Consider the following 547,015-nt stretch of genomic DNA (forward strand, 5'->3'; position numbering starts at 1 on the left):
CCGTTCGAAAAATCCATTTAATAAATGGACCCCAGATTGGGGACGTAACAGGGATTAAACTGATGAGAAGAGAGAACTATAGAAAATACCACTCATATCGGGTGGGACAGTAAATTGCACGGCACAGACGCAGTGACCGTGGATTCAAACAAAGGGGAGGGAGCCAGCGTTTTTTTAACCATCTCCCCATTCGAAAAATCTATTCAATTCACCTTTCCGGGACCCTTGGTGTTGTACGTGGCTGGGTGGAGGAAGAAACCTTCAATGACATCAACGGGACATGGCTAGCTTGGTATCCAACCTTGTGCAAATGGGAAGTTTGCGGTTGGGCAAATGGACTGTTTGCGGTGCATTAAATTAAAAGGAGAGTTTGGTCTGTCAATGTCTGTGAAGCGGGCGTAACCCTTACACTACCTGATCGATACAACATCATACCTGATCGTATACACACACTGGATGTTTTAAACCACGTTGTTCAAAAAAAAAAATTGGATTGTTAGGTGATTTATGCACTTTAGGGATTAAAATCCAACTCTGCGTCAACTATGTAATTTTCCATGGGAGTTTTACCATGGATCCCCCTCCGGCATACCACAGTCCAGGTGTTAGTCCCCTTGAAACAACTTTTCCATCACTAGAAAGAGTCCCTGTGGGTTTTAAAATTCGCCTGCCTATAGTAGTCAATGGCGGTTTGCCCGGTTCACACGTTCGTGAGCATTTGTAGAAATTCGCGTTCGCCGTTCGTCTCTAAGTCTCATGTGTCCATTAAGTCGATTGGTAAGCTACAGGACATTTAGTAGATATCTGGAGATCTTGCAAACCATCCACGAGAGATTATACTTTCCACTCTCCACTTACAATTCTTTCCAATGCCTAGCTCATATTTTTGTGTCGGCACCTGCTCTCTCCCTCTTTTCTTCAGCACAAATAGGCTCAATCACTATCTCAGATCATGCCCCATGTTCTGTGATAGGGCATCTATCCCAGCTCCCTCAAGAAGAATGGATTTGGTGACTTATTGAATCTCTTCTTCATTCAGCTGCTCACCAGACTTCTGTCAGACAACACCTTCAATAATTCTTTGACTGTAACTCCGCCCCACAGTTTACGCCTTCCTTACTATAGGAAACACATAAAGCCTATATCCGAGGAGTCTTTGTTGCTTTAGCGACAAAGGTTAAGAGGGGGAGACAGAAGAAGATAGACTAGCTATTAGGTCAAATAGCCATGGGTAATACTATGGTTAATAAACCAGGTTAGGCAAAATGCTCTTCTGGCTCTAAGACAGCAGCTTAAGCAAATACTAGATCTCCGTCAGGCCAAACAGCATCTATACTTTAAACACAAACTATATGCTCATGGTGATAAAGGGGGTATAATTATGTCCTCCTTGATCAAAAATAAAAGATATAGGACTTATATCCATAAAATTAGAGTGTCCCAAGGAACATTACACACCCAGACATCTGATATTGCAAAGGCTTTCCACTCCTATTACTCTAGGTTATGCAACTTGCAAACCACCCCTGACCCCTCTCTGAAAGACCACATAAAGTCCTTTATGAACTCTCTGCACCTTACAACTATCTCTCCATCTGAAGCTTCCAACCTCGTAAACCCGGTAGCGGTAGATGAACTATGATCCATATTATGCAGATTTCCCCCTGGAAAAAGCCCAGGCCCAGATGGCCCCCCCTTTCTCTACTGTTGAAAGTTTGAGGATGTGTTACTGCCCCACCTAGTCACCCTTTGTAATCATCTACTTCATGGAGGTACTCTTTTTCAACAATCCCAGAAGGTACATATCACATTAATCAACAAAAATGGAAGGATCCCCAAATGTGTGGGCGTTATCGCCACATCTCCTTGCTGAACCTCGACTTAAAAGTGTGGGCCAAATTGTTAGCTGTCCATATTAGTTCCCTACTCCCCCCTTTTAATTGGAAAAGAACAGGCAGATTTTGTGAAGGGTAGGGAGGGCAGAGACAATTCATGTAAAGTACTTCATACCATACATATAGCGCATAGACATAAACTACCTCTTGCGCTATTGGGAATTGTTGCTAAAAAAGCATTTGATCAGGTCAACTGGTCTTTCATGAAAGCTACTTTATGTAAGTTTAATTTCTCCTCTGGGTTGGTCTCTGCCATCTTTACACTGTCACCCTGTCTTCCCCTTTTCGCATTACCAATGGGATGAAGCAGGGCTGCCCCCTCTCCCCCTCTCTTTTCATTCTCATAGTAGAAACCCTTGTCCAAAGTGTATGCCAGAACCCTTTCATCGTAAGTTTCAAAGCTGGTCCTCTGCAGATTAAATGTGTCGTCTTCGCAGATAATTTGTTGTTTTTCCTTTCTAACCCAGTCTCTGATCTCCCACTACTCACCAAAATACTAGATGACTTTGGCCTCCTTTCAAATGTCAAAGTAAATGTAACAAAATCAGAAGTTCTTAATTCTACAATCCTGGCCCAAAAAGTTTCCACTGCCAAAAAATACTTCTCATATCGATGGGTCTCCTCATCCCTAAAGGACCTAGGCATCCAACTTACTGAGCCATCTTACAGACTTATATGGACTTAATTTTCTACCCCTCTTAACTGAGCCTAAAAAGCTTCTACAAGACTATGATTTCCCTTTTATCTCGTGGATGGTTCGCAGGGACCAACTCAAGACATACAGTGGATATAAAAAGTCTACACACCCCTGTTAAAATGTCAGGTTTCTGTGCTGTAAAAAAATGAGACAAAGATAAATAATTTCAGAACTTTTTCCACCTTTAATGTGACCTATAAACTGTACCACTTAATTGAAAAACAAACTGAAATATTTTATGTGGAGGGAAGAAGAAAAAAAACTAAAATAATGTGGTTGCATAAGTGTGCACATAACTGTGGATGTAGCTGTGTTCAGAATTAAGCAATCACATTTAAAATCATTTTAAATAGGAGTCAGCATACACCTGCCATCATTTAAAGTGCCTCTGATTAACCCCAAATAAAGTTCAGCTGCTCTAGTTGGTCTTTCCTGAAATTTTCTTAGTCGCATCCCACAGCAAAATCCATGGTCCACAGAGAGCTTCCAAAGCATCAGAGGGATCTCATTGTTAAAAGGTATCAGTCAGGAGACGGGTACAAAAGAATTTCCAAGGCATTAGATAGACCATGTAACACAGTGAAGACAGTCATCATAAAGTGGAGAAAATATGGCACAACAGTGACATTACCAAGAACTGGATGTCCCTCCAAAATTGTTCAAAAGACAAGAAGAAAACTGGTCTGGGAGGCTACCAAGAGGCCTACAGCAACATTAAAGGAGCTGCAGGAATATCGGACAAGTACTGGATGTGTGGTACATGTGACAACAATCTCCCGTATTCTTCATATGTCTGGGCTATGGGGTAGAGTGGCAAGACGAAAGCCTTTTCTTACGAAGAAAAACATTCAAACCAGGCTAGATTTTGCAAAAACACATCTGAAGTGTCCCAAAAGCATGTGGGAAAAGGTGTTATGGTCTGATGAAACCAAGGTTGAACTTTTTGGCCATAATTCCAAAAGATATGTTTGGCGCAAAAACAACACTGCACATCACCAAAAGAACACCATACCCACAGTGAAGCATGGTGGTGGCAGCATCATGCTTTGGGGCTGTTTTTCTTCAGCTGGAACTGGGGCCTTAGTTAAGCTAGAGGGAATTATGAACTGTTCCAAATGCCAGTCAATATTGGCATAAAACCTTCAGGCTTCTGCTAGAAAGCTGAACATGAAGAGGAACTTCATCTTTCAGCATGACAACGATCTAAAGCATACATCCAAATCAACAAAGGAATGGCTTCACCAGTAGAAGATTAAAGTTTTGGAATGGCCCAGCCAGAGCCTAGACCTGAATTCGATTGAAAATCTGTGGAGTGATCTGAAGAAGGCTGTGCACAGGAGAGGCCCTCGAAATCTATCAGATTTGGAGTGTTTTTGCAAAGAAGAGTGGGCAAATCTTGCCAAGTCAAAATGTGCCATGCTGATAGACTCATAACTAAAAAGACTGAGTGCTGTAATAAAAAATCAAAAGGTGCTTCAACAAAGTATTAGTGCAACCACTTATGCACAATACACACAAAAACAATTGGATTGATAGACGTTCCTATAATACTTAGATAATCACAGCCTGATGAACGTTTAAAATAAAAAAACAAAGCTTTATTTAAAGTCTGTTTAAAAAGAGGGTGGGGAAACCCATATGTCACAATCTGTGACCATCAGGCAACTAATCTTAGAAATGTATACAGAGAGGGGAGCAAATATCTCTGCACATTAGGAAGATTAGGGAAAGACCCGACTTGCTAGCTGGAATAGCTATGTATCTGCAGGTCGGGGTAAATGGATACTAAAGTCAGTGTGAATGGATGCACTATGTGTGTATCATCGGTGATCCTGTAGGATGTATATACACAGATAAGGTTGTGCCACCTGGTATATGTAACCAGGAATGTTCAATACATTAGATCGCACTGCCTCTGTCATATAACAGTCTCAAAGGACTTGCAGCCACTAACTGTAGTGCAGATGACAGTTCAGTCTTTAATGTGTATTGCTGATGGTAAATACCTAGGTCACAGCCTTCTATCCGTAGCCAGTGTTGGCTAAATACAACCACTCAGAGCCAATTGATTAAGCTCCATTCAGACACATAAAAGCCAGTATATTTTGGCTCATCCATCCATCACATGCATACTCCAAGGCTGACTAAAGGGTTAAATGCATCTAGTGCAGTCCTGCCTAAAGAGCTGTATCCTGATACAATGTATTAGCTCTACAATATGCTTTGAAACAAGCGTTCCATCACTCCATGAGTACAGACCGTACCCAATTGCTGGTTCCAAAACCAAGAAACACTGTGGACTCTACGCCCAGAATTGTCGCAACTTTTGATAAGGCCCACAAAAATGTTCGTGACATTTTACAAAATCACTGGTCTATTCTGCAATCTGACCCAGATATTGGGAAGCTTATTCCAGAGTTTCCCTCAATCACGTACCGACGTAGTTCAAATCTACGTGACCACTTGGTGCAGAGTTTATATACACAACCCAAACCTGAGACCTGGTTAAAAAATACCCTCAAAGGTACCTTCCCCTGTGGCTCGTGTATCATCTGCAGGAATATCCTGAGAGGAGAATTCTTTACCAGCCACATAACAAATAAAAGGTACAAGATACGGGCGTTTATCAGGTGTACTTCTGCGGGTGTTGTATATTTAATCAGTTGCCAATGTGGGTCACAATACGTCGGCAAAACAAGACGTGAGTTAAGACGCAGATTCGGCGAACATATGTCGGACATCCGTAACAAACGGGACACATCAGTGGCACGTCATGTTTGTGAAATGCATGACGGTGACCCTGATGTGTTAAAAGTACAAGGGATTGAATTAGTAAAGATGTCAATCCGTGGAGGGGATATTGATATACCCCTATTACGAAAAGAAGCGATGTGGACATACAAGTTGCAGACAGTTCAACCATTAGGGCTCAACGAGTCCATATCTTTCGCCAGTTTCATCTAATACAGTAGCCCCATTATACATGGGATGGTCTACATTAGAGCTGGACGTCTGATATTGGAGCACGTCTGATTTTGGAGTCGCATATACCTATATGCTGCCCTTTATATTTAAACCTTGGAGTTGATCTGCACACATGTATATGCTGCCCTTTGAAATTTAATAATAACAAAAGGAAGAGAGGAAAAAAATCTTTAATAAATATAACATAACATGATGTAAGTTGCATCTTGTTTTTTCCATTTTTTGTATAATAGGGTCTGTATATGTACATATCGATGTGCATCTATACAATCTGGATGTATAGTATATGTGCATGTCCAACCTGAGCTGCGTGCAACAGTGATGCTTCTTTTGAATCTATCAGTGTTGTAATTCACCCCTCCCTTTGATGTCACACGACATGGGTGTGAGCGGTACCTGTCTTTTTTCTGGTTATGAATCATGAGGGCACCCCTTGTGTGGATTTGCTCAGGTCTGGAATGACAGTATATGGGCCGCGAATTTCACTCCCCCTGTCACTGCGTATAACGCAATTCATGTCAGGAAGTGTTGGAATCAATTTCGGCATCGGCCGGTCAGAGGGCGGAGCTAGAGAGCCCGCCCCTACTTCTGATTGGATACGGTACCGGGACACGCCTCCTGGTGGGCGGGGCCTCGTCTATATGAACTCGGCGTTCTATCGGCCGCGTGCAGCCATTACAGCGCCATTAGCCATAGCACACCACAGTGCGGCTCTACTGTTTTGACACTAGCAAACAATAAGCTCCTGAAGATGCGTGATAATAACAGGTCACGTGGAAACGCGTAGAGCTAATACATTGTATCAGGATACAGCTCTTTAGGCAGGACTGCACTAGATGCATTTAACCCTTTAGTCAGCCTTGGAGTATGCATGTGATGGATGGATGAGCCAAAATATACTGGCTTTTATGTGTGTGAATGGAGCTTAATCAATTGGCTCTGAGTGGTTGTATTTAGCCAACACTGGCTACGGATAGAAGGCTGTGACCTAGGTATTTACCATCAGCAATACACATTAAAGACTGAACTGTCATCTGCACTACAGTTAGTGGCTGCAAGTCCTTTGAGACTGTTATATGACAGAGGCAGTGCGATCTAATGTATTGAACATTCCTGGTTACATATACCAGGTGGCACAACCTTATCTGTGTATATACATCCTACAGGATCACCGATGATACACACATAGTGCATCCATTCACACTGACTTTAGTGTCCATTTATCCCGACCTGCAGATACATAGCTATTCCAGCTAGCAAGTCGGGTCTTTCCCTAATCTTCTTAATGTGCAGAGATATTTGCTCCCCTCTCTGTATACATTTCTAAGATTAGTTGCCTGATGGTCACAGATTGTGACATATGGGTTTCCCCACCCTCTTTTTAAACAGACTTTAAATAAAGCTTTGTTTTTTTTATTTTAAACGTTCATCAGGCTGTGATTATCCAACCACTTATGCAACCATATTATTTTATTTTTATATTTTTTCTTCACTCTAACTAAAAGATTTTAGTTTGTTTTTCAATTGAGTTGTACAGTTTATAGGTCACATTAAAGGTGGAAAAAGTTCTGAAATGATTTATCTTTGTCTAATTTTTTTACATCAGAGAAACCTGACATTTTAACAGGGGTGTATAGACTTTTTATATCCACTGTATATTATGCCTACAATACTGTATACTTCCTATTTATTTACTTACCTGCCTCTTTTTTTTTTTAGCTCCATCGGATTCCTATTCACTAAATTCCTGTGGAAAGGACATAAACCCATATTGCCAAATTTCCTGCTAATGACCAGGCACTGCTTAAACCTAGCAAATGACTGGATCTTGACGTCTTGGCACAGCAGTCTTTAGGCTCTTCATTACCCAAAGCCCTATGGCTATCTGCTGCAGGTAGCTTTAGACTCCCAGATTATGACCCACTACTTAGAGGCACTTGCAGTGTGGCTCTCTCTAAAAGACACTCTAGCCCCCTTTCCATCACCGCCCCTCCCCTCTAGTCTACTACTGGTAGCTCCTACTAAGATCAACTCCCCCTACTCTGATTTTTGGGAAAAAGCTCAATTCTGTCTCTATTTCTGACCTTTTTACTGAAATCAACCCAATTAAGCCCACTGCATTTAGCACATTTTCTGAAGTTAGCCTAGAGTCTTTTACAGGCTTTTTTCTTTAAGAGGCAACTTACTCTCTTTGAGGTTGCTCTGTTAACTGTCTTACCATTGCCTAGAAAGGTGAGATTGATTTATTCTTTGCTCCTAACACCCAGATCTCCATCTATACCTGCTTTTATCTCTTCATGGAAGAGAGAGAGAACTGAACATATCCCTTACCAATGAAGAAGTCCAGGCAATTCTCTGTTCTTCTCATGGTTTCTCTTCCTGTGTGAGACTGCAGGACAACCACTATAAGCTTCTTACATGCGGTATCTCTTCACTTATAATCTCTTCCACGTTAACAGATGCTGGAGATGTAGGACTCATGTCGGCTCTCTCTCACATATCTAGTGGGAGTGCCCCTTCATTACATCATACTGGAAACAGGTTGAACAGACCATTCAGAAGATTTGTTCTCCCTCTTTCACCCTCAAGATTGATTATGTTGTATTAGCCAGACCAACCTCTGTCTACAATCCATCTAAAAAGAATCTCATTACTCATGTATTAGCAGCAGCCAATGTCCTAATTCCTTTACACTGGCTCAGCCAATCCCCTCCCTCACTCCAAGAATGGGAAGCGAAGGTGAACCAACTTTGTCAGTTTAAACACCAAAAGAGAAAAACGGGGCTAGCACACAATGGTAATGGATATAAACTTTATTATGGTCTCAATACGAAACAAAATACAGTAAAATACACATAAAGAACAATGTAATGGTGGATAGAGGACACACAAGATGACATGGAACACCACTAATGGCTCATCCTGTTAAGGTAAATCAAATCGTAAAAATATCATAAATTATACATATGGCCCGAACAGGATGTCAAGTACATATAGCCAACTAGAGCTATCAAAACAGGGTGGAGATCTAATACAGTACACAAAAAGCTATAAAGTGCATAGTGCAGATATAACAAAGTACATATATCAATTATACTAAACTGCCCACTAGGGAGCCATGAAGTAGATACCTGAGTGGTGCACCAGAATGCCCCAACGTATGTTTCACGCAAGCTTCTTCAGGGGGAGAGTGTTTGAAGATCTAATTAGCCTGGCCAATAGGACAAGAGACAGTTATCTTAAAATCTGGTCCCCATGGCGACAATTCTAGTCTCATCGCGCACATAATACACCACTACCTGGCTCTATATAAAGACAATCAAAAAGGCTTGTGCCCTTTCTGGCTGTCATCTCAAGGTACCCCTCCCCCTCCCTTTTTTGTTTTCTTTTTCTGTCTGCTATATTTTAGCTGGATTATGTTATGTTATGTAATATCATTTATCTGTACATCTCCCCTGGGTCTATTGATTGTACACCTTGCCTAGTTCATACAGAGATTATGTTTATTATTCCTTGTCTATTATAACCATTGAAATAAAGAATAAAAAAAAGGGGGAAAAAAGAAAATTGTGATCCAGTAGCATCCCAATGTCCCTCAAGCCTAAATTATGTCTATAAAGATGGGTGAGAACTCTAATTATTGTGACTCATTCATAATGGATTGAGTATGGTTGAAAATGATGGATTTGTTATTTGTCATTTAGAATAAGAGTTACAATTTTAATAGAAAAGACAGAAAATCTGCAACACTGTTCAGAAGTAAAAACTGTAAGACTATTTGGCAACCAAGGGCTGATCGGGTAAGTAACAAAAGTATCTGTTAATGTTATGTGATAATCTGATAATTATCTGCTTATGTGCTAACATACTAAATATTACATTATTACCTTTCTTTCTAACACTTGCCCTGAGAGGGCTAATTATCATCTTACCTGGTTGGCTTTGGTCTATTGAAGGTAATTGTAATTCATTAAATAAGAGACTCAAAGAAGAGAAATCATCTATTGAAAGCATAAAAATGAACTGGTTATTAACAATTAAAGGAACAGTGGGGGAAAGTGCCTCGTTTCCTGACAGACCTTTTGTGTTTTTGTGATAAAATGCATTCACTGAAACTAACGTGTTTTTTTCAGAAGTCCACACAGCACTATGAACTTTAGTTACAATGCCAGATGGAACATGCAATACATGTTCATTGCTCAAAAAAATTAAGGAAATACCTAAATTGCAATTTAGATCTAAACGAATGAAAGATTCAAAATAAAAATCTTTTGTGATATAAATTATGTAATATATTGAGATCCCTGACAGGATCCCTGACAAAGAATAGTGACTATCTGAAACATGTTGGAGCTATTTTGACACTCTTGGGCACCCGTAACTCAGTTAGTGATGTCACTAAGCACTCCGGTTGAGCGCGAGTTAGCGAGTTTGACACAGAGTAGTGCCACCAGCCAGGGCATGCTCGTTTCTGAGACTGTATAGGATTCCCTACCCCACCCTGGACACAAGTACCAGAATATAAAAGGTAGATCGGCACGCACAGAGAAATGACAGCAAGGTTCAGTGGGGTACACATATACATACTTGGATCTAGGCTGTGTATTGCACGTATACCTCTGCTTATGGTATTGTAGGAGGTTTAGGGAAATTGTTGCACGGGACCAGATTATTTATTATTGGTTTATCTTTACTTGCAGCAGTGGCGGTACTACTGCGGTACCGCAGCGTCAGTTATAAGTTTACAGAGGATAAAAGCGCCAGTGTAATATAGTCTGTAAGTATAAAGTTGAGAATAGTTTATTTTAAGTATAAAAGAAGTTTAAGTATAAAAGAAGCTATGTATTGCAAAGCTGAATTGGCACCTTTGTCAGATTATTACACATGATAATTACAGGTTTGGGGCAGTTGCGTGCAGAAGATGCAGCTGCACCCATTAGTTTATTGTTAATCTGGGAGAATAAAAGGGGTTGTCCCATAATAAAGTTTTATTCCATATCACAAGAATGGGGGCCCAGTGTTCCCCCTTTTAAGTGGCTGTAATGCATATGCGCAGCCGTTCCCTTCAACACTGTCTGACTGCCAGAGATAGCCAAGCTTTTGTACAGTAGATAGGGGATAAGTGATTGTCATAGGGAAACCCCTTTAAAGAGAATCTATCACCACATAGCTCGCTATGAAACCATCTTAGATGCCAGATGTGCACTGCTCAATATATTCTGATAGTGTTAGTCCTATTTCCAACTGTGGAGAAATTAGGCTTTTTAATTAGTGCCTGGGTGCAACGAGGGTGGTGCTCTTGCACCTCATTGTACTCGAGGCCGAGGCTCCGCTCCTTTTCCTTCCTGACCACACCCCTACCACTTTGACTGACAGGGCCATGCAATGAATGTGTACTTACGCTTAACCCTGAAGGCTTGCGATTGCTCATTCACTTAACTGTTCAGCACAAGCAAAACAGAGAAGCAATCAGCTGGCAAGCTTCAGTACTGTATTGCCCTGCACTGGACAGTGAAGCAAACAAGCAATTGTGAGATTTTGGGAGACTTCAGGGCTAGGTGTTAGTATGTCTTCACTGCCTGGCCCAAGTGGTGTGGGATCTAGCAGGGAAGGAAAAGGAGCAGAGCCTTTTTTGCAGTGAGGTGCAACAGCACCACCCTCGTTGCACTCAGGGTCTAATTAGCACAAAATAAAAAGCCTACATTGAGGCCACCGATGGAAATAGGACAAGCACTATTAGATTGACTAGCGTGCATCTGGCATGTAAGATCGTTTCATAGGAAGCTATGTGGTGATTACCTTTACGTTTCTCCTATTGGAGACTGCCAAGATAGCAAAGGGAGCCGTAATGGCCAGGCAATGCTGCATGGAAAAATAGGGAATCTAAATAAGTTCTTATATATGAGGACAAAAGTGTGCTCACTATTGCATGTCAACTGTATGAGTCAATAAGACTGGCCCTTTAAACATGCTGTCACGATACTAGTGGAATGCTGCTGGAATCCAATGGCAGGGACTAGGCCCAAACACAGGAGGCACCGGAGTCTAGAACAGGAGGTAGCAGAAATGGAGATGAAGGTAGTGATCCAGACACACCGTGGCAGTATGCAGTGGAGATGGAGGTAGGAAATCAGATGAGAGGTCAGGGGGAAACCCAGCGAGCGGTCAGCAGGTGTCCAGGAGTACCAGGGTAAACCGCAAGGAGGAGGAACCAACCAGAGAGAAAGTTCCAGGTGAGAGGACTGCACAAGCAGGAGCTAAAACACAATATAGGTCACATTAAAGGTGGAAAAAGTTCTGAAATGATTTATCTTTGTCTCACTTTTATACAGCACAGAAACCTGACATTTTAACAGGGGTGTGTAGACTTTTTATATCCACTGTACCTATATACAGTCATGTGAAAAAATTAGGACACCCTTTGAAAGCATGTGGTTTTTTGTAACATTTTTAATAAAAGGTTATTTCATCTCCGTTTCAACAATACAGAGAGATTAAAGTAATCCGACTAAACAAAGAAAACTGAAGAAAAGTCTTTTCAAGATCTTCCGTAAATGTCATTCTACAAAAATGCCTATTCTAACTGAGGAAAAAGATAGGACACCCTTGCCCCTAATAGCGAGTGTTACCTCCTTTGGCTGAAATAACTGCAGTGAGACGGTTCTTGTAGCCATCTACCAGTCTTCGACATCGGTCTGAGGAAATTTTACCCCACTCCTCAATGCAGAACTTTTTCAGCTGTGAGATGTTTGAGGGGTTTCTTGCACGTACAGCCCTTTTCAAGTCACCCCACAGCATCTCAATGGGATTCAAATATGGACTTTGACTTGGCCATTCCAGGACTCTCCATTTCTTCTTTTTCAGCCAATCTTTGGTTGATTTACTAGTATGTTTTGGGTCATTGTCATGTTGCATGGTCCAGTTCCGCTTCAGCTTTAATTTTCTAACTGATGGTCTCACATGTTCTTCAAGCACCTTCTGATACACAGTAGAATTCATCGTGGATTCTATGATGGTGAGCTGACCAGGTCCTGCTGCAGCAAAGCAGCCCCAAACCATGACACTTCCACCTCCATGCTTCACAGTTGGTATGAGGTTCTTTTCTTGGAATGCTGTGTTTGGTTTACGCCAAACATGTCCTCTGCTGTTGTGTCCAAATAATTCAATTTTGGACTCATCTGTCCAAAGAACATTATTCCAGAAGTCCTGGTCTTTGTCAACTTTATCTCTGGCAAATGTCAGTCTGGCCTCGATGTTTCTCTTGGAAAGCAAAGGTTTCCTCCTTGCACACCTCCCATGCAAGTTAAACTTGTACAGTCTCTTTCTGATTGTAGAGGCATGTACTTCTACATCAACAGTAGCCAGAGCCTGCTGTAGTTCTCGAGATGACACTTTAGGGTTTTTGGAGACCTCTTTTAGCATCTTGCGGTCTGCTCTTGGGGTGAACTTGCTGGGGCGACCAGTCCTGGGCATGTTGGCAGTTGTTTTGAAAGCCCTCCACTTGTAGACTATCTTCCGGACAGTGGAATGGCTGATTTCAAAATCTTTTGAGATCTTTTTAAATCCCTTCCCAGACTCATAGGCTGCTACAATCTTTTTTCTGAAGTCCTCTGACAGCTCTTTTGCTCTCACCATGGTGCTCACTCTCACTTCAACAGTCAGGAGCACACCAAACTAAATGTCTGAGGTTTAAATAGGGCAAGCCTCATTCAACATGCAGAGTAACGATCTACTAATTATGTGCACCTGGTGTGATATACCTGTGTGAGATCTGAGCCAATTTAAGAGGGAATACATGTGAGGGTGTCCTATCTTTTTCCTCAGTTAGAATAGGCATTTTTGTAGAATGACATTTACAGAAGATCTTGAAAATACTTTTCTTCAGTTTTCTTTGTTTAGTTGGATTACTTTAATCTCTCTGTATTGTTGAAACGGAGATGAAATAACCTTTTATTAAAAATGTTACAAAAAACCACATGCTTTCAAAGGGTGTCCTAATTTTTTCACATGACTGTATATCACTTAGGTATACATGTATATATACACATATATACCTCCACACATAACCTGGGGCACATAGCCCATACCATTTAGCCATTCAGTGCCAATACATATATATGTACATTATATACAGTATATAAAATCCAAATAAATGTAACGCAGCACTCCTTAGATAAAAAGTGAAAATATACAAAATGTATTCAACACATGTTAATACAGGCAACGTTTAAGCTCTCTCACAGAGCAATTATCAAGCCAAGTTAGGCTACTTTCACACTAGCATTCGGGCGTATCTTCTGAACGGATCCGCTCATATTAATGCAGACGGTGGCTCCGTTCAGAACGGATCCGTCTGCATTATAACTTAAAAATTTTCTAAGTGTGAAAGTAGCCTGAGCGGATCCGTTCAGACTTTACATTGAAAGTCAATGGGGGACGGATCCGCTTGAAGATTGAGCCATATGGTGTCATCTTCAAGCGGATCCGTCCCCATTGACTTACATTGTAAGTCGGAACGGATCCGCTCGCATCCGCACGGCCAGGCGGACACCCGAACGCTGCTTGCAGCGTTCAGGTGTCCGCTCACTGAGCGGAGCGGAGGCTGAGCGCTGGCAGACGGATGCATTCTCAGTGGATCCGCCTCCACTGAGAATGCATTAGGGCCAGACGGCTGCGTTCAGGGCCGCTTGTGAGCCCCTTCAAACGGAGCTCACGAGCGGACACCTGAACGCAGGTGTGAAAGTAGCCTGAAACAGATAATGACATTTCAGGAAGTAATCAGTGCTAATTTCCTGTTTAATTCCATACTGGTGCATATAAAAAAAATACCTTGATGGGTGTAGTTTCTAAAATGGCGCCAATTATGGGTGGTTTCTATTATGTAAGCCTCACAAAGTGACTTCAGACCTGAACTGGTCCTTAAAACGTCTGTTTTGGAAATTTTTAAAAAAATTTCAAGATTTGCTTTTAAACTTCTAAGTCTTTTAACGTCCCCCCAAAAAAAGAAAATGTAATTTACAAAATGATCCAAACATGAAGTAGACATATGGGAAATGTAAAGTAATAACTATTTTAGGAGGTATCACTGTCTGACTTAAAATCTGAGAAATTTAAATTTTGCTAAATTGCGAGTTTTTCACATTTTTGGTAAATTTGGTATTTTTTTATAAAAAAATGAAATATTTTGACTCAAATTTACCACTGTCATGAAGTACAATATGTGACAAGAAAACAATCTCAGAAAGGCTTGGATAAGTAAAAGCGTTTTAAAGTTATCACCATATAAAGTGACATGTCAGATTTGCAAAACATGGCCTTGTCCTTAAGGTGAAAAATGGCAGGGTCCTCAAGGGGTTAAATGTTATATTGTGAACATATGGAAAAGTCTAAATACAACAAAGCCATTGTATGTGTGCTTATCCATCTTCCCAGACTCACACATCTAACATCTAAGTCAACAACCCCTTTGCTAGATACATTCATACATCTTTCAAACCAACTCAGCCATTGATGTGGCATTGAATCTGCTAACAAGAGAAGAGGCTGGATCTATAGAATGAGCACACATTTCTTCAAATACATCACCTATGTGAGAAGAGCAAATTTTGATCTGAACCCATCTTAAAAGACATAATACATGAAATTGTGCGTTTTACGGAAAGTATTGCCAGCTTCCACCATGGAAAAATAGGTCCTACTTGCTCATTTGTTGCACAATAGACTACATCTCAATAGGTGGCTCTTCTAATTGTTCATCCCCCATGTGGGTTATTGTGCAGAAGGGATGAATTCAGATGTTTTATTCAGCCTTGGCTTAGCAGCTCACGGTGTATGCAGCTGGAGAATTCGTTTTCATCCTTAATGAGCATTAGCACCTAAAATGAAAGATCCTTCTCATGCCGCTGTGTTCTGTGACACCAGAATAAAACCGCACGTTAAGAAGAGTCATTTAAAACAGATATTAGGTACAACAAAAAGCCTGATCTGAAGCTCCAAATAACAAAGACTCTCATGCGTCTGCTTTCATGTATAATTTACTTAGGAGTAATGGACATTGCAGCAAGCACGGTTCACAAAGACAGTCCCCCTATTCATCTTACACTTTCTTGGTACTTTTATTAGAGCAGTTGTTATGTAGTAAAGTAAAAAAGAATACATGTATAAAAACAGATAACATTGACTGAGCTAAATAAATCTTTCACTTTACTGCAGTTTAATTTCAAAGTGCTCATAGTGATAAATCTTTACCATGAAATTCTGCAGTTTCCATTCTACTTCAAGAACATAAGAATTTTAAAGAGGTTTATCTGTTTTATATAAATAAAGCTTATGCATTCAGTTATAAAAAGATATGCTACATTCTGGTATAATCTGTGTTTCAGTATCTCTGCTTGGTCTTGGTGAATGAAAACATGCCAGCCTTCTGTAAAGATGGGACATCTACCGTATTTTTCTTCCCCAAAATGGGGGAGAAATGCCCCTGCGTCTTATGGGGCGAATGCGTGCAGTTTAGAGCGAGCGGGGACTCGGGGAGGGACTGGGGGGAGGAGCTGGGGGCTGGCAATAGCGGCGGGGCGGTGCAGTCAGTGTAATATAGCACCGCCCCGCCGCTCCAGTAAAATCAGATGTCATATTGAATTAATACTTATTAAACATGCCCCCTTAGTCCTATTACTACCTTACTTCCTAATCGCGGCAGTAGAATTCAGGCAGGCAGGCCGGGCGGGCGGGCGGCAGCGTAACTCTTGTCACGTGCCTGCGCCGCCTACTTTATGAATGAAGCAGGCGGCGCAGGCAAGTGACGTCAGTGAGAGACGCGCCGCCCGTCCTGCCTGCATTCTACACAAGCGATTAGGATTTAAGGTAGTAATAGGACTGAAGGGGCATGTTTAATTAGTATTAATTGAATATGACATTATATTTTAGTATACTGGCGGCGGCGGCGGGGGGGGCGGGGGGGGTGTCGATCTGTGGATGGCACAGTTATGGGCTGGGGGGGTCTGTGGATGGCACTGTTATGGGCTGGGGGTCTGTGGATGGCACATATATAACAGTGCCACCCACAGACCCCCCCCCCCCTGTAACAGTGCCATCCACAGATCCCCCCTGTAACAGTGCCATCCACCAGATGCCCCCATCAACAGTGTCTGTCATCCACAGATGCCCACCATAACAGTGTCCGTCATCCACAGATGCCCCCAATAAACAGTGGCCGTCATCCACAGATGCCCCCCATACAGTGTCCGTCATCCACAGATGCCCCCCATAACAGTGTCCGTCATCCATCAGATGCCCCCCCATAACAGTGGTCCGTCATCCACAGATGCCCCCCATAAACAGTGTCCGTCATCCACAGATGCCCCCCATAACAGTGTCCGTCATCCACAGATCCCCCCATAGCAGTGTCCGTCATCCACAGATCCCCCCCATCACAGTGTCAGTCATCCACAGATCCCCAGTAATAGTGTCATCCAGAGGACCAACCATTAGTTCCCCACACACCCACCAAACACACAGCACACCTTTTGGTTACAAAATATTTTTTTTCTTATTTTCCTCCCCAAAACCTAGGTGCGTCTTATGGGCCGGTGCGTCTTATAGGGCGAAAAATACGGTAGTTCTCTGTTTTACAAGATTGAGATGTTCCTCTCCCCATTGGTTCCCATAATCTAAATTCCTATTTACATGCTAAACTCTAACACAGGGAGACCATCAAACTCCATGACGATGTTGCTGTTGGTAGAATTTGAACCCAAGACCCCAGCGCTGCAAGGCTACCATGTTAACCAGTGGACCATGCTGATGCAGAACCAAGACATACAGTACGTGACAAGCTGCTTTCATGGATACATATATTTTTGATGTATCCGTTGATAGTGGGGCTGATCGGCATATCAGAGAGCAGATGCGCCAGGGCAATCAGGCTCAGTGCCGGCATCATGTGCTTCCTTTCAGAGGGCTATTTAAACAGGTTATTGCTGGCCACAGTTGTCTATTATCGGCCTTCTTTGCCTCACTAGCATGTATTGTACTATTGCAGAGGTGGCCAACCTTACATACACAAAGATCCCAAAAAACAACAACTTATGACTACCAGGAGCCACAAGCTATACATTTACACACGAGTCACCGTATTTTCCGCCCTACAAGATGCACCTAGGTTTTAACAAAGAAAAATAAGATAAAAAAAATATTTTTCATCCGATCTGAGTTCTGCTAAAAATATTTTTTTATTATTTTTCATTGGCAGAGAAAAAAGAAAAAAAAATTTTTTTCATCAGACCTCAGATCAGACTCCTAAATCAGATCCCCAATCCTCATCAGACCTCCAAAACAGACCCCCAATGCTCGGATTAGACAACACAAATCAGACTCCCAGTGTCAGACCCTCAGTGCTCAGATCTCCCCCCCATGCTCACATCCCCCCCCCCCATGCTCCGATCTCCCCCCTTCTCAGATCTAACCCCAATGCTCAGACCTGACCAATCCATGCTCAAACAAGACCCCCCCATGCTCAGATCTTCCTACTCCTGCTCAGATCAGCCCCCCATGCTCAGATCAGTACCCCCCATGCTCAGATCAGACCCCCATTGCCCAGATCAGGACCCCATCCCATGCTCAGATCAGAATCTCCCATGCTCAGTTCTATAATTTAAAAAAAATCTCTTTCCTGTCCTGATCAGGCACTGAGCTCCTGCTCAGGCACCTGCTACCCTGCAGGTCTGACACGCTCTCCACTGTGAACTGATGAGCACAACGTCAGGTCATAGTGCGTGTCTCCACGTACTACGTTCGCACACTGTGTGCCTCAGAACATAGTGAAGAGTGAGCTGGAGCTACAAAGTAGTAACAGTGCCCGGTCAGGAAAAGACATCTGAGCATGGGGTTGAGAGTGAGCCGCCTGACTGCTTCCTGGCTTCACAGCTAGAGCCTCACTTGAAGAAGCAAAGAGCCACAGGTTGGCCAGCCCTGTACTATTGTTTGGATCCCTGGTATTCTGACTTTTGGATTGTCCTTGACCTTACTCCTGACTGCCGATTATTCCTCTGGGATTATCTACTGGCACTGACCCCGTTTGGTATTTTACTCTGTTTGTGTTTGTTTCTTGTGTTGGTTCTGATGTATCTCGTGGTTTGATTTTGACTTAGCTTCGGATTCTAATCTGGTCCTGGTTTTACCTGTGTGGTTCTGACCTCTTTCATTCTGACTTCTTTTACCCCACTAGGTTTAGGACCCTGCACTTAGTCAAGTTAGAGACAGTCGCTAAGTTGGGAGCCACAATTTATGACAGATCGTCCAAGTAGGTAGGGACAGTTGTGTGGGTGGAGTACAGGGCAGTACCCTATGTGACATCCTCTTTACTCCAGTGACTGAATAGATGTCAAAGGCTGGCTATGTGACATCCTCTTTACTCCTGTGACTGACAGACGGCTGTCGAGCTTAAGCACTGTCAGTCACAGCGAAGGGGCAGGGAAGGGGCCACTGCCCCCTTGACTTCAAGCCTGACTGGAAAATAGCACGGACGGAGGATAAAAGATCGTTTTTCATACTTCTGCCTCATCAGAATGCAGTAAGAAAATCATCATTCAAAATTTACTTGAAGGTACCGCTGGCGGTTTGGGAGGGGTTTTGCCGCTGACAGGTTCCCTTTAAAGCCAGTCAGTCCCCCACAGCGAGAAATGGTCTTACCTAAATAAAAATAATTATTCAGTTTTGTAAATGATATCTAAACTTTCTGGAACTTGTGAGACAATTTATTGGGCATTATTTGGTTTATATTTCATTTGTAGCATGGAAGCGTCTTGCTCATATTTTGTAACTGTAACCAAGGAGTTTATATTGGAAAGCTACAGAAGTAAATGCAAGGGAAGGTAAAAGAGATCTCCAATGTACTAAAGTGTCATTTTATATAGTCATTTGTAGTGAACTGAAATTAACTGTGGGTTTATGTTGCCACAGCAAAATAAATTACATTTAACCCCTCACATTTGACTACAGCATCTGAGCAGTCCGGATGCGGGAGCCGCGCGCTCCCACACCTGTAACATCTTTCTCTGGCTGAGATGGGGGAAATCTGTTATGTTACAGTAATAGCCCGTAGCCTCAAGCAGGCTTCGGTATCTATTACTAGAATATATCAATATAGGCAGGTGTCAGCACTGTATTGGTATATTGCATATGAAGTGTTCTATGATGGCTACTTAGCCATCACAGAACACAATGAGCAATCTAGTGATTGCCAATTATAAATACAAAAATCACTGTAAAAAATTGCACCAAAATGATACGCAACTGACAATACTAGCTAATTCCTCAAGCCGATGTTAAAAGCTGAGAACTTTGCCAATATCTTCCACTCAGGAACATATAGGAGCCCCTCATGCACCACGTCACGGTGTCTCAGCACGCATGGGGTCCTACCACTGAACTACCTGTTGTGTGTTAACAGGGTCTGAATCAGTGTTAGAAACCAGTTCACAGCCAGACTCTCACATGCCTCCATAGTGGTATCACCAATGCACTGTGAGGTAAAATAAAGCTGTGAGCCGCACTCACAACAGACCATGTGACACAGAGAACCAACAAATGAAGTGGCACCACTTAGGCCAGTGAGTTGATTGCCAATTATAGCCACCCAGTCAAGAAAAGTTAAAATATATATATATATATATAAAATTTAAAATCACCCTCCTTTCCCGCAAATCAAAATACATAGCCCCGTACTATTAAAATATACCAATATTTATCCCATGTGGAAATGGCGTAATGGAAAAAATAAAAAATGGCCAATTTGCAATTTTTTTTCACTTCACCTCCCCCAACAAAATGTAATAAAAAGTGATCAAAAAGTCACACACACTTGATAATAGTATTGCGTAAAAGTACAGATTGCCCCACAAAAAAATGAGCCATCACAAAGCTCCGTACACACACATAAGGCTACTTTCACCCTAGCGTTTTGGCTTTCCATTTCTGAGATCCATCTTGGGCTCTCAAAAGCGGCCCAAAACGGATCAGCTTTTTCCTAATGAATTCTGAATGGTAAAGGATCCGCTCAGAATGCATCTGCTTGCCTCCGTTCAGTCACCATTCTGCTCTGGAGGTGGACACCAAATCGCTGCATGCAGTGTTTTTCTGTCCGCAATGTGGTGCGAAGCAAGACGGATCCGTCCAGGCACACAACGTAAGTCAATGGGGACGGATCCGTTTTCTCTGACACAATCTGGCACAATAGAAAACTGATCTGTCCTCCATTGACTTTCAATGGTGTTCAAGACGGATCTGACATGGCTATATAAGACATAATACAACCGGATCTGTTCATGAAGGATGCATGTGGTTGTATTACTGTAACAGAAGTGTTTTTGCAGACCCATGACGGATCTGCAAAAAACGCTAATGATAAAGTAGTCTAAGTACTAAAAAGTTATAGGGGTCAGCAGGCGCGTTGCTAAGGTCTCAAAAGATCCAGGGCCCAAGCCCCAATAAAAATAATAGCATTCTTAAAACAGAATGCTAAATAAAATGTCTACTGAGGGGTTAAAAACTAAAAAAAAAAAACCTCACCTCATCCACTTGATCGTGCAGCCGGTATCTTCCACATGGTGAGCACGGTGACGTCACCGCAGGTCCAATTGCATGTCCTGAAGAAAAGAAGATACCGGCTGCGCGATCAAGTGGATGAGGTGAGTTGTTTTTTTTAACCCCTCAGTAGATATTTTATTTACCAATCTGTATTAAGAATGCTATTATTTTCCATGATCACCATGTTATAACGGGAAATAATAAAATAACCCGAACACCAAACCCGAACCTGAACTTTAGTGAAAAAGTCAGTGTTCCGGTCCGGGTACCCGAACTTGCAAAGTTGCAGTTCGGGTTCGCTCAACTCTACTCATAACATTTATGGCTCTGGGAAGGCAGGTAGTGAAAAACAAAAACACAAAAACTGAAAATTGCAAGGTCCTCAAAGGGATAAACTCTGTACAATTTATTTGTTCCCACTACAGATGTTTTAAGACAATGAGGAGACTTTACATGATATGATTACCTGATAAAATAGTGTTTCGCTTGCTCATCAAGTAATAGGCATCACTTTTAGGCCTCATGCACACGACAGTTTTTTTTCACGGTCCGCAAAACGGGGTTCCGTTGGTCCGTGATCCGTGACCGTTTTTTCGTCCGTGGGTCTTCCTTGATTTTTGGAGGATCCACGGACATGAAAAAAAAGTAGTTTTGGTGTCCGCCTGGCCGTGCGGAGCCAAACGGATCCGTCCTGAATTACAATGCAAGTCAATGGGGACGGATCCGTTTGACGTTGACACAATATGGTGCCATTTCAAACGGATCCGTCCCCATTGACTTTCAATGTAAAGTCTGGAGTTCTTTTATACCATCGGATTGGAGTTTTCTCGAATCCGATGGTATATTTTAACTTGAAGCATCCCCATCACCATGGGAACGCCTCTATGTTAGAATATACTGTCGGATATGAGCTACATCGTGAAACTCAAATCCGACAGTATATTCTAACACAGAGGCGTTCCCATGGTGATGGGGACGCTTCAGGTTAGAATATACAAAAAAACTGTGTACATGACTGCCCCCTGTTTTTAACTCATTGGTGGCCAGTGGGCCCCCCCCTCCCTCCCCTGTAGTTAACTCGTTGGTGGCCAGTGTGCGCCCCCACCCCCCCTCCCTCTTTTGTAATAATAGCATTGGTGGCAGTGTGCGCCCCCGCCCCCCCTCCCTCCCTCCATTGTAATAGCATTGGTGGCAGTGTGCACCCCCCCCCCCCGCCCCCCCCCCTCCCTCTATTGTAATAGCATTGGTGGCAGTGTGTGCCCCCCCCTCCCTCCCTCTATTGTAATAATAGCATTGGTGGCAGTGTGCGCCCCCCCCTCCCTCCCTCTATTGTAATAATAGCATTGGTGGCAGTGTGCGCCCCCCCTCCCTCCCTCTATTGTAATAATAGCATTGGTGGCAGTGTGCGCCCCCCCCCCCCCCCCCCGATCATTGGTGGCAGCGGAGTAGAAGCATCATACTTACCTGGCTGCTGGCTGCTGCGATCTCTGTGTCCGGCCGGGAGCTCCTCCTACTGGTAAGTGACAGGTCTGTGCGGCGCATTGCTGTCACTTACCAGTAGGAGGAGCTCCCGGCCGGACGCAGACATCGCAGCAGCCAGCAGGTAAGTATGAATCTTCTACTATTGCTAAGGCTAAGTAACCATGGCAACCAGGACTTCAGTAGCGTCCTCGTTGCCATGGTTACCGATCGGAGCCCCAGCGATTAAACTGGGACTCCGATCGGAACTCCGCTGCCACCAATGTATTAAAAGAATAGAGGGAGGAAGAGGGGGTGGGCGCACACTGCCACCAATGTATTAAAACAATAGAGGGAGGAGGGGGGGGGGGGCGGGGGGGCGCACACTGCCACCAATGTATTAAAACAAAAAAAGGGAGGGGGGGAGGGGGGCGCACACTGCTACCAATGTTGATGCAATAGAGGGAGGGAGGGGGGGCCGCACACTGTGCCACCAATGCTATTATTACAATAGAGGGAGGGAGGGGGGGCGCACTGGCCACCAATGAAATTTAAACTGGGGAGGGAGGGGGGTCTGCCCCCTGCTGCCTGTCAGCCCGGAAGTGAAAACTCAGCTTTGAAAAAGCTTTTATGCAGACGGATCTTCGGATCCGTCTGTATGAAAGTAACCTACGGCCACGGATCACGGACACGGATGCCAATCTTGTGTGCATCCGTGTTCTTTCACAGACCCATTGACTTGAATGGGTCCGTGAACCGTTGTCCGTCAAAAAAATAGGACAGGTCATATTTTTTTGACGGATAGGATACACGGATCACGGTCTCGGCTGCCAAACTGAGCATTTTCCGATTTTTCCACTGACCCATTGAAAGTCAATGGGTCCGCAAAAAAAACGGAAAACGGCACAACGGCCACGGATGCACACAACGGTCATGTGCATGAGGCCTTACACCAACAGATAATCGCTAATGAGCATTCCTACGAATGCTTGTTAGCGATCATCTGACTGAAAATAGGCCAATGTAAAGGGCCTTTTATTAAGCTAAATGCATCAGAATTCTGGCTCAATTTACACAAAAAAACTGGCGTACTTGCATTATGTCAGATATGTTTTGCCTCTCACTAGACAGTATATAGGAAAGGTGTGTGCCATAAAATGTAAGTGTAAGTCTACAGTACAGTTGTGGCCAAAAGTGTTGAGAATTACATAAATATTGGAAATTGGAAAAGTTGCTGCTTAAGTTTTTATAATAGCAATTTGCATATACTCCAGAATGTTATGAAGATGATCAGATGACTTGCATAGTCCTTCTTTGCCATGAAAATTAACTTAATCACAAAAAAAAACCTTTCCACTGCATTTCATTGCTGTCATTAAAGGACCTGCTGAGATTATTTCAGTAATCGTCTTGTTAACTCAGGTGAGAATGTTGACGAGCACAAGGCTGGAGATCATTTTGTCAGGCTGATTGGGTTAAAATGGCAGACTTGACCTGTTAAAAGGAGGGTGATGCTTGAAATCATTGTTCCCTTACGTCCTACCAGCAGCACAGATGGGGGTTAACTGCCCCCTGTGGATTGGTAGGACCGGCGGAATTTTTAATGAGCCCAAGAACCAATAAACGATCTTCAGCTCCCTGAAAGGGAGGAGATCACCCCCCAGCCCACCGTGTTTTTTTCTGTCCTTTGGACAGGTGGACTGGTGGATCGCTCCCCTTCTGGGAGCTGAAGAGAGTTTAGGGGCTCTTTTTTCCATCTTATAGGAAATTGCCCTTTTTTTATTTGCCTTTATCGCCTTTATTTTAGGCGTCATTGCGGATACAGGTTACCGTCGGGAGAGGGGGGTTCTCCCCCTCTCTTTTTCCGCTTGATGCAGCATCTACGGTGTCTCCTCCTCTCCTTGCCGACAGGTGTGCGGCACCATGGGCGCCGCCATCTTCCGGAAGTGACGCGCACTTGGTGCGCTACGTCACTTCCGGTTTGTTCGTCCGATGCGGTGAGCTTTAGTTTAAGGCTCACCGCTCGTTTCTTTCTCTCCTTATCAGAACCCTGAAGGTTCAGGATACCTGGGGAGTCCCATAGGGTCAATTTGAGCCTGGTATAGGCCCTATTACTTCTCTGGGCTGGTTTTGAGTTCTTTTTAAGCTCCCAGGGCCTGTCATTCAGTGCTCTGGTTGCGTCGCTTTCACAAGCTAGCTCCAGAGTTCCCTGTGCTTGATATATATTCTAGTATATCGCTTGGCTTGGTTTTTTTTTCACAGCTCTAATTTCTTCAGTGCTGGTGGGCGCCCATATGGTCTCGTTTTCACCTCCACTTGATGTTTGTAGGTGTTATGACCTGTTTGTTCTTTTTCTTACAGTTATGGCTTCCCCTAAGAATCCTGATCAGCGGAAGTCTGCGGCCAAAAGGAAACATTTGGCCTGTTATGAGTGTAATACTCCTCTGGAGGACAATTACCCTTACTCAAGGTGCGAGAGTTGCCGTCATCCACGGAACCCACGATGCAGGAGATGTTTCAATGGACAAAGACCTACGTGGATGATTCCATTAAGGGAGTAGTGCGCCTGCTGAATGAGAGGCTACCAGGATCCTCTCAGACTCCCATGGAAGTGGCTGCACCGGTCGAGAGACCTACTCCCTGTTCGGTGGGGTCTTCTTCCGAGGAAGAAGAATTAACTTCTTGCTTTTTTCCCCTAGAGAAAACGCAGAAGTTGCTGAAGTCCATCAGGTCGGGGGACCAGGATGTTGACATGGGGGAGTCCTCCGATCCCGCCGGACGGACACAGCGTGTCTTTAGAGCGGATGAGACCCTCCTCTCTGTGATGCGTACAGAGTGGAGAAAGCCTGAGAAAGGCCCAGTCCTTACCAGGAAGTTTAAGCTCATGTATCCGATGGCTAAACCCTTGGTGGAATCGTGGGGTTCCGTTCCCAAGGTGGACATGGCAATAGCCAAGTTGTCCAGGCGCACTCTGGTCCCTGCAGACGATGGGTCTAGCCTGCAGGACCCTCTAGACTGGAGGGCAGAGTGCACCCTTAGAAGGGGTTACACGGCGGCTGCTGCCTCCGCATCAACATCAATTGCGGCCACTGAGGTAGCCTCCTTTTTACGCTCCAAGCTCAACCAGATCCAGATGGACGTGGACCAGAGCGTTTCTAGAGACGACATCTTGGTAGCCTTTAAATCAGCCAATCTGGCCATGGATTTCTTGGTCGATTCCACCCAAATGCAGCTGAAGCTGGCCGCCAAGACTATGGCTCTGGTTTCAGCTGCCCGCAGACCGCTTTGGCTGAAGCCATGGATCGCGGACAACGCGTCCAAGTTCAATCTTTGCGGGCTCCCCTTCGAGCCAGATAGGCTGTTCGGGTCCGAATTGGACAGAATCATGGAGGGACTCTCCGACAAGAAAGGGAAGAGTCTCCCCCAGCAGCCCTTTCGGGGTCGCCCCAGGCAGGATAAGAAGGACGGAGGCCGTTCAGGGCAGCAGGCTAGGCGCAGAGATTGGGGGGGCCGTCTCGTAGATTCTCGAGACGCTCCTGCAAACCCACCAGGGAGGCAAAACCCTCCTGACTATGGGCCTCTCCGAGGCTCTTGGATAAGCCCTGCTGCCCCTGCAGTATCTACTCTAGATTTTCCTGTACCCCTTCCCCAAATTCCCGTGGGGGGCCGTCTCTCCCACTTCAAAGACTTTTGGGCCCAGCAAATTGCAGATCCCTGGGTTCAGGATATAATTTCTGCCGGTTACCGGGTAGATCTCATCTCCCCCCCTCCGGAGAGATTCATCACCACGCGAAACTTCGGGCCTGCCAAACAAAGGATCCTAGAATCCTATATTCAGGACTATATCTCCAAGGGAGCCCTGGAGGAGGTGCCGGCAGGGGAGAGAGGCCTAGGGATTTATTCTCCAGTGTTCCTGGTTCCCAAGAAGACGGGAGATCTCCGGATGATCATCGACTTGAGATTCCTCAATCGATTTAAAAGGAAAACCAGGTTTCGCATGGAAACCATAAGGTCAGTCAGCCATATCCTCAACACTGGGGACGTCATGGCCACTCTGGACCTCAAGTATGCGTATCTTCACATCCCGATCCATTCCACTTCCCAGAAGTTTCTTAGGATCGCAGGTCCAGATTTTAGGGGTTTGCAGGCACTTTCAGTTCGCCGCGCTTCCCTTCGAAATCTCTTCTGCCCCCCTTATCTTCACCAAGGTGGTGGTGTCGGTGGTGGCAGCTTTGAGACTTCAAGGACTGACTATTATTGCCTATCTGGACGATTGGCTTTTCATAGCCTCTTCAGTTCCGATCCTTACCCACCATCTTCAGATCGCAATCTCCTTTCTCTTCCGCCTAGGCTGGATCATCAACTGGCAGAAGTCGAATGTGAGCCCATCGACTTCAATCCATTATTTAGGATTCGTGGTCGACTCTGTGGAGATGTCCCTCCAGTTGACTCCAGAAAGGAGAGCGCGGGTTCAGGACCTGGCAAGGGTCCTTTATGTCCCTCGTCGAGTCTCTATCCGGACTCTCATGAAGATGCTGGGGCTCATGTCAGCGGCTGCAGACGCAGTCCCTTGGGCACTATGGCACCTCCGTCCTCTTCAGTCGGAGGTCCTACGCTTATGGAACGGCAGCCCTGCGGGGCTAGATTCTCTGTGCTCCCTGTCCGGTCAAACCCGGAATTCCCTCAGATGGTGGTTCCATCTGCCAGCAGGGAAGTCTATGACCCAACCAGCTTGGGTCATATTGACTACAGACGCGTCCCTTGTAGGCTGGGGCGCTCACCTGGACGACTCCCCAGTACAGGGATCTTGGTCTCCTCTGGAGCGGCATCTTTCTTCCAATCTTCGCAAGATGCGAGCTAGCCCTCCTTCACTTCGCCCCTCAGATTCGGGGCAAGGCAGTGAAAGTCCAGTCAGACAATATGACTGCGGTTCTCTATATAAACAAGCAGGGAGGCACAAGATCATTGCCCCTTCTATCAGAGATCGGGGTAATTCTTCGGTGGGCAGAGATGAACCTTTCCCATCTATCTGCCACTCATATTCGAGGCTCCCTCAATATGATAGCGGACCGCTTAAGTTGAGGATTACCGACCATGGAGTGGTCTCTGCATCCGGAGATCTTCAGGCAGTTAGTTCACAGGTGGGGTATGCCAGAGGTGGATCTCATGGCAACCAGGTTCAACGCCAAGGTGCTGAGGTTCTGTTCCCTCTACAGGGAAGACAACCCCCTGGCGATAGATGCTCTGTCGATACCGTGGAGGTTCAGGCTGGCTTACATCTTCCCTCCGTTTCCATGATACCGAGGGTATTGATGAAAATCCATCAGGATCAGGCCTCGGTAATAGCCATCATACCGTTCTGGCCCAGGAGATCCTGGTTTACCCAGCTCATTCAGATGAGTCGGGGACAATACTGGAGACTCCCCCCGGAGCAGACCCTGGTGTCGTGGGACACTCATCTCTGCCCAGATCTGCACAGGTTCAACCTGACAGCCTGGAGGTTGATCAGTCCCTTCCCAACATAGAAGGGCTTTCCGAGTCGGTCCTGAGAACTTTGTCGCATTCCCGAGCAGAGTCTACGAAGAAGGCCTACTCCAGGATCATGAGAATCTTCATGTCATGGTGTGATTCCAAACAGGTGGCGACTGCAGATCCGCCCCTTCCTGCGATATTACAATTTCTTCAAGATGGATTAGATAAAGGTCTTTCTCCAGCTACCTTGAAGGTACAGATTTGTGCCATCTCGGCCTGTCTCAATAGGCCGCATTCTCGGGACCCACTCATTAAACGCTTCCTGAAGGGAGCTGAAAGACTAAAGCCTACTATACTGAAACCCATTCCCCAGTGGGATCTTTCAGTAGTGCTCAGGGGGCTAGCATCTCCCCCCCTTCGAGCCTTTGGAGGAGGTCGAATTCCGATTTCTAACTTTAAAGATGGTTTTTCTTCTGGCTGTAGCTTCAGCCAAAAGGATTTCTGAATTGCAGGCGTTCTCTGCGATTCACCCCTATATTATCTTCCTACAGGACAGAGTACTCCTGAAGTTCTTACCCTACTTCAGGCCTAAGGTGCCTACCTTCCAAAATATCAACCAGGTAATCTCCTTACCAGTTTTGTTTTCAGCCTCCTCCTCTGATACTCCAGCAAGAGACCCGCTGGATATTTCAAGGTGCCTCCAGGTCTATGTGGATAGATCCAGAGAATTCAGGATAGATGAGAATCTCCTTATCCTGTTTGCCGGTAAGTCTAAAGGCCATAAAGCGTCTAAAGCCACCATTAGTCGCTGGATCAAGGAGGCCATTAGGGAGGCCTTCGTCTCCCAATCCCTAGATCCTCCGGAGTTTGTGAGAGCCCATTCTACTAGGGCTGTCTCCACCTCTGTTGCGGAAAGAAGACTTCTTCCCTTAGAGTTGATCTGTAAGGCGGCCTCCTGGAGCTCGGAGTCAACCTTCATCTCCCATTATAGGATAGATGCTAGGATGGCAGAGTTTTCGGCCTTTGGGCAGACAGTTCTTAGTTCTGCCAGGCATGAGGACCCTCCCTAGGGGATTCTTCTTGCTATCTCCCCATCTGTGCTGCTGGTAGGACGTAAGGGAATCGTTCATTTCTAACGATAATTTGTTTTCCCTTAGTCCTAACAGCAGCACATAAATATCCCACCCTAAATACATTATGCTTGTTAAAAACACGGTGGGCTGGGGGGTGATCTCCTCCCTTTCAGGGAGCTGAAGATCGTTTATTGGTTCTTGGGCTCATTAAAAATTGCGCCGGTCCTACCAGTCCACAGGGGGCAGTTAACCCCCATCTGTGCTGCTGTTAGGACAAATTAGAAATTAACGATTCTTCCATTGTTAACCATGGTGACCTGCAAAGAAACGCGTGCAGCCATCATTGTGTTGCATAAAAATGGCTTTACAGGCAAGGATATTGTGGCTACTAAGATTGCAGCTTGTATATTAATCACCAATATTATGCGAATATCAATAATTAATATTCCTAAATAGGAGGAGCCGTCTAGTGATGACTCCGCCTATTTATGCCTTTATATAACAATAACACAATACCTTCGCTATGCTTTACACTAATCTCTACGCTAGCTGCATGCGCCTTACTGAACTAACTATCGCCAATAACTACACGTTACACAGATAGTTACAAGTAACACAGTATTTATTATTTACAATACACTACGCACGCAATACACTAACAATGCAGCACTAAATATACAGTACTCAACTACACTACACGTTCCCAAATTCCACCCACAAACTAACTATACAATACACACATACAAGTAATATTAACAATAACCCACCCGTCTGCACTGTCCCTACGGGGTACACCGAGGGTTAACGGTGGTCTTACAGGGGTGTAAGCCGACCACAAACACAAAGGATTAACAATGGGGATAATATCAGAACTGTACAGCAATGCAGGGGATAAATACCCTGCAAGTGTACAGTGAGGGGGGGGGGGGGTGTGGCAGGGTTTAAGGAGGGGTTACAACCAGGGGTTAATCAGGGTAGGGAAAGGGTAAACCAGGGGGGGGGGGGGATAATCGTAATCTAATTATACGCTATATATATTTATAGATCAATGGTTATAAATATATATACATATAGACGTACACACCACAATAGAAATCTAGCTACACTAGACAATTCCCAATTCCACCCCACACTCTAGCTGTACATACATTCCTTAGCAGCCCACCCCAAAACACACACTCAGCTGCTACTGGAGTAAGCAGGCAGCAGTGAAGGGATAGGCAGGGAAGGGGTGAATATGGTTGGCACTGCAAGGGCAGAAGTACAATGCCATGCCAGCGTATACTCAGCCATCTCCAGGGGCATATGGGCCTCTCTTCCTTCAGGCAGCAGTCCCCATGTGTTTCTGATTGTAGTCCAGGTTTCCAAGAGACCCCTGTTCCTGGTTTCAGGCTCCTATATCAGCCTCAGAAACCGCCCACCTCCCCTCAGGGATGTGACATCATAGTGTGACTGTGACGTATGCATGCCAGTTGGCCCCCTGAGGCTAGCAGCACCACACGCCCAGCCATGTCACAAACACAAGGTGGGGCCGCATAGTAAATAGGCTGATAAACTCAACAAAGTGCCTCAAATCAATTGATCCCTTAGCCTTTGTATTTATATATACAGGGAGTGCAGAATTATTAGGCAAGTTGTATTTTTGAGGATTAATTTTATTATTGAAAAACAACCATGTTCTCAATGGACCCAAAAAACTCATTAATATCAAAGCTGAATATTTTTGGAAGTAGTTTTTAGTTTGTTTTTAGTTTTAGCTATTTTAGGGGGATATCTGTGTGTGCAGGTGACTATTACTGTGCATAATTATTAGGCAACTTAACAAAAAACAAATATATACCCATTTCAATTATTTATTTTTACCAGTGAAACCAATATAACATCTCAACATTCACAAATATACATTTCTGACATTCAAAAAAAAAAAAAAAAAAAATCAGTGACCAATATAGCCACCTTTCTTTGCAAGGACACTCAAAAGCCTGCCATCCATGGATTCTGTCAGTGTTTTGATCTGTTCACCATCAACATTGCGTGCAGCAGCAACCACAGCCTCCCAGACACTGTTCAGAGAGGTGTACTGGTTTCCCTCCTTGTAAATCTCACATTTGATGATGGACCACAGGTTCTCAATGGGGTTCAGATCAGGTGAACAAGGAGGCCATGTCATTAGATTTTCTTCTTTTATACCCTTTTTTGCCAGCCACGCTGTGGAGTACTTGGACACGTGTGATGGAGCATTGTCCTCCATGAAAATCATGTTTTTCTTGAAGGATGCAGACTTCTTCCTGTACCACTGCTTGAAGAAGGTGTCTTCCAGAAACTGGCAGTAGGACTGGGAGTTGAGCTTGACTCCATCCTCAACCCGAAAAGGCCCCACAAGCTCATCTTTGATGATACCAGCCCAAACCAGTACTCCACCTCCACCTTGCTGGCGTCTGAGTCTGACTGGAGCTCTCTGCCCTTTACCAATCCAGCCACGAGCCCATCTGGCCCATCAAGACCCACTCTCATTTCATCAGTCCATAAAACCTTAGAAAAATCAGTCTTGAGATATTTCTTGGCCCAGTCTTGACGTTTCAGCTTGTGTGTCTTGTTCAGTGGTGGTCGTCTTTCAGCCTTTCTTACCTTGGCCATGTCTCTGAGTATTGCACACCTTGTGCTTTTGGGCACTCCAGTGATGTTGCAGCTCTGAAATATGGCCAAACTGGTGGCAAGTGGCATCTTGGCAGCTGCACGCTTGACTTTTCTCAGTTCATGGGCAGTTATTTTGCGCCTTGGTTTTTCCACACGCTTCTTGCGACCCTGTTGACTATTTTGAATGAAACGCTTGATTGTTCGATGATCACGCTTCAGAAGCTTTGCAATTTTAAGAGTGCTGCATCCCTCTGCAAGATATCTCACTATTTTTGACTTTTCTGAGCCTGTCAAGTCCTTCTTTTGACCCATTTTGCCAAAGGAAAGGAAGTTGCCTAATAATTATGCACACCTGATATAGGGTGTTGATGTCATTAGACCACACCCCTTCTCATTACAGAGATGCACATCACCTAATATGCTTAATTGGTAGTAGGCTTTCGAGCCTATACAGCTTGGAGTAAGACAACATGCATAAAGAGGATGATGTGGTCAAAATACTCATTTGCCTAATAATTCTGCACTCCCTGTATATATGTTATAAGGGGCCACAACCATATATATATTATAAGGGGCCACAACCATATACAGACGTGGACAAAATTGTTGGTACCCTTTGGTCAATGAAAGAAAAAGTCACAATGGTCACAGAAATAACTTTAATCTGACAAAAGTAATAATAAATTAAAATTCTATAAATGTTAACCAATGAAAGTCAGACATTGTTTTTCAACCATGCTTCAACAGAATTATGTAAAAAATAAACTCATGAAACAGGCATGGACAAAAATGATGGTACCCCTAACTTAATATTTTGTTGCGCAACCTTTTGAGGCAATCACTGCAATCAAACGCTTCCTGTAACTGTCAATGAGACATCTGCACCTCTCAGCAGGTATTTTGGCCCACTCCTCATGAGCAAACTGCTCCAGTTGTGTCCGGTTTGAAGGGTGCCTTTTCCAGACTGCATGTTTCAGCTCCTTCCAAAGATGCTCAATAGGATTGAGGTCAGGGCTCATAGAAGGCCACTTTAGAATAGTCCAATTTTTTCCTCTTAGCCATTCTTGGGTGTTTTTAGCGGTGTGTTTTGGGTCATTGTCCTGTTGCAAGACCCATGACCTGCGACTGAGACCAAGCTTTCTGACACTGGCTAGTACATTTCTCTCTAGAATTCCTTGATAGTCTTGAGATTTCATTGTACCCTGCACAGATTCAAGACACCCTGTGCCAGACGCAGCAAAGCAGCCCCAGAACATAACAGAGCCTCCTCCATGTTTCACAGTAGGGACAGTGTTCTTTTCTTGATATGCTTCATTTTTTCGTCTGTGAACATACAGCTGATGTGCCTTGGCAAAAACTTCGATTTTTGTCTCATCTGTCCACAGGACATTCTCCCAGAAGCTTTGTGGCTTGTCAACATGTAGTTTGGCATATTCCAGTCTTGCTTTTTTATGATTCGTTTTCAACAATGGTGTCCTCCTTGGTCGTCTCCCATGTAGTCCACTTTGGCTCAAACAACGACGGATGGTGCGATCTGACACTGATGTTCCTTGAGCATGAAGTCCACCTTGAATCTCTTTAGAAGTCTTTCTAGGCTCTTTTGTTACCATTCGGATTATCCGTCTCTTAGATTTGTCATCAATTTTCCTCCTGCGGCCACGTCCAGGGAGGTTGGCTACAGTCCCATGGATCTTAAACTTATGAATAATATGTGCAACTGTACTCACAGGAACATCTAGTTGCTTGGAGATGGTCTTATAGCCTTTACCTTTAACATGCTTGTCTATAATTTTCTTTCTGATCTCTTGAGACAGCTCTTTCCTTTGCTTCCTCTGGTCCATGTCGAGTGTGGTACACACCATATCACCAAACAACACAGTGATTACCTGGAGCCATATATATAGGCCCAATGGCTGATTACAAGGTTGTAGACACCTGTGATGCTAATTAGTGGACACACCTTGAATTAACATGTCCCTTTGGTCACATTATGTTCTGTGTTTTCTAGGGGTACCATCATTTTTGTCCATGCCTGTTTCATGAGTTTATTTTTTTACATAATTCTGTTGAAGCATGGTTGAAAAACAATGTCTGACTTTCATTGGTTAACATTTATAGAATTTTAATTTATTATTACTTTTGTCAGATTAAAGTTATTTCTGTGACCATTGTGACTTTTTCTTTCATTGACCAAAGGGTACCAACAATTTTGTCCACGTCTGTATATATTATAAGGGGCACGGTCTAAAGGAGGCACATATTTCCCACAGGGGCCACCATGAGCCCCTGGGGATCACCATGGGCAGACGTGCGCAGATGCTGGGCACATCTGCGCACATCGTCCCATGATGCTGTGGTTAATGTATGCACATATATACCATACATGCCCGCACGTTTTTGCAGGCATGCATGGATATATATGCATACGTCTCAACCCTTCCTCAACACAGCTCAATCAACAATTTTTAGGATCATCAAGAACTTCAAGGAAAGAGGTTAAATTCTTGTTAAGAAGGCTTCAGGGCGTCCAAGAAAGTCCAGCAAGCGCCAGGATCGTCTCCTAAAGAGGATTCAGCTGCGGGATCAGAGTGCCACCAGTGCAGAGCTTGCTCAGGAATGGCAGCAGGCAGGTGTGAGCACATCTGCACGCACAGTGAGGAGAAGACTTTTGGTAGATGGCCTGATGTCAAGAAGGGCAGCAAAGAAGCCACTTCTCTCCCAAAAAAACATCAGGGACAGATCGATCTTCTGCAGAAAATATGGTGAATGGACTGCTGAGGACTGGGGCAAAGTCATATTCTCAGATGAAGCCTCTTTCCGATTGTTTGGGGCATCAGGAAAAAGGCTTGTCCGGAGAAGAAAAGGTGAGCGCTACCATCAGTCCTGTGTCATGCCAACAGTAAAGCATCCTGAGACCATTCATGTGTGGGGTTGCTTCTCATCCAAGGGAGTGGGCTCACTCACAATTTTGCCCAAAAACACAGCCATGAATAAAGAATGGTACCAAAACACCCTCCTTGCGAACACTCGCTAAGTCGCTACAAGCATCACCTTAATTGTGACATGTGGCAGGACTTTTCCTTGTCCCTGCCGTTGTGTCTCATTCTGTAAGCAATATCGTAATCAACACACTTGACCATATACCATCATGAAACCTCTATCCCGGTCCCTACAATACCATACTGCCGCAGTAATGTACAGCCGCCGTTTGGTCACTTCTATATTCAGGATACGAATGTTTTGACATTCGTCTGAGATCGTCTCACAGAGGGGGTGGAGTGATGGGGCCGGCCGGCTGATGCGGCGGCGCCGCGCCTCCTGTCTCCCCATTGGCCGCCCCAGAGGCTTGACTAAGAAGAGGGGAGGAGTTCTCTCCTTATATAGCGCCCGTCCTAGTGGCCGCGCATGGCCACTCAGTGCTGACAGCTGCAGCCTCTGTTACGGAGGTTAGCAGCTCATTTTGCTGTTTGTCTCGAACCCACATTTTTATGCTCCTGACGAGCCACACATGGCGAAACGCGTCGAGCGATGAGTGGGGGCAAACTTATGCTTTTTGCATGTGACTTGTATTGCGCTCACACTGCAGTTGAGGTCTGTGTCCCTTGATTCGTGCTCGTAGGGCCGGCACTCAGACATCTGGTTCACACACGAACAGATGGTTCTCATGCAGGTCGGTCCCTATGGGTAGATGTTTATTAATGGATTAGCTTGTTAAATTTAGTCCAGGGCACACCAAGCTGGTTCCTTTGAGCAGAGCACCTTGTCCGTACCACGGTGCACACTTCTGGCTGTATCAGTTCATCACGGCCGGCCTGGTGGTGCAGCTTTTAGTAACGCACCAGTAGTGGACTTTCTAGTGACCCTATCCACAACTGAGCGGTACCGCCCATTGCGGTTTCAATTGCCATCCTGATCCGTCTCAGACACTGTGGTTAGGTGGTCATCTAGAATGTTATATATAGGTTGTAGTTTTCCCCTTCCCCTCCCCCCATGTTTGAAATAATAAAGTATTAGTTTTATCTAATTTTCATAGCGTTCCGTACTACAGTGATATATTTTTTGATGGTGGAACGTATACCTAACACCAGAAACTCATCAGTGAATTGCAAAACACTCTCCAACAGCAACTTCTTTCAACAATCCAACAACAGTTTGGTGAAGAACAATGCATTTTCCAGCACGATGGAGCACCGTGCCATAAGGCAAAAGTGATAACTAAGTGGCTCGGGGACCAAAACGTTGACATCTTGGGTCCATGGCCTGGAAACTCCCCAGATATTAATCCCGTTGAGAACTTGTGGTCAATCCTCAAGAGGCGGGTGGACAAACAAAAACCCACTAATTCTGACAAACTCCAAGAAGTGATTATGAAAGAATGGGTTGCTATCAGTCATGAATTGGCCCAGAAGTTGATTGAGAGCATGCCCAGTCGAATTGCAGAGGTCCTGAAAAAGAAGGGCCAACACTGCAAATACTGATTCTTTGCATAAATGTCATTGTCGATAAAAGCCTTTGAAACGTACGAAGTGTGTGTAATTATATTTCACTACATCACAGAAACAACTGAAACAAAGATCTAAAAGCAGTTTAGCAGCAAACTTCGTGAAAACTAATATTTGTGTCATTCTCAAAACTTTTGGCCACAACTGTACTTTCACACTAGCGTTTTGGCTTTCCGTTTGTGAGATCCGTTCAGGGCTCTCACAAGCGGTCCAAAACGGATCAGTTTTGCCCTAATGCATTCTGAATGGAACAGGATCCGCTTAGAATGCTTCAGTTCAGTCTCCATTCCGCTTTGGAGACGGACACCAAAACGCTGCTTGCAACGTTTTGGTGTCCATCTGATAAAACTGAGCCAAAACGAATCCGGATCCATCCTGGCACACAATATAAGTCAATGGGGACGGATCAGTTTTCACTGACACAATCTGGCACAATAGAAAACTGATCCGTCCTCAATTGAATTTCAATGGTGTTCAAGAAGGATCCGTCTTGGCTATGTTAAAGATAATACAAACGGATCCATTCTGAACGGATGAAGATGGTCGTAGTATCTGAACGGATCCGTCCATGACGGATCCGCACAAAATGTGAGTGTGAGAGTAGCCTAAGTTGGTGTAAGTAAACCAACTGAAAGGTGGTATAAGGAAGAGAAGAGCAGGATGCAACACATTTATCATCCAGCTGAGTCACTGTAATGAATATAATGGTTACATAATATCTACACTAGGACGAAAGTCTAAAGTAAAGTAAGTATAAAAAAGCTTGCTAGAGCAGTGACCCAACAAGAAAGAGCTTTCTATATGCAAACATCTGTCAGCATGTCCTATTCAAGTGACCGACTACAGACATTTAATCTAAAATATGAGCCTTTCAGTCATAGAGAACTTTCTAGACCTTGAGTATTGCTGACACAGTTTAGAACAAGAAATTCTTTAGCAATAGCAATGTGTACTTCATTGTTAGCCTCTGGTGGAGACAACACGTTATGGCATGTGGAAGGGCATCATCCATTAGGCAAGGTGACGCCCTTCCCTTTTTGTGGGATATAGCTTTATTATAAGTCCATGCTTAAACTGAACTTTCCTATATTTAATATAAGGAAGGAGGATGAGCAGCATCCTTCCGTTCAATATACATCCCATTACGTAGAAACAACGCTACAGACATAGCACACAATACTTTGCACAAAACTTTCTAGATAATATAGATGGTAGCTTTGAGCTGAAGTCATATGCATTTACTGGCCACATTATTATGACCTGTGGGAAATTTTACATGATTGGTTATTACAGAGATGCTTCTAACATCAGATCACTGAGAGGAATAACAAAGTTAAAGAGGACCTTTCATCGATCCAAACATTGTGAACTAAGTACCATAACATATACAGCGGCACCCAGGGATCTCACTGCACTTACTATTATCCCTGGGCGCCGCTCCGTTCTCCCGCTATGTCCTCTGGTATCTTCGCTCAGTAGGTTATAGTAGGCAGAGACTTAGGACTCTTGGTTATAGTAGGCTGAGTCTGCCCTTGTTCTGCTGGGCATCTCCTTCTCCTAGGCTGTAGCGCTGGCCAATCGCAGCACAGAGCTCAGAGCCTGGGAGGAGGAGACGCCCAGCAGAACAAGGGCAGTCTCCTCCTACTATAACCAAGTCCCCGAACATACCGGAGGACATAACGGGAGAACGGAGCGGCATCCAGGGATAATAGTAAGTGCAGTGAGATTCCTGGGCGCCGATGTATATGTCATGATACTTAGTTCACAATGTTTGGACCGATGAAAGGTCCTCTTTAATGTAACTGCATTAAGAGATAGCGAGGGAGTTCAATGTCTTGTATAGATCAGGGTGGTACTGTTTCTCATTGAAAAGACACAGTGGAACATGGAGAGCTAGTTTTCAGGCAATGCTCCATGGGAAATGGTATTTAAATTATAGACTACAAGCCAAACCAGACACATGGAATTGTGCATCACATACTCAATCATCTGAAAGAGGACGTAGGTGTTCATAATAAACTGGTCACTAACTGTTTAACCTATTCCCAACTGCCGTACGACTATATAAGTCGGTGGTGGGGACTTTAAATAGAGCAGCGGGTGCCATAGTCATCAGGTGCCTGCAGTTTTATACAGCAGACACCAGTGGCCAATGTATGCGATCAACAATGTCGATCGCATACAGTTAACCCTCAGATGTGACCATGGAATCTGGGCAGTCAAAAAACAGGAGTGGGCACTCCCATCCACACACCGGCTCCCACAAGTGAGGATCAGTGGAGCCGGATGCAGTGTTTGGCAGGCTCTGTCCTCCAGAGTGACAGGAGTCTGCTGCACATTAGTTCATATGGACAGCCTGCCTTACTGTAATTGTCATAGACTCCAATGCTAATGATGCTATGGTAACTATTAAAAAGTATATTAAAAAGTTGAAAACAATATTTTAGAAAGTGTAAAAATTCAAATCACCCACCTTTCACCAAAACAAAAATAAAAATACATAAACCATTAAAAAATAAACATCATGGGCATCGCAGCATGTGAAAGCGCCGTTACTATAAAAAAATATAAATATTTATACCATACTCTGCAAATGACAAAACATAAAAAAAAGTCAAAATGGCAGGTACGCAGATTTCTGGTCACTTTGTCTCCCACAAATTTTTATATAAAAAGTGTTTAAAAAGTCATACACTCCAAAATGGTATCAATGAAAATGACAGATCTCCCAGCAAAAATTGAGCCTTCATACAACTCCCTAGACATAAAAATAAAAAAAGTTATGGGTGTAAAAATATGATGTAATCTAAAGTGTGGTTTGGTATTGAGGTACAAGCCGGTACCAAAGCCCGCTTCGGATTGCTTTTTTAAATGCTTTTAAAGACGCAGATGTGATTACCAAATTAATTCATGGAAGTCTCGCTTGACTTCGGGTGGAACGAATTTTGTCTACAGGGTGGCAATACATTTTAATGCTGTACGGAGACAGCATTAAAACTGAAGTGTTTGAACGAATCGACTTTGAATCGACTTTTGGATGAACACTAGTAATCATACCGACCCGAAACACAGCAAAAACAAAACCTATAAAACTGTCAGAATTATGTTTTTTTTAAATTACACCCCCAATTGAATTTTTTTTTCCTGCTTCTCACTACATTGTATGCCACCGTAAATAATGCCACTAGAAAATACAACTTTTATTGCAAAATTTAAAAAAAGCCCTTATACGGTTAAAAAAAATAAAAAAAAATTATGGTTTTGAGAAGATTGGGAGTAAAAAACAAAAATGAAAAAATAGAAAATCGCCTGGTCATTAAGGGGTTAATCGTTTGATGCATACATGTTTATCAGGAAATCAAGAAATCATCAACATAGTAACATAGTTTATAAGGCTGATAAAAGACATCTAGTTTAGCATGTTATCCTGCAAGTTGATCAAGAAATTAAAAAAGGAAAATAAGCAATAAAAGGGATCCTTCACTTGAATGACCCCCATTGACTACAATGGGGGCCATCATTTTAATAGGCAAAATAGTACAGCTATCTTTTGCAAAACATCGTAAAAAGAATACTGTAATTATAGTATTTTGAGGTATTAATGGTTGGACCCCATGTATTGCAATTAGATTTGTCTATGCCTATGGTGGTTGGTATTTCTGTATATTTTTTCACAGGTATACAAAGTTTTATTTTTTGGAATGGAGGAACACTTTAAAAATGCTAACTGAGGTACAAAAAGCAAAAACTTGTGTATCTTTTTCAACTAGTGCCCTATAAGTTGTTGTTTTTTAACTTCATGTAGAATATTTAATTTGTCCCCCTTTATCTGTAACATTTAGTGAATGGTTACCTTTGAACATTGGTTCATTTTAGGTTCAAAATTCTGTGCTGATATCATTATATTGATAAATTATATACAGTGGATAGATAGATGGATAGATAGATCTTGCTTTCCTTCTTACCGTCATGGAGTTAAAAAAACTTGTCCCATCTATGGGTATAACATAAATGTCCAATATGTGTGGGTCCCACCTCTGAGACCTGCTCCTATTGCAAGAACAGGCCCTGCTGTGAATAAAGAACATGACATGCATGCACAGCTCTTTCCATTCACTGCTATGGGACTTCCAAAAATACCTAAGAGTGATGACTAATTTTAGAAGTCCCATTGCAGTGAATGAAGAGGACGCCACACATGGTGTCATAGTGTGGCAATGTGAATCTGTAAGTTCAGAATCAATACTTAAAAATACTCTTACAACACAACAGTTACTTAATATTTTATTTTTGTCATTGCAAAGGTCTCCATAGCCTTTAAATTTACAGGATTAATGAGTCTAATAATACATATATAATAAAGGATGTAGGGTTAAAAAGGTTTTACCATCTGTGGTATATCACTAGGATATGCTACAAATGTCAGATTTTTTTAATGTTTCACTTTTGCATTATGGAACGTATCTCCTAAGATCACAGTTGGGGATCTTGAATTAAAGGGGCTGTCTTGCAAAAAATATTCTACAGTTTTCAAACCAGCACCTGGATAAGAATACTTTTCTATTTGCATGTAACTAAAAATGTAGCATAACCACTGAGTTATTCAATAAAATATATCTGCATAGCGCCACATGCAGTTTTTTTTCTTATTTCTTTGACCTGCTCACTGAGATGGCCGCACATGCTCAGTTTCATCCTTCAACTGCCTCCTGAGCTGTGATAGGGGAAGCTGAGACACGCCCCCTTAGCTGCAGCAGAAAAGACACTCCCCCTTGAGCTGTCAGCTTGATATAGATCTAGCAGAGCAATAAATGGGGAGATCTCTGGATCCATGTGAGGTACAGGGCTGGTTCTAGCTTTGTTAGAAAGAGGTTATCATGTACTATATGATTTTTTTACATTAGTCATGGAATAACCCCTTTAAGATAAGATTTAGAGATAGCCAGAAATGTGCTTCCTATATAATTTCTTGTTGTTCAATTACATAAATGGTAAAAAGTATAACTCTAAAGGGGTCGGACGTTTACAGAATAATAATGGCGGAGTTAAGAGTGATGAGGAGAAAGCAAAGCTATAAAATATTTTTTCTCCACTGTATTTACTGAGGTAAATAAACTATCAGATGAAATGCAGAATAAAAAAGAAAATTTCCCTTTAAAATGGGCATGTCTGGCCCACGAAGAAGTGCAGCAGTGTTTAAAAAATGATTAAAATAGACAAATTGCCGGGACCAAATGGCATAATAGGCAGACCCTTATTTTTGATATTTAAGGACTCTATATTAACAGGGAGTGTTCCACAGTATTCAAAAAGGGGGTCAAAAAGTTTATTAACATCTGTGGTAGGTAAACTGTTTTCTAAGAGATGCTATCTTGAAGTTCCTCAGTGAAAATAAGTGAATAATGCTGTATCAGCATGGCTTCATGAGGGATCGGTCATGTCAAACTAATTTAATCAGTTTCTATGAGGAGGTAAGTTCTAGACTTGACTGGGATGAGTCAAGGGATGTTATATATCTTGACTTCTCCAAAGCATTTGATACTATGCCACATAAAATGTTAGTATATAAAGTGAGAATGCTTGGACTGGGAGAAAATGTCTGTATGTGGGTAAGTAAGGCCTCTTTCAAACAAGCGTGTCCGGATTAGTTCCGGATGCGTCCCGGTGTATTGCGGCAAACCCGCGCGAGTAGGTAGTCAGTTTTGACTACGATTACGTTCTGTTGTTCAGTTTTTATCGCACGAGTGCAATGTGTTTTGCACGCTCGTGATAAAAAACTGAATGTGGTACCTAAACCCGAACTTCTTCACAGAAGTTCAGGTTTAGGTTCAAGGTTGTGTAGATTGTATTATTTCCCCTTATAACATGGGAAAATAATAGCATTCTGAATACAGAATGCATAGTACAATAGGGCTGGAGGGGTTAAAAAAATAAAAAAATATTTTAACTCACCTTAATCCACTTGTTCGCGCAGCCGGCATCTCTTCTATCTTCATCTGTGAGGAAAAGGACCTTTGATGACGTCACTACGCTTATGACATGGTCATTCACATGGCGATGGATCATATGATGAGCGTAGTGACGTCATCAAAGGTTCTTTTCCTCACAGATGAAGACAGAAGGGATGCGGGCTGCGCGAACAAGTGGATTAAGGCAAGTTAAATTATTAGTATTATTTTTTAACCCCTCCAACCCTATTTTACTATGCATTCTGTATTCAGAATGCTATTATTTTCCCTTATAACCATGTTATAAGGGAAAATAAAAATGATCGGGTCCCCGTCCCAATCGGCACCTAGCAACCGTGCTTGAAAATCCCACCGCATCCGCACTTGCTTGCGGATGCTTAAGATTTTCACGCAACCCCATTCATTTCTATGGGGCCTGTGTTACGTGAAAAACACACAAAGAGGAGCATGCTGCGATTTTCACGTAACGCACAAGTGATGCGTGAAAATCACCGCTCATGTGCACAGCCCCATAGAATTGAATGGGTCCGGATTCAGTGCGGGTGCATGGCACCCGCATGGAAATCTCGCCCGTGTGAAAGGGGCCAAACTGGCTCAGTGATAGAAAACAGAGGGTGGTTATTAATTGTACACACTCAGATTGGGTCATCGTCACCAGTGGTCTTGAGAAAGCTTGCAAATTAAGATATCAATTTTTGCATATGAAACTAAACTGTGTAAAGTAATTAACACTGAAGAGGACAGTATACTACTAGAGATGGATCTAGATAGATTGGAGGCTTGGGCAGATAACTGGCAGATGAGGTTTAACACTGACAAATGTAAGGTCATGCACATGGGAAGGAATAATGCAATACACCCGTACATACTAAATGATAAAGCACTTGGTAACACTGGCATGGAAAAAGACTTGGGAATTTAAGTGGAGAGCAAACTAAACTGTAGAAACCAGTGGGTAATGGGTTCAAAAGGGGCATAGATGATGTGATGAGAACATAGTCCTGCCACTTTACAAATCATTAGTCAGACCACACATGGAGTACTGTGTACAGTTCTGGGCTCCTATGAACAAGGCAGACATTGCAGAGCTCGAGAGGGTTCAGACGAGGGCAACTAAAGTTTTACCTGGAATGGGGCAACTACAGTACCCTGAAAGATTATCAAAATTAGGGTTATTCACTTTAGAAAAAAGACGACTTTTTGCCTTGCTCTGAATCAACTTGCAGGATAACAGGCTGAACTGAATGGACAGATGCCTTTTTTCAGCCTTAAAAACTATGGGGGAGATTTATCAAACTGGTGTAAAGTAGAACTGGCTTAGTTGCCCATAGCAACCAATCAGATTCCACCTTTGGAATCCAAAGGTGGAATCCAGCTCCTTTGGAAAATGAAAGGTGGAATCTAAATGGTTGCTATGGGCAACTAAGCCAGTTCTACTTTACACCAGTTTGATAAATTTCACCTATGTTACTATGCTACCATAATAAAATGTATAAAGATAGAATCTGGTTATGCATGGTCTGCAAACTGTAGCTATTTTCTAAATTGGGTACCTACTTCAGAATAATAACAGACCGATTTAAAGGTGTTTTCCCATCTCAATAGTTGTTGCATATCACTAAGGAATGCGACATGTCAGATAGCTGTAGGTCCCACCTCTGGGATCTGCTCCTATCTCCAAAACAAGGCACCCAAACTGTTCTCCATTTACTGCTATAGGACTTCCAAAAAACAACAAAAAATAGCAGTGAATGGAGAGGACACCACACATTCATGGTGTGCTCTCCTTCACTTTGGGGGGCGGCCTGTTCTGTAGATTGGAGCAGGTCCCAGAGGTGGGACCCACACCCATCTGATATTTGTTGCATATCCTAGTGATATGCCACAAATATTGAAATCAGAAAATAGGAATTAGATCTCCAGAGATTCCCTCATGACAGGACCATAGGGGGCTGTTCCCTTTCGACCTTCTTGGGACAGGAAACACAGAGATAAAAAGGTCCCTCCCACCTCCACTCTCCAGTATTTGTTCCAGATTACTACACCAGGATGGATCCAACCGATTTATTAAAACTTAAAACCATAAGAAAATCTTATATGCAATATTTACATAGTAGCTAGTAAGGGAGGGAATGTATCCGTGCTGTCATGAGGGAATCTCTGGAAATCGAATTATCGGTAAGTCTAATTCCTATTTTCCAGCTTATCCCTCATGACAGCACCACAGGAAAAGTACCAAATTATAATTTTAGGGGGGGGGGGGGGGGGGGAACCAAGTCTAAGGATAAAATATCCCTGTAACATCAGATATAACCGCTGCACTGAGTAAAATATTACTGTAGACCCCTACTGCTATTCCCAAAAGCTCAATTGTTATAATATGGTAAACAATTATCTCCAGTATGTCTATAAGATATATGTAAAAAGCCGAGCCAAGCTGACAACACTGGCACACGGCAGGCATAGATATCAATGTTGAGGTAACCAAAACTGTATCATTAACTTCATTTTGGTCCAGGACAAGCTCGGGACACCGTGCCAGGGGTAGGTTAGTATGACCTCAAGGAAGAAGGGAGAAATAACCTTTTTGACAAAACCAGGCCAACAGAGAATCTACCTGCCTGCATAGCTTCAAGGTTAGAGGCAGTCTTATTGGTTTCACAAGATCTTTACATTGCGCTAGCCAGGAGACACAGGAACTGAGGGGTGGCAAGAAGTCACAGCGTACAGAGCCACAGCTTATATGTGTGAGCATGGCTGCAAGTGTGAATGTGGACAGAGGAATGCACAGTCTGTATTGGTGTTTTGTAGCTCCCTGGGTTGGCATGCAATAAGGGGAAGGAAGGCACCGGGTTCCTTTGGGGCACACTCTGGTGTTGAGGTGCACTTGATGTTATGGTTATTAGGTGCAGGGAATGAAGGGTCCCTAATATTCATGACACCAGCACCCTTAGGTGCAAATAGATAGAATAACATAGAGAAGAGTTTAGTTGGGCATAAGTTGACATTTACTGAAAATCACTTGTCTTGGGGTAAATATACCAATTTATTGTCGTAGAAGAGATAGCTGCAATCCATACAAAAAGAATTCACAGCCAAGTTGGTGCTGCCTCCCACTATAATAGATTTGGGTAGGATCTTTACTAAATTTCAGTGCTCTGATCACACTAATGTTCCTTTAACTTCAGGCTGACCCATACTATCTCCAGGTGTAGAGTATTCTATACCCTATAATTCACATGGCCGGTATACATATTTGTCTTGCACTCCTTGAGTTACTTACAATTTCCATTTATATTGCCCACGTTGAGGAATATGGCTTCAAATACAGCTCTGCGCTAAACTGTAGACCGTGGACAGGCACTGTAGGCTACTCCCATTCACTGAAGGCTAGTAGAGTCCATAAATTGAAATACCACTCATCTCCACTAGGCTTTCCCTAATCTTTATCACACTGGGTCACTTACCTGAGGTTCTTCACCTTAAAGTTTGCACATGAGCTTTAACTTAACTTCCTCCTAACTTTCAAGCATCAGAAGCCATTAGGCAGCACATCAGGCACAGAGGCCATGATGTGGCACGCCAGGCACAGAGGCCATGAGGAGGCACTCCAGGCACAGAGGCCACATGCCATACACAATGGCCAAGAGGCAGCACGCCAGACACAGAGACGGCACGCCGGACACAGGAGCCATGAGGAGGCATGCCACAGGTGCCATGAGGTGGCACTCCAGACACAGGGGCCATGAGGCAGCACGCCAGACACAAGGGCCATGAAGAGGCATGCCAGGCACATAGGCCATGAGGCGGCACGACAGGCACAGAGACCATGAGGTGACACGCCAGGCACAGAAACCATGAAGCGGGACGCCAGGCACAGAAGTCATAAGGCAGCACGCCAGGCACAGAGGCCATGAGATGGCATGTCCATGAAGTACAGGGGCCATGTCAGGAGCCAACTCAGTATACATTTTCCTAGATAAAGGAAATCAAGTCAGAAATAACTATGACAGGTTGCTAGACCTGAAAGATTTAAGTCTGCAACCTTGTCAATTGAATGTAGCCTGAAAATGTTAAATCCACAGCCAGTTCTTATTAAAGAAGCAGGTGATACTACTATCGCCTGAGTACCCATTTAGATCTACACACAGATTCTCAATTAATGTAATTAGAACTGTTGAGTCAATCTTGCTGGTTAAACACATGGATGGTTTACTTACCTGACAAATAGTCTCAAATAGTCTGCATTGTTTACTTACCAATTTTGGATTAAGTGCGGCCAAAGCAAGCACCAATATTTGTCATGCAGCTTCTGCCAACAATTGCATATGGAGCGTTGGTAAGGAGAGGAGAAATGGCCCCATTCCAGCTGCTGACTGTTTCAGGCGCACTGAGGCGCGATCCTCTTGAACTTCACCCAAGGAACAGCGGATCTAAGCTCCATCTATAGTGAGGAAACCACCAGCTGCATTACCCACTTCATCAGGGTTAGGAGCAAGCCAGGGGACCTCCACATAGGAGGTACTGGCACGGCCACTTATAGGGTAGAAAGGATGAAGATGAACCCCCTGATTGATCTCAGTACCCAGCTATAGGCTCCGACACCGCCAGATGGGTTCTGGGCTGCTAAGGGACCCGTGCCCAGAAAGGTGTTAGCAAGGCTATTAGAGAAGGAGAGGCCGGACACCCGCCGATCCTAGTCCCAGCCTTAGACCCTGAAAGGTCTTTCAGAATCTCTTCAACCCTAGAGCAGGGAACCTCTCTGTGTCTATCTAACACTGGTGGATGGAGGGACCTTTTAACCTCTCTGTTTCCTGTCCCAAGAACGTCAAAGGAGAACAGCCTTCTGTGGTGCTGCCATGAGGGATGAGATGGAAAACACCTATAAAGTAGAACTGCAAAAATGTTTATTCTCTGACCTGCTAGAAAGTGATGTCATGTGACCAACTCTGATTTCCAACTGACACAGGACAGGAAGTCAGTTACATCTCTATTCATTCCTATGAGACTGAGGGTCCATTCAGACGTCTGTACATCGCTGCACATCGCCGCACATCGCCAGCACTTAATAGAGGATTCCTATTCTTGTCCGCAGCTGCAGACAACAATAGGACATGCTCTATTTTTTTCCGGAGCTGCAGACCGGAAGTTCGGGGCCGTGGACCGGAAATACGCATCTTTTTCGGCCCCATTGAAAATGAAAGGGTCTGCACCCGTTCCGAATAATTCCAGAAAGGATCCGGACCCATTCTGAATGGACCCTGAGAGTGAGTTTCCCATAGGAATAAATAGAGAAACTGACTTCTAGTCCATACATAAAATGCTGTGTCAGTTGGAGAGTCTGATTGCTGGTCACATGAGTCACATTAGTTATAACTCACAAATACAGGCACTGGTAAGAAAATGACATTCACTACAGATTACATTATGCACCTTTCTAGCAGGTCTGCTCTTATTCTAAAGTTCCCAATTTAGAAAATGGCTTTGTTTCTGGCTATCCCTAAACAATGCCCACTTATAACACTCTGTCAGGTCATCCAGCTTCATTTACATCTTAATACAAGATCCCCAACTGTGATATTAGGAAATACATTCCATCTTTCAAATGTGAAGCATTCTGGTAGCCTAATGAAAGTTAAATATTTTGAACTTTTTACTATTAGACATTTCAATAGTCATGTAAGCATAGAACTTTTCCATTAACAGTTCAATATGCAGCTTTGATTATGTTCCAGAAGTGGCTTAAATGAAAGAAACTGGAAGGATATTAAAATGCAAATCATGAGGAAAAATAGTTTTACCTTCTCAGTATTAAATTAAAAGAAAACTCTTTATTTTAATGCATATTTAATGCTATAATACCAACTCATGCACATTTCACATAACAGCATGCAGCATCATCTGCTGCCTGGCTATGAAGTGCCCAAACGTTACCACAGTTAAAAAACACAAAAATACATCGATCTTTTATGTTTTGTTTTGATATCTGTATCACCACTGATACAATTTCTGGATGTTAACGACTGATTAATGTGATTATTTAAATGGTCATTAACTTTTCACACAACTTTGCGTAAATCAATAGTACTAGTAAGCATAAGAAACTTTGCAATATATCGTATGAGAGGGGAATGTTGAGTTCTTCTGTTATCAGCTTGTTTAATGCTTTTCTCTTTTAAAGAATAATATTACACATGTCTATAGAGTCATTACAAGACTATGCAGAGGGGAGGGAGGAGTGAGAAGGAACTGGGAAACAGGAGAGACCTAAACAGCAAAATAAACTGCATATACAGCTTTTGTCTCAGCCCAAGTGCTTTATTCAAAACTGTGCGAGTCAGTACTTCTCTGTAATACCTGCCATAATCCTGAAAATGCTGAGTGACAGAGAGAAGCAGATTTTACTCTACTTTCTGTGTGCAGTGATTAGGAGCTAATCCACACCCACAATGTCTGGGAAAACGGCAAATTAGAGATACAGCATGCACGGGGGGAAAACTGCTAAAAATGCCTGATAAAAGTCATATAATAGTCACAAAGGGGCTCATTTTAGACGCAAGTCTTAATAAAGCTCTAAACTGGTGGTGGATCCGCAGGCCTCTCTATAGCTTCAGCGCATCCAGCTCCAGTTCTAAATGTAAGACAGCTTCGAGCTTTTTTACATTTAGATCTTTTTATATGCCTAAAACAGGCGTAGAAAATGATGAATGAGACGGGCCTGCTGGCCCGTCCCCTTTCCCATCCATAGGTTTAGACCTGGCATGAGCAGGGCAAAGTCGCAGATAGCGGCGCAACTAACCGTCCTTGGTGGTGATATCTGTCAATGAAATGGTGCTCCCGAAAACCATACAGTACGTCACTATTCTCACGGAGCTTCAAGTGGGAATACTTCATACTGAGAACATCTCGTTTTATGTGCTACCTGTGTCCACCTGTCCTCTCCTTGGCTGGCAATACCTTTTCTTCATCTGCACTGTCCTATGCTAGACTGGAACTCAAGGCAGATTTTACTTTGGGGCTCTGCCTGTCACTCTTACTAACATCCTACAGTCTGCCCAAGCTCCACCCATTCCATAGAATCTTCTGGGGTTTGAACCTGCCTATGCTAACTACATTGATGTCTTTGATGAGGAGGAAGAGACCCTGCAACGACATCGTCCCTATGATTGTCCTATCGACCGTGTCTACCCACTGTCCCTGGATGAAATCCAGGCCACATTTGATTACACAAAATCACGACATTACAACATTTACTTGTGCACAAATTAATAGTGCACAAACCAAAGAAAAACAAGTATGAAAGAAAGATATAAAAGGAAAATACAAGAGAGGGGGCGGTCAAATACAAGCAATAGAGGAGTATCAGGTGGAAGGGATACAGGTATCGGGTCTCTTACCCTGGATGACCCTACCACAATTGAGCTAGACCCTAATGAAATAAAGGGTGTAACGTTCACCCCCAAATGGGCGACTCCTCTCGACCACCCCTCCATGAAAAAACATTCCCCTGGCTAGGCATGTGGAGGCGAGTCATGGGGTTGATTACACAGGATTGAGGTTCATGGGTATTGAGGTGGTTCCCCCAGCTAAGAGAGGAGGAATAGGGATAGGAGAGTTTTACAAAGAGAGACATGGTGGATATTTGAATTAAAAACGGTCCAATCGCAAGGTCTGAATGAACAGCTACATTTTGGCTGCTATATTTGAAACTGGACTTGCGGCTGAATTGGGTAGTCTCCTATTAGGTCTCCTATTAGTAGCTGGATTCTTGTTAATCGAAAAGAAAGAGATATCTCTGACCATGTATTGATTATCGAAGATCGAATAAAATTAGCAGTGATTGTACTGCTACGTAGCGCACTTGTCTACAATGTTTGCAGATAGGGGGGGTGTGTTCTAAGCCCGACAAGCCTCCCAAGCTAGCTCCACCGACTCACTGTGTTAAATAACAAGGCGGTACTATGCAGAGAAAGGCACGCCTCTGTGAGAAAGCTACGGCGATTACGTCACCGATACAGTCACATGCTCGGTCATGTGGCAGTCTACATGATCCGATCACATGACCGGGATGGGCGGGTATGTCAGTGGTGCGGGCCTTTTTAAAAAGGGCCAGTTTGAACACTGACCCAATCACTGCCGCACACAGGACTTATGGAAGGGAGCCCCACACCATGGACATCAGCACCTGGAACTGGCGAGCTAAGTACTAAAGACTACAGCGATTGATCACCACTTAGCCTTCATTATTTATTTATGGATCATTGAGTTCCTTCACTAAGGTTCTCTGCTTGCATTTAACGACTACATTTTTGTGCATGCGTTTAATGATTTTTTGTACTGTAATTAGTCCCCTGATGATCTGGCTAGGTGCCATTGAAACGCGTCAGTACGCCTTGTATGCATTAGGGGAAAGCCCCTTTTTTCTGATTCCCTGACGAAGACGGGCAGTCTATATCGCCATACAGGGATAAGGAGGGACACTTAGGCAGTGAGGGGTGGTCGAGAGTCGCCCATTTGAGGGTGAACGTTACACCCTTTATTTTATAGGGTCTAGCTCAATTGTGGTATGGCCATCCAGGATAAGTGTCATGAATAATGGGGAGATGAGGGACACCAGAAAGACAACAGAAGGGAGAGGACAAAGAACTAGGCCTCAAGGCTAGGGAGAAGGGAACGGTCACCTCCTAGGAAACCCCTAGATCTGGCCCTGACTCCTGTCAGTATGTATAGACCCTGAAGGTGGGAAAATACATACGCCGGAACCTAAACCCTAGGAGCCCTGAGATGCCCTAAAGGTAGTGAAAGGGAATGAGCCTACTGGTTCCTTTCCAAGTGAACGAACCAGCATCTCCCTGAGGCTTAGTAACAACACGCACAAGGGAACAACCAAATACAAGAGCCGTACAACTTATCTTATAGAAAATGGATGGGCAGGAACACAAGCAAGGTCCACACACCAGCTCCTCCTAATCCAAGCAGAGAATATCAACCGCATGGTATGAAGTGTGAAACCAAACTAAATAGGGAAGCAGTAAAGACCGCCAGCTGCACCTGAAAAGAGGTGTGGTCATTACCAAACAACAACACTGAGAATCAAGAGACTGTCAGTTAACCTCATGTGCAGTCAGTCTGTCTGATCACCTAACCTCTGTCACAGAAGGTGCAATGACAGTAAGTCAGAGACCTGGTACCTGTATCCCTTCCACCTGATACTCCTCTATTGCTTGTCTCTGACCACCCCCTCGCATGTACTTTCCTTTTATATATTACTTTCATACTTATTTTTCTTTGGTTTGTGCACTATTAATTTGGGCACTAGTAAATGTTATAATGTCGTTTTGTGTTTGAATAAGAGCCTATTTTTAACATTATATTTATTAACAGTAAAGTATTATTAAGGCTACCCAATTCATTAATAATATAGTTTTTGATTGCCTCAGGTATGTTTTCTTATTGGATTTTGACCATATACAATTTGGTTGTGTGAACACATTTGATTACATAAATGAAAATCTTGACCAGGGATTCATCCGTATATGGTCTTCCCCTATAGGAGCTGGATTCTTGTTCATCGAAAAGAGAGAGATATTTCTGACCATGTATTGATTATCGAGGATCGAATAAAATGATCATAAATAACAAATACTCTCTGCCCGCTGATTCCCGAGCTCTTTGATAGTAAAACTTCTGGCTCAGCGGAGCCTAAGTGGGATCTTTAAGTGACCTAAAATCTAACCCAGATAAGAAAGGGTGATGAGTGGAAGACTGTTTTTCATAATTGATATGGCCACTGTGAATACCTAATCCTCCCCTTTGGCCTATGTAACACTCCTGTGGTTTTTCAGGAATCTGTGAATGATGTCTTGTGTGATCTCCTGTGTAGTGGTCTACTTGGACAACATCTTGTTCTTTTTGTCTGATCTTATCGAACACTAGAAACATGTACACACCATCCTCCAATGCCTGAGATGGCATAGATGCAATGCTACATTTGAAAAGTGCGTCTTTGAACAAACATCTATTCCCTTCCTGGGCTATACTATATAAGACCAAGGCATAGAAATGGATTCTGAGAAGTCGTCTGTCATTCTGGATTGGCCTATTCCGTTTGTTATGAATGCTATCCAGCAATTACTGGGTTTCGCCAACTACTTCAGGCAGTTTATTACTTATTTTTCCACCTTAACCGCACCTATTTCTACCCTTATTTGCAAAGAGGTAAATGCCAAGACATGGACTCCAGAAGATGAAGAGACTTCAAGCCTCTTAAGCAGGCTTTTACTTCAGCATCAATACTTCATGGCCTAGATGCCCAAGCAGTTCTTTGTGGAGGTGGAAGCATCCTCCATGGGAGCAGGAGCTGTATTTACACAAAACGGTCATCTGTGGCTTCTCAAAGGCCTTCTCTGCATCACAATGAAACTACTTTATCAGTGAGAGGGAGCTGCTTGCAATTAAGATGACACCTGAGAAGTGACATCACCTTCTGGAGGGGGCCAGTCATCCACTTGTAATCTACACTGACCACAAAAATCTAAATTACATACAGCAAGCGGCTTAATCTGTATCATCATGTTGACTGGGTAGAGGAGCCTCATCATATAATCAACCCAATCTGCATAATTTCTGTTGCTCTGGTGCAGTTTAAGAACAACCTTCCAAGGAAAACACATGTTCCTCAGGCCCGATGATGTTGTATTCTCACCTGGGCACAAGTCTAAAGTGACTGGTCACCTAGGGATTCGTACGACCATTGGATGGACTTCATAACCAGCCTTCCTCTTTTCTCTGGTTGCACAGTAATTTGGATGGTTGTGGACAGTTTCTCAAAATTGGCTTATTTCATTCCCTTGCCTGGACTTCCTTTTGCCATCCAACTGGCCCGTTTGTACTCCCCTATCCAAAATAGTATGTTGAGGAAGACATATGATGTATATTGATAAACAGAGATCACTGTAGGTCGGTGGAAGTTAACCTGGATTTCTCCTCTGCTTATCACCCTCAATCCAACGGGCAGGTGGAGAAAATCAACCAAATTCTGGAGCACTATCTGTGTTACTTTGTCTCCTCTAAGCAAGATTACTGGGTGTCCCTGCTCCTTTGGGCTGAGTTCTGCCACAACAAACATTTCAATTGAGTCTTCTGACGTATCACTATTCTTTATTGTTTATTGCGAGCACCCTCGTCTTCCTACACCCAATGATCAGTCTACTGGCGTGCCAGTTGCAGATGGCACTGCCAGGAATTTTTTGCTGATCTGGCAGGAGACTAAGGCTTCCCTCACCCAGGCTTTTGCACCCATGAAAAAATCTGTGGAAGAGATGAAGAGTTCCTTTACAATTTTCTCCTAGGGATAGAGACTGGCTATCTTCAAGGAATATATGCCTGAAGGTTCCATCATCTAAATTCACTCTGCGATTTCTGGTACCCATCAAAGACATTAGCCAGACTAGCCCAGTTTGTTAGAAGCTCCATTTGCCTCACTCTCTCGCTATTTCTTGGGGTACTTTAAGGCATACTTCTTTTTGGAAGGGTGCATGAGCAAATAGATTTTGTCTAGCTTGCTAGTCCCTGTGAAGGTGTGCCTTTCTGTTAGCCTGCCTGTGGACATTGGGCTTTCCCTGACTATGATTTTTCCTGACCCACACCAATAGCTCTGATCCCCATGCATCAGCCGCTAACCAATCGGAGACTGCTCCCAGAGGAAGCAGCCTGGTGTGTTCCCTGCAGTGAAGTCCAGATCCCTGTATAGGGGTTAAACGGTGAAAACCAGGGAGCCACCAGGATAGCGGGCCTAAGTTAACTCCATTGGTTGGCTCAGTGGTTCCACACTGGAGTAACATTAATGCCCCCATTGCTCCTAGAGGCTCATTTGCTTATATTAAAACATTTTTCTCAGCAATGGCAGCACATATGAACATGGTAGCAACACAGATGCCTTCAGCTGCCAAGTGCACATGTAACAGGTCAGCCGGTTCTATAGGTACAAATCTGCTGACATATATTCTTTTAAATTCTCCATAATAAGGACCCTTGCTGCACCATTTCTTCCTCAGCATGTTCAATCAATGTGTTATGTGGTTTGTAACAAATTTCAATTAATAATTTGTTGTTAAAGGGATTCTGTCACCTCTCATAACACAAATTCAGATTTTAAACCAGTCATGCTCCACAGATTACCTTGAATCGGCTTTGCTGTTCTATACTGTAATCCGTCCAGTAGTTTTGCTGAAAAACAACTTTTATAATTATGCTAATTAATCTTCCACTTTGTGTGCCCAGTAACGCCCCCCTGCAGTGCCCAAAACACCTTCCTCCTGAATCCCTAACCGCCCACAGCATCTCATCCCTCTCCTCCCCCTCCCTGACGGCCGAACGAAGTCTTGCCCAGACGCAGTACCCACTGAGGGCTGCGCCAGTGCGATTTGCTGGAGACTGAGGGCAGGAGCTTCATCGTCGTCACTGGGCATGCGCCGATTCAAGGTAATCTGTGGAGCATGACTGGTTTAAAATCTGAATTTGTGTTATGAGAGGTGACAGAATCCCTTTAACGACTGCTCCATGTATATTAATCCATCAGTACTCTGCACTGTCAATACTGTCATTTAGTATTGGTCTAAGTGTACATGCAACAGGTCAGCCAGTTTCATAGGTACAAATCTGCTGACAGATGCCTTTTAACTTTGTATAACAATAAGAGTGTGTGGTACAGATCCCAACATATACCTTCTATGGATTTGTACACCACATGCTCAGCTTTTAGTTTTTTTTTCATTGTCCGATTCCGAACTTTTTATACTTTTATTTTTTAGGCAATGCAGCTGTATGAGGGTTTGGCTTTTGTGGAACAAGTTGTATTTAAAATGGCACTAATCGAGGTACCTACATTAGCACCTTATTCGTTAATGCATCTTATTCAGTAAAGGGGCTGGTCACTTTCTGCCTACTGTTGACCTTGTATGTGCTTGTAGGATGATTATATGACACTTATATATAACCTTTGTTGAAATTCTTCACCATTTTCTATATTTCATAAGGTATGACCCCTTGTTTGCCAAGTCTATTGTGCTGTCCCCAGTGAGGTGCTGTCCATAAAATGGCTACTGATGGAGGGTCATGTACCCAGGCAAATCACCTCCATGTGATTCCTTCTCTGTTCAAATACACTGTACTTGCCATCTGAACGTCCACTGTTGGGAGTTTGGTACAGGAGGAGTGTGTGTAATTCAGGTGATCTTAAATGGAGGTGGTCAGATGACCAGTCCATCAGCAGCCATCTTATGGATAGGCAGGGACGTAACTACCATAGCAGCAGACCATGCGACTGCTATGGGGCCCAGGGCAAGAGGGGGCCCAGTCTTAGTTGGGATCATCTCCTCTTCTACTGGAGGTGAAAACTTGGTCAGGACTCTACTCTCTAAATAAACATCTTTTAGCAAGGGAAGCAGTGTAAAATGGCCCAAGGGTCATTAAAAAGGGTTTAGGCAGAAACCCTACTGTCCTGTGTGGGGGGCTGGTTTGATCCTTGCTATGGACCCGTAAATTCTCTATGTTCGCCACTGTGGATAGGATGTCTATGTGGACAGCACAGAATGTTTTCCTAACAAGAGGACATGGCTTATGAAATAGCACAGAATATCAACAAAGGCTATATTACCAAGTGACACATCTTACATACACATTGGTCACAAGTAGCCAGAAGGTGGCCAACCCCCTTGACTTTTATTAACTCTTTCTTGGAGGATGCATTAAAAAAAATTACCATTGTTTTTACATATACATTTTTACAATTAAGTCAAAAATAAAGTATATATTTTCTATGTTTTAATACTTTTACACAATATAAATGATTTAAAAAAATCATTGGTTTTCAATTTTTCAAATTCTGAAAGCCATAACTTTATTTTTCTGTCAACAGAGCTGTGTGAATTTTTATTGGTATCACTATGAGGTGTATACAACTTTTTGATCACTTTTTACTGTATATTTTGGAGGTTAGCCCTCCATAACTCTGCTCTGGTATTATTCTTCATTTTAATCACAGTGTTTATTGTGTAAATTAAGTAATGCTAGTTTTATAGTACAGGCGAGGCATTAGTAGAAACAGATTTAGATGTGCTGTAAATTATTCTTCATTCACAATATGTATAATTGCATCTAACTTTACTGTCACACCCAGCCTCTCTAACTTTTGATCATGCCCTAAAAGTCTATGGCCTGGTGGATCTGCTGCGAATTGGACATTCTCAATTACTGTATGAATGTGGGCAGAGCAGTTGTTCAGTGGTTAGCACTGATGCCTTGCAGAAATGGGTCCTAGGTTCAAATCTGACCAAGGACAACATGTTCTCCCCGTGTTTGCATAAGTTTCCTCTGTGTTCTCTAGTTTCCTCCCATGTTCCAAAGACATACTGCTAGCAAATTTAGATTCTGAGCTCCACTGGGTACAACTAGAGATGATAATGTCTCTAAAGCACTATGGAATATTTTGAGAACTTTATTAGTACATTAATAAATAAAATGTTAAATAGGAGTTTACAGGACTAGGTGTGGACAAAGTGGCAGACCACGTGAAGTTACAGAGTGAGGTTGCTGAATGCCGAGGTCCATAGTGCATAAGTCAAGAGTTGGAAACATCCTCTGGCATTAATATGAGCACACAAACTGTGTATTGGGAGCATCATAACATGGGTTTACATTGTCAAGCAGCTGCATGTAAGCCTTAATTCACCAAGCACAATGTCAGATGGAGTGGTGAAAAGCATGCCACCACTGGACTCTAGAGCAATGGAAATGTGTTGTGTGGAGTGATGAAACACACTTCTTTATATGGCAGTCTGATGGATGAGTCTGGGTTTGGCAAATGCCAGGAGAATAAAACCTGGCTGACTTCTTTGTATTATTTTTAAAGTTTGGTGGAGGAGAGATAATGCTATGGTGATGTTTTTCAGGGGTTGGCATAGTCCCCTTATCTCCAGAGAAGAGAAATGTTAACGATTCAGTAGACCAAGAGATTTTGGACAACTGGATACTTTGTGGCCACTGTTGGGGGAAGGGTTGGCTTTTCTGTGCTATACTATATCACACAGAGCCTTGACTTCTAACCTACTAATCATCATTGGGATGAACTAGGAAGAGACTGCAAGCCAGGCCTTTTGTCCAACAGCAGTGTCTGACCTCCAAATGCTTCTGGATGAATGGGCAAAAATTCACACTGGCACTCCAAAATCTCCTCTTCTAATTTGCAGTCCACTGCCTGTTGTCAGGCAAGATTCGTCAGTAGTAACAGACAGAAAGAAGATGGCTCAGTGGAAATGGAGGATTGTCAGAGCTTGCTAAGATCCTGATAAAATAAATTCTAAATAGCTTTTGAAGATTATAGGAACCTCCGGTATGTATATACTTGTGATTTCCCCATTCTTATCTGTTCTGTAAGCTCCGGAGCTGAAAACAAGCATAGTAGGAAAGGATGTCACACAGGTAGATTACATAGAAGGGAAATGCCTCCTGCTTCTGGGTGAAATGCATCTACCTGTGCAACTGAAAGAGAAAATAATATGGCTGAAAGAGACATTAAAAGGAAGCCCAAAAATACCTATTCCTTCACAGTTTGATTGTTCAAACGGCAAACCTTTTTTTTTTTTGGAAACTCAGGTACGCTTTAAGATTTAAGGCTGTCAGCGTGAACAGCTATCAGTGACTGACTGATATCTCTGCCTACACACTAACATAAAGAATGCTTTCAATCACTGATTACACCTCCCCGTGTACAACTGAAATCAGAAAAAGTATAAATATTAAAGGGGTTATCCCATCATAATGATCACTGTTAAATCTGTTAATGATTTGACAGTGATCATTTTTGTAAATATACTTTATTAACATATTCCCACCGATTAGGATAAAATTCATCCCCACTTACCTTATTGTTGTGACTCGGTCTCCCCTGGTTACGACCACCGCTCTTCTCCAAAATCCCGATGGTCGCGCTTGCCCAGAAGACTCCTTCTTTTCTCCCGGCCGGGCCGCTCGCTGTTCTGAACGTGCACGCTGGCTCTGTACTATACTGGGCAGGAATAAGTCACCATTGCGCATGCACGGAAGCGTGCGCGTTCAGTCCAGCGTGCGGCACGGCCGGGAGAAGACTTCAATCAAGATGAAGCCCGCCCCCAGCCAGAATCCAGGAAGTGAACGCGCGGTGGCAGCAGGTAAGTTTAAAAACGCAAAGTGGGATAACCCCTTTAATGTATAAATTACAAGTTTTACTGAAACCTCTTCCACAAAACTATATATCAGTCTGCTCTGCTCTCCCTGCTCTATAACATGTCTGCAGATTGCATTGCATTCTGTGATGATTAAAGATAAAATAATAAATTACACAAATTTTAAGGGGTTGTCTCACCTCACTAGTCAAGGGCTGCAGCCGTTCCCTACCCTGAACTTTCTGTAACATATGGGGCGGTGCCTCAAAGTTTGATTGATGGCACAGGCAAGTGGCATATTCCTATGGCTGCTAGTGAAGCATTTTCATTAGTAGCTTCCAAATTGCAGACTGTTAGCTCTATACTGTATTTGTATACAGAGAGAACAGTGTCTTGGAGCGGGCACACTGGACAGCTGTGATCACTCTGCCTCACTATGCAGAAAAGTTCCAGTGCTGGAGTGCAAGCCTTGAAAATTTACATGTCATCAGTCACAGGATTAAAGCTGGCAGTGACGATGTCTATTAAAGGTCCAGGGCTATTGAGCAAGCCCTGGACCTGTAATATATTCTAAGGGCTGAGTGAAGTAGCTGTGTAGAACATCTCCAAGGCTACTGCACATGTCCTGGTGCTGTTCTACACACACGACAAGCGCTGATGCAAGGTGGATAGGAAGAGAGATGCTGTGCATTTGTGCCTATGCGTGTTCCTGGCCCACCAAAGACGCTGGATGGATGCGGTGTGCAAGTGCAGCCACTGCTGCTGGATTGCAGCAATGGCTGTAACCCCTGAAAACGAGCGTTGTATCACAGGATTGAATAATGCATTGCAGAAATGAAAGGAGGCAATTTGGATTACAAACTACTGTAGTAAGTGGCTTATACTGAGGTTTTCATTATAATAAGAGCCATTTCATGAGGCAAGAAAACTCCTTTTCAGTTTTTCATCATTTTGTGTTCTTATTCATGTGGTGTACATGTTTGCTAACTACACTGAATACTTTACCCAGCATTCTGGAAAAGTTGTTCCTTTTGAGAAGTACCCTAAAGCAGCAATATTTGGTGGTAGATGATTAATGTAAAAACTTCTCATTTACAAAGACTGTGATAAACCACTTGTGCTTTTCTTACTTCATAAATACAGCTTAAAGTTTTATCTTGGAAAACCAGAACATGACACATGCCCTTTTCTTTTTTTTTTTTTATTCCAAAATTCGAAGCAAGATTTAAAACAGGCGAAACCAGACAATAACATTGTATCCTATACAACTGAAATGATACTTAAAGAATCATTGTTTTGTTCAAAATAAGGAATTTAGGAAAATACATTAAATTAAATCCTTAAGCAATGACCAATTAAATAAAATAAAAAGATCTTTAAGAAAAAGGACAAAAGCAACTTTTATTTTTTCCTACATGTACAAATTGGTAGGAAAACACAAAAAGGTGTGTTCCTTGATCGGACAGTTTTTGCTCTTGCAAAAATAAAGTTTTTCAAAGTCTCTTATGCAATGCTTTGGGTTCTTTCCACTTTCATGTAAGACAGAGTAGACACGTTTAGTCTTTGATGCACATTTTGGGAAGTAGTAATCTGTACTTGTAAGATAGCTACAATGTCAGTGTGCAAAAAGTTGCTTTTTTGTGTGGAAAAGTCCTTATTGCGAATATGTAAGATGAGCAGGTTGTTAGGATTTCCTCTGTCCGAAATGAAGTCTTTCTGCTTTTCCTTCAGTTAACAGCTCGTGGAATTTTAGGAGGCGGGGGAGGCATGAGTTCAGCATCCGTGTCCAGTGCATTTCTTTTAATTTGCCCCTGATTTGCTCCTGTGCATCGATCAATTAATTCAAATAGTATTTCCTTAGTTACTGGATGCTGGATGCTGTTACATACAGCTACCGAGAGAAAAAGTGCGTATTAAGAGATATATCATGCGTACAAGGTAATGAACAATGCACGGGTTGTGAGCGTCATGGCCATAGGGGATGCAGGTGTTGCAGTCACACAAATGTCTTGATGTGGATCTGGTAGTGTAACAAATTCCACCTTTAACAGACTTACCTTTAAAGGGGTTGTCTCACTTCATCAACTGGCTTTTAGTAAGCAGAGAAAGTTAATACAAGCCACTTACCAATGTATTTGTTATTCTCCATATTGCTTCCTTTTCTGTCTGGATTCATTTTTCCATCAGATTATACACGGCTTGTTTCCATGGTTACAGCCACCCTGCAATCCAGCAGTCGTGTTTGCACATTATAGGAAAAAGCGATGGCATCCCTGGTGGCTGGGACTGTGGGAGCGGACATAGACTAGTATTTTTTCCTATAGTGTGCAAGCATGGCCACTGCTGCTGGATTGCATGATGGTCGTAACCATGGAAACTAGCATTGTATAATGTGATGGAAAAATGAATCCAGCCAGCAATGGAGGCATTATGGACAATCACAATACATTAGTAAGTGCCTTGCAGTAATTTCCTCTATATAATAAATGCTATTTGATGAAGTGAGACAACCCCTTTAAGGACAATTTTACACAAGCATATTTTGTGTGTGAAACTTGCTCTTTGTGACAGCAGTATTTTTTGTACTGAACAATGCTCCCATGACAAGAGCTCACAGCATTATAATGATTTATGATGCTCTGTGTTCCTGCCCGACAGCAACTGTACTGAATTGTACTGGAGGCATTATGTGGGTACAACTCGGCACAGCCAAGATTGGGCTGAAACACACATTCATGTGAAAATATGGCCTAAGGCTTAGGCATTTCTTGCAGCAAATTTTTGCTCTACTCATTATCTAAACTAAATGTAAATGGACACCAGTTTGCATCATCTATCACCAGATGGATTGCTCGTGATCAAATGTTTTAAAGGGGTTGTCTCACTTTAGCAAATAGGATTTATTATGTAGAAGTAGTTAATACAAGACACTAATGTATTGCGACTGTCCTCATTGCTTCCTTTGCTGGCTGGATCAATTTTTCCATCATACTGTACACTGCTCGTTTCTATAGTTTAAGAAGGAACAAGGGGCGGTCATTGACGGAAAATACGTGTCACCGAGGTTCCTGGCCTCGGTGAGGTAAGAACCGGGTTTTCCCCTGAAGTGTCAGTTTTGCAGTTGCAGTCTGACACTTCAGCCGTTAGTATGGCTGTAAAGCCAATCCGGGCCGGTTCTTATTGGGAGCAGCCAAAGAGCAGGGTGGGTGCCTGTTCCCCACGGTTCCAGGCCAGGTTTTGGCTGGGATATAAAAACCCAGCCAGCACGTTCAGCTGGGGGGTGGATTATCCTCCATGACAGAGAAGCTGTGGAGTCTGTGTCTTGAGAGCCGCATGCTGGGGAAACAGGCCTCTAAAGCCTGCTGTGGACTGCGGTGTGGAAAACTGCTGACCAGGTGATGGCTTTTTGCACTGTGGACTTTGTGTGGTGTGAACAGGCACCGAAACTGGACACTGTTACTTTTTGCTTGTTTTTTCTTATGTGTGAATAAACACTGAACTTTGCTTTACAACCTTGTTTTTCCCTCTGTACTGCATCTGCTTACCCTGCCTACCAGAGCGAATCCCCACCATGGTTACAACCATCCTGCAATCCTGCAGTGGTGGTCGTGCTTGCACACTACAGGAAAAAACACTAGCTTATGTGCACTTCCATGGTCCCGGCCACCAGAGAGGATGGCGCTTCTTCCTATAGTGTACAAGCACGACCATCACTGATGAATTGCATGGTTGTCGTAACCATGGAAAGGAGCAGTGTATAATGTGATGGATATATGAATCCAGCCAGCAAAAGAAGCAATAATAATAATCATCACTATACATTAGTAAATGGCTTGTTATAACTTTCTCTACATGATAAATGCCATTTGCTGAAGTAAGAAGACCCCTTTAATTCTTTAGAATGTGTGAGTATCAGGCTCTGTTCACGTTCGAGTTAGAAGTGTTGTTTCAGTTTATTTTCATTACTGTGGTGTGGTGACAGTGGTGTTTCACATTTCTGTAATATCTTTTAGTGAAAGATATTTACTTGTACTAGAAAACAGGTTATGAAGAGTCTCCTGGGTTTTGCTAAGGAGAGTCTGTCTTCAGCATTATAATGAACACTTAAGATGCCTGTGTGTGACATACATATACAAGCTTGCCTTTTCTCACTACCCCAAGCCTCTGCCTCACTATATAAGTCCTAAGCACAGGGAAGAGAGCGGAGATCAGGACTGCGGTGACAGTAAGTGTGGAGTAACATAGCATGCTTCCTATTAGTATAGAATGCTGCAGTCTTGCTCCTCTCACTATTTTATCAGTACTGTATGTGCTGGGACAACAGGGAGAGGAGCGTGTTACTGCACACTCCCCATCATCGCAGCACAGCTCCATCCACTCCTATTAAAGTACACAATGAACAGAGCTGTGCAGTTCTGGTGCCAGAACTACTACAGAACAGTTGATCAGCAGGTGAACAATGTGTTGACCATGTGCCAATCAGATATGGTATATTATCCAGCCAATATTAAAGTACTGAAAAACATCTTTAAAGAAGCACTCCCACAAAAATGTTATTCTCTCTTAGAAAGGAACTAGTAAACTGTAGTGAAGGTAATCTTCCTACTGGTGATTGTATTTGTAAGTTATTCACTCCCTTCTAATCCTCAGCTGTGTATTGTGACCAGCAGTCTGATCTCTGACACAGGACAGGAAGTCAGTTACTTCTCCATTCATTCCTATGAGACTGACATTGAGGCTCCCATAGGAATACATAGAGAAACTGGCTTCCTATCCACACATAAGATGCTGTGTTATTTGGAAATTCAGAGTGCTGGTCACATGACACAGCTGAGGATCAGAAGGGAGGAGATAACTCACAAATACAGTTACTGGTAAGAAAATTACCTTCATTACAGTTTACACCTTTTCCCTTACTTACAGGTTAGGGCTCTTTCACACCTGCGTTATTGTCTTCCGGCATAGAGTTCCATCGTCGGGGCTCTATGCCGGAAGAATACTGATCAGGATTATCCTAATGCATTCTGAATGGAGAGAAATCCGTTCAGGATGCATCAGGATGTCTTCAGTTCCGTAACGGAACGTTTTTTGGGCGGAGAAAATACCACAGCATGCTGCGCTTTTTGCTCCGGCCAAAAAAACTGAAGACTTGCCGCAAGGCCGGATCTGGAATGAATGCCCATTGAAAGAACGGAACCACGGTGCAGAACGGAACCATGGAACAAAACCCTATGGAAGCACTACGAAGTGCTGCCGTGGGGTTTCGTACCGTACTTCCGTTCCGCAAAAAGAGAGAACATGTCCTATTTTTTTTTTTTGCGGAACGGCTGGATCGCGGACCCATTCAAGTGAATGGGCCCGTGATCAGCTGCGGCTGCCCCACGGACTGTGCTCGTGTATTGCGGCCCACAATACGGTAATGGGCCGCACACGCCAGTGTGAAAGAGGCCTAAGGCTGGATTTCTATGTTTTTGGTGCAGTTTTTGAAACCAAAGCCATCAATGGATAATAGAGAACACAGAGAATGCAAAAACTGATCCTTCTTCCCTTTTTTAATCCAATCCTGACATTGTCTTCAAATGCAGCAACAAAAACCTGACTGAGGAAACTCCTCTTAAAGACACAAGTGAAAAAAAATCTTCTGAATAACCTGAACTAATATGTTATCAGAAGTAGAAACTATTCTAACTACTACACTACACTGGACTAAATATAAAATAACAGAAATAGATGAGTAGTTGTTCACAGCAACCAATCCAATTATTTTTTAACCTGTCATAGATAAATGACTGAAATCTGGCTAGAAGCTACAAGCAAGTGCAGTGCTTCGTCGTCGTTTTTTTATTTATTTTAATAATAAATGAGACTCAAAATATCAACCTAATACCTATACAAAAAATAAGCCTTCAAAACTACTGACAGCACTACATAGGAGTCAGGGAGAGCGATGCAGACACAGTGACGGTCAAGCAAGTCGCACGGTCAAGGCCCTGTGACTAGAAGCGTCCAGGAGGAAGTCCCCTCATATTGGAAGCCCTGGGCTCTTTGCACCAAATGCTTTTCATCCCTTCCCGCTCTAAGTGACAGCTCTAGCAGTCTACCAACTGGACAGTAGAGTTGTCAGAGGGGAGGGATAGGTAGCACTAAACATGAAAAGGACGGACTCCTGGGCAATTAGGGAAGCAGCATCGGAGGATGAAAACATTGACCTTTCAGTCATGCAACCTGCATGACCATCACTCCTGGTATGTCTGCACCGAAACCCTTATCAACAGTTTTACAGACCCAGAACTGCTGACAGACTCCCTTAAGTGGAACCTATCACATCGAACACATGTTTGAGTTGAGCTACAGGCACGGTGTTACAGAGCAGGAGGAGCGGAGCAGGTTAATGTATGTTTTGTGGGAAAAGGACATTTACATTTCTGCTCACTCTGGGCTACATAGTCATCGAGGGCAGGCTGTCAATCACTGACAGGACCACCTCCTTGACCTCAATGCCGGCAATAAGCATATGTTATGCTAAATCTTTTCCCAAAAAAAACTATATAAATTTGATTAGCTTCTCTGGCTCTATAACATGCTGCCTGCAGATTACATACACACGGGACATATTTTGGTGCGGAAAATCTGCAAAGAATCCGCATGGATTTGGCTGTAGATTTACATTGCAAAGGATGAAATGCAGAGCAGAAATTTACAGCATTATTTCACATGCTGCGGATTTTAAAATCCACCCTGCAGGTCAAGTTGTGTGTGGCTTTTGTTTTTGAATTTGTTACAGCATGTGGATATGAGTTTTTAAAATCTCACCCACTTTGAGGACCCTGTGTATTTTCCACACACAATTCCACTGTGGAAAATCTGCAGAATATCCATCAAGCATTAGCAAATTAAAAGTGGAAGTGCCTTACAGGGTATAGTTATTATTATTCCTGGGACATTGTACTTACCCAAAGCTGTGTCATAGGCGTTTGGAAAGCTTTTATCAACTCTTTGCCGCATGAAGACCCAGCAATTGTTCTCAAACTTGCACTCTATGATTTTATTGTCATATTGTTTTAAGTCTTTAGTTACCTGTTCAGAAACGATGAGAAACAGGAAAATCACCATTACAATTCCATCTGCTCTACAGCCTCTTAAGTTGTCAAAGACTTGAAGATGCACGGGCACAGACGCCTCAAGCTCCGAACGCATCAGACAAGCAGGGCATATAAAAGCTCAGAAGTGAATAGGTCTATCTCTGCACGCTTGATGGCCATTACTTTAAATAGCTGTGACTTGGGATTTGGAGCAAGGCTACAGATTAGATTTTACATATTCTGCTTACACTTAACCGGTTTACAACAATTTTTGCTTTGCTAAACACGATAAAGGCAGAACTCTGCTTCTCTGTATTATTGCCTAAAATAGAAAGGCGATTATGCAGTTGGTGAATTTGACCTTAGCAATTAATCATTATTACTAGTCATCTATATATACTTCTGGAGAAACGGCTAGAGTCAGCCTATGCACTGACCCATATGAATCTTCCTGTTACAAATTAACTGATTATAGCTTTTAACGCATGGATGTTGCAACATGTCCAAACTATTTATTCTACAGGAAATGTGATTGGGCTATCATATGTTAGGAGTAGTAGTCGTGACCCTGTTCAACAGCATTTGAACATCTGTTCTAAAACTGATCGATTCAAGTACATCAGACACTATAAAGGGTATGATTAGTAGGTTCACATCAAGTTTGGGCATTACATTTAGTGGGACCATTTAACATGTTCTTCTGGACATACTGTATATACCAAACATTTGCAACTGTGTGCCTATAGATGCTCTGTATACTGTTACAGTTGACTATATCTGTAATGGACTCACATAAAAAAATGCACATCGTCGCATTTGCAATGAGAAAGTATAGTAGACTACTTTTTACTACAGCTGAAACAAGGTTATCAAGGATACATCAACATGATGGCCAACTGTATGGCAACAAAACATGAAGTATGTGTGGCTTAGGAAAGTCTATGGGCCCATTAGCCATACAGGTCAGAAGAACTGATCTGAAGTCTGACATGGGGTGTCTGATCAGAGGTCTGACATGGGGAGGTCTGATCTAATAGAGGGGTCTTATCTGAGGTGTGACATAGGGGTCTGATCTAATATAGGGGTCTGATCTGAGGTGTGACATGGGGGTCTGATCTAATATAGGGGTCTGATCTGAGGTGTGACATGGGGGTCTGATCTAATATTGCATGCCCTCTGAAACAGAGGGCATTCAATATTTGGCTGTCATCCACAACTGCATTTAATATGTATACTGTACACGGTACACAGCTGTCTTTAAAAAGTTTGTGCTTTTTATTCAAACTTTTTTTTAAATTACTTTTCTACACAGTCAACTTCCTTTGTGATATATTTTCCCACCACTGTACCACATTTTTTTATGCAATCAGCAAAAATGTTTTTGGTTGAGTGTGTAGTCACTGATGCTTTCACATCATCACATGAAAATCTTCTTCCCCTTAAAGCTTATTTGACCGGTCCAAAAAGGTGAAAATCAGATGGTAATTGCTAAATCTGGACTATAAACTGAGTGTTTCATGACCTCCCACTTTAATTGTTTGATGGTTTCGATTGAGTTGGCAGCAGTGTGGTGGTAGGTGTTGTTGGCATACCTTCTGTTCTCAAAAAGTGCATGATAAAACACTGTTCCTCTTTCGTTTCGCAGCCATCTTCACTACAGCATGGCAACACTTATAATAAACTGCAGAGTCAGCTGGCATGCCTGACAGACTAATGACATGGCGCTCTCAGACACGACCAATTACTCCTACTCGCTCGCCGTTTTCAAAAAAGGTGCAGAAACTTTGTGAAGACCCCTCATATTTTCTGTGAGCACAGGGCATACCATGTATAAAAATATAACTTAATCATTAATACTCATAGAAACCTTCATGCAACTTTGTGAGAAAAAAGCTATTCTGCTTGCAGTTTGAATAATGTGTTATCTTTTTTGTTTGTTATGATTGTGCTAGTACTATGGAGGGCAATTATCACTGCAGGTGTATTTGATTATACTTTTTAGATTGGACTCGGCATAGTCCCGTTTTGACAAATTTCTGAAAATGTTGCACCGTTATAATATATGTGGTGCAAAAGAAGTTGGCTTATAGTGTGCTACAATTCATAGCTTTACAAAAAAATCACAGATAATAAAACACTTAAACCACACCCATTTTTGTACTTCAAATCTCAAAGTGGCACTGGAAGGTGCAGAAATCGAAATGTCGCAAAAAAATTTTTTTGCCAATATTTGATACCAAAATACTGGTGTGCCAGGTTTCATAATTCCAAAGAACTATTGCCTGTCAATGTAAGTTGATTATATAATGCTTCTGGCATGGTCTAACAGAAATCTCCAGTCCTAGAAGATGCAGCAGGAACACTGCTCTCTATAGCAGTGACAGTGCCCACAAGATCATGAAGGAACTCACATGTGATGGCTATATAAGGCTTAAAACCAGTGACAGGTGAAATTAAGAAAACATAATTTAATTACAATGGGAAATGTAAAGGGAAAGGATATATTACACAGCAAGTAAACAGTCAGTCAATTTGTTGGAAGCGGGAAGTGTTGACTTTGACATGAGCCAAATTGAGACTCATAGATGATTGGGTCAGAGAATCACCAAAACTGTGGGGTTTACATATCTATCAAGTGTCCGGAAGTGCAACTCTTGAACAGAAGACAGGGTCATGGATTCCACAGATCCATGGAGGCCCAAACACCAAGCAATTTAAGGGCGGTGTAAATCACTTTTAAGATCTGAAAGTCAGACTCAAAGGTAGATGTTTCTTATATACACAAATGTATGGAAAGGTAACAACCTCCTGTATTCTTCATATGTCTTGGCTGTGGGGTAGAGGGGCAGGACGGAAGCATCCAAGCCCATCTATGTTTTGCCAAAACCTACATGAAGTCTGCCAAAAGCATGTGGGAAAACGTGTTATGAAGTGATGAGACCAAGGTTGAACTTTTTGGCCATAATTCCAAAAGGTATGCTCAGCGCAAAGCCAACACTGTGCATCAACAAAAGAGCACCATATCAACAGTAAAGCATGGTGGGGACAGCATTATGCTTTGGGGATATGTTTCTTCAGCATGAACTAGAGCTTATATTTGGCACAAAACATTCAGATCTCTGCTAAAAGCCTGAGGATGAAGAGGAATTTCACCTTTCAACATGACAACAACCCAAAGCAACCTCCACATCACCAAAACAAAGATCAAAGTTTTGGAATGGCTCAGCCAGACACTTGACCTAAATCCAATTGAAAATCTGTGGGTTGACCTGAAGAGGGCTGTACATAGGAAATATCCTCGCAATCTGAGAGATTTGGAGCGCTTTTGCAAAGAAGAGTAGGTAAAGATTGGCAAGTTAAAATGTGCCATGCTGATAAGACTCCTACCCAAAACGACTGAATGCTGTCATAAATTCAAAGGGTACTTCAACAAAGTATTCATTTTAGGGTGTGCATATTTATTTTTCCACCCTAAAAGATTTTTTTTTTAATTCCAATTGAAATTGTGCAGATTATAGGTGGGAAAAGTTCTGAAATTATTTTTGGGCATTTTAATAGGGGTGTGTAGAATTTTTATATTGACTATCCACTGTGTGTGTGTGTGTGTGTGTATATATATATATATATTCATATAGCCTTCAGGTAAAGCAATCTCTGGAGTTGGTTTGCATTCACCAGATAAAAACATGCATTTCATAGTAACATGGTTTATGAAAAATCTTTCCTTTAGAAAAAGAAAAAAAAAAACAGCATTCCTATAATCGGAAAGTAGACATTCAAAATTACAGCAATTTATCCACTTAATGATGTAGAATGCAAACATCATTTTTCTTGACGCCTTTGTATTGTGCTGCCTAAGCTCCTCTTTGCCAGGGTTGAGAATTAAGGGATCTAAGTGTGGGGTCAGTGAGGCATCTTTAATTCTCAATTAACTGTAAAATCTGCAAAATCAGCCTCCCGTTCTAGCATTCAAGCAGGTGTTTGGGTCTGAGCCTACAAGAAAAAAAAAGGCATTTTCCTCTTCAGCTGGTAGGCACTGGACATGTACATTTTCTCACATGCCAAAGCTAAACCTGCTCAGGATTAACCAATCCTATGATCGTGCTACAAGCTTTGGAAGGAACATTCAGAGTAAATGGAGATGATTATATTTGGGATCTGCACAAGGAGAATACATATTTCTATTCTTGTCCAGAAATGACAATTTTGCACTTGCTGATGCATTCGGTGGGTAATGGTTGGGAGTCTGAATTGCCTGTAAGTATATTATTAGGGCCACTTGTAAAGACTGTAATTCTCATTTCAATTAAGTATTTGGCCAGTTATTTTTATGCAGTGTATGTGACCAGTAAACCCTCATAATAATTCATTAATTTGCACATATGCCAATTTTTATAAACCCTACAAGAATATTATTTTTTTACAATGTTAATAACGAGGAAGAAACATAATAGAAACAGTAAGCTGGCATAAAAAAGACTGATTGGGGCAGAGGGCATTTTTAGCTTCAGAAGACCTCATTTCAATATTAACAGCACTTTTATGGTGCTGCTCCAATTCTGACAAACTGCGCTCATTAAATTACAGATTCAATTAAGTATCAAATGGGTACTGGGTAAAGTCAGTCAGGAATATCGATAGAAATGAACTCGTGCACTTAATTCTTAGATCACTTGCTATCATTTCCATCTACACTTTTTACCTTTGACTTGTGACCCTTTTATGACAGAAGATGCCTGTGATGAAACGGGATTTTGGCTTTGAAAGCATTTATGTTATCTAAGAAATACTGCTTATAATGATTGTAATTTGCAATTGTATGTCATTCTAGTCTTGGCATTCACTGCTGTTAAGGCTCTTTATGTATCCCGATGTTGCCTTGATAGGAATTTAAATTGCATGGATGCCATCTGTCTGGATTATAATCTCGGATGCAAGATATCAGCAGATCCACTTTACCAAACTACATGCTACTCCCTAAACCTGGAAAGCATCTCTCCTGAACAAGGTCTCTTCTGGAGCACAGAGTGAGCTGCTAGATCACATAGAATTTGGGAATTCTCCCAGTACTGAAATGTTTTTGTTTTTTTTCACATTCGGTGCTTTTGCCAAGTCCTATCAATTAAAAGAGAAAATTGTCGACTGATGAAAATGAAAACATTAATGTGTTAGGTTATAGGAGTGTGTGATGAAGCGCTGATAGCCTAATCTTCATTATGGAAACGCTGCCCTTGAGCTTCCGTATAGTCTTATCTATAAACAATGCAAAATGGCAAGGCCCCAAATCGATAACCAGGTGATGGGTGGGTTCACACAAAGCTATTTTTTTAAATGAAAAATGCCATGTTTTTAGGTTTTTGGGTGCAGCCAGATATTGTTCCTCTTTTCAGAGTTTTTTTTTCTTGTGTTTTTCCTTCTACCCAGAACTAAGAAGTAAAATGCTAGCAATAAAAAACATTACAAAAGAACTGAATAGGAAAAAAAAACACAAGAAAGCAAAAATTGCACAATAAACGGCACCATTTTTTTTCTCATGTAACAAATGATAGAGAAAAGTGAAACATACTTTTGCACTTATCTCTCATGGGCAAAGGGAAAATTCTCCTGACACAATCTGTATCGCTCGTGTGAAAAAGCCCTTAGGTTTCTTTCACACATAATTTTTTTGTTTGCTTGCAGAATTTTTGTTTGGCTTTTAAGAAAGTTATGATGTCATGAGTTTTTCATAAGCACATTTGGTGACATTTTATTGCTTAGATATATTTGTGACGTGTATTTTTGGCATTGTTCAAGTCTTGTGGAGCAACTTATGGGAAAAAAATGCCAAGAACATGCAAATATAGAATTTATGAAAACTGGGGCAGATTTATAAAAAAAAAAAAAAATCTCTAAAAACAAAACAAAACAAAAAAACTGTCTTTGTTGCTAATAGCAGCCGATCACAGCACAGCTTTCATTTTTAAGGGCAGTATTACAAAATCAGTTTTTACTTTACACAGTTTTACAAATGTGCATACCTACCATGAAGGCAGACAATAGAAACAGTTTCGGGGCCAGGGGACGCCAAGCACTCTGGCGCTGAACAACTTCTGCTTCTGAAATAAATTCACAACATTTTCTGGCAACTAGGGAATGCTCAGTGCGTAGATTTTTACAGCTTCCATTACTTTCAATGGTAACCGTATAAATTTTGATGCAATGCACTCCACCTAGTATTGACGGCAGGCAGCCACTTTTATCATGTATGACATGAAAGGAATCAGAGGATTTAGAGCTGTATGGGGAAGATTTATCAATGTATTTATGCCAGCTGTCTGGAAGAGCTATTAATTAAAGGGGTATTCCCATAATATTTTTTCATGGTATATATCCACAGGATATGCTCATGGAGATAAAAACACAAAAACAAAAACCAAAAACAAACATACCATGACATTTTTGGCTGCTACCAGCAAATTATATTCCAATGTAGGATAGGCTGTCTGTCCTGACAGACTAACTAGTAGTTCAGTAGTCTCAATAATTATAATGTCGTGAACTGAGTGTTCCTTGTGAGATCTAATAATACGTAACCTTTATTAATCTCTTTAAAATAAGTAGGGATAATTAGGTCAGGCCAGAGGTTCCAGAGGCTGGGGGTCGCTCATTTCAGGACGAGTACTCCGATTACAGCCATTTAGCCCATCTCCCCACTCAAGACTTGAGTTAGGGTCAGAGACAAGTAGGCTTAGCTGTATAGTAAATACTGAGCATCATCTGCAGATCTCGCCTAAGAAGCAACCCCCCACCGCAAACTGCAAAGCCCTCAGTAGGACAAAAGACCATAGAAATACCCTTATCCTATCAAAGAGTTATATGCACCAAAGTGCGTTTGTAAGAATTTTAGTAACACCGTCTCACTTATTTTAAAGAGGTTAATGAAGGTTACGTATTATTAGATCTCACAAGACACACTCAGTTCACGACATTATAATCAGCAAATTATATTGTGGCAAACTTTTTGAAACCTCCTGCACCAAAAACCAAAAAGTAAGTACGATTGTGAAGTACTTGATACTAAAAAACAATATTATCTACTCCATGGGAATCTTTTGGCACTTGCCCTGTCCCTGTTGGTAAGTGAAAAAGAAACAGTAAGAATGGGGGAGCGAAAGGGTAAAGAACAAATCATCAGTATTATCCTTTATCAAGCATGTGCAAGGGATATAAACCAAAATGAGGGTCATTTACTAAAGATCAGAGTTTTACATTCTGGTCTTAATAAAAATAAAAACTGCTGCTGGAAGATGCAACCAATTTACTAACAGGTGCACGCTGCTTATTACATCTATGGAATCTTCTGCTGTCCGTGTGCCAGAACTGAAATCTATTTCTGGTGTGATGTACAACCGTTTTTTGGTCGGGTTGTGCAGATCCCGACAGTGGCACATCGCATTTCACCCACACTGCATCCGTTTTTTTTGTAACAGCAGCAAGAGTGTCAGAAATAGCAAAAAAAAGTTGCAAAATCTGTAGAAAAACAGCACTTGCGACATTTCCATGCTAGGAAACAGGTGTAGCGGTATGGTAAATGACCCCCAGTGTGTTCAATATGATTCTTATATTTCTTTACGGACATCACTTGAGGTAAAATTACATGTGCTGTAAAAAATATTAACTATAATTAAATATAAACCTATCATAATAGTCAACCAAAAGAAAAGCGTAACAAAAAAAAATTGTTAACCTTAATTGAACAAAAAATAGAAAAAAGCTGAAAATAAGTACAAATTCTTTACGTAAGTTTCTTAATAACTATGTTTACCACATCCTGCAGTAATAAAATATATGGTGTTAAACATTTCTGCTAGCATGGTGGGATTATTACAGGTTCAGCAGCAGACCTGTCATACCACTGTAATTGTGTTCGGTAAATCACACAAGAGATTTGAATTCTAGTAGGAGGGAAGTATGCTTTTACCTACTTTACAATCCTACTTTAACAACCAAGGAGTTGAAAGTCAACCAGCAAGGTATTATTCTTTGACAGAACTGAAAATGATCCGCAACAAAAATCCCTACATACTGTAAGAAAATATCATAAGTAAAACCAGCCTATAAGCCTCCTAAAACGGGGGGAAAAAACTCAGATATGCTTACAAACACAAAGCTTTATGGAAATCACACTGTCCAATCCAATTATGTAGAATAAAGAGGCAAGAGTACCCTCACACGTTGCAGAATTTTCCGCAACAAAATTAACAGGTGGGGATTTGACAAAGTTGCTGTTGCTGGAGGTTTTGTTGCAGATTTTACTATAACAGGAGATGAATGGAGACATTCAGATCCTTTCTGGACAAGGGTCGTGGATCCAGGGATTTATTCTGATTGCCTGATTGGAGTTGGGGAAGGAATTTTTCCTCTAAAATGAGGAAAATTGGCTTCTACCTCAGTTTTTTTTTTATATCTTCCTCTGGATCAACGAGCAGGATAACACGCTGAACTGGATGGACAGATGTCTTTATTTTTGGCCAAGCTATGGGGGTCATTTATCAATCTGAAATACGTCTAAAAGTCTAAAATTGTAGGTGTGGCGTTGGCTAGGAAGGGAAGGTAGGCCCGTCTCATTTACTACGCCTGGTTTAGGCATGGAAAAAAAGTCTAAATGTAAGACCGCCCGGAAGCTGTCTGGCACTTAGATCTGGCAGAGAATCCGCCCAAGTTATGAAGAAGCCGGCGCCGCTTCATAACTTCGTAAAACAAAACATGCAATGTAACAGCTCTCTGAAAACCAAATAAAGGACAAAAATGCATAATAATTGCTAGGGCTATACTTATAAATTAGAGATGCTTGGCAAATACATTTTGTACAAAATTATTTGAGCCCGTGCGGCAGACGGGCTCAAATAATTTTGTACAAAATGTATTTGCCAAGCATCTCTAATTTATAAGTATAGCCCTAGCAATTATTATGCATTTTTGTCCTTTATTTGGTTTTCAGAGAGCTGTTACATTGCATGTTTTGTTTTTCAGTGTTGTTTTCAGCCATAGAAACGTGCCCCTGCGCATTGGGATGTGCTGACTGACCCCCTTTTTTCTCTTCATAACTTCGGCGGAACCACTGCCAGCTTCGCCAGGTTAGGCGCCTATGTTAGAGGAAATCTAAAACTTTATTTGCGGGTTCCGCTGCAGAATGAATATTTTGCAGCAGAACAGAACACAGTTATTGACACTTTTCATCCCCCCAGGCAAACATAGGGGATGTCTTTATGTTACAAAACATTCTGCAAAGTGTGAGGGAACCCTAACCATACTACATAGAAAGATGCTACGAGATGACATACTGCTAAAAGCAATAAAGCTAAACCAATACAGGAAATAGTATTTATTATTTCTGGCAAATATAAAAATAGAAATCTTGAGATAAATTTTTTTTGAAATTTGTCAGTTTGATTTTCTCACAACAAAAAAAAATGAGTTAAAAAGTGTATACCACCTCCTGTCAAAGCAATTGAATCTGCTGATAATATTAATTAATTGCAAACACAAATATGAGAGAAAGCACCAACGCACAGCAAAAAAGATGGAGGAGGTCTGTGTTAGTTGGCTCACTTCCTAGAATGTACTCCAGAATAGTCAGCAACTGTGTAGGTAGTTAATTATACTGCGTGCGAATGCATCCCTCCACTCCTAAAAATAATACGTGCTTTCTCTTGGAATGTGAAATGGTCATACCCACTATGTCTGTAAGGTTACACGAATCCTTGGCCAAAGATGATGTGCCCTTTACGAACAGACATCCAGATCAACAGTCTGGCCCTGACGAAGGCATAGCGTTCAAGCATTTTACACAAGGACAGGAGGAGATGACGTGTAGGTCAGGTAATTTTGTCAAGCAGCGTGCTGGGGGAATGTCATCCATTGCTCACATGCACGTAACATAACATTACTCAGACATTTACTAATGCAATTACTCCATTTCTAGATAAATAAAGGAACTGAGCAATAAGCAGCATCTATTATTGTGACAGCTGTTTGTTACATACAGAACTTCCTGGCATGTGGCTGGAACAGTTGATATATGTATCATAATTAAGCATAATGATGTTAAAAGAATAATTAACTACAGCCATATGATTAACTATTCCCATAGGTCTACAACCAAGCTCCATCGACATCATAAACTAGGAGGAAGAGGAAAGCAGCACAGAAGCTCGGCAAAGGGCTAATGAAGGCTAATCCGTTGATTTAGAATGCAAATTAGTGCTTCATCCTCATATTCCTGCATATGAAATAAAGTGCACAGTATATCATTTACTGAAGGCTATTAAAAGGACGCAGTCCAGCAAATCCAGACAGTCTACGGCAATGTCAGACTACTGCCTTTACATTTCTAAATGACAACAATGAATGGGTAGCAACCAGACAGACAATCAACATTTACAAGACTGCTATACATTTCCATAAGCGTTAAAGGGGCTGTGCGAAGTATAGAGCTGGCAACCAGATCGGGGATATATAACTGACTGGCTGTTGTCCGATTGCTGGGACCTATACCCATCCTGAGAAAGGGGGATCCGTGTTCCCATCCTGATGGAGCGGCATGTCGAGCATACTTCCTGTCGCTCTATTCATCCTTTATGGAACTGTTGGATATAGTCGAGCGCTGCAGATAGAGAAGAACTTTTATACTTTGTTAATGTTCTGCTGTTCTATCAAATCGGTCTTTTTTGACATGATGAGTTGTTCCTGCTGTGAACAGCTCCTGAGGTGACTATTCCAAAGCTCTTACGGTGAAGAAGCCTCGTCGCCTGTGGAGAGTGAACTCTCTCTTCCCTAGACAGAGGACGACTTTAACATGGATTCTCAGCCACAATACGATCCCTACTTCATATACTAAATGGAAAAATCCAAGGCAGCACAAACCGTAGCTAGAGTCAGGAGTGCCCGCAGTTTGGACGCGACCCACCGTCAAAGCATACAAAAAAAAGAAGACTCCATATACTATATAGATAAACACAATGAGGTCTATCGAACAAAACTGCTCCAAACAGCCACATGATGACGTTTCGTCCAGAATCTTATCCGGTAGTAGTGTGAAAAAGGAAAATAACACTCCTTTTATAGGCACTTTCGCATGGTCAGTATATGGTTAATATTTAACCCGTATTTGTAAGTGGGCAGCATAGTGGCTCAGTGGTTAGCAGGAGTCTGTTCTACCTGCGTTTCTGTGGTACTCTGTTATCATGCAGCACAACAAGGTGTCCATTTTATTCATTTTCTTAAAGGGGCTATCCCAAAAATCAAAAGAGTAATGCACATCATTATTTTAACTGTATCAATGCAACAAAAAGAAAAAAACTCACTCTCTAGTGAAAATGTTCACCCTTTTAATGGCTATCACTCATTTGCATCTCTTTCTTTAGCCTTCTGTGGGTGGGCAGCAGCTCTTCACATGTGACCATCAAGCACTTGCATCTCCCAGAAGTGCACTGGAGTCCCTCACACACTGCCCCAGTGGTACCCCAGTAATGCCTCCTCCGCCCAATTCCCTTCATCACTGTCTAGGGAGATATAGCTATATACTTCTATGAAGGGACAAATAAATGAGAAATGTCTGGTCTGCTTTACCTGCTTCCCTATGAGATCATTACTGCACCTCTGAATTCAGAAGAAAGTAGACCAGAATTTGACCTGCAGCAGAAACAACAGGGGGCGCTACCAGAGAAGAAAATGTACATGAAAACCTAACAATAATTTTTATTGAATGTGTATTGTAATAATATTGTCCTATTTATTTCATAGTAATAGTTTTCATGGGATAATCCCTTTAAAGAATGTAATTCTAAGCCACAAAACAACATGTTTCCACTTCATAAACAAGTATGCTAGTCTGGAAGTGTAAAGGAAGCTTAAGTGAAAATGTTTTTAGTCAATTACTCTAAAAGGTCACTTTAAGCAGAGTCTGACATTATAAGTGGATTCAGCACAGACTAAATTATAAACGTTGAGTCTTGCTGCCAGGTAATAAATTGTGTTCCATATTCTATTCACTGAATTACAGTCTACCGGCAGGAAGCATGAACTCAGTGAAACAGTTTTCCAAGCTACTTCTGCAATCAAAACTCGGAGGTTAAACATATAACTTAGCTACATGTGAACATATATGGGGGAGGACGGTGTGAATCAAGGTGATGAAATGCGAGATCAAAATTGGGTTGGACCAGTGGTCACTTCCTGTCTGCCACTTGTCAATGCAGCCCCTGCTGCAGTACAACAAAGTCCAGCATGTCAGTACCATGACAATTAAAGATCAGTCACACAGAAGTACTTAAAGGGGTTGTGTCACTTCAGCAAGTAACATCATGTAGAGAAAGTTAATACAAGGCACTTACTAATGTATTGTTATTATCTAAATTGCTTCCATTACTGGCTGGATTCATTTTTCCATGACATTATACACTGCTCGTTTCTATGGTTTCGACCACTTTGCAATCCATCAGCGGTGATCGTGCTTGCAAACTATAGGGTAAAGTACCTGGAGGCCAGGATAGTGGGCGCTTACATAGGCTGGTACCTTTTTCTATAGTGTGCAAGCACGGCCACCGTTAAAGGGAACCCCGTCATCAACTTTATGCTAACCTCACTGAGGGCAGCAAAAAATGGTGATAGAAATGCTGATGTCAGCGGTGTGTCACTCATGAGCTAAAAGTAAGTGGTTGCTGAGAACTATCATCATAATCATTGCAGCCCAGGCCTTGAAAAGAGTCAAATCTACTTGAGAAGAGTCCTGGTTATTCCTAATCTCCTGCATTCTCACCCATCTGCTGATGGTTGGCAGATCTCTCCTAGACAGAAAGGGAGAAAACTAGGTAGAAGACTGTCAGTCATCAGCAGGTGGGCGAGGAGAGCAGGAGATCATGACTAACCAGGACTCTTCTCAGGTGGCCGGGACTCTTTTCCAGGCCCAGTCTGCAATGATTGTGATGTTGGTTCTCGGCAACCACTTACTTTTAACTTATAAATGACAGACCGCTGAAATCAACCCCCCTGTCTGTACTTTATTCTGCCGTTAGTATGGGCAGCAGAAAGTTGATGACAGCTTCCCTTTAATGGATTGCAGGGTGGTTGTATGACCATGGAAATGAGCAGTGTATGGAAAAATGAATCTAGCCAGCAAAGGAACGATATATGGATAATAACAATACATTAGTAAGTGGCTCGTATTAACTTTCTGTACAGAATAAATGCTATTTGCTAAAGTGAAACAACCCCTTTAAAGCTCAACCTACAGTATAACTCACATTTTTCCATAAATTAATCATATATGAGGAGATAATAAGCTTTCATTTGAAATTAAATACACTACTCCCCAATTATAGATGGCTGATGTCTTTAAGGGCTCGTTCACTCACAAAATTGGTGTGGATGATCAGAGAACCATTGCCACAGGGTCCCCGGGGAAAACAAGTATAATGTCCTCTTATTTTTGCTGCTCAGCTGTTTTCTGTAGGTAAAATCTGCACCAAAATCTGCATGATTTGGCCTCTGTATATTTCCCTGTGGATTCTTGTGGAACTTCTGCTGAAATTTTCCACTGCAGTGTATAGACATACCCTAATTGTTTGCCATTTTTAGGCTTACTGCGGGATCATATTACACAGGGTGGATCAGCAGACCTGTGTATGAGACAGAGAAGGGGATGGGGAATCTTTAAGGAATGACTACAATTACCTACATTAATTTTCCATTTCAAGATATTTCCCACTATTATAAGTAACACTCTATAGCTATTGTAGGCCATCACGTTCTGTCAGGCAAGCATCTGACTTCCATGACCCCACTGGTGCTAAGAATGAAGGGGCCATAGCACTAGCTAAAGATAACCTGTCACAAAAAAAATACAGTGCATATGCAGGCAGATTGATATATACCGTAGTTTTGTTGGAGATTATTCATTACAACTTGTAATTTTTACATTTAAATCTCTGCTCTTTCTGACTTAAGTTGTACATGGGGAAGTGTTATCAGTGATTGATAGCATTCTCTGTGTAAGTGTGTATACATACAGTTAGGTCCATATATATTTGGACAGAGACAACACTTTTCTAATTTTTGTTCTGTACATTACCACAATGGATTTTGAACAAAACAATTCAGATGCAGCTGAAGTTCAGACTTTCAGCTTTAATTCAGTGGGTTGAACAAAATGATTGCATAAAAATGTGAGGAACTAAAGCATTTTTTAAACTCAATCCCTTCATTTCAGGGGGCTTTAAAAGTAATTGGACAAATTAAATAATTGTAAATAAAATGTTAATTTCTAATACTTGAATGAAAACCCTTTGTTGGCAATGACTGCCTGAAGTCTTGAACTCATAGACATCACCAGATTCTGTGTTTCCTCCTTTTTAATGTTCTGCCAGGCTTTTACTGCAGCGGTTTTCAGTTCCTGCTTGTTTGTGGGCTTTTCTGCCTGAAGTTTAGTCTTTAACAAGTTAATTCCATGCTCTATTGGGTTCAGATCAGGTGACTGATTTGGCCATTCAAGAATATTCCACTGCTTTGCTTTAATAAACTCCTGGGTTGCTTTGACTTTATGTTTTGGGTCATTGTCCATCTGTATTATGAAACACTGACCAATCAGTTTGGCTGCATTTGGCTGGATTTCAGCACACAGTATGTCTCTGAAAACCCCAGAATTCATCCGGCTGCTGCTGTCCTGTGTCACATCATCAATAAAACTAGGGACCCAGTGCCACTGGCAGCCATGCATGCCCGTGCCATCACACTGTCTACGCTGTGTTTTACAGATGATGTAGTAAGCTTTGGATCATGAACTGTACCATGCCTTCACCATACTTTTTTCTTTCCATCATTCTGGTAGAGGTTGATCATGGTTTCATCTGTCCAAAAATATTCCTCCAGAAGTGTGATGGTTTTTTAAGATGTTTTCTTAGCAAAGCCCAATCTAGCCTTCTTATTCTTGAGGCTTATGAGTGGCTTGCACCGCGCAGTGAACCCTCTGTATTTACTTTCATGCAGTCTTCTTTGTGGTAGATTTGGATTTTAAAACGCCTATATCCTGGAGAGTATTGTTCACTTGGTTGGCTGTTGTGAAGTGGTTTCTCTTCCCTATGGTAATTATCCGGCGATCATCCACCACTGTTGTCTTCCGTGGGCGTCCAGGTCTTTTTGCATTGTTGAGGTCACCAGTGCTTGCTTTCTTTCTCAGGATGTACCAAACTGTAGATTTTGCCACTCCTAATAGTGTAGCAATTTCTCAGATGAAGGATGGCTTGTTTCACCTGCATTGAGAGCTACTTTGACCGCATGTTTACTTCTCAGCAAAATCTTCAAAATGCAACCACCACACAGCAAATCAACTCCAGGCCTTTTATGTGCTTAATTGAGAATGAAATAATGAAGGAATTGCCCACATCTGCCCATGAAACAGCCTTTTAGTCAATTGTCCAATTACTTTTGGTCCCTTTATAAACAGGGTGCCACAGAGGTGTTATCAGTGATAGCATTCTCTGTGTAAGTGTGTATATATAGATAGCTGTCAGTCACTGATTATTATACATGGGGAAGTGTTATCAATGATTGACAACATTTGCTATGAAAGTGTGTACAGAGATAGCTGAGTTCAGTCATAGATAGATGTAAACAGGGGAATTATCAGTGGTTGATAGCATTCTCTGTGTAAGTGTGTACACGCAGATAGCTGTCAGTCACTGATAGCTGTAAATGGGGGAGATGATATCAGAGATTGATAGCATTCTGTGTAAGTGTGTAAGCAGAGATAGCGGTCAGTCACTAATAGCTGTACATGGGGGAGGTGTTATCAGTGATGGCATTCTCTGTGTAAGTGTGTATACATAGCTGTCAGTCACTGATTGCTGTAAATAGGGGAGATGTTATCAGTGATTGATAGCATTCTCTGGGTAAGTGTGTATACATCGATGGCTGTCAGTCAATGATAGCTGTACATCAGTGATTTATAGAATTCTTTTTGTAAGTGTGTATACATAGATAGCTGCCACTAATAGTGGTAAACAGGGGAGATGTTACCTATTTAAGTGTGTATACAGAGATAGCTGTCAGTTGTACAAAGGGGAGATATAATTTGTGTATGTGTGTATACATAGACAGCACTCAATCACGGATAGCTGTATATGGGAGTGGTCTTAAGTATGGAAAGAGCACAGATATAAATGTATAAACTACAAGTTTTACTGAATGCTTTCCACAATTATATATATCAGTCTGCTCACCTCCTTTCGATCTATAAAATTCTGCCTGCAGATTGCATTACATTTTGTGGTGCTAGATCCTCTTTAAGAATGGCACATCTGTTTATCCACTGTGTGAGAAGATATGTAGCCAATGGGGCTTCTGCCTCACACTCAGGTGAGCCCCACATTCAGGTGATCAGTCGGAGTCCCACAGAAAGGAAACTCACTGGTAATGCAGTAACATGTCATCTTGTTACAAAGGAAATAATCATTTAAGAGCTACATGTTAATATATAATGTCCCTGTTAGAAGTGAGCATCTAGCTATGTTTTCCTCACTGTCACATCACACTAAAACTCAAGGTGGTGTTCATATTAAATGGGTTGGGTGTATGCCCCCCACCTCTAACCATTGTGCATAGTCTAAAAATTATTAACACAAGAAGGCAATAATATCCAGGAACAAGTGGATGGAACATGTCTCCATTTTCATTCAGTAACACAATTTTACAAGTAACTTTTAAAATAAAGTTTTAGAAATATATTAAAAAGAAGACATAATGTAACCGATTGCAATAAGTGAAGCAAAGTATTAACACAGTATCTCACATCACGATTTGACGCACATGTCTGTTTCCTTTTGACACGAGTTTCATTGATTTATTTCAGGATAACCTTATATAACCGTGCTTATGTAATCCTACCAACAAAAAGATGTTTGGCTGCACTTTACATTTATTTGGTCGATATCATTTGCTAACCAAGGAGGAGAACTGAACTGATTCCCTGTCGTGTTAAGCCTGCAGCCTTTCACACCAATGCTGCCCACTGCGAAAAGCATGGGTGTCTGTTGTGTTTGTGGAGTATTTTTTTCATTGTCCAAAATACTGTGACCCTAGATTGACCCAACAATAGTTGTAGATTTTAACTTTGAAATGTTGCTACAGGAAGGCTGTCAGAACTTTAGACCATGCTACACGGTTGACAGCACTAGGTCGGGCTGTGGAGAGCAGTACAGGAGAAATATACCTTTTGTTGAGCTTTTCTCATTAGGAGTAGTGTGAATATGATGTTCACAGACTGTGCTCTGTGATCCAGGGCCGGATCTTCACTGTGTAGTGATCTCTGGTTTGAGCTGCTTCACAGCCCCTCCCCTTTTGCTCTGAGTCACAAATGCAGCATCCAATCAGGTGACTAGCACATCTGTCACTCATGGCAGAGGGGAGGGCTATGAAGCAGCGCAATACAGAGAGCACTTCACAGTTATGCTCTGTCTTGGGAACATTCAGGAGCAGAATCTAGCTGAACAAAACTTCGTATTCATACTACTACTGATGACAAAAGCCCCACAAAAAGTATGTATTGCCCTCCTTAGCCCCTATCTAGGCCTGTCAACACAGTCAACAATGCCCTCAACAGTTTAGCATGGTCAAAACTGCCGACACCGTTTACTTATTTCTTCTGAACATTAACATTTAAAGGGAACCTGTCACCGGGATTTTGTGTATAGAGCTGAGGACATGGGTTGCTAGATGGCCACTAGCACATCCGCAATACCCAGTCCCCATAGCTCTGTGTGCTTTTATGGTGTAAAAAAAACGACTTGATACATATGCAAATTACCCTGAGATGAGTCCTGTCCCTGACTCATCTCAGGGACAGGACTCATCTCAGGTTAATTTGCATATGTATCAAATCGTGTTTTTTTTACACAATAAAAGAACCCAGAGCTATGGGGACTGGGTATTACGGATGTGCTAGCGGCCATCTAGCAACCCATGTCCTCAGCTCTATACACAAAATCCAGGTGACAGGTTCCCTTTAATTTTTATACAAATGCATTCACTGCTACCAATATGCTAAAATCAGCACCATTTTTTTAAAGAAGTACAATAAAAGAAAATGACATGGTAAATATATTTTCCCCACAATAAACATGTGCTGTGTATGTTGTGCCCCTTCTTCTGTTACCTAATTCAGCTTTACTCGAGACACACCAGGTTGGCCTATTAAAACGGTTTTGCAGTATCACGATACTGATAACCTATGCTCGGGACAGCTCATCAATATCAGATTGGCGGGGTTCTGACTCTTGGCACCCCCACTGATCAGCTGAATGGGACGAGCAGTTATACTTACACTGCACCACTACTACAAGCCAGACAGCGTGCAGTACACGGAAGATGATGCAGTGTTTGCATGAGTGGCATGGGGAGGGCGCGGTTTCAGTTTTCGCGTCACACAGCAGAAAGGCTAGGTGCACCTGTGAATATATGTACCAAATAGTACTATATATTGTACAAACTGAAGATCACAGTGAATTTTCTAATGCAAACTCTGGCACAAACAAAACATTGATACCAAAGAATGTGCCTTGGGGAATTCACCATAATATGCAGGAGTTGCTGTCAAAAGGACCCATCAAGTGCTAGATTATCATAAAAAATGACTGTCATGGGACTTTTTTTCTTGAAGGCTAATGTAACTCCACCTAGTCTGTTAGGATAGGTTCACATCACGTTTTTGCCATCTGTGTAGATGGGGAAAATAAAAAAATAAAAAAAGATACAACAGCGTAGTACACTATGCTTTTCTATCCGGTAAAAAAACGTATACATTAATGTATACTTTTATTTTTATTTTTTTACAATACAACTCTATGCTGAATGGATACTTACTGTATGGCATCCGTTAACGTATACGTTTTTTGTATACGTTAAACAGATGGCAAAAACGTGATGCGAACCCAGCCTTAGGCTACAGTCACACGTCAGTATTTTTCTATATCCCGAATTTCGGTCCGTTTTTTGCGGATACGTTGTTCCTGAAAATGTTTCCGTATGTCATCTGTTTTTTGCTGATCCGCAAAAAACGGAAACATGTATAAATTTCAATAAGCAAATAAAGTTGTTTGGATTTCTTTGAAAAAAAATTGAAAAAAAAAAAGTTTGTTTGCAGGATTTAATTTCCAGGAACGGAATCCGCATAAAACGGATGACATACGTAATGACATACGAATATCTTCCGTTTTTTGCGGATCCATTGACTTTGTATTGTACCAGGATCCGATTTTTGCGGAAAAGAATAGGACATATTTTATATTTTTTCGGACATGCGGAACGGAACAACGGAAACGGACAGCACACATTGTGCTGTCCGATTTTTTTCAGGACCCATTAAAAATGAATAGGTCCAGATCTGTTCCGCAAAAAACGGAACAGATCAGGAAAGAAAAAACGGACGTGTGAATGGACCCTTAGACTCCTAGTCAGGAAGTACAGAAATCTACAGTACCTCATTTCCTGGTAGTCTCTCATTATGGATTAGAAAACCAGTTTAACACCTCCCACATGTCTGGTAGAGATTAACCACTTCAGCCCCGCTAGGTGAAACCCCCTTCATGACCAGAGCACTTTTTACACTTCTGCACTACACTACTTTCACCGTTTATTGCTCGGTCATGCAACTTACCACCCAAATGAATTTTACCTCCTTTTCTTCTCACTAATAGAGCTTTCATTTGGTGGTATTTTATTGCTGCTGGCATTTTTACTTTTTTTGTTATTAATCAAAATGTAACGATTTTTTTGCAAAAAAAATGACATTTTTCACTTTCAGCTGTAAAATTTTGCAAAAAAAACGACATCCATATATAAATTTTTCGCCAAATTTATTGTTCTACATGTCTTTGATAAAAAAAAAATGTTTGGGCAAAAAAAAAATGGTTTGGGTAAAAGTTATAGCATTTACAAACTATGGTACAAAAATGTGAATTTCCGCTTTTTGAAACAGCTCTGACTTTCTGAGCACCTGTCATGTTTCCTGAGGTTCTACAATGCCCAAACAGTAGAAAAACCCCACAAATGACCCCATTTCGGAAAGTAGACACCCTAAGGTATTCGCTGATGGGCATAGTGAGTTCATAGAACTTTTTATTTTTTGTCACAAGTTAGCGGAAAATGATGATGATTTTTATTTTTTATTTTTTCTTACAAAGTCTCATATTCCACTAACTTGCGACAAAAAATAAAAAATTCTAGGAACTCACCATGCCCCTCACAGAATACCTTGGGGTGTCTTCTTTCCAAAATGGGGTCACTTGTGGGGTAGTTATACTGCCCTGGCAATTTAGGGGCCCAAATGTGTGAGAAGAACTTTGCAATCAAAATGTGTAAAAAATGACCGGTGAAATCCAAAAGGTGCACTTTGGAATATGCGCCCCTTTGCCCACCTTGGCAGCAAAAAAGTGTGACACATCTGGTATCGCCGTACTCAGGAGAAGTTGGGGAATGTGTTTTGGGGTGTCATTTTACATATACACATGCTGGGTGAGAAAAATATCTTGGTCAAATGCCAACTTTGTATAAAAAAATGGGAAAAGTTGTCTTTTGCCAAGATATTTCTCTCATCCAGCATGGGTATATGTAAAATGACACCCCAAAACACATTCCCCAACTTCTCCTGAGTACGGCGATACCAGATGTGTGACACTTTTTTGCAGCCAAGGTGGGCAAAGGGGCACATATTCCAAAGTGCACCTTTCAGATTTTGCAGGCCATTTTTTACACATTTTGATTGCAAAGTACTTCTCGCACATATGGGCCCCTAAATTGCCAGGGCAGTATAACTACGCCACAAGTGACCCCATTTTGGAAAGAAGACACCCCAAGGTATTCCGTGAGGGGCATGGCGAGTTCCTAAAATTTTTTATTTTTTGTCACAAGTTAGCGGAAAATGATGATTTTTTTTTTTTTCTCTTTTTTCCTTACAAAGTCTCATATTCCACTAACTTGCGACAAAAAATAAAAAATTCTAGGAACTCGCCATGCCCCTCACGGAATACCTTGGGGTGTCTTCTTTCCAAAATGGGGTCACTTGTGGCGTAGTTATACTGCCCTGGCAATTTAGGGGCCCATATGTGTGAGAAGAACTTTGCAATCAAAATCTGTAAAAAATGACCGGTGAAATCCGAAAGGTGCACTTTGGAATATGTGCCCCTTTGCCCACCTTGGCATCAAAAAAGTGTCACACATCTGGTATCGCCGTACTCAGGAGAAGTTGGGGAATGTGATTTGGGGTGTCATTTTACATATACCCATGCTGGGTGAGAGAAATATCTTGGCAAAAGACAACTTTTCCCATTTTTTTATACAAAGTTGGCATTTGACCAAGATATTTTTCTCACCCAGCATGGGTATATGTAAAATGACACCCCAAAACACATTGCCCAACTTCTCCTGAGTACGGCGATACCAGATGTGTCACACTTTTTTGCTGCCAAGGTGGGCAAAGGGGCACATATTCCAAAGTGCACCTTTCGGATTTTGCAGGGCATTTTTTACACATTTTGATTGCAAAGTTCTTCTCACACATTTGGGCCCCTAAATTGCCAGGGCAGTATAACTACCCCACAAGTGACCCCATTTTGGAAAGAAGACACCCCAAGGTATTCCGTGAGGGGCATGGCGAGTTCCTAGAATTTTTTATTTTTTGTCGCAAGTTAGTGGAATATGAGACTTTGTAAGGAAAAAAGAAAAAAAAAGAAAAATCATCATTTTCCGCTAAATTGTGACAAAAAATAAAAAATTCTAGGAACTCGCCGTGCCCCCCACGGAATACCTTGGGGTGTCTTCTTTCCAAAATGGGGTCACTTGTGGCGTAGTTATACTGCCCTGGCAATTTAGGGGCCCAAATGTGTAAGAAGTACCTTGCAATCAAAATGTGTAAAAAATGGCCTGCAAAATCCGAAAGGTGCCCCTTTGCCCACCTTGGCTGCAAAAAAGTGTCACACATCTGGTATCGCCGTACTCAGGAGAAGTTGGGCAATGTGTTTTGGGGGGTCATTTTACATATACCCATGCTGGGTGAGAGAAATATCTTGGCAAAAGACAACTTTTCCCATTTTTTTTATACAAAGTTGGCATTTGACCAAGATATTTTTCTCACCCAGCATGGGTATATGTAAAATGACACCCCAAAACACATTCCCCAACTTCTCCTGAGTACGGCGATACCAGATGTGTGACACTTTTTTGCAGCCTAGATGCGCAAAGGGGCCCAAATTCCTTTTAGGAGGGCATTTTTAGACATTTGGATCCCAGACTTCTTCTCACACTTTCGGGCCCCTAAAAAGCCAGGGCAGTATAAATACCCCACATGTGACCCCACTTTGGAAAGAAGACACCCCAAGGTATTCAATGAGGGGCATGGCGAGTTCCTAGAATTTTTTTTTTTTTGCATAAGTTAGCGGATATTGATTTTTTTTTTGTTTTTTTCTCACAAAGTCTCACTTTCCGCTAACTTAGGACAAAAATTTCAATCTTTCATGGACTCGCCATGCCCCTCACGGAATACCTTGGGGTGTCTTCTTTCCGAAATGGGGTCACATGTGGGGTATTTATACTGCCCTGGCTTTTTAGGGGCCCTAAAGCGTGAGAAGAAGTCTGGAATATAAATGTCTAAAAATGTTTACGCATTTGGATTCCGTGAGGGGTATGGTGCGTCCATGCGAGATTTTATTTTTTGACACAAGTTAGTGGAATATGAGACTTTGTAAGAAAAAACAAAAACAAACAAAAAATTTCCGCTAACTTGTGCCAAAAAAAATGTCTGAATGGAGCCTTACCAGGGGGGGGGTGATCAATGACAGGGGGGTGATCAATGACAGGGGGGTGATCACCCATATAGACTCCCTGATCACCCCCCTGTCATTGATCACCCCCCCTGTAAGGCTCCATTCAGACATCCGCATGATTTTTTACGGATCCATGGATCGGATCCACAGAACGCATGCGGACGTCTGAATGGAGCCTTACAGGGGGGTTATCAATGACAGGGGGTGATCAGGGTAATCAGGGTGATCACCCCCTGTCACTGATCACCCCCCCTGTAAGGCTCCATTCAGACATCCGCATGATTTTTTACGGATCCATGGATACATGGATCGGATCCACAGAACGCATGCGGACGTCTGAATGGAGCCTTACAGGGGGGTTATCAATGACAGGGGGTGATCAGGGTAATCACCCCCCTGTCACTGATCACCCCCCCTGTAAGGCTCCATTCAGACGTCCGCATGATTTTTACGGATCCATGGATACATGGATCGGATCCGTAAAAATCATGCGGACGTCTGAATGGAGCCTTACAGGGGGGTGATCAATGACAGGGGGGTGATCAATGACAGGGGGTGATCAGGGAGTGTATATGGGTGATCACCCGCCTGTCATTGATCACCCCCCTGTAAGGCTCCATTCAGACGTCCGTATGCTTTTTGCGGATCCGATCCATGTATCCGTGGATCCGTAAAAATCATACGGACGTCTGAACGGAGCCTGACAGGGGGGTGATCAATGACAGGGCGGTGATCAATGACAGGGGGGTGATCAGGGAGTTTATATGGGGTGATCATGGGTGATCAGGGGTTAATAAGTGACGGGGGGGGGGGGGGGTGTAGTGTAGTGTAGTGTAGTGTGGTGTTTGGTGGGACTGTACTGACCTACCTGAGTCCTCTGGTGGTCGATCCTAACAAAAGGGACCACCAGAGGACCAGGTAGGAGGTATATTAGACGCTGTTATGAAAACAGCGTCTAATATACCTGTTAGGGGTTAAAAAATTCGGATCTCCAGCCTGCCAGCGAACGATCGCCGCTGGCAGGCTGGAGATCCACTCGCTTACCTTCCGTTCCTGTGAGCGCGCGCGCCTGTGCGCGCGCGTTCACAGGAAATCTCGCGTCTCGCGAGAAGACGCGTATATGCGTCCAGGAGGAATAAAGCAACCACCTCCCGGACGCATATACGCGTACAGCGGTCGGGAGGTGGTTAAAGAGCTTTATTTTTACATTTTAAGCCCTATTCTTAATCTTTAATCCTTAATACTTCCTAACTAATTATGCAAACTGTCAATTTTACAGCACTGCCTACATGTTTCCATGGATTCCCATGCCTCTATTTTATTAACAATATAAAAGAAAATACATAGCTTTGGGATGTTTGTCTATTCATATAACAGCTCAATAAAATGCAGCTGCCATTCTGAAAAAGCTATAAACTCTCATGGTCGCAAGATATTGTTGTAAGGGTATAAATGTGGATTAATAAATAAAAGTGATTCCCTAAAGAGATACAGCAGCTGTTGTAAAGAGGAAACATAAGGTTTAGTTAGAAGGCAGATGACCTGGTGTAATCAAGTGCAGAATCTAGTACAAAGTGACTTCAAGGTTATAATAATGGGTAGACTCCGTGCCAGCAGCCCAGGTACAGTGGATATAGAGAGTCTACACACCCCTGTTAAATGTCAGGTTTCTGTGATGTAAAAAAAATGAGACAAAGATAAATCATTTCAGAACTTTTTCCACCTTTAATGTGACCTATAAACTGTACCACTCGATTGAAAAACTAACTGAAATCTTCTAGGTAGAGGGAAGAAAAAAAATATAAAAATAAAATAATATGGTTGCATAAGTGTGCACACCCTTAAACAAATACTTTGTTGAAGCACCTTTTGATTTTATTACAGCTCTCAGTCTTTTTGGGTATGAATCTATCAGCATGGCACATTTTGACTTGGCAAGATTTGCCAACTCTTCTTTGCAAAAACACTCCAAATCTGTCAGATTGCGAGGGCATCTCCTGTGCACAGCCCTCCCTCTTCAGATTACCCCACAGATTTTCAATCGGATTCAGGTCTGGGCTCTGGCTGGGCCATTCCAAAACTTTAATCTTCTTCTGGTGAAGCCATTCCTTTGTTGATTTGTATGTATGCTTTGGGTCGTTGTCATACTGAAAGATGAAGTTCCTCTTCATGTTCAGCTTTCTAGCAGAAGCCTGAAGGTTTTGTGCCAATATTGACTGGCATTTGGAACTGTTCATAATTCCCTCTAGCTTAACTAAGGCCCCAGTTCCAGCTGAAGAAAAACAGCCCCAAAGCATGATGCTGCCACCCCCATGCTTCACTGTGGGTATGGTGTTCTTTTGGTGATGTGCAGTGTTGTTTTTGCGCCAAACATATCTTTTGGAATTATGGCCAAAAAGTTAAACCTTGGTTTCATCAGACCATAACACCTTTTCCCACATGGTTTTGGGAGACCTGTGTTTTTGCAAAATGTAGCCTGGCTTGGATGTTTTTTTTCGTAAGAAAAGGCTTTCGTCTTGCCACTCTACCCCATAGCCCAGACATATGAAGAATATGGGAGATTGTTGTCACATTTACCACACAGCCAGTACTTGCCAGATATTCCTGCAGCTCCTTTAATGTTGCTGTAGGCCTCTTGGTAGCCTACCAGACCAGTTTTCTTTTCGTCTTTTCATCAATTTTGGAGGGACGTCCAGTTCTTGGTAATGTCACTGTTGTGCCATATTTTCTCCACTTGATGATGACCGTCTTTACTGTGTTCCATGGTATATCTAATGCCTTGGAAATTCTTTTGTACCCTTTTCCTGACTGATACCTTTCAACAATGAGATCCCTCTGATGCTTTGGAAGCTCTCTGTGGACCATGGCTTTTGCTGTGGGATGTGACTAAGAAAATTTCAGGAAAGACCAACTAGAGCAGCTGAACTTTATTTAGGGTTAATCAGAGGCACTTGAAATGATGGCAGGTGTATGCTGACTCCTATTTACCATGATTTTGAATGTGATTGCCTAATTCTGAACACAGATACATCCAGAGTTATTTTAGTTTTTTATATATATATTTTTTCTTCCCTCCACCTAAAAGATTTCAGTTTGTTTTTCAATTGGGTTGTACGGTTTATAGGTCACATTAAAAGGTGGAAAAATTCTGAAATTATTTTTTTTCCAGCACAGAAACCTGATATTTTAACAGGGGTGTGTAGACTTTTTGTATGTGGGAAATAGGATCTGACATCCACAGTTATTAGAAAGCAACTTTCTGAATACTATAGAAGTATATAAGAACTTGTATCATGATCATTAAAGAAAACTATATCACTCTATATTCATTGCAGGTTTTCTATATGGTATAAGGGTGGCTGGAGTGCTGGATGTAATGTACCAACACAATATTATATTGATATATAGTTTTGTGGAAAATTTCAGTATAACTTGTCGTTCTGGGCTATGGAGTCCAGTGGGCGGTCCTACTGAGCAACTGGCATCCTTCCCTTTACGTGTGTACGTACAGAGATAGCTGTCAGTCACTTAGTTGGGCTGCCCACTGGACTCCTAAGCACAGAACGAGCAAAGAGTTCAATTAATAAATCACAAGTTGCATTGAATATTTTTAACCCAAACTGTATATCAATCTGCTCAGTTACTCCTCTTGTGAGGCACACTGCCTGCAGACTGGACTGCATTTTCAACATTTCTGGTTCCCTTTAGACATAAACGACTACAAATTCCATGTGTATGTATATACAGGGTGTAAGGTTTCTACTAGGGCTGCACGATATGGGAATTTTGTGCGATTGCGATTAGGGCCCTAAAAATTGCGATAACGATATGCAATGCGATATTTTAAAGGAATTGTGCTAGAGGTCTATTTGCTTGGATTTTCCCATATGAGACGCTGACGCGGCTGGGTATGACAGTTATGGGGGATCTGTGGATGACGCTGTGTTGTGGGGGATCTGTGGAGGGCGCTGTGTTGTGGGGGATCTGTGGAGGGCGCTGTTATATGGGGGATCTGTGGAGGGCGCTGTTATATGGGGGATCTGTAGAGGGCGCTGTTATATGGGGGATCAGTGGAGGACGCTGTTATATGGGGGATCAGTGGAGGACGCTGTTATATGGGGGATCAGTGGAGGACGCTGTTATATGGGGGATCAGTGGAGGACGCTGTTATATGGGGGATCAGTGGAGGACGCTGTTATATGGGGGATCAGTGGAGGACGCTGTTATATGGGGGATCAGTGGAGGACGCTGTTATATGGGGGATCAGTGGAGGACGCTGTTATATGGGGGATCAGTGGAGGACGCTGTTATATGGGGGATCAGTGGAGGACGCTGTTATATGGGGGATCAGTGGAGGACGCTGTTATATGGGGGATCAGTGGAGGACGCTGTTATATGGGGGATCAGTGGAGGACGCTGTTATATGGGGGATCAGTGGAGGACGCTGTTATATGGGGGATCAGTGGAGGACGCTGTTATATGGGAGATCAGTGGAGGACGCTGTTATATGGGGGATCAGTGGAGGACGCTGTTATATGGGGGATCAGTGGAGGACGCTGTTATATGGGGGATCAGTGGAGGACGCTGTTATATGGGGGATCAGTGGAGGACGCTGTTATATGGGGGATCAGTGGAGGACGCTGTTATATGGGGATCAGTGGAGGACGCTGTTATATGGGGGATCAGTGGAGGACGCTGTTATATGGGGGATCAGTGGAGGACGCTGTTATATGGGGGATCAGTGGAGGACGCTGTTATATGGGGGATCAGTGGAGGACGCTGTTATATGGGGGATCAGTGGAGGACGCTGTTATATGGGGGATCAGTGGAGGACGCTGTTATATGGGGGATCAGTGGAGGACGCTGTTATATGGGGGATCAGTGGAGGACGCTGTTATATGGGGGATCAGTGGAGGACGCTGTTATATGGGGGATCAGTGGAGGACGCTGTTATATGGGGGATCAGTGGAGGACGCTGTTATATGGGGGATCAGTGGAGGACGCTGTTATATGGGGGATCAGTGGAGGACGCTGTTATATGGGGGATCAGTGAGGACGCTGTTATATGGGGGATCAGTGGAGGACGCTGTTATATGGGGGATCAGTGGAGGACGCTGTTATATGGGGGACCAGTGGAGGACGCTGTTATATGGGGGACCAGTGGAGGACGCTGTTATATGGGGGACCAGTGGAGGGCGCTGTTATATGGGGGATCAGTGGAGGGCGCTGTTATATGGGGGATCAGTGGAGGGCACTGTTATATGGGGGATCAGTGGAGGGCGCTGTTATATGGGGGATCAGTGGAGGGCGCTGTTATATGGGGGATCAGTGGAGGGCGCTGTTATATGGGGGATCTGTGGAGGGCGCTGTTATATGGGGGATCTGTGGAGGGCGCTGTTATATGGGGGATCTGTGGAGGACACTTATGGGGGACCTGTGAATGGCACTGTTATAGGGGATGTGTGGAGGACACATAGGGCCATGAGGGGGGCCAGCTTAAGACATATAGCATCTTATGCTGGTCCCCCTCATGTGTCCTAAACTGGGCACATAACGGCCTTTTGCGTGTAAAGTGTTTTACTAGTGTGTGTGTGGGTGAAACAATCTCTCTCCTAACAGGTCCGGCCTCTGTACTTACTATGAATGCAATGCACTGCAGCGAGCGGCAGCGAGCTGGCCGGCCGGCGCGTGACTGACGTCACTTAGTAACGCTCCTGCTTCCTGAAGTGGGAGGAGCGTTACTAAGTGACGTCAATCACGCGCCGGCCAGCCACCTCGCTGCCGCTCACTGCAGAGCATTGCATTCATAGTGAGTACAGAGGCCAGACCTGTTAGGAGAGAGGATTGTTTCACCCACACACACACACACTAGTAAAACACTTTACACGAGCTGGCCGGCCGGCGCGTGACTGACGTCACTTAGTAACGCTCCTGCTTCCTGAAGTGGGAGGAGCGTTACTAAGTGACGTCAGTCACGCGCCGGCCACCTCGCTGCCGCTCGCTGCAGTGCATTGCATTCATAGTGAGTACAGAGGCCGGACCTGTTAGGAGAGAGATTGTTTCACCCACACACACACTAGTAAAACACTTTACACGCAAAAGGCAGTTATGTGCGCGGGGCCCCTTTTATATATAATCGTGGCATTTTCCGGTCGGCCAAATCGCCATATCGCATTTGCCGATTATCGCGATTCGATTATTTTTCCGATTTATCGTGCAGCCCTAGTTTCTACTAACAGCTGATGACATGTTTCCTGCTATATAAGACTTTACTATAAGACTTCATTCACACGACTATATAAATTGGTCCGCATCCGTTCCGCAATTTTTGGAATGGATGCAGACCCATTTATTTGAATGGAGCTGCAAAAGATGCAGTCAACACATCAGTAGTTCAGTTCCGTGGCCCCGCAAAAAGATATGGAGCATGTCCTATTCTTGTCCTCAATCACACAGGACTAGGCATTTTCTACATAGCACATGCCCTGTGCGTTCTGCAAAATGCGTAACGCACACAGCAGGGTCATGTAAATGTAGCCTTAGGCCTCATGCACATGGCCATGCCGTTATTTGCGGTCCGCAAACCGCGGATCCGCAAAACCGGAAGCCGGTAATATAACTGCCTATTCTTGTCCGCAAAGCGCGGACAAGAATAGGACATGTTATTTTTTTTTAACGGGGCCGCGGAACGGAGCCACGGATAATGACAGCACACGGAGTGCGGTCCTCATCTTTTGCGGCCCCATTGAAGTGAATGGGTCCGGGTCCGCATCCGAGCCAATGCGGACCCAAACAACGGTCATGTGCATGAGGCCTAAAAGTAAGGTTATCAGGAGCAATCCTCTGGTCTACTCCTCCACCATCCTTCAATACACCGCACCCTGACGTTACAGTACTAATTCTTTTTGGGACAATCATCACAGTTTGAAAATATTCTACTTTAAGGCTATAATTATGGAAAACTAGTATCTGCTTTGAAACCTTTCCATATGTCAACACTAAATTGGACAGTAGTTTACTAAGGCTCTGTGTACATATTCATAATGGCTTCTGATAACAAAGGAAACCTTGACACAGAAACAGATCTGTTACACGACAGACACCTATGGTGCCTGACGGACCCACGACTTTAGTGGAGTCTGATTGCAATGTGAACTAAGCCATATACAGATAAACCAAGTTTCTCAAATCATAAAAGCAGAAAGACCTGTTGGAAACAGGTAAGTTACTTTCTATAAAGCTGGAAGCAATTGATCCTGGCATAGATAGCAGTAAAGTATGTGATGGGTAGAGGACGAGGTCAGTACAGAACATATAGCACAGGCAGAAAACAGTACAGTACATGTAGTACAGGTACATACAGTTGCAAGAAAAAGTATGTGAAAAAATTGGTCATAAAATGTGATGTGATGTGATCTTCATCTAAGTCACAACAATAGACAATCACAGTCTGCTTAAACTAACAACACACAAAGAATTAAATGTTACCATGTTTTTATTGAACACACCATGTAAACATTCACAGTGCAGGTGGAAAAAGTATGTGAACCCTTAGACTAATGACCTCTCCAAGAGCTAATTGGAGTGAGGTGTCAGCCAACTGGAGTCCAATCAATGAGATGAGATTGGAGGTGTTGGTTACAGCTGCCCTGCCCTATAAAAAACACACCAGTTCTGGGTTTGCTTTTCACAAGAAGCATTGCCTGATGTGAATGATGCCTCGCACAAAAGAGCGCGCAGAAGACCTACGATTAAGAATTGTTGACTTGCATAAAGCTGGAAAAGGTTATAAAAGTATCTCCAAAAGCCTTGCTGTTCATCAGTCCACGGTAAGACAAATTGTCTATAAATGGAGAAAGTTCAGCACTGCTGCTACTTTCCCTAGGAGTGGCCATCCTGTAAAGATGACTGCAAGAGCGCAGTGCAGACTGCTCAATGAGGTGAAGAAGAATCCTAGAGTGTCAGCTAAAGACTTACAAAAGTCTCTGTCATATGCTAACATCCCTGTTAGCGAATCTACGATACGTAAAACACTAAACAAGAATGGATTTCATGGGAGGATACCACAGAGGAAGCCACTGCTGTCCAAAAAAACATTGCTGCACGTTTACAGTTTGCACAAGAGCACCTGGATGTTCCACAGCAGTATTGGCAAAATATTCTGTGGACAGATGAAACCACAGTTGAGTTGTTTGGAAGAAACACACAACACTATGTGTGGAGAAAAAGAGGCACAGCACGCCAACATCAAAACCTCATCCCAACTGTGAAGTATGGTGGTGGGGGCATCATGGTTTGGGGCTGCTTTGCTGCGTCAGGGCCTGGACGGATTGCTATCATCGAAGGAAAAAATGAATTTCCAAGTTTATCAAGACATTTTGCAGGAGAACTTAAGGCCATCTGTCCACCAGCTGAAGCTCAATAGAAGATGGGTGTTGCAACAGGACAACGACCCAAAGCATAGAGGTAAATCAACAACAGAATGGCTTAAACAGAAGAAAATACGCCTTCTGGAGTGGCCCAGTCAGAGTCCTGACCTTAACCCGATTGAGATGCTGTGGCATGACCTCAAGAAAGCGATTCACATCAGACATCCCAAGAATATTGCTGAACTGAAAACAGTTCTGTAAAGAGGAATGGTCAAGAATTACTCCTGACCGTTGTGCACGTCTGATCTGCAACTACAGGAAACGTTTGGTTGAAGTTATTGCTGCCAAAGGAGGTTCAACCAGTTATTAAATCCAAGGGTTCACATACTTTTTCCACCTGCACTGTGAATGTTTACATGGTGTGTTCAATAAAAACATGGCAACATTTAATTCTTTGTGTGTTATTAGTTTAAGCAGACTGTGATTGTCTATTGTTGTGACTTAGATCAAGATCAGATCACATTTTCTGACTAATTTGTGCAGAAATCCATATCATTCCAAAGGGTTCACATACTTTTTCTTGCAACTGTATGGCACAGGCAGAAAACAGCATAGTGCATTTAGTACCAGTAAGTATTAGTACAAGGGCTGCAGTAAACGATTATTTAAGTAATCGAGTATTCTATTGATTATTTTTTACGATTAATTGAGTAATCTAATAAGAAAAACCTTCTTAAAATAAAGTATGCCATCCACCATGTCCCCCACTCTCCCAGTGCCATCAGATCAGCAGCAGCCCCTCCATGCCTTGTCCCCCAGTGCCCCCATGATGGCACTGCCATCAGCCCCTCCATGCCATCCAGATTGCCATGATGTCCCCCTGTGCCATCAGATCAGCAGCAGCCCCTCCATGCCATGTCCCCCAGTGCCCCCATGATGGCACTGCCATCAGCCCCTCCACCCAGATTACCATGATGTCCCCCTTCCCCAGTGCCTCCATGCCACCCACCATGTTCCCCACCCCCCAGATCAGCCCCTCCATGTGCCAAATCACAGGTGCCCCCATTTTAACCCCTCTCCCAATAACTTTATACATGCCAAATCACAGGTGGTCCCATTAACCCCTCTCCCCCGCCAATAACATTATACATGCCAAATCACAGCTGCCCCCCCGCCAATAACTTTATATATGTCAAATCACAAGTGCCACCCCCCTCCCCCCCTGCTTCTGCTAACTTTATACTTACCTTTCAGTGCAGAGTGCGCCAACACATGGAGTCCCCAGGAGATGCGTCTTCATCCCAGCATGCAATGGGGACCTGACTTCACACAGAGCGTCAGCCAGCGTGCTGACGATGGGTGAACGCAAGGTCCTGCAGCGCGGTGCCGACAGGAGGCCACGGAGCCGTTAGTGAGAAGCTTCATTTCACTCACGCTCCGTGGTCACGTGATTTAAACGAATCCTCGATGCAGAAAAACTGCAACGAAGACTTTTTTGCCTCGATTACATCAATTAAATCGATGAATTGTTTCAGCCCTAATTAGTACTGTACATGTAGCACAAGCAGGAACTGTGTGGTACATACAATCAGTGCAGTACATATGATACAGGCAGAAAACAGTAAATGCACGTAGAACAGTTAGGTAGAAGTACAGCACATGTAGCAAAGGCAGAAAGCAGTAAGATAAATGTTAGCGCACTGATCATCACCCAATCAGTGACTGCACTTTGGTAATACCGCACTCACTATGTAGTTCAATTGCCCACAATGCACTGATTCATGTGTGTTTTACCACTGTAATGGCAGGTAACCAAGGCCCGATTGTTGGGCAGATTATTGGGGACAAACGTTCCGACAAACACTTGTTACTGACAATTTTCAGGAATGAAGCTCCTCCTCGGGCTGCCTAAACCCGATTGGCACAGAACATTACTAGAGTTACTCAGAAATGTAATTAAGTGAATATTTTATGCTTACGTTAACTTTTCAACTGTACTCCCAGCAGAATTTCATCTCTTTTGCTCAATTACGAGCACAATTTCAAATGATATTCTCTGTTAGGCACTAAAATATAGGCTATTTTTAATACCTGGCAGGATATCAAGGTTGATTGGCAAGATCTTACCAATTGTGCCTGGCATATGACATCAGTCAGCTTGAACACAGTGTGAAATTTCTGAACAAATGTGAAAAGCAAACACTTTAAAAGGCAATCGTTTTGATAAGGCTGTATTTAACGTACGCCATGTGCAGCACAGGATTCAACTTTTCTGTGAAGTATTTTTATTAATATTGCATAGAAGCTGGATCTTCAATTACTATATTGCAGATATACCGAACTAGAGAGGTGGTCATTCAAAAGCAGCATACCTTCATCTGGGAGAAAGGACGGTCGTAGCTTCCAACATAGAGCAATCCGACATTCTGAGTGAGGAGCCTATAGGAGAGAAAAAAGAAAAGGGGGCATTCAGAACAATTTCTTGCATCTTTAAATAATACTTGGACCATAAAAAAAATCTAATTACATATACTGAGAAATATAGTTTACCTCTAAGTAAGTTTGGAAGACCTTTAATATTTATTGTATAATCTAAACAACAGATATAGTATGGACCGGTAAAGAAAATAATCAAGAAACTGTCTGTTTTCCATTCAGCATCAACAATTTATATAACAGCCATCCAAAATTTATAGCAATAGAAGAATCCCTTAGTTGTTTACCCAGAGGAAAGTACAAAAATACCTACAAAAGAGAGAGCAAAGACAAATAGAGAAGGTAGAGCCGAGTTATGAGGATACTAATCTCAGCTAGAAGGTACTTCACTGAGATGGTTATAGATTGGACAGGTAGATTGGAACAGTAATTACTGTTGATACATCAACATCTAAATCAGAACATTGTTCTTGTGCCTGAAACTTAGTGTAACGTATTACGGTGCGTTGCCACACAACCTACAAACAACTCAATTAAATGTGATTTCGTCTGCCTCATCAGTGGACAAACAAATTTCAAGACTTCTCTACAAAGGTACTGCCATAAGGTTTCTAAAAAGTTTTAAAAGTCTGGCTGAGCAACTTTCTGAAAACATTCTGTAAGCCAAAAACATAAACCCCCTTTAATCTGATTTAGAAAATGAAACCATGGTTTAAAAATCAACTAGTGGTAGCCAAATACTATATTGTGATCTACCAGTAGACCTCAGAGCAGGAACCAGGAGATCTTGAGGCAAGGTCACCAGGCACAGAAATGAGAAAGACAAATGCAAATAAAAACCTACAGTTCGAGAAGACTGTTGTCACCAGCTTATTCTATTGAAAGGTTCACTAATGAATCAAAGAACTAAAGAAGAACTCCTACAAAAAATCATCTTCTCTGACCTGTTATGGTGTAACCTGTTGTGAAGGTAATCTTCTTACTAGTGACTAGTTTTGAGTTATAACTAGGGATGAGCAAACCCGAACTTTGCAGGTTCGGGTTCGGCGCTCGGGCAGCGGAGCAATCCAGTTATGGATTCTGTTACGATGCAATTCTCTGACAGAATGCAAAATGGAAGTCTTTAAGAGGCAATCTGTTTTGATCCATCATAACAGAAGTCTATGGACAAGCATAACAGATCCGTCTGGTTTCCGTTATGCAGGACTTTGTTTTTCGTCCTACATAACGGCAACATTTTCCTTTATTATTCACTACAGTAAAACTTATTTACTTTGCAAAACTACAAAAAGCAACAAGACCTAAATGGAGATGTCTGTATGCATAACCTACAGATACCATTCTCATACCTGGGTTATAATAGGCTTGTCATAAAAACCAGTCATATACTTTAGAATTTAATATGTGTGCTGTGATTCTACAACCAGATCTATTCAGGTAAAAGCTCACAAGTGGTGCTCAGTAGAAATGCCCAATGCACACTAATGGGGGGTAAAACGCGAACCACGGTGCAAATTGAAAATTTAAATCAGGGAAACAAATGGCCCATCTCTAATTGGCAGGGAATATTTGGCATCTTATCTTTTCTGTCACTGGCCCATTTACTTTCTATATCACAAGTAAGGGGATACCAACACATAAAGGCTTTACATACAGTATTAAAGGCCTAAAGTACTGGGACAATATTCTAACGGTACAGTTACCAGTTTACATACCAAGGAATAAGGTATATTCAAATACTCTGCAGGTTAAGATATAATGTCATATAATATAAGGACTGTCGTTAAACTGAGACAAGTTTAAGAAGATCTGGACTTAGTGCTAATCTTCTCATACTGTCTTTTCTTTACAAACTCTCTGCAGACCACAAGAGTAAGATGGCCTGAAGACAGCTTCGATTCTCTCACAGTGCTTTGTATCAAACAAAAATATCAATATCCCCAATAGAAAATAACATAAAAGGGTAGAATTTTCTGTTTTAACCATATAAATCCAGTTTTATCTCACTTTTTGCTAACACAAGAGAATAGGTATTCATGAGCCAGAAACCCATTCCAATTGCAAGGGAATTTCTGAAATAACCAGAACAACTCATAGGGACATGCATCTATGAAATTTTGCAGATTAAATATTCAGCATGTGTAAATAGCCGGTTCAGTCTGAGATTTGTCCCTTGCCATTTAAAATTCTACCTGTAGCTTCTTGGCAGCAACTGAATTTTTAATTTACATGACTTTAAAGGTAACATGTGCAGAATATTTCCCTTACTATACCATAAGTGCTTCTCCTGTTTTGTCTTACTACCCATAAATGGAAAGAAGTTGAATATATAAAAGTTGCAATAGTCATGTAATGATAAATACTACCCACATACAGATGCAGCCGAGCTAAGTAAAAAATAGCACAAAAAGGTTATCTAACCCTTTCAATGTATCTCAATGCTTTGAGATGGCACGAGATAACATTGACGAGTTATCAGAGTCAATTTTAGCTCTGCTACATTTGTACCTCAGGTTTAATAGCGTCTTTATCATACACTATTATGTAGTTATAGGTACACTACAAATCGTACATTTAAATAATGTGCCATAAACACATTAGACTTTATTGCAATCAGTAGGCACCAGATTATGCTAAGTAAATCAAACTCCATATTGCAGCTGTGCCACATTGATTACATTAATAGGTAATGTGACCGAGTAAAATATACAGGAAATCAGTGCCAAGACATTTCCCCATAACTCAGGAAGCCAAAGGAATAGAAATGTTTAACCTCATTAAATCGCTTACGTTTAGATAATTTCACAACAGAGCTAAACAATTCTAAACAATATTGAACATTTATTTCACTATATTATGGATAAATAACACATGAACCATCTACAATTTATTATTCTCATTGCGCCCCAGCCTCTAGGGTTCTATACATGTGACAAATAGGGTCAGTATATCATTTGGTGAGTGCTCATGGTTGGCCGTGGTTTCAGCTGATGACCATGTCTGGTTGCTAGATAGCCAGACATCTCCGGTGACTGTCTCTGATCTTCAGCTGATGACCATGTCTGGTTACTAGATACCCAGACATCTCCGGTGACTGTCTCTGATCTTCAGCTGATGACCATGTCTGGTTACTAGATAGCCAGACATCTCCGGTGACTGTCTCTGATCTTCAGCTGATGACCATGTCTGGTTACTAGATAGCCAGCTGCAATCTGCTGGATCATGCTGCAGCTCTTCTTCTCTGCTCAGACAGTGGACTCAGGATACCAAAGCAATCAGAGTTCGAAGGGGACATCAAAGCCCAGTGGCCCAATTATATGAATCTTTGGTTTCTGCACCTTGTTTGCTGATCAAGGTAAATCCTTTTCTTGGATATTGCACCTGTGTACTGTATAAGGACTATGTTCTGGACTCCGGAGTCTGACCTCCACTACGTTCCTGGAGATTGCTCCTGTCTTGACCTTTGAATTTGTCTTTTGGTTGCTGTGGTTCAACCGCTGGTATCAACTCCTATCTTTTTCCTGAATTATGGTTCTGTCTCATCCAGTCATTCTGTTGTTGACCCTGACTACGCTCATGATGACTTCACTACAAGGTCAATGAAAAACGGACCAAACACAGATGCAACACGGATATCATCTGTGCAGTGTGCGTGATTTTCATGGACCCATAGACTTTAATTGGCACGTTTAGTCCGCCACACAGACTGAAGTATGCATATCTCTGTGATTTTGTCAGTAGAAAAATACCGATTTGTGAACACACACATTAAAATCAATGAGTACGTCAGTGAAAAACGAAAATATGAACGAGGCCTCAGAGTTCAAAATACAGAAGTGATGTTTTGCAGATTCTAAGAGCTCTACTTACATAGCGAATTCATAAAACTGTTCACCTTAGAACTGTATCTTATGTTTCACATTCACAAGAGGAACCTCTTTTGATAACTGAAAGTGTCATGGAGACAGCAGCAACAAGCAATTACAACATAGAAATAAGCGACAATGATTAAAGGGAGCACAACACGGTACTGCAAACATTATGTTACCATAGTGCTCAATGTGAGAGTTATGTCTAGCTTTGGGAGCCGAATGCGGGCTGCTGAGAACACATGATACATCTATCCTGAATTTCTGTGTGTGTTCAAAGCCCTTCCACCATGCTTTTATTCATTAACCCCTTAAAGACCAGGCCTATTTTCATTTTTATATTTTTGATTTTTCCTCCTCATGTTCCAAAAGCCATAACTTTTAATTTTTCCATTCATATAGCTATATGAGATTTTTGGCGGGATGAGATTATTTTTTTTAATGCCACCATTTAAGTTACCATGTGTTATATTAGAAAACAATTCTGTGTGTGGCAAAATTGAAAAAATTCCAGAATTCCACCAAGGTTTTTAGGGTTTTGACATCACAGCATATAAACTAATAATAACCTGACGTTCTTATTCTGAATTTTTAGTTTTACTACTTAAAAATTGTCATTGAATCGCTATATTCTGACAGCCATAACTTTTTATATTTCGGTCTACAAGAGCTGTGCAAGGGCTTGTTTTTTGAGTAACAAACTGCAGTTTTTATTGATACCATTTTTGTAGTACTGTATTTTTTGCTTTATAAGACGCCCCCCCCCCAAAAAAAAAAAAGAGGGGGGGGGGGGGTTAGGGGGGAGAGAAATGGCAGTGCATCTTATAAAGCGAATGGTGCAATTTTTACATTGCTGACACTTATACATCGCCGGCCGCTATGCTGCACAGCGCCGCCTGCAATGTATAAGTTACAGTAGGGGTTGGAGGCCTGCTGGGCCAAGTGCAGTCACTGTACTCCATTACAACGGGCCCTGTTCACAACAGTATTCATATGTAAAGTCTACTAATGTAATCGTCAACCAGTGGCTCTGGTTTGTTTAACTAGCGTAATAGTCTGTAGTAGTAATCACTATCAAAGCAGAGGGCAGGCCAGCAGTGTAACATCACTGTCATGCTCCTCCCACTTAATAATAAAGCTGGCAGAGCAGGAGTGTGAATGAGTGAGTAACGTTACGCTGTTGGCCTGCCCGTTGCTTTTAGTCTTCCTTCCAAAAGGAAAAGATAACAGAGTGTCTCGTAACAGCAAACAGATTTTATTTTATTAGAGCAGAGTAGAGAGAATAACCTTAGGAGGCTGAGAAGGCTTGGATGGGGTCTTGGGAACACCATTTCTCATTATGGAGAGTGCATATGCCAGACAACGCTGCTCAGGGTTTCTAGGAATATATGCAAGTTTGCACATCTTACAACTGCTGGCATCAGAGAAGCATAGCTTTCTTTTCCTCTAGGAAGGAAAGCTAAATTGCATATACGTGGGTTTCTGGGAAATATATTCAAATTAGCTTTCCTTCCAAAACAAAAAGAAAGCTAAGCCTCTCTAATGCCAGCAGATGTAAGATGTGCTCATTTGCATATATTTTTCCCAGAAACCCTGAGCAGTGTTGCCTGGCCTGCAATGCTCTCAAGTGTAATCATGCACTCTCCTTAAGGAGATATTGTTCCTTGACAATGTCTACAATGTAAGATTGTGTACACAATTGCTTTCAGACCATATGTGATAATAATAATCTATATCTATCTAATCTACACATTCAGCAGTGCTTTAAATCAGAGGGTTTATGTACAATACATAGCAAAAAACAAGTTAACAATTACCCCTTTTAAATTTTTCTGTTCACATAGCCATATAAGAGAAACCAGTTGTACTTTCTATTGGTACCATTAAATATTGCATAGGATGAAGTGGGAAGCTGAAATTTTTAGGGTGGAGTTCGAAGAAAAAAAAAAAACGCAATTCCGCCACAGTTTTAGGGGTTTCGTTTTTACAGCATTCACTATGCGGTAAAACTGACTTGTGCTCTTCATTCTCCAGGTCAGTACAATTACGGAAATTAAACCTTTCTTTTGTTTTTCTTGGATTTTTATTAAAACTTTACATAAAATTAAAACTTAACTTTTTTTTTAAACAATTTTTTAGGTCCCCAAGTGGACACAAACATACAATCATCAGATTGCAACACCTACTCCGATCTTTGCACTGGGGAGACATTCCTGCCAGGAAGCACACGCTTCCAGGTTTTAGTCATGTCAGATGCCGTGGTCACATTTGACCACGGCATCTGACAGGTTAAATGTCTGCGATCGGCATTACCGCCAACTGCGGATATTCGCCATCAAACAGCAATCACTCAGTTGCTATGGCACTCGCTCCAGAGTGGGCACCATCTTTAAAGACCCGACATCTGTCGTAGATGTACAGTGAACGTCGGGAAGGGTTTAAAACCAGAGTAATGAGGTGCCCCACTCACAATCTATTAGGTGAGAAGTGCCAGACACAAGTAAAAAGAGTTTGTTTCGTACAGTGGTCCAGCCATCTTATCAAAATAAGCCATGTAGTCAAATGCCAGCTCCAAAATAGGTATGTAATCACATCTCACTAAAAGTGGGGGGACATGCAAAGAATACAAAATTTCTTTTCAGACACTGTAGCATTAATGGACTCTCGACAGATTTCACGTTTGGTGCAGTTCCATATAGGGTTATAGTTTAAATGTAAAGGTTTAGATGTAGTTTGTAACAAAATACTAGGAATGAACAGATGTCACATTGTAAGTTTCCCACCCCAATTAGTTAACATCTGCTCCATTACGGTTTCTAGCTTTGCATATTAAGTGATATCTTCCAGCAAGTCTACTGAACCTGAACAGAACTGTTGTGAAATCTCATCTGACTAAACTGAACTTTTCACTATGATGCCGACAATAATCACGACACTATTCAGAAGCTTTGCTTTTCTGAGGGGAACCTCGAAGAGTGCCCATCGGCCTGCAGGTTACATGAACTATGGTAACTACTTCTTATACTACATTTCTTTGCTCCATTGCAGTTCTAACAGCCACAAAAATAGTCAGGAAGGGAAATAGAGACACTGATCTCAATGATTTCAGTTCAATTCCAATTAGAATGGCTGATCACTAGAGAGGGACACCACTCAAAGTCTGCTGCTATCCGCTGTAAATTCTCTCTACCACAATCTACCAAAAGTACATATTTCTATAATACTTTACAAAGTTGGCCACTATACGTGAATGCACACATTCTCCCATGAGAATGCCACCTTTTACACTGTTAGGTAATTCACTATGAAACTGTAACAAGTAAAGATGCAGGAGAAGCTTGAACTGCCTGAAGTAGAATATAGAGCTGAACAATAGAATTTCACTTCATCACAAATGTCAGAAATATTCACCCTATGATTTAGTGGTCCATTGTGCTGAGTGAACTGGAATGAATACAGTATGCGCCGCTGTCTGACAATTCGCCAGACATTGCTGGACCAGAAGAAGACATGCTCCCCATCAGCGAACACAAACTTTAAACATCAGGAAAATAGGCTCAGTACCAATCAATCACGCATTATGAAAGGAGAAAAGTGGGAAAAAAAGACAAAACTCATTCTTATATAAATAACTTTGTGGAATAAAAGGAGGCAGCTAAGCGTCTTGTGTTCTTTGGGTGATGTCCTGGAACTGGAGGGGGTGATGCCAAACACAGCATTCTCTAGCAGTGTATTACTTCATTTGAATGTGATCTGATTTTGTATAAAATATAAAACAAGTCGCTGATTGCATTGCATTCTAACTATTATGTGAACTAGCTCCGCACTTCATATACTCCACTGGGACAATATACGAGTAGGAATTGTGTTGAGTGAGCAGAGTCTGACAAAGAAAGCTAGTGTCAAAGAACATGGGGTATCGAGAGTGGCAGGAAGGGAAGAAAATGACTCTGATTACATAGCTGGCATGGATAAGTCTACATTTTAGTACTTTACTTTTATGTACATTTTTGCAATATGGATATTAAATGTAGTTAATAGATATTGATTTTTTTTATAAACTAATGCTGCCATTTATATTAGGTGTCAAATACCCAGCATCTTCATTATATAAATGACTAGCAGGGAAGGACCCCGGCTTCGCACGGGTATATTTGATCTATTTCATTTAATGTTAAAAGATAGACAGTATCCCCCATAACAGTGACGTCTACAGCACCACACCCCAAGTGCCCCGCCACTTTAAAATGGGACCTCCACAGCAGCCCATCCCCTTAACTTTGACCTTCACAGCAACCTGCCTGTTTAACTGTAAGTTTCACAGCACTCCACTTCCTTGACATCCACCTCCTCAGGGGCCTGCCCCCTTAACAGTGGCCTCCACAGTACCCCACTGCCTTAACAGTGGCCTCCACAGTACCCCACTGCCTTAACAGTGACCTCACAGTACCTTGATGCCTTAACAGTGACCTCCACAGCAGTTGCCCCTTTAATAGTGGCCCCTGCCCCTTAACAGTGACCTCCACAGTGTCCACCTCTTTAACAGTTACCTCCTTAGGGGCCCGCCCCCTTAACAGTGATCTCCACAGTACCCCACTGCCTTAACAGTGACCTCCACAGTGCCCTGCCACTTTAATTCTAGGGCTACACGATGACGTGTCGCTCAACATTTTGTCTCAACAATTTTTATAATGATAGGCTATGGTGACGCAATGCGACATGTGACATGCTGCGACTGCAACAAGACAGTTGCAAAAACCAAATTACGTACCGGTAATTCCCTTTTCATGAATCCTCCATGACGGCATACCATGAGAGATGACCCGCCTCCAACCAGGTAGGGACAGGAAGTATAAATTTGACCCTCCTCCGGCTCCTCCTCAGTGTCTTTCTGGATCGACAGCCTAGAGAGTGTTCTTTCGAATCTTTTTCCATTTATACCCTTTTTTATTTTATTTTTATTTGCACACCATCACACAGACCATCACCTATGTGTAGGCCTATCATATTCTTATGAACGTATATACTTTATATATATATTTTTTATATTTATTTTATTATTTTATATATAGATATATATATATATATATTTATTTATTTTTTCGGGTGGGAAACCCCTATGCCGTCATGGAGGATTCATGAAAAGGGAATTACCGGTACGTAATTTGGTTTTTCCCTTTCATCCTCCATGACGGCATACCATGAGATATAACATATTAACAACTTAGGGGGGGGATTATAGCCTGAAGGACTTTCCTCCCAAAGGCTAGATCTTGACCTGCCTTAACATGGATTCTGTAATGTTTGATAAAAGTATTTGGGCTAGACCAAGTGGCCGCCCTACAGATTTGCTCTAGTGAAGCGTTAGCCCTCTCTGCCCAAGAGGCAGAAACTGATCTCGTAGAATGGGCTGTAAAGGCTTCAGGAGGTGATTTCCCTAGCACTTTATCTGAATCTGAGATCGCTGTTTTAATCAATCTGGAATAGTATTTTTTGTCGCTCTCTGCCCTTTATTTGTGCCAAGAAACTGAACAAACAAGGAGTCAGTCTTTCTGAAAGCCTTCGTGGCCTCTAAATATATAAGCACTGCTCTCCGCACATCCAATTTATGAAACCTCTCCTCCCCTTCTGTTTTCGGGTTTTCACAAAACGAGGGAACCAATATTTCTTCTTGCCTGTGGAAATTAGACACAACTTTGGGAAGGAAGGAGTTATCCAATTTAAACGTAATTCTATCTGAAGAAATAACACAGAAAGGTTCATTAATTTTCAGGGCCTGGATTTCACTAACCCTGCGGGCTAATGTAATTGCTACTAAGAACAGGGTTTTCAGTGTTATATATTTTACAGAGACCGATGATGAGGGTTCAAAGGGGCTTTCTATTAAGCCCGATAAACTACATTAAGATCCCAGGGGGGAGTCATAGCTTTCAATGACGGTCTCAGTCTATCTGCCCCTTTAAGGAATCTGACAACCCAAGAATGATTGGTAATTTTTTTCATCAAAAACTGCACTAAGGGCCGATATGTGAACCCTCAGAGTATTGGGACGAAGACCTTTCTCCAGCCCAGATTGTAAGAAACCTAGAACTGAAAAGGACTGAAAATTTTTCAGGGGATACTTTCTCTTTTATACACCAGGTATTAAAGGCTCTCCAAACTTTATTATAGATCTTTGAGGTTGTCTCCTTTCTACTAGCCGACATAGTATTGATGACAGGATCTGTCAGGCCTTTAGCTTTTAAGATAAACCTTTCAGGTTCCAAGCTGCCAAATGCAGCTTTTCCACCTCGGGATGGAGAAGTGGACCCTGCGACAACAAATCCTGATCCCAAGGAAGGATCCATGGACTTTGGATGGACATGATCTTCAAAAGAGGAAACCATGATTTTTTGGGCCATAAGGGGGCTATCAAAATAACATGAGCCCTGTCTTGCCTTATCTTCTTTATCACTCGAGACATTAGTTGCAGGGGGGAAGGCATAAGCTAGATGGAAATTCAATTTTATTGAAAAAGCATCTATGCCTTCGCTTTTGTCTCTTGGATTGAGGGAAAGGAAACGACCTACTTTTGCGTTTGTGGCTGATGCCAAGAGGTCTATTTGGGGAACCCCCCACTTTTGGGTTATTTGGAGAAAAACTTCTTCCTTCAAACTCCATTCTGTTCGACATATTTTGACCCTGCTTAGGAAGTCTGCTTTTACATTTAAGCTTCCTTTTAAATGGACTGCTGAAAGGGATCTTATATTTCCTTCTGCCCAGGAAAAAAAATTTTTTTTCTGTTATTTGGCTCAGACATTGGCTTCTTGTTCCACCTTGATGGTTTAAATACGTTACCACTGTTGTGTTGTCTGATCTTATTTGGACATCTTTTCCTTCTATGTATTGACTCGCCACTTTTATAGTCTCCCAAACTGCCATCAATTCCTTTTGGTTTGAGGACCAAGTCTTCTGGTGGTCTGCCAGGCCCCTTGGAAATAGTGATGAGAGTAATGCACTCCCCACCCCCAAGGACTTGCATCTGTAGTGATGAACACCTGTTCCTCCGAATTCCATGGAATTCCCTGGCATAGGTGACTTACTTGTTTCCACCACAGAAGACTCTGGTTTAACGTAAAGGGAATCAGAACTGTTTGTTCCAATGAACTTTGGTTTCTGTCCCAGCAGGCTAATATCCACTGTTGCTGAGTTCGAGAGTGGAACTGAGCCCACTTTACTGCAGGGATGCAAGAGGTCAAGGTCCCTTGTAGTCTCATAGCTTCTCGTATCGAACAAGATGGATGACTCTGAAACCTTGAGACCTTTTCTACCACTCCAGAGACTTTTTGCTCTGTAAGAGACGTCCTCTGACGAGTGGTGTCCAGGGAGAGACCCAAGAAAATTATTTCCTGGGACGGGACTGGCTTTGATTTTTCCCAATTTATTAGCCATCCTGCTAGATACAGCGTCTGGCAGGTCACTAAGAGATTGTTCCCCAGTGACTGTTTTGACTCGCCTACTATCAGTAGGTCGTCTAGATACGGAATAATCAGGATGTTCCTCCTTCTCAAGTGGGCCACCAGCTCTAGCATCACATTTGTGAAGACCCTGGGGGCCGAGGTTATCCCAAAAGGGTAATACCTGGAACTGAAAGTGGAGCAGATCTTTCCCCAAATAAACCGCTATCTGCAGGAACTTTTTGGGACTGTTTGCCTACCGGAATATGGTAGTATGCGTCTCTTAAGTCTAGGGAGGCTAAGAAGTCTCCCTTTTCCAGCAGATTCACGGTTGATCTTATTGTTTCCATTTTGAATTTGTTGTACTGTATGAACTTGTTTAAGTTTTTTAGGTTTATTAACCGAAATTTCCCGTCTGGTTTTTTTTTTTTTACTAGAAAAACGGTTGAATAATATCCCTGACCTTTTTGAGAATAGGGAACCGGAATTATGGCTTTTTGAGCCAGTAGCTTCCGAATCCCTTCTTCCAGATTTGTTTGGAGAACAGCTGTTTTTTTTTTTTTGTTTTTTTTTTGAATGGGAGTTAACCTGAAAATATTTGAGGGAGGAGGAAGACGGAAAACTATTTTGTAGCCTTCTGATATTGTATTTAAGACCCAAGGGTTTGTTGACTTTGCTTGAAAGGGGGTCCCTTTTTTTAACCCTCCGAAAGGGAAATTTCCTTTTCCCGGAATCTCTGGGAAAGGTCTACTTTGAATCGGAAGCCTTTTCTAGGATGGACTCTAAATCTTCTCCAAACAACAAATTACCATGAAAAGGTAAGGTACATAACTTTATTTTTGAACTGACCTCACCTGACCAAGACTTTAACCAGAGGGACCTTCTTGCCACGACCGCTAACCCAGATGCCTTTGCAGCTATCCTGACAGATTCCGCAGTGGAATCTGATAGGAAATCCACAGCTTTAATTAAGAGCGGAAAGGAATCTTTTAGATCACCATATGTATTTCCGCTTTTCAGTCAGGATTCTAACTGTGTGAGACATTTCTTCTGGATACTGAAGTTGCAGCTAGGTTTGGTTTGAACAGGGCCGCACAAGCTTCCCATGTCTTTTTGAGGGTCTGATCCGTCTTTTTATCCATGGGTCAAATGGTAAGGCGTTTGGACCCTTCACTAATTTAGATAGGGAAACGTCTATCTTAGGACAGGTAGTTAAAAGAGCTTCATCTTCACTAGAAAAGGGGAGCCGTCGCCTTACTGTCTTAGGAATGAATAGTTTCCTATCCGGGGATCTCTATACCCTTTTAATTAGATCGTGCATGTTTTTATGTACCGGAAAGCCTCGGTTAGACCTCTGCTCAAATCCACTGAACATCTCGTCATGGACTGGTCTACAGATTTTTCTGAATCCGAACCAGAATCTTCAGCCTGATTCTGAATCCCCCTCGCTGGTCCCTGCGCCTGTTTGGAGCAGGAAGGGATTAATGAGGTATCTGACATAGCAGCCCTGATTTCTTCCCTAATTGTGTTTTTAAGTTCTTCTTTTAGGGACGGAACTAAATCCTTAGAAATGTTGTCAGTGCATTTTTTACATACTTTCCTAGTAGAGGAATCAGAAAGTTTAACAGAACAGAGACTGCACTTTTTTGCCCTCTGACTAGATTTTTCTTTCTGAGCACTCTCTTTCTCTGACACACATACAGAAAGAAAGAAAATACATAAGGGTTAACTTAACAGAATATACTGCCTTTACCCTTGTCCTGGCCCATTACTCACTGGTACGGATCCCTGAGTGGTCTCCATATTTCACCTGGATCCAGCATGATTTTAGGGTAAGAAGCCAGCTCACTGTTCCCCCTTAAATAGCTTTACCTTAAGACCTCAGATCAGAGGACGACCTCCGTCATAATCCTGCGCGATTTTGAATCTTCCGCCGCCGCCGGCATGCGATCCACCGCCCGGAAGTGCTCTCAGGCCCCATACCGGAAGTAAGCCTGTGGAACGCTTCGTGGAACGCATGGAGCGCGTCCACTTCCGGTGACGACACTGTGAGCGCCGGCCATGCCGGATCGCAGTGTGGAGTTTAGCAACCGACCGGAGGGACTCCCTGAGTGTCCGGCCCCACGTGGACCTGTCTGCCTGCGCTAGCAGCAGGTAAGAGACAGGTCTTTCAGAGCCCGTTTTCCCCAACTAGGGTCCGGACTCTGCTGCCTCCTCACATGGTAATCCTCTTCTTTCTTCATGGTCGGCGACCATAAGGGAAAAACCTATCTCCTACCTGGAGGGACAGGAAGACACTGAGGAGGAGCCGGAGGAGGGTCAAATTTATACTTCCTGTCCCTACCTGGTTGGAGGCGGGTCATCTCTCATGGTATGCCGTCATGGAGGATGAAAGGGAAAAAATCTATCCAGTGTCACAGCATGTCACAGTGCAACACCATAGACCAGGGGTCCTCAAACTACGGCCCGCGGGCCACATGCGGCCCGCCGGGTGTTTTGGCCGTTTCAGCAGTTCTGTAGGTAGTGCATCTCCATAGTGATCTGCATCGCCGTCCTCAGGACAGCGATGCAGATTGCTGTGCTGTGGCAGGGGAGGCAGATGCGTCTCCCTTCCCTGTTCCTCTGATAAGCTGCCGGCACAAGGCCGCCTATCAGAGGCCAGTGCAGGCGGCGCAATGACGTCATCGCGCCGCCAGAGCAGTACAGAGCGGGACACAGGCCAGAAGAGGCCTGCATTGCAGGAGGTAAATATGAGTTTTTTTTTTATTTTATTAAATCGGACAATTTTTCTGACACACTTATTACTGGCACATGGGGGGCAGCAAAGAGGAGACTGGCACATGATGGGGGGGGGGGAGAATTGGCACATGTTTCTGTCACATGGGGGGGGTGGCAGCAGAGAGGAGACTGGCACATGATGGGGGGGGGGAGAATTGGAACTTATTACTGGCACATGGGGGGTGCCAGCAGAGAGGAGACTGGCACATGATGGGGGATAGAATTGGCACTTATTACTGGCACATGGGGGAGGCAGCAGAGAGGAGACTGGCACATGATGGGTGGGGGGGGGAGAATAGGCACTTATTACTGGCACATGGGGGGGTGGCAGCATAGAGGAGACTGGCACATGAGTAGTGGGGAGAGGAGAGTGGCACTTATTACTGGTACATAAGTGGGGGGGGGGGGGAGGCACTTTTCACTAGCACATGATTGGGGCACCTCTTACTGGCACATTATTGGGGGGGCACTATGGGGACATTTACTGAGGCCACAAAGAAGGGGTATTTTATATGGGGGGGGGGGGGGGCTCTGTGTGGCACTAATATTATCAGTGGTATTATCTGTTTCTGCAGTATAGTATTGGGGAGCTCTGGATCCGCCACTGGTTCTATTCGTTTTGCCGCGCAGGCGCACCTCATTCCAGACCTGTGAACCTCATGTGCAGCTGCGTCACAGGAAGTCCGGAGAAGAAGAAAGGAGAATATTTACTTACCATTTCCTCATCTTGAGTTGATTTTCTGTTTTGGAATGGCTATATAAGCAGGACCACTGTAGTTGCTGTCATTAGCAGCTTCCTTGAACAGCTTAACCACAGCTATGGTCTGGTTGAGACCATATCTCCCACCATTATCTGACCTGTTGAAATGCAGACTGGCACCCTGATATTTCATTATCCAAGTCTCTTTGAGGAAGAAATGAGAGCATGCCAACCCAGCCAACTGCCATTTTTCTTTCCATGGGCCAACCATGATACTAAAATAGCATATTCCTGCTTATATAGCCATTCCAAACAAAGTCAACAAAAGGGTAAAAAATAAAAAACATTACTGATTAAAGGGGGTTTCCTTGATAGAAAAACTTAAATTTGATAAATGTTTCCTTTTCAGTGTTCAGATTTCAATATCAATCTGGCCCATTATATAGGGAAATATAATAGAACCCAATCAGGGACTGAGCTGGTCTGCATAGAAGAGCCTGCAAGAGGTAAGTGTCCACATCAGGGGCAGAGACCTGCAAGTGGGGTTCATACACTGTGTGTGCGTGTGTATATATCTATATTTATACACACACATATTAGTATTTTACTAATAGCAATTTGGAATCCCTAGGAAACAATTATGTCAAGAAAAAGAAAAATTGACTCAGAGTGTAGGATATTCAGAGAACAGTGGACTTATGATTACTTTTTCATGCGGTACAAGGAAAGAGCTGTGTGTCTGATATGCCAGAATATAGTTGCTGTGTTCAAAGAATACAATTTGCGTCGCCACCATCAAACTCAACATAAAGATAAATATAATTGTTTGGTCGGAGAAGTGAGAAAAGAAAATATTAAAACTGAAAAATACATTAACAACTCAGCAAAATACTTTTGTGAAGCAAAAGCAGCTAAATATGTCATCACTGCGAGCAAGTTTTCAAGTTGCCAAGCTAATAGCACGAACTGGCAGACCATTTGTGGAGGGACAATGCCTTCTTTCTTTTGCCAAAGAGATGTGTCCAGAGAAGGCCGATTTATTTAGTACACCGAGTCTTTCAGGACCTACAATTACACAAAGGATTGAAGAAATGGGAGACAATTTGCATCAGCATTTGCAAAACTACACAAAAAACTTAGCTATTTTTCCTTGGCACTCAACGAAAGCAACGATGTTCGTGAGATTCTGCCCAACTTCTCATTTTTATTTGTGGGACGAATGTCTATTTCGAAGTCACAGAAGAGCCTGCTGCACTGCAAAGCATCAAAGGTACAACCACAGGAGCGGATATATATTTAAAGCTTTGCCAAACTGTGAATGGTTCGGATTGGGCTAAGCTAGCCAGTGCGACAACTGATGGTGCTCCTAGCATGGTGGGGTCTAAGAAAAGAGCAAACACCCTTAATGACCAGACCACTTTTTACAATTCTGCACTACACTAATTTCACAGTTTATTGCTCGGTCATGCAACTTACCACCCAAATGAATTTTACCTCCTTTTCTTCTCACTAATAGAGCTTTCATTTGGTGGTATTTCATTGCTGCTGACATTTTAACTTTTTTTTGTTATTAATCGAAATTTGTGCAAAAAAAAGAAATTTTTCACTTTCAGTTGTAAATTTTTTTTTTTTTAAAAACGACATCTATATATAAATTTTTCGCAAAATGTATTGTTCTACATGTCTTTGATAAAAAAAATGTTTGGGTAAAAAAAAAAAAAAATGGTTTGGGCAAAAGTTATAGCGTTTACAAACTATGGTCCAAAAATTTGAATTTCCGCTTTTTGAAGCAGCTCTGACTTTCTGAGCACCTGTCATGTTTCCTGAGTTCTACAATGCTCAGACAGTAAAAAAACACCACAAATGACCCCATTTTGGAAAGTAGACACCCTAAGGTATTCGCTGATGGGCATAGGGAGTTCATAGAACTTTTTATTTTTTGTCACAAGTTAGCGGAAAATGATGATTTTTTTTTCCTTACAAAGTCTCATATTCCACTAACTTGTGACAAAAAATAAAAACTTCCATGAACTCACTATGCCCATCACAAAATACCTTGGGGTGTCTTCTTTCCAAAATGGGGTCACTTGTGGGGTAGTTATACTGCCCTGGCATTTTAGGGACCCTAATGTGTGAGAAGTAGTTTGAAATCAAAATGTGTAAAAAATGCCCTGTGAAATCAATGTGTTTTGGGGTGTCATTTTACATATACCCATGCTGGGTGAGTTCAATATCTCGGTCAAATGCCAACTTTGTATAAAAAAAATGGGAAAAGTTGTCTTTTGCCGAGATATTTCTCTCACCCAGCATGGGTATATGTAAAATGACACCCCAAAACACATTGCCCAACTTCTGAGTACGGCGATACCACATGTGTGACACTTTTATGCAGACTAGGTGGGCAAAGGGGCCCATATTCTAAAGAGCACCTTTAGGATTTCACAGGGCATTTTTTACACATTTTGATTTCAAACTACTTCTCATGCATTAGGGCCCCTAAAATGCCAGGGCAGTATAACTAACCCACAAGTGACCCCATTTTGGAAAGAAGACACCCCAAGGTATTTTGTGATGGGCATAGTGAGTTCAAAGTTTTAATTTTTTGTCACGGTGATACCACATGTGTGACACTTTTTTGCAGCCTAGATGCGCAAAGGGGCCCAAATTCCTTTTAGGAGAGCATTTGGGGCATGGCGAGTTCATAGAATTTTTTTTTTTTTTGGCAGAAGTTAGATGAAATTGATTTTTTTTTTTTTTTTTTCTCACAAAGTCTCCCTTTCCGCTAACTTGGGACAAAAATTTCAATCTTTCATGGACGCAATATGCCCCTCAGCGAATACCTTGGGGTGTCTTCTTTCCAAAATGGGGTCATTTGTGCCCTGGCATTTGAGGGTCTACGCAATCATTACATGTATGGCCAGCATTAGGAGTTTATGCTACTCTCCTTATATTGAGCATACGGGTAATGAGATTTTTTTTCCGTTCAGCCTCTGGGCTGAAAGAAAAAATGAACGGCACAGATTTCTTCATTCGCATCGATCAATGTGGATGAAAAAATCTCTGCCCCAAAAAAAGAAAAAAAGAAGAGGGGAAAGGTGTCCGCCAGGACATAGGAGCTCCGCCCAACATCCAAACCCACTTAGCTCGTATGCCCTGGCAAACACGATTTCTCCATTCACATCAATCGATGTGGATGAATAAATCATTGCCGGGATTTTATTTTTTTTTTATATACAAAGTGTTTGCCAAAGCATATGAACACCGCCGGCCCCTCAGCTCAAAAAAGAAAAAATAGGCCGCAACGCAATAAATTTATTAACTGTATAATAACATTTGAACTGAACATATAAACTTTATTTAACTTTTTGAACAGAAGGTTAACTTTTTTGCTTAGCGGTGATTTATTTTTTTTTCTTACCTTTATAGGACAAACCTCTCCTTCCCCATGGGACAATGTGCAAAGCGCAAATCGCCCAAAGATGTGGCGAAGTACATTATGCACTTTGTCCCAGGTGAAAGGAGAGGTTTGCAGCAGCTGTGAGTGAAGGGGCCCTAATAGCCCTGTGTGCCTGTCCTGTGTAACGCAATCCCTATGCTAAATGTACCTGTGTGTCCGGAAACACTCCCCAAAGCATAGGGCAGGGTGGTCAGGGCAGTCAGGACAAAAATAGCGGGTGTCACGCCTTATTCCACTCCTGCTACAGACATAACATCTTTTTCGGGGTGACTGTCGTTGCTGGTACCTCAACCCAACATTGGGGAAATGTCGCTCGTGTAGACGGCTCACTACACTGGTGGTTGGGGCCACGGAACATCCTGGATACAGGAGGTTCTCGATGATCTGTTCCTGAAATTTGAGGAAGGATCCTGTTCTCCCAGCCTTACTCTAGAGAACAAAACTATTGTACATAGCCAATTGAATCAAATATACAGACACCTTCTTATACCAGCGTCTGGTGCGTCGGGAAACTAAATAAGGGGCCAACATCTGGTCACTGAAGTCCACCCCTCCCATGAGCGAATTATAGTCGTGGACACAGAGAGGCTTTTCAATGACACTGGTTACTCGTTCTATTTGTATTGTCATGTCTGCGTGAATGGAGGAGAGCATGTAAACGTCACGCTCTCCATTTCACCACGAGCAGTTCTTCGTTACACAAGGCAGCCCTCTCCCCCCCTTGCAAGACGGGTGGTAACAAGCCATTGGGGGAATCCCCGGCGACTAGGTCGCGCGGTGCCACAGCAGCCAATCTGTTCTAGGAACAAATGCCTGAAGAGGGGCACACTTCTGTAGAAATTGTCCAGATAAAGATGGTACCCCTTGCCAAATAAGGGTGACACCAAGTCCCAGACTGTCTTCCCACTGCTCCCCAGGGAGTCAGGGCAACCGACCGGCTACAGGGTCTGATCTTTACCCTCATAGATCCGAAATTTGTGGGTATAGCCTGTGGCCCTTTCACAGAGCTTATACAATTTGACCCCATACCGGGCGCGCTTGCTTGGGATGTATTGTTTGAAGCCAAGGCGCCCGGTAAAATGTATAAGGGACTCGTCTACGCAAATGTTTTGCTCAGAGGTTTACAAATCTGCAAATTTGGTGTTGAAGTGGTCTATGAGGGGCTGAATTTTGTTGAGCCGGTCAAAAGCTGGGTGGCCTCTGGGACGAGAGGTGCTGTTGTCGCTAAAGTGCAGGAAACGCAGGATGGCCTCAAATCGTGCCCTGGACATGGCAGCAGAGAACATGGGCATGTGATGAATTGGGTTCGTGGACCAATATGACCGCAATTCATGCTTTTTGGTTAGACCCATGTTAAGGAGAAGGCCCAGAAAAAAAAATAATTCGGAAACTTGGACAGGTTTCCACCGGAAAGGCTGGGCATAATAGCTTCCCGGGTTGGCGGCTATACATTGAGTGGCATACCGATTTGTTTCTGCCACGACTAAGTCCAAGAGCTCCGAAGTCAAGAACAGCTAAAAAAATCCCAGTGCCGAACCGATCTGAGCTGTCTCAACCCGAACTCCAGACTGGGCAGTGAAAGGGGGAACTAATGGTGCGGCTGAAGTTGGGGACTGCCAATCAGGGTTTGCCAGCACCTCAGGGACTTTACGGGCCTGTCTGTGCGGTGGCTGCGACGGGGTAACTAGTGCACGTGCCATCGTACCAGCTTCAACTGCCCTTCTGGTGCTCGCCACTTCACCATGTTGTACGGCAGTGCTGGTAACTAGGTCCAGGGTGGGCTGCGCTGCTGGTGTATGCCTCACCACGTAATCCGACAGCGCCAGCCCCACTCTGCTGCCCTTGAAGCGGATCCTGCACAACCTGTGGTGTAGCAACACGGGGCCGGGTACGCCTGGTGGTATCAGGGACCTCAACCTCCTCGTCCGAACTTTGGGTCAGACTGCCACTGCTTTCTACAGGTTCATATTCTGACCCGCTGGATTCGTCAGATGAGGGTTCCCATTCCTCATCCGACTGGGTGAGAAGCCTGTAGGCCTCTTCAGAAGAATACCCCTTGTTTGCCATTTGGTCAACTAAATTTAGAGGGTATTCCCTGAGACTACCCAAGAAAAAAAGCAAGCCTGTCTTACAAATGGGAGGCTAGCGAAGTACCGGAAGGAAGCCGCTGCGATTGATAAAAAAATATCAAAACTGATTTTTTTTATTGCCGCAGCGCTTGTGAAGTGATTGTGCAGCGATAAAAAAATAAATAATTTTTTGTCACAGCGGCGGGGCGGGCGTGGGTGAAGGCACGTGTGGGCGACCGATCAGGCCTGATTGGGCAAACACTGCGTTTTGGGTGGAGGGCGAACTAAGGGGACACTAATACTATTATAGATCTGACTGTGATCAGTTTTGATCACTTGCGATACACTAATCAGCGACTGCTGTGCGGTGGGCTGGGCGCTAAACCATCGCTAACTACCTAACCAAGGGGCCTAAACTATCCTAAAACCTAACAGTCAATACCAGTGGGGGAAAAAAGTTACAGTTTACACTGATCACTTTTTTCCCTTTCACTAGGTGATTGACAGGGGCGATCAAGGGGTTAATTGGGGTGATGGGGGTGATCTGGGGCTATGTGTGGTGTTTGGTGTGTACTCACTGTGAACTGTGCTCCTCTGCTGGAACCAACCGACGAAAAGGACCAGCAGAGGAGCAGAGAAGCCATTTAACACCTTATATTTATAAATATAAAGTGTTAACTGGATTATGATTCGTTTTTTTTTTTAATTATCAGCCTGCCAGCAACGATCATTGGCTGGCAGGCTGATGATGAAATACTCCTCTAACTTTTGCCGGCCCGTTGTGAGCGTAATCTCGCGTCTCGCGAGATGACGCATAGATGCGTGACTTTGCCTGAGACAGCCGCCTCCGGAATGCGATCCTGCGTTAGGCGGTCCAGAGGCGGTTAAACAAGAGATGGACAAACATAACCATCCTCATCCAATAACAATACACTGCCTCATCCACCAACAAGCACTGTGTTGTAAATCACTGAAGTAGGAGTCTGTTATGAAAATTGTGGTATCTTGTATTAACTTCATTAGAGTTCATGCACTAAACCACAAACAATTTCAGGAATTTCTGTCTGAGCTAAATGTTACCCATGAAGATGTTCTCTACCACACAGAAGTACGTTGGTTGAGTTGAGTGAGAGTTTTGAAACGTTTCTATGACTTACTTCCACAGATTACAGCTTTTCTACTTTCAAAAAACAAAGAAGTACCAGAGCTTAATGATGCAGAATGGAAATGGCACCTTGCCTTTCTGACAGATATAATAGAGCTACTCAACAGTTTCAATCTGCAACTTCAGGAAGCTCATCTGTGATATGCAATCACATGTGAAAGCATTTGAAGTAAAATTAGGCCTCCTCGTCAAACAAGTGAAGGATGAAAACTTCTGCCATCTCCCCACAACTCAAAACCTGTTAGCGGAAAAACCACTGGCTGCACTCCCAAACAAAACCTGTGTGGATTCACTGGAAACGTTGCAAAAGGATTTCAAATTTAGATTTAAAGAGCTTCATCTCCATTAACAGGACATACAGCTTTTCTGTAACCCATTTTCTATTGACATTGAAAATGTCCATACAATTTACCAAATGGAACTGGCTGAACTGCAGAATTGTGACTCTCTGAAAGGCGCATTCAAGTCAAGCAGCCTTCCTAATGCATCTCTCCCCTCTGAGACATATCCTAATCTCAGGAACCATGCACTCAAAATGGTAACCATCTCTGGCAGCACTTATGTCTGTGAACAGACTTTTTCCAGAATGAAACATCTGAAATCTCCAACCAGATCTACTGATGCACACTTGCATCACTTGTTACGACTAGCAGTGACAAATATGGAACCGGACATTGACCATCTCATTAGCCAAAAGCAGGCCCACAGTTCCCATTGAAGTACTGGCAAGTCTGTTGATTTAACTTTACAAGTTCTTCATTTTATTTATATCGTATTTGATACCTTTTCGTTTTTGTGCATAGGAATTTGTTCATAGTTAAAGGGGCTTTCCCATCTTGGACAATGGGGGCATATCGCTAGGATATGCCCCCATTGTCCTATAGGTGCGGGTCCCACGGCTCCGTTCTCTATATAGGTACGGGTCCCAGCGGTGGGACGCGCACCTAACGATATGCCCCCATTGTCCAAGATGGAAATACCCCTTTAAACTATAGTCCGGCCCTCCAACAGTCTGAGGGACAGTGAACTGGCTCCCTGTTTAAAAAGTTTGAGGACCCCTGCCATAGACTATCATTATAAAAAATGGCGGGCAACATTGGTGCGACATGTAGCAGAGTAGTTGTGCCCTATGTGTCATGGGACTTATTGTCGTTGTGTAGCCCTAGCCTAAAGCTCACCTACAGCAGTGAAGAAAAATGGCTGGGTTGTTATGGAAACCTGGAGTAAAACTGTGTGTATGTGGAAACTAAGGCCTGCGAGCGTCTATTGGCTGATAAAGGACATGTGACCATGTGTATTGCAGTTGGAATTTGAAGAGAAAGAAGCTTGCAGGCTTGTATTGGCTAATGCAGGTAATTTTTGGGGAATATCTCAGGAACGGTATGTCCTAGAGAACTGTGACCTCAAAAGATTTATTTCCGGGTAGCAAGGGATGTGTATACCAAGTTTCGTTGAAATTGATGGTTGCGTTTTTGAGTGATCACGGAACATACATTCTATCGTGGCAGATTGTGTCACAGAAAACGGATCCGTCCCCCATTGACTTTCAATGGAGTTCATGACGGATGCAGACGGTTGTATTATCATGACGTAAGTGTTTTTGCTGATCCATGATGGATCCAACAAAAACGTTGGTGTGAAAGTAGCCTTAGGCTACTTTCACACTAGCGTTTTTACTGGATCCGGCAGGGTTCAGCAAAAACGCATCTGTTACTGATAATACAACCATCTGCACCCGTTATGAACGGATCCGGTTGTATTATCTTTAACATTGTCAAGACGCATCAGTCATAAACTCCATTGAAAATCAAAGGCGAACGGATCCTTTTTCTATCGTGGCAGATTGTGTCACAGAAAACGGATCCGTCCCCATTGACTTGCATTGGGGGTATTGACCGATCCGTTTTGCTCTGCATTCCAGGACAGAAAGCAAACTACAACATGTTGCGGTTTACTCTCCGGTAGGAGAATGCAACTAAACGGAAGAGAATGCATTTTGGAGCATTCCGTTCTGTTTAGTTTTGTCCTCATTGACAATGAATGGGGACAAAGCTGAAGCGTTTTTTTCCAGTATTGAGCCCCTATGACGGATCTCAAGACCGGAAAACTAAAATGCTAGTGTGAAAGTAGCCCTGGTAAAATTTTCAGGAAAACTCCTGACATGACATCGATTTCCTCCTCATATCTAGCACAGGCTGCCATGGGAAAGGAGGGGGCGGCTAGCAAACTGCTAAAATTATGTTATGCTCTCCTAATGTATAAGTAATATGGAAACAGATTATCTATTTCCGAAGGATCTAATAGCTGATGTTTGTGATTAGGGATGATAGAGTGGGTATTACCCCTTGAATACATTACTCTAAACAGCTTTATCAATACTTGTGTACCAGGTAATGTTAAATACTCAGTGTCAGCAAACTTGAACTCTCCATTTTCATTGGATTTTATTGTGTCAATTTACAGGGGTTGTGCTACCAATAACGCGTATTCACTGTCCACAGGATAGGAGAAAATATTGCTGGGACTCTCATTGATAATGAGAATGGAGATTTGCAAGTGCTGCTGAACGGCAGCAGTAGGACAAGATAAAAAAATAAATAAAATAAAACATTTGGGGGGGAAATTTATTAAGACCGGTATATTGTACAATGATCTCGATTCCCCCTGTGCTGCTGGAGGATGAGGCGCATGCCTCTCATATATTTGGAGCATCTCTGGCTGTGCAACACACCCTCCTAGTTGCCGTAGATTTATTTTTTCGTCTCACTCAAAAAGTGGTGTAAAGACAGATAAAATGGCATGCAGGACAGCCCACTACCTGTCCACATTTTTCGCTACTACTGAAAAGTGGCGTCAAGAGGAAAATGTGGCACATTATGCTGCACAAAAGGCACATGACAAAATGTGCAACCTATATATTTCACAAAAGTGGGGTAAATAGGTTAATGTAAGGACCTAAGTTCTTATAATTAGCTAACCACAACCTCAGATGAAGAACATCACAACACAGATCCCACTGTGTCATTATATATTAAACAAAAATGAAGCCTAAATGGAAAAGCAATATGCAAAAAACTAAGTACAGCCCATGAATACAGGGAGTGCAGAATTATTAGGCAAGTTGTATTTTTGAGGATTAATTTTATTATTGAACAACAACCATGTTCTCAATGAACCCAAAAAACTCATTAATATCAAAGCTGAATATTTTTGGAAGAAGTTTTTAGTTTGTTTTTAGTTTTAGCTATTTTAGGGGGATATCTGTGTGTGCAGGTGACTATTACTGTGCATAATTATTAGGCAACTTAACAAAAAACAAATATATACCCATTTCAATTATTTATTTTTACCAGTGAAACCAATATAACATCTCAACATTCACAAATATACATTTCTGACATTCAAAAACAAAACAAAAACAAATCAGTGACCAATATAGCCACCTTTCTTTGCAAGGACACTCAAAAGCCTGCCATCCATGGATTCTGTCAGTGTTTTGATCTGTTCACCATCAACATTGCGTGCAGCAGCAACCACAGCCTCCCAGACACTGTTCAGAGAGGTGGACTGTTTTCCCTCCTTGTAAATCTCACATTTGATGATGGACCACAGGTTCTCAATGGGGTTCAGATCAGGTGAACAAGGAGGCCATGTCATTAGATTTTCTTCTTTTATACCCTTTCTTGCCAGCCACGCAGTGGAGTACTTGGACGCGTGTGATGGAGCATTGTCCTGCATGAAAATCATGTTTTTCTTGAAGGATGCAGACTTCTTCCTGTACCACTGCTTGAAGAAGTTGTCTTCCAGAAACTGGCAGTAGGACTGGGAGTTGAGCTTGACTCCATCCTCAACCCGAAAAGGCCCCACAAGCTCATCTTTGATGATACCAGCCCAAACCAGTACTCCACCTCCACCTTGCTGGCGTCTGAGTCAGACTGGAGCTCTCTGCCCTTTACCAATCCAGCCACGGGCCCATCCATCTGGCCCATCAAGACTCACTCTCATTTCATCAGTCCATAAAACCTTAGAGAAATCAGTCTTGAGATATTTCTTGGCCCAGTCTTGACGTTTCAGCTTGTGTGTCTTGTTCAGTGGTGGTCGTCTTTCAGCCTTTCTTACCTTGGCCATGTCTCTGAGTATTGCACACCTTGTGCTTTTGGGCACTCCAGTGATGTTGCCGCTCTGAAATATGGCCAAACTGGTGGCAGGTGGCATCTTGGCAGCTGCACGCTTGACTTTTCTCAGTTCATGGGCAGTTATTTTGCGCCTTGGTTTTTCCACACGCTTCTTGCGACCCTGTTGACCATTTTGAATGAAACGCTTGATTGTTCGATGATCACGCTTCAGAAGCTTTGCAATTTTAAGAGTGCTGCATCCCTCTGCAAGATATCTCACTATTTGTGACTTTTCTGAGCCTGTCAAGTCCTTCTTTTGACCCATTTTGCCAAAGGAAAGGAAGTTGCCTAATAATTCTGCACACCTGATATAGGGTGTTGATGTCACTAGACCACACCCCTTCTCATTACAGAGATGCACATCACCTAATATGCTTAATTGGTAGTAGGCTTTCGAGCCTATACAGCTTGGAGTAAGACAACATGCATAAAGAGGATGATGTGGTCAAAATACTCATTTGCCTAATAATTCTGCACTCTCTGTAAATAGCTTGTAGAACCCCGTTTCAAAGCAATAACTTGAAGTAATCGTTTTCTGTATGACTATCAGTCTCTCACGTTGTTCTTGAGGAATCTTGGTGCACTCTATACGACATTGCGTCATTTCAGCACAGCTCTCTTAAGGTTCTGCTCAATTAGGTAGAGAGCTGGACTTTGACTTGGCCAACGCAACACCTTGATTCTTTTCCATTTCAGCCATTCTGTCGTAGATTTGCTGGTGTGCTTGTGATCATTGTCCTGTTGCTTGATCTCATCTCAGCCAAGCTATAGCTGTTGGATAGATGGCCTCACATTTGACTCTAGAATACTGTGGTATACAGAGAAGTTTATGGTCGACTCAATGACTGCAAGATGCCCAGGTCCCGCGGCTGCAAAACAAGCCCATATCACTCACTGCTCCACCATTGTGCTTGACAGGTGGTATGAGGTGTTTCTACCGATTTTCTCAGTTTTGTTTTTTGCCAAATGTGGCACTGTGCCAAACTTTTCCACTTTGTTCTCATCTATCCAAAGAACATTGTTCCAGAAGTCTTGTGGTTTGCTCAAATGCAACCTTTCAAACATAAGACCAGAAAACTGCCCAAACTTCTTTTATAGAGGTGGTCATACTTGCTGATGGGCATTTGATTAACAGCATCTGGTTGCTACTTACCCTATTAATTCCTATGGATGCAGTGAGGGTGTACTTAATCTTTCAAACATGGCTTCTGCATTTTGGTCCAGTTTTTGCCGGGAAAGCGATTGCTCCTCCCCCTTCTGAGGAGAAGCTGGAGGAGATCGGTGCATGTAAATGCACTGGTCTCCTCCGCTAGCGATCAGCAGATTGTCGGGAAAGAACGCTTCCTTCCCGACAATCTGTTTGAACATCATCCCATGTAAAGGGACCTCGAGTCCCAAGTACCAGGTGGCCCGGCTCTCACTGTTTCAGTAACTCCAATTGTATTGAATGGGAGCTGTGGAAACAGCTTAGCACTGCAAGCTATGCTGTTTCCTTAACTCGAACCCAGCATAGCTAGCTGTGCTACGCTGTTTCCGTAGTTCCCATGCACCGCAATGCAGCCACCTGGTCGTCAGGACTTACTCTCAACCAATCTTAGTAATGGCAAGAGGAGACAACCCCATAAAATAAATAATGAAATGGTGTAATTTGTCTTGTGTTGTTCTTCATCTGAAGCTGTATTTACCTAATTTTAAGACCATCTAAGGAACACATTTCTTCTAATCTCTTGCCGACCAGCGCTGGCCGGGTCTGAGCGCTGCGGGCACCATAGCCACGGGTGGCCGCCTGCTTCTTATAGCAGACACCCACAGCTTATGTCTGCAACCGGCAGTAATGCTAATCGCGGACATTTAAACCCTCAGATGCCGTGGTCAATCCTGACCACGGCATCTGAGCGCGCTGAAAACCGAAAGCGCGCGCTTCCGGTTATGCGCCGGCTTCCGTGAGCGGCGATCAGAGGAGCCGGAGCATGTGTGCAGCAGCCCCTGTCTTTGTGAATGACAGGCGGCTGCTGCACAGTATTTCCTATGGAGTCCTTGCCTGTAATAGGGCTCCATAGGAAAGTAGTAAAATCATCATAGATTCCAATGCAAGTGCAATGGAGCCTATGATAATAGCAATCTAATGATTGCATGTTATAGTTCCCTATGGGAGCTATAAAAAAGTGTAAATAAAAGAAGTTTAAAAAAATAAATAAAAATAAAATTCAAATCACCCCCCTTTTCCCAAAATAAAAATAAAAGAACTAAAAAAAATAAAAAAATACAGATCATGGGTCGTGACGTGCGAAAAAACGCCCATAGTATAAAAATAGTATAAAAATATATTCCCCATACAGCAAATGGCCGATTCGCTGCTTTTGGTTGCTTCTACAAAAAAAAAAAAAAAAAAAAAAAAAAAAAAAGGGAGCAAAAACTCATACACACCCCAAAATTGTATCAATGAAAAGCTCAGACCACCCCACAAAAAATGAGCCCCAAAACAGCTCCATACACTTAATTACAAAAACGTTATAGGGGTCAGATATTGCAACAAAAAAATGAAACAGATTTTTCCCCCAGTTTTTTATTTTTTTAATCACTATCAAAACGCAAGAAAAACTATACATATAAGGTATCGCCGGATTCGTACTGATCTGTAGAATAAAAGTAACCAGTTTTATCATACATCAAATGCCGTAAATAAAAACACAGTACAGGGAGTGATGAGTATAGCCAGCCCTAGAAGAACTACACTCGCCACTCCCCGAGCTTCCTGGATACTAATAAGTGCTTTTATCATTTAAGTGCTAATTAGTATTCACTTTATAAGACGTGCTGCCACTTTATCACCACTTTTGGGGAGGGGGGAGAAAAAAGCTAAAAATACGGTATATAGTTTTGTGGGAAAAGATTCAATAAAACTTGTAAACATACAAACTGTGCTCTTTCTGATTTCAATTGTACACAGGGGAGATGTTATCAGTGATTGATAGCATTCTGTGTGTGTGTATACATAGATAGCTGCCAGTCACTTAATATCAGAAAAACTGCAGTTTAAATGTATAATTTACAAGTTTTACAGAATCTTTTCCCACAAAACTACCGTATTTAACGGACAATAAGACACAATTTTTCCCCCAAAAGTGAGGGAAAATTGGCAGTTAATCTTATAGTCTGAATGCTAATGTCCGCTTCAATTACAGAAGTGGTCATCAGCATGCGGAAGGTGCAGGGAGCGGTGAGGGAAGTTTTGCTAGCGCTGGCTGAACTCACGCCGTGGTCTCCTTCCGAGCCCTGCTCTGCACGGTGTCCTGACGGCGTACAGCGCCTGGACGTAGTGCACATAGATGCATACTATGACCTAATGCTGTGCAATGTCAAGTCACAGTGCAGCACGATCTGGAAGAAAACCAGGGAGCTGTGAGTAGGGGAAAGTGCCGTCTGGAGCAAGCGAGGTTTGATGGGGTCTGATCTGTGGCTGATGGGGGTTGGAGGTCTGATCTGAGGCTGATGGAGGTTGGAGGTCTGATCTGAGGCGGTTGGAGGTCTGATCTGAGGAAAAATTTGAGTGTGATGAAATTTTTTCCAAATCCTCTGGTGTGTCTTATAGTGTAAAAAAATACGGTATATAACGATCTGTTCCGCTCCTCCTGCTCTACAAAGTGCTGCCTACAGATTGCATTGCATTTGGTGGAGACACGTCCTTAAATTGGGTAATTACTTAAAGGGATTGCTTACTTTGAACAAATCTTTTTTAATTAGACAGTTATCCCAAACATAACCTATAAAAGGAAAGGAAACCCCTGGCAATCAGCAGAAATCTGTGTTGGAACATGGTAGCAAACGTTTAATTTCCCAGCTGCCCTACCACAATGCAATAATGTGTAAATCATGGACGTGCTTGGTTCTCCAGAGTGAGATACACTCTTTGTAGCTGTAGTTCTGGCAAGTAGATTAAGGCTACTTTTACATCTGCGGCATGGAGTTTCGGCCGCCTGATATGGCAATAATGCAGAGAATCGGTTGGACACAAACCGTAGCATGTAGTGGTTTGTGTCTGGCAGATTCTCTGCATTTTTGTCGGAATGCGGCCCGATCTCTACCAGACCCCATTATTCTTAATGGGGCCGGAGGGCATTCCGTTTGCATCCGGCAGTGTTGGATCTGAATAATTCCAGAAGGCTATTCTTTGCTAGAAGAGCCTGTTGGAATCGCTGCCTAACATGTCAAAGTAGCCTAAAATATTAAACTCCAGAACAGGGAGACCCCTATATTAACGAAGAAAAAATAAATAAATTGGGTACTGCAAAATATATTTTCTAAACTAGACAACTTCCTATTTCCAAACATATTGTTAGTGTTATTGCTTCCTTTATCTACAAATAATACAAAAAGTTGCAAGGGGTATTTATATTTACCATCGTTTTAGAACTCAAAAGTGAAGACATAATGCTATAACTGATGGAGTCTCTATATGAAGTCCAGGCCGCTGAAAAACAGCTAGTAGTCTTGGCATTTACAATTTTATGTCATTTTGAGGGGTCAATGCCAATAATATCAATATATTGTATTTACATATAATTTTTAGTTCACAAACTCAGCAAGTCATTAGCAATTAGCTTTCTAGCCAAACTTAAGTGAAAACCTTCATTCTAAAAGCTCAAAGTAGAGTATTCACAGTAACATAGCATGTGAAACATGCCCCCGGCTATCGCTTCTTGTTTGGAAATCAATACGCTAGTCCAAAGACTAAGAGAACATGGTAGCTAGCACAGAATATTGTATCATTATCGGGGACTTAATTGCAAACAGCATGAATAAAAGGCTTTAGACCTAACAAAAATATTTAGCAGAAAGAACATCTCATTCATACTATGCAAAATTCAGAATCTTAATGATTCACAATACAGAGAGAGGATATGTAGGTGGGGAGGACACGTAACACTGAAGAAAGAGCCCATCTGTAGCTGGATGCATGATGTAATAAAACTTGGCTTTCAAAACACGTTTTCATCCAGCACGGAAAAACAAATGAAACCATACATGTGCTGGAATACTACATGCAAGTTTTAATTTTTAATAATACAGCAATATAACCTTTATGGTAGCATCTACCCAGTGACTCTACAGTAGCAGCAATCCCTGGAGTCTGGAGTTTACATCCAACCAGATGCAACATATGCTTGGAGTTGTCTGTTCCTCCCAAAAACATATGGATAGCTGAAATAACTTGCCGTGAAATTATGTGCATAACATTTTTACTGTACAGTACTAGGAAATTTGACATAAAAATGTGTAATTTTGTAGAGAGAAGCAATGCACAAACTTTTATGCTTTGTTCACTCAAGTTTGAAAAGAGTCTCAAAATGATTTCCCTCAACCCTTTCGAAAATGTTGCTGCTAGGGCGATCAACTGCTCATGGCATAAACTGTTTCTGGTGGTGGGGTCCATGGGCAGCCAGATATTTTCTACATGCAAATATAGTTGTGGAATTATTACAAGAAAGGCTCCAGTCTGCCAGACCAGGAGACACCCAAACATCCCTTTATCGTTTCTTATCAATGGGCAGTAGGAATAGGCTGCTGCCAGACACCCCTGCTGGAGGATCATCTGTTATGGGAACAAAGGATAGGGCATGTTGAACTCAAACATACCTACCGTAAATCCTTCTTTCCCCTGACACTGCTGTCAGTCAGGACATCATTATACAATTTATTTGGTTGGCCGGTACTGCCATAATGATTAAGTTCAGACGATGTTTATTTAAAGGAGTTATCCTGGATAAGATAATGATGAATTATCCTCAGGATAGGTCATCAATTTCACATGAAGGAAGGTCTGAGTCCCAAAATCTCTGCCGATCTTTCCAAGGACAGCGCCGTACATCGTATAGTGGCAGTGTTTGGTATTGCAGCGCAGCCCCATTGACTTAATTGGAGTTTTGCTGCAACTAGGCCTAGGAAGAGGCTGCAGCTCTCAAGGTCTCTTCAAACGGCTGATTGGTGGGGGTCCCGGGTGTCGCACCCCCACAGATATGATACTGATGACCTATCCTGAGAATAAGTCATAAATATCTTTTCCTAGATAACTCCTTTAATGTGAATAAACACCTTAACATATAAAATGTGTACATTCAATGGAGAGGTACAGGAAGGTATTCTTTAAAATAAGCTGCAGTAACAGAAAAAAAAAAATGTTCATGTGGCTGTTCACTAATGTGATTATTCGGAGGCGATGTAAAGCTGGCATTTTCAGGATATCACTGGAATCACTCAGGAAAACATCAGCATATGGATTGTTATCACACTCATTAATATGCACATACAGTTACATCTGCCAAGAAAAAGGATTACTGCAGAAAATGAACCTCACATATCCCATCCAGCTGTAACACACAAATATAATGCTAAATATAATGCAGAAAGTATGGCAAATAAAATTACAATCCTGTTTAAAGGGAGTCTGTCACCTCCATATGGCCATATACAGTGCTTACATGGCTCTATAGCACACCTATACAGGATTGTAACGGTACCTTTGTCTTTGTCTTTAGACTTGCACCAGCAGGAAAAACAGAGTTTAATTCATATGCAAATGAGCACTCGCAAGTGCCCAGGGGCGGCGTTCAGTGTGTAGGTGCCCAGGCTGCTCTGCCTTCTTTTCACTTTACTCCTCCCCAGTCTCTGCCTCTGCCCGCCTTCCAAGTCTCTTGCCTCATCGATAGGTCAGGACTTGGAGGGCGGGCAAAGGAAGATGCTGGGCAGGAGTAAAGTGAAAAGAAGGCAGAGCAGCCTGGGCACCTACACACTGAACGCCACCCCATGGCACTTGCGAGTGCTCATTTGCATATGAATTAAACTTCATTTTTCCTGCTGGTGCAAGTCTAAAGACAAAGACAAAGGTACCATTACAATCCTGTATAGGTGTGCTACAGAGCCATGTAAGCACTGTATATGGCCATATGGAGGTGACCGACTCCCTTTAAAGTATTTGGAAGCAGATACTATTACATATTGTCCCCACGCAGTAAGGACACTGCTTTAATTATATTGATTAGGGTTGCACAAGCTTTTCTGCTCCAGCGGCCACAATGTCAGATTCACCCCCCTTCCAAGGTTCGCAAGAAAATTCTTCATCCCACATCCTTCATCTCCTCATTTCTCCGGATCCAATTTTGTCTCATATCACCGTTACAACTCAAGAAATACTATACAGGGCTGGATTGGCAATGTACCTTACCGTGAATTTTCCCGGTAGGCCGACTGCCAGGCTATGAGCTGAGCGCTGCGATTGGCCAGCGCTACAGCATGGGAGAAGGAGGCGCCGGCAGGTTCCCCTGGGTGGAGCCTAGCTATGAAGATACTGGAGGCTATAACGGGAGAACGGAGCGGCGCCCAGGTATAACAGTAAGTGCAGGGGGGTCCCTGGGCGCCGCTCTACATGTCTGTATAGTTAGTTTAGATGTTTTATTCTGGTGAAAGGTCCTCTTTAAGTGCTTACCATCTAAATAAAACAGAACAGTGCAAGTCTAAAAACAGGCAATGCTTACTATTCGTGTTCTTCAGCGTAAGTTGCTTTTAGCTAGGCTCCCTCAGGCTCGGTCTCCATGTTCAGGTTTTCTGATGCAGTTTTTGAAACCAAAAGTGCATCATAAAGGGAGAGCACGTATAGAGGGCAGATAGCACCTTGCCTCTTTTTTAATCCACTTATTAATTTAACATCAAAATTGCATCAGTAAACCTGAATGTGTAAGGCTACTTTCACACTAGTGTTAAAGTTTTCCAGTATAGAGTTCCGTCATAGGGGCTCAATCAGTTTTGTCCTAATGCATTCTGAATGGAAAGCAACCAGTTCAGTATGCATCAGAATGTCTTCCATTCCATCCTTTTTACGGTATTTGGCCAGTATGCTGTGGTATTTTCTCCGGCCAAAATTCCAGAACACTTGTCAGAATGCCGGATCCGGTAATAATTTCCATTGAAATGAATTAATGCCGGATCCAGTACCAAGTGTTCAGGAAATTGTCGCATTGACGGATCTGTTTTTCCGGTCTGCACACACGGAGACCTTTAAAAATGTGAAAAAATAAATACCGGATCCGTTTTTCCAGATGACACTGGAGAGACGGATCCGGTATTTAAATGCATTTGTCAGACGGGTCTGCACCCAGATCCAGAAACAAATGATCTCCGTCTGCACACGGATTTCCATATTCGGCAGGCAGTTCCGGCAACGCTAGAGTGAAAGTAGCCTAAATCCAGCCTGCAAGCTGGCAGTCATAAAGATCTGAAACACAAGTTGTGTCACCGGGGGCCATGGGTCTGCGGAGTTATCTAGGTCTTAGAGGATGTACACCTGTGTACACTATGTTGTATACTATGGTGTCAACCCCAGTTATGGAGAAATCAGCAATAAAAAAAAAGCTAAGTTAAATGACCCCCAAAGGTTTTGCATGACCTTATAGGGGGAACAAAGTGTAAAAAAAACTGTGTACAGAAAGTAGACAAAATAAAAAAAATCATAATAAAAGGGCCACCAAAACACCACACCAAGCTTCTAGCACAAACCTGGTGACAGAAAAGGGACAGAATGTGAAAAAAAAATATTTATTGCATGTTGTGCTATAAAAAAAAAATAAAGACCAATATATTAGGCTACTTTCACACCTGCGTTAGGTGCGGATTAGGGATGAGCGAACTCGAACTGTATAGTTCGGGTTCGTACCGAATTTTGGGGTGTCCGTGACACGGACCCGAACCCGGACATTTTCGTAAAAGTCCGGGTTCGGGTTCGGTGTTCGTCGCTTTCTTCGCGCTTTTGTGATGCTTTCTTGGCGCTTTTTGAAAGGCTGCAAAGCAGCCAATCAACAAGCGTCATACTACTTGCCCCAAGAGGCCATCACAGCCATGCCTACTATTGGCATGGCTGTGATTGGCCAGAGCACCATGTGACCCAGCCTCTATTTAAGCTGGAGTCACATAGCGCCGCCCGTCACTCTGCTCTGATTAGCGTAGGGAGAGGTTGCGGCTGCGACAGTAGGGCGAGATTAGGCAGATTAACTCCTCCAAAGGACTTGATTAACTGATCGATCTGCAGCTGTGGATCATTGAGCTGCTGATCCTCAATTGCTCACTGTTTTTAGGCTGCACAGACCGTTTGTCAGTCACATTTTTCTGGGGTGATCGGCGGCCATTTTGTGTCTTGTGGTGCGCCAGCACAAGCTGCGACCAAGTGCATTTAACCCTCAATGGTGTGGTTGTTTTTTGGCTAAAGCCTACATCAGGGTGAAGCTGTCACACCAAGTGCATTTAACCAGCAATAGTCTGTTCATTTTTTGGCCATATACAAAATCAGGGGCAAGCTGCGCCTGTCACCAAGTGCATTTAACCCTCAATGGTGTGGTTGTTTTTTGGCTAAAGCCTACATCAGGGTGAAGCTGTCACACCAAGTGCATTTAACCAGCAATAGTCTGTTCATTTTTTGGCCATATACAAAATCAGGGGCAAGCTGCGCCTGTCACCAAGTGCATTTAACCCTCAATGGTGTGGTTGTTTTTTGGCTAAAGCCTACATCAGGGTGAAGCTGTCACACCAAGTGCATTTAACCAGCAATAGTCTGTTCATTTTTTGGCCATATACTAAATCAGGGGCAAGCTGCGCCTGTCACCAAGTGCATTTAACCCTCAATGGTGTGGTTGTTTTTTGGCTAAAGCCTACATCAGGGTGAAGCTGTCACACCAAGTGCATTTAACCAGCAATAGTCTGTTTATTTTTTGGCCATATCCCAGTCTAATTCTGTCACTAAATCCATACCGGTCACCCAGCGCCTAAATACTAGGCCTCAAATTTATATCCCGCTAAATCTGTCCCTAGTGCTGTAGCTGGGCGAGTTATTTAGTGTCCGTTCAAGCACATTTCTTGTTCTGGGTTGAAATACAATTCCCAATTTAGCAATTTCATAATTTAGTGGTTTCTGCTATATCAGAGCTATTTGAAATCTATCCCTAAAAGGGTATATAATATTCAAGGTGCACATTGGGTCATTCAGAATAACTTCACACACACCCGCTACTGTGTATTTCCAAGTCTAATTCTGTCACTAAACCCATACCTGTCACGCAGCGCCTAAATACTAGGCCTCAAATTTATATCCAGCTAAATCTGTCCCTAGTGCTGTAGCTGGGCGAGTTATTTAGTGTCCGTTCAAGCACATTTCTTGTTCTGGGTTGAAATACAATTCCCAATTTAGCAATTTCATAATTTAGTGGTTTCTGCTATATCAGAGCTATTTGAAATCTATCCCTAAAAGGGTATATAATATTCAAGGTGCACATTGGGTCATTCAGAATAACTTCACACACACCCGCTACTGTGTATTTCCAAGTCTAATTCTGGCACTAAACCCATACCTGTCACCCAGCGCCTAAATACTAGGCCTCAAATTTATATCCCGCTAAATCTGTCCTTAGTGCTGTAGCTGGGCGAGTTATTTAGTGTCCGTTCAAGCACATTTCTTGTTCTGGGTTGAAATACAATTCCCAATTTAGCAATTTCATAATTTAGTGGTTTCTGCTATATCAGAGCTATTTGAAATCTATCCCTAAAAGGGTATATAATATTCAAGGTGCACATTGGGTCATTCAGAATAACTTCACACACACCCGCTACTGTGTATTTCCAAGTCTAATTCTGGCACTAAACCCATACCTGTCACCCAGCGCCTAAATACTAGGCCTCAAATTTATATCCCGCTAAATCTGTCCTTAGTGCTGTAGCTGGGCGAGTTATTTAGTGTCCGTTCAAGCACATTTCTTGTTCTGGGTTGAAATACAATTCCCAATTTAGCAATTTCATAATTTAGTGGTTTCTGCTATATCAGAGCTATTTGAAATCTATCCCTAAAAGGGTATATAATATTCAAGGTGCACATTGGGTCATTCAGAATAACTTCACACACACCCGCTACTGTGTATTTCCAAGTCTAATTCTGGCACTAAACCCATACCTGTCACCCAGCGCCTAAATACTAGGCCTCAAATTTATATCCCGCTAAATCTGTCCTTAGTGCTGTAGCTGGGCGAGTTATTTAGTGTCCGTTCAAGCACATTTCTTGTTCTGGGTTGAAATACAATTCCCAATTTAGCAATTTCATAATTTAGTGGTTTCTGCTATATCAGAGCTATTTGAAATCTATCCCTAAAAGGGTATATAATATTCAAGGTGCACATTGGGTCATTCAGAATAACTTCACACACACCCGCTACTGTGTATTTCCAAGTCTAATTCTGGCACTAAACCCATACCTGTCACCCAGCGCCTAAATACTAGGCCTCAAATTTATATCCCGCTAAATCTGTCCTTAGTGCTGTAGCTGGGCGAGTTATTTAGTGTCCGTTCAAGCACATTTCTTGTTCTGGGTTGAAATACAATTCCCAATTTAGCAATTTCATAATTTAGTGGTTTCTGCTATATCAGAGCTATTTGAAATCTATCCCTAAAAGGGTATATAATATTCAAGGTGCACATTGGGTCATTCAGAATAACTTCACACACACCCGCTACTGTGTATTTCCAAGTCTAATTCTGGCACTAAACCCATACCTGTCACCCAGCGCCTAAATACTAGGTCTCAAATTTATATCCCGCTAAATCTGTCCTTAGTGCTGTAGCTGGGCGAGTTATTTAGTGTCCGTTCAAGCACATTTCTTGTTCTGGGTTGAAATACAATTCCCAATTTAGCAATTTCATAATTTAGTGGTTTCTGCTATATCAGAGCTATTTGAAATCTATCCCTAAAAGGGTATATAATATTCAAGGTGCACATTGGGTCATTCAGAATAACTTCACACACACCCGCTACTGTGTATTTCTAAGTCTAATTCTGTCACTAAACCCATACCTGTCACCCAGCGCCTAAATACTAGGCCTCAAATTTATATCCTGCTAAATCTCTCGTTAACGCTGTCCTGTTGTGGCTGGGAAAGTTATTTAGTGTCCGTCAAAGCACATTTTTTGTTCTGGGTTGAAATACAATTCCCAATTTAGCAATTTCATAATTTAGTGGTTTCTGCTATATCAGAGCTATTTGAAATCTATCCCTAAAAGGGTATATAATATTCAAGGTGCACATAGGGTCATTCAGAATAACTTCACACACACGCTTCTGTGCATTTCCAAGTCTAATTCTGTCACTAAATCCATACCGGTCACCCAGCGCCTAAATACTAGGCCTCAAATTTATATCCAGCTAAATCTGTCCCTAGTGCTGTAGCTGGGCGAGTTATTTAGTGTCCGTTCAAGCACATTTCTTGTTCTGGGTTGAAATACAATTCCCAATTTAGCAATTTCATAATTTAGTGGTTTCTGCTATATCAGAGCTATTTGAAATCTATCCCTAAAAGGGTATATAATATTCAAGGTGCACATAGGGTCATTCAGAATAACTTCACACACACGCTTCTGTGCATTTCCAAGTCTAATTCTGTCACTAAATCCATACCGGTCACCCAGCGCCTAAATACTAGGCCTCAAATTTATATCCAGCTAAATCTGTCCCTAGTGCTGTAGCTGGGCGAGTTATTTAGTGTCCGTTCAAGCACATTTCTTGTTCTGGGTTGAAATACAATTCCCAATTTAGCAATTTCATAATTTAGTGGTTTCTGCTATATCAGAGCTATTTGAAATCTATCCCTAAAAGGGTATATAATATTCAAGGTGCACATAGGGTCATTCAGAATAACTTCACACACCCGCTACTGTGCATTTCCAAATCTAATTCTGTCACTAAACCCATACCTGTCACCCAGCGCCTAAATACTAGGCCTCAAATTTATATCCCGCTAAATCTCTCGTTACCGCTGTCCTGTTGTGGCTGGGAAAGTTATTTAGTGTCCGTCAAAGCACATTTTTTGTTCTGGGTTGAAATACAATTCCCAATTTAGCAATTTCATAATTTAGTCGTTTCTGCTATATCAGAGCTATTTGAAATCTATCCCTAAAAGGGTAGATCATATTGAAGGTGCACATAGGGTCATTCAGAATAACTTCACACACACGCTTCTGTGCATTTCCAAGTCTAATTCTGTCACTAAATCCATACCGGTCACCCAGCGCCTAAATACTAGGCCTCAAATTTATATCCCGCTGAATTTGAATACAATACATTGGGCCAAATAATATATTTGTTGTTGTGGTGAACCATAACAATGAGAAAAACATCTAGTAAGGGACGCGGACGTGGACATGGTCGTGGTGGTGTTAGTGGACCCTCTGGTGCTGGGAGAGGACGTGGCCGTTCTGCCACATCCACACGTCCTAGTGTACCAACTACCTCAGGTCCCAGTAGCCGCCAGAATTTACAGCGATATATGGTGGGGCCCAATGCCGTTCTAAGGATGGTAAGGCCTGAGCAGGTACAGGCATTAGTCAATTGGGTGGCCGACAGTGGATCCAGCACGTTCACATTATCTCCCACCCAGTCTTCTGCAGAAAGCGCACAGATGGCGCCTGAAAACCAACCCCATCAGTCTGTCACATCACCCCCATGCATACCAGGGAAACTGTCTCAGCCTCAAGTTATGCAGCAGTCTCTTATGCTGTTTGAAGACTCCGCTGGCAGGGTTTCCCAAGGGCATCCACCTAGCCCTTCCCCAGCGGTGAAAGACATAGAATGCACTGACGCACAACCACTTATGTTTCCTGATGATGAGGACATGGGAATACCACCTCAGCATGTCTCTGATGATGACGAAACACAGGTGCCAACTGCTGCGTCTTTCTGCAGTGTGCAGACTGAACAGGAGGTCAGGGATCAAGACTGGGTGGAAGACGATGCAGGGGACGATGAGGTCCTAGACCCCACATGGAATGAAGGTCGTGCCACTGACTTTCACAGTTCGGAGGAAGAGGCAGTGGTGAGACCGAGCCAACAGCGTAGCAAAAGAGGGAGCAGTGGGCAAAAGCAGAACACCCGCCGCCAAGAGACTCCGCCTGCTACTGACCGCCGCCATCTGGGACCGAGCACCCCAAAGGCAGCTTCAAGGAGTTCCCTGGCATGGCACTTCTTCAAACAATGTGCTGACGACAAGACCCGAGTGGTTTGCACGCTGTGCCATCAGAGCCTGAAGCGAGGCATTAACGTTCTGAACCTGAGCACAACCTGCATGACCAGGCACCTGCATGCAAAGCATGAACTGCAGTGGAGTAAACACCTTAAAACCAAGGAAGTCACTCAGGCTCCCCCTGCTACCTCTTCTGCTGCTGCCGCCTCGGCCTATTCTGCTGCTGCCGCCTCGGCCTCTTCCTCCGCCTCTGGAGGAACGTTGGCACCTGCCGCCCAGCAAACAGGGGATGTACCACCAACACCACCACCACCACCTCCGTCACCAAGCGTCTCAACCATGTCACACGCCAGCGTTCAGCTCTCCATCTCACAAACATTTGATAGAAAGCGTAAATTCCCACCTAGCCACCCTCGATCCCTGGCCCTGAATGCCAGCATTTCTAAACTACTGGCCTATGAAATGCTGTCATTTAGGCTGGTGGACACAGACAGCTTCAAACAGCTCATGTCGCTTGCTGTCCCACAGTATGTTGTTCCCAGCCGGCACTACTTCTCCAAGAGAGCCGTGCCTTCCCTGCACAACCAAGTATCCGATAAAATCAAGTGTGCACTGCGCAACGCCATCTGTGGCAAGGTCCACCTAACCACAGATACGTGGACCAGTAAGCACGGCCAGGGACGCTATATCTCCCTAACTGCACACTGGGTAAATGTAGTGGCAGCTGGGCCCCAGGCGGAGAGCTGTTTGGCGCACGTCCTTCCGCCGCCAAGGATCGCAGGGCAACATTCTTTGCCTCCTGTTGCCACCTCCTCCTTCTCGGCTTCCTCCTCCTCTTCTTCCACCTGCTCATCCAGTCAGCCACACACCTTCACCACCAACTTCAGCACAGCCCGGGGTAAACGTCAGCAGGCCATTCTGAAACTCATATGTTTGGGGGACAGGCCCCACACCGCACAGGAGTTGTGGCGGGGTATAGAACAACAGACCGACGAGTGGTTGCTGCCGGTGAGCCTCAAGCCCGGCCTGGTGGTGTGTGATAATGGGCGAAATCTCGTTGCAGCTCTGGGACTAGCCAATTTGACGCACATCCCTTGCTTGGCGCATGTGCTGAATTTGGTGGTGCAGAAGTTCATTCACAACTACCCCGACATGTCAGAGCTGCTGCATAAAGTGCGGGCCGTCTGTTCGCGCTTCCGGCGTTCACATCCTGCTGCTGCTCGCCTGTCTGCGCTACAGCGTAACTTCGGCCTTCCCGCTCACCGCCTCATATGCGACGTGCCCACCAGGTGGAACTCCACCTTGCACATGCTGGACAGACTGTGCGAGCAGCAGCAGGCCATAGTGGAGTTTCAGCTGCAGCACGCACGGGTCAGTCGCACTACAGAACAGCACCACTTCACCACCAATGACTGGGCCTCCATGCGAGACCTGTGTGCCCTGTTGCGCTGTTTCGAGTACTCCACCAACATGGCCAGTGGCGATGACACCGTTATCAGCGTTACAATACCACTTCTATGTCTCCTTGAGAAAACACTTAGGGCGATGATGGAAGAGGAGGTGGCCCAGGAGGAGGAGGAGGAGGAGGAGGAAGAGGGGTCATTTTTAGCACTTTCAGGCCAGTCTCTTCGAAGTGACTCAGAGGGAGGTTTTTGGCAACAGCAGAGGCCAGGTACAAATGTGGCCAGCCAGGGCCCACTACTGGAGGACGAGGAGGACGAGGATGAGGAGGAGGTGGAGGAGGATGAGGATGAAGCATGGTCACAGCGGGGTGGCACCCAACGCAGCTCGGGTCCATCACTGGTGCGTGGCTGGGGGGAAAGGCAGGACGATGACGATACGCCTCCCACAGAGGACAGCTTGTCCTTATCCCTGGGCAGCCTGGCACACATGAGCGACTACATGCTGCAGTGCCTGCGCAACGACAGCAGAGTTGCCCACATTTTAACCTGTGCGGACTACTGGGTTGCCACCCTGCTGGATCCACGCTACAAAGACAATGTGCCCACCTTACTTCCTGCACTGGAGCGTGATAGGAAGATGCGCGAGTACAAGCGCACGTTGGTAGACGCGCTACTGAGAGCATTCCCAAATGTCACAGGGGAACAAGTGGAAGCCCAAGGCCAAGGCAGAGGAGGAGCAAGAGGTCGCCAAGGCAGCTGTGTCACGGCCAGCTCCTCTGAGGGCAGGGTTAGCATGGCAGAGATGTGGAAAACTTTTGTCAACACGCCACAGCTAACTGCACCACCACCTGATACGCAACGTGTTAGCAGGAGGCAACATTTCACTAACATGGTGGAACAGTACGTGTGCACACCCCTCCACGTACTGACTGATGGTTCGGCCCCATTCAACTTCTGGGTCTCTAAATTGTCCACGTGGCCAGAGCTAGCCTTTTATGCCTTGGAGGTGCTGGCCTGCCCGGCAGCCAGCGTTTTGTCTGAACGTGTATTCAGCACGGCAGGGGGCGTCATTACAGACAAACGCAGCCGCCTGTCTACAGCCAATGTGGACAAGCTGACGTTCATAAAAATGAACCAGGCATGGATCCCACAGGACCTGTCCGTCCCTTGTCCAGATTAGACATTAACTACCTCCCCATAACCATATATTATTGGACTCCAGGGCACTTCCTCATTCAATCCTATTTTTATTTTCATTTTACCATTATATTGCGATGCTACCCAAAGTTGAATGAACCTCTCCTCTGCCTGTGTGCTAGGCCTAAATATATGCCAATGGACTGTTGCAGTGGTGGCTGACATGAAGCCTGATTCTCTGCTATGACATGCAGACTAATTCTCTGCTGACATGAAGCCAGATTGTCTGTTACGGGACCTCCCTCCTCTGCCTGGGTGCTGGGCCTAAATTTATGACAATGGACTGTTGCAGTGGTGGCTGACGTGAAGCCTCATTCTCTGCTATGACATGCAGACTGATTCTCTGCTGACATGAAGCCAGATTGTCTGTTACGGGACCTCTCTCCTCTGCCTGTGTGCTAGGCCTAAATATATGCCAATGGACTGTTGCAGTGGTGGCTGACGTGAAGCCTGATTCTCTGCTATGACATGCAGACTGATTCTCTGCTGACATGAAGCCAGATCCTCTGTTACGGGACCTCTCTCCTCTGCCTGTGTGTGTGCTGGGCCTAAATATATGCCAATGGACTGTTGCAGTGGTGGCTGACGTGAAGCCTCATTCTCTGCTATGACATGCAGACTAATTCTCTGCTGACATGAAGACAGATTCTCTGTTACGGGACCTCCCTCCTCTGCCTGGGTGCTGGGCCTAAATATATGCCAATGGACTGTTGCAGTGGTGGGTGACGTGAAGCCTCATTCTCTGCTATGACATGCAGACTAATTCTCTGCTGACATGAAGCCAGATTGTCTGTTACGGGACCTCTCTCCTCTGCCTGTGTGTGTGCTGGGCCTAAATATATGCCAATGGACTGTTGCAGTGGTGGCTGACGTGAAGCCTCATTCTCTGCTATGACATGCAGACTAATTCTCTGCTGACATGAAGACAGATTCTCTGTTACGGGACCTCTCTCCTCTGCCTGTGTGTGTGCTGGGCCTAAATATATGCCAATGGACTGTTGCAGTGGTGGCTGACGTGAAGCCTCATTCTCTGCTATGACATGCAGACTAATTCTCTGCTGACATGAAGACAGATTCTCTGTTACGGGACCTCCCTCCTCTGCCTGGGTGCTGGGCCTAAATATATGCCAATGGACTGTTGCAGTGGTGGCTGACGTGAAGCCTCATTCTCTGCTATGACATGCAGACTGATTCTCTGCTGACATGAAGCCAGATCGTCTGTTACGGGACCTCTCTGCTCTGCCTGTGTGCTAGGCCTAAATATATGCCAATGGACTGTTGCAGTGGTGGGTGACGTGAAGCCTCATTCTCTGCTATGACATGCAGACTGATTCTCTGCTGTCATGAAGCCAGATTGTCTGTTACGGGACCTCTCTGCTCTGCCTGTGTGCTAGGCCTAAATATATGCCAATGGACTGTTGCAGTGGTGGGTGACGTGAAGCCTCATTCTCTGCTATGACATGCAGACTGATTCTCTGCTGTCATGAAGCCAGATTGTCTGTTACGGGACCTCTCTGCTCTGCCTGTGTGCTAGGCCTAAATATATGCCAATGGACTGTTGCAGTGGTGGGTGACGTGAAGCCTCATTCTCTGCTATGACATGCAGACTGATTCTCTGCTGACATGAAGCCAGATTGTCTGTTACGGGACCTCTCTCCTCTGCCTGTGTGCTAGGCCTAAATATATGCCAATGGACTGTTGCAGTGGTGGCTGACGTGAAGCCTCATTCTCTGCTATGACATGCAGACTGATTCTCTGCTGACATGAAGCCAGATTGTCTGTTACGGGACCTCTCTCCTCTGCCTGGGTGCTGGGCCTAAATTTATGACAATGGACTGTTGCAGTGGTGGCTGACGTGAAGCCTGATTCTCTGCTATGACATGCAGACTGATTCTCTGCTGACATGAAGCCAGATACTCTGTTACGGGACCTCTCTCCTCTGCCTGTGTGTGTGCTGGGCCTAAATATATGCCAATGGACTGTTGCAGTGGTGGCTGACGTGAAGCCTCATTCTCTGCTATGACATGCAGACTGATTCTCTGCTGACATGAAGCCTGATTCTCTGTTACGGGACCTCTCTCCTCTGCCTGTGTGTGTGCTGGGCCTAAATATATGCCAATGGACTGTTGCAGTGGTGGCTGACGTGAAGCCTCATTCTCTGCTATGACATGCAGACTAATTCTCTGCTGACATGAAGACAGATTCTCTGTTACGGGACCTCCCTCCTCTGCCTGGGTGCTGGGCCTAAATATATGCCAATGGACTGTTGCAGTGGTGGCTGACGTGAAGCCTCATTCTCTGCTATGACATGCAGACTAATTCTCTGCTGACATGAAGACAGATTCTCTGTTACGGGACCTCTCTCCTCTGCCTGGGTGCCGGGGCCTAAATATCTGAGAATGGACTGTTCCAGTGGTGGGTGACGGGAAGCCAGATTCTCTGCTATGGAACCTCTCTCCAATTGATTTTGGTTAATTTTTATTTATTTAATTTTTAATTTAATTCATTTCCCTATCCACATTTGTTTGCAGGGGATTTACCTACATGTTGCTGCCTTTTGCAGCCCTCTAGCTCTTTCCTGGGCTGTTTTACAGCCTTTTTAGTGCCGAAAAGTTCGGGTCCCCATTGACTTCAATGGGGTTCGGGTTCGGGACGAAGTTCGGATCGGGTTCGGATCCCGAACCCGAACATTTCCGGGATGTTCGGCCGAACTTCTCGAACCCGAACATCCAGGTGTTCGCTCAACTCTAGTGCGGATCCGTCTGGTATCTGTTCAGAACGGATCCATTTGCATTACAATGAACAAAAAAAAATAAAAATGGGAGTCGGATCCGTTTTCAATTGCACCATATTGTGACAGTGAACACGGATCCGTCCCCATTGACTTACATTGTAAGTCAGGACGGATCCGTTTGGCTCCGCATCGTCAGACGGACACCAAAACGCTGCAAGCAGTGTCCGCCTCCAGAGCGGAATGGAGGCTGAACGGAGCCAAACTGATGCATTCTGAACGGATCCTTATCCATTCAGAATGCATTGGGGCTAAAGTGATCCGTTTTGGGCCGCTTCCTTTGGCTTTGTTGCGATAACTCTTCTACAATCTAGCAGTCGCAAATAAAGATGGGCGTTCACACTACAGGACTAACAGAGACTGAAAGATCAGGCTGCATGCAAATGGTCGTGGCACCGCTGCAGACAGAAGAGTGAATGGGGTTATGTGACTGCACTCCAAATTGGGACTTCGCATGGATACGGGCAATTACAATGCATTACACAGTGGAAGACAGGCAAACAGTAGAGTCAAGGAAAGTGGTTGATGGAAAGCCCCTTTAATGAGCGCTACGTAGTGAACAGAGGTAGCAGAGCATTTGGACCGGGCTAGCACTGCCGGCATAGCAAAACTGCTGGGTCACAGCAGACTCAGATCAGCTCTGCCTGAGTTTGTCCTCATGATAGAGAACGGTATTCCCTGGGGCTTGTATGGATGCTCCAGTTACAGGGAAAGACTGCACAAAAAATTATGCCCAAGAGAGACCTTTTGTGACCTCTTGAGGGTCATACAGGGTGGCCCACGAAAAAGTAGCCCACCTCCAATATCTTCAAATTAAACTGCCTAAATCTGTCTTAGCTGCCAAAGGCAACCAATCCGAGCTCAGCTTTCATTTTTTCAGAGCCCTGTAGGAACTGAAAGCTGAGCTCTGATTGGTTGTTATGGAGAACTAAGACTGATTTACTATTAGGCAGTTTGATTTGGAGATATTAGAGGAGGGCAAATTTTTCGTTGGTCACTCAGTATATTATAACAAAATTATAAACATTACGGGAAAAAAAAGTAATACACAAAACAGAAGGGCACACTCGGCACATAACCAATACAAACCGAGGTGACTACAATGTGGTGCATTCAGTTTCCATTTTGGTGGCCAGTTCTTCAGCTAAAAGTCCTGCAAGTAGGACTTTGTTGGAGACTCCATTCAGGACCTCCATCTCAGATTCTTCCATACAGATGTGAACTAAGACATGTAAAGTCTTTTGGTCTTTGATTGCCTACTATGAGGGGTATTTCCAATTCATTCACGGTTTATATTTTACAGTCAACAGGAATTATGAAAACATGCTAAATGTAAGCAAGCCCAATGAACAGCTTGACAGAGGTTCACTCTACTCTCTTTATGAATGCTGAACCTCTCCAGCATGTGCTTACTTACACAGACGTCCACTCCCATATTGTACATCATGAAATAATCCTATTTCTAAGGGTTCTGCAGCAAGCCTGCTGAGGGACCACATCTAGTATCATTTGAAAAGTCAATGTATCTTTTCAGACTGTGGTAATAAAAACACATCATTCTAGTAATTCATTTTAATTACAGTCAGTAATAAATGGCCAGAAATGAGTCTCTCAGGCCATACTGTGTAAGCATCCAGCAGTCATCTAGAAGACACAGCTCTCAGATTTTAGATACATAACCTCATGTGGTGACCAGGTCAGTAAAGTTGTGAACATGTAAATGCACTCTACATTATCCAAGCTGCATGTACATAGGGTCATGGAAAGACACCGGGGCACGAATGATAATCCTGTCCTATTTTTGGATGTAAACAGACAAAATAGTCTAAAAATGCACTAAATGTATGATAAACCTATGTGCCTATAGATGGTCTAGTATAAGTTTAAACCACCTATTGTGGATTTTGGTGCATTTCTTGCCACATTTTAAGCCACTCCACCTTTCTCGTAGGCCATGCCCCCGTTCCACTAAGCCACGCATAAAAAAGGGCCTAAAACCTTAATAAATTTGGTGCATATACTTGAGTTTCTCTGTGCAAACGGTGCCAGAATAGTAAATCTCTACCTCCATCTTATACATCATTTGAAGATGCAAAAATCAGTAGCCAAACAAAGGGTAGGAGGCCACAGTACAGCAGTCAGGGGTGAATGTCGGATCTTGTCCAAAGTAGCTTCTGGTGTGGCCAGCCCTAAAGTGTGCCTATTGTAACTATTTTATTCCTCATTATTTAGTACTATATGGGGAGATTTATCACAACTGATGTAAAGGAAAACTGGCTTAGTCGCCCATAGCAACCAATTGGATTTCACCTTATAATTTTTAAAAGAGCTCTAAAAAATGAAAGGTGGAATCTGACTGGTTGCTATGCTATGCAAATATGCCATCTTTCCTTTACGCCAGTTTTGATAAATCTCCCCGTGTGTAAGAAAATCAAACTTGTAATATGTTTCATTAGGAAAAAAATGCCACCTTCCGGTAACCTGCAATCTACTTGCCTGTAGGCTCTCGGAAAATATTAAGAAATCTCCCCAGTCTCTTAAGTAAAAAACAAACAAAGCATACAATAGATCTACTGTAAAAGAGGAACTACAAACTGGGAGAAGGGAGATGTAGCTGCATGCAGCCACCGGATTAGATTTAACCGTTTCGCTACCAGCACCTTAAACATGGGGCCTGCAGGCGCGTGCATCAGGCGCCATGGCCGGTTTCAAACGGCAGAGGCCCGAGGCTAATGACCACAACCGGCAATAATGGCAATCGCTGTCATTACAGCTTTCAGATGCTGTGATCCAGTGAACATGGTAACCTCCAAGACTGGCTACAAAAACATTAAAAACAAGTAAAAAAATTAATAAAAATATAAATAATACAATAAAAATTTTAATCACCCCCTTTCTCAGAATAAAAATAAAAAATACATATATAATAAAAAATAAAAACATCATGGGCATCACCGTGTCCAAAAATTCCCTTACTATTAAAATCTAAAAATAATTTTCCAATACAGCAAATAATGTAATGTAAAAAAAGCAATTTGCCATTTTTTCATTGCTTCTCTTACCCAAAAAAAGTAATTAAATGTGATCAAAAAGTTACACACAAAAAAAAATACAAATTGCCCCACAAAAAAAAAAAGCCCCTATACAGAGCTCAGCAGACATAACTATAAGAAAAAAGCTATGGGGGTCAGAATGTGGAGATGTTAAAAGTTTGGGGAAAAAAAAAAAATTGTAACTTATTTTTAGACATATAAAACCTATACATATGTGGTATCGTTGGGATCGTACTGACCCAGAGAATGAAGAGCAAAGGTCAGTTTCGCCGCAAAGGGAATGGCGTAGGGACAAGATCCGTAAAACTGTGGAGGAATTGCATTTCTTTTCCAATTCCACTCCATTTGGAATTTTTTTCCGTGCTTCCCACTATATTGTATGCCATATTAAATGGTGGCATTAGAAAGTACAACTGGTCCTGCAAAAAACAAGCCCTTATGGATATGTGAATGGAAACAAAGCTATGCCTCCAGGAAGACAGGGAAGAAAAATGAAAAAGCAAAAACGCTAAAAACCTCTGGTCTCCAAAAGGGTTAATTATATACCACAGTTCTTACATCACATCCAACAAACTCTCCAAAACAAGCCGGGGGTGAGGAAAAATACCTAAAACATGCTGGTTTGGCACATTTCTGGCTACCCTGCATCTAATATGAATCTATAGCAGCCTAAGGCCTCATGCACACGACCGTTGTGTGCATCCGTGGCCGTTGTGCCGTTTTCCGTTTTTTTTCGCGGACCCATTGACTTTCAATGGGTCCGTGGAAAAATCGGAAAATGCACCGTTTTGCAGCCGAGGCCGTGATCCGTGTATCCTGTCCGTCAAAAAAATAGGACCTGTCCTATTTTTTTGACGGACAACGGTTCACGGACCCATTCAAGTCAATGGGTCCGTGAAAGAACACGGATGCACACAAGATTGGCATCCGTGTCCGTAGGTTGCTTTCATACAGACGGATCCGAAGATCCGTCTGCATAAAAGCTTTTTCTGATCTAAGTTTTCACTTCGTGAAAACTCATTTCCGACAGTATATTCTAACACAGAAGCGTTCCCATGGTGATGGGGACGCTTCTAGTTAGAATACACTGCAAACTTTGTACAAGACGACCAACGATTTAATACAATAGAGGGAGGGAGGGGGGGGCGATGGTGGGCGCACACTGTGCCACCAACGATTTATTACAATAGAGGGAGGGAGGGGGGGGGCGATGGTGGGCGCACACTGTGCCACCAACGATTTCTAACATTAGAGGGAGGAAGGGGGGGCCCGATGGGGGGCGCACACTGTGCCACCAACGATTTATTACAATAGAGGGAGGGAAGGGGGGGGCGATGGGGGGCGCACACTGTGCCACCAACGATATTCAAACTGGGGAGGGGGGGGGGGGGTCTGCCCCCTGCTGCCTGGCAGCCCTGATCTCTTACAGGGGAATATGATAGTACAATTAACCCCTTTAGGTGCCGCACCTGAAGGGGTTAATTGTGCTATCATATCCCCCTGTAAGAGATCGGGTGCTGCCAGGCAGCAGGGGGCAGTCTTGTACAAAGTTTGTAGTGTATTCTAACCTGAAGCGTCCCCATCACCATGGGAACGCCTCTGTGTTAGAATATACTGTCGGATCTGAGGTTCACAAAGTAGCTCATATCCGACAGTATATTCTAACATAGAGGCGTTCCCATGGTGATGGGGACGCTTCAAGTTAAAATATACCATCGGATTGGAGAAAACTCCAATCCGATGGTATAAAAGAACTCCAGACTTTACATTGAAAGTCAATGGGGACGGATCCGTTTGAAATGGCACCATATTGTGTCAACATCAAACGGATCCGTCCCCATTGACTTGCATTGTAATTCAGGACGGATCCGTTTGGCTCCGCACGGCCAGGCGGACACCAAAACTACTTTTTTTTCATGTCCGTGGATCCTCCAAAAATCAAGGAAGACCCACGGACGAAAAAACGGTCACGTATCACGGACCCACGGACCCCATTTTTGCGGACCGTGAAAAAAAACTGTCGTGTGCATGAGGCCTAAGAAGGGACACTATTTTTTTTTTTTCTTTTATAATTCTGGGCTTTAGAGCTACTCATTTTTGTTTCTTCTTACCAAGCTTTCAAATTATTTCTTTTTGTTAAGTGTTAACGCGCGACCTCGGTGTCACATAAATCAATGGTAAAGATTACCGTACATATAACACAGGTTACTGAACAGTTTGCATGAGTCGGAGGTTATGTGAAGTTCAACAATTACCTCAAGATTCAAGAAAGCTAAGCATTCCATAGAAATGATGTGCTACAAACAAAAAATGCTAAGAGATTACAGCCGACAAGGTAAGAATTTGTGTCGCTACTTAAATTGTTATAAGGCATAAAAAGTTAATTCTTGGCTGAAAACATCCTATTGTCCTATGCAGATCTGCTTCTCCATGGTTACAAACAAACCCTTTGTGCAGTATGACCCTTCACTCCATCCGCCCTCAGAAATCTTATATTACATGCATTATAGAAAAACGGAATATTGCAAGCTTGTACGTAGGTTTTAACTGCTGCCGCTATAAAATGATTTACATGTATGCCTTCTTCATTTAAAAGGAAACCTGGAGCCATGCTGGCTGCACTGCATCCCACAGCTTCGGGCCGGGTGCGTGGGAGAGGATCCATAGAGCAAACATGGCAAACGAGGTGGTCCCACAGATTCTCAATAGGGTTTAAGTTTTGGGAATTAGGGGGCCAAGAAGTACTTCCAAGCAATATTGGACATTTCTAGCCATGTGGAATTGTCTTGCTGGAAGATATAATCCACCCCAGAGAAGTCAATCATGTATGGGTGTACGTGATCTGCAAAGATGGATTCATATGCAAATCAGATGACAGCGCCTTCCACATGGATGAGTGGCCCAGAGAATGCCACAAAACATTTCCCAGACCAAACCGCTGCCCACCAGCTTGTGTTCTTCTAGCAATGGTTGCAGGGTGTTTGTTTGCTGATCTTCCTTGTCCGACATGCCAAGGTCCATCTGTATGGCTCACCGAACTGGCGCAGGGGGCTGCTCCACTGTAGCATATCGGTCCGCCCTCACACCTTAGTAGCCAACATTCACTTCTCATATCAATAGCATGTGGTGCGCCATAGTTTCCACATAGCTTATTCACAATGGTGGCATTTGTCCCCTTACAATACACTTTCACCACAGCAGCATAAGAACAGTTCACAAACTGCACAGTTTCTGAAATACTGCTAGCCTTTGCCCAAAAGCCAATAATCATCCCTGTTTGCAAATATGATAATGACAGTTACGATACTCACAATGAGGGATATGTGTGCAGACAGCCTATTGCACACCTTGTATACCCATCAAACCAGCTCATGGACAAGTGACTTCATAAGCTACAAGCTGCCGATGTCATAATATGTGACTACAAATCGCTAGTCAGACCACACATGGAGTACTGTGTACAGTTCTGGGCTCCTGTAAACAAGGCAGACATAGCAGAGCTGGAGAGGGTTCAGAGGAGGGCAACTAAAGTAATAACTGGAATGGGGCAACTACAGTACCCTGAAAGATTATCAAAATTAGGGTTATTCACTTTAGAAAAACTACAACTGAGGGGAGATCTAATTACTATGTATAAATATATCAGGGGTCAGTACAGAGATCTCCCATCATCTATTTATCCCCAGGACTGTAACTGTGATGAGGGGACATCCTCTGCGTCTGGAGGAAACACAAACATAGAAGAGGATTCTTTACGGTAAGAGCAGTGAGACTATGGAACTCTCTGCCTGAGGAGGTGGTGATGGTGAGTACAATAAAGGAATTCAAGAGGGGCCTGGATGTATTTCTGGAGCGTAATAATATTACAGGCTATAGCTACTAGAGAGGGGTCGTTGATCCAGGGAGTTATTCTGATTGCCTGATTGGAGTCGGGAAGGAATTTTTTTATTCCCCTAAACTGGGGAAAATTGGCTTCTACCTCACAGGTTTTTTTTGCCTTCCTCTGGATCAACTTTCAGGATAACAGGCCGAACTGGATGGACAATTGTCTTTTTTTGGCCTTATGTACTATGTTATATGTACTATGAATGTTTTGAACAACTATCATAAAGAGAAAAAAGGAGAAGGGACACAGTAGGCCGCACATTTATTACTCAAGGTCTAATATAAAACACGCATACATCTCTAGCAGGCTTGTTGTTCTTTTTCAGTTTTACAATTTTTAAAGAGGATTACCACATGGAATCAAGAAATGAAAATGACCACCTCTGAAGAATATTCTCTGTTATTACTTACAAAGCCTGACAGGCTACTCATCTTGCAGCCTTCACTCTGAGATTTCTCAACAAATGGCAAAAAGGATGGACACGTCTGTATATAGAAGGTATACTAAAAGGGTTCTACAGGCATTAATATCAAATTAATGAATATTCTTAAATATTACTTTATTATAAATACACTCCCAATTACCTTTTATTATTTACTAGATATTACCCCTTGCTGCCCAGCACCGTAATAGTATGGCGCAGCGGGACGTGACTTGTCGCCCAGCGCCGTACTATCACAGCGGGCTGATCAGGCAGGTGCAGGAGTCTCGCCCGCCCGATCAGCGACAGGGGTCCGGCAGTGATTGTTGTGCGATGTATGGGCAGGGCGGGAACAGCCATCGGGTACCCGCGCTGGTGTGACGGGGGAACCGATGGCAGGGAAGGCAGCCGGATGCCTTACTTAGGCATTGTGGCTGCCTTCCCTCTTAGGCCTCTTTCACACGGGTGTGAGAGCCCCATGGTCGTGCTGCGACCCGCAAAATGCGGGCTGCAATGCACGAGCACAGTCCCAAAAACTGAAAAAAACTGTTGCTCTCAGACTATGGAGACACTAAAACATTATTATGTTACGTGATACTAGGTATCACCGCATCCTTAAGAACCTGCTGTATAAAATTATCACATGAACTAACCCCTCAGGTAAACACCATATAAAAAAAAAATATAATAATTTTTTTGTCACCTTACATCACAAAAAGTGAAATACCAAACGATCAAAAAGTGATACGCCCTCTAAAATAGTACCAATTAAACAGTCATCGCATACCAAAAAATGAGCCCCTACATAAGACATTCACCCAAAAAAAAATAATATGGCTTTCAGAATATGGAGACACTAAATAATAATGGTTTTCAAAAATGCTTTATTATGTAAAACAAACAACCATATTTGGTATTCGCGTCAGCAACAATCTGTTCTATAAAAATACCACAAGATCTAACCTGTCAGATGAACATTGTAAATAGAAAAAAATTAAAACTGTGCCAAAACAGCTATTTTTTGTTACCTTGCCTCACAAATATTATATAATGTTATAAAGCGCAACAAAAAATCATATGTACCCTAAAATAGTACCAAAAAGCTACACAGACGACCTATGAGGGCCACATATATTGATTAAATCACAACCAATAGCACTATGTGCATACCCAGATCCCCAAAGAAAAAGCGAGCATATGTAAGCAAAAAATATATACTTTATTAGAACAACACAATAAAACACATATAATGGAGTCTTACATCATTGGGTGGAGTAGGGACACAGGGGGGAGGGAACCAATAAATGTGAATACATATAGGGGAAGCAGCAAATGTAATTAAATAAATAAATACACAAGTATAAACGTTGTCCCAAGTTAGTAACAGAAAATAGATACTACAGCAGGTTTATACACACAGGCAAAGAGCCTAGTAAAGTACATAGCAATAGTGCCTCAAGTAGACCAGGAACCACATATAATAGCTCATTCAATTTTAATTGAGGGACACTGGATGGGTGATGTGACTGTTAATACGTTTGTTTACAATTGAATGAGCGATTATATGTGATTCCTGGTCTACTTGAGGCACTATTGCTATGTACTTTACTAGGCTCTTTGCCTGTGTGTGGAAACCTGCTGTAGTATTATTTCCTTCATTTTCTGTTACTAACTTGGGGCAACGTTTATACTTGTGTATTTATTTATTTAATGACATTTGCTGCTTCCCCTATATGTATTCACATTTATTGGTCCCCTCCCCCGTGTCCCTCTTTTATACCTGTTTTACTCCACCCAATGATGTAAGACTCCATTAAATGTGTTTTATTGGGTTGTTCTAATAAAGTATATATTTTTTTTGCTTACATATGGTCACTTTTTCTTTGGTGATCTGGGTATGCACATAGTCTAAAATAGTACCAGCAAAACTGGCACCGTATCCCGTAGTTTAAAAAAATCATGTCACTTTTTGGGGAGTTTCTACTCTAGGTGTGCTTAAAATTATCCCAGTGAAATCTGCTTTCCAAAAACCATATGGCGTTCCTTTCCTTCTGCTCAATGCCGTGTGCCTATACAACGGTTTAAGACCATATATGGGGAGTTTCTGTGAACTACAGAATCAGGGCAATAAATATAGAGTTTTGTTTGGCTGTTAACCCTTGCTTTGTTAATGGAATATTCTGAAATTTCATCTCTATTTTCTGTGAATTCTTGTGGAACACCTAAAGTGTTAAAGTTTGTAAAATCAGTTTTGAATACCTTGAGGGGTGTAGTTTTTTTTTTTTAAATTGGGTCATTTTTGGGTGGTTTCTATTATGTAAGCCTCAGAAAGTGACTTCCGACCTGAACTGGTCCTTAAAAAGTGGGTTTTGGAAATTTGCTGAAAATTTTTAAGATTTGCTTCTAAACTTCTAAGCCATCTAACGTCCCCAAAAAATAAAATGACATTCACAAAATGATCCAAACATGAAGTAAGACATATGAGGAATGTAAAGTAATACCTATTTTGGAGTTATTATTACTATCTATTAAGTTATTACCACATAAAGTGACATGTCAGATTTGCTAAAAATGGCCTGGGCAGGAAGGTGAAAACTGGCCCGGGGTTGAAAGGGTTAAGCCCGTTACAATAAAGGGCGCTAGAACAGTAGTGCATAAACATTAGTAGGAACAGTCTATATTAAATGGCAAGGGAACTTGACCACACTGACTGGTGGCTGAGACTGGCGGCGGTGGCTGAGACTGCCAATTTTATTTTGGATTTACACAAAATGTTTTTTGAAAAAAATCACGTTTTTGTGTTTCCATTTTCTGAAAGCCATATATATATATAATTTTTTGGGGATCATTGTCTTAGGTAGAGTCTCATTTTTTGCTGTAAGAGATGATGGTTTGATTGGTACCATTTTGGGGCACATATGAATTTTTGATCGCTTGGTATTACACCTTTTGCGATGTAAGGTGATAAAGTTTTTTTGGCACATTTAAAAAATATTTTTTTTATGGTGTTCACCAGATGGGCTGGATCACATGCTATTTTTATAGAGCAGGTTGGTCTGGACATGACGATACCTAATAAGTGCTTTTTTTTCTTAACTTTATTTTATTTAATAAAAGCATGTTTGAAAAAAAAAAAAAATCATGTTTTTGTGTCTCCATTTTCTGAAAGCCATATATATATTTTTTGGGGACGATTGGCTTATCTAGGGGCTCATTTTTTGTGGGATGAGGTCACGATTTGATTGGTGCTAATTGTGGATACATTTGACTTTTTTGATCACCTTTTATACCAGGCATCCTCAAACTGCGGCCCTCCAGCTGTTGTAAAACTACAACTCCCACAATGCCCTGCTGTAGGCTGATACCTGTAGGCTGTTCGGGCATGCTGGGAGTTGTAGTTTTGCAACAGATGGAGGGCCGCAGTTTGAGGATGCCTGTTTTATACCTTTTTTTGGGAAGTGCGGTGGGCAAAATTGCAATTCCATTATAGTTTTTCATTTTTATTTATGGTGTTCACCATGCAGTAAAAGTAACATGATTCTTTTATAGATCAGGTCCTTACGGATGCGGCGATACCAAAAATGTTTAGTATTTTTTATTTTTTAAATTTTTATCCAATTATGTGTGGATATAGGAAGGTTTTTTTATGAGCTAAAGAACTTCTTCAGTCTCCCGTCACTATCCTTAATACAAGTGATTTGTCTTAATCTAGTAGGATGGCGGTCATTTTATTTCCCCCTTGTCAAAATTGGGCAGTATAAATAATGAAAGAATCTGGGAATGTATTTACAGTAAAGAAAGTATTTTATGTAATTTTATCTTAATACCCGGAGAAACTCTTTGTTTTTCAGCTGAAAATATGGGGGGGGGGGGGGGGGACAGCAGCCACCTTTGAAATCTGCATTATTTCTCCACAATGTGTGTAAGGGGTTTTGTAAAATTGTGTATTATTTTAATCTGGAACACACTGTTGTCTTGTTACTTGAATTCAGTAGATTTTCAACCATGACATAATGTCTTAATGGAGATTCAAAATATGATGTAAGTAAAAGCAAAAATAAAGTATCCGTAGGAATGCTATCTTCATGTAGATTAAGGCTACTGCAGCAGCATGCAGCGGTTTCTGTCTGGCTGATTCTTGGCATATTTGCCGGATTGCGGCCAGATCCCCACAAGACCCCATTATAGATAATGGGGCCAGCGGGCATTTCAGCTGCTGTTCTCTGCTGGAATCCAAGCCGCAGATGAGAAAGTAGCAGAACACTGTTCAAGGTTATGTAACCATACCATTTTATTTTAGAGTTTAGAGGCAGAAGTATAATATTCATTGGATAGCGATTGTTCAGACTGAAAAGTCTTGACAATTGTTGTAGCGCAATATGTATAAAACCCGTTTCTCATAATGGGGATTAATTTATATATATTTTTTTAACTTACCAATATTTGAATCCAAATTGCAAAACATTTTAATCCCCAACACGCCCACAAGTGCCCATTTGAACACAACTTGCATGGCAGCTGAGCTGCAGTAACCCAGCATGACCACTACAGTTTGAATAAAGCTGTGCTTCTGGCTAGTGGTAGTTCCAGAAAACAGCTGCAGAAAACAACAATCTTAGGCCCCATGCACACGGCCGTGTTTCACAGCCGTGTGCGGGCCGTGGAACCGCGGCCTGGATGCCTCCTGAGAGCAGGAGCGCACGGCGTCACTGGTTGCTATGACGCCGTGCGCTCCCTGCTGCCGCCGCAATACAGTAATACACTGGTATGATCTATACCAGTGTATTACTGTACTGTGCCGCCAGCAGGGAGCGCACGGCGTCATAGCAAATCCGGAGATGCGTAACGGAAGCACAGAATGGAACACACGGAAGCACTACGGAGTGCATTCTGGGGTTCCATTCCATGCCTCCGCACAGCAAAAAGATAGAACATGCTCTATCTTTTTGTAGAATGGAGGGATTGCAGACCCATTCAATTGAATGGGTCTGCGATTCCCATGCGCCTGCCCGACAGAAGGTGCCCGTGCATTGCGGACCCATTCAAGTGAATAGGTCTGCGATCCCCATACGCCTGCCCCACAGAAGGAGCCCGTGCATTGCAGACCCATTCAAGTGAATGGGTCTGCGATCCCCATGCGCCTGCCCCACAGAAGGTGCCCGTGCATTGCGGACCGCTTTTTGCGGTTCAAAGCACGGGCACGGGACACCAACGGTTGTGTGAACGAGCCCTTATGCTGAAGATACTGTAGGTATAAATATTGGGGCCTGTAAAGCCCCTTATCAGGATATTGTTCGTCTGGAGATCTGCTTTAACCACTTCAGCCCCGCTAGGTGAAACCCCCTTCATGACCAGAGCACTTTTTACACTTCGGCACTACACTCCTTTCACCGTTTATCGCTCGGTCATGCAACTTACCACCCAAATGAATTTTACCTCCTTTTCTTCTCACTAATGGAGCTTTCATTTGGTGGTATTTTATTGCTGCTGACATTTTTACTTTTTTTGTTATTAATCAAAATGTAACGATTTTTTTGCAAAAAAATGACATTTTTCACTTTCAGCTGTAAAATTTTGCAAAAAAAACACGACATCCATATATAAATTTTTCGCCAAATTTATTGTTCTACATGTCTTTGATAAAAAAATAAATGTTTGGGCAAAAAAAAAATGGTTTGGGTAAAAGTTATAGCATTTACAAACTATGGTACAAAAATGTGAATTTCCGCTTTTTGAAACAGCTCTGACTTTCTGAGCACCTGTCATGTTTCCTGAGGTTCTACAATGCCCAAACAGTAGAAAACCCCCACAAATGACCCCATTTCGGAAAGTAGACACCCTAAGGTATTCGCTGATGGGCATAGTGAGTTCATAGAACTTTTTATTTTTTGACACAAGTTAGTAGAATATGAGACTTAGTAAGAAAAAACAAAAACAAAAACAAACAAAAAATTTCCGCTAACTTGTGCCAAAAAAAATGTCTGACTGGAGCCTTACCAGGGGGGGGGGGGGGTGATCAATGACAGGGGGGTGATCAATGACAGGGGGGTGATCAATGACAGGGGGGTGATCACCCATATAGACTCCCTGATCACCCCCCTGTCATTGATCACCCGCCTGTCATTGATCACCCCCCTGTAAGGCTCCATTCAGACATCCGCATGATTTTTTACGGATCCATGGATCGGATCCACAGAACGCATGCGGACGTCTGAATGGAGCCTTACAGGGGGGTTATCAATGACAGGGGGTGATCAGGGTAATCAGGGTGATCACCCCCCTGTCACTGATCACCCCCCCTGTAAGGCTCCATTCAGACATCCGCATGATTTTTTACGGATCCATGGATACATGGATCGGATCCACAGAACGCATGCGGACGTCTGAATGGAGCCTTACAGGGGGGTTATCAATGACAGGCGGGTGATCACCCATATACACTCCCTGATCACCCCCCTGTCATTGATAACCCCCCTGTAAGGCTCCATTCAGACGTCCGCATGCGTTTTGTGGATCCGATCCATGTATCCATGAATCCGTAAAAAATCATGCGGATGTCTGAATGGAGCCTTACAGGGGGGGTGATCAGTGACAGGGGGGTGATCACCCTGATCACCCCCTGTCATTGATAACCCCCCTGTAAGGCTCCATTCAGACGTCCGCATGCGTTCTGTGGATCCGATCCATGTATCCATGGATCCGTAAAAAATCATGCGGATGTCTGAATGGAGCCTTACAGGGGGGGTGATCAGTGACAGGGGGGTGATCACCCTGATAACCCCCTGTCATTGATAACCCCCCTGTAAGGCTCCATTCAGACGTCCGCATGCGTTCTGTGGATCCGATCCATGTATCCATGGATCCGTAAAAAATCATGCGGATGTCTGAATGGAGCCTTACGGGGGGGTGGTCAGTGACAGGGGGGTGATCACCCTGATTACCCTGATCACCCCCTGTCATTGATAACCCCCCTGTAAGGCTCCATTCAGACGTCCGCATGCGTTCTGTGGATCCGATCCATGTATCCATGGATCCGTAAAAAATCATGCGGATGTCTGAATGGAGCCTTACAGGGGGGGTGATCAGTGACAGGGGGGTGATCACCCTGATTACCCTGATCACCCCCTGTCATTGATAACCCCCCTGTAAGGCTCCATTCAGACGTCCGCATGCGTTCTGTGGATCCGATCCATGTATCCATGGATCCGTAAAAAATCATGCGGATGTCTGAATGGAGCCTTACAGGGGGGGTGATCAGTGACAGGGGGGTGATCACCCTGATTACCCTGATCACCCCCTGTCATTGATCACCCCCCTGTAAGGCTCCATTCAGACATCCGCATGATTTTTTACGGATCCATGGATACATGGATCGGATCCACAGAACGCATGCGGACGTCTGAATGGAGCCTTACAGGGGGGTTATCAATGACAGGGGGTGATCAGGGTAATCAGGGTGATCACCCCCCTGTCACTGATCACCCCCCCTGTAAGGCTCCATTCAGACATCCGCATGATTTTTTACGGATCCATGGATACATGGATCGGATCCACAGAACGCATGCGGACGTCTGAATGGAGCCTTACAGGGGGGTTATCAATGACAGGGGGGTGATCACCCCCCTGTCACTGATCACCCCCCCTGTAAGGCTCCATTCAGACATCCGCATGATTTTTTACGGATTCATGGATACATGGATCGGATCCACAAAACGCATGCGGACGTCTGAATGGAGCCTTACAGGGGGGTTATCAATGACAGGGGGGTGATCAGGGAGTGTATATGGGTGATCACCCGCCTGTCATTGATCACCCCCTGTAAGGCTCCATTCAGACGTCCGCATGTGTTTTGCGGATCCGATCCATGTATCCATGGATTCGTAAAAATCATGCGGACATCTGAATGGAGCCTTACAGGGGAGTGATCAATGACAGGGGGGTGATCAATGACAGGGGGTGATCAGGGAGTGTATATGGGTGATCACCCGCCTGTCATTGATCACCCCCCTGTAAGGCTCCATTCAGACGTCCGTATGCTTTTTGCGGATCCGATCCATGTATCCGTGGATCCGTAAAAATCATACGGACGTCTGAACGGAGCCTGACGGGGGTGATCAATGACAGGGCGGTGATCAATGACAGGGGGGTGATCAGGGAGTTTATATGGGGTGATCATGGGTGATCAGGGGTTTATAAGGGGTTAATAAGTGACGGAGGGGGGGGGGTAGTGTAGTGTGGTGTTTGGTGCTACTGTACTGACCTACCTGAGTCCTCTGGTGGTCGATCCTAACAAAAGGGACCACCAGAGGACCAGGTAGGAGGTATATTAGACGCTGTTATGAAAACAGCGTCTAATATACCTGTTAGGGGTTAAAAAATTCGGATCTCCAGCCTGCCAGCGAGCGATCGCCGCTGGCAGGCTGGAGATCCACTCGCTTACCTTCCGTTCCTGTGAGCGCGCGCGCCTGTGTGCGCGCGTTCACAGGAAATCTCGGCTCTCGCGGGAGGACGCGTAGATGCGTCCACCCAGAAGAGCAGGACCGCCGGCAGGACGCAATCCTGCGTACGGCGGTCCTGAGGTGGTTAATAAGGATAAAACATGTTGGAATCATTAGCTCAAAACAATTTAATTATTTGCACAGCTTGGCTTATACAGCTTTGTTGGGTGCCATTAAGTTGACCTATCCTCTTGCTTTCTCACTTTTTTCTGGATAGAACAGATTAATTAATTAGTCTTAACAGGCGTCAGTGATCTGCATGAATTGTTAGATGTACTGCAGTTATAAACGAGAGGTGAATTAAAAATGACAGCAATTATGGCACAGAGGTTCAGCAACAGGATACTGAGACCAGTTGTATCGCTAGAGACGTTGCAAGGTGCTTCTCTATATGTAGTTAATGCAGCCAGTGCCTGTGACTTTGTTATTACGGGTCATCAAAATTAGCCTCAGAATATCAGACAATGTAGAAAAACAAACAAATACAATAAAATGAATCAAAAAGCATTTTGTCTTTTTTAAACCTGAACGCTTTTAAAAATCTTCCATTAAAGGAGCAGAAAAACGAAGGTTGCAAAACCTTCTTGAAAGGAAAAGAATCAGATCTCCCAGGAATAGACAAATGACATGACATTTCCACATTGATAAAACAAGAAAAGATAGGCCCTTGAATATTGATCACAGACTCAGAGAAATCATTGATTATACCTATACTTCGAGCATTCAACTGTGAATGCCTAAAATAACTATTAACATTAAAAAAAAAGAATGACTAAAATAACAAAAAAATAAGCATAAATAAATATTATATAGTTGGAAATACAAATTTAATCCCAAAATTGGTTACTGGGTATTCACAGCTGTAGGTTTCCTTTGTTCTAAGAACTGCAACACCTCTGGGTTTTTATTTTTACCTCCTACAGAGATATTGATAATTTTGCAAAAGTTACCCATGTGGACAATTCTACATCAGCAAAACAATTTGGGAAAACAATGTATGTTCAGTTTAGAAAACACTCAAAGAAGTATTCCAGGAATAGAATATTGATGACCTGTCCTCAGCATATGTCATCAGTATCTGATTAGTGGGGATCTGACTCCCAATACAACTGTCGACCAGCTGTTAGAAGAGCCAGCTGTACTCCATTGATGTCATGTTTATTGGTCTTCTTAAAGGGATAATCCGATGACTAAGGTAAAAAATTAAAATCAGACATTATACAGTACATGACAATCTCTTTCTAATAAAGCTAGAACCAGCCCTGTACCTCAGTGTCACGAACCAGCGGGTGTGAACCCACTGTGCCACGTGTCCTATACCTCCTCTAAGGGCGTTGTCTAAGTAAACCCCTCGATCTTCACAGTACCCCAGATGGTGGGGATAGACTTTGCCGAGGGGAACACCAGGTCACTATCTCTTGAGTAGGATAGGCACATGAGGCAGCTGGTCCAGGAGGTACGTGAGAAAGGTACCAGTGTGGGCCACCAGTAGTGGTGAGACAAAAATTATGTGGCCTTGCGGATTCCTGGGCGACCAGCCAATACGTTTTCTCTCGGCAGATGGCACGAATGTCTCCCCAGGAGGGAAGTCTTTTGCCAAAACAGGAGCCACTCTGATCAAGCGAGCATGATCTACAATGTACTGGGGCTCCTACTACTGGTCGGAGAAGTCAAATGACCGAGACAGAGCATCTGCCTTGATGTTCTTCTTAACTGGGCTAAAGTGAAGCTCAAAATCAAAATGGGAGAAGAAGAGTGCCCATCTGGCTTGCCGAGGGTTCAGACGTTGGGCCGTCTGCAGATATGTAAAGTTCTTGTGGTCGTGAAGATTATCACTGGATGCTGGGCCCCCTCCAAGGCATGTTTTATGGCCAGAAGCTCTCTGTCTCTTATACAGAAATTCCTCTCAGCAGGGGAGAAGAGCTTGGAGGAGAATCCACATGTAAACATCTTGCCCTTGGAACCTTTCTGTAGTAAAACAGCACCGGCTCCTATGGAGGAGGCATCCACTTCTAAAAAGAATTGACGGGAGACATCTGGATGATGCAGAACACGTGCATAAGCAAAGGACCTCTTTAATTGGATGAAGGCGGCCTCTGCCTCAGGAGTCCAGTCTTTGGCATTCACCTCTTTCTTAGCAAGAGCGGAGATGAAAATTTCGGGATGAACTGATGATAGAAACTAGCAAATCCAAGGAAGCACTGTATAGCATGAAAGCCCTGTGGGCGTGTCCAGTTCATTACTGCATTCAATTTTTCAGGATCCATCTGCAACCCGGCATCCGAGATGATGTATCCGAGGAACGGTACAGTAGATTTTTCAAAGATGCATTTCTCGAGTTTGGCATAAAGTCGATTCTCTCTTAACCGCTTTAAAACTAAAAACGTACATGCTTCCGGTGAGTGGTCAAATCTGGAGAATAGATCAGTATATCGTCCAGGTACACCATCACGCAGACATAGAGCAGGTCCTGGAAGATATCGTTTAACAAATCCTGGAATACTGTGGGAGCATTGCACAGACCGAAGGGCATGACGAGATACTTGTAGTGTCCATCACGAGTATTGAAAGCAGTCTTCCACTCATCGCACTTTCGAACGCGGATAAGGCTGTATGTGCCACGCAGGTCGAATTTTGTGAAGACTTTAGCTCCCCGGATCCTGTCAAAGAGTTCGGAGATTAGCGGAAGAGGGTATAGATTCTTGACTGTGACCATATTCAGACCTTGATAGTCGATACAGGGCCGTAGAGATCCATCTTTTTTCTGCACAAAGAGGAACCCAGCACCGGCTGGTGAAGTAGATTGGTCAGCGAGGTCACATGACCTAACCCATAAAGCCCAGGAAGTGATGTGCGCCGGCCCTTAAGGAAGTGCTGCAGGAAATAAGCAGCAGGCATGCTGTGGCCAGGGCTGAGAGGAAACTGTGGAGCGGAGCCCAGAACAACAGTACCTACACAGACAGAGCCCAGGACTGCAGTGGTGAATGGGAAGCACTAGTGGCAGGTCACCGCTGAACACGGCGCTCGGGACCACGGCGGTAAGCAGGGGAACAGCGTTGCACAGCAGCCGCTGTTACACTCACATGGATCCAGAGATCTTCCCATTCATTCCTCTGCTCTAGCTGAAGACCTCTCCCTATCACAGCTCAAGAGGCAGTTGAAGGATAAAACTGAGCATGTGTGTCCTTCTCAGTGAGCAAGACAAAGAAATATGAAAAAGAACAAAGAGAAGGTGGTGCTATACAGATACATTTTATTGAATAACTCAGTGACTATGCAAATTTTTTAATTACATGCAATTACAAAAATATTCAGATCAGGCGCTGGTTTAAAAACTGTACAATATTTTAAGCATGTGTCAGAATGTCATGCAGGTAATTCTATTGTGCTAAATTTTGCTGGTACTAATAAGGTGGAAAACCCTTCTTCAGGAAGGAAAAAAGACATAATCTGATATTGAGAAGAGACGTGGATTGGATACTGCAAATCGAGGCATTGGATCCAATGGGTCTAAATGACGATGATAATTTCAGTCCATTAACATGAATTTGGCTAGTATGGTGCAATCACTTTCACTATGATATAGTGTGACAATATAATATTAATTATGTAGTAAAGCTGTACGACGTAGATGTGGTGTATTGAGATTTAAAGTGGATATGTCACTACATATACAGGAGGCAAAGACAAAAAGCAAACACATGCAAAGCGTCATCATCTTGTTTGAACTTCTATGCCAAGACTGTGATTTCATTGGACACTATTAAAGGATTTTTTTTCATACCGATGAGTGCGCTACATCCTCTTTATGGCTAAAACATTTTATATTAAGTGTTCTCTTAAATAACAACAGTCATATCGTAAAATGACAGGTAAACCTTAGCATAGCATATGACCATGTGTCTTGTAAGTTGCGCACTTTCACTGCTTGACTTCACTTTCAAGTAAAGCTTTACTTTTTCCCCAAAATAACCGACAAGAACCATTTACAAATTCCTAATGGTTCTCTTCACAACACCCCTAAGCAGGGAAACAAATCGTTTTTTATGTTCAGGAGCAAAAACTGTCTTCTACAAAACATCATCATCATGGAGTGCCCTGGGCACAGACAGGAGAAAGCGTCTTTGACAAAAGGTAGTGCGACACAAAACAAGAGGATGGTGGTGATTTCCAGTAATAAATGGCATGGAATGAAAAGATTCCACAGAACATTAGAATTTGGAGTATGTTTGAGTTTTTATGCATTTCATTTAGAACAATTGTGTCAAATATGGAATGATTCCAGCTATATAAGCCTTACTGTTTCTACAGAGAAGCTGAAATAAAATTACTCCTGGGTCTACGCTTATTAAAAATAAATATAATGAAGAAAAAATACACCACAGAAAGTTAATATGTACTCCTCCATGTCCACAAAATAATAAAAGGTTCTGCTGTAAAAGTATTTGACTTTTCTATTTCATATTAGAAAATGTTCTGTTTTCCATGTTTTTATATTAATGACATGTAATATTAATTATATTTAATATTAAAGGGGCTATCTCACTTATCATGTATAGAAAGTTTAATACAAGGCACTTACTAATGTATTGCCCATATTGCTTCCTTTGCCCGCTGAATTAATTTTTCCAGCACATTATGCAGTGCTCGTTTCCATGGTTACGCCCATCCTGCAATATATTTTCCTATAGTGAGCAAGGACGACCACCACTGCTGGATTGCAGGGTGGTCGTAGCCATGGAAACGAGCAGTGTATAACGTGATGGAAAAATTCATCCAGCCAGCAAAGGAGGCAATATAGATAATCACAATACATTAGTAAGTGCCTTGTATTAACTTTATCTACAAGATAAATGACTTGATTTGCTGAAGTAAGACAACCCTTTAATTGTAATTGTGGAGTTTATTCATGCATTGTTTCTACATTCTGTGTAAACTACAGTGAAAAAACCTTGTTCTAGTGTTTAAATGACTTAGCGTCGAAAACATATTTTTTTTGTTGTCCATATAGCTGTCATGCCAAGGAATTTCCTTAGATATTGATAATCTCAAGGCACAAGGGATTCTCTCTATAGAGATATTCGCAATACAGCAAATCTCAAGCTGCCACATTTCTTCTCTTGTCATGTACCTATTAATGTCAGTGACAAGTTAGAAGTAGAGCAGAATAGCGATAGACTCTCCATGGGACATTGGTTACTGCATCAGTAGATGGAAACTGATGCATGTAGTCATAGAAGGAATATATCACAATACAACACTGGGGTGTAGGTTATTATGTATGCAGCAGTATAATACATATTTTGTATAAAAGAAGCTGAAGGATTAGATCTATAGCATCTATTCTCTGCTAGCTTTATGGGTGGCACACATTGACTCGTAGAGTTGCTATTTTTAACCCCTTCCCGACATATGGCGTAAAAGTACGTCATGGCGGCAGGTGCGTTCCGCATATTGAAGTACTATTACCAGTCATGGTGATTGGGCGGGCACTGAAGCGGTGCGCGCCAGATCACTGCAGGGGCACGGCAGTTCCTGGTAGCTGGGCCCCTGCAGCCGGCATCGCTGTACAAACTCATGCCGGCGTATTAAGTCCTATGCCGCTATCAGCGCTGACCGCGGCATAGAAAGGATTTGCGGAGGGTGAGGGAGCCCATCGGGTCCCCGCGCTGCTGTGGCGGGGACCCGATGGGTGAGAAGGCAGCCCGATGCGGAGGTATCGCTGTGTCCGTAACGACCGGCTCTATAAATATATCACATGATCCACTCCGTCCGATAAACACCGTAAAAAACAATAAATACAAACTGTTTAAAAAAAAAAGGCATTTTTGTCACCTTACATCACAAAAGGTGCAACACCAAGTGATCAAAAAGGCGTATGCCGCCCCAAAATGGTACCAATAAAACAGTCACCTCATCCCGCAAAAAAGAGCCCCTACATAAGACAATTGCAAAAAAAAAAATAATAATAATAATATATATATATATATATATATATATATATATATATCAGAACATGGAGACACTATAACAATTTTTTGGGTTTCAAAAATGCAATTATTTTGTTAAAATGAAACAAAAAAAAAAAAGTATACATATTAGGTATCACTGCGTCCATAGACAAATTACAGCAGAGTAGATATATATCTGATACTCTAGTATGGATCACCAATGTGTCAGGGTTAGGCCTCATGAACACGACCGTTGTTTTATTCCGTGTCCCTTACGCCGTTTTTCGTGAAAACTCTGCTAATGCACCGTTTGCCATCGCGTCCATGATCTGTGGCTCCAGTCCGTCAAAAAAATATAACCTGTTCTATTATTTTAGTGGAAAACGGTTTGCGGACCCATTCAAGTCAATGGGAGCGCTAAAAAACGTGGAGGCACACAAGATTGTCATCCGCGTCCGCGCACGTTTTTTTCCTATCATTTGCATGGCAAACCTGTCTGACTTTTTTTTTTTGCTTTCCTTTATGTCTGGTGGTCCTCCACACGGAAACAAAAAAACGGATCACGGAACCCCATTTTGCGGACCGATAAAAACAACTGTCGTGTGCATGAGGCCTTAATATTAAAGGAGTGAATAATTGTATTTTTTAAAATGTAAATTTTAATCTGTTATCTAAATTAAATAACTATTAATAAATTGGGGGGAGGGGGGGGGGGGGAGAAACTCAGTGAAATAGGAATACACAGTGCACGGCGGCACTAATATAGATAAACAGTGGTCCTACCACTCTGGCGACAGGTCCCTTGATATAGCAGCCCGGGTCCAAATAGAGACCGATCAGTTCCCTCAGTGGGCTTGTAATAAACATTCGTTGTCGGGGTTGTTAGACAGCACCTATTCGCCCCTAAATGTGCCCCTGTGGCGGTCCTAGCCTAGATAATCAGAGCAGCCTCACCACAGGGCACTCGTTCTTATAAGGGCAACCGCATCTGGACCCTGTCCCTAGCGCAAAGCCCTATGTTTTCCTACTATATTCCTGACATGCATGTTTCATATTTGCATCAATAATCATCAGGGGACAGAGAATTAGGATCCATGTAGATGATTTCAGTGTAGGTCATGAAAAGAGTAGGTGGAACGAACAATATTCCTCCACCCACATACAGGGAGTGCAGAATTATTAGGCAAATGAGTATTTTGACCACATCATCCTCTTTATGCATGTTGTCTTACTCCAAGCTGTATAGGCTCGAAAGCCTACTACCAATTAAGCATATTAGGTGATGTGCATCTCTGTAATGAGAAGGGGTGTGGTCTAATGACATCAACACCCTATATCAGGTGTGCATAATTATTAGGCAACTTCCTTTCCTTTGGCAAAATGAGTCAAAAGAAGGACTTGACAGGCTCAGAAAAGTCAAAAATAGTGAGATATCTTGCAGAGGGATGCAGCACTCTTAAAATTGCAAAGCTTCTGAAGCGTGATCATCGAACAATCAAGCGTTTCATTCAAAATAGTCAACAGGGTCGCAAGAAGCGTGTGGAAAAACCAAGGTGCAAAATAACTGCCCGTGAACTGAGAAAAGTCAAGCGTGCAGCTGCCAAGATGCCACTTGCCACCAGTTTGGCCATATTTCAGAGCTGCAAAATCACTGGAGTGCCCAAAAGCACAAGGTGTGCAATACTCAGAGACATGGCCAAGGTAAGAAAGGCTGAAAGACGACCACCACTGAACAAGACACACAAGCTGAAACGTCAAGACTGGGCCAAGAAATATCTCAAGACTGATTTTTCTAAGGTTTTATGGACTGATGAAATGAGAGTGAGTCTTGATGGGCCAGATGGATGGGCCCGTGGCTGGATTGGTAAAGGGCAGAGAGCTCCAGTCCGACTCAGACGCCAGCAAGGTGGAGGTGGAGTACTGGTTTGGGCTGGTATCATCAAAGATGAGCTTGTGGGGCCTTTTCGGGTTGAGGATGGAGTCAAGCTCAACTCCCAGTCCTACTGCCAGTTTCTGGAAGACACCTTCTTCAAGCAGTGGTACAGGAAGAAGTCTGCATCCTTCAAGAAAAACATGATTTTCATGCAGGACAATGCTCCATCACACGCGTCCAAGTACTCCACAGCGTGGCTGGCAAGAAAGGGTATAAAAGAAGAAAATCTAATGACATGGCCTCCTTGTTCACCTGATCTGAACCCCATTGAGAACCTGTGGTCCATCATCAAATGTGAGATTTACAAGGAGGGAAAACAGTCCACCTCTCTGAACAGTGTCTGGGAGGCTGTGGTTGCTGCTGCACGCAATGTTGATGGTGAACAGATCAAAACACTGACAGAATCCATGGATGGCAGGCTTTTGAGTGTCCTTGCAAAGAAAGGTGGCTATATTGGTCACTGATTTGTTTTTGTTTTCTTTTTGAATGTCAGAAATGTATATTTGTGAATGTTGAGATGTTATATTGGTTTCACTGGTAAAAATAAATAATTGAAATGGGTATATATTTGTTTTTTGTTAAGTTGCCTAATAATTATGCACAGTAATAGTCACCTGCACACACAGATATCCCCCTAAAATAGCTAAAACTAAAAACAAACTAAAAACTACTTCCAAAAATATTCAGCTTTGATATTAATGAGTTTTTTGGGTTCATTGAGAACATGGTTGTTGTTCAATAATAAAATTAATCCTCAAAAATACAACTTGCCTAATAATTCTGCACTCCCTGTATGCTTCAGGGCATGACGGGAGTATCAGGCTATAGATGTCAACCACGTCCATAACAACCAGCTCTATAAAAATATCACATGATTTAACTCCTCAGGTGAACACAGTGAAAAAATAAAAATAAAAACAGTGCCAAAAAAGCTATTTTTTTTCACCTTACATCACAAAAATTGCAACACCAAGTGAACAAAAAGGCGTATGCCCCTCATACTTGTACCAATAAAACCATCACCTCATCCCGCAAAAAAAAAGCCCCTACCTAAGACAATTGCCCAAAAAAAAAAAAACCCATAGCTCTCAGACTATGGAGACACTAAAACATCACTTTTTGGGTTTAAAAAATAAATAAGAAAAGGTATACATATTAGTTATTGCCATGTCCTGCTCTAAAAAAAAAATTATACAATTGGGGTGGCTCACCTCTAAGTTCTATGGAAAAGATGCTCTTATGAAAATATTCACCCTAATCAGAAAACTTGGATACCAGTAAAAACTTGACAGGCACTCAATCAAATAGAACCACTAGAATAAATTAGTAGTAAATTTATTATGATACAAAGCGTACCAAAATATGCCTTAAAAATGGTGAGGTCAACCGGTATCCTAAAACATAGGATAAAAATGGATCTGTAAAAAATAGCAATGAAAAAAAACAGTATCAATAAAAATAAGCATCCATAAAAATGGCAATGGCGATAATCGCATCAAGAGGATGGCATCTTAAAAAATAATTGATGAGTCTATAGTCCAATAGGAGATGCAGTCTTTAAGAGAATATATAACAATGTGGAAGAGTCTTGGAGTACTGCCAGTGTATTTTGGCAATCAACCTTCCCTTAATGCAAATAACCAATATCTGTTCAGCTTGGTAGAAAATAATTATTCTAGATTTGAAAGGCACACCGTCATAAAAAGGGATTACCAAGCCCAAAAAGAGGTGCTCAGTGAAGGGGCTGTTAAGCCGCTAAACAACACTATATATATCCACGGGGCCCCGCCTTTATGATACGAAATACAAAGTTGGTGTTGTTAAACAAATAAATTACATTCAACTAAATGCAATATATGAGTGTGCCGTGGATATATATAGTGTTGGTAGAAAATAATGACGCTGATGCAGATGTTGAGGGTATAAGGATATTAGAAGATATTGGTGAAGGATGATATAACTTGTAGCTACTACTCAGGTGGACATATGTTAGTATAATGTAGCCAACTAGTATTCAGTCCCAGACTCGTCGGTGAACAGCAAGTCGACAGTTCAAAGATTTGTCCAGGAGAGCGGCAATGCAATCGTACTAACACATTGGCTACCCAGATATGTGTCTAATGTGGCATCCCACACAACAATGGTAGCACAAATATTCTGATGAGAAGATATCTAGCGTGTTAGTACCATTGCATTACCGCTCTCCTTGACAAATCTTTGAACTGTCGACTTGCTGTTCACCGACGAGTCCGGGACTAAATACTAGTTGGATACATTATACCAGTGCTTCTCAATTATTTTCTGTCATGGCCCCCCCCCCCCCCCTAGGAAGAAGAAAACATTTTGCGCCCCTTGCGCGACTGTAAATAGTATCATTTGTCTATAAAATTGTTATAAGTACAGCCCCCAGTAATAAGAGCCCCTCTGTGCCAGTAATAACAGCCCCCCCTTTGCCAGTAATGTTATGGGGGATCTGTGGATGACGGACACTTATGGGGGGATCTGTGGATGACGGACACTGTTATGGGGGGGGATCTGTGGATGACGGACACTGTTATGGGGGGGATCTGTGGATGACGGACACTTATGGGGGGATCTGTGGATGACGGACACTTATGGGAGGATCTGTGGATGACGGACACTTATGGGGGGGATCTGTGGATGACAGACACTTATGGGGGGGATCTGTGGATGACGGACACTTATGGGGGGGGATCTGTGGATGACGGACACTTATGGGGGGATCTGTGGATGACGGACACTTATGGGGGGATCTGTGGATGACGGACACTTATGGGGGGATCTGTGGATGACGGACACTTATGGGGGGATCTGTGGATGACGGACACTTATGGGGGGGATCTGTGGATGACGGACACTTATGGGGGGATCTGTGGATGACGGACACTATTATGGGGGGGATCTGTGGATGACGGACACTATTATGGGGGGGATCTGTGGATGACGGACACTGTTATGGGGGGATCTGTGGATGACGGACACTGTTATGGGGGGATCTGTGGATGACGGACACTGTTATGGGGGGGATCTGTGGATGACGGACACTTATGGGGGGATCTGTGGATGACGGACACTTATGGGGGGATCTGTGGATGACGGACACTTATGGGAGGATCTGTGGATGACGGACACTGTTATGGGGGGATCTGTGGATGACGGACACTGTTATGGGGGGGATCTGTGGATGACGGACACTTATGGGGGGATCTGTGGATGACGGACACTTATGGGGGGGATCTGTGGATGACGGACACTTATGGGGGGGATCTGTGGATGACGGACACTTATGGGGGGATCGGTGGATGACTGACACTTATGGGTGGGATCGGTGGATGACTGACACTTATGGGGGGGATCGGTGGATGACTGACACTTATGGGGGGGATCGGTGGATGACGGACACTTATGGTGGGATCTGTGGATGACGGACACTTATGGTGGGATCTGTGGATGACGGACACTTATGGTGGGATCTGTGGATGACGGACACTTATGGGGGGGGGGATCTGTGGCTGGCACTGTTACAGGGGGATCTGTGGCTGGCACTGTTATATATGTGCCATCCACAGACCCCCCCACCCCATAACAGTGCCATATCCACAGTGCCCCCCCAGCCCATAACAGTGCCATCCACAGACCCCCACCCCTTAACTGTGCCATCCACAGATTCCGTGTGCCCGCCGCCGCCGTTTAAAGTTATTAAACATGCCCCCCTCACTCCTAATAGTACCGGGTATATCCGAATTTCTTCTGTATAATGCCGGCAGGCGGGATTCATAAAGCAGGCGGCGCAGGCACGTGACATAACTGAGGGACGCGCTGTCCGCCCGGCCCGCCTGCCGGTATTATACAGAAGAAATTCGGATATACCCGGTACTATTACTAGTATACCGGAGGGAGCGGTGGGGCGGGGCTATAGTACAGTGACCGCACCGCCCCACCGCTATTGCCGGCCCCCAGCTCCACCTTCCAGTCTGTCCCCCGGCCCCCGCTCCGTACTGCGCCGGCCTCTGATCAGAGGAAGGGAGATGAGCGCTTCCACAATGGAAGCGCTCATCTCCCTGCCGCATATTACACTGCCGCACACCCCAAAGGCCGGCCCTGAACGAGCCCCCCTTTACGGAGCCTGGCGCCCCCCCTGGGGGGCGCGCCCCACTATTTGAGAAGCACTGCATTATACTAACATATGTCCACCTGAGCAGTTATATCATCTTTCACCAATATCTACTAATATCCTTATACCCTCAACATCTGCATCAGCGTCATTATTTTCTACCAAGCTGAACAGATATTGGTTATTTGCATTAAGGGAAGGTTGATTGCCAAAATACACTGGCAGTACTCCAAGACTCTTCCACATTGTTATATATTCTCTTAAAGACTGCATCTCCTATTGGACTATAGACTCATGATCTAACCTGTCAGATGAATGTTGTAAAAAATAAAAACAGTGCCAAAACAGTCATTTGTTGGTTACCTTGCCTCACAAAAAATGTAATATAGAGCGATTAAAAATCATATGTACCCAAAAATAGTACCAATAAAACTGTCACCTTATCTCAGCCGAAATCACGTGCGGCACAAGATTACGTCATCACGCCGGCCGGCATGGTGACGTATGATGTCATCATGCCGGCCGGCGTGATGAGGTAATCTCGCATCGCACAGGATTTTGTCCGAGAGCTTCAAGCAAGATGGAGGGTGGCGGCCCTTCGCGTGCAAATGGAGGCATTAAGTTTGAATTTCAAGATTATTTAATTCACTGACACGAAGCACGAGGAAATTTGGCTTCTAGGTGAATTGAATAATTCCTGAAATTCGGATCGAATTCCACTTTGTGAGATTCGATTCGCTCATCTCTAATCATTATGAACTTAAAGCGAACCTGTCACCTCCCAATACCATCCCAAGCCACCAGCAGTACCTGGCAGGGAAGGGGCCGTGGTTACCGTGACTTGAAGCAAGGAGGGCACTGCTCCCTTGACTTCAAGCATGTGTGGAGAAGCGCGCCGGGCAGGGGATAAAGGAACGTTTTCAGTACTTTTGCTGCATCTGCCTTCAGGAAGAAAGGCATCATCAGAAACACACTGCTGGCTACATGAAGGTACTGCTGGCGGCTTGGGATGGTTTTGGGAGGTGACAGGTTCCCTTTAAAATCTACATACTCCTAGTATTCAACAGGTAACCACTGGAGAAATAGACCATCCAAAAACTTATATGTAACAGTGATATTGCATGAGTTATCAGAATAAACCGGTGTGAAAGTAATATGGACTGTCAGCACAATTGTTGCCTTCTCAGGAACTAACTCAAGTATAGATACTTTCAGATACTGTCTAGCTCTAGTATGGGTGCCTATTGCTTGACCAAGAAACTTAAAACATTTATAGTAAAATGCTAAAGTGTTATTTTGAGAATGTAAGGGGGCAGACTCATGAGACCTTTCAGGTGACTCCGCTGTCAACCTGTGAGTATGTGCTGCCTCTTCACAGCCTCACTAGGAGATTGACTTCATAATTTGGAACTCACAGACAACTTGAGGTGAAGTCCTGACTTTAGGGATCTTTTCCTAACTTGCAGCAACACTGGAATAATAATAACGATCTTTATTTATATAGTTATATAATTAGGGTTCATGTACAAACAGTCATAAATAACAGCAACAGACAAGTCAATAATTGGAGCAAAAGGAATGAGGGCCCTGCTCGTGACAGCGACAAGCCTTTCTAGCGCAGCTACGCCCCCCTGTGAAGGAGCCCAGCACCGCCTGTATCCACGAATCTCATCCTTGCTCACAAAGTCAGACTGCCGCAAGCTCGAGCATGCGCAGTGGCGGCATAGTGTTTGTTCCTTTCCTGTGCTGGCATCAGCCTCAGAGAAGGAACTGCGCACCACGAGATTACGGCGATCTGACTTTGTGAGCAAGGAGGAGATTTTTGGATACAGGCGGTGCTGGGCTCCTTCACAGGGGGGGTGGCTGGGCTCCAGAACGGTTAGTTCAGCCCCCTGAACTTACACTCAATAAAACCACTCAGATATGGGACATGTATATTGCAGACATGCTATCGGCGATCTAGCCGTGCATGTCCGCATCTCTATAGGGTAAAAAGAGGTGACAGAATCCCTTTAAGGTTATGCTCCCATGGCTTAATAGTCATATGGGGTGATCTGACAACAATTGCTGTTATAATAGATAACTGCGGAAGGTCCTGTACAGCATATATAGAATTTAGTGGTTATACATGCATATGGCATGTCGGTAACAATACAGGGAAGCCTTTAGAGAACTCTTCACTTAATATTTCTTATATAAACATCATTGTATGGGATGGAGTAGCCTCTTCAAGCTATATTGATTGCCTGAATTAATTTTAGCTGGAAAACATTTTCTCTCTCTTATCTACCGGCACACTTCACTGCTCTCACAGAATGTATTTGCTTTATCTGATAACAAATCTAAAAAAGTCAGATGCGTGAAGACATGAAGACAGTTGAGGTTTATGTGAATTGCTTTTAGTGTGTGGTGAATGGCTCCTGCAGAAGAGGTTACTAGCCTGCAGATAAAACCTTAGTGAGTACATCATCAAAAACGTTATACTTTACTATCCAAAACTATAACAAAACATAACTGAGAAATGTAATAGGAGACAATACAGGGTACATTTTCAGAATGCAAATGACAGACTGTGCAGCTTTGCGAAGGATGATAGGTAAGGTTTGCCATTTACATTAGTAAGTAACTGATCTATTTAGAAAGACCTTAGGACATATCATAAAGACCTGTGCCAAATTTCTCCCAGTGATAAACATCAAACACTGGCATCAGGCTCACCGTTCAATACAAAAAAAACATGCTACTAAATCCAACTCTAAATGAATGTGGCTACACGCATTAAAATGTGCTGTACATTCATCACAGATGAAATCAGTAAGGCAAAGATAGGGCAGAAAACCTGTCTGCTTAATTGTTTAACACCTTATGGACCCAGCCATTTTTCACCTTCAGGACCCGGCCATTTTTTGCAAATCTTACATGTCACTTCAGAAGGTAATAACTTTGGAACACTTTTACTTATCCAAGCCATTCTGAGAATGTTTTGTCGTGACGCATTGTACTTCACAATAGTGGCAAATTTGAGTCTATACTTTTCACCTTTATTCTTACGGAAAAAAAATCCAAAATTTACAGAAAATTTCCAAATTTTAAATATTTTTATTTCTCTGCTTTTAAGACCGAATGTGATACCTCATGAAATAGTTATTACTTAACATTTACCATATGTCTACTTTATGCTGGCATCATTTGATAAAATACCATATTTTTTTTTTAGAACTTTAGAAGGTATAGAATTTTACAACCAATTTTAAAAATGTTCAAGAAAATTTCCAAAACACACTTTAAGGACCAATTCAGTTTTAAAGTGGGGCTTATGTAGTATAAACCACCCAATAATGACTCCATTTTTAGAAACAACACCCCTCAAGTTAGTCAAAACTAATTTTACAAACTGTGCAAACTCTTTAGGTATTACATAAGAATTAAAGGAAATTAAAAGGTAAAGTTTTGAAATGTAACTTTTTTTGGGCAAATTTTCCATTGGAATCCATTTTCATGTAACACAACAAAGGTTAACATTAAACAAACATCAATATTTAACAGTAAAACAAACATCAATATTTATTACACTGATTATGCCATTTACAGAAACACCCTATATGTGCTCATAAACTGCTGAATGGGCGTGTAGTAAGGATCAAAAGGGAAGGAGCACTATATTTTGGAGGGCAGATTTCTCTGGATTCAATTGCCAGCGCCATGTCATATTTGAAGACTCCCTGTGGCACGCTCAAAGAATAAAACCCTCAAAAGTGACCTCAATTTGGAAACTACACCCCCAAGGAATATTTCAAGGGGTGCATTGAGTACTTTGGCCCAACAGGCCAAATTAGAAACACATGGCTGTGAATATTAAAAAAATTACATTTTCACCAGTAAATGTCACTTTCTCCCCAACTTTTTCAGTTTCACAAGGGGTAAAGGAAAAAAATGAAACCAACAATTTTCTCCAGGGCATCACCCCATATCTGCTCGTAAACCGCTGAATGGGTGTGCAGCAGTAATCATAAGGGAAAGATCCCATTTTAAAAAAAAAACTAAAAAAAACTTTGAGGTATTCATCTAGGAGTATAATGATAATTTTGAAGATATATTTTTTGGTATCATATGGAAGCACAAAAAGCCTTGTAGTTTTTTGGGCCTAGTTAGCCATGCTGTGTGAACTCTGCACCACGATGAAGATCCATTGACTTCAATGGGTCCACAAAACGCAAGATATGGCAAAAGATAGGGCATGTCCTATCATTTGCGAGTGGAGGCATGGACTCGGAAGCTTCTTTGTCTTTCCGCACGCTTCTGAGTATGTGTCTTTGCAGCCGATGCCCGTGCTTTCTGAACAATTGGTTTGTAGTCCGCAGCACTGGCATGGCGGCACCGTGGCCTTATATTAATTCCCAGCAGTTTTTGGTCTGTATTCATCTAGGGGTATAATGAAATCTTTTGTTATATTTGAGGTATAATTCCAATTTCTAAATGGGGATTGTTACAATAGAGATTTGTGCCTACTTGTCTACATGGAAATGATAGAGGTTAAAAAAATAAAAATAAAAAAGTCAAATTATGCAATTAATGCTTTAACCCCTTAAAGATCAAGCTAGATTTACCTTCAGGACCAGGCCATTTTTTAGCAAATCTGACATGTGGTAATAAGTTTAACTTTAAAACGCCTTTACATATCCAGGCCATTCGGAGACTGTTTTCTCGTCACATATTGTACTTCATGACAGTGGTGAAATGGAGTCAAAAAATTAAATTTTTATTTATAAAAATATAAAATTTACAAAAAATTAGCAAATTTCTCTACTTTTATAATAGACAGTAATACCTCCAAAAATAGTTATAGGCATTGTTAAAAAAATAATAATCATGTGTAATACAGCTGTATTACTTAAAACTAAATTCCGTAGCAGAGAGGAGGGAGGCCGGCGCGTCACTCACTACGTCATGCACCTGCCCTGCGCACTTTATGAATGAAGCAGGCGGCGCGGTACATAGTGAGTGACGCGTCGCCCGCCCGTCCTCCTGGCCTGCCTCCTACGGAATTTAGTTGTAATACAGCTGGATTACACATGATTATTATATTTTAACAATGCCTACAGGTTAGATAAGATTATACAACAGTGAGTGGGGCCGGTGCAATGGAATACTGGGACTGCACCGATCCCCACTGTCATTCCTAATCCAGATGCCGATCCCCAGCCCCTGTATTGGGGGTCATTCACACTGCAGGGACACTGTTAGGGGGGGGGGGGGGGAGTGGTCCTGTGGATGGCACATAGCATAAGATACTATATATGTGTCATCCACAGATGCCCCCCCCCATCACAGTGCCATCCACAGATCCCCCTCCATAACAGTGCCATCCACAAATCCCCCCCAATACAGTGCCATCCACAGATCCCCTACATAACAGTGCCATCCACAGATCCCCTCTGTAACAGTGCCGTCCACAGATCCCCTCCGTAACAGTGCCGTCCACAGATCCCCTCCGTAACAGTGTCATCCACAGATCCCCCATAATAGTGTCATCCACAGACCACCATTAGTTCAAAACCCACCAAAAGCACACATTTTGGTTTAATTTTTTATTTTCTTATTTTCCTCCTCAAAAACCTCGGTGCGTCTTATGGGCCAATCTCCTCAGCACTGAAGAGGGAGATTGAGTGCACTGAGGGGGAATGTCAGGCTACAGCTTAACTCTCCTCAGCACTGGAGAAGGTACCGCTGACTGTTTATAACAGAAAGTTATGACAAAACTGAGGATATTTGAGTTGAAATAGGCGCCTTCAGCTCTGATTGGTAAGTACTACCCCAATGACAGAGACAATCATCTCTCTATGTATGTGTGTTTACTCACGGTCACAGTTTAACTGCAGGATGAGAATGCTCGTCCTGGTGCACAAAGTACCGGCAACTCAGGATGAGCATTCTCGTCCAAGGTCCTGAACAAGTTAAGAACGTGATTTTATTTAGGCTTATATTATGCAGTCTGATGATATGGGGGTTCCCCTATTACAAAGACTCCTCCTTAACTTTTCCCAGTAGTGTAGATGACTACTGCACATGCGCTGACAACACCCTTACGCCCGAACAAAGACAAGTGTCATCATGTCAACAGTGCATGTGTAGTCATCTGCGCTGCTGGAGAAGAAGAGAACAATTCACTATGCATGCATGAGATTACAGGATCAGGCAATGTCGAGAGTGGCAAGAGATGCAGGAAGAAGGATCTATGGTGACCTGCAGGAATTTGGCCTGCCCCTTGGTGTATCGAAGACCTAATTTACATATCACTAAAAAGTTATATATCTAGGGTATGAAGCAACAGAGAGTTATAATTAAGGTATCATTTTACTCATCAGAATTAAACCTACTAGGAATTATTGCCAAGCTTAATAGGGTTGATCCTGATGAAAGATAATAGTATTACTGGTAGTCTGGCACACTAATATCTGGTAAGCAAGCAGAGGACAGACCAGTAGTGTTTGCGTGAATAGCAATTAATTTATTTTATACCTAAGATTAAAAATACAAGTAGTAGAAAATATATAAAAAAATTATAATAAGTATCAAAAAATCTAAAAATGGTGAGGAGGTGGAAAAATAAAAAGTAAACATTTATAAAAAGAGTAGTAGAATAGTATAATAATTCTTTACAAATAGTCAGTAGATATGTATACTCAATAGTAATATATAGTTAATGAAGCCGCAGTGGTGTTGCCAAAACTGCTAATGATAGTCAATAGTAATAATAAATAAATAAATAAATAAATAAATAAATTGTACTTTTGGCCCAAAAAATGGTTGAGATCCCAATGAGTTAATGTAGTTTAGAAGATTTGGCCCAAAATATGGTTAAATTGCCAATGATTACAGAAGATTAACAGAGAAACAAAGGAAACAAGAAGAAAATATCTGTTTATGGATTAACCACTGAGGCGATCAGGGTGTACTTATGTAGAATGTTTTTTCGCTAGTATGTTTTGACTTTAGAATATTAAAACTTACCCTTCACCACCAACTCTTGTTATTTTTAATCGAAAGTCCACTGAATTCATGTTAGGTGGCTTCCATTTCAAAATGTCATCACAACGACCACCTTTGTATTTCTAGAACCAGAAGAAAAAGAGTACTATTAAAAGATGGTATTTCAATGGAAAAGAACCTTGAACTGATAGCGATTTATGTGTAGAACTATGGCAACAGTAGCACTGAAAGCATCCACTGGCACAGTGCAAGAGCATGGACAAGAATGAACGACATTCGCTTTAGAGCACTTGCAAAATTACAGTGCAGATAGAGAAAACATTTTTACAACATTCAGAAAGAAGCACGAAAATACTGCAATTAAAGTGAAAATTAACATCAGTACGATCATTTGTATATCTGGTTCTACATCAAACTACATGCAATTGAAAAACGAGTTTATTTGGTGGATGAAAGCATACAAAAGCGATGAGACACAAAGAAACCACTTCCATAGTAGATTAAACAAACTATGTTCTACAGCTGTAATATGGGGTGGTTGTGCTCTTTCAGTGTGTATGGTCATTAAAGAGGTTGTCAGACATCCAAACAAATTTAGAGGCCGAACGGTCTGGGTTCCAATACCTAAAAAAAAGGTACTCCCCTTTTCACAGTGTCCTCATTCCAACAGCTTAGCACCCTTTTCCACCTGGAAGTGATGACGTGTCGTACATATGTACATGGCCGCTGCCAGCCAATCGATGGCCTCAAGCGGTGATGTGTGCAAGAATGGCATGTGACTACTCTGGCAAATACACTAAATGAATGAGGTTCCTAACATGAAGGTATGATGAATGATATAAATTGTATTTATGTTTACAGTCAGGTCCATAAATATTGGGACATCGACACAAATCTAACATTTTTGGCTCTATACACCACCACAATGGATTTGAAATTAAACAAACAAGATGTGCTTTAACTGCAGACTGTCAGCTTTAATGTGAGGGTATTTACATCCAAATCAGGTGAACGGTGTAGGAATTATAACAGTTTGCATATGTGACTCACACTTGTTAAGGGACCAAAAGTAATGGGACAATTGGCTTCTCAGCTGTTCCATGGCCAGGTGTGCGTCATTCCCTCATTATCCTAATTACAATGAGCAGATAAAAGGTCTAGAGTTCAAGTGTGCTATTTGCATTTGGAATCTGTTGCTGTCAACTCTCAAGATGAGATCCAAAGAGCTGTCAATATCAGTGAAGCAAGCCATCAGAGAGATAGCAAAAACATTAGGCGTGGCCAAAACAACTAAAAAGAAGGAACGCACCGGTGAGCTCTGCAACACCAAAAGGTGCGGAAGACCACAGAAAACAACTGTGGTGGATGACCGAAGAATTCTATCCCTGGTGAAGAAAACACCCTTCACAACAGTTCGCCAGATCAAGAACACGCTCCAGGAGGTAGGTGTATGTGTGTCAAAGTCAACAATCCAGAGAAGACTTCACCAGAGTGAATACAGAGGGTTCACCACAAGATGTAAACCATTGATGAGCCTCAAAACCAGGAAGGCCAGATTAGAGTTTGCCAAACGACATCTAAAAAAGCTTTCACAGTTCTGTAACAACATCCTATGGACAGATGAGACCAAGATCAACTTGTACCAGAGTGATGAGAAGAGTATGGAGAAGGAAAGGAACTGCTCATGCTCCTAAGCATACCACCTCATCAGTGAAGCATGGTGGTGGTAGTGTCATGGCGTGGGCATGTATGACTGGCTGCCAATGGAACTGGTTCTCTTGTATTTATTGATGTGACTGCTGACAAAAGCAGCAGGATGAATTCTGAAGTGTTTCAGGCAATATTATCTGCTCATATTCAGCCAAATGCTTCAGAACTCGTTGGATGGTGCTTCACAGTGCAGCTGGACAATGACCCAAAGCATACCGCAAAAGCAACCAAAGATTTTTTTAAGGGAAAGAAGTGGAATGTTATGCAATGGCCAAGTCAATCACCTGACCTGAATCCGATTGAGCATGCATTTCACTTGCTGAAGACAAAACGGAAGAGAAAATGCCCCAAGAACAAGCAGGAACTGAAGACAGTTGCAGTAGAGGCCTGGCAGAGCATCACCAGGGATGAAACACAGCGTCTGGTGATGTCTATGCGTTCCAGAATCCAGGATGTAATTGACTGCAAGGGATTTGCAACCAAGTATTAGAAAAAGTGAAAGTTTGAGTTATGATTAATATTCTGTCTCATTACTTTTGGTCCCTTAACAAGTGGTAGGCACATATGCAAACTGTTGTAATTCCTACACCGTTCACCTGATTTGGATGTAAATACCCTCAAATTAAAGCTGCCAGTCTGCAGTTAAAGCACATCTTGTTCGTTTCATTTCAAATCCATTGTGGTGGTGTATAGAGCCAAAAATCATAGAATTGTGTCGATGTCCCAATATTTATGGACCTGACTGTATATCAGATATTTGCCATCCATGCACTACACCGATCGCTCTTTTTTCTTTATGGTGAATAGATGTTTCCATGGCTGGTGCCCTCTTAAAGACTACAACCAAAACAGTGTTTCCGAAAAGAAACCATACTTCTACCTGTGCTCATGACAAATAATGAAACAATACTTAGCAGACAAATTATGTCCAGGGCCATATTAACTCTTTAGATAGCCAACCTTATTAGTAAGGTAATGCCTCTTAACCCCTTAGTGACCATCCATATGCCCTTTTACGGCGGTCAGTAAGGGGCCTTAGGCTGGGCCGCCGCTTTTTTTTTTTTGGACTGAAAAATTAAAAAGTTAGAGGTCTTAGGAAGTGGCGATGCAAAAAGATTTTCTTCCTTTTAAGAAAGGGGTTTTATTGCAAAAAAGTTGTAAAACATAAAAAAACTATATGTATTTGGTAGCGCTGTAACCATAATGACCCAGAGAATCAAGATATTATGTTATTCATACCAAAAATTAACGCCGTCAAATTTATGTTAAAAAAAGTGGTAGTGTTGCCGTTTTTGCCATCTCCCTCCCAGAAAGGGTTTATAAAAGTTAATCAGAAAGTTATGTGTACCCCAAAATGGCACCAGTAAAAACTACAACTTGTCCCAGCCCTCAAACAGCTATAGATACAGAAAAATTATAGCTCTTGGAAGGCAACGATGGGGGAAAAAAAAAAAAAAAAAAAAAAAAAATGCGCTTGGTCAGTGACGCCCATAACAGGCTAGTCACTAAGAGGGTTAAACCACAGTATGTCTAGTAGAAATGGATGAGGGCGTTCAGAGTATGTCACACCTAGGCACTCTCATTAACAGAAAGGAATTTTCTTGTTTGCAATATGTACAAGAATAGGACACGTACTGTGAAATGAGCAACGGCCACATGGATCTTTGAAAAATCTGTATGTGTGCATTAGGGCTCTAGTAAACAAATATTTTAGTAATCAAGTAATCTAATAAAATAACGTATTGCTTTATAAAAACAATATTTGTATTTCTTACAGTGATATTGCAAATAATTGCACACACAAGGCTTCTTTCACAGCTGCAATATGCATTGTCAGAAGAACAGCCAGAATTTACCATATCTGGTATATCTGGATACTGCCGGCTGCTGCAGCGATTGACTGTAATGGGATCCGGTCTTGTTACAGCATTCAAACTGGGTTTTGGCCAGACCAAAAAAAAAAAAGCTTTGGACGATACCCAGCATGTATGCTGAAACATGGCCAGATGGCCTTGGACCACATTATGGTCAATGAGAGCATATAGCTGGTTGTATCCGGCTATACCCAATATGGTATACTCCTGCAAGCTGTTCTTCTGACAGAATGTGTATCTAAGGTTATGTTGTGAACTCCGTCAGTCTGTTACGGTGGAGGAATAGAATGCCGGAGTTCACTGGCTGCCCATTGTCTGTAATGGGGATCCGGACAAAAAATGCTGCAAGGTGACATAGCATTTTTTGGCCGGACTCCGGCCAGTCGCCAGATGATCCCTGCACTGTGAACCTGGCCTAAGCTAAGAAACCTAAATGAGATGAAAATTCAAATAAAAATGCTAAATTACAAAAAAAAATACAAGTAAACAAAGTAGTAAGACATAAACATTGCGTTACCCTTTATGTTGTTCAACTTTAAAGACTTTCAGGCAACTTTAGTTCTGACTGTCTTGCACATACTGTTTTCTTCTAAGATTTTCTGGCATTTTTAGAAGGCAAAAACAAAAACTATGGGGGAGAATAGATTTAACAAAAGTGGTTTAACCCTTTAAGGACCCTGCCATATTTCACCCTAAGGACCTGGCCAATTTTTGCAAATCTGACCAGTGTCAATTTATGTGGTGATAACTTTTAAATGCTTTTACTTATCCAGGCCATTCTGAGATAGTTTTCTCGTCACATATTGTACTTTATGACACTGGTAAAATTAAGTAAAAAAAAATAATAATTAGCAAATTTCCAAATTTCAATTTCTCTACTTTTATAATAGATAGTAATACCTTCAAAAATAGTTATTACTTTACATTACGTTATGTCTACTACATGTTTGGATCAGTTTGTGAATGCCATTTTTTGTGGACAAGGCTTAGAAGTTTAGAAGCAAATCTTGACATTTCTCAGAAAATTTTCAAAACCCACTTTTTAAAGGACCAGTTCAGGTCTGAAGTCACTTTGTGAGGCTTACATAATAGAAACTGTCAGGAATAAGGACAGCCTTATTCCTAGTTATGTTTGCTGTGATATTATATGGTTTATGGGTATATGTCGTAGTGCAACAAAGTCCAGTGTGATTCACATTCATATACAGTATGTATTTCTATTGCCAAGCCAGCAGCCATTGATGAATTGGTTGAAGGCTGCATCTAGTGCTGAGATGTCTGCCTCATACCTGTGGAAACAGCAAACTGCTCTACTGGGGGTTAGTTAGCACATAGATGCTAACAAGGATGGGCTTGTTTGCTTGTCACACTTGGGACAGGGGAAAAGCAGCCTCTCCGGTGCCTTGTCTCAGCATGGGGGATTCCTAACCAGAGAGTGAACAATAATTAGTAATCCCTCATAAGTTGTTCAGGAGGGATCGGATGTCCCCAAAATCTAGCTCATCACCTCTGGTATGATGGGGGCATCACATGGACACCAGACAGGGCATACCTTTATCTTCTTAAAATAAGGATCTTATCTTCCGAGCGTCCTGGACGTGTCTCGTTTGAACGATGAGATATGAATTATGAAGAAGGTCTGGGATCTGTATCTTAACCAGGGCAACTGGGAGAATATCTTTTTGATATTTTCTTACCTCTTCACTAGTTGGCCAGGGGGCCGGCTGCATGGGTAATGAAGTCCGGCCAGAAGGGCTGAGTCAGAGGTGGGAGGGAAAATCCCCCTCAGACCTGCCCCGGAGGAAAGGCATAAACGTGAAAGCCCTGGATATTTGTGTGTCACAAAGTGGGAGATCTAATCGAATTAGTTTATGCACCATTATTCTGCCCAAATCTCCTGGGAGGAAAGGACTTTTACCACGCAACTGCTAAGTATCAGAACGTTCCATGTTTTCTCCTTTTTATTTTACCATTGTTTGCCATTTATGTATGTCTCTTGTTAACATTTTTTGTAACCAAGTACTGTCTATTTTTAATACAGTAAACCTAAGTTTGATGTTTTTTCTTGTAACCTTAAGAACCTGTTAGCTCCATGAAGACTGTGTGTGCAGTCTGAGGCTGTATGTTGTTTTTCCGTGCAGCTTACTACCGTCGTGGGTGTCTGCTTATGAGTGGAACACTCAGGCGTGTCCTGTCATAACTGACGGGTGGTGGCAGTGGAAGTTTTGTGTTAGTGCGTGGGTGTGCTCGCAGGCTTCAGGTGGCAATTTATGCTCGCGTTACGGCTCGGCGCAACAGTGTGTGAGGACGTGAGGTGAATCAGCCTGAAGGCCTTGGGCAACCCTTGTCACATGATGCGGTGGGCTGGTCTGGTCCCCAGTATGTGACAGAAACCACCAAAAAATGACCCCATTTTTGAAACTACACCCCTCAGGTTATACAAAACAGATTTTACAAACTTTATTAACCCTTTAGGTGTTCCACAAGAATTAATGGAAAATAGATGACATTTCAGAATTTCATTTTTTTGGCAGATTTTCCATTTTAATCAATTTTTTCTAGTTACAAAGCAAGGCAGGGGCGTACACAAAAATCATTGGACCCCATAGCAAGATTCAGAATTGGGCCCCCTAACTCCGCCCATTACCCACCCGTGGCTCCTCTCCTGTCACACCCATTTGCTAATAAGTAAAGAAACACAATCTATAAATAACCTTTTGAAATGGTTACGGCTAAAATAATTTTGCATTCCTCCGCCTTCACTCAAAGGTGCCGCGATCAGCATTGATCGTGGCACCTGGGGGGTTAAATGATGGGGGTGGTGCACTGTCCAGAGACATTACATCCTATGTGACTGATAGCGGCTCCTCTTATAACGCTCCAGCGCCTATTATAACCTCCAGAGACATTACATACTATATGACTGATATCAGCCGCTCCTCTTATAAGGCTCCAGTGCTGATATAACCTCAAGACATTACATCCTATGTGACTGATATCAGCCGCTCCTCTTATAAGGCTCCAGTGCCGATATAACCTCAAGACATTACATCCTATATGACTGATATCAGCCGCTCCTCTTATAAGGCTCCAGTGCTGATATAACCTCAAGACATTACATCCTATGTGACTGATATCAGCCGCTCCTCTTATAAGGCTCCAGTGCCGATATAACCTCAAGACATTACATCCTATATGACTGATATCAGCCGCTCCTCTTATAAGGCTCCAGTGCTGATATAACCTCAAGACATTACATCCTATGTGACTGATATCAGCCGCTCCTCTTATAAGGCTCCAGTGCCGATATAACCTCAAGACATTACATCCTATGTGACTGATATCAGCTGCTCCTCTTAGCCTCCAGAGACATTTCCATCCTATGTGACGGATATCAGCCGCTTCTCTTATAACGCTCTAGTGCTGATATAACCTCCAGAGACATTACATACTATGTGACTGATATCAGCCGCTTCTCTTATAACGCACCAGTGATGATATAGCCTCCAGAGACATTTACATCCTATATGACTGATATCAGCCGCTTCTCTTGTAAGGCTCCAGTGCTGATATAACCTCAAGACATTACATCCTATGTGACTGATATCAGCCGCTCCTCTTATAAGGCTCCAGTGCCGATATAACCTCAAGACATTACATCCTATGTGACTGATATCAGCTGCTCCTCTTAGCCTCCAGAGACATTTCCATCCTATGTGACGGATATCAGCCGCTTCTCTTATAACGCTCTAGTGCTGATATAACCTCCAGAGACATTACATACTATGTGACTGATATCAGCCGCTTCTCTTATAACGCACCAGTGATGATATAGCCTCCAGAGACATTTACATCCTATATGACTGATATCAGCCGCTTCTCTTGTAAGGCTCCAGTGCTGATATAACCTCAAGACATTACATCCTATGTGACTGATATCAGCCGCTCCTCTTATAAGGCTCCAGTGCCGATATAACCTCAAGACATTACATCCTATGTGACTGATATCAGCTGCTCCTCTTAGCCTCCAGAGACATTTCCATCCTATGTGACGGATATCAGCCGCTTCTCTTATAACGCTCTAGTGCTGATATAACCTCCAGAGACATTACATACTATGTGACTGATATCAGCCGCTTCTCTTATAACGCACCAGTGATGATATAGCCTCCAGAGACATTTACATCCTATATGACTGATATCAGCCGCTTCTCTTGTAAGGCTCCAGTGCTGATATAACCTCAAGACATTACATCCTATGTGACTGATATCAGCCGCTCCTCTTATAAGGCTCCAGTGCCGATATAACCTCAAGACATTACATCCTATGTGACTGATATCAGCTGCTCCTCTTAGCCTCCAGAGACATTTCCATCCTATGTGACGGATATCAGCCGCTTCTCTTATAACGCTCTAGTGCTGATATAACCTCCAGAGACATTACATACTATGTGACTGATATCAGCCGCTTCTCTTATAACGCACCAGTGATGATATAGCCTCCAGAGACATTTACATCCTATATGACTGATATCAGCCGCTTCTCTTGTAAGGCTCCAGTGCTGATATAACCTCAAGACATTACATCCTATGTGACTGATATCAGCCGCTCCTCTTATAAGGCTCCAGTGCCGATATAACCTCAAGACATTACATCCTATGTGACTGATATCAGCTGCTCCTCTTAGCCTCCAGAGACATTTCCATCCTATGTGACGGATATCAGCCGCTTCTCTTATAACGCTCTAGTGCTGATATAACCTCCAGAGACATTTACATCCTATGTGACTGATATCAGCCGCTTCTCTTATAACGCTCCAGTACTGATATAGCATCCAGAGACATTATATCCTATGTGACTGATATCAGCCGCTCCTCTTATAATGCTCCAGTGCTGATATAGCCTCCAGAGACATTACATCATATGTGACTGATATCAGCTGCTCCACTTATAACGCTCTAGCGCTGATATAACCTCCAGAGACATTACATCCTATGTGACTGATATCAGCTGCTCCACTTATAACGCTCTAGCGCCGATATAACCTCCAGAGACATTACATCATACATAGGGGGATGAAGCTGGGAAAATTGGAAATGCCACTGATGGGGGGTGTCACTGGGAGACAAAACTTCTTGTTCTGCATGAAGTATAGGTGAGATAGTCAGTGGGCAGAGGTCTGTGAGGGGCTGGAACAACAGGGGGACACAAGATGTGCAGAGGCAGCAGTTTCAGAACTCTAACTTCCCTCCCACAGTAACTTACCCCATTGCTGCTGTGTAGGAGGACCAGTGAGGGACTGAACTTTATACTGGAGGCACAGTGACACAGGTCAGAGAGAGCAGGGCCTCCATTATCTCCTGCTGCTGCCTCGGCTCCTCTGGCTCCACCCCCTCCCCACACATGATGGAATATCACACTGCAGAGAGGGGGGGGGCTGTCTGCTCATGTCGGGTCGGTGAAGTTTACTTTGGAGAAAGGAACAAGCCCTGCAAGGTACTGTGCTGTCCCTTTCACCAAAGTAAAACTAAATGCAGTCCAGCAGCAGAGAAGAAAGGGTGGTGGTAAGCTGGGAGCCGGCCCTTGCTTCCATGCACTCCGGGCCCCCCCTCCTACAGGCCCCATAGCAGCTGCGTGGTCTGCCTATATTGGCAGTACGCCACTGAAGCAAGGGTGAACAGCTAAACAAAACTCAATATTTATGGCCTTGATTCTGTAGTTTACAGAAACACCCTATATGTGGTTATAAACTGCTGTATGGGCACACGACATTGCGCAGAAGGAAAGAAACTCCATATGGTTTTTGGAATGCAGATTTCAGTGGGATAATTTCACTTTTTTGGCAGATTTAATCATTTTTTTCTAGTTACAAAGCAAGGGTTAACAGCAAAAAAACACTCAATATTTATTGCCCTAAATTCTGTAGTTTACAGAAACACCCCTATATGTGGTCTTAAACTGCTGTAGGGGCACAAGGCATTATGCAGAAAGGAACGCCATATGTTTTTTGTAAGGCAGATTTTGATGGACTGGTTTTTTGACACCATGTCCCATTTGAAGGCCCCCTGATGCACCCCCTAGAGTAGAAACTCCAAAAAGTGACCCCATTTTGGAAACTATGGGATAAGGTGGCAGTTTTCTTGGTACTATTTTAGGGTACATATGATTTTTGGTTGCTCTATATTACACTTTTTGTGAGGCAAGGTAACAAAAAATAGCTGTTTTGGCACAGTTTTTATTTTTTATTTACAATATTTATCTGACAGGTTAGATCATGTGGTATTTTTATAGAGCAGGTTGGTACGGATGCGACATTACCAAATATGACAACTTTTTTTGGTTGCTTGTTTCAGTTTTACATAAAGCATTTTTTAGTGTCTCCATATTCTGAAAGCCGGTGCTTTATTTTTATTTTTTGGGTGACTGTCTTGTGTAGGAGCTCATTTTTGGGGGGATGAGATGACGGTTTGATTGGTAATATTATAGGGTGCATATGACTTTTTGATCGCTTGCGATTACACTTTTTGTGATGTAATGTGACAAAAAATTTTTTACGGTGTTCACTTGAGGGGTTAGGTCATGTGATATTTTTATAGAGCAGGTTATTACAGACACAGCGATACATAAATTTAAAAAAAGTTGACATTTTAGGTAAGTTTTACACAATTATATAATTTTGGGAAAAAATAAAATAAAATCATGTTTTAGTGTCTCCATAGTCTGAGAGCCTTAGTTTCAGCTTTTGGGCGATTGTCTTAGGTAGGGTATCATTTTTGATAGTTAGATTAGTACTATTTTGGGGGGGATATATCTCTTTTTGATCGCTTGTTTTTTTAAACACAGTTTTAATTTAAATTTTTGACAGCATTCACCTGAGGTGTTAGTTCATGTGATATTTTTTATAGAGCCGGTCGTTACGGACGTGGCAATACCTAATATGTATATATTTTTTTATTTATTTAAGTTTTACACAATATTATTATTTTTGAAAAAAATTAAATAAAATCATGTTTTAGTGTCTCCATATTCTGAGAGCCATATTTTTTTTTTGTTTTTGGGCGATCATCATTTTTGCGGGATGAGATGACGGTTTGATTGGCACTATTTTGGGGTGCATATGACTTGATCGCTTGCTCTTACACTTTTTGTGATGTAAGGTGACAAAAAATGGCCCCTGCTGTTTATGGGGCGGGCGCAGCTCCTGCAACCACCCGATCACCATGACGTACATGTACTTCTCTGGTCCTTAAGTTACGTCCAGAGATGATGTACATGTACGTCATGGGTCCTTAATAGGCTAAAGGAAAAATTGGCTTAGTTTCCCAATAGCAACCAATTAGATTCCACCTTTCATTTTCCAAAGGAGTTCTGAATAATGAAAGGTGGAATCTGATTGGTTGCTAAACCAGTTGACCTTTACACCAGTTTGGATAAAGCTATCTCCTGAAAAAGGTACATAAGGTAAAGTGCATGTAAGCTTGCATGAACCAGCTTACCCTTAAGCAGTGATCAGCAACCTACGGCACTCTAGCTGTCCAGGAACAACAACTCCCAGAATGCTTCAATCACTTCTATAGGAGTTAGAAGAACAGAGCATGTTGCATGCAGGGAGTGGTAGTTTGACAGCAGCTGGAGTGCAAAAGGTTGCCGATTCGTGGCCTAAAGGATCATTTGGCGGTTGCTATGAAGAAAAGTGAGCATATCCACATGCTCAGAACTGAGGCTGGCCCTGCGCTTTGATGCAATGTTTCCTGCTGCAGAATAGTAGGGATAAAAAGAAAAAAAGGAGGAAGTTACTTCAAACATAGAGGGATCAACAAATCCCACCAAAGGATGAAATAAACTGGGTGCCGACAGGAGTGGGGACTGTGGAGTGGAAAGGTGAAAGAAGGTGGAGTTCGGGAAGGCGGCTCACTAGGAAGTGTTATGAAGGATCAAAAACACTCTCGGACAGCAATGTCAGGAGTGCGGGTTACGGATAGTGTCAGTGTGAGGGATTTCACAGTAGAACGTCAACCACCGTTAAGTGAAGTCTCGAGTAGAAGGGAAGGGGGAGAGAGTGAGCGCCACTCCGTCAAGAGTACGACTATCTAAAATTGGCAATAGTCTGGTTAGGCAGGTCCATATAAATAAAATGACTATAAAGAGGAGATCCGATTTATAAGGATTGCGGTATAAGTGAAAACACAATAACTCACTCTGTCCCCCTCCTCTTCTTCTCCAGTTTTCACTTAGCGATGGGTGACGTTCTACTGTGAAATTCCTCACACACACCATCCGTAACCCGCACTCCTAACATTGCTATCCTGCTGGAGAAAACAGTCGCTCTGATGGCGTGGATGTTGCTGGAATACACAGAAAATGACTTTGCCAGTGCTGGATAGCATGTTTCATTTGTTTTCCACCAGCGGATTCTCTTTCTTGGATACGGGATGTTCTCCAAAGTACATCAAGACCTCCTTCTGCACAGATTGACTTAACTGCTGCTCCTTATCCTCTTCATCACTGGAGCCGGACTCTGATTATCCTATTATGTTCTGGAGGAATGATGTGGCTGTTGCATGATACTTGGCATGCTTTGCTGCAGCAGGGTTATCTTCTTGTCATCTTCTAGAAGAAGCTCCATCATGTTCACTGGGCCGTGTCATTTCGTTTTTGGCAACAAGTGCCATGGTCTGTACTGTGCTTTGGACCTTGAATGATTCATCAGCCGACAAGAATTTAAGTTTCTTAAATCTGCAATCCAGAGCAGCGGCAATTAGGGCAGTGTTTGAAACGTAGACAATTCTTACCATCTTGTTGTGATCTGTTGTACCAAATGAGCCTGGTATGACATTAATGGTGCAGTCTCAAAAGCTAAACCCTGTATGGACTTCTTTAGGTTCTGCACTAGCTGTGGAAGTGCAGAGGGGGTAACATACTTCTGGCCACTCAGAAACACTGTAGCTCCTTCAAATGGCTCAAAGGCCTGGCTTAGCTCCTCAATCAGGCTCCACTATTCAGGCTTCAAAACAAGGTAGTGGTGTTTTCCTCTTTGAGTCACTTCCGGGTCTGAGAGAGCAGCAGTCACTGGCCATCTTTGTTCCAGAAGTCTTGATATCATGTGATAAGTGCTATTCCAGCGCGCACTTACATCATGCACCAGCATGTGTTGTAGTCTGCCCATCTGCTGTTGATTCTCATTTAGCTTGGTACATGCCAACTCACTCTTCTTAAAATGCTCAACAAGGCATCTTACACAAGCCACACACTTAGAGATAGCTTGGTGGTTCTTCAGAGCGCTTTGCACAACCAAGTTCAGGGTGTGACCTGCAGATAGCACCAATGCCCATCCATGTTTTTCTTTTAAAATCTTCACTGCTGCCACAACATTAGCACCATTGTCGTGGACAACAGCTTTCACTTTCTCTGCTGGAATGCCAAATATGGCAATAACATCCTCAAGTCACTCTGCAATATTTGAAGCTGTGTGTCTTTCTTTAAGAGGCATCGTTGTTAAGCTGTAGGACTCCATTTCCCAATCCTTCCCAAGAAAATGACACATCACCCCCAGATAAGCTTCTGTAGCAATGCTCGTCCAAATGTCAGTTGTAAGTGCAATGCGGTCAGTCTCCTTAAGCTTGCCTTTGATTTCTTCATACTTTTTCTCCCGAATTTTCATGAAGTAGGTTCTTGAAGGAAGTGTGTATCTTGTATTGAAAGTGGAAATCATCCTCTGAAAACCTTCATCCTCCACCATGGATAGCGGGCACATGTCTGTGACAATCATGTTCTGAATGCTGTCTGTAAGCACAGCTGCTTCAGTTGAATGTGATGCAGCTGTCCATACATAGCTGTTGCTGTTCATACGTCGCTGTCATTGTGATGTACTGAAAAAAAGGTTAAATAAACAATTATTATTACAATATGAAGCCTGTGTGTGCAGATCATATAAAATGTTTGCTTTACTTACCTTGGGTTCGGTCCGCCCGAACTACATGCGTAAACTGGTTGTTTTCTGGTGAGATGTTAAAGCATTGATGTTGTGCTTTTATGGTAGGCTCGGTTCGGTTTTATAATAGACACACTGTAGAGACTTTTCTTTCTTTCTCAGCTTGAAATGATCCCAAACGTTGAACACACTGTGCCGTTTTCTCTGTCCTGTCTCTTCTGATCGCCCCTCCCCCTTACTATTGCCATGTACCCCAGTGCCCCCATGATAACACTGCCATCAGCTCCTCCATGCCATCCAGATTGCCATGATGTCCCCCTTCCCCAGTGCCTCCATACCATCCACCATGTCCCACACTCCCCCAGACCAGCCCCTCCATGCCAAATCACAGGTGCCCCCATTAACCCCTCTCCATCCCCCCACCTCCTGCTCATATTTCTTTATACATGCCAACTCACAGGTGCCCCAATTAACCCCTCTCCATCCCCCCACCTCCTGCTCATATCTCTTTATACATGCCAAATCAAAGGTGCCCCCATTAACCCCTCTCCCTCGCCAATAACTTTATACATGCCATTACCAAATCACAGATGCCCCCATTAACCCCTCCCCCACCGCCAATAACTTTATACATGCCATTGCCAAATCACAGATGCCCCCATTAACCCCTCCCCCACCGCCAATAACTTTATTCATGCCATTGCCAAATCACAGGTGCACCCGTTTTCCCCCGCTGCTGCTGCTAACTTTATATTTACCTTTCCTGGCAGTGCGGCGTACGCTGACACATAGGAGTCCGCAGGAGACGCATCTTCATCCCAGCATGCACTGGGACCTAACGTCACACACAGCGTCAGCCAGCGCGCTGACGATGTGTGAACGCAAGACCCTGCAGCGTGGTGCTAAGTCGAGAGGCCACGGAGCGGGGAGTGAGAAGCTTCATTTCACTCATGCTCAGTGGTCATGTGACTTAAACGAATCCTCAATGCAGGGAAACTGATGAATCGCTTCAGCCCTAGTGGGCATGGCCCCATGGAAATGAATGGGTCAACGCGCTATCCACAAAAAATGTGCACAGCATGCAGACGAAAAATACTGTTGTGTGCCTTCATCACAGATTATAGCAAACATATAGGACAACATACTGCATGCAAAAGAGGAGCAGCATAATGCAGAATTGAGAAAATATGCAGCTCCATCAATGGCAGATGTGGCACGCTCTTATATTCCAATGCCAGGTCTCACCAGCCATGGTCACGGTCTATGCTAAGATCAGTGTCTGAGCCTCAAAGAAGCCACTCAGAAAAAAATAAAATAAAAAAAAAACAGCTGTAGTTTTGCTAACACAGAAAAGAGAATCTGACTGAGCCTTAGATACTACTGAGCCTCCAGAGTAAAGGTATGGAAGTGTTGCTAAGGGCAGATGGGCATCCTTCACGAGAATAAAGTATTAAAATGCAGCAGTCTCAACCCATTCAACCAGAGAAAAGAGCAGCTTCAAGCACTCTATATGAAGATGTCACTTTTTTTAGTTCAGCTGTCACTCTCCAAATTATCTTTGCAACATACAGTAGATTGTGTTAAAAACCAAAAAAACAAACATATGGCTGCTGTCTCTTAGCAATTTATCGACAGAATATAAAGCCCTAAACCAAAAGCTTTATAAAGTATCGTATATTGCCAGATTAACAGAAGCAGATGTTGAATCTTACAGAATAAAACCTGTTCTCCAGTGCTAGATTAAGAGATATGAGAATTAATGGACTACTGCAAATGAACACTGAATATACCATTCCGTATAAAGGCAGATAACAATTCTCTCGGCAGATGAGCATCCATTTGTCTATATTAAGACCACACAGGCAGACGATTGTGGTATATAGAACAAAAGAATAAGTGCAACCTGAAAACTGTCAAAAACACAAGCCCAGCAGGCAATGCCATTCCCATCCTGTACTCAAACAAGAAATCATTTCTGCAGTTATTCTTGAATGCGCTTTAACCCCTTAAGGACTTATTTCACCTTAAGGACTTGGCCATTTTTTGCAAAAGGGACACCGGTCAGATTAAGTGCTGATAACTTTAAAACGCTTTGACTTACCCAGGCCGTTCAGAGATAGTTTTTTTGTCACATATTGTACTTCATGACACTGCTAAAATTGGGTAAAAAAAATACCATATTTACCCAAAATGTGAAAGAATTAGAGAAACTGAAACTTTGAAATTTGCTACTTCTGTAATACATAGTAATACCCCCAAAAATTGTGATGACTTTACATTCCCCATATGTCTACTTCATGTTTGTAGCATTTTGGGAATGATATTTTATTTTTTGGGGATGTTACATAGCTTAGAAGTTTAGAAGCAAATTTTGAAATTTTTCAAAATTTTTCCAAATCCCACTTTTTATGGACCAGTTCAGGTTTGAAGTCACTTTGTGAGGCTTACATAATAGATACCATCCCAACATTCTAGAAACTACACCCCTCAAGGTATTCAAAACAGTTTTTACAAACTTTGTTAACCCTTTAGGTCTTCCACAAGACTTCATGGCAAATGGACATAACATTTAAGAATTTTGATTTTTTGGAAAATTTTCCAATATAATACATTTTTCCCAGGAAAAAAAACAAGGGTTAACTGCCAAACAAAACTCAATATGGGTTGCCCTGATTCTGTAGTTTGCAGAAACACCACATATGTGGTCGTAAACTACTGTTTGGCCGAACGGTAGCACATAGAAGGAGGGGAACGCAATATGGGTTTTGGAAGGCAGATTTTGCAGGACTGGTTTTGTTTATACCATGTCCCATTTCAAGCCCCCTGTTGCACCCCTAAAATATAAATTTCAAAAAAGTGACTCCGTCTAAGAAAGTACACCCCTCAAGGTATACAAAACTGGGTTTACAAACTTTGTTAACCCTTTAGGTGTTCCACAAGAGTTAATGGCAGATGGAGAAACAATTTAGAAATTTCTATTTTTTGGGTAAATTTTCCATTTTAACCCTTACTTTATTACTGGAAAAAATGGGTTAACAGCCAAACAAAACTCAAAATGGGTTGCCTTGATTCTTGATGGGTTGCCTTGATATGAAACACCCCATATGTGGTCGTAAACTACTATTTGGCTAAATGGCAGGACATAGAAGAAGGGGAACGCCATATGGTTTTTGGAAGGCAGATTTTGCTGGACTGGTTTATTTACACCATGTACTCTTTCAAGCCCCCTGATGCACCCCTAGAGTAGAAACTCCATAAAAGTGACCCCATCTAGAAAACTACGGGATACGGTGGTTGTTGTTTTGGGACTATTTTAGGGTAAATATGATTTTTGGTTGCTCTTTATTACAAATTTTTGAGGCAAGGTAACAAAAAATTGTAATTCTAAAATTGTTTCTACCTTCGCTATTTAGTTTTGTGGAACACCTAAAGGGTTAACAAAGTTTGCAAAGCAACTTTTGCAAAGTTGCTTTGCAAACTAGTTTCTTAGATGGGATCACTTTTTTGGAGTTTCTAGTCTAGGCTACATCAAGGGGGCGGGGGGGGCGGCTTCTAATGGGACATGGTGCAAATAAACCAGTCCATCAAAATCTGCCTTCCAGAAACCATATGGAGTTCCCTTCGTTCTATGCCCTGCCGTGTGGCTATATAGCCATTTACGACCACATATGGGGTGTTTCTGCAAACTACAGAATCGGGGCAATAAATATTGAGTTTTGTTTTGCTGTTAACCCTTGCTTTATTACCGGAAAAAAGGATTCAAATGGAAATTTTGCCCAAAAATTGGTGTTTTGGCACCGTTTTTATTTTATATTTTTAACGCTGTCCATCCGAGGGGTTTGGTCAAATGTTATTTTTATAGGGCAGATTACGGACGCGGCGACACCAAATATGTCTACATTTTAAAAATTAATTTAGATTTTACACTATATTATCATTTTAGGAACCCCCAAAAAATATTTTAGTATTTCCATAGCCATATTTTTACGCTGTTCATCCGGGGGGGGTTGGGTTAAATGTTATTTTTACAGAGACGATTTTTACGGACGCGATGATGCCCAATATGTATGGCTCTCAGACTTTGGAGACACTAAGCAGGCATCCTAAAAATGCGGCCCGCCAGATGTTGTAAAACTACAATTCCCACCATGCCCTGCTCATGGCTGTAGGTTGTCTGGGCATGCTGGGAGTTATAGTTTTACAACATCTGGAGGGCCGCAGTTTGAGGAAGCCTGCCCTAAAACTAATATTTTTTTGGGGGGAAAAATTGTTTCCGTGTCTCCAAAGTCTGAGAGCCATAGTTTTTTATGTTCTCTAGGGGACTGTTGGGGATTATAAAAATTTAGTACTCCATGGAAGTGTGATACTCCCTGAAGCAATCGATAACGCAGAGGTCCGGATGATCGGGGCAAGTGTCACATTGAGTGGTGGTGTCCTTCCGTATCCCCCTCTTGTGACACACACTGCATCTTTTCTGGGTTCGTCCCTTCTTTCCGGTATGGGGGACCACACCTGGAAAATGTGGGCCAGGGACGATCCGGGCGCCTCCAATTCCCGAGGTACTCCGGCCTGCTCTTTCCCGGTCCGAAAAGATCAGGTCTTTGAGGAATGCCTCATAGAATTGGAGAAATGTCCCTGTGCTGCCAGCGCTTCGGGATAGTACAAAAGCGTTGTACAAGGCAACCTGTACCAAGTAGACCGCAAGTTTTTTGTACCATGCCCGGGTTTTGCGCATGGCATTATATGGCTTGAGGACTTGATCAAAGAGATCAACTCCTCCCATATACCGATTGTAGTCGACGATACAATCGGGCATGAGGACTGTTCCACGGTACCTCGCACAGAGACGGGGGTGGTACTATTACCGTGGATTGTGGACAGCATAAGGACATCCCTCTTGTCCTTATACCTGACCAGCATCAGGTTTCCACTGGTAAGGGCACGGGTCTCACCCCTGGGGATAGGTACCTGGAGGGGGTGGGCAGGGAGGCCGCGTTGATTTTTCCGCACGGTCCCACAAGCGAACGTGGATCTGGCGGCAAGGGACCTGAACAAGGGAATGCTAGTCTAAAAAGTTATCTACGTAAAGGTGGTAACCCTTATCTAGCAGTGGGTACATAAGGTCCCACACGAGTTTCCCGATAACATCTGGAGTGGGGGTACATTCTGGGGGTTGAATACGGGAATCTCGCCCCTCGTACACACGTACTTTGTAAGTGTACCCTGAGGTACTCTCACAAACTTGGTACAGCTTCACGCCATACCTCGCCCGCTTTGTGGGAATGTATTGGCGGAAACGGAGTCTCCCCTTGAACGCAAAGAGAGACTCATCAACCGCAACCTCCCTTCCAGGTACAGGGCTCCAGATGGCGACCAAAACGGTCGCCAATGCGCCTTAAAATTTGCAGATGGCGACAAGACTTTTTAGTCTTGTCGCCATTTGCGACTGTACCGCCGCGATCCTGCGCAGCCCAAGTTCTCTTCACTAGCACAGTCAGTGGAGAAGGAAGGAGTCCCTCCCTCTCCACTGTGACGCGGCCGCCACTACCACCAATGGGGAGATAGCAGGGAGGAGGAGGGGAGGAGCTGTCGCCACTGCGCCACCAATGAATGTAAAACATAAGTATAGGCAGCGGTATCACAGACCCGGCACCCGGCCTCAATAACAGGGCATGCGATACGCGGTAATTAACCCCTCAGGTGCCACAGATCGCATGCCCCGTTATTGAGGCCGGGTGCCGGGTCTGTTATACCGCTGCCGACAGGAGTTAAAGAGGACCTTTCATGGGTACAAAGAATATTAACTTATTAGTAGTAGGCTGCATAGAGCGGCGCCCAGGGATCTAAGTGCACTTACAATTATTCCTGGGCGCCGCTCCGTTCACCCGCTGTGGCCCCGGTAATTTCAACATTCAGAGCAAGGAGGAGGAGACGCCAGTGTCTGTCCTTCCCCCTGACAGCAGCGCTGACTAATCACAGCGCAGAGAGAGGGAGTTGTTTTTTTCCTCCCTCTCTCTGCGCTGTGATTGGTCAGCGCTGCTGTCAGGGGGAAGGACAGACACTGGCGTCTCCTCCTCCTTGCTCTGAATGTTGAAATTACCGGGGGCCACAGCGGGTGAACGGAGCGGCGCCCAGGACTAATAGTAAGTGCACTTAGATCCCTGGGCGCCACTCTATGCAGCCTACTACTAATAAGTTAATATTCTTTGGACCCACGAAAGGTCCTCTTTAATTACATTCATTGGTGATGCAGTGCTACCTCCCAAAGCCTCATCCCCCCCCCATTATCACTGGCCACAAGTCCCCCCCCCATTATCACTGGCCACAAGTCCCCCCCCCCCCCCATTGTTATATGGTGGCCACAGGGTCCCATCCCCTCCATTGGTGGCAGTGGCAGATTACACTGCTGGGGCTCAGATCGTTACCATGGCAGCCAGGACGCTACTGGAGCCCTGGCTGCCATGTTCAGCTCCCTGCTGCTGTGTGCACAGGGCAGCAGGGAGATGTGTGAGATCCTATTCACCCTGATAGATCTCTATCAGGGTGAATAGCACAAGGGATGAAAAGATCCAGGTTCTAGTCCTAAGGGAAGAAATGGTTATTAAATAAAAAGTTAAACAAAAAAAAACACCAAAATACTAAAAGTTTAAATGGCCCCTTCCCAGTTTTACATATAAAATTTAAAAACAATAAAGAATTAACATATTACATATCGCCACATCCCCAAAAGTGTGAGATATTAAAATATAAAAAAATATTTCCGCTCGGTGAAGGCCGTAACAGAAAAAAAAAACTCTAAACCACGCAATTCGCCATTTTTAGTCACCTTGTCCCCCAGAAGATGTCCCTGGATGTGAAAGGTATGTGGTTTTCTCCTATATGTAGTGCTGGCTCACTACTGTGACCTGCGTCTCATCTTCTCAAAGTCCTTTTTTAAAAATTATATGCATTTTAAATTTGGTGACTAAAAAATGTAATTTGGCTCCTAAATTTTTTAGTTTAGGAGCCAATGGCTCCTGGTCATTTTTTTGGGTCTGGAGCACTGAGGTACATAGGCCTGCTCAAATTTAGCCCCGAAGTGATTGATGACCGGCCGTATCTTATACAGACGGTCAAGCACAGGATCACCTCGGGAAGGGACATGCTGCATTATCGGAATATTGCAGACATTTCCGGATGGCCTCAAACAGGGAATGTGTCATGACCATACTGTAGAGTGGGGTCTGGTAGAGGATGTCCCCACTCCAGTATTGCCTGACACTGGGTTTTTGCACTATACCCATGTGCAGCACGAGGCCCCAAAATGTCCTCATCTCGGCAGCACTGACCGGCGTCCAGCCACCGGGTCTAGCCAAAAATTAGCCCGGGTGCTGAGCAACGAACTGTTGGGCGTACAGGTTCGTCTGCTCCACCATCAGACTCATAAATGGGCTACTGAAAAACAAAAACAAAAAAAAGTCAATTTCAGTAAACCCCACTGTGGGAATCTGGATTCCTGGATTGCCAGCAAAATTCTGAATCTCGGGCTCAAAGTCCACTGGGGGACACCAGCTAAGTTCATAGGCAGGGGGCTCCGGATGGCTTATTTGGTGGGCCGGGAAACCAGTACGAACCCCAGGGCGGGTCGTACTAGGGTGGGCCACAGGATCCCTAGCATGTGGGGCCCCTGGCTCTGCCTGGCGGCGTCTCCGCCGCCTTGGGGGCTCATCGTCGGATGACCAAAGTGGCAGGGGGGGGGGGGTCTAGGGTCTGAAAGCTAAAACAAAAAAAGTTTAGATAAAAGTGCTCCCCCCCCCCCAACTTTTCCCTTCTATCCCTGCCTAACGGTGCCTCTCCCTCACTGACCCTAACCTACCTGGAGGGCGATGGGTGCAGGAGGGTGATGGATGCCGATTAGGGGGACTCAGGAGCTGGTACTGGACGGTGCTGCAGGGTGCTCGTGCAGAACAGGAAGAGGAGGGGAGAGAGGAGTGCAGGAAGTTTGAATCTCGCGCCTCTCTCCCCTACACCAATCAGCACCCTGGACAGCATCATTCAGCACCAGGGCCAGCACCGCCTCTTCAAATCTTCGGACTGTGATTGGTGGTGTATAATCACGCCACCGATCGCAGTTTTTTTCCGGTTCATCGGAGACTCGAATTGACCGGAAACGCAGCAAACTGCAGGTCTGAATTGACCTGCGGTTTTCTGCGATCGCCGATACGGCGTTGTTACAGGATGCTGGCTGTATGATTTCAGCCGGCATCCTGTTCCGATTAAGCCCCGCGGCGCCGGAATCGCGATTTAAAGCCATGACGTACCGGTACGTCATGGGTCCTTAAGGACTCGGGAAACATGCCGTACCGGTACGTCATGCGTCCCTAAGGGGTTAAGGGACATTCACATGGCCGTATCGGTTATATGGTCCGCATCCACATGACTGTATTTTTAGCCTGCATCCGATCCACATTTTTGGGCGGACAAAATGCGGACTCATTTATTTCATTTAAAAAAAATGGCACATATTCCATTTTTGTCCGTTTTGCGAACAAGGATAGGTATTTCTAACAAGGGACAGGACATGCTGATCTGCAAAATGTGGAATGCACGTGGCCGGTCTCCAAATTGTGCGGATCCATAATTTGCAGACCACAAAACAAATATAGCTGTGTGTACCCCCCCTAATAGTAATGATTAGTGTACTCTTAATATAAAATAATTTCATGCCATTTAAAATTCCCAGTGGTGTTTGAGCTACAGTTGCAACAAAAAGTATGTGAGACCAAGATCAACTTGTACCAGAGTGATGGGAAGAGAAGAGTATGGAGAAGGAAAGGAACTGCTCATGATTCTAAGCATACCACCTCATCAGTGAATCATGGTGGTGGTAGTGTCATGGCGTGGGCATGTATGGCTGCCAATGGAACTGGTTCTCTTGTATTTATTGATGATGTGACTGCTGACAAAAGCAGCAGGATGAATTCTGAAGTGTGTTAGGCAATAATATCTGCTCATATTCAGCAAAATGCTTCAGAACTCATTGGAAGGTGCTTCACAGTGCAGATGGACAATGACCCAAAGCATACTGCAATAGCAACCAAAGAGTTTTTTAAGGGAAAGAAGTGGAATGTTATGCGATGGCCAAGTCAATCACCTGACCTGAATCCGATTGAGCATGCATTTCACTTGCTGAAGACAAAACTGAAGGGAAAATGCCCCAAGAACAAGCAGGAACTGAAGACAGTTGCAGTAGAGGCCTGGCAGAGCATCACCAGGGATGAAACCCAGCGTCTGGTGATGTCTATGTGTTCCAGACTTCCAGCTGTAATTGACTGCAAAGGATTTGCAACCAAGTATTAAAAAGTGAAAGTTAGATTTATGATTATTATTCTGTCCTATTACTTTTGATTCCTTAACAAGTGGGAGGCACATATGCAAACTGTTGTAATTCCTACACCGTTCACCTGATTTGGATGTAAATGCCCTCAAATTAAAGCTGACAGTCTGCAGTTAAAGCACATCTTATTGGTTTAATTTCAAATCCATTGTGGTGGTGTATAGAGCCAAAAATTTTAGAATTTTGTCGATGTCCCAATATTTATGGACCTGGCTGTAGTTCCAGTGTGTGGCATGTGGGAAGGACATAAAAGCCATATTGAAGGCAACGTTTATTAGCCATATGAAACCACAAAAATTAGATCAAGTTGTGTGGAACCATCGTGCGGTTCCTCCTATTAGTCAATATGTCAGTTTTTGCCAAGTGTTGCAAAATGAGAGGGACAGAATCCTTGAACTAACAGACCTTGGTTAATCACTGCGGAAGATCGCCATGAATCAAGGCCAAGTATCAGCACTGTTCAATGTTGCATGTCCCAGTGGTTGGGAGAACAATAATGAACTGGAATGACAGCAAGAGGTGCCCAGAAGCAAACCTCTGCAAGGAGGGATCGTCTAATTAGAAGAATGGCATGTAGTGATACATTCTGTATGGCAAATGAAAATCACAAGCCTAGGGCAGCAAACAGTGTCTATATAAACCATCAGAAGGCTTTCATACAACATTGAGCTGAGACCCAAATGTCAAGCTACAGGTGTTCCATTGAACTCATGGACACAGCTCTTAAAGACTAATATGATGCACAGCAAGATGGCACTGGAGACTGGAATGGGGGTCTAGCCTCTTCAGCGATGAGTCCTGCTTTTGTCTCGGAGGAAGTGATAGCCAGAAATTGGTCTGGAGATCACATGGGTAGCACCAGGGTAGAAATTAGGGATGAGTGATTCGACTTCAGATGAAACATCCGCAGTCGATTTGCATAAAACTTTGTTCCAATACTGTACGGAGCAGGAGCTCCGTACAGTATTAGAAAGTATTAGCTCCGACGAGCCGAAGTTATTGATTCGCGAAGTCCGTACAGTATTGGAATGTTTCACCTGAAGTCTATTCGCTCATCCCTAGAGAAAATGTCACACCTGTCCCACTCCAGGGAATATGGTGTTGGGTGGCATAATGTATGGCCGTTGAGCCCCTCTTGATTTGGTCATCAAACCAGTAGTGTGGCCATTTCTTCAAACTGTCCCTGTAGTCATTCTTCAACAGGACAAAGCAAAGCCACATGTTGCTTGTGCTACTGTGGCCTAAACATGTTACCATGGTCTGCAGTGTCTCAGGACTTGTCTCCCATCAAGTACATTTGGAAGACCAATGGTCAGCAATTGCAATGTGAGCGGCCAGCAGAGGATCTTGCTGCTTGGCTCTTGCTGAAGGGCATTCAGTGTGGCAGAACATTTCCAAGGCAACCATTAATAATGTCATACCAAGGCGTGTAAGTGCATGTATTCCTGCGCTTGGCGCTCATACTTAATACTGAATGAATTGTGATGTTTTACATTTTTTGATCATTTGCATATCAGTAAAGGGGTTCTCAGGGAATAATTTATAATGATCGCCAGCAAGCTGTCCCAGAAGGGCTGATTGCCTCCAATACTGCAGAGCTGTCTAGGTGGGTGAGTGGGCAGAACTCTGGCATATACCAAATATTGGCAAGTTTTTCTATCAGGCTGCACAGCCAAGATGAAATATCATAGACATGATCTCATTATTACCATCTACTGTACAGCAGTGCGTAGTGAGGCCCCACAAATTCACCCCCCCCCCCCCCCAACAGCTCTGCAAGTGGTGGCCACCAGTCCTGCTCACATACTAAGACAGGTTGCTAGCAGCCATCCTAAATCATTCACAGGGAAGCCCTTTAACATGTCTATCGATCCTGTGATTTCAATAATTCCATGACTTGCAGTAGAGTATAATTCCTTCCAGGGTACAATAATCTTGTAGGTTTATTCACAGTCCTGCGAGTGGCAGTAAAATGTTATAGCTAAAAGGATATGTATGAAAAGTACTGCCATGCTGCTTCAATCCATTTAGGTTATATACTGCACTTCATTATTAGAACAAAAAAGATCTATTTAAAGAACTTTCTCAGCATACCCTGAACTTCGTTCAGAATGTTATATATAGTGGTCCCTCAAGATACAATATTAATTGGTTCCAGGACGACCATTATACAGTCCTGATCAAAAGTTTAAGACCACTTGAAAAATGGCAAAAAATCTTATTTTACATTGTTGGATCTTAACAAGATTCCTATGTCACAGACTCAGATCCAACCAGTCAAGGCCACTTCTCTGGTATAATAGCTGGATTAGTTACTACTTAGCAGCTATTCCTGACTGTTATATGTAAGGATTTGTTTTATCTGTCCTTGTTATCTACTTATTTTTCTTAAATCTTTATTTTCTCTTATCTTGGATGACATTTTGGGGCTTTGGAACAGATTACTCAACTAACAATGGTTTCAACATGCAGTCCAGATCAAAAGTTTAAGACCACTTGAAAAATGGCAAAAAATCATATTTTACATTGTTGGATCTTAACAAGGTTCCAAGTAGAGCTTCAAAATGCAACAAGAAGAAATTACATTTTTTGAGCATTCAATTAAGGCTACTTTCTCCCTTGCGTTCAGAGCGGATCCGTCTGGGGTCTGCACAGACGGATCCGCTCCTATAATGCAGACAATGGGATCCGTTCAGAACGGATCAGTCTGCATTATAGTTTAGAAAAGTGTGAAAGTTGCTCAGACAGATCTGTCCAGACTTTACATTGAAAGTCAATGGGGGACGGATCCGTTTGAAAATTGAGCCATATTGTGTCAACTTCAAACTGATCCGTCCCCATTGACTTACATTGTAAGTCTGGACGGATCCGTTTGCCTCCGCACGGCCAGGCGGACATCCGAACGCTGCAAGCAGCGTTCGGGTGTCCGCCTGCTGAGCGGAGCGGAGGACAAACGGTGCCAGACTGATGCATTCTGAGCGGATCTGCATCCACTCAGAATGCATTAGGACAGTACGGATGCGTTCGGGGCCGCTTGTGAGAGCCTTCAAACGGAACTCACAAGCGAAGCCCCGAACGCTAGTGTGAAAGTAGCCTAATTGAAAATAACGATTAAACTGAAACAGGCTATTTTCCAAATTTTAGGACCACATGCTTTAAAAGGCCAAATCTGTGCAAAGATGTGGATTCATTGTCATTTTCTGTCAGGTAGTCACACGTTGTGATGGCAAAGGCAAAAAAACTCTCCCTTTTTGAACGTGGTCGGGTTGTTGAACTGCATAAGCAGGGTCTCTCACAGCGTGCCATCGCTGCTGAGGTGGGACACAGTAAGACAGTCATTTGGAATTTCTTAAATGATCCTGAGGGTTATGGAACAAAAAAAGTCAAGTGGAAAACCCAAAAGAACTTCATCAGCACTGAGCTGGAGGATCCAACTGGCTGTTCGTCAAGACACTGGACGATCCTCGACCAAAATTAAGGCCCTTACTGGTGCTGACTGCAGCCCCATAACCATCAGACAGCATCTGAGATTGAAGGGCTTCAAAAACAAAAAAGGCTTTAAAGACCTCCTCTCCTCTCACAGAACTGCTCGTTTGGACTTTGCAAGAGAGCACCAAACATGGGACATTCAAAAGGTGGAAGAAAGTTTTATTCTCTGATGAGAAAAAATGTAACCTTGATGGTACTGATGGTTTCCAACGTTACTGGCATGACAAGCAGATCCCACCTGGGATGTTTTCTATGCGCCACAGTGGAGGGGGCGCCATAATGGTTTGGGGTGCTTTTTCCTTCAGTGGAACAATGGAGCTTCAGGAAGTGCAGGGGCGTCAAACGGCAGCTGGCTATGTCCAGATGTTGCAGAGAGCATTCCTCATGACTGAGGGCCTTCGTCTGTGTGGTAACGACTGGGTTTTTCTACAGGACAATGCTACAGTACACAATGCCCGCAGGACAAGGGACTTCTTCCAGGAGAATAACATCACTCTTTTGGCCCATCCTGCGTGTTCCCCTGATCTAAATCCAATTGAGAACCTTTGGGGATGGATGGCAAGGGAAGTTTACAAAACATGGATAACAGTTCCAGACAGTAGATGGCCTTCGTGCGGCCGTCTTCACCACTTGGAGAAATGTTTCCACTCACCTCATGGAAACGCTTGCATCAAGCATGCCGAAACAAATTTTTGAAGTGATAAACAATAACGGCAGAGCTACTCATTACTGAGTTCATGTTTGGAAGTTGGATTTCTGTTTTGTGGGGGGTTTGTTTATTTTTTTTGGGAGGTGTGGTAAACTTTTGATCAGCTGAAAAACAGCCTGTTTCAGTTTATTCGTTGTTTTCATTAAATTGAATGCTCAAATAATGCTTTGTCTCACTCCCATTTCTTCTTGTTGCATGTTGAAGCTCTACTTGGAACCTTGTTAGGATCCAGCCATGCTAAATATGATTTTTTGCCATTTTTCAAGTGGTCTTAAACTTTTGATCTGGACTGCATGTTGAAACCATTGTTAGTTGAGTAATCTGTTCCAAAGCCCCAAAATGTCATCCAAGATAAGAGAAAATAAAGATTTAAGAAAAATAAGCAGATCACTAGGACAGATAAAACAAATCCTTACATATAACAGTCAGGAATAGCTGCCAAGTAGCAACTAATCCAGCTATTATACCAGAGAAGTGGCCTTGACTGGTTGGATCGGAGTCTGTGACATATGTTGAGTCTAGTTTCAACTTACAATGGGTCAGAAAAGACCATTGCATGTTCAAAATATTGTATCTTGAAGCCATTGTATCTTAAGGGATCACTGTATAATTTTACATTTGTGAAGATTGGGTGAAGTCTAAATTAAGCATTGGCTTCCCTCCCTCTATACAAAAATAACATGACTTTGCGGTCTCCGTGTGCCCCATTGGGTGAAATCTTTATGGCTTGGTAATAATCCTTTGTTCTCATCAATCAGATACTAGTTCAGCAGACATGGAGTTTTCTTTTGTGTTATGACTGTATTGCCTGTTCTGTTCTTCAAAGTGCCCAGCTACATAAAACAACGTGTAGAATCAAAGTAACAAATACCTGGCAATATCAGTGTGCAGAAAATGTGCATCAGCATTCATATATTTAGAAGCTGGATTGTTCGGTTAACAAAGACAAAAATGTTTAGTCCTAAGAAAAATGCAGTTGGCACGCAATGAATACGAACAAAAAATCAATCAACACAAGAAAGAGAGACATTCATGAATATATAACAATGTATTTTTTAAAGGTCCATTATTCTCAGGATGAAGGGAAATATTCACTTCATTTTTTACTGGAAATTTAACAGAGGTTTAGAAAACCATACATACTATGCCATTGGCTCTGTACACTGCCAATACGACGAGAAAGCACTGGGAAAAGGCTAGGCAGACACAATCTATCACGTGAACGCCTACATAAGCAACACGCTAAATCAATGTCCCCAGCCATTTCACATCTTAGAAAAAATATCTAAACCTTTACACTGCTCGATCAATTCTTCCCGAGAGATCAGGCTGTGTTAACCAAAACCAGACAACGCTGCTCAACACAATGCAAAAATCCCCGCTCCCATTCAACACCATTTCTTTACTTCCCATCAGACGTCTATGTTTATCACCACGAACAGTCATTTCCCTTCCCCATAAAGTACAATTAACAGGTAAGAAACTCCACAGGATGCTTTTTTTCAGTGCTCGCAAAGCCATTACACAATCTTTCCTTTAAATGTACCCCTAGTGTGTTACAATCTATATAACGGCATAGGTAAAACTGCAGGGCAATGTAGTGGAAGCTATAATTACAATACATGAAGACAGTTTGTAAACGACAGTCACTCGGCCCTATTCAATTAGTGCAGAAATACTTGCAGATAGAGCGCTGTGTTTCCTCCTCAGGAAGTGAAGGGGAGGCCTAATACTTCTACAAGACCATATGGAGAAGACGCATTTATAATTAAAAGACGACGCAATAGCCATCTTACTGACATGACATGAGAAGGACGGACTAAACATCTGTGGACTAGGACATTACAAAGGGACATGCTCATGCTAGAAACATCCATACGTCTCGCAGAAGAGAGACAAACAAGATCTCATCAGACTAAACATGGATTAAAATATCCTTGAAAAATCACACTCCAATGAGTAATTACAGAGTGATGAAATAAAAGCACCTTCCAGTATGCAGCAATGAATTATACAAATTAAAATGATTGCATAGCTATATTTACCGTATATATGCATAATCTAATTCCACTGGAACACACCTGGTTCCTCCAAGCAAATAGTTGTGGGGAGAGACATGCAAAGAAGCGTCACATATTATTCTAAGGTGTCTTAGTCTCAGTAATGTACTTTGCACATTTGGTCTAAAATGGATTATGGCACTACAAAACTTCCATCCCAAGTAGAAGTGTTGCCCGGGATTTTTTTTTAAACGCCTCTCCACCCCTACATCCAGTGGGCCTATGAAGAGAGTTACACTAACTTGCCCTCCTTCCCACTGCTCCATGGTTTCTTCACTAGACTTCTGGTCCCCATTGTATACTTTATGTACAGATGGGGACACTGACAAGCCTCAACAGTAACACGTCCCCAAGCACCACGCCACCCAACAGTGACATTTTACCAAGTAGGCGAGTATATTTCTCTTCACAGATGCCACTGGGTAGGGGGAGAAGGAATTTAAATAACAATTCCTGACAACTCTTTAAAGGATTGGCCTATTTTGCAGCTTAAAGACCAAGCAATTTTCTTCATTGTTTCAAGAAACAGCTCAATTTTCCCAATAGCAAAACTTTTGAGTACATATAATTTATTGAAATTATTATTATAATTTTTTTTTTTTGGGGGGGGGGGGGGGTTGTGGTTGATGTAATTAGCTTTTTATTATATGTAGGATAAGTTCTATTTTAAGTAAGAGTACGACGCAGGACTTTTTCTCCACGTAAAATTCTAGACTCCTGAACAGAAACCGAATGGAACACGCTATAAAAGAGTTCCGTTCCGTTCATGGAACGTTACAGAACATGTAATAGATGCCATAAAAATTCTCAGTAAGGGCTCATGCACACAAACGTATATTTTTTCCCCTGTGTACGTTCCTTTTTTTTGCGGCCCGTATGCAGAACCATTCACTTCAATGGGGCTGCAAAAAAGGGAAATGATTCCATGTGCATTGCGTTTCCATATGTCCACATGGCCATTATAGAACATGTCCTATTATTGCCCACATTACACATAAGACTGTTATATTACGGCCTAGCTCAGGGGTGGGGAACCTCCAGCCCGCGGGACCATTTCATGTGGCCCCCTGCCATAAAATGCTAATGACCGCTTCCATTATGGGGGCTGATCTGAGGCTGGGAGTGTCTGATGAGGATCTGATCTGAGGCTGGGGAGTCTGATGAGGGCTGATCTGAGGCTAGGGAGGGTCTGATGGGCGTCTGATCTGAGGTTGGTAAGTCTGATGGGGGCTGATCCAAGGTTAGGGATGGTCTGATCTTAGGTGGAGAGGTCTGATGGGGGTGTGATCAGAGACTTTGGGGGCTGATTTGAGGCTTGGGAGGGTCTGATGGGTGTCTGATCTGAGGTTGGTAGGTCTGATGGGGGTCTGATCTGAGGCTGGGGGTCTGATCTGAGGCTGGGGGTCTGATCTATGGCTGGGGAGGGTCTGATAAAGGTCTGATCTGATGTTAGGCTGGGAGGTCTAATAGGAGGCTGATGGAGGTGGGGGGCAGATCTGAGGCTGAGAAAGGGAAAAAAAAAGTAGGGACAGTTGCAAAGAGGCAGGGACAGTGGCAGGGAGATTGAAAGCTGGGTGAACCCCTCTCTGGACCCCTCTGGGATGAGCTTGGCTGCCATCAATTCCAAATAAAGAACTAAATATATAACATTCCCAACATAAATATTAGACTGCTATATGTGGTCAAAATGGTGCCTGTACTATTTGTAATATATAGTGCAGGCACCATTTTGTGCTGCAAATACATCGCTCTAAATTTTTTTAATTGAAGAGCAATTTCTGTAACTTACCCCTAAGTCAGTTATATGTTTGACCAAATATAGCAGATATAATATAGCACATTTTTAAGTTGATGTCACAAATATCCAAATGGCCCTCGGCAGCAAAAAGGTCCCCACACCGGCCTAGCTGTTCCCATCCATGAAAATACAAAATGAACATGGCCTGTATCCGTGTGCATGAGCCCTAAGTTTGATATTTTTTTAACCCATGCGCTGTGCAAAATAAATAAGTTAACTTTATTCTATGGATCCTTAAAATTGTGGTGGTACCAAATACATGAATCACATGTATTTTGTGCTATAAAATTTTTTGGGGCTTTTGCAGCTTCTACATCTCACAGTATACAGCTGCAGAAGGCTGCTCTGTGATACTGTAAATCCGCCAGTTTGTTCATTCTTCATTCAAGCCCATTTCTCTTTAAAGAGTGCTGCGAGCCATGGATAAAAGCAGAACTGTGCTAATTTCTGGGCAAAAAACAAAACACCTTTTGATTGCAGAAAGCTGGTCCACAGATTTGATAAATCCCCCATATATTTTGTGTTTACTTTAAAGAGGTTGTCCAGGGTTTTGATGGCTTGTCCTCAGGATAGGCCATCAATATCAGATTGGCTGTTACTTTGTAGATCTGGCAGTCGGTGCCAGAATTCAGTGCCGAAGCTACAGTGTTCCGGCGCTGGAGCTAGAAGGTAACAGATGATAGGGGTGAAGGTTTTTGGATCCAAATCAGGCTCGGACTGGCCCACAGGGGTACAGGTGAATCCCCGGTGGGGCCCTGAGGAAGGTGGGCCCCTGGTCTCCCAGCCCCTGCACAAGTGGCACATAACACAGTAGACTTACTGCACTACATACATATATTCAATGTACAGCACCTCAACCAGCCTATGTTTATATACAAAACATAATAGATTAAGAAACTCCCCAGTTTATTATTACAGACACGATCAGAGCTGTGTGAGAAGGGAATATTTTAATGTATCCATACAGTGGGCCCCAAAATAAATGTTACTGGCGTGCCCGAGGCACCCCAGTCCGACACTGATCCCAATCGATCTGATATTGATGGCTTAATCCTGAGGACAACCTCTTTAAGCGTTCATTTCTAGGTTTAGCCTTTCTTCAACCCATTCTTTTTCAATACATATAAACAAAGCACCATGCTGTCGAGGGTGTATATACTGCATTAACTTACCCATCAGCTGGTCATTAAGTACAGTTGGTTGCATTTAAAATGAACATATTCTTGTTTAAAGAAAAATTGGATACACATAGTTCCCTAAGTATAAGATCTGAAAATCCAGAGAAATGTCATGGAAACAAAAGCGCTCACCATGGTAACATCCTCTCAATTACTGAAGCTAAGCCCTCTAGTCTCTAATGCACTCTTTGACAACATCTTTACACAGTTCTCATTTTCATTTCACAGGTCATCAATAACATATTCTGCAGAACTGCAAAGACCTTCCAGAAACAGATGCCCAGAGCTGACTAGGTCAGGTTGGCAAAAGAATTAAAACAAAAAGGAACTGAATATGCCTGATGAAATAAAAAGGAGAAAGTATGTCATGTTGGTAGACATCTTTGAAATGTGCATCATCACTGAATGGAAAGGTATCCAGTAGGTGTCCAATATCAGATAATGCAAAGTACACGTAGGCAGGGTGAGCAGATCAACAAGGAGCAGATCACCTTCCAGCTAAAGCCCTTCATTCAATGCTTCATGACCTTTCTATATTTACACTATAAACAAGTCCCCAAACAATTAACATATGGTTTGGTCTAGTTTTTTACAACATCAGGCAATAAACAACTCCTGAGCCTTACAAATGATGATTATTTATACCCTCAACTTCTTAATCCCTGTGTCCAGAGCTCATTAGAGCACATACTTCATTGACTTGCCAGCAGACATTGACATCTATTTCCTAATTTAAACTAGTTATTAGATTCAATCTTTTTACAAATAAAAGTGTTACAATAACAGTAACCTATCACATAAAGCTTTAAAACTATCAAAAATACACTAACTGAAAATGAAAAAAAGAACACCTGGAAAATGTAATGCAATTGATCTGATTTATCGTATGGAATAGACACTAAAAATAGCAACACATAAAAATGCATAAGCGAATCCATAGGCATATACACATGCATAAACTCAACACTTAGAAAATAAGGTGACAATGATGAAGCAGAGTGAATATGTAGGTGTGGCAGACAAACATCCAATTTGTCTATGTATTCAATCGCTTCAGTGGTTGCCATCATAGGACCTTGTCGGACATTCTTCTATGATGTGTTTTATAGTCTGGTTATCTCCACAATCACAGAGTGGGGATGGTTGTTTCCCCCATTTGTGTAGGAGGTATGCGCACCTCCCATGCTCGGGTCTGATCGACAAGTACAAACTGTTAGTAGGGCTTGGTCAATGATCATACAAACAAGGTGGTGCACCCTTTATTTTGAGCTCTGAAGCAGAGTATATGTTGAGGTAGGGTCACGTTAATACTGGGTGGCCTCTCCCCCTTACTACTTAAGACTGCTACGGTGATAAAGATGCTGCATACCCTCCTGTGGCATGCCATTCTAAGCTCTTTCAACTTGGAGCCATAGATCAGCCAAGGTGGTTGTTGGCTGCTGTGCATGGGAGATCAGTCATGCAATCCAGTCCCAGACATTCTTGATGATGGAGAGGACTGCCAATCGAGCCAGCGGAGTTGCTGGCTAGCACTGGTATTAAAATGCAATGCACTATAGGGATAATGCATTGCATTTTAAAATCAATCAGAATGTTGTCTGTTATAGTCCCCTTGTGGGACTATTAAGTGGTAAAAAAAAATGTAAAAAAACAAAAACAAAACATTTATTCAATAAAAGAAATCCCATAAAACATAATTAACTTTTTTTTTTCATTGAAAATACGGTTTTCAATGAAAAAAATTGCAAAAAAAATTTCTAATTTATTCTTAGTTGCCACCGAAAAATGTTTAAGAAAGAAGAAATAAAAATAAAAGTTACGGGTCTTGGGAAGCAGCAATGCAAAAACATTTTTCTCTTAAAAAAAGAAAAAGGGGGGGGGGGGGGGGGGTTACTGCAAAAAAGTAGTAAAACGGGAAAAAAAAACTATGTGTATTTCGTATCACTGTAATCGTAGTGACCCAGAGAATAAAGATATGTTATTTATACCGAAAAATGAATGCCATAAAATTTATAACGGAAAAAACGCAGAGGCAGTATTGCTGTTTTTCCCATCTCCCTCCTAGAAAGAGTTAATAATAGTTAAATCAGAAAGTTATGTGTACCCCAAAATGGCGCCATTAAAATCTACAACTTGTCCAGCAAAAAACAAGCCCTCATAAAGCTATGTAGACGGAAAAATAAAAAAGTTATAGCTCTTGGAACGCGACGAGAAAAATGCTTGGTCAGTAAGGCCCAAAAGAGGCTGGTCACTAAGGGGTTAAAGTGTGAAGATTAGTTTCTGATCAATTGAATTCCATTTTGTATCTGTTCATTTAAGGCTGAGTTCACATCATCGTTCAGCCTCTCCGTTCTGCTGCTCCGTTATAGGAGCAGGAGAAGGGAAAGGATATATTCAGAACATAACTGAGCCGAACGGAGCCTACGGGCCCCATAGACTATAATGGTTGTCTGTTAGGTTTCCGCTCACAGGAAGATTTTTGAAGCGGAGACAAAAGTTGTGCGGGCAGGACTTTTGTCTCCGCTTCAAAAATCTTCCTCTGAGCGGAAAACTAGCGGACCCATTATAGTTTATGGAGTCCGTAGGCTCCGTCCGGCTCAGTTATGTGCCTAATCCCTCCTTTCTGTTCTCCTGCTCCTATAACGGAGCAGGAGAACGGAGAGGATGAACGCTGGAGTGAAGGATACTTTCACATTAGCGTTTTTGCTGGATCCAGCAAAAACACTTCCGTTACAGATAATACAACCATCCGCATCCGTTATGAATGGATCCGGTTGTATTATCTTTAACATTGCAAAGACAGATCCGTCATGAACTCCATTGAAAGTCAATGTGGGACGGATCTGTTTTCTATTGTGGCAGAGAAAACGGATCCATCCCCATTGACTTGCATAGGGGTCATGCTGGATCCGTCTTGCTCCGCATCCCAGGAAGGAAAGCAAACTTACAACATGTTGTGGTTTGCTTTCCGATATGGGAACGCAACTAAACAGGATGGAATGCATATTGGAGCATTCCGTTCTGTTTAGTTCAGTTTTGTCACCATGGACAATTAATGGGGACAAAACTGAAGCGTTTTTTTCCGGTAATGAGCCCCTATGAAGGATCTCATTACCGGAAAACTAAAACGCTAATATGAAAGTAGGCTAAATTTCACTTTAAGACCTGAAGGTGTAAGGGAGTAAGGGAGGGCTTTCTCTACATATTTTATTAAGGTTGTTTGGGGATTCTGAATCGCTGCGGACCTGCGAACTGGCCACTCCAAGGTCTGGGGCGAGAGCAGATCAACCCCACGTACACAGTGACGAGGATGTGAAGCGCATGAGCTGGCTACATTCTACTAGGGAATAAAGCTTTTTGTTGAATCAGTAGAAGGCCTCTTTCACACAAGCGAGTTTCCTGCGCGGGTGCAATGTGTGACGTGAACGCATAGCACCCGCACTGAATCCTGACCCTTTCATTTCAATGGTCTGTGTACATGAGCTTTTTTTTTCACGCATCAGTTCTGCGTTGCGTGAAAAATCACAGCATGTTCTACATTCTGCGTTTTTCACGCAGCCATGGCACCATAGAAGTGAATGGGGCTGCGTGAAAAACGCATTGCATCCGGAAGCAATTGCAGATGCAATGCGTTTTTCACTGATGGTTGCTAGGAGATGTTGTTTGTAAACCTTCAGTTTTTTATCACGCGTGTGAAAAACGCATCATAACGCATTGCACCCGCGCGGGAAAAAAAAAAGAACAACTGAACACAATCGCAGACAAAACTGACTGAACTTGCTTGCAAAATGGTGCGAGTTTCACTGAACGCACCCTGAACGCATCCGGACCTAATCCGTCACACTCATGTGAAAGGGGCCTAAAGCTGTAATCCTCCAGGAAAAAAGGCAGAAGCACATCCTACGGGGGGCGCCTCGTGTAGGGACCTAATTGGTGTTTTCCTGATCTTGACTGCTTTCGCTGAAAGGGCTTCTCAGCTGATGTCGCAGTCAGATGTTGTTAACGCCATCTGTGATGTATGTACCTTCATCCTGGATGTTGATAGACAAGTCTCTATTTGGGTATCAATATTTCGATACCTGGTGCAACACTAGTCAGAACTCCAGGTGAAGTGTTGATGCAATTGTGTATTACGTTCTTTGTATATAGATAAGTGCAAAAGAATGACATTATATTGCTATATGTATACACTACTTATTATATTTAATACAATTATATTATAAACCTTTCTTTGAAGTGTAGCTGTAGTTCAGTTAAGAGTATATCTTTAAAGAGTATCCGAACCTTAAATCTTATCAGCAAAACACCCATGTACATCTATCAGTGACTGACAGCTATGTATACACACTTACACAGAAAATGCTATCAATCACTGATAAAATATCCCCCATGTACAACTATCAGTGACTGACAGCCATATGTATACACACTTACACAGAGAATGCTATCAATCACTGATAACACCTCCTTCGTGTACAACTATCAGTTACTGACAGCTTTCTCTGTACACACACTTATACAGAGAATGCTGTCAAATCACTGATAACACTTAACCAGTGCACAACTATCAGTTACTGATAGCTATCTCTGTATACACTCTAACACAGGGAATGCTATTAATCACTGATAACACCTCTTTTGTGTACAGTTATCAGTGACTGACAGCTATCTCTGTATACACACTTACACAGAGAATGCTATCAATCAGTGATAACACTTCCCCTGTTGTACAGGTATCAGTGACTGACAGCTGCAGTATCTCTGTATACATACACAGAGAAAGCTATTACTGATGACAACTCCCCCATAACAACTATTAGTGACTGACAGCTATCTCTGTATACACACTTATACAGAGAATGCTATCAATCAGTGATGACACTTCCCCTGTTGTACAGGTATCAGTGACTGACAGCTGCAGTATCTCTGTATACATACACAGAGAATGCTATTACTGATGACAACTCCTCCATAACAACTGCTAGTGACTGACAGCTATCTCAGTTTAAACACTTACAAACACAATGTTATCAGCCAGTGATAACACCACTCCTGTGTACAAATGAAATCAGAAAAATGAGATGTAAATGTACAAATTACAAATTTTACTGAAGCTTTTTAGACAAAACTATACATCAATCTGCTCAGCTCCTCCTGCTCTGTACTATGCTGCCTGTAGATTGCACTGCATTGTGTGGTAACAGGTTCTCTAAAGTTAAAACAAGCCATATAATAAGTCTAGTTTGTCAGGATTCAATATCTGTCTGCTTTCTATGTATGAAATAAGCCACTGTTTGCAGGAGGCAGCAGAGGACTATGCAAATCATTGTTGCCCAAGTGAAAATAACACACAATGTAAGGATCACATTACAAAGCCATTAGTGAGGCACATTCCTAGGTAAAGACACTCTACTGTGTCTGATTTCCCTAGGTATCACAAGCAGCTGAATAAAACATGTGGGCTGACTCCTTTATGCATCTGTCTGTTTTGATAGAACATGGCACAAACAGGAAGATATTATCATATCTTACATTTCACTATAAAGCCTTTTATATTTCAACGCAGTTTACACCTTTACTATTTTTTTACAGCTTTGTTAAGGCAACCATACACATTCAATAAAAATCGTCTGAAAGTGCAGACGACCGCTGTGACTCCAGACTTCCTCATACACACGTTTGGCGCAGCCATTTGTGTATGCGTATTTAATAGGGACAGCAGAGAAAGCTGCTGCCAGACACTTCTGAAGGCAGCGTATCACCAGGGAGAACGTTATACATATTGCCTGTTCCTTCTCTCCCTGGACATCAATTAACCTTTCCTTTTTTTTTTTTAAACCCTTTCAGCCACCAGCACCTCTTTATAACTTCTGCGGATCCAGCACCAGCTGTAGGGGTTATTAAAAATGGCGTCTAATACACCGGTATTAGTAAATGACCCCCTTTGATCCCAGTCATTGAGAACCTTTAGATGCTACACTCAGCAGTGACAACGGTGGTTAGGTAGAAGGAGGGGCTGCCTCTGTCACCCCAACAGTGTCCCCTTGACAAGATTAGGGATGTCCACAACATGACTGAACTCAAAGTACTGTTGCAGTTGACCAAAACATCTAAGAACCCCTGCGGAAAAAAACCTGTATCACACTCTACACCACACTATGCAATCATAAAATACCTCCATAACTTGTACAGCTCAAGAAACTTAAGATTATGTCACAATGGGGTGAGATGCAAGTTGTAATACACTCCTCAACACTGAAATCGCAGCACCAAGAAGGACAAACCGTAAAGTTATGCAAATAGAAGAAGTAGCTGGTGTCGCTAAGATGATCAAATGCAAATTATCACATTTTGCAGCATGTGGCAGGGGCATAAAAGCCTGCTATATGCCTAGGCTGATATATCAGCACTGTTCAATGCTGCATGCCCATGGGTCGGGAGGACAATGACGAACTGGAATGACAAGAGGTGTATAGAGGCGAAACTCTGCACAGATGAAATCACACGTTAGAGATTAGAGGAATCACACGTAGTGATCCGTTCTGTAATTCAAGTGAAATTGGACCTCACATCCCAAGCTTAAGACAACAGTGTCTACACAAACTATCAGAAGGTATTAGTACGAAATTGGGTTGAGCCAGACGTCCAGCCTCAATTGCTTCATTGAACTCACATCACTGCTATCAAACGCTATCATGGTTCTCAGCAAGACGCCAATAGGGGCAAGAATGAAGGTCTATCCTGTTCAGTGAGGAGTCCTGTAAGGTATAAAAAATGTATGGTAGCCTGAACCCCTCTAGTTTTCATTTCGGGTACACTATCAGCTCAGCGTTACATTGATTTGTCCACTTCTTCAAAGTGTCCCAGGAGCCATTTTTAAAAAGGACGACGATGAGAAGCTTTTTAAAAAGGACGACGATACTCTGAGAAGCTTGGGTGGCCTAAATGTGCCACCATGGCCTGTAGTATCTCCACATTTGTCTCCCATTGAGGACATCTGGGAAGTAATTGGTCAGCAATTACAAAGGGAGCTGCCAACAGCAGCTCTTAATGGTTCAGGTGCCCAAGTACATTTAAAGTGGCAGAACAATCCTTAGACAACCATTATTAACCTCATTGATAGCTTGCCAAGGAGTGCAAGTGCATGTATTTCTGTCCATGGCGCTCATACTTGATATCCACTTTATCTTTTGCATATCATTAAGATGTCTATCAATCCTGTGATTTCCATAATAGCATGACTCTTTCTTCTTGGTCTTGCAATTTCAATGATGAGGAGTGTATTTAGCACCATTTTTACTGTCTATTTCTACTCCATCTTGGTTCAGAATCTGGGACAATTAAGTGGTCAATTCATTAAAAAAAAAAAAATAAATTCTTACAGGCATCTTTGGGGTTCTACTGTAAGAACAAGCTCCTTAGCCTAAGCCACTGGAGTCCACTATAAGTCAATAGCTGTTCAATGCGGTTGGTGATCATCATACATAAGATCTGGAACTGCACCGTGGTTTTCGTTTACAAAGGAAACTATGAGCAAAGCCTAGCCTTGCACTGTATGTCAAAAAGCAATATATCTTTTTTGTTTTACACTCCTTTAATTCTATTATGCACTATTCTCCAGTTATATGAACAATGGATGTTTTCTATCTGGTTGCTATGGCTATGCCAGGGGCCTGTAAGTACCTATATGCAAGTACAATTTGTCTGTCTGCAAATAGACAGATGCATTATAACATCATTTAAATTTAGTATGCAAAGGAAACTATTACAGAACGGAGATATAAACATATCCCTGGCAAACAAAATGAATATATTTTTTTAATGTGATTTTCCTACATTAGGAAACTTGGAAAACTGCACAACAGAAAAAAGTTTTTATCGTTACAAAGTTCCTTATATTTTTATGTTCTGACAAGACGACCATGGGCCTCACTTTTCAAAACAGAAAAATCACAGTTGCAAACAGTCCTGGAAAAAGGGCGGGGCTGACACAAAGGGACGAGGAAAAGTGTGGTTTGGGCAAATATACCCCAACGTGAGTGGTTTATGGGAGTTCTTTAGTTATATTAGGATAGCCATGGGTTTGAGTGTTTTAATGGGGCAGGTAGGGTATGGTAGGGTATTGTTTAAATGTTCCAGAATATTTTGTCAGTTCTGGAAAATCTGGCTGTAACAACTTCTCAGAGTTTGGCTTTAATTTCTTAAACCAGTAAAGGTCTTTATTAAATTGTAGACATAAGGTGGTACAGTAAGGCCCCAAAACATTCTATGGATGAATACCTTGGTTCCATAAAGAGCCATGATAAAATTGTGTGCAAGAGGCCGAATATTCCAGACTGGAAAAGGTTCAATGTCATGGGCAGAGGAGAAAACATTATCGTTCCCACTGTTTCCACTAAAGTGTGGGGATTATTTTATGAATCCTTAAAGAAAAGGGTGTCAACATGTGTCAGCTAGTCGCATTCTGCATATCTCACATTTTATCCCCGACCACCTAACCTATCTCCGTTAAAGGGCATCGGTCAGCAGATTTGTACCTATGAAACTGGCTGACGTGTTGCATGTGCACTTGGCAGCTGAAGGTACCTGTGTTGGTCCCATGTTCATATTAAAACTTTTTCGCAGCGATGCGGGCACATATGAACATGGGACCACCACTGATGTCTTCAGCTGCCAAGCGCACATGTAACAGGTCAGCTAGTTTCATAGGAACAGATGCCCTTTAAATTGTGTCCCAGAGGTATCTCTTACTGAGCTTATTCCCCACAGCAGAAAACATGGCAGTGTCACTACTTGGCATCTAGTCAGAGTTTGGACTGGGTAATAGCCTTACATACATAGTATTGTAAATGACCTTATTCATGGACAATCAAAACCTGTATTGGCGGACGGTGTGGACTGCCTGCTGCTTACTGCCCTACCAGCATCCCAGTCCCTTGTCACACTTACAAGTACCCTCAGTGTCCCTTCCTTTACTCTATCCCTGTTCAGAATGTAGAACTTACTATATTAACAAAGTGCACCTTCTTTCTTAGCTTTAGCTACAGATAGCCATGCTGTACTCTGCAGTAACTGACTGTAAAGTTTTAGAAGCAGATATATCCCTGGGCTACAAGGCATCTATATCAAGAAGCAAGTATACACTGCAGAGCTAATATTGATTACAATAGGAACAGCTCGGCGAGGCTTGCCGCTGGGGCAGATGTCAGTATAGCTCCAGCAGCGGACAGCACTGTACGCTGTCTCCTATGCAAGTGAAGGAGTGTGAAGCACGGACGAATGTGCTGCTGGAGATCAGAAAAGAAGCAGAATTCATTACAATGTATTACCCATCTAGAATACAAAGTAAAAGCTTACAGTAACTACTGCAGCATATGACTGATTTAACAGTACAGGGGTTGTTCCACAAACAACATTTATCGCCTAAATGAGTTGATAAATGTATGATTACTGGGGGTCTGACCACTGGGACCCCAACAACCACGAGAACTAATGTCCCCCCCGGTGCCCTGTGTGAATGTAGCAGTAGTGTGCGAGCGTGACCACTGCTCCATTCGCTGTCTACGGAATTAATGAGTACAGCGCTCGGGTACTACTGCTCCATTCACACAGGTAAATCAGGGACCCCTGTTCATAAACGACAGGGTCCCAGTAGTCATAAAATGGTCTATCCTGCCAACGCATTCCACAGCACATGTCACTGCCTCCAATAGTTGGTTGGTGAAATATCCAACCTTCTTCCCACAGTCTAGGTCCTGTGGTGCGTGGTATTAAACAACGCAAGCATCAGGAAATAACACACAGGGATTTACTTTTTTGGTAGCACTAAAAATGTGTGTGAGGATTAAGGACTGGCCACATTTATATACATTTTATACTGTATTTACCATTTTGGTTTACCTCCATGAGATGGAAACAGAAAATACGCAGTAGTAAGAGACACAATAATAACTGGTGGAAATCTACTGACAAAAACATCACAGAAAACTCAGACGGCTGAAAGTAAATAATGATGGCAGGCAATGGGACATCTGACTGCCACCAGTGAGGCTACTTTGTCGTCATCTACTTTTTATATTTGGGGACAATGGGTTCTTAACATTTTGATAAGTAAACTATGTCTTTGCTCATTTAATATTATATATTTAGAGCTATTCATTAGAGACATCCTTAAAAGCATACAGAAGATTATTCCTCCAAGGCTAAACCTTTCTTAGGCGTTCATTGCTTACTTTGATTAATGCAAAATTAAAAATAGCAAATAAAAAATTCCTTAAAAATATGTTGAACATAAAAACGTTATTTAAACAATGTCACTTTTTGATGACACAGTCACTTTAACTTGCTAGTTTTGTGTCAGGTCAAAAGCGAGAACACACACAAAAAAAAAAAAAATATGATTATAAAATGTACTAAACAGAAAAATCCATGATTCTTACCCAAGGTCAGATAAAGAAAAAAATCATCATAATCCTCACAATGTAGAGTAGACAAACAGAATAAGCTAAGCAACTAATGAAGTGAATAGCTAACAGTTCTAAAAAAAATACTGGAATAGAAAGAAAGACAGCATGCCTGAGGTTATCAGTAAGTGGCCCCACAGAGATTCTGTTTACATGGAAGAAGTACATCACCATATTAAAGGGAATCTGTCCGTTCCAAATCACCCACCAAACTAGCACAAGCAGTCTATAAGTGATGCTGAGTCTGCTTATGGAATTTTTTTCTTCATACTTGCATGAGCATCCACAAACCAACAGTAAAACGCATTGAGAGGACTCCTCCTTGAGTCCTCTCCATCATGTGCAGGAGCTCCGGAGTCCTCTCAATGCATTTTACTGCTGATTTGTCATCTGTGAATTCATTGTTACATGCAACGTCATCTCATCCCAGACAGACAATTGCGGGAGTTCAGATTGGTCAATTTATTAGGATCAGGCGAATTTGCTCCAATAATGACGACTTTGAATGTCAAGCAGATATCCTCAGGAAACGTTTTCTTGAAAGGGGATATAGCAAAAGATCTATAAAGAAGGCCTATAATAGGGCAAAGAATACAACACATGAGCTTGATTCATCCCAAACCAAAAAAGAATCTAGGAGACAGTGAGATCTATCAACAATTACCATTCGAAATAGGAAATTATGTGTAAATTGATGGAGCGTTTATTGGCTGATCTTAAAAACAGATCCCACATTAGAAAAATTTCTGACTCCCTATCCAGCTCTTGTGGCTAGGAGGTCAAGCAATCTGAGGGACTGTTTGGTCAAGTCCTACTATTCTCCTCAGACGATGGGGGCATCTTTTGGGACTAAAGGACAAAAGTGGGGTTTCTCTCCGTGTGGAAAATGTGTTGCATGCCCAAATATTGAAAAAGACATTATTTCACTAACTCCACTCAAACTTAAACATATCGTATTACTCAAAACATTTCATGTATGACAAAGGCTGTGGTCTATTATGCGACCTGTCCATGTCTTAAAATCTACATTGGTCTAACTACTAGGGAATTGAAGATACGTGTTAGAGAACATGTTTGAGGTATTGTGAAGGCCAGGGAAAATGAAAATTTTGCTGACCTTAAACCAATTCCCAAACACTTTAAGACCTATCATGGGGGTAATCCTCTTTTAAGGGTTCGTGGAATTGATTGGATAGATCTGGGTATGCGAGGGGGTAACATCACAAAATGTAGCACAGCATGAAACAAAATGGATTTGGACCTTGGATACAATGCAACCTAAAGGATTAAATGATGTTCTGAGTTTTGCCCCATTCATCAAAATGTATACATTTTTTATTATTATTTTTTTTTTTTTTACTTCATTGAGTGTACTCATATTTATGTTTTGCAGCTCATTATTCTTATTGATGTGGTTCCTCATCTGCAATATTGATATTGAAGTCATGAAGTTTTTCTAGGAAACGATACACGAAAGGGATTGTCTTGACAGATAAAAATATTCTTCTGCGGATTATGGACTATTTTTTGTATTTATTTTATTTTTCATTAATCATTATTTTATTTTTTATTAATATTTTGTATTTTTTATAATTATTATTTTCATATATTTTTCACTTTCTTCACTTTAATGTCACACTTTTGTTTATTACACATTTTTCTCATGAATAGGTAGTTTTATTTATTTATTCATTATTGCTCACTTTATCATGAATTGATGTAATTTATTATTTCACGCAGTGTATTTATGTGATTGTCATAATATTTTCACCACAATTGGTGCTTATCCCTGTAATCATGTTCTTTCACTATTTGCACTCTTGTCATTATTAAGTATTAATTATAACACATATTTATCTTATTTTATAACATATGCCTGTTGCATGCATTTTTAAATTGCACTTGCACTTTATTCGTTTATATCTCCGTAAGGGGTTGATTGCCCTCTGCCCCCAACTCCATTTATGTGTGTTGTCATTTCTGTTTTAAGTCCTCTTTGTATGTACTGTTGTTTCCATTCTATGTATTGTCCGCTCTAAATTTTGTATCATGTGGTGTGGCGCGGTCACGTGGTGTTCATCACGTGCCCGCTGCTTTCTCACAGGGATCTTACCTTGGGCAGGTGTGGGCGGATTATCATCTGATGGTGACTGGCCATCACGTGTCGTGCTGCGCGTCATAGAGGTTGGGTTACGCGGCTGGTCCCCTGACTAGCCATCAGATGTTCAGCGTGTGTTCCCGGTCTCATTTGTTTGGCGTCTGCTCACACAGGTATATATGCAGTTACCTATATTACACACGAGGATCTCCTTAATGTAATCAATTGTTGATTTCTGATTGGTGGACTGAGCATTTAAATGGGTGCACTCTCATGGTGAATCGTGCCCCCAGATGAAGGTGTTTTCAAAACGCGCATCGGGGTGTGTGGTTCTCCTGAGGTGACTCTTCCATCTATGGGTATGTGACTGACTTATGCTACATCTTTTATGAGTGGTGTTTTTTGCAGATTACTCTATGTATTCATTCATTTTTTGCACTGATCATTTTTTTTTCTTTATGGATTTGGAATGTTTATCATCCCTCTCTCTATGATAATTGTATTCATGCGAGTCTCCCTCAGGTGTATACCGCACTTTAGTGATGTATTTTTGTCACTATTTGGATGATGTTTTATATATATAATTAATAAAGACCATTATTTATTGAAGGCCTTGTTAGACTCAGCTTTTTTTTTTTTTTTTTTTTATAGGTGCATTTGTCAGAGCACAGTGTCAGAATAAAAGGGAGTATGAAGAAAATGACATAACTGGACTCTGCATCATTGACACTAAAACAAAACTTACTCTTTTGGGGGGGTGTTTCGGAGCCGACAGATTTCCGTTAAGGGTTTGGCTACACAGCGACATGTGTCACATGACAAAAAAAAGTGTGTGTGACTCGCTGTCAAGTGACTATTTTAAATCTGTGATTCTGCTGTAAAAACACAGTCAAGTGAGAGGTGAGTCACATGTTTCACGCGGCTTAAACTACAATGAGGCATTTTTTTGCGACTGTCGCAGCACCATTGACTAACATTTCATGAAATATCACACAAGTAACCAAACCCTGAAACAACTGTGGTGTATAACTACTTGAGTGGACATTGATATAAACAAAACCTGCAGCACTGGCAAAGAATAACTCGGCAAAGCATAACTCCTCAATTAAAGCCCCATGCACACAACTGTGGGACCGCCGTGCCCGTTTTGAGGACCGCAAACCGCGGGTCTGCAAAACACAGGCTCTGTCTTGCTTGGTAGGATTAGATATTTTACATGTATGAAATTGAAAAATATCTATGTATATATATGAACGGTTCATTTGGTTTACCCTGCACATTTAAGAAAATTGCTAAATAAAAAATGTGAAGTGAGTCTCAGTTTTTAGAATTACAACTGTGCTAATATTTCCACCGCTACAGGAACAGAATTTAAAATAATGGTGGTGTCAGATACATCAATGACGGACATCAATATTGCCCAACAGAATCCTTTGACCATAATGAGCTCCATCAGGTTTCTCTTATTGTGTTCCTGTCTAACAGAAAAAAAAAATATTAGTTCTGCGTTTTTGACAGAATTTGCAAGTTCTTAACAAAGCCTCCGATGCAGATGTGAACTTAATTTTTCAAGTCACTGACCCTGACAAAAATGGACAGTTGAAGTAAAACTTTTAGAATGTTTTTAGCTACTTCAGGAAAATAAAACTACAACAACATGCCTAGGTGTTTTAGCTCCACATTAAAAGCTAAAAGAGAAATATTTATAGGGAGAACTCTGTCCTTAATAATGGCTTTCAGTGGCACGAAATTACCTAGGGATTATGCTGTCAAAGTGACATGCAAACCTGCTAAACTGACTACTCATTCAGTACACAGATTTGTCAGAAATAGCAGACACAAGCTAAAATAAATGTTACCAATACCCTAGCGTGACTGCATATTAGCTGGCATTTCAACAGACAGGTTACTTTGAAAAAAATCAAATCAACTTCTACTAGGAAGAAGTTAATGCTTTATATATTTGGATCTTGTTCAAATGTAAGAGTTTTAAAATTGTCTAATTCAGATGAATTTATGAAACCAAAAATGTACTATAAATTAACAAATTTGAATATTACCCAACATGAAATACTAATTGACTCTATGAATTTAATAAGAGGCCAGCATGTTCGCTACATTCACTCGTTCTTCCTATAAAATGTAGCAGTCAATATGAACTCCTGAAAAACGTAATTTAATTATATTATGACAACTATTAAAAATGTTGACCACTTTGTTTAACGAATTTGTTGAATACGGCAAAATATGCAACGTACAAATGTAAACTTAATACAAGTTCATTGCAGATCTCTTACATATTGAATCCATGCCCTTGTCAGCAATGTCTTTTCCACAGACTACACAGCATTGCCGTCTTGAAAATGGCTGTTGATGAAGGGGCATGTGACCATAAATGTCCATCAGCCTCCTCCATTGAAATACACTGCACATACTGGATACTGGTTTCCCATGCACAATGTTTATTAATGGATGAGGCAGATAGACATGTCTCGTTGCATGCTGAAAAACACACCCAAATCATGAGCAAGTAGCGGGACGCAACTTGGTTTGTGATGGCTAAGTTGCATGCAACCTACGACCAAAAATCAAACAGCGTTGGGTTTCTAACGCATGTTGCATCACAATCGGGTCATGCCACGTGCTACATGGCACCTTGCTCACAGTCATTTGATGCAATGTTGCAACTCATTATCTTGAGCTTTATGTCACACGACTCATGTTGCCATTGAGCCCCAGTCTAATATAGTTTATTGCAGTAAAATTGCCTCTTTGTCCGCTTGTCAGCTATTCTCCTCCTGCACTCCAAAAATTCACTCTCAATCTACACCTGAAATAGACTTGAACTCACTGAGGGATCAGGGATTCCTGCCTAACACTGCTGCTGGCTCTAGGAAGTTTTGTATATTACATCAGTGCTGGATTCACAGCTACACTGCTCAGTACTGTTGTATGTCCTCCATGCTGCTGCTATTTCTGAGGGAGTGAGAGATAAAGGGTAGTAAAATCTCCTCTCTGTGTGCGGTGTAAGGGACATATCATGGAGCTAAGCTTAGGGAAAACTGACAATTAGAGGTGCTAGTAAAGATGCTAGTAAATGCAGGATGCAACTCATGCAATAGTCAGAAATAGTGCTACTACACAAACACACATCTAGTTATTCTGAAAAGTGGTCTAAAATTACATGTATGCTTTAAAGCGAACCTGTCACCTCTACTATGCTACCCTCACTGAGCGTTTCTAAATGTTCATTGTGTTACCCTAAATGTATAAATTACACTTTTAATTTCATTTGCAGACAAATTCAATAAGTATTATACATTTTTGTACTTCCCACCTTTTATGCAAATTAACATAAGAGTCTGCGTGACCAGAGAAGAGTCATATTTTCAAGCTCTGACTCATCTCAGGTTAAATTGCATTTGTATCAAATCGTTTATTTTACACAATAAAAGCACACAGAGCTATGGGGAGTGGGTATTGCAGATGTGCTAGCGGCAATCTAGCAACCCATGTCCTCAGCTCTATACCCAAAATCCAGATGATACGTTCCCTTTAAAGACTGGTCGCTTTGTGGTTGAAACACTGCCATCGAGTACTGCATGGCTGCACAGGTCGCAGTGGAATCTAATTACACTAATAAGGACTGCACTGTTTAGTCAGTCTGCATTTTTAAAGAACATGTAACACCATGTAACCATTAACAATGCAGACCATCTGAACAGCGCGGTCCTTTAGCTCTTAAAGGCCAGCACACGCATCATGATCTTCATCAGCCTATGGCTGTCTGCCCCTGAGTATTTAAGGCACCTTCCCCCTTTATTATCCTGCATGAACTTCTGCCTGTATTCCAGATTTGACAATTCATTGCTTGACCTGACCTCTGCCTGATTTCTGTACAGACTCTGAGCTACTCGCCCCGGACCTTGGACTGTTTACTGAATTGTATAGCCTCTGCCTGCCCTAGGGCTTGTCCCTGACCCCTCAATTTTTCACACTGGTGTCTCTTGGCCCTGCTGAAAAGAGACTACTTGAAGAGTTATCGGGCTATCAGTTGTCCTGAAGCTGAGTCTAGCTTACTGTTTAGGGATCAAAGGATGAAGAGTAGGGGAGCCACCTAGATAAGGCCCTTAGGAGAGGCCCCAAATCAAATATGTTCAGTTGACACAGCAAATGCAAACCCACTCTATCACTGAAATTACAATTTCTCATGAACAATGTATTTACACATGGCTTGCTCTGTGCGAGGCTAGCAAGAGCTGCTGGGTCAGGTTGTGTTAAGAAGACATCACTGGGAACACTTTAGAATGGGGCCTTCAATGTAGTAAATACAAAAAAAGTAAGACTGTTTTGCAATTTTTGTCATGAATTCATATTCTTTATTTTGTAAGAAGTTGGATTTGTCAACTTAATAACAGTTTAATAAGCAGTTCTCCTGACAATGAAAAAATTGGGTACAGCTCTTGTCTATAGGACTTTTAAAGTCTACTGCATGTAGTCAACAAAATCATTTCCCACAAGGCCTGCCCACTTCCATGCATATTATTGGTATAGGGAATTAATTTTGCAGTTGGTTTGAAAACTGCTCAAAGTTTTAAAATCCTTTAGTACCTTTAAAGGGGGTGGTGAATAGCAGGTACCCCAAATGATTTATACAGGAAAACATGGGCTTTTATTTATGCTGAGAGTATGAAATATGATATGTCAATTAAAATCAGCACAAAATAGATAAATTTAGATCTTGAATAGAATCAATTACTTCTATTGAACAAAGAAAAGAAGTGAAAATGCAGGCGATAATTGGAGTAAGACTGTAATTAAAATAATCTGCTTTGAAACATGCAAAATTGTTAACAGCAGCAAAAATAGCTAAAAAGAGCAACCCAAAAATAACAAAAACAGCTGCAGGCATTCATGAGAGAAGTTATGTTGTGTGGCAAAGCATAAAAGATTAATTAATGAGATATTGTGAGTGGATACATGTCTATATTTCTTTACTGCATTTTTGCTGCAGCTCATCTACTTGGAGGATTGTTTGCAAATAATAAATTGAACATTTACATAGAACTAAACCCTCAATGAATATTTAAACAGGAAGCTACTGAACTTTCACATAAAAAGTAGCAATCAAGGCTTAAACTTTTCTGACCAGAGACAGAAGTAGTGAGGAACTGCTCTGCCACAAAACATAGGTCTATAATACTAGACTACTTTAAAGGGGTTGCCCCTGAATGACAACGCATTGCCTATCCACAAGATAGGTCATATGTGTCTATGAAACCTCCACCGATCACGAGAATGTGAATCCCTTGTCTCTCATTTGAACAAAGCAGCAGTGTGAATACTTGACTATTCAAAAGCGGGGACATGGCACCCTGGTTCCTGGGTTCAGCAGGGGGTTCTGTCACCACAATCTTGGACTATTATCTGCCGTTAAACATGATTAGTACTACACATAAGTAGCAGCACTACACTGGCGTAGTACTATGCACACGAGTCCTCTATATTATGTTAGCACAGCAATCCTGACAATGTACTTCAATGTAGCAGGGGAACAAGGGGCAGTAGGAAAATAATAATGTTGATCTGGACTCCTTATGTGCAGTAATAGTCCACATGTGTGGCGACAGAAATAGGTTTATGGAGAGGGGAAGGGAGCGCCACTTGTAAGGTTTTGATGTTTACATATGGTATGGGTTTGACTGTATCCTACCATTTCTACTGTGGAGGATGTACTCTTAAAACAATTTTCACAACTACAGAGCTCACAATGACCATGACAATCTGTTAAAAGAGTTGTCCCACAAAAAAAATTTCTACACGTTTTAAACCAGTACCCGGATCTCAATAATTTAGCAATTACATATAAGCGCCATTTGCGTTTTTCTCTTTTCCTGTTTTTCTTATCTACCCCACTGACGTGGACACACCGTTTAAGGGTCCATTCACACGTCCGTTTTTTCTTTCCTGATCTGTTCCGTTTTTTGCGGAACAGATCAGGACCAGATCTGGACCCATTCATTTTCAATGGGTCCTGGAAAAAATCGGACAGCACAATGTGTGCTGTCCGTTTCCGTTGTTCCGTTCCGCATGTCCGTTTAAATATAAAACATGTCCTATTCTTGTCTGCAAAATTCGGATCCTGGTACAATACAAAGTCAATGGATCCGCAAAAAACGGAAGACATTCGGATGTCATTCCGTATGTCATCCGTTTTTAGCGGAATCCGTTCCTGGAAACACATAACAATTTATTTATTTTTTTTCTATTTTTTTTAAAAGAAATCCAAACAACTTTATTTGATTATTGAACTTTATACATGTTTCCGTTTTTTGCGGATCCGCAAAAAACGGATGACATACGGAAACATTTTCAGGAACAACGGATCCGCAAAAAACGGACCGAAAATCGGGATATAGGAAAATACTGACGTGTGAATGTAGCCTAAATCTTCAACTGTCACCAGCTATTATAGGCTGAGCCAGTTACAGGGAAAAGGCTGCAACAAAAAGGACATGCCCCCCGGGGAAGGATACAACCCCCGAGCTGACAGCTTGAAGTAAATCTAGCTGAACAATTGGAACGATGAATGGGGAGATCTCTGGATCCATGTGAGGTACAGGGAAGGTTCTAGCTTTGTTAGAAAGAGATTGTCGTGACATTTGGGCAAGATTTTAACGTTACTAGTAGAACATGGATAATCTGTTTTGCTGACACTGGGCCCACCCATAAACATGCACTTAGTCAAGCATGCTTATTTCTCATTCAATAGGTTTTTAATCGTTTAACATCAATTACAAGATATTAAAGGACAACGAAGTACAATAAAGTACAATAGAGTACAGTGTCTCCTGTTAATCATTGTAAAACATGAGATGAGACGAAGATGAGACGCTTTATAACATGGACCATAAAAATAAATAAAAAATTTAAAAAATATATAAACCGTAACAGAAAACAGGGTTTATTAATTCCACCTCGTCTATAAAAGTTAGGTTTATGGTCAATTGCTCTTATGTGTCCAATAGGGTGGCATATGTTGTAGCTCACGATAGTGGCCAGATTTTTGGGAATTTATTTGATTTATTATTACTTTTTGCCATCATCTTTTCGAATCTGCAATTATTATTAACTTTCCTAATTATCTGCGAGATGGGCGGGGTAGATGTCGATTTCCAAAGTTGTGCTATACTTTGTAGAGAAGCTGTAAGTATATGACATAGAATAGTTTTTTTGGGGGGTGGGGGGGGGGAGGTTAGCTAGGTCTGAAAGGTAGTTTCACTCCTATAGTGTTTAAAATAAGATTGTTGATTCCTTGCCAGAAATTTGATATGAGTGGGCACTCCCAAAATATATGGGTGAGGGCCCCTATCTGGTTGCAACCTCTCCAGCTTATGCTAGATGTGTTCTTATAAGTCTTAGATAGTCTGTATGGTGTGTAATACCACCTATATACAAGTTCACAATATGCTTTGTGGTGTTCAGTACAGGATGAACTGTGGATTGACATTGTGAAAGCTTTTTTCCATTGGGACAAAGAGATCTTTATATTTAAGTCTCTCTCCCATTTTTTGATATGTGAAGTGTGAGATTCTAAGTAGGGTTCTGAAAGTTGGGGATAGAACTGTTTAATTCCTTTTTCTGATTTACCTAATCGATTGGTTAAATAGAGAAGTGTCTGGGGTGGAATCGCTGGAGGTGAAAGCGTAGTATTGTTTAGGAAGGTACGAATTGGTAAGCATTTTGTATAAGTCTGCTTTATTTAGGTTGTATTTGTTTTGCAGGTATAGGAAGTTATGCAGTTTGTTAGCTTTATATAAGTTTTGGATATGGCTAATAGCCGCTTTGATCCACGATGTAAGCGATAGATCCAGAATAAGTATTTCTAATGATTGTAGGGGGATATCTAGTGTTTTTAAAATTGGGAAGAGGGAGCATGTTGAAATGTACGTCTTCCATTCCTGTGTTGTCGTCTTTATTGTAGGAAGGGAGAGTAAAGAGTTTTTTTACTTTGCCTATTGAAGAGGCTAGGAGAAAGGAATGAAGTTCATGTGGTCTGTTTATATTTTCTTCTATGTCTACCCATAATTTGGCTTTCCTTGGGGGCCACCATGCAATAGATTGGTCTAGTATAGGTGTTTCAATGAGGAGAGGAGAATAAGGCCCTGCCAGTCACTGACATGAGTCTATCTCCCGAGATAAGAAAGAATCAGACATGTTTCTCCAGCATGCCCAGTCCGTCCTCAAGCTGCCTCCGTAAGTATGAGGTCACTAACCATTTTTCCATATTTTCTACATCCAGTTTCAGAAGCAGCAACTATTTCACTTGGAATATAATCATTACTTTTAAGGCTACTTTCACACTAGCGTTCTGAACGGATCCGCTCATATAATGCAGACGGTGGCTCCGTTCAGAACGGATCCATCTGCATCATATTGTATAACATTTTCTAAGTGTGAAAGTAGCCTGAGCGGATCCGTCCAGACTTTTACATTGAAAGTCAATGGTGGACGGATCCGTTTGAAGATTGAGCCATAGTGTGTCATCTTCAAACGGATCCGTCCCCATTGACTTACATTTTAAGTCTGGACGGATCCGCACGCCTCCGCACGGCCAGGCGGACACCCGAACGCTGCAAGCAGCGTTCAGGTGTCCGCCTGCTGAGCGGAGCGGAGGCTGAACGCCGCCAGACTGATGCATTCTGAGCGGATCCACGTCCACTCAGAATGCATTAGGGCTGGACGGAAGCGTTCGGGTCCGCTTGTGAGCCCCTTCAAACTGAGCTCACAAGCGGACAGCCGAACGCTAGTGTGAAAGTAGCCTAACACTTTAACACAATATGTCTATCAAATGGTATGGAGTTATAAGCCTAGGAAAACAAGCAAAGCAAATGAAACTTGTCTGGATATACCAAATCATTCAACTATGCTTCAGCAGTCCCTCCTAAGGATAGAGCTGTTGGGTCCCTACATATGTCTATGTATATATTAGAAAGCTTGTACAACTTTAAGTATTTAAAGCACTTTGGGCTTATCTTTGTAGCAATTGTATCTATAGTATACTTTGGTACACTTCACACTGCATAATACAGTGAGTAAACATATAATACATATCTAAATAAAGATCACACTAGCGTTAGACACCTCCGGCAGGCTGGTGTCTGGATCAGGCATTGCCGGACGCTACCCGACACCCACCAGTCCCCATTACAGTGAAAGGGGCCAGCGGCGGTCAGATAGAGTCCGGCTATGCACACAGCAGTTTTCGGCCAGCTGATTTTCGGTATGTTTGCCGGATTGCAGCCGGATCTCAGCCGGTCCCCATTATAGTGAATGTAGCCGGACAGCAATGAGGTAGGTCACGGCAATGCTGGAATGCAGAGAGTTCTGGCATGTTGTCCCGGACCGCTAGTGTGAAACTATCCTAAGTCTAAAGTGCCCAATATTTTACATTGTATACTGGGGACCTATAACACATTGCACACTACACTAGTTGTTTTCTTTTTCACTAGAATTTTTCAACGTGATTAGCTTCATGTCTTGTTTGAAGATCATATAAAATATTTAGAGAACTCGCAACTCATCAATATGCAATATGGTTCAGTAAGTAAATCGAGATGCACAGGAGGTATAGAAGTGAATAAAAGGAAATAAAAGTAGCAAAAATGTTCAGTAATTAAGCAAAGATATGACAGATGTCAAAACAAATTACTAAATTGTTTTTGACAGGCCTCACTTGACGAGACAGGCTAATAGGATGAGAAATTTCATGTCAAATTTCAGCCTCATCTCTTTACTTATATACAGTATATAAGGAATATAAATAGGTCAACTTAAGTTCATGCTTGTTAGACAGGGATTTTCATAAATGTACTGCAAAAAATGTAGGTATATGTCCGTTGCAGTAAAATATCTTTAGGAGCATAGCTGAGGTGTGTGTGCCCCAGAAGATGTCAGGATTGCCACTCTACAGTGCGTTACTCAAGCCGCAGCAGCCTGTGGCCCCCACAACGCTTAGATCTAAAGAGGGTGTACAGGCTGGGAGAAGCTCATTAAAGCTCTGATCTGATTAACGGGGTGCCAAGTGGGGAAGGTTCACGGATATTTAAGGACTGCATGGGCAGTGAGCAGGACAAGAAGGAAACAGTGTGCAGAGAGCAGGAGCTTTGCTGTCAGTGAAAGTGACCTACTCAATAAAGTGTTCAGCTTCCTCAAACTGATCTACCCTCAGAGAGAGAAAGAGACAGTTAGTGGGGCATAAGAGGTGGTGTCAATTAGATGACACCAGTAGGGGGGTAACACATAGCTGACTTAAGGCCCCACCACATTGCCAAATAACCGGGCAGATTATCGCTGACAAGCATTTGAGTAAACATTCGTTAGCGATAATCAGCCAGATTGTTGGTGCGGTCACCTAAATTCTAACTTGTGGGCAGCAAATCATGTTGTCTAAACAGCACTCTGCTGCTGGCAAACAATGATTCTAAATGGGGATGAGCGATGACATTAGGGATTGCTTCTCCCCATACTCTGGAGGAGATCGCTGCATGTAAATGCAACTGACAAACAATCATCGGTTTGAACTGGCAGTGTAAAGGGGCCTATAGCATATATACAGTGCTGCCCGTAATTATTCATACCCCTGGCAAATTTTGACTTAAAAGTTACTTTTATTCATCCAGCAAGTAATTTTTTGACGGGAAATTACATAGGTATCTCCCAAAACATAATAAGACGATGTACAAGATGCATTATTGTGGGGGGGGGGGGGGGACGACATTTCTCGGCTTTTATTTTTTTTATTTACATTTGAGCAAAAAGTGTCCAGTCCCAAATTATTCATACCCTTCTCAATAATCAATAGAAAAGCCTTTATTGGCTATTTCAGCAATCAGACACTTCCTATAATTGCAGACCAGCTTTTTGCATGTCTCCACAGGTATTTTTGCCCATTCATCTTTACCAATGAGCTCCAAATCTTTCAGGTTGGAGGGTCTTCTTGCCATCACCCTGATCTTTAGCTCCCTCCACAGATTCTTAATTGGATTCAAGTCTGGACTCTGGCTGGGCCACTCCAAAACGTTAATGTTGTTGTCTGCTAACCATTTCTTCACCACTTTTGCTGTGTGTCTTGGGTCATTGTCATGCTGAAATGTCCACTGGTGCCCAAGGCCAAGTTTCTCTGCAGACTGCCTGATGATGTTGTTGAGAATCCTCATGTATTGCTCTTTTTTCATCGTGCCCTGGTCCATTGGCTGAAAAACACCCCCTCCCACCACCATGTTTGACAGTGGGGATGGCGTTCTTTGGGTTGAAGGCTTCTCCTTTTTTACGCCAAATGAAGGAAACATCATTGTGACCAAACAATTACATTTTTGTTTTATCTGTCCATAACACAGAAGGCTAGAAGTCTTCTTTGTCCAGATGAGCTTTTGCAAAGGCCAAGCAACCTTTTGGGTGCCTTATCTGGAGAAGTGGCATCCTCATTGGTCAGCAGTGTGCAGTGTCTGTTGGATTGTCTGCCTTGAGACATTGCCACCAGGAGAGCCCAGATTCACCAGGATGGCCTTAGTGGTGATCCTTGGATTCTTTTTCACCTCTCTAACTATCCTCCTGGCCACCACAGGTGTCACTTTTGGCTTCCGACCACGTCCTCAGATTTTCCACAGTGCGGAACATCTTGTATTTTTTGCTCAAATGTAAATAAAAGCTGAGAAATGTCTCTTGTACATCGTCTAATTATCTTTTGGGAGACACATATGTCATTTCCCGTCAAAAAATTACTTGCTGGTTGAATAAAAGTAACTTTAAGTTAGGAATAATTATGGGCAGCACTGTATATTAAGTCACTTTATTCTGCCTCTTTCACCTCCCACAGTTATACCACTCGTATGGCAGTTTTTTTTTACAATAGCGACAGTACTGATAGGGTGGGTGACCTAATCCTGTCACCAAATGTAGAAAGGGCCCTGTACCTCACATGGATACAGAGATATCCCCATTCATTGCTGCAATTGTTCTGCTTGATTTATTTCAGACTGGAAGCTCAGGGGATGTGTCCTTTTTGCTGTAGCTCTTTTTCCTGTAACTGCTGATGTAATGGCTAATGGCAGTTGAAGATTTAAACTGAGCATGAGACCACCTTAGTGAGGTGGACAAGAAATAAGGAAAATAAACAGCAGGTGGCGCTACACATATACATTTTATTGAATAGCTCAGTGGCCACACAACATTTTAAATTACATGCAATTACAAAAGAATTCGGATCCAGGTACTGGTTTCAAAACTGTAGAATATTTTTCATGGCACAACTCCTTTAAGTGAGTCATATCTGGTGATCTCTCTGCGCACTTTATAATACCAAACATGAATAGCATTGCTCTACGTTGTTGTAATATTGGTCACTGCTGTGATAAACTGCAATACAACTGATGGCATAATTAAAATCAACCCAGGCTCTAACTAATATTCATTCTCAGTATATGCGTTGCAAATCTGAGGAAGAAAAGCTGAAGGGAGGAGACTGAGAACATTAGCCTAAACCAATGAGGAGTGTGCCTCATACTACAAGGCTTCCTATAGATACAGTAGATAAACTGTAGCCATAGATCACTCTGGAACCCGAGAATAAAAAACAAAAAACAAACAAAAAAAAATGCCAATAAAAAGAAATAGCATGTAAGCAATACCTAGAGCATGGCTGCACAACCTGCAGCCTGAGGAACATATGTGGCCCACAATGCCATTCTCAGTGGTCCTCAACCATCTGGTCACAGACATGTTTGTTTGTGTCTAGTCATGGTTCACATGCATTTTCCATGTCAATAATAAGTAGTGTGGAACAGAGAGGAAAATCGTGAAGAAGCAGGGCCATCTCCGCGACCTGAATATATTGGCAGAATGGGGGGGTCGTCTGATCTGTGTGGCACTGCAGTGAGCAGCAGAGGAAATTCAGATTTGGCCATGCATGAATGAAGTTATCTTTATTGGTTTATTGGAGTAGGGAAACACTTAGCAACTCACATAAAATACAATGGACAGAGACACTTACTGGTGTGAGAAATGAGGAGAAGGGGACCCTATTCTCCAATAGGTGAGAGCCACCACCTATCAAACATGCCATTAATGTCTCAAATGGTTTAATTTTTATTGTGGTCCTTGTGAATGCTCAATCAGACAATGTGGCCCTCGGACAAGAAAAGGTTTTTACATCCTTCTGACTTGCATATCATTTTGGAACTCAAGATCAGACACTTGTTATAAGTATTATATCACTGTATTGGCCATGGAAGCCTAGAGGAAACATTAATATTAAAACATCATTCAAAGAACTGCTGCCAGGGGCAGTTAAAGTGTATGACAGGCCCGGAGCTGTTTACCCAACTTGGGCCCCCTCTCTACCTCCATGCCGAAATCAGAAATGCAGCGTTCCTGGGGACAGACTACTAAGATGCCGGCATGTAAGGGGTTAGATGTCCGTAATTGGCATGATCGACAATCACGGAAAATGGGTGTCTGCTGTGCAAAACAGTAATCCCCTTGTGGTTACATTGTTCGCTCAGCTTCTGAGTGAGTGACAAGTTTAAACTTTGCACTTCTGCTGTACATGAACATTGGAGGTCCTGAAGAAGTTCATGTACTTTAGAATGTGTTCACCCTGCTTTTTTATCCCTCTGAAGAGCCTTCAGTGTACAGTCACAGTGCACTCAACTTTCCTGGATGCACTGGATGCTCTATCATGTGCAGAGGCTGAGCAAAGCCTACTATAATGCTTTGCCCTGCACTGGCAGTCTACACATCCTCCTCGTCACCATGCAGTCCTGTTGCACCCGTTTCCCTGCTCTGCCTTCCTAAAGGTCCTCCAGGCGCTCCTTGACTCATCTCCTGAGTCAGTGCTGCGGCTGTTATACGACTCACTGCTGCAATTATGGTGCTGTGGTGTGGGCGATGCATGGGCCCCTCGGGGCTTCAGGCCTGGGGTGTCCTCCCTAAAAAAAAAAAACTATCATGTTCCGCTATTGACTGCAGCCCTCAATAGACTCAAAGATTTTGTGAGAAAAATTGGAACGAGCAGCTCAGCTAATATCTGAAAACCTGAAAGAAGAGTGGGACAAAAATCCTAAACAGTGACTGCTACATATGGTGCAACCAGTTACAAAGCTCAGAGGCTATTACTTTTCCCCATGTATGATAAGGGTGTCGTGATCCTGTTAATTCTTTAAGTAAAAGCAGCAACAATTCAAAAACGTGTTTTTCCAGGTTCTCCATGTCTAATATTATTTCACATTATGTGTATGTGAGTATATATATATATATATATATATATATATATATATATGTTATAACAAAAAAACTGAAAACGGCCTAAGCAGTATATAAAAGTCTCTGCGATTCGCAATGCAAGGAGGAATTAAAGTGAGATTAATATCATAATGAACAATAAAAACTGAGGTTTTAACTTTTTAACACCATTATCACCAGGACACGAGTGTGTACCAAAGTGCGTTAACAGTCAAATAATTTAAATGATTTTTATAACTCCTATGAATGTGGAAAAAAAAAACACATCAATATTTGTAGAGGCATATTTAAAAAAATGTGGGATTAGTAAAGTAATTGTGATATTATAGAAATGTGTGAAAAGAATTATAATGCAATGCTAGTACTATAAGACATAACAGTTTCAAACTGAACTTACCCCAGTTGGTTGAAAGATGAGTCCATCAACTTCATGGCTGACCTCTCTAGCAAAGCTTCCTTCGAGCAGCTGTCAAAGACAAAAATCATAATGTTAGAAGAAAATATTATTATGTTAGAAGAGAATATTTATACAAATTATTAATCAGCTTCAAATGATTTACATGTACATTTTAGCTTTTTTTTTATACTGCTTCATTACCCCTCTTCATTTTTTAGCTTGTCTACACTCTCTGCTCCTGCAAGTGGAAACCATCAACAACTTGCTGTAGATAGATCTGTTATTCTTTTTATGCATTTCTTTAACAGTCTGAATAAAAGATGGTGTTTACTGTATCTGAGTGGTTCAGTCATCTGAATTGCTTGGTGCCACTCAGGGCAAGCATCAGGTTTTGATGTTCATGGAGATCATCCCATTATCATATGGTTTGTTCAGGTGCACAACCCATGAGTAGAAAAATAGCTTAATCTACCGTTGATAAAATGTCAACAACCACTATTTCTTTTTTTTCTTTTTTATTATGAAACACAGAGTTAAAAAAAATAAAAAATAACTACTTACTGTCATACTTTAAAATGGGGGCTTTCTATAATACTTCCCATGCTGTCAGTAATGAGTCCACTCTGGGAAAATACATCTTACTATATTAGCATTTTCTATGTGATGTCTTCCAAAGACTAAAGATGAGGAAAGTTCACTTTCTTATCTTTTTTAAATCTTTTTATTGAATTTTAAATATACACAGCATGAAAAACAACATACTTAGCAAAATAGGACATATTATTACAGAGTATAAATGCAGAGGAGAAACTCTGAATAGGCGCCATAACAAGTTGGCTACAATAATCAAGGTGCATACTTTGTCCACTGCTGAACGTCATTGGAGTTCCAGCTAAAGGTATCAGAGGTGTGAGTGAAAGTAGGAATAGAGTCATGATCATATACTTCTATGGAGAAAATACAGGACATATCATGAATAGTGGCACATGTGCAACCTGGTCTGTATATAGGGTTAAGTTACTACTCTGTTGAGTTGAGAACAAACAAAAACCCCTAAAGGAACTGCAAGGAAGAGGGAAAAAAGGGGAAGGAAAAAGGGGGATAGGGAGTTCTTGAAGTAAATTACTATGATCTCAAGATTATAATGTGAACTATATGGTAGCCAATCTGATATCTGGGTATTGATTGCCTTTGGGTTAAGTTAAAGTAGGCGTCAATTATTCTACTTCATAGGTGGAGAACTAGCTAGTGCAGTCTTGGATAGAAAGTGAGTGATTATTGTGTTGAGTTGAACATATCTACCTGTTTGCTTTCCAGGGCACCAAAATTTTATTGCACTCATGATGGGTTCTCAGTTTCCAGCATGAAAGTTCTTCTTTAATGTTATCATACCAGAGCGAGAGGGAGAGAGTTGAGCTAGACTTCCAGTTAGAGGCAATTAATAATCTTGCTGCAGCTAACAGGGTTCTAGTTCGGGATTTCATTTAGTCTGGTAATAATGATAGTAAAGCAATTTTAGGACATATAGTCAAATGAGTTGCATGTGACTTGAAAATGGTAGCAATCTTCTCAAAGGCACTTTTCTAGAATTCCGTGAGCATGGGGCATGACCACCATATGTGTAAGAACGTGCCTATATCGGACTAGCATCTCCAGCACATTTCTGAAGAGGAACTGTACATCTTTTTTTTTTTTTATCTAAAAGGAGTCAGGTACCATCTAGTGAGGATATTGTAAGCATTTCCTGTATGGTGACACATCTAGAAGTTTAGGTGCTGTTAGGATATTCTGAATTTCTCATCTAGATCTCTCTCCCATTCTCTAACAAAATATAAATCTGTTGATGATTCCATATAGAGAAGATTCCGACTTATGATTGAGATTCATTTAGTTGGAGTTTGGGCCTGAGACAAAAACTTCTCAAACCAGGGGAGCTGTTGTCCAAATGTTAGGACCTTCTTGACAGAGGAGAGTATATATTCGTATTGTAAAGGATTAAGATTTGTAAGTTGGAACTTGGACATTATGCCAGCCGAGTCCAATAAGACTCCGTCCTGGTCTAGTAGTTCATCCACCTGAGCTTCACAGTTCCGAAACTGAGGTGGTAATGATAAGTATCTGCCATCTGAGGCGTATAAACAATCCATCACTGAGAGTAGGGGTGAGGGAAACTTAGAGCAGCGATCTCTAATGTCTGCATTTTCCAAATGGTTACCGTGGCCGATAACGTGTAATGTTTTGGGATCTGGGGTGCATCTGAGGGGTTGGAGAGGACAATGAATCTCTGTGGATGTTTGACCAAACATTCTTCCAGCAATAGCCAGTGTTTTTTGAGGTGGTCTCCTAATCCAGTCTACCACTCTTCCAAGGTGGACCGCCGTATAGAATCTTTTGATGGAGGGGAAACCAACACCTCCCTTATGAATGGAAGTTGAAGGTTTTTCTATTGGAGATTCTGGGTTTCATATTACTCTATATGTAAGAAGAGCATATCTTGTGGAGAGAATTAAAAACTCTGCTAGCAAGTTTAATTGGTGATACTTGTAGTAAGTGATAACGGGGACTACTAAGGAGTTAAACATATTTCGGCACCCCAGCCAGGAGATAAATGAGGGGGGCCAAGAGCAGAGTATCTCTGAGATGGTTTTTAACAGGGGGAGATAATTGAGGTCATATAGTTTGTCTAGGTTTGGGAAGATATTAACCCCTAAAAATTTAAGGAAAGTACACTTTCCACTCTGTGCATTCCCATAATGGAGCAACGGTCTGTGGGTCTGGTCTCCCAGAACATGCCACCTGGCTACCACAGGGTTTTCTTAACAATATTGGCATTTTAGTCTTCAAACCTTTTCTGGATTTAAATGCATTTGTTGTATTATTGTGGGGCATCTGTCTTCATTTGTGTTTGTGGGTACCATATGTAAAACAACATACTTTTACATGGAATTAATGCCATATCGTAACAGTGCACTACGGCGTTAAACAATTACAAAAGCTCTATAAACTCAAATATGAACCAAAAAGTAGAAAACAACAGTATGAGCAATATGCCAAATGTTCCTGCCCATAGTCAGATACTTTTATACAGGAGAAGTAAAGAAATATTAAGAACTTATTTTGGATATACTCTGTCCTCATTGCTCAAACACTATATGAGCTGACAAGCAGAATGCTGACATGTCTTAAGTTTCAACACAAAATGCATGAAAGGATTACAAGCAAAGCTTTTTGGCTATGGTTGCGTCTCAATTCCGTAGAAATGTCAGAATTTCTCTTTCTAAACATTTCTTTCCTGATATCATATCATTTCACTATTGATTATTCATGTATGAAAGCAGTGTCAGGAAGCTACAAAGGCCCATTTCCTGGGAGCACAGCTGAAAAGAGAAAAATAGACATCGCTGGATAAATCAATGGCACGGCATGTCTGACTAAGACCACCACATGCAGAGAATAAGCAATAGCAAATGCGTGGCTGACAAATCGTGATTGCCTTACATTGTCATGTCTATAGATGCTACTGGATGAAACTGCTTAAAAACGGATTTAGTCAAACTTGAATAGAAAAAAAAACATCTCACAAAGGGCTTTGCTCTTTCGTCACAGAAATACAAGGTTTTGAACTTGCACTAGTTAATGAAATACAATGTAAAAGCGAAAAAAGGCGCAGAGAAATGGGGAGACACAAAATAATAGATACGCTAGGAGTGAGCGAAAGAGGCAGTCATTTCATCAGCTCCATGACTCACTAGCTATAGAGAATACTATTATGTTATTAATCATCCCCATTGTGTGTTAAGATACATTAAATTCTAAGCTCCATTTCAGAAAAAGGCAATTTCACATAAAGATGCACATTCGTGTCATTCTGATTTCTAATGTTCTCCAGCCTAGTGCAAGCAATTTTAATATAATAAAGAGGATGGAATGTAAGACCGTAACAATTTGTGAGGCTGAAAAAAGACACACATCCATCCAGTTCCGTCTGCTATCCTGCAAAGTTGATTAAAGGGGTATTTCCATCACAGAAAATGGGGGCATATTGCTAGGATAGGCCCCCATTGTCTGATAGGCGTAGGTCCCAGAGGTGGGACCCACACCTATCTCTAAAATGAAGCTGAATACAAAGCCGGCAAAGTGGTGGCCGACGGTGCCGGGTCCGGACACCACCAAGCCTTCCTATTGGTCCACCGAAAATAGCTGAGCGATGCGCTTGGCTATTTTCAGAATCCCCATAGAAAAGAATGGGAGTGCATCAAGCTTACGTGGCCACTGCTCTCATTCATTTTTATGGGGCCGACTGAAAAAGCTGAGCCAGCGCTCGGCAATTTTCAGCGGCCCCATAGAAATGAATGGAGGGCAGCTGCACATGCTTGGTGCACCCAATGGGACTTTACTGGCTCCGCTTACGAGATAGGTGTGGGTCCCAGAGGTGGAACCCGCACCTATCAGACAATGGGGGCATATTCTAGCGATATGCCTCCATTGTTTGAGATGACACAACCCCTTTAAGGACTCATGCACACGGCCATTGCAGATTTTGCTGTCTAGAAACTGCGGATCCACAAAACATGGATATTGGCTGTATGCAGTACACAATTAACGGAACAGAATGTCCTGTCTTCTATAAAACTGTCCTATTCTTGTCTGTAAAATGGACAAAAATAGGACATGTTCTATATTTTTACGGTGCCAAGGAAGGGACATACATTTGCAGACAGCACACAGGTGTGTCCGCATCTTTTGCGGGCCCACTGAAGTGAATGGATCCGCATCTGACCCACAAAAAATGCGGATTGGATGCAGACCAAAAATACATTTGTGTGCATGAGCCCTAAGAGGAAGACCAGGAGTGGACTTTGCCCCCATGCAAACCAAGCAAATGCTTGGGGCCCCAGAGATCGGGGGGCCCTGAACTGGCTGCATAGGCAGTATATCTGTCCCCGATTTAGGGAGAGTTAATATCGCTGTTATTTTTCTTTTCTCCTGATCCGTCAGAAGAACAGAAAAAAAAAAACCTAAAAAAAAAAAAAACCTGTGCATCAGTTATGTATATCTGCCAATTGTTTGAGCCATTTCAGTCCGAGATCTGTTTTTTAGACGGGAAAAAAAAAAAAAGTACAGCATACAGTCCTTTTTTTCTTTTTCATTTTTCGCTAGTATATGCCCCCATAGTCCTATAGGTGTGCCTATATTGGGAACGTACCCTGCAAAGTGGTGGCTGGAGGACACCGGTCCAGCCAAGCGCAGACTTTTTTTGCGCATATTTCATTACTTTTTATTCCCATTTTCAGGTGGTGAGATCAGCAGAACAGCTATTCTGGCATTTGTTATTCCTCGGGAATATTTTGTTTAAGCTTTGTTTTACTGTATTTAACCTTACCTCAGTCTGAGGCGAATAAGTTGCAAGGGAGAGCTATCCAGTGCTAGGGCTCTGTATATGGGTCGATTACTGAGCACTCAGACAGGATCTGGGGCCCTTGTAACCTGCTAAGGATTTCTCATAACTGTGTTCTCAAATATAATGATAGAGCAGGCAATATTAGCACAGAAAAACATCCTCAACCCTGTGCCAGATGGTTAGGAAGTGGAGCATTACAAATTATTCTACCATTGCTTTGTGCAACTTCAATGCAGTTTTATTACAAAGGCCGTGTAATGGATCCTTGTTGGTTTGTGCAGATAATTGTTTATTCTTATTATGAAAGTAAAATGTTATGAATTCTGGTATCTCATGTCTCGCTGCTTATTTAAATTTTAATCTCATCACAGTCCCTTGGAAGATGAGAGAAAAAAATATTCTAAGTCTGAAAGTGATAAGACTGGCAATAAATTGGCAAGCACAGTATCTAATGTGTACAATTTACAATCCCTCTTACTTCTTTCACCACGGATTATTACTGTTTTGTTGATTTGTAGCCATCTTGTGCCAGGAGACCTTTACAGATAACCCCACATTGCCTTGGTTTAAACTCTTAACAGTCTTGCCTGAGCTCTGCTTGTGCTTTGAGAAAAGGACTCGGGCTGCTCGGGCAGCAGGGTGAGGGGGTGGCTACTTTAACCACCCATATCTCAGGTCTTGTTTGAAAGCTGACAAGACCAGAATCACAGCAATTATCTCCTACTTCGTGAGATAAAGCCGATAGAAATTTAGTCGGGAGCGACAGCAGCTGAAAGTGAAAGCAGGTTTCAGCTGCTTTCACTCCTGACCCGATTTATAATGGTTAAAGCTTAGATTGTCAGCTTTCAAACAAGACCAGGTCCATATCTATAGCTGCTACCCAGCCCAAGATATGAAGAGTTAAAGCTGCCATCCCAGTTACAGCTGGCTGTGATCTCAGACAGCCTGGAGGGAGAGGGGAGGCATTTTGAGCAGACAGGCTGCAGAGAGAAGGAAAAGATTATTAAAAATATAAAACAAAATATATCAATTTAGCAACATCACAATCGTAGTGAACGCCGTAAAAATAAAGCCAACAAATATTGATGAAATGGCTGTTTTTTATTCCCCCGCCCCCCAAAAAATTAAATAATAAAAGTACTTTAATACAGTATATGAGCCCCAAAATGGTTCATTAAAAAAAACATACAACTAGTCCCACAAAATTCAAGGTATCATACAGTTAAATTGAATAAAAAAAATATAATGACCCCCTGGAACACAGAAGGGGAAAAATGTTACTGGTCCTTAAGGCTAAAATTAGTTATGCCACTAAGGGGTTAAAAATGCACTTGTGTCCCAAGAGTTGTGTGTCGTTTATTTTTACTTCAGACATAAATTCAAAATCTACAATAAAAAAAAAAAAAGGTGACATTTTCAGGAGTAATTTTCCTGTTTAATGTGACTATTAACTGTGTAGTTCCAGCACAGACTGTCAGCTACACCTGAACAGTTGATCTGTGGGGGTTTCAGACCCCTGATTATCAGCTTATAATGGTCTATCCAGAGGACAGGCTTTCACTCAAGTCCCCTTTACACTGCCCGAGCATCAGACAGATAATCGCTAATAAATGTTCGAAGAAATGCTTGTGATCAATGATCTGTAAGTGTAAAGGTGCTGCCGATTACCTGATGGACAAGCAACACGTGTGTGGTCAGATAAATCAACCTTTGCTGGCAGCAGATTGTGCTATCAAACAATGGTTCTGTACGGAGATGAGCGATGGCATCAGAGTGTAAAACAGCTGGATTCTACATGGCACTGAATTTTGTAGGCGAAAAGCCCAGGAGAAGCAAGTCTGTTAGTGTAGGTCCTGTCTGATTGAAGCCACCTGGTCGCTGGTAGATGGGCTGACAAAATTTGGATCAAAAAGTGTGCAAAAAGCTTCTAATTTCCATATAGTACATACCAAAAGTTTGGACACACCTTCTCATTCAAAGAGTTTTCTTTATTTTCATGACTATGAAAATTGTAGAGTCACACTGAAGGCATCAAAACTATGAATTAACACATGTGAATTATATACATAACAAAACAGTGTGAAACAACTGAAAATATGTCATATTCTAGGTTCTTCAAAGTAGCCACCTTTTGCTTTGATTATTGCTTTGCACGCTCTTGGCATTCTCTTGATGAGCTTCAGAGGTAGTCACCTGAAATGGTTTTCACTTCACAGGTGTGCCCTGTCAGGTTTAATAAGTGGGATTTTTTTGCCTTATAAATGGGGTTGGGACCATCAGTTGCGTTGTGGAGAAGTCAGGTGGATACACAGCTGATAGTCCTACTGAATAGACTGTTAGAATTTGTATTATGGCAAGAAAAAAGCAGCTAAGTAAATAAAAACGAGTGGCCATCATTACTTTAAGAAATGAAGGTCAGTCAGTCCGAAAAATTGGGAAAACTTTGAAAGTGTCCCCAAGTGCAGTCACAAAAACCATCAAGTGCTACAAAGAAACTGGCTCACATGCGGACCACCCCAGGAAAGGAAGACCAAGAGTCACCTCTGCTGCGGAGGATAAGTTCATCCGAGTCACCAGCCTTAGAAATCGCAGGTTAACAGCAGCTCAGATTAGAGACCAGGTCAATGCCACACAGAGTTCTAGCAGCAGACACATCTCTAGAACAACTGTTAAGAGGAGACTGTGTGAATCAGGTCTTCATGGTAAAATATCTGCTAGGAAACCACTGTTAAGGACAGTCAACAAGCAGAAGAGACTTGTTTGGGCTAAAGAACACAAGGAATGGACATTAGACCAGTGGAAATCTGTGCTTTGGTCGGATGAGTCCAAATTTGAGATCTTTGGTTCCAACCACCGTATCTTTGTGCGACACAGAAAAGGTTAACGGATGGACTCTACATGCCTGGTTCCCACCATGAAGCATGGAGGAGGAGGTGTGATGGTGTGGGGGTGCTTTGCTGGTGACACTGTTGGGGACTTTTTCAAAATTGAAGGCATACTGAACCAGCATGGCTACCACAGCATCTTGCAGCGGCATGTTTTTCCATCCGGTTTGCGTTTAGTTGGACCATCATTTATTTTTCAACAGGACAATGACCCCAAACACACCTCCAGGCTGTGTAAGTGCTATTTGACCATGAAGGAGAGTGATGGGGTGCTGCGCCAGATGACCTGGCCTCCACAGTCACCGGACCTGAACCCAATCGAGATGGTTTGGGGTGAGCTGGACCGCAGAGTAAAGGCAAAAGGGTCAACAAGTGCTAAGCATCTCTGGGAACTCCTTCAATACTGTTGGAAAACCATTTCAGGTGACTACCTCTTGAAGCTCATCAAGAGAATGCCAAGAGTGTGCAAAGCAGTAATCAAAGCAAAAGGTGACTACTTTGAAGAACCTAGAAAATGACATATTTTCAGTTGTTTCACACTTTTTTGTTATGTATATAATTCCACATGTGTTAATTCATAGTTTTGATGCCTTCAGTGTGAATCTACAATTTTATAGTCATGAAAATAAAGAAAACTCTTTGAATGAGAAGGTGTGTCCAAACTTATGGTCTGTACTGTATATGGTGTTTGCATGTGTCATTGCACATGGAGCAGTGTGATGCTACTTGAAGTCCTTGCTAGCTTTTGTATTGTGGTCACAGTAGAGTGCACCTGAACACCTTTTTTCATATTGTTTGGGTGTGGTGGTCTAACTTTTTGCATTGTACATTTATCTTCATTTGCGCCAGTTTTCTGCAGAGAATGAAAACAGAGATTTATGGCAGCCCTGGCAAGCCATAGATTCCATTCTGTCGCACGGACTGCCGGAGGATGTGTTGAATTTATGCGCCTCGTCATAAATAAGGCGCATAATCTAGCAGCGCATGAGATTTCAAGACTGTTGTTGAATGCTGGTCTTTAAAAAATCTCCCCTAATGTCTACAAAGCAATTCTTTCAGTGAAAAAATACCAAATGGCAACCAGAGCTAATGGGATCTGCCAATCCACTGTGATGGGTTATGAACAGAAACCATGATTATAGCGTGAACAGAGATCTATGTAGAGAATTTGAGAGTACACACTTCGATTTACTCTGAAAACAAAGGTACATCATTTTAAAGGGAATTAGTCACCAGTTTTATGTGTCCTAACTAAAGTCAACATAAACTGGTGACAGATTTCCTGAGCAAAATGCTGGGTCACTTTTTTTTTTAAACTGACCCAGCCATTTTGCGTTAAACAGCTCCATTGCATGCTGAACGAGTCCCCATATTCATGAGCTCATGGCTCTCCCTGCCTACCTGCTGCTGATTGATATGGTAAAAAAAAGTAAAAAAAACAACTGTCAGAGGCAGTTGGGCGGGGAGAGCCGTGAGCTCATGAATATGGGCACTAATTGGCATGTACTGGAGCCAGGGGTGCACCACCAATGAGGCCAGGTGAGGTGATCGCCTCAGGCAGCACCAGGTAAGGGCAAGAGGGGGGCAGCGGAAATACCATGGGCAATGAGCAATGTGGCAAAGGCGTTAGGTTAAGAAATTGGTATTGGGGGGGGGGGGGGGTGCCGTTTTAGTTTTCGCCTCAGGCAGCAGAAAGACTAGGTGCACCTCTGACTGGAGTGGTTAGAACCCATAAAACTTCTGACAGATTCCCTTTATGCTGTAGTTCCAAGCAGATCTGCTTGTCTAATCTTTTTTTATATACAATATATAATCAGATCTGGTACTAACTTCTAGAGGAAAAAAAAAACATATACTTTAATATCTTCTACTGGAAAGACTTATTACACAGTCACACAATCTTTACAAAAGAATAAAACACAACTGTATTTAGAAGCATCATTTCTGACAGACACATTAAGTCCTTAGCATCAAAAACACAGGCAGAAAGCAAGCATCAGACATCTAAATAACCTGGAACTGTAATCGCATGTAAATAAGCAATCATCATCATCCTAAGGCACTCCTCTGAAACATGAACTCTGCCAGCCATCAAATATAATTTGTAAAATAAATTACAATTCTCTAATAGCACTGAATGATGGCAGAGAAAGCACAATGCACGAAAATACCTATTCCCCATTCCATAATGCATCCTGTTATCCACTGTAATTGTTGACAAAATACCCTGCAATTTTAAAATGATATAAAAAAGCACATAATTGAATAATTATGTAATGGCGGAGTATGTAAAAACATTGCTTACAGCCGCTATTGTCCTGGTGTCACAGGATTACAGAAGGCAATAAACAGTGACTGACATGTTCACCAGAAAACAAAAGTCTAATAAAGAGTGTTGCTGTTTTAGAGCATTGAAATTATAAAAGTCAAAAAAAGCAAAACAAAAAGGCTGAAACAGAACATAATATGATGTATTGAGAATGAAGTGTACTGAAAAACATCTATATACTAGGGTGCACCGAAATTCCGGCGGCCGAAAATATAGACCGAAAATGGGCCTAATCCATTTCGGCCGATATTGGTACATATCGGCAGAAAATATGGTTGGTTATATACGTTCGGGCGGCCGGCCGGCGGCGCCCCTCATGCTGTGCCTCCTAAACGCTTGCCGCTCTAAAGAATCTCCGGCTCAGTGCTGCGCAGCCTGCTGTGTCTGCTCTGTGCTACTGCTGTTGTTAGTGTAGCGTGGCCGAGCTCTGTTCATTCAGCGGTACAGGAGCTTTTGTTTCCTGTACCCGGCCGGACTGACAGGAAGTGCTCACTTAGTGTGCACTTCCTTTCAGTCCGGCCGGGTACAAGAAACAAATGCTCCTGTACCGCGGACCGAACAGAGCTCGGCCACGCTACACAGGCTACACTAGAGGTGACAAGGGAGGGGGAGGGGGGGGGTGTAAAATGAGAGTGACAAGGGTGTGTGTAAAATGAGAGTGACAAGGGAGGGGGGGGGGGGAGTAGAATGAGAGTGACAAGGGGGGGTAGAATGAGAGTGACAAGGGAGGGTAGAATGAGAGTGACAAGGGAGGGTAGAATGAGAGTGACAAGGGAGGGGGTAGAATGAGAGTGACAAGGGAGGGGGTAGAATGAGAGTGACAAGGGAGGGGGGGTAGAATGAGAGTGACAAGGGAGGGGGGGTAGAATAAGAGTGACAAGGGAGGGGGGGTAGAATAAGAGTGACAAGGGAGGGGGGGGTAGAATAAGAGTGACAAGGGAGGGGGGTAGAATAAGAGTGACAAGGGAGGGGGGGTAGAATAAGAGTGACAAGGGAGGGAGGGGGGGAAATGAGAGTGACAAGGGAGGGAGGGGGGGAAATGAGAGTGACAAGGGAGGGAGGGGGGGAGGAGTGACAAGGGAGGGAGGGGGAGAGTGACAAGGGAGGGAGGGGGGAGAGTGACAAGGGAGGGAGGGGGAGAGTGACAAGGGAGGGAGGGGGAGAGTGACAAGGGAGGGAGGGGGAGAGTGACAAGGGAGGGAGGGGGAGAGTGACAAGGGAGGGAGGGGGAGAGTGACAAGGGAGGGAGGGGGAGAGTGACAAGGGAGGGAGGGGGAGAGTGACAAGGGAGGGAGGGGGAGAGTGACAAGGGAGGGAGGGGGAGAGTGACAAGGGAGGGAGGGGGAGAGTGACAAGGGAGGGAGGGGGGAGAGTGACATTTTTTTTTTAAATAACCACTTTGGGTGGCATTGTGTATATAATATCTATGTATCTGTTTAACTTTATATTTTAATTCACTTTCCTTTTTTTTTTACTTAAAAAAAGTATTTTAAAAGTATTTGGGCAAAAAGGCAGTTTCGGTTTTCGGTCAAGGGCATCCTGAATTTTCGGTTTCGGACCAGAATTTTCATTTCGGTGCACCCCTACTATATACCTTGGATTATATATATTTAGCATTGTTCATATATTGTATATATACTGTACAGTATTTTGTCAATACATATTGAGAAAAAAAAAATGTCCGATTGCTACATGCAGTTATGTCTCACAGAAGATAAGTAAATGATTACAGGTGTGGTCTGATTAGACAAAGTGCATGTGCTTTATCAGTCTACCCTACAAAAAGGCTCTCAGAGGTTACTTTTGGATAGTGTACCTCTTGGTGAGAGATAATTGACTGCTAGACATGCCTCTACGGTGCACTCAGACATTTTGCCTAGCTAGCAGATTTAGAGAGGGGGCGCATCATTGCACTGGGGAAAGCAAGCATGTCAGTTTAACAAATTGCCCGACATCTAGGCCGTTCTGACCTACCTGTTAGGAGGGTTTAGGAGCAGTGGTTATGTGAGGGCACACAAACACAGCAAACAAGCTGAGGACACCCCAGACAGACCATTAAGAGGTTTGCTTAATTGGCCGCACAAGCAGCAACCACCGTTTCATTGTCCACCATCCAGACACAGGTGGCACCTTTATTACACACCCCTGAGTCTGCCTGGATCATTAGCAGGCACTTAGCAAAAGGAAATTGATATCATAGTGCCCATCATGCCATTGACAGCCAGCCACCATCACCTTCGTTTGCAATGGTGTCATGAATGAGAAACCTGAACTGCTACGGACTGGAACAGTATAATCTTTAGTGAAGAATACAGGTTCTGTTTGGAAACCCATGATGGTCAAGCTCAAGTATGGAGGCCTTATGTGAGCACTTCAATTCTGACACTGACCCACTTGCTGGTGTCATAATCTAGGCAGCCATTGCATACAATTGGTCACCAGTAACAGCTCAGCAATATGTGCAGGACATTCTGTACCAGGATGTTGCCCATCATGGCAGGGCTTCCAACTGACATTTTTCAGCAGGATAATGCTCACCAATACATGGCAAGGGCCTCTGTCAGACCTTACTCTAGAGCAGGGGGCTCTGGATTTGTTGTGGTGCAGGACAATGCCTGGCCTCATGTGGCCAGAGTATGATGAATGCATCAATGTTACTGTCTCTCACATTCCCCGGACCTGAATCCAATTGAGAACCTCTGGGACATTCTGTATCAGTGGATCTGACACCGTCAAGTAGTGCAACAGACAGTGAAGGAGTTTATTGATACCCTAGATCAGGCATCCTCAAACTGCGGCCCTCCAGCTGTTGCAAAACTACAACTCCCAGCATGCCTGAACAGCCTACAGGTATCAGCCTACAGCAGGGCATTGTGGGAGTTGTAGTTTTACAACAGCTGGAGGGCCGCAGTTTGAGGATGCCTGCCCTAGATACAGGTTTAGAAGGAGAGCACCAAGGACATAAACTGGGAGTACATACTGGCATGTAGGAGCCATAGACACTAATGAGTCACATGAGTTTCCGGAAATAATCCTTTCAGCCCTGGAGGGTTTTACATTTTTGTATTTCAATTCGTGCCTTCCTGGAGGCATAACTTTTTTATTTTTCCATTCACATAGCCGTACGAGACTTTTTTTTTTGAGGGACAAGTTGTAAATTCTAATGGCACTACTTAATATGGCATATCATGTAGCAGAAAGCTGGAAAAAAAATCCAAATGGGATGCAATTGGTATAAAACACAATTCTGCCATAGGTTTATGGGTTTTGTTTTTAGGCTACTTTCACACTAGCGTTCGGGGCTCCGCTTGTGAGTTCCGTTTCAAGGCTCTCACAAGCGGCCCCGAACACATCCATCCAGCCCTAATGCATTCTGAGTGGATGCGGATCCGCTCAGAATGCATCAGTCTGGCACCATCTGTCCTTCGCTCAGCAGGCGGACACCTGAACGCTACTTGCAGCGTTTGGGTGTCCGCCTGGCCGTGTGGAGGCAAACGGATCCGTCCAGAGTTACAATGGAAGTCAATGGGGGCGGATCCGTTCGAAGGTGACACAATATGGTGCATTTTTCAAACTGATCCGTCCCCTATTGACTTTCAATGTAAAGTCTGGACGGATCCGTCTGAATACAAATTGTACTTAGACTTTTTTTAGTGAAATATAATGCAAACGGTTCCGTCTGAACGGATACCATAGTTTGCATTATAGGAGCGGATCCGTCTGTACAAATACCAGACGGATCCGCTCCAAACACAAGTGTGAAAGTAGTCTTACATAGTTCCCTAGCAGTAAAATTGACCCATGCCCTTTATTCTGTGGGTCAGTACCATTACAGCAATATCACATTTATATTGTTTTTCTTGTGTTTTAGTACTCAACAAAAACTAAAACTTCTCTATGGAGCTGTGTGAGGGCTCATTTTTTCAGGGCGATCTGTTGCTTATATTGATACAATTTAGATATAAATACCTTTATATTTAAATAGTTTGCACATTTTGGGGCACTTTATTTTTAATTGTATATTTTTTTATTTTAAATTATGGGGAAAGGGATGATTTTATTTTTTTATATTTTTAAAAACATTTCAAAGTCATCCTAGTTCACAATAGCAATCAGTTACCGTATTTTTCACCCTATAAGTGGAACCTGCCCATAAGATGCACCTAGGTTTTAGAGGAGAAAATGAAGACAAAAAATATTTTTCATCAGACCCCCAATGTTAATTAATCCTCAGCTCAGAACCCCAAAATTAATTAGACCCCCAATGTTAATCAGACCCGAGCTCAAATGCCCAATGTTAATTAGACCCTCAAACGGGCCCCAGATCAGACGCTCAATGTTAATTATACCGCAGCTCAGACAAAAAAAAACTCACTTCTCCTGTTCCAGAAACCAACAAACCTGAGATCCAGCTCTCTTCCTGCTGAGCTGTGAGCCGACGTCGCACAGCACAGCCTGCTCTCACTACATTCATTGGAAGCCGTCTGGCACAAGCATATCAAGTAAAAGTAGGTTACTCGGATTCACTAGAGTAAATTATTTTGAGGGTCTACTCTTCACTTGTACACTGGAGGACATTTATCAAGACTGGCATTCCCATATGACAGTCTTATTCTCCGCAGAAACCCAAGTCCACCACAGCCAGGAGTTGGCGTATATTTGGGCCAGTTTTAGTAAATCTGGCGGGAATCCACTCCGCTCACCGAGCCCCACCCCATTTTCCCCCACTTTTCAAAAGTGTCGAGAAGCTGAAAAAGTATGGCGCATGCACCATATTTGACTTTTTAACATCACAAAAGCTGCCTAAAAGCTTTAATAAATATCCCTTTAGTTGTATCAAACTGTTTTGTTATCAGGGCACATATAAGACATATGATTAATAAGGTCAAATAGGCAGCATGTGACTCAATACATAATCTATAGCTTCAGAAAATATTCGTAAAGTGCACTGAATAATGTTAATTCGCAGCGTGGTAGTGAGGAACTGGTCTAGAAATAAAGTGTGTATGTACTGAGGTCTGCCCACTGGTAGATAACCTGTAACATTTCACAACTACACTTGTATGATTAAACAGGAACTGGAAATCGAGTAATGACTACACAATCAATTAACAGTCTTCAAAGCCAAAATTAAGATTAAAAAGTGAAACGCTATCAGCCACGGGGGAAGAGACCGAAATGCAAGCTAAAGGACTGACTTAATAAATTAACTTAAAATTATTATTTAGCAATATAGCTTTTATCTCACATTTAGAGGCAAAGCTGCAGCACAATAATTGTTTCTTGGTATACACTGCTGATTAACTTAATATATTCACTTGTCGAGCAGAGCACATGGAAAACATCTTCATCTTGGATATCATTATTCAAAGCAATCACTAGTGCAGGATATTTGCTGCTTCCATTTACAGTTTCAGTCATTTCATATATACATGATAAATATTTGAAACATTCGCAAAGAATTTTTTTTGTGATTCTATATTACATGCTGTTCTGAGTCTAGTTTTGGGTTAATACTATTAGTTAGTTTGGACAGCAATATACCGGGTGTTTATTCGCTTCGAAATTTGGGTATAAAAATATTTGTCCCTGCAGCCGTTTTTGTAAAAACAAAAAAAGCACTTTTATTATATGCTAATGAGCCTCTAGGTGCTATGTGGGTGTAAAATCAGCACCTAGAGGCTCCGTCTACTCACGCTTTATCCCGCCCAGGTCCCCTGCTCTGCCCGCCCATCTCCTCTTGATTGATGCCACGGTCCACCGCATCATTGACGAAATCCCGCGCCTGCGCCGTTCACTTCTGTCTTCGGCGCAGTGAGTGAAGTATGCGCTCCTAGTGCCGGATTCCTCATTGCACCTGCACCGAGTATGTCACAGTGAGGAAGCAGGCATCAGGAGAGCGGCCTTCACTCACTCGCCGAAGACAGAAGTGAACGGCGCAGGCGCAGGATTTCGTCAACGATGCGGTGGACCGTGGCATCAATCAAGATGAGATGGGCGGGCAGAGCAGGGGACCTGGGCGGGATAAAGCGTGAGTAGACGGAGCCTCTAGGTGCTGATTTTACGCCCACATAGCACCTAGAGGCTCATTAGCATATAATAAAAGTGCTTTTTTTTTTTTTCCAAAGTGGAGAGAAAAGGGGGCACAACGTGGGCAGGGAAGCGGGCCAGCTGGCAGGGCTGGCTCATTTATCATTTTCTACACTGGTTTTTGGCGTTCAAAATGGCTTAAACCTACAACAGTAAGGGGGCTGACAGAGTTAAGTCCGTCACGGTCTGAAGGAGGAAGTGCCAAATTATGTAGAGGCTCACAAGTATACATAACTTTGGCGCTTCTTCAGGTAGCGCAGAGGGACTTAAGACCCCCCCCCCCCATGTCTATACAGCGCCTCCGATGAGGGTAACTAAAACGCTGCGCTCTCTGTAACAGAGATAGATTTAATGTTTGGCTGGAAGACTTTCTCAAAACAATGGCATGACTGCTGTACTATGATCAGTAAGGCTAGCTGGCAGGTGACTTTAATGGAGTCGTCCCTAAAGGTTTTGCACAGGACTTACCTGTTCGCTTCCAGGCTTCACCATATTTACCGAGGGGTTTCACCACTGTGTTTTAGGGGATGTCCAGAAAAAAGTAAACTCTATATCTGATGGACCCGACCTCGAGCACAACAATTTGGGTCATTTATTAGAACAATGTTATGTGATATCTTTGATAAAGATCTCTCCTTGTCGGTGACTATATTTCTTCTTGGTGTTAAATTGCCCTCTTTTACTTATACTGTGTATACAATTTTCCAATATATACTATGGCTGTTAGGATTGATGTAGCTGCCAGATGGCAATCACCTACTTTTTCTATTCCTGTGCTGATCCAGAGAGCTAGGGCTCATGTACACGATCGTATGCCATCCGAGACATACAGTCCGTGAGCGGCCCATATGTCCCAGAGCGGTATACATCGTGCACACGGGAGCGCACAGCATCATAGGTTACTATGAAGCTGTGCGCATCGGGCGGCCCGTGGGGCTATTGTCCCGCACTCATATGATATTATGAGTGCGGGACAATAGCCCCGCAGGGTGGCCCAATGCGCACAGCATCATAGTAACCTATGATGCTGTGTGCGCACGATGTATGCCGATCCGGGACACATGGCTCGCTCACGGACTGTATGTCTCGGAGGGTAGACTAGAATTTTATTTAATGAAAAAACCAATGCTACCATAGATGACACCAGAGAGCAGTTCATCAAAAGCTGGACTCTGGATAACGTGCACAGAATCTTCCAGTCTAGAATTTTCTATGTCTTTGAGGAACCATCTTGTATTCCCACCCCCTCCTTTTTTTCTATTTCTTTATTTTAAGCATGCTGATGAATTAATTTCATAATCATATTGATTAAGACCAGGAGAGCCAATAGATTTAGATCTATCGTTGTTCATACGTTTTGTATGAGGTGTAATTCCTTCTGTTTATCACACTATGTAAACATGACTATTGCTAACATTCAGTATTAAGGACTTACCACTGCACCCCAGAAGGTTTTTTCCCTGTCTTTGGCCATAACTTTTTTAGTTTTCTGTTCCAAAGCCATATGAAGGCTTGTTTTTCGTGGGACAAGTTTCACTTTCTAATGGCACCATTTAATAATGCATACAATGTAGTAGAAAGCTGGACAAAAAATTAGAGGAACGAAGTACAAGTAAGGAACACAAGTGGCTATCAGGCTCTTTAGCAAAAGACAAGGACCCATCTGGGAAAGGGGCTGAACCACTAAAGTACAGGAGAGCCAGGGTTGGTCAGTGGGGTCACCTGACCTACCCAGCCAGCCCAGAAAGGGATGCGTGCCGCCCCTAAAGCAGGGTAACATGAAACCAGCCGTAATCATGCTGTGATTAGGCTGAGTGGAAGCTGTGGAGCGGAACCTACAGAAGCTCACCACACACCCCGACAGAGCCCAGGACTGCAGCGGTAAGCCGGGGGACAATATTTTACAATGAAGCCCTTCATTCAGGATGGCCGAGACTGCCGTACACACTATCTGGCTCCCATGATCCCTGCTAGAGGAGCCAATGCACACACAGGAGAATGCAGTTCTGGGTTTTTGCACTTCCCATGGCATCTGAAGGCTTAAATGTCTGATAGCAACGTTATTGTCGATCGTATACATTAGCCCTGGGCGTCTGCCGTTTAAAACAGCAGGCATCGGGTGGCTATGGCGCCCACTCGCGAGCAGGCGCCATCTTTAAAGAGATGTACAGAGCTTGGGGGGAAGGGCTAATTTTCTTGACAAGTTTTTTTCTTTGTCATTGTCCTTCCATATTATATATACAAATCTCGCAATAAATACTTTTGAAACACAAAAATAAAAAATGTTGCAAAATTTTTGCCCTATTTTGCGATTTTTTTGAAGCCAGAATTCTGGAGTGCAAGGCGTGATAAATTCCTCCCATTGTTATTATGTCAACATAAAGTTCAACTGTTTTACTAACAGCAACATAATGCTGGAGATCACACTTCTTTCCAATTACACGTGCTATTTTGTTCTTGATACTGTATGTTCAAAGCATTAAGGCTAGCAATTATATAAGTGTTATGACTTGAGCTTTCAAAAGCAATGTAACCATGGGCAACTGATTCATGCTGTTAAGAAAGATATGTTTTTGTGGGAAAAACTGTAGTTATTTTGCAGACGCTATATTCCAAGCACCAGAGACACAAGCAAAAGCCAAAATGCCTAAGGGTAATTCACACTACGGTTAGGAAAAAAACCCGATAAAAATGGCAAAGATGATGCATTTCTGAAAAATAGCCATTAAAATAGTCTGTTTCATCTGTATTCAGGCTAGGGTTGCACGGTAAAAGCGATATACCGCAGTATCAAGAAACAGCGATATGGCGATATCGCTGTTTCCTAATAACCGCTGTATTTTGTGAATTCATAGAAGCTGTTACATGTGCGCTGATAGCTTCTAAATCTGTGTCCGCCCGCCCCTGCATCACAGTACCCACAACCACATTACTGCCCGTAGCGGCCGCCCCCGGGTCCCCCTAGCTCCCCATATTCGTGTCTCCTCCCACCGACGTCTGAATCGGATAACAGTAGAAGCGAGCACAACAGCCAGGTGGGAAATGTCTCTCCAACTCCCACACACAGTTTGGCCTGTGAGGAGTAAGAGAGATGAGACCTTAAACATAGAATAGAACCGGCCCGGGTGTCATACATAAAGGTGCTATGTCTGTCTTCTGCGGCCCTGTGGCCTGGTCCTTCCTTCATGCCTGCAAGCTGCACACTAATTTATAATAGAAGGCATTAGGAAATAATGAGTCCTCCATAAATGAGCAACATGACGGTATTATACTGAAATGGGGTGGGGGGGATCAAAACTTGTTCATACAGTATAACGTCTCCTTGTGGCTGCCCCCGTCAATATACAGTATAACGTCTCCTTGTGGCTGCCCCCGTCAATATACAGTATAACGTCTCCTTGTGGCTGCCCCCGTCAATATACAGTATAACGTCTCCTTGTGGCTGCCCCCGTCAATATACAATATAACGTCTCCTTGTGGCTGCCCCCATCAATATACAGTATAACGTCTCCTTGTGGCTGCCCCCATCAATATACAGTATAACGTCTCCTTGTGGCTGCCCCCATACAGTATAACGTTTACTTGTGGCGGCCCTTATACAGTATAACGTCTCCTTGTGGCTGCCCCCATACAGTATAACGTCTCCTTGTGGCTGCTCCCCTACAGTATAACGTCTCCTTGTGGCTGCCCTCATACAGTATAACGCCTCCCTGTGGCTGCCCCCATACAGTATAACGTCTCCTTGTGGCTGCCTGCATACACTATAACGTCTCCTTGTGGCTGTCCCCATACAGTATAACGTCTCCTTGTGGCTGTCCCCATACAGTATAACGTCTCCTTGTGGCTGCCCCCATACAGTATAACGTCCCCTTCCTGGCTGCCCCCATACAGTATAACGTTTCCTTGAGGCCGCCCCCATACAGTATAATTTCTCCTTGTGGCTGCCCCATACAGTATAACGTCTCCTTGAGGCCGCCCCCATACAGTATAATTTCTCCTTGTGGCTGCCCCATACAGTATAACGTCTCCTTGTGGCTGCCCCATACAGTATAACGTCTCCTTGTGGCTGCCCCCATACAGTATAACGTCTCCTTCTGGCTGCCCCCATACAGTATAACGTCTCCTTCTGGCTGCCCCCATACAGTATAACGTCTCCTTGTGGCAGCCCCCATACAGTATAACGTCTCCTTGTGGCTGCCCCCAAACAGTATAACGTCTCCTTGTGGCTGCCCCCATACAGTATAACGTCTCCTTGTGGCTGCCCCCATACAGTATAACGTCTCCTTCTGGCTGCCCCCATACAGTATAACGTCTCCTTCTGGCTGCCCCCATACAGTATAGCGTTTCCTTGAGGCCGCCCCCATACAGTATAATTTCTCCTTGAGGCCGCCCCCATACAGTATAATGTCTCCTTGTGGCTGCCCCCATACAGTATAACGTCTCCTTCTGGCTGCCCCCATACAGTATAACGTCTCCTTCTGGCTGCCCCCATACAGTATAACGTCTCCTTCTGGCTGCCCCCATACAGTATAACGTTTCCTTGAGGCCGCCCCCATACAGTATAACGTCTCCTTGTGGCTGTCCCCATACAGTATAACGTCTCCTTGTGGCTGCCCCCATACAGTATAACGTCTCCTTCTGGCTGCCCCCATACAGTATAACGTCTCCTTCTGGCTGCCCCCATACAGTATAACGTTTCCTTGAGGCTGCCCCATACAGTATAACGTTTCCTTGAGGCCGCCCCCATACAGTATAACGTCTCCTTGTGGCTGTCCCCATACAGTATAACGTCTCCTTGTGGCTGCCCCCATACAGTATAACGTCTCCTTCTGGCTGCCCCCATACAGTATAACGTCTCCTTCTGGCTGCCCCCATACAGTATAACGTTTCCTTGAGGCTGCCCTCATACAGTATAATTTCTCCTTGTGGCTGCCCCCACACAGTATAACGTCTCCTTGTGGCTGCCCCCACACAGTATAACGTCTCCTTGTGGCTGCCCCCACACAGTATAATGTCACCTTGTGTTTTTTTTTCTCTTTTAAATGGGTATTTATTGCGATATATATCGTTATCGCGATAAATGTCTTAAAATCGTTATCGTCTGAATATTTTTGATATCGCCCAACCCTAATTCAGGCTGTTGGGCCTTGAGAACGGACATGTCCTATTTTTTGACGCCCGTTAGTCACGGACCAGCTAAAAATACCGCTGTGTAAATAGAACCATACACCAAAATGGCTCAAAAGTGCTCAGCTCACTGGATCCCTTTACAGGGAGAAATCCAAAAGCCTTTAAAGCCATTAAAATTTTACTTGATGGCAACACATTATTAATGTTATTTAATTGCTACCGCAAGAAATGCTGGATCTGGACAAGCGGGATATCTAACCTAAGGGAACTCATTTCTTTCAGGCTGTAACAAATAGATTCAGACACATGCCATTTGGCCCAATTCAATCCACTCATGTTATGATGTCTACAAGAACACGATACTTGTGACAGCATCTCATTAACCGCTTATAGTCCAGAGTTTGCTTAAAGGGGTTATACCAAGATTACTGTATAGTATAGTACGAGACAATCTCTTCCTAACAAACTTAAAACTGGCACTGTATTTAACGTAGATATGGACATCTCCCCATTCATTGCTACAATTGCTTTGCTGAATTTATTTTAAAGTTGGCTGCTCAGGGGTGTGTGCTTTCTTAGGGCTCTTTCACACCTGCGTTCTTTTCTTCCGGCATAGAGTTCCGTCGTTGGGGCTCTATGCCGGAAGAATCCTGATCCGTTTTATCCTAATGCATTCTGAATGGAGAGAAATCCATTCAGGATGCATCAGGATGTCTTCAGTTCAGGACCGAAACGTTTTTTGGCCGGAGAAAATACCGCAGCATGCTGCGCTTTTTGCTCCGACCCAAAATCCTGAAGACTTGCCGCAAGGCCAGATCCGGAATTAATGACCATTGAAAGGCATTGATCCGGATACGGCCTTAAGCTAAACGTCGTTTCGGCGCATTGCCGGATCCGACGTTTAGCTTTTTCTGAATGGTTACCATGGCTGCCGGGACGCTAAAGTCCTGGCAGCCATGGTAAAGTGTAGTGGGGAGCGGGGGAGCAGCATACTTACTGTCCGTGCGGCTCCCGGGGCGCTCCAGAGTGACGTCAGGGCGCCCCACGCGAATGGAGGACGTGATCGCATGGCACGTCATCCATGCGCATGGGGCGCTCTGACGTCATTCTGGAGCCGCACGGACGGTAAGTATACCGCTCCCCACTACTACTATGGCAACCAGGACTTTAATAGCGTCCTGGCTGCCATAGTAACACTGAACATTTTGAAGACGGATCTGTCTTCAAATGCTTTCAGTTCACTTGCATTTTTCCGGATGCGGCGAGTAATTCCGGCAAGTGGAGTACACGCCGGATCCGGACAACGCAAGTGTGAAAGAGGCCTAAAGGAGCATGTCATTTCTGCTGCAGCTGGTAGCAATTGAAGGATGGAACTGAGCATCCGATTCCATCTCAGTGAGTTGGACAAAGAATTTTGAAAAAGAGCAAACAGCAGGTGGCGCTATGCAGATAGATTTCAGGGAATAACTCAGTGGCCATTGTAAATATTTAGTTAATACAAAAGTAGTCACCTTCAGGTGCTGGTTTGGAAAAATGTAGAATATTTTTGTGGAACAACAACTTAAAAGGGGTTCTCTGGGTTCAGGGCTGAACCTGGATATTTGCGGTTCTTTAATCCCTGACTACATATCAGTGGAGCATCGCAGCATTTCCTTACCCCAATGATTCCCCTTGCCACGCTGCATCACAACTGGTGGAGTTTTCATTATAGCTTACATCCAGGTTCAGAGTATGTCATCAGAGAGAAACGTCACTATGTGCCCTTTCCAACCAAGCGATTTTCCAGTTTTGTGTTTTACATTTTTCACTCTCTGCCTTCTCTCTGTTCACATTGCCGTATGAGGGCTTGTTGTTTTAGCGGAAGTTGTACTTTCTAATGGCCCCTTTTAATATTGCATACGTTTCCCGTGTAGTGGGAAGCTGGGAAAAAAATTCCTAATGGGGTGGTATAAAAAAAAAAAACATGGTACCATGTTGGAGAGTGTACGAATTGTTGATAACTTTTTATTCAATTTTGTTTTGGGAGGTGAAGGAATGAAAAATTATTGAATCCAGCAATTTTCACTTTTTTCATGATGATAAAGGATAAATAAGGGTACTTTCACACTTGCGTTACACTTTTCCGGTATCGAGTTCCATTCTAGGGGCTCAATACCGGAAAATAACTGATCAGTTTTATCCTAATGCATTCTGAATGGAGAGCTTTCTGTTCGTTATGCATCAGGATGTCTTCAGTTCAGTCACTGTACGGTTTTTGGACGCAGCATGTTTCTCCGTCCAAAATTCCGGAACACTTGCCGGATCAGGCATTATTTTACATTGAAATGCATTAATGTCGGATCCAGCCGCAAGTGTTTCGATAAAACAGAAATGTGCAGACCTTTAAAAATGTAAAAAATATAAATATCAGATCCGTTTTTCCGGATGACAACCGGAGAGACTGATCCAGTATTGCAATGCATTTGTCCACAAATGGTATCCATTTGCATACAGATTGCTAGATCCGGCAGGCAGTTTCGGCAACGGAACTGCCTGCCGTAATCCACCAACGCAAGTGTGAAAGTACCCTAAGTTTTATTTTAAAAAAAATACAGGCATTTTGGGTCGCCGAGGTGGAAATTATCTTTACTTTCACCTTATGGACTGAGCCAAACTTTGCAAATCTGGCATGTATCACTTTATATACTAGTAACTTGGGAATGGAAGGGGAACAGGAAAGAAAGGCCAGCTGTCATCGCCATGCGCGCTGACTCCAGTGTCAGTGTCCAGTGTAGAATTTAACCACTTCCAGACCAGGCCATTTAACCGCCTTCCTGACCAGGCCTAATTTCGCAAATCTGTCGTGTCACTTTATGCGGTAATAACTTTGGAACGCTTTTACTTATCCAAGCCATTCAGAGACTGTTTTCTCATGACACATTGTACTTCATGTAAGTGGTAAATCTGAGTCAACATGTTTTACCTTTATTTATTTTAAAAAATCCAATAGTTAAAGAAAATTTGAAAAAATTCACTGTTTTCTAAATTTGAATCTCTCTGCTTTTAAGACAGATAGTGATGCCTCAAAATATTTATTAATTAACATTCCCCATATGTCTACTTTATGTTGGCATCATTTTAGAATTTAGAATTTTAGAAGCAATTTTGGAAATGTTTAAAGAGAACCTGTCATCAACTTTATGCTAACCTCACTGAGGGCAGCATAAATTATTGCCAGAAATGCCGTGTCACTCATCAGCTAAAAGTAAGTGGTTACCGAGAACCAGCATCATTATCATTGCAGCCCAGGCCTTGAAAAGAGTCAAATCTACTTGAGAAGAGTCATAGTTATTCCTAATCTCCTTCTCTCTCCCATCTGCTGATGGTTGTCAGTTCTCTCCTAGAGAGAAAGGGAGAAAATAAGGTAGAAGCCTGCCAGTCATCAGCAGGTGGGCAGGAGAGCATGAATAACCAGGACTCTTCTTCTCAGGTGGCCGGGACTCTTTTCCAGGCCCAGTCTGCAATGATTGTGATGTTTGTTTGTGGCAACCACTTACTTTTAACTTTTAAATGACAGACAGCTGAAATACACCCACCTGTCTCTACTTTTTGCTGCCAAAGGTTCCCTCCAAGAAATGTTTAAGAAAAGTCAACTTCAGGTCTGAAGTCACTTTGTGGGGTTTACATAATAGAACCAACCCATAAATGACCCCATTTTAGAAAGGACACCCCCTCAAACTATTCAAAACTGGTTTTAGAAATGGTGTTAACCCATAAGTAGAGATGAGCGAACTTCTGTTTTAAGTTCGGCGTCTAAAGTTCGGGTTTGGATTAGCGGAGAATCCCGATCTGGAACCGGATATGGATTCCGACTTCCGTTGTGGTCCGTGGTAGCGGAATCAATAATGGCCGATTATTGATTCCGCTACCACGGACCACAACGGAAGTCGGAATCCATATCCGGTTCCAGATCGGGATTCTCCGCTAATCCAAACCCGAACTTTAGACGCCGAACTTAAAACAGAAGTTCGCTCATCTCTACCCATAAGTCATTTTTTTTTAGATTTTAAATTTAATTTTTTTTTTTCCTGGAACACATCAAGGGTTAACAACAAAACAAACCTTAATATTTATTACCTTCCATTCTGCAGTTTGCAGAAACACCCCATATGTGGTCGTGTGCCGCAGTTTGGGCACACAGCAGGGCACAGAAGGCAAGGAGCGCCATATGGTTTTTGGAGGGCAGATTTTGCTAGAATGGTTTTTGGGCACCATGTTGCATTTGAAGAGGCCCTGAGGTAACCCCACAGTGAAAATCCCCAAAAAGTGACCACATTTTGTAAACTACACCACCCAATAATTTTTAAGGGGTGTAGTGAGCACTTCACTCAACAGCTGTTTCATATAATTTTTAATACTTGGGTGTGAAAATTAAAAATTACACATTTATTTTTTTACAAGGAAATGGTGCTTTAGGCTCAAACTTTCTTTTTCATAAAAGATAACAGGAGAATATCTCTCCCCCCCCCCCACTCCACTCCAATTTGCTACCCACTTTCTCCTGAATACAGTAACACCCCAATTGTGGTCGTAAACTGTTATTTGGGCATATGCCAGGGCTCAGAAGGGAGGGAACGGCATCTGGATTTTATAACATGGAATTTTCTGTCATAGTTTTTAGGAGCAAGTACTTTTTATTTTTTGTTGAATGAGCTGTGTGAGGCCTTATTTTGTGCAAGACAAGCTTTCGTTTTTACTGGCACCATTTGGCTTGTTGGTTGCTTTTTAACTCATATTTGGGAGATGAAGTCACAAAAAAAGCTGTTTTCTATAATTTTTTTTTTTTTTTTTTTTACACCATTCACTTGATGGGGTAGATCATGTGATATTTTTTATAGATCCGGTCATTACGGACGTAACGATGCCAAATATGTCTAGTTTTCTTTTATTTTTACGTTTTACACAAGAAAAACATTTTTAGAAAAAAAATCATGTTTTTGTGTTACCATTTTCTTAGAGCTATATTTTTTTTTTCATTTTACTGGCTATAGTCTTGTGTGAGGGCTTGTTTTTTTGTGGGTTGAGGTGACGTTTTTATTGCTACCATTTTGGGACACATATGACTTTTTGATTGATTGATATGTTTTTTGTGAGGTGACAAAAAACAAACAAAAAAAAGTTTTGGCATAATTATATATATTTTTTTCACACCATTCACTTGATGGGATAGATCATGTGATATTTTTTGATGGTGGATGCTCCCTGCACGGGAACCTATCCCTGTGTATTCCTAATCAACCCTAAATATCCCGAAGCATTTCCCTCCCATAGCGTTCATCAGGGGATTAGGTAACAATAGGGCAGGGATAGCCAACCTGCCGCTATCCAGCTGTTGTGAAACTACGATTCCACCATGCCCTGCTGTAGGCAGTTTGGGCATGCTGGGAGTTGGAGTTTTGCAACAGCTGGAGAGGCGCAGGTTGGCCATCCCTGCAATAGGACATTCAACAGAAAACAATAAATGCTAGAAACGATGCAGAGAGCGCTGTTCTGATAAGCCATCAATTTCCATCAATAATCAATAACATATAATTAATAGATACAGGAATTGATGTACATAATATATAATTCGATCTATTACTATTGATAGTACACCGAGAAATCAATGATAATTGTAAAAAAAAAAAAGCTCGGTCCAGATGGACCACTCACACAACCCATTGCCTAGTCATAATAAATGCCCTGCAACCAATGGAAAAGGGTGCAACCTCAAAATTGCTGAACCATACCACTTTGTTTTAACTGATAGATCATCAGCTTCTGATCGGCAGGGGTCCGACACCTGGGACCCCTGCTTATCAGCTGTTTGAGAAGGCTGGCCCACTGACATCACGACTAGTATAAACTAGCGTGGGCGGGGCTAAGCTACATTTAAGTGAACAGAGCTTAGCCGCACCCACGCCAGTTGATACTAGTCGTGACATCAGTGGGCCGCCGATAAACAGTGAGAAGGCCGCGGCTCTACTGGAGCGCCACTGCCTTCTCAAACAGCTATCGGTGGGGGTCCCGGGTATCGGACCCCTTGCCGATCAGAAGCTGATGATCTATCCAGAGGATAGATCATCAGTTTAAACAAAGTGCAGAACCCCTTTAAGTATTAAGGTCACCCACCAATTTTGTGCTATTTAATTGCTTAATATTTGGTACCCATTTTGTTTTAACCACAATTGACCATCATTTCCTATGGTTGTGTAATTAGTCCAATTCTGAGATAGGCCATCACTTAATAAAAGCTGGGAACCACTTTAAAGGTGAAAACTGGCTGCAGCAGTTCCAAAAGCCTTCTAGAATTAGCAGTACATAACAAACATACTGTCACTGCACTAAGCAATTATGTGCATGTACACCACATGCTTACTCTTGTTACTTCACACTTCCTGCCTTTGTCTATATGCTTAGGAGGCAGATGAATGCCACCCTACCCGTCAGTGGATAGCTAAGTCTACGTACCCTGCTGCTTGCATATTCTTGAAAAACCATTTGCTTAAAAATCAAATGCTATTTTAGGCAAATGAGAAAGTTTCCAGAATATAAATCGCCTCATTATAAACGAACGGTTGAATTTTTTTGGGAGAAAGAGGTTTTCTGTAAACTATTTCTCCCCTTTGGTATGAGAAAATGACAGAGGAAGAACACTTCACAGCAGAAATGCTCAGCGGGGATGCAAGTAGAATGGTACTTACTGTAAATAGCTAGTATAACAGTTGATGTCCTTTTTCATAGAACCATAAAATAACTAATACTAACAACAGTTCATATGCATGGTCCTCAACTTCCCAATATGCAGACCTTGTCCGGGGCTCAAGGAAGCTCTCAGATAGCAAACTTATGGAAATTAGACATTAAATTGGGGCTACTTCAACCATCTTTGATAAAGTCTAAGATGGAACAAAGAATACAAAAGAAATGTTGATTGTGTACTGCTCTCCCCTATGTAGACTAAGGACTCCTGCAAACGACCATGCCCTTGCTGCGGACACTGACCCATTTGCTTGAATGGGGTCCCCGATCTGCATCTAATAGTCCACACCGCAAAAAAAGTAGTGTATGAACTACTTTTTTGCACTGTGGAGGCGCATATAGACCTCGTATCTGCCGGATTGCAGACCCATTCAAGTGAATGAGTCCACATCCGTTATACGGTGCGCACTCGGCCGATGCTTGTATATTGCGGACCGCAATACGGGCATGGGCCTCCTACAGTCGTGTGCATGAGGCCTTAAGATGGCTGGACGATTGCATCAACGGAAATCCCTAGCTTCATAGACTATAAGCTCTTGAGAGCAGGACCCTCACTCCTGTTTGACTATGTTATGTCTTGACCTTCTTTGTATATGTTCCCTATGATTGTAAAGTACTAAAAATATATTGTCCCTATACAAATCAAGATTATTATTTCATATGTTGACCACACGTTGAACAGACCCAGCACAGTACCAAAGGATTCTCTGGTAGGCCCAAGCTGTGACATGACAATGAACCCCTAATAAAATGGAGCACCTAAGGTCTAGCAGAAGACAATTTTATTTGGAGCTGACCTCCGAACTAATAATCACCATATATCCTATTTAACCGTATTGATAAGTCCTGCATGTCCATTGATAACATAAATTACTTAAAAGTAAGTGTCTACACGTAAGATAAACACAGAGGGTGAGACCTCTAAATCCTTTCCTCCGGTGGGCCTAAGGAGCTTCAGTCGGTGCTGGTTGACAATATACATACAAAATCACCATTTACACTGACTTTCAGAAACATTAAAGAAGGAAAGGATGTATGCTATGTTGATATGCCATTCTCTTCATATTGCTATTAGTCCCCAAAATGTATTATGGCAAAAGTATAGAAAAATGGGAATATGATGTCAGGATAAGGCCGAATGCACACAGCCGTGAACTGTCCGTGGTATCCCGGCCTGGCATCCTGCTGACTGGAATTACATTCTGCTGCTTAAATAATGAGGTGCTGCAGCTTTTCTAAAGCATAATGTCTGCATTTATTTCATTGGGGAATGTTTGTCGCAGGTAAAAATCTGCAACAAAACCTGCCCAAAATTCTGCACCTCTCCAACTGTTGCAAAACTCCCAAAATGCCTGACAGACTGTGCATATGAGGAGTTGTAGTTCTGGAATAGGTGGAGGGCCATAGGTCGAAGACCAGTGATATAAGGAATATTAGGATGGTTTAAAGGACTGGAAAGAAACCTGCCATTCGTGGTCAGGAGGTGCGACCAATGAGTCTCATCGGACCCGACTCCCTCGCAATGTTTGCACACGCTGTGAGGGTCGCCCAGAAGTGACAGCCCACTGAAATCAGCAGGTCTGTCACTGTGCTATGCTGCCCTCTACGAGGGGACAAGTCCCCTTTAAGAAGCAATGTGTGTATGTAAACCTGCTTTAATGTTTTTTGACGGAGAGAAATAAAAATGGTTTCACAGGAAGAAATATGGCCATAGGTCAACTTGAGATCAAGTACTCAAAGAATGTATTTAGAAAGCAGAATTACATTTGTGCTGTAATAATACCACCATAAATTGGGTTTGTTGTATCTTGTTTCAATGTGAAAAGTTCAAGGTTTATGGGAGAAATAAAGGAAAGTAGAAATTAGTTACACCAGCAGTTCATGAACTCTGCAGCATCTGGCATTCTTTTAAAGATGGTGGGGACTGCGGAAATGTTTATAGAGAATCCAAGACCACCTTCTGTATTAAAGGGTCAGTTTAGACCCCCAAAAAAATTGTAGCAAGGTCTAAACTTTAAAATGTGTAGATGCAAGCATAAGGCTACATGCACACGACGCAGATCAGCAAAACACGGATAGCGTTCATGTGCGTTCTGCAATTTGCGGAACGGCATGAACAGCCTTTAATAAAACTGCCTATTCTTGTCCGCAAAGTGGATTCGCGGATCACGGTACGGAGCAACGAATGCTGACAGCACTCAGAGTGCTGTCCGCATCTTTTGCGACCCCATTAAAGTGAATGGGTCCGCATCCGAGCCGCCAAAACTGCGGCTCGGATGCAGACCAAAACAACGGCCGTGTGCATGAGGCCTAACACAGTCTACTGTACCCCAGCTGTGAAAATGAAGGTTCCTGGCATCCGCAGTATCGGAGATGTCAAGACAGCAAGGTGTAATCCTACATGAGGCAAGATGGCGGCAGTCATAAAAATGGCTCCTTTCTCCCTTCAGCCGCTGAACTGTAACTGGACGTGCAGATACAGGGGATTCTTCTGCCTTCATCTGCACATGTACCAGATGTAGCCAGTAAATGGTCAGCACCTGCTCTGTAGTGGAGGAAGCCAGGAACAATCTGAGGAGTTATGTGACCGCCATCTTGCGTCATATGGAAACAGGGAGGAATCCACCTTGCTGTGTTGACATTGCAAATATTAGAGTAGCTAGGGGTACAGTGGACAATTACTTGTACTTGCAAGTAGAAAACATTACCGTTTATGCGCTTTTTATTAATTTATGTATAGCTTCACCAACCCCTTTAAATGTTGAGATAAAAACATTTAAATTTTTCATTTTCATAAAAGTTTTACATGCCTAATGTCTCTTAAATTAATGATTATATTGGACTTACATGGGGAAATTTATCAGCAATGTAACACCAAGCATCATTATACTTGAAGCTGAAATTGGCGTCAAATTCACATGGCACATGTGGTGTGATAAAATAGATGGTAAATCACAAGACTTGTTAGACACACTGTATTTGCCTAACCCCTAACTCCATGACTTAACCACTTCAGCCCCGCTAGGTGAAACCCCCTTCATGACCAGAGCACTTTTTACACTTCGGCACTACACTCCTTTCACCGTTTATCGCTCGGTCATGCAACTTACCACCCAAATGAATTTTACCTCCTTTTCTTCTCACTAATGGAGCTTTCATTTGGTGGTATTTCATTGCTGCTGACATTTTTACTTTTTTTGTTATTAATCAAAATGTAAGGATTTTTTTGCAAAAAAATGACATTTTTCACTTTCAGCTGTAAAATTTTGCAAAAAAAACGACATCCATATATAAATTTTTTGCCAAATTTATTGTTCTACATGTCTTTGATAAAAAAAAAAATGTTTGGGTAAAAGTTATAGCATTTACAAACTATGGTACAAAAATGTGAATTTCCGCTTTTTGAAACAGCTCTGACTTTCTGAGCACCTGTCATGATTCCTGAGGTTCTACAATGCCCAAACAGTAGAAAACCCCCACAAATGACCCCATTTCGGAAAGTAGACACCCTAAGGTATTCGCTGATGGGCATAGTGAGTTCATAGAACGTTTTATTTTTTGTCACAAGTTAGCGGAAAATGATGATGATTTTTTTTTTTTTTTTTTTCTTACAGTCTCATATTCCACTAACTTGCGACAAAAAATAAAAAATTCTAGGAACTTGCCATACCCCTCACGGAATACCTAGGGGTGTCTTCTTTCCAAAATGGGGTCACTTGTGGGGTAGTTATACTGCCCTGGCAATTTAGGGGCCCAAATGTGTGAGAAGAACTTTGCAATCAAAATGTGTAAAAAATGACCGGTGAAATCCAAAAGGTGCACTTTGGAATATGTGCCCCTTTGCCCACCTTGGCAGCAAAAAAGTGTGACACATCTGGTATCGCCGTACTCAGGAGAAGTTGGGGAATGTGTTTTGGGGTGTCATTTTACATATACCCATGCTGGGTGAGAAAAATATCTTGGTCAAATGCCAACTTTGTATAAAAAAATGGGAAAAGTTGTCTTTTGCCAAGATATTTCTCTCACCCAGCATGGGTATATGTAAAATGACACCCCAAAACACATTCCCCAACTTCTCCTGAGTACGGCGATACCAGATGTGTCACACTTTTTTGCTGCCAAGGTGGGCAAAGGGGCACATATTCCAAAGTGCACCTTTCAGATTTTGCAGGCCATTTTTTACACATTTTGATTGCAAGGTACTTCTCACACATTTGGGCCCCTAAATTGCCAGGGCAGTATAACTACCCCACAAGTGACCCCATTTTGGAAAGAAGACACCCCAAGGTATTCCGTGAGGGGCATGGAGAGTTCCTAGAATTTTTTATTTTTTGTCACAAGTTAGCGGAAAATGATGATTTTCTTTTTTTTCTCTTTTTTTCTTACAAAGTCTCATATTCCACTAACTTGCGACAAAAAATAAAAAATTCTAGGAACTCGCCATGCCCCTCACGGAATACCTTGGGGTGTCTTCTTTCCAAAATGGGGTCACTTGTGGCGTAGTTATACTGCCCTGGCAATTTAGGGGCCCAAATGTGTAAGAAGAACTTTGCAATCAAAATGTGTAAAAAATGACCGGTGAAATCCAAAAGGTGCACTTTGGAATATGTGCCCCTTTGCCCACCTTGGCATCAAAAAAGTGTCACACATCTGGTATCGCCGTACTCAGGAGAAGTTGGGGAATGTGTTTTGGGGTGTCATTTTACATATACCCATGCTGGGTGAGAGAAATATCTTGGCAAAAGACAACTTTTCCCTTTTTTTTTTATACAAAGTATGCATTTGACCAAGATATTTTTCTCACCCAGCATGGGTATATGTAAAATGACACCCCAAAACACATTGCCCAACTTCTCCTGAGTACGGCGATACCAGATGTGTCACACTTTTTTGCTGCCAAGGTGGGCAAAGGGGCACATATTCCAAAGTGCACCTTTCGGATTTTGCAGGGCATTTTTTACACATTTTGATTGCAAAGTTCTTCTCACACATTTGGGCCCCTAAATTGCCAGGGCAGTATAACTACGCCACAAGTGACCCCATTTTGGAAAGAAGACACCCCAAGGTATTCCGTGAGGGGCATGGCGAGTTCCTAGAATTTTTTATTTTTTGTCGCAAGTTAGTGGAATATGAGACTTTGTAAGGAAAAAAGAAAAAAAAAGAAAAATCATCATTTTCCGCTAACTTGTGACAAAAAATAAAAAATTCTAGGAACTCGCCGTGCCCCTCACGGAATACCTTGGGGTGTCTTCTTTCCAAAATGGGGTCACTTGTGGCGTAGTTATACTGCCCTGGCAATTTAGGGGCCCAAATGTGTAAGAAGTACCTTGCAATCAAAATGTGTAAAAAATGGCCTGCAAAATCCGAAAGGTGCACTTTGGAATATGTGCCCCTTTGCCCACCTTGGCTGCAAAAAAGTGTCACACATGTGGTATCGCCGTACTCAGGAGAAGTTGGGCAATGTGTTTTGGGGGGTCATTTTACATATACCCATGCTGGGTGAGAGAAATATCTTGGCAAAAGACAACTTTTCCCATTTTTTTATACAAAGTTGGCATTTGACCAAGATATTTTTCTCACCCAGCATGGGTATATGTAAAATGACACCCCAAAACACATTCCCCAACTTCTCCTGAGTACGGCGATACCACATGTGTGACACTTTTTTGCAGCCTAGATGCGCAAAGGGGCCCAAATTCCTTTTAGGAGGGCATTTTTAGACATTTGGATCCCAGACTTCTTCTCACACTTTCGGGCCCCTAAAAAGCCAGGGCAGTATAAATACCCCACATGTGACCCCACTTTGGAAAGAAGACACCCCAAGGTATTCAATGAGGGGCCTGGCGAGTTCCTAGAATTTTTTATTTTTTTTGCATAAGTTAGCGGATATTGATTTTTTTTTTTGTTTTTTTCTCACAAAGTCTCACTTTCCGCTAACTTAGGACAAAAATTTCAATCTTTCATGGACTCAATATGCCCCTCACGGAATACCTTGGGGTGTCTTCTTTCCAAAATGGGGTCACATGTGGGGTATTTATACTGCCCTGGCTTTTTAGGGGCCCTAAAGCGTGAGAAGAAGTCTGGAATATAAATGTCTAAAAATGTTTACGCATTTGGATTCTGTGAGGGGTATGGTGCGTCCATGTGAGATTTTATTTTTTGACACAAGTTAGTGGAATATGAGACTTTGTAAGAAAAAACAAAAACAAAAACAAACAAAATATTTCCGCTAACTTGTGCCAAAAAAAAATGTCTGAATGGAGCCTTACAGGGGGGTAATCAATGACAGGGGGGTGATCAATGACAGGGGGTGATCAGGGAGTGTATATGGGTGATCACCCGCCTGTCATTGATCACCCCCCTGTAAGGCTCCATTCAGACGTCCGTATGCTTTTTGCAGATCCGATCCATGTATCCGTGGATCCGTAAAAATCATACGGACGTCTGAACGGAGCCTGACAGGGGGGTGATCAATGACAGGGCGGTAATCAATGACAGGGGGGTGATCAGGGAGTTTATATGGGGTGATCAGGGGGTTTATAAGGGGTTAATAAGTGACGGGGGGGTGTAGTGTAGTGTAGTGTTTGGTGCGACTGTACTGACCTACCTGAGTCCTCTGGTGGTCGATCCTAACAAAAGGGACCACCAGAGGACCACGTAGGAGGTATATTAGACGCTGTTATGAAAACAGCGTCTAATATACCTGTTAGGGGTTAAAAAATTCGGATCTCCAGCCTGCCAGCGAGCGATCGCCGCTGGCAGGCTGGAGATCCACTCGCTTACCTTCCGTTCCTGTGAGCGCGCGCGCCTGTGTGCGCGCGTTCACAGGAAATCCCGGCCCTCGCGAGATGACGCGTATATGCGTCGTTGAGCGCAGGGCTGCCACCTCCGGACCGCACATCTGCGTTAGGCGGTCCGGAGGTGGTTAAGGACCAGTGCCGTACATGTACGGCGCGTGCAATGTCTGTGCAGGGAGGAATCGGCCATCAGGTCCCCGCGCTGCTGTGACGTGGACCCGATGGCAGGGAAGGCAGCACGATGCCTTCTTTAGGCATTGTGGCTGCCTTCCATGACAGCCTGTGAGATCCAGCCCCTGGATCTCACAGGCAGGAAGCTGTAAGTGTTAGAAGTATTGTAAAGCATTGTAAAGAAAGCGGATCAGACCCTAAAAAGATTTAAAATAAAGTTTTACAAAAAAAAGAGTTTAGGATCGACCTGCCCTATAAAAATATCACATGACCTAACCCCTCAGATGAACACCATAAAAAAAAGAATTATATAAAAACTGTGTCAAAAGACTTTTTTGTCACCATACATCACAAAAAGTGTAATAGTCATTTAATCGTGCAAAAATGATACCCTATCTAAGACAATCGCCCTAAAAATAAAACTATGGCTCTCAGACTATTGAGACACTATAACATGATTTTTTATTTTTTTTGTTTTAAAAATGATATTATTGTGCAAAACTTAAATAAAGAAAAAGTACACATTTTAGCGACGTAGCGTCCGTAACAACCATCTCTATAAAAATATCACATGACCTAACCCCTCAGGTGAACAAAGTCAAAAAAATTTAATAAAAACTGTGCTTAAAAATAAAACATTTTTTTGTCACGTTACATCACTAAAAGTGCAACACCAAGCGATCAAAAAGGCATATGCCCCCCAAAATAGTACCATCACCTTATCACGCAAAAAATTAGCCCCTACCTAAGACAATTGCCCAAAAAATAAAACTATAGCTCTCAGAATATGGAGACACTAAAACATCATTTTTTGGTTTAAAAAATGCTGTTATTGTGTAAAACTTAATAAATAAATAAATAAATAATAATAAAATAAATAAATAAAGTATACATATTAGGTATTGCCGCATCCGTTAGAACCTGTTGTATAAAATTATCACATGGCCTAATCCCTCAGGTGAACACAGTAAAAAAAATAAAAATAGTCACCTTACATCACAAAAAGTGTAATACCAAGCGATCAAAAAGTCATATGCACCCTAAAATAGTACCAAACCATTATCTCATACCGAAAAAAAGTGAGCCCCTACATAAGACTGTCGCCCCAAAAAATGAAATAAAAAAAAATATGGCTTACAGAATGTGGAGACACTAAAAAAGCATTTTTTTCAAAAATGCTTTATGTAAAACTGAAACAAACAACCAAAAAAAGTCATATTTGGTATTGTCGCGTCCGTAACAACCTGCTCTATAAAAATAGCACATGATCTAACTTGTCAGATGAACATTGTAAATTACAAAAAATAAAAACTGCGCCAAAACATCTATTTTTTGCAACCTTGCCTCACAAAAAGTGTAATATAGAGCAACCAAAAATCATATGCAGCCTAGAATAGTACCAACAAAACTGCCATCTTATCCCGTAGTTTCCAAAATGGGGTCACTTTTTTTGAGTTTGTACTCTAGGGGGGCTTCAAATGGTACTTGGGGTAAAAAAAAAAAACAGTCCAGCAAAATCTGCCTTCCAAAAACCATATGGCGTTCCTTTCCTTCTGCGCCCTGCCGTGTGCCCGTACAGCAGTTTTCAACCACATATGAAGTGCTTTTGTAAACTACAGAATTAATTTTTGTGGAACATCTAAAGGGTTAACAAAGTTTGTAAGTTTTGAAAACATTGAATGGTGTAGTTTCTAAAATGGGGTCATTTTTGGGTGGTTTCTATTATGCAAGCCTCACAAAGTGACTTCAGACCTGAACTGGTCCTTAAAAAGTGGGTTTAGGAAATTTTCTGAAAAATTTCAAGATATGCTTTTAAAATTCTAAACCTTCTAATGTCCCCAAAAAATAAAATGGCATTCACAAAATGATCCAAACATGAAGTAGACATACGGGGAATGTAAAGTAATAACTATTTTTGGAGGTATTACTATCTATTCTAAAAACAGATAAATTGAAATGTGCAAATTTTTTCAAAGTTTTTGGTACATTTTGCATTTTTTTATAAATAGAAATGAAATTCTTTTACTCAATTTTACCACTGTCATGAAGTACGATCTCAGAATGGCCTGGATAAGTAAAAGCGTTTTAAAGTTCTCACCACATAAGGCTGAGTTCACACGGGCGAGATTTCCGCGCGGGTGCAATGTGGTAGGTGAACGTATTGTACCCGCACTGAATCCGGCACCATTCATTTCAATTCGGCTGTTCACATGAGCGTTTTATTTTTCATGCATCACTTCTACAATGCTTTAAAATCGCAGCATGCTCTATATTCTGCGTTTGTAACGCAAGACAGGCCCCATAGAAGTGAACAGGGCTGCGTGAAAAACGCATTGCATCCGCAAGCAAGTGCGGGTGCGATGCGTTTTCACTGATGGTTGCTAAGAGATGTTGTTTGTAAACCTTCAGTTTATCACGCGCGTGAAAAACGCATCAAAACGCATTGCACTCGCGCGGAAAAAACGCAATTGCAGACAAAACTGCCTGAACTTGCTTGCAAAATGGTGCGAGTTTAACTGAACGCACTCTGAACGCATCCTGAGCCAATCCGTCACGCCCGTGTGAACCCAGCCTAAAGTGACACTGGTCAGATTTGCAAAAAATGGCCTGGTCCTTAAGGTGAAATACGGCAGGGTCCTTAAGGGGTTAAATGCTACAGTATATACATATATATTTGTTGTGGCAAACAATGGTGCATGCACAGTAATACAGTTGTCCGGTGGATAAAGCGCTTTAAAATATCATAGACTTAAATGTTTGATTGGCCACAGTGGTCATTTGCTTAGATGGAACATGACCCCTGCCTGGAGGTATTTGCAGACTGGTGGAGACCAGAGCAGCATTAAAGGGGTTATCCATAATATTAAAAGTCATTTTTAATGGTCCCTCCATTCATGTAATTCAGTGATAATGTTGAATACATTGCTAATGCGCCACCATTGCACTCCCTGGTTTAATTAGGTTGCAGGCATATTCTGTCGTACAGTCGGGGCCAAAAGTTTTGAGAATGACACAAATATTCGTTTTCACAAAGTTTGCTGCTAAACTGCTTTTAGATCTTTGTTTCAGTTGTTTCTGTGATGTAGAGAAATATAATTACACGCACTTCATACGTTTCAAAGGCTTTTATCGACAATCACATGACATTTATGCAAATAGTCAGTATTTGCAGTGTTGGCCCTTCTTTTTCAGGACCTCTGCAATTCGACTGGGCATGCTCTCAATCAACTTCTGGGCCAATTCCTGACTGATAGCAACCCATTCTTTTATAATCACTTCTTGGAGTTTGTCAGAATTAGTGGGTTTTTGTTTGTCCACCCGCCTCTTGAGGATTGACCACAAGTTCTCAATGGGATTAAGATCTGGGGAGTTTCCAGGCCATGGACCCAAAATGTCATCGTTTTGGTCCCCGATCCACTTAGTTATCACTTTTGCCTTATGGCACGGTGCTCCATCGTGCTGGAAAATGCATTGTTCTTCACCAAACTGTTGTTGGATTGTTGGAAGAAGTTGCTGTTGGAGGTTGTTTTGGTACCATTCTTTATTAATGGCTGTGTTTTTGGGCAAAATTGCGAGTGAATGGTCTCGGGATGCTTTACTGTTGGCATGAAACAGGACTGATGGTAGTGCTCACCTTTTCTTCTCCGGACAAGCCTTTTTCCTGATGCCCCAAACAATCGGAAAGATGCTTCATCGGAGAATATGACTTTGCCCCAGTCCTCAGCAGTCCATTCACCATATTTTCTGCAGAAGATCAATTTGTCCCTGATGTGTTTTTTTTTTGGGAAAGAAGTGGCCTTCTTTGCTGCCCTTTTTGACACCAGGCCATCTTCCAAAAGTCTTCGCCTCACTGTGCGTGCAGATGTGGTCACACCTGCCTGCTGCCATTCCTGAGCAAGCTCTGCACTGGTGGCACTCCGATCCCACAGCTGAATCCTCTTTAGGAGACGATCCTGGCGCTTGCTGGATTTTCTTGGACTCCCTGAAGCCTTCTTAACAAGAATTGAACCTCTTTCCTTGAAGTTCTTGATGATACTATAAATTGTTGATTGAGGTGCAATCTTAGTAGCCACAATATCCTTGCCTGGGAAGCCATTTTTATGCAACACAATGATGGCTGCACGCGTTTCTTTGCAGGTCACCATGGTTAACAATGGAAGAACAATGATTTCAAGCATCAACCTCCTTTTAACAGGTCAAGTCTGCCATTTTAACCCAATCAGCCTGACATAATAATCTCCAGCCTTGTGCTCGTCAACATTCTCACCTAAGTTAACAAGACGATTACTGAAATGATCTCTGCAGGTCCTTTAATGACAGCAATGAAATGCAGTGGAAAGGTTTTTTTTGGGATTAAGTTAATTTTCAATGCAAAGAAGGACTATGCAATTCATCTGATCACTCTTCATAACATTCTGGAGTATATGCAAATTGCTATTATAAAAACTTAAGCAGCAACTTTTCCAATTTCTAATTTCCAATATGGATTTTAACGTGATCCGAGCCCAGTTACAACCCAGTCAGGCAGTCTTAGGCATGGACTGCACACAATGCTAGAAGCTGCCTGACAGTGCAGGACCAAGCTAGGATCATGAGCAGAATGCACATCACATGATCCAGGGATTACACACAACCTAATTACACCGAGGAGAGCAGTGCTGGCCTGGTAAGATGTTTTCAATATTATCCCTGAATTATATGAATGGGGAAGCAATTAAAACATCAAAAAAAAAAAAAAAATTTGCAGGTAACCCCTCTAAGCACTCCCAGCCTTTACCCCTTTAATAACTTTGGCACATTTTACAACTCATTACCAACATCCCTTTTTTCAGCATATTTTTATTTAAAACAGTTGATGAAGGTGCAAAAAGGACCAGATATTTAAAAATAAAATAAAAAAACTGGTGCAGAGTGCATACTCCACTTTTTTGTCACAGGGAATCTGTTTACTAAATCCCATTCATATTGACTGTTAAATGCTAACAATAAAAGATGAAAAATCGCAAATGGATTTTGATATAGACACACATCCAAATAGAAAAAAAAAATGTCTTCTTATAGATTTTTACTTGGTAGGTGGCAATACACTTTCAACAAGTAGTGACTTTATAAGCACTATGATCTCCCAACAGCATGTGATAGAGCAGGAAGAGCGGACTGGACTGATACTTTTTTGTGGGGATAAAAAAAGTATGCAAATTAGCCATCTTTCTACCAGTTGAGCAGCACGGTGGCTCAGTGGGTCCTGGGTTGCAATACGACCAAGAACAACATCTGGAGTTTGTATGTCCCCTCGTGTTTGCTCAACTGTTAACTAGAAAGTCACATGTTTAGGCTACGTTCACACTTGCGGCAGGACGGATCAGACAGGCTGTTCACCCTGTTGGATCCGTCCTTCCGCTATTTCGCCGTGCCGCTGCTCCGTCCCCATTGACTATAATGATGACGGTGGCAGAGCTCCGGCGCAGCACGGTAGTGCACGACAAAAGGCCGCCGGACTAAAAGTCCTGCATGTCTGACTTTTTAGTCCGCCGGCCTCTCACCGCGAACTGCCATACTGCGCCGGAGCTCCGACCCCATCCGCATTACAGTCAATGGGAACGGAACGGAGCAGCTGTCCGGCGAAATAGTGGAAGGACGGATCCGACAGGGTGAACAGCCTGTCGGATCCGTCCTGCCGCAAGTGTGAAAGTACCCTTAGGTCCCTGAGGTGACAAAAAAAAGTAAGAAAAAAGAAAAAAAGAAAAGTAAAAAAAAAAATGTAAATAAAAAAAAAAAAAACAACAGTAACGGCTATGTACAGTGGCATGCATAGGGTGTTTGGCACCCGGGGCGGGTCCTTTCTCTGGCACACAACCCCAATATAAAAAAAAAATATTTACCCCTTCACAGTAGTATTGCCCTCATTGTACAACCTTCACAGTAGTTTTGTACAGATGTGTGCCCCCTCACAGTAGTAATGCCCACATTGTGCCCTCTCACAGTAGTAATGCCCTCTCTGTGCCCCTTTCACAGTAATACCCATTGTGCCCGCCTTCACAGTAATAATCCCCATATTGCCCCCTTTATAGTAATAATGCCCTCTGTGCCCCCTCCAAAGTAGAAATCCCCATTGTGCCCCTTCACAGTAATAATGCCCACTCTGCCCCCTTCACAGTAATAATGCCCACTGTGCCCCCTTCACTGTAGTTTTGCCCTCTGGATCTGTGCCCCCTCCATAGTAGAAATGCCCAACGTGCCCCCTTCATATTAATAATGCCCTCTGTGCCCCCTCCACAGTAATAAAGTTCTCTGTGCCCCTTCTTTATATAAAAAAAAAAAAAACACAGTAACTACTTTACCTTGTCCCGTTCCTGAAGCTCACATACCTCTCTTCCCTGCAGACACAGATCACTCTGCAGTACTGTGTGGGCAGGGTTTCCGGGCTAAATGGTGGAGCGGGGAGAAGTCTTCCTGCTTCACCATTCAGAGCCCTGCCGGCCTGAAGGAGGGGAGAAGCGCTGGGAGCTGAGCGGTTAATGACAGGACAGCAGCTCCCAGCGCTCCAGCAATGAGAGCTTTCATCTGTATTGATGGAAGCGCTCATTGCTTCTGGCACCCACCTGAGAGCCGGCACCCAGGGCAGACGGCCCCCACCCTTAGTATGCCACTGGCTATGTACACTTTTCAAGGAAATTTTTGTTTAATTACATTTTACTCATTTTTTGCTAAAAATCATATTTTTTATTGGCCTTTGTAAACCTTTTAAAGGACCTTGAGATTTTCCATTTTTGCGGTTTCGCTTTTCGCCTTCCCATACTCCGAACTATTTTATTTTTCCACTCACATAGTCTTATGAGGGCTTATTTTTTGCGGGACAAGTTGTACTGTCTAATGGCACCATTTAAGGTTCCATACCATGTAGTAGGAAGCGGGGGAAAAAATTCCTAATGGGGTAGAATTGGGAAAAAACGCAATTCTGATAAAGGTTTTTATTTATTTTTTACACTGTACAATATGCGGTAAAATTGACCTGTTATCTTCATTCTCCAGGTCAGTACAGTTACAACGATACCACACTTGTATAATTTTCCTTGCGTTTTAATACTAAAAAAAAAAAAAAAAAAAAACCTTTGAGGAAATTTAGTTTTTTATATAACCATATTCTGACCCCATATAACTTTTGTAGTTATGTGCACGGGGCTATGTGAGGGCTCATTTTTTGCGGGACGATCTGTTCTTTTCAGTGATAAAGTCGCACACACTTCAAATTAGTATCACTTTTTATCCAAAAATTATTGGGTAGTTGAAATGACAAAAAAAAAAAAGGCAAAATGGCAAATTGCCTGTTTTTTTTTTCCCCCCCGTTACGCCATTTGCCGTATGCTATTAATATTGTTATATTTTAATCGTATGGGCATTTTCGCACGCGGCGATGCCCATGATGTTTATTATTTTTATTGTTTAAGTATATTTATTTTAAGGAAAGGGTGGTGATTTAAACTTTTTTTATTTATTATTTGTAAACTTTTTTTTACTTCTGTCACCCTTACTAAAATTATTATTATTATTTTCTGGGCTACTTAAATTCCTTATACTGCGATATATCAATATTTAACGTTCTTACTCATTTTCCTTCAGAAGTTTCTTCAAAAAACAGACTTTTATAATATGTAAATTACCTCTCTATCAGCAAGTAGGGCGGCTTCTTGCTGGTAGCAGCCGCATCCTCCTTTCATAAAGACGCCCCCAACTCATGTTGATTGACAGGGCCTGCGAGCGCACTCGTCTTCTGGCTGGCCCTGTCTGCCTTCAAAATCTGCCGCCTGCGCCGCACCTGTCTTCAGTCGGCGCAGGCGCACTGAGAGGAGGGCGCTCGCTCGGCCGCTCCTTGCTCAGTGCACCTGCAGATAAGAACTGAGCTTTAATGAGCGTTTATAATGTGAGAGCAGAGAAGGAGTCTGAGGCCCCTTTAACACGGGCGAGTTTTCCACGCGGGTGCAATGCGTGAGGTTAATGCATTTCTATGGGGCTGTGCACATGAGCAGTGATTTTCACGCATCACTTATGCGTTGCGTGAAAATATTTCTCACGCGCTTGCAAAACGCATTACAATGTTTTGCACTCGCGCGGAAAAACGCTGATGTTCCCGCAACACCTGTGTGAAACCAGCCTGACTGTTCCAGATGATGGAAAAGACAGAAAATCCACAGGCTGCTACAGGATGTCAGCTCTGTACAGAAAAAAAGGATGCCATATTTTTAATACAGACCAATTGAAAAAAAGTTTTTTAGCTCAAAATAAGTACAATGCAATAAAAATAATTTCCCCCAAAAGGTGTACATAAAATTAAACATTCAAATCAATCCCCCTACCCAATATTACATATAAAAATAAACAATTACAAATTGGTATCACTATGTCAGAAAATGTCCATTAAAGGATACAAATATTTACGATTTGCAAGGTGATCGCTTTAATGGAAAAAAAAAATATGCCAATTTGTCATTTTTGATCACCTCACCTCCCCCAATAAAAACATTGAATAAAAAATTATCAAAAAGTTGTATGTAACTCAAAATTGTACCACTAAAAACTACAGCTTGCCCCACAAAAACAACTACAGCTTGCCCCACAAAAACAACTACAGCTTGCCCCACAACTATGAAAAAAAGAAAACAGGGCTGTTTCACACGAGCGGATGCCGTGCGTGACATCCGCTGCGTGAATGACAGACAAGATCCGATGCGGACAGCAGAAGCACGGAGCAGTAACATGACTGATAATGCTCCGTGCCTCTCTGTGATCTCTTTACTACGAAATCACAGTGACAACTTTATCTCACTGTGATTTTGTAGTAAAGAGGTCACAGAGAGGCACGGAGCATTATCAATCATGTTAATGCTCCGTGCTTCTGCTGTCTGGAACGGAACTTGGCTCTCTTTCACGCAGCGGATGTCACGCACGGCATCCGCTCATGTGAAACAGCCCTTATGGGTAAAAAGGTTTTCATTTTTTAAAGGAAATCTGTCACCAAGATAATCGCTATTGAAGTAAATCCTTAGCCGAATAGCACTTAGTACCTTATTTCTAGATGTGCCTTTGTTCCAGCAATAGATGTTTTCTATCTTCTAAAAATCCAGTTTATTATGTCTGTAAATGAGCCAGTAAGGTGCCCAGAGGGGCGTCACTCTTGCAGGAAGGAGCCCAGGCCCGCCCCCTGCTAGTGCCCAAGCCCGCCCTCATGCTAGGAGCAGGGAAAAGGGGGGCAGAGTTATGGCTTGAATGTGATGTAGGAGGGGTGGGTGGACACATTGTGGCAGGGGGCGGGCCTGGGCTCCTTCCTGCAAGAGTGACGCCCCTCTGGGCACCTTACTGGCTCATTCACATACCAAATAAACTGGATTTTCAGAGGATAAAAAACATCTATTGCTGGAAGTAAGGCACATCTGGAAATAAGGTACTAAGTGCTATTAGGCTAAGGCTTTACTTCGGCATTTCTTTAGTTATAGTGGCCTACAGAATAAGGTCGGCATGTGATTTTTTTTTTTTTGCGCAACCTATGGAGTAACTGCAGGTTTCTTCAATTTCACCCAACAATGTTTCTCTTGATTACAAAAACATGATGGTAAAACATGATGGTAAACTAAAAGGTGCCATTAAAAATCATAACTTGCTCAGCAAAAAACAGTGAACAGAAAAGTGTAAAAAAATAATAAAAAAATAAGTTATGCCTCTTGTAAGACAGGGAGTAAAAATTAAGATTGGCTAGGTTCTTAAAGGGGGGCTTCAGAAATCATTTAAAATAGCTGCAAGAAATATGTCCTGGAATGTGTTCAGAACTGGTTGCCTCCACTTGTAGAGCAGCCTAGAGGTGTGAGGGGACGGGCCCTCCCTACAGGCTACACTCTGACACTTGGACATACTACGTATTGGTGAGCTGCTCAGCCATGATAGCACATGTTAGGCAGGATCACACCATTACCATCTACTGTAGAGCACTGCCGTGTGTAGGGAGGCCTCGCTCCTTCACGCCCTTCCTAGGCAGTCCTGCAAGTGGAGTCAACCAGTCCTGCTCACATTCTAGTACAGGCTGTTGATGGCCATTTTAAATCATTTACAGAGAACCCCTTTAAGGGATTAAACAGGCCTTGAGAGATAATTTAGGATTATTGCCAAGCCAGTACAGTACCTCATTTGGTTACGTCTTAAGGCCGGTTTAAAAAACAAACGCTTGTTCATCGGGCAATCCAGATTTTTAAGCATGCTTAAAAATCAGCTTTTGCCGGCGGAAGATCGTGCTGTGTAATCACGATCTGCTGCCAGCAAACAATGATTCAGCATGGGGGTGAACAATGGCATTAGTGATCGTTCCTCTTCATACAGTAGAGGAGATTGCTGCATGTTCAGTCCTCAGATGCAAATCAATTTTTTTCTGCGTTTACTAGTTTAGACATTGCTATTACCTGCGTTTGTATTCCATCTGTATTATATTGCATGGTAACACCACCATCTACTGGTGGGTTTGTGTATTTCGTCTAGCCTGAAGTTCCGATGCATTGTGAGCAGTTCCTGTTTCTTGGTGGTCTTGTGCAGCCATCTTACGTCTGTCTGAGGAGCCACTCTCACTTGTTTTTCTGCTCATGATCTGTTATACAGCCTGTTTTAGGCATAGTCAGTAAGGGCACTATGTGTCATTATACTGCAGTTTATTATATGTTTGTTGCATTTGATAGCCCATTGTCATTGCATTATTACCTCATGTACGGTATGCATAGCAGATTATTCTGTATCCTATACAATACATTATTGATATCTATGTTATGAAATACTACTGTTTTTATTCTGTAGTTTCACCTTTCCTGTCACAATCTACTAGTAATAAAAAAAGGTTACAGCAGCACAGCCTTTTTCTTAAGAAGACGGGGGGATTAGCTACATGTCAGGTTACACACCGTGCTAACATGTATGAGGACAGTATACTGCATGTAAATGCAGCGTTCTCCTTTACGAACGAGCAGGCGATTGCTGGGAAAGAACAATTCCTTCCCTAAGCCCAGAATGAGCAGAGGTTTAACTGAATAAAATAGACTGAATCTATTCCCATAGAACTATACATATCAACCTGCTCAGTTCCCACTGCTCTATACAGTGGTACATTGGGTAGCACTTTCATGGTGAAATGTTTCCTGTAATATTAAAGTAGTACTCCCATGAAAAAGATGTATTCTCTGACCTGTTAGAAAGCTCCCTGATATAAATTGTAGTGAAGGTAATCTTCTTACCAGTGACTTTATTTGTGAACTATGCCCTCCCTTCTGATTCTCAGCTGTGTCATTTGACCAACTCTCTGGACTCCAACTGACACAGGACAGGAAGTCAGTTCCTTATCTATTCATTCCTATGAGACTGACATTGAGTCTCCCATAGGAATACATAGAGAAACTGACTTCCTGTCCACACATAAGAAGCTGTGTTCATTAGGAAAATCTGACTGCTAGTCACATGACACAGGTGAGGATCAGAAGGGAGGGGATGACACAGGCACTGGTAAGAAGATTACATTCACTACAGATTACATCATGTACTTTCTAGCAGGTCAGAAAATAACATTTTTGCAGGAGTTCTTCTTTAACATAGTGCAATACTAAAGATGCTTAGATTGAGCTCACAGTCTTTTCCCTCTTTCAGATTCTGGATGTCTGGATATCAGGCCTTGTTCACTATCTCAGAGTACTAAATATCTGCAGTTCTATTCTTCCACTAAATGATAGGGAAGTCTGACCGAGTCGTCCTCATTCAGAGGAGACTGTTCAGGTCAAAAAGAAAGATATTACATAAAAAGCACTATATCCCCAGCATATCAGGCGACCAGAAAGTTCTCTGCAGCACGTTATTAGAAGAAGCTAAAGGATAGCAAAGCAATTCTTATTCTGGGTTTTATTTTTAATGACTAACAAGGAAAACCTTAACAAGCACATAAAAATAAAAAGAGAATATTGACAGCTAGTAAATACAATGAGCCAATGGCGGATTACAATATGGGCAGTTTGAGTTGCCGCCTGGGGCCCAAAATTGCCCAAGAGCCCACCATCTAACACTTTTCATGACATAATTGACCTATGGCTGTAACGGATGCAATGCAGGCAGAACGCTGTGGCGCTTACAGTCAGCTGACTGGTGTATATTAGTCTCTGCCCATTTCCAGTAAGCCCCACCCCCTTTCCAAGCAAGTCTTGTGCCAGATTTTAGGAGCAGACACATCAGTAAACCTAGGCCAAATTATCAATGTACACGTAACTGAAAGGGTTAGAAGTGACAAGCTTAGGGCTCTTTCACACTTGCGCTTTTCTTTTCCGGCATAGAGTTCCGTCGTCGGGGCTCTATGCCGGAAAAATCCTGATCAGGATTATCCCCATGCATTCTGAATGAGAGAAATCCGTTCAGGATGTCTTCAGTTCAGGACCGGATCATTTTTTGGCCTGAGAAAATACCGCAGCATGCTGCGCTTTTTGCTCCAGTCAAAAATCATGAACACTTGCCGCATCGACGGATCCGGAATAATAGCCCATTGAAATGTATTATTCCGGATCCGTCCTAACATCTTCAGTTGTTACGACGCAACGACGGATCCGGAAGTTGCGTCTGCGCCAGGAAGTAGGAAGGGCTTGGCTGGCGCGAAAACTTCCACTAGACAGCCCGCGCGGGAGAAGACAGGGCGTGAAAGAAGCTCCTGGAGGTGAGTATTGTGTGTGTTTGTCCTTTGCATATTTTATTAGTTGTAAAACAAACTAGAAATTTTCTGATAAGAAATCATTTGCATACCGGATCCGCTCATCAGTATACGACGGATCCGGCCCCATACCGGATCTGTACGACGGATCCGGAAAAAATAATATTTGATGTTGGCTTCAGGATTTCTGGATCAGTATCTTACCAAAAAAGCCGGAAAGACACATCCGGGAAGAAAAAATTATGCGTTTTTGCGCGTTTTTTCCGGATCCGGCGTGTAATTCCGGCAAATGGAGTACACGACGGATCCGGACAACGCAAGTGTGAAAGAGCCCTTAGTTTGGTGACCAAAATATCTTTTGGGCTATACGTTTTAGGCAAGTTATTTTTATTTTAGGCTGGGGAGCTGCTGTGTGTATTGTATGTAATTATGTTTAATGTATTTATCGAGTGTCCTATATGTGTGACTATGGTAAGCATGCATAAATCTGTGCATCCACCGCGGTGCCGAGGGCGTGCACAAGCATCTGAAAGTACAACTGTGAACATGAGTGCATCCATATTTGTTCTGCGTTTGGTTTAGAGCAGGCATGCCCAACCTGCGGCCCTCCAGCTGTTACAAAACTAGAACTTCCAGCATGCCTGGATAGCCTACCATTATTAGGGCATGCTGGGAGTTGTAGTTTTGCAACAGCTAGAGGGCCGCAGGTTAAGCATCCCTGGTTTAAAGTGTGTTTCTTTGTATGTATGTAAACTTTTTGGTTCTTAGGTCTATGGATTCAGCTGGTGGCTATTTCTTATGATTGGTATCAGTGACATTGATCAAGATCACTGTTTTACATGCCCATTGGCATCTTATGCGGCAGTTATTAAGAGTCCTACGCCTCTTGATATTTGCTGTGCATAAGTGCAGGTCCATACGCCAGCAGGTTCATACGCCAAAGCGGAAATCTACACCAGGTTCCTGGTGTATATTATAATAAACGTGACAAGCTACCTACGCCACACCACTAGCTACTTTGAAAAGTGGCATGCGGTGTCTAAAATCCTCTAAAAATCGCTGACTGACCGGTGAAGTGTGCGCCACACTTTGCAACTTTCGAGCACAAAAGGGCATAATAAGTTTCCGCCTGTTTGTTATTCTTTGTACACGCATTTAAAGCCCCTAACCATGTTTTTCTTCAGCGTGCTATAGTTTTTATTTCATGGACTGCACACATACCCGTTCCTTTGAACATGGCCATTTGCATGAGGCCTAATTTTACAATGTATACCCCTAGAGACTGAGAATAGTTATGGCTATGATTTATGATTATTGGTGTATGATATTCTTTCAAAAACATTTTTATTGAGATTTTTCTTAGTGTATAGTTCACTTAAAACATAAAAGTAGATTTTATGATGTTACAAACATTGAAAAATATTTGCTTGCTGTATAGTTCCATTATATTATTGACAATATAATTGAATGTAGTTTTAGTTGTACATATCTTTGTTTCAGCATGTTTACAAAGTAGGAAATAACATGAAACATTTACCATAGAATATGGTAGAACTCAAAATTTGAGCCTTGGAATATTATTTTTATTAACGTTAGCGTAAGCGGCTCGTTTAACCACTTCAGCCCCGCTAGGTGAAACCCCCTTCATGACCAGGCCACTTTTTACACTTCGGCACTACACTCCTTTCACCGTTTATCGCTCGGTCATGCAACTTACCACCCAAATGAATTTTACCTCCTTTTCTTCTCACTAATGGAGCTTTCATTTGGTGGTATTTTATTGCTGCTGACATTTTTACTTTTTTTGTTATTAATCAAAATATAACGATTTTTTTGCAAAAAAATGACATTTTTCACTTTCAGCTGTGAAATTTTGCAAAAAAAACGACATCCATATATAAATTTTTCGCTAAATTTATAGTTCTACATGTCTTTGATAAAAAAAAAATGTTTGGGCAAAAAAAAAAATGGTTTGGGTAAAAGTTATAGCATTTACAAACTATGGTACAAAAATGTGAATTTCCGCTTTTTGAAACGGCTCTGATTTTCTGAGCACCTGTCATGTTTCCTGAGGTTCTACAATGCCCAGACAGTAGAAAACCCCCACAAATGACCCCATTTCGGAAAGTAGACACCCTAAGGTATTCGCTGATGGGCATAGTGAGTTCATAGAACTTTTTATTTTTTGTCACAAGTTAGCGGAAAATGATGATGTTTTTTTTTTTTTTTTTTTTTCTTACAAAGTCTCATTTTCCACTAACTTGCGACAAAAAATAAAAAATTCTAGGAACTCGCCATGCCCCTCACAGAATACCTTGGGGTGTCTTCTTTCCAAAATGGGGTCACTTGTGGGGTAGTTATACTGCCCTGGCAATTTAGGGGCCCAAATGTGTGAGAAGAACTTTGCAATCAAAATGTGTAAAAAATGACCGGTGAAATCCGAAAGGTGCACTTTGGAATATGCGCCCCTTTGCCCACCTTGGCAGCAAAAAAGTGTCACACATGTGGTATCGCCGTACTCAGGAGAAGTTGGGGAATGTGTTTTGGGGTGTCATTTTACATATACCCATGCTGGGTGAGAGAAATATCTTGGCAAAAGACAACTTTTCCCATTTTTTTATACAAAGTTGGCATTTGACCAAGATATTTTTCTCACCCAGCATGGGTATATGTAAAATGACCCCCCAAAACACATTCCCCAGCTTCTCCTGAGTACGGCGATACCAGATGTGTCACACTTTTTTGCTGCCAAGGTGGGCAAAGGGGCACATATTCCAAAGTGCACCTTTCGGATTTTGCAGGGCATTTTTTACACATTTTGATTGCAAGGTACTTCTCATACATTTGGGCCCCTAAATTGCCAGGGCAGTATAACTACGCCACAAGTGACCCCATTTTGGAAAGAAGACACCCCAAGGTATTCCGTGAGGGGCACGGCGAGTTCCTAGAATTTTTTATTTTTTGTCACAAGTTAGCGGAAAATGATGATTTTTTTTTTTTTCTCTTTTTTCCTTACAAAGTCTCATATTCCACTAACTTGCGACAAAAAATAAAAAATTCTAGGAACTCGCCATGCCCCTCACGGAATACCTTGGGGTGTCTTCTTTCCAAAATGGGGTCACTTGTGGCGTAGTTATACTGCCCTGGCAATTTAGGGGCCCAAATGTGTGAGAAGTACCTTGCAATCAAAATGTGTAAAAAATGACCGGTGAAATCCAAAAGGTGCACTTTGGAATATGCGCCCCTTTGCCCACCTTGGCATCAAAAAAGTGTCACACATCTGGTATCGCCGTACTCAGGAGAAGTTGGGGAATGTGTTTTGGGGTGTCATTTTACATATACCCATGCTGGGTGAGAGAAATATCTTGGCAAACGACAACTTTTCCCATTTTTTTATACAAAGTTGGCATTTGACCAAGATATTTTTCTCACCCAGCATGGGTATATGTAAAATGACACCCCAAAACACATTCCCCAACTTCTCCTGAGTACGGCGATACCAGATGTGTCACACTTTTTTGCTGCCAAGGTGGGCAAAGGGGCACATATTCCAAAGTGCACCTTTCGGATTTTGCAGGGCATTTTTTACACATTTTGATTGCAAGGTACTTCTCACACATTTGGGCCCCTAAATTGCCAGGGCAGTATAACTACGCCACAAGTGACCCCATTTTGGAAAGAAGACACCCCAAGGTATTCCGTGAGGGGCATGGCGAGTTCCTAGAATTTTTTATTTTTTGCCGCAAGTTAGTGGAATATGAGACTTTGTAATGAAAAAAGAGAAAAAAAAAAAAATCATCATTTTCCGCTAACTTGTGACAAAAAATAAAAAATTCTAGGAACTCGCCGTGCCCCTCACGGAATACCTTGGGGTGTCTTCTTTCCAAAATGGGGTCACTTGTGGCGTAGTTATACTGCCCTGGCAATTTAGGGGCCCAAATGTGTGAGAAGTACCTTGCAATCAAAATGTGTAAAAAATGCCCTGCAAAATCCGAAAGGTGCACTTTGGAATATGTGCCCCTTTGCCCACCTTGGCAGCAAAAAAGTGTGACACATCTGGTATCGCCGTACTCAGGAGAAGTTGGGGAATGTGTTTTGGGGTGTCATTTTACATATACCCATGCTGGGTGAGAAAAATATCTTGGCAAACGACAACTTTTCCCATTTTTTTATACAAAGTTGGCATTTGACCAAGATATTTTTCTCACCCAGCATGGGTATATGTAAAATGACACCCCAAAACACATTCCCCAACTTCTCCTGAGTACGGCGATACCAGATGTGTCACACTTTTTTGCTGCCTAGATGCGCAAAGGGGCCCAAATTCCTTTTAGGAGGGCATTTTTAGACATTTGGATCCCAGACTTCTTCTCACGCTTTAGGGCCCCTAAAAAGCCAGGGCAGTATAAATACCCCACATGTGACCCCACTTTGGAAAGAAGACACCCCAAGGTATCCAATGAGGGGCCTGGCAAGTTCATCGAATTTTTTTTTTTCGCATAAGTTAGCGGAAATTGATTTTTTTTTGTTTTTTCTCACAAAGTCTCACTTTCCGCTAACTTAGGACAAAAATTTCAATCTTTCATGGACTCAATATGCCCCTCAGCAAATACCTTGGGGTGTCTTCTTTCCAAAATGGGGTCAGTTGTGGGGTGTTTGTACTGCCCTGGCATTTGAGGGTCTCCGCAATCATTACATGTATGGCCAGCATTAGGAGTTTCTGCTATTCTCCTTATATTGAGCATACAGGTAATGAGATTTTTTTTTCCGTTCAGCCTCTGGGCTGAAAGAAAAAAATGAACGGCACAGATTTCTTCATTCGCATTGATCAATGTGGATGAAAAAATCTCTGCCAAAAAAAAAAAATGGAGGGGAAAGGCGTCTGCCAGGACATAGGAGCTCCGCCCTACATCCATACCCACTTAGCTCGTATGCCCTGGCAAACCAGATTTCTCCATTCGCATCAATCGATGTGGATGAATAAATCATTGCCGGGATTTTTTTTTTTATATATATATATATATATACATACAAAGTGCTTGCCAAAGCATAGGAACGCCGCCTCCTCCTCAGCTCGTATGCTTCGGCAAACGTATCTGTCACTGCAGAGGAGAAAATCCCGTCTTGCAGCGCCGCATACACCGACTTGCGTGTAATCTGACAGCAGCGCAATGCTTCTGTCAGAATGCACATCGGTGCTGCAGCTAGTTCATCGGTTGGTCCACCTGGAAGGTAAAAAGACAAAAAAAAAAAAAAAGAAAAAACCAGGCCACAACGCAATAATTTTATTAACTTTGGAACAGAACATTTAACTTTAACTTTTGGAACTAAACATTAACCTGTTTGCTTACCTGTTTTTTTTTTTGTTTTTTTTTTGTTTTTTTACCTTTATAGAACAAACCTCTCCTCCCCCATGGGTCAATGTGCAAAGCGCAAATCGCCCAAAGATGTGGCGAAGTGCGTTATGCACTTTGTCCCATGTGAAAGGAGACGTTTGCAGCAGCTGTGTGAGTGAATGGGCCCTAATAGCCCTGTGTGCCTATCCTGGTGAGATGATCCCTATGCTAGGTGTACCTGTGTGTGGTACTTTCGGAAACAATCCCCTAAGCATAGGGCAGGGTGGTCGGGACAGTCAGGACAGAAATACCGGGTGTCACGCCTTATTCCACTCCTGCTACAGACACGACATCTTTTTCGGGGTGACGGTTGGGTTGAGGTACCAGCAACGACATTGGGGAAATGTCGCTCGTGTAGACGGCTAACTACACTGGTGGATGGGGGCACGGAACCTTCTGGATACAGGAGGCTCTCAATGATCTCTTCCTGAAATTTGAGGAAGGATCCAGTTCTCCCAGCCTTACTGTAGAGAACAAAACTATTATACAGCGCCAATTGAATCAAATATACAGACACCTTCTTATACCAGCGTCTGGTTCTGCGGGAAACTAAATACGGAGACAACATCTGGTCATTGAAGTCGACCCCTCCCATGTGGAGGTTATAGTCGTGGACTGAGAGGGGCTTTTCAATGACACGGGTTGCTCGCTCAATTTGTATTGTCGTGTCTGCGTGAATGGAGGAGAGCATGTAAACGTCACGCTTGTCTCTCCATTTCACCGCGAGCAGTTCTTCGTTACACAGTGCGGCCCTCTGCCCCCTTGCAAGACGGGTGCTAACGAGCCGTTGGGGGAAGCCCGCGCGACTAGTTCGCGCGGTACCACAGGCGCCAATCCGTTCTAGAAACAAATGCCTAAAGAGGGCCACACTTGTGTAAAAATTGTCCACATAAAGATGGTACCCCTTGCCGAATAAGGGTGACACCAAGTCCCAAACTATCTTCCCACTGCTCCCCAGGTAGTCAGGGCAACCGACCGGCTCCAGGGTCTGATCTTTTCCCTCATAGACACGAAATTTGTGGGTATAGCCTGTGGCCCTTTCACAGAGCTTATACAATTTGACCCCATACCGGGCGCGCTTGCTTGGGATGTATTGCTTGAAGCCAAGGCGCCCGGTAAAATGTATTAGGGACTCGTCTACGCAGATGTTTTGCTCAGGGGTATACAAATCTGCAAATTTCTGGTTGAAATGGTCTATGAGGGGCCGAATTTTGTGGAGCCGGTCAAAAGCAGGGTGGCCTCTGGGACGGGAGGCGGTGTTGTCACTAAAGTGCAAGAAACGCAGGATGGTCTCAAATCGTGTCCTGGACATTGCACCAGAGAACATGGGCATGTGATGAATTGGGTTCGTGGACCAATATGACCGCAATTCATGTTTTTTTGTCAGGCCCATGTTGAGGAGGAGGCCCAGAAAAGTTTTAAATTCGGAAACTTGGACTGGTTTCCACCGGAAAGGCTGGGCATAAAAGCTTCCCGGGTTAGCGGTTATAAATTGTGTGGCATACCGGTTTGTCTCTGCCACGACTAAGTCTAAAAGCTCCGCAGTCAAGAACAGCTCAAAAAATCCCAGGGCCGAACCGATCTGAGCCGTCTCAACCCGAACTCCAGACTGGGCGGTGAAAGGGGGAACTACAGGTGCGGCTGAAGTTGGGGGCTGCCAATCAGGGTTTGCCAGCACCTCTGGGATTCTAGGGGCTCTACGGGCACGTCTTTGCGGTGGCTGCGACGGGGTCACTACTGCTCGTGACACCGTACCAGCTTCAACTGCCCTTCTGGTGCTCGCTACTTCACCAGGTTGTACGGCAGTGCTGGTACTAGGTCCAGGATGGGCTGGGCTGCTGGTGTATGCCTCACCACGTAATCCGGCAGCACCAGCCCCACTCTGATGCTCTTGAAGCGGATCCTGCGCAACCTGCGGTCTAGCAACACGGGGCCGGGTACGCCTGGTTCTATCAGGGACCTCAGCCTCCTCGTCCGAACTTTGGGTCAGAGAGCCGCTGCTTTCTACAGGTTCGTATTCTGACCCGCTGGATTCATCAGATGAGGGTTCCCACTCCTCATCCGACTGGGTCAGAAGCCTGTAGGCCTCTTCAGAGGAATACCCCCTGTTTGACATGTGGGCAACTAAATTTAGGGGTATTCCCTGAGACTACCCAGGTAAAAAAAGCAAGCCTGTCTTACAAAGGGGAGGCTAGCGAAGTACCGGAGGCCGCTGCGGTTGATAAAAAATATCAAAAGTGATTTTTTTATCGCCGCAGTGCGTGTAAAGTGGATGTGCAGCGATCAAAAAAAAAATTTTTTTTGTCACTGCGGTGGGGCGGGTGTGGGCGAACGCACGTGTGGGCGACCGATCAGGCCTGATCGGGCAAACACTGCGTTTTGGGTGGAGGGCGAACCTAAAGTGACACTAATACAGTTATAGATCTGACCGTGATCAGTTTTGATCACTTCCAGATACTATAAAAGTACAAATGCTGATTAGCGATACGCTAATCAGCGAATAACGGACTGCGGTGCGGTGGGCTGGGCGCTAACTGATCCCTAACTACCTAACCAAGGGACCTAAACTATACCTAAAACCTAACGGTCAATACCAGTGAAAAAAAAAAGTGACAGTTTGCACTGATCACTTTTTTTCCTTTCACTAGTGATTGACAGGGGGTAGAAGGGGTGATCAAAGGGTTAATAGGGGTTCAGGGGGGTGATCTGGGGCTAAGTATGTACTGTTGGTGTACTCACTGTGAAGCCTGCTCCTCTGCTGGATCCAACCGACGAAAAGAACCAGCAGAGGAGCAGGCAGCCATATAACAGATCATATTTACTAATATGATCTGCTATACTGCTCTGTGATTGGCTTTTTTGAAAATCAGCAACCTGCCAGCCAATGATCGCTGGCTGGCAGGTCCTGACGAAATGCTTCTCGAAGAAATGCCGGCCCGCGATGCGCATGTGCGGGCCGGCTGCGGCGAAATCTCGCGTCTCGCGAGATGACGCGCCGATGCGTCCAGGAGGAGAAAAGCAACCACCTTCCGGACGCATCGGCGCGTTAGGCGGTCCGGAGGTGGTTAACAGATATCAATACAAATTCAAACTTAAAGTTTGGATTCCTCCTCGGCTTCAAGGAGAGAGTCTTGAGTGAGGCCTCATGCACACGACCGTTGTGTGCATCCGTGGCCGTTGTGCCGTTTTCAATTTTTTTTCACGGACCCATTGACTTTCAATGGGTCAGTGGAAAAATCGGAAAATGCGCCGTTTTGCAGCCGAGACCGTGATCCGTGTACCCTGTCCGTCCAAAAAATATGACCTGTCCGTCCAAAAAATATGACCTGTCCTATTTTTTTTGACGGACAAAGGTTCACGGACCCATTCAAGTCAATGGGTCCGTGAAAGAACACGGATGCACACAAGATTGGCATCCGTGTCCGTGATCCGTGGCCGTAGGTTAATTTCATACAGACGGATCCGAAGATCCGTCTGCATAAAAGCTTTTTCATAGCTGAGTTTTCACTTCGTGAAAACTAAGATCCGACAGTATGTTCTAACACAGAGGCGTTCCCATAGTGATGGGGACGCTTCTGGTTAGAATATACAACGAACTGTGTACATGACTGCCCCCTGCTGCCTGGCAGCACCCGATCTCTTACAGGGGGCCGTGATCCGTACAATTAACCCCTCAGGTGCTGCACCTGAAGGGGTTAATTGTGCTATCATAGCCCCCTGTAAGAGATCCGGGGCTGCCAGGCAGCAGGGGGCAGACCCCCCTTCCTCCCCAGTTTAAATTTCATTGGTGGCCAGTGCGCCCCCCCTCCCTCCCTCTATTGTAATGATAACATTGGTGGCACAGTGTGCGCCCCCCCCTGCCTCCTCCCTCTATTCTTTTAATACATTGGTGGCAGTGTGCGCCCGCCCCCCCCCCCCTTCCTCCCTCTATTCTTTTAATACATTGGTGGCAGTGTGCGCCCCCCCCCCCCCTTCCTCTCTCTATTCTTTTAATACATTGGTGGCAGTGTGCAGCCTACTGCAGTCCTGGTTGCCATGGTTAATTAGCCTTAGCAATAGTAGAAGATTCATACTTACCTGCTGGCTGCTGCGATGTCTGAGTCCGGCCGGGAGCTCCTCCTACTGGTAAGTGACAGCAATGCGCCGCACAGACCTGTCACTTACCAGTAGGAGGAGCTCCCGGCCGGACACAGAGATCGCAGCAGCCAGCAGCCAGGTAAGTATGATGCTTCTACTCCGCTGCCACCAATGATCGGGGAGGGATTACAATAGAGGGAGGGAGGGGGAGGGGCGCACACTGCCACCAATGCTATTACAATAGAGGGAGGGAGGGAGGCAGCAGTCATGTACACAGTTTTTTTTGTATATTCTAACCTGAAGCGTCCCCATCACCATGGGAACACCTCTGTGTTAGAATATACTGTCGGATCCGAGTTTCACTATGTAGCTCATATCCGACAGTATATTCTAACATAGAGGCGTTCCCATAGTGATGGGGACGCTTCAAGTTAAAATATACCATTGGATTGGAGAAAACTCCAATCCGATGGTATAAAAGTACTCCAGACTTTACATTGAAAGTCAATGGGGACTGATCCGTTTGAAATGGCACCATATTGTGTCAACGTCAAACGGATCCGTCCCCATTGACTTGCATTGTAATTCAGGACGGATCCGTTTGGCTCCGTACGGCCAGGCGGACACCAAAACGACTTTTTTTTTCATGTCCGTGGATCCTCCAAAAATCAAGGAAGACCCACGGACGAAAAAACGGTCACGGATCACGGACCTACGGACCCCGTTTTTGCGGACCGTGAAAAAAAACTGTCGTGTGCATGAGGCCTGAACAGAAGGTTTTGTTATGTATGAATGATTAAAGAGATCTAGAGCATGTGTTTACGTTTTTGGGGGGGAAATGTGATATCCAGCAACTCCAACCCTTTTTGCATTTGTGTCCGTTTCCGACTTGCCAGGCAAAAGCTTGTTCTGCGATATAGTTAATTGATACTGCAGAGATAATTTCACTTATCTCCGGAATATATGCCGTTTTCCACGATTTGGCTATGAGAAGTCTTGTAGCGATTGCTATATGGCATATCAGGAATCTCCAGTCTGCTGGTAAATTTTCTAGACCAATGTTCAGTAGAACCAGCTCAGGAGTAAGGATATTCTTTTTCCCTGTTAGTAAGAACCTGAGACTTTCTAAATCTTTGCCCAGTTTTTTCAGTCTGGGACAGGACCAGAATATATGCTTAATCATTCCCACTCCACCACAGTTTCTCCAACATTGGTCAGAATGGTCTGGGTACATATTATGACGTTTTTTGGGTGTGAAGGACCATCTGGAGTGCATTTTTTATATTTGCTCTCTATGCGAGATACAAGTAGTTGCTTTGCGGTGGAAAGTTTTTCCAAGTTCAGTCTCCCATTTGCTGTGCGAGTGTAAAGTAGCAAATTGGGAGTCTTTATTGTATATGTCGTATAGTTCTTTAGTGGATTCTTTCTTGTTTTGGCTTTGTTTTGTGATTAAGTCCGATTTGTTGTTAGGGAGCCAGGCTTCTTGTGTAGGGAACTTGTTAAGGTGCTTTGTGAGTTTTTGATAGGTATCTATTTCTTCTGGGGCTAAGTTATATTGGTCTTTAAGGGAATCAAAGCTTTACATTTTCCCGTTGTCCATAACGTTGTGTATGAATTATATTCCCTTATCCGACCAAACTGAAAGAGAGCTTAGTCCAGTATAAGGGTGTAATGATAAGAGGGGAATTTTGTGAGCGATCATTTGTCTTTGATCGATGCGAGAAAATTATTTTGATTTCCAGGACTCGATTGCCGCTTTAACAGTTGGAGTGAAGAGTTGGGATTTACGCCTTGTTCTATCATTATTTATGACTATATGATGCGAGTTTTTCAAATTGTTTATTTCTGCTTTAATTTTAACCCATTGCTTTTTGTTATCTGTAGGTTTAAACCATTCTGCTGACTGTTTCAGCAGATTTGTCTTGTAGTACGCTAAGATGTTTGGAAGCGCGATACCTCCATGGATCATTCTTTTTTTTTTTAAGTATGTATGCAGCGATTCTGGGCCTTTTATTATTCCATATGAAATTGGACATTTGAGATTGGAACTTATTTAGATAGGATTTGGGAATGGAAATTGGTAACACCCTAAGTAGGTAGAACAGTTTTGGGAGAATGAACAATGTACAATGTTAGTCTGCCAAACCAGATCTTAGATAGTTGTCTAGTTCTTTTTTTATGTTCTCTAAGGATTTTGGGATGTTTTCTGATATGATAGTTTTATTGTCATGTGCTAATTCTACTCCTAAATATGTTATTGATTTGTCGTTCCAGGTATAGGGGAATTTTTGTTTTAATCTTTCTCTGACTTGTGTGGAGATATTTATTCCGTAAATGTGTGACTTGGATGCGTTTACTTTGTGATATGATATTTTACTGTATTTTTCCAATTCTATTTGGAGGTTGGGCAGGGAGGTTTCAGGTTTGGCAAGTGTAATTAATACGTCGTCCGCAAACAGGTTTATTTTGTTTTCAAGTCCTGCAGAGGTTATGCCTGCGATGTCTTAATTTTTTTCTTATTTGTTCTGCTAATGGTTCTATGGTGAGCACAAATAGTAGGGGCGATAACGGGCAACCCTGCCTAGTGCAGTTTGTGATGTCAAAATGGTCTGAAAGTACATCGTTGCATAGAACCCTGGCTGAAGGAGCTGAATACTTAGAGAGAACTGCTTTGATGTATCGGTCTGGTAGCTCCAATGTTTTTAGTACCTACTTCATGTATACCCAATTTACCCGGTCAAAGGCCTTCTCCGCGTCTAAAGATAACAACAGAGAGGGCAACTTGTTTTGATTTGCTTTGACTATTAAGTTCAAGACTTTTCTAGTTCCATCTTGTGCCTGTCTCCCGGGTGTAAACCCAATTTGATCTTGATTTATCAGACTTGGCATGGAGTTTTTAAAAATTTTCTGCTAATATTTTAGCATAGATTTTTATGTCGTTATTTAGTAAGGATATGGGGCGTAGGCTACCTGGGCAGTCTGGATTTTTCCCGGGTTTAGGGAGAGTTATGATGTTTGCGGCTAACATTTATTTTGGAAAGACTCCTGTCGTGAATGCTTTATTAAAAGCTGAAGTGATATTGAGTGTCAGCGATTCTTCAAAAAGTTGATAGAATTCAGATGTGAATCCGTCAGGGCCAGGTGACTTTACAATTTTTCATTTTTTTTATGGTTTGTTTGGGGTAATGTACAATTATCTAGAATTTTTTTAATCTCCTCTTCTAGAGGTGGGTGTGTAGTTGATTTGTCTGTCTGTAAATTGTATAAAGACTTGTAATAGTCAGCAATTTCGCTAACGATTTCTATCGGATTAGAGGTAGTGGCTCCAAGTGGGTTAGTTTTTAGGTGGTGAATTCTATTTTTTGATCTTATTCCTTTTGCTTTTGTGGACTTTGTTAAAGTGTGTGTAAGTAGTTTTGTTTTTGTTTTGTTGGCTTGTTTAGGAAATTGGCCTACTAAAAGCTCATGTAGTTTCATTTTTTCTTCTCTCAGGGTCAATTGTTTTGTGAGAGAGGTGCTTATTTTGTGTTGTCTTTCCAATTTCTTTATGATATCTAGAGTTTGTTTTAGATTTAGGTTGTTTTGTTTATTGTATTTCGCTGACTGATTGATTAATATGCCTCTGATATAGGCTTTTGCTGCTGTCCAAATTGTTAATGGATTGTCAACTGAGGGGTTATTTATTGTGAAGAATTCTTGGATTAGATCTTTAATTTTTTTGTTATTCTCTGTGTGGGACATCATGAAAGTGTTGTTTCCCCAAATGTAGGTATTAGTTGGGTAGTTTTTTTTTTATCGTTAGGGTCACTGGAGCGCGATCCGACCAGGTTATATTTCCTATTGAACATGGGATAATGTTGCGGAGGGTTAAGGCATGTGTGATAAACATGTTGATACATGAATATGAGTTCCTACTTGCTTAATCGTAAGAATAGTCTCTTTCTTGATTATGAAAGCAACGCCATACGTTATATAGTTGTTCTTCTTGCAGCCATTGTTTAATGGTAATCCTGTTTTTCTTAGGGTGGTTAGTCGCATCTATCTGTGCTTCGTTTACTGCGTTAATATCTCCGCAAATGATTAGTGTGCTTTTTTAATTCTAGCTATTTGTTTAGAAAGTCGATTTGCCCTGTATTTGGTGCATATAAGTTAGCTTCACATCAACACCTGAATCTAGCAACTGAGTTTTTGATGGCTGTTAAGATGCCTGCATTTATTTATTTTTTTTCTTTCAATTGTTGCTATGAATGTATGTGAAAAGTTTGGGATTTTTAGGTCAGGATGGCTATCTTTTTTTGAAGTGTATGATATTCTATTTGTCTTTGAGCCCTTGTTTTTTCCATACCTGACGTACCATATACTGGATATTGTGAGCAACATTTAACTTTCAGTGATGGCCGAGAGTAACAGGTAATTGAAAAATAGAGGAGAGAAATTGTGAATGTTGGGAAACAAAAAACATGAAATTGCAAACATCTTTTTGCATCATAGCTTTCTACAAAACTGTGTGAGGGTTTGATTTTTGTGGAACAACTTGTACTTTTCATTGGTATCATTATGGGGAACATTTTTTGATTGCTTTGTATTCTATCTTTTTGGTGGCAAATAAGCAAAAAACAGCATTTCTGGCATTGCTTTTTTTTTTTTTTGCAGGCTAATTTACATGATAATTGTATAGTGTGCATTGTTATTGACATGGCGATACCAAATATGCCTTAGGGGTTTTATTTTGAAACTTTTTGAAGGATTTTTTCAGTCGAAAAGGGTGTATTTTCTATCTTGGATTTTTTTAACCTGGCTGGTGCAGACTTGTGTTTCTGGCGCACCGAGAGGCAGGGATGCGACTAATTAAGGGTACTTTCACACTAGCATTTTTCTTTTCCGGTATTGAGTTCCGTCCTAGGGGCTCAATACCAGAAAAGAACTGATCAGTGTTATCCTAATGCATTCTGAATGGAGAGAAATCCGTTCAGGATGCATCAATTTAGTCCCTCTTACGTTTATTGGCCGGAGAAAATACCGTAGCATGCTGCAGTTTTCTCTCCGGCCAAAAGTCCTGAACACTTGCCGGAATGCCGGATCCGGCAATAATTTCCATTGAAATGTATTAATGCCGGATCCGGTACTAAGTGTTCCAGAAAACCGGATCCAGTTTCCCGATCTGCACATGCGCAGACCTTTAAAAATTAGACAAAATAAATACCGGATCCGTTTTTCCGGAAAGACGGATCCGGTATTGCAATGCATTTGTCAGACGGATCCGCATCTGGATCTGTCTCACAAATGCACCAGTTTGCGTCCGGATTGCTGGATCCGGAACTGTCTGCCGGAATCCTCTGCCGCAAGTGTGAAAGTACCTCAAAGCCTCTTTACCACGGGCATGTTCTATCTTTTTGCGGAACGGAAGTACGGGACGAAACCCCAGGGCAGCACTACTTAGTGCTTCCATAGGGTTCCGTATCTCCGGATTTGCGGACCCATTGAAGTGAATGGGTCTGCATCCGTGATGCGGAATGCCCATGGAACGACACCCGTGTATTGTGGATCCGCAAATGCGGTCCGCAATATGGCAACGGAGCGCACACGCCCGTGGGAAAGAGGCCTAAGAGGCATCTGCCTCTTAATAAATTAGGCACATCTTACTCCAGTGCAGCGAGATCAAGAATTCCAGTTTTGATCGCCCCTACTGTTTGCTTGACTGGATAAAACTGTTTACTGTGAGCAGGACTAGGTCTGTAGTGTTTTCATTTACTGAAGTCAAGCAACAATGCATCTATTCACCGATAGCAAATAAAGATGTTGGCGTACTCTGGCTGTAGCAAGTTATCAGCTATGCACAGGATAGGGGATACCTTACCACGATGGGGATTATACTGCTGGGACCCCCATCAATCATGAAAACAAGGACACGGCACCCCCGCTGGGCTCTGTGAAATGAACAGAGCAGCAGGTTGAGCATGTGCACTGCCAGTCCATTCATCTCTATGGGAGTTCCTGAGATATATCCCTTTAAAAGTGTTGAGGATTTAAGGGACCAAGATAGAAATAAGAGAATTTAAATAAAATAAAATAAATAAATAAATAAAAAACACATTCTGGATAGTGACAAATTATGCACTGGCTTCACTTTGTCTTCCACAGCTTTGCTGCAGTCGGTAAAATGTCATGCTAAAGCTGTACGTGACAAAGTGATATCTAGCATGACAGATAAAGAGAGAACAACAGTTGTAAATAATAACTATTACCATTTATTTCTACAGAAATAGCAGCTATAATCTGGGGAAAGAGGATGAGATATTCAAACTTTAGAGAAGCAACCAGGAAAAAGTTAACAGTTTCTCATGAAGACAAGCAGTCATCTAGAGGAACAACTTAAAGATGTGCTTATGAATAGCTTTGGCAGCGATAACTTTTCCTCTATGTTTCAAATAGAAAGAGCCCACCGAATTCCGGGAGGGAAACCCAACCCAGGGAGACCCCCGCGTGCAGTCTTAATTAAATTATTACTGTCCGCGGATAGAGATAGTATCTTGAGGAGAGCAAGAGAATGTACACCTATTGAATATCAGGGTACAAAACTGCTCTTCTTTCCTGATTTTGCGCGGCAGACTCAGGAAAGAAGAAGAAATTTTATAGAGATAAAGAAACGCTTGGCGGCTAAGGAGATTAAATACTCCTTACAATACCCAGCGAAATTAAGAGTAATTCATAACGGGTCTTCCCTTTTTTTTGAGTCACCACAACAGGCATCAGACTGGATGGATCAAATGGGCATCTGAAATTGTGCTTCACTATGATTGGAGGGATAGTAGGAGGGGTGGCCAGGCTGGGGGAGAACGGCCGGAGGTTAGAGGTTCGCTGACTAGTTCGGGCGGATCAAGAGTGGGGGGGGGGGGGGGGGGGAGACACCCACCTTGCAGGAATGTTTTTTTTTTTTTTTCTTCCTTTTTCTTTTGTGAGAGATGTCCACTAGAATTGTAGCTTGGAACGTCAGAGGACTTGGGGAAAGAGTTAAAAGGCAAGCGATTATGGACGCATTAAAAAGATATCTTCCAGCAATTATCTGCATAGTAGAAACTCACCTAACTAGGGAAACCTTGTCCCGCCTGACAACGGGATGGCAGTCCCAATCGTATCATTCTACCTTTAGTGGCTCCTCCAGGGGTATTTCGGTTCTTATTCATAACTCTATAGATTTCACCCTTATAAAATCTCATATAGATGCCCAGGGCAGATTTATTTTCTAGCATGGCAAGCTTAATGGTGATAGTTATATCCTAGCCTTTTTTTATATACCTCCGCCATTTTCAATGTACCCACTGCTTCAGTTAATGCTCTTTTCTGAAAAGAGACCAGAATGCCGCTTAATCCTGATAGGGGATTTTAATGCGGTCATTGATCCTAATAAAGACAGATTTTCACTTGATGTGGAAAAGGTAACTCCCCGCTGCCTCAATTCTGCTCTGAGGTGGGAGTGGTGGATATATGGGAACATCTTGGTGGAGGAAAGAGAGTATACTCCTGTGTCAGTAGGGGGGGCAGAGCAATGTCTAGGATCGATCTAGCATTTACTAATGAGAGCAATCTGAGTAATATCTGTAAGATGCGATACGGAGTAAGAACAGTTTCGGACCATTCACCCCTACTGGTTGAGGTTCGCAGCGGGAAGAATAAGGATACTAGGGGGCTAGGATTTAAGCTAAATCCATACTGGCTCACTATTCTGGACAATCTGCAGACGATTAAACTACTAATATCCTCCTTTTGGGAGGTTAACCTTCCCTCTGCTAATATCAACATAGTATGGGATGCCTTGAAAGCATATTTGAGGGGGGTCTTTATAAGTGAGATTGCCGCAGTAAAGAGAACATTTAGAAAGAAAGAGGAGGAACTGGGTAAGATCGCTGCACTCACAGCTGAGCGATACGCTAGCCATCCCACTGAGCACAATAGGCAAGAGATGCAGAAGGCTAGTTGCTCCTTGGAGAAATATGTAACAGAGAAAGCAAATCACAGGGTATTCTTCAAGGGGCTCAATTATTTCATCGAGTCTGGACGTCCGGGCAAGCTTCTAGCTAGAATAATTTCGCAACAAGATAAGAAAAAACAATCTATCATCTCAATTCGTAATGTAGAGGGCGAAACCATAACAGACCCAGAGGGAATTGGGAATATTTTTCTACAATATTTTGCTCAGATATATAGATCTTCCCCTGGACTGTCATCTGAACTGGTGATGCGGTTCCTGGAGAAAATTCCACTTTCTACGTTAAATGAAACTCAAAAAGAATATCTGGAGGAGGAGCTCTCTCTTGCTGAGTTGCAGGAGGCCCTTGGTTCCGTCTCGGGGAACTCATCGCCAGGAACAGACGGCCTTCCATATGAGGTCTATCGCAAGCATAGTGAGGTGATCCTCCCCCAGCTGCTGGAGGTTTTTTCCCAAGCAGCACAGGGAGGGAGATTACCACACTCTATGATGGAGGCCCTTATTGTTCTAATTCTAAAAAAGGATAAAGATCCGGCCGAATTGAGCTCCTATAGACCAATCTCCCTATTAAACACAAACGCTAAGTTACTATCAAAAGTCCTTGCTAGGAGGCTCTCGCGGGTTATCCCTACGATTATTCATCCGGATCAAAACGGCTTTATGCCAAACAGGGGCACCCATCACAATTTGCATAGGCTATTTATGAATATTCAATCCCCGGGGCGCGGCGCCAGCTCCATCCTGTCGTTGGATGCTACTAAAGCCTTCGACAGGGTGGAGACGGGGAAAATGCTATCTGTCCGGCTTTTCAGCATTTATTCTATAGATGTAGAATGTGAAGGTTCAAATGTCGACACTATTATGTATATTCGTATGAAATTATTTTTAACCATGTTCACAGATTAGAATTGGCGGACTCATGGATTTTATAATGTTAATTATGTAATATGTATTTAAGTTTTTGTATCACAATAAATAAAATTTAATTATAAGACAAGCCATGTCTGTTTGCACAGTTTGGGCATTTATCGACATGACAGAGGTGGGTTCTCCACTGAGGAGTGTCTCCTGTTCTGGCAGATTCAAGTCAACCATGTCCATTTGAATGGCCCCCATACAAAACTACATTTTTCCTGCATGCCTGGGTGCTTCTGACTTTTCCCAGCAAAAACAGCCGTTTGCCAGAGATGCCAGGAGCAGGACCGGAAGCAAGCAGCTGATCATCCTGTGTCAGACATTACTAAAGGTATTATATCTGATGGGACAACCTATTTAATGGGATTTTGGAAGTTTGGGGGGAGGAGAGTCTGCAAATCCCCCCTCTTTGCGAGACCTGTGAAGGGAAGCTTACTTATCCGTTTCCCAGTACTGGTTCCCGACTCCTTCTCTTCCAGGCCTGGGCTACTCTGCTGTGCTCCCTAGTGGTAATCGTCCAGCGGTGACTTGCTATCCTTACATCATGACAAATATTGTCCCAAGGTTCGTCCATACCCTAAATCTAATCTAAATTTTATTTTGGATAATTTTGGACCATATTTTTGATTTATTAAAGGGGCTCTCTGGGCTTTTGCTAAAATCCCTCTGTCTTCCAACCTGTGGAGGCACAATCGTTTCATCAGTAGCTATCCCTCTGTCATGCCACCAATTTACATTAAGGAGCTGAGCAGAAGCACATGAGGTTGGGACCTCAGCAGAAGAGCCCACAGCCAATATAAGTGGTCATGTGAGCGCAGCAGAGATGGCGGAGTTGATGGTGCGATGGAGGGGTAAGTAGTGCTGAGATGATCTTGCTTCAATGGGCTAGAAGAAGGATTTTAACAAAAGCCTGGAGAGAGCCCCTTTAATATGGTAACTTGAGTGCCCACTGTATATGTCATATCTATGTGATCTGCCAGAAGAGTTTTTTAAAGGGCAGCACCCATAAGGAATTCAAGTCAACACCAAACACTTATATAAAAAAAAATACATTTTTAAAGCACTAAAAAATAGTTTAGTGAGCCAAATAGTAAAATAAAAAAATCTAGAAAGCACTGAAAAATAATAATCTAGTGAACCACACAAAAAAATAATAATCTAGAAAGTACTGAGAAAGAATAGTCTATTCAACCACACAAACGCTAATACAAAAACAAAACTAGAAAGCACTGAGAAAGAATAGTCTAGTCAGAGTTTTGAGCAGAGCTGAAAAGGGAGAATTTGACATTATGGATGTGTCCCCAACGTGTATATGTACCTGACTGGATGGTACTATGTTCTCTTTTTACCTTGCTATAATAAATAAAATGCTCAGATAGAAAGGTTTAATGCTAGAAATCACAATTATTCGGAAAACATCTGTCATTTCACACTCCAGTACTCAGCATCGCACAGATAATTGTACGGATTTTCATGAAACACCTGTGCAGTCAATAGAGAAGCAGACACAGCTTTTTACACACTAAAATTCCAGTAAAAAAAATAAAAAATAAAAAAAAATCTTTCAAATCCCTAGATAGTTTTGGCAACGGTACAAAAAGTTGTATCTGACAGTGAACATGCCCTACTTGATTAGTACATCTATAACCATGTTACTATCGATTTAAATGGCAGCAAGTGAGTGACTACTGAATATTGTATGGTTTAGGCACACAACAAAAGGAGTTCCTTCTTTATCTTGTTGTGTGGAACTAAAACTGCAGTAAAGGACCATATAATAAACTCCACCATTTTTTTAATTCATAGTACAAATTGGGATATTTGTCAGTAGTGTGGTTGGATGCCTGCAATTAAGATTAGCCAAAAGATCGCAAACTGGTGTCAAATTTATCAAGGTAGCACACGCAGCAAAACATATTGGCTAGGTATGGCTACTTTACATCAGCGTTTTTGCTGGATCCATAAAAATACATCAGTTCAGTACTGATCCGGTTGTAATATTTCCAAAACGAACAAGACAGATCTGTCCCCCATTGACTCAAATGGTTTTAGTGACGGATCAGTCTTGTTAGTTATTTTTTTTTTTTTTTTTTTGTGTGTCCGGAAAAACGGATCATTGACTTAGGGCCCATGCACACAACGTATGTATTTTGCGTTCCGCAAAAAATACAGATGATGTCCGTGTGCATTCCGTATTTTGAGAAATGGAGCAGCTGGCCTCTAATAGCACAGTCCTATCCTTGTCCGTAATGCGGACAATAATAGGACGACATCAAGTTTTTTGCGGAACGGAAATACGGACATACGGAAACAGAATGCACACAGAGTAACTTCCATTTGTTTGTGCGGACCCATCAAAATGAATGGTTCCATATACAGTCCTAAAAAAAAAAAAATGGAACGGACACGGAAAGAAAAAACTTTTGTGTGCATGGGGCATTACATTGTGCTTCATGACGGATCCGTCTTGCTCAGTATTCCATGACACACACAAAGACACTGCAAAAAAACTGAAGGGAGTGCATTCTGATGCATTCTGTTCAAGTTCGTTCAGTCTTGTCCACATTGACAATGAATGGGGAGATGAGCGTTTGGCTGCGGTTTTGAGATCCTGTGACGGATCTCAATACCAGAAAGGAAAATGCTGATGTGAAAGTAGCCTATGTTAGACAGTCTTTCCTTTGAGTGAACGTTCACCACAGCATTTTAGGTCCAACATTCTGTGCTGACCGCTTTAAAAATATTTCAAAGAGATTCTTTTTAATGAATCACATTTAGAAAGATAAACAAAATAAAAACTAAATTTGCTTTTTTTAACTCCTTTGGGGGGCGTTCACTTTACAGCCACACATCTACTTCCAGCATTTCTGTATAGACAGCACAAGCAGGATGTGTGTGCTATATCGATTTAGTTTAAACTGCGACTCAACCACTACTGTACCTGTGACTATATCCTTGAAGGGGTTATCCCATGACTAATGTAAAAAATGAAAATCAGACATCATATAGTACATGACAATCTGTAACGGTCGGGTGCTGGAGGGGAACACCACACCGAACATAGGAGGGAAAGGGGTGAGTGAATAAGGCCTGGAAACTAGGGGAAGGAGATGGACACCTCCTAGTAAAACCCTAATCAAAGTCCTGACTAACTACCAGACCCCAGAGGTAGGCGAGTTCATACACAGGAATACCTAATGTCCTAACTCACCCTATAGGACCCTGGTACTAATGTTAGGACTGAGACAACCTGTGCCTCCAAAAGGAAGGATGAACAGGAGTCTCATTTAGGCCTTAATACAAATGACAGGGAAATGCAACACACAAAATAACCCAAACCTATAGGACCCTGGTACTAATGTAAGGACTGAGACAACCTGTGCCTCCAAAAGGAAGGATGAACAGGAGTCTCATTTAGGCCTTAATACAAATGACAGGGAAATGCAACACAAAATAACCCAAACAAAATACAAAAGGGAAAGAAAACACTTAACTTCAAGCGGCTATGGCAGACCAGAAACTCAGCCTGAGATCCACACACCAGCTATCCACAACTCAAACTGAAGCATAGTGGGAGAAACAACAATAAATAGAGAAGGATAAATTACCATAATAGCCACACCTGGGGAAAGAAGATGTGGCAAGCACCAGAAACACAGATGTCATTTGATCCAAACAGAAAACATGTCAGATCAAACCACGTGTTGTCAGTCTCACCGATCTCCTGCCACCTGTCACGGGAACATCCGTGACACAATCTCTTTGTAACAAAGCTAGAACCAGCCCTGTACCTCACATGGATCCAAATATCTCCCCATTCATTGTTCTGCTAGATTTACATCAAGCTGACAGCTCAAGGGGCGTGTCTTTTCTGCTGTAGCTAAGGGGGCGTGTCTCAGCTTCCCCCATCACAGCTCAGGAGGCAGTTGAAAGATGAAACTGAGCATGTGCGGCCTTCTCAGTGAGCAGGTCAAAGAAATAAGAAAACGAACAAAGAGCAGGTGGCGCTATACAGATACATTCTATTGAATAACTCTGTGGTTATGCTAACTTTTTAATTATATGCCACTACAAAAGATTTCTGATCCAGGTACTGGTTTGAAAACTGTAGAATATTTTTTGTAAGACAACCCTTTTAAGGGGTTTTCTGAACATGTAGCAATAAAATTCCTTGCAAACAATCTCTTCTATATGAAGAAGTCCTGTCCACACCGGTACAACGTCATGGACCAGGGACAAGACATAAAAGTCATACAGAGTTCTCCTCTCAGGCTAATATAAGCAGTACTTAGCAGGTTATCCTTTGTTGCCATGGCTGTATGCTCTAACATTATAGGGTATATAAACAAGTACAACCCCCTTACAGACAGATATAGTGTCCCTTATCTCTTGTCAGTCCCACCATTTACAGTGATGAAATATGAACACGTTTTCTGCCATCTTTCCTGATCCTGCCCTGTATCTGCAGGCGACGGTTACTAGAATGGCACTGACAATGTTCTAAAACCTTGAACTGTGCTAATTTTCTAGCTTGGCTCTATGAGAGCGAAGCAACCTAGAAATGGTAAGTTGTCATGTCAACATGAGCAAAAAAAATAGATTTTGCATGATAACTGAGGATTTATAGTCTCGGCTCTTGTTCTCTGTCATACAATTAAAGTTTCTAAACTTTTTTCCCTTTCAACACTAGAGCTACTGATCTGTGAAATTAGAAATATTAAAAACGGATTTGTCTGACAAGAGCAGACTGCTAATAATATCAAGTCTGTAAGATGGCTTCTAACTATGCAGCATAAGTCCTGCTAGTTTTCTGGATGACTGCAGTTGTTGTTTAAATGATCAAGTGTAAAGGTAATTCAATCTTGGCAAAACTGACATAGCGTATGTGACAAATGTCTTTTCACTTTACCCATTCCTTGACTGGAATTTTGGTGCATTCGCAACTCAGGTGCCTGGAAAGGTTTTATTCCATTTTTGAAATACCCCTCGACAGTCCAACGGCCATTTTTATGTTTACAACTAAGGTATAGGATTTGTTTTTTTGCAGGACTGGTCATACCTGTAGGTTCCATTGTGGGATACACGTAATACAGTGGTTATCCAGAGATAGAATATGCCACAGATATCCCACTTTTGGGACGCACTCATATCTGAAGAGCATGACCCTACTGTAATTGGAGAGGATAAAACAAATGGTCTCCTAACCTTTCCCTAGTATGGGACCTCTGAAGATAGCCGAGAGCAGGTTAGGATTTTTTCAGAAGTCCCTTGGCAGGAAATAATCTCCCAGTCACCAATCCACTTCAATACCCCTCCCTCCCTCCAACAATTCCTCTTGTCCTCTCTCCTCATTTGACCCTATAACAGAAGAAGAAATCTCCAGGCTCTTCTCTTCTCAACTGACTACCTGCAGCAGTGACCTATTCCCTCACACCTTCTCCAGCTGTCCTTAGTCACCTAACTACAATATTCAACCTCTCTCTCTTCTGGCAGCTTTCCATCCTCTTGTCTCTAGTCTCAAAGCATCACAGTGCAACTTAATCAGGCAATTTCAAAATCCTGATAAACATAGACCATGCCAGTACTGAACAAAAACCAGAAGCATGTGCTTCCGGGTAAGGAAGCCGAATGGGGGAGCCATTCCTTCTCTCAAGTAAGGGTCTCTCTGAAGAAACCCAGCGTATCAGAGCTACAGGTGGTAGGCCTCCATAGGATAATCGCAAATGAGGATTAGACTGTAGTTGAACTACAGTCTAAGCTAAAATAAATCGGAACGTTTCATATTGTAACCTCACAGAGGAACTGGGTGGGGCAAAAAAAAAAAAAAAAAAAAAAAAAAAGAGAGAGTAAAAATGTAAATCGCCTTCTTTTCCCAGAATTAAAAAAATAAATAAAATAAAAACATAATGATCATGGGCATCACCATGTCCCAAAATGCCAATATTATTAAAATTTAAATATGGTGAACGGTGTAACGGGAGAATACAGCAAAAAGGCCGATTTGCCATTTTTGCATTGCTTCACTTACCTAAAAGAAAATTAAGATGTGATCAAAAAGTCCCACACATTCCACGGTATCAATAAAAACTACAGATCAGCCCACAAAAAATGAGACCCTACACAGCTCTGTAGACATAATTATAACTAAGTTATGGGAGTCAGAATATGGCAATGAAAAGAAAAAAACTAATGTTTTCAAAGTTTTTTTTTTTGTTCAGTATTAAAATCACAAGAAAAACTATATAAATGTGGTATCATTGTAATTGGACTGACCCAGAGAATGAAGGGCACAGGTCAGTTTTACCACATAGGGAATGTCAGGGACAAAACTGGTAAAACAGTTGCGGAATGGCGATTTGTTTCCAATTCCACCCCATCTGGAATTTCCCACTACATTGCATGCCATATTAAATCGTGGAATTAGAAAGCAGAACTTGTCCCACAAAAAAACAAGCCCCCCTATGGCTACCTGAATGGAAAAAATGTATGGCTCCAGGAAGACGGGAAAGAAATATAAAAATGCAAAAATCATAAAATCTCCGTTATCCAAGGGGTTAAAAAACATTTTGAAACCCTGAACAACCTCTTCAAGCCATAAAAAAGCCCATGGATTATCTGCATCACTATAACTTTATTTATTCAGTCATAAAGCTTACAGATGAGTGATGTTTCAGGCTCTACTGAAGCCTTCCTCAAGCTTGGTTTGAGAAAAGCCTCATTAGAGGCAGAAATGTGGCTTATCTGTAAGCTTTATGACTGAATAAATAAGGTTATAGTGATGCTGATAATCCATGGGCTTTTTATGGCATGAAGAGGTTGTCCAGGGTTTCAAAATGTTTTAATAGGTTTTAATGTCTAAATGAAGGGATTTACAAAATGATGGTGACATTCATTGGCCGTTTCCTGAGGACAGTCCTGTCGTGACAGACTATTGCATCTACAGTATTTTCTGCTTAGGACACAGTGATGCTACCAACGACCTTCTCTGCATTCCAAAAGTCCTTTCCCATGTCAGTTTTACCCAGGTGTTTCCATTTTCTAAGACATTTTGGCAAGTATTTCCCGTTCTCATGTACATAAACTTACATTTATCGGTAGTAAACCTCATTTGCTACTTCTCTTCCCAAGTCTCTAAGCTGTCCTCTTTTGTAGGGCCCAATACTGACCCCTGAGGTACCCCACTAGTGACAGTGACCCAATCTGAGTGTGTACCGTTAATAACCACCCTCTGTTTTCTATCACTGAGCCAGTTACCTACCCACATACAGACATTTTCTCCCAGTCTGAGCATTCTTATTTTATATACTAACCTTTCATGAAGAAGTCAAGATATATGACATCCATTGACTCATCCTGGTTCAGTCTAGTACTTACCTCCTCACAGGATTTGATGCAATTAGTTTGACATAAACCCATGCTAACATGAAGTTATACATTTATTTTCATAGTCAACTCCAGGATGGAAATACTAGAAAACTTTCCTTTACATTTAACACACAGTGAAGTTTAAACTCACAGGATCTATAGTTTCCAGGCTCACTTTTTGACTCTATTTCGGATTATGGAAACCAAGTTCTGTGGAACAGACTATCATTATAAATAAAAGATTACTCTTTGGTTCCCTACTCTAATAAAAGGAAGTAACTGTTGAGCAACCAATCAAATGCAATTATTGTCTACAGCCAAAGAACAGCAAAGAATAATTGTCAGGCAGGTGTAATCTCTGAGACATCCTGAGACAGTACCAGCAATCCAGAATCATTCCACTGAATGCTGGACAATCTGGTCTAAAGAATCACAAGAAAACGTATCAAGGTGCATGCGGCTGGAGGCTCATATTAAAGAGGTTATCAACGATTAGTATGTAAATATGGTCACGTTGCGCTAAACGTATAGTTCATGTGACCAGGAAGAAAGCCTTCAGCTTGCAGCAGATGAGTGAGATTAGCACACAGCTCACGAAAGCACCTGACTCCAAGATCACAGCATGTTGGCGACTAAAGGCCCCATTCACATTAGTGTATTGCTGGCAGAACCCGGCAAGAATGGCGGCATTGGCTGACAGTCTAATGTTTGTGTTTGGAGCTCCCAACTCTCCTCCAACAGATGATGTCGGGAGTGAATATTCCGCCCAATTATTTTGGTTTCCCTGGAGATAAGTCACCACCAGACGTGTCTGGCAGAGGCTTTCTCTCCACTGAATACATGTTCAGCCGAGCCAAATGCTTCAATGTATGGTGGAGTCGGGAGACAAACAATTGTTCGACTAACAGCTATTGCATGTGTATGGGGTTGTGTCCCTTTGGCATGGTTTTTGGCCAACCCCTCTCTTCGGCAGACCAGCTAAGGGAAGCATACTCACCTGCTTCCCAGCGCTGCCTCCCGTTTCCTCTTTCCCTGTCCTCAGCTGCTCCACTGCACTTCTAGGATGTAAACTTCCATTTTAACGTTTCTGCAGCCAATCGATGGGCGCAACGGTGACCTGCTTCCCTTGTGTCATGTGAACATTTGACATGATGCAAGGGGAGCAGGTGACCTTTGCGGCCAGCGATTGGCTGCAGAAGCGCTTAAATTATAGTTTACATCCTGGGAGCGCAGCAGAGCAGCCAAGGTCAGAAGGAGAAGGAGCAAAGTGGGAGTATTGGGAAACACGCAAGTATGCGTCCCTCTGCAAGTATACTCAAGAGGTGGGATTCTGCCCCCACCCCAAAGTTGCACAACCCCTTAAAGGAAAAATACACTATAGCTATATACTAATAAAATGAGTGTGCCTGAAGCTACTCAATTCTACTCTTGGAGATGGCAACATGAAGTAGGTGACAGATTTGTTTCATTGTCCACAACAGCATAGCCCCTCAGTGAACGGCATTGCTGAACTCAGTGCCCTGTGGATAAAGAGAGCCATTCTTTAATGGTATTTGCAATGTTTGATATGTTTTCAGTCTGAATTAAGTATCTGTGGTGATTATCTGGTATTAGCATACTATACAATGGAAACAACATTGAAGGGAACCCGTCATCAACTTCATGCTGCCCATACTAACGGCAGCATAAAGCAGAGACAGGGGAGTTGATTTCAGTGGTCTATCATTTATAAGTTAAAAGTAAGTGGATGCCGAGAACCAACATCACAGTCATTGCAGACTGGGCCTGTAGAAGAGTCCCGGCCACCTGAGAAGAGTCCTGGTTATTCATGATCTCCTGCCCACCTGCTGATGACCGACAGGCTTCTACCTAGTTTTCTCCCTTTCTCTCTAGGAGAGAACTGCCAACCATCTGCAGATGGGTGAGAATGCAGGAAATTAGGAATAACCAGGACTCTTCTCAAGTAGATTTGACTCTTTTCAAGGTCTGGGCTGCAATGATTATGATGCTGGTTCTCAGCAACCACTTACTTTTATTAGCTCATGAGTGATACACCGCTGACATCAGCATTTCTGGCACGAATTTATGCTGCCCTCAGTGAGGTCAGCATAAAATTGATGACAGGTTCCCTTTAAAGAGGTGAATGGGCACATGGCACAAATTTTACATTTTGAAGCAGATTGTGGAATCAAAGAAAAAATGGTTATGAAAGATAGTCCTTTTGATTGATGCTAGCTACACACTGAGATAACTGCAGTAATATCAAGCAATTGGCCTCACAGCATGCACAGGCTCACACAGCCCTTCATATTCAAGAATAATCCTTTAAAAATCTGGATAATCACAACTGGACATTCCTGAGACAAAGATCCTATGCTGAGCTGTCTGTACAGCCATGTTCCAACAGTCTGGCCGCTGAACCTTACAGTAGAACGAATGATATTTTACCATTCACATGAGTGGAGCTTCAGAGTAATTTGCATGTATGTCCAGCTGCAAGGCAACTCCATACACACATTTACACATCCTAGACATGGACAAAAAAAAAAGGTCATTTTTTCCATTTCAGTTAATACCTTTCGTGCTGTGTGAATGTCGAAAAATGGCTTATTCCGAACACTAAAAGGTTCCTGCGCTTTATCGATATGTCCGGTCTTCATTTTTTCATGTCTGGGAAATATGATTTCCTTCTCAATGCAAGCGAGACGAATGTTAAAGTCACAGTCCCCCACAGGCTGACCCTGAAAAATGACAAAGTGGGTAAATAAAATGGAATCAAAAGGGTTAGCAGCACGGACAATTCTAACATTTTTGGCTCTATACACCGCCACAATGGATTTGAAATAAAAAGAACAAGATATAACTGCAGACTGTCAGCTTTAATTTGAGGGTATTTACATCCAAATCAGGTGAACGGTGTAGGAATTATAACAGTTTGCATATGTGCCTCCCACTTGTTAAGGGACCAAAAGTAATGGGACAATTGGCTTCTCAGCTGTTCCATGGCCAGGTGTGTGTCATTCCCTCATTATCCCAATTACAATGAGCAGATAAAAGGTCCAGAGTTAATTTCATGTGTGCTATTTGCATTTGGAATCTGTTGCTGTCAACTCTCAAGATGAGATCCAAAAAGCTGTCACTATCAGTGAAGCAAGCCATCATTAGGCTGAAAAAACACAACAAACCCATCAGAGAGCTATCAAAAACATTAGGCGTGGCCAAAACAACTGTTTGGAACATTCTTAAAAAGAAGGAACGCACCGGTGAGCACAGCAACACCAAAAGACCTGGAAGACCATGGAAAACAACTGTGGTGGATGACCTAAGAATTCTTTCCCTGGTGAAGAAAACACCCTTCACAACAGTTGGCCAGATCAAGAACACTCTCCAGGAGTCAGTCAACAGTCAAAGTCAACAATCAAGAGAAGATTTCACCAGAGTGAATACCGAGGGTTCACCACAAGATGTAAACCATTGGTGAGCCTCAAAAACAGGAAGGCCAGATTAGAGTTTGCAAAACAACATTCTAAAAAAAAAACCTTCACAGTTCTGCACCAACATCCTATGGACAGATGAGACCAAGATCAACTTGTACCAGAGTGATGGGAAGAGAAGAGTATGGAGAAGGAAAGGAACTGCTCATGATCCTAAGCATACCACCTCATCAGTGAAGCATGGTGGTGGTAGTGTCATGGCGTAAGCATGTATGGCTGCCAATGGAACTGGTTCTCCTGTATTTATTGATGATGTGACTGCTGACAAAAGCAGCAGGATGAATTCTGAAGTGTTTCGGGCAATATTATCTGCTCATATTCAGCCAAATGCTTCAAAACTCATTGGATGGCGCTTCACAGTGCAGATGGACAAAGACCCAAAGCATACTGCAAAAGCAACCAGAGAGGGAAAGAAGTGGAATGCTATGCAATGGCCAAGTCAATCACCTGACCTGAATTAGCTTTTTTGTATTTTGGAAAAATAAAAAAATAAAATTAAGGCTACTTTCACACTTGCGTTCAGTACGGATCCGTCTGCATTATAATGTTAAAAAATTTCTAAGTGTGAAAGTAGCCTCAGACGGATCCGTCCAGACTTTCAATGTAAAGTCAATGGGGGACGGATCCGTTTGAAGATTGAGCCATAGTGTGTCATCTTCAAACGGATCCGTCCCCATTGACTTACATTGTAAGTTTGGACGGATCATTACGCCTCCGCACGGCCAGGCGGGCACCCGAACGCTGCAAGCAGCGTTCAGGTGCCCGCCTGTTGAGCGGAGCGGAGGCTGAACGCTGCCAGACTGATGCATTCTGAGCGGATCCGCGTCCACTCAGAATGCATTAGGGCAGTACGGATACGTTCGGGTCCGCTTGTGAGCCCCTTCAAACGGAGCTCACAAGCGGACAGCCGAACGCAAGTGTGAAAGTAGCCTAATAATAAACAAACAATCACCTGACCTGAATCCGATTGAGCATGCATTTCACTTGCTGAAGACAAAACTGAAGGGAAAATGCCCCAAGAACAAGCAGGAACTGAAGACAGTTGCAGTAGAGCGTCACCAGGGATGAAACCCAGCGTCTGGTGATGTCTATGCGTTCCAGACTTCAGGCAGTAATTGACTGCAAAGGATTTGCAACCAAGTATTAAAAAGTGAAAGTTTGATTTATGATTATTATTCTGTCCCATTACTTTTGGTCCCTTAACAAGTGGGAGGCACATATGCAAACTGTTGTAATTCCTACACCGTTCACCTGATTTGGATGTAAATACCCTCAAATTAAAGCTGACAGTCTGCAGTTACAGCATATCTTAACTTACAGCATAACCCCCGGAGACAAGCAAGGTATAATGCGATGGAAAAATGAATCCAGACAGCAAAGAAGGCAATATAGACAAATACAATACATTAGGAAGTGCCTTGTATGAACTTTTTCTACCTGATATATGCTGAAGTGAGACATCCCCTTTAAGTCTCAAGCTGCCAGCTACTAATTTAGATACTAGATTCTTAGGGTGCCTTCACACGCAGCAAATTTTGTGGCAGAGATGTCAGCAACTGAAAATCAGTTCCATTCACCTGAATTGAGCTTGCAGAAATCCATGTACTTGTTGCCCCATTCAAATGAATGGAACTGATTTTTAGTCACGGAATTTTCTGCCAAGTGTGAAGGCACCCTTATTCCCTCACTAATGAGCTACACTTGCCAGCATTCTTTTCACAGGGTGCCGTGGCTGTGCTGTTTTTTTTTATTTTCTTCCAGCAAAGGGAAAAATGCAAAATCACACAAAAGCTGAATTACATTAATTACAAAATTGCATTATATTAATGTAATTGGTTTAAGCTTGCTGTTTGTTTTCCATTGCTGGAAAATGAAGCACAAGCGCTGGTATTTTTATGATTTTTTTTTTTTTGCCGCATCCAAAAGGCACCACAGCCATGACGTGCGGTAGCACCCTTAGTATGCTGTCACACAGCACAGTTGTGATGCAGTTACGTAAGCATTGACAAAGCAGTTATGCAGTTATAGAATTTAGCCAACTACAATCAATTCAATCCGTTACATAAATTCTTCTATGCAGAACACCAGTGTTTAATTTAGATGGTAAACTGGCTAAATTCTCAAGTGTCTTTGTGACCACATGGCTACGGTCAACGTTTCCTGATGCCATTTTTTCTTCCACCTTCATAGTCGAGAGGGCACACCGTGTGCCAGCAAAGCTTTTACCACCGGGGGCACCTGACCAGTCGGGATTCTTGCCTGGCAGAACCACAACAGATAACATCAGAAGAGTACAGGTGTTAACCCAGATAGGTCTTAGGCAGAAGCAGAAATGGGCATGGGCGTCCTTAGATACTGCTAAGGCTTTTGAATCAGTGGAATGGCCGTACCTGCTTGCTACTCTTCAATGCTTTGGATTTGGGCCCAACTTCATTAAATGGGTCTCGATATTATACCAACAACCAAAGGCCAATGTTCTAGCAAATGGCATGTGCTCAGCATTCTTCCATCTGGGTCGGGGGACTAGACAGGGGTGCCCACTGTCTCCTTTACTATTTGCCCTGGCAATAGAACCCCTAGTCATGCGGATTAGAGGTGATTCACAATATAGAGGAGTGCAGGTGGGAGAAAGGGAGGATAGGGTAGGACTCTATGCAGATGACATGGTGCTCTTTATGTCAGAGGTGGAGGGTACCCTTACTCGTGCCATCTCTCTAATTGACGCTTTTAGCCATTTTTCAGGGTTACGGATTAATTGGTCCAAATCTGCTCTGTTCCCATTTTACACTTCAGAAGAGATATGTTGCCTCAGAGAATTACCGGTGGTTACTAAATTTAAATATTTCGGCATATTTATTACTATGGATGCCGGGTCCTTCCACTCCCACAACAAACAACCTCTCCTAGATTACAGCAGAGATCAATTTCGGGTGTGGAGTGGCTTACCACTATCAGTATCGGGGAGAATTAATTTACATCAAGTTAATTATACTACCTAAGTTTCTATATGTGTTAGAACATGCCCCCTATGGAGTCCCCAAGGAGATTTTTCAGCAACTTACTTAAAAAATGTCACCATTTATCTGGGGCACTAATAGACCTAAATTGTCGATACCCAACCTATGTCGTTCTAGGGGGGAGGGAGGAAGGTCTTTGCCTGATTTTTACTCGTACTATCTGGCGGGTCAACTGCGGCATCTGAGGACCTGGGTGTCCTGCACAGAACAACTAGCCAACTCGGAGGCTCGTTTGGCCGCATATCTGAACCTTAAATCTTTATGGCCTGTATTGGAGAAACCTCAGTTATTCTCACGAATACGGTTACCAATCCATAGACTAACCATACAGGTTTGGGGGGCCTGCAAGAGGATACATGCATATAGGGGTTGTAAGGCTGAGATGCCATTATGGGACAATCCTATGCTCCCCTCTCTGGGAATCTATTCTGGAAGGAATATGGCATCCGAACTTTGTGAGTTGTGTATGGGGATACCGTTTTAACACTTGATGCTTTACGTAATAGATACAACCTACCTAGAACAGCTTTTTATAGATGTTTACAGTTAAAACATGCTTTGCATTCCCACTTCAATGCTACCCGAATTGAGATATCCAACTATCCAATGATTGGAGTGATTCGCTCACAAGGTCCCCGTGGATTCATATCAGCATTATATACCCATTTACTGAGCACCAAGATACAATCTACCCCACCACTAGCCATTTCTAAATGGAAAGCTATAATACCAAAACTTAAAGATGAAGACATAGATGATGTTTTGGAATCACCATCCTTGTTTCTCCTGCTAATAAGTTCATACAGGTATGCATTATACACCAATGTTATTTAACACCCTCGAGATTGTATAAGATCGGCAGGCTATCACATTCAAGATGCCACAGGTGCGGTGCAGAAGGGGCTAACTTTTGGCATCTTATATGGGACTGCACGTATATAAAAGCATTCTGGAAGGAAATTACAGATTTCTTGTCCAATTTACTGACTCTTCCCGTTCCTATGGATCCCATGATGTGCCTATTTGGTATCATGGATGAGGTTATTTATATACATTACACCAGAATATTTTTGAGGGAAGTTTTATTTTTGGCACGGAAAGCCATAGCTATTAGGTGGATGGGAGATAGAACTCCCACCATAAACCAGTGGAGGGTATTGGTGAATACGATAATACCGTATGAAAATATAGTATTCAAAAATAGAGTGTGTTCTCCTAAGTTTCTGAAAGTCTCGGGACTGTGGTGCTCCTCTTCACAAACTTTGTACTCAGCCCATAGATTCACTGCTGCTTTACTTACTGCATCCAGATATATATATAACCATATATTGAAGTAAATATGCATAAGTCACTCATATTTGATCTGCTATATGTATACCAAATGTCATGCTCTTCCTGATTAAGAATGTAAAAACAGTGCTTTACTTGATATTTTTCAGAATTTTGGTATGTACAGTTGTTCTGTATAATTCGGTACTACATACCTGTTCAATAAAACGAATTAAAAAAAAAACGGGCTAAATTCTTTAACCGCGCTGTGAATGCATGTTTGTTGCTGCAGTAACTGGACGCAGTAAACCCCCACACACTGCGCTGTGTGGCAGCACCCTAACTGCATCCCAACTGCGCTGTGTGGGAGTACCCTAACTCCATCCCAACTGCGCTGTGTGGCAGCATCCCAACTGCGCTGTGTGGCAACACCCTAACTGCATCCCACCTGTGCTCTGTGGTAGCACCCTAACTGCATTCACACTGCACTGTGCGGCAGTACCCTAACTGCATCCCAACTGTGCTGTGTGGGAGCACCCTAACTGCATCACAGTTGCAACCCGACTGCACTGTGCGGCAGCACCCTTATAGGTTCAAGGGGTTGTCCGGGTTCCGAGCTGAACTGACATATCCCCATTTTCACCCCCCCTGATATGAGCATCAGAGTATTTCATTCTCCGATGCTCTCCCATGAGCTGTGCTGGATGGCGCAGGGCAAGGGCTTGTTTGTTTATATTTTCACGCTGCTAGATGCAGTTTTCCGCCTAGCAGTGTTGCCAGTCACGTCACTGCCACTGATGAGAGGGCTTTAGCGGTGCCCTAGAGATCCTTCACTGATCATCTATGGAGCCAAGTGCCTCCTTGTATCCACGTTATGAAGTGTGACTCCAACATTCTATTAGCAAAGCCTATAAACCAGGTTGGCACAAGATTAGTCACCCCCATTAATGAGTTAACAGCCTGAACTCGAATTAGAAATGAACTTTTACGCAACATATGGAGCAATACAAGAACATATTGTGAAGGATACAAGAATGTCATTGGAAAAGACATCCAGAAGATGAATGTAACAGGCACACCGCACAACTGCTGAAATGTGAGAACAACTGTCGCAACTGGACATGATTTAGACCACCATGTCAAATAAGATTAATGGCTTAAAGCTGGTCACTACAGTAGACTTTATCGACTCATGATTGTAAACCACAAATCGAGAAATGAAAAGAAAAAAAAAGGAAAAAAAAAGAAAAGGAAAAAAATCTGACAAATGAGTGCCGGGGAAGAGCATCTCTCCTGCTTGTGTGGTGCTGATGGGAGCTGAATTTTAAAGTTATACCATCAAGAGCATGTTGTGAATGTATGCTATGTGAAAAAGAGCCAATATTTGCATTTCAAATGCTGACTGGAAACTTTGAAAAGGAACAACGAGGCCCCTACAGGCATAGCAGAGGAACATTAAATTCAATTGCCAAACCCAAACAAGATTCATGACCTACTCCCTTCAACTGCACATCTACTCGCTGCGATGTGAATACCTGAATACTAAAACCTGTATTACACCAACCGGTTATGTGACAGGTCATCTGACAAATCATTGGTCAGATGGCCGATTACACACACAGATCTTGTTATACTCACCAACGTATTGGTCTGATTGGACAGAAATTGGTCAGATAATCTGTTGGTGTAATACAACAAAAAAAGAAACCAAAAATGCTTGCATTATTTAAACAGATTACAATTATATTAGTTTTTGTTCTTAGCTGGTCTTGTCAGAAATAAAGAAGTACGTCGATGTTTTATTAAAAATAAAGGGGGGCATTTATGACCATATATACGCCACTTTTGTGGCACATATATCTGGCACAGATTACGTCGCACGCCATGGTGCGACAGAATCTGCAATTTATTCCCCGCTCACGCCAGGTTCAAAAAAAAGTGGGCAAGCCAGTCTCATTCATCATTTTCTACGCCTGGTTTAGGCTAGTTTCACACTAGAAACTCTGGCAGACTGTTCCGGCGGGTGAACAGTATGTCGGATCAGTGCTATCGCAAGTGCAAAAAAAAAATATGTTTACATATTAGGTGTTGCCACATCCATAACAACCTGCTGTATAAAAGTATCACATGACCTAACCGCTCAGGTGAACACCGAATATTTTTTTTTTAAATAAAAAGTGTGTCAAATTTTTTTTTGTAACCTTACATCACAACAAGTGTAATACCAAACGATCAAAAAGTCATATGCACCCTAAAATAGCACCAAACCATCATCTCATACTGAAAAAAAATGAGCCCCTACATAAGGCAGTCGTCCTAAAAATAAAAATAACTATGGCTATCAGAAAATGGATGCACTAAAAAAAAAAAAAAAAAATTATTATGTAAAACTCAAAAACAACCCCAAAAATTTGTCATATTTGGTAATGTCACATCCGTAACAACCTGCTCTATAAAAATACCACATGAGCTAACCTGTCAAATGAACACTGTAAATAACAAAAAATAAATAATGGTGCCAAAACAGCTATTTTTTGTTACCTTGCCTTAATACAGAATGCATAGCAAACTGTAGATTGAGGTGTTAAAAAAATAAAAAAATTTATGACTCACCTATTCCTCTTGATCGCGCAGTCGGCATGTCTTCTTTCTTCATCTTTCAGGACCTGCAAAAGGACCTTTGATGACTTAATCGCACTCACCACGTGGATGAGCACCGTGATGCCAGCGCAGGTCCTGCTGAATGATTTTTGAACCCCTCAAGGCACATTTTAGTTAGCATTCTGTATTAATAATGCCATTATTTTCCTGTATAACCATGTTATAATGGAAAATAATAAAATCTACAGAACACCTAACCCAAACCCGAACTTTAGTGAAGAAGTCTGGGTATGGGTACCACATTCAGTTTTTTATCATGCGCGCGCAAAATGCATTGCACTCGTGCAGAAAAAACTAAACAACCCAACGCAATCAAAACTGACTGAAATAGTGTGCGCACTCGCGTGGGTTTCCCGCAATGCACACGTGACGCATCCGGAGCTAACCTGGAACACCCGTGGGAAAGAGGCCTAATGGTTCAGTCATCATGGGATTAATGTATATGACATGGAATACTAATACAAGGTTTTGGGAGAATACTGAGATCAGTGAGGACACCCTGATTTGGTTTAATAGCCACTTGAACATATCGAGAGAGCACCTTGTATTAGATATGGGATATACAGTTCAGGGCAGGTTATTCAGAACAATCAAATACAGTAATTGCATTTCAAGAGCTGAAAGAAAGATATGGCCTTCAGGAAAAAGAGTCTTTTCACAATACACAATGCTGGTAGATCCTGTTTGAGAGAAAGAGGGAGCATTGGGAAATTTCCTGCCCCTCTGAAAAGGATCGCTAAACTCAAGGTAGAGAAAACGATTACATCAGCAATTTACAAAATAGGCTTAGGTGCGGTCCTTTTATAAAAGGGAAAAATGGGAGAGTTGGGGGTACAGTTGGGGCTGAAAGAATGGAAAGGTATCTATAGGTATCTATAGATCTGGAAAATTTCCCAAAATCCGGCACACTGCATGATACAGTTTCATGTGGTACACCGTCTCTACTATACACCGGGAAAACTTATGAAATATTATAAGAATAAAGAATTTAAGTGTAATGAATGTGAGGAAATAGGAGTCAATGGTATACACTTATTATGGAGTTGCCCCTATATACAAAGGTTTTGGAAGGATGTACTATCTAAAATCTTGACAATTCATCAGATTGAAATATCCTAGATTTGAGGTGATTATATGGTATGGTGAGTGAGACTGGAAATGGGTTGACCCAAGACCTGCTTGCAAAGTTATTATTTCAAGCTAGAAGGTGTATAGTTAAAAAGTGGATCGTGAAGAAGGCTCCCTCGATTATATGCTGGGAAAGATCTGTAAGATATTTAGCAAAATGGGAAAAATTTCACATCAGATCAAAAAAGAAGCAGATTCAACATAATGACATCTGGAGGAGATGGTTGGAGTAGGGGGGGGGGGGGGGGGGTGGATGTAGAGGGGACCAAGTATGGGAGTTTGAGGATCAGGCAAGTTAAGGGTCCGTCCTACTGTAAAATGTATGGACTCCGCAGAGGTCTTTCCGAAGTTTCAGCAAATATCCAGAGACTTACTTCGTCTCGCCTCCATCAAGTGTCAACTTAATTACTGTATCAAAATACCAAGATGAACTTGTGCCTCATTATGAAGCAGAGTTCAGCTCTGCGGAGTCAGTACATTTTACAGCAGGACCGAGGCCATATTCTTAAGGTAGTTTTTACAAGAATCAGGTTCGGATACGGCAATCCTTGCTCAACCCTACTAATATCTATTAGTACAACCATATTGGAGTGAAATAAGCTGAAAAAGCCATCACAAGGGTGCTTCCTTAACAAGCTTTTCAAGAAATGAATTTAAGTCTTCTTGTCTTCTTCTTAGTGAACACTGAAGAAGAAATCCTGTTGCTGCGGTTCTCTGCGCATTCCGAAATGATTTGTTGAATAGTAAAACAGAACGACTCCGTACACGACGTACATGGGCAACGAGAGAGCTTGATTTAGTGACCCAGAAGCGAACATATGTCACTACTGTCTTTTTTTTGCAACTTTAATGATTCTGAAGTACAAGCTGAATTATTATTAGCAGAGCTAACATTATCACTGACGAACCAAAGCACCAGCTGACATCTGAATTTCCAAATGGAAGTGTCATCATCATTTTTTACTTACTAGCCAGGGGAATAAGCATTTCAGATGTAACTACATAGCACACGCATGGGAGGAGCAATCTCACGGAAATCAGCATGCTGCGTCTCTGTACATTGGAACAGATGGGTTTCTTAATTCGGTGGAACACTTTGTTATATGATCTGTAAATATCCATATATCTGAAGATCTATTACTAAAGATCAGCTAAAAACGAGATTTTTGTATAACTTACCAGTAAAATCTCTTTCTCGCTCTTTCCTTGGGGGACACAGAAGACCTTGGGTATAGCTCATCTCCCTAGGAGGCGTGACACTAAGTAAGAACTGTTAGCCCCTCCTCCACAGCTATACCCTCAGCCTGGAGAGAGAGACTGTCAGTTGCGTGTCCAAGTAGTGAAAACAAGGCAAAGTCCAAAAGTGGAACCAACAAGCCAACTACCCAACGGGTAAAACAAACCCGGAAACCGTGCAGAGAAGAACAAAGAATGGGTGGGTGCTGTGTCCCCCAAGGAAAGAGCGAGAAAGAGATTTTACTGGTAAGTTATACAAAAATCTCGTTTTCTCGCCCAGTTTCCTTGGGGGACACAGAAGACCTTGGGACGTTCAATAGCAGTCCAAGAGGGGAGGGACCACAGCACCAAGGCGAAGCACCCGAAGGCATCAAGAAACCGCCGCCTGCAGACCAGGCGGCCCAAGGCAGCAGACGCTGAAGCCCGAGTACGCACCCTGTAGAACCTGGTAAGGTGTGCAAGGAAGAAGTGACCGCCTTGCACAAATGCATGGCCGAAGCCTAATGCCTCTGACCCAGGAGGAACCGACAGCTCTGGTGAAATGAACGGTGACACCAAAAGCAGAACCCTGCCCTTGGTGCGGCAACCACAGCAATAGCCACTCTGAGAAAGAGGAGGAAAGCCACCCTGGATGCCGTCAACCCTTCGCGCGGACCTCCTGGAACCCAAGAGGCCGAACGTAGACAAGAGTCGGAGATCTCCAAGTAAAAAACTGCAAGGTCCAAACAACGTCCAAACCGGTGAAGTGTCCGTTCCCGGGGGTGGGAAGGGGAGGACGACTGCCTCGACGAAATGAAAGACAAACACCACCTTCAGAAGGAAGGAAGAGACGGAATGGAGAACAGCCCTGTCCTGGGGAAAGACAAAAGGCTCGGAACAAGAAGGGCCGCCACTCAGGCACCCGCCAGAGACACGATGGCTACAGAAACACAACCGTACAGGACAGAAGGAGTAGAGAGAACCACTGTAACGGCTCCAAGCGAAAGATTGGAGCGCCAAGAGCCCAGTATGTAGGTCCCAGGGCGGTACCGGAGGGCAGCACAAAGGAACCCAAGAGCCGCTCCACGGAAGAAGGTCCAGACAGGCCCAGAGGGCCGGGGAACGCTGAAAGAAGAAGGGCAGCGCTGACACCTGATACTTCAAGCGACAGAGTCCCAGTCCCAGTTCCAGGCCGGACTGGAGAAAAACAGAACCATGGAGAGAGAAAGGAAGAGCGGGGGAACGCCCAGCTTCCCACAGAATCCCAGGTAAAAACCTAAGTCCTCCAACAGATCCTAGACGAAACACGGCCAGGAGCGAACACTAGCGAGCCCACTAGAGTCGCCTGGGCAAGAGGGTGAAAACCCAATGATCAGGCGCAGACCAGTAACACGGGTAGAACGGTCGGTAGAACTGGTCCCGCCGGCCCCCGAGCAAGTTGTCCCGGATCCACCCTGAGTGGGGGAGCAGAAGGACAAACGGACAGGAACCGAAGGGTCCGTCCAGCAACCGCCAGATGCCAGGACAAGACAGGCTAAAACCCAAGCCGATGCAGTCACCACAGGAAGACGGACTACAGTCCCGGTGTGGGAGATCTGAAGACAATCTTGGCAAAAGGCAGTCCTCCCAAGCTACCGAGAAGGTAAGTCCATAGCAGAAACATTGCCTAGAATTGAAAACAAAAAAACAAAAACGCAATCTGCACCCAGCGGGAGGACAGAACGCCGTAGACCCGGTAACTAGGTACACAGCTAGTACAACCAGTGTGGACAAGGGGGACTCAAAGGGAACACCAGTACCATCCACATGAACAACCACGCCCTCCCCCGAGGGAAGGGCAGTGAAGGAACAGCCTCTGAAGCGCGGCCGGAACAGAAGCCACATCGGAGTGATCTGTACCGAGTGGGAGCCAAACCGACCGGCGAGAAAAGGCGGTCGAGACAGAGGCCGGCATAGGAGTGGGCAACAGAGAAGCCATAGAACAGCTCAAAAGCAGCACACCGCTACACTGAGACACCCAGTCCACCGCCTTGAATACCCTGAAGAACTCAAGGCGGAGGTCCTCCGGACCTGGGTAGGCGAGCACCCAAGAGAAGTTGGGTGACCTTCCCAAGAAGAGCAGCCCGAACCTGGTAGCAGATCAAACTGAAGCACCGAGGGCGCCAACCGGAAAGAATCATACCACACTGCACCCGAAGAGGAGGAAAAGGTACTAGGCGAGGGGACCGTAGTCCTGCCAGAGCCAACATAAAATGCGAAGGGCGCTGCAGACAGCACTCTCGACCATGTGACCACTAGCGCAGGGAAACAATGCCGCGGAAGGACGAATGGGTACGTATCTAGGAACCACGAACACTCCCCGGGCGGAAGGGCCAACGAAATGAGTGAGTACCACCCAGCTCGGTGCAGTAGCGAGCAGCAGAGCCCGTCTACTTAAATATAAGGTATTCATCTGTTGCTTATTGGACAACACCTTAGGCTCACACAGGTGGACAGAATGATCTCCTTAGAGAATAGTGCAAGGCTTGCTGCAAACACCGTCTCCCAAGAGAAAAAGTATGTCGCAGGGGGAAAGGAGGCATACGTACGAGTAGCCCCGTAAGCAGTGAGAAGGCTAACCCACCTACGGGACGAGAAGGCATACACGGCCCAAACAACGCACAAGAACGTCCGCTCACTGCAAAAATATCACTCAGCGAAGAAGGCCAGCCACAGAGTCCCACAGTATCTACGGAAGTGCAACTGAAAAGGAGTTATGCACAAGACTAGTAAGGTATGCGATAGAACCCAAACTGACCTCCTCGAAAGGGGGGGACATGTACCTGGCAAACTGCAGTCAGCAAGAGTGCAAGGGCCCGCCCCAAAAAGGGGGTGATGCCCAAGGTCGTAACTACGTCAGAGAAGTAGGGCATACCCTACTTCGCCCAGAAGGGCGCCATGCACATGGCCACACAGTATCCAGCAGGAACGCAGGAGGTCCACCTAGTGAAAGGGGGGTCATGCACAGGGCTATCCTAGCATTAAGTGAGTGTGCAACAATTCACCCAACACCGAAATTTTGTGAGAGTGCAACTACTCCACCAATGAAGGGGGAACATGAGCAAGTCCAGCACAGCACATACAAGGACAGCCTTGAATCCCGTGAGCGTGCAAAATTCCACCCATGGAATGAGGGGTGGTCACGCACAAGGCCAGCACCGCATCCAATGGGAACACAAGCGTTCCACCCATGTTAGAAGGCCATGCTCAAGGCCAGCAATGTATCCGGTGAGAGTGTAGTATGCCGCCCAGAACACGAAGGGTGGGGGGGGGCCATGCACATGGCCAGCATCGCATTCAGGGAGAGTGCGAGCAGCCGGTGAAAATGTGCGTATGTCACCTAAAGGAGGCATGCCCATGGCCGGCAGCGAATCCAGTGAGAGTGCGTACACCGCCCACGGAAGAGGGGTCATGCATATGGCCGGCAGCGGATCCAGAGAGAGTGCAAGCACCCCGCCATGCATAGGGTTCATGCACCTGGCCAACAACGTACCGGCGAGAGAACAACCACCGACCGAGGGAGTGTATGTATGCCGCCACCAGGGAAGGAGGCATGCCCAAGGCCGGCAGTGAATCCAATGAGAGTGCATCATACCGCCTATGGAAGGTGGTCATGCACATGGCTGGCAGTGAATCCAGTGAGAGTGCCGAATGCCGTCCACAGAAGGGAGTCATGCCTATGGCAGGCAGCGAATCCAGAGACAGTGCGGCGTTCCGCCTAAGGAAGGGGGTCGTGCACATGGCCAGCACCGAATCCGATGAGAGTGCAATATTCCGCCTAAGAAGGGGGTCATGCACATGATCGGCAACGAATCCAGTGAGAGTGTAGCGTTCCGCCTATGGAAGGAGTCACGCACATGGCCGGCAACGAATTGCCGTGTTCCACCTATGGAAGGTGGTCGTGCACATGGCCAGCACCGTATCCGGAGAAACTGCAGTAGGCCGCCAATGAAAGGGCGATCATGCACAAGGCCAACCCGCAGTTAAGGAGAGTGCAGTATCCCGCCAGGAGGGGGGTCCTGCACATGGCAGGCACCCTACAGAAAAGGCCGCATGCACTGACCAGCGCCGTAGCGCGGAGAGGGCAAAAAAACCGCCTAGAAGGGGAAATGACCCTGGTAGCGCCGCAGCCGGGGAGCGCGACACCATGCCACCTATGGAAGGGGGGCATGTATACAGGCAGCACTCTGAGATGAGGCTGCAGTGTCCTGCGCAGCCCACAAGTCATATTAATAAATAATTTAATTTCTTTTTTTTTTTTTTTTTTTGTTTAATTTATTTATTATAACCCAGCCTCACTGAGGCAGAAAGCCACACAGGCCCATCGGAAGCCGGCCTGTACCCAAGGGGTTAACAGGGATCCGGCCTGTGGGCGGCACTGCGATCCTCTGGGGGCGGGGGAACCTCCAGGCGGGAAGATTCGCGCCCGGAGAAGTTCCAGCCCCCTCCAACAGAGGCCCGAATTTTGCGGCCTAGCAGGCCGTGAAGCCGGGGTCTAAATTTTTAGCGGCGCCCGGCTGACCGGGGCCGCACAGTATTTAAAGTACCGGCCGGGCCTACGGAGCGGCACATACCGGCCGCGGGTGCCCACCCCGCGGGCCGGAAGAGCTGGGGACCCGGATAGAGTGGGATCGCTGCCGCGAAGTGTCGCCCAGGAGGGGAACAACATTTTGCGGCGCCCGGCCGACCGGAATGTTCCGACGGTCGGCCGGGGGCTGTTGAGGCATAGCGCTCATTTGTAGGCCGCGGTGCCCACCCGCTGTCGGAAGCGATGACCCGGCAGCCATTTCACCCCTGGAGCGGGCCCTTGGCCTAGAACAGCGCTCCATATGGCCGGCAGCCACAACCACCTTGCCCTTGGACCGGTGCCAGTGATGGGTCAGGGGCAGCAAGGCGCGGGCCCTCTGGCCCTGAAGCAGTGGCCGGTAAGAGGGAGGGGGACCCTGAGACCGGGTCTGTGAGGGTGGGAGGCCTGCATAACCCCTACGTCAGGGGCAGCTAGGTGCGAACCTCTGCAGCTCCCCAGGCATTCTTCTTGTCAGGGAGAAGGGTGCCAATGTCCTATGGAGGGGAGGAGAGGGAGCAGAATGTCGCCCTGTGGCAGCCAGGGGCCAGCCTAGGACTAGCAGGGACAAAAGGGTCCAGAGGCCCTGTCAGTATGGGGGTCAGGCACGCAGGAGACCGGGGTGGGGGGGGGGACGTAGGGCTGGAGAAGCCAATCTCTCACCACAGCCGTCTTCACCCTCGGTCCGTTCCAGCAGGGTCGCCCCTTCAGCTACTGGCACCGTAGTGGCAGGACGCTGGAAGAGGGACTTGGCGTGCGGGCGACCCTTGCGCTGGCGGGATGTAGGGGAGCTGGGCTGCCCTGATCCACCTTGCCTTCTGTGGGGGAGGCAGCAGTGCGGATGACCGGCACTGGCGCAGCTCGACCCCGGGAGAAACAGAGAGGTCTAGTGCGTCTCTGTTGTCCCTGATGTTCTGGAACAAAAAGAAAAGAAAAAAGTAAAAATCTAAAATTAAAACAAGGAGAAAACAGCCCTGCAGAGCAGGGAGTGTCTTGCCTCCTTGGACACTAAGCTAAAAACTGACAGTCTCTCTCTCCAGGCTGAGGGTATAGCTGTGGAGGAGGGGCTAACAGTTCTTACTTAGTGTCACGCCTCCTAGGGAGATGAGCTATACCCAAGGTCTTCTGTGTCCCCCAAGGAAACTGGGCGAGAAATAGAACAAATCCTCGGTGCCACATATCTAAAGGTCCCTTTACACGAGACGATGCAGCAGGTGATTAACGAGAAGGAGGTGTTCCTTCCTGGCAACTGCCTGCTCGTCAGTGACGGAGACCGCTGCTATTACAAGTAGTGATCTCCTCTACAGTACAGGGAGGAACGATCGCTAAAGCCATTCCTCTTCCCCATATAGAATCACTACCAGCAGGAGAGCACAACACAATCTGCTGCCTGCAAATGACGATTTTTGTGCCCGCACAAATGATCTATTACCTGATGAAAAAGTGTTTAGCTTGTTCATTGGGTAATTAGCGGGATATTTACACTACCAGAAAATCGCTAATGAGCATTCACATGAATGGCGGAGTCTCAACCTGTGAAAATGGCCCTTAAAGAGGACCTTTCATCAGTTTAGCCCTAGTCTAATTATGGTCTTGCCTTATAGGGCGGCCCCCACTGATGCCATGGCACTCCCAAAATGGGTCCGCGAAAAAAAAAAACGGAAAACGGCACAAGGCCACGGATGCACACAACGGTCATGTGCATGAGGCCTTATCGCGCCATTCTCAAATTATATACATAGAGTAATTCAGGCCATAATGTGTCCCAACATTTCGGTCTTGTTAGACCTTTCTCAAGGGATCTGAGGCCATCATATAGAGGATGCTTGAAGTGGAGGTGCTAGCGTTTTTGTATATAATTTGAGAATGGCGCGATAAGTCATATATTGACACTATTTGAATTTCTTTATTCAAAATAAATTGCAATCAAAACGATACTGGTGTGCCGTGGATTATCTAAATTATTACTAGACTGAAGTCCTCCACGAGCACCCACGATCAAAAGGTGTGCGGACTCCACAACCCTCTTCATTCAGATTAGGGTATAGGCACAGGTGCAGCTTTTGAAGCCAAATTCAGGAGATCAGTTTGCAACGAAGGTCCTTGCACAGTCGGACACTGGCAGCAATGATTGGATAATGCCAGACTGTGCAGGGATACACCCCTAACTGGTAGCATCCATCCTGACCTTCAATACAAAATGCTAATAATTTATTTATAACTTCTAGCAGGAATAATAGAAAAATGCACAAAGTCATAAGACTACAGGATTGTTATTACATGGAAGATGCAAGTGGTTACTAAAACAGAAATGGGGAACAGCTCTTCTTTAAGCTGACAGATCTACTTAAGTAAGGAACTGAGTAATGTTTTTCGTTCCTAGAGCTAGCATACCTAATAAGACAAGCTGCTGAAACATTGAGTTAGTAGGGTCACAATTTGTAAATTTTTTCAGAACATCCATAAACATGTAAAATGCAAATCACAATTCTGACAACGATACGAAAGGTATCACATTCACAGCTTTGCAATGCCCCAAGAGCATATTGTTTCGGGACGCAAGAGTTAATTTCAAGCAAAATAATTTGCTCCTTGGAAGCACAATGGAGAAAAAGTCTGTATGCTCATCTCCACGACTCCAGCCAACATTATTGGATTTGTGGTTTAATGAAAATGCAGAAAGACTGTAAATTGTGAGCCTCAATTATGGTTTGGCGAATCTGACAATTAGAGTTCAATAACTCCAATTTCTATAATACCCAATTCTATTTTCTTAGAGAAATGATATAAATTGCTTCTCTTTATTCACCTGCCTCATTTCAGACACAAGCTTTCATTCTAGAGAGTCATCCCTATCGTTATCTCTATAATGGACAGCCTACCATTTACAGCTATTTTAGTTTAAGGGGGAAGGGGAAGTGGTGGGGGCAGTGACATCCCAAGTTGTTTATGCTGCAGGATGTCTTCAAACCACGTAATCTGCTTCTGCGATAAATGTAATAGTGACTAGATTGTGAGGTTCTATGCAAAGAAGGGCAAACACGTAAACTACTTGTGGGGTTGTATATGAAAACAATGATTTACTAATCCTATATATTTCGTAAACTTAGACAAGCTGTCTACTCGTGCGCTAGTTTTGCAGCAGAATTTTACACCAGATTAGTTGAGTAATTTTGGAGCAAAGTGTCACATCTAAGGCCACGTTACCTCCGCTAAGCCATGCCCCATTTCCAATAAGTCATAGCCCCTCTAGATGCACCAAATTGCGCTAAAATTTGGACAAGATCGAGGTGCATTCATATGTGTAAATGTAGGACATAAAGTAGTTCTGAAAATTGTGTTTCAGGAAGAATGTATCTCTATCCTAATGTTAATAACCAATAATGTCTAGGGTAGGGCCACACGGGGCAACATGGACACAATTGTTGAGTGCCATGAAGGGGCTCTTTCAACAGCAAAACCCTGCAGCCCTTACAGTTATTTCCTGGCAATATCATGGGGTCACTTAATTTACAAAATGCAGTGTCCAAATCACTCTTCTGCCCCATGTGGCTCAGACAGAAGAGTTCTTCATAAGGTGTCTGAAATTTTTCATCTGGCACAAAATCTTCTACCTTTCCTAAATAAACTTTATGAAATAGACCAAGCTGCAACATTACTTCTAGGGGAGAATACCTCTGTAATGAGGCATCAAATGCTATGTACCACAATCTGACAGAAAAAATATATAGTACACCTTTGTATGAAGCCAGCGGTATACGGAGGTATAGTATAAGCTTAAAGATTTACATGGACACCAAATTTCTGTTCAGTAACTCCAAGGTTTGAATGGAGGTGTAATAAAGTCATGAGAATGTGGTCTACGAAGCTCAAAAATAGTAATAAGAGAGGGCTCCCCATTATGAGGCACATCATAGTGATTTAGAATGGGAATTCTAGGAAAGTATCTCTACAGATGAATGCAGAGTGCTTGATTGGACGGAGGAGGACATCCTAGTATGGAAACCTAGCCAAAATATTGGATAAAAGTAGCACAAAAAAATAGGTCCATCAGAATATTTATACACACATACTTCCTTTCTCCAGTAACTCTCCTTCCTAGAGAATATGTGCGTCAGTAAGTGGAAATGCCATTCATTACCTTCTGTCTCTGCTCCTGTAGCACAATGACAGACACCAGGTAGTACCAAGGTCTAACATTATGCTCAATGTCAACATTGCTTATTGTAAAGATTTCCTTTAGTGAGAGGAACAGAAGACGTTTCGTCTACATTATGTCCTTAGAAGAGACGTCTTCCAAAAGGTGTTTCAATCTTCTTTCTACATAAGCTCTGCCACCAGAACTTACAACAGTAATTTATATGAATCATCTGCCAGCATGTCCACACAAGAGTATCTTCATAAGCTAAAAGAGCTTCACCTACTTGAGAACAGTGCTGGCATGACTTGTCTAAACAGCAACTCCGTTTAGATAAAGCGGTGTTGTGAAAGAGAAATCGGGACTGCTACAGACTGGAACCGTATCGTCTTTAGCGACAAATCCAAATTCTGTTTGGGATCCTACAATGTGTGTAGGATCTGCAGGCCCAAATATCTGTGGGCAAGTGTACTGCAAGATTCCATATGGGACCTGTATTCCTCCATGCCCAACCATATCTTATCTTGTATCCAGCTTAGAGGTGGCTTAAGGGTACTAGAGGTCCTTTTAATTGTACAGTTTTCCCGAATAACCTCATCCTTTAGCTTTAATTTTGCAATCATCATTGCATTCACACATAGAAAGTTTCATTTAATTCCAACAACTTCTTGTCGGTGCCTTACCTTTTTGTCAATGAGTGTATGTAGCAGTTATATCTATTCACATTTTGTCACAGCCTCAAATTTTGGAGTGTACCATTGAATTGGCTCTAACATGGCAATGGAAATGTCTTTTTTTCCATTTTATGAACATCAAATAATAACCTAACAAGGTTCAGTGAATGAATTTCAACAAGCTCTATTCAGAAGTGAAGTTGAAAACCACATCTCTCATTAAGTATTGCATTCACTAAAGCTTTCTGATGTGCATCATTACAGACAGTAGAGAGGGCACATCAGCAATTTGAACATGTTGGTAAGGTGAAATAAAGAGGTTCCCACAGATATAAAGTTTTAAAGCATATATCAATAATCCTGAGACATAACACCATGCATAACATATAGCACAATACTATTAATTGACTGAAGTAGTAATTAAAGGCAAAGGACCCCATACAAATTAGTGTATTGTTGACAGAACCTACCATTTTTGGCAGGACCAGCCAATAATCTGATGTGGGGGAGGATAAGCACCAGATAAACAGAATTTTCTCACCCTATCCTTTTGTTCTCCTGGGAAACAGGCCTTCACCACTGGTGTCTGTCAGTGGCTTTCTCCTCTCTCCCCATATATAGGTGCTTGGCCGAACGGAGCATATATTTGTATGGGAGAGTAGGGAGCAATTGGACGACAGGTACTGAAGGTGCATGGGCACCTTAATAAGTAAACTTGAAGTAAGAGGAGATGGAAAATAAGGCCCTGCTCATAATACACTAATGGTCTACTTACTGTATATGGTGGGAAAACCCCCCAAAGATGTGACATATCCCACTTTATACGCATATAGTGGGGTATGTCATATATAGGGTCCCATTATGTAAAATTACTTTACTGTATACCTCTCCATTACTACTGTATTCCATATATCAAGGGGAGAAAAACAGAACTGGATCGCACATCCACAATGCTATGCTTAGATCTAAATAAACTTGCTTCTCAGCACAATATTAAAGTGTACAGCCCCCCCCCCCCCCCCCATACTGCATGCTGTACAAGAGGCATAAGCCCACTCACCACGCCAAGGTTGCCTCATAGAGAGGGACCTACTCTGACAAATAGGCGCAGCGCAGTGACAACGCAGCACTGCCCTACCAGGCGGCAGGACCCAGGAGTCAAACGGCAACCTTTATATCTGACAATGCCACCCACGGAATTGGGTCCCACCGACCCACCAGCCCAGCGCCACAAAAACAAAGGCCACCACACAGTACTGCACCATCTGAACAGTTGTCTAACACAAGATGTCCTTTACCATCAAAGACTGCAGGTCTACTATATTCCATACACAACTTTTTTTTTGTTGCAATATACCATCATACTGTATATTGGCTTAACATTTTGCATTGTGCCATTGAATTGTTCCTAACATGGCAAAGAAAATTCCTATTGATGGTTCATATGGAAATTCCCATTTGACTCTTGAATGTAAAGCAAGGAATTATACCTTACCTTTTTATTACAGAATACAAACAGTGTGAATGTTTCTCGCTATGGGAGGGGGGAACACGGGAATCATCCTGACATAACCTTTCATCATTCAGTGCTTGTAAAGGGATTGTTTTGACTTACGGTGTGGACTTTTTGACAGGACTTACTTAGGATTCTGGCACTGCCTCAACATGACAAAGCCGAGGCAATGAAGCATAAATTCTAAAGAACCTGCTTTCCCCAGAAGAGCAGAAGTATAAATCACAAGGAAGAATAGTCCATGTAGTAACTAAAATATTCTGGTTACCCCAAGCAAATCATCTAGGAATGAATCTAGAAAATAAAATTCTCAATACGTACACTGAATTTGATGATGTCATATATCAAATATCGAGGTACAGCTTGTCCTTTTACTTTATCAATGATCATTTCCTTCAAAAGAAAAGAGAAACAATATATTATCACAAAATAGGGTACAAGTTATCATTCAAGAAATATTGTAGGAATTCAGTCCGTACATTTTTTATATTTGCACCATGTTCAGTGCATATTTTCCGCATATGTACTAGATAATATTCCCAATACATGTGCACAAGTCAACAGACCAAAATAGATTCAAAGGATGCCAACAAAAGATGACCTAATGTACACAACCGTATTTTGGGTGCGAATTGCACACGGACTTCATCTGTGTTCTGTCCACATCCACGCGGCCATTCCACAAATTATAGAATATGTCCTGTTCTTGACCATTTTGAGAACAAAAATAGGCACCAAGGAAAGTATGATATGCACATGGCCGATATTAGTATTTTGCCATATGCATGAGGCGTAATAAAAATACAGCTAGTGGGGGCATGTGCAACCTTCAACCATATCCCTACTCATAGCACTGATATATACAAACAGATCCAAGTCCTCAAAGCCACTTAAACGGTCACTAACGTTTAACACAACTTTGCATTAATTAAAAGTACAGGTGAAAATAAGAAACTTTATCATATATCATACAAGATGGTGGTTCTTCTCCTCTTGCCACCTTCCTCCTAAACTGACAGTTTCCCTGAGTTTTCTGCCATCTTGTGAGACCTATAAAAGGATCAGATTTCCATAAGAGACTATGGAAACAAAGGATAGGGCTGAACGTGACCTAATGTGAGAGAGACAAAGGCAACATGTCCCCCATAGTGGTCCAGCTAAGATAACGTCCCTCACGGTGTAAATTATTTTTCTACAGTGCCCCTAACTTGAAAAATGGCCCCCATCTTAAATAATTTCCCCCATGGTGTAAATAATGCCCCCATTGTGGCCATATTGTTCAAATATATCTGTTTTTAAAGGCCATTAGACGGGTGCACTCCCATTTAAGTGGCCGTTAAAAAGGGTCGTTGATTTCAATGGGGGCATCTGGCCATGAGATATGTCCTATTTTGGGACGGACGCTATTCACTGGCTGTGAGAAATAGACAACAATTCTCATAACTTTTATCGTCTGTGTATGTTTTTATAACTATCAGTGCGATCCTATATATTTTCCATTCTGTGAATGTTCGTGCCATTCCGTCTCCTGCAGTTTGAATACGCATTACCCTTGGAGGAAATCAGTTTATCATCTGAATGTTAAAAAACTGGCCCGTTGCAAGTGGTAATGAAGGTGGTTCCTGGAAATGCAGCCACTCAGATAGCCTGGAACCTCACCCCGCAAGGATCCAGAAGCTTTTCAAATACAGTGCCAGAGGATGAAGAAAATATCTCATAAGCAATACCTCATCGCTGGTACAACTCACGTATTAATAATTGTGATCATTGTATTCCGCGTGATGTGGGCATCGCATGGGGTCTAAAACACCCCATCCCTGAAAGCCAGCATGCCCACATAACCAGTTTCTCACCTTCTGGGACAACTACAGCGGTCATGTGTGGTATCAAAACGATCAGCCAGATATAATATACATTATTAAATGTTGGGTCCTGAATACCCATAAGGGTCCATTCACACGTCCGTTGTTTCTTTCCTGATCTGTTCCGTTTTTTGCGGAACAGATCTGGACCCATTAATTTTCAATGGGTCCTGAAAAAAATCGGACAGCACAATGTCTGATGTGGACGGGAAGCCATATTTTTATAATATTTCATGTCTGCCAGCTGAGTAAGAGAGGTGGAGCATGCACAGGTAATGAGGGCCAATCCCAGAAAGGCTGGGACTCAATAGGAGGGAGAATCCTCTCAGCTGCACACTCTGCCAAATGGGGATAAAAATGAACTATTGGGATAATTTCTTTGACACAATTTGGGGATCCGATCAACATTGGGTTGTGCTCCACTTTCCTCCTGTCGCCAGAAACCAGAAGGAACTCTGACCACACAATTTGTTGAGTAAGAACCTTTTTGCTTTTTATCCTTTTATTTTTATACTGTTTTGTGCACGTTTATGTATGTCTTACTTCTTTTAACTTTTTGTAACTAAGTACTGTACCTTTTTAGTACATTAAAACACATATTTAATGGTTTTGCCTTGTGCCCTGAACAAGCCCAGTAACCTCCATTATGTTAGGGTACTTTTACACTTGAGTGATCTGGCAAGCAGTTCTGTCGCTGGAACTGGCAATCTGCATGCAAACGGACCCGGATCCGTCTGTCCGTTTGTCATATGGACAAACAGATCAGTTTCAGACCGGAAGGACAGATCCGGCACTAATACATTATAATGTAAATTAATGCCGGATCTTGCAAGTGTTCTGGAATTTTGGATGGAGATAAAACCGCAGCATGCTGCAGTATTATCTACGTCCTGAAAAGTCAAAAAGACTGAACTGAAGACATCCTGAACAGATTGCACTCCATTCAGAATGCATGGGGATATGCCTGATCAGTTCTTTTCCGGTATTGAGCCCCTAGAATGGAACTCAGTGCCGAAAAAGAAAAACGCTAGTGTGAAAGTACCCTTAAGTGTATGAGTGCGGTTTGCGTTACCGCGTATTTGCTTTATGTGTGGCCTGTGCCACTGTGAACCTGCCTGCGAGTGGGGTGATGTGGGGTTTTCTATGAGCCCTTAATTGGTGTATTGATTTAAATGTCATAGAAGGTGGCAGCGTGTTGGGGTGCATGAGAGGCTGTGTCAGGGTGTGATCGAGGCTCAATCTGAGGCCTGTGTGTAGGGGCGCAAGAGGTTGAGTGCGTGAAATAGATCGACCCTTGGCAGTTGCACCCGGGTCACGTGACAGGGCGGTTCCCGTATGTGATGCTGGCCGTTAAAAGAGCGGCCATGCAAAACAGCCCCATAGACTTTCATTGGTGCTAAAAATGGCCATGTGACGGCCAGTTACTTAAACGGCAGTCACACGGCCATTTTTCGCTGTTGTGTGCATGTAGCCTTAGTGCTTTATTCACATCAATATTGTTCATAACTTCTCAATAATGTATATGGGGATTCTGAATGAGTGAAGTAGTTAGAGAGCAGAATGTCCTGTTTTCTCCATTTTCTCATCTATGAGAGCAATCTTACTAGCTAGTATCCACAAACTAGCTCAGGAAGAACTGAGAACCCGTGACAGAGCCTGCAGAAAGGAAAGCTGGGGGAGTCAGAGTTGGAAGAAACTCCAGCATAAAAAAAAATATTGTCTATTATTAATATTGTGCAATTAATTTATTAACTTTCCTAGGAATTTATATAGGTTTAGAAAAGTTATTCAGAAATATATTTTCTGTACTATTAATCTAATAGCGCATTTACATGCGCAGACCAAGCAGGTAATTATCGGGAAGGGACCGTTCCTTCCTGATACTTGCCTGTTCATCAGTGGAGCTAAAGAGCTGATTTATATGAGGCAATCTTCTCCACTGTATGGGGATGAACAATGGCTACTGCCATCACTCATCCTCATACAAATTCAATATTTCTGGGCAGCAAATTGCAGTTCACATAGCACAATCTGCTGCCTAGATACGATTTAATGAGCTGCATGAATGAAGAACTCACCTAATGAATCAGCGTCTTCCTCATTCATCAGTTGATCGGCAGTACATTTACAGTCCTATTATGGTGAATGAGCATTCATAATAATGTTTGCTTCCAATAATTAGCCCCAAAAATTGTGCGGTGTAAATCTGCCATGAGGCTCCCATTTATAAAAAACATTGATAAGCAGGTAGTTCTAGTGGTGATAGAAAATCAGATGCCATCTCTCCTGTCCTTATACTATAAACAGTGATAAGCAGAGTGGTTCTAGTGGTGATAAAAAAAAAACATCTGTTGTCATCTCTCCTGTGTTTTCCCATGTGCTTACACTATGAACAGTGATAAGCAGGGTGTTCTAATGGTGATAGAAAATCAGATGCCATCTCTCCTGTCCTTATACTATAAACAGTGATAAGCAGAGTGGTTCTAATGGTGAAAAAAATCTGTTCTCATCTCTCCTGTAATTTCCCATGTGCTTACACTATGAACAGTGATAAGCAGGGTGTTCTAATGGTGATAGAAAATCAAGGTGTTCTAGTAGTGATAGATAATCAGTTCTCACCTCTGCTGTGTTCTCTCATGTTCCTATACTATAAGCCATGATAAGTAGGGTGTTCTAGTGGTGATAAATAATAAGTTCCCAACTCTCCTGTCCTTATACTATAAACAATGATAAGCAGGGCATTCTAGTGGTGACAGAAAATCAGTTCTGACCTCTCCTGTGTTCTCCCATGCGCTTATACTATAAACAGTCATATGCAGGGTGTTCTAGTGGTAATAGAAAATCAGTTCTCACCTCTCCCCTTATACTAGGTGTCTTCACGTTGCTCTAAGGACTTTAGTTACAGTGCCTGAAACTGTGCTGCACATGCTCAGTAGTGAAGACCGGAGGACGAAGTTCACTATTGTGCATGCCTGCAGTCATCTCGGAACAACTAGACAGAACAGGAAGACAGCATTAATGGGGCTGTCAGGGAATAAGTAACTTTTGACAGCCTGCCTTTGTTATGGAAAGATTGATACTTAGGACAAGTTCACAGTTCAGTTATTTGGTCAGTTATTTCCATCAGTTATTTCGAGCCAAAAACAGGAGTGGGTCAAAAACAAAGAATAGGTGCAAATCTTTCCATTACACCTGATCTCTGAGTAGGCTTCGCTATTGGTTTTGGTTCACAATAACTGGTGGAAATAACTTATCAAGTAACTGAAGTGTGAACGCAGGCTTCCTACTACCGGCAGCTACGGTCCTACGCACTGGCTCTCATATGTCCCCAACATGGCCATGGTCAACTGCTCTGCTGCAGCCAATGACTTCGAATTACTTGACCAATTGGGCTGAATCTCTTCCAAATTGAATTTCAACTAATGTGCTCTTCACTACTGGCCATAGAGTTCTGATAGTTGGTGTTTGGCCAACAACAACTGCCTATACACATATACCAATCCTAACAACCACCATCTTCTAATGGGAGAAAGTTGGGATACCTCTATATATATATTAGATGGTCCACAGTGTGGCGACAATTAAGTAATATATATGGCCAAGCTTTAGAGGTGTCATGCAGAGTTTTTTCTCCGATCCTCAGAGCTGGAGGAAGCAGGAATTGGTAACATATTTATTGTCATTTAAACTCTAGCATATCTTGGTATAAACACCTTGATTCAAGTGAATTATGCTCCAGAGGCAATAACTATGCAGACAGAGAGTGATTAAACGCCTACACCAAAGCAATCAAAGTGGGCACTGTGACCCTGTCACATTAGAGGAGATAAGCTACACAAACATATAGCTGGTGTATAACATAGCTGTTCTAATGTGATCGGGCCCACCAAGTGAGGATATCTAGTGCGCAACTAACAAACACTTGCACGGTTAAAGGGGTATTCCACTGCAAAAAAATAATCTCCCAATAGCAATCCCCCTAACCACATACACATTTTAGTAATTTAACTTTATTTAAATAGAAGAAAAATAGCAATAAACAATTTAGAGGAGCTCACCAGCAACCTACTGGAGCCCAGTCTTTCAGATACCAACTGAAAACCAAAGAATTTTGTAAAAACAATCAGACTGGCTCACAGTATTTTTGCATTTATTTCACTTAATAAAATTACTATTAATTACCATTACAGTTATAAAATAAAATAAAATAGATTGCCCACTAAATATTAGACATATCCTAATAGCATATCAACTCAATAGCATAAATAGGTGGGTATTTTAAATGCGGAGCTCACGCATATACCCAAATAACAGGAGTACTCCAAAGGGATAATAGGACCACTTGGTTATGCTGTGTGGTGTCTGTCAATAGCGCATTAAATTTGTACTTTGACAATGTTCAGATATTTGTAGAATAACTTGCCAATACTCAACGTACCAGTCGGTGAGAAGATATCCACCCTGCGGTCAACTGTACGTTATTGTAGCGAGAGATCGAAATTTTTGGTTTCCTATAGGGGAGGTGGGTAGGACCACATGGTTAGTCGGTGTTGGGCTCTTTAGCAACACGCTGACTTTCCCTGCGTTCCTCCCCCCCTCTCTCTTTCACACAAATCCGTCTAAGACCTTCAAATCTGAGATCCATCTACAAAACTGTCAACACTATTCCATCATTGCATATCCATGTCTGACTTTTATTTCTATTTCTCGCATCCTGATTTTATTTTTATGACCATTTTATTTTATTTTTATTTTATTTTTTATTTTTTTCTCATTTTCTAATTTTTATTGTTTATTTCATTTATTGTTTATTTCATTCTATTTCTATTTGCATTTTTAATTTTACTCTTATTCTTCTCTCATATTTATATTTTTGATATAATTTTATTGGTATATAGAAAGATTTCTATTTTAAAAAAATGTTCATAGTTTTTTATATTTGGTACTATATAGTATGTATATGTTGCCCACTAAGTATGGCACATGTGTGTCAAAACCCCCTGTCTGGATCTATGATAAGATCAAGCTGCAAGTGGTAAACCTTTTGCAGCTGAACAATTAGGAATCCAGACCAGATATTCCATTAAACTTAAGAAGGGGATATAAAGACATGTCCAGCCTGTCCACAGCTAGCATTTCACATTTGTCTACTGAGGAAGGAACTACGGTTCCGAAACGCGTCTAGGATAAATCAGTGTGAATTGGACCCAGCCAGTGGTGCGTTATTCCTGTCTTGGCGCAAAAAAAAGGACTCTTGCTATTTAACATCTAGAACCACCCTAAAAGAATGTATGCGGTAACGGCAGCGATCTAATTCATAAAAGAGGATTGACTCAACCACCACCGAACAGTTCCAGTGAAGGGGAATTGAACCCCGTACCGGCACAGCTCTGCTATACGGATCTCCGCTACTCCGATCGGCGCAGGTGGATGATATCACCGACCAGCGAACCATCTTCAGGTCAGGTCACGTGAGACGCCGAGAAGGAGAAGCGGTGATACTACCTCGTGGCAGGAGGTAGGCAGCTAATACCGATACAAAAGCAAGTACAAAGTATTTTCTGGACGCTACAAAAACGTACAGTTGACCACAGGGTGGATATCTTCTCACCGACTGGTACGTTGAGTATTGGCAAGTTATTCTACAAATATCTGAACATTGTCAAAGTACAAATTTAATGCGCTATTGACAGACACCACACAGCATAACCAAGTGGTCCTATTATCCCTTTGGAGTACTCCTGTTGTTTGGGTATATGCGTGAGCTCCGCATTTAAAATACCCACCTATTTATGCTATTGAGTTGATATGCTATTAGGATATGTCTAATATTTAGTGGGCAATCTATTTTATTTTATTTTATTTTATAACTGTAATGGTAATTAATTGTAATTTTATTAAGTGAAATAAATGCAAAAATACTGTGAGCCAGTCTGATTGTTTTTACAAAATTTATTTAAATAGAACCTGTCACCATTAAAATGCTGCACAGCCTGCATGTTATAGAGCAGGAGAAGCTGAACAGAATGATATATAGCATAACATGCAATTTACCAATTTAAAGAGGACCTTTCACCGATTATTACACTGTGAACTAAGTATACAGACATGTAGAGCGGCGCCCGGGGATCTCACTGCACTTACTATTATCCCCAGGTGCCGCTCCGTTCTCCTGCTATGCCCTCCGGTATCTCCGCTCACTAAGTTATAGTAGGCGGAGTCTGCCCTTGTAGTGCTGGCCAATCGCATTGCAGAGCTCACAGCCTGGGAGAAAATAACCTCCCAAGGCTGTGAGCTCTGCGCTGCGATTGGCCTACTATAACTTAGTGAGCGGAGATTCCGGAGGGCATAGCAGGAGAACGGAGCGGCGCCCAGGGGATAATAGTAAGTGAGATCCCCCAGGGGCGCCGCGTTACATGTCTGTATACTTAGTTCACATTGTAATAATCAGTGAAAGCTCCTCTTTAACGCCTTAGAGACCAGCCTGTTTTGGCCCTTATTTTATTTATTTTTTTCACTTTTCGCCACCTTCCTTGAGTTATAACTTTTTTGGGGCTTGTTTTTTGCAGGCCAAATTTAGTTTTTAATGCCAACATTTTTGGGGTACACATAACTTTCTGATTAACTTTTATTTACTCTTTCTGGTGAGGGAGAGGGGAAAAAATTGCAATACTGAGTTTTTACATTATAAATTGTGCAGCATTCATTTTTCAGCATAAATAACATAACTTTATTCTCTGGGTCAGTGCAATTACAGTTATATCAAACACATATGGAAATTCATCACCGACCACTCCCCCCCCAAGCCCCTCCCATGTCAACTTGCGTAAAAAAGAACCGAATGCTGTGCTTGCGACTTTAAAGGGGTTGTCTCATCATGGACAATGGGGGCATATTGCTAGGGTCCCGCACCTGTATCGAGAGCAGAGCCCCACAAGTGAAGGAGGGCGGACTGCGCATGTGCAACCGCCCTCCACTCATTTTTTAATGGGGCCGCGCATGCGCGGTACGCTCCCATTCACTTCTATTAGGAGCCGACTTGGTGGTGGCTGGACCGGAGTCCTCCAGCCACCACCTTGCGGGGCTCCGTTCTCGATATAGGTGCGGACCCGATATAGTTAATTTTTTTTTTGTTTGTTTTTTTTGGGGGGGAAAGGGGGTGATTAGGATTTTTTTTTTTTTTTTTTTTTTTTTATAGTTACCATAGGAAACTATAATAGGTAATCATTAGAATGCTTCTTTCATAGATTTCAATGCATTAGCATTGGAGTCTTTGGTGATTATAGGAAATAATGTGCAGCAGCCTCCACTCTCACAGAAGTAGCCTGAAAACACCCAGAAGCAAGTGTTTCCGGGTTTTACCCGATTCAGATGCCGTGGTCATGTTTGACCATGAGATCTGAAGAGTTCAAAGTTTGCGACCAGAATTACCGCCGGTGGTGAACATAACTACAGGTGCCATTTTTAAATGCCCAACCACTGACGTATTTTTATGTGGGGCAGTCGGGAAGAGGTTAGATTTTTTTATGCTTAGTCATGCAGAGTTAGCTGTCAACCACTTAAAGGGGATTATCCGATGACTAATGTAAAACATCAAAATCAGACATCATACAGTACATGACAATCCCTTTCTAACAAAGCTAGAACCAGCCCTGTACCTCATATGGATCCAGATATGGTAACCACAGTAGTACAGGTATCTATCTTCAGTAACCTATAGCCCTACATTTAGATACAATTCAAAATTGATGCCTCTCAACTATTCATTTGGGCACAAGGGTCCTCTCTTTAGCAGGGATTTGCAGCAGTCCTCAGACGTTTCAGGAGTTGATGACAGTACTAGGAAGCAGTGGAGCAGGCAGTACAACTGCTGTCAGTACTCTTTGACCAACTAAAGATGTGCCTAAGAGCACTCAAATTGTTTACCTGGACGTTTGCATTTGTGATCAACGACTGAATTACAGTACTGTAATGCTACAGTAACTGGTTGGCTGCAGCAGTCAGTTGTCTCTGTGCCTTGGAACTGGGATTAGCGAGGTGAGCATCTCTCTTATGTGTTTACACAATGCTAAGCAGTTTAAAAAGATATGTTGTGTTTTTTGTTTTTATTTATGTATTATTATTTTTTTTTAAAGGAGCCATTTAATACAAAACTGATCAGAAAATTGATCACTTCCACATACATCACAGAGAGGAATGGGTTTAACATACAAATGCTCATATTACTGGGTTCACTTGTGAAGAAGAAATGATCATTTCACAATCATGATATTGTCTAAAACACGGATCACCACCCTTCGGCACTACAGCTGTTCTGAAACTACAACTCCCAGAATCCTCCTTTCACTTCTATGGGAGCTACAAGAAGAGCCAAGTAAGTTGGTATGCTGGGAGTTGTAGTTTCACAGCAGATGGCATGCTAAAGGTTGCTGACCGCTGGTCTATAAAGTTTAATGAAAAAAAAAAAAAAAAGGATACTCGCTTTTTCATTGTACATAAAATACAGCTGAAACTGTCTTTATCAAAATCCTATTAGAACAGAAAATCTAAGAATTTTTGAATAGCATTATCACATTTGCATTAACCCCATATAAACGTATACAACAGAAGCAAGCAGACTATAGCATCACAAACTTCAAAGTTAAATATTGCCAGTCAGATGATAAAGGCAGAACATCCCCAATTCCTGCAACGCCTCATTAAGATCCACCGCCTTGAGTTACAACTTGTCATAGTCTCAACGGTTGAAGTTGTGAGGATGTCCACTTCTTCAGAGGCTGATCTACTAAGTCGCTTGCAGGAGGGTTTCAAAAGGAAAACAGCAAAACTTGGGTGAACAAATTAAAGAAGCCGGGACTTCAGTCATTTTAATTTAAACTGCAGAAAATCATAAGACACTGCAAGTTAATGTGAAAGGAAGCCTTTAAAATATTCAGTAGAAGGAACACTGCTTTCTCAAAGTAATGACTCAAGAACACATTTAAATGGCATGAAGAGAATCACAAATAATTCATAAAAGCAGGACTTGTGATGGAAAAACGGCCTCAGCAAAGTGGCTTCTTTCAGACTACCATAAACTTCAGTGTCGGATATAATTCCTTTCTAGAAATGTCACCGAGACCAACATAATCAGTTAATAAATTATTGACAGAAGTAAGTTTTCAAACCTACACATGACAGAGAATCTTCAACAAGGACATATGCCCACGGCCACTAGCACCCCTAATCACGCTTACAGAAAATATAACCCTGGATGCCACAGTTACATCACTCACAGTCAGCTGCACAAAAGGACAGCCCTGCATAAATACGCTGATTGCAGCAGTCTTATTCTGGAAACCTATTGCTGGACTTAGGGCACCGGCATGTGACACAGGCCATGTGCACATGGCCGGCACTATAATAGAAAATGCCTATTCCTGTGCGCTATTGCGGACAAGAATAGGACATGTTCTATTTATTTTTATTTTTTTTGCAAAGCCGTGGAACGGAAGTGCGGACGTAGGGGTGGGCAGTATAGGCAACATGGATTTTGTGCATATCACCTATATCGCAGGACTGCGATATGACCACGGAGCGGCAGTTCCGATCGGAGTCCCAGCAGGGTAATGCTGGGGCTCCGATCGGTTACCATGGCAGCCAGGACACTACTGAAGTCCTGGCTGTCATGGTATGTCAGTGAGCAGCATTATACTCATGTGCGCCGTGGCCGCCGGGCGCTCCTTCTTCTCATAGGTCTGTGCGGCGCATTGCTAATGCTATAAGCATTAGCAATGCGCTGCACAGACAGAAGAGGGAGCACCCGGCAGCCACGGCGCACGTGAGCTATACGCATTAACAATGCGCCGCACAGGCAGAAGAAGGAGCGGCCATGGCGCACGTGAGTATAATGCTGCTCACTGACATACCATGGCAACCAGGACTTCAGTAGCGTCCTGGCTGCCATGGTATTTGATCGGAGCCCTAGCATTACACTGCAGTAGATCGGAACTGCTGCTGCCACCAAAGATGTGGGGGGGGGGAGGCCCTTCCACCAATGATCAATACTGGGGTTTGGGGGCGCACTGCCCACTGCCACCAATGATTTGGGGGGGGGGGACCCTGTGGCCACTGCCACCAATGATTAATACTGGGGGGGGGGGGGCTCATCAGAGACTGGGGGGGGGGGCACATCAGAGACTGGGGGGGGGCACTTCAGAGACTGGGGGGGGGCACTTCAGAGACAGGGGGGGGGGGCACTTCAGAGACTGGGGGGGGGCACTTCAGAGGGGGGGGGCACTTCAGAGACTGGGGGGGGGCACTTCAGAGACTGGGGGGGGCACTTCAGAGACTGGGGGGGAGCACTTCAGAGACTGGGGGGGAGCACTTCAGAGACTGGGGGGGGGGAGCACTTCAGAGACTGGGGGGGGGGGAGCACTTCAGAGACTGGGGGGGGGGCACTTCAGAGACTGGGGGGGCACTTCAGAGACTGGGGGGAGCACTTCAGAGACTGGGGGGGAGCACTTCAGAGACTGGGGGGGAGCACTTCAGAGACTGGGGGGGGGGAGCACTTCAGAGACTGGGGGGGGCACTTCAGAGACGGGGGGGGCACTTCAGAGACGGGGGGGGCACTTCAGAGACGGGGGGGGGCACTTCAGAGACTGGGGGGGGCACTTCAGAGACTGGGGGGGGGCACTTCAGAGACTGGGGGGGGGCACTTCAGAGACTGGGGGGGGGGGGGCACTTCAGAGACTGGCTGCCATGGTCAGCTCCCTGCTGTTGTGTGCACAAAGCACAGGGCAGCAGGGAGAGTGTAAAGTCCTATTCACCCTAATAGAGCTCTATTAGGATGAATATGACAAGGGTTCTCGCCCTTAAGTGGGCTAATAGTTATTAAATTAAAAGTAAAAAAAAAGTTTAACCCCCCCAAATATAGAAAACAATATATCGCAATATATATCGCACATGCTCAAAATTATATTGCAATATAGATTTTAGGACATATTGCCCACCCCTATGCAGACGCACTGTGTGCTGTCCGCATCTTTTCTGGCCACACTGAAAATGAATGGGTCCGCACGCGTTCTGCACAATTGCAGAACGGATCCGGACCATTCAAACGGACGTCTGAATGGAGCCTTAGTCTGACTCCTTGTTACCCGAGGACATTACATTCTTCCTGTGAACAATTTTACAAAAAACATAAAAGAATAAAATAATGTCACAACCAAGAACTGACAATAAAGAAATAAGAAGTTCTTGTTAGGTTTTGTTTAAGGTCTTACCCCATCCAGAAGTGTGTTGGTCAAGTGGACTCTGGGATCTTTCCGAAATGGAAATTCAAGTTTAGAAACATGAAACACAGAGTTGTCACGGTCAATCATATATACTTCATTTTTACCATCAATGAGCATCATGTACCTTAAAGAAAGATAAAATATATTAATAATGATTATTATGGGCATAACCAAGCAGAACACTTCTAAGGAATACCCAATGGGGGGGAATTTATCATGAGGGGAATATCTGAAGTCAGTTTTGCAGTAGACTATGTTGGCTTATGGTCCATTTACACGAGATGACGATCTAGCAGATTGCAATTTGCTAGCAATCTGCTGATTGCTAGTGGAGGAGACCGATGCATTTACATATGCCTATCTCCCCCAGAGTATGGTGAGGAGCATCACTAATGCCATTGCTCTTCCCCATTGTGTCTCGTTGTTTCCCAGCAGCAGATTATGTTTACACAGCATGATATACCACTGGGAAACAATGATCTTTTGTGCTGCACAAAAGATACAATTACCAGATTAACAAGCATTTTGCTCCTTCATTGGGTAATCGGCAGTGCAATTACACTGCCAGATCATCGCTAACCAGCGTTACTTACAAGTAATGATTAGGGATGAGCAAACCTGAACTTCACGGGGTTCGGTGTTCAGGTGGGTTGATAAAACGGAAAATAACAGAATATTCATAGTCAGAATGCAAAACAGAATCCTTTAAGAGGCAACCCGTCTTGATACGTCGTAACAGAAGTCTATGGGCAAGCATAACAGTCCTGCATAACAGAAACCAGACAGATCTGTCATGCTTGGCCATAGACTTCTATTATCACGGATTGCCTCTTGAAGGATTCTGTTTTGCATTCTGACTATGAATATTTTGTTATATTCCGTTTTCCCAACCCACCCGAACCCCAAACCCAGTGAAGTTCAGGTTCGCTCATCCCTAGCGATGATCTGTTCAATTGTAGGCCTGCGTATAGGGCCCTTTACTTTATACCACATTTATCAAAAGTCACAGGTTATTTGATAGGTTTAGGGATGAAACAAACACTTTGTCTATAAAAGCTACTCCAGTTTCCCTACTCGACCCTCCTACTGGAGTGAGACTGTGACGTAAAAAAAAAAAAAAAAGTCTTAATGATAAATCTGGAGTGAAAGTCATAAACATAGCTAACCATAACCACTTTACACAGCTGGAGTGAGTGGTGTATAAGCAGGGATGGCCAGTTTGCAGTGTTCACCAGCGAACTCATGCGATCTGCCATCTTAACTGACAGGTCAGGCGAGGCACAGGTAAGTCCTTACCTGTGCGCGAGCCGGTCTGAAATGAAATGTGGTCTCCGGGAGCAGGCAGTTCCAAGAACGGTCCCCAGAGGCTGTTCTCTGAGCTGCCTGCGCCCGGAGACCGCATTTCATTTCAGACCGACTCACGCACAGGCACAGGTAAGGACTTATCTGTGCCTCGCCGGACTTGTCAGTTAAGATGGCAGATTGCATGTGTTCGCTGGCGAACACATGGGTGTAGGAATTACAAGTGTGTAGGAATTACAACAGTTTGGATATGTGCCTCCCACTTGCTAGGGGACTAAAAGTAATGGGACAATTGTCTTCTCAGCTGTTCCATGGCCAGGTGTGAGTTATTCCCTCATTATCCCAGATAAAAGGTCCAGAGTTAATTTCAAGTGTGCTATTTGCATTTGGAATCTGTTGCTGTCAACTCTCAAGATGAGATCCAAAGAGCTGTCACTATCAGTGAAGCAAGCCATCATTAGGCTGAAAAAACACAACAACCCCATCAGAGAGATAGCAAAAACATTAGGCGTGGCCAAAACAACTGTTTGGAACATTCTTAAATAGAAGGAAGCACCGGTGAGCTCAGCAACACCAAAAGACACAGAAGACCACAGAAAACAACTATGGTGGATGACCGAAGAATTCTTTCCCTGGTGAAGAAAACAGCCCTTCACAACAGTTGGCCAGATCAAGAACACTCTCCAGGAGGTAGGTGTATGAGTGTCAAAGTCAACAATCAAGAGAAGACTTCACCAGAGTTAATACAGAGAGTTAACCACAAGATGTAAACCATTGGTGAGCCTCAAAAACCGGAAGGCCAGATTACAGTATGCCAAACGACATCTAAAAAAAAGCCTTCACAGTTCTGGAACAACATCCTATGGACAGATGAGACCAAGATCAACTTGTACCAGAGTGATGGGAAGAGAAGAGTATGGAGAAGGAAAGGAACTGCTCATGATCATAAGCATACCACCTCATCAGTGAAGCATGGTGGTGGTAGTGTCATGGCATGGGCATGTATGTCTGCCAATGGAACTGGTTCTCTTGTATTTATTGATGATGTGACTGCTGACAAAAGCAGCAGGATGAATTCTGAAGTATTTCAGGCAATATTATCTGCTCATATTCAGCCAAATGCTTCAGAAATCATTGGACGGCGCTTCACAGTGCAGATGGACAATGGCACAAAGCATACTGCAATAGCAACTAAAGAGTATTTTAAGGGAAAGAAGTGGAATCTTATGCAATGGCCAAGTCAATCACCTGACCTGCATCTGATTGAGCATGCATTTCACTTGCTGAAGACAAAACTGAAGGGAAAATGCCCCAAGAAAAAGCAGGAACAGAAGACTGTTGCAGTAGAGGCCTGGCAGAGCATCACCAGGAATGAAATCCAGCGTCTGGTGATGTCTATGCGTTCCAGACTTCAGGCTGTAATTGACTGCAAAGGATTTGTAACCAAGTATTAAAAAGTTTGAAAGTTTGATTTATGATTATTATTCTGTCCCATTACTTTTGGTCCCTTAACAAGTGGTAGGCACATATGCAAACTGTTGTAATTCCTACACCGTTCACCTGATTTGGATGTAAATACCCTCAAATTAAAGCTGACAATCTGCAGTTAAAGCACATCTTGTTTGTTTCATTTAAAATCCATTGTGGTGGTGCATAGAGCCAAAAATGTTACAATTGTGTTGATGTCCCAATATTTATGGATCTGGCTGTATATAGCGAAAAGTATGTGTGTGTGTGTGTGTGTGTGTGTGTATGTATAATATATATATATATATATATATATATATATATATATATATAACACGTGAAGAAAATGGACTGCACTCCATATAAAAGTGAAAAATAGTGAACTTTTATTCACCCATATTGTGCCAACTTTTGCGACGTTTCGGCTCACAAGAGCCTTCTTCCAGCCTCTTGTGAGCCGAAACGTCGCAAAAGTTGCCACAATATGGGTGAATAAAAGTTCACTATTTTTCACTTTTAATTGGAGTGCAGTCCATTTTCTTCAAGTGTTGGGGGTGTTGCCGCGGCCCCTGTGGACACTGCACCCGCTTCCTGTTTGGTGCTCCCGCTGGACTCTCTTACTATAGATATATATATATATATATAGATATATATATATATATAGTTAGCAGAGTTGAAAAATAGAGATACATGTCCACATGTCCAACACCTCTACTAATTATTGACTTTATGTGATTCAGACACACCCATTGCAATCAGATAAATAAAATCAAGCACACAGCCATGCAATCTCCAAAAACAAACATTAGTGGTGAGTGCCAAGTGGTTACTGACAACTAATGCCACTAGTGAGGCTATATGATGTTTTATGCAACCATAAAGGTGATGCTCTGTAAAAGAGGTATTTGCCAGTATATGGCTTAAAGAGTGTAATCACTTGAACATGGGTTAGTTATCATGTTACTCTAAAAACCATGGCTGTTAAACATGAGTTTAAATTGGCATTTTGCTGCTAAGAAACCTTTCCATCACATTTTGTAACGTGTTTACAAGGATTAACATTCATTCTTCACCAAGCGCATTAGTGAGGCTGGGCAATGACCTTGGGCACTCTCACAAATGGTCCATTTATAGTGTTTCCATTGATTTCCAAAGATTTTCAATAAAAGGTCAAGATCTGTGCAGGTCAGGCAAGATTCAAGGCAAGCTGAAGCGAAGCGGGAATTTTGTTGTCAAGCTGAAACAGTGAAGGGTCAAAGTTGTCACCCATCACATCCGCCTCCCACTACTTAATCAGACCAGTAGTTCTAGCACCTGATAAACTGTCCGGATTAATTGCACAACAGTACTGAAGAACACTCCCCACCGAGTAGTGAGGACCACTCCATTGGCTAACTATGGCCACATTTGATTATCTGATACGGCTCCAATAATTTGGTGGTGGGGGCATGCGCAGCGGCCCTCCATTCATTTTAATGGGGCCACCGAAAATAGAGTGCTGGCTCAGCTATTTCCATCTGTCCCATAGAAATGAATGGCAGCAGGGGCTGCATGTGCGCTCCCATTCACTTGTATGGAAGCAGTGCTTGGTGGTGGACGAACACGGTCCGGGAAACCTAGGGTCCTCCAGCCACAGCTCTCCCCGCTCTGTTCTCCTTGTAGGTGCGGGTCCCACAGGTGTGACCTGCACCTATCAGACAATGGGGGCATATCCTAGCGATATACCCCAATTGTATGTGATGGGAATACCCCTTTAAGATTTTCTTTCACTTGAATTAAGGAATATATAAGTGTATAGGAAAAAGCCAAGGAAGAAGCTGATCTATTAGCCAGGGAAGAAACAACAACAATTATTTTAGGAGCACCGCCAACCAGGCTCTTGGGATTTGTTCCACCCTGGATTCAGCAGACAAACTAGGGGGCATTCAGGCAACATAAGTATTTGTTGTAGCTGTGTAGAATAAATATAATCTGTTACGCTTCTCTTGTATTCCTAGAGTGACCAAACAGTTGCATCCATTTACAAAGCCCGGGCGTTGATCCTCATCACGACGCAGAATAACTTGCAACAAACACAAAGGCTAAAGTCAGACCGAGCCTTCAACTCTCGGATGGTAAGAGAAGAAGGGACCGAGGCAGAAAGATTGTTGTGTCCTCATTATATTCAATTGACTTAAAATCCTTTTCCTTTGATAATGATTAACAAGTTCAAAATCTCTACTAAATGCCTATAATTAAACCATCCATTGAGCATTTTCACAGCATCCTATAATTTTCTATGCCAACTTTTTTGTTATTATCTTCTACCGCCTTCAGAAATAGATACCAGCAAATGCCAGCAAATCTGTCCTAACTATTACAGTTTGTCTACAATTTAGCACAGAAGATCGCAGCTGAAGCCTTCAATGTGATCACTGAAGCAAAACCCTGATCACAAATACTTATTTCATATGATCGCAATTTTCCAATTTCTCTCTGCATAGTCAATTTCTGCCTATTCAATGTATCTGTGATATGGAGCAAATCACTTATTTGGTGAAGGGCGATTGTGTTTAATGGCCGAGAAGAAATACCCATCTGCAAACAGAGAATAATAATTGCTGCCTCTCATAAATCTTTTTTTCTACATGTTCTGTGCTCAGTCTCTATGACAGTGTTCAGATGCTGATTTTAAACGGTTACAATAAGGGTAGGTTTCCATTTTTCATTCAAAATTAGAAGTTGATCCAGCAGGAAGAATAATTACAAGTCCTTCCTTTATATTTCTGATTTCTTTCAAATCCACTTCTGGATTTGCCTGAAAAACATTCAGGAAAATCTCTCTCAAAACCTCCTCCAAAAAGCTCTGTGTTAACTTACCCTAAGGGCTCATGCACACGACCGTATGTATTTTGCTTCTTCGCAAAATACAGATCCGCAAAAACTATAGATTATGTCCATGTGCATTCTGCATTTTGCAGCACGGAACAACTGGCCCCTAATAGAACCGTCCTATCCTTGTCCGTTCTATTCTTTTGCGGAACGGAAACGAAATGCACATGTTTCTACTTCCGGCGGCTGCTTCATGAATTATTATCACAGGGATCGCAGGTCAGTGAATGTTACGGAGCATTAGATTGCATAGAAAGGGGGAATATAAATGCAATTTTAACTCCTAAGACTCCTGTGCCCAGCCTTCTGTCTCCCAGGGAAGCACGAGGCAGAAGCACAGCGTCTGCACAGACCGTCTCCCCTTTTCTAATCGGAGACGGATGGCCCTTAGCAACGCTCATTTGAAGAGTGCTGCTAAGGGCCATTTCAGCACCAGTTTCGTTTTGGCTAAATAAAGTCTATTGCAAAATTGTTACCCATCACTTGCCCTACACTTTTGCAAAAAAATAAAATAAAATATGACAGTTATCCTTTAACCACATTTTTAAATGATTAGATTTTTTCATGTCAATATCTATATTTAAACAAATGTCTGAATGTCAAAGGATCCGCTCAGAATGCATCAGTTTGCCTTCCGCTCTGGAGTCTGACACCATAATGTTGCCTGCAGCCAAACCGATCCTCCCCATTGACTTACATTGAGTGCCGTTTGGCCCTGCTTCGTTTTCTCCGACACAATCTGGCACAATAGAAAACGGATCCGTCCCTATTCACTTACATTGTGTGCCAGGACGGATCCATTTGGCACTGCTTCGTTTTCTCTGACACAACCTGGCACAATACAATAGACGGATGCATGCAGTTGTATTATTGTAACGAAAGCGTTTTTGCAGATCCATGACAGATCCGCAAAAAATGATAGTGTGAAAGTAGCCCAACACGGGATCCAACAATAACAGGTGAGCGTATCTATTCTTTCCTTGTACAATGACCTCTGCACAAGTCACAGAGCATGCCTAGAAAATTCTCCTATAGAAGTCCTGTCCATTGTTTCCATGGGGCTGCTGTAAAGCAATTCTCTAAATACTTTCTAAATGTTGATAGATAAAAACAGATTATTAAAAAAAAAAAAGAAAGATGTGTTGCTACTTGCTTTTAACTAGCAGAAAATAAAATGTGGGTGACACATTCCCTTTAAAGGGATTGCCCAGGAATAAGTAACGTAGGTGACCACAGCCTTCCTCTGCTATGGAAAGAGTCGCACTTACCTACTCTCCGCTGCTCCGGTCCTGCATGCCAGCTCTCGTGTCTATTTTCGGATCCACAGGTTGTTTTATTCGTTCCCTGCACAGGCATGATCATCTGCACCACTGTAGCCAATATCCGGCTTCAGAGGTGAAATGTCTCTTATCGACAATTGTTGGCTGCAGTACAGCAGATGTTCATGCCAAGAGTGAGAGGAAGCAAACAAGCCAGAGACTGGCAGATAGACCCTAGCAAGGATGGTTGTTCACGTAAATCACAGTGGCAATTCTCACACCGATATCCTCCTAAGGCGGTGTAGTGATAGAAGGGCGCATTCCCTTCTTCCCTAGTGGAGCACCCTGGTGTTGGGGCTCCTACCTGGTGACAGTTGGGGTGCCCTTGGTGTTAAGTGTTTTGGCTGGGTACAAGGCAGGAGTATGGATGCAGGTGCAATGGCTGGTAAATGGTGATGGAGTCAGTGAGAATGCCAATAGGTCTCTCTTTACTAAAGTGCAAAATAGAAGTAGTAGTACACCCAACAGTATCAAGGCAGTCCACAGTGCAATTCTTTCCCAATACCAAACTATGGAGGGATAGCAGCAATTATGGAGGTCAGGGTACTCCTTCTCTCTGCCTTTCTAAGGTCTCTCGGTAGAAGCCTAGGCATGCACTTGAAGTTTTTGTTATAGGTTCTATAATTCTCAGTTGAGGGATACAGATTTAAGATATGGCTGGCCAAACCATCTCACAGTGTGGAAGGGTGTGTTAACAATGTTCCCTTTCACAGCAGCAAAATCTATCTAGGCCATAAACCTGCACAATACCTTGCTCTGTGACTCCAATGTCAAGCCTTACAGATTCTAGGCCTCCTAGTTTGGGTGACGGTTCTCTGAAACTCGGGCCTAGCTCTGAGCAATCCCACATCTCTCTGTAGCACAGCTCGACTAGAATGCCCTCCTGGCAACCTAAAAGGGGCTAAGTCAAGGTGCTTAACCGTGACCCATTCATACAATACTATTGCGTAGGCAGATACAGCAAATAGAAACATTTCACTTAACCAGATAATATAACAATTAACTCTGCAGTTACCCTGTTCTGGGGTACTGCACATGCACCTATGAAAACATATTTATTCCCAGACAACCCCTTTTATGACAATCAATAAATATAGCAGCTACACCTGTTACATTTCTTTTATTCCTATTTAGATCTGCACGTGATACTCTACATTTTCAGGACACATATATAGCTTTTATAACTTTGTCTGCGAACAAATTCATAGATTTCTTAAAATTAAGTATATAAAAGTGTTTTCTAGTTATCAAACGCATAGTGCATTATTTCCCAAAATTACCAAAATTGTATTTCAATAAATATGGTTCAAATTCTTACCAAGTATTCAGATTACTTACAAGATAGTAAAAAAATAAAAAAAGTTAAAAAAATTTCTACAGTAAACTTGTTATAACTAAATTATTAGCCATTTATGAAGGAGTCGGAGTTGGAGCATGATAAACTGCTGGAGTAGGAGATGGAGTCAAAACTATCCTTACTAACGCCACAGCCCCGTGAGTGGGAATCTGAATAGTCTCATTTACTTGAATAGTCTGCATCAAGATAGTAAGTAGACTGCATGCTACAGTTGATTGGTGGAGGCATCGAGATTCAGCCCCCCAATTATCGGATATTGTTTATCTAACCTGAGGATAGGGCATCAATATCCTGAATTCAGAAATCTCCTTTGTCTTATAAAATGTTTCAAAAAGGTGCAAGCAAAAATAAACCGTATATTTTTTTTCCCCCCAAAACGTTCTACTCAATAGTCCACTACCAAACCACATGATCAAGTGCACTTTCAATTGTGCACCAGTGGCACAAAGATGGTGAATATATTGCAGGTACATATATGATCTAGATTTAAACATTACTAGAGATAATACAGCATTAAAATACCCTGGACTTCAGGAAACTGCCTGATGAAACCTACTAAACAACATGAAGACTTTTTGATGAACGTGAATCCCATGGAGATAATACATCTCTATCCCACACATCACTTACATCAAAAACGCTTTCTCCTACAATTCAGGGAAAATAAAAGTTTGGAAACCAATCTGGCAGCTATTTAATGCAGTCCTCACACAGGTAGCATTTAATAATAATCAATTACAATTGCTGCCCTTTTCAAGGCGCTGCTACTGCTATGTAAAGAGGACGCTAGTGAAGTATCTGACACGTCTTTTACAAAGGAATCAATTGTCATTATCCGAAACATATCTTATGTTCAAGTAGATTGATTAGAAAAACATAAAAGTCAGTCACAGGAAAGTACCACATTACATTTTAACACTTCTAACGCTGTGCTCTGATCCTTTCTTTCTGGCTTCATATAGCGTCATAAAGTACAGTACAGACCAAAAGTTTGGACACACCTTCTCATTCAAAGAGTTTTCTTTATTTTCATGACTATGAAAATTGTAGATTCACACTGAAGGCATCAAAACTATGAATTAACACATGTGGTATTATATACATAACAAAAAAGTGTGAAACAACGGAAAATATGTCATATTCTAGGTTCTTCAAAGTAGCCACCTTTTGCTTTGATTGCTGCTTTGCACACTCTTGGCATTCTCTTGATGAGCTTCAAGAGGTAGTCACCTGAAACTGAGACTGGAATATGCCAAAATGCATATTGACACGCCAGAAAGCTTCTGGGAGAATGCCCTTGGGACAGATGTTACAAAACGGGAGCTTTTTGGCAAGTCACATCAGCGCTGTGTTCACTGACGCAAAAATGAAGCAAAGAAAAGAACACTGTTCCTACAGTGAAACATGGAGGAGGCTCAGTTAAGTTTTGGGGCTGCTTTGCTGTGTCTTGAAACTCTGCAGGTCACAATGCAATCCCAAGACCATCAAGGCATTCTGGAGCTAAAAGTGCTACCCAAAAGCTTGGTCATCCAAGAATGGCTAACAGGAAAGCATTGGACTATTCTGAAGTGGCCTTCTATGAGCCCTGATCCAAATCCTATTGAACATCTGTGGAAGGAGCTGAAACATGCCGTCTGGAGTAGGCACCCTTCAAACCTGAGAAAGCTGAAGCAGTTTGCTCACTAGGAGTAGGCCAAAATACCTGTGGACAGGCGCATAAGTCTCATTGAGAGTTACAGAAATCGCTTGACTGCAATGATTGCCTCAAGAAGTTGTGCAACAAAATATTAAAAGGGCTGCACTGCCATTGATGGCCTATCATCAGATTAGGTCATCAATATCTGATTGGTGGGGGTCTGACACCCAGCTGCTTGAAGAGGAAGTGGCGCTCATTCACTATCTTTGCTAGAGATATGCCACCAATGCTTGAGATGACACAACAGCTTTAAATCAAGGCACTTACTAGTGTACTGTGATTGTCCATATGGTCTCCTTTGCTGACTCGATTCACTTTTCAATCACATTAGACACTGCAAATAGCCAGGGTTTATGAGCAGTGGTGGCCATGCGTGTACTCTATAGGAAAAAGCATAGGTCTCTGGTGGCCAGATTCGGTGGCCGACCATCTTGTGTCTGTGCTGCAGCGCCGGCTGCAACCCATAGAAATGAGCATTGTATAATGTGATGGAAAAATGAATCCAGACAGCAATGGAGACAATATGGATAATCACAATACATTAGTAAGTGCCTGGTATTAACTTTGTCTACATGATAAATGCCATTTGCTGAAGTGAGACAACCCCTTTAAGGCTAAATTCACATCTGCGTTGTGAAATCTGGCAGGCTTTTCTGGCAATGGAACAGCCTGCCAGAGCTCACTGCATCCGGCACACCAGGATAATGCTTGGGATCTGGACGCATAAATGCCGGTTTCGGACAGACAAAATGTCCTGCATGCCCGACTTTTTGTCTGACAGAAAGCCAGCATTCTCAAGGAAAGTGGGGATCTGGCGGTTCACGGCATTATCTGGCTATACTGGGATAAGGTGAAATCTGGCAGGCTGTTCCTCTGCTGGATTTCACAATACTATGTATAAGACTATATTTCTGGGAGAAAATCAGAAGAGAACGCTGTTCATTATTTGTACGTCTATACAAGCATTTATAGAGATTTCGACCATGGCCCGAAGCTTACTGTTGTTATGCAGCTTTTTTTCCATTAAACAGCTATTGAAAAATGTAATGTATTTTCTGTTCTAATCCTTCCAAACAAGTGATCTGCTTCTATTTTCTGCTAACCTCTGTAAAAATGCAACATTTGTTTTTTAGCTTTTCATCTAGTTTCAATGCAAATTCCCACTTCTAATTTACAGACAACAATTTCCACTGTTGTCTTCTATTAATATCGACTGTATTTTCTATTACAACAAAGCACATTGAGAGAGCACGCTTCCACTACAGCGGCACATACCGGTGAGCTTATTTTATTTCTAAAGAATTGAAAAGCCACGCTATAAGTACATCCTTTTCCTAAAGTTTTACCTGTGTTGAAATCACTCCTTAAAGGGGTTATCCAGTAATATATATTGATGACCTATCCTCATCATTATAAGATCGGCAGGGGTCAGAGTCCATAGCTCTGGTGAGAGTAGCCAGCTCCCAGCAGCTATCCAAGCACAGCGCCAAAATTGTATAGCAGCTTAGCCCTATACACTTCCATGGGGCTGAGCTGCGACTAGGTCATGTGACCGATGTCTAGTGACATCACATGACCAAGGAAAAGACGGCAGCACTCCTAGAGGGCCAGTCTCATCTAACAGCTGATTGGCAGGGGTCCTGGGACCACCCATCTAATATTCATGACCTATACTGATGATAAGTCATCAATATTAATTAGTGGATAACCCCTTTAAAGAGGAAATGACACCTCTCCTGACACGTCTGTTTCAGTAAATAACTATTTCACAGCGTCCATTCTATGAAAACAAAATAAAGAGGGGGTGCTTCCAGTGTAGTATTCTCAAGGGACACGGGCAAGACCAAAGAAGGAGGAACCTTACCCTTTGACTAGGCACAACACTAGGGTCAAGTGAAGGTCGGCTACCCACCGGAGGGAGGGACCAGGCTGCTGCACTGAGCGTCGGACACTAAAGGATGCCAGAGACGATTGGAAGCAGGAACACACTGCCACATGCTGCAGCGGAGAACCTCAAGTAAGTATACATTTATATACTTATTTATTTATTTTTAAACAAAAAATGGTTTTCCTTTTTTTTATAAATTAATAAATTGTTTGAAGTTCTCCTCTGCAGCGTGACGTTTTTTTCTGCCTCTGGTAGAGTGTTCCTGCTTACAGCGTCCATTCTTAGGATTCTATATTGTGACATTTTGGGGTGTGCCCTTCCACCTTCAGAGACTATGCAATCAGTGCTGGAAGTGGTAGAGTGTGCAGGGACACCTCTTTGAAAAGAGGAATGGTAACGCCCAATTGGTCATTAATCCCTAAACTTGCAATCAGAAAAACATGCTCCAGAATAAAATGGAGTCTGCACAGACGGATCCACTCCTATAATGCAAACGATGGTATCCGTTCAGAACGGATCCGTCTGCATAACAGTTTTTTTTTTTCAGATCTGATTTTTCACTTTGTGAAAACTCAGATCTGACCGTATATTCTAACACAGAGGCGTTCCCATGGTGATGGGGACGCTTCAAGTTAGAATATACTAAAAGAACTGTGTACATAACTGCCCCCTGCTGCCTGGCAGCACCTGATCTCTTACAGGGGGCTGTGATCCGCACAATTAACCCCTCAGGTGCCCTCCTCCCTCCCCTGTATTAAATTAATTGGTGGCCAGTGCGGCCGCCCCTCCCTCCCCAGTATTATATTCATTGGTGGCCAGTGCGGCCCCCCCCCCTCCCTCCCCAGTATTATATTCATTGGTGGCCAGTGCGGCCCCCCCTCCCTCCCCAGTATTATATTCATTGGTGGCCAGTGCGGGGGTTAAATGATGGGGGTTCAGTAGAATTTCACCATGTATGAAGGAGGCAGCCGCCCGCTCCATACATTTGCTTTTAGGGGTTAATTATTTTCAATGATGGCGCAGTGGCATCTTCAGAGCACCCTCCTTTTAATGTTTTAATTGGCGGCCGCGTCATAGTGGGAGGGACTTTCTTCCTTCTCCACTGTGCTCCTGTTGAGAGCACGACGCGCGCCATGTTCTCGAATGATTAAAAAATACTAAGCTGCGCAGTAGTGCAGCCTAGTATCGAGAAAAAGCAAATACCTTTATTGTATCGATCCAGGTGAAAAAGTATTGATTGGGTATCGAAGGTTCAATACCTGATGCAACCCAATTTGCAATAGGCAATACCACAGCTTATCAGCTCCCTCCTGACCTCTGCACAAATAAAGCATGTCTAGAAAACGCTCCCATAGAAGTCAATGCTCCTGTCCATTGCATCTATGGCCCATGTAGTTGCTCTCAAAAGACAAAGTCTCAACACATTTAGGGCCTTGTGTGAAAAAATAAATGTTTTATATAAAAGCATGATTTAAACAATATGACATATTCCCTTTAGGCTATATGTGTGTTTTGCCGTCCGCAAATTGCGGATCAGCAACAAAAACGCATGAAGTCCGTATGGCAGCCATTTTTTTGTGGATCCATTGTAACAATGCCTATCCTTGTCTGCAAAACGGACAAGAATATGACATGTTCAATTTTTTTTGCGGGGCTACGGAACAGACATACTGATGTGGACAGCACACTGTTGTTTCGCCTACCCAATAACTTGGGCTCATCAGGGGACACTCGATACAGTGACCTAATAGGCATCGATATATTTACATGAAGAGAACACAGTCTTCCTCATCACTAATGACACTAGATCCAGTTGTCATCCGTCTCCGGCTATCATTCATGGCAGTCGTACATTAGTTATACATAACAAATAACTCTTATGGTAATTTATAGTACCGTTAGACCAATAGACCAAATATAATCCCTATGCAAAATAATTACAGTGGACATTATCCCTGTATGGTCAGAAAAACCAGCAAGGCCAAAAGTGCCTTGAAGGTGCCGCACCACATCCAGATACACAGTAATAAAGAAGTGCTAGCAAATACAGGTATCACATCTGATCTCTTATATGCACCACATCATAGAATATTGATTGTGGTACTTGCGTGCCCATGACAGGCTACATAGGGATGGTTCCAAACGCCCCCTGAAGAGTACGACTACCTAGAGGTGTTCCAGCTTGACCTGTGGTGGTCTGTAGGGGAGAGATGATGGAGCGTTTAGCCTTCCCAGTAACTATATTACTAACCTTTTTTCCAGTGACTCAGGTCACCCATGCTTCTAGAGACTTACCTGCGCCGGTGCCTCAATAGATTCAATGTAAGGTCACCGGATGCAGCTCTGGCTGTGATTTAAATAGTCCGCCAAGTATAGATATGGACGGGGCCAGTATCGGCGTGTTCTTAGTTCAATTCACTTAGCCTTGTTTCTTACTGGATGGTGTGGGCGTTTCTGGGTGACGCGTCCCACGTTACGTAACCACGTCCATTAATGACGTGATTTATGCATAGCTGCATCATTCACAGTGGTCACGTGATGGCGCATAGCTACGTAGACCCCATGTGATGAAGCCAGGCCTCACTCTGAGATGGAACGCTTGGCGGTGAAGTATCGCATGACAGCCTGTTGCTAGGTCACCGGTCAAAAGGCTGCATCAATTGTCAAGTGGTGATATCGCGTCATTCTCACGCACGTCTTGGACGGTCAAATCAGGCATTAATACTAGGTGGGCTCCCCAGTTCTCCATGTCATACTACCAGTGCAAATATATACTCTTTTACACACAATATGAATGAGCCCCGTATTGTTTAAGTTGCAGATGTACGTGGGGGATTAAGGGTATATCCCTCATAGCACTAATAGAGGCATGGAGAGGTGATTATTCCATGTCTAACTGTAAAGTTATATATTACATTCTACACAGTTCATTTCTATGCCAGGTAGATGTTTTTGTTTTTAATCTATTTATTTTAACGTTCAACTCCTTCAATCTAAGAGAAAGTGGAGAAGTATAGTGTTGGAGATGGCTACATAACCTCCCCTTCTTCTGGTCGACACTATCTACATAAGAGTGAGGGTACATTATAGCATAATCTATGGCCAGGCTATAAAAAGCAAGAGAAATCAATGTTCGAATTGAGTCCCAGTGGTGACATTGTGCTTAACACAGGAATCAATTTCGACTCCTTTTGTCTTAGGATAGTGTCTATGTCACCACCCCTGATAGAATGTTTGATTGTCTCTATCATGAAAAAAGGTAATATGCTGGGATCCGTTCCATGCTGGAGTACAACATGTCTGGACAGTGGTTTGTCGCGTTTATGGCGGACATCACCAACATGTTCCAGTATTCTCTTTTTAAAGGTCCTACATGTTTTCCCTACATAGCTCAGGTTGCACCCACATTGTGCCATACACACTAAGCCTTCCGTATTACAGTTCACGAAGGAGCGAGCCATATACGTGTGGTCCCAATTACTATTGGAGAAGGCATTACCTACTTCGATAAACGAGCAGGCCTTACATTTTCCACATTTGTGGGTGCCAGTCCTTCTATCCATAAGCCAGGTGTTTTGTGCTGGAGGCGCTTCAAAATGGCTATGCACTAACTGATCCCCAATACTTCGACCTTGTCTGAAGGTGATCAATGGGCGGTCAGGGAGAAGATCCGATAGATCCGGGTCAGATTTTAATAGTGACCAATAATGTCCTATTATTTCCCGGACCTGGTGGGACTCCGTATCATATGTTCCAATAATTCTAATGGCCTCTTTTGACGTTTTGTGTTTACCATCAGAGTGGATGAGTGTAGACCTGTCCACGGACTCCGATTCCAAGCCTCATACAGACATGCAACTGAGTAGCCTCTCTGCTTGAAGCGATGGAATAGTATGGAGGCCTGGTTTCTGAATTCTGTTTGGTCTGAGCAGTTTCTGCGTACTCGCAGAAATTGCCCTTTAGGGATTCCCCGTTTCAACTGTTTAGGGTAAAAACCTTTCCCACCTAAGCAGGCTGTTTGTTGATGTCTGCTTTCGATACAATGTAGTCGTTAAGGTGTTGTTAGTGCTTCTACTGATTTGTACATCCAGAAAAGTTATGCTTTGATACTGCAGTTCATGTGTAAAAAAAACAGACCAATATGGTTTCTGTTTAAATCCTACATGAAGCATTTCAACTCGTCTGGAGTCCCTGACCAGAGCAACAGAATGTCGTTGATGAATCTCGACGAAAACATTATATGTCTGGTCCATTTCATCAAGTCTTCAGTGAAGACAACAGTGTCCTCCCACCAGCCCAGGAGCAAGTTAGCGTAAGTTGGGGCACATGGGCTCCCCTGAGCTGGTGGTAGAAACTGTCATTAAACACAAAGTAATTGGGATTTAGCACAAATTCTAAGAGCCGAATCACAAACGGATTATGATGCTTGAGGTCAATGGATCTGGAGTCTAGGAAGTCTTTAGATACATGGACTGCAGGAGGATTCGCCCTAGTATATGACAATGTTGGAACTAAAAAAACGGCTGGCTTTTCCCAGGCAGGAGAATAACTTTTTTTTTGTAATTATAAACAGAATATCAGATAAAGGCTGTTGAGAACTGTTGACAAACTTGTTGACACATCTTTGGGTTTAAAGAAAAACATTGATGGGAATGCTTCTTTAAAGTGTAACTGTCATGTTTTCAAAAAAAATAAAAAATAAAAATCAATTTTAGCATAGGTTAGGCTACTTTCACATTTGCGTTCGGGGCTTCGCTTGTGAGTTCCGTTCAAAGGCTCTCACAAGCGGCCCCGAACGCATCTGTCCAGCCCTAATGCATTCTGAGTGGATGCGGATCCGCTCAGAATGCCTCAGTCTGGCACCGTTTGGCCTCCGCTCCGTCTGGCCGTGCGGAGGCAAACGGATCCGTCCAGACTTACAATGTAAGTCAATGGGGGCGGATCCGTTTGAATTTGACACAATAGGGCTTTTTTTTCTCAAACGGATCCGTCCCCCATTGACTTTCAATGTAAAGTCTGGACGGATCTGTCTGAGCTACTTTCACACTTAGAATTTTTTTTACAATATAATGCAGACGGATCCGTTCTGAACGGATCCATCGTCTGCATTATAAGAGCGGATCCGTCTCCGACGGATCCGCTCTGAACGCAAATGTGAAAGTAGCCTTACTGCTGCTGCAGCCTTATGCATAAAACAGTCTTTGACATACCTTTGTTTTCCTTGAGCTTTTCCCTTAGTTACAGCTGTTTTAAACACCACAATATGAGGACCTTCTCAGGATACTGCCTTCCCTCACTTTTCATACACATTAGCTTTGGTCAGCAGCTTCCTGACAGCCAATCAGATTGGATTACTTCCGCCTGGCAGTGTGTGTTCGGTGACTAGGAGAGCCCAGTTCATCACTCCTGAAAATGCCTTTGCCCTGCACGATTTAGCGCAGGGCAAAGGAGAGCATCTGAGTAGGACTGGGACGATATGGCCTAAAATCTATATTGCAATAATGCAATATAACGATATATCGCAATATATTATTTTCTTCTGTATGTATACAAATTACATGGTCATAATCATCCATGTCCCCCAGCCAGCGCCATCAGCTCCATGCCATTGCCATCATCCATGTCCCCCAGCCAAGCGCCATCAGCCCCATGCCATTGTCACCATCATCATGTCCCACACCCAGTGCCATCAGCCCCATGCCATTGCCAGTTTGCCACCATCATGTCCCCCAGCCAGCCCCATGTGCCATTGACATATCATCCATGTCCCCCAGCCAGCGCCATCTGCCCCATATCATTGACACCATCATCATGTCCCCCAGGCTGCGCCATCAGCCCCATGCCATTGCCACCATCATCATGTCCCCCAGCCAGTGCCATCAGCCCCATGCCATTGCCAGTTTGCCAACATCATGTCCCCCAGCCAGCCCCATGTGCCATTGACATAACATCCATGTCCCCCAGCCAGCGCCATCTGCCCCATATCATTGCCACCATCATCATGTCCCCCAGCCAGCGCCATCTGCCCCATATCATTGCCACCATCATGTCCCCCAGCCAGTGCCATCAGCCCCATGCCATTGCCAGTTTGCCAACATTATGTCCCCCAGCCAGCCCCATGTGCCATTGCCAAATCATCCATGTCCCCCAGCCAGCGCAATCAGCCCCATGCAATTGCCACCATCATCATACCCCCAGCCAGCGCCATCAGCCCCATGCCATTGCCATATCACCCATGTCACCAAGACAGCGCCATCAGTCCCATGCCATTGCCAGTTTGCCACCATCATGTCCCCCAGGCAGCGCCATCAGCCCCATGCCATTGCCAGTTTGCCACCATCATGTCCCCCAGGCAGCGCCATCAGCCCCATGCCTTAGCCATCCACCCCTCAGTAGATTTGGGGCTGGGCCCCCGCGTCTTCTTACTAGCATGGACTGGGAGGGACCTGACGTCACACACAGCGCCAGCCAGAGCGCTGACGATGTGTGCACGTAAGGCCCTGGCCTGTGCAGCACGTTGCAGAGTCGGGAGGCCATGGAGCGGTGAGTTAGAAGCTTCTTCTATTCACTACCGCTCCGTGGTCTTCTATCGCAATATGGCAATATAACTAGAATCTATATCGTTGCCCAAATTCATGACGATAATATCATATATCGTTTTTATCGCCCACCCCAACATTGGAGCATGAACTGCTCCGATGCTGAAGTCAGGGGGGGCTGCCTGGGTGAAAATGGAGTTATGTCAAGCTGAACCCGGACAACCCCTTTAACCCCTTAAGGACACAGCCCTATTTCACCTTAAGGACCAGGCCATTTTTTGCAAATCTGACCACTGTCACTTTAAGTGCTGATAACTTTAAAACGCTTTGACTTACCCAGGCTGTTCTGAGATTGTTTTTTCGTCGCATATTGTACTTCATGACACTGCTAAAATTGGGTCAAAAAAGTTAATTTTTTTGCATAAAAAAATACCATATTTACCAAAAATTTTGAAAAATTTGCAAATTTCAAAGTTTCAGTTTCTCTACTTCTGCAATACATAGTAATACCCCCAAAAATTGTGATGACTTTACATTCCCCATATGTCTACTTCATGTTTGTAGCATTTTGGGAATGATATTTTATTTTTTGGGGATGTTACAAGGCTTAGAAGTTTAGAAGCAAATTTTGAAATTTTCGGAAATCTTCAAAATCCCACTTTTTATGGACCAGTTCAGGTTTGAAGTCACTTTGTGAGGCTTACATAATAGAAACCACCCAAAAATGACCCCATTCTAGAAACTACACCCCTCAAGGTATTCAAAACTGTTTTTACAAACTTTGTTAACCCTTTAGGTCTTCCACAACACTTCATGGCAAATGGACATACATTTTTAGAATTTAGATTTTTTGGAAAATTTTCCAATATAATCAATTTTTTCCTGGAAAAAAACAAGGGTTAACTGCCAAACAAAACTCAAAATGGGTTGCCCTGATTCTGTAGTTTGCAAAAACACCCCATATGTGGTCGTAAACTACTGTTTGGCCGAACGGGAGGACATAGAAGGAGGGGAACACCATATGGGTTTTGGAAGGCAGATTTGGCAGGACTGGTTTTGTTTATACCATGTCCCATTTGAAGCCCCCTGTTGCACCCCTAGAATAGAAATTTCAAAAAAGTGACTCCATCTAAGAAAGTACACCCCTCAAGGTATTCAAAACTGGGTTTACAAACTTTGTTAACCCTTTAGGTGTTCCACAAGAGTTATTGGCAGATGGAGAAACAATTTAGAAATTTCTATTTTTTGGAAAATTTTCCAATATAATAAATTTTTTCCAGGAGTAAAACAAGGGTTAACTGCCAAACAAAACTCAAAATGGGTTGCCCTGATTCTGTAGTTTGCAAAAACACCCCATATGTGGTCGTAAACTACTGTTTGGCCGAACGGGAGGACATAGAAGGAGGGGAACACCATATGGGTTTTGGAAGGCAGATTTTGCAGGACTGGTTTTGTTTATACCATGTCCCATTTGAAGCCCCCTGTTGTACCCCTAGAATAAAAATTTCAAAAAAAGTGACTCCATCTAAGAAAGTACACCCCTCAAGGTATTCAAAACTGGGTTTACAAACTTTGTTAACCCTTTAGGTGTTCCACAAGAGTTAATGGCAGATGGAGAAACAATTTAGAAATTTCTATTTTTTGGAAAATTTTCCATTTTAACCCATTTTTTCCAGCAATAAAGTAAGGGTTAACAGCCAAACAAAACTCAATATGGGTTGCCCTGATTCTGTAGTTTGCAAAAACACCCCATATGTGGTCGTAAACTACTGTTTGGCCAAACGGGAGCACGTAGAAAGAGGGGAACGCCATATGGGTTTTGGAAGGCAGATTTTGCAGGACTGGTTTTGTTTATACCATGTCCCATTTGAAGCCCCCTGTTGCACCCCTAGAATAGAAATTTCAAAAAAGTGACTCCATCTAAGAAAGTACACCCCTCAAGGTATTCAAAACTGGGTTTACAAACTTTGTTAACCCTTTAGGTGTTCCACAAGAGTTAATGGCAGATGGAGAAACAATTTAGAAATTTCTATTTTTTGGAAAATTTTCCATTTTAACCCTTACTTTATTACTGAAAAAAATGGGTTAACAGCCAAACAAAACTCAAAATGGGTTGCCCTGATTCTGTAGTTTGCAGAAACACCCCAAATGTGGTCGTAAACTACTATTTGGCTAAACGGCAGGACATAGAAGAAGGGGAACGCCATACGGTTTTTGGAAGGCAGATTTTGCTGGACTGGTTTATTTACACCATGTACCCTTTCAAGCCCCCTGATGCACCCCTAGAGTAGAAACTCCATAAAAGTGACCCCATCTAGGAAACTACGGGATAAGGTGGTTGTTGATTTGGTACTATTTTAGGGGTAAATATGATTTTTGGTTGCTCTATATTACACTTTTTTGAGGCAAGGTAACAAAAAAATTAAATTCTAAAATTTTTCTACATTTGCTATTTAGTTTTGTGGAACACCTAAAGGGTTAACAAAGTTTATAAAGTAACTTTTGAATACCTTGAGGGGTGTAGTTTCTTAGATGGGGTCACTTTTTTGGAGTTTCTAGTCTAGGCTACATCAGGGGGGGCTTCTAATGGGACGTGGTGTCAAAAAAAAAAACTGTCCATCAAAATCTGCCTTCCAGAAACCATATGGAGTTCCCTTCGTTCTATGCCCTGCCGTGCGGCTATATAGCCATTTACGACCACATATGGGGCGTTTCTGCAAACTACAGAATCAGGGCCATAAATGGGTGTTTTGGCACCGTTTTTATTTTATATTTTTAACACCGTTCATCCGAGGGGTTTGGTCAAATGTTATTTTTATAGCGACGACTTTTACGCACGCGACGATGCCCAATATGTATGGCTCTCAGACTTTGGAGACACTAAGCAGGCATCCTAAAACTGCGGCCCTCCAGATGTTGTAAAACTACAATTCCCACCATGCCCTGCTGATGGCTGTAGGTTGTCTGGGCATGCTGGGAGTTATAGTTTTACAACATCTGGAGGGCCGCAGTTTGAGGATGCCTGCACTAAAACTAATATTTTTTTGGGGAAAAAAAATTGTTTCTGTGTCTCCAAAGTCTGAGAGCCATAGTGTTTTATGTTCTCTAGGGGACTGTTGGAGATTATAAAAATTTAGTACTCCATGGAAGTGTGATACTCCCTGAAGCAATCGATAATGCAGAGGCCCGGATGATCGGGGCAAGTGTCACACTGAGTAGTGGTGTCCTTCCGTATCCCCCTCTTGTGACACACTCTGCATCTTTTTTGGGTTCGTCCCTTCTTTCCAGTATGGGGGACCACACCTGGAAAGTGTTGGCCAGGGACGATCCGGGCGCCTCCAGTTCCCGAGGTACTCCGGCCTGCTCTTTCCCGGTCCGAAAAGATCAGGTCTTTGAGGACTGCCTCATAGAATTGGAGGAATGTCCCTGTGCTGCCAGCGCTTCGGGATAGTACAAAAGAGTTGTACATGGCAACCTGCACCATGTAGACCGCAACTTTTTTGTACCATGCCCGGGTTTTGCGCATGGCATTATATGGCTTGAGGACTTGATCAGAGAGATCAACTCCTCCCATATACCGATTGTAGGCGACGATACAATCGGGCTTGAGGACCGTTGCCGTGGTACCTCGCACAGAGACTGGGGTGGTGCTGTTACCGTGGATTGTGGACAGCATAAGGACATCCCTCTTGTCCTTATACCTGACCAGCAACAGGTTTCCACTGGTAAGTGCACGGGTCTCACCCCTGGGGATAGGTACCTGGAGGGGGTGGGCAGGGAGGCCGCGTTGATTTTTCCGCACGGTCCCACAAGCGAACGTGGATCTGGCGGCAAGGGACCTGAACAAGGGAATGCTGGTATAAAAGTTGTCCACGTACAAGTGGTAACCCTTATCCAGCAGTGGGTACATAAGGTCCCACACGAGTTTCCCGGTAACACCCAGAGTGGGGGGACATTCTGGTGGTTGAATCCGGGAATCTCGCCCCTCGTACACACGAAATTTGTAAGTGTACCCTGAGGTACTCTCACAAATTTTGTATAGCTTCACGCCATACCTCGCCCGCTTTGTGGGAATGTATTGGCGGAAACTGAGTCTCCCCTTGAACGCAACGAGAGACTCATCAACCGCGACCTCCCTTCCAGGTACGTAGGCCTGCTGAAATGTGGCCCCAAAGTGATCGATGACCGGCCGTATCTTGTACAGCCGGTCATAGGCAGGATCACTTCGGGGGGGACATGCTGCATTATCGGAATAATGCAGACATTTCCGGATGGCCTCAAACCGGGAGCGTGTCATGGCCGTACTGTACAGTGGGGTCTGGTATAGGACGTCCCCACTCCAGTACAGCCTGACACTGGGTTTTTGCACTAGACCCATATGCAGCACGAGGCCCCAAAATGTCCTCATCTCGGCTGCACTGACCGGCGTCCAGCCACCGGGTCTAGCCAAAAATGAGCCCGGGTTTTGAGCGACGAACTGTTGGGCGTACAGATTCGTCTGCTCCACCATCAGATTCACCAGTGGGTTACTGAAAAAAAAACTAAAAAAGTCTATTTCAGTAAACCCCACTGTGGGAATCTGGATTCCAGGATTGCCAGCGAAATCCGGAATCTCAGGCTCAAAGTCCACTGGGGGACACCAGCTAAGTTCATCGGCAGGGGGCTCCGGTGAACTTATTTGGTGGGCCGGGAAACCAGTACGAACCCCAGGGCGGCTCGTACTAGGGTGGGCCACAGGATCCCTAGCATGTGTGGCCCCTGGCTCCGCCTGGCGGCGTCTCCGCTGCCTTGGTGGCTCATCGTCATCCGATGATGATGAGGAGGATGCGGATGACAAAAGGAACGTGGGGTCATCCTCATCCTCACTGGGGCTCTCAGAGTCAGAGGCAATCTGGGCATATGCCTCCTCGGCCGAGAACACCCGGCGGGCCATGGGTGTGTGTGTGTGCGTGTGTATGTGCGTGCGTGTAAACCTTTATTCTATGTGCGTGTGTGTGGGGGCACGGGTGTTCACGTACTAAAAGTCCAGGCAAAAAAAATGGGCAAGTGTTAGAAAAAATAAAAAAAAAAGTTCAAACTTGCTGATCAGCGGTTCAACGCTGATCAGCGGTCGGTGGGGCGGGCGATGCGCTAACAGTGGACGGACGCTAAAAAGTGCCGGCCAGTCAGCGCACGCAGAAAAAAAAAAGTGGTGGTGGGGGGGTCTGGGGCTGGTGGTGAGGGGGGGGCTGGTGGTGAGGGGGGGGCTGGTGGTGGGGGGGATGCGGGGGGGGGGCAAGTGGCAGGGGGGTCTGGGGTCTGGTAGCTGAAAAAAAAAAGTTTGGAATAAATGTGATTTTTTTTTTTTTTTTTTTTTTCTAACTTTTCCCTTCTATCCCTGCCTAAAGGTGCCTCTCCCTCACTGACCCTAACCTACCTGGGTGGCGATGGGTGCAGGAGGGTGATGGATGGCGATTAGGGGGACTCAGGAGCTGGTGCTGGACGATGCTGCCGGGTGCTCGTGCAGAACAGGAAGAGGAGGGGAGAGAGGAGCGCAGGAAGTTTGAATCTCGCGCCTCTCTCCCCTGCACCAATCAGCACCCTGGACAGCGGCGTTCAGCACCAGGGCCAGCTCCGCCTCTGCAAATCCTCGGACTGCGATTGGTGGTGTAAAATTACGCCACCGATCGCAGTCTTTTTCCGGTTCATCGGGTCACAGGACACCCGAATGGACCGGAAACGCAGAAAACCGCAGGTCTGAATTGACCTGCGGTTTTCTGCGATCGTCGATGCGGGGGGGTCAAATGACCCCCCCCTGCATTGTTACAGGATGCCGGCTGAATGATTTCAGCCGGCATCCCGTTCCGATTAACCCCCGCGTCGCCGGCATCGCTATTTAAAGCCATGACGTACCGGTACGTCATGTGTCCTTAAGGACTCGGGAAACATGCCGTACCGGTACGTCATGTGTCCTTAAGGGGTTAAGGGACCAGTGGAAAGAAACAGGGACATTAATGAAAGCTTTTATTATAAGGCAATTACAGATCTTTTGGCAATCATTGACAGACTAACTCAGGTATACATGCCTAGCTCTAATAGTAAATAAGATTTAAAAAATGACAATTACACTTTGAGTACAAGATAACGCGAATGGGAGCCCCGTACCCCCTGCAGCCCCTCTGAAATAAAGGGAGCAGCCATTTAGGCATGAGTGTGGCCGCTTTATTCATTTATACTGGAGTTACTATACTCAGCAATTTATCAGTCTCCAAAACTCCCATAGAAATTAATGGAGCTGCCACACGCATGAACGACCAGCCTCTCCGTTCATTTCAGCAGGGCTGCAGGGGTTTTGGGGTCATTAGGGCTCCCAACTGATAGGGCGCACACTGATCTAATCGTTATCTCCTATTCTGTGTATAGGGGATAACTTAATCTAACCGGAATACTCCTTTAAAATAAATATAAGGGGGGGGGGGGGGGCTGAGAAAGGATTATTGTTTAATGCTGCGCGGCACAAACTTGAACTAGACAGAAGGTGCTTTGTAATAAAATACTACCAGAGAGAAAATGGATGCCTAAAAGAAATGGATTGCTGCCAGGAGACTGTAAAGTGCATAAACTTACAGCACACAATGAGACATTTACATCAACTCTATCATGTGCATGCGCTGATCAATGGCAATATGGTACCAAGGTAAGATTAGAATCAATGGGAGTAAGCTTTATTTATTGATTTTGTGCTAAACCATTCTGAATTACCACATACATCATCAACTAGTCATTTAGATTTTCCCATTCATCAAATTGCTACACAATCTTACATTTAATGAGTTAACTCCAACTGCCTCAGAGCAAAACTCCAAAGGCAGCTTCTAAAACTGGTTACCCCATCTGAATCTGACAGTGGGCTACATCCCACCGGAATTAGTAACAAAGACCTTTGCATCCTTACCGATACGTCCTGTTATAACAGATATTATGTAAGGCATGGACTCACCGTGCCATTAAATAGATTTGGCTTCGAGCTTCTCCTGAGGGCATTCGTCAAGGTGGACCCCTGGTTTCACCCCCATATACAGGTATCTGGACTTTGCAGCAGGGGCCATTACCACTAGGATTACTCTTTATTCAGAAGCTGTTGACCTAGGCAGGTCCAAAGTAGGGTTGGGCAATATACCGGTATCATGATATACTGCGGTATTAAAAAAAATTTGCTGTTTCCTAATTACCGCAGCATTTTGTGACGTCATCAAAGTAGTCATGTGCGCTGACCGCTTCTAAACATGCGTCCGCCCGCCCCTGCACCTTGCATAGCGCTGAGTACAAACATATTACTTCCTCTCGCTCCTGGCTCCTTCTTGCTCCGCCTCCCTTAGTCAAGTCTCCAGACTCCACCCACCATCTAACATCACCGCCCGTCACCCACCCGTGCCGGCTTTATGTGGCGAGCTCTGTGTGAGTACTGGGTGTCTCTGGAGAGGCTTTTCCTGCGGTTGCCTTGCTCGTGTGCTCTAATGACAAAATTACAAACGTATTACTTCCCGCAGCGGGCCACCCCCGCCTCTCCCTCCTCCTTGCTCCCATATTCAAATCTCCGCCCACCGACATCTGATGTCAGAATCGGAGCACACAAGCGAGGCAGCCGCAGGAAAAGTATATCGTAAAATATTATTGTATGTATGGTGGCCTGTGGCCACAAGACTTTATTATAACATTTCCTTGTGGCCCCCCATACAGTATAAACTCTCCTTGTGGCCCCCCATACAGTATAACCTCTCCTTGTGGCCCCCCATACAGTATAACCTCTCCTTGTGGCCCCCCATACAGTATAACCTCTCCTTGTGGTCCCCCCATACAGTATAACCTCTCCTTGTGGTCCCCCCATACAGTATAACCTCTCCTTGTGGTCCCCCCATACAGTATAACATCTCCTTGTGGCCCCCCCCCCATACAGTATAACATCTCCTCGTGGCCCCCCCCCCCATACAGTATAACATCTCCTCGTGGCCCCCCCCATACAGTATAACATCTCCTCGTGGCCCCCCCCCCATACAGTATATCTCCTTGTGGCCCCCCCATAAAGTATAACGTCTCCTTGTGGCTGCCCCCATCCAGTATAGCGTCTCCTTGTGGCTGTCCCCACACAGTATAGCGTCTCCTTGTGGCCGCCCCCCATACAGTATAACGTCTCCTTGTGCTTTTTTCTTTTAACGCAATATATATCGTGATACATTTTTTTATATCGTTATCGTCTGAATATTTTTTATATCGTCCAACCCTAGTCCAAAGATACCGATGCATGACACCAAGGAGGCAAAGTGGTATGGTAAACAAGCAATATGTCAGGGCAGGTGGCACAGGTTCAATACAGTGATCAGGCAGCAGTCAAGACAAGCAGCAAAGGGTCAATACAGTTAACAGGCAGAGCTCAGAAACAGGACTAGACAAGCTAGGAACCTTTTGCTCAGGGATCTTCCCATAGGAGGATGATCCCCTATATACCTCAGGAGACAGGCGGTATTGGCAGCAACATACCTGCGAAACAATTGCGGACAAGAACAGGCAGTTCTATGGGGGGGTGCCGGCCAGGTGTATTGCGGATCCGCAATACACCACGGACGTGTGAATGGACCCTTAGGCTGAGTTCACATTACCATTTAGCTTTCCATTCTTCTGATCCGTCAGAAGAAGAGAGAGAGAGAGAAAAAAAAAAAACTGGATAATATATAATATTCTGTTGCACCAGTTATGCATAGGATCCTGTAAAAAATGGACCCTGTTGCATCAGTTGTCATCCATTGAGCCATTTGCATCTCAGATCCGTTTTTTAGACGGGAAAAGAAAATGCTGCATGCAGGACTTTTTTCCGTCTAAAAAAAGGAAATCAGATGGCAATGGGTCAAATGGATGACAACTGATGCAACAGGATCTGTTTTTTGTATTTTTTTTTTTAAAGGATCATGTTTTTTTGTTTTCTCTCTCTTCTTCTGACAGATCAGAAGAACAGAAAGCTAAACGGTGATGTGACCTCCGCCTTACCAGTTATATTGACAAAGCAATACTTATTATACACTCAGTGGGGGAGATTTCGCAACACTGGTGTAAAGGAAAACTGGCTTAGTTGCCCACAGCAACCAATCAGACTGCACCTTTCATTTTGCAGAGCTCCTTTGGAAAATGATAGGTGGAATCTGATTGGTTGCTCTGGCCAACAAAGCCAGTTTTCTCATACACCGGTTTTAATAAATCACCCGCAGTGGCTCTTTAAGAACATTTCAGATGAAAACCCCCTCTCTACACCATGTAGCACATTAACAATAACGAAAGCCGACATTTGTGATGGTTGCCGTTTTGCTGTAAATACTGCTTCACACCATGCATTGCTGTACCCGTATCTGCTTACATTAAAAGAGCGAAGACGTAAGGCGCACATTGTACAATCCCTATTTACTAACCAGAGCAAAGAAAATAAGCACCTAGAGGCGGTGGCAGGCTCTTTACCAAACCACTCTGTAAACACGCTGTAAATTGCTCCCAACACTGGAGGGAAGCCTAGAGAAAAACATCAGTAACTATATGAACCAGAGTCTCCCACTGCTACAGCACAGAACATTCTCAATTTAATTAACACACGGCTACAGCTCTACAATGCCTCTTATTGACATGGTACAGATGAAAAATAATTACGCTTGTCCTCAGCAATAAAGTAGTCTGTGATAATTTACCAAGAAAATGTGCTAACTTCCACATTTCGCTTGTTTGTCTCTTGAGCGAGAAGCCAAATATCCAGCCTCTTTCTTGCCTTATTTTCAATACATATCCCTGTGGATTGAACCAACATTACCACTCTGCTGCCATCTAGTGGCAGAAAAGACAACACCCACATCATATGAAAACCATTCACCCAAAAGGTCATAAACATATGCTTTCTCTACACCACTTTTCACGCGCAAGACTTCAAAAGCCTTCCTGGAAGACAGAAAATGGCATATTTTGACAAGGTCAACAGTGTCTGTCAGTGCTTCCACCCTGCAGTCGGATCACAAGTCGTAATCCGGCTTGTGTGCTCTAAACAGATACAGTGCGACTCATTAAAACAAAGCTTGACAAATAAAGCGCTGACACGCAGAATGGTAGGGGAAAAAAACGTATGCAACTCTTTACAAAGTGCTGAGCACTCAACTAACATAAAAGACCGGAGAACCGATAACACCTGGAAAATGAGGTCAATTGAAGCAAAACAACCAACAAAGTAAAAGGAAAAAAAGAGAAATCCAAGTAAATTGCAGCATAATGCAGCAGTAAAATACAGAAAAGGGAATGGTTTATCTGAAGACTTTTTTATCATTTATCAGGCATAATCTTCGCTGACTAGGCCTGTTCAGACTCCAGAACAAGGACATATGCATTATTCACACTGAAGTAAAAAAAGATGCCTCAGAAAATAAAAAATACAGATTGGGCTAACAGAATGGTAGATAAGGCTGGCACAACTATTCAATACTGCCATAGACAGTACTGAAAAACGCTATAAGACAAACACAGTGCCAGTCTGCATAATCAGTACACGTTCTGCAGGAATCAAACCATATATGAAGAATTTAAAGGAAACCTATCAGCTGCACTTTGTTGCCATCACTGAGGGCAGCATAGTGTAGTGACAGACGCACTGACTGTTACAGTACGGACACATTAAGCCCCACAAGAGTGAGGACTCCGATGAGGCTGACACCCCCGCCCTCCGCCACCTCCAAATGATGAGTGACTGGTTTCTTTCCTATGCACAACAACATGAAACAAACCTGTGAGCCTCATTGAACTCCACTTCTCTTCAACCCTGACATGCTCTGCAGGTCCCGCCATGTCAGCCATGAAAGTACGCTCTGCCATCACAAAAGGGACAGACTTCTGAAATCAGCGGGTCTGTCACTATACTATGCTGCCATCAGCGAGTCAAAAGTATTGGGACACACCACTGCTAATCATTGAATTCAGGTGTTTTATTCAGTCCCAACAGGAGTATAAAATCCAACCCCATGATCAACCGTGAGGGGTATTACTGCAAAGTGGAAGCGTCTAGGAACCACAACAACTCAGCCACAAAGTGGCAGACCAAGTGCTGAGGCACATACCGTAGGGGGAATTTATCAAACTGGTGTAAAGTAGAACTGGCTTAGTTGCCCATAGCAACCAATCAGATTATACATTTCATTGGAATCCGATTGGTTGCTATGGGCAACTAAGCCAGTTTTCCTTTACACTAGTTTGATAAATCTCACACATAGTGCATAAAAGTCACTAACTGTCTGCTGACTCAGTAACTGCTGTTAAGACAGTGGGAGTGGAACCACCGTGTCAATCAACAGATTTGACTTTGGTCTAACCCTAAGAACCTTATCCTTGCAGTCACCTTTCAAACCTTGAACAGGAATCTGGACCACTGCACGGGAACCACCGGGCGTCTAAATCCTGGAGTAGTCTCTGTGTGACTGACACTTGACCCATGGGAGTCTGCAGTGCCAATGCGGGGAATCAAGGGGTTAGGCAAAATGGTAGTCAGGGAAAGGCCAAGGTCCAAGATCAGGGCAGGCAGTGGAGGGTCAGAAGCTATTAAACGGGCAGGCAACAGAATATAGTCACATTTGCAGGGAACTAGCAAGCTAGACAACCTATTCCTTAAAGAGGCTCTGTCGCCTGGAGCAAGCCTCTACCCTATTAGGCATATAGCTTGGTAGGGCTGATCACGCTCACAAACGCCATACCTTTCTTTCTCATGTCGGAGGTCCGGTGTTGAGGAAAAATAAGAGTTAACAAATATGCAAATGAGGGATTCAAACACTCGGAGGCAGGCTTATGCCATCCGAATACTGCTTCAGCGATGCCCCCGTTCCTTCCTAATGCTGGCCTTCTCCACTTAATCACGCCCCCATGCCTTTTGATTGACAGCGCTAAACCCATCGGTCTAGCGCTGAGATCCAGGACCTGCACACTCGCTTCCATAACGGCGCGTGCACACAGGATCTGTTTCTTCCTTCCCGGCTTGTGAATATGTCTAGTGCGCATGTGCCGTCACTGAACCCAGAAGTGGTGATGTGTGCGCAGGCGCTGGATCTCAGCGCTAGACCCGCCAGTCAAAAGGCATGGGGGTGTGATTAAGTGGAGAAGGTCAGCATTAGGAAGGAACGGGGGCATCACTAAAGCAGTGCTCGAGTACTTCATTTGTATATTTTTAAAGTTTATTCTTCTTCAACACCGGAAGAATGACATGAGAAAGAAATGGTATGGTGTTTGTCAGCGTCAACAGCCCTACCAGGCTATATGCCTGATGGGGTAGGCTTGATCAGGGTGACCGAGCCTCTTTAAGTACCCCTGAGTTTCCAACCATTGGCTGGTAAACATTAAGGTGTGCACATGCAGGGCCTTTAGGATCATAGGGGAGCACAGTGTGTCCTACAGGCATAATAGGAGAGGCCCTGCCAGCAAAATGTCTGCATCCTGCGTGGAGGGACAAGGCAGACTCGGTGGCCAGACCTGCCGGAAAAAAGACAGCGGGGTCTGGGCCACTTTTCTCATGTCAACATCTGGTTTGACGTGGATCACATGGCCGCTGTAGCAGTGACGTGTCCCCCCATGCATCACATGACCCAGTGACATATGAGTGAAGGAGCAGGAACTCAGGGGCTGGGAGCAGGTAAGTATACTTTCTTTCACAGGTCTATCCACATAAGAGGGTCTGCTCAAAAGGCTCCCAGGGGTGACCAACCCCTTTAGTGCTTCAGCATACCAAGACAACTATATCCTTCCAACTTTGTTGGAACAGTTTGGGGAAGGACCTTTTCTGTACCAGCATGTCTGTGCCCCAGTGCACAAAGCAAGGTCCATAAAGTCATGGTTGAGTGAATGGCCTGAACAGACCTCAACCCCCACTGAACACCTTTGGGATCAAGTAGAACGGAGAGCCAGGCTCTAGATTGCAAGAAGATTGAAAGCTAGTTTAGCTGCAAAAGAAGGACCAACTCCATATTAATGCCTATGGATTTAGAATGAGATGTAATAAAAGTTCCTGTAGATGTAACGTGTAGTTGCCTCAATACTTTTGCCCATATAATGTATCTGAAGACAAGGCTTTTCTACACATTGGATGCAGAAAATGAAGTCAGTCACGGAGGCCCAAGGACGACAAGCTCCAAACCCCTGGAGACAAGCTTAGATGTAAGGAAGGGTACCCTGCAGGGCAATGTTCGGGAAATATTTACAGATAATGAGTTGCAGGGGCCAATTTTAAATCAGATTTACATGTCAAATGTTCATCAAGCAGAACAAAAGTACCTGGGGGGTATATGTATTCTACCACAATTAAATTATGCAAAGAGAGATGTGACCAAGAGAATAATCAAGGAAGATCTTTAGTCGACGTGAGTCCTTGAGGGACGCTGTAGAGTCTCATATAAGATTTCCGTTATTTTCTTGAGGCAGAAATTCATCATGCAGACAGGCCTTGTTGCTATGACAGCACAAGTGTCAACATCCAACAAGTAATGAAAGGTCAAATCAATGGGCGCACCATAGTATCATCAATGCAAACTACAGAGTGTATCATGAGTGTGTCAACATGTCGCAGGCTACTAAACAGTTGTTCACAATGACAGGAACTCACTAACAAAGACTGTAGTCGCTGCATGACATGACAGCTCTTCAGACAGGAAAGATAAGCCAGGTCCTTTATTGTCACGCAGCGAGACTTACTTTACTGATTGCACGTTTCACCACCTGCCTCAGGAGCTCGATAGCAACGACTGCCATGTGCTATTGATATTAAAGGGGCACTACCCACTGCAACAAAGAAAGATTATTCTAACTATAATTAAAGGAACTACAAATTTATAATATATTTTCTATATCAGTTCCTCTCCATGTTATGGTCACCGCCGAAAGGGACTTGTGAGAAGGCACAAGGGGCCATAGTTGACCATAGATGTCACCGAGGTGCCTGGCCTCAGTGAAGTGAACCGGTAATATTTTGTCAGTAACCTTAGGTTACTGACACTTATTAATAGTACTTTATCTGTTGGCGGCTGCTGATCCTGGCCAGGTGTTCATTTGGAGTAGTCAAAGAGCAGTGTGGGATGACTACTCCCACGTACCACGTATCCAGGCCAGGTTTTGGCTGGCCTATATAAGCCAGGAAGCCCAGGAGAGCTGGGGGGTTGTTCCTAGTCTGAAAGTGTGCTAGACTGTGTGTAGGGATTGGTGGAGTTGCTTCGGCTGAGGGTCTGCTATTGCCACATCTTTCTCCCCCTTCATGCTGGCGGGTGGAAACCAGGAACTACAGAGGACTATGAGTCAGGTGAGTTCACATGGACTGTGTATTTTGGTGTATACACGCTGAAGTTAGCCATTTTTTGTTTATACAGTTTGTTGGATCAAAGAAAAAAAAAAATATATCTTTTTCCATAATTCATAAGATATCCTCCTTTGTCTAGAAAGTATTTTGTGCTGCCCATAAATGGCCACTGACATGTGCCAAAAATATATTAAAATAAGTAAAGAAAAAAAAAAGAAAACAATTATATATTATATAAAACATTAAAATGTAGAGAAAAAAAAATCCGAAATACCCACACCAACCAAAATAATTGGCATAGTCGCCCAGTACACGTGAACCTATACATATTATATATTAAAACAACCAAAACAAAATAGGGAACCCATTTTGGTGTCAGTTTATATATTTTTGCAGTTTTCCTCAAATTAAACAAAAGAAAATTGCAAAAAAAAAACATTAAACATTAATGAAAAGCCCAAGGCGTCACATGAAGAATGTCACAAAATGTTGGTAGTTCCACAAATAAAAAAGCTAGGGTTGTTGAACCACTGCATGTGCTAACTTACAAAACAGGGTCTTGTTATTAATGCCTTTTCAGTCCTGGTCATGAATGGGTTAAAAAAAAAACTTAAATTTTTCAGTCAAGTCCGGGATCTAGAGATCCTTCCCTCCATATAGAATGAACTACACTTTTTGCGCTTTGAAGAAATATAGTATTCACCTGGGCACTGTTCACATTGCATTTGGGATGCATGTTGGGAGTATTTCCTAAGTACAAGCATGACTGAAAACAAAGCATACAGTGGCATGCACTGCCTATAGAGTCAACTACGATATTCCATATTGTAACAAGCTATACAGATTTAGACCGGACACGCCAAAAGGACAATTTTGAGACATACATTGGGTCAATGGGGTCCCATGGACACTGGTGGTGTGTGTGTCAGGTGCATTCCGTATGTCCACTTCAGTGTAAACTCCGCCTAATCTGGTCACACAAAAGCTGAGAGACCAGGGTATTGCCTTGTATCTGACATTGTTAAAAAATAAAAAAAAATAAAAATAAAAAAAACACTTAAAAGGGTTCTCTGGGAATGATTTAAAATGGCCGTCGGCATCCTGTCCTAGTGTGTGAGCAGGACTGGTTGTCTTCACTTGCAGAGCTGTTGAGGGGGATGAGGGAGTAAGGCCTCACTACACCCCACATTCTTGCACTTGCATATACTACATTTTATCGAGTTTTCCTGTCAGGCAGCTCAGCCATGATAGCATATCATAGGCAGGATCTATCATTACCATCTATAGTAGAGCAGTGTAGTGAGGCCCCGCCCTCTCACTACCCATGGCAGCTCTGCAAGAGGATGCTAGGACAGTATGCTGGTGGACATTTTAATTAATTCCCAGAAAACCTCTATAAAACACCACAAGAATGGTTGTGATATAACACAGAATTAAGCAGAATATTTGTAATTCCGGTATTTTGGTAATAATAGCTGCAGCACTGATGGAGGCAGGACTCAGGTTCACAGTAAACTCTCTATATTACACACAAATCTGCAGCTCTCCTCCTGCACACTACATGGATCAAGGAAGATGCATCTACATGAACACATACATCCAAATACAAATCATTTTATCACCATTCCTCGCCGGTTTTAATGAAAACCTCCAAAAAGGTTGAAACGCTAGAATGACATATTTAGCCCTTCATGCATGATATAAATATTGAATGACTCCTCCACGCTTACCTCTCTGAGTCACCATTCTGGGTATATTTAGAAAGACCGCCTGCAATGTCTGAGCTATCGGTGACTGTTTCAAGCACATACAGAACGTTACGGTGTCTAATATCTGCCCCTCAATTTAAACCTTTAATTATACAGACCTGGATCATTTCTAGCTGTAGTAAAAATGAACATTGCTGTCTTCTCAGACAGTGTTTAGGTCTTTTGCAGTACGCAAAACACAGATACAGACCTTGTGCCTTCCACATTTGGCAGACCCTCTGTAAGAATGGACAAGAATAGGACATGTTCTATTTTTATTATTTTTGTATTTTTTTTGCGGAATGGAGGTGCGGATGCAGACAGCCCACATCTTCTGCAGCCCATTAAAATGTATCTGCTAAAAAAATAAAAATAATGCAGATCGGATGCTTACCAAAACCATGGTCTTGTGCACGAGGCATAGAACTGTTGTAAACCTATGCATAAAAGAGGTATTCTTACTGTCTGTAACATGGCAGACATAATAACTTCCTGATTGCGGATAAGGAAGAAAGGCCTGAAGCACAATCAGCTAAGCTTTGAAGGGAAAGGTTCAAAAACGGTACAGAACATGATGCTTTAAGAGCACGTTCAAGTTTTTATCTTTCACTGGAACACTTTAAAATATCCATGAAGTCAAAAGAAAACTTGATGTTTAGAACCTTATTTGGAGCAACTGCTGTAAATCTTCCTTGCATAACCTCAGCGGTCACAGTCATCCAAAAAGTGCATAAATGGCCTTCTACCTTTCAGCTATCCATGGAAGTAAAGTACAAAACCTACTCTAGCAGAATGATGATCAGATTTCAGCGTTCAAATGTTTATTCAGCCACTAACTATCCAAAAGAGCCTCCTCGATCACCTGGAGGTGCAGTGTAATTAAAACTGCTCGTCCTATTCAAGGGAATGGCGGCACCACTCCAAAGGAGATGGCACGCAGGTAATCTTGAAGATGAAGTAGTAATTATACAGGTGCCGCTACCTCTTCTAACAGCTTCAGACCCCCACCGTTCTGGTATGGGTGACCTATCCTATGGTAGGTCATCAATATTGTAGCACAAACCCTTTAACCCTAATTTATAGCTATGGGGTTGCAAGGGTTGACACTTCTTTTGACAAAAGCATGGGTGAGAGACATGCACATCAGTCCTTTCTGACCCTAGTGGCCAGCTACCAACCTGGCACCAGTGTAGAGAACAAATACAGCCTAAGCATAGAGGTGAAGAATAAAAAAGCATTAGATTTGCACACTAAATGCAAGCCTGCACAAAGCATTACGTTAAACCAAGTCAGGAAGCGGGAATATTCTTTATTGGGCAGAGTAGATGGGCCAAATAGTTTTTGTCTGCCGACACATTCTATGTTTCTATGTAAGTGAAAATGTATTCAAAGAAAGGCAAAATAAATGATTTCAGGGAGCGACATTTTCCTCCAAGAGTCTAATGAAAACCTAATCTATCTCCTGATGAACAACTTGGAAAAAAGGGAGACCTCGCTTTCTCTACTAGTTCACACTGCCTCAAGCTCATGTGATGCCACAATTTCCTAGAGAATTTATAGGTTGCATTCTCCGTAATACTGAAAATGGCAGAAAATGGCTGCTTCCGCTAGGTCTGTATGACAGCTACACAAATTACTGTCATATCTTTATTGCCTTTACGTTAACAGCTAGCTTTCTTTTTTTATAAATGGTAGATGGGTAAGCTGCCTTATTGCATGTCTCACCAGGCTACTTTTAGAGGACAAATACATCCTTCTCTGACAGCAAAATAACTGTATTAGGCCAGGTTCACACAGGGTAAAAGTCTAGCAATACTTACTTGCACCAATAAAAGAAAACACAGTGAAACCTATCCAAAAGAAGTAAAACATAAAAATGGAAAGATATTTGTAATCACAATAATTGTACTGACCCATAGAATAAAGGTGAAATGTTAGTTATGCTAGACAAAATATGAGATTTTTTTCCCCATAAAAAAAAATGGTGTCAGTAGAAAAAAAACAAGCTACGACTCCAAGAACGCTATGATAAAAAACTAAATTAATGCTAGGACATTAAAGCCTACTGCTTCTTCAGAAGCCTCAGCTTCAAGTAGGGTGCAACTCTCAATGTGGCTCCTTTTCCTGAGTGCATGTCTGACACCAACCATTGGAGGGTCATATCTTCTGCAACCACACCCTACATTTTTGACATTATGAAATTGCCAGTGCCACCGGATGACCTACTAACCCAAGCAGAGGATGACGAAACCAGTTGGGTAGTCAACTGGATTTTAAACCTTTCATATGCTGAATTATTTTAATACTTTGTAAGTATCATTAAAAAGTGGGAGTTTTATGTTACCTCAGAGTCCACCATGTTCCATATCCCCTTGCAGTCCCTTCGACCACTATAGGTGAAAGTTAGCAGCATGGAAGACTTAGCTGTTTGGAGCTGGAATCTACAAGGCATCTGTGGACATAGAAGGAAGTGAGCGTACCACACTCCTGAAGCAAGAAATTATCCTCACTGCAGACACAGTGGGTCAAGGAGGTCAGGACACTGGGGAATGCTTATGTGAACTAGTGCTGGCCACTGCATCTAAGACAGGAGGGTGAGCTGAACTGGTGGACTTATTTCTGTTTTAGAAGCTTGAGACGAGCTTGTATGTCACATTTAGTTAATTTAGCTCTGAGGCAATCCTATATGTTGTTTGTAATTTGACACATTGGAGGGTCATCTGAAAAGATGACTGTCTCACAATAGGTATTTATTGACTTTCTAGCTATTTACAGGAGACAATACCCCTAAGGCTATGGGCATCATCAGCAGTCCTCCACATAAGATCCCACCATTTTTTCTGTGAAGAGGCACATGTGGGCATTACCCCTGTAAAGGGGGCACATGTGGGCATTACCCCTGTAAAGGGGCACATCTGATACCCTGTAAAGGGGGCACATCTGGGCATTACCCCTGTAAAGGGGGCACATCTGGGCATTACCCCTGTAAAGGGGGCACATCTGGGCATTACCCCTGTAAAGGGGGCACATCTGGGCATTACCCCTGTAAAGGGGGCACATTTGGGCATTACCCCTGTGAAGGGGGCACATTTGGGCATTACCCCTGTGAAGGGGGCACATTTGGGCATTACCCCTGTGAAGGGGGCACATTTGGGCATTACCCCTGTGAAGGGGGCACATTTGGGCATTACCCCTGTGAAGGGGGCACATTTGGGCATTACCCCTGTGAAGGGGGCACATTTGGGCATTACCCCTGTGAAGGGGGCACATTTGGGCATTACCCCTGTGAAGGGGGCACATTTGGGCATTACCACTGTGAAGGGGGCACATTTGGGCATTACCACTGTGAAGGGGGCACATTTGGGCATTACCACTGTGAAGGGGGCACATTTGGGCATTACCACTGTGAAGGGGGCACATTTGGGCATTACCACTGTGAAGGGGGCACATTTGGGCATTACCACTGTGAAGGGGGCACATTTGGGCATTACCACTGTGAAGGGGGCACATTTGGGCATTACCACTGTGAAGGGGGCACATTTGGGCATTACCACCACTACCAGTCTCACAATTCCAACCAAGACCAAATATACACCACTCATGTCCTAGCATTTCCAAACAACAAGGAGGGGTTCCCTTCTTACCCCTCAAAGGCATGTACTGCTGGACCTCCTGTCACATGGACACCACTGGCCTTTTTAGAAAATATACCAACTCTCCTCACTAAGGTACCAGCCACACTCACAGGGGGCAGCCCTCCTGAAATCACACTGCTTACACACAGACCACTGACACCTGTGCCCGCCATTAAGCAGTAAGGTGGTCAGCCCTTCCTTCCTCTGCATGTAGCAGCGCACACATCCAGACACAGCACTGCCGTTACAGACAACTACTGGGCCACGGGAACTTATTACACTTACATTCATTCCGTGAGTTGCCTTGATGTTTAGAATGGAGATTCAGCACCGCGCCACAGCAGCCGCCCAGGCGTGTCACCACTTCTTCTTCTTCCACTGTGCGCAAGCTCCGCCTCTGGTCATTGTGCGGACCGCATGACACGGCTTCACGGGCCGGATGTGGCCCGCGGGCTGTAGGTTGGGCATCACTGGCTCAGAATACGAACAAAGAGCCATACAGTAATCTTATCTACACATTGGTCACAAGTAGCCAGAAAGAGGATAACCCCTTTAAGTTATTTTTCGCCAACACTTTGGACCCAAAAAGTAAATAATGTTCGAAGAGGGTCACTGGTTTCATTGATTCTATAATTAGTGTATTTAAATCATACGGTAATTTCCATCAAATAGTTATGACTTGTTGGTAAGCGTTTCACAGTACACAATGATAAATGATTGAATATGATAGCACTGACATCGCTCTACAAAGGTCTAGCTCAGAAAAAGAGTCGCCATATTCAGCCGCATAATGATACTTTCGGTAATGAAGGCCGGTGTGCTGCTATTCTCATGGAGCATTATTTTAGCAGGTAACAATCGAGGTAAACAGATGGTTTTCTTTCCCAAGCACAAAACATAAAGTTTGCAAATTACTACTTGGAAAAGGTCAGCATATCAGAAAATAGCATAACACTTGTAGAAAAATAAGCTTGGCAAACAATCAACCTCACACACACAACACTGCGCAAGACTGCAGAGAAAAACGTGCCTAATGGAACTGCGTAACAGTCATTATACCTTTACATTTAATAGATCGACCGCACACAGAATTCTCTAGACTTTATTCAATTACAACAAAGTGCCACAAATCTTCACGTTCCAACACCTGCAACACGTACAGTGAGGATATATAAATATAATGCCTTATTACTTTAGCTAGGCTCCCCAGTTCTCATTTCTAACGGTAATCTGTCATCAGTTGTATGCTGCCCTATCTGCTATGACCGACTGTTCCCTTCCTATACTGTACATAGGAAGAAAGGCAGAGGCTCATGAATACTGGGAATCCCGAGCTTGTGTACTTACTTGCGCATTAGCTACTCGATAGTGGGGGTTGTATCACTACAGTAAGTGGCATTTATTAGGTAGAGAAAGTTAATACAGGCCACTTACTAATGTATTGTGATTGTCCATATTGCCTCCTTTGCTGGCTGGATTAATTTTTCCATCACATTATACACTGTTCGTTTCCATGGTTACAGCCCACCCTGCTATCCTGCAGTGGTGGTAGTGCTTGCACAGGACCACGGGAGCGCACATAGGCTAGTGATTTTTCCTATAGTGTGCAAGCACGAACACCACTGCTGGATTGCAGGGTGGTCTGTAACCATGGAAACAAGAAGTGTATAATTTGATGGAAAAATGAATCCAGCCAGGAAAGGAGGCAATATGGACAATCACAATACATTAGTAAGTGGCTTGTATTAACTTTCTCTACATGATAAATGCCATTCACTGAAGTGAGACAGCCCCTTTAAGAAAACAATCAGTCACCATGATTTTGGTCCATTATCTGTTGTAATACAGTACTACAGATGAGTCCAGATCGTCACATTTTATTTTCTTACTGCGTCCGTACCCTGCTGTCAGCACTCAAAGCTGCATTGTGCTAACATACAAGAGAGGACTCCTGTGCACTTGTATGGCAGTCCTAATTATGTACTGCAGTACAGTTTTAAACAAAAAAACGCACGGTAACAGGGTGTGGGGGGGGGGGGGGGGGGGGGACATGTTTCACAGATTTGCACACACTGCCTGCCCTGACCTTGGCCTGTGTCCGAGTACGATTTTGCCTGATCCCTCAGCACCACGATCTGGGGTCTCTGACCCCCGTGGGTCAGTTGTCAACCACACAGGAACTAATCCAAGAGGTTGCCGCCTGGTGGCTCCCCTGCAGTGATACCAGATTCGTTTATAGGGGCTAAGGAGTAAAAACCAGGGGTCCGTCAGGAGAACGCCCTTAGGATTAGCACAAAGACAAACCTGTTGGTTGGCGCAGTGGTTCCACACCCACTGCTCATAACAATAGCCAACAGAAAAAGGTGATAAGGTTTTTGCTAACCTTTCCCGGTTATGTGTTCGTTATGGTAGTATCATTTCAGTTAGTAAACCAAATAGACTTCACAAAGATTTGCAAATCAAATGCAGAGAAATAACTTCCTTACCATCAAACAACACAACAAAGGCTGCATCTTTATGTTGGAGCGTGCTCCCTGCAATGAGCCATTTGTCGAAAGGCAACTGCATCGCTAATTATGTCATGCAGCGGTTTGTCTGGTTCCGAGAAGGTCATGCCGCTCTTCAAGGCTTGTGTATTTGCCTTCCATTGAAGTCTTGCCCTAGAGCTCAGTTCTTTGTGATGTGCCCCCATTACCGCAGTAAACAATTATCAATCCCAAAGTAAAGTGAGAGGCACTGAACTTATCATGGCTGCGATTCCTCTTGGTAGAATGGGAATACGTGTATGTTTTCTGCATTAGCATCTTCATTTCTCTGCACTGAACACTACAAACGATCAGGCACATTCATCTAGGTGTGTGAAGAAGAGACATGTTCATGTCTACTCCTCTGTGCAATGCTTTCATGATATTTACAATACTGGGTGTATAGTAGAATATTAGTCTAATTGACAAGCCTCCAAAATGTATCAAGGCCAACAGAGTGATACACCAGACCGGCTTCCTTTTATCCCAACAGAATGCACCCAATAAGACAACACCATGGATGACCAGTACGTTCACCTACACTTTTCATAGAAAAAAGGTAGAGAACACGTAGAAACATATTCTTGCCCCTTTTCCTGTTATAAACAAAAACACACAAAAGGGCATTCGCGCTGAAAACTTTTTTTCAATAAAATATACCAGATAATTGGTGTAACTGTATTAATATATTACCCCCATTACTGTATTTTTCGCCCCCCTATAAGACGCAGCTAGGTTTTTGAGGAGGAAAATAAGAAAAAAATAATTTTTAACCAAAAGGTGAGGTGTGCTTTTGGTGGGTTTTGAACTAATGGTGGTCTGTGCATGACACTACTATGGGGGATCTGTGGATGGCACTGTTACTGGGGGGGGGGGGGGGGGGATCTGTGGATGGCACTGTTACGGGGGGGGGGGGGATCTGTGGATGGCACTGTTACGGGGGGGATCTGTGGATGGCACTGTTATGGGGGGATCTGTGGATGGCACTGTTATGGGGGGGATCTGTGGATGGCACTGTTATGGGGGGGATCTGTGGATGGCACTGTTATGGGGGGGATCTGTGGATGGCACTGTTATGGGGGGGATCTGTGGATGGCACTGTTATGGGGGTGATCTGAGGGGGGCACTGTTATGGGGGTGATCTGAGGGGGGCACCTGTGGATGGCACTGTTATGGGGGGGGTGATCTGTGGATGGCACTGCTATATATGTGTCACCCACAGATCCCCCACCCCATAACAGTGCCATCCACATATCCCTCACCCCATAATAGTGGCATCCACAGATGCCCTAATATACCGGAGCTAAACCTGTGAGAGGGGGGGAGGAGTCGGTGGCATACAAATGCGGCGGGGTCACTGTACTCCGGCCCCGCCGCTCACTCACTGCTTTATTCACTAAACCGTTTATATTAATAACCTTAATTTAAGTTCCGATCCCCAGCCCCATCTGTACTACTTACTAAATGTCCTGTAGCAGGCAGAGCAGAGCGGGCGGGCGGCCGTAACTCACTGATGTCACGTGACGTGCCTGCACCGCCAACTTTATGAATGGGTCCGCATCCGTGATGCGGAATGCCCACGGATAGCCACCTGTCTATTGCGGATCTGCAAATGTGGTCCGCAATACGGCAACGGGAAGCACACCTTCGTGTGCAGGGGGCCTGACACTGTAATGGGAGCCAAGCCATTTTTAATATATCTATTAGTGATAAAGTTCATTTTCTTCCAGATTGCTGCCTTGTTACTACATACTTGTTAATCCTGTCTGAACATTCAGCTCCACTCATTAGAACAAACATCTGCTACTTGCGTCGTTAATGAGAGACGTAATGACAAGATGAAGGCAAGACACTGACACGTTGATTAGTATAAGAGCCAACGGCTTTGAACACAACATTCTTCCAAATTCATTGCAACAATTGTCATTCAGAACCCACCTCAGTGATTGCAGGGCACGCACAAATTAAGACTTCACATCTGGCTCCCAGGAATACAGCTTTACGTAGGGTATGGCGAGCTTATCGCGTCCTGCATGTCTCTAACTCCATGACGCTACCTTTACTGTAAGACCCTTGACTACAGTAGCCCCTTACAGACATAGATTCACTACTAAATAATTCTAGGGCATCTTTCCTATAGCTCTGCAGTGTGACGTTCTTCACTTATTCCTCTGAAAAATCTATAAGTGAATAGACAACTGGGCGCTTCCATTCTCCTTATCATAGGGGTGTGTGCCTACACAGTCTGACACGGTCACTACTGATTGAATAGTGCCAAAATGTGTAGGGACTTGTCCCAAACTAGTAACCATTTTCACATAAGGAATAATAGAGGAACGGCACAACAGCACAATTGTTTTAATTTTAGGAATACAATTATTTACTAAAATGCTGAGAGAAGACCGGTCCACTTAAAGGGTTATTCTGGTTACCATAAATATAACTTATGTTTTTGACTAATTTATGATCAATAATTACCTAATATAATGTATATTTCACATATTTACCGTTCAGTAGTTATAAAAGTAGTTTTCTTCCTCTGCTACCCGCTGTGTTAACTCATAAATGACCATGGCTTCGACCTGTAGTTCTGAGCTTAGGTTAGGTCGAGCATGCTCAGTGTGTTGCTATCAGTTCTCTAGCTAAATGTCTTGTGAAACAAAGGGCGTGTCCGTGTGCTGGTGATCACTGAGTAGAGGGGGCGTGACTGGGCTGTATATCAGGCAGCCAATCAAACATCAACACTCACAGCAGGAAAGCTAGGGATTGTGGGGATTGTAGTTTTGTGAGAAAAGATCAGGCGTCATGATACAATCAGTGTGCTGCAGGCTCACATAGGAGCTAGACAAATGGATTGCAAGGTAAGGCTACTTTAACACTCGCGTTTTGGCTTTCCGTTTGCGAGATCCGTTCAGGGCTCTCACTAGCGGTCCAAAACGAATCAGTTTTGCCCTTAATGCATTCTGAATGGATAAGGATCTGCTCAGAATGCATCAGTTTGCCTCCGTTCAGTCTCCATTCCGCTTTGGAAGCGGACACCAAAACGCTGCTTGCACAATGTAAGTCAATGGGGACGGATCCGTTTTCACTGACACAATATGGCACAATAGAAAACGGATCCGTCCCCCATTGACTTTCAATGGTGTTCAAGACGGATCTGTTTTGGCTCTGTTAAAGATTATACAAATGGATCCGTTCTGAACGGATGCATGCAGTTGTATTATCTGAACGGATGCGTTTGTGCAGATCCCTGACGGATCCGCACCAAACGAGCGTGTGAAAGCAGCCTATATTGGAGCTCTGGTTATATGTATAGGTATGGGTTCTGGTTATGTCACAGCTTGCAGCCTCAATGTCGTTTTTCAAAAATTAAGTAACTTTACCGGAATACCCTTTTAAAAGGATATACTACTATGTCCTCCCTGTGCTTGCATGGTTTCTGTCAGACACTGCTGTCTTCCCACAATCCAAGAAAAGAAAAAAAAAAAAAAAAAAAGGAGTCAAACCACTGAAATGGCCCTGGTTTGCGGGTGCATGCCAGATTCATAAGCGAGGCTTTAAAGGCCATCTACACCTTTGGGAGGTAATTTTTGTTTATAATTGTATTTTACTTATTTTTAGCTAAAAATCATATTTTCAATTGGCCTTTATTAAAAATATTGAGCTGTTCTGTCACAAAGGGTTAACTGTTTTTCTAACTGTGTGACTGGTACTTTCACTTTGTGCCGCTCATCTACTAACCCTCTTCTCTAAAATACTAAGAGGTCAGAAACACTTAAATTCTAGGACGGAGCTTTGATGAGTGTTTATAATGTCAGAGGGCAGAGATAAAGAGTCTGTCTGCTCCTGGTCTGACGGAAAAGACAAAAATAAATAAAAAACACAGGCAGCTAGTAGAGCATGTCAGCTCTGCACATAAAAAAAAGGATTCCATATTGTTAATAAAGACCAACTGAAAAAGTGATTTTTAGCTCCAAATAAGTACAATGCAATAATTTTAAAAAAAAAGTGTCCGCAAAGGTGTACATAGCCTTTAATATTTATTCAGTTCTCTTTTTTATAGCTATGTCCAAGTAATGCCAGAATGTCCGAGCTGACTGCTACTTATGTCAATGTCATGCTGTAAATTGGGAACGTCACACAATTTTTCAAGACCACGGAAGGCACAAAAATAGGAAGTTATACAGAGCTGTTCCACGATGAACCAAAAGGCATAAAATCATTACAAAAAAAATGTACTGACATAGTTGTCTCCCTTAGACAACCCCTTCGCTTATGCCTGGTTGAGGTATATAAGGAGGGTCTTCCTTCTGGAGTATAAAGACCCCACTGATAATTGAAGCAGACAAACCCATTAAAGGGAATCTGTCACCTGCTTTTACCATTTTAAGCTGGCACCATCGCTATATTGACTAAAGTACCTTATTTCCAGCAATCTTCTTTTTACTTTATTTCGTTTTGTAGTTTTGATATAAAAGCGATTTTTATGTTATGCTAATGAGGCTCCAAGGTGCCCAGAGGGGCGTTTTTTTCACTCTCCGGTGCCCAGTGACCCCCCCCCTGCAGTGCCCAAGAACGCCTCCTGATCATCAAATAACCTCCCACAGCCCCGGCAAACGGTTCCGCCCCCTCCCCATGTCATAATCTACCTTATAGATATGCCCCCTCCTTCTTCCTGTCAGCGGCCAGAAAACTCCTAAGAATCAACCTCCTGAGGGCAACAGCCTCAAAAGTCTCACTGGGCATGCGCCGAGCCCAGTGATGTGACCTGAGCACTGTTGCCCTCAGGAGGTTGATGATCGCGCAGGCGGTACTACACCTGCGCGAGTTTTCTGGCCGCCGACAGGAAGAAGGACGGGGCATTTCTATAAGGTAGACTTTGACATGGGGAGGGGGCGGAACCATTTTCCGGGCTGTGGGAGGTTATCTGACGATCAGGAGACTGTCTTGGGCACTGCAGGGGGGCGTCACTGGGCACCGGAGAGTGAGAAAAACGCCCCTCTGGGCACCTTGGACCCTAATAAGCATAACATAACATAAAAATCGCTTTTATATCAAAACTACAAAACAAAATAAAGTAAAAAGAAGACTCCTGGAAATAAGGTACTTTAGTCAACATAGCGATGGTGCCAGCTTAAAATGGTAAAAGCAGGTGTCAGATTCCCTTTGAGCATACAATCATAGAAGAGAGTGTTAGGATAAAAAGAAGAAAAGAAAAAGGGCATTTTATTAAAAATATCTATATTTCCGTCAGCTACAAAAAGAAAATAACTGGCTGAACACTTCTGTGCTTCCACGTAGCAGCTCCACTTACCGGGTACCATCTGCTTTCCAGCTCACTTTATATGACTTCTGCTCGAGAAATTTGATATTGTTTCTGTCCATGGATACAGGCTGTGCTCCAGGGAACCCGGATCTGTAAGACAGCACTTTTATTTTTTTCCCTTGTTGTAATAGGGATAAAAAAATAAAAATTAAATTACATCTGAATGACATTTCCTACATCAAAAACGTAACTGCTCCAAAGACAACCCTTACAAAGTAAATGAGCCTGTGTGAGCAGGTCGGGGAGAAGCGGGATGATACATCAGGAAGGACAAATATTTAACGTTTCGCTCAGTGATGTCTGGATTTTGTGGTTGTGTGCAGTTATTACTGGATAAATGATAAAATGTAGTAATAAAGGCAATCTACAACATTGAACATTAACGGGGTTATCCAGGAAAATATATTTATGACTTATCCTCAGGATAGGTCATCAGTATCAGATCTGTGCGGGTGCGACACCCGGGACCCCCACCAATCAGCTGTTAGAAGAGGCCTTCAGCGCTGTAGCCTCTTCCTAGGCCAGTGACATCACTGTATATCAGTCACATGGCCTAGTTGGAGCTCAGCCCCTTTCAAGTCAATGGGGCTGAGCTGCAATACCAAGTACAGCCACTACACAATGTGCGGCGTTGTGCTTGGAAAACTGCCGGGAGCCTGCATCGCTTCCCAAAGGTCCCTGAAACAGCCGATCAATGGTGATGTGATAATGACTACCAATTCTGAGGATAAGTTATCTTTATCTTTTCCAGTATAACCCCTTTAAATGCAAAACGTCTCATGGGAAGTGGTATTTAAAAGGGGTTGTCCCACAAAAAATATTCTACATTTTTCAAACCAGCACCTGAATACTTTTCTAAGTGTATGTAATTAACAATTTAGTATTGCTGCTGAGTTAGGGCTCATTCACGCGGCCGTATGAACGGATCCACACCCGGTCAGCAATTTTGTGGAAGGTCTGCGGATCCATTCATTTCTATGGGCCCTCAAAAGATGCGGACAGCACACTGTGTGCTGTCCGCATCCGTTATTCCGTACCGTGGCTCTGCAAAAAAAAAATAGAACATGTCCTATTCTTGTGGACAAGAATAGGCATTTTCTATTACGGTTGAGGCCATGTGTGGTCCGCAAATTGCGGACCGCACATGGGCGGCATCCGTGTTTTGCTTATCCGGAAAACACTTCAGCCGTCTGAATGGGCCCTTGTTCACTGAAATCTATCTGCATGGCACCACCTGCAGTTTGATATTTTTCCTAATTTCTCTGTCCTGCTTGCTGAGATGGAAGCACATGCTCAGTTCTATCCTTCAACTGCCACCAGCTGCAGCAGAAAGGATACACCCTCTCATAAGGTGCACGCCCCCTAAGCTGCCAGGCTGAAGATAATCTAGCAGAGCAATTGGAGCAATGAAAGCGGAGATCTCTGGATCCATGATAGGTTAGAAAGACATTGTCATGTACTCTATGATATTGGATTTTCATTTTTTACATTAATCACTGGATAATCCCTTTAAAGCACTGACTGTGCACAAAAATGGCACGAGCAAAGACTGAAATTCATTTCTTTATATATGCAGTTAGCTAAACATTTCCCCACCCCCACCCCAGATAAGAAAATCTACCAAGAGCACTTGACAGTGCGTTGTCTTCTGCCTTCCGCACTGTAGGGGAGATTGGTGGATAAATGGAGTCATTTTGAAGATGAAAGCGAAGGCTCCACTTTTTCACCATTCTATTGCTTTGAAGAGAGCATCGTTTATACCAAGTGTACAGCAGCTTTCATCTACGCCTGCATACAATTTAGGATCACACTATCATATTTTAGTTTTAGTCTGCATAACAGCAAATGACATGCTTTCTATTCGAATATTGAGCAGATTGGTCTGAAGGTGGTCTTGCAACATCTTTGTACTGACGTAAGTGGAGCTTTACCTGTCGTCGTGTGCGATGAATTCTCAGGGTACCACATACGATGTTTAGACGGTGTATATAGAATATAACCATTATGATGAAATATTCCCCGAGTCCAGATCCTAGCAGCTAAAGTGTGCATGTACGTCCGATCGCCACTGTCTGACGCATGAACAGTCTTGCTGTACAGCCAGGCGCGTGGATGGTACGTGGAGTGAGGCTTGATCCGGCGTATGTGCTGTAAGAGAGCGACCTAAATGGATGGAATTAGGTCACATGATACTAGGGGTTTCTTACTGATTGGGGTCTGGGATGAGACCTACTGAGGAAGCAGGACGGGAAACGTGCCTATGGGTACTATATATTAACAATTGCCAGCCTAGCTTTCCATGGATATGTGACTTGTGCTGTGTAATAGGTGGCCGCTCTATATTTATATATTTGATGTGTATATCTTTGGATGATTTTCTTGTCAAAGTGTCACATTTTTACATATTATTATAGGTATTTGTCTATGTATGGTCCAGATGGTCCAACTGGTATACTTCCTTCCTCTTTTGCAGCAGGGATGTGGGGCTTCTGTGCATCTTGCCCTGTTTTTTCACTAGTATGTTATGTGTATCTATTTCAATAAACAACATGTTTTTATGTATGTTGTGTATGTTATTAGCATGCTCTGTAGGTGTACTGTGCTGTGTGATAGTCGGTAAACTGCTTATATCCTGTGTGTGATTCTGGTATTCATAGTGGAGTGCAGCATGCCATAGTTATAGTGATAATGACCCAATTATAGTGGTTACCCAGGCCCACCCGGCATACATTAAATGGCTTGTCTGGTTGATAAAAAATAAAATAAATATTAACAGAAAAGCCACAGAATTGGCTGCAGTCCCCCCATGCCCTGCCTGTCTCTAGCTCTGGTGCCTCTCAGTCAGCCACTGATGGCCAGACTTGCTGAGTGGTCACGTATCCTGTGTTGAGAGGCACCAGGCTGTAGAGGTGGAGGACAATTATAAAAAAAAAAATATATCTAAATAAAAGCACTGCAAGTCTAATGGTCAGCAATATATCCATCAGCTAAGCAAGCTTTAGGCAAAATAAATTATATTTACGCATTTCCCTAGTTCTGTTCTTGCTCCTTTCCTTACATGCAGTTGCAGGGGGGGGGGGGGGGGTGCCAACAAAGACTGACCTTCCCCTGCTCTGCAAAGGGAGTGAAAAAAATTGCTGCCCTGTCTGCAGTCTGATTGCTTGGATACCCATATTGTATGTTTGGGACTACAAGTCCCATCTGTACAGTACAATGACATTGCTGATGCACGCAGGAACTTCCCCCTACATGTTCTTGTGCAATGCTCTGCAGACACTCCCTCACAGCCAGCAGACGAGTACAGAGGAGAGAACTCCTCCGGTCTTTGCTGGGATGAGGAGGGATGGAAGATCCTGCACTCAGCATTTGTCTCCCTGCAGCTGCACAGTACCTGAGGCAGAACCTCCAGCTCTGAGTCTGTGCTGCTGATAGTAGAAGGGGTTAAACTTTGCTGAAGAATCCAGTGGGAGAGGAGACACAGGGCAGACAGCTCAGCCAGCAGATCGGGCAGTGCAGGGTGCGTGACTTGTCACTCCAACCAGCACAGCCTCCACAGTGACGTTCTGTGCACAGAGGTAGACCTGCTCCTCCTGCTCCCTCAGGCTTGTGCAGGACGTTATGAGAGCAGGGAAAGAAGCTGACAGCACAGGTAATGTGACCCTCAGCGAAAAAGGAGAACAGGGCCACTGTAGATGAAGTGAGTGAATTGAAAACCCCTTACTTTTAGTAATCAATCATTCAGATTTTAGGGCCATGTCCTGATTTTCACGGACAAGTATAGGACAGGTTTCATTTTTTGCTGAGCCGTGCAATAGAAGAAAAGGGCCCCATAGAAGTGAATGAGACAGCATCTAATCCGCGGAAGAACAGATCAGCATTTTTGCGGCCATCTGAATGAGCCCTTACTTAGCTAGAAACATACAAAGAAATAACTTTGATAACCTCTTTAAGCGTTTTCTAACTCTTTATTGGCCAGACAACAGAGATGGAAAACTGTTGTATTGTCAGCGTTAAATAAAACTGCCAAATTTGAGGTAGGCTGGTTATTAGTAACAGATACATCTGTAAAGGTCTGTAGGGCTTATTCGGTCTCACCTGACTATTCAGCTCAGTGGCAAAATTAGTTGTGATGGGGCCATATACAGATGTTTTCATTTTATTTTAGCACCATTAAATCATTTTTCATAGAAGATCTGATGAAAACGCAAATAACCAGTACAGAACTATCACATGGTTTTGTGAATGGGGACTGTTTCAGTACCATAATATATATTTAGTGCAGAGGATAAAATCTGACTTTCAGAAACGGGATGTCACCACAAGTGAAGAAGCGGCCACCTGCCTGTTGATTGACCAGGCCGGACATTTTGCACAGCCCTAAAAATATGCCTTGAATAGAGGCCTATGCACAAAAGCTTAAATTTAGCTTTAGAAGCAGCGGCTGTGCGACTACCCAGAAGTGTAGTGGCGCAGGCTCGGACTGGTCCACAGGGGTACGTAAATCCCCCGGTGGGCCCCTGAGCAAGGTGGGCCCTTTGTCATTCACCCCCTGCACAAGTAGCACATAACACAGTAGACTTACTGCACTACATATACAGTCGTGGCCAAAAGTTTTGAGAATTACACAAATATTAGTTTTCACAAAGTTTGCTGCTAAACTGCTTTTAGATCTTTGTTTCAGATGTTTCTTGGATGTAGTGAAATATAATTATACGCACTTCATACGTTTCAAAGGTTTTTATCGACAATTACATGACATTTATGCAAAGAGTCAGTATTGGCAGTGTTGGCCCTTCTTTTTCAGGACCTCTGCAATTCGACTGGGCATGCTCTCAATCAACTTCTGGGCCAATTCATGACTGATAGCAACCCATTCTTTCATAATCGCTTCTTGGAGTTTGTCAGAATTAGTGGGTTTTTGTTTGTCCACCCGCCTCTTGAGGATTGACCACAAGTTCTCAATGGGATTAAGATCTGGGGCGTTTCCAGGCCATGGACCCAAAATGTCAACGTTTTGGTCCCCGAGCCACTTAGTTATCACTTTTGCCTTATGGCACGGTGCTCCATCGTGCTGGAAAATGCATTGTTCTTCACCAAACTGTTGTTGGAAGAAGTTGCTGTTGGAGGGTGTTTTGGTACCATTCTTTATTCATGGCTGTGTTTTTGGGCAAAATTGCGAGTGAGCGCACTCCCTTGGATGAGAAGCCACCCCACACATGAATGGTCTCAGGATGCTTTACTGTTGGCATGACACTGGTGGTAGCGCTCACCTTTTCTTCTCCAGACAATCCTTTTCCTGATGCCCCAAACAATCGGAAAGAGGCTTCATTGAAGAATATGACTTTGCCCCAGTCCTCAGCAGTCTATTCACCATATTTTCTGCAGAGGATCAATCTGTGCCTGATGGGGTTTTTTTGGAGAGAAGTGGCTTCTTTGCTGCCCTTCTTGACACCAGGCCATCTTCCAAAAGTCTTTGCCTTTACTGTGCGTGCAGATGCGCTCACACCTGCCGGCTGCCATTCCTGAACAAGCTCTGCACTGTCGGCACTCCAATCCCGCAGCTGAATCCTCTTTATGAGACGATCCTGGCGCTTGCTTGACTTTCTTGGATGCCCTGAAGCCTTCTTAACAAGAATTGAACCTCTTTCCTTGAAGTTCTTGATGATCCTATAAATTGTTGATTGAGGTGCAATCTTAGTAGCCACAATATCCTTGCCTGCGAAGCCATTTTTGTGCAACACAATGATGGCTGCACGCGTTTCTTTGAAGATCACCATGGTTAACAATGGAAGAACAATGATTTCAAGCATCACCCTCCTTTTAACAGGTCAAGTCTGCCATTTTAACCCAATCAGCCTGACATAATGATCTCCAGCCTTGTGCTCGTCAACATTCTCACCTGAGTTAACAAGACAATTACTGAAATGATCTCAGCAGGTCCTTTAATGACCGCAATGAAATGCAGTGGAAAAGTTTTTGGGGGATTATATTCATTTTCATGGCAAAGAAGGACTATGCAATTCATCTGATCACTCTTCATAACATTCTGGAGTATATGCAAATTGATATTATAAAAACTTAAGCAGCAACTTTTCCATAATTTGTGTCATTCTCAAAACTTTTGGCCACGACTGTACATGGGCAGTGTACAGCACCTCATATGTTCATATAAAAACTGGGTAGAATATTTAAGAAAACACCCAGTTTATTATTATAAAGCACATTCACGTGGCTGAGATGACTTTTAGGTACAGAGACAGGTCAGCCAGTATCCTTCTTTCCAAGGGACCTGCCTTCTCAAAGTTGCTGCAAGGACCCCATTATTAATCATCTTCTAGCCTCCTGCTGCTGTGTGAGCAGGTAATATTTGGATGCATCCGTGTGGTGGGCACCCAAAATAAATTTTACTGCTGGGCCCTAGACAGCCCAGTCCTACACTGTAGTGGCGCATGTGCAGTCTCTGCTGCTAAAGTCAAATTTAGGATTCAGTGCCTGCATTGATACGAGCAGCAGTGCTGGGCCCAGAATGTCAGGACCGGGCGAGATGTCCAACCCAATATACCAACTGGCAGGTGGCACTTCTTCACCCCTCACAAGTTATAACGCTTGCTAATGAGACAAAGCAATTTGCTCATCCCTAAAGTATTCAGGCAATCTTCCTAAAAAAAAATACCAATCAGTGTGCTGGCTTTGTATTAAAGGGGTTTTCCAGGGACTAATGGGGTTTCCCATTAGTAATATAAAAGGTGAAACGGAAACATCATATAGTACATAATAATCTCCTTCTAACACATCTAGAACCAGCCCTTACCTCTTATGGATCCAGAGATCTCTCTATTTATTGCTCCAATTGTTCTGCTAGGTTATCTTCAGAGGCTGGCCGTTCAAAGGACATGTCCTCTCTCAGGGGGCATGTCCTTTTTAATGGTGGCACGACCCCTTTGGATCCTGATGAGCTTTGCTTTGGGAGAGCTCATTAATATTAGATTGAAAGGGGCCCGAGTCCAGACTATCCCCATCAATAGCTGATAGGAGGAGTAGTGACGGGCCAGAACTAGCAGAGCTCTTTAAGAGGTGTAGTGTCTGGGAAATGTACTGCAGGCTCAGGTTCATTCAAGGAAAAGCAGATAACACTAATGAACCTGTACAATAGTAAGGGAAGTGACTGATTCTCTTCCATTAGATATATATGGGGTCATTTATCAAACTGGTGTAAAAGTAGAACTGGCTTAGTTGCCCATAACAACCAATTAGATTTCACCTTTCATTTTCGACAGCTCCTTTGGAAAATGAAAGGTGGAATCTGATTGGTGTAAAGTAGAACTGGCTTAGTAGCATATAGTAAACCAGTTTGATAAATGACCCCATTGAAGTTTAAACTATTTACCACGGACAGATGGACCAAATAATATAAGCCAGGTAGAAATTAGCATACCCTTCCCAATTAGAGAACTGTTGACATTTCCTCTGTATTTCTCCAAGTTTCGGTTGTGTTGTTATCTGGGTAACATTTTTTACTGTGACACCTTCTAAAAATACTGCACCCTGTTTAAATAAATAAAAATATATACATATATTAATAATAATTTACTCACAAAAATAGCTTTATAAAGGCTCAAGAAAAATAGTACACAAAGAAAACAGCAGAAGAAGGAATGCAATAAGAAGGAGAGCATGCTTTATTAAATAGGAAATCATAAAACAAAAGCAAAATAGTCAGGGTTTTAGTTCTGTAGTCTGGAAGAATTGTGAATGCAGCTCTGGGCTATAATATAGGCTCTAACCAAAGACCAATACGAGATAAGCAATGCAGTGTATATACAAAGTTACTAAACATTTTACATATAATAATTCTGTATATAAAAACTGTAAAATAAATGTCCTATGATGGTTATATCCTTAAAGGGATATTCCCATCCGAGACATTAAAAGGGATTTTCTGGGATTTTAATATTGATGACCTATCCTCAGGACAGTGTATACAATATATCCATCGGCACTGCGGGAAATAGAATGGCGGTGCGCGTGTCCCTTTCCTTCTATCCTCAGGACAGGTCATACCCCCATCGATCAGATATTGATGAAATCTCCTGAGGACAGGTTGTCAAAATTAAAATCCTGGAAAACCTCTAACTTAAAAGTGACTGTTATGCACCTGTTTAGTAACTTAAATTTAAATTTTTGACTGTAAAAGCTTTAAAGTGGCTGCCCGATTTGGGATATTTACAACATATCGCTAGGATATGCCATAAATGTCCTACAGGTGTGAGTGTCACCACTGGGACCCGCTCCTACCTCCAGAACAGGGCCCTGAAGCAAAGGGAGAGCAAAGGCACATGTGCAACCACCATCCATTCACAGCCGTGAAACTTAAAGGGAATGTGTCATCAGAAAATAACCTATTGTCTAAACCACGTTTTTATGTTTAACATTTTTGATGATGTTATTTTTTATATTCCATGTCAACACCTACAGTACAGACCAAAAGTTTGGACACACCTTCTCATTCAAAGAGTTTTCTTTATTTTCAGGACTATGAAAATTGTAGATTCACACTGAAGGCATCAAAACTATGAATTAACACATGTGGAATTATATAACAAAAAAGTGTGAAACAACTGAAAATATGTAATTCTAGGCTCTTCAAAGTAGCCACCTTTTGCTTTGATTGCCAAGAGTGTGCAAAACATCAATCAAAGCAAAAGGTGGCTACTTTGAAGAACCTAGAATATGACATATTTTCAGTTGTTTCACACTTTTTTGTTATGTATATAATTCCACATGTGTTAATTCATAGTTTTGATTCCTTCAGTGTGAATCTACAATTTTCATAGTTATGAAAATAAAGAAAACTCTTTGAATGAGAAGGTGTGTCCAAACCTTTGGTCTGTACTGTATATTTAAACAAAAAACATAAAATCCTGCCAATTTAACACTGGCCACGACGCCTACTAATAGGCACCACTTCTTGGTCTGCATAGACCACTTTTACCGCAGCTAACCTGCTTATCTATAATTCTAATCTTTCCTGTAATGATCTCACTAGGGTTGAGCAAGGCGGGTACGGACTGCTCTGTCCAAACTCAATTTGTTTCAAAACTCGGAACCGAAGCGGAGTTGGGATCCAAGTTTTAAAGTAGTTTTCCACTTTAAAAATCAAATACCAAAAGTTATTCAACGAAGTCTTATGTGACTTCGCGAATAACTAACTTTGCTTCATAAGAGGCTGCACAGAAACAGATCTCCAAATAGCATTATCTGAAGTTTTGAAGAAAGCGACTTCGGAACAATGATCCGAAGCTCGCTTAGTTCGTCATGAATTATTAGCAAATCCTAAAGATATCCCACAAATGGGAAAACCACTTTAAAGAGGACCTCTCATCACAAAATGCAACGCAATCCGAAAGGACTCTGTTATAGAGCAGGAGAAGCTGAGCAGAATGATATATAGTTTTGTGGTAAAAGATTCAGTAAAAGCTGTAATTTATACATTTATATCTCTGCTTTTTCCACCTCCTGTGAAGTACTATCAGTACAGGAGGGGTTATCAGTAACTGATAGCATAGTGTGTATAAGTGTGCATACAGAGATAGCTGTCAGTCACTGAGAACCCCTCCCTCCTCTACCGATAGCTGTTTACAGGACGCAAATATAATTTTATAAATTACAAGTTCTACTTAATCTTTTTCCACAAAAATATACATCAATCTGCTCAGCTTCTCCTGCTCTATAACATGGTGCTTTCAGGTTGCACTGTATTTTGTGGTGGCAGGTTCACTTTAAAGCTTTTAGAGTCAAATTCCTTTAAACCAACATGAATGAGAGATGATCCTGAAAATTTTAAAAAGTCAGGTATATAACAGTCACTTTTAAACTTAGGAAGCCTTGAAAAGTAAAAAAATAAAAAAAAATTCCTTATGCCTATCCCATGCATGCTTAAACTCCTCCACTGTATTTGCAGCTGCCACTTCTGCAGGAAGGCTATTCCATGCATCCACTACTCTCTCAGTAAAGTAATACTTCCTGATATTACTTTTAACCCTTTCCCCCTCTACTTTAAAACTATGTCCTCTTGTAGCAGTTTTTCTTCTTTTAAATATGCTCTCCTCTTTTACCTTGTTGATTCCCTTTATGTATTTAAAAGTTTCTATCATATCCCCTCTGTCTCGTCTTTCTTCCAAGCTATACATGTTAAAGCAGTGTTTCCCAACTAGTGTGCCTCCAGCTGTTACAAAACTACAACTCCCAGCATGTCCGCACAGCCAAATGCTGTCCGGGCATGCTGGGAGTTGTAGTTTTGCAACAGCTGGAGGCACACTGGTTTGGAAACACTACGTTTCCAAGGTCCTTTAATCTTTCCTGGTAAGTTTTATCCTGCAATCCATGTACCAGTTTAGTAGCTCTTCTCTGAACTCTCTCCAAAGTATCAATATCATTCTGGAGATATGGTCTCCAGTACTGAGCACAATACTCCAAATGAGGTCTCACTAGTGCTCTGTAGAGCGGCATGAGCACCTCCCTCTTTCTACTGGTAATGCCTCTCCCTATACACCCAAGCATTCTGCTAGCATTTCCTGCTGCTCTATGACATTGTCTGCCTACCTAAACATTAGCAGAGATTTTCTTTCTCTCTCTGCAAGTCATTTGTGTCCTGTATTGTGTGGCTCTCCACGGTATTACAGTTCCGTGTTGAAAACTGATTAGACAAATTTCAGATGTCCAATTTTATTTAGCCGTAATTCTGATTTAGATACAGGTTGCCAGATCAAATCCATCATTTTCACGTCCGATTAAAAGATTTTTTTTTTTTTTACTGTAAATGAACACCACATTTTTTTGGGAGAACACAGCTATAACAACCCAACTGGGGCACATCACATATACGGAAAAGTTCCAAATTTAAGATCTTGAAAAATGTACAATATAAAGCAATTTAGAGCTTAACATTCTTTGTAAAGGATTCATTCATGCAATAACAAAAATGACGAGCAGCATAATTTAACCCACAGCCATAAAAGCGCATTTATATTACATACAGTATAGTCATTTCATAGTGTCTGCATTATTGCAATATAAAAGACATAATACTGCTGTTAAAAAAGCCTTGCATAAAGGACCCGTTATTATTAGGACACTGCAAGGCAGGGTTACTTCAAAGATTTGGAGGATTTGTCCACTATAACTAAATGATTTGACTTACGGTAGGTTTGCTAATGAGTATTTGAAAACTGTTTCCGCTTAAAGGGCACCCATCAGGATTTTTGTATCTATGAAACTGGCCGACCAGTTAGGTTACTTTCACACCAGCGTTTTTACTGGATCCATCAAGGATCAGCAAAAACGCGTCCGTCATGATAATACAAACCATCTGCATCCGTCTCTAAAACCATTGTAAGTCATTGGGGGACGGATCCGTTTTCTTTTGTGTCAGAGAAAACAAATCAGTCACCATTTACTTACATTAGGAGTCATGACTGATCCGTCTTGCTTGCTGCGCTTTTTTGCGCGTCATGGGAACGCAATGCATTCTGGTGCACTTTGTTCCCTTTAGTTCAGTTTTGTCCCCATTGACAATGAAAGGGGACAAAACTGAAGCGTTTTTCCCTGCTACTGAGATCCGATAACGGATCTCAATAGCGGAAAGGGAAAACGCTGGTGTGAAAGTAGCCTTACATGTGCTCTTGGCAGCTGAAGATATCTGTGTTGGTCCCATGTACATATGTGCCCACATTGCTGAGAGAAATTATGTTTTAGATATGTAAATGAGCCTCTAGGAGCAACGGGGGTGTTATCATTACACCTAGAGGCTCTGCTCTCTCTACATCTCTCTGCACTTTGATTGACAGGGCCAGGTGCGATGCCGTTTTCGCTGCCCGGCCTGGTGAAAGTGGAGAGGACGGCAATTGCAGAGAGAGCTTAACCTCTAGGAGTAGCGGCAATGCCCCCGTTGCTCCTAGAGGCTCATTTACATATATTAAAACTTCATTTTTCTCAGCAATGTGGGCACATATGAACATGGGACCCACACAATTGCCATCAGCTGCCAGTTTCGTTTTTCACTCTCTGCCTTCCCAGGGCCATAACATTTTTACTTTTCCATTCACATACCTACACGGAAGCTTTTTTTTGCGGGACAAGTTGTACTTTCTATTAGCATCTTTAATATTGAATATGATGTAGTGAGAAGCCGATAAAAAATACAAAATGGGGTGGAATTTGAAAAAACAACAACGCAATTCTGTTCTATTATGGGTCCAGACTTTATAAACCAAGTATCATGGTATGGAGGGCATACAGCGGCAATTTAATAGAGCTTACTATTTTCTCTGGGCGCTGCTCCGTTCACTCGCTGTGGCCCCCATTAATTTCTCCCACCCTGTATGCCTATTTTTGCATTGGTACAGGGAGGAGGAGACTGGTCCTCTTTAAGTTTTATGGGTTTTGTTTTTACAGGATCCCCTACGCGGTAAAACTGACCTGTTACGTTTTATGGGCCTTTTGGGATGTGGCGATAGCCATGTTTTTTATTTTTTAGTTTTAATATGTAGAATGGGGGTGATTCGAATTTTCTTATATTTATAAAAACTACCTTTTTTTTTTTTTTTTTTTTAAAGGGGCCTTTAACATACAATCATCTGATCTCTTCTCTCATAGAATGCAATGATTTAACATGATTTGCAGTCATGTTCTTATGGATGCCTACGGCATCTGACAGGTCAGATGTCTCCACGTGCCTGCTGTGTAAAACAGAAGATGAGGAGCTGAACAGGCGCCATGATGAATACCTGGACTTCCGCCATACATATACGGCAGTCGTTAAGGAATTAAAGTGGGTTTCCAAGAGTTTCATTAGGATAGGTCATCCATATCAGATTTATTAGGATCCCACACCCAGCACCCCCACCAATGAGCTGCTAGAATGTGCGCAGGTGCCAGGGGCAGACAGCTCCGTCCAAATTGTAGTGGCATTCACCAGAATGAGGGATGAGCTGTAGTAACCCGGCATTGAGACTATACTGTGGATCAAGTAGGTTCAAGTAGGTTCTTTCAGCATTGATTTTAATCATCTGAATGTTTGTTGGAGACATGAGCACATGCCTGACGCTTCCAACAGCAGATATCAGGTCACTGCTGTGGTTATACCTGGGAGACCTTTCAAATGAAAATTAAACTTCACTGTAATCGAAATAGTTAATGATTTTTAGGGGGACACCTAAATAATTATTAGATCAAAATTAAAATGTTGGTTTGAGATTTAAACAGGGCTGTGGAGTCGGAGTCGGAAAAAAATGAACCGACTCCTACTAAATTTAAATTGGAATAAAAAAATTAAAAAGCAAGTTTAAATGTCCGAATTCATAAACAGTTATAATTAATGACTTCTCTACTGTAAGAATAAAGGCCAATGCATGCAGTGCCTCACGTAACCGCAAAACAAACGCGTTCAGTGATGTGAAGAAGCATGCTTTTCATATGCTTCACTATATGGCACGCAATGCACAATTAGGAGTGGCAATACATATACTTTCCATTGTGTTGTGTTCTGATGTTACAGGGAACACAATGCCCATGGTTTACCTCGCCTCTCACTGATAAGGGATTAAGTAAATATGTGTTTTGCAGGAGTAGAGACACTTGTATAAGTGAAGGGAATGGAGGGTCAATAGTTCAAGACTGAAGCTGTAAACCATGGATGTCAAACTCATGGCCCTCCAGATGTTGCAAAACTACAACTCCCATCATTCCCTGATAGCTGTAGTATGCCCAGGCATGATGGGAGTTGTAGTTTTGCAACAGCTGGAGGGCCACGAGTTTGACATCCCTGCTGTAAACCATTGGAAAAACTGCTGTCATTCAGCTAAGGCTATAAAACGTGTAAACTCAGAATGTTATCTTAAACTTTAAACATGACTATGGGATTCTTCTAGGGAAATCATGTTTTAAAATAAATGTCCCTTCCTGGATCCTCCCACTGCCCTATCTTCAGCAGAAGATCAGCACACAAAGGAGAAGGCAGCAGCTTCTGCCCAACTACCTCTCTGTGCTAGAAGAGCTTAGAAGAACTTCTTTCTTTCCTTCAAGGAATGTATAAAATACATTCGCATATTAAATACAGAGGAGTCGGAGAGTCGGAGTCGGAAGTACAAAAAACTGAGGAGTCGGAGCATTTATCTACCGACTCCACAGCCCTGGATTTAAAGGAAGTGGTCGCGTCCCTCACCCCAGACACAGTTTCTCTCTTGGCCATGGCCAGTGTATTGAAATGAAAGCTTAACCTCTATATACGTGGTTGACATTGGATACGCAAAGCTCAGATACATTTGACTATATTTACATAATTAGTCTACATTACGCCTAAGATAAGTGATTACAGCCTAAATTTTTTAAAACCACTCAAAATGTTATACAATAAATAACGATCACGTTACCGATCCCCAACTACTTTCATTCTTACACTTCATGGTCCCACGCTGGTCTCTGTATCTAACCTCCATGACAAACATGTGTGACCCCAGCACGCAATCATTGGCTGTAGAGGTGGTCTGTCAAAACCACTAAAGTCACTTCTGCAGCCAATAATCGTAAGGACTAGGGTTGTGACTATACCAAAATTTTGATTTGATTTCGATACCATAAAAAAGTATTGCGATACTCTATGGCATTCGATACCACGCGGAAAAAATAAAAAAACACCCAAAAAGTTGCGTGCATTCCACATTTTATGGACTGTCCAGCCCATAATAGAACAGTCCTATCCTATTTTGGGGGGGACAAAGTGACAAAAAATTGTGAATCGTGCAGTTTTTTTTCTTTTGTTACGTCTTTCCCCTTATAGGAGATATTTTTTAATATTTAATAGTTTGGACTTTTTGGGCGTGGCGATATGTAATATGTTTATTTATATATTGTTTATATATTTTATATGTAAAATTGGGAAAGATGGTGATTTAAACTTAATATTTTGGGGTATTTTTTTTTTTACTTTCTACTTTTTAATTAATAACTATTTCCCCCCTTAGGGGTTAGAACCTGGGATCTTTTAATCCCTTGTCCTATTCACCCTAACAGAGATCCATTAGGGTGAATAGGACTTTACACTATCCCTGCTGACCTATGCTTTGTGCACACAGCAGCAGGGAGATTACCATGGCAGCCAAGGCTTCAGTAGCGTCCTGGCTGTCATCTTAACCGATCGAAGCCCCGCCATTTTACTGCTGGGGCTCCGAAGCTACCACTGCACCACCAAAGAGGAGGGGACCCTGTGGCCACTGCCACCAATGACTATAATACTGGGGGGTTTGGGGACGCACTGAGCCACCAATGAAGATAACTAACCTTTTAATACAAATATAGGTGGCACCCGGCCTCTATGACAATCCACAGCAATTAACCCCTCAGGTGCAACCTATATTTGAATTTAATGGGTTGGTTATCTTCATTGGTGGCGCACTGGCCACAGTCTCTCCCTTCCTCCTCCCCTCTATTCCCATTGGTGGCAGTGGCGGCACAGTGGGGACAGAGGGACTGCCTCCTTCTCTTCTGTGCTGCTGAAGAGAACATGGGGAGTGCTGAGAGTGGTGCGTGCCATGTTCTCCGATACTAGGCTGCGTATCGTTCCGGGTACAAAAGTATCGATTGGGTATCGATAATCGGTGCAACCCCAGTCAGGACACCAATCATGTAGGCTGGATACAAAGATTGTCAGGGGAGCCGTGAAGCATCAGAACAGGGGCAGCAGTAAGGTTAGTAATACTTTTTTTTACATTTTATAGCAAGTGTTTTTTTTTAGCATTTTTAGGCAGCTGGACAACCCCTTCAAGCTGTCCTTAGCACTACTATACTTTTATTTTTTTTTACATTCCAGAGCTCCCCCACCTGTGAGTATGTACAATTACATAGATAGAACAGCTTGACATCCTTACAATTACAAAGCACAGTTTTCTTGACTGAGTAAATGTTATTCTTCAAGTTGATATCCATAATGGGATTGTTAATCCATATAAAAATATCACACAAATTAATCGGTATTTGTATCTCCAAATGCATAAAATGGATAATGAAATGTATGCTAACAAAGCCCATGTGGTGACCTTTTAAAACAGAATAAATACAAGGAAACACTGAATCTGAAGAACAAACACTGAAGTTTACGTCATCTGAAATGAGCAAAGGGCAAAAAACAAAATAAATCACTCAGTGACGTTCTGCAAGCTTCTGAAGCAATGGCCCATTTCCTCCTCCTTTACCTATGGATCAGCAGAGGGGAGAAGCTCTTGTCTGGTCTCGACCACAAACAGTTGTGGACAAACCTGAACCCTGCCCATAATTTTAACACTATAGGGGAAAGAATGAAGAAAAAAAAAAAAAATGGATGCCAGGGCTATGAAAAGAAGTGTCCCTTTAAACATCTGTACTTTACATATGGCCCTTTTGTCATAGCAAACTGCATGTACCATTAGATTCTAGCTGCCTGGCAAATAAACTGTTAATGTACAGTACTTCAGAAAAAAAAAAAAAGATACAGATGGTCTACAAAAGCTATAACAGTACAAAGTACAGATTTTACTGCAGTCTCAGTGCAAGCATCAGAGGAATCCCAGTGGATAAGCCATGCCATGCCGAGTAACCATCTGTTTCACTGCCACCTTAAGGACACAACCCCACAAGGAAAAAAAACTCAAAGAGACCCAAGCGTCTATCACCTAGAGGGTCCATTTCATATTATACAAAACGCAATTAACATTCTGTTTTTGCTTTGCTAAGATCAAATATAAGGCCCCGGTTTATGTAATAACCTAGAGTGACATTTAGGAAATGAAGGAATGAAAGGGAAGCTACAGAAGCATGGAAGCCCACAAGCATCTTCCCTACAAACATCATTAGATTCACGTTGACAGCTATTAAAACTACTCAAGTTTATTTGCCGCAGAGTTTTATGTCACTGGTCAAATGAGACAAGCTAGGGACTGGGAAATTCTACTAAGAGCCAACTTCTAACCTCTAGTAAGGACATGCATATTGTATCAGCTCAGATACATACCCCACATCTATGGCAGTGCCAGGAACTAGAAAGGTCCAAGTCAGCAGTGGATAATACAATGGAAGATTTGTAGGCCATGTTTTTTTTTTGTTTATATTTTTCTTGAACACTCAAAGGAAGGAGTGTCACAGACAGTGTTGCGGGTCTAGATTAATATAAAACTAACTGAATTTGACATTACTGAATAAGGGCTCTTTCACACGAGCGGATGCCGTGCGTGGAATCCGATGCATGAAAGAATGTCCAGCCCCGCTCCGGACAGCAGAGACACGGAGCAGTAACATGACTGATAATGCTCCGTGCCTCTCTGTGATCTCTTTACTACAAAATCATAGTGACAACTTTATCTGACTGTGATGTTGTAGTAAAGAGGTCCCCGAGAGGCACAGAGCATTCACTCGAGTGAACTTTTGCTCTGCATCCGATCCTCATTTTTAGCATAAAGGACGTGGACCCTTTGATTTTAATAGGGCTGCAAAAAATCCAGACAGCGCATCGTAAGCTGTCCGCATCTGTACATTCGTTCGACAGCCCTGCAAAAAAAAAATAAAAAATAGAACATACATACGATCATGTGAATGCACCCTAAATATATGATTCCTAGTGTCATATTCTACCCCTTAGGCCCCATTCACACAACCGTATTTTTTTGTTTTACGGATCGCACGCAGACTCATTCACTACAATGGGTTTGCAAAATAAAAACGGACAGCACACCGTGTGCTGCCCACATCCATATGTCTGTTCCGCAGTCCAGCAAAAAAGATAGAACATGTCCTATTCTTGTTAGTTTTACAGACAAGAATAGGCATGGTTACAATGGTCCCGCAAAAAAAAAAAAATGATGCAACATGGACATGACCCTTTTTTTTTTTTTTCGGATCCATGTTTTGAGAGCCACAAAATATATATAGTCGGGTGAATGCACGCTTAGAGGACCTGTCTCCTCTTCTAACAGTCCTCCTGCACACTCTGATGCTGCCATCATTAGTACCAAAGCAGAACCTGCTTTTATCACTGAACACTACTGTGTAGTGTGTGGCTGCATTAGAGTTTGGGGGCAATATTATTTTTTTTTTCACTGGTGCATTGTACTCACTATGAGCTAAAAATAATTTTTGGGGAATTTGTCTTTATAAAAAATATGTAGTCCTTTTCTTTGTACAGAGTTAAGATGCTCTACTAGCAGAATCTAGAGAATTTTCTCTCCGCTCCATCAGGCAGGGAGCTTACTTATCTCTGCTCTCAGAACACTCATCAAATCCTTATCTTTACAAAATGGAAGGGTCCATTAGCATTCCGGCTACAAGACGCACTGGCATTTTTCCCTCAGTCCAAAAATATATATTTATTTTTTTGCAATTAGAAAAAAACAAAGGCAGGATACATGGTGTGACAGGAGCACTGTTAGCTTATGAATTTCTGCTGAGAAGGTCAGGCCCTAATCCATGAGAAGTACTGCAATAATACCATAAATGTCACCATTTTTGATGAGACATCTGATTGTGCATGAACAAGTTTTTTTAAAAGAAAAAAAAATGATGGATTCATTATAAAACTTAGAGAAAGTGTGACTTACAAGTTTTAATCTCTCTTTTTTCTTCCTGTGTAAGGCAGTTCCTGAGGACCCCGGCTCTGCCTCTTGACCTATACTGTTCCCCTCGTCATCAACATCATCATCCTCAAAACACCAGTCTGGGAGCTCAGGAGGAGCGGGTGTATCTTCAACATCTCCATAGCGTTGAAAAAGCTCTTTTAAATAATCAGCTTTGTAAATGCCTGGTGGCCTCGCTTGAGCAAAAGTAGCAACTGCTGCCTCAATGCTGATTGGAAAAACACAACAGACATAAAGTTAACATATAAACGTATGCACTAAAATAAAAATGACAAGTAACAAAATACATAATCAAGATCTCCTAAAGATGAAGTGCAGAAAGACTGGCTGTTCAGAAACGGCATTGTGCACACAGATAAGGTCAGAAACGTAATCCTTTAACACCGTGAAAAAACTACAAATGAAAAAAATATCAGGTAAATACAGCTACAATTCCGTACTCCTATCAGCCAAAATGGTTAAAAAAAAAAAAATTGCACTGCTTGTGCATTTGAAAAGAAACTTCCCATTTAGGCCTCATGCACATGACCGTTGTTCTGGTCCGCATCCGAACCGCAGTTTTTGCGGCTCGGGTGCAGACCCATTCACTTCAACAGGGCCGCAAAAGACGCGGACAGCACTCTCTGTGCTGTCCGCATTCGTTGCTCTGTTCCGTAGCCCTGCAAAAAAAATATAACATGTCCTATTCTTGTCCGTTTTGCGGACAAGAATAGGCAATTCTACAATGGGCTGCCTGTTCCGTCCCACTAATTGCGGAAGGCACACGGGCGGCTTCCACATTTTGCGAATCCGCAATTTGCGGACTGCAAAAAACAAAACAGTCTTACTCCAAAGCCGAATGCACACGGCCGTGAGCGGTCCGTGGTAACACGAGTTGGATTCTTACTCAGAGCAGGAGAGCACGGCGTCATTGGTTGCTATGACGCCGAGCGCTTCCTGCTGCCGCCGCAGTACACTATTACACTGGTATAGATCATACCAGTGGATTACTGTACTGCGGCGGCAGCAAAAAGTGCACGGCGTCATAGCAACCAATGACGCAGTGCGCTCCTGCTCTCAGCAGGAATCCAGCCCGTGTTACCACGGACCGCTCACGGCCGTGTGCATTCGGCCTAAGAGGTATACTCTTACATACTCTTGTTCACAAGGTGCAGTATTAGGGTAGTTTTGACATCATCAGGCAGCACACAATCTGGGGCAGCTCCCATAATGGCAATACTAGCAAAGCAACCTGATAAGGTTATCAGGTATATTACATCTCACGTGCATTCACTGCTCAACCCCTGACTCTAGCCTCTGGTTACTACACTATTCTGATCTGCAGAAGTGACATTTACCCTGTTCCTGGACCTCAATCCAGTTCCTCCTCTGGTGTTTGTCTTTAGGTTTCTTCTAGGTATGATTTCTGTCCAACGTTAGCACCAACAATGCATCACATTACTTATGCTGCTTATACAGCGATAGAATATTCTTGAGCGCTGTATAAGCATCATTCACACCATACCTTTGCTTAATAGGGCTCACAATGTAATTTGCAAATATGCAATGCATTCAATTCCATAGGAAGCCAACTGACCTACCAGTATGGGAGAAAGCTCCATAAACATACTGCACTTGGTTGGATGTGAACCCGGGACTCAAAGGTTGCAAAACCACCTGTCACTTTACCAATCACTAGTCAGACCACACATGGAGTACTGTGTACAGTTCTGGGCTCCTGTGAACAAAGCAGACATAGCAGAGCTGGAGAGGGTTCAGAGGAGGGCAACTAAAGTAATAACTGGAATGGGGCAACTACAGTACCCTGATAGATTATCAAAATTAGGGTTATTCACTTTAGAAAAACTACAACTGAGGGGAGATCTAAGATCCAGGGAGTTATTCTGATTGCCTGATTAGAGTCGGGAAGGAATTTTCTTCCCCCTAAAATGAGGAAAATTGACTTGTACCTCACAGGGATTTTTGCCTTCCTCTGGATCAACTTGCAGGATAACCAGCTGAACTGGATGAACAGATGTCTTTTTTCAGCCTTATAAGCTATGTTACGAACAACGCCACCACCATGCCACAAAGCTACGCTATATATTTAATGTTTCTGCATCTCTGGTTCTTAACCTAAAACTGCTCCTACACCTACAACTCAGCAGTTACCACCCCCCTCACAGAATGTTTGGAGGACCGTCATCTAGGAGTTCTCTGGATTTTAGTTCAACGCTGAGGACAAGGCATCTCCTAGTGCTACAAGAATATATATGGCAATTGACTGAATCCATATATTCATTTCACTTCAATGGTATCTCTCTCTGAACCATATAAACCACATGTAACATGTGTAGAACTCTATAATACTGGATCTATCACAGACAACTGAACACCCACCAGCGTTCCATTTTATTAGTCAGTTATCGCTTTTTTTTTTTTTTTTTTTTTTATTACAAACCCCAGAAGGTTAATAATGCTTATCAGAACTCGTAAGATAATATAAAAAATACCAATATTACTGCAACCACTGTTGTCCTTGGCTACATAATTCGTAAAATATTACACTCTATGGTATTATATACATGTAGAAAATAAAAATACAGTACCATTAAAAAACCCTAGAAAAGTAATTATCACACAGAACACAGTCAGCAAAACATTTTTTTTCCCAAATATTGCACACATACATTTTTTTCCGCCTGCTTTACTGCCTTAAGGAAATGAAGCTAATGTCTCATTTTGATTTGTGGCTTCAGTTTAATTGCCAGATTATATCTAATCAAATTAAAATGCCGGAGAAATATATTGAAAGAACACTCCGAGCTTAAAAATTTGGGAATAAAGCAGAGACGGAAGCAATTAAGTTAAGTTAACAAATAAACAGGACAATTAGAAACAGACGGGGCAAAAGTCAGACAAACGGAAGAATACAATCACGGCAATTTGCAATAACGAGGGATGAGCAAGTTAATCTGTTAGAAATGCGTTTACTTACAAATGGAAACAAATGAACGATTACCATTTACTCATCACCTCAAAGCCCGAGATGGCTTTCTCCAGCCATAACTTCCAGTTATAAGAAGCTTTCCACAGGATAAGGGGTAAATATTAGGGTACGTTCACACTAGCGTTGTTAGAATCCGGCATGCAGTTCCGGCAGCGCTGTATACAAACTGATAGCTTTTTTGATATACCGGATCAGTCTCATCTGGAATAACTGATCCGGTATTTACATTTTTTCAAAGATCAAAAGCTAAACTAGCTCCTCCTATATCCCAGCACATGCACAGACTGGAAAACCGGATCCGACATTAATACATCTCTATGAAAATTAATGCAGGATCCGGCAAGTACAGTATTGTTCCGGGATTGTTCAACTGGAGTTTACTAAAAAAAATAAAAAAAAGCATCTAAGGCTACTTTCACACCAGCGTTTTCCCTTTCCACTATTGAGATCCATCATATGATCCCAATAGCAGAGGAAAACGCTTTAGTTTTATCCCCATTCATTGTCAATGGGGACAAAACTGAACTGAACGAAATTGAATGCACCAAAAAGCATTGGTTGCGTCCACATTGCAGAAAGAAAAACGTTGCAAGCAGCGTTTTTCTGTCCGGTATGGGATGCATAGCAAGATGGATCAGTCTGACACAAAAGAAAACGAATCCGCCCCCCCATTGACTTACAATGGTTTTAGTGACTGATCCATCATGGCTATTTTAGAGATAATACAACCGGATCCGTTCATAACAGATGTAGCTGGTTGTATTATCATGACGGAAGCGTTTCTGCTGATGAATCCAGGAAAAAAGCGGATGTGAAAGTAGCCTAAAAGGAGTCTCAGACAGTGAGAAGATTGGTCTAATATAACCAGGATTTAACTTTCTGGCCTCCATTCCAAGTGTCATGTCTGCAGGAAAGCAGGCACTGCTCAATACCATCCCCACAGTAAAGCATGGTGGTGGTTGCATCATGCTGTCAGGGTGTTTTTCAGCAGCTGGGACAGGCATACTGGTCAGGGTTGAGGAAAGCTGAATGGAAGAAAAAGTACAGAGACATTCTTAAAGGGGTTCTGCACTTTCATTTAACTGATGATCTATCCTCTGGATCATCTGATCGGTGGTGGGGAGGCAGCTATTTGAGAGGGCAGCGGCGCTCCAGTAGCACCGCGGCCTTCTCACTGTTTACCGCCGGCCCACTGATGTCACGACTTATATCAACTAGCGTGGGCGTGGCTAAGCTCCATTCAAGTGAACAAAGCTTAGCCTAGAGCTCTGAGCTTAGGATAGATCAGTTAAATGAAAGTGCAGAACCCCTTTAATGAAACCTGATCCAAAATTCTCTGGAACTAAGACTGGGCTGAAGGGTCAACTTCTACTAAGACAATGACCCTAAACAAAACAGAAGTGGCTTAGGGACAACTCTGTGAATGTCCTTAAATAGCCCATCCAGAGCTCTACTAGAACCTAACTGAAGGTCTCCTGAGAGACCTGAAAAGGCTCGATACCTATGGCCAAATCCAACCTGACAGAGCTTGAGAGGATCTGCAGAAAGCAATGGCAGAAAATCCAGATGTTCATCTTGTGCCTTGTGGCATCATACTCAGGAAGACTGGAGGCTGTAATTGCTGCCAAAGGGGCTTCAACTGATTACTGAGTAAGAGGTCTGAATACTTCTGTTAATGCAATATTTTAGTTTTTCCTTTTCAATAAATTAGGAAACAATTTTATTATTTTAGCACAAGGCCGCAACATAAAATGTAAAAAAAAAAGTCTGAAGGCTCTCTGGATGCATTGTACGTTTTGGTTTCTGCTACAAATGGAAACCACAAATCAATGCATGATCCATAAGACATCAACAGTTTCAGACAGACACCATTGATTTATAACGGGATCCGTCATGGTGTCCAACATTTTACAGGATAGTGGTACAAGCTCAGCTATTCTTCCTATCAAATACGCCAGAATCTGTGATGGAGGCTCTTGGCAGAGCTTATGGCACAGATGTGAACATAGCCTAGAGTGTCCAGAACTGGAATTATGTCTGATAATGGAGCTAAAAGCTACTAAAGTGCCAGCCCACCACAGATGAAATTTACTGCATAACAGCTTAAAAATCTGGCAGGGGGAGCTCAGCATCTGACAGCAAACTATCACAGCCAGAATCGGTACAGGTGGAGAAAGTGACAGTTCACTATCCTGTGGACTTAGGCTCTGGATTCAGTGCAAGAACTGTGCATCACTCAATGTCATTATGGCCACATAAACAACAGACCTCAGAAAGCCAGGGGGGTTGGTCGGACACCGTTTGCACCATCGTACGACGGATGGACTGCACAGCACTGTAGCGTCAGTTACTGATCTGAAGGAGCCTAATACTTTGAGCTAAAAAAAACTAAGCATGTTTTTAACATGAGAATAAGTGAGAATAAGTGAATTAAAGTTTGGGGTACAAAATGAAATTGTTATAAATGATAAAGACTTACCTCCAATCCATCTTCTCGACTAAAAAGGCACAGATTAAAAAACCCGTTCTATTAAAGCCATGGGTACAGTGGACACCTAAGGGAGAAAAAAGCAGCTCGTATTAGATGCAGAGCAGCAGCACAGATACAACTGCAGATGACAACTATAAAAAATAAATAAAAAGAAGATAGAAATGAAAATCCAAAATACACTAATTGACCAAAAAAAATATTGCAGAAAGAGTTGTTGGAATTGAATGACGGTAATGATGATATATGCAAGTGAAATGATACTTTTATTGGGGAAAACTGTAGAATAGAAAGGGGGCTCTAGTACCCTGTCTGGATAACAGATGAGATATGAGATATGAGTATGGAGGCATACAGGTGCCATATGGTATTCTGCTGCATTTTTGACCACAGATGTTGCAACTGGGCCTGTAGCTCCTGCACACTTGTAGGTTGCCGAAGCTGGCATCCAGCTGGTCCCATAAATGCTCAAACGCTGGTAAGTCTGGTAACCAGGCAGGCCAAGGAAGTGCAGCAACCTTTAGAAGACACTCCTGGGAAATAGGGTTGCCACCTTTTCTTCAAGCCAAACCCGAACAGAAGGGAGGGAGGGCCCCCTTCCAGGCCCCACCCATGCCCCGCCTCCAGCCATGCCCATGCCCCGCCTCCAGCCACACCCATGTCCCGCCTCAACCTCTGGTCGCTGTCACACCGCGATCGTTACGCCCCTGAAGAGGCTCATTAGCATATTATAAGTCTTTATTTTAAGAGAACGGCGGCAGGGAGTTATAAAACACACTATTATGTAGCTGACTGACATCAGCCCATCGCTAATGTCAGTCAGCTACATAACATAACATATTTTCTGATGATTGACAGATTCAGAAACCTGTTTAAAGGGCTTCTACGACCAAAAAATACTGTTATGTAGCTGACTGATATAGCGATGCGCTAATGTCAGCACTACATAACAGTATGTTTCTAACATTAGTCCCTGCAGCCGTTTTTGCTAAAAAAAGCACTTTTATTATATGCTAATGAGCCTCTAGGTGCTATGTGGGTGTAAAATCAGCACCTAGAGGCTCCGTCCACTCACCCATTATCCCGCCCAGGTCCAGTGTTCTGCCCGCCCAGCTCCTCTTGATTGATGCCACTGTTCCCTGCATCGATGGCAAAATCCCGCGCCTGCGCCGTTCACTTCTGTCTTCGGCGCAGTGAGTGAATGATGTGATCCTGGTGTCGGATTCCTCACTGCGCTTGCGCCGACTACGTCACAGTAAGGAAGTCGGCACCAGGAGAGCGGCCCTCACTCACTGCGCCTGCGCTGAAGACATAGTGAACGGCACAGGCGCAGGATTTTGTCAACGCTGCTGCGAACCGTCACATCAATCAAGAGGATCTAGGCGGGCAGAACAGGGGACCTGGGCGGGATAATGGGTGAGTGGACGGAGCCTCTAGGTGCTGATTTTACGCCCACATAGCACCTAGAGGCTCATTAGCATATAATAAAAGTGCATTTTTAGCAAAAACGGCTGCAGGGACTAATGTTAGAAACATACTGTTCTGTAGTGCTGACATGGGCGCATCGCTCATGTCAGTCAGCTACATAACAGTATTTCTGGTGGTAGAAACCCTTTAAACACTGTTACATTTACACACTTCAAATGTTTTATATACCTTTTTAGAAGTGTCTATCTAGGACAGGTGTCAGGACTGTCTTGGTCACTGCAGGCAGGGTACAGTGGGCAGGGGCACTGCTGGAGCTGGGCTGGAGCTTGAAGAAGAATGATTTCAATTCTCCCTCCCTGCCTCTCTCTCTGATGTCACTTCCTGTGGACCTGACTTCGTTATCAGAGAGAAGGAGGGAGGGACTGGGAGGCAGAGGAGGAGCGAGGGAGACTGAAGCTGCTGAACGGTGAGTGAACACAGCGCTGCCTGGCATCACTGTACTGTGTAGACTAGAGGAGGGAGGAGGGACTGGGAGGCAGAGGAGGAGCGAGGAGGGAGGAGGGACTGGGAGGCAGGGGAGGAGCGAGGAGGAGGGAGGAGACCGGAGACTGAACAGTTAGTGAGCCGCTGCACTGCCTGGCATCACAGTAGTGTAGACTAGAGGAGGGAGGAGGGAGGAGCGCTGCGCTCAGCTGATCACCCGGCTGCCGCAGTGAGTGACTGAATAATCCTGTGCCCGGGTCTGAGAAAGGCTTGTACCCGGGCACAGGATTACAAACCCGGACTGTCCGGGTCAATCCCGGACGGGTGGCAACCCTACTGGGAAAGCCTTGCTGTGTGGGTACTATCCTACTGTAAAATGTCAGTTGGATGTCCTGCAGATATCACTGACCTGTTATCACTACTAGGGGAGACTGTCGTAAGCGATGGCTTCCCAGATCATCAGACCAGCAGTTGTGGCTGTGTGTCACTCCACACTGAAGGCAGGATAGAAGAGCTCACCACGAGGCCTCCTTACTAAAACCTGATTCGTCGCTAAAGATGATACAGTTCAAGTCCATAGCAACCCAGTTTTCTTGTTCATTAAACCACTGCAAACTATCCTGCTTCTCTCAGTCCAATGATGTGCCCCCTTTCAAAGTATGTACACTGGGCAAAATGCCTTCGAGAGGCATGTCTAGCAGTCAGCGATCTCTCACAAAGAGGTACACTACCCAAAAGTAGCTTCTGAGAGCCTTTTCATACGGAAGTGGGGAAAGCACTTTTACGCCCTCTTGTGGTAAGAGCCAGTGTTTAATCAGACCACAGTTGTGATCATTTACCTGAGACATAACGGTATGCTGATTTTTGCAGCAATCTGACAAATCTGCAAATCTATCTGGGTGCGTTATTTTTCTCAATGAGTGTATAATGGATAGTAGATACTTTACTAAATATACAGTATGCATGGCAACATTACAGGGCTTGTGTCACTTCAGCTCGTGGCATTTATCATGTAGAGAAAGTTCATACAAGCCACTTACTAGTGTATTGTGATTGTCCATATTGTTTCCTTTGCTGGCTGGATTCAGTTTTACATCAAATTATACATTGCTCAGTTACAACAACTCTGCAATCCAGCAGCAGTGGTCGCGCTTGCACACTCATGGCCATCGCTGATGGTCGTAACCATGGAAACAAACTGTGCATAATGTGATGAAAAAATTAACCCAGCCAACAAAGGAAGCAATATGGATAATCACAATACATTAGCAAGTGCCTTGTATTAAAGAGGACCTTTCATGGGTCCGAACATTATCAAATAACTAGCAGGTTATGTAAGGCACTTTACACAGATGTAATATTGCTTACTAGTTTTTCTGGGCTCCGCTCCGTTTGCACGCTGTGCGCCCCTGCAGTTTTCCCGGCTGGAATGCTAATGAATAGTACTCACCTTCTGACACTCTCCGTTGTGATTGGACCACGTTACAGCCAGGGAGAAGGAGACATCCATTGAGAAATAGGACAATCTCCTCCTCCCTGTACCAATACTATTCATTAGCATACCAGGCGGGAAAAGTGAACGGAGGGCACAGTGGGTGAACAGAGTGGCGCCTAGACAAACTAGTACCTCACAGTGCCCTACATAACCTGCTAGTTATTTCATAATGTCTGGACCCATGAAAGGTCCTCTTTAACTCTCTCTACATAATAAATGGTATTTGCTGAAGTGACACAACCCCTTTAAATAGTATTCACTATTTTCTATAACAGCAGAAACAGGTTTAAAGCTCCAATAAAATGCAGTCATGGATTCAGGGCAGCTTTAGAAGAAATAAATCACCCGTTATCTAGCTCAGGCTTATGACTTCCATAATATATACTTCTCTGATTTAGGATTACAGTTAAAATAGGCAGACAGAGCCATCTAGTGGCTGATCTGGTGCATTACACATTAATGCATTTCATTGTTTTCCAGTTTCGTGTATATTGGGTTCAGTGCGAAATGAAAACTTATACAACTACGGAAAATACTTTTGGGGAATATATGAGGGTAATACTTGAAGTCAGTTTTTCTTGAGTTTGTGTTGGTTTACTTTATACCACATTTACCAAATGTCGCCTGTTTGATAAACGTGCCTTAGGCTACTTTCACACTAGTGTTTTTACTGGATCCGGCAGGGTTTAGCAAAAAGGCTTCCGTTACTGATAATACAACCATCTGCATCCGTTATGAACGGATCCGGTTGTATTATCTTCAACATTGCCAAGACGGATCTGTCATGAACTCCAATGAAAGTCAATGGGGGACGGATCCGTTTTCTATCGTGTCAGAGAAAAAAAGAGATCTTTTTCTCGTGTCAGAGAAAAAAGATCTGTCCCCCATTTACTGCATTGGGAGTCATGCCGGATCCATGTTGCTCCGCATCCCAGGACGGAAAGCAAACTACAACATGTTGCGGTTTATTCTCCGGTAGGAGAATGCAACTAAACAGAACGGAATGCATTTTGGAGCATTCCGTTCTTTTCAGTTTTGTCCTCATTGACAATGAATGGGGACAAAACTGAAGAGTTTTTTTCCCGGTATTAAGCCCCTATGACAGATCTCAATACCGGAAAACTTAAACGCTAGTGTGAAAGTAGCCTAATCCGTAAACCTAACACTTATCTAGAAATTCTATTCTACTTTTCCTACTGCACCCTCCTCCTGGAGTGAGAGTGCGACAACAAAATGTATCATCGAGAAAGAAGTGTCATTGACAAATCTGGAGTGAAACTGATTAACATAGCTAACCCTACCATGTTCACCACCTATGTATCAAAACTGGAGTGAGTGGAGCAAAACCAGAAAAAGTAAGCCCAAAAAGTCACAAAAGCTCTATTTTGCGACTTTTTGAAGCTCCTATCGGTGGCAGGTATTGCATACAAGTATTACCATGCTTATAAAGGCTCGCCAGAGGTGAAATTCTCTTTTCCCTTTAAGTACGCCGGCCAATAAGAGTCAGCAGGAAAGTCTTTCCTGCACCGGACACATTAAGTGGATGTTCCGAGAAAATCAAAACCACAGCTGGAGGCACCGTAAAAGGCATGTAACCAAAATATCTACACACAGGAGCAAAGAATCAGATTGAGGATCGGACAATAAGGATAACGTAGCGGAAACCATAACGGAATTCTTAGATAACCCGAACCTTGTACGCCGAACTTAAAAACATAAGTTCGCTCAACACTAATGCCAGCATTTGGTTGGACAAATATAACCGCGAACAACAGTTTTTGTCAAGCCGAATGTCCACCGGTTCCCATTATAATTAATGGGCTTACTGTGAAAAGAAGTATCCAGCTAGGTCTGATCAGGAGAAGTCCGACAGGCTGTCCTTCTGCCGGAACAGCCTGCCACTGCTCTGCCGTGAAAATAGCATCAGGGAGTAGTGGTGCACTGGTTTTACGGGCTCCTGAGAATGATAACTTATCCTCATGATAGGTCATTTTCCCATTGAGCACACACCACAGTGCCTGTCCGCACCACTCCTAACTGCCACACACCACAGTGCCTGTCCGCACCACTCCTAACTGCCACACAGCACAGTGCCTGTCCGCACCACTCCTAACTGCCACACAGCACAGTGCTTTTTGCAGGCTCAGCTCGGTGGCAGTGTATCTACAGACACACACACACACACACACCACTGGTGAGGTGGCCACTTTACTAGAAGGCACAGGCCGCACAGCACAGCCGTTTTCTTGCTCAGGAGCACTGGAGCAAGCGGCTACAAGGAAGATGAGAGGTTTTCCCACCTAGAAGGTGAGCGGCGGCCGGCGGCGAGCATACAAGCGAGTTAGGATACTTTCACACTGGCGTTTCTGGGTCCGCTTGTGAGATCCGTTTCAGGTCTCTCACAAGTGGCCCAAAACGGATCAGTTCAGCCCAAGTGCATTCTGAATGGATAAGGAACCATTCAGAATGAATCAGTTTGGCTGCGTTTGGTCTCCGTTGCGTTTTTTAGGCGGTCACTAAAACGCAGTTTGCAGCGTTTTGGTGTCCTTCTGACGATGCAGAGCCAAATGGATCCGTCCTGACTTACAATGTAAGTCAATGGGGACGGATCAGTTTTTTCACTGACACAATATGGTGCAATTAAAAATGGATCATTTTTTTTTCTGGCAAATATTAAAGAAATCTATGCCACATATATACTGTCGTTGCCCATTACCCCTGAGAATGCCAGGGATCTGGCAAATATTTTGGGGGCAACGTATGAAGCGATTTTAGAGGACGGCTATCGTCAGTGCTGACACCAAACCATATAATCAATGTGATTAATCAATGGTGTGGTGACAGTACACAGAACCACATTCCTGGTGTAGGAGTGAACGCAGATACGATAGCTCGCCGGTGTTTAGTGTTCGGAGGACTTGAAATAGAGTGGAATTATTATTACAGATTATGGGATAAATGTAAATTGGGGGCCATCAGCCGTATTGGGGGGGGGGGGCAGTTTTTATTTAGGAGAACCTAATACCCTTCATTTATCTAGGTCAGATTTGGTGATTTGAGGTCTATTGTACCCCCAGCCGCTTTTAGTATATAGCGTACAACACTCCGCAGTATACAGCATAATACACCACAGTATATAACACCGCCCAGTATACAGTACCCCATAGTAGGCAATACACAGTATACAGCACCTCACAGTATGCAGTATAGCACCCTATAGTATACAGCACCGCACAGTATGCAGTATAGCACCCTATAGTATACAGCACCTCACAGTATGCAGTATAGCGCCCTATAGTATGCAACACCCCACAGTATATAGTACCCCAACAGTATGCAATACAGAGTATAACACCCCACAGTATGCAGTATAGCATACAGTATAGCACCCCACAGTTTACAGTAGAGCACCCCCCAGTATACAGCACCCTACAGTATACAATATACAGCACCCCACAGTATACAGTACCCCACAGTATAAAGTAGAGCAGTATAGCACTCCACAATATACAGCACCGCCACAGTATACAGCAGAGCAGTACAGCACCCCACAGTATAGCACTCCACAATATACAGCACCTCAATGTACAGTAGAGCAGTATAGCACCCCACAATATACAGCACCCCACAGTATACAAAAAAACACAGTATACAGCACCCCTCATTATGCAGTATACAGCACCCACATTATACAGCAGAGCAGTATAGCACCCCACAATATACAGCACCCCACAGTATACAGTATAGCACTCCACAGTATAGCAGTATAGCACTCCACAGTATACAGCACCCCACAGTATACAGTAGAGCAGTATAGCACGCCACAATATACAGCACCCCACAGTATACAGTAGAGCAGTATAGTACTCCACAATATACTGCACCCTACAGTATACAGCAGAGCAGTATAACACTCCGCAATATACAGCACCCCACAGTATACAACACCCCATGGCATACAGTAGAGCTGTATAGCACCCCACAATATACAGCACCCCACAGTATACAGCAGCGCAGTACAGCACCCCACAGTATACAGTAGCAGTATAGCACCCCACAATATACAGCACCCCACAGTATACAGTAGAGCAGTATAGCACTCCACAATATACAGCACCCTACAGTATACAGCACCCCAGTATAGCACTCCACAATATACAGCACCCTACAATATACAGCACCCTACAGTATACAGCAGAGCAGTACAGCACCCCACAGTATACAGGAGAGCAGTATAACACTCCGCAATATACAGCACCCCACAGTATACAACACCCCATAGCATACAGTAGAGCAGTATAGCACCCCACAATATACAGCACCACACAGTATACAGCAGAGCAGTACAGCACGCCACAGTATAGAGCACCCTACAGTATACAGCACCCCACAGTATACAGTAGAGCAGTATAGTACTCCACAATATACTGCACCCTACAGTATACAGCACCCCAGTATACAGCAGAGCAGTATAACACTCCGCAATATACAGCACCCCACAGTATACAACACCCCATAGCATACAGTAGAGCTGTATAGCACCCCACAATATACAGCACCCCACAGTATACAGCAGCGCAGTACAGCACCGCGCAGTACAGCACCCCACAGTATACAGCACCCCACAATATACAGTAGCAGTATAGCACCCCACAATATACAGCACCCCACAGTATACAGTAGAGCAGTATAGCACTCCACAATATACAGCACCCCAGTATAGCACTCCACAATATATAGCACCCTACAGTATACAGCACCCCCAGTATACAGCAGAGCAGTACAGCACCCCACAGTATACAGGAGAGCAGTATAACACTCCGCAATATACAGCACCCCACAGTATACAACACCCCATAGCATACAGTAGAGCTGTATAGCACCCCACAATATACAGCACCCCACAGTATACAGCAGCGCAGTACAACACCCCACAGTATACAGTAGCAGTATAGCACCCCACAATATACAGCACCCCACAGTATACAGCACCCCAGTATACAGCAGAGCAGTACAGCACCCCACAGTATACAGGAGAGCAGTATAACACTCCGCAATATACAGCACCCCACAGTATACAGCAGAGCAGTACAGCACCCCACAGTATACAGCACCCCACAGTATACAGTAGAGCAGTATAACACTCCCCAATATACAATACCCCAAAGCATACAGTAGAGAAGTATAACACTCCACAATGTACAGCACCCCACAGTATACAATACCCCATAGCAGTATAGCACCCCACACTATACAGCACACATTACCTCACAGTATACAGCACCCCAAACTATACAGTATACCGCACCTCACAGTATACAGTAGAGCAGTATAGCACCCCACACTATACAGTAGCTTACAGTATAATAGCATAACAGCCCCTGTCACCTTTTCCTGATGTAATCTTCACACAAAAAAAGCTCCACAGTTATGGCAAACTTCTCCTGCAGCAACACTCCTGGTAGAAAGAAAGGACCTTTGATTACGGCCTCGTGCACACGACCGTTTTTTTTTTTAAGGTCCGCAAAAACGTGGTCCGTAGGTCCGTGATCCGTGGCCGTTTTTTCGTCCGTGGGTCTTCCTTGATTTTTGGAGGATCCACGGACATGAAAAATGAAATCTAAGTCAAGTTTGCCATTGAAATGATAGTAAAAAAAACAGACACGGATCACGGACGCGGATGACAATCTTGTGTGCATCCGTGTTTTTTCACGGACTCATTGACTTGAATGGGTCCGTGAACCGTTGGCCGTGAAAAAAATAGGACAGGTCCTATTTTTTTCACGGCCAGGAAAAACGGATCACGGATGCGGCTGCCAAACGGTGCATTTTCCGATTTTTCCACGGACCTATTGAAAGTCAATGGGTCCGCGAAAAAAAAATGAAAACGGCACAACGGCCACGGATGCACACAACGGTCGTGTGCATGAGGCCTACCTCATAGCCATGTGACCACTAATATTGATATGTTACTGGTCACATGGTGATGATGTCATCTAAGGTCCTTTCTCCTAAGAGAACCACAGCTCTCCTCCCTTGCAGACATTCGGCCGGGCGCTGCTGCTTAGGCAGCACTCCCCTGTATAGCTGACAGCCTGACACCCTCCCCCCTCTGATTTAAAGGGTTGTCCAGGTACAATTACGATAATATGACATTGAGGACAAAAAGACAACTCTACTTTGGGTGGAGCAGTCACTGGGGAAACCATCTGACAATCCAGCGAGTATCATCCATAGGTCCTCTTAAAGAGGACCTTTCACCAACCCTGACATGCCTGTTTTAATAGATGCATGCTTTCCTCATGTAATAACAACTCTGGAAAATCTACTCTTATGATTCTATGTTGTGCCATTCCTTTATTATTCCTACTAGAATGTATGAATAAACTGCTAGCAGTCTGCAGTAAGGGTACAGAGGGGTGGTAACCATTGGGGGGGGGGGTGTACATGCACAGTCTCGCTCTATCCAATCAGTGCTGCCATTTTCAGACTGTGCAGGTACACACCCTGTGCATCCTATGCAGGCACATGTGTTACCTCCCCTCTGTACCCTTACTGCAGACTGCTAGCAATTCATTCATTACTTCTAGCAGGAATAATAAACAGGCTCTTTAATTAGAATATGACCTGTGCACAATACCTGTTGACAGGTATTGGACAGTTGACTTGGTAAGTATTCCACACAATTGTGTCTCTCCACACCCAATGTCAGAATGTGTGGACACTATGCCTGGACAATCCTATTTGGTTATCCTAACTAGAACTACAGCATTCATATTAAATAATAAATCATAATTAAAGTTAAGTAAAATATTTGTGACTGTTAATGGAGTTTTCCAATCTTATATAATGAAGGATAATAAATGCATGATGAAAAAGTATGGAAATTTTCTCAGCTTGATTGCTGTTCTGGAAATATCAGATATGACTCGAGCAAATCCAAGTTCATAAGGAGCCATCATTTCTGCCCTGGATCACACAGCATGAAATTAAGTGCTAGAGTAATATGACTGCCCTATATCAAGCTGTCACGCTAATATTGCTGTACTGACAATGGCATTTTAAGACTAAACTGAAGGCAAACGAGTTTCTTAATTGAGCAGCGTGCAGGACCAGAAAGACTGTTCAACCTGCACCAGTTGAGCGACAGGACATTCTTCAGCTGTCAGCACAGTCAGGTTCCTCTCCAGTAAGGTCTGATATTTGTGTTCTTCATACCAGAACATACAATCCACATCGCCTAATGGCAGGTTAACCTTTGTGGATCAGTGTGCTACTGAAGTGTGAGGGGCAGCAAGTGAACGTTTTTGTTTTCCAGATCCTGTGAATGAGGTCTCCATACTTTTACACTCTTGGCATTGCAATTTCCCTTAAAGGGTTTTTGCAACCCTTTAAATGTGATGAACTATCTTCTGGACAGGCCATTACCGTCTGACTGGCAGGGGTCCACCTCCCCCACACCTGTTGATCAGCTGTTCTGCAGTAGCTCAGATGCGGGAAGTGAATGGAAAGGAAGTGACCTCTAGAACAAAGCTCCCAAAGAGAACTAGAGGACACCGCTCATGCACCACCACCCTCCATTCATTTCTATGAGAGTGCCGAAAATAGCAAAGCCAGCTAGTTCCATAAAAATGAATGGAGCGGTGGCCATGCTTGCACTGAGCACTATCAAATAATTTCTATGGAACTTCAAAAAAATAGCCAAGTCTATTAAAAGGCACTATACCATCAGCTACGTTCACACTTTGCAGTTGTCTACAGAAAAATTCAACATGAAATTGGCACAAAACTGCTTAATCCAAATGCATTTTTCAATGAGGATTTAGGTGTAATTTCCCTCATTAAATTGAAAAGTGTGGAATTTACAAAATATCTGTACAAAATCTGCCAAAACTAAAACACCTTGCTATTATAATGTACAGATTATTTTTTTTCGATAACTATATATACAGTAGATTTCATTATTGTCCCCCATTTCTCCTATATACTGTACCCTGCCTCGGAAATGCAGAGCGGTTTAGCTCCACTCTGCAGTCAAAAGTGACCTCAAATCTTAAAAGAGGACCTTTCATCGGTCCAAACATTGTAAGATAACTATCCGGACATGTAGAGTGGCACCCTGTGATCTCACTGCACTTACTATTATTCCGGGGCGCCGCTCCGTTCTCCCGCTATGTCCCCCAGTATTTTCGCTGACTTGGTAACACTGGTAGGAGCCTGCCCTTTTTCTCCTGGGCGTCTCCTTCTCCCATCGCAGCGCAGAGCTTACAGCCTGGGAGTTTTTTTTTCTCCAGATCCGGATGCGAATCAGTCTGACAAATGCATTGAAATACCGGATCAGTTTCTCCGGTGTCATCAGGAAAAACGGATCCGGTATTTAATTATTTTTGCATTTTTAAAGGTCTGCTCATGCACAGACAGGAAAACCGGATCAGTTTTGGCGGAACACTTAATGCTGGATACGGCACTAATACGTTTCAATAAAAATGAATGTCGGATCCGGCATTCCGGCAAGTGTTCAGGATTTTTGTCCAGAGAGAAAACCGCAGCATGCTACAGTATTTTCTCCGGCCAAAAAATTTAAGAGGGACTGAACTGATGCATCCTGAACGGATTACTCTCCATTCAGAATGCATTAGGATAAAACTGATCCGTTTTTTTCCTGTATTGAGCCCCTAGGATGGAACTCCATGCCGAAAAAGAAAAACGCTAGTGTGAAAGTACCCCAACATTGTTTATGTTTTCTGAAATTGAGGGAGATAAATAAAATTCACACTGTTTACTGGTTGCCATGGTAACATGATGACATCACTGGGCGGAGTGTATGTTTGAAAAAGAATTGCAGTTTGAAAAAGGCTCAGGGTTCAGCCGAAACTAGTCACTGATGATGCTATTATGCCTTGAATAAACGTCACTTCATATCATAAAGAAAGTGAGTGCCAGTCCTTCTTTGCTGTATACTGGTGGGACGCCTTCCCTGGATGCATGCATCACGTGCAAACCGCAGTGCCGACCCATCTTCTTCAAATACTCAAGTAACTTCCAAGATGACGGGCAGTGTAATGAACAGGAAGCAGCGCTCACATGGAGCACCGCCTCCTCTTCAAACAGCTGATCGGCGGAGGTGCTGGGAGTCGGACCCCCGCTGATCTAATATTGATGACCTATCCAGAGAAAAAAAAAAATGAGGAAATGTATGGGCCCATGAGGGGGCTGCTGCATGAACACACTACACTTTCTGTGATGGCCAACCTCCAGCATTCCAGCTGTGGTAAAACCATAAGTCACAAGATGCACAGTTGCTTGGCTGTTCTCAGAACTCTGTAGAAATGAATGGAGCATGCTGGGAGTTGTAGTTTCACCACAGCTGGAGTGCCGGAGGTTAGACACCACTGCATTTATATCACACAGAGGCACGTTCCACGCACTAAGACGTATTCTGACAGAAGCTTTAGGCCCCTTGCAGACAAGCGTGTCCGGATAAGGTCCGGATGCGTTGCGGCAAACCCGCGCGAGTAGGTACCCAATTGCAGTCAGTTTTGACTGCGATTGCGTTCCGTTGTTCAGTTTTTATCGCGCGGGTGCAATGTGTTTTTACAGAAGTTCAGGTTTGGGTTCAAGGTTGTGTAGATTGTATTTCCCCTTATAACATGGTTATAAGGGAAAATAATAGCATTCTGAATACAGAATGCATAGTACAATAGGGCTGGAGGGGTTAAAAAAAATAATATTAAAATAAAAATAGGCCTTAGGCCCCTTTCACACGGGTGAGATTTCTGCACGGGTGCAATGCGCGAGGTGAACGCATTGCACCCGCACTGAATCCGGACCTATTCATTTCTATAGGGCTATGCACATGAGCAGTGATTTTTACGCAACGCAGGCCCCATAGAAGTGAATGGGGCTGCGTGAAAATCGCAAGCATCCGCAAGCAAGTGCGGATGCGGTGCGATTTTCACGCACGGTTGCTAGGAGACGATCGGGATGGCCAGTAAAACCGCTGTAGAATCCGGTCCTGCGTTTTCTGCTGGCACAGGTGTCCCCCAAGAACATGTTGGTGGGCTAACTCCAACGCGAGCTTGCGATATGTTCACCCCGTAGTTTACTTACCCGGTACAGCATCTCCTGTAGAACCATAAAACGGGGGAACATAGATTTGGCCCCCCGTTGTTGTGGTTCACCATCTATTATTAATACATTTTCCCAGGCTCAGGGTAAGGTTGGGTCCCGGTGTTGTGCTGTACCAAAATTATCCCCGGAGACATTGAGGTCTGCCAGCTCAGGCCCCGGCGGCAAGTCCTCCACGTCTCCCACCATTACACTCGGTGGGTTTGTCTCCCATACCGCTGGCCCTTCGGCCTCGGGTTCCGGCCTCCCTCCGGAGCAAGGCCACTCTGCTGGGGTTACCCCTGTCTCATGGGCACCAGTCAACCTCGTAAGCAGGCCACAGTGCCGGGAAACCCGGGAAGTTTCTCCCGATTTTAAGTTCGATGTAAGTTTGTGGCAACTGACACTTCGCGAGTCCACCTGCCGGCCCCCGTGGTTAGAGACACCAGGGCGGTGGGATAGTCTTTCAAGTCCCCATGAATGCACATGACCCACTTTCCAGCCAGTATACTCAGCGGACCGTACCAGGGAAGCCCTTACTAGGGTCACAAGACTGCCTAAGTCCAGCAGGGCCTCCGCTGGAGTGTCTCCCACTTCCACCTGGCACAAGTGATCTAGAGTCTCTGGGGTACCTGTTGCACACAGCTTCCTGGCATATAGCGACTGACGGTAGCCATAGTAAGTGTCCATGGGCTCAACCCGATGGGGACAGTCAGCCCTTACATGGCCAGGCTCCTGACACCGCCAGCAGACTATCGGAGCCAGGTCCGCAGTGGGTACATCCTGAGCGGGTTTTATCAGCTCAAACCTCCGGGGCTGGGGTGGAGATGTCTGGGTTTTGACTGGCCCCCTCCCGAAAGAACCCCCCTTTAGATTCCTGGTAGCCTCATAGCATTCCACCAGGTCCACCATCTCAAGAGCATTGCCAGGAGACACCTGGCCGATCCAGTGCTGGAGAGGGGGTGGCAAAGACATCCAGAACATATCAGCTAACAGACGGTCCTGCATAGCAGTGGGGCTTAGCACATCAGGCTGTAGCCACTTTTGCAAGAGGTGAAGCAAGTTATGATACTGGGGTCTCGCGGGCTCAGCCGGGCTGAACCCCCACTGATGCAGATGCTGGGCCCAGAACAACACATTCACCATCAGTCTTGCCAGAATCTCACCCTTGACTTTCTGGTAGTCGGCCGCTTGATCGTCCGGCAAATCGAAATACACCCGCTGGGAATCGGATGTCAGGAACAGAGCGATGACCTCAGCCCACTGATCTAGGGGTAGATTATCCCTTGTGGCCACCTTCTCGTACATCGCCAGGTAGGTTTCTAAGTAATCTGATGGTGTCATCTTGGGGATCGCCGCACGGACCGCTTTCCGGACATCCTGGACACTCTGGGACGCTCCTGCAGTCTGTAAAGCCATCACGTGTTGTAACAGAAGCTGGTTTGCTTCTTGCTGGTGTTGGTTAGCCTCCACGAGAGCTTTCATTACAGCCTCCATTTTGTCACGTGACACAGGTTTGAATTTAGCTGGTTTAATCCAGGACATCCAGCCGTACCCAAAAACAAAACTATTTCAGCGTTTACGCCAGCCTCTCTGCGTGTGCCCGCTCCAAGCCACCAATTGTGGGGATTTTCTCTAATAGGCAGCGTAAGTGGACACAGTACAGAGGCAAAATAAGTTTGTAAAGCAAAAACTTCAGTGTTTTTATTCACCCATAAGGCAAAAGTAAAAAACGACTCTGTACAATCTTGGTGTTAATTCACACAATACAAAGTCCACAGAACAAAAATATCACCTTGTTGGCCGTTTTATCCCCAAGAGGTCCACAGCAGGCTTTAGGGGGCCTGTTTCCCAGCGTGTGGCTCTCAGTCCTTTAGCACGGCACCTATTCCTCAGATCCTATAACAGAGACAACTTGTTGCTGAGACCGGCTGTCTTTTAACCCCTTAAGGACACAGCCCTATTTCACCTTAAGGACCAGGCCATTTTTTGCAAATCTGACCACTGTCACTTTAAGTGCTGATAACTTTAAAACGCTTTGACTTACCCAGGCCGTTCTGAGATTGTTTTTTTGTCGCATATTGTACTTCATGACACTGCTAAAATTGGGTCAAAAAAGTTAATTTTTTTGCATAAAAAAATACCATATTTACCAAAAATTTTGAAAAATTAGCAAATTTCTAAGTTTCAGTTTCTCTACTTCTGTAATACATAGTAATACCCCCAAAGATTGTGATGACTTTACATTCCCCATATGTCTACTTCATGTTTGTAGCATTTTGGGAATGATATTTTATTTTTTGGGGATGTTACAAGGCTTAGAAGTTTAGAAGCAAATTTTGAAATTTTCAGAAATCTTCAAAATCCCACTTTTTATGGACCAGTTCAGGTTTGAAGTCACTTTGTGAGGCTTACATAATAGAAACCACCCAAAAATGACCCCATTCTAGAAACTACACCCCTCAAGGTATTCAAAACTGTTTTTACAAACTTTGTTAACCCTTTAGGTCTTCCACAACACTTCATGGCAAATGGACATACATTTTTAGAATTTAGATTTTTTGGAAAATTTTCCAATATAATCAATTTTTTCCAGGAGTAAAACAAGGGTTAACTGCCAAACAAAACTCAAAATGGGTTGCCCTGATTCTGTAGTTTGCAAAAACACCCCATATGTGGTCGTAAACTACTGTTTGGCCGAACGGGAGGATATAGAAGGAGGGGAACACCATATGGGTTTTGGAAGGCAGATTTTGCAGGACTGGTTTTGTTTATACCATGTCCCATTTGAAGCCCCCTGTCGTACCCCTAGAATAAAAATTTCAAAAAAGTGACTCCATCTAAGAAAGTACACCCCTCAAGGTATTCAAAACTGGGTTTACAAACTTTGTTAACCCTTTAGGTGTTCCACAAGAGTTAATGGCAGATGGAGAAACAATTTAGAAATTTCTATTTTTTGGAAAATTTTCCATTTTAACCCTTACTTTATTACTGAAAAAAATGGGTTAACAGCCAAACAAAACTCAAAATGGGTTGCCCTGATTCTGTAGTTTGCAGAAACACCCCAAATGTGGTCGTAAACTACTATTTGGCTAAACGGGCAGGACATAGAAGAAGGGGAACGCCATACGGTTTTTGGAAGGCAGATTTTGCTGGACTGGTTTATTTACACCATGTGCCCTTTCAAGCCCCCTGAGGCACCCCTAGAGTAGAAACTCCATAAAAGTGACCCCATCTAGGAAACTATGGGATAAGGTGGTTGTTGTTTTGGTACTATTTTAGGGGTAAATATGATTTTTGGTTGCTCTATATTACACTTTTTTGAGGCAAGGTAACAAAAAAATAAAATTCTAAAATTTTTCTACATTTGCTATTTAGTTTTGTGGAACACCTAAAGGGTTAATAAAGTTTATAAAGTAACTTTTGAATACCTTGAGGGGTGTAGTTTCTTAGATGGGGTCACTTTTTTGGAGTTTCTAGTCTAGGCTACATCAGGGGGGGCTTCTAATGAGACATGGTGTCAAAAAAAAAAAACTGTCCATCAAAATCTGCCTTCCAGAAACCATATGGAGTTCCCTTCGTTCTATGCCCTGCCGTGCGGCTATATAGCCATTTACGACCACATATGGGGTATTTCTGCAAACTACAGAATCAGGGCCATAAATATTGAGTTTTTTTTGGCTGTTAACCCTTGCTTTATTACTGGAAAAAAAGGATTCAAATGGAAATTTTGCCCAAAAATGGGTGTTTTGGCACCGTTTTTATTTTATATTTTTAACACCGTTCATCCGAGGGGTTTGGTCAAATGTTATTTTTATAGCGACGACTTTTACGCACGCGACGATGCCCAATATGTATGGCTCTCAGACTTTGGAGACACTAAGCAGGCATCCTAAAACTGCGGCCCTCCAGATGTTGTAAAACTACAATTCCCACCATGCCCTGCTGATGGCTGTAGGTTGTCTGGGCATGCTGGGAGTTATAGTTTTACAACATCTGGAGGGCCGCAGTTTGAGGATGCCTGCACTAAAACTAATATTTTTTTGGGGAAAAAAAATTGTTTCTGTGTCTCCAAAGTCTGAGAGACATAGTGTTTTATGTTCTCTAGGGGACTGTTGGAGATTATAAAAATTTAGTACTCCATGGAAGTGTGATACTCCCTGAAGCAATCGATAACGCAGAGGCCCGGATGATCGGGGCAAGTGTCACACTGAGTAGTGGTGTCCTTCCGTATCCCCCTCTTGTGACACACTCTGCATCTTTTTTGGGTTCGTCCCTTCTTTCCAGTATGGGGGACCACACCTGGAAAGTGTTGGCCAGGGACGATCCGGGCGCCTCCAGTTCCCGAGGTACTCCGGCCTGCTCTTTCCCGGTCCGAAAAGATCAGGTCTTTGAGGACTGCCTCATAGAATTGGAGGAATGTCCCTGTGCTGCCAGCGCTTCGGGATAGTACAAAAGAGTTGTACATGGCAACCTGCACCATGTAGACCGCAACTTTTTTGTACCATGCCCGGGTTTTGCGCATGGCATTATATGGCTTGAGGACTTGATCAGAGAGATCAACTCCTCCCATATACCGATTGTAGGCGACGATACAATCGGGCTTGAGGACCGTTGCCGTGGTACCTCGCACAGAGACTGGGGTGGTGCTGTTACCGTGGATTGTGGACAGCATAAGGACATCCCTCTTGTCCTTATACCTGACCAGCAACAGGCTTCCACTGGTAAGGGCACGGGTCTCACCCCTGGGGATAGGTACCTGGAGGGGGTGGGCAGGGAGGCCGCGTTGATTTTTCCGCACGGTCCCACAAGCGAACGTGGATCTGGCAGCAAGGGACCTGAACAAGGGAATGCTGGTATAAAAGTTGTCCACGTACAAGTGGTAACCCTTATCCAGCAGTGGGTACATAAGGTCCCACACGAGTTTCCCGGTAACACCCAGAGTGGGGGGACATTCTGGTGGTTGAATCCGGGAATCTCGCCCCTCGTACACACGAAATTTGTAAGTGTACCCTGAGGTACTCTCACAAATTTTGTATAGCTTCACGCCATACCTCGCCCGCTTTGTGGGAATGTATTGGCGGAAACTGAGTCTCCCCTTGAACGCAACGAGAGACTCATCAACCGCGACCTCCCTTCCAGGTACGTAGGCCTGCTGAAATGTGGCCCCAAAGTGATCGATGACCGGCCGTATCTTGTACAGCCGGTCATAGGCAGGATCACTTCGGGGGGGACATGCTGCATTATCGGAATAATGCAGACATTTCCGGATGGCCTCAAACCGGGAGCGTGTCATGGCCGTACTGTACAGTGGGGTCTGGTATAGGACGTCCCCACTCCAGTACAGCCTGACACTGGGTTTTTGCACTAGACCCATATGCAGCACGAGGCCCCAAAATGTCCTCATCTCGGCTGCACTGACCGGCGTCCAGCCACCGGGTCTAGCCAAAAATGAGCCCGGGTTTTGAGCGACGAACTGTTGGGCGTACAGATTCGTCTGCTCCACCATCAGATTCACCAGTGGGTTACTGAAAAAAAAACTAAAAAAAAAAAGTCTATTTCAGTAAACCCCACTGTGGGAATCTGGATTCCAGGATTGCCAGCGAAATCCGGAATCTCAGGCTCAAAGTCCACTGGGGGACACCAGCTAAGTTCATCGGCAGGGGGCTCCGGTGAACTTATTTGGTGGGCCGGGAAACCAGTACGAACCCCAGGGCGGCTCGTACTAGGGTGGGCCACAGGATCCCTAGCATGTGTGGCCCCTGGCTCCGCCTGGCGGCGTCTCCGCTGCCTTGGTGGCTCATCGTCATCCGATGATGATGAGGAGGATGCGGATGACAAAAGGAACGTGGGGTCATCCTCATCCTCACTGGGGCTCTCAGAGTCGGAGGCAATCTGGGCATATGCCTCCTCGGCCGAGAACACCCGGCGGGCCATGGGTGTGTGCGTGTGTATGTGCGTGCGTGTAAACCTTTATTCTATGTGCGTGTGTGTGGGGGCACGGGTGTTCACGTACTAAAAAGTCCAGGCAAAAAAAATGGGCAAGTGTTAGAAAAAAAAAAAAAAAAAAAGTTCAAACTTGCTGATCAGCGGTTCAACGCTGATCAGCGGTCGGTGGGGTGGTGGGGCGTGCGATGCGCTAACAGTGGACGGATGCTAAAAAGTGCCGGCCAGTCAGCGCACGCAGAAAAAAAAAAAGTGGTGGTGGGGGAAGGGTCTGGTGGGGAGGGGGGGGGGGTCTGGTGGTGGGGGGGATGCGGGGGGGGCAAGTGGCAGGGGGGTCTGGGGTCTGGTAGCTGAAAAAAAAAAGTTTGGAATAAATGTGCTTTTTTTTTTTTTTTTTTCTAACTTTTCCCTTCTATCCCTGCCTAAAGGTGCCTCTCCCTCACTGACCCTAGCCTACCTGGGTGGCGATGGGTGCAGGAGGGTGATGGATGCCGATTAGGGGGACACAGGAGCTGGTGCTGGACGATGCTGCACGGTCAGGGTGCTGGACAGGAAGAGGAGGGGAGAGAGGAGCGCAGGAAGTTTGAATCTCGCGCCTCTCTCCCCTGCACCAATCAGCACCCTGGACAGCGGCGTTCAGCACCAGGGCCAGCTCCACCTCTGCAAATCCTCGGACTGCGATTGGTGGTGTAAAATTACGCCACCGATCGCAGTCTTTTTCCGGTTCATCGGGTCACAGGACACCCGAATGGACCGGAAACGCAGAAAACCGCAGGTCTGAATTGACCTGCGGTTTTCTGCGATCGTCGATGCGGGGGGGTCAAATGACCCCCCCCCCCCCCGCATTGTTACAGGATGCCGGCTGAATGATTTCAGCCGGCATCCCGTTCCGATTAACCCCCGCGGCGCCGGCATCGCTATTTAAAGCCATGACGTACCGGTACGTCATGTGTCCTTAAGGACTCGGGAAACATGCCGTACCGGTACGTCATGTGTCCTTAAGGGGTTCTAGGTGTTGTCAAAACCCAGACCGGCACTTAAAATCCAGTCTGGCGTTTGACCCCATCTGGCTGCAAATCAGCCCAGCAGCACACACTGGGAGGAAAATACCTGTCCTCCCAGACCATACCCTTCACTGTGTCACAGGAAGAGCATGCTTGATCTCCCGACTAGCAGCGCCATCCTGAGTAAGAGACACAAGTTATTTTATTTATTTTATAATCTGATGTCTGATGAACATTGGGAGGTCTGATGATGATAGGGGGTCTGATCTGAGGACTGATAAAGGTTTGGAAGTCCAATTTGGGTGTCCGATGAAGATTTGGTGCGTCTTATAGGGCAAAAAATACTAGTAAATTACTATAAATCTTTCATTAGACATTGTTTGCTAAGCCCAGGTTGTTCTAAGAAGTCTTGCTAGACTATTCAGATGCAGCTCTAGTTCTTCATCTTGGAGGTGTTTGTTATAATTTTTAATAATGGTCATCTGGATAACCCAATAAGGCAATGTTCACACAAGCGTATACAGCCCGGGAAACAAGACTGAGTACCTTCATGTGAGAGTGGCCTAAGGAGCGAAGGGCTATTTTAAAACGAGTAAGAGTATAACCACACGACATGGACAGGTTGCTGCAGCAATGCTGCTACGCTGCAGTTGAGTACCACACAGCAGTATGAACTATGGTGGGCTCAAATTAAACTGGTCGCTCTTCACTGTTAATTTCCGGGTGGTATTGCAAGTGCTGCGCAGCCATTAACAACACATAGCAACTAAACTGTGCTTAAATAGACATTGCTTTAAACACTTGTTTAAATAGAAGAAAGGCACAACTGCAGTCAGTAACTGATAGAGGGAGAATTTCCTGCATATTGAGAGGGTTCACGAAGCCAAAACCAACAGGGCCCGCTAAGCAGGAAACAGGAGTGGCATGGAATCAGTGAAGGGTACTTCCATTTATTTTTACTTTATTGCTATTCTAACTCTTTAAAATCAAACAAATATGAGAAAGACAACCCTGAGGATGATAGGATGATAGGGATCTGTGCAGCCAGCAGGAAACGATGTTCCCAGACTTCTATACCCATTTTCTCATCGTGCTCATGGATACACCAGCACCGATCATGGATAATTGTGGAGCCACAGAAAGGTTTTTCTTTTTTGCCTGGATTCCAAAAGTTTGTGTCATGTTCTGCGGAGGTACTCTCACCTAGAAGCACTGCCTGTAGAGACAACCAGCGATGTACAGAACAGCGTATGGTAGAAAAGGGTCTACAGCTACAACCCTCAGTATTGCTCTGTGCGGCCTGTGCTGTCGGCATGATCTTAGACTTTATAATTGAGGTTTTATTACAAGATTATTCTGTATCTATTTTGCATCTCATTATTTCTATTTTCGTACATTTTCCTATTAATTGGTTAGAAGGATTCAGAAACATACCAATAAGTTCCTCAGGGCTTCTGTCCTTGAATCTGTCACACAGTCGAATAAAAGTTTCAGTGTTTTCTGGCGATGGGCATTCCCCATGTCTACAGAACAAAAGGATGCATCATTATTAGGTCAGCATGCGGCCCACTTTATAGAATCCAGAACGTACACATACTCCTGCAAACCTTTACTGTTCACCATAGTGCTACTAAATATACTTAAAATGTACAAAAGTAACAAACCAATTCATATCCTTTACATCTTTGTAGTGCATCGACCAATACGTTTAAAGGAGTATCCCAATCAGAGGTCGCACTACATTTTTTTCCGGAAAAGTAAAAATATTCCTCTGACCATTTTATAGGAGTATTTTTACCCGAGGAGGAGTACCAAAGTTGCAGTAATTCAGATACATAATAAGTAGGCCTACATGCAGGACTTTTGTCTGAAAACTGAACGGACTCCATCATAGTCATTGGAGTCTGTTCAGCTCTGTTCATGTCGTTAGGCTGGGTTCACATCACATTTTTCTCACACATATAACAGACACAGAAAAACGTGCATGTTAACGGATACCTCAGACAGATGCCATACTGTGTTATCCATCACCATAGAGTTCCATGGACTTTGCAGGATGGAAAAACGTGCTACACTACATTTTCCGATCCTGCAGAGTCCTCCAAAAAAGTATACATTTTTCTTACAATGGAACTCTATGGTGAAATCAACAGAGCAGGGGGAAGGGGTGGGCATGTGAGCGGCCGCTCCATTTGTTTCTATGGTAGCTCCAGAAAGAGCCGAGTACAGCACTCTGCTATCTAGGAGCAAGACAGATATTTTATGATCCAGGGAAGTCAAGTGTGCACTTACTATAGGAGCAGCAAATATCCTATCAAAAACCGTATGTCTGCTTAAAATATCACATAAGGAATGCTGATTTTCTGAGTTTTAGATGTACGTTATTACATTCAGTTCCTTCATCTATAAGAAATTGCAGAGTGGCTACAAGGAGCACCTTTCACTCTAGAAGTCCCAGATCCGGTTCCTTCATGAATTATACAGACAACACTTTAATATATAGCCTTATACATAAAGATTTAAATGTACGCCCATGTGTCATCACAGTGAACAGGACTCTGCATGATCTTCAGCAGGTTTAGGCCTCTTGCACACGACCGTATGCCCTCCAAGATATACGGTCCGAGAGCGGGCCATATGTCCTGTAGCGGCACTAATCATGCGCACTGGAGCGCACATTATCATAGATTCCAATGATGTTGCGCACGTCAGGCTGTGGGACTATTGTCCCGCACTCATATGATCATTGTAATCTATGATGCTGTGCGCTCCTGTGCGCACAATCAATGCCGCTCTGGGATCGTATATCTCGGAGGGCATACGGTCATGTGCAAGAGGCCTAAGGATTACTTATTCAATACAGGTTGCTGACCTCACTCTAACCCCTGAAATATATTAGCTGTGGATTTCAGTGAAATTTGTGCAAGAAGCTCAGGGTTTCTGCTATGGATCTGAAACTGCAAATACTTAGATTCTACGTGAAATGTGTGAAAGCGGCATCAGGAACGAACATGGTGCAGAATTTTTCATAGGATGTGAATGAGTAATTAGGAAAAGGGAAAAAAAAAACACACATTCATGTACACTGGCAGTAGAATTACACTAGATCCTGTACATAAATCTAGAGAGAACGTGTGAACAGGACCTTAAAGGGGTAGTCTCATCACAGACAATGGGTGAGGGAACATTGTCTTATAGGTGCGGGAATAGAGCCTCGAAAGTTGAATGTGCAGCCACCCTCCATTCATTTTCTATGAGGCCTCGGCTATTCCCATCAGGCCCATAGAAGTGAATGGAAGCGGTGGCCGGTGATGCGCAGTGCGCTCCCATTCACTTCTATAGGGAGACCGGAGTCCTCCAGCCACCACTTTGCAGGGCTCCGTTCCCAATATAGGCGCGGGTCCCAGTGGTGGTACCCACACCTATAAGACAATGGGGGCATCTACTAGCAATATGCCAGCATTGTCTGTGATGAGACAACCCCTTTAAATAACTAAACAGTCAACTAATAACTTACCCCTTGCACTGAAGCTTTATGTACTTTATTCCTTCCTTTTCAATATCATTCCGATCATAGAATCTTGTAGTGTTAGTCAAATCTACTAAGAGACCCATTTTTACCTGCAAAAAAAATAAAATTTTAAATACAAAACATTAGTTTTTAGGAAAATGTTCTTATCCTCCATCTGTTGGTTCCAGGATTCTGCACCAGTCTTTCTGTAAACTACAACTTGACAAACAATATCTTGGATTCCTAGCATGAAAAATAATGCAAAGTTGTCCAGCCTCAGGATTTTTTTATACCTTGCTTATAACACTGTACAATAACATAAGGGGCAATACCTTTCCAATCCCCTGTTTTTCTTATACCAGCACTTCCTGGGCCTCCTGCCGGTCTCTGTTGACCCAGCTCTAGTGATGATATTTCTCCATCACTGAGGTCACTGCTGTGTGAAATGACTGGCAACAACAGTCACAAATTGGGTCGACAATGAATATATATTCATGCCCTTTGCTATAAAACCCCTAAATAAGTCTGGTCCAACTAATTCACTTCTGAAGTCTCATCTTTAGTTGAAGTCCCCCTGTGTACAAAGTGTTGCATGATCTATGTATCACATGATGGGAGGCCCTGGGTCTACAACACTACTGAGCAAGCACCATGAACACCAAGGAGTTCTCCAAGTAGGTCCGAGATACAAGTAAGGCCGAATGCACACGTATGATCTATACTGTACAGCAGCGGCGGCATGAAGTGCACGGTGTCATAGCAACCAATCCAGCCCGGCATACCACTGACCGCTCTCGGCCGCGGAACACGGCCGTGTGCATTCCGCCTAAGGGTTGTGGTTGGGTTATTTAAAAAAAAACATCCCAAGCTTTGGACATCCCATGGAGCACCTTCATCATCCCAAAATGGAAAATAAATAAATAGAGATCAGCTGATAATTGAGCTATTGCTATCAAGTTTACACAGGAAATGATCAGGAACAATCCCTATTACGATTGCTCACTTAGCCAATTATCAGATTGTAGGGTTCTTGTCAGACTACAGGGGTCTTAAAACACACCTACACTTTAAAAATAACTTTTCAGAATAAGCTGCCTACTGAATATCATGCCTGCCCGTCGGGTGGGTGGAGACTGAAGAGTATGCCTGCCCGTCGGGTGGGTGGAGACTGAAGAGTATGCCTGCCTGTCGGGTGGGTGGAGACTGAAGAGTATGCCTGCCCGTCGGGTGGGTGGAGACTGAAGAGTATGCCTGCCCGTCGGGTGGGTGGAGACTGAAGAGTATGTCTGCCCATCATGTGGGTGGAGACTGAACAGTATTTCTGCCCATAGAATACACATAGATTCACTCAGAACCACCATTTAGGACATTATAGAGAAGCACTGAGCAGTATTGATGTGAATAAACACTTTATGCAAAGTTGAGAGAAAAGTTAAATGACCAGTTAAGTCAAGTAACAAACCCTTGCAAAAAGTGTGCAAACATTATAAAGAGAGATAAAGAGAGTAAAATTAACCATATTAAGATTGCCTTGAAGGACAACTGTAAGTTGCAACTTTGGTGGAAGAGCTTTACCTTGCTAGCACTTTAGGATAGTATTAAATATGCAGTGAAGACCGCATTGCAGGAGATGCTCAGCCTCCAAGGAATGACTCTTTTATTGTGTAATATAGCGGATGACTGGTTTCCAAGATGAAAACTCTTTACCAATGTGTTTGGAGGGGAAATACTTTAAATAATGCTCGGATTGGAAGAAGGCACTAACATTACTGTATATTTCATCTATTATTTATTGCTGCAGAGATTATTACATAAGTATTGGGGATGTCTAGCTGAGTGAAATTCTCAAACCTTAAGACTCTTCAGGTAGTTAGACAGCATGCTCGGGTGAAAACGATTCTCCTCAGGAACCTGTTCATCATATTTGGGTCCAAGCATAGTCTTTAAAGGAAGAAATTTCCCTGAAAAGAGAACATTAAAACATCATCAGGTCACTCCAAATGTTTACAAAACTAAACTTGTGTCATTTGGCAAGTCCACTATGTCACCAGATGTTAAACATGGCCAGGACTGCAATTCTTAACACACATAGCTCATCGCTTACAGAAAGACGTCTTCTTACTTGGATGGATCACTCAAATGTCATGAAAAATGTCTCATCTGCCTCCATGACACTATTGTCCATGATGTCATTACTAATAGAAAGCACAGACTGACTAGCATGATAAAACTGCATATGCATTATGTGCATCTTAAAAGGGTTCTCCAGGAATTAAGAAGATGAAAATACTTGAAGGGATTCTGTCATCAGAAATGTAACCTAAACATATGGCGATGTCCCTAGTAATACACTGAATCCTAAAGTGACTTTATCAAATGCTCCTGTGGCTCTATAATCATAAAAGAGGTTTAGATCACCTGTCACTCACGTCACAAATGTGTCCAAGGGGACGTCTCATGGTGAAAGGTGCCCAGCGCCGCCCTCCCTTTCATTATATCTGCCTACCTCATTTCATCGCCGCCTCTCTAACGTCCGCTCGCTCCAGCCAGATCCTGCGCGTGCGCACTAGGTATAGGGATCTGGCTGAAGCGAGCGGATGTTAGAGAGGTAGATGAACTGAGGTAGGCGGATCTAATGAAAGGGAGGGAGGCGATTTCACTTCAGAAGGCAGCGCTGGGCACCTAAACGAGATGGCTGCAGCCGGGCACCTTTCACTATGAGACGTCCCCTTGGACACATTTTGAAGTGAGTGACAGGTGATATAAACCTCTTTTTTATGATTATAGAGCCACAGGAGCATTTGATAAAGTCACTTTAGGATTCAGTGCATTACTAGGGACATCGCCATATGTTTAGGTTATAGGACTAATTTCTGATGACAGAAGCCCTTTAAAATGTTACTTTACAATAAATATATTCTCAAATACCTTTCGTTAGTTATAATGGCTCATTTTGTCTGGGGAGCAATCATCAGGGGAAACAAAATGGCCGCTGTCCCACTAGTACACACAAAACCTGTCCTGATCAGACATGAGGACAAGTTGCTTTACAACACTGAGCTAAAGAGCTGCCTCATCCTCCTCTCTGCCTGTCAGGGATTAGCATCCTGAATACAGATAAGAACTTTAACTGAATCTCTGGGGAATTTAGTTCATAAAGTTTAGAGACAAAGTATAGAGAGGACAGACAGGACAGACTGTGGTAATGGAGGCTGCATACAAGTGCTGCTGCTGCTCATTAGTCACATCCCCACCCTCCTCTCATGTCTCCTCCTCATCTCCATTCCCACAGAGATTCACCTGTATTCAGGACCATGATTCCTGACAAGCAGAGAGAAGGATGAGGCAGCACTATGGCTCATTGTGGTGAAGTATCTTGTCATCCCGTGTGATTAGGACAGGTTTTGTGTACACAAATAGGACGGCAGCCATTTTATATCTCCTAATGATTGCTCCCTAGACAAAACAAGCCATTCTAAGTAATGAAAGGTATTTGTGAATATATTTATTATAAAATAATATAAAAAGTATTTGTATTTTTTTAATTCCTGGAGAACCCCTTTAAACGGTTATTCCAGTAATGTGAAGTTACTCCCTATTCACAAGATAATGCCTTATTTACACATCAGTGTTCGGTCAGTTATTTTGGTGTAGCTCCAAACACAGAACAGGTGCAGATCTTTCCCTTATGTCTGTGGAGGGTCCAATCCTGGTGTAGGACTCACAATCACTGATGGAAATCACTGACTTGTGAATAAGGCATTAGGGAATAACTTTTAGATCGGTGGGGGTCCTACCACAGGGACCCCCAAGATCATGAAAATACAGGCCCATACCACACGGATCCACCTCAAATAAGTGGGGCAGCTAGTTGAGCACGTACAGGCCTGCCGGAGATAGCCGACTACAGCTCTTGGCCATTTCAGGCAGATCCCATAGAGATGAATAAAGAGGCAGTGCACGTGCTCATCCTGCCGGTCCGTTCACTTCAGGGGAGGGGATAGGATCATGAGGAGGTAGTACTATGGTATCATTAGATACGGTGGCAAACCAAGTGTACTACACAATTTGTTATGCAATACACATGCAAGTACATGCATTTCAAAGAGATTTTCTGCTTGCAGTCAGTGAATGTAAACCTTTTTTAAATCCTGTCCAACTGACACGGCTGGAGGGCTTATTAGGGGATGTTCACACAATGGATTTTTCGGCGCATTTTTTTATTTTATTTTTTCAGATTTCATTCCAAGATAGGGTATGCTGCTTCTTTTTTCCACTTAGGGTGTAAGTTAAAACAAAATATTTTCACGTTACACAAAAACACAAAAATAAATGTGGCAAAGTCTGCAGTGAACACACAGAGGGGGCAGAGTTATGAAACCGTCTGAAAGAAAACCTGCCTATAGAAACCAATCACAGTGCAGCTTTCATATTTCAAATGCAGTATAAGAAATGAAGGCTGTGATGTGATTGGTTGCAACAAAGACTCCATCACATTTGATGGACAAAATAGCACAGCATGCAGCATTGTTTATTCTGGGGAAAGGACGTAGACTATGAAGGAGCCCAAAGGACCCACTTATAGGAAAATAGGGTCAATGGGGCTGCGTGACAGAACCGTAACATCGTTTGTCTGATCCTATGACAGGACAGAAGAACAGAATTCACGTAACTGGGACTCAGTCATCAGGAATCAAGACATGGTACTAAGAGCTCATGCACACAAATGTATTTTCTTTCCATGTCCGTTCCGTTTTTTTTGCGGACAGTATGCGGAATCATTCATTTCAATGGGCCTGCAAAAAAAACTGAAGTTACTCCCTGTGCATTTGGTTTTCGTATGTCCGTTCCGCCAAAAGAATAGATCATGTCCTATTATATGGCTGTTCTATTAAGGGCTCATGCACACAACCGTATGTATTTTGAGGTCCGCAGAATACGGATCCGCTAAAAATACGGATGACATCCGTGTGCATTCCGGATTTTGCGGAACGGAACATCTGACCCCTAATAGAACAGTACTATACTTGTACGTAATGCGGACAATAATAGGACATCTTCTATTTTTTTGCAGAACGGAAATAAGGACATACGGAAACGGAATGCACACGGAGTAACTTCAGTTTTTTTGGCTGACCCATTGAAATGAATGGCTCCGCGTATGGTCCGTAAAAAAACTGAACGGACACGGAAAGAAAATACGTTCCTGTGCATTAGCCCTAAGAGCCAGCTGTTCCGTTCCACAAAATACAGAATGCACGCGGACGTCATCCAAATTTTTTGCAGACCACAAAAATAAAAAATATACGGTGGTGTGCATGAGACCTAATACAAATGTCATATGTACTTGCCTTACCACAAGCGAGAATGACCGCACACAACGTATAGCGACAGGAGACACTCTCCTCTCCTCCTGGAGCAGCAGGTACAAATGAGCAGCGAGGTATGAAAACATCACCTTTTTTACAGTTTTAAGAGGTTTTCTGATTTTTAGGTAAGGTAAAAACTCAATCAATGTAAGGCCCCATTCACACGAGCGTAGTACCGCCATGCCTGTGACTTCAGTGGGTCCGCACCGTGATGTGGAGTGCCCGTGTTTAGAGGCCGGTGGTCCGCAACACAGAAACAGTGGCACTACGGCCTAGGTCATGCAATCTGCAACTGACCTAGGCCTAGGGTGCCCACAGAGGGCTCCGAGTGCCACCTCTGGCACCTGTGCCATAGGTTCGCCATCACTGGTATAGAGGGACCACAAGTGGCTTATTTAAAGAGGTTGTCTTACTTCAGCAAATGGCATTTATTATGTAGACAACTTATACAAGGCTCATAGTAATGTATAGTGATGGTCCATATTACTTCCTTTATTGCCTTGATTTATTTTTCCATCACATTACACACTGCTTGTATCCAGGAGTTATGACCACCCTGTAATCCAGCAATGGTGGTCATGCTTACACAGTATAGGAAAAAAGCTCCGACCTCTCTGGTGGCCGGGACTGTAGGTGCGCAGACAGACACCCATGTGCAGCAGCTCCTGTCCCAGCCACTATGTATCTGCAATGCGGCGGTGGATGTAACCATGGAAACGAGCAGTGTATAATGTGATGGAAAAAAAATAATCAATCCAGCCAGCAAAGGAAACAATATGGACATTCACAATACATTAGTAAGTGCCTTGTAGTAACTTTCTCTACATGATAAATGCCACTTACTGTACATAAATCTTAAAGGGGGTAGTCTCATCTTTTCATACTTACCTTCCTAGAGCGCGACGTTCACTTCCTGGATTCTTCTCCCGGCCGGGCAATGTCCTGAACGCACACGCCCCATGGTGACTTATTCCTGGCCTGTATAGTACGCGGCTCTGTACTATACTGGCCAGGAAGAAGTCATCATGGCGCATGCGCGGTGGCGAGCGCATTCAGGACATTGCGCGGCCCGGCCGGGAGAGAATCTTCAGTCTTCTGCGCAAGCGCGGCCCGGCAGCATTCGACAGGAGAGGTGGGCGTAACCAGGGGAGACCAAAGACAACATCAGGTAAGAGGGGACTTATTTTCAAAAAAAGGGTGGGAATTGGGTAATAACATGTATTCAGAAAAAGTATCACTGTCACATCATTAACAGTGATCATTAAGATGAGAATACCCCTTTAATCATTTCCTTCTGAAGCTTTACAGATTTCTAATGTACTCCATTCCTCACCATTATAAAGATCTGTGCTTGCTGTCACTGAACATTCTTGTTTACATCCACAGATAACCCATCTCAAACAAGTCCTATTCACAGCTGAGACTTTGCCACAATGTATAGGTTTAGGCAAACACCTGTGAGCTAAACTGCCTGGCCTGGCTAATATAATACATTTTATCTACACTGATACATTGTAGCAAATGATCAGGCCTTGTGAGAGATGTGTGTTTTAGAGGACCTGTCACCACTCCTGACATGCCTGTTTGATAGCTACATTAATTCCCCATGTAATAACAATTATGGGGCCTCTATTATGACTCTGTTGTGCCGTTCCTTTATTATTTCTACTAGAAGTTATGAATGAACTGCTAGCAGTCTGCAGTAAGGGTACAGAGGGGGCGGTAACCAGTTGGGGGGGGGGGGGGGGGGGTGTACCTGCACAGACTCACTCTATCCAATCAGTGCTGCCATTTTCAGACTGTGTAGGTACATACCCCTAACTTGTTACCACCCCTCTGTACCCTTACTGCAGACTGCCAGCAATTCAGTCATAACTTCTAGTAGTAATAATAAAGGAACGGCACAACATAGAGCCATCAGAAGAGAGGCTCCAGAATTGTTATCACAGGGGGAATGCATGGAGCTATTAAACAGGCATGTCAGGAGAGGTGACAGCTGCTCTATAAGGTACCTTTACACGAGGTGATGATTGGTACAATTGAGCAACGAATGAGTGGTTTCTTGGTGTAGAGAACGTTTCAATGACCCTATAGACGCTCCAATTACCGTTCACAAAATCGCAATTTCAATGGCATATTCCATCGTTGGTAAAGCAGACCGTTACATTTACACAAAGCGATTAATTCACACACCCACAGTGTAATCGTGCGTGCAGTGAACGATTCCTCTTTACACGTATGAAATCGTTAATGTCCGACCATGATTTCTGTGCCCAGACGATCGAACCAACGAGAAATCTACCGGGAGTGGCTCTATCGTTCATCGTTTTTAGGGCTCAAACACGGATACCGGCCGTGTGCATTCCGGATTTTGCGGAACGGCAGCTGGCCCCTGACAGAACAGTCCTATCCTTGCCGTAATGCGGACAATAATAGGAAATGGGGACATACAGAAATTGAATGCATGCAGAGTAATTTCGTTTTTTTGCTGCCCCATTGAAGTGAACGATTCCGCACACAAAATGGAACGGCTCAATACCGGGAAAAACTGATCAGTTTTATCCCCATGCATTCAGAATGGAGTTCAGTCCCTCTTACATTTTTTGGACTGAGAAAATACCGCAGCATGCGCAGACCTTTAAAAATGCAACAACAAAAAATTGATACCGGATCCGTTTTTCCGGATGACCCCTGAGAGAGACGGATCCGGTATTTCAATGCATTTGTCAGACGGATCCGCATCAAGATCCGGCTGACAAATGCCATCAGTTTGCGTCCGGATTGCCTACCGTAATCCTCTGCCACAAGTGTGAAAGTACCCTAAAGGTACCTTTATTCAATGTACCAAGCTGTGAACGGGACTTGTTTGAGATGGGTTAGGGTCCATTCACACATCCGTGTGTTATACAGATCCGCAAAACACGGACAGCAGCAATGTGCGTTACGCATTTTGCGGACCGCACATTGCCGGCACTAATAGAATATGCCTATTCTTGTCCACAATTGCGGACAAGAATAGGACATGTTCTATTTTTGGGGGGAACAGAATTGCGGACCCGGAAGTGCAGATCCGCAATTCCGTATCCGGGCAGCCCCATAGAAATGAATGGGTCCGCAATTCCGTTCCGCATTGCGGACGTGTGAATGGACCCTTATCTGGATGTAAACAAGAATGTTCAGTGACAGCAAGCAGAGATCTTGATAATGGAACAGAACGGAGTACCTTAGAAATCCATAAAGCTTCAGTAAAACAGGAAAATCCTTTTAAATAAGATCACAGGCATCTGAGCAGGAGCACTACCTCTGCTGCGTGTCAACAAGTCCCTTGCACGCATGACATAAAGCATAATACATGACTGCCCGTGCCGCCATGTAGACGGCTGGCTAGAGGTGAGATCACTACAAGGTATCTCCACAGCAGTGTCACTACAGATAACCGTGCTGCTCCCATTACCTGCCAGCGGCTGTCCCCTGCGAGGGCAGTTCAGCCACCTGGGTGGTATCTTGTTATGAGCCATGAGGCTAGAACTCGGGGCAGGATGCTGATGGAGATAGCAGGAGATTACACTGATATTATTGTTCCTGGTGGCTCTGCCGTCACGTGACAGCGGCGGTCCCACAAGGTGACGTCACCTCCTTACGTAACGGAACAGGGCTCCCACCGGGATCCCGCGTCTCACAAACCCCATTCAAAGTGGTGCACTCGGCCCACAATGCACAGCGCTACCAAACATTCTTCCGGGATAGGGAGACTTCCGCTGGGGGGGTGACATCTGGCGGGCAACAGGAGAACTGCATGAGGGAAGGCTGACGTTTGAATACCTGGAAATGCCAGTAGCCATTTGGCGGCAGATGTGAAAGCAGTAGCTGTGGTGGGAAAACGTGTCCTAGGCTATGAATTTACCTCTCCTGCAATGACTGAAATATATAAGGACTGACTACAGCAGGGAAATGTAGTAAGGGGGTAAAGTGTCCCCTCTCCCTTTTTTTGACCTGGGGAATTTTGCTTAAATGTGCATTATTACATTTACTAAACTATCAGTATGGTTTCTACCTGGATATTAGACCTCAACTTCCTTATTTGGTCCAATTTGGACCTTAAAATATCTTAAGTAAAACACAATGAGAACTGGAAGTGTAGGAGCACGCAGGCACGGCAGGTACAGGGCTAGAGCACAAGCAGAATAAACTCAGGCATAATGCAGGAGGAGCACAGCTTTGCTGGTCACCAGGGACCTTAAAGCTCAGGTACCCTCTGCATGAAGAGGCCACCTTAAATAACCAAGGAAACTGGACTGTTGGCTGGGGAAGGATTTGAAAGTGCACACACTGGCCCTTTAAGAGACCAGAGGCGAGCGTGTGCACATTCTAAGGGGACAGAGACTGGAGTACTAGGCAGAAGCAGGGTGAGTAGTGCAGTGTCCATGACAGCAGAGCAGCGGCAGCCATGGACAGCTCTCGTAACACTCCTTTCCTGGAAAAACAAAGACACCCACATGTAACAGAGAGCAATTATGCTCTCTGATGAAGAGGGGGGTAGATATGAATAGAAGTCCATGTTATTCTCCCCCCTTAGATCATGTACAATCCATGTCTCTCCTCTGTGCAGCCTGTCAGCACTTCCGCCACTGTAGTCTTCTTTAAAAGATTATAATCTAAGCTTTAAAACAAGACATGGATCGCAGTGTTAGCTGCCATAACACTGAAGATGGCCGTAAATGTTGGCACCCCTGAAATTTTTCAAGACAATGAAGTATTTCTCACAGAAAAGTATTGTGTAACACCCCAGAGTTAGGTTACTAAACGCTTTTAACCCACTACTATCAGCTAAGAGCATTAACACGGTCATGTGGTGTGATTTCGCTCGTGTCATTCACAACTGTGCAGATAAAACCAATTTAAATGTGATATTTTCCTTGTAATGTTTCAGGTCTACCAGCAGGTGGCGGCATCGTTGGTAGGAATAGTTTTAATGTTATGGCCATTCAGAATGGAACGTTCCAGTTCTGTTCTGCCCCCCTGCTTAAGGGAAGTGGAGTTTCCCACACCCTGCAGCAAGGGAGGACAAATCAGCTAGAACCAGTTAGTTCTAGCTCTCCCTGCATGGGGAAAGCTGTGTGTGTAGGAGCTCCCAGTTCTAGGGATCCAAAGCCAGGATCTTGTCTCGGTTGTGACAATTGATCATTATTCCCAGCCTGAGCCTTGTAGCCTCAGCTGGTGGAAAGCAAGCAGCCACCTCCAGTATTCCAGGAAGAAGCATATCCTGTGAGCACAGCTGTGAGTAACATCCAGGGACCAGGAGAAGCCAAATTCCCCCTCAGCTAGTCAGTCCCCATACAGCAGAAGATAGTAATTCCTGCCATATTACAGAGCCATAAGCAGACGACTTATCCTGCAAAGAGCTCCAGGCACATGATAGAAGCAGAATACAGATCCCTGCCACACATTGCCAATACCTGCTGGGACCCAAGACTATTGCTGTATCTTACTTGGATGAAAACTGCATATAGTAAAGACAAGTTTGAACTTTATTCCAAGTCTGGATCTCAATTATTGCTGCAAATCCCTCAATTACTCCTACTAGCAACACACTCATTTTATTGCAAGTGAGCCAGGATCCAGGAGTCCAGCCGTACCCAGGTAGGAGACACTGTTGACACTATTGCTGCTACCATACAGAGACATTACACCACTCCGGAATTCCTAACCTGGTACGTGAGTTACAACACCTTAAAGGGCCCTGAGACTGTACCCTGCGCACGCTGCAATTGGCGTCACAAACAAAAACTATATCACACCCATATCCTGACCCACTGCATAATTTGGCGTCCGTGTAACCGCACCACAATCCGGCTCATTGCAATTGCAGGCACACATGTTTTGCTATACACATGTTTATTCCCTTTGTGTGTATTGGAACAAAACCAAAAAAGGAGGGAAAAAAAGCAAATTGGACATAATGTCACACCAACCTCCAAAAATGGGCTGGACAAAATTATTGGCACCCTTTCAAAACTGTGGATAAATAAGATTGTTTCAAGCATGTGATGCTCCTTTAAACTCACCTGGGGCAAGTAGCAGGTGTGGGACATATAAAAATCACACATGAAAGCAGAAGTTCATTTAGTCTTTGCATTGTGTGTCTGTGCGCGCCACACTAAGCATGGACAACAGAAACAGAAGAACTTGAGAACCAAAATTGTGGAAAAATATCAACAATCTGAAGGTTACAAGTCCATCTCCAGAGATCTAGATTTGCCTTTGTCCACATTGCGCAACATTATCAAGAAGTCTGCAACCCATGGCACCGTAGCTAATCTCCCTGGGTGTGGACGGAAGAGAAAAATTGATGAAAGGTGTCAACGCAGGATAGTCCGGATGGTGGATAAGCAGCCCCAAACAAGTTGTTTTGCTGCCTCTGGCACTGGGTGCCTTGAATGTGTGCAAGGCATCAGGAAATCTGAGGATTACCGACGGATTTTGGGTCGCACTGTAGACCCCAGTGTCAGAAAGCTGGGTTTGCGTCTGAGATCTTGGGTCTTCCAGCACGACAATGACCCCAAACATACGTCAAAATGCACCCAGAAATGGATGGCAACAAAGCGCTGGAGAGTTCTGAAGTGGCCAGCAATGAGTCCAGACCTAAATCCCATTGAACACCTGTGGAGAGATCTTAAAACTGCTGTTGGGAAAAGGCGCCCTTCCAATAAGAGACCTGGAGCAGTTTGCTAAGGAAGATTCAGAGTGAGAGGTGTCAGGAGCTTATCGATGGTTATAGGAAGCGACTGATTTTAGTTATTTTTTCCAAAGGGGGTGCAACCAAATATTACGTTAAAGGGATATTATCATCTTAATGATCACAATGATTTAACAGTGATCATTTTTCAAAATATAGTTCATTAACAAATCCCCACCCCTTAGAAAAAAAAAAACCTATACTTACCTGACTGTTGTCTTCCGTCTCTCCTGGTTACGGCCACCGCTCTTCTCAGGAATCGTGGTGGCGGCGCAGACGACTTCTTTTCTTCTCCCGGCCGGCTGCGCGCTGTACTGAACGCGCACGCCGAGTCCGCGCATGCGCCCTGGTGACTTCTTCCTGGCAAGTATACTATACTGGCCCGGAAGAAGTCACCAGGGCGCATGCGCGGACTTGGCGTGCGCGTTTAGTACAGCGCGCGGTCCTGCCGGGAGAAGACATCAATGAAGATGGAGCCCGCCCCCTGCCGAAACCAGGACAGCGCGCCTGGAGCAGGTAAGTATAAAACTGCGTCTTGAGAAAACCCCTTTAAGGGTGCCAATAATTTTGTCCAGCCCATTTTTGGAGTTTGCTTCTTTTCCTGCCTTTTTTGGTTTTGCTCCAATACACACAAAGGGAATAAACATATGTATAGCAAAACATGTGTTACTGTAATACTTTTCTGTGAGAAATACTTCATTTTCTTGCAGAATTTCCGGGGGGCCAACATTTACAGCCATAACTGTAGCCTTTAGAAATTGGGTTGAAGTGAAAGCAGCAGGTTTATGCAGCTTTGACTGTGACCCAGTTATAACAGCTATGTCGCCAATTTTATACTAGCTAGAACTATGATTCCTGGTCTTGTTTTAAATATTACATTGCCAGCTCTCAAAGAAGACTACATCTGTAGCTGCTGCAATAAAATAATCAGGCCCCCATGGGTATCTAGGTAAATAACCCACCACACATAACAATACAAAATCCCAATATACAAAAAGATGTGCAAAATGGTCCACCAATTTGTATAAAAATAGAAAATCTTTATATTTCATATGCTAATAAAAGCAATACATAGATGTGATAAAAACAAATCCCACAGTAAAAAAAAAGGAACCTGGACCCACCCCTGATGACAGTTTATGAAATTTGATATAAGCCAATAATAATAAATCCATACACAAGGCAGTTTCATATATAGATCCCCAATACCATAGGCAGTACAAGAGGTATGCATCAAGTAATGGTAAAGTGTACTGTACCTGAAGTGGCAAAGTACACAATTACAGGTCCTTCTAAAAAAATTAGCATATTGTGATAAAGTTCATTATTTTCTGTAATGTACTGATAAACATTAGACTTTCATATATTTTAGATTCATTACACACAACTGAAGTAGTTCAAGACTTTTATTGTTTTAATACTGATGATTTTGGCATACAGCTCATGAAAACCCAAATTTCTTATCTAAAAAAATTAGCATATCATGAAAAGGTTCTCTAAACGAGCTATTAACCTAATCATCTGAATCAACTAATTAACTCTAAACACCTGCAAAAGATTCCTGAGGCTTTTAAAAACTCCCAGCCTGGTTCATTACTCAAAACCGCAATCATGGGTAAGACTGCCGACCTGACTGCTGTCAAGAAGGCCATCATTGACACCCTCAAGCAAGAGGGTAAGACACAGAAATAAATTTCTGAACAAATAGGCTGTTCCCAGAGTGCTGTATCAAGGCACCTCAGTGGGAAGTCTGTGGGAAGAAAAAGTGTGGCAGAAAACGCTGCACAACGAGAAGAGGTGACCGGACCCTGAGGAAGATTGTGGCGAAGGACCGATTCCAGACCTTGGGGGACCTGCGGAAGCAGTGGACTGAGTCTGGAGTAGAAACATCCAGAGCCACCGTGTACAGGCGTGTGCAGGAAATGGGCTACAGGTGCCGCATTCCCCAGAAACAGCGGCAGAAGCGCCTGACCTGGGCTACAGAGAAGCAGCACTGGACTGTTGCTCAGTGGCCCAAAGTACTTTTTTCGTATGAAAGCAAGTTTTGCATGTCATTCGGAAATCAAGGTGCCAGAGTCTGGAGGAAGACTGGGGAGAGGGAAATGCCAAAATGCCTAAAGTCCAGTGTCAAGTACCCACAGTCAGTGATGGTCTGGGGTGCCATGTCAGCTGCTGGTGTTGGTCCACTGTGTTTTATCAAGGGCAGGGTCAATGCAGCTAGCTATCAGGAGATTTTGGAGCACTTCATGCTTCCATCTGCTGAAAAGCTTTATGGAGATGAAGATTTCATTTTTCAGCACGACCTGGCACCTGCTCACAGTGCCAAAACCACTGGTAAATGGTTTACTGACCATGGTATTACTGTACTCAATTGGCCTGCCAACTCTCCTGACCTGAACCCCATAGAGAATCTGTGGGATATTGGGAAGAGAAAGTTGAGAGACGCAAGACCCAACACTCTGGATGAGCTTAAGGCCGCTATCGAAGCATCCTGGGCCTCCATAACACCTCAGCAGTGCCACAGGCTGATTGCCTCCATGCCACGCCACATTGAAGCAGTCATTTCTGCAAAAGGATTCCCGACCAAGTATTGAGTGCATAACTGAACATAATTATTTGAAGGTTGACTTTTTTTGTATTAAAAACACTTTTCTTTTATTGGTCGGATGAAATATGCAAATTTTTTTAGATAGGAAATTTGGGTTTTCATGAGCTGTATGCCAAAATCATCAAGATTAAAACAATAAAAGGCTTGAACTACTTCAGTTGTGTGTAATGAATCTAAAATATATGAAAGTCTAATGTTTATCAGTACATTACAGAAAATAATGAACTTTATCACAATATGCTAATTGTTTGAGAAGGACCTGTACATACACATAACTTTGTCTGGGGGTCTTTGCACTCTGTTTTTATCGTCACACGTTTATGTAATGCTTTTATTTGCATATAAAGTACAGATTTTCTATTTTATACATATTTTTGCGTGTCTTTTTGTGCAATATATTCAGAAAGTCTTCAGATCCTTTTATTTTTTTCACATTTTGCTATGTTCTAGGGGGAGATTTATCAAACTGGTGTAAAGTAGAAATGGCTTAGTTGCCCATAGCAACCAATCAGATAACACCTTTCATTTTCCAAGGCAGCTGCGAAAAATGAAAGGTGGACTCTGATTGGTTGCTATGGGCAACTAGGCCAGTTTTACTTTACACCAGTTTGATAAATCTCCCCGAAAGTTTTCTCCCATCAATCTGCATTTGATACCCCATAATCAGAAAGTGGAAAAAGAAATGTGGAACTGTTTGCAAATTAATAAAAAATTAAAAACTAAACTTTTGCATAGACATTTAGCTCTGGGGACCTCCCATTTCTGTTGACCATCTTTGAGATGTATCTACATCTTTATTGGAGTTCACCTGTGGTGAAGTCAGTTGATTGGACTTGATTTGGAAAGACACAAGTGTCTATATAAGGTCTGACAGCTGACAGTTCATATTAAAGCAAAAACCAAGCAATAAAGAGGATAGAACTGCCTGTAGAGCCCAGATACAGGTTTGTGTTGAGGCACAGGGTACAAAAATTTCTGCTGCGCTAAAAGTTCCAGAGAACACAGTGGCCAACATAATTCTTAAACGGAAGACGTTTGGAACAACCAGGGCTCTTTCTAAAGCTGGCCACCCCACCAAACTAAGCAAATAGGGGCAGAGGCATAGCTAGGGATACATCACAGGTGGAGCAAAACATATCTAAGTGGGCTCCCTAGTGCATGTTTACAACTGCAGAGGTGCATCTTTGTTTCCAGAGCGTTCCGCTCCACTGCAGCTGCTAGAGAGAGACAGGATGGGGGCAGCAACACAGGGAAGGTGTCACCAAATTCCCAATCCAACCAAGCCCTAGTACTAAAGATATATTTGCATGGACATTATATTCCGTGCTAGCAAACATATAGGAGAATACAGCACCACATACCTCTTACATCCTGTGACATCTTCTCTGATATAGATCTTCTGTTTCCTCATCTCCATTCGGACCAGACTCCCATGATCCCATCTTTCAGCCAAATTTCGTCTCTGCAGAGTTTGCAACACAGATTAGGATCTTTAATCTTCTATTATTCTCCCCCCTCCTATCCTGCTGCTATCCCCAATACTGTGCCTGCTGTGCCCCCTCATGACCCCCAATTCTTTACTATAAAAGAATAGTGCTATACAAAGCAGTCTCCCTCATAGTAACAGCACTCCCTAAAGTCCCACAAATAGTAATAATTATCTCCTAGAGTGTTCCACTTGAATGCCCGCCGTTAGTATTGGTGCCCTCCATATTATGCCCAATAATAATTTCCCCCTATATTACCTACAGTAGTAATAATGCCCTCCTATTAGAAATTATTTTTCCAATATTGCCCCCAGTAGTTACACTGCCCCACAGTGCACCCAGTAGTTATAATGCCCCTTCAGTGTTCCCAGTAATTATAATGCCCCCTTCTTAGTGGTCCAGTAATTACAATGCCCCTGATAGTGCCACTAGTAATTATAATGCCCCCTATAGAGTCCCCAGTAGTTATCATGCTCTCCTCAAATGCCCCCTATATTGCCTCCAGTAGTTATCATGTCCTGTATAGTAGTTATAATGACCCTTATAGTGGTCCCAGTATTTGTTATGGCCCCAGTACATATAATGCCCCCTATAGTGGACCAGTACTTATAATCAGGGCTGTGGAGTCGGAGTCGAGGAGTCGGAGTCGGAGCCAATTTTGGGTACCTGGAGTCGGAGTCGGCAAAAAATGAACCGACTCCGACTCCTACTAAATTTAAATTGGAATAAAAATAAAAAAAAGCAAGTTTAAATGTCCGAATTCATAAACAGTTATAATTAATGACTTCTCTACTGTAAGAATAAAGGCCAATGCATGCAGTGCCTCACATGACCGCAAAACAAACGCGTTCAGTGATGTGAAGAAGCATGCTTTTCATATGCTTCACTATATGGCACGCAATGCACAATTAGGAGTGGCAATACATATACTTTCCATTGTGTTGTGTTCTGATGTTACAGGGAACACAATGCCCATGGTTTACCTCGCCTCTCACTGATAAGGGATTAAGTAAATATGTGTTTTGCAGGAGTAGAGACACTTGTATAAGTGAAGGGAATGGAGGGTCAATAGTTCAAGACTGAAGCTGTAAACCATTGGAAAAACTGCTGTCATTCAGCTAAGGCTATAAAACGTGTAAACTCAGAATGTTATCTTAAACTTTAAACATGACTATGGGATTCTTCTAGGGAAATCATGTTTTAAAATAAATGTCCCTTCCTGGATCCTCCCACTGCCCTATCTTCAGCAGAAGATCAGCACACAAAGGAGAAGGCAGCAGCTTCTGCCCAACTACCTCTCTGTGCTAGAAGAGCTTAGAAGAACTTCTTTCTTTCCTTCAAGGAATGTATAAAATACATTCGCATATTAAATACAGAGGAGTCGGAGTCGGAAGTACAAAAAACTGAGGAGTCGGAGTCGGAGCATTTATCTACCGACTCCACAGCCCTGCTTATAATGTCACCTATAGTGGCCTAGTACTTACAGTATAATATCCTATATAGTGGTCCAGTACGTATGTCCCCTATAGTGGCCCAGTTTTTATAATATCCCATATAGTGGCCCATTACTTAAAGGGGTTATCCAAGACTATAAAATGTCCCCCATATGCCAAGGCCACTCACAATGAATATACTTACCTGGTGTCTGGGGGGAGCAGCCAATGGGGGGGCGGGGAGGAGCCTCCCTAGCATCACCCGTGATGCTATGGAGGCTCCCCCCCCCCCCCCATATCAGATGTTTTCATCCGTGCACTGGGAGAAGCAACAGTGCGGGAACCCGGAGAAGCGCGGCAAGCCAGGTAAGTATATTCATTGTGAGGGGCCATGCATATGGGGGAGCATTTTATACTCTTAGATAACCCTTTTATTGCCCCCTATGGTCCCAGTATTTATTATGCCCCCCAGTACTTATGATGCCCCCTATGGTGGCCCACAACTTATAATGACCTATATGCTGGCCCTGCCCCCCATAATAGGGAAAATTGCACTGAACAAGAATATAAACACAACACTTTTGGTTTTGCTCCCATTTTGCATGAGCTGAACTCAAAGATCTGAAACATTTTCTACTTACACAAAAGACCCATTACTCTCAAATATTGTTCACAAATATGTCTAAATCTGTGTTAGTAAGCACTTCTCCTTTGCCGAGATAATCCAGCCCACCTCACAGGTGTGGCATATCAAGGTGCTGATTAGACAGCATGAAGATTGCACAGGTGTGCCTTAGACTGCCCACCATAAAAGACCACTCTGAAATGTGCAGTTTGATCACACAGCACAATGCCACAGATGTCGCAACGTTTGAGGAAGTGTGCAATTGGCACGCAGACTGCAGGAATGCTTACCAGAGCTGTTGCCCGTGCAGTGAATGTTTATTTCTCTACCATAAGCCGTCTCCGAAGTCTTTTCAGAGAATTTGGCAGAACATCCAACCGACCTCACAACCGCAGACCACGTGTAACCACACCAGCACAGGATCTCCACATCCAGCATGTTCACCTCCATGATCGTCTGAGACCAGCCACCCAGACAGCTGCAACAATCGGTTTGCAAAGAATTTCTGCACAAACTGTCAGAAACCGTCTCAGGGAAGCTCATCTGCATGCTTGTGGTCCTCATCAGGGTCTGGACCTTACTGCAGTTCGTCGTCGTAGCCGACTTGAGTGGGCAAATGCTCACATTCGATGGTGTCTGGCACGTTAGAGAGGCGTTCTGTTCACGGATGAGTCCCGGTTTTCACCGTTCAGGGCAGATGGCAGACAGCATGTGTGGCGTCGTGTGGGTGAGCGGTTTGCTGACGTCAACGCTGTGGAACGAGTGGCCCATGGTGGGGTTATGGTATGGGCAGGCGTATGTTATGGACAACAAACGCAGGTGCATTTTATTGATGGCATTTTGGTTGCACGGAGATACCGTGACGAGATCCTTAGGCCCATTGTTGTGCCATTCATCCACGACCATCACGTCATGTTGCAGCATGATAATACACGGCCTCATATTGCAAGGATCTGTACACAATTCCTGGAAGCTGAAAACATCCCAGTTCTTGCATGGCCAGGATACTCACCGGATAGGTCACCCATTGAGCATGTTTGGGATGCTCTGGATCCCCCTCACCGCCCCCGGTAAGGCAAAACTGGGCACATTTTCTAGTGGCCTTTTATTGTGATCAGTCTAAGGCACACCTGTGCAATATTCATGCTGTCTAATCAGCACCTTGATATGCCACACCTGTGAGGTGGGATAGATTATCTCGGCAAAGGAGAAGTGCTTACTAACACAGATTTAGACAGATTTGTGAACAATATTTGAGAGTAATGGGTCTTTTGTGTATGTAGAAAATGTTTCAGATCTTTGAGTTCAGCTCATGCAAAATGGGAGCAAAACCAAAAGTGTTGCATTTATATTTTTGTTCAGTGTACATTTGTTTTATTTCAGTCAAAATCTAGATTAATACAGAATTTAGAGATGAATCAACTAATGCAACTAGTCCTGCAAAAAAAAAGAAAAGAAAAAGAAGACCTCATAAAAGCACATCACGTACGGGGGTCACGTGTTCCTGCAGCCAATGACTGGCTGCAGTGGTGACATGTCCCGCAAGCTAATAAAAGGTTAACACACACTCTACCACTAGGAGTTGTATTAAGAATTAAATATTTGTATTAAAACAATTGAAACTCGTCATTATAAAACTGGCTGACATAGGTACAATCAACAATTCATCAACCCTAATACATACACTGCCTGTCCCCCAAAAAAATTGCCATCTGGATTTAACTAAGCAAATAGTTATGAGCCTCCTATTGGATAATTCTGCATGGGCGATTATCTTTCAGCTGGCAATAAGTTATTTAACCCCAACTGGTGCAATGAGTTGCTTCTCATTTCTTAAACAACCATGTCCAAAGACACATCTCGTGGTCGTGGAAAAGATGCTAGTCTGAGAAGGGTCAAATCATTGGCATGCATCAAGCAGAGAAAACATCTAAGGAGATTGCAGAAACTACTAAAATTGGGTTAAGAACTGTCCAACGCATTATTAAAAACTGGAAAGATAGTGGGGACCCATCGTATTAGAAAAATAAATGTGGGGGGAAAAAATCCTGAATGATCGTGATCGGCGATCACTTAAACATTTGGTGAAATCAAATCGAAGAAAAACAACAGTAGAACTCAGGGCTATGTTTAATAGTGGAAGTAAGAGCATTTCCACACGCACAATGCGAGGGAACTCAAGGGATTGGGACTGAACAGCTGTGTAGCCGTAAAAAGCCACTAATCAGTGAGGCAAACCAGAAAAAAGGCTTCAATTTGGAGCATAAAGATTGGACTCATTGGAAGAAGGTCATGTGGTCTGATGAGTCCAGATTTATTCTGTTCCAGAGTGATGGGCGCATCAGGGTAAGACCTAATGCCTAGTGCCTACAGTACAAGCCTGTGGGGGCATTGCTATGATCTGGGGTTGCCGCAGTTGGTCCGGTCTAGGTTCAGCAACAGTATGTGCTCCAAGAATGAGGTCAGCTGACTACCTGAACATACTGAATGACAAGGTTATTCCATCAATGGGTTTTTTCTTCCCTGATGGCATGTTAATATTCCAAGATGACAATGCCAGGATTCATAGGGCTCAAATTGTGAAAGAGTGGTTCAGGGAGCATGAGACTAGATTTTCACACATGGATTGGCCACCATAGAATCCAGACCTTAACCCTATTCAGAATCTTTGGGATGTTCTGGAGAAGGCTTTGCACAGCAGTCAGACTCTACCATCATCAATGCAAGATCTTGGTGAAAAATTCCCTGATGGCACGTTAATATTCCAAGATGACAATGCCAGGATTCATAGGGCTCAAATTGTGAAAGAGTGGTTCAGGGAGCATGAGACTAGATTTTCACACATGGATTGGCCACCACAGAATCCAGACCTTAACCCTATTCAGAATCTTTGGGATGTTCTGGAGAAGGCTTTGCACAGCAGTCAGACTCTACCATCATCAATGCAAGATCTTGGTGAAAAATGAATGCAACACTGGATGGAAAAAAATCTTGTGACATTGCAGAAGCTTATCGAAACAATGCCACCGCGAATGCGTGCCGTAATTAAAGCTAAAGGCGGTCCAATGAAATATTAGAGTGTGTGACCTTTTTTTTTTTGGTTGTGACTATTTTTTGGGACAGGCAGTGTATACTATACCATTTCATATATACAAAACATAAAAAATATATAGGCATCTGATCAGCGGGGTCCGACCCCCCCGGGACCCCTGCCCATCAGCTGCTTGAGAAGGCAGCGGCGCTCCAGCAGCACTGCGGCCTTCTCACTGTTTACGTCATGACTAGCATCACTGGCCTGGGCGCGATAAGCTCTGTTGACATGATTTGTGTAATTAATGATCTGTGTTATTTAATATCCTTTAGTTTATCTTGTTTGTATACAGTCCCACTTATTATGAAGAAACAATGTCTCCTTGATCCTTCACTTAGTTTATAGTGCCCCGTATAAAAATAGAATGTTCATTCAAAAAAATGAAACATATAAGGGTCCATTCACACGTCTGCAAAACACGGACACGGGCAATGTGCGTTCCGCATTTTTCGGACCTCACATCGCCAACACTATAATAGAAAATGCCTTTTCTTGTCCGCGGTTGTGTTTGTTGTGATATAGTTACATTACCGCCTCGATATGTTCAGCGGGAACAACCTATAAGGGAGCCGCTCCACACATACACCAAGCACTGTAGCCGCTTCGATGTCTTCAGCGGGAACAGACTTGTACTGGAGCCGCTCCACACATACACCAAGCACTGTAGCCGCTTCGATGTCTTCAGCGGGAACAGACTTGTACTGGAGCCGCTCCACACATACACCAAGCACTGTAGCCGCTTCAATGTCTTCAGCGGGAACAGACTTGTACGGGAGCCGCTCTACACATACACCAAGCACTGTAGCCGCTTCGATGTCTTCAGCAGAACAGACTTGTACTGGAGCCGGTCCACACATACTACAAGCGCTGTAGCCACGATGGTTCTTTTCCAGACTTGGCGTTCCCGTGTTTGGTAGTTTTGCCTGTCTGCTAGATCGCTGCTCACTCTGAGATCATTGAGAGTTCATTTCAATCGAGTAGTAGCAGTATTTCTTCTCTTTTATCTTTAGTTAAGCAGTCTCCTCTTTTTATTTAGATTCCATCTGTGGCTGCATGTCTCGGTATTAGATTCTTTAGAAGATCTTCTTGGATTACATTTAGTTTATCACCAGACGCGTTTCGGAGCCTGCACGCTTCTTCATCAGTGGTATAAAATGTAATCCATATTAGGGTCCTTTTAAACTGTCTCTCTAAAGTTGGGATCACTTACCTCTGGGACCCGCACCTACAACAAGAACAGAGCGGGGAAATGAATGGAGGGCGTACTGCGCATGCGCAGCCGCCCTCCATTCATTTCAGCAGTCCAGCAGCCGCCCTCCAGTCATTTCAGTGGGGCCACCGAAAAATATCTGAGCGCTCGGCTTTTTCTGTCTGCCCCTTAGAAATTAATGGGAGCAGCACTTGGTAGTGGACAGACCCCGGGAAACCCAGGAGCTTCCAGCCACAGCTCTCCCCGCTCCGTTCTCCTTGTAGGTGTAGGTCCCAGAGGTGGGACCTGCACCTATCAGACAATGGCATATCCTAGAGATATGCCCCAACTGTATGTGATGGGAATACCTCTTTAATAAGAGAAAAATGTGAAAAACAGCCCCCCCATTTTTTTTTATAAAAACAAAAATATTAAAAATGATGTTTATAGCTTTCAAAGGCGCATGGCTGAGAAAACTTGTAATGCATACTTACCAATGTTTTAACTGGTAAAGTCAGTGTATCTAAGATCTGCACCCAGCAGGGGACTGTCCCAGCAAATTCAGGACCGTTGGCAACTATGTAAATGACCCAGTCTTGAACTGGTTAAACATATTGCACTCTTTAAGGGGTGCTCCATCTCTCACACTGTTTATGGGGTGCTATATATCTCACACTGTTTATGGGGTGCTTTATATCTGACACCATTTATGGGGTGCTCTATGTCTAACACTATTTATAGGGTGTTCTATGTCTGACACCATTTATGGGGTGCTCTGTTTCTAACACTGTAGGGTGCTGTATGTCTGACACCATTTATGGGGTGCTCTATGTCGGACACCATTTATGAGGTGCTCTATGTCGGACACTATGTATGGGGTGCTGTTTCTAAGACTATAGGGTTCTCTATGTCTGACACTATGTATGGGGTGCTGTATGTCTGACACTATTTATAGGGTACTCTATGTCTGACACTATTTATAGGGTGCTCTATGTCTGACACTATTTATAGGGTACTCTATGTCTGACACTATGTATGGGGTGCTGACACTATTTATAGGGTGCTCTGTCTGACACCATTTATGAGGTGTTCTATGTCTGACGCTATGTATTGGGTGCTCTATATCTAACACCATTTAAAGGGTGCTCTATGACACCATTTATGGGGTGATCTATGTCTCACAGTATATGGGGTGCTCTATGTCTGACGCTATGTATTGGGTGCTCTATGTCTGACACTATGTATGGGGTGCTCTATGTCTGACACTATGTATGGGGTGCTCTATATCTAAGACTGCTCATGGGGTTATTCTGGCATTTGTCGGTATTTCCGAGTGGGGCGTCTGAAATCCTCTTATAAAAGGTATAATGTGTGCTGACTATAGGATAAAGCAGCAGGGGCTGAAAGCATAGGCAGTTCTCTTATACTCTTGCTGTGTAAGAGACTGCTAGTGCGAACAGGCAGCCAGGAGCGCGCCATAATAGGCTGCCAGAGCAGAGCGAACGAGGCGCCAGCATTACCTCACAGGAAGCGGGGACGCGCCTCAGGCGGGAGCGCGCAGGGGTGGGTCCCGAGACGAAAACACAACAGTGGAGGTGGGAGCTCCAGAGCCGACATCTTGTGCAGCCCCCACACAGCCTGTCATTGTGTACAGCGCAAAGCCCATCTACTGGGGCAAGCTGGACGCCAGCAGATCGTCAACAACTGCAAGGAACCAATTCAGACACAGCGTTGTTCTGGAGCATTCCACTTCTCTGCGTTCGGTGACACGGAGCTGTCATGTCCGAACCCGGAGGAGGAGGCGGCGGTGGCGGACGGAGGCGGGGGAGCACTGTGAGCAGAGCGAGGAGCTGCGGCCGCAGAAAGAGAAGGAAGAATAAAGTGCGATCGACGCCCTTCCCCACCCGACTCCATCACCACAACCCGGGAGAGAATGGAGCGAGGAGCCCCAGCCCGGGAGGCGCGGAGCCGCAGCCCGCCAGGGCGGCCCAGTACAGGCAGTTCCGGAGAGAGGTGCGTACTTTACTCATCAGTGTCTGCCGCCAGAACCACAGGGAGACAGGTCCTCACACCCACATCTCCTCCACCTATCTCACCTTGTCTTGTGTTCTAGAACTCATTGAAAACAGTCGTCTGGGGTTATGTAGAGTTACACGGGGACAGGAGGGTCTCTACCGCTGGCCCACCCTCTCCTCCATCCTGGAATATCTCAGGGTGCTAGCCGCCATACAGCCTGGGATATGTCTCTAAGGCCTCTTTCACACTTGCGTTGTCCGGATCCGGCGTGTACTCCACTTGCCGGAATTACACGCCGGATCCGGAAAAACGCAAGTGTACTGAAAGCATTTGAAGACGGATCCGTCTTCAAAATGCATTCAGTGTTACGCTATTAAAGTCCTGATTGCCATAGTAGTAGTGGGGAGCGGTATACTTACAGTCCGTGCGGCTCCCGGGGCGCTCCAGAGTGACGTCAGAGCGCCCCAGGCGCATGGATGACGTGCCATGCGATCACGTCATCCATGCGCCTGGGGCGCCCTGACGTCACTCTGGAGCGCCCCGGGAGCCGACGGTAAGTATGCTGCTCCCCACTACACTTTACCATGGCTGCCAGGACTTTAGCGTCCCGGCAGCCATGGTAACCACTCTAAAAAAGCTAAACGTCGGATCTGGCAATGCGCCGAAACGACGTTTAGCTTAAAGCCAGATCCGGCCTTGTGGCAAGTCTTCAGGATTTTTGGCCGGAGCAAAAAGCGCAGCATGCTGCGGTATTTTCTCCGGCCAAAAAAACGTTCCGTTCCGGAACTGAAGACATCCTGATGCAGCCTGAACGGATTTCACTCCATTAGGAATGCATGGGGATAATCCTGATCAGGATTCTTCCGGCATAGAGCCCCGACGACGGAACTCTATGCCGGAAGACAAGAACGCAGGTGTGAAAGAGCCCTTAGAAAAGTGAGACCTGCAGGCAGTCCCATATAGATGAATGGGAGGGGGGGGGGCGACTGAGTGTACAGTATACGTGCAACATATCCAGCATACAGTGGGGTACATCGTCCATACACAGGGAGAAATGAAAGGAGCCACCTCTGCAGTATTTTATAGACGTCCACACAAAGTAAGTACATTCTGTCATGGGGGAGCACCATTGATAGGGTGACATCACTGGAGCTCCCTAAGGCAGGCATGTCCAAACTACAACTCCCAGCATGCCTGGATAGCTTACAGCTATTAGGGCATGCTGGGAGTTGTAGTTTTGAAACTGCTGGAGGGCCACAGTTTGGACATGCCCTAAGGTATCAGATTAATGGAGGGTATAATTCATACAGGGCACTGCTGGTTGTGTGTACAAACTAACGTATACCAGCCCGATGAAACCAAAAGGACACACTCCTGCCCACCTTCTGATTAGACAGTTTTAACATGTACAGTACGTATGGAGCTTTCCCACATGTGTACATGCTAAAGTACAGTAAAAATGCCCGTATGTGAGCTTCACTTGGTAACTTTCCTTTTGTTTTGATCAATAGGTCTTTAGAACAAGAACAAAGGCCGACAAGAAGATTGTGAAATCGGAAAAGATCAATGCCTCCCACAGCCCGGCAGCACATCGCTGTGACCAGCGTAGTCTCCACAAGCAGCAAAATAAATGTAAAGTTCAGTCTATAAAGAGCAGTTCCCCCAAAAAGACTGAAAGGCTTCACACTGACTCTGAGCTCACAAATAGGTCTGTCCAGAAGGTTGAGAAGAAACCACTGATGAGCGCTGAAAACATCCCCCATATCAAAATAAAAAAAGAGGGTTGTACCCAGGATGAAATTGAGAGAGAGATAAACTATGCAGGAGCAAAATTCAGCGATCCGCCATCCCCAAGTGTGCTTCCGAAGCCTCCCAGCCACTGGATGGGGATCAATGGTCAACATTTCGACCAGTGTAAGGAGCTGATGACATATCACCTGAAAGCCCTACTGAAGGTCCAGCTGTAGTCCTGCTTGAAGCCCTCTTTTAATGAACATTTTGTTACAGACCCAATCACCATGCCCAGCATTTTTCCACATTTGGAACCTTCATTATTTTTATTTTTTTTGTGCAGGAACTTCAGTAGACCTTGCATTTTACATTTCTGTACAGAATTTGAGTATTATATTTTGTATGGTTGTGTAAATAGTGTACACAGTGTAATATGTGTATATCCTCGTTTATACTCCAGGTAAAATTTTAGTTTTGTTATAAAAGTATGTATTTTGACCTGACTAAAGAAACCAATGTGTTTTATACATAAAGGTGACAAGGTTTCATCTACAGTCAGATGAGAACAAAGACTTCCCTTCTACCAATTCCCATTTACTATATTAATTACGTCAATTTCTAGCCTTCGACCCCTTGAATGAAATGGGAAGCACTGGTCCATCTTCATGGCAGCTGTTTTATCCAGTTCAGCAGCTGAGAAAACTAGCCGTTTACCAAGAGAGGTATCTCAAAGCTTAATGCACTTTGTCTCGTTTGGAAAGCACTGCACAAATGACAACTGGGAATCCAATGTATTCCCAGTATGAGTCTCTGATTGTATTCGTTAAGAAAATCACATCTTCCACATAAATTGGCTAATGTTAAATTGAATAAAAATAATTTGGCCTCCCCCATCTGCCTTCGATGTGGTCATTTTGTGAATGGGATGACGTGCCAGCAAGACTCTACATTTATACATGTAGCTTGAGGAGATCTGCATTCTCCAGCCCAGTATTTACAGTGGTCCCTCAAGTTACAATATTAATTGGTTGCCAGGCGACCAATTAAGTTAAACCCATTATAAGTGGAGTCCATAACTCTAAGGAAGATCAGTAATTTATTCCAGAGCCCCAAAATGTCATCTCAGAAAAGGAAAAAGTGAAGTCTTAAGAAACATAACCAAGACATGTAAAGCAAGCCGTTAAGCAAGCCAGACTGGAACGGAAGCTGTAAATTACCCTCTATGGTGAAGGCAGTAGTTTCTTCAGGGTCTTGCATAGCACATACATGTGCCAATAAAATGGAGTCACTGCTCAACTGGTGTCAAAATGAGTAGCTCATCCTGGCACAGACAGGGGGCAGTATAGGACATGTAGTACCACACTGAACTGTAAAGAGATGCTACCAGGCAACCAATACATGTGTTTTACCAGAGAAATGGCTAGGTTGATTGGTTGGATCTGAGGCTGAGACATTGTATGTTGAGTCTAGTTTCAACTTAAGATGGCCAAGAAAAGACCATTGTATGCTGAAAATATTGTATCCTGAGGCCATTGTATCTTGAGAGACCACTAGCTTTTAAGTCATAATCTCCATTGGTGAGGGAACAAGGGATCTCTCTAGAATTCATGAAGTGTGAAGATTTTTTGTGATGACTTCTACAGGGAAGCTGAAGGAACCCACTCCTCCCCCCCTCTTCTGCATCCAGTCTCCTTTTATTAGGGTTGTTCAACAGTAGAATTCGCTATAACAGAAATTAGACATGGAATAACATACCTTCTAACATGTGGTCATACACATTAGATAGAAAATGGTTAAATGATCTTTTCACAGACATGGCCATGCGCATTTTAGTCCATATTGACCGTTCTGGTATCAAACTAATGAAACCTCGCAATTGATCTTTCTGGGAACATTCTTTAAAGAAAAAAAAAAACATTCGTCCATGAAATGATTTTCCTTTGAACAAAAGATCTTCCGTTCAGCTATTCGATAATTTCAAACTCAGACGATTTCTTAGTGTTGCAAGTCACTGAGGATTTCTATGGCCATCTAAAATCCGGCCAAGTCCAATTAGCCTCACTACGCCTGTTATTCTTAAAGGCAATGCATTATATTTAAAATTTGCCAACTAAACCCAGATAGTGCCACACACTTTTTCTAATCTATGATTTCTGTATTGTTAGGTTTTTAATGAGTCTATATTCTGTATATGATTATGGTGGCAGTCATGCGTCTTACAGCATTTAGAGATTTGCTTTACGACAGGGGTCACCTTACAGGGAAGGGGAGTAGATAAGCTGTGACCATCACCTACTGTACAACCCTCTGTTAGCCATCATTCTAATTCTGCCCAAGATGATTGATGCTGAAAAGTAATCTCTACAGAACAGGAAGTGTCAACCTTTTATTAGACTTGGTGGCTGGTGGGAGAACAGCAGAATTTTTTATAGTGACATGGACAATCAAAAATTTGATTTATACAATAGGTTATTTTCTGATAACACGTCCCCTTAAAATAGTGGATGAACAGCACTGCTATGATGTGGCAGAGTTGGGTGCACATCTCACTGGGGATTGGCAAGTTCCCCTGACTAGTATAATAAAGGAAAGAAAAAGGGACAAGTTGTACTGGCGCAGTTTACTGTTGCATATATTTGAGTGGGAAGCCGAAATTTTTTATTTTTTTTTCTGGAGTAGAATTGGGGGGGGGGGGGGGGGGGGGGACAAAAGAAAACCACAAGAACTCCACAACAGTTTGATAGGTTTTATTGTTACAGCATTTCCTAGGCGATTTAACTGACCTTCATTCTCTGGATCTGTACTATTACCACAATTCTACAGTTTCTCTTATTTTAATACTGCAAAAAAAATAGCCATATTCTGACCCCCCCCCCCCCATAACATTTTTATGTCTACAGAGCTGTGTGAGGGCTCATTTTTTGTAGTTTTTATTGATAACAACTTTGTGTGTATCACTTTTTATTCAATTTTTGGGAGGAGGTGAAGTGAAGCGATTTTGATGTTTTCCCATTGTGGCATTCTCCTTACGGGATAAATATTGGTTGAGGTTTCACATGCGGCGATGCCCACGTTTGTTTTAATTTTGGGAAAGGCGGTGTATTTTAAAAAACTGCTTTTCTCAGACTCCAATGCATTAGCAATTAAAAGGAGTTGTCCGGGCTTTTACTATCAATCAATAGTAAAAGACTGGATAACCCCTTTAAATCTCTGCTCTTTCTGAGCCTAGTTGTATTAGTGATTGATATCATTCCCTGTGTGTATACATAGATAGCTGTTCATAATGGAGGTGTTATCAGCAACGGTTGTGGGCATTAGCCCCAAGTGTGTATACATAGATAGCTGTACACAGTGGAGGTGTTATTAATTATCGATCGCATACATTAGCCCAGGATGGGCATTGGTTAAGGCCCTTTCTCATGGTCTAATGCCCAGGCAATCAGGGACTAAGCAAAAGTTCCCAGTAATTGCCTGACAGTGAATGGAGATGAGAGCTGCATTTACACGCAGCAATCTTCTCTGTATGGGGGTTTACACAGGACAATGTGCTGCCAGCAAACAATTATGGATTTTATGTGCGGTATAAAAGATGCAATCAAGAGATGACAAGCATTTACAACACACTAGTCATACAAACGCTCACTGGGCCATGTAAAAGTAGTGTTTTTCTATGAGCTACAGAGAACTTGTCACCATTAAAATGCAGTGCAATCCACAAGCAGCAGTTTGACAAGGATTTTTAACAATATATCGTGTATAGGAAACGCCCAAATCTTCCCTATGATGGGGTAGAGAAATATTGGACGCACTTCATTTTAACAGCTAATCCTTTTGCTCTCACAGGATATAAGCTGCTGCCAGGGGTGTCTGGCACCTGACCACCATCTAAACTAGTAACTAACAAAAATGCATACTCTTTATGGCTCTTACTGAGCACCGGGAGAAAGTGACTCAGTCATAGGGTGGCCATACACGTTCAGATTTTCTTATGCAGTTTTTAAGCTTAAACCAGGTGTGAATTGTAAAAAAAGAGAGAGATCACTAAAATAAAAGCTCAAATGGGAGGAAATGCACAAAAAACCCAAACACTGTAGCGTGTTTATAACCAGGGGAGCAATTCCTGTGTATGTGATCTATTGCTAGCGGCAATCCCCAGTAAAAAATGCATACAATTGGAGGATGTCGGCAGTGGACCACATGCACCACAAAGGCACCCTACACAAGATGGTGGTGCATGTGGTCCACTGCCAACATCCTCCATTGTATGCAGTTTTTTGCTGGGGATTGCCTCTAGCAATGTATCACATGCGGAGGAATTGCTCCCCCGGTTATAAACACGCTACAGTGTTTGGGGTTTTTGTGCATTTCCTCCCATTTAGGCAATTTATTTTAGTGATCTCTCCTTTTACAATTGCAACAGCAGAGGTGAGCAGGTGTAATTACAAGAAGCTGTCCCTTTCACTTCAATGGGATGGCTAGTTCATATTCAATTGTATAAGAACAAGCCGTCCCATTGAAGTGAAATCGGACAGCTTCGGTGTAATCATACCTGATCACAGTCGCAACACTAAAGAGAAGACAGCGCTGTCACGGTGTGTGCCTTCTCAACCAGCTGACCATGTCCAATCAGACCAATAATTGGTGTGTGTGTGTGTAAACAGCCATCTGACCAATGATTGGCCAGGAAATCTGTCAGATAATCTGATGGTGTAATATAGGCCTAAAGGTGCTATTACACCAACAGATTATCTGACCAATCATTGGTCAGATGGGCGTTTAGACACACATCTTGTTATACACACACCCACCAACTATTGGTCTGATTGGTCAGATAATTGTGTAAATGCACCCTTAGGCTACATTCACACGTCAGTATTTTTCTATATCCCGAATTTCGGTCCGTTTTTTGCGGATCCGTTGTTCCTAAAAATGTTTCCGTATGTCATCCGTTTTTTGCGGATCCGCAAAAAAACGGAAACATGTATAAATTTCACAAAGCAAATAAAGTTGTTTGGATTTCTTTGGAAAAAAAAAAGTTAAGTGATTTCTGTTGGCAGGCTTTAAATTTCCAGGAACGGATTCCGCATAAAACGGATGACATACAAATGTCATCCGTTTTTTGCGGAACCATTGACTTTGTATTGTACCAGGATCCGATTTTTGCGGAAAAGAATAGGACAAGTTTTATATTTAAATCGGACACGCGGAACGGAACAACTGAAACTGACAGCACACATTGTGTTGTCCGATTTTTTTTCAGGACCCATTGAAAATGAATGGGTCCAGATCTGTTATGCAAAAAACGGAACAGATCAGGAAAGAAACAACGGACGTGTGAATGGACCCTTACTCAATACAATCCACAAGATAACTGATAGAGATGAAAGAGAATTGGGCCTAACATAGATCCTTGTGGTAATCTGCCACTAGACCGACTAGCCCATTTTGAGTACCTTTCATAACCAATTCTTTACCCATGTGCAAATATTGCCCCCTAGCCCCTTCAGCACAAGGCTATGCATATAAAGTTATTTTGAAAAATGCAGATATAATCACTTAGCTCCTCATAGAAACGCAGCATGTAGGTTAGGCATGATCCGTTTTGCAGGAATCCATGCTGGACATTACTGCTATATAATTTTGCAGTTGCATAGCACATACATGACGGCAGGCTTTTTCCCCCCATCCCATTTTTGGATTAGTTTATAAAAGAAAAAAAATTGTGTAATGATTTAGAAAAAGTCTTCAACGTGAAAATATGTTGTGCACTTTCTATTTATTAAAACTTCTAGACAAAAATATGCAACTATCCAACACTACCATTTGCAAAAGACATTTCAGAGCAACAAAAGCACAACATGAAATGTCCTAACAGAGTGAAACACAGGATGAAAAAAAAATATATATATAATAATTAAAAAAATATATAAAAGGCTGAATGCACATGGTTGTGCACAGTCCCAGAAATGCAGTTTGTGCGACGGCCACATTTCCTGGGCTGATCACGGCTCATGTGAGCTGAACTCCATGCATCGCAGTGATTTACGATTCTCCGAGTTCTAGTCCAGCAGTGGATCTATTATCCTGTACTCAGATGATGCTTTGAGTATGGGACGGTGGACAGTCGGGCTGGAACTCAACGCATGATAAATCACTATGAAGCAGCGAGTTTGTCTCACGTAAAGGCTACTTTCACACTGGCGTTTCTGGGTCCGCTTGAGAGATCCGTTTCAGGGCTCTTACAAGCGGCACAAAACAGATCAGTTCAGCCCCAATGCATTCTGAATGGATAAGGATCCGTTCAGAATGCATCAATTTGGCTGCGTTTGGGTGACCGCCTGAGTATGCGGAGCCTAACGGATCCGTCAAGACTTACAATGTAAGTCAATGGGATATACAATGCGGATACAAGACGGGTGCGCACAAAACCCGAGTGTGAAAGTAGCATAAGCTGTGGTCGGTCCTGGAAGTATGGCTATCACCAGGCTTGAACGAATAGAGCTTCAGATCATAGATCCAAAGTAGATTTGTTCCAAAAAGTTCATTGGAAATTCTGTTTCTGTACAGCATTAAAATGTATGGGCTCAGTGTAGCCAAACAGTCTCTCCAGAAGTTGCGCGAGACTTTGGTGAATGACTTCAGTATTCCTATCAGCGTATTTAAAAACACTTTAAAATAGGAATCCGAAGTGGGCTTTGATACAGAGGTACCAGCCAGCACACCAAAGCCCACTTCAGATTCCCATTTTAAAATGGTTTTTAAATACGCAGATAGGAATACTGAAGTCATTCACCAAAGTCTCACGCAACTTCTGGCAAGACAACGTTTGGCTACACGGAGCCCATACATTTTAATGCTCTATAGAAACAGCATTACAAACAGTTTTTGAAAGAATCGACTTTGGATCTATGATCTGAAGCTCAGTTAATTTAAGCCTATAGCCGTCACATGGCCAAATGAATGCAGCCTAATGCTTCATGCAAAAAAAGACCAGGCAATAGGGAGGTTGTCAGGTAAAGAAAATTCCTTCAGTTTAGCGTACTTTCACACTAGCGGCAGGACTGATCCGACCGGCTGTTCAGCCGTTCCTGCCGCCGGAGTGCCGCTCAGTCCCCATTGACTATAATGGGGACAGGGCGGAGCTCCGGCGCAGCACGGCGAGAGGCTGACGGACTAAAAAGTCAGACATTCAGTACTTTTAGCCCGGCGGCATCTCACCATGCTGCGCCTATAATCAACGAGGACGGAGCGGCAGTCCGGCGAAATAGCAGCAGGAACGGATCCGACAGGGAGAACAGCCTGTCGGATCTGCCCTGCCGCTAGTGTGAAAGTAGCCTTAGGCATACTAAATAAATGCATCTTACAGATGTTTGGAACTAAAGATCAAAAGATTAAAATGTTACTCCTATAGAACACAGTTTATCAAAAAGTAATTACAAAATATGATGAAAGGTAGCAACCTAGATGGCATTTAACAAAGCTGTACCCAGTTAAATGCTTTCCCACAACCTCTAAAACAGCACTTCATACATGAAGATATAAAAAAGTTATTAGAATACAAAACAAATGAAAACACGCTCGGAGGCCAACAGAATACTGATGTTTGTTAAAGCAACACAGAATTGCCTCCACTCACATTTGCTAAATGAACCTTAGTAGTTTTCTATTTACACTATTGAGAAGATTTCTCTTCTCGGGAAGCCTACGTGATATGAGAAAAGCCTCTGAACAGTCAAGGAACTTACAGATCATTTATACAGAATAGTCTGCATGTCCCTTAGGCTACATGCACACGAATGTTAGTTTCACTGCCTTTTTTTTATTTTCTTTTGCGGATAGGATGCAGACCCATTCAATTCAATGGGTCCACAAAAAAAAATGTAGACAGCACAGTGTGCTACCTGCAGCCGTATGTCCGTTCCGTAGTCCCGCAAAAAAAAAAAAACAAAAAAAAAAACTGATAGTATTTATTTTTTTGGGCTGATCTGCAATTTGCAGACCACAAAACACATAGTCATGTGCATGTAGCCTTAGTCTGGGAAATTGTTTAGGAGCAGACTAGTCTTCATCAGAACCAGAGTGCCGACTATTTCTACCCCTAAAGCCCCGCGATCTAGACCGCGAACGAGAGTTTCGGGCCATTTCTTTCTGCGATGTAGAATTGGCATGCCTCTGACGGGGAGACTTTGAACGTGATCTTGCAGAACCAGAGCGCCCCTGGGCAGATCGAGGCTTTGATCCAGATTCCTTCGGTGGTGAACCAGATGGCGATTTTTCCACTGATCTAGACCGTCCTTTTGAGAAAACGTGTCTTAGAGGTGATCGCGAATGCTTCTGTGGAGTTTTTGAACGAGATTTTGAATGACTATATGAATGTCTTCTGTGTCTTGACCTAAGGGATATATAAAAACATCCATAAGTCTAAAAAGTTAAATAAAATAAAAAAGCCATGGGTCCTATCCATTTATATGTACACACACTGAACAAAAATATAAACACTTTCGGTTTTGCTCCCATTTTGCATGAGCTGAACTAAAAAAATAAATAAAAAAACATCTGAAACATTTTTCTACCTACACAAAAGACCCATTACTCAAATATTGTTCACAAATCTGTCTAAATCTGTGTTAGGCTACATTCACACGTCAGTATTTTTCTATATCCCGAATTTCGGTCCGTTTTTTTGCGGATCCGTTGTTCCTGAAAATGTTTCCGTATGTCATCCGTTTTTTGCGGATCTGCAAAAACCAGAAACCTGTATAAATTTCAATAAGCAAATAAAGTTGTTTGGATTTCTTTGAGAAAAAAAAATTGGAAAAAAGATTTAATTTCCAGGAACGGAATCCACATAAAACGGATGACATACGTAATGACCCGCTCAGATCGGATCCGCTCAGAATGCATCAGTCTGGCGGCGTTCAACCTCCGCTCGCCTCCGCACGGTCAGCTGAACGCTGCTTGCAGCGTTCAGCTGTCCGCGCGGATCCGTTCAGACTTACAATGTAAGTCAATGGGAACGGATCCGCTTGAAGATGACACCATATGGCTGAATCTTCAAGCGGATCCGTCCCCCATTGACTTTACATTGAAAGTCTGAACGGATCCGCTCAGGCTACTTTCACACTTAGAAATTTTTCTAAGTTAATAATGCAGACGGATCCGTACTGAACGGAGCCTCCGTCTGCATTAATATGATCGGATCCGTTCAGAACGGATCCGATCAAGCGCAAGTGTGAAAGTAGCCATAGACAGCATGACTATTGCACAGGTGTGACTTAGACTTCCCACAATAAAAGGCCACTAGAAAATGTGCAGTTTGATCACACAGCACAATGCCACAGATGTCACAACGTTTGAGGGAGCGTGCAATTGGCATGCTTACTGCAGGAATGCTTACCAGAGCTGTTGCCTGTGCAATAAATGTTCATTTCTCTACCATAAGCCGTCTCCAAAGGTGTTAGAGAATTTGGCAGTACATCCAACCGGCCTCACAACCGCAGACCACGTGTAACCACACCAGCCCATGACCTCCACATCCAGCATGTTCACCTCCACGATCGGGTGGCTGCTCTCAGACTGACAGCTGCAGCAACAATTGGTTTGCATAACCAAAGAATTTCTGCGCAAACTGTCAAACCGTCTCAGGGAAGTTCATCTGCATGCTCGTCGTCCTCACCGGGGTCTGGACCTGACTGCAGTTTGTCGTCGTAACCAACTTGATTGGGCAAATGCTCACATTCAATGCCGTCTGGCACATTGGAGAGGCGTTCTGTTCACGGATAAGTTCCAATTTTCACTGTTCAGGGCAGATGGCAGACAGCGTGTGGCGTCGTGTGGGTGAGCGGTTTGCTGACATCAACGTTGTGGATCGAGTGGCCCATGGTGGCAGTGGTGTTATGTTATGGGCAGGCGTATGTTCTGGACAACGAACATAGGTGCATTTTATTGATGGTATTTTGAATGCACAGAGATACAGTGACAAGATCCTGAGGGCCATTGTTGTGCCATTCATCCACGACCATCACCTCATGTTGCAGCATGATAATACACGGCCCCATATTGCAAGGATTTGTACACAATTCCTGGAAGCTGAAAACATCCCAGTTCTTCCATGGCCAGGATACTCACCGGATAGGTCACCCATTGAGCATGTTTGGGATGCTCTGGATCGGCGTATATGACAGCGTGCTCCAGTTCCTGCAACTTCACAATCAACTCTATGCAACAGATGTGTTGCAATGCATGAGGCAAATGGTAGCCACACCAGATACTTGTTTTTTTACCCTCTTCCCCAAGGCAAAACTGCACATTTCAGAGTGGTCTTTTATTGTGGGCAGTCTAAGGCACACCTGTGCAATATTCATGCTGTCTAATCAGCACCTTGATATGCCACACCTGTGAGGTGGGATAGATTATCTTGGCAAAGGAGAAGTGCTCACTAACAGATTTAGACAGATGTGAACAATATTTGAGAGTAATGGGTCTTTTGTTTATGTAGAAAATGTTTCAGATCCTTGAGTTCAGCTCATGCAAAATGGGAGCAAAACCGAAAGTGTTGCATCTAGATTTTTGTTCAGTGTATATTATATATACACCCTCCCACATGGAATAAATAAGTTCAATATACTTTCATTTATGACATTTTAGATCAATGGCACATGTATATTACACGAGCAAACCATCAGAACAGCCTGCATGCTCTCCATTTTGAAAACTGCTAAAGCAAACTCATTATTAACCACCTCAGCTCCCCTAGCTTAAACGCCCTTAATGACCAGACCACTTTTTACAATTCTGCACTACACTACTTTCACCGTTTATTGCTCGGTCATACAATTTACCACCTAAATGAATTTTACCTCCTTTTCTTCTCTCTAATAGAGCTTTCATTTGTGGTATTTCATTGCTGCTGACATTTTTACTTTGTTATTAATCGAAAAAATTTTAATGACATTTTTCACTTTCAGTTGCAAATTATTATTTTTTGAAATACATTTCTATATAAATTTCTCTCTAAACTTATTGTTCTACGTGTTTGATTAAAAAAAAAATCTTTGGGTGAAAAATTAAATAAAAAAATAAAGGTTTGGGTAAGTTATAGCTTTTACAAACTATGGTACAAAAATGTGAATTTCTGCATTTTGAAGCAGCTCTGACTTTCTGTCTGAGCACCTGTCATGTTTCCTGAGGTTCTACAATGCCCAGACAGTAGAAAACCCCCACAAATGACCCCATTTCGGAAAGTAGACACCCTAAGGTATTCGCTGATAGACATTAGTGAGTTCATAGAACTTTTTATTTTTTGTCACAAGTTAGCGGAAAATGATTAATTTTTTCTTTTTCCTTACAAAGTCTCATATTCCACTAACTTGTGACAAAAAATAAAAGACTTCCATGAACTCACTATGCCCATCACAAAATACCTTGGGGTGTCTTCTTTCCAAAATGGGGTCACTTATGGGGTAGTTATACTGCCCTGGCATTTTAGGGGCCCTAATGCGTGAGAAGTCTGGAATCCAAATGCATAAAAAAATGCCATGTAAAATCCTAAAAGTACTCATTGGAATTTGGGCCCCTTTGCCCACCTAGGCTGCAAAAAAGTGTCACATGTGGTATCGCCGTACTCGGAGAAGTAGGGCAATATATTTTGGGGTGTATTTTTACATATACCCATGCTGGGTGAGAGAATCTCTAAAAGTCAACTTTTCCCATTTTGTTTTATACAAAGTTGTCATTATAGAGATATTTCTCTCACCCAGCATGGTTATATGTAAAAAAACACATTGCCCAACTTCTGAGTACGGCGATACCACATGTGACTTTTTTGCAGCCTAGGTGCGCAAAGGGGCCCAAATTCCAATGAGTATCTTTTAGAAGGACATTTATATTCCAGACTTCTCACGCTTTAGGGCCCCTAAAATGCCAGGGCAGTATAAATACCCCACATTTTGGAAGGAAGACACCCCAAGGTATTCCATGAGGGGCATGGCGAGTTCATAGAAGTTTTTTTTTTTTTTTTTTTGGCACATGTTAGCGGAAATTGATTTTTTTTCCCTCAAAGTCTCCCTTTCTGCTAACTTGTGACAAAATTAAATTTTACATGAACTCGCCATGCCCCTCACAAAATACCTTGGGGTGTCTTCGCAAAATGGGGTCACATGTGGGGTATTTAAACTGCCCTGGCATTTTAGGGGCCCTAAAGCGCGAGAAGTCTGGAATATAAATGTCTAAAAAATTTTACGCATTTGGATTCCGTGAGGGGTATGGTGAGTTCATGTGAGATTTTATTTTTGTCACAAGTTAGGCTACTTTCACACTAGCGCTTGATCGGATCCGTTCTGAACGGATCCGATCATATTAATGCAGACGGAGGCTCCGTTCAGTACGGATCCGTCTGCATTAATAACTTAGAAAAATTTCTAAGTGCGCAAGATGCCTGAGCGGATCCGTTCAGACTTTCAATGTAAAGTCAATGGGGGACGGATCCGCTTGAAGATTGAGCCATATGGTGACATCTTCAAGCGGATCCGTTCCCATTGACTTACATTGTAAGTCTGAACGGATCCGCTCGCCTCCGCACGGCCAGGCGGACAGCTGAACGCTGCAAGCAGCGTCCAGCTGTCCGCGCGGAGGCGAGCGGAGGCTGAACGCCGCCAGACTGATGCAGTCTGAGCGGATCCGCTCCATTCAGACTGCATCAGGGCTGGACGGAGGCGTTCGGGTCCGCTCGTGAGCTCCTTCAAACGGAGCTCACGAGCGGACCGACGAACGCTAGTGTGAAACTAGCCTTAGTGGAATATGAGATTTTGTAAGAAAAAACTAGTTAAAAAAAAAATTCAGCTAACTTGCGCCAAAAAAAAAAAAAAAAAGTCTGAATGGAGCTTTTTTTTATTTTTTTTTAAATTCTGTTTATTTGAAGCAGATTCATCAAAAAGAAACAAGGCACGGGTCATGTACCCACATATCATACATTACACACACTTTCCCCACATGGTTTCCAGAGAAAGCCAGGGGGCACAAACAGTTACATGAGGAAACATGAGTTTAGTATACATGAATCTGACTGCATTTTTCAATTTTTCTGAAAGTAAAAGCAAATAGAAACCAGAAAGAAATAAAGAAAAGACAGGAAAGAGGGCGTTCCTAAAACAAATAGGCCACCGCTGTCTAAATAACTCACCTTCTTCTGCCACGGTCCCAAGAACCGCTTCGGCTGCGTGTTCGTCTGCTGTGGCTTCTTGATCTTCTCCGATCAACTGGAGAAGAGGTATTTCGTTCCTTGGACTTCATTTGTCCAGGAGCTAAGAGATTAAAGCATAGTTGGTAGCATTTAATATCTAGAATTTATATTTTGGTTACTGATAGATCCTCGCATAATTCTACTGTGTTATCCCTATGGCTTCGGAGCAGATGTGCTTCCAGATGAAATCTCATGCGAATATATGCAATATAGTCCTAGGTTGGCTGCAACTATAGAGGAATCCTTTTTTTTTTTTTTTTACACACATCCCCCCCCCAGGGACAAGAGGTGATACATTACCCTGTACCTGCTCAACATAGTTCTAAGTGAACTTTCTACCCCAACCAGGTGCACCAGGGGAGGGCCTCATCCTATTGTTTACTACATCCACTCACAATAATGTGTATGGGGGAAGCCAGGAGGAAGTTGGGAGAGAGCGGTCAGCCGACAGCTATTGAAAGTGTGTGGCTGAACAATCTAGGAGGAGAGCATGGGCAATAAAATGTAACCTTTACTAGTCACATTAAAAGTCCATAAGCAAGCTTTACAACAAACAATATTAGGGGGTTAGCAAAAAAAAAAAAAAAAAAAAAAAAAAAAAACACAAGAGGGGTGTCCTTTTAGGTCATGAAAGAGGACCTTGCAACCATCTATCGGTCACCAGACGATATATTAGTATAGTGACAATAATGGAATGCTTGGTGGCATCCAACCAGGCAATGTACCTGAGCAGTTTACCTCCAATCCTACCCTGGCCAAGAAATAGATCTTTAATCCATCCGCCAGCATATACTTTTTGTATGCATTAGCGCTCTTGCTATGGATCTCTCTCAGCCTGACACGCAGCCTCCGTTGCCAGACACCTTCTGTAACTCTAGCCCAACCCCCTCCAGACTGAAGTCACATGGGTAAGACTTTGGGATCGGCTTCGTGCAAGCATGCTGGAATCTGGGAGATATGGACGAGGTATTTATGCAGCATTCGCTTTACAGGTATGTCTGCCAGTGCATTAGCGCTGCTGGCGATATTTATACCCCTTCACTACTAGCATTTTAGTATGTGGAGCGGCTTTCCATCTTTTCCAGCTCCTTCCTGCTTTGGACACAACACTAAAGTTTGTTATGGTGAAGCATGGCACGTCGGGATATTACATGATCGGGTCTAAGCAGGGCGTTTGAGGCAAGGGGCAGGTTCCTGACTGGGTTGCCCTTAACAGAGCAGTTACACTGTGTGTAGGTATCAGGGACAGAGCAGCCACCTAATAGGGACATCTATGGACTTTAGAGGACATGCCTGTTGAAACACATTTTGTCCATTCCCTAGGCATCTGGAGAACCTTGAAGTCATCACGGAACATCAGAGGTGGCAAGACCACGTTTGTTTCTTACCGTCTAGTTGGCTGTCACTATACTAATATATTGAGACCACTGGATGGTGGTGAGGTTTTATTGCGCCTACTCACCCCCTAGATTGTTTAGCAGTTGGCACTGGTGAATTGTCTATAATCGGTACATCATTAGATTGATCATTGAATTTTCGCTTGGACAAAGTGTATGGCCGCCTTTATTCCTGACTATAATAAACCTGTAAACCCACGTACTTACTTTTACGATCACCTTGAGCAAACTGTATTTCAATTTGACGGCCACAAACCCATTTTCTGTTGAGATTGTAAAGTGCGTCTTCAGCATCACGAACATCTTCAAACCTGGCTGTCTGTTAAGGAGACTTTGGCATACACTGGACATGGCACCACATAAAACAATGTTTGAGAAAACAGTTTACAGCGCAATGAGCTGTTTTATCATAAAATTATGCCATGAAGTAAAACCGCATGATGAACTGCATACGCAAATACCTTGATTCCACTCAATTTAACAAAAGGGCCTGTTTTAACTACAATAAGCCCATTGGTTTCAAGCTGTTAGAGAACTTGTCAGCTTCAATAATGAAAAAGACATCTTACTCACCTGCTAAATACCTAGCAAAACAGTATGGCGCATGACCATCGAGGTTAGCGATTGGCTGCAGCAGCCACGTTTCATACTTACTGGCAGCACTGCTGGCGCGATGGGGAATCTGAGTGGAGTAATGTCTTTTACTTCATTACCTTTTTCACTACCAGATTTTATTTTTAATCTTGAAACACCCCTAATGCTGCTGTGACACTACAACGTTTCTTAACATTTCTTAAAGGGGTTTTCTGGTTTGACACATTCTAATATACTTAGTGTTTCAATTCCTTACTTTTAAGATCTCAATTCTTTCTCCCCATTGCCAAGTTGCATTCTGTGTTAACATATCATTGCATTTTCGGTTTAATGAAACATTTGGCTTTCATTCTCCTTCTACGGCTGCACAGAACCACTCACTAGCAAATCCACCAGACTGGCCCTCTGACCTCTCCGGAAAGACCTCATTGCAAGCACTAACATTCTGCAGATATTCTGCCAGCAATTCAATGGCAGAAAGGTGACCAAGCATGAATGTACTCTTACTGTGGTTACTCTTATTTCTATAGCTCTGACAACTCCTTTAGGTCACAGCCACATGTCCAAATGGAGTGGATTTGGTGGGAGACAAAACACAGGCAGAAAAGCTGGGGGATTTGCCACAAACTCCACCCTATGCATTGCATTAAGTGCCATCTGCAGCACATACCTGAAACAAACTGAAATGCTGCATCAGCATGATCAACCCTAATAAACCAGGCATAGTGCCTAATAGGGCTCATCGTGGGGATTAAAACAATACCTTTCTTTTGTCTGTGTGATAAACAGCTACAGATATATCTGCATTTTATTTATGTGCAAATGAGGACGTTTGAGCACCAGTGGGCGGGGCCGAATTCTTTGAGCACTGCATTGTAAGACCCCCCTGTGCGCTGCACACGCCCAACTCTTGATCGAAAGGGCTGGAAATCAGCATGGTGGAGGGCAGAGCTGTCTCCTAGCATCTACATAGCATAACCACCACTTAATGTATCCTTACCACATTGAGATATACTCAGAAAGCTAATATACATACTACTGCTTTATTCACAAGTACAATATATGATTATAATGAAACCTGCAAAATGTCTCAGCATTCTCCTCTATGTGGCAATGCTACAGCTTAGTGTAAAGCGCTCAGCATCCAGAGATCCTAAGTTCAAGTCGCAGGAGACTGAGATTTCTTTTCTCTTCTTTAACCTGTAGTATGCCTGTTGGCTATACTATAAATAATAATGAAAGATTTTACTATATCGAGAATAGTGTTTTTTTAACTTAGAAACCTAAAACCTAACTGGTTTATTCACAGGCACACTATATGATTATAAAGAAACCAGAAATATTTATTAGCTTTTTAAAAGTGTTTTCTGAGATTTTTATACTGATATCCTCTGAATAGGTCATCTATATCTGATCGGTTCCGACACCCAGGATCCCTGCCGATCATGCGTTTGAAAAGACACTGGCGCTCCAGTGAGCATGCGGCGTACATTGTATAGCGGCTGTGCTTGGTTTAAGAGCTTAGCCCCATTCACTTCAATGGGGCAGAGCTGCACCTAGGCCACGTGACAGGTGAATGTGTCTTCACCTGGCCTGGTGAAAGCAGCAAGAAGATGCCTTCTTGAATAGCTGATCGGTGGAGGTCACAGGTGTCAGACCCCCACTGATCAGATAATTATCCCTAAGCTATAGTTTTTTCATACATAGAAGATTGTTTTTTCTATGCTTAGAAAGCCAACATTACTGGTGTTTTTATAACCATACATTGTGCCTGAATAAAGCAGTAATATGTATATTACTTTTCTGAGCTCATCGCAATGTGGTAAGGATACAGCAATCAATGTATATAATATGTAGATGCTAGGACACAGCTCTGCCCTCAGCATGCTGAAGTCTAGCCCTGTCAATCAAGGGAAGGTGGGGGTATGCAGAGCACACGGGGTGTTATAAAGCAGTGCTCAAAATATTCAGCCCTGCCTCCTGGTACTCCAGCGTGCTCATTTGCATTTGACTAAAACACGTGTCTGCAACTTGTGTAAGGGGAATGTATGATGCAAGTTTCTGCGCTATGACCAATCCATACATTGTGAGTGCAGGCTGTATAATACAGCCGCCACCCAGCTGCAATGAACGCGATTGGCGATAATGCCAAACCCAGTCATGTTCAATAGCAAGCACAGCATCTGTGGGTTGTTCCCTCTGCCTTCCGATCGGAGCCCCTGCACCTTCTGAAGGTTTCCAGGCCTGTCATGGTTAACTAACTGCCTGTATAGCTGTATGCAAAGCATGGCTCAGCAGGCAGGGTGTCAGCATCTCAAAAACGATCAGAAGTTAGTGTAAAAAGTGGGGAAAATAAATAAATTACCCCAGTCTTTTTTTTAATGGAACACCATGTTTTTGGTCACCTTTTATTCCTGTTTTCCAATACAAGACATGCTAAATTAAAAGGGTTCCCCCGACTTGTAATATTGGTGACCTATCCTCAGGATAGTTCATCAATATCAGATCGGTGCGGGTCCAACACCTGGCACCCCCGCCAATCAGCTGTATGAAGGAAAGGCACAAGCAGTGTACACGTGTCATCTCCCACCTCTCATCCTGCTCGCTGCCAATATGTCAAAGCAGCAAGCAGGAAAAGAGACGGAAGACAGCATGTGCACACTGTGCGTGCCTTCCCCAAAATTTGCAGGCCGCAAAACACTTAGGCCCTTTCACACAGACTAGAATTCTGCACGGGTGCAATGTGTGAGGTGAACGCATTGCACCTGCACCGAATCCGGACTGAACCATTCGCTTCTATGGGGCTGTGCAGATGAGCAGTGATTTTCACGCAGCACTTGTGCGTTGTGTGAAAATCGCAGTATGTTCTATATTCAGTGTTTTTCACGCAACACAGGCCCCACAGAAATGAATGGGGCTGTGTGAAAATCACATCGCATCCACAAGCAAGTGTGTATGCAATGCGATTTTCACGCATTGTTGCTAGGAGAGGTTGTTTGTAAATTGATTAAAGTCAATTTACTGTACTTTCCCTTATAACATGGTTAAGGGAAAATAGCATTCTTAATACAGAATGCTTACTAAAAAGTTTCTTGAGGGGTTAAAAATAAAAATTAACTCCTCATCCACTTGATCGCGCAGCCGATATAGTCTCTTCGACCTGCAAAAGGGGCCTTTGATGACGTAATTGTGCTCACCACAGGTCCTGCTGAATGAAGATAGAAGGATCCTCCATCTTAATTCAGCAGGACCTGTGCTGATGTCACCGTGCTCACCATGTGAAGAGCACAATTACGTCACAGGTCCTTTGGCAGGTCCTGAAAGAATACATGCCGGCTGTGCGATCAAGTGGATGAGGCGAGTTATTTTTTTTTAACCCCTCAAGCAAACATTTTACTAAGCATTCTGTATTAACAACACTATTTTCCCTCATAACCATGTTATAAAGGGAAAACAACATCTACACAACACCTAACTTCAGTGAAGAAGTCTGGGTACCACATTCCGTTTTTTATCACATGCATGCAAAACGCATTGCCCCGTGCGATAAAAACTGAACGCCATCGCAGTGACTGAAATTGTGTGCGCACTCGGGCGGGTTTCCCGCAATGCACCCGGGACTCATCTGGAGCAAATTCAGGACGCATATCTGAAAGAGGCCTTAAGGATGTGTTCATGAGCCCTTAGCAGTATTACACTGGCCAAGGATCAGCAAGAGAATCGCTAACAAGACTACCCCATGAATGAGCAAACATTTGCTCGTTCATCGGGTAATTGCATCTTTTATGCAGTCACAAAAATCATTTGCTGACAGATTTTGCCATCTAATTAAGCTCTCTGGTGGCGGCCAATGACTGTGTGGGGACGAGCGGTGACATTAATGATCCCTCCGCCCCATACTGTGGAGAAGATCACTGCATGTAATAGCAGCGGTCTCCTTTACTGACAAGCAGGTGTCTGCTAAGGGCCCTTTTACACGGGGAGATGGTCGGAAGGGAAGCGTTCCCTCCAGTCAATCGCCTGCTCCCTAGAGGAGGTGGCTATTGCCATTACATGAAACAATCTCCTCAGTATAGGAATAGGTGATCGCTAATGCATCGCTCATCCCTATACCATCTCATTGTTTGCCGTCAGTGGAGCGTCTGTTACACGGCGGGATCTGCTGCCGGCAAACCAGGTTCTTTTAACACTGCCAGATGAACGCTCGTTAGCGATCTTAACGATAATCTGCCAGTCTAACAGGGCCTTAAATCTAGCAGTGTAATACAGCCCTTACACACCAGAAACTTGTCTTGAAGTACAACCCCAGCAGTTGTAATAGGCCTAGAGATTCGTGCAGAACATGTTAAATAATCCCCATGATCTGCACAAAAATGCCCTCATTAGAACGCGGTCCTTCCTCCTCTTAAATCCTGCCAATACAGTGGCTGAAACCCCTTAATAAAAGGACAGATTGAAAGGGGGAAAAAATAAATAAAAATTTTCCCCAGATATAAATGTTTCCCAGCCTTTTATCTCTTCTAGGAAGTAGGTCTGCAAAGCCAACCCATGAACCTGAAGCATCCTCTACTGACCAGACATTTTCGAGAAGTAGGATACAAAAGGAAACTTTTGCGATTACCTCGTTTGACTTGATCTTGAACCTTGACCTTTACTCTTTGGAGCTTGCAAGGTGAACTTGGACAAGGGTCAACCAAATCGAACTTGGCTTTGGATTTAAAAGGTAGGTAATTTGAACCCTCAGCTCGGTGCAGGCTGTGTCTTTAGTGGGTGGCAAGAACTTTCCCTCTTCCAGCTTTCTTATCTGTTTCCACCCTCCCTCTTTATTCCTTGAAGCTGCCACTTCAAAGAGGTCTGTGGGCTTTACGCTTGGTTCTATCTAACCAGGCTCATTCAAACCTTGGTGTGCTTGCCAGCTACTGTGGACTGCTTTACATTTTCTGAGACAGAGAAATAAACACACATACAGTTAGGAAGCCGGCACGCCCATGCTCCTGAACATCATCACAGGCAAATAAAGGATATTGAATATATGCAAATCCTCTGGGGCGACGATTGTAGTAGTCAAGTGGAACGTAAACGTCTACTACGGGGCCGTACCGACCAAACTCACGCCGTAAGTCCTCCGGCCTGAAGTGTGTAAGGTAAAGAAACAAGGTTGATAGTGGAATTTCATTGCTTTGTCAGGTCAACAACATGATGTCTGTGCTCCAAGTTAGGAAGCCCCCCCTTCCCCCCCCCCCCCCGGCTATGACCGAGCTCAGCCTTCAGCTTCAATCGCATGATCCCAATACTGGGCACACAAGCTCTACTGCTCGTCCATTCCTCTTTAGGTGCCACGGGACATGGCGCACTGACCAACAACCTATAGAAAGTTACTGGCAGGAGAGGTGACATCACAGGCTGAATAAATAGAACATGCAGTTTGATCTGTGGATAGTACGCTAGAAGGCTAGGTCTACAGGACAACATTTATTATAATGATAGTCTATGGTGTCACACTGCTACATGCTGCAACTGTCGAAAAAAATCCATTCAAGATGGATTTTTCTGCGACTGCCGCGTCGGAGCATGTCGCACTGCGATACCATAGACTATCATTATAAAAATTGTTGCGCGACAAATGTTGCAGTGTAGTTGTGCCCCGTCATATAGACCTAGCCTAAGAGAGGAGGAACAGGGCCCATTCATATCAGGGTTTGTGTATAAGGGTCCCTTCAAACAGGCAGTGCTAATATTCAATATAGGCACGAATTAACAGGGTTATCTGGTAACTAGTATCAGCGTCAGGGCCAGACTCCCGGCACTCTTGGAAGCATGATCGCACCTTTTAAGCCAGGCATACTTTGTTAGGGTTGATCATTTTGATGTAAATGAAATCCATGGTCCTGTTCGAGAGAACCCTGCAGTTTATTTGACATGTTAAGGAAGTGCTGAGAGCACAGAGGAGCCGGCCCGGCTCCTCGGGGCACAGCTTCACCACTGCTGTTCCCCCAGCCATTGAATGACCGGGCCGGGCATCTGCACGTCACCAACACAGGTGTATGGCATGTGACCACTGCACCCAACTGCTGAGGACAGTGCTTGGTTGCAGCGGTCACTGGCAGCATCAGGAGGAAAATGGCTGCACTGAGCAGCTCCTGCACACAGATCAGACTGCTTGTTCATGGTGACAGATTCCTTCAAAATAAAAGCAAACATTTGTATAAAGCACTATATTGTAAAGTACACACACTTGTGGCAGATGCCATGTAAAATAAGTATACAATTCAGTCTGTAGTACAAAGCCCACAACCAAAATACACATGTGCACAGTTTTACCTGGTGTCACTCGCAGCACCGCAAATTTTAACCAATGTGTTGGCAGAGCCCGACAGTGCCACTTACCGCAAGCAGCCAAGCCTCGCCCACACACGCCAGCCAATGACAGCATGATTTTGAAGTAAAATCGTGGGGTTACAGGCTGCCAAGGGCCTGCGTGGCCGCATGCACCCAGCGGCGGCGTCAGGCTTTAGCCTAGCACATCTGACCGTTATTCTAAGGGAGCGATGTGGGAGTATTCTGCGACATATGCCGCTGTGCAGCATCAGTGGCCACAGATCACAATGCAAAAAAAAAAGTTTTTGGGGCGTTTACCTCTTAATCTTGGAAGTTGCCCCATATCAGGGGAAACATGCAAAAATAAAATCTCAACTACTTCCAACACATGAGTCACCTTTCTTCAATACTCTGCCTACGCAAGATTCTGATTTTGGCAAGAGGAGAACAGTTTTCCATAAAATCCCAGCTGGACGTAGGCGATAGAAAAACCTTTCCATACATGTCAGGCGTATGACATTACACTCACACTAAGCGGTTTAGTCCTGACCTAGATAACATGTCATTCCCCCCACCCGGCTGGATCCCTGCTGTCCAATATTAGAACAGGCCTCAAGCACACCACTGTATTCTGGGTCTGATCCACGTTTTTTGTGGATCACACGAGAACCCGTAGTTCCGCAAATTACAGAACAGGTCTTTACTCTTGCCCGTTTTGCAGTTCTTTTAGGAAAAAGAGGTATGCACACTTTTGGTGTATATTTTTTGAATCTGCGGTTTGCCGCTTCGGGACACAGAAGGGCATACAGCCGTGTGCAAGAGCCCTTAGGGTGCAGGCACACACTGCAGTTCTGACATGCATTCAGGATGCCGTATTCAATTAGCCTCATTAACCCCTGGTGTTCTGCATTGTTGGAATGATTTCATTAATTTCAGCTAGCTACAATAAAAAAAAAAACTGCATCCTAACAGCATGTCATAGCTGCACTGTGTGCCAGTACCCTTCGTATACCCTCACAGGGAGGGCGATCAGCAAACTTGGGGAACCTGTCACCACAAAAACATAATGCAATCTGCAGGCAGCATGGAGGAGCAGGAGGAGCTGAGCAGATTGGTCTATAGTTTTTGGGGAGAAGATTCAGTAAGATGTGGAATTTGTACATCTCCGTTGTACACAGGGAGGTGTTACCAGCGATTGATGGCCTCTTTCACACAAGTGTGACGGATTGGCTCCGTTCAGTGAACCTCGCACCATTTTGCAAACAAGTTCAGTCAGTCGTGTCTGCATTCAGTTTTTTTTCCACGTGGGTGCAAGGCGTTTTGGTGCGTTTTTCACACACACATGATAAAAAAACCTGAAGGTTTACAAACAGCTTAGCAACCATCAGTGAAAAACGCATTGCATCTGCAATTGCTTCCGGATGCAATGCGTTTTTCACGCAGCGCCATTCACTTATATGGGGCCAGGGCTGCGTGAAAAACCCAGAATGTAGAACATGCTGTGATTTTCACACAACGCAGAACTGATGTGCGGAAAAAAAAAAAAAAAAAAAAAAAAAAAAAAAAGATGTACTTACCTCATCCAATTGATTCAGCCCTTAGTCTTTCTTCTTCTTGCAGGACTAGCGCTGACATCAGCGCAGGTCCTGCTGAACGGAGATAGGACCTTCTAACGTCATTCAGCAGGACCTGCACTAACATCTCCGGGCTCTACACGTGATGAGCGCGATTATGTCCTATTACAGGTCCTCAGAAGAAGAAGTCGATGCAGGCTGCACAATCAATTGGATGAGGCAAGTATTTTTTTATTACAGGTTTTATATTTATTTTTTACCCCTTAATGGACATTTTACTTAGCATTCTGTATTAGGGTACTTTCACACTAGGGTTATTCTTTTCTGGCATATAGTTCCGTCCTAGGGGCTCTATACCGGAAAAGAACTGATCAGTTTTATCCTAATGCATTCTGAATGGAGAGCAATCCGTTTAGGACGCATCAGTTCAGTCCCTATTACGTTTTTTGGAAGGAGAAAATACCGCAGCATGCTGCAGTTCTCTCTCCGGCGAAAGATACTGAACACTTTAATTTACATTGAAGTGTATTAGTGCCAGACCTGGCATTAAAGGGGTTCTGCACTTTGTTTAAACTGATTATCTATCCTCTGGATTGATCAGCAGCATCTGATCGGTGGGGGTCCGACACCCGGGACCCCCGCCTATCAGCTGTTTGAGAAGGCAGCGGCACTCCAGCCTTCTCACTGTTTACCGCTGGCCCAGTGGTGTCACGACCAGTATCAATGGCCTGGCTGGAACTAAGCTCTGTTCCCTTGCATGGAGCTTAGCCCCGCTCAGGCCAGTGATACTAGTCGTGACGTCAGTGGGCCTGCGGTAAACAGTGAGAAGGCCGTCAGGCTGCTAGAGCGCCGCTGCCTTCACAAACAGCTGATCGTCCGGCATCCCGGGTGTCGGACCTCTGCTGATCAGAAGCTGATGATCTATCCAGAGGATAGATCATCAGTTTAAACAATGTGCAGAACCCATTTAAGTGTTCCGGCAAAACAGATCCTGCTTTCCGGTCTGCACGTGCGAAGACCGTTAGAAACGCAAAAAAAAAAAAAATACTGGATCCATTTTTCCAGATGACACCAGAGAGACGGTTCCGGTATGTCAATGCATTTGCCAGACGTATCCGCATCCGGATCCGTCTGACAAATGCCATTCATTTGCGTCCGGATTGCTGGAACTGCCTGTCGGAAAGCTCTGCCCCAAGTGTGAAAGTGCCCTTACAGAATGCTATTGTTTTCCCTTATAACCATGCTCTAAGGGAAAATAATAAAGTAAATGGACTTTAATGGGGTCCCGGGGCTCATCTCATCACCTTCTTAGCAACCATCCATAAAAAATCCAGCCCCATTCACTTCAATGGGGCTTGCATTGCGTGAAAATCACCACTCATCTGCACAGCCCTGTTGAAATGAATGGGTCCGGATTCAGGGCGGGTGCAACGCGTTCACGTCATGCACTGCACCCGTGCGGAATACTCGCCCGTGTGAAAGGGGCCCAAGTGTGTGTACAGAGATAGCTGTCAGTCACTGATCGTTGTACACAGGGGAGGTGTTTTCAGTGATTGATAGCACCCTCTGTGCAAGTGTGTATACAGAGATAGTACTCCGCTATACACAAGGGGGGAATCCGCATGTGAAATCATATAGCGTCTGTTTTCATTTGCGCTTAAAAAAAATGCAGAAAAATAATGTAATCGATTCTTGATGCGGAAGCCGCATTCAGAGTTACCACCAACATAATTATATGTCGCGGATGACGCCTTCTACGTCACGCAGACCTGTCCAGCTGTAGCTAGGCACAGGGTTATCGCTGACTGAGCTGTATGCATGTGCCCAGCCCGTCAGCCTGATCAACTACTGAACCATACTCCCTGGTAGGGCTGAGTAAAATGATATGCCTCTTCACTTCAGGTTGACTAGTTCCCAATATATTAATTCATGCAAATGATCCATTTGGAGCAACGCAACCACCCCCCTCCCTCCCCTGAGGGCTACACATCTCAGCCACAGACACACTGCGCAAGCGCTGAGTCGGCTCTGTAACTAGGTGCCTGCGCAGTGGATCTGTTGAGCACCGATGCATTGCACAGGAGCCAAGTCTCTGAAACGACTCAGTGCTGGCGCCAGAACACAAGGCTAGACAAAATGTCCAACCCTGACAAGGGGGTAGAGAGAGCAGGAGGTGTTACGCTAGAGGTGCTCCAAGAGCTTGGCGCTCGAAATAGATCATTTACATAAATATAGATTGAAGCAACTATTCAATCTAAAGGAGAGAAAATTTACTCGGCACAATCAACCCTACCAGGCAGGATTCCTAGTGTAATGGGGTTGATCATGCTGACAGAGGCTCTTTCAGCCCTAATTACTGTTTTACACCAGGTTATGCTACTTTCACACTAGCATTATTTGAATCCGGCGGGCAATTCCATCGCCGGAACCACCCGCCGGATTCAGAAAAACGTGTGAAAACAGATTACATTTGAATTCTGAGGATTATGATCACAATGAAAAAATGCATTGGAAAAAACATCCGCCATTTATGGACTTAAACTTTTTTTTTTTGCACATTTTTTGGTTTTAACATGCAAAATGGATCCGGTTTGACGGAACACACGGCGCCGGATCCTGCATTAATGCAAGTCAATGGGAAAAATGCTGGATCCGGCGTTCAAAGTGTTGGAGGTAAAAATACAACATCAGTAAAAAAGACTGAACTGGATGCATCCTGATCGGATTGCTCTCCATTCAGAATGCATGGGGATCGGCCTGATCAGTTCTTTTCCGGTATTGAGCCCCTAGGAGGGAACTCTATGCCGGAAAATAACGCTAGTGTGAAAGTACCCTACCACGAGGCAAGTCCTGCACACACCGCAGTCTCCATGCAGACCATGGAAGGCCCTCCCAGCCAGGTCTCCCGTACATTCCCGCTAAAGCCCAGGCCTCCCCAGCCCGCGCCACGCTCCACAGCGCTCTCCTCCCAGGACAGGCCTCCCTGCCCCCATTTCCATGCACGCACTCCGATGAATGGCGGAGGACCACATGACGTACTTACCTGGTAGCATCGGCCACGTTCCTAACAAAGAGCGAGGTGTTGGGCGGCCTGGTGTAGCGGGACATGCTGGCGCTGCTCGCACTTCCTCTGGGCCCTGGCACCGTGCAGTGGGTTCCTAATCGAGGGAATAACTCCCAGAATGCTATACGCGAGCACACAAACGGCTCCCACCAACTTAACCGTCCTGGATAGTGACGCGCTCTAGTCCTCCAGAGAGGTGTGGCGTTCTGTCAGGGCGGAACCGGAAGCGGCTCAGCGGCCATTTTTGAACGGGGAACTCTTACCTTTCTGCGCACATCCTGTTTCACCTGTGGTAACTGCTACCTGGCGGCCACCAGGGGGCACTGCAGCATAGTCATGGAGCTTATCCGTAGGCGGTAAGTCCGGGGCTTGCTGGTGTTATGTCACGTGTCACACAATCCTACACGCCATAGCCTTCCTGAGGTAGTGGCAAGAAATGAGATGGTATTCAAGTGGCTTAGAGGAGTTACAGCTTAGAAGCTAAGGCTCCATTCACACGGCTGCATACGTTTTGTACGCCCATGCAAATGCAGTATTATGCAAACCTAAAGAATACTTTTATATGTGAGTTTATGGTGCCTGATAATCACTGTGGACTTGGAGCTCTGTCCTTTAGGCCCCTTACAGACGAGCCAGTTCTACACATTGTATATGTAGCGTGGGTGTGCGGCAACTCCCGTCCTGACCTCCCAGCACAGCAAGAGTCTCATAGCATTATATTGATTTATATATATTTATATATATCTATGTAACCCTCACAGTTCTGGAATGTATTGGATAACACTGACAGTGCTGGGAGGTTGGGACGGGCGGTGCCGCATACTCACACTGCGATTCCGATGCGTGTAACTCACTCGTCTGAAAGGAGCCTTGCGGTACAACCTGATGATATGGCTGAATGCATGCAACCCATTCCTGCTCTGCCACCCCCCTCCCCACAGCAGCCAATGGCGTCATGATTTTACAGCAAAATCACATGGTTATTGATTGCTGTGAGTGGGCATGGCTTGGCTACAGGGAAATTTCCTGGAGGGCCAACCAAGTTCTCCTCACGGCCACCCACTTGGTACACAATGATCTCATGCTCTCAGCAGTAAAGGGGTTGTCCGGGCTTTTAATATTGAAGACCTATCATCAGGATAGGTAAACAATATCAGATCGGCGGGGGTGCTGGGTGTCAGACCCCTGCCAATCTGATATTGATGACCTATCCCGATCAGCTATATGAGAAGACAGGGATAAAACGGCTAGAAAGGTGACGTGTCTAATCTATGGACTTTTCATTGTGTGAATTAGACACAATGAAACACCAACACCAAGACTGATATGAGATGTTTCTCTTTTTCCTTTTGTGTGAATAAACACTGACATTTTGATTTACAAACTTGTTTTGCCTCTGTACTGCGTCCGCTTACCCTGCCTACCAGAGCAAATCCTCACAATTGGTGGCTTGGAGCAGGCACACCCAGAGAGGCTGGCGTAAATACCGAAATATTTTTGTTTTCTGGTACGGCTGGATGTCCTGGATTAAACCAGCTAAATTTAAACCTGTGACAAAATGAAATGGAGGCTGTATCGAAAGCTCTCGTGGAGGCTAACCAACACCAGCAAGAAACAAACCAGCTGCTGTTACAACACAGACGGCAGGAGCGTCCCAGTGTCCATGATGTCCGGAAAGCGGTGCGTTCGGCGATCCCCAAGATGACGTCGAAACCTACCTGGCGATGTATGAGAACGTGGCCACAAGAGAGATTCTACCCCGAGATCAGTGGGCTGAGGTCGTCGCTCCGTTCCTGACATCCGATTCCCAGCAGTTGTATTTGTACTTGCCGGACGATCAATCGTCCGACTACTAGAAAGTCAACGGTGAGATTCTGGCAAGACTGGGGGTGAATGGGTTGGTCTGGGCCCAGCGGGTGCATCAGTGGGGTTTAAGCCGGCTGAGCCCGTGAGACCCCGGTATTATAACTTACTTAACCTCTTGCAAAAGTGGCTACAGCTTGACGTGCTGAGCCCCACTACTATGCTGGACCGTCTGTTGGCTGATATGTTCTGGAGGGCTTTGCCACCCTCTCTCCAGCAATGGATCGGCCAGGTCTCTCCAGGTAATGCTCTTGAGATGGTCGACCTGGTGGAGTGCTATGAGGCTACCCGAAATCTACAGTGGGGTTCTTTTGGGAGAGGGATAGTCAAAACTTGTAACTCTCCACCCCAGGCCTGGCGATTTGGGCCCACCAAACCCACCCAGGATGTACCCACTGTGGACCCAGCTCCGATAGTCTGTTGGTGTCGGGAGCCTGGCTATGTACGAGCTGACTGTCCACATCACGTGGAACCCATGGATACGAACTATTGCTTCCGTCAGTTGTTATATGCTAGGAAGCTGTGTGCAGCAGATGCCCAGCAGACTTTGAATCACCTATGCCAGGTGGAGGTGGGAGACACTCCATCCGGAGGCTCTGTTGGACTCAGGGAGTCTGGTGACCCTGGTACAGTCCACTGAGTATACTGGCCGGAAAGTTGGGGTCATGTGTATTCATGGAGACTTAAAAGACTACCCCCACTGCTATGGTGTCTCTATCCAGGGTTGCCAGCAGGTGGACCCACGAGGTGGCTGTCACAACCAATCTACACTACAAACTTATAATAGGGAGAGACTTCCCGGGCTTCCCGGCACTGTGGCCTGCTAAGAGAGTGACTGATACCCATGAGACAGGGGTAACCCTAGCAGAGAGGCCCGGCTCAGGGGGGAGACCAGAACCCTGGGAACCTGAGTCTGAAGGGCCAACTGTAGGGGTGACCTCCACTTCGGTGGAAGAGGGGGAGACAACCCCGCTAAGTGTGATGGTGGAAGACTTGCCGCCAGGTCCTGAGCTGGCAGACCTCAATGTCTCCGGGGATAATTTTGGTACCTCCCAACACCGGGACCCAACCCTATCCCGAGCCTGGGAAAATGTATTAATAGTAGATTGTGAACCACAACAACCAGGGGCAGAGTCAGTGTTCCACCATTTTGGGGTTCATCAGGGTATGTTGTACTGGGTATACCAGCTGCGAGGTGAATCCATTGAACAGTTGGTGGTGCCCCAGGCTTATTGCAAACTTGTGTTAGAGTTAGCCCACCAGCATGTTCTCGGGGGTCATCTGGGAATGCAGAAGAGACAGGACCGGATACTACAACGGTTTTACTGGCACAGTGTGTTTAAGGAGGTGGAAGTATTCTGTAAGTCTTGCCTGACCTGCCAGGCAACTAGCCCCCAGCACCTTTTCCGCAGTCCCTTGGTACCTCTGCCGATCATCTAGGTACCGTTTGAGCGAATTGCTATGGACCTCGTAGGCCCAGTACCAAAGTCCGCTAGAGGACACCAACACATCTTGGTCGTCCTGGACTACGCCACTCAGTACCCGGAGGCGGTGCCACTGCAACATACATTGGCGAAGCTTATAGTTAAGGTGCTAAAGGAGATGTGGGGCTACCTAAAGAGGTTTGACTGAACAGGGGACCCTTTTTATGTCCAAGGTCATGAGTGAACTCTGTAAGTTGCTGCATATCAGACAGTTACAGACGTCCGTGTACCATCCGCAAACGAACGGTCTGGTTGAAAGGTTTAACAAAATGTTAAAATCAATGTTAAAAAGGGTGGTGTCTAAAGATGGGAAGGATTGGGACCTTCTTCTGCCCTATCTCATGTTCGCTGTGTGAGAGGTACCCCAGGCTTCTACTGGGTTCTCGCCCTTCGAATTGCTTTATGGCAGACATCCTCGTGGTCTGTTGGACGTGGCCAAAGAGTCATGGGAACAGCAACCCACTCCACATAAAAGTGTCCTGAAGAATGTTATCAAGATGCAACAGCAGATAGAGACCGTTTTGACTCTTGTCAGGGAGCATATAGAGGCCGCTCAGCGAGCCCAGGGTCGCATCTAGAATCGGCAGGCTTGGGTCCGGATCTTTAATCTGGGTGATCGGGTTTTGGTTTTAGTACTGACCGTGGACAGTAAGTTCCTGGCTAGATGGCAGGGGCCCTACGAGGTACTCGAGAAAGTTGGAGAGGTAAATTACAAGGTACCCCAGCCAGGGCAGCGGAAGCCGGAGTTTAATTTACTTAAACCTTGGAAAGATAGGGAGACCTGTACTGAAGACAGCCTGAGGCCGGGTTTTCTAGGGGAAGCTGTTCCTGCTCCTATTTCTGAGGCAAGGGAAGCGGTTGCCACAGTAAAAATTGCTGACAGCCTCTCCTCCAAACAGGCTCAGGAGACCAGGGAGTTCATTAGTCGGAACACGGATGTGTTCTCAGACCTCCCTGGACGCACTTCCGCAATCCAGCATGACATTGTTACTAAGCCTCAGGCAAAAGTCCGGTTAAAGCCATACCGGGTGCCCGAGGCTCGGCGACATGCCATCTCGGAGGAAGTGCAGCTCATGCTGCAGCTAGACGTCATCGAGGAGTCAAAAAGTGAGTGGGTCAGTCCTATAGTCTTAATACCCAAGCCGGACGGGACATAAAGATTTTCGTAAGCTGAACTAAATATCTAAATTCGATGCATATCCCATGCCTCGGGTGGATGAGCTTATTGAAAGGTTAGGCCAAGGTTAGTCCATGTTTTGGACCTCACCAAAGGGTACTGGCAGGTACCCTTGACGGAGGCTGCCATAGATAAAATTGCCTTCATTACACCAAAGGGGCTGTACCAATATAAGGTGTTACCCTTCGGTCTGCATGACGCCCCTGACACTTTTTAACGTCTAATGGACATTGTGCTTCGTCCACATCGGAGGTACGCCTCGGCTTATCTGGACGATATTGTCATTCACAGTACCGACTGGGAAAGTCACCTGCTCAAAGTACAGGCTGTAGTGGACTCCCTTCGAAAGGCTGGTCTAACAGCTAACCCCAAAAAATGTGCGATAGGGTTAGAGGAGACCAAATACCAAGGGTATGTCATTGGGCGCAGAGTCATCAAACCCCAAGTAAACAAAATCGAGGCGATAAGGAATTGGCCCCGACCTGTCACCTCTAGGCAAGTAAAGTCGTTCTTGGGAATAGTGGGCTATTATATGAGGAAGTCAACGGGGAGGAGCATCCCGTTGTCAGCCTCAGCCGTAAGCTCACTCCAGCTGAGACCCGGTACAGTATAGTGGAGAGAGAGTGCCTGGCCATCAAGTGGGCACTCTAGTCTCTCCGCTATTATCTGTTGGGGAGAAAGTTCCGTCTGGTCACCGACCACTCCCCTCTCAAGTGGATGAGCAAGGCCAAATAGAGGAATGCTCAGGTCACCAGATGGTTCTTGTCCTTGCAAAACTTTAAATTTACAGTAGAACACAGGGCAGGCCGGTTACAGAGAAACGCGGATGCCCTATCCCAGGTACACTGTCTGGCGTGTGTTCACCCCCTCAGGGTTGAACAAAGGGGGGGGGGGGTATGTGACATAGCAAGGAGTTTTTTTGGGGGAAATCATGTATATCAACATGGAACATAATTCTTTCTCTTTCCTTTTTCCTTTTAGGCATCACAGAAGCATCAACCCATTAGGTGATCAGAATAAAGACACTGTGATATCATATTTATACCGGTTGCCCGGATGACAGTGCCTGATGTCAGTACTTTGATACCCTGTGACATAGCAAGGGGTTTTGTTTGGAAAGGCAGGTATTTTCCTCCCAACATGGGCAGCTGGGCTGATTTCCAGCCAAGTGAGATTAATTACCGGACCGGAGTTTAAGTGCCGATCCGGGTTTTGGCAGCTGGGCTCAGAATCTGAGTCTTGGGATCTAAAGCATGGTGCTGTGCTGAAATTCTGAGAGCCGCATGAAGGCTGTGAAAGGATTGCTACCATCTCTTAGACCACCTTGGTTTGAGCCTTACTGGATCCAGGAGAGATATTTCTCAGCGGTGCATACAAATGACACGTAAAAGAAAGTAGCTGAGAAATGCTCTGGTTTATTGCAGCTGAAGCTTCGCCTTTCATAGGCAGTTAAGACATACGTGGCAGAACTAAAACAAAAGACTACATACACGCCCCTATCGTAAAAACAGGAATGTGGCTGTACACATCAGGACGGAGAAATGTAACTTATCTAGACAAGATAGATGCTGATATATGCAAAATGGAGAATCACAGTTTCCCTTCAATCCCCTCTTTGAACCATTAAATTATATGAAATGGTTCTTTCCCAGCTTTTTATTTTTTTTCTCTATACTTAGCAAGGTACTGCTGGTATCCTTCCAGGGAGTGTTCATCAGCAGTTTGGTCTGTGCTTTTAGAGGAGGGCATCAATGTTTCAAAAAACGACATGTTATCAACTGCTTTGGACAGTATTATGCGGAAGCATGGTATAAAACAGAGGACTATACCCCCTATGGTTATGAATATAACTAAAATTACAGTCCCGAGTTGTACTAAAGCTTGCTTCCAGTTAGTGACCCACCCCAAATATTGGTCTCAGGGATTTGAAATACCTGAATTTCTTTTCAGTTTCAGTACCGATATGTCTTCTAATTTCTGTATTGCAATAGTGACTTTTCCATCGGGACCTGCGTTGTTAGGTATGAAGATGCAACATGAAGCCGGATCTGTGAGTACTTTACACACTCATCCCTTTTCAGCAAGGATCATGTCCAATACCATTCTATTCTGGAAAGTCATAATAGAGTCTGCCTGCAATTGTTCTGATACCCCCTGGAGGGCGTCTCTGGTATAGTTTACAAATCTCTGTTGGTTATAATAGATGTAGTTAATCCAATCTACATTTTTGTTGATAGTGATCATTGGGATTATGGACTCGAAACCCGCTGCTACTTGATCCCTGGCCTTAAACTCATCTGGAACCCCTCTTGGGACCCCTATTGTGTCAATATACACATGTGGATCAAAGGGAGCAACGGGTGCATGTGTGGATATCAGTGGGGTCCATTTCTACCTCAGTGAAGATATGGATGTTCATGATTGCGAGGGCACATTCTCCTTTCCAGGTTCCTTCTAACCTTGACCTAATTTTCCCATCTCCACATATCCAGTATATGTCCCCTAATGAGTGTACCTGTTTTGGGGTTTTATTAGTATTTATTTTGCTATAAAGTATGACAGTATCCTTTACTAAAATTTCCCAAAAATCTTCCAGATTTTTCTCCCTTATAGCATGTGTAATTCCCTGGATATACGTGTATACCCTCTCCAGCCCTTGTGATCATTGTAAGGATAGGGTACTTTGCTTTCCAGTGTTCACAGCTGGAGCTTTTGGAAGGGGTGTTAGTAAAGAGCTCCAGAAAACATTCCTCTACGTTAGTAGGGAGGTTTAATGGTACAGTCCCCAAGTGCGGTTTTTCTGCTCAAATATAACAGTTTGATCTGTTCATAGATGCAGCGCTATACTTCATCCACTCTAGCCACAGATTTGCATCAGAGAACCCAGCCTCCATTGCTAGAATATCCTTGTATGTGGGGTCTGCTACTTCAGCATAATTGTCTGCAAGGAAAGTCAGTATAGTCAATACTGTTACACATTGGAGCGTGCACCATTTCCCAAAACTCGGGGAGGATTTTATGTTCGAGGTCAGGGTTGTCTACCCCCATTGCTACCTCCTTTTCTTGGTCCCTTTTTCCGAGGTCAGGGCTGTCTGCCCCCATTAGTACCTCAGTATGAGCCTCTGGAGCGGGCTGGTATAGTTTGACTCTCGTAGCGTGTGTCCAGGTCTGGCTACCTTCTGTTAGGATTGCTGTTCTGTTCAATGCTACAACCGTGGTGGGTGGTCCAAACGTGAAGTCGCCTGGTGCTTTTCCCTTCTTAGGGGTCTTAATCATCACCTTATCACCGGGTCTATAAGGGTGGGTAGCATCCTGTGGAAGAGAAGGAGACTTACAAGCAACTTTTTCCTCTATTTTATTCAAAGTGGTAATCAGCTGTCTGACGTACTCATCCCTCATGAAGTCAAGATCCCCTTCCTGAGTTATTAGGGGTTGTTTTATCCATGGGGTGGGGAACGGCCTCCCCATTAGGATTTCAAACTGGGACATTCCTATTTTCTTGTTAGGGGTTATTCTGATTTCAGCAAGTATTATTGGTAATGCCTGTTTACACCTTTCAAAGGTTCCCGAGGTAGCCTTCCTCAATTTGTCTTTTATTGTCCTGTTCATTCTCTCCACAATGCCTGAGCTTTGTGGGTGGTAGGGAATATGAAATGTCCATTTTATTCTCAAACTCTTAACTAATTCCTTATTTACTCTAGATGTGAAAGCTGGTCCCTGATCAGATTCTATTCTCAATGGTAATCCCCCAACGTGGGATGATCTCGTGGGTGAGTATCTTGGCAACTGTCCTTGCGTCCTCTCCCTTGGTAGGGTATACTTCTGGCCACCTTGAGAACATGTCCACTACTACGAGTGCATACTCCTGTTTACCTTTTGTTCTAGGGGTGTGTGTGTGTGTAATCTACCTGCAGGTGTGTGGAAGGCGGGGGGGGGGGGGGGTAGTCTATCTGTTGGTGTGTCACGTGTACATTGTTATTTGGATTATTCCTCAGACATGTAATGCATCTTCTCACATAATCCTTGACCATTACTTCAGCATTGGTAATGTAAAAATTTTGTTTCAGTAGTGTGCGCGTGGTTTGTATGCTGTTGTGTCCCACACCATGAAAGTGTGCAATAAAAAGGGGTGCACTGTGACGGGGAATGCATGTTCTCCCCTCTTTGCAGATTAATACAGATTTTGGATTTTTCTGTAATACTGGATAACACCAATCCTCCAACTCTGCTAGCGGAGCAAAGCTTTGGTGGTCCACTACATCTGTCTCCTCAAGGGAAGGTGGCGCTAGGAGGGACAGTTGGAGGGTGGCTGGAGTCTGGAGGGCCACATTCTTTGCTTCTGTATCTGCAAGTGCATTAGCTTTGGAAACATGATTCTTGCCCCCGGTGTGTGTCTTGCAATGTACTATGGCTAATTCTGAAGGTAGGTGGATGGCCTTAATCAATTCAGTGATTAGTTGTGAGTGTGAGATATGCTTGCCATCTGCTGCTGTGTATCCTCTTCGTTGCCAGATGACCCCATGATCCCATACTACCCCGTGGGCGTATCTACTGTCCGTGTATATTGTGACAGGTCTATCTTTGTGTAATTGGCAGGCACAGGTAAGGGCAATTAGTTCTGCTGCTTGTGCAGACTGATAGGGGATGGGTTTTGCCTCCAGTACAATATCAGGTAGCATGACAATGGCATATCCTGCATGAAAGGTATTGTCATTAGGCCTGCTGCAAGCTCCATCAACAAAAACTTCAGGTGCTCCTGGTATTGGTACGGATGAGCGATCTAACCTAGGCGAGGTCTCATAAGTAATGGAGTGAGTGCAGTCATGAGGTTCGGGTAATTCATCTTGTTCACTTTTGAGACCTAGGAGAGCGTTGAGAATGGGCTTGGGGCCTGCGGTCTGGGATGCATACTGTATTTCAAGTGAAGGGTTACTGAGAAGCAGGATCTCATATCCTGATAACCGCTGAGTAGTCATGTGTTGGGTGTGTACGCCTTTGAGGAGGCCCAAAACATCATGAGTTTTGTGTAATACGGTGTGGTGACCAAGGGTCAGAGTGGTGGCCATTTCTACAACCATTGCACACGTTGCCAGTGACCGAAGGCATGCCGGCATTCCTTGTACAGTAACAGGCATCACTTTTGAGAAAAAGCCACGGAGGTAAGCTGCACCCATGTGCTACTGGGTCACAACCCCCGCCTTGGTTTTACAATTGTCGCGTGCAAAGACATGGAATGGCAATTTGTAGTCAGGAAGGCCTAGACCAGGACTTGACATTAAAGAACATTTCAAGTAATCAAATGCATTCAACATTTCAGTGGACCATCTTACAAGATCTGACATTTCAGAATGTGTGGCTTGCCTCAGAATATTGTCATAGTAGCAGTAGTCAGGGATCCATTGTCTGCAGTAACCAATCATACCAAGGAAGGATAGCGGTTCCTTCTTGGTCTGCAGGGTGACCAGGCCCGCAACAGACTGGATTCTTCCTGAACTAATTCTCCTTTCCCCCTGTGTGAGGACAACGCCCAAATATTCAACTTGCTTTTCACACCATTGCATTTTCTTTAATGACACTTTGTGCCCGCATAACAACAACCATCGTAGTAAAGACAATCCATCTTCTCTGTTGGCCTCCTCTGGCATACTACACTAACAACTCATCCACGTATCGCAGGAGGACAGAACCAGAGGGTGCCATGGTTTTAAAGTGGTTTGGAGGACAATGTTGTACACAACAGGTAAATCAGCATATCCCTGGGGCATTCTGCACCAGGTCAGCTGCCGCCCCTCAAAGCAAAAAGTAGTCTGGTTTGCTTGTCAACAGGAATGGAAAAGAAGGCATTTTTCAGGTCAACCACACTAAAAAAGACAGCGTCTGCAGGTATGGACAAGAGGAGCTGTGTTATGCCTGGTACTATGACACTAATGTGTTGCTTTAATTCTATTCTTTATTCCATAGATTCATGGACATGGCGGCGGGCAAACAGATATTCAAACACGCACAAACAGCGACGTTCGTTTCGAGCACAGCCCGACGAAGCGCATGTAGCGCGAAACGGCCATCGCTGTTTGGTGCGTGTTTGAATATCTGTCTGCCCCCTGCCATGTCCATAAATCTATGGAATAAAGTATCGAATTGAAGCAAAAATTCGATACTTGTTCATATGTGCTTTCATCTATTATCAGCTGTGCACCACCGTTAATGTGTGTATAAAGACTAGTGGAGGTACCGCATACTTCGCTCATTGCAGGCTGAATTGTGTGTCTGTGCCGCCCCATTCTACATTATATGGGATTGTTTCTGATACACTGGGGCTGCTCCTATCTCTAGAGTAGTCTGATATTGCGTACAGTCAATGAAACCAGTATCATAGTCACCTTGTAACCAGAGTTGTGGGTCTAACCGTGCCAATTCTGTGGGCGTGTTTGTAAGGCTCAACAAGAAATGAGATTTGGTGATTGGTATCATATCTGACCGGACATGTAAGCCCTTCTACAAGGCGAATACCTTGAGACGAAATTTGCAAAACAGGTCATGTCCCAGAAGGCTCACAGGGCAGTCAGGTATAATGTGGAAGGCATGTTCAGTGATATAATCTCCATCTGGTGTTTGTAATGGTAAAGGGTCTGTTTGGTAGGTTTTGGTGAGTATCCCATTTATACCATTGAAGGATCGGACTTTCTGAGGGGCCCCTTGTAGAGATCCCTACACAGAACACTTATGGTAGCGCCGCTATCTACCATAAACCTAACTTTTCGCCCCCCTCCCCCCACACCCTGAGAACAATTATGAGTGACTCTTTCCAATGGTTCTTGATATGTGTGAAATTGGGGATACCGTCCTCCGGGCAACATCAATATCACCTTAGTTTGAACATTACTGGATCCAGGAGAGATATTTCTCAGCGATGCATACAAATGACACGTACAAGAAAGTAGCTGAGAAATACTCTGGTTTATTGCAGCTGAAGCATCGCCTTTCACAGGCAGTTAAGACATACGTGGCAGAACTAAAACAAAAGACTACATACACGCCCCTATCATAGAAACAGAATGTGGCTGTACACATCAGGACGGAGAAACGTAACTTATCTAGACAAGATAGATGCTGATATATGCAAAATGGAGAATCACAGTTTTCCCTTCAGGCTGTATGCTGGGAAACAGGCCCCTAAAGCCTGCTGTGGACTTGCGGGGATGAAACGGCTAGCAAGGTGACGTGTCTGTTATATGGACTTTTCATTGTGTGAATTAATGCCAAGACTGTTATGAGTTGTTTCTCTTGTTCCTTTTATTTGAATAAACACTGACATTTTAATTTGCGAACTTGTTTTGCCTCTGTACTGCGTCCGTCCGCTTACCCTGCCTGCCAGAGCAAATCCTCACAACCCTCTCTGTCTTTATAAAGAGCATTCTTTGTATATTTTGTTATAGCTGACAGAGGCTCGGGACAGGCTGAAACACATCCTATGTGACCACTGATGTTGTGATAAACAAAAGCATATTGAAGAAAGCAAGTGCCAGGATTATCTGAACATGGTTGCATCATATACCTGTGGGAATTTTGTGGCACGCTGAAAAAATCTGGCTTGTGGTACAGCAGTGTCAGCCTGTTCATAGACAGATAGCTACCATGGGTACCATATTCTTCATACTAAGGCTTGTTTCACATTTGCGATAAATAGATAAATACTGGGTGCTACCATCCGGCCTCGTTCACTATAATGGGGACTGGTGAAGATCCAGCCGCAACCCTGCAAATATGCTGAGGAGCGCCCAAATAAATACTGCTGCATCTTGTACTTTTCATTGGTATTATTTTGGAGTATATAACACTTTTTGATTGCTTTTTATATAATTTTTGGTTGCAAAAACTGGCAAATCTGGATTTATTTATATTTATTTTTTTACCGTGGGGAATAAATTTCATGTTAATTGTGTAGGACGGGTCATTACAGACGCAGTATACCAAATATGTGGATACGTTTTTATTTTAGCAACGTTTTACCATTTTATTCCAATTCAAAAAGGTGTATTTTTAACTTTGAATTTATTCTTTTAATTTTTTTATTTTTTTTACTTTTAAAAACTTTTTACTAGTCCCACAAGGGCACTTTGATAGGCAATGCAATGTATTTTATCTGTCCATGCTATACTGACATCCACCAGTAGGCTGCGTTAGAGAGGCATAGCCTGTTATAAATACTCTGAAAGCATGCCTGGACCTTCATTAGACATAGGCTGCTATTCCAAGACATCTTATGATCTCATTTGTAGGGTGCTAGAAAAGACTGATGCTATCCAACAAGAACACAGACTGTCAAGTCATTCCAGATTTTCCAGTCTGGCTTCTCATTTAAAAAAATGCGCTGATGACACTGAAAAAAATCCCTCCCTAATCTGTTAGAGTATTAGTCAAAATACTTATTTTCATTCCATGGTTTTTCTTGTTTTCTGTATTGTAGATTCAAATTGAAGACATGAAAACAATGAAGGAACACATAGGGAAACTAGATTATGTAACTTCCCTTTGCTTTGATGACAGCTTTGCACAATTCTCTTAATTAGCTTCACAAAATAGTCATCTGGAATACCTTCTCAACAGTCCTGATGAAGTTGCCAGTGGCGCCGAGCGTTGTTGCTTTTCCTCCACTCTGCAGTCCAACTCATCCCATTCTTAAAGGGGTTATCCGAGACTAAAAAATGTCCACCCATATGCCCGGGCCCCTCACACTGATTCTACTTACCTGGCTCCCTGCTTCCTGCACATTTTTCAGTCTCGATAACCCCTTTAATCGGGTTAAGGTGAGGAGATTTTGGAGGCCATGTCAGCACTCCATCACTTTCCTTCTTCCTAAAATAGCCCTTACATAGCAATGGCCACTTTGAAGAACCTATAAATCAACAACCTATTCAGGTTTAACACTTTGTTTATTTATTTACTACATAATTCCGTATGTGTTCCTTCATCGTTATAAATCTGCAATGTAGAAACTAAAAAAATCCCCTGGAACAAAAAGGTGTGTCCAAACTTTTAACTGGTGCTGTAATAACTGTTCCTGGTATCCATACAAGCCGAATGAAGACAGGATAGAAAAAGTGTTATGATGTGTAAGAAACTATCATAACATCCCTTCTACCTTCATTGACGAAATGCAGGCATTGGAGCAAGGTGCAGAGTAGGGTTGAGCGAACCTGAACTGTAAAGTACCGAAATTTAAGATTTTTGGACCCCAAACCCGAACATTTCTTTAAAAGTTAGGGTTCGGCGATTTCTTGGTGCTTTTAGAAAGGCTGCAGAGCAGCCAATCAACAAGTTTTTAACTGTGTGCCCTTAGAAGCCATCACAGCCATGCCTACTAATAGAATGGCTGTGATTGGCCAGTGCAGCATGTGACCCAGCCTCTAGAGGGCTCCAGATGGCGACCGAATTGGTCGCCAATGCGACTTAGAATTTACAAATGGCGACAAGACTTTTTAGTCTTGTCGCCATTTGCGACTAGACAGACCGCCGCAGCTCTGCAGTTGACTACAGCGGCGGGGCACAGGACATGATAGGTCTGTGGCCACTGCGCCACCAATGAAGATAACCACCACTGCACCACCAATGTTTATTATACTGGGGTGTTGGGGAAGGGGGGCGCACTGCGCCACCAATGAAGATAACTGACCTGTTAATACAAATACAGGAGGCGGGTGTGGAATCAAATAGCCGGGACCCGACCTCTATGACAGGGAGCTGCGATGTGCATGCGGTACCTGAGCGGTTAACTGCAGCGGATCGCAGCTCCCTGTCATAGAGGTCAGGTGCTGGCTATTTGATTCCAGCACCCGCCTCCTGTATTTGTATTAACAGGTCAGTTATCTTCATTGGTTGCGCAGTGCGCCCCCGCCCCCCCCCCCCCCCAACACCCCAGTATAATAAACATTGGTGGGGCAGTGCCAATAAATAAATAAAATTAACTCACCTCCTCCAATTGATCGCATAGCTGCCGGTCTCCTTTTCTTTCTTCAGGACCTGAAGAAAGAACAGGAGACCGGCAGCTACGCGATCAATTGGAGGAGGTGAGTTCCGGTATTTTGAATGCCGGATCCGGCACTAATACAGCAAGTCTTCAGTTTTTTTCGCCGTAGCATGCTTCGGTATTATCGGTACCCCTGTGACGGAACTCTATGCCAGAAAAGAAAAACGCTAGTGTGAAAGTACCCTAAAATATTAAGTTTAAATCCCCCCTTTCCCAATTTTACATATAAAATATATAAACAATAAATAAATAAACATATTGCATAGGGCTGCATCTGAAAAGTCCAAACTATTAAATTATTAAAAAATATCTCCTATGTGGTGAGCGCCGTAACAGAAATAAATAAATGAAAAACCATGAGATTCACAATTTTTTAGTCACCTTGTAACCCCCAAAAATAGGATAGGACTGTTCTATTATGGGCCGAACGTTTCATAAAATGCGAAATGCACACTGCTTTTTTTTTTTTTTCGCGTGGTATTGAGTATCGCAATACGTTTTTATGGTGACGAAAGCGAATCTAAATTTTAGTATCGAAACAACCCTACGCCGATCAGATCGACGTAGCGTTGTCACGATACCAACATTTTTATTCGGTTTCGATTTGGCACTGCTCTATATAAGCTGGAGTCACGTAGCGCTGCACGTCACTCTGCTGTGCTTAGTGTAGGGATAGGATGCTGCTACTGGGAGGGAGAGAATAGGACATAATCTTTAATCAGATTTAATAGATTTTGTTGTGTGGGTGCAGTGCACAATCTTTTTACCCTGCCCTGAGCCCAGTGATAGAGAAAAATAACTTTTATCCGTCTGTTAGTTAGGTGGGCGGCGGCGGCCATTTAATGCAAGCTCAGTGCACGAGCACAGCATATGTGCTTTTGTGGCATTCAAATCCAAGCTTGAAATACTGCAATAATAATCTAGTTTTAAAAAAAACATCCTTTTTTGGCAATATCCTACATCTGGTGCCTTTGCAGCATTAGTCAGTGTGCAATTTAAGCTAGAAATACAGCTATAATTTTGGGGTTTTTAAAAAACACCCTTTTGGGGCAAAATATAAAATTTTACAGCCCTTGCTGCATCTGCATGTGTGAAATTCAAGCATTATATACTGCTGTCATATTCTGTTAGTAAAAAAAAAAAAAAAATACTTAATATTGCAGCCTTTGCTGCATCTGTCATTGTGAGATACACCCTTTACATACTGTTCTATTCTGCTATAAAAAAATAAAAAATAAACATTTTGGGCAAAAATATTTAATTGCGGCCTAGTCTGCATCTGTACGTGTGAGATGTTAGATACTGTTGTTCATTTCTGCTATTACTAAAACACCCATTTAGGTCAAGATCCTAAATATGAGAAATATAAGGAGAGCATCAAATAAGGGACAAGGCCCCGGTAGTGGTGCTGCTAGTGGAGCTCCTGTTGCAGGGAGAGGACGTGGTTGATCTGTGCCAGCTACATGCACAAGTGAAACACCTTCCTCAGGTGCGAGTAGGCGACAGAACATGCAGCGGTATTTGGTCGGGTCTAATTCGGCTCTACGAATTGTCAGGCCAGAACAAGTATAGGCGATAGTAGCTTGGGTTGCTGACTGTGCCTCCAGTTCCTTCACATTGTCTTCTACCCAGTCTCCTGCTGGAAGATCAGAGTTGGCACCTGCAGCCGATGTCTATCAGTCTTTCACCTCACCCCCTTGCAAATCAGCCAAGCAGTATGAGCCCTAAGTCATGCAGCAGTAGCAGGCTTTTTGATGACTGTTAGCAGGGTTTCCCAGAGCCAACCACTTAGCCCTGCCCCAGAAGTGGAAGAGATTGAATGCACCGATGCCCAACCACTTATGTTTCAAAAGGAGTACATGGGAGGCCCATCGCAGCACGTCTCGGATGATGACGAAACATAGGTGCCATGTGCTGGGGCTTTCGAAAGTGTGCAGACCGACAAGTAGGGCAGAGGTGAAGACTGGGTGGAAGATGATGTGGAGGACGATGAGGTCCTCGACCCCACATGGAATCAAGGTCATGCGAGTGACCTGTGTAGTTCCGAGGAAGAGGCGGTGGTCGCACAGAGCCTCCAGCACAGCAGAAGAGGGAGCAGGGTGCAAAAGCGGAGAAGCCGTCTCCTAGACTGTACGCCTGCTACTGCCCATGGCAGCAAGGGAATGAGCACACCAAAGCCAGCTCCAAGGAGTTCCCTGGCGTGGCAGTTCTTGAGACAATGTGCTGACGACAAGACACGAGTGGTTTGCACGCTGTGCAATCAGAGCCTGAAGCGAGGCATAAACGTTCTCAACGTGAGCACAACCTGCATGACCAGGCATCTAAGTGCAAAGCACGTGCTGCAGTGGAATAGACCAGAGTTCCCCAACTCCAGTCCTCAGGGCCCACCTACTAGTCAGGATTTGAGAATATCCCACAGAATGAACACCTGTGGTAAGTCCTACAGCATTGGCACTAATTATATCACCTGCTCAATACTAAGGAAATCCTAAAAACATGACCGGTAGGTGGGCCCTGAGGACTGGAGTTGAAGAACACTGGAGTAGACACCTCAAAGAAAAAGAAAGGTCTCTGGCTCCTCCCGCTTCCTCTTCTGCTGCAGTCTCTGCCTCTTCATTCACTTCTGAAGTGACAGTGTCACCTGCCACCCCGCAAACAGAGGATCTGCCAGCAACACCACCTTCTGGGTCACCAAGCATCTCCACAATGTCCCACGGAGCGTTCAGCTCTCCATCTCCCAAACACTGGAGCGGAAGAGGAAGTACCCCCCTACCCACCCGCGATCCCTGGCCCTGAATGCCAGCATTTCAAAATCACTGGCCTTTGAAATGCTGTCATTCCGTCTGGTGGAGACTGAGAATTTTAAAAGCCTTATGGCGGTGGCTGTCCCACAGTATGTCGTACCCAGCCGCCACTACTTTTCCAGGCATGCCATCCCTTCCTTGCACAACCAAGTGGGGGACAAAATCAGGTGTGCACTGCGCAACGCCATCTGTGGCAAGGTGCACATCACTACGAATACGTGGACCAGTAAGCACGGTCAGGGACGTTATATCTCCATAACCGCACACTGGGTAAATGCAGTGGGGGCTGGGCCTGAGGCGGATAGCAGTTTGCCGCATGTCCTTCCACCACCGAGGATTGCAGGGCGCTCCAGTTTGCCTCCTGTTGCTTCCTACTCCGCTTCCTCATCTTAAAACGTATCTGTTTGGGGGACAAACCCCACACCGCACAGGAGCTGTGGACGGGCCATGAACAACAGACCGATGAGTGGTTTGTGCCAGTGAGCCTCAAGCCCGGCCTGGTAGTGTGCAATAATGGGCGAAATCTCGTAGCAGCTCTGGGACTAGCCGGTTTGACGCACCTCCCTTGCCTGGCACATGTGCTGAATTTGGTGGTGCAGAGTTTCCTTAAAAATTCCCCCGATATGTCAAAGCTGCTGCATAAAGTGCGGGACATTTGTGCATGCTTTCGGTGTTCTCACCCTGCTGCTTGCTCGCCTGTTAGCGCTGCAGTGTAACTTCGGCCTTCCTGCTCACCGCCTCATATGCAACGTGCCCACAAGGTAGAACTCCACCTCGCACATGCTGGCCAGACTTTCAGCTGCAGCACGCATGGGTGAGTCGCTCTGCTGTTTCGAGTACTCCACCAACATGGCCAGTGCCGATAACGCCGTTCTCAGCATTACTATACCACTTCTATGCCTTCTTGAAAAAACGCTCCTGGCGATGATGGAAGAGGATGTGGCACAGGAGGAGGATGAACAGGGATAATTTCATAGGGTTTCCAGCCAGTCATTCACAAGGGGCTCCGAGGGTGGGTTCCTGCACCCACAAACGCCAGATACACAATTGTCCAGCCAGGGTACAGTTCTGGAGGATGACGAGGTGGAGGATGAGGAGGAACCATGTTCACAGCAGGGTGGCACCCAGACCAGCTCATGGCCATCACTGGTGCGTGGATGGGGGGATACAGAGGACACAGACAATACACCTCCCACAAAGGACAGCTTTTCGTTGTCTCTAGGCAGCCTGGCACACATGAGCGATCACATGCTGCAGTGTCATTGCAATGACCGCAGAGTTGCCCACATTTTAACTTGTGCTGATTACTGGGTGGCCACGCTGCTGGATTCCTGTTACAAGGACAACGTACCGACCTCAATTCCCTCACTGGAGTGTGATAGTAAGATGCACGAGTACAAGCGCACGATGCTGGTGGCATTCCCACCTGACAGCGGGGGCACAGTGGAAGCACAAGGCGAAGGCAGAGGAGGAGATAGAGGTCGCCAACGCCGCTGGGGCACAGCCAGCATCTCAGAAGGCAGGGTTAGCATGGCCTAAATGTGGAAAAGCTTTGTCAGCAAGCCACAACAACCAGCACCACCTGCTAATATGGGACGTCTTAGCAGGAGGCAGCATTTCACCAACATGGTGGAGCAGTATGTGTGCACACGCCTACACGTACTGAATGACGGGTCTGCCCCCTTCAACTTCTGGGTCTCCAAATAGGGCACATGGCCTGAGCTTGCCATTTATGTCTTGGCAGTGCTGGCCTGCCCTGCAGCCAGTGTATTATCTGAATGTGTGTTTAGCACGGCAGGGGGCGTTATCACAGGCAAGCGCAGCCGCCTGTCCACAGCCAATGTGGACAAGCTCATGTTCATTAAAATGAACCAGGCATGGATCCCACAGGACTTGTCTGTACCTTGTGCAGAATAGACATGTATACTGGCCTTACCCAGCCATTGTTATCCACTTCAGCCCCGCTAGGTGAAACCCCCTTCATGACCAGAGCACTTTTTACACTTCGGCACTACACTACTTTCACCGTTTATCGCTCGGTCATGCAACTTACCATACAAATGAATTTTACCTCCTTTTCTTCTCACTAATAGAGCTTTCATTTGGTGGTATTTCATTGCTGCTGGCATTTTTACTTTTTTTGTTATTAATCAAAATGTAACGATTTTTTTGCAAAAAAATGACATTTTTCATTTTCAGCTGTAAAATTTTGCAAAAAAAACGACATCCATATATAAATTTTTCACCAAATTTATTGTTCTACATGTCTTTGATAAAAAAAAATGTTTGGGCAAAAAAAAAAATGGTTTGGGTAAAAGTTATAGCATTTACAAACTATGGTACAAAAATGTGAATTTCCGCTTTTTGAAACAGCTCTGACTTTCTGAGCACCTGTCATGATTCCTGAGGTTCTACAATGCCCAAACAGTAGAAAACCCCCACAAATGACCCCATTTCGGAAAGTAGACACCCTAAGGTATTCGCTGATGGGCATAGTGAGTTCATAGAACTTTTTATTTTTTGTCACAAGTTAGCGGAAAATGATGATGATTTTATTTTTTTTATTTTTTCTCACAAAGTCTCATATTCCACTAACTTGCGACAAAAAAAAAAAAAATTCTAGGAACTCACCATGCCCCTCACCGAATACCTTGGGGTGTCTTCTTTCCAAAATGGGGTCACTTGTGGGGTAGTTATACTGCCCTGGCAATTTAGGGGCCCAAATGTGTGAGAAGAACTTTGCAATCAAAATGTGTAAAAAATGACCGGTGAAATCCAAAAGGTGCACTTTGGAATATGTGCCCCTTTGCCCACCTTGGCAGCAAAAAAGTGTGACACATCTGGTATCGCCGTACTCAGGAGAATTTGGGGAATGTGTTTTGGGGTGTCATTTTACATATACCCATGCTGGGTGAGAGAAATATCTTGGCAAAAGACAACTTTTCCCATTTTTTTATACAAAGTTGGCATTTGACCAAGATATTTTTCTCACCCAGCATGGGTATATGTAAAATGACACCCCAAAACACATTCCCCAATTTCTCCTGAGTACGGCGATACCAGATGTGTCGCAGTTTTTTGCTGCCAAGGTGGGCAAAGGGGCACATATTCCAAAGTGCACCTTTCGGATTTTGCAGACCATTTTTTACACATTTTGATTGCAAGGTACTTCTCACACATTTGGGCCCCTAAATTGCCAGGGCAGTATAACTACGCCACAAGTGACACCATTTTGGAAAGAAGACACCCCAAGGTATTCCGTGAGGGGCACTGCGAGTTCCTAGAATTTTTTTTTTTTTGTCACAAGTTAGCGGAAAATGATGATTTTTTTTTTTTCTCTTTTTTCCTTACAAAGTCTCATATTCCACTAACTTGCGACAAAAAATAAAAAATTCTAGGAACTCTCCATGCCCCTCACGGAATACCTTGGGGTGTCTTATTTCCAAAATGGGGTCACTTGTGGCGTAGTTATACTGCCCTGGCAATTTAGGGGCCCAAATGTGTGAGAAGTACTTTGCAATCAAAATGTGTAAAAAATGGCCTGCGAAATCCGAAAGGTGCACTTTGGAATATGTGCCACTTTGCCCACCTTGTCTGCAAAAAAGTGTCACACATCTGGTATCGCCGTACTCAGGAGAAGTTGGGGAATGTGTTTTGGGGTGTCATTTTACATATACCCATGCTGGGTGAGAGAAATATCCTGGCAAAAGACAACTTTTCCAATTTTTTTATACAAAGTTGGCATTTGATCAAGATGTTTATCTCACCCAGCATGGGTATATGTAAAATGACACCCCAAAACACATTGCCCAACTTCTCCTGAGTACGGCGATACCAGATGTGTGACACTTTTTTGCAGCCTAGATGCGCAAAGGGGCCCAAATTCCTTTTAGGAGGGCATTTTTAGACATTTGGATCCCAGACTTCTTCTCATGCTTTAGGGCCCCTAAAAAGCCAGGGCAGTATAAATACCCCACATGTGACCCCACTTTGGAAAGAAGACACCCCAAGGTATCCAATGAGGGGCCTGGCAAGTTCATAGAATTTTTTTTTTTTTGCATAAGTTAGCGGAAATTGATTTTTTTTTTTTTTTTCTCACAAAGTCTCACTTTCCGCTAACTTAGGACAAAAATTTAAATCTTTCATGGACTCAATATGCCCCTCAGCAAATACCTTGGGGTGTCTTCTTTCCAAAATGGGGTCAGTTGTGGGGTGTTTGTACTGCCCTGGCATTTGAGGGTCTCCGCAATCATTACATGTATGGCCAGCATTAGGAGTTTCTGCTATTCTCCTTATATTGAGCATACAGGTAATGAGATTTTTTTTTCCGTTCAGCCTCTGGGCTGAAAGAAAAAAATGAACGGCACAGATTTCTTCATTCGCATCGATCAATGTGGATGAAAAAATCTCTGCCAAAAAAAAAAAATGGAGGGGAAAGGCGTCTGCCAGGACATAGGAGCTCCGCCCTACATCCATACCCACTTAGCTCGTATGCCCTGGCAAACCAGATTTCTCCATTCACATCAATCGATGTGGATGAATAAATCATTGCCGGGATTTTTTTTTTATTTTTTTTTATATATATATATATATATACAAAGTGTTTGCCAAAGCATAGGAACGCCGCCTCCTCCTCAGCTCGTATGCCTTGGCAAACGTATCTGTCACTGCAGAGGAGAAAATCCCGTCTTGCAGCGCCGCATACACCGACTTGCGTGTAATCTGACAGCAGCGCAATGCTTCTGTCAGAATGCACATCGGTGCTGCAGCTAGTAGATCGGTTGGTCCACCTGGAAGGTAAAAAAAGAAAAAGAAAAAAAAAAGAAAAAACCAGGCCGCAACGCAATAATTTTATTAACTTTGCAACAGAACATATAAACTTTAACTTTTTTAACTGAACATTAACGTGTTTGCTTACTGGTGTGTTTTTTTTTTTGTTTTTTTTACCTTTATAGAACAAACCTCTCCTTCCCCATGGGTCAATGTGCAAAGCGCAAATCGCCCAAAGATGTGGCGAAGTGCGTTATGCACTTTGTCCTATGTGAAAGGAGACGTTTGCAGCAGCAGTGAGTGAATGGGCCCTAATAGCCCTGTGTGCCTGTCCTGGTGAGATGATCCCTATGCTAATAGTGTACCTGTGAGTGGTACTTCCGGAAACACTCTCCAAAGCATAGGGCAGGGTGGTCCGGACAGTCAGGACAGAAATAGCGGGTGTCACGCCTTATTCCACTCCTGCTACAGACACAACATCTTTTTCGGGGTGACTGTTGGGTTGAGGTACCAGGAACGACATTGGGGAAATGTCGCTCGTGTAGACGGCTAACTACACTGGTGGTTGGGGCCACGGAACCTCCTGGATACAGGAGGTTCTCGATGATCTCTTCCTGAAATTTGAGGAAGGATCCAGTTCTCCCAGCCTTACTGTAGAGAACAAAACTATTGTACAGAGCCAATTGAATTAAATATACAGACACCTTCTTATACCAGCGTCTGGTGCGTCGGGAAACTAAATACGGAGACAACATCTGGTCATTGAAGTCCACCCCTCCCATGTGGAGGTTATAGTCGTGGACTGAGAGGGGCTTTTCAATGACACGGGTTGCTCGCTCAATTTGTATTGTCGTGTCTGCGTGAATGGAGGAGAGCATGTAAACGTCACGCTTGTCTCTCCATTTCACCGCGAGCAGTTCTTCGTTACACAGTGCGGCCCTCTGCCCCCTTGCAAGACGGGTGGTAATGAGCCGTTGGGGGAAGCCCGCGCGACTAGTTTGTGCGGTACCACAGGCGCCAATCCGTTCTAGAAACAAATGCCTAAAGAGGGCCACACTTGTGTAAAAATTGTCCACATAAAGATGGTACCCCTTGCCGAATAAGGGTGACACCAAGTCCCAAACTGTCTTCCCACTGCTCCCCAGGTAGTCAGGGCAACCGACTTGCGCCAGGGTCTGATCTTTTCCCTCATAGACACGAAATTTGTGTGTATAGCCTGTGGCCCTTTCACAGAGCTTATACAATTTGACCCCATACCGGGCGCGCTTGCTTGGGATGTATTGTTTGAAGCCAAGGCGCCCGGTAAAATGTATCAGGGACTCGTCTATGCAGATGTTTTGCTCTGGGGTATAAATATCTGCAAATTTCTGGTTGAAATGGTCTATGAGGGGCCGAATTTTGTGGAGCCGGTCAAAAGCAGGGTGGCCCCTGGGACGGGAGGCGGTGTTGTCACTAAAGTGCAGGAACCGCAGGATGGCCTCAAAACGTGCCCTGGACATGGCAGCAGAGAACATGGGCATGTGATGAATCGGGTTCGTGGACCAATATGACCGCAATTCATGCTTTTTTGTCAGGCCCATGTTGAGGAGGAGGCCCAGAAAAGTTTTAAGTTCGGAAACTTGGACTGGTTTCCACCGGAAAGGCTGGGCATAAAGGCTTCCCGGGTTAGCGGTGATAAATTGTGTGGCATACCTGTTTGTTTCGGCCACAACTATGTCTAAAAGCTCCGCAGTCAAGAACAGCTCAGAAAAACCCAGGGCCGAACCGATCTGAGCCGTCTCAACCCGAACTCCAGACTGGGCAGTGAAAGGGAAAACTACAGGTGCGGCTGAAGTTGGGGACTGCCAATCAGGGTTTGCCAGCACCTCTGGGATTCTAGGGGCTCTACGGGCACGTCTTTGCGGTGGCTGCGACGGGGTCACTACTGCACGTGCCACCGTACCAGCTTCAACTGCCCTTCTGGTGCTCGCTACTTCACCAGGTTGTACGGCAGTGCTGGTACTAGGTCCAGGGAGGGCTGGGCTGCTGGTGTATGCCTCACCACGTAATCCGACAGCACCAGCCCCACTCTGCTGCTCTTGAAGCGGATCCTGCGCAACCTGCGGTCTAGCGACACGGGGCCGGGTACGCCTGGTGGTATCAGGGACCTCAGCCTCCTCGTCCGAACTTTGGGTCAGAGAGCCACTGCTTTCTACAGGTTCATATTCTGACCCGCTGGATTCATCAGATGAGGGTTCCCACTCCTCATCCGACTGGGTCAGAAGCCTGTAGGCCTCTTCAGAAGAATACCCCCTGTTAGACATGTGGGCAACTAAATTTAATGGTATTCCCTGAGACTACCCAAGAAAAAAAAAGCAAGCCTGTCTTACAAAGGGGAGGCTAGCGAAGTACCGGAGGCCGCTGCGGTTGATAAAAAATATCAAAACTGATTTTTTTTATCGCCGCAGTGCGTGTAAAGTGAATGTGCAGTGATCAAAAAAAAAATTTTTTTTTGTCACTGCGGTGGGGCGGGTGTGGGCGAACGCACGTGTGGGCGACCGATCAGGCCTGATCGGGCAAACACAGCGTTTTGGGTGGAGGGCGAACTAAAGTGACACTAGTACTATTATAGATCTGACCGTGATCAGTTTTGATCACTTCCAGATACTATAAAAGTACAAATGCTGATTAGCGATACGCTAATCAGCGAATAACGGACTGCGGTGCGGTGGGCTGGGCGCTAACTGATCACTAACTACCTAACCAAGGGACCTAAACTATACCTAAAACCTAACGGTCAATAACAGTGAAAAAAAAAAGTGACAGTTTGCACTGATCACTTTTTTCTTTTCACTTGTGATTGACAGGGGTGATCAAAGGGGTGATCAAAGGGTTAATTGGGGTTCAGGGGGGTGATCAGGGGCTAAAGTGTAGTGTTTGGTGTACTCACTGTGAAGCCTGCTCCTCTGCTGGATCCAACCGACGAAAAGAACCAGCAGAGGAGCAGGCAGCCATATATCAGATCATATTTACTAATATGATCTGATATCTGGCACTTTGATTGGCTTTTTTAAAAATCAGCAACCTGCCAGCCACGATCATTGGCTGGCAGGTTGCTGACGAAATACTGCTGTGCGAAATGCCGGCGCGAACTGCGCATGCGCGCATATTCGCGTCATCTCGCGTCTCGCGAGATGACGCGTATATGCGTGACTGTGCGCAGCGCTGCCACCTCCGGACCGCACATCTGCGTTAGGCGGTCCGGAGGTGGTTATACTACAGCACAATTGCTCATTCTTGTATTTTGGATATTTCACACTCTTTTGGAGTGTACCCTAATTAAAAATTAAAATAAAAACCAAAAACCAGTGTTGGCTACCTCGTCCTCCTCCACCGCTGCTTTCACCTTCACCGCTATGTCCACCGCCTCCTCAAACTCCTACTCCATATGGACCTCCACTTCATAAATCATGTTTTTTTTGTTTTTATTTGTACGTCCTTTCACTAATTTGTCTGTTACATTTTTGGGTTAAATTCACCAACTTTTGGGTGCGATATACAACTGCTATACCTAGTAGACAGGTAAAAAAAAAAAAAATCACTAATTTGTCTGTTACATTTTCGTGTGACATACAACAATTTTTGGCTGTGATAGACCCCTGCTCTACCTAGTAGACAGGTTAATATAATTTCACAATTTTTTCTGTTACAGTCTTGGGTGACAGTTTACAATTTTTGCCGTGAATAAACCCCTGCTCTGCATAGGTGACAGGGGCTTACATTTCTAAAATTCGTCTTTAATTGGCCCTTTCATTCGATCCTTCTGCTTTAATAACTTGTTCCACATTTCCGCTTCATCCCATTGCAGCAATTGACCTCCCTTGGATGAGGTCTCCCTTTCTCATGCTCCCTCTCCGGCGTGGAACCCTGATTCGCCGATAACCGTGATCAACATGGTAGGCTCAGAAAAGAACATTGAAAGTTGATAGAGAAGATATCCAAATGGATGGTGGACGTCACAGGGACGTGAAATCAGGCAGAAGTTATCTAGAGTCAAAGCCGCAGCAGGGCCTCTCCTGGCTAACGTTTCCAAATCCAAAATACCCCAGTGAGATTCCCTATAATTTTTTACTAATCATTCCAATAACAGGGCATCTTAAGAGTCCTGTATTGTTATTTATCATCACTACCTCCCCGAGTCAGGAGTGGGTAATTGCTGCGCGCCCCCTCCTTAACTTGGAAGCTTATGCTTCATTACTTTGTCCCACATTTCCACTCGATTACATTTAATTTCAACCATTGACCTTCCTTGGGTGTGGTATTCCTTTCTCAGGCTCCCTCTCTGGCCTGGATCACCATGGTAGGCGCATAAAAAGAACTTTGAAAGTTGATAGAGAAGATATCCAATTGGATTGTGGACATCACAGGGAAGTGCGAAATAGTGGAGCAGTATGTGTGCACACGCCTACACGTACTGAATGATGGGTCTGCCCCTTTTAACTTCTGGGTCTCCAAATTGGTTACATGGCCTGAGCTTGCCCTTTACGCCTTGGAGGTGCTGATCTGCCCTGCAGCCAGTGTATTGTCTGAACGTGTGTTTAGCACGACTGGAGGGGGTTATCACAGGTTATATTTCCCAATGTTTTGGGGTGTACCCTAATTAAAAAAAAAAAAAGTAAAATCAAAAAGCAGCGTAGGCTACCTCCTCCTCCTCCCCCACTACCGCTTCCACCTACACTGCCACATCCACCGCCTCCTCAACCTCCCACTCCATATGGACCTCGTCCTCCTAGATAAAGATTATTATTTTTAATTTTTACGTATTTTATGTTATTTAAAGTCATTTCCCTATCCACATTTGTTTGCAGAGCACTTGCCATGCTCTTCACCACATTTTGCTGGCATTTGCAGCCCTCTAGCCCTTTCCATGACATTTTTACAGCCATTTTAGTGTTCAAAAGTTCGGGTCCCCATTGACTTCAATGGGGTTCGGGTACGGGGTCAAGTTCAGGTCCCGAACTCAAACTTTTTTGTGACGTTCGGCCGAACCCGAACATCCAGGTGTCCTCTCAACTCTAGTGCAGAGTGCAATATATTCCCCACCACCACTGTCTATCCTCTAATGACTGAAAAAATCTCATGTAGATTGTAAGCTCTCATGGGCAGGGCCCGCTATCCTTCTGTACCAGTTTGTATCTAGTCTTGTTTACCATTTCCTCTTCTCAATAGGGTGTCAGCACTAATTGGACTGTACCAAAGTGTACAGACACACCCCAGAGTTGTAAAAGATGAAACTCCACAATTGTTCTTGCTTGGGGAATAGAAGAATTTCTAAAACAGACATGTCAGTGGAGGTTACAGTAAATAGTCTCTATGCCAACTATCCTACATATCATACACACCCTTGAAAAATTATGATTGCTGGCCTGCTGGTGACCCTCAAAAACATTAGGAGCAAGGGCCTGCTAGTGACCCTCTAAAACATTAGGGGCAAGGGCCTGCTGCTGATCTGACCATCTAAAACATATTAGGGGTATTCTGTTCCTGGGAAGAAGGACTCTGGGTTCACCCGGACAAAGCGTGGGAATACCCATCCAAATTGCTTACAAATCCATTAAATACTTGGGTATCCAAATAGGTAGAAACCCTGAATCCTTGTTTATGCAAAATTACCCTCCTTTGTTCAAGAACATTCTAACTGATTGTAATGACCGGCGTCACGCACAGGGAGGGAAAAGGGAAAGCCCCGCCCAAGGGAGAGGGAAAGGTGGTGACCCCTGACACACCTTGCGGCTGGCACCTGACTGCCCTGACGTCCCTAGACGGGTTCCTCACCCGTGCGGCGATCACGTGCCTAAACCCTGGCTTTCCCTAAAATGAGCTCTAGATAGTGAACGGGCCGGTGGGATCGCTAGTCTGCACCACTGACACTAAGAGGGAAACACCAGGGAGAGGACAGACAATACAGACAAACACATAGACCCAGGTGGGCGACCACAGCAGACCACAAAGGTCCAACAGGGATCCGGAGGGAAACGTTCTGGACCAACAACCAGAGAACGCAGCAACACAGCTCCAGTGGGTCAGTATAGAAGTCCAGGCAGGAAGCTCTATATCTGGCAGAGAAGTGTGAGAGGGGAATATAAGGAGGTTGGGAGTGCTGGACAAGGAACAGCTGAGGAGAAGGAGCTACGGATCCCTGAGTGAGCCAAAAAGGGTTGCAAAGCAAACCCAGAAAGCTACCATAAGGAAACAGCCCCATCTTACATAGAGCGCACAGCCAACCACTGCGACTTCCTGACCCCAGGTATAACGGAGTCAGGCGTGGTTCTTGACACCCTCGTGACACTGATATGGAAAGATGGATGAAATTTCCACTCTCATTGGGGTGGTAGAAGTCAATTATTAAAAATGATGAGCATCTCAAAGCTTCTTTATCCCATGCAAACTATCCCTGTCCTAATAAGACACTGACATAGCTGCTTTAGAGTCAGCATTTAGGTCCTTCCTATGGGGAGAAAAAAAAAAGTCAGGATCTCGCTAACTAAACTTCAATTACCCAAAAATATGGGTGGGCTAAATTTCCCAGTTTTGAGAGCTTATAACCTGGCCAGCCTTATTAGGCACTGTTCGGATTGGATATTTGGAACGGAGTAATTCGAATAGCTCCTTAGAAACACAATTGGTACATCCTTGAAGCCTATCAGCTTTGCTGCATACCAAATATAGTTTAATTCCCATTCCAGTAAAACATAGTCTATTGGTTAAGGATACTGTCGCGGCTTGGAAGGAGACTTGCAAAATCTTTGACCTTCTTTTTATGCTTTTAAAGTATATGGACATTTGGGGACATCCAGAATTTCCACCAGGTATAGACACTAAACATTATACTCATTGGAAAAACAGGAAGATTAAAACAGTGAGGGATTTGTGGAACACACAGGACAATCGATATTACTCTTACTCAGATCACAGAAAAATACCATCTGGAGAAGGCTAAACATTTGCTGGCATATTTTCAGGTCCAGGGATTCCTCGATCAAAGGGTGTTAAATCTCTCTAAAGAGATGAACAACAATGACTTTGACTCTCTAATAGGCTGAAAAAAGGATGAAAAAAATCTTTCAGAATTATATGTGGGAATTAGAGACAAAAAACATGCCCACTCCACAGAACAATTATTTTCCCAATGGAAGGAGGATTTCCCATCCATGGATATTAGGAATACCATCCTACAAGAATGGAATAAAGTAAGACAAGTAACTCCTAATGAGATATGGAGGGAAACTCATTTTCGGATGATGCACAAAGCTATTTATGGGTTCCAATTTACTACACACACTCCATCACAGGGCAGATTAAACAAATGTAAGTGTCACCTAAAGGGCTTGGATTTATTACATGGCATTTGGTCTTGTCCAGAAACAGAGAAATATTGGAGGATGATCAGACACCAAATTAAATACCATTTTAAGGTGTCGGTAGCTCCGAATCCTGGTCTACTATTATTTCATATGGCTCCTGTCCTGCTCCCCTTATTGTGAAGAATAATTCGACAGGTAGTTTACTCGCCCTTCAATCACCACACTGTTAAAGTTCCGGTAACTTGTTTAATGTGTATGATCAAAAGAAGGTAAAACTGTGAATACAGACAAAGCATAGTATCAGACCATACATGCAATGCAGGAGCGTGGATTAATACAATAACGCATACATCAAAGAACAGCGATGCATAAAAATACACTATGGAGCATCTGACATAAAATGCGTCTGCAGATGAGAGAACTATAGCATAGCATGTGACAGGAATCTACTAACATAGATTAGCTAATACATAACTATAAAGCTCTAACATAAGCATGTGTACAACGAAATATGCATCCTACACTGCAGATATAAGTAAATGATAAGGTTTGACATACCAACGATGCTTGGATGGCGTGGATGAAGGATAGATGCATGTGAATGCAACAGTACAGTGTGAATCTAGGAAATATGGCTGCTGGAATAAAGAACAACCTGCTTCCTGATACAGAGAGTCTACTTCCTGCAGTGTCACATGACCTCAGGACAGAACAGAAAAGAACAAAGCAGTCTTAAAGGTGTCCACTAGGGGGAGCAGAATTCAGCAATGTAGATTAACATAATCTGGCTGTGGACAGACAGCACACTCCCCGCCTGGTATCTGTTAGAGATACCACAATTTACCAGACCACCGAAAGTTACTCTGAAGGAGATAAGAGCAAGACAAGTTCTGTTACTGGTCTAATGAACAAAGCTGAACTTCCTTCTGTGTTTACTCTCACCTCTACCTTACGGACCCTACCATCATCGTGAGAGAAGGTCTTTGTCACTCGACCCATAGGCCACTTAATCTGCTTGGTTTGGTGGTTTTTTAGAAGCACGATGTCACCCTGCTGAACATTAGGCCTGTCTGCCTGCCACTTCTTTCGTTCCTGGAGAGTAGCCAAACACTGTTTGTACCACTTGTGCCAAAAGTCTTTAGCCAGGCTCTGGACCTGTCTCCACTGTCGTTTGTAGAGGTCTTTACTATCAAATGTTTCGGACAACACTGGATAAGGTGCAATCTTTTGAGTTAAGGTTGCTGGAGTAAGGATTTGTGGATCTTCAGGATCCGTTGAGACTGGTATCAACGGTCTTGAGTTTACAATAGCAGTCACTTCTGCCATCAAAGTAACTAGCACCTCATGAGTAAGCCTTGAAGGTTGTTGCAAAAACATGGAGTCTAGTATCCTCTTGGTGATTCCAATCATCCTTTCCCACACTCCTCCCATGTGGGAAGCGAAAGGGGGGGTTAAAAATCCAAGATACTTCTTGCCTTGAAAGAAAACTCTACCTTTTCAACATTGAGGTTAGAGGAGATTTTGAGTTCATGGCAAGCACCTACGAAGTTCGTTCCTCTGTCTGATCTGATTGTTTTGACTGGGCCACGAATAGCAAAGAACCTTCTCAAGGCATTTATCAAACTTGAGGCATCCATGGAATCTACAATCTCTACGTGGATGGCACGGATGCTGAGACAGGTGAAGAGAACTGCCCACCTCTTGCTGTTAGCTTTACCTCCACGGGTACGTCTGGAGCAAACCGACCAAGGACCAAACACATCCAGGCCGATGTGAGTGAATGGAGGATCTGTGCTAAGTCTGTCAGGTGGTAAGTCTGCCATTTTCTGTGTTTCACAGGTCCTTCTGAGCTTCCGGCAAATAACACATTTGAAGATAAGACTGGAAACGTTCCGCTTAGCTCCCAAAATCCAATACCCCGCTGTACGAATAGCTCCTTCTGTAATGTGTCGTCCTTGGTGCTGTGACTGGATATGGTGGTGACGGGTTATGAGGGTGGCAATGTGGTGTCGACCTGGGATAATGACTGGGCTTTTCTCCTCGTGCCCAAGATTTACATTGCGTAGACGTCCACCCACTCTTAGTAGCCCATCTACATCTATGAAGGGATCTAAAGCTCTAAGCGAACTGTCATTGGAGATACTCTTTTTCTCTTGAATGCAGAGGATCTCTCTAGGAAATGTTTCTTCTTGCACATTTTGGAGGACGATTATTCTGGCTTTCTTGAGGAACTCAATAAGATGCGGTCCTGTACAGAGATGCCAACCTTTACAGTTTTCAGGATGTTTTCCTGCCTTTACCTTGTAAAGTTGTATAATGTGGATGAGACGTGCGACAGCTCGTGTCAAAGTATTCCAGCTAGAGAATCTGCAAAAACGTTCAGATCCAAGTCTCTTCTCTCTATATACGGTGCTTAATGTTGTCACCTCAGGACGGATGTCTGTATCAGTCGTTGGATCAACGAGGTCAAAGGCCTCAGTCTCAGTCTTTCCGGCTGGTGAATTTGAATGAAGTAGGAATGTTGGCCCTGTAAGCCACATTGAGTCTTGTAGATGTGCTGTTGATACTGATCTGGTGGCGAGATCTGCTGGGTTATCCTTTGTCGGCACGTAATGCCATTGCTTTGGGATTGAACATCTTCTTATCCTCTGAACACGATTACTGACGAACACATAGAATCTTCTTTCCTCGTTGTAAATGTAGCCCAGAACGATTTTACCATCAGTGAAATAGCTAACAGTGTCAATGTTCAAGTCAAGTTCTGTGGTAATGAATTCCGCGATGTCCACAGCAAGAACCGCTGCGCTAAGCTCCAGCAGTGGGATTGTGAGTTCTGGCCGTGGAGTTAGTTTTGCCTTTCCTAAGACGAACCCAATGTGAGCTCCTCCTTGAGCATCAACAACCTTTAAGTAGGCTACTGCTGCTATTGCCTGGACAGAGGCATCTGAGAATACACAGAACTCTTTATACTGAGCATTAGAGCAGGAAATTGATACATAAGGTCTGGATACCTCAACGTGTCTCAACTTCTGTAGGGATTCTCTCCAATCTTCCCACTGCTGTTTCTTCTCTTCAGGTAGGGGTGCATCCCAATCTTGCCTATCTGCAGTGAGATTACGAAGAAGACCTTTTCCTCTAATGGTGACTGGTGCAGCTATACCTAGAGGATCATATACACTGTTCACGGTAGAGAGAACTCCCCGACGAGTGAAAGGTCTTTCCTCTTGTGATACTTGGAATGTCAAAACATCATTTTTGAGGTCCCAGCTAATGCCAAGGCTTCTCTGAATGGGTAATGCATCAGCACTAAAATCAAGATCCCTTAAGTCACTTGCCCGATCTTCTGAAGGGAAGGCCATCATGACTTCTCTGCGGTTTGATGCTAGCTTATGTAGGTGAAGGTTGGAACGTGCCAGCATCTCTCTTGTTCTCTTCAATAGGTTGATGGCTTGTGTTGCAGTTGGCACAGATTTTAGTCCGTCATCAACATAAAAGTCTCTTTCTACAAATTCTCTTGCATCTGCGCCAAACTGTCTTTCTCCTTCGTATGCTGCGAGTTTGAGGCCAAAATGGCTACTGCTGGTGAGGGGCTGTTGCCAAAAATATGCACTTTCATCCGCCATTCGATGATGTCTTCTGCTGGGTTATTATCCTTATGCCAGAAGAATCTTAAAAAGTTCCTATCTTCAGGTCTAACCAGGAAACAATGAAACATTTGGCCAATGTCGGCCACAAAGGCAATAGCATCCTTTCGAAAGCGAAGTAATACTCCTAAGAGATTGTTGTTGAGGTCTGGACCCTTCAAAAGGATGTCGTTCAGGGATATCCCACCACACTGGGCACTTGAATCAAAGACTACTCGGATTTGCAAGGGTTTCTTCGGGTGGTACACCCCGAACAAAGGTAGATACCAGCATTCTTCTTCTATGTCAAGGGGTGGCGCTACTTCACAATGGCCATTCTGTATTACTTTCTCCATGAAAGCAAAGAAATGTCTTTTCATGTCGGGCTTCTGTTTAAAGGATTTTTGAAGAGACCTGAATCGGTGCAAAACCTGTGTCTTGTTATTTGGAAGGCGTTGTCTGTGTGTTTTAAAAGGTAGCGGAGCGACCCAGCTGTTGTCTTCGTCTCTGTAGAAGCCTCTCTTCATTATCTCCAGAAAAGCAAGCTCACTGCGAGAAGGAGCCATTTTATCATCTTCTTTGGTAATTTCAAAGGCTTTGTGGCCAAGACAGTTTTCCATACAAGAGGAATTCGAGATGGATGAGGCCTGCAGGGTCAAGGGAATGCCGGTATTGAAGCTTTCCTTCACAGCAAAGAAGTTTGGGCAAGGTGCGAACAGCGATCCCCGGCTATTATCTAAGATGTTGGTATAGAGGCTATGCACGGTGTCTGGTCTGTGGACACCACCTAGACATACATTGCCCACTATTACCCACCCTAGGTCTAATCTTTGGGCGTAAGGAGAGTCGTTTGGCCCATTAATCTGGTCCCTGACCTTGTGGACCCTAATAATATCTCTGCCTAGCAACAGGAGAATGGAGGCATTAGGATCAAGCTCAGGTATCTGAGTGGCTATTTGCCTCAGATGTGTATGGTGAAGTGCAACCTCTGGGGTAGGGATCTCTGATCGAACATTTGGGATTTCATCACATTCTATCAGCGTGGGTAGTGGAACGGACACTTGTCTGTCAAGGGATTCCAACTGGAAGCCATGTACCATCCTCCCAGTAGTGTTGATCACTCCCGCACATGTCTTGAGAGAATAAGGCAATTGGTGACCTTTTGACCCAAAAAGCTCAAACAACTCTGGTCTTGCCAAAGATCTATTGCTCTGGTCATCTAAGATTGCATAAACTTTGGTAGCTCTTTCCCTATGCCCTGTAGGGTACACATTGACCAAGCAGATTTTTGAACAAGACCTGCCCTGAAGATTTTCTCTACAAATTTCGGTACACATAGCTGACACGTCTGCTGATAAGCTACTTTCCTGTCCCTCCCCGCCATGCTCTACCCCTGTTTCAGCTTTCACAGTCCATGGTGCGGGACCAGGATGCATAGCGGACACATGCTTATTGCTATTGCACTCTATACAACAGATAGTCTTATCACAGTCCTTTGCAAGATGTGAAGTAGATGCACAACAATGATAAACATTATTTTGCTTCAGGAAGGCCTTTCTTTCAGTTAAAGGTTTTACCCTGAAGCTACGACATTCATACAAAGGATGAGGCTTGCGATGAATGGGGCAACCTTGGGTAAGGTCCGCAGTCTTGGGACGGGCAGGCTCTTTCTGTGATGGTGTACCTGTATAGGTCTCAGTCTTGTGCACTGAGACAGAGGTTCTATGAGTAGTATTCTTGTGATGGTGTTTCTCTAGTCTCCAACCATCAGAGCTTTGAGGGGACAGGATGAACCCTGGATCATTACGCATCTTTGCTTGTTGTGTGACAAAACTCACGAAGAAAGAGAATGGTGGGAAAGACACCCGGTGCAGTTCTTTATATCTGGAGCCCTGAGTCATCCACCTCTCTTGTAGGGAAATTGGCAATTTTTGAACAATGTTGCTTATACCCCTAGCTGTATCAAGAATGGCTAGACCTGGAAAGTCGCCTTCTTCCTTTGCAGCTTGCAGTTCCATTAACAGGTCTCCTAACTCTCTAAGCCTGGGATGGTCTTTGCTGGAGATTTTCCCAAAGCTGTCTACTCTATTCCACAGGCAGTCCTCTATAATCTCAGGAGCCCCATAGCACTCATCAAGTCTCTGCCATGCCATCTGCAAACCCTTTCTGGAGTCATTCACATGTACAGCTTGTATGCGTTTCACTTGCTTGCATGACTCAATGCCTAACCATCTCACCAGAAGATCTATTTCTTCTTTGTAAGAGAGATTAAGATCTGTTATAGCATTTCTGAATGAAGCCCGCCAAGCCCTATAGTTTTCTGGCAGATCATCAAACTGCACCAGTCCCTTTGAAATAATTTCTCGTCTTGCCATATATCTTACCAGATCCGACGTGACTTGGTTGTGAGCTGGAGTCTGGGTAACGATTAACTGGTGGTATCATTCTAGCATCAGATGAGCAAGTATAAGTTCCTTTTTCCACTGGAGGCATAGGATAGCTGTAGCAGTCAGGTGGATCTATGCAGTGGTGTGGAGTGTCAAGTCGCTTGCTGTCCATCGCAGGGTCTTCCCTGAAGATCTGACCGCTGGAGTTTCTCATTGGAGGGGCATAAAATGATAGGTCTGCAGTGAAGGGAGGGTCTTGACAAGAGGCGTTCTGCTGCTGTGAACTTGTCTGAAGTGGAAAGCGTGTGCTGCTGTGTGGGTACTTGTTTCCGTCTTCTGAGATTGGATCGGGTTGATGGAGTATCTGTGAATGTTCTCTCACATATTCTTCAGTACGCTGTATAGCAGTTTCGTGCTTTAAGTCAAGCTGGATGTCTGGTTTGTCGCTTGTGTCATCATCCGTTTCTAATGCAGCCTCTAATACTTGTGCTTTTGCAGTTGCTGCAGCTGCTGACTTTTTCAAACTGAGTACTTCTAGTGAAGCTTCTATACGTGCCTTTTCTTGCTTTATCTTTGCTTCTTCTTCTGCAAATACTATTTGTGCTTTCATGGCCTCTGCTTCGGCTCTGGCTAGCGCTCCTGCTTCAGAAGCACGAGATCGATGTGAGAGTCTGGATGAGCGTGACACTCTGGATCTGGTCTTCTGTGAAACTTCAGACATCTTTGTGTTGCTAGGTGTGGGTCCGTGTGAGACAGTAACTTCAGTCCCTCTGCAGTAGAAGCTGTGGCTGCACTGTGCGGTTGTGTAGTGCTGCTGTACACGGATTAAGCGCTGATCATGCTTGCATTGCTCTATCGCATTCAAGGGCCGTCTCCGATAAAGCCGTTGTTTTACTGTCCTGCTCCCCTTATTGTGAAGAATAATTCGACAGTTAGTTTACTCGCCCTTCAATCACCACACTGTTAAAGTTCCGGTAACTTGTTTAATGTGTATGATCAAAAGAAGGTAAAACTGTGAATACAGACAAAGCATAGTATCAGACCATACATGCAATGCAGGAGCGTGGATTAATACAATAACGCATACATCAAAGAACAGTGATGCATAAAAATACACTATGGAGCATCTGACATAAACTGCGTCTGCAGATGAGAGAACTATAGCATAGCATGTGACAGGAATCTACTAACATAGATTAGCTAATACTTAACTATAAAGCTCTAACATAAGCATGTGTACAACGAAATATGCATCCTACACTGCAGATATAAGTAAATGATAAGGTTTGACATACCAACGATGCTTGGATGGCGTGGATGAAGGATAGATGCATGTGGATGCAACAGTACAGTGTGAATCTAGGAAATATGGCTGCTGGAATAAAGAACAACCTGCTTCCTGATACAGAGAGTCTACTTCCTGCAGTGTCACATGACCTCAGGACAGAACAGAAAAGAACAAAGCAGTCTTAAAGGTGTCCACTAGGGGGAGCAGAATTCAGCAATGTAGATTAACATAATCTGGCTGTGGACAGACAGCACAGCTCCAGAGGGGTCCAAGATCTTTCCTCTAATACATTTACTGATTCTGGCAGCCAAGAGGTGCCTCTTTAGAGAATGGCTAAACTCTAGTGTACCTTCACACAATGATGTGTTCACGCAGGTCAAATTATGTTTTTAAAAGAAGAAAACAGAAGCGGAAAGATTAAAAGGAAAACACATAAGCACATTCTTTCACAGATGGGAAGATTTTATTAGAATGGTTTTTGCAGACAATGAAATGAAAACAGTAATGACACCATTTGTAAACTCAGAATGGTACCTTAGGAGAAAGATTGCAAACCAGCTAGGAAGGCTACAGGTTGACTAATGGAAATTGGAAAGCGAGCAAACAGAATAGGCACCTAAGGGAGGAAGGGAAGTTTCCTTATTGGTTAATGGGGATAACCTGTTTGTTGTTAATTTATGTATAACAATCAACAAATTGTACTAAATAACATGTACTGCATTGTACAGGAAATTACTGTAATACATTGCTATTATATACAAATTTAAATGTATAAACTCCAATAAAGAATATATTAAAAAACAAAACAAAAACAAAAAACATTAAGGGTGAGGGTCTACTGCTGAGCTGACCATCGAAAAAATTATGGGCGAGGGCCTGCTGCTGATCTGACCATGGAAAAAATTATGGTTAAGGGCCTGATGCTGAGCTGACCATCGAAAAAATTATGGTTGAGGGCCTGCTGCTGAGCTGACCCTCTAAAACATTAGGAGCGAGGGCAGCCTAATAAGCATGTTGATATAATGGAGGAGGAGGACGGCGAGAAAAGGAAGATTGAACCATATACCCTTTTTGTGCTGGAAGGGTTGCATGGGAATACAGTGTATTCAATACACCATAAAATACATATTTAGAGTGCCTTTATGTTCAGCCGCTTTCCTCTGGTGCAGTAGAGAAGTCAGGGGCAATCCAGGCCTTGTTCATTTTGATAAGAGTCAACCTGTCAGCATTTTTAGTTAGGTTACGGCCACAGGGTGAGAGAGGCGCTCATAGGGTAAATAAGTCAAGATACAACAGCTTCCTTCAAAAACAGGTGGTGCAACCGTATTGAACAGGTGGTACAACCGTATTGAAGGTAGGCTGTGAGATTTGTAGGTAACAGGTTGGTGCTGCCAGATGCATCAGGAAACCCTTGGGGCGAAGGCCAGGTCAGCACTCAGGAAAAAATTGGAAAACGTATCTCAGCTTGTGACTATAGAGTGATATCCAGCTAATAGACGATCGTAAGGCGCATTACCACAACCCCATGCAGGATACAAGCATTTTGACAGTGTTTTATTTTCTTTCATTTTATCTTTTATTCCCAATTTATTTATCTCTTCTCCCTTTTTTTTTCTTCTTCTTTTCCCCTTCTTTCTGCCTTTTATCGTTGCAACAGTAACAGATTTGTGCTTTTACATTTCAGTCGCAAGCTCCCAGACTTACAACCTAACCCCAGATTTATTCTATCATATGTCTTGGATATCATATTCTCCTCATCATTATATCATCACCATTACATTCATTTATTCAATTATTCATTTATTTATTTTTATATTTATTTTTAATTATATTTATATCCATGTTTACTAGCACTACCTTTCTCGTATAATTCTACATCCCTAGTCTCTCTCCCCCAAATTTTTGACCAATTTCTCCAACACTCCCCTCTGACCCTCCCCTCCATCCATCCTAACTCTCCAGTATTCATTTACACATTCATACATCCATTCTTCTATTATCCTCCAACCAGTTCATTCTATCTTTAATAAGTAAATTTCCATGTCCCAGTCATGCTGTTACCCTTTCACACCTAATGATATCTATAGTGCAGTGCTTCTCTCCTCTAGACTATCAGGGAAGACACTGATGAGAGGAGGATAATTGTCTCCCTCCGATCGCGTCGCTCCCTTAGAGAGCATTAACACTGCTAACAAGCACACTTGCCGCGCCGCTCGTAGAAGCGGCCGGCATTCCAGCGCTGTGTGACCCCGCCCCCTGCCCTCCCGATATCAATCCCTTCGTTAGCGCGCGCAGACCTCCCTGCCTGCACGTCCCTTCCACATGTGCCACGTGCAAGACTGTAGCGAGAACGCTCCAACAAACGGCTACACAAACTCTATCCACAATTGAAACAAGGTAACTATCCTCAAATGGACATACTTATATATCCACAGACTGTTACATATATTCAAAGGTCCACTTCTTCAAAACTGTTACATACATATAGAGGGGGAGGAGAAGAAAAAGGGGGAAAAGAAAGAAAAAAGAGACAAGGGGAAAAGGGAAAGTTATATATTCACCGGTTAGTCTACCCTAGTCAACGTTCTAAAAACCTTCCCTCTCTGTTTTACATGACCGCATAGGCACCGACATGCACCATTTTTTTGTCAATATGTACTAACGTATGTCAGTCCTATCAACATAAAACGTCTCGTCACATTGAATTATGTATACATTAGTTATGTGGTTAATGAATTATGTATACACTTATATACATTTACTGATGAATTTATGTTATTGAGGTATTTACTCACTCAAGTATTTTAATTTTTACTTATTCATCTATGTATTTATGTACATAAGCATATACCTACAGATCTCTTTTTATATATACTTTCTTATACTCATTGATGTACTTGCCCACTTAATTAAGTGTTCTATTTTACCTATATATTTATTTATTCATGCAAGTATATATCCATAGATCTTTATATATCAAATTCTATATACGACTTTTATACATACATATACATTTATTTTTTACTATTTATTTTCAATTATATGTTTACCATTTATGTTCCTTGTAGACTTGAGAAAAGGGTTGTCGAGACCCCGAAACGCATTGTCTCGTAGTAAACTTTGTTGTATCCTGCATCGGGTTGTGGTAATGCGCCTTACGATCGTCTATTAGCTGGATCACTCTATCGTGACAGGCTGAGATATGTTTTCCAGCATTTTCAGTTGACAGTCGGATGCGCTTATCAGTTATTTTGCCCCCATCAGCACTAAATGCCCTCTGACAAAATTCTGGCGGCAGGGTAGTAGGTTTGTGCCACGTGTCCAGCTTGGACACCCAATAGTTGTTAAGCACAGAGGAATCATTGAGGACGCTGACACGGTCTGTTACGTACACCTTCACCTTCTTCCAAAACTTTTCTCTCCTTGTGCATCAGGGTGAGGTTGCTGGCAGGGTGTGATGAAATGGGAGGATCTGTGGATGGCACTGTTATGGGAGGATCTGTGGATGGCACTGTTATGGGGTGGGGGTTCTGTGGATGGCACATATATAACAGTGCCATCCACAGATCCCCCATAACAGTGCCATCCACAGATGTCCCCCATAAAACTGTCATCCACAGATTACCCCCCTACCCCCCCCCCCCCCCCCCACCGCTCCAGTGCTGCAGTATACAAATATAAAATGTTTAATTCAATTAAAAGTGATTAAACATGCCCCCTCACTCCTAATATTTGTCATGGCTGGAGGTGGAGGAAACCCCCAGCCGTGCGGTGCCAGGAGATGGTAGGGTTACCACTTGGCCAAACAACACAGAATTAGGGAGCAGGTCACCTCCTGTTGCGTCCCTAACTCTGACCCTGTCTCCTACCTGCATGGGCCGACCTTGATGGTAGGAGGGCCCATACTCAGGAACCTCGGATCCCTGCTGACCCTCCGCAGATCCCTGACCTAGGAGCTGGGTGAGACGACCTACTCCTCCTTGGCACGGAGGAGCAGGAGTCTCAATGGCCAAGCAACAAGGGGAAACAGAAAACACCTTATGGCAGTGACAGGCAAACGCAAGCAACACAACACTCACCTGCCACCGAACAACACAACCAGGAACCCATGTGCAGGTGCTGTTTGTTCAGGACACCAACAATGACAGCACACACAGACATCACACAGGGACCCGGACCATAAGCTGCAATGATACAGAAAACCCCCACACACCTAGATAACACCGTGTAACAAAGATTTATGACCAGAAGGGAGGCCCCCACTGGTAGATGGTAATATACAGGAGGCTGCTCCAGCTATGCCTGGCTGAGAGCAACCTACTGAGCCAAGCCAGAGGCTTTATAGGCCTGAGTGGCCACACCCACCGGTCAGAACACACCCAGTGACATCACACACTGGGAAGGGAGTTAACCCTTCCTACACCACAGAAGAGAAGGGAAAACACCAACTTAAAGGGAAATAGCACACACACTCACTCACCTGTTACCGCTGGCAACGGCATGCGTGGCAACCGTGTCCTGAAGAACAACCAGCAGGCCGAGACCCTGCCACCACATGCACACAACACCAGACGTTGCCGCGGACAACCGCAGGTGAAGGGAGGTGTCCAAGTGCATACAACCAACACAACCTCGTGCACAACAAACACACAAAGGGAGTGCACATAAAACACGTTGCCAAGGGCAACCGCACGCATGCCTGTTATCTGCAGCAACCGCACCTGAGGCAAACCACTAAGTGCCCCCAGCTGCGGTTGACACAACACCAAAACCGCGGGTAACTGCATGCGGCTCCCAAGGAGTCACGACCATGACCAAGGGTCGTGACAATATTACCGTACACCCTAGCAGCTTCTGTACAATGCAGGCAGGCAGGCCAGGCGTCCGGTGCGTCACTCACAGACGTCACGTGCCTGCTTCATTCATAGAGTAGGCGGCGCAGGCACGTGACATCAGGGAGTTACGCTGCCGCTGCCGACCGCCCGGCCTGCCTGCCTTCTACAGAAGCTGTTAGGGTGTACGGTAATATTAAAAGTGGGGGGGCATGTTTAATCACTTTTAATTGAATGAGACATTTTATATCTGTATAGTGCAGCACTGGAGCGGCGGGGCCGAAATACAGTGACTGCACCGCTGCCGCAATTGCCGGCCCCCAGCTTCTCCTTCCAGTCCCTCCCCGCTCGCTCATACATCACAGCATGCAATGTAAAAATGTCAGCATTCGCCCCATAAGACGCAGGGGCATTTCTCCCCCATTTTTGGGGGGGAAAAAGTGCATCTTATGGGGGCGAAAAATACGGTATGTACTCTGCTGTCAGCGTTGTTAGCTGGAAATGTTTGGAGCAATTTTTCCACAAGGTTTTTCTGGTATTGCACCATTTTGCTAGTCCTCTCCACCACAGGAATGAGAGATGAAACGTTCTCTTTGTAGCGGGGGTCGAGAAGGGTGAACAACCAGTAATCGCTGTTGGCCAAACATAAAAAGTCAGGCATATGTGCCAGAGTCCCGACAAGACTTCGCTGTCCTCATCAGGAGGAGGACTCTCAATCTCCTCATCCTCTTCGGCCCATCCACGCTGAACAGATTGAATAAACCTGCTGTGGGTACTACCCGCTGTAGCAGAGGCAACAGTCTCCTGCTCCTCCTCATCCTCCAATTTGCGCTCAGAAGATGAACGGAGGTTGGATCTGGCTATCACTCTGTGTACTGTCTTCCCCCATTTCCACCTCTTCCACATGCAAAGCGTCCTCCTTCATTGTGAGCAGCTAGCGTTTCAGCACAAAAAGAAGTGGAATGGTTACGCTGATAATAGCGGCATCGCCTCTCACCATCTGTGTTGATTCCTCAAAGTTGAGTAAAACCTCACAGAGGTCAGACATCCATGTCCACTCGTCAATTATGAAGAGCGAAAGCTAACTGGAAAGGTCACTACCATATTGCAGCTGGTATTCCACTATTCTGCTGGTAACAAAGCCTGGCCAACATGTGGAACGTGGAGTTCCAGCGCATGCTCACATCGCACAACAGTCGGTGAGCTGGCAATTGCAAGCGCTGCTGCAGCGTTGCCAGATTGGCGGCAGCTGTAGATGAATTTCGGAAATGGGTACACACGCCGCGCACCTTCACCAGTAGCTCAGGCAAATTGAGGTAGGTTTTGAGAAACCGCTGAACCACTAAGTTAAACACGTGGGCTAGGCATGGTATGTGTGTGAGCTTGCTGAGCTCCAAAGCCGCCACCAAGTTACAGCCATTATCAGACACAACCATGCCTGGTTCGTGGTTGAATGGCAAGAGCTGTGTTTGGCCCCTTATACCCTGCCACAGCTCTGCGGTGGTGTGCCGCTTCCCCACTGCAGTGCTACACTGCTTCCACATACTGACTGATGGCTGACTGGTGCTGCAAGATGATAATTCAGAGGTGGAAGTGGAGGAGGAGGTGGAGGAGGAGAAGGGAGGGGGGTTGCAGCCATTATGGTAGTTAGTGGCGGAGATCCTGATGGAAGTTGGGCCTGCAATCCTTGGCGTCAATAGCACCTGTGCCATCCCAGGGTACGACTCGCTCCCGGCCTCCACAACGTTCACCCAGTGTGTCGTCAGGGAAATGTAGCGTCTCTGGCCACAAGCACTTGTTCTCGTGTCAGTCGTTAAGTGGACCTTCCCAATAACTGCTGGTCTCAGGCGGGGACGGCACATTAGGTAACGATGGACCGCCGCTGCTATCAGGCTGCGGAAAGCCTCAGTGTCCACAAGCCTAAATGGCAACATTTCCAGGGCCAGCAATTTGGAAAGGTGCACATTTAGTGCTATGGCCTGTGGGTGGGTGGCTGGGTATTTGCGCTTTTGTTCTAAGGCCTGGGTCATGGACATCTGTACGCTGCGCTAGGACACAGAAGTGGATGTGCTAGCTGATGGTGCTTGCGAAAGTCCAGGTGCAGGGTGGAAGGCATCCGTCTTGGACAGGGGATTGGCCAGCACATAACACAGGGGAAGAGGAGGCAGTGGTGTGACCCGCGTACACTGATTGTGGACCCAGGGTTTCGGTCCACCTATTAGGGTGCTTTGATGCCATGTGGCGGATCAGGCTGGTGGTGGTGAGGTTGCTAGTGTTCACGCCCCTGCTCATTTTGGTACGGCACAGGTTGCAAATGACAATTCTTTTATCGCTCGCACTTTCCTCAAAAAAGCGCCAGACTGTGGAACACCTACTCCTTGGAAAGGGAGATTGCCGCATGGGGGTGCTCCAGGTAACAGTTGCGGGCCTATTTGGTGTGGCCCACCTTCTCCCTTTTGCCACCCCACTGCCTCTTCCAGCCTGTTGTGGTTCTGCGGATCACTCCCCCTCTGTACTAATATCCACGTGATGGTTTTGCAGACAGCAGGAGCAACCCCGAGCGTCCACGATGCCCAGAAGGCAGTCCGTGTGGCGATTCCTAAGATGAAACCTGTAGACTAAATCGAAACCTACCTGGCAATGTACGGGAAAGTGGCCACAAGTGAGAAGCTACCCAGAGACCAGTGGGCGGAGGTTGTTGCTCCGTTTCTGGCATCAGATTCCCAGCAGATGTATTTTGACCTGCCGAACGATCAAGCGGACGACTACCACAAAGTAAAGGGTGAGACTTTGACAAGACTGGGGTGAATGTGTTGATCCGGGCCCAGCGGGTTCATTAGTGGAGGTTTAAGCCGGCTGAGCCTGCAAGACCCCAGTATTATGACTTACTCCACCTTTTGCAAAAGTGGCTACAGCCTGAAGTTCTGAGTCCCATGGCTCTGCTGGACAGAATATTGGCTGATATGTTTTAGAGGGCTTTGCCACCCCCTATCCAGCAATGGATAGGCCAGGTCTCTCCAGGTAATGCCCTTAAGATGGTCGACCTGGTGGAACGCTATGAGGCAACCCGATAGTCTGCTGGCAGTGTCGCGGGGGCCTGCCCATGTACGAGCTGACTGTCCACATCAGGTGGAATCCATGGACACGAACTATAGCTTCCATTATTCATTATATGCCAGGAAGCCGTGTGCAGCGTATACCCCAGAAACTCTGAATCACTTGTGCCAATTGGAAGTGGGAGACACTCCAGCTGAGGCCCAGGTGGTCTCAGGAAATCTGGTGTCCCTCGTAAGGGCTCCCCTGGTACGGTCTGCTGAGTATACTGTCCGGAAAGTTGGGGTCATGTGCATTCATGGGGACTTAAAAGACTATGCCACCGCCCTGGTGTCACTAACCACGGGGGCCGACAGGTGGACTCACGAAGTGGCAGTTGCCACAAACTTCTACTACGAACTTATAATCGGAAGAGACTTCCCGGGTTTCCCGTCACTGTGGCCTGCTAAGAGAGTGACTGATACCCATGAGACAGGGGTAACCCCAGGAGAGTGGCCTTGCTCCGAGGGGAGGCCAGAACCATGGGAACCCGAGGCCAAAGGGCCAGCGGTATGGGTGACCGCCAGTTCAGTGAAAGAGGGGGAGACAACCCCACTGAGTGTAATGGTGGGAGATGTGGAGGACTTGCCGCTGGGGCCTAAACAAATCTCTAAGTTTTAAATGGAGAAAAGGGATGAATAGGCACAACCACTTTCTGGAGTGTATACTACAATTTTAATTCAGCAAGCAATACAACATAAATATTAAAAAGTGACCCTCAATAAAAGTGACATTCAATAAAATAGCATTCAATAAAATGGCATTCAATAAAATAGTATAGTATACAGCATGTAACACAGCAAGCAATTAAAACAGCAAGCAAATAAATACAATGGAAATATAGCAGCAGAAGTGCCCAATAATAGAAGCAATATATATCGGATAGACAGTCAAATTTCCAGTATATTTGGTTAAAATTAGGAAAAAACGCCCAGTGTATATGTTTAGGGAAATCCAGAAAATCCTCACTTATGTGCATACAAAGTTCTGGTGCCCAATACAACACAAAATCGCTTACCGCTCCTTCTCTCTGGTATGTCGGTGTTTATGGCAGTAGTAGTAAACACCGACACACCAGAGAGAAGGAGCGCTAAGCGATTTTGTGTTGTATCTATCCGATATATATTGCTGCTATTTTTGGACACTTCTGCTGCTATATTTGCCATCGTATTCAATTGCTTGCTGTTTTAATTGCTTGACGTGTTATATGCTGTATACTATACTATTTTATTGAATGCTATTTTATTGAATGCTATTTTATAGAATGTCACTTTTATTGAGGTTCACTTTTTAATATTTATGTTGTATTGCCTGCTGAATTAAAATTGTAGTATACACTCCAGAAAGTGGTTGTGCCTTTTCATCCCTTTTCTCTATTTATGACTTGCTATACTGGGTAGGTGACCCAGAGAATAGTGCACCCACTGTTATCTTCCACTGAGGTGTCTGAGCCTTCCATTTTTTCCTTTTTATGAATGTTTAGTTTGATGCATATCCAATGCCTCGGGTGGATGAGTTTATTGAGAGGTTAGGCCATGCCCGGTACTTTTCTGTTTTGTACCTGTTTTGTACCTCACCCTTGACAGTGGCTGCCAAAGAGAAAACTGCCTTCATCACACCAGAGGGGCTGTACAAATATAAGGTGTTACCCTTTGGTCCGCACGGTGCCCCTGCCACTTTTCAACAGCTCATGGACATTGTGCTGTGTCCACATTGTCAGTACGCTTCGGCTTACCTGGACAATATTGTCATCCCCAGTACTGACTGGGAAAGTCATCTACCCAAAGTGCAGGCTATAGTGGACTCCCTTAGGAAGGCTAGACTGACCGCTAACACAAAGAAATGTGCGATAGGGTTAGAAGAGTCTAAGTACCTGGGGTACGTCTTTAGACATGGAGTTATCAAACCCCAAGTGAATAAAATAGAGGCGATTCGGAATTGGCTCCGACCTGTCACCACGAGGCTAGTAAAGTCATTTCTGGGAATAGTGGGACTTGCCGCCGGGGCTTCAGCTGGCAGACCTCAATGTCTCCGGGGATAATTTTGGTATTTGCACAACACCGGGACCCAACCCTATCCTGAGCCTGGGAAAATCTATTAATAGTAGATGGTGATCCACAACAAGCTGAGGCAGAGTCTGTGTTCCCCTGTTTTGTGGTTCATCAGGATATGTTGTATCGGGTAAACCAGCTGCGGGGTGAAGCCATTGAACAGTTGGTTGTGCCTCAGGCTTATCGCAAACTTGTGTTAGAGTTAGCCCACCGACATGTTCTCGGGGGTCATCTGGGAATGCAGAAAACACCGGACCGGATACTACAACGGTTTTACTGGCACAGTGTGTTTAGGGAGGTGGACGAATTCTTTAAGTCTTGCCTGAACTGCCAGGCAACTAGCCCCCAGACCCTTTTCCGTAGTCCCTTGGTACGAATCGCTATGGACCTCGTAGGCCCAGTACCGAAGTCCACCAGAGGACACCAACACATCTTGGTTGTCCTAGACTACGCCACTCGGTACCCGGAGGCGGTGCCACTGTGACATACATCGGCTAAACTGATAGCTAAGGAGCTAATGGAAATGTTCTCCAGAGTGGGGCTACCTAAAGAGGTTCTGACTGACCAGGGGACCCCTTGTATGTCCAAGGTCATGGGGGAACTCTGTAAGTTGCTGCATATAAAACAGTTACGGACGTCCGTGTACCATCCGCAAATTGACGGTTTGGTTGAAAGGTTTAACAAAACACTAAAAACCATGTTAAAAAGGGTGATGTCTAAAGATGGAAAGGACTGGGACCTTCTTCTGCCCTATCTCATGTTTGCTGTGTGAGAGGTACCCCAGGCCTCTACTGGGTTCTCGCCCTTCGAATTGCCATATGGCAGACATCCTCGTGGTTTGTTGGACGTAGCCAAAGAGGCATGGGAACAGCAACCCACTCCGCATAAAAGTGTCCTTGAGCATGTTACCAAGATTCAACAGCGGATAGAGACTGTTTTGCCTCTTGTCAGGGAGCATATGGAGGCCACTCAGCAAGCCCAGAGTCAGATCTAGAATCAGCAGGCTCGGGTCCGGATCTTTAACCCGAGAGATCGGGTTTTGGCTCTGGTGCAGACCGTGTACTGTAAGTTCCTGGCCAGGTGGCAGGGGCCCTACGAGGTACTTGGAAAAATTGGAGACGTAAATTACAAGGTACACCAGCCAGGGAGGCGAAAGCCGGAGCAGGTGTACCATGTGAATCTACTCAAACCGTGGAAAGATAGGGAAACCTGTACTGAAGACAGCCCCCAGCCAGGTTTTCTAGGGGAAGCGGTTTCGGCCCCTCTGTCTGAAGCAAGGGAAGCGCCTGCCACAGTAAGAATTGCTGACAGCCTCTCCTCTAAGCAGGCTCAGGAGGTCAGGGAGTTTATTAGCTGGAACACGGATGTATTTTTGGATTTCCCGAGACGCACTTCCACAATTCAGCATGACATTGTCGCTGAGCCTCAGACGAAAGTCCGGCTAAAACCATACCGGGTACCTGAGGCTCGGCAACAAGCCATCTCAGAGGAAGTGCTAATGATGCTGAGGCTAGATGTCATTGAGGAGTGTAAAAGTGAGTGGACTAGTCCTATAGTGCTAATACCCAAGCCGTACGGGACACTCCAATTTTGTAACGATTTCCGAAAACAAAACAAAATCTCTAAGTTTGATGCATATGCCATGCCTCTTGTGGATGAGTTTATTAAGAGGTTAGACCAAGCCTGGTATTTTTCTGTTTTGTACCTCACCAAAGGGTTCTGGCAGAGAAAACTGCCTTCATCACACCAGAGGGGCTGTACGAATATAAGGTGTTACCCTTTGGTCTGCATGGCGTCCCTGTCACTTTTCAACAGCTCATTGACATTGTGCTGTGTCCACATCATGGGTACACTTCGGCTTACCTGGACGATATTGTCCTCCACAGTACTGACTGGGAAAGTCATCTACCCAAAGTGCAGGTGTCACGATAGGTAGGTAAGCGGGGAAATCACCAAACAAGGGAAGACAAACAGAACAAACAACTAGGCCAAAAAGCTAGGAAGAAAAGGGTAATCTCCTAGCGATCCCTAAAAGCTTTCCCTAAACTGCTGTGCCCATGTGCATACTCTTAGGGTGGATATGCACATGCCCTTGTGCCTAAATCTAAACCCCCTGGGCAAACCTTAAGTAACAGGGAAAAGGGAAGAGGCAACCTGCTTCTTCAAGCCAGGAGGAAGCAAGCGTCTCCCTAGAGGCCTAGATAAAACACACAAAGGGAAATAAAAGGAGAGGACTTATCTTGAGCAGAGCCTGAGCAGACGATCCACCACGCATCAAGAGCTCCCAGGAAAGAACTACAAACCGGATTCCAAAAAAGTTGGGACACTATACAAATCGTGAATAAAAACTGAATGCAATGATGTGGAGGTGCCAACTTCTAATATTGTATTCAGAATAGAACATAAATCATGGAACAAAAGTTTAAACTGAGAAATGTAGCATTTTAAGGGAAAAATATGTTGAATCAGAATTTCATGGTGTCAACAAATCCCCCAAATGTTGGGACAAGGCCATTTTCACCACTGTGTGGCATCTCCCCTTCTTCTTACAACACTCAACAGACGTCTGTGGATTGAGGAGACCAGTTTCTCAAGTTTAGAAATAGGAATGCTCTCCCATTCTTGTCTAATACAGGCCTCTAACTGTTCAATCGTCTTGGACCGTCTTTGTTGCACCTTCCTCTTTATGATGCGCCAAATGTTCTCTATAAGTGAAAGATCTGGACTGCAGACTGGCCATTTCAGTACCCGGATCCTTCTCCTACGCAGCCATGATGTTGTGATTGATGCAGAATGTGGTCTGGCATTATCTTGTTGAAAAATGCAGGGTCTTCCCTGAAAGAGATGACGTCTGGATGGGAGCATATGTTGTTCTAGAACCTGAATATATTTTTCTGCATTGATGGTGCCTTTTCAAACATGCAAGCTGCCCATGCCACATGCACTCATGCAACCCCATACCATCAGAGATGCAGGCTTCTGAACTGAGCGTTGATAACAACTTGGGTTGTCCTTGTCCTCTTTGGTCCGGATGACATGGCATCCCAGATTTCCAAAAAGAACTTCGAATCGTGACTCGTCTGACCACAGAACAGTCTTCTATTTTGCCACACTCCAATTTAAATGATCCCTGGCCCAGTGAAAACGCCTGAGCTTGTGTATCTTGCTTAGAAATGGCTTCTTCTTTGCACTGTAGAGTTTCAGCTGGCAACGGCGAATGGCACGGTGGATTGTGTTCACTGACAATGGTTTCTGGAAGTATTCATGAGCCCATTCTGTGATTTCCTTTACAGTAGCATTCCTGTTTGTGGTGCAGTGTTTTTTAAGGGCCCGGAGATCAGTATGGTTTTACGGCCTTGACCCTTAAGCACAGAGATTGTTCCAGATTCTCTGAATCTTCGGATGATGTTATGCACAGTTGATGATGATAGATGCAAAGTCTTTGCAATTTTTCGCTGGGTAACACCTTTCTGATATTGCTCCACTATCTTTCTGTGCAACATTGTGGAAATTGGTGATCCTTTACCCATCTTGGCTTCTGAGAGACACTGCCACTCTGAGAAGCTCTTTTTATACCCAATCATGTTGTCAATTGACCTAATTAGTGTTAATTGGTCTTCCAGCTCTTTGTTATGCTCAAATTTACTTTTTCCAGCCTCTTATTGCTACTTGTCCCAACTTTTTGGGGATTTGTTGACACCGTGATAATTTGAATCAACGTATTTTTCTTTTAAAATGATACATTTACTTGGATTAAACGTTTGATCTGTCATCTACGTTCTATTACAAATAAAATATTGCCATTTGCCATCTCCACATCATTGCATTCAGTTTTTATTCACAATTTGTTTAGTGTCCCAACTTTTTTGGAATCCGGTTTGTATAAACCGTACAGAACACTGGGGGGAAGAAGGGATAAATAGCCTCACTAACAATGCAATCCATTACACCTAAGGGAAGGTGGATCCAGCTCAAACCCAAATCAAAATAGAGAAGTCTGACATGTGCAGCCAGTCTGACAGACCTCCACACATTCACAGGGCAAGGCGTGACAGTATTCCCCCTTCTACGGGTTACCTCCGAACACCCCGGACCAACTTTATCCGGGTGTGCTCTGTGAAAGGCTCTCACCAGGCTGCTAGAACTGAAATCAGCAGCCGGAACCCACATTCTTTCCTCGGGACCATATCCCTTCCAGTGCACCAGGTACTGGAGGGGCCCCCGAAGAACATGTGAGTCGAGAATCTTAGAGATTTCAAATTCC

At 43.4% G+C, this 547,015-nt stretch overlaps 4 protein-coding genes across 4 annotated transcripts; 1 reads left to right on the forward strand and 3 right to left on the reverse strand.

Annotated features, from left to right (window-relative positions):
* Positions 1-59,684: 59,684 nt before the first annotated feature.
* RNGTT (RNA guanylyltransferase and 5'-phosphatase) lies at positions 59,685-452,613 on the reverse strand. The gene is made up of 16 exons (XM_044290779.1): positions 452,361-452,613; positions 445,389-445,498; positions 443,544-443,647; positions 441,461-441,549; positions 419,555-419,630; positions 414,051-414,294; positions 402,866-402,975; positions 395,419-395,520; positions 349,420-349,555; positions 336,615-336,686; positions 315,158-315,322; positions 238,547-238,615; positions 179,183-179,283; positions 99,149-99,215; positions 65,429-65,552; positions 59,685-60,366 (listed from the first exon to the last, which is right to left on the reverse strand). The coding sequence occupies exons 1-16, from the start codon at positions 452,422-452,424 to the stop codon at positions 60,203-60,205; spliced, it is 1,797 nt and encodes a 598-aa protein (XP_044146714.1). The 5' UTR covers positions 452,425-452,613; the 3' UTR covers positions 59,685-60,202.
* Positions 452,614-467,616: 15,003 nt separating this feature from the next.
* On the forward strand, positions 467,617-470,713 carry PNRC1 (proline rich nuclear receptor coactivator 1). Its single transcript, XM_044290586.1, has 2 exons — positions 467,617-468,088; positions 469,603-470,713. Exons 1-2 carry the CDS (start codon positions 467,855-467,857, stop codon positions 470,056-470,058), a joined length of 690 nt encoding a protein of 229 aa, XP_044146521.1. The 5' UTR covers positions 467,617-467,854; the 3' UTR covers positions 470,059-470,713.
* Positions 470,714-476,811: 6,098 nt separating this feature from the next.
* Positions 476,812-496,197, reverse strand: SRSF12 (serine and arginine rich splicing factor 12). Its single transcript, XM_044289329.1, has 5 exons — positions 495,989-496,197; positions 490,079-490,183; positions 484,667-484,770; positions 483,003-483,123; positions 476,812-478,214 (listed from the first exon to the last, which is right to left on the reverse strand). The coding sequence occupies exons 1-5, from the start codon at positions 496,051-496,053 to the stop codon at positions 477,881-477,883; spliced, it is 729 nt and encodes a 242-aa protein (XP_044145264.1). The 5' UTR covers positions 496,054-496,197; the 3' UTR covers positions 476,812-477,880.
* Positions 496,198-531,431: 35,234 nt separating this feature from the next.
* On the reverse strand, positions 531,432-532,866 carry LOC122935372. The gene is made up of 2 exons (XM_044291136.1): positions 532,783-532,866; positions 531,432-532,499 (listed from the first exon to the last, which is right to left on the reverse strand). Exon 2 carries the CDS (start codon positions 532,206-532,208, stop codon positions 531,432-531,434), a length of 777 nt encoding a protein of 258 aa, XP_044147071.1. The 5' UTR covers positions 532,209-532,499; positions 532,783-532,866.
* Between the last annotated feature and the right edge of the window lie 14,149 nt (positions 532,867-547,015).

The sequence above is a fragment of the Bufo gargarizans genome, chromosome 4 (genome assembly GCF_014858855.1).
Source record: "Bufo gargarizans isolate SCDJY-AF-19 chromosome 4, ASM1485885v1, whole genome shotgun sequence".
In the NCBI taxonomy this organism is placed as follows: Eukaryota; Metazoa; Chordata; class Amphibia; order Anura; family Bufonidae; genus Bufo; species Bufo gargarizans.

Bases quoted from the DNA above. Each gene is read 5' to 3' on its own strand.
- RNGTT (XM_044290779.1), bottom strand. From the start codon at position 452,424: ATGGCTCATAACAAGATACCACCCAGGTGGCTGAACTGCCCTCGCAGG. The intron at 443,648-445,388 runs GTTTGAGAATTT...TTTTTTTTGCAG, and splicing joins ACTACCTGAAGAGTCTTAAG to GTAAAAATGGGTCTCTTAGT. The intron at 238,616-315,157 runs GTATTAACTGAA...TGTCTTTGACAG, and splicing joins ACATTCACACAGCACGAAAG to CTGCTCGAAGGAAGCTTTGC.
- PNRC1 (XM_044290586.1), top strand. From the start codon at position 467,855: ATGTCCGAACCCGGAGGAGGAGGCGGCGGTGGCGGACGGAGGCGGGGG. The intron at 468,089-469,602 runs GTGCGTACTTTA...TTTGATCAATAG, and splicing joins ACAGGCAGTTCCGGAGAGAG to GTCTTTAGAACAAGAACAAA.
- SRSF12 (XM_044289329.1), bottom strand. From the start codon at position 496,053: ATGTCCCGCTACACCAGGCCGCCCAACACCTCGCTCTTTGTTAGGAAC. The intron at 490,184-495,988 runs GTAAGTACGTCA...TACACACTTCAG, and splicing joins AACGTGGCCGATGCTACCAG to GCCGGAGGACTTACGGCGTG. The intron at 483,124-484,666 runs GTAAGTACGTGG...TTAATCTCTTAG, and splicing joins TGCTCAAGGTGATCGTAAAA to CTCCTGGACAAATGAAGTCC.
- LOC122935372 (XM_044291136.1), bottom strand. From the start codon at position 532,208: ATGTCTGAAGTTTCACAGAAGACCAGATCCAGAGTGTCACGCTCATCC.